This window comes from Mesocricetus auratus, unplaced genomic scaffold (assembly GCF_017639785.1).
Source record: "Mesocricetus auratus isolate SY011 unplaced genomic scaffold, BCM_Maur_2.0 Super-Scaffold_100015, whole genome shotgun sequence".
Lineage (NCBI taxonomy): Eukaryota > Metazoa > Chordata > Mammalia > Rodentia > Cricetidae > Mesocricetus > Mesocricetus auratus.
Window position 1 is genome coordinate 26,801,259 of NW_024429198.1, and position 576,716 is coordinate 27,377,974.

The window sequence follows — 576,716 nt, forward strand, 5'->3', positions numbered from 1 at the left end:
AAGAAAACAAGACCATCATTTAGAGAGGGTATGATGGGTGACGTGGAGTGGTTTGGAGGAGAAGTTATGTAATTGTACTTTAATAATTTTATTTTAAAAAGTCAGAGAGAGGACCCAAGTGGGAGGCATCCTCGTATATTGGAAGGTGAAAGAACAAATGGATGGGTGATAATCAGCTCAGACACCCACAACTGCTGACACCCATGTTCATGCAATAGAAGACAAGACACTTGACCTGGTCTCAGACAGCATGTCCCAGAAAGGCCCAGGAAGCAAGGGTGGGGTGTCTGTGGGGCACACTTTCCCTCTATACTCACGTCTCAGTCTGACTGTGCTAATGCATTGTCTTTCGTTTCTGCTTAATGCTCTTTTTCTTGGTTTAGGTCGCATTTTCCTGCTTGTTTTCATTTTTGACAAATGTGAATGCATTGCAAAAACCAAGTTTGAAGCCGGCTGATGCAGTATTTTTATAGAGTGGTGAACTTTGCTTCAGTATTTGGACAATTGATTTTAGATGAATCTGGTTCTTTATAGGCTGCCCTCTGGTCTTATTTTCATGGCTGTCTGATGACATTTGAGCTATAGGTGTTAGGAATTTGGGACCGCAGGTGGCAGGTCCCTGGTCATGCATGGTACCGTGGCAGGTGATGGACGGATGGGGAAACAGAGACCTGTAGACATGACTCATATTGAAAGTTTTATTGAGAGGGAGGTAAGAAAATAAGGTAAAGAGACACAGAGTCACAGAGACAGGACAGAAGAGAAGAGGGAGACAGGAAATGTCCTGTCTGCCTTCCAGAGGAACAGCAGGAAAGAGGAAGTGGTCAGCGGCAGGGGGGTCTTTCTTTAAAGAGTCAGGGTACATACACTTGCAATGCACAGGTAGGTGAGAGGCAGGTCCAGGTTTGTCTGGATTACAACAGGCAGTGTTTTTTAATGCTAGCTTTCAATTCGAGTTGTATCAGTTGCATGTACTTTGTGTTTTTGTAGCTTTACAGAATAAGCAAAGTTGGCACCTCCTGTTTTAAGAACCCAAAAGTTTCATGTTCTTCAGTGCTAATCACCACCCTCTGAAGGTCACACTCCTTAGTTTCATCTCACTCTTCATTTAATTATGTGAGTCAATAAAGTATACCAAATTAAACATCGGAAGCAAAATGATTCCTCAGTGTGACCTCTCTGCCTTTATTCCAATTAGCAAAACTTCCTGCTTTAATAAAAAAAATCCACTGAAAGAACTCAGACCTTTTTAGTAATAGAAAGATGTGACCATATCCCTTTCTGTGTCTTTATTCCCTGGCTATGCACTTTTGTGTTACCAGTGCCAACTGTGCAGGGACACAAAAGGATATGCAAAAGTAACAGCAACTTTCTCCCTTCGGAACCAATCTGAGCACAAAAGGGAAAATCCAATGTAATTTAGCAGATACAATAATCTTCCCCAATGCAACAAAGTCTGCCAACCCCCTTCCTGACACATCTGTCTGAGGTCAGACAGAGGGACATGGTACCCACTTCAGACTGTTAATGTTTGTAAGCCAGGATGACGGCAGGACTGAGTATGTGCTTGACCCATCCTTTTAGTCCTGTCTTCTCCACTGTTTCCAAAAAAATCTAATTTGTTCTTTCTATATGGGGAATTAAGCATGTAAGGTCCAATCGCCACTTGGACTGGGTAATATTGTTGATTCCAAATGACTTGGTATTTTCTCAAAAGGTAACTTTCCCAAGCTCTAAAACTTCTTATACAGAACAATAAGTGAGTCTTTACTTTTATCTTCCTGCTAAAACCCATTTTCTGAAAAGCTTTCAGAAAACAGCCTGACTGAATTGGGAAGTGAGTGGTGATAGGATTGAGATGAAAACTAAGTCAGTTCATTCGTACTCAAGAAAGATTCACCCCATGTCCCCATTTCTGGGTTAGCAGTTGATCCTGGCTGACCCCGATGACACAGGTCTGTCCTGAGGCAATGCTCCAGGCTTGTGAACAAGCCATCCTCTCACGCCTCCTTCCTCTCATATAATGATGTGTCTCCTCTGGGCCTGTAAGTGGACACAAGTGGTTCCATGTTGGATGCAGATTCCCCAAGTGTAGTTGGGAGGTTCTATGGATGTTGTCCATGCCAGCCAGGGTCATTGAAACAGCCCATCTCTGTACCCTGTATCCACCCCAGCTCCCCTAGGAACTGGCCCACGTAACTCTGCTCCACAGGATTTTCCATTGTAAAGGAAAGGGAGACCCACAACGTGACAAGGATGGGGGCAGCCAGCAGTGCGGGACGTTTACTGCGACAGAGATGCTCTCGCCCCTCCAGGGGTCTCCTTGACCCCTCCAGCTTCTGTCCTCTGATTCTCTCATGGATACGCTCGTCTTCTGTATGCCCGCTTGCTTTGTTACCTTCTTCTCTGCAAACTGCATCAGCATCCCACTTCCGGCCTCTGACCAACACTTTCCTTTGCTTGAATTGTGCAGCTCCCAAGTGTGGACAGCCTCCCTTCTGCACATGCTCAGTTCTTTCCTTTGCTGGTGAGTGACCCACTGTTCCCATCCGCTGGATGCTCAGAATCCACAGCAAGTACACTGCCTCAGGATGCCCTTCGGTGTTTCCTGCTGGGCTGCACAGAGAGGAGCTGGCTGTCCCCACCACATGCTCACTTACCACGCCCTGCACATCTGAGGACATTCAGTGAAGGACTGCTGTGCCTAACCAGTCAGTAAGCTTGTTCAGAACTTGAAAGTACTTTTAGGTGAATATGACTTTTAGACAAATTTGAATTATCAGAAGTGCATCTTCCTTAGACGTCACCCATCAAAAGATCCATACTTAGAGTCAGGTACTCTGAAAGGGTTTACTGTCACGTCTGCTGCGCGGCCTGTGTCCGAGAACGTGTGGAGGGTGTCGGGTATTGAAAACACAGAGACTCGTTCAATGATATAAAGAAAACTTTAAACAGGCTCCAAAAAGGTTCAAGAAAAACTTCCTAAGAAAGGCTCCCACCAGAGAAGCTTCTGCTCTCTCCTCTACCCTGGCTGGTTCTGCTCTGACACCAGAGGTGGATGTGTGTGGGTTTTTGAAGGTGCGGTTAGTCTCTGGACAAGGTCGAGGTCAGGGTGGTTTCCGTGGGAAGGCCTTTCCCAGGAACTTATTGTATCGTTTTTAGTAAACATGTTTTTACTAAACATTGTCTTACAGCTGCCTACTCCCAGGCAGAAGGGGAAGTGGCCAGGAACTTATTGTATCGTTTTTAGTAAACATGTTTTTACTAAACATTGTCTTACAGCTGCCTACTCCCAGGCAGAAGGGGAAGTGGGTCTCTGCTCAAGGTCTGGTGTTCCCACAGTTTACTTTGCTAGATTGTGTTTATCTAAGTAACTGCTACCAGTTCCTCCACAGGGATACCTTTGGATGCCATCAGCCAGCATTATAGGACAAATGGCCTCCACTTTGAGAAAACAGAAGATGCGGATGGGTACAAAGAGGAGAAAGATTGGAGGAAGCATTCTTCAGCGAGTGATGATCACATACTTCCAGATGTCTGCCATGATGGTGTCCATCAGGTCAGTCACTTCTCATGTGCTCTTGGGTTTTGCATAAAAACAAATCTTCCTGCATTTCATTTCACAAGCTGCAGTATGGGGTGCTGTTCTCCCCCATGCCCACAGATTCCTAATCCCACGTACATTTCATCTGCAGTGCATCCTTCGACTTAGTTCTGAAGGAGTCCTAGTGGGTGGGTTGAGAGGGTTTAATCATGAAGCTGGGTGCACCAACAGGGAGTCCTCTTTTGATGCACAGACATTTCTGCATGCACCATACAGCCACGGACACGTGCCGTGTCCTTGTAGGATGCTGACACGCCACATCAGCAGAGGATGCTGCTCTTCCAGCCCGGTTCTATTTCCCTCCATCCATATGGTCTGGGCTTCACAGAAGTAGGAACAAGATCACCCCCACCTTTTATCACTCCACACTACCACACCACACCCTTTCCAGGTCTGCTGAGATGTATCTATCTTTCGAGGAGTAAAGTTCCATCTCTATGCTGTCCCAAAGCTTCAGACTATCCCAGTTCTTGCTTCTCAGATCACATGGGAGAGACCAACCACAGTGCCAGATCTTATTGCTGGTGTCCCCATATTCATTATTTTACATTCCCTCCCCTCAATTCCCCTGACTCTCTGTCTTCGTCTGGAAAAACAGAGACAACATGAACGCAGTACAAAACTCCTGGTAAGAACATGCAGTAAAACTCTGTTCCAACTGACAAAAGAGCTGTGAAGTCATCTTGTGTAAGATCATTCAACATGGCATGTAGTGATGACATTTAGGAATTGGTTGCCAGCACATCAACACTCCAGAGAGGCTGGGATGATACACTTCACACGGCTTTCAAAAGAAATAAGACTATCAGCAGGCTATGTGATTGTTTGTATTATAATTTTAAAGCAAATAACATGAACAGTTTACCTCAGTATTTATTGAATTAAAACAGAACTTTGATCAATGTAAGTAATTACTAATGACACCAATAGGGAAAATAGCATACGTAAATTTCAAAGTGTCAACCGGTCTAAGAATATTTTGTCTTACGTGGAATCCACTGTAGATATTTGGTATTACTGCCTATGCACTTTCCATGTTGGTTTGCCCATCTTACACTGACTCTGCGTGGCAGGGATGCCCTTTAATTCCCCTTCAGCATCTTTAGCATCTTTGTTCACTACCCTGAGGATACAAGACTCTCCTCCCCCCCTTGTTTTCTTCTAATGTTAATGCACTGAGAATCTAATGGAACAGGTCAGTGGAACACCTGGGCAGGAACAGAGGCTTTCAAATGTGCATTTCAAGGGTCAGAGGTCTAGAAGATGGCCCAGAGAGGGTGGGAAATCTTGAAGGGAAGCTCAAGGTTGTGGTAATGACTGATCTTCTTTCTGACTGAGCCTGACTCTGCCCCAGGATTCTTTGGAATTCAGAACTCCTATGGTTTGGGTGTGAAAAAGCTCTCAGTGTCAATCACAGGAGTAATTTGGCAAAACCTCCTATGAAGCTTCTTCCCACAGAAGTACCTGTGCACTGCAGGAACTGTGTTGGGTAACAACAAGTCTAGTCTGAAAAAAAAAAACGACCCTGAACAACACAGAGGATTCAATTATGAAGATTTTAAACTTCAGTCTAGAGCCAGATTCCTAATGAAGACCTGGCAAGCTTCAACTGTAACCAGAAATAACACCAGAAATTAAACTGTAATTGGTGTCACTTTACACGGTGTTCCTCTCAGAGCAATTAAATTGCTTGGCGTAGCTTAGAAGTATTAGTCTTTAATTGTCCTCCTGCTAGCAAAAGGAAATGCTTTGACAAGTGTTCCCAGAGGTTTTTTAGAAGAATCTCAAACATCCCAAAAAAGCAGAACCTTCCTATGACAGAGGGACAAGTGAGGATGGCTAGCTGGATTTGTGGATGTGTACATCACCACAGAAGGGCTGGATGGGAGCACCCCAGCACACGTGGGCAGCAGTGGTACAGTAACAGGGCAATAAGTGATTGCACAGGTGGTGGAGACACTCAGAGCACAGCTCACATTACTTTAGTACAATTGCTCTCTGTAAATCAACAATTGAAATATCAATTACATTCCATCACATATCTATGAGGTTGAGGAAAATACCAATGCTACTGTGATTCCCAAGATGCGTGGCAATGAGGTTTCTGCTCACTGTTGGTTGTGAAATGAAAAGCAAATAGCCACTTTGGGAGATAATTCAGTGCTTTCTTCTAAAGCTAGAAAGAAGATGATCCTATGATCTGTAGGTAGCACTGTGTTTTACTGGACTGATTTTAGGATATCTGGTCATACAAAAACTGGTACAAGCATAAAAGCTCATACTAACATTTGCACAACTATCCAGAACTGGAAGCAAACAAGATATATTTCAATAGGTTAAGGGATAAAAGTAACAAATTCCACACAACTGGATATTGATCAACAACAGCAAAGACAATTTGTTAAGTAAACAAAACTGATACATACTCCCCACTCAAGCAAATAATCCCATCCATGCTCTCTTAGCTAGAGTTTCTATTGCTGTAACAAAACACCATGACCAAAAAAGCAAGTTGGGGAGCAAAGGGTTTATTTGGTTTATACTTCCACATCACTGTTCATTTGTGACGTGTATTCTGGGTCCCGTCGCCACTTAGCCCCTAATTTTTCTGAAGGTCTTAGAAAGGTTTGAAGATTATCTCAAATATCTTTCTGTATATCTAGAAAACCTAACTAACCTAACTATAAACAGAAACTTGATCAAGTCCTTGTTTTTGTAGTTTGTACAGCTTTATCGTCCCAGCTGTTTCAGATATTGGATTGCCTGGGACACTGCTTCAGAAGGTCTTGCTTCATCATACCACAGAAACCTGGAAGGAATCCACAGCTTTCCATTTAAATAAATTGCACGCTTGATGAGGGTATTGGTAACTATTTATTGTGGAAGGTACTTACAAAAGAAACTGGCAACCCAGGTGAGTCAGCAGCTTTCCGAGACCAAATCGAATCGGAAGCCCAAAAGAGATTGTGCGTCTCTCCTGAACAGCCTTTTATTCCCACACCCTATGTGCCTCTAGCCATGCCCAAAGCAAGCATGGTCAGTGACACAGGTATCTAAAATCTCTCCCTACAATTCCCCTTTTAGTCTAAAGAAGATATTTAAACTTAAAACAAAACTAAATTGTGTCAATATACAAAATATCTCAAACATATGTAAAGCATATATACATAGAAAATGATAAGGATATTTATGCATAGAAAGAAGAATTTACACAGTATGACAAATTGTGATAAACAAATTATAAATTACCAGAAGATATAATAATCTACCTGTATCCCATCCTAAGCTTATCTATTCCATTTAAACCTAAACTTATCTGAAAGAGATGCCCAGTTCTGAACACTTCCTTCCAAACCCAACCCTAAACAATTGAAAACTAACTCTAAACAGGTATAAATTATCATGTAATGTCAACAGTGGGGAAAGGGGGCATAGTATTCTCAGAACTACTTCCTGCTGAAATGGAATGACAACAACCCCTTATGGGATCCTGTAGGGAAGAAAATGTTAGTGTAGTGAAAGTCTCAAGTGGACTAGCTACATTTGTATGCAGTCTCTGTTTGGCAGGAGATGCTTGATTGAAGTTCTTGGCTGAAGTTCTAATCTTGACTGAAACTCTTATCTGAGGTTCTGGCCAGAGTGTAGAAGGTGCACCATATCAGTTAATTAGTCTGGAGTTGTGTAGAGCGATGTAGTCCCAAATTGATTTCAGGGTGGTACTTGTCAGTTCAGATGCTTCAAGTCGATCAGGTGGAGTTGATGAAGTGGGGCCCTATTTTTTTCTGAGGTATTTGAAGATTGCTGTTAGGAAATTCCTTGTTTTCTGTGGAAAACTCAAACATTAATGTAAACAAAGAAATTTCAACTTTTATATGTATGCATACCAGGAAAGATAACAATAAGGAAGATGGTAAATGTGAGGGAAATTAGATTTTCAGAGAAAGAACCGAGTATAAACAGATGACAGTCCCTAGATTTTGTTTTCCTCTGTCTTACATCAATTGGCTCCTTGATATAATACAGAAACTCTGAGTTTTATTTATTTTAACAACATAATTGGATTTAGAGGAGAGCCAAATCCAACTCCAAAGCCAGCTTCAGTTTAAGTGAATTGGGACCAAAAGAGCATTAGGAAGAGAGAAACATATTATAAGTGCAAGGTTAAAATAATCAGACATTGATACCAAACATTAGATTCTTGTTTGTTTTGTGGTTCTTCGGGTAGCCATCCTTCCTTTTTCAGGTACGTTTAGTATTTTCTCGCTGTTTGGAGATGGGTTTTCCTGTGAAGACAAAAACAAAACACTTCCCTTTCCTTTTGTGAGGTCTCCTTATGCATCGTAGAATATGACTTTGTGGATGATCTGTCATCTTTCCTTTTCTTAGCGGTTTCTGCTGTTCGGATCGAATCTTGATTGATTTTGATGGATTCCAAAGCTTCTCTCTTCTCCTGCGGAAACAAAGGCGAAACCCCTTCCCCAATGTAACACATATCTTGGGTTCCAAACTGAGGTCATAACATCCTTGAAATACATCTGCTGATTTAGTCCGGAAGTTTTTTCTGTAGTCCAGTGTCTTTCTGCAGCTGTGGGCCCTTTCTCATTAGCATTAAGCAAGTTTAGTGTTAGTAAAGCATTATGGAATCTGTGTTTGGGGGTCTTTGTTCCCCCTGGCTGTTTATGGAGTATTTCTTTTAAGGTTTGGTTAGATCTCACAACTACTGCTTGTCCTGTAGGATTGTAAGGTATACCAGTTATGTGTTTTAGGTTATAATATTTGAAAAACTATTCCAATTTGCTGGAGACATATGCTGGAGCATTTTCAGTTTTTATTTGTGTAGGTATACCCAAAACTGCCATCACTTCTAAGAGGTGTGTGATAACAGAATCAGCCTTTTCAGAGCAAAGAGCAGTAGCATTTGTAATGTGTAGTCTTCCTGCCAGTTACCTGGATCACGTCACTGCTTAGCCCCTAAATAACACATGAGAGACTATTTTAATTATGAAGGTGTTGCCCATTTGCTTTGATTTCTTACTGGTTAGCTTTGACTTAATTATTAAGCATAACTGCTAATCTAAGTATTTCCATGTGCTCTTATTACTGGAGAAAGAGGTCTGGACTTTTTACTCCTCTGGTGTCCTACATCGTGACTGATTGTGCCTCTGTTAACCAGAATCCTCCTTGACTCCTAGTCCCACCTATCTTGCTTCCATATTGGCCAACAGTGCTTTATTTAATCAACCAATAAGACAAGCATATATACACAGAAGGACTTCCTCCATCATTCATCACTAAGGGAAGTCAGGATCCTGGAGGAAGGAGCTGATCCAGAGGCCATGGAGGAATGCTGCTTACTGGTTTGCTTCCCCTGGTTTTCTCAATCTACTTTCCTATATAACCCAGGACTGCCAGCTCAGGGGAGGCACCATCCACCATGGTCTGGGCCCTCCCACATTTATCAGTAATTGAGAAAATGCCTTACAGCTGGATTTCATGGAGGCATTTCCTCAGCTGAGGCTCCTTCCTCTGATGACTCTAGCTTGTGTCAAGTTGACACAAAAACTAGCCAGTATGCATGCTCATATAGGAGATCCTAAATAAGTGCACTCTCTCTCTCTCTGTGTCTCTGTGTCTCTGTGTCTCTGTGTCTCTCTCTCTGTGTCTCTGTCTCTCTCTCTCTGTGTCTCTCTCTCTCTGTGTCTCTGTCTCTCTCTCTCTCTCTGTGTCTCTGTCTCTCTCTCTCTCTCTTTCTCTCTCTCTCTCTGTGTCTCTGTCTCTCTCTCTCTTTCTCTCTCTCTCTCTGTGTCTCTCTGTGTCTCTCTCTGTGTCTCTCTGTCTCTCTCTCTGTGTCTCTGTGTCTCTGTGTGTCTCTCTCTCTCTCTCTGTGTCTCTGTGTCTCTCTGTCTCTCTCTGTGTGTGTCTCTGTGTCTCTGTGTCTCTCTGTGTGTCTCTGTCTCTCTGTCTCTCTCTCTCTGTGTCTCTGTATCTCTCTGTCTCTCTCTGTGTCTCTCTGTCTCTCTCTCTCTGTGTCTCTGTCTCTGTCTCTCTCTCTCTCTCTCTCACACACACAGAAGAGAGAGAGAGATACAAATAGAGGGACAGAGAGACAGGAAGGGGAAGAAATTTTAAAGAAGGAGGAGACTTTGGAAGAAAAATGGGGAAAGGAAAGAAATAGAGGGAATGTTGTCAGGTGAGATTTTGATCAAAGATCAGCGTGTGTGTGTGTGTGTGTGTGTGTGTGTGTGTGTGTGTGTGTGTGTGTGTGTTTCCAAAAGAGTAAATGAATAAAATTAAAAAAAAAGGAAACAGATCTGAAAAGGTTACAGGTTGTATCATTTTTAACTATATGATATTCTGGAAAATCAAGCTACAGAAAAAAAAGATCAAGGGGTACCAGAAGCTCAGAGAGGAAGCAGCAATTAAGTTCTTGAAGCACAACCTATTAAACGGTGGAAAGAGAATTACGTAACTTTTTTCCTCCCTTCCTCCAGCTTCTCCCAGGTCCCCTTCCTCTAATTCCTACCTCTCCTCCCTCCCTCCCTCAATCTGATGACCTCTTTTTCTTTGGTTATTGTTGTTGCACACATATAAGAGTGTGTGAGTGTGTGTGTGTGTGTACATAAATATATAAATACAATGTGCTGTGCTGACTCTTTTTGTATGTATTTGGGTTCTGAGATGACCACTTTGTATTGGATAGCAAATAATGAGGCTGTGGTGATTTGAATGAAAATGGACCCCATAGATTCATGGGCAGTGCCACTATTGGAAGGTATGGCCTTGTTGGGATAGGTGTGACCTTGTTGGAGGATGTGTGACACTTGGTGTGGGCTTTGTGGTTTCAGAAACTCAAGCTAGGACGAGTGGAGTTCTTGCTCTTTCGGTTGCCTGACAATCCAGATGTACAGCTAGCTGTCAGCTCTTTCTCCAACACCACATCTGCCTGCATGCTGCCATGCTTCCAGCCCTGACAATAACAGACTAAACCTCTGAACTGTAGGCCAGCCCCAGTTCCCAGGGTTTTGAGAAATGCGCAGTGACATACATCTATAACTGTGGTATCTATTTCTCAATGGAAAATGTCACTTTGTAAGACCAATTCTAATTGGCATTAATAATAAAAACTCAGAGTCAGATATTAGGGTTAATGCTGAAGATCAGAGAAGCAAAGTGGCCAGCCACTAGAGAGTTGTTACCTCTACCAGTGCTCAGACCTAGGGGCGATTCTGTCCTCAGACTACACTGCTCCTCAGACTGCATTCCTCTCTTGTCTCTTCTGGCCTTATATTCCTCTCTCCACCCAGCCATATTGTTAGTATCCAGGCATCTGTACCGTCCCGTCCTTGGGGTTCTCCAGGATACACCCTCAGCTGCAGCCACCAAGAGCACCACCTTCCCTTTTAAAAGAGCCCTGCCCACCCCCTACTCCCCTACCCCTCTTTCTCCTGCTGCTCCTATCCTTGGAGGCTTGCCTCCCCCCTTCCCTTTCCCCTTTTCATGATCCCTTTCCCTAATAAAAAACTCCTCTGCTTAAATCCTGTCTCATGGTATCTTTCTCTTGAGCATTGCTTTTCTTAAATTACCATATATATCCCTTCCTGTCTCCACCTTCTTAGTGCTGGGATTAAAGGAGTGTTACTCCAAGTGCTGGGATCAACTCTGTGTGAGCTCTGTTTCTCTTTTAGACTGGATCAATTTCATGTAACCCAGGGTGGCCTTGAACACACAGAGATCCACCTGCCTCTGTCTCCTGAGTGCTGGCATTAAAGGTGTGTGCCACCACTGTCTGGCCTCTACAGCTAACTAGTGTGACTAGCTTTGCACCCTGATCCTCAGGCAAGCTTTATTTGTTAGGTCATAAACAAAATATCACAACAAGAAACTCCCTGGGATACCATGGATTCGGAAAGTCAGGGTAAGGTCAGTTCCGCCAAAAGTTGCGGAACACGGTTGTATCTCTCCTCATCTGTTCTCTGTTCTCTATGTTGTTCACCTCACAGTGATGACAGTCACTGCCCCAGAGCACAGCAAAGGGTCTCGATGGGTCAAGAATGGGCAGGTCCAGGGCAGGAATCACCCCAAGTGCAAACCAGCTCTATCCAAGAACCCAAGTCTCCCAGGTTGGGGGAGTTGGGAGACTGGCAGCATTTGTTTTCTTCATTCTGTCAGTTACTATGGACATTGTGTGAGCAGGGTCTCAATAGAGTATGACTTATACATGTAAAGGAGGCTATTTCCTCTGAGAGGAAGCCTTCCCGCCAGCCTGGTTCTAGAGCCGCATCAGTCCCAAATAAACACACAGGAGGCTATATTAATTATGAAGCTGTTGGCCTTTGCTTGTTTCTTACTAGCTAGCTCTGACTTAAGTAATTACCCCATAATTGTTAATCTAAGTATGTCTCTTACCGGAGAAATTTTCGGGCCTCCTACCCCATGGCGTTACATCTCGAACTCTCTTGTGTTTCTCCTTCCCAGAGTCCTCCTGGACCCCTAGTCCCACCTATCTAGATTCCTATTGGCTCAACAGTGCTTTATTGACATAAGACTTCCCCAACATATATATCTTAAAAATAAAGGTGTTCAACTATCTAAATACTTTTTACGTGGTGAGGAAATTGTGATTGCAAAGAAATAATGGGGAAGGAGGAGGGGAGAGGGAAATACAAACGCAGCCAGGCAGCCAGAATTGATTGGTGTGATCAGGGCCTACCAAGCAGACATTGGGATGGGCTTTCCTCTGAGACATAAATAAAGTATTTCTTTCATTCTTCTGATGTCAGGTTGCACGGTCAAATTCCTGGGAGGCTCACGAAAGATGTCAATCACTTAGAAGATTATACCAGAGCCTGACTACAAAAGTCTTCTCAGGGAAACTCTCTCTCCCTCCCTCCCTCCCTCCCTCCCTCCCTCCTCCCTCCCTCCCTCCCTCCCTCCCTCCCTCCCTCCCTCCCTCCCTCCCTCCCTCCCTCCCTCCCTCCCACTCCCACTCTCTCCCTCCCTCCTTTGGTTTTTAGAGACAGGGTTTCTCTGTATTGCTTTAGAGGTTGTCCTGAAAAGGCTGGCCTCAAACTCATAGAGATCCGCTTGTCTCTGCTTCCCAAGTGCTGGAATTCAAGGTGTGAACCACCGACGCCTGGCTCTCCTTTGCTTTTTTGAGACAGGGATTCTTTATGTAGACCTGGCTGTCTTAGAACTCACTCTGTAGACCAGGCTGGTCTTGAACTCAAAGATCTGCCTGCCTCTGCTTCCCCAGTGCTGGGATTAAACAGGTGCGCCACCACACCCAACTCTAGTTCTCATTTTATAGCACCCAAAATCATTCACTTCTCTTTGGGCTTATTTAGTTACTAAACTGGAGACCATTTGTTTATTTTCCAAGTCCCTTCCTACACATTAGGTTCCCAAGAGAAGTGTGGTGTGTATTATAACAGCAAACCCAAAATAACTCACAAAAGTGTTGATTTCAAACAACCAAATAGGAGTGTTAGCCATGTTGTCCAGCGGAGGTGAATAGATATACAAGTAGATTTCAATTCACACCAAGCAGCACACCACAATACCTCTTAAAGATTTTTCCAGGTAACTCATCAAGTTTCAAGTGGTCAAATTCCTTTCTGAGTGTTGGGTATGTGTCCATGGTTTGCGCACCAGCTGCCGGGCCGACTTCTGTGTAGAACATTCCTCTTGCACGACCATGACAGTAGTTGAGATTTCAGACTCCAGCTCACATCTGCAATGAGAAATACCACTTTGTATTACAAAAAGAACATTTTCTGTGCTTGGGGAAAAAAAGAAAAGAAAGGTGAAATTGAAAATTGAGCAAAAGTTGTCCCAGGCTGCCATCTAGAGACATTTTCTGAAGTGACAGCCTTGCTCCTTGCTCTAATCACTTTAGATATGAAGCCGGTCCATTGGAAGGTGAGACAAAGCTGGCCACTAGACATCTATCCAGTTCTCACTATAGCTTTCTTCCTATTTTATGATCTAGGTACCCAAAGGAATACACACCACTGTTTCTCAGGCACCGCTCATCTAGAAAACTAGAAGTGGCTTGTCACAGGAGAGCCTCCCTTTCTTATTTCTAGTTCCATCACCAGTGCCACCACACTGAACCTCGAGGCAGCTCCAGCAGGGCCAGCCTTTGTGGCCCACCCAGATGAAGCTGTCACTGCTGATTACTTCCTGTGATGGCTTTCAGCGAGCTTTACTTGTCCAGTCTCTTGTTGCTGTTGAGAGTGGTGGTAGAGACAGGGTGTGTGACAGCTGATCCATGGGATTGCTGCTGGTACCGTTGGCAGTAGGTGTAGACAAACAGGGTAAGGAGACAGCAAAGGATGGAACTGCTGAGCCCCTCGGCCATCACGTGTTGAATCACGTACAGGACTAAGAGTGCTAGCAAAGCCTTCCTGTAGCTCTGGGACACCAGAGCGTGCAGGTCTGTCCCCTGAATCCGGGGCCTGGGCTGTTTACACCCTGACTCTCTGAGCTGGTTTCCAGGGGTATGTAGAGCCCAGATATCCATGGTGAGTCACTCATTACTATTCACTGGTGCCCAGGATGCATTGTGATGCTATGGCTCTGTGAGTCCTGCCTGCTTCCCATGCACCCTGAGGTGACTGGGAAGCCCGAAAACAATCTGAGTCCCCAGAGACAGGAGATTCCCTTGGTGCCCAACTTGCAATGCTTACACGTTGAAGGTCTTCCACATGTCCCCCAACCCTGGGCTTTTCCTATACTGTGCTCCCTCCTGCTTCTGGAGACTGTCTTCTGAGAACCCATGGCCCTCAGAGACTGACCTCCCTCCAGGGATGGAACGGTGAACCGCCGATGCTTTCTCTTGGGTTTGGTCAGCAGCAGTCAACACACTTGCTGAAACACACTGGGACTACAAACAGGACAGTCTGTAACACAAGGGTCCAGGGCATTTGGCACTAATGGTTGGACAATCCAGGGGTCATCATAACTGTCCACAAGTATTTGCCTTCACTTCTTACTTCTAGCTTGTTCACTGCATGTGAGACCATAAAAGGAGTTCAGAAACCTTAGGTGTTTCTTGCTTTGTCAGGGAGGCTGTGGTGGAGCAGGGGTCTCAGCCCACGACCATAGCACAAAGCATCCTGCTGTCCTTTCACCAACAGCCACTAGAATTGTGTTGTTTTTACTGAAGATGGGAGCTGCAGTGAAGATAAGCAAGGCTGATTTCATGTGAGGTCTCCTTTTCTCCCTCTATTTTAGCTGCCAGGACTCCCCTGAGTCTGTGCCACACACTGCTAAAAATACTTTCTACTGTGCTGATAACTCATATTTCATTGCTGCATATGGAAGATGTACAATGGTCTCCATATGCAGATGTGCGTCATCAGTCACATGAATTATTCCTGCAGGTGCCTGGGGAAGCTGTGGCCAGCTGACATCTTCATTTCATCTTTGTGTTTCATGCAACTAAAAATAGCTAAGATGAAATATCTCAGTAGGAGCACATTTTCTATGGAGTGAACAGTGTCTGTTCAATTTCTATGAATTCACATACTGTGACTCTTCACTGAGAATAAGGTTTTCTGTGGAGATTGGTCATAAGATGCAATGAACTCCACCCACATGGCTTCCATGGTAGAAATCCTGTGCTAAATGTGATGAATTTCTCAACAAATGATGTATTTACCTGGCTCTTTCTAGATACCTTGAAACATTGTTCTTGAATACATTTCTGCTTCTATCTATGGGCTCTAGAATAAGATCCATTCCATCTCTCGTGTGCCCAGGTTGGTGTCCATACAGTGCCTAGAAGTCCTCATGTCTGAGATGGTGGAGTTGCTATATGTCTAACTCATACCTCCACAGCCTATGCAACCATTTGCACGTCTGGCTCAGACAGAGCAGCATTTTAGGATAGTGTCAGGTTTAATTTCATCTTCTCCTGTTCTTTCTGGGTCCTTGAAGGATTCCCACATTCTAGCTTAGAGACAGTCAACCAGGAGAAACCATGTTGCCTAAGGCATGTCTGTAACATTGACAAACTTTCACAGCACTCGGAGGGCATGGACTGAAAAGCCCCAATTCATCGTGTATTTGAATTGCAGAGTGTGGTCTCTGCCACCCACTGCTATAGAAACCATCTCAGATTGGAGTAACCTTCAAGTTTCATGTAACTGTGTCAGCATGGAGAACTGGAGACTTGGCACTAACTGCCCCGGGCATGCAGGGGGATGCTCACAGCTGCTTCGGTGCCATTGTGCTCCTAGGATACTTGAAGGAGGTACTAGCCAGACATCTGCTAATTAACATCACCTGTATAGCATGAGTACATGATGCTTGAGACCCAGGACTGTCCCCAGCTTATCCATCTCAGGCAGTAGAAGAGGAAGCCATTTATAAAATAAGGAGGAGAAATGATCAGAAACATCTTAGAAGTAGCTATTTGATGAGGGGATATGGGGGGGGTTGGTGGGAGGGCGCGAGAAGAGGGGAGGGAAAGGGAGAGGGACCCGGAATTGACACATGCAACCTTGTTTCTAATTTAAATTTAAATTTAAAATAAAATGAAAAAGAAGTAGCTATTTGAGGGGAAAATGTGCCTCCATCTCTCCTCTTCTGGGACTGGCTGAAGAGCAAAGCTATGGCGGGACAAAGGCTTTTCTTTTAAATGGCCTGGCTAGAGTTTGTGTCTGCTGACTCCAAGTGTTAGCAGCTTGCCCTATGATTGAGACGAATCACCTACAGGTGCTTTTTTTTCTTCCTGTTTTATGCTTTATTTATACAGTGATTTTGAGAACACAGATCTTGACGGGAGCATGAAGATGCTGCCTAGCCACGAGGCTCAGGCTAACCCTGGAGCATCATCCTGGGGCCATTGCACTAGCATAGTGCACAGTATTAGCTAAGGCTCACATCTACATCTGTGCTGCTGGAGGTTCCTTCCCACCAGGTTGGTCCCACAGCTGCTTCAGCCCCAAATAAGCACACAAACACTATATGAGTTATAAAACTGCTGACCAATAACTAGAGCTTCTTATTGGCTATCTCTATCTTAATTATTAACCCATTTCTATTAATCTATGTATTTCCATATGGTCTTATCTTACCAAAGAACTCCTGGTGCATCCTTTATTCCTGGTCCTTACATGGCGACTGTTTCATGGTCTTCCTCTGCTTTCCCAGATTTCTACTTGTCTCCTCATCCTGTCTATCTTCCTACCTCATTGGCCAAATAGTGTTTTATTCATCAACCAATAAAAGAAACATATATACAGAAGAACATCCCTCATCACATCTGGAGACCACCATGCCATATATGAAATGGCCAACACAGACGAACAATCTTGACACACCATGGTTCTGTCTGTATAATAATCCTAAGTTTTAACAGTGGTATAGCAGTGAAGCAGAAGAATCTGTATTTCTGATGCTGAGTATTAACTTTTCCCCGGGCTAATGGCACATGACACAATCTTGTGACAAAGAGGTTACTGGAGCTCCCAGACAACAGTTACCAAGGAACCTTCCAAAACCTAGTAGTGCAGCCCCCTGACTAGAACTTGTCATTTTGAAAGCCTCACATTCTCTTTCCTGGCTCAATGGCCATCTTCTGGTATATAGTGTTTTCTCTGTCTATAATATTAAAATTTGCATAATCCATATGCTAATGAACAAAAGACATAGAGTTTATTACAGGTGGGAAACCCTGGGAATCAATGGTGAAGCTTACCCACATAAAACACAGATGTAGAGAAGGTATGAACTTTGGTTCAAACCATGGGGTCTTGGCTTCCCTAGCTATTAGATCTCATGAAGTCTCTAAAGACCTGTGCTATGTGTGTGAGCCCAGTCATCTTATATTCACACACAGTACGAATGTCTCACCAGAAAGCTGATACAAGCAATGCTCCCTATGGATTTCCAGTAATGTTTATTTCAGCCCATTACCCAACACTCTCATCAATCTGTAAGTGATCCAACCTAATGGGTCCCATCCCCCAACCTGTCCTTTTAGACCCATAATAAATCCCCCACACCAGGCAACTTTTCAGGGCCATGGAGAGAATAAAGACTTCTCAGTCTTTATCGGGGGTTTACAGGCACAAACTGTTCTCAGATGTGAAGTTCAAAGTGAGTGTTGCCCTACACAGCTGTTGTTTCCCACATCACTGCCCACAGGGCTCAGTTCTAAAATCGAAGGAAGTGCTTGCATCCACTCTAAAGTGACCTTCAAATGCTGTGTCACGGTTGCCCTTGCTCTCTTGCAGAGATGCCTTGGGCTCCTCACTTGTCCCAGCCTCTTTCTGAAGGCTGTTTACTCTGCCAGGGTTCCAGACATTCCTACGGTAACTACAGCCAGAGGAAAAGGAATCTTCACCCACTTCCTTGATGGTGTTTGATACCTTCTATATCTTTGAAGGCTCCTTTGTTCTCCCCTTCAATATTTGGAGCCTTTCCTTCTGTGATGGATCTGTGTGTGGTCTTGTCACCCTCATGATTCCCACCTTTTCCGTGTCACAGACTCCTTAACCTGATGCCTCGTGGACACCCAGTCCAGGTATTTCACTGCAGAGTCTACCTTTGGTGAGCGTCTGAGTTCAAGCCCCAGGAGAGTGGGAGCTCCTGGGATGGACCCATGTACCTCGGCGTCTTCAGCCTTTGTAGTTTGACATACCTAGACATATGTATTGGTAATTGTTGGGTGGGAAGGACATAAAGTGTTAGTTAATGGCTCTTCCTTACTAACAAGGCATATACTGGGCCATGCATCCCATTTCCTGCAAATGTTTCTGGGGTCAGTGTATGTTACTCAGGTTCAGAGAGAAGGCAACCCATGATTAATGTCAACTTGGTATGACCACTAACTCCTGTGATGGTGACAACATATAGTGGGAGCTCACTGACTCTGGACTGACTGACAGCTAGGGAACCTGTATGGGACTGAAGTGGATCCTCTGCATGTGGGTGACAGTTGTGTGGCTTGGGCTGTCTGTGAGGCCACTGGCAGTGGAACCAGGATTTATCCCTGGTGCTTGAACTGGCCTTTTAAAGCCCATTCCCTTTGGAGGATTGCCTTGTTCAGCCTAGATATAGCAGGCGAGGGCTTTGGTTCTGCTTCAGAGTGATGTGCCAGCCTCCCCATGGGAAGCCTTACCTTCTCTGAGTGGATGGGGTGGGGTGGGCAGAAGGTGGGGAGAGGAGGATGAAGGGAGGTGGTAGGAACTGGGATTGATATGTAAAATGAGAAGATTGTTTTTTTAAATGTCAAAAAAAGAAAAAAAAAAAAAGAAAATGTCCTTGTTGAACATCAAACATTCTTCCAAAATTCCAAACACACCATTAACAAAATGGAGTTCCACCGGTGGTGCTGGCTGGAGGTGTTGTGACAGTGAGAGAAGTATAGTGTGTGCACTACACATGCTGAATAGCTTTGTCAGATGTGCATAATTCTATGTATCTTATGTCTTAATCGAATGAACCAACGTCGGAATTCCTATTTGTCGTAAAATGACAAATAATTTGCCAATATTGATAGATATTCAACAATCTCTGGAAAAGTAGACTCTATGATACTGGGAGCCAAAGTCCCTTTGTTTTCTGTTTATTGGTCTGTGATGTCAGTCATGAAACACCATTTTCTCACACTGGAACATTTCTTTCTTCTTCTTCTTTTTTTTTTTTTTGTATTTACGAGACAGGGTTTCTCTGTATTGTTTTCAAAGCTGTCAGTCCAGCCTGGCCTCGAACTCACAGAGATCCGCCTGCCTCTGCCTCCCGAGTACTGGGATTAAAGGCGTGTGCCACCATTGCCTGGCCACACTGGAACATTTCTAAGCAATGTGAGATCCTGAGAACTCAAGGAGAGGCATAAAAAAAAGCAAACAGTGAAATGAATGTTCAGTGTTCCAGTTTCAGTACTTAAGTATAAGAAACAGTTCATGACAGCAATAGTGAAATCTACAGTGCCAACAGTGAAATCTTTAATGTCCTTGTATCCTAACTCTTTTGTTAATTAAACCCTCCTCCTGTGTAGCATAAGGCTCTTCTTTCAGAATCTCCCATCAGTCCTCTCTTCAACTCACACTCTGACCCAAAACATCCGATACCTAACACTCTTGGTTAATCACCATCCTTTGGTTTTCAGTGTAATTATATAATGAGATATATACATATTAATAACATAGAAAATGGGAATTTCCTTTTATTGAACTTGATCAATGCCTACTGAAGACAAATGTAAAAAAGCAAAATCTTACATTTTAAAATGATAAAAAGTAGCGGTTTCTTTTAAAATCACTAGCAGATTTTAAAAGAGGGCAAATTTGTGCTGCACCTCAATGAACTATATTTTACTGTCTTTAACCAACCCTTCCACATATTTGCCAGAACTGATCTTTATCTGCTCAGGTTCAGTGACCACACAGCAAAACCTGTCACTTCTCATCAACTACATTTAATTGAAAATGTTTTATTAGCAAGTTTTTTTTCACATAACGTAAGGGATACATGAGTAGTTAGGAAAAAGTCACCAGAATTAATCCTACAATATTATTGAATACTTTGTAAATTATTTACTATCTGACAAATAACTAAGTTACTGTGCCCGACCTTATCTAATTGACACTCTTTCAAGGCAGATTTCAAGATTCCAAAAATTCATTCATTTAAAGCATTGAAACGGCATAGGATTCACAGACCACCTGGTTGTTTTATGACTAACAGAAGGTGTGCAGAGTCTATAGGTGTAGGATTACAAACAGCACTGGAAGATCTTACAAAATATGTAGCAAACTGGACAGCAATACTATTTTTATAGGTAGTGAGGCACAATACGGTGAAGATCTTAATCCTGATACTATCTATTGATTCTAGGACATTCAGGTTTTAAAATTCCACAGGCATGTATGGTGAACTTGTAAGGCTGGCTTTAAGACTGCAACCTTCTTGGTGAAGGCATCAACCTTCCCAGAAGGAAAATAAGGCAAGCTGAGTCAGCCAGGTGCACTTTCCCAACTGTGCATAAACTAGCACACTTACATACCATGTTTGTGAGTGAAATCTTGTAACAAACTTACTTTTTCCCCCATAAAAGATGGAGTCCAACAGCCCAACTGTGAAGTTGTCTGATCCAGTTGCCACCATGGTCTTGGGGAAGATGGTCAGACTTTGTAAGTCACAGTAAGAGTGACAACTGATAGAATTTCAGTGGACCCTTGAAGAGTTTCTGACACCATGCTAGACACACAGGAGTCCAAAAACACCCCCATGGTCTTTGGAGGAAGATAAGCCAGGCAGCCCGTGGGGACCTCCAGCTCTGAATCTTAGCGTCCTCTCTGCCTGTGATGTTGCTGAGAACAGTGGGGCACACATTCTGGTACCCCAATGTAATAAATAAACGCTGAAAGAGACAGGTAGATGCATCCACCTTCTTCAGCCAACTCTAGCGTAGCATTCTCACACTAAAAGAATACTTTAAAGATGGAAATGGCCCTGACTTAAGAAAACTTATATTAAACCCACTAGTCATGAAAATTTAATAGGTGTCAAAAGCAGAATTTGGATTTCCATGCAATGTCAACCAACCACATTTAAAAAGAAGAATGTGAGCATTAAATGAACATAAAGCAGAGGAATAGCTGATTTATGTCCATATAAGTAACAGTGCTTTTATTAGCTTTGTGTTGATGACTCTTTCCAAACAGGGGAGGCTCACCCAGTCATCCACATACTACAAATGTGTAGATGATCTCTGCTTTCATCACTGTTGAGAATAACTCACTATGATGTCCACGAGGCAAACTGTACCACCTGAGTGAGGCTTAAAAGGTGGGAGAGAAAGCAGAATAGACCAGACCTCAGTACTTGGGCCTATAAGGCTGTCAAGTTGTGTGCCAGGGAATTCATCATGCCACCATATTTAATTTACCTGCTCAGCTTTTGATTAATCTGATTTAAATCAGATTCATGGGTGATCATTTCTATACCTGAAACTTTAAAATATTTATCATTAGCACCGGAGAAGCAAAATAAAAGTAACATGGGGCTGCAAGTGACCCTTCTCCTGGGTGTCTTGTGCAGAGGCCTAGATAAGCTTTTTTTCAACAGCAAGTACAAGGAGCTGTTCCTTCGTTTGTGTTTGGATCTGTCGGTTTGCTGTCATGCACTATACAGCACAGGGGCAGGTGGGCATCTTATCATTAACTGAGAGACAGTGTTTTCTCCCTTTCCGTGTCTTGTCTCAGTCTACTGTGCCTGATGCATACAACGTCCAAATGTCACAGGGTACATAAGAGTAGTGTGGTTTATTTTCCTAACCCCTATGTTATTTATTGCACATAGCATATGCAATAGTCAAAATACAATATGTAAGATGAGAAAAGTAGAACAAAATGCCACAAATCCTCACCAAGGTTGAGATTAGCATATTACATTCTCAGATCTTTAATTCTCACAATGATCAAGGAGCACTTCACCAGGTATGGATTTAAATGGTGAACCATGAAATGAGACAATATACTGAATGGAGAAAGCTATTATACCCGAGAGTTATACTGAGTCAGTTGACAGGATCTAGAATCCCTTGGAGACACACCTCTGGGCATGCCTGTGGATTGGGCAGCGGTGGAAAGACCCACACTAAAAGTTGGCAGACCCATGCCATGGGTGGGGTTCCAGAGTGTAGAGAAGAAAACTAGCTAGGCACGAGCAGTCTTCTCCTGGACTATGGACGTGTTGTGACGTGAGCGGAGCTCTGGCTTCTGCCAACATGCCCTCCCAACCACTCTGCATCGCACACCAGAACCATAAGCTGAAATCCTCCTCCTCAAGTCTCTGTCCCAGCAACAGCATGCACACCTAGTACAGAACCCTTTTACATACTTTATTTCCATAGCTTCCAAGAGCATTTAGGATCAGAAACCTAGCTGCAGTATTTTAAAGCTGGGATACAATCTGAGTGATGCCACAGAAATACAGTCAGTTTTGGGAAGAAGCCAACTCTTATTTGTGAGGAGCACAGATGAAAGGAGCCCATGAGAAGGACAGGGTGTAACATGACTGACAGGAGCACACGATGTCTGTACGGGGGATGCAAATGCCCCCAAACTACAGAATTGTGACATTGCAAATAAACATGATGAAAAAGGCAGAGTAGAATTTCAAATATATCTCAAAATATATTTCTAGTAGCATAAAACTCTTATAAGGATTATTTCAAAATTAAATATTTTATCAGAAATATAATTTTGATAATAAACCACAATCAAATAATTATATAAACATCCAAGAAGTATGCTTTACAGCCATTAATTTAAATATTACTGGTATAAATATTCCTCACGTATAACTCATAGTCAGGTAACATGCCCACAAGTTTTCCAACATGTGCACAGGCTCAGGAGAGCCACTGACTACCTGTCCTCTGGGTGGGGCAGGGGGGAAGGGGCGGCGGCACCGAGAGCTGCCTCTTCACCTCCACAAAGTGCGGCGCAGGTAGGGCCACAGACGAGGAGTGGAGAAGCACCTATGGGACTGCACCAGACCTGTAAGTGATCTGTTCCCTACCCAACCTCCTCTGAGAAATGTTCAAACCACTTTAACCTCAGCTTTGGTAAAGCTATGCTTTGGCATTGTAAGTTTTATGACCAAATGTCCTGAAGGTATCGTCTCTCTTGTTTTAACGTTGCCAGTGTTTTCATTGCTTCTAGTTTGTTAACTCCGGCTTCTTTGCTTATGATGTCTACAAGGGTGTCGTTCACATCTTTAGCCATGTTCTTGGCATCTCTAGAAAACAAAATAGCATACTTTACAAAACAGTACATTTAAAAAACCAAATCCTCTTTATTAGTTACCACATACCCTGTTCCCTCTTACCCTGCCATCTTTGTTTTTCTCCTCATTTCTCAGAATGTTTCCACAGACATGTAGCTTCACTTACCCCAGGTGAAGCCTTCACCCATGGTGCCCAATCTAAACAAGGTTGGCTTCTCATCCCCCCAGAACAGCCCGGGAGGGAAGCTCAGCTCTGGCTCAGCTGCTGGGCCCCTCCCTCTCCGAGAGTGCACAGCAGACCTGCATGCTCTCACTGTCCCCAGCCTTGCCCTTGAAGTGACAGACTCTTCACTGAGGACAGGTCTAGCCCTTGAAGGCAGGGGAGACACCACCTTGTGTTAAGTCCCTTGCTAACGCCATGCTAAGCCCTGCTCCGGGGCTCTCCCACAATGGTCAGGGAGTAGAATTTATCTTGTATCTCCCAATGCTGGAACAGTACACACCACTCAGCAGGTGCTCCAATGTTTGGATAAGAAACCAAGACAGGACGTAGATGTCTGGGATACAGCCTGGCCTGTCAGTTTACCCCTGGCAGGTAAACTGTCATCTTTGTCATCCTCATCTCTGTCTCAACCACTCCAGAGCTCAATCCCCATGGCCTGACCCTCTGCCGGACCTACAGGTCCTCTCCTCCACCTCACTTGACCGGCCGGCCGGCTTTGAACAGACTCTCTTCCCTCCGTGTCTGCTCCCTCCCTCCCTCCCGCCTACTCCACTTGTGACGGGTAAGGTGACCCTGAGCCTTCACCTCTGAAGCCACTAGTGCTCTCTAGGAAAGTTAAGACTCAGTGCCCTGAAGGGGCTATGGCAGGAGAGAATTTAGGAGTCTGGAGATACCAAAGACCAGTTACTGGCACATCTGTAATCAGCTGCCTCTACTAGACAGAGGGTTAACACTTGAGCCTCAATGTGACCAATGTGCCCTCTACAAACACCAAGATCAAGAACTTCAACAAAAGCTAAAGGGAAACATAAACCCACAGTGCTCTTCAGCTGACAGCCAGGGACTACTAGTCACGGAAGTCATCCAGACAGCCAGAAACTTCTGGGAAATGCTAAATCACGGCCACCATTTCCTCTTCAGCACCACAGTTAAAAGGCCAGAAAAAAGCTTGGCTGACTGAAGATGGTAAATGCTCAGTGTCTTAGGATAAAAGTATAGTTTCTTATTTCAAAATTCCCTTTTATCTAGCTGGAAATTTTAGTCAGGTTTTAAAAATTTGTATTTTCTACATGGCGCCTTTGAGTTTCTGTGACAGACACTGTCACAGACTGTACATACAACTTAGTAATATAAGAGTGGCCCTGGTCTTCTGCCTACTTGACCACCACAAACTGCCCTGGAGGAAAAGGATTATAATCTGATGTACATTCTCAGAGTCAAACCATGCTTCGCTCTTGATGGCTTAGTGCTGCAAATCACAAATTCTTTCTACATAACAAAATCCATGTTGAGACTTCAATTTAAGTGATTAAGGTTTTTTTTTGTTGTTGTTTTGGTTTTGTTTCTTGAGACAGGGTTTCTCTGTGTTACCACCCTAGCTGTCCTGGAACTCACTCTGTGCACCAGCCTGGCCTCGAAATCAGAGATTCACCTGCTTCTGCCTCCTGAAAGCTGGGACTAAAGGTGTGAGCCACTACCACCCTGTGTGATTAAGGTTTTAACATGAGCTTTCAGATGCTAAAAACATCTACCCAAAGTAACGCATTATCCAATGCAAGAGCCAGTATTCACCACTGCTTCCTTGAAAAGAAATTCTGGCTACTAAGTGTATGCTGGATTATTCACTGTGTGCTTATGTATGATGTATCTGAAAACTTGTGGGGAGGTCTCACAGACCTGCAGCACTAACCACGCCCGTTTGGTCATGGTCAAAGGTACGTGGGAGAAACCAGGGATAAAAGAGGGGACAGGAGGGGACCCTGCTCTCTTGGATTCCGGTCAAGGTTCATAGACCATACAGCACTGACCTGGTCCTCAGCTTCTCATGTAAGTTACTTCTCTTTATCTGAATAAATACCCTACTACCTTTTCCCAGCATCCTTTGCGTGACTCGTTTCCATTATCAAAAACTCAATGACTCTTCCACTGCTTCCTGGCCCTCAGTTCACCACAAGAGCAGCAACCGCGGTTTCCTATGTGGCCACATACCCACACACGTAAATGTAGCCGTTCTCCTGGAGGAGGGTCCTGGCCACCTGCTGGCTGTGACGCTGCAGGTTGTCTTGCACATACTTTGCTGGGGCCTCCTCCCCCTCCGCTGGGGCATCTCTCGAGAAGGAGACTTTCAGGTGAGTCAAGATCCCAATCTTGAGGAAACGTCTGAGCTCCTCTCTGGAATGTAATTCGGCAAGGTCATGGGAAGGTCGTGGTTTAAGGATGACAAAGTCTGTTCAGGTACAACAGACACACTCTACCTGAACAAATAGTCTCTGTCCTTATGTCTGCAGCCAAAAAACAGCCACATGGCTCCAAAATTCCCACGTGGGTGTTGTTCTTGGAGTTTCTCTCTGAGGCAAAGGAAATGTGGATATAATGAGCACATGAACACATCTCTCATCAGGAAATATCACAGCAAACAGGTCTGTAAAAGCCATCTTTATTCTGTCTCAGCGTTTGCTGTTTGGGTATTATCTGGGTTTTTATGCCACAGTGATACGGGCTGACCCTGGACTCTTGTTCACACCAAGCAGATGCTCTACCCTAATTACACACTAGCCCTCCTTTAGATAGCGGCTCTCTCTCAAAAGTCCTGAAGGCACCAGGTAGATGGCGGAACGTTTGTGAGGTAAAGCATACTGAGTAGCCTCTAGTTAACCGGGGATGTGGCCCCAAAGGAGGTGATGGGGCCCTTGCCATGTCCTCTCTTTGGATCCTGGCCATGAATTGTGTGATTTGCTTCACCACACACCTCGGCATTGTGCTGCCTCAGCATAGCCCAAACAGAGGAGCCAACGGATGGGCAACGGGCTGGAGCTTCACAGCTGACATCACAGTCTCACTGTGAGCACAAGTGATGATGGTCAGGGTCCAGAGAGCAGTGCGGGAGGAACACGAGAGAAGCCAGATCCATCTACTCTAGCACGCTACTCTTCTCAAAGTTCCCTGTCTGGGCTAGGTGTAGACACCTGCTACATGTGTATCTGTGACTACAGCCCATCCCAGGAGAGGGAACAGCTGCACCCACCACAGAAGGGAGGTGTGCCGTAAAGCCATCCCTAAGTACATACGTTATAATCCACAGCACAACTGAAGAGACAGAGTGACAACTAGAAGTGCCACTGTACAAAGGGAAGCTCCTGACTTGGAGCACAGACTGAAAACCACCTTCTCCACAGTGACAAGTAACTACAGCACCTGATACTAGGTAAGAACTTTCTAAAGTAAAAAATTTACAGCCAACACCCAGTTATTCTAAAACGACGGAAGAACAAAATGTACGATGTTCTACCCCTGATGACAAGGAGCACATTCCCCAGCAGCCGCCGTGAACACACACCTGTGCTGGAGGAAGCCAATGAAGGGGGCCACGCCAGTTCCTGGACCCACCATCATGATGGGGGCCGAAGGGTCATCCGGTAAGTGGAAAGAGTGTGCTGCTCGAGGAGAGATGGATATCTGCAATATTGAACCAGCTCTGGTGAGTGTGAGAGAAAAGCTGGGCAAGCACGTAACTGAGATGTGAGGGTGTGTGTGCTAATTCCTCTCAGAGAAGCATCACTAAGTTACATGGAAGCAGCAGACCCTACTGAAGCTATCAGCGCATCTCCTACTACAGAGGAAGAAGAAAAAGTTTGCTCTGCAGACACTTTCCTTTCTACTCATATCTAGAGTGTTTTCACTTGGCACTTCTTCTTACATGTGAGTTAAAAGCATGAGGAATAAATGACCCGGAGGGCAGGCTAAGAAGTGTAAAACACGAGCACCCCCAGTGTAGGGACTGATGGAGCTGGTGGCTCCTGGGGGAGAGTCACTTTGCGTGTGTGGCCACCAGTGTGTCCCTGTGCGCAGGGGACGGCTCCACACTCGTGAGCGTATGGACAGCACTAACTGAGCTTAGCGTAAATGAAGAAACGAATGAATGATGAAGTCGTGAGTTGGGATGGAGTTGTGACTGGGGTGTCCTGCGGGAAGCTGGACTCGGGGGTGGGGAGTGGATATGATCAAGATACACTGCACACATGCAGGAAATAGTCAAAGGACAATGTTGCAAAGCATTTTTAAAAAGTGTTTTAAAATGACGGACATAGTAAGAAGTCACAACTACCCAGTTGGGATGCAGGAACAGGAGATACCACTGCCCCCACAGTCAAGAACCAGTCACAGACAATGCACTCTTTTCTACAGACAAGATGAGCAACAACAGACTGACAAACGCCTGCATGTTTAAGATGCGCACAGTGTTCTAGTAAGGAGAGAACTGAGCTCTAGCTGAGCTGAGGTCACACCGTCATAGTACCTTAGGAGCCAGGGTAGCAGGACAGTCTGCGTGCAAAGCTTCCGTGTTTGGCTGAAGAAACGGAGCAACCAATGTAGCCAACCAGCCTGTGCACACCCCCTTCCGCAGCGTGCCCGCTGTGGTGTTAGATGGATACTCTATGATGTTAAACACAAAGTGAAGCTTGTCCGGATGGAGTAAGCTCGAGCTGCAAAGACAGACAAGTTCTGATGATCCCATCAGGGATGGACAATGCTGTCTTACAGTGCTGGGGAAACGGGCTTCAAGCGACCTTGTCTCTGCTCTAGGTTCGAGCATCTTAACCCTTGCCTCCCCACTTTCAAGAAAGACCACAGCTCTATCTACTCATTTTCAACATTTCAGTAAGGGTTGTAGAACGTGAGATGTCCCAAAGCTCTTTCTTCAAGAGTCCCCACTTGGTATTTACCTGATTGGTTTTATTACCAGGTAAATGACAAGGGACAAATACATCGGGTATTATTTATAAAGCTGACAGATTTGAAAGTGAAGAAACCTCAAAGTTCTGAATCCCCAGGAGACACATCCACCAAACTCATCCGCATTGTAAGAAACGGAGGGTGAAATCCCTCCCACAAGCACACCTGCTGCAGTGGCAGGGGCAGGGCATTGGAAAGCCTGGGTCAGTACTCGATTATGTTCCATAGTTGACCCTCCCTGCTGGCCCCTTCAGCTGCCTAGGATGGTGAGACCCAAGCCTACTGTCTTCAACAGGGGGACACTGTGTCGTTAGGGACAAACTGAATTCCCAGGGCACAGAAGCCAGAAGTCCTGGGCTCCTCAGATGGCACTGTGCCTAGCACTGTGCTCTACAAAACGGGAGTGTGTGGCATCTGTCCTGTCACCAGAGAGTTGGCAGTTCACGTTTCCCAGGACTTAGGAACTGTTTATTATGTGAGTGAGTGTTCATACCTTGCACAAGAGTATGGTCGAGGTTGGAGTTTGGGAAGGTGCTCTAAAAAATAAAAACAGGCAATTAACTCAGGCCTACTGAAACAGAAACAAAAGAAAGTCCAGTCTATAGTTAACTTTCTTATTTTGAATACTCAAAATAACATGTTCTCATTTAAAGCATGTCAGTGATACTCTGCTCAACCCTAAAACCAGGACCCCTCCCCATGCTGGTCTCAGGGATGAGGACACTAAGAACAGTGGCCCACAGACAAGAGACTCACTACTTCCATGTGTCTATGGCTCACTGGGAGTGACACGTCCCAGTTTTCAAAGTCAGCTATTTTAGAAAACACCAGCACAATGAACTTTTACTTCTTGTGTTTAATAAAACCAACTTCCTCAGAGGCCAGTGGGTTCAAGATACACAGGGATTTGTGGAAAAGCAACATAAACTTAACGACCCATATCTGAATTATCTGCTTATAAGTTTTGTAATTTTTGTGACTATCATGCTCTACTTTTAGTTTATTTGGGAAAAACTTTGAAATATTCCTCTTAAATGGCTTAGTCTTAATACAGTCGGGAAATAAAGTTCAGTAAAGAGTCATCTTAAGTATTGGCTGTGCTAAGTTTTCTTTAGAAAAAAAAGGAAAATTTCTATTTTGTGGGTCTCCATGACTCCCTCTGTGTCCTAACCTGTTTTCTGGTAATGCACTAGCTTCTACCACCTCCATAATACTACTAGGCTGGACAGCACCAGTCAGGTGGCTTAGACGGGATGGGGGAGACTAGCCTCACATAATGGTTAGGCTTTTTTTTCCAAAGACCATTTTTGGGAGGAAGATAAAAGAATACCAAGAAATCATGGGAACAGAAAATACCTGACTGGTCATTCCCTGCACAGGACTCCAAACACCCCCTGCTGGCTTAACAAGAGGACCACACATGTGAGTGTTAGCACGCCCTGCACCACTACAGGAAAGCAAAAGCAGGCAAGTGAGAAAGGCTACAGGACCCACAGAGTGGTGCAGTGTTCACGAGCATCACTCAGGAGACAGTTCCAGTCCTTGTGAGCAGCTACCAGGCTCCGGCAGGGGCAGCTGTACTACAAGGGCCCCTTTGCTCTTGCACACCTAGCTTCTGAATGCACCTGGATGGAAGGCCTGTTTCTGCATTCTACACAGAGCTTCAATCAATCACCGCAAGCTCATCAGCTGCGATGGGAATCACTCTTTCGCTCTGAACAGCCACTGTTAGCTAAAACCCAGCTAAGGAACTTCACTGAAAACAAAACAGCTAGAAAGGATGTTCAAGTCTAAGTAAAATTCTACAATTGGAGAAATTAATAGAGAAAACGAGTGACACTAATAGAAGAAGAAAACAATCAAAATGCAAAAGAGGGACTCGGGCTTCTAGGAGGGAGCCCAGATGTCACTATAACCAGTCAACCCCCCCCCCATTTTAATGTGGCCACACTGTATCCGCATAAAACCCACAGTGAGACACAAATAGCCAGCCTCCTTTACAACAAAGAGGTTCACCTAACAGTGCGCGGAAGACTGTCACTGTGGAGAGGGTGACTCACCGAGCAGGAGGCCGAGTGGAGGGTGGCAGGACGGGAAGGTGAGGAGCAGGTCCAGCAGGCAGACGCTGGCGTCCCGGATGAATCGGTTGTAATCAGCTGCCCCCTGTTTACTGCACAGCTCCTGCAGCCTCCGCTTTTCAGCAGCGCTGCTGGTACAGTCCACCAGGGCACGCAAAAACGCCTGAGGAAAGAGGCCAGCTATGAGCTACTCTGTGGGTAGGGTTAGCTCTGTGAGTTCCAGGCCAGCCAGTTACATGGTGAGACACTGTTCCAAATACACAAGTAAGCAAATAAACAAATGAATAAATACATAAATTTCTAAGAAATGGAAGCGAGAACAAGCTGAAACAACAGAAACCACTGCAAGGTTTTAAAGTATAAATCATTTGAAATAGCAATTTTACTTGAGAAAAATTTTTATTTTACACAAATGTATCAAACACAGACACAAAGATTATGACAGTATAGAAATTTCTATTTAAACATTCTCCCCCCATAGAAAATCTATAAACAACCCAGATGCTTGTGATCAAACCAACAATTTGATGCAGCCGTTGAAAACACCCTCAGTTTTTCCACACTGGAAAACACAGACTTGATGTCTTGCTGTGGAACAGGAATTAGGTTCCAGAATTAAACTCTGAGGGCTTAAAACTTTGACTTCCTATATCACATCCACACAGATATTTTAATATGGCATATTTTCTATAGTAAAGAAAATACATTCACATAATTTAAAATTTAAAAAGCAAAGTTAAGACAAAACTGAAATACTTAAACTTAAGCTCTATTAAAGTGAGTTCTGTGTCTGAGACTCAGTCTTTCTCTAAAGTGGTTTGCTTCCCAAGACCAGCAGTGCAGTGGGTACCCACCCAACGGGAGATGGAAGCCCATCTTTAATCACCACAGTGGGTCTGCTCAGCACAGCAGTTCGGGGGACTGTAGCTATTTAAAGAAATGTTTAGAGACAAAAAACACAGCTGCAAGCATTTTAATACAGTTCCTAATGAAATACTGACCTCAAGGGGCTCAGTCTATTTCAAAATCCCTCTAAACACCAATAGAAGCTGCCAAACCCTTCAATTTCCCACTCAAAATAACCAGGCAGCACTACATAGAAGATCTGCAGCAATACAGCAGGAGATGGGGAGGGGGTGAGAGCCCCACATGCCCTCAGAAGCTTCTTGTCATGGAGGAGGAGAAGAGGGGTCCTGTGCAGCCTGACTTCAGGCTGCTGCCTTACTGTGTAAGATTAATGTCAGGTGAATGGCGACTGAAGGAGACCTGTTTTCATGGCATTAGGAAGACGACTGAACTCCTATTTTTATAGCTCCAAGGCGTGGGCATCAGGCTTATCTAAGAGTCTTACACAGAGTTGCTCCCAGAAGACAGAGAAATACCTTTTTGGGAACTGCCCGTATTTCCAGACACCAGGTGAGGAGGAACTGGAGAGAACAGCCCTCGGGCACGTGCTGGGGCACAGCAGCTCCTTGCAGGTGAGGTGGGAAGAGTCATGCCATAGAAAAGACAACCACAGACACACGTTTAGAACATGGTTTGCATTCAGCAAACATCGCTAGCTGAGACACTTTACAGTGCTACCAAGTGATGACTTGTGCAATGGTCAAGCAGCAACTGGAGAAATAAATATGCCAGGAAAACACCAGTCACGTCACAAAAGTAAAAGAATGATAAATTCAAAATGTACCATAGTAAAATTATCTAAACAAAATGGAAAAAGATGACCAAGTTCCAGTAAAATTAAAAGTAACTTCAGTGGCTGGAGAGACGGCTCAGTTATTAAGCGTGACACCTCTTCTAGAGGACCCCAGTTCGGTTCCCAGCACCCTCATTCCTGTAACTCTAGCTTCAGGGATCCAGTATTCTTTTCTGGCCTCAAGCAGGCACCAGCACAATGTGGTACACATACATACATACATACATACATACATACATACATACATACATACACACACACACACCATACACAACAGACACAAAAATAAAAATACCTCTTTTTGAAAAACAGGACCGAAAGTTCAATATTATACACAAGTCATATTAATATTTTAAATAATAAAACAGCTTCTATTTACAGAGAATTATTTTTGCATAATAAAAATTACTATGAGAAGTAAACATAAAGGCTCTAGGCTCCTTTCATGCCCACTAGTGTCCATTACCACTATTCATTATAAGTAAGAATAGCATCAAGAACCAGTCAGCACCAGATTTGCTTGGGTTGTGTGTTTGCGTGCGTGGGTGCGTGCCTGTGTCTGGTCACGTCCAGCATCTGTCCTACCTTTCTTCTTAGTGTCCGTCTTAACTTTCACGATGACACGGTGTGCTTGTTTATCAGCCAGCTGCAGCCTTTGAAGCAGGTTTTCCACCTCAGAGTCACTGTTTGGGCAGATCACATTGAAGGAATCTCCAGGCTGATGGGGAAACTCGATTTTCTAGAGAAGGACCAAGGTGAAATTGAGAAAGTCCATTCATCAACAAATACAATTTCATCAGGAGTTACTCTAGAAAAGACCAAGGGTCGGTGTGCTAGTGCACACCACTGATCCCATCACTGGGGAGCTGGAGGCTGGCAAATCTCTTGAATTCAGAGTAAGACATCGTCTTAGAAAACAAAACAAAACAAAACAATGTGTGTAAGGAGGGCAGAAAGCTCTAGCCAGTAAGTTTGCAAAGTTCAGATTACCAGAATCCACATCCGCGCTGGCTGGGTGTGTGCCTACCTGTAAATCCAGCCTTGAAAGGTGGAGACAGGGTATGTACACCTCACCCCACAGCCCACAACCAGCCATACTGGAGAGCTCTGGGTTTGACAGAGACGCTGCATGAGTGAATGAGATGGAAAGTATTCCCGGAAAATTCCTAATATTATCTTCCAGTATTCTTAGGTGCATGCGCACGCGAGCTCACACACACACACACACACACACACACACACACACACACACACACACACACACACACACACACACACACAGTGCACTTAACAGATCCATGAACTTTCTCACTAGTACAGACACAAAACAGAAAGTCTACTGTTTCTGTCAGGAAGCCCTACTGAATGTTCACAGACAACCTGAAGTGTTCTGATTTTCTTGGGACATTCTTCAAGATGAAGGCTGACTTAATGACTATAGCATCCCTCAGAGGAACAGATGCAGACGAACTCATGGATGTGGTTCAAATGATCATGTACAGCCCCTTGACATAACAGGCAAATGCTCTCTGGAGAGGTTCCCGAAACTTTTCAGTCTCCCAAGAATTGGAAGTACTGTCTGAGAAGGTGGTGCGCTCCTGACCATCTACTCTGAGCTTTAGTTCCCCTCACTGGCTGATCTTAAGCGAGCAGCTTCCTTCTGCTGGCTGTCTGACCCCCTTGTTCTCCCATGGCCTGTGATCAAGGTGCTGTGCTCTGCTTGGTCCTCGCCAGTTCCGTCTCATCTCACCCCTTCTCTGAAGCAGAAAGAGGCTCAGAGAAAATGACAGATCAGGAATAAACGGCCAGGCGCCCTGCCAGAGCCATCTCTACTGGGTGCAGTGACCAAGCAACCAAAGGTTCTGAGTATCTTCAGGACACAGCCGTGCTGAGGACAAACTCTGAAACAACTTACTGAAATGTCCAGTTCCAACAGCAGTGTGGTCTTTATGGCATCATTTGTAGTCAGCTGAACAGCTTTTGAAATTGGAACCTGAAAAACTGGATCCACCGAAGTCACAGGTGTCTGGCTTTCCTCCTTGAGAAACAAATGGGATGAAATACAATAAACCAGGAGCCCCAGAACCACATTAAAAACTCCAGGCTTGGTGGCATGCATTTGTCATTCCAGCAGTGAAACAGCCGAGATAGGCAGAGCCTGGGGCTAGCGGGTGGGCAGCTAAGCCTACTGATGTAGGCCTGGTGGAGGAAGGGTGTTCTCAGTTTTAGTTACTTCAGAAGTATCTGTAACTTTTGGCCCTATAAGGATAGCACAGGTCTTAGGAAACTGCACAGAAACCTAACTCTTTGTGATATCTTCTGGTTCCTCTTCTAACTTGATTTTATTTAAAACCAGAAAACATTTTACAAATGAAAGTCAACTAACTTTGGACAACTGGCCATCTGGGAAGGCTGGGGGCAAGTCACAGCTGGATGCTGGAGCCTTGGTGGGGGGAACCTGGAATGTGACCTTCACAAGACCTGCACCAGCCCCAGCCCAGCCAGCTCTGTAGGAAGCGCTCAGCAATAGCGGTCACGTTCCTCAGCCACCTCTCCTTTCAGTGCAGCCCAAATCCAGGGACTATGATGGCCATAACCCAGCCCACGGCTCGATTCTAGACAGCCAGAACTGGTCCGTTTTCGCGCCACAGCTCAGACTTTCCTTGCGTGTGATCCTGCTGTTGGCCCTCCAGTCCCACACAACTGCTGTGAAGAATATTTCACAGTCTGATGCTTGGGGACCAGTGACATTTAGTGCTAGAGCAGCCTGAGCAGGCTGCTAACACAGGAGTCTGGAGCTGGACACCATGTGGGGGATGAGACCTTCCACACTGTGACAGGGAGAAGGCAGAGGCGCAGCACAGACAGCAATGTAAATGCAGATAGGGGGAGTCCAACAGTGAAAGTCAGGGGAGTATGGACAAGATGGGATGCTGAGGCTCTGAACGGCGGGCGGGGCACCCGAGAGATGATGGGAGCAGGCTGAGGTGAAGACAGGGAGAGTGGTGCCACGAGAGGCTATGTCAGAGATGCTAAAAAAGGACTTCTGAACATCAAGCCACTTGTAACATGGACGTGGGCACAGTTTTTCTGGAAGGCTCATACAGTAAGTGCGTACTTCTTTGTGCATTCCCCAGAAAAGCAGCAGTAGGCAGTGACTGTGCAACAGGCAGGGCTGCTGCAGGAACCGTGGTTACAGTGGGAGAGGCTGCACCTGGTCCGCGATCTCAGCCACCTGTCAAATGTGACAAACAAGCACAAGGCAGGTGCTCACAGTTAGCGCATTGTGAGGTAAATCTCTCACCTGGCCAAGAGCCTCCTGAAGACGGACCTCCAAATACTCTGCTGGCAAAGCGGGAATACTCAGAGAGGCGTCTGAGAGTGGGGGAACTGAGCGCACAAGCGAGGACTCCAAGTCTTCAATCACATCTCCCCTCTGACTCCTGTTAGCTTCATTGCGCTCCCACACCTCGGAACCCCTCTTTCCCACATCCTCCAATCTGAGAAGTTCAACTTGTGACTGGATGTGTAACAACTCCGACTTCACAGCGGTGTTCAAGGGGGCATCTGATGCCGGTGGGAGCATGTCACTCATTCCGTCTTGCTCTCTGAGTGACTTAAAGTGTTTTGTGAGGGCGGCCCAGAGTCCAGCAATCCATGGCTCTACCACGAGCTCTAAGCTGGTATGTAATAAATAAAAGGGGGGAAAAACCAAATGTCTAAGTTGTCCATTTGAGCACAATGAAAGAACAGCAGTAGGCTCATTCAACAGTGTGCTACATATGACTGTAGATGCACTAAACTGATTATTTCAAAAAATATAATTTTCAAAAGCATAGCATCATGCTGATTAGCACTGTATAACTGAACATGCAAACAGAACAAATGAGCTGAGGTATAAGCTACTTTGCTCTGATAATGGAAATCTAATTACCCTCAGGGTTGGCTGTCTTCATTTTGGGGAGTTAACATTTTACAGATGTGTAACCCTGATGACACTAACAGAGTTTAGCAATTCTCATGTTATAAATGGATTATATCAGTCGAAGGCACCACCTTGTTTAGTTCATTAAATGTATTGATCTTTTTCCTACAGATATCGCCAAATCATTCTAAATTAGAACCAAATGTCTAACTAAATAAGTTCCCTCCCCATCTACCAATCTATGAATGTGTCTTTTCAAATGTTTTAATCATATGTACTTATTTATTTGAGATTCTCAGAGAGGCTAATCTCAGGGACTGTTCTCTCCCATCCTCCTCTCTCAGGAAAGCTGAATTAATCATACATTCATTCCTAACTTGCAGAAAGTTCAGTTAGGACTAACAAAGCACAACATGGTCACAATGTTCTTGACATGCCGTGAACTGTGGTGGCTAAGGAGAGGGCACAGACAGAGTGTCAGAGACCTCTGATGCTCTACCGACTGAGCTATCCGGGCTCTTATGTCATACACCTCTGAAGAAGATAAAAAGGATCGCTTTTCATCTCAACGGAAAGGCAGTGTCAAACCTAATCACTACGACAGATGACTATCGAGGTACATTGCAGACCTGTCTTTCTAGAACTCAAGAGTGTAATCCCACTGTGTTCATTAGGAGTTTGTGTGTGCAATAGACCACAAGCAAGTTCAGTGCTAAGTTACATGTAAGGCATCACTCCTGTAACTGAGAAATAGACAATCGTGAAAGAAGTCCACTGTGAGGAAGCATGGTCCTAGGCCTTGAGCACCGATCTGTCTGACCATACTCTGAACCTTCACAGTGCATCCTGCTATTATCTATCTTGGACACAGAATGATGAGTGAGCAAAGTGTAGGTCAAGTGGGGATGGAAGATTTCATCCAGGCATGTGCGTGTGTGCAAGAGCATTCTCAACTCCAGGCGTGTGCGTGCAAGAGCACTCTGAACTTCAGTGTGGAGGGAATTCAGACAGGAATGTCTTCAGCAAAGTACCTTTACTGTGGACACACACAGCAGGCAGGCTGAACATCTCAGACGTACAAACTACTGAAACATACTCAGGAACTTTAATAATCGATCAAATAAATGACCCAGATCCTTTGAAGAGATCTGTGTGCAGTGTCACAGGAAATGACCCTAAAGACTGATATGAGCATTTCCTACAATCAAACAAAGCTCACAAGGACAGTTGAAAATAGTGTGGACAATGCCAGAGCTTTGTCCTGTGAGGAAAACATGTATTAGAGACTGTAGCTGAAGGAAATCAAGGAACGCCTGGGGCCCATGCAGGAAGAGAGGAAACACGAGAAGTCCCTGCCATACCCAGAGCAGGGGAGCTGAGAAGAGCACGACATTGCTGATGTCAGTATTTCCATAAGTGGGTCATTTACTAACACACTGACCGGAAATTCATCTAGTATTTTTACCTAGTTAAAAAACACAAAAACAAAACAACAACAACGAAGAAAAACCAAGAATGTGTACTATTGTTTGACTACAGTAATGATAGTTAAAGGCTAAATAGCAGACTGTGTCAGGACAACACTGAGAACCGGAAAGAAACATGTTAGGAGGATTTGGAAGGTTGAGCCCAGGCTCAAATACTGAGCTGTAAAAAGAAAAATGACAAAAGGTAAAAGCACACTCCATTAAGTTGGTAAGAGACATCCTGAGGGCTCCTTCCACTAGAGGAGATGCTAACAGGGCCCCTGTGTGCAGGCAGAGAGAAGACACAGGCAATACCAATATTGCCAGAAAAAGCACTCACTCTTACAAGCACACCCATACTCTGAGATGCACGTAACAGTGCTGGATGCCACCCTCTTTCCATTAACAGACACTGGAGGCGGAGGTGCGGTGCAGGACATGACAACACAGGCCAGTCATCTGACCTTCCTGGGTTCTGGCTAAATGCTGAAACTGTAATGAGACTCAGATGACTGGCGGTGCTAAAACTAAGACAAGCATCTTTCATAGGCTCACCAACCTCTGCCATGTGTACGGGTTTACTGAAAACAGACACACACTGCCCTTACCCCACACAGTCATCGGCATGTCCAGTGTCATAGAAATGCTGGGCTCCAAGCTCCTGGAGACGTTTATCGATTACTTTCCCTCCATTGCAGAAGTATGTGTATTCTGAGTCACCCAAACCTGGAGAACCCAAATAGATACTCAGTGTGTACAAAGGCTCAAAGATGTAACAGATGCAGAAATAACATGTCTGAACACTATCCCATATTCCTACACAGACGATAATAATTATAAAGCATGTATCCACAATTCCTTACTTTTTTTCAGCAATGCTAAGTATGCCCATCATGAAAGCACCAGACAGTAACAAAACAGATACTGGCTCCTGGCCACAGAAATACACATGCCTGACATTGTCGTTTCCAGGAGTCACTGAAACAGGTTAAGCTGGCTTTGAAAGCGCTAACTGTACTTTACTCTTTCCCAACTTGAACACCATGGCCAAAGACCACTGCTGGACCCAATGCACTCAAGGTTCCTAGGGAAGGTTTCTCTGGAACACAGCTGCATCTGTTTGCTGACATGTCGTGGTGGTTTCGAAGCCACAGCAGCCATGTCCAGCCGCTATGACAGACCATGCAACCTACAGAGCCTCCAATGTCTAACTTCCCCCAACAGCATTTGCCACTTCTGACCTATACACCCAGGCACAGTGGCAAGACAGGCAGAGGCTGTACAAACTGCCCCAGCCTCACACGCCGAGAAAGCTAAGGCTTTGTTCGCATCTGCTAGAAACTTCAAAATTGAAAACTTACATTTCTCAGCTTAATTATTCCTGTGTCTTCTCCCCACAAGTGAGCAAGCACGTGATGGGTCTGTACACGGGCCCAGCCCAACACTGACCAGAGTGGCTGGATTAGGCGTCAGTCCGATCTTTATAGAAAATCTTCAAGAAAATCTGCACTGCTTACATCATTTCTCAAACATGTGCAGCATAAACCAGCTGGCGGCTGGGGTTAGAGGAACATCTAAGCAGCATAGGGTATCTGTACTAACACTCTCCCAAACACCTTCAGCCATCAATACCAGCCCAAGCCAGGAATCTGCATAGTCTCTTTAGCGTCAGTTTTCTATGCTGCCCCCCACCCATGTTTTAGTTTTTAAAATTTCTTCTGTAACATGGTATAACGTGAAGGTTAGAGGGTAGCTCGCAGGGTTCTGTCATGTGGGTCTTGGTGTCAAGCTGCTTTACCCACTGAGCCGTCTTGCTGGCCCTTCTGATCCTTACCATAAGCTCTCTAAGTTATGCTTTACAAAGCCCTAGGCCATTTTCTTAGCACGTGATGGATGTGACCATCAGTAAAGAACTGTTCCTAACCATGGAAAAGAGCCGCACCTCTGAGTATCAGAGTCACTGCTAGCAGGCCAAATGTAAAGGAATTATTAAGACTCCCTGGATGGTTCCAATGTCCCTGGTCAAACTAGGGACTGAAAACCATAATTCTGAAGGTACGTTCTCAGGGAACATAACTGGGTTTTAGAGACCTGCTGCTATCTTAAACAAATAACCTAAGTGCTCGTTCCTGCGAGGATTCTGTTTCAGTAGGTTTGGAGCGAGGCCTAGACACTAATATTATGACAATCTTCTATGGCTACTGAAGAGGTTATGCAGAGTGCTGGGGGTGCAGCTCAGGGGTAAAGGGCTCCCCTAGGGTTTAAGGACCTGGGTTTGACCCTAGATACACCCAGGACAAGGGAGAGGGGAGGACCAGGGTATTGCTTTTGAGTATTAACTAGACAATCATTGATATCTCTGTATTTTATATAGATACAATATTTATGTAAAAAAAGACACATGCAACTATATTTCATGATTTTAAAAGATATATTCCTAGTCAAAGCAATAACTGCATATATTAAAAACAAACAGAGTCCATTACCCAACAATCCATACCGCAGGCGAGCAAAGAAGTCTGAGGGTAGAGTCCTGTCGTGTATTTCTTTAACAAACTTGAGGGCTGTGTCGGGCGGATCTCCAGTACCCGTGGTGGACACGACCATTACCAGAGGAGCAGTTTCGGTTTTCAGATCATACTACAAACAGGGAGATCAAATCAGGACGCAGGATTGCACGAATCTGTGAACTAGCACAGCAGCAAGAGCAGGACAAAGCAAGTGGAAGCAATCAGCAGGTTCCTGTCTCGTGCGCTTCCTTTTACACTAGTGACCAGTCCTGTGACCAGGTGCAAAGGACACCGCCTGTTTAGTTCACCTTTGCTGATGTTCACCAGAGGCTAGAAGAGTTGAACACACCTTTCCTCCACGTGCTTCACTAAGAACAGGTCTGGGGTTCCCCCCACCCCTACCATTCAATTCTTTAGTTAGGAAAACATGAGAACAAACAGACTCCACCAAAAGCATCAGGAGGACAGGCGAGAAGCAAGGCGGGAGGAAAAAATACACATGACAATAAAGAGAGCCAAGGGGCTTTATAGGGTCAAGGAGAGACAGAAACAGACAGACACCGAGTACCAGGATTAAGTCAGAACAGGACAGGCGTGGTGGTACACGCCTTTAGTCCTATTTCTTAGGAGGCGAGGCGGGCGGCTCTCTATAAATTCAATGTCAGCCTAGTCTACATGGTGACCTCCAGGTCAGCCAACACTGCACAGTGAACCCCTGCCTCAACAAACAAACCTTAAAAAATTCAGACCACAGGAGCAACATCAGATACCCCAGTGAAGACAGACTGCGGTGCAGGTCGCAGCTCTGGAATCTTCATCAAATCTGAACAATCACGTGTATTACAAATGAAGCAGAGGCAATGACACACAGATGGACAGAGGGTATTCTAAGGGGGAAAATTAAGTGTTGCCCCTTGGTATCAGCTGCCTGTCATAACCAACTCCTCATTCCCTTCATATTTGGAATACTGTGAAAGGAAACAGATATGGTCCATGCTCTTAATTCTTGCTAGGTTTCTTTTTTGACTGCTCATGAACATAGCCCAGTTTAGGTTCAAAGAATTCACTGCACCGTTTTTTTGAGACAGGGGTCTTGGGCTGGCCTTGAAATCATTACGGATCCAAGGTTGGTTTTGAACTTCGGATCCTCCTGCCTCCATGTCCCAAACACCTGGACTATAGGTGCAAGACACTACACCCAGATTTATGTAGGCTTTATGCATGCTGGGCAAGCATTCTCCTAACACCCCAATCCTATTTTACTTTCTTTGTGGTTTCTAATACAACGCAGAGTCTACCACAGAGCTACAACCAGCCTTCACTTTCTTTTCCACTCCCATGGATAAGGACTCAGGTTAACTTTCCACCAGGCTGTGAAGGCTTACAAGGCACTCTTAACAGGACTACTGTGAGGTAGGCAATAGACGGCTATCCTTTCAACTTAGATCATGCTCAACTGGAGAAAATGCTCGGCCGGGAGGGGTGGGGGAGTAAACAGCCGGGTTCCCATGGCACTAAAAGAAAAACCACCACTCACCTTCCCACCAAACGGATGCCAGCCCAACTAGGGAGAGATCAACTGTAAGGCCCAATAGGGGCTGGTTTTATGCCAACATCTGCCTGTTATTACAGACTCAGGGTACTGTCCAGCATGGGCATGGTGGTATGTTTACTTTGAGCTACTGATGAACGACAGGGCTCTCTGACTGGTGGTGATCTTGGAAGGTCATCTACAGCCATGTTGGCAGAGGCACATTAAAGGGGTGTCTCCTTCAACCAGCATAATTCATAATTCACCATGCTGTGGCTGGTCTAGCCTTCTGAAGCTGTGGTTTGTGAAAGGCCGGGGGAGACTGAACTAGAGGGACAGAACACTGTTCACATAGCTTCTGAGGTACTGAAGGGAATCTGAGGGCCAGGAGCCAGCACAAGCACTTAGCTAAAGCCTTACCATGTGAGCTACTGGGAACAGTGCATTCTGGACCCTTCAGACTGAGAACAGGGCATAGACGGTCAAGCGCCTGTCAACTCTGGCTAATGCAGGGACCTCTCAGAGAAATCGTGACTACCCAGACTCTTACTGGATCCCGAAGCCACTTCTGTAAACTCCAGTTCATCAAGGAAGCCCATGGCCTTTCATTAAGAGGAACTCTACAATGAATGGCAAGGTCTTTTTACGGAATCCAAAGGGGCACTGAGTTTATAAGGTGGGAAAACACATATGTGTAAAAAGACATACAAACCCAAAAGCGTCCCATTGTCTTCACAGCCACTTGAGATAAATGAACCACATACCACTGTTACCATTTACAGGTAGGTAGTATCTGCCTGTTTCAGTTTCTAAGAATTTTTTTTAAAACCTAATTCAAATGTATAAACGTCCATGTTTAATCTCAACTAGTTGGCAGGATGTTGCCAAGTTCAACTTTTGCCTGGGCTACAGTGTGAGTGCAAGGTTGGCTTGGATGAGCCCCGGTAACAAAAAAGCTGCTTAATCTCACAAGCAACCCTGTCATAGCACACAAAACAGCTGCCCTTACCTTTTCCGACTCACTGATACAGTGAAGCTCTGCAGAAAACCCATGTGACACAGCCTGCTCACTAATTTCTTCTGCTATGGCCTTTGCCTGTCCTCGCTGTGTAGCATACAGTAACAAAAATCTTCTCATCACCTTGGGTCAGCGAGACTGAAAAACCACAATGAAGCAGGCCACACAAAGGTGTATCAATTTGCCGCAATCTGTACACTTATTTCTTAGCGCTCATTTAAAATTAACCGCAGAGGGAGAGAATTGAGACAGGAAGCATGCAGAAGTGAGACTCTTAATCGCATTGCTCCGAAATCCACGCCCGATTTCCAGCCACATTTGAATCTTGCATGCGCACACTTGTAGGAAGAGTGAGCTGACCCTCACCTCTTCCCATTCGCATGCGGGCTTAGGATCGTAAACCTGTATGATTAAGGACAAGATGAGGGGCCTGAGCGAGGAAGGCTCACAGTGTCACCTACAAAGGTCTTTTTGTTTCTTTCCTTTTAAAAACCGTAAGTGTACAACGCTCCCCTCCCCTAAAATTGGGGAATTCTATTTCCTGCGGGATCCTAATCAAAGTACTGGTCGTCGTCGGAGCTCCCACCGTTACACAAATCAGTAGTGAGTGTACACGGACGTAGATAACCGAGAGTAAAATTAAAAACACCTAGGGCGCTGGGATCCCACGCACCCGCATTCTATCTAGTGGCTAATCCCGGTAGGAAAGCCGACTTTGGGTGAGCGAACCGACTATAGTTGCATGCTCTTGTGGCTCATCTTCTGGCGTTATGAAACAGTACTAAGTTCCCGACAAGAGCTGGGACACAGAGTCCCAGCCGGGGCCAACGCGGGGCTCGCAAGGCCACACGTGCGGGGCTCGGGAAGAAGCCTCCTCCCCCGCCCACAGCACCCTGTCAGCTCCCCTGCGGCCCCGGACACCCAGAGACGCCAGCCCCATCCCCGAGGGTCCCCGTCGCTCCCCGACACACCCGGCCGCGTACCTCCAGCCGCGATCTCCGGCGCGGGACACTGTTTTCCTCGGCGAGGTTCCGCCTGAGAACGCTGCGCACGCGCGCTATAGCCTCCTCTCGCGCATGCTCCTCACGCCCCATCACTAGAAATGCCGGCAGAACCTGGGACAGCCAATCGTTGAGCGCCGGATGTGGGCGGTGCCTGGGTGCGGCGCGCGCCGGGATGTCCTCCCGGTGAGGGACGGTGTTGGTGTGCGGACGTCCCCGGGGCTCGGAAGCTCCGCGCGTGTCCGGCCGCGGCTCTGATCCGCTCGGTAAGTTGCGTGCGGGTGTCCCCGGCTCTTCCGTCGCGATCTGCGCCCGCCGTCCCCCACTCGCGTTTCCGCGTGCTCCGTGGGCTCCTGCCTCTGCCGTTCGCCCTGCCCGCGCTGCTTGCTTTTCTGTGGTTGTTTTCACCTGTGCGGAACGGCAGCCCCCAGCCGGCAAAATTCAGACTCCGGGTACGAGCCGGGCTGCTCCCATACATACCATAGAGCTTGGTCCTTGAAGAGGACACCTTTGTAAAAGCACACGGTGTGGCCCTGCAAACGGAGGAGGGCATGCTATTAGACACAGAACATTAGTCAGAGAGATCCTTAGTACACGTGTGACACAAGTTTAGATTTAAGGCATAGTTCATTTAAGAAAAAAAATCTTTGTGACACTGGCGAGAAAGGGCTGTGCAGGTTTTTGCCCGGTAGCCTGGCCAGTTACGGTGAAATTGTTGGGTGTCACCCAATTAGATATGGAGGTTGGGACCAGGAGAAGGAAGGGGTAAGGGACTCACCTGCTGGTTGTCTCTATTTCCTGGCTCCTAGGAAGAGAAATCTTGCTGCTTTTTTAAAAAATATATATTTTATCGAGGTTCTTGTGTTTTAGTCTTTGTCCTGGGATACTCATTCTTAGTTTGTCAACACTGATGTTAAGTTGCCTTTCTCAATATATTTGACCATGGTGTTTTTATTTTGTTCTCGTGCTAAGGCGAGTTGTGAATCTGATGGCATGGCGTTAATCACCCTGAGGAGAAACTTGTGTCATATATTTGATTTTTGGATACCTGGATCTGTGGCCGCTTTGACAATTCACCCTGCCGGTAATCACGTCCAGAAGATAGTCAAAGATCGTCTCCGTGTTTGGTTCTGTTCCTTACAACCTGAGCTGTTTGGGGTCAGGTTCCGTCATTCCTACTGTAAAAACTTCCGCTCAGAAAACGGCAATGACCTTCACCCAGTTGCTGAGCCATGGTTCTCCCGAGAACAGGAATGGAATGGGCCGGAACAAAGCCTTAAGAACGAGGGTGAAGAGACGCCGTACAGGAGACTAAGCAGCTGCACCTCCCCGGAAGAAGTGCTGAGTTTCATAAGTACCCTGGACACTCTGCCTGTCGCTGTGGCGTCAGCAGCCTTGCACAGGGTTTGCGAGGTGGGGAAAGGATGTGGCGAGCGCAGGCTGCCGAAAGGAATCCTAGAAAACAGCGTCTTCCAAGCTTTATGCTGTCAGTGCGAGCGGGATCCCTCACATCTGACCAGTGCTGGCCTGGTGACGGCTCTGCAGTCTCTGCCTGTGGATCCTCCAAGTACACTGATGCTGAGCCTCATGGCGGAATGCCGGCGTCGTCTCCGGAGAGGTGGCTTGGAACCCCACCATCTTTGTATGCTTGGGGAGAGCCTGGTTAGACTCCAAGGTTCAGGCTGTGAGACACTGGAACTGGTTCTTTGTCAACTACAATGTGAAAATTTGGAAATGTTTGCCCCAGAGGATATTGTGGCCGTTTATAGGATTCTGCAGGCGTGTCCTGAAAAAGTGAACAAACACCAGGCATTTCTAAACACAGTAAACAACTTTTCCCTCTCAATAGTTCCCCGCCTGAGTCCCGAATCTGTGAGCCACGTGCTCACCGCCTTAGTGGCTCTTGACCAGACTCACGCTCTTCCACTGGTTATAAAATTGAGCAAGTACGCTGTGAGATACATTCCTCGTTTTACTAATGAAGAGCTCAGGAAGGTCTTGGAGGCGTTTCTGTATTTTGGACACAGTGACAGGTTTCTCACGGAGGCGTTAGAGCAGCATGTAGCTGCCCTGTGCCCGTCCCTGGACCCTGAGGTCACCAGCACCGTCATGGAGTACTGCAGCCGAAAGCGGATTCTCTCCAAGCCCATCCTCAATGCCGTTGCTGAGACTCTTGTTTGCCAGTCAGAAAAATTCTCACCTAGTCAGATTTCTGAATTAATCGAGCCGTTTGGAAAACTGAATTATTTGCCACCAAATGCCCCTGCTTTATTTAGGACGCTGGAAAATGTGCTGGTTGCTCACTTCCGTCATTTCCCACCAAAAATGCTACTGAAGCTTCTTCATTCATGTTCTCTGATTGAACGCCATCCGGTCAATTTTATGTCGAAAATATTCAGCCCCTTTTTTCTTCAACAGCTGCAAGGTGAGGTGGTTAAAAAATTAACTGTTGTAACCTGGGGTGTACTTGGGTACTGTTTACATTGACTCATAACTAGTGCCATTTAAAAGCGTGTGTCTTAGGAGTGAATGAATTGTTTTATGATCATAATCCCTCATTTTGCACACCAAAATTCAGACTCGACCATTCATTTTTGCAGGTAAAGAGTCGTATTTGGACAGAGTGAGCCTGGCACAACTCACCCAGCTTTTCATGACTTCGGTCCTCGAGTGTGCTTTCTATAAGGTGAGAATACAGACATGGGTGGCTTTATGTCCCCCAGGGGTGCAGAGCTTTAACCTGAGCTGGAACATGGTATGGCCTTGTCTTTGGAAAATGTCCCCTTTCTGTGTTCTTGTCTTCCCTGCCCGGCTTCCAGCCACGTAGTTCTTTATATTTCCTCAAACATGTGAGCTTCACGACTCCAGACTCCCCGGCAGGCTCTCCCACTCCATGTAGCTGTTGTGTGGAGTGCCAGTCTCTGGACTGAACACACAGAGTTATTCCTGAGAGCCTTCTTGAGCCAAACCCAAGTGTTTGCTGCAGTTTAGCTGGAGTTGGCCTTTCCCACACAGCTCTGTCCTCGTAACGGACACCTTGTGTAGTTGGAAATGACAGTCCCTGGCTTGGCTGCCACACCTCTCCTCTCTGCCCCATGCAGCTAAGAGTGGCTGATTTGAAGAATGAAGTTTATGACTCCAGTCTTTAAAGTTGCTTGGGTTGCTCTAATGTCTGTAAGGATAAAAGTTCCTCCACCCCCTCTACCCTTGAAAGAGAAGTGTGAACAGCAGTTTCTCTGCCCAGATTTAGGTAAACAAATGTGTGTGCCCCGTCTCCTTTTTTTCCATTTGAAGCGATGGGCCTGACTAAAGGACATGCAGTGTGTTTTTCTGCACCTTTCAGCCGTTTTCAAGTCCCAGATGCAGAGCTTGAGCTGTGGTTTTGATTTTTGTGACATTTGTTCTACACTCTCAAAGCATTTCAGGTGTTTTTTCTTTTACTGGTTTTTCTCTGTCAACAATGCTATAATAAATGTCTTCGAATGTCTTATCATCCTAGAGCCTTTCTAAAAATCACTGAACTTAAAAGTGAGGTTCTTTAATAAAATTTGGATAAAGGCAGGTGTTTCCCCCTAGCAGGGATACTTGTCATCTTTACCAACAGTAAATGAAGGTGACAGCTATGGCTTGCATGTGCCAGCGGCAGTGAGATTAGTCCTTTGGATTCTTGTCATTTCTCTCCTGAAAAGGGCTGCCATGTGTCAGTAATGGTTGAGTATGTTTCCAGATGTTTATTGTTCATTTATATTTCCTGCAAGTTGTCTTTCTGCAGCTTCAAGAACTCAGGATGAGACAAGTTAACAATTACAAATGTTGTACCTGTTTTCTTTTTGTCTTTAATTTTTATTGTTTTTTATTGTAGCTATTTTTTTGTTTGTTTGTGTTCTTTTGAAACAGGGTTTCTCTGTGTTGCTTTGGAGCCTGTTCTGAAATTCACTTTGTAGATCAGGTTGACCTTGAACTTACAGAGATCTGCCTGCTTCTGCTTCCCGAGTGCCGGGACTAAAGGCCTGTGCCACCAATGCCTGGCTGAAACCCTGTCTCAAAAAACACACAAACAAAAACCTTAGTTGAGAATGATCATGACCTTGAAGCAATTCCCAGCATTCCAAAGCAGCTTTTAAACTGGCATTCTTGTGTTTTACTCATTTAAAAGGTATGAGCTATAGCAGTCTGCTCGTGTAGTCATTTTTAGAAAAAGGTGTGCCCGTGTCTTAGAAACATACCATGTATATAAAGTCATTTTGCGTCAGCCTTTATCCCATAGCCTTCAACTCACCCTGCTCTTACATTCGATTTTCCTTTCTTGTGCTTGCATGTATGAATTTCAGGGCCCCAAACTCCTTCCTCAGTATCAAGTGAAGTCGTTCCTCACGCCATGCTGCTCCCTGGAGACCCCTGTGGATCTCCACCTGTACAAGTCTGTGGTGATTGCACTGATTGATCTTCTAGGATCAAGATTGTATTTTGCATCAAAAGTGTTGACACCCTATTGTTACACCATAGGTAAGTAGCTCAGGGGTCTTGTCTTGGTCAGAGCATCCTGTCCTTGTTGAGCCATATATGGGACTTAATAGCCAGAGGTGTGAGATGCTGGAGGGAACCTTCCCTCACCTGAAGGCAAGGAGAAGGAGAAGTTAGCAGAGTTGTGTAGAGTTTCACACATTAGACATATAGTAGCAGAAGTCCTAGTCAGGGGATCTTAACCTTTTTCTGCTTGATCCCTAATCTGGAAAATGAGAGAAGAAAACAGTGACCTCTGATACTGATGGGCTAAGTAACATAGTTAGTGCTCAGTGATGCTCGTAGTTACTGTTGTGATTTGGGCCTGGGCTGTGTTTGGTACATACAGTGTATGTAGGTATTTAAATACAAGTTCCTCGTCACACTCACTCTAGCCACATATCATGTGCTCAGTAGACTCACATGGCTTCCTAGATGATTACATAGATGGCACTGGCACAGTTCTGTGGTACAGTGCTCACAGAGGAGTCCGTGTCCTCTGCCCTAACTGCTCTTTAGAAGTTGTTGAGTAAAAGAAAATCATCACATAAAAGACAGTAATTTATGAACACATGTCATGCCTTTCTTTTTCTGTAAAAATGGATGCTACTGTCTGAGAGGGAAGGGAGGGCTGTGCACATGCTCACAAGCCACATGTCAGGGTGTGGGGTGCTTTGCTCACAATGGAAGAGAGCAGACCTGTAAGTGGAGGTGCAGCTGCCTGGTGTGAGCTTCACTCAAAGGGGTTTGTTTCTTCACTTGGAATTGAAGGGTTCAGGCCCGTTGTTACATGAAGAAGAGGAGGATGTACATGACTCTTGGCATGCTGCAGATTGCCCGAAACACTGTTTCTTGAGTAATTGTGACTGCATAGTTCAAAGCTGGCTTGCTTGGTGTATGGGGCAGTTACGTCACGGTTCTCACCATTGGTTGTGGCCATTGCTTTGCAGCTTCGGCCCTCTGATAAAGACAATATGGAAGAAATGAAAGCAGCACCAGGAACGCAGGAAGATAATGTTGTTGAGGGTATCACTCGAGGAACTTTTCCTTTTCTTCTTTTTGCCAGATGTTGAGATTAAATTAGACGAAGATGGATTTGTACTGCCATTCACGGTGGATGAGGATGTCCATAAAAGGTAAAGAAAGTTCCGGGTTTAAAGAGTTGAGTTAGCAAACGGATGCTTTTATTAAGGCAGACATGAACGGCTCTGGAAATGAAAACAGTGAACTTCGCAAGACTGAAGCAGTGAGCACAGGAGCCACATGTGTCTGCACCAGCTCCTCTGTGCATAGTACAGCTTCTAGCTTAGGGTTTTTATGACACTCCCAACTGTGAGAACAAGTGGGCCTCTGACTCTTTTATCTGCTCTTGGGACTCTTTTCCTCCTGTTGGGTTGTCGTGTTCAACTTGGCTATGACAGTTTTTGCTTCATGTTAACATTTTATTTTGCCGTGTCTGGTTGTTATCTCTTAGAATCCTGTTCTTTTCTAAGGAGAAACAGAAAGGGAATGGACTTGGGGGAGACCAAGGGGAGGTGGGGAGGAACTGAGAGGAATGGAGGGAGGGGAAACTGTAATCAGGAAACTTTGTGAGAAAAGAATTTGTTTTCAAGAAGAAGAAAAAGTACTGAGCTTATCATTTTTAGAAAATCCTTTTCTTTGGAAAACAGTAGTAGGATTAAATGTTTCCCCAGGGGACTAAAAGACAATCTGTTCACGATTCATTTAAAAACAGTATTGATGCATAGGAATAGACAACTTCAAATAATCTCTGGCAACTGGACAAATGCTTTACCTGTTTCCTGAGCTCCAGTCGCCTTTGCTCTCTCTCAGGGTGGCGCTGTGCATCGACGGGCCTCAGCGGTTCTGCGCCGACAGTAAGCACCTGCTTGGGAAAGAGGCCATTAAACAAAGACACCTGCGCTTGCTGGGCTACCGGGTGGTTCAGGTATGGCACTTCTTGAAAAACCAGTCTCCGTGACAAGTTGGCTTGTTCAGTTACGTCACTGGCACACGGTACCACTGTAGAGTGAACGGCAAACCATGAATAGAGAGAAGAAATCGGGAGCCCCCAGATGGGCATGGACAGTATGGTTCGCCCATGATGGCTGCCCGGTTTTCGCAGTCTTGTCCGAAGGCCCCTAGTTATAGTTGTCCACTGCCAGCTTAAGTGCTGTTTTGTCAGTTCATGTATGAGTAAAGGCCCCAGCTGGGAATGGATTGCATCTGCAGTCTAATGTGCAAGGGTAGGATTTGTCCCAAGTCCTCTCCGTCATCATCTGCTCGTGGATTTTATAGGTCCAGCCTCCATCTTAACTTGCTTTAACAGTAAGTGGACTGACACTCCAGCAGACAACCATGTGCTGTCTAGTTTATCTTAGGCTTACATTACTTGGCCTGCATTTGGTAGTTAGAATTTTCCAAGCTTGGTGTTTTCCAAAGTGGCACATACCTATTTCCTTAACTCTGCCTAGAGTTGCTAAGTTTCCGGAATAGCTTTTGCTTCAGTTCCTGTCTGATTTAGTGGGTAAATCAAGCAAAGTGGTTTTCAATGGGGACTTTGTAAGTAAGGCCTGCTGGGAGATTGCAGTAAACATGGACATGCATGTTCCCATTACAGTACACATGAACACGCATGTCCCCATTACATAATACACAGACACGCATGTGCCCATTGCAGTAGACATGGGCAAGCATGTGCCCTTTGCAGTAGACATGGGCAAACATGTCCCCATTGCAGTAAACATGGACGAGTATGTCCCAGTTGTCTTTGATACTTATTAACGCCGCTCTGGCTTGCTGTCTGGCGCTTTTCTGTGTACCATGCTCAGTCCCAAATTCATTTTCTAAAAGCTAGCCATGCAGTGTGTGCTCACAAACCATTGTTTCTTCATTGCTTCCACCTAGAGACTTCTGTCTTAGCATTCAGGAGCATTCATTATCCAGCCTGCACAAAGGCGGACCCTTCTGATGAATGTTCCCAACTCTGGTCCCCGCCCCTCCCTCTTTATTCCCTCTTTCCCCATCCTTCTCTGTTCTCTTCCCCTGCCCCACCCCCTCCACTCTCCCCATCTCAAGCCCTCCGTTTTTCTCCACTGTCTCCCCCTGCCCTTGCTGTTTCTGTAGCCAGGCCAGTCTCTGGCCTTTTGTGAACTCCAGGGGTTCATGGCCCTTATTTCCCTTTTCATCCCTCTCCAGTTAACACAGATGCCCCCGCCCCCCCGCCATACCCCCACCCCCCGCCATACCCCCACCCCGTACTCAATCATGAGTGTCCTTAGCCCTCACATTCTCTCAGCTCCCCTCTGCCACTGTTGCTCTAGGTGCCGGGAACTCCAGCGTCAGGAGTCAGGGTGACCTTTGTGCTCCCTCTGCTGGAGGAGGGGTAAGACTCAAGGCAGAGAGAGGCACAGCTTTCCCTGCCCATGCTTTAATGGTTGCTTCCCCCCCGACAGGTTCCCTATCATGAGCTGGAGCTGCTTACATCAAGACTTGAATTGGTGGAATATTTACAAAGGAAACTATTTTCTCAAAGTTCTTCTGTCCATTGGTAACAAAGGAAACCAGCTACAGGACTCAGAGTGAAAAACGATACGGATGAATTTGCGAATCAGCTACTGTATGGAAATGGGTTTACAGACTTGGGATCTGAAAAGGGTCTGTGGCTGTTCTATACCGTGTATACGTATATTGGTGGTAGATTACTATTTATATGTGCATTAGTGGGAAATTTAAAATCAACCTAATGCCGATGTCATAGATGCCTTGACTGCATCAAGCAGGGTCATTCAAATGCAATAAAGCCATGTAATGAGTAACAGTTACATGTCTTGTTATTAGGAGTTATCTGCCAATAAAGCCATGCTCTTAGAGGTGTGTGTTTTCTAATACGGGTCAGGAAGACATTTTATCTTTCGCTTTCTTTATTGGTGGAAGTGAGAAATTGGAGCTGTTTAGGTTGGGTTTGGGGGATGCCCAGAGGGAGTGAGAACGAGCTACATTGTTCTGTACATTGGTGGCCTCGCTTTGTCCCGGTTTTTGCAGGTTCAGAGGACAGCTAGAAACCTGGGTTCTACAACAGTCGGTCTGTGGCCTTGTACATCGGCAGGCGCCACTTGTCAGTCTAACGAGCGCTTTGACAGCACATTCCCAGGTGCCTTTGGGTTTAGGTAGTTTTGCATTTTGCCGAGCAGCGGACTGGCTCTGAGAGGACTCATGCCCTAGTGATGAGTCCTACGTGTGTCAGCCTGGCCCTGATGAGCAACAGCATAGTAAGAATGAGGCTCAGGAACCCCGAAGCCTGGCTGATATCGGCTTTCTCACCTGCTCATCACAGACTTGTGTTCAATTCCTGATAAAGACCCTGTGCTTGTGGGACGTCCCTCTGGCCTGCAGGATCTGAGTCACATGGAGCACCGACAGAAGTAGCCCCAGTTGACAAAACCTAGAGTTAATGGGAAGAGGGACCGTCAGTGACCCACATCAGACGTGCCTGTGGGAGTGTCTGTGGGGCATTTTCTTAATTACTAGTTGATGTAGAAGGGCCCAGCCCGCTGTGGGTGTTGTCACCCCTACACCATATAAAAGGCTGGCTGAGCAGAGAACCAGGGAGCAAGCCCGTGAGCATCTTCCTCCATGGACTCTGCTACTGAAGACCGCTAGGTTCCTGCTGAGCTCCTGCCCTGGCTTCCCTGACTGTAACTATAAACTTGGGTACTCTTTCTTACACCAAGTTGCTTTTGGTCGTGGGCTTATTACAGCAATAGAAAGCAAATTTGGATAGGTTTTTGTTGTATATCTCAGGGATACTGTAACAAAACCACAAAGTATGTGGGTCATAGCAGTCCTCACAGTTTGGAGACTAGAAGTCCAGTCATGGTGTCAGCAAGATTGGCATCTTTGAAGACTTTTATTTTGGTTTTTCGAGACAGGGTTTCTCTGTGGCTTTGGAGGCTGTCCTGGAACTCACCCTGTAGACCAGGCTAGTTTCGAAATCACAGAGATCTGTCTGCCTCTGCCTCCCAAGTGCTGGAATTAAAGGCGTGCACCACCAATGCCGGCACCTTTGAAGACTTTTAGGTCCCTAGATTACCTTAGTTTGCACTAGCATCTACACGTGACCTGTGTGTGTGTGTGTGTACGTATTGTTGCCTTTTCAAATGGCTGAACATCTTCTCATTGAGGTCTGTGTGTTTCTGCTTCCATGCATGGCCCTGCATCCTGGTCTCCATGTGGTGTTCTTGTAGGGCTCTGTCCACATTTTCTTATACGGATTTCAGCCATATTCCAAGAAAGTTAAATCTGCAAAGACTACACTAGTGATGTAATAGTCACACATCCCGGGGGTGAGCAGCGACTCTCTGCAAGCACATGTAGAACCCATCTGCAAAGGTCACAGTGGTGGGTCGGCTGTTTTAGATCAGTGTGGGGATCTGGAACACAGGGACTCTGGCTGCTGTGCTTGGCGCATAGCAAAGGGGACAGTCACAGGGAAGGGGGCTAGAATTAATCCTGGCTCTGTTTAGAAAACCGTTAACCTGGGAGTGTGTATGTTATAATAGGCTAGTTAGTACAGTTTTTGGCTTCACCAAGCGGTGTGAATTAGGCAAATTGTCGTAGCTAGGTCTCTATAGATTGAATCTTCGTGCTTCTGATCCTTGTGTCTATTTGCTGTGGCAGGGAGCATACCCAGGTGATAACACAGAGTGCCATGTATTTCACAACTTTAAATAAGGTTTAATCTTGCTGTATTTACAAAGTACAGAGAAAATGGCAAACAGGTGAAAGCCACATAGACTCTGGAAGCTGCAATGATAATCTCTTGGGCTGTCACTAGGTGGCAGCAAAGTTTATGGTTTGACTGAGCTATAGAGGAAACCTGAAAGAAAGCAGAGACAGACAGACAGACGGAGACAGAGAGACACAGAGAGAACAGTCGTGAGTTTGTGCCTCCCTTTTGCCTGAACCAGGCCTAGGTGGGTAGGAACAGGAACTACACTGGGATGAAGTGGTGTCTGATGGGTGGGAGATCTTTGGATACAGGAATCCTTCCTTCCTTCCAAACTTTGCTGGCCAATTCATTTGTAGGCAAGTGTTTTCAGAAGGAAGAAAAAAAAATAAGGAGAGAAATTCAGTTTTGGGTGAATTTTAGGGAAACAAGCAATCAGGTTCCTATTAAAAAAAATAATCCCGCAACTCACTTGCTGGAGGAGTGTTGCAAATTGAGGGGAAGATCTTGGCTTCCTCCCGGGTAGTGAACTAAAGCAAATTAGTTCACTTAGTAAACAAAGGCTGAGATTTTCCCAAACTGGGATTCATCAGATTGATGTGGGGTCAACAGGTGGTGGCGTGCACGTGTGCTGTAGCCCAGCACCTAGAAAGTGGTAAGTGCTCAGTGAATATTGGGTGCTATTTCGTTGTGGTATACACGCCACCTTTCTCAGATCAGCTGTTTTATACAGCCAATAGTGAGGGTTCGCGAAGGAATGTGCTTTAATGGGGGAACCCAACCGCTTGCTGCTTATGACATGCAGGGTACCACTATAAACCTCTGATAACTGCCTCTGTGCTTAGCGCTGAGGACACAAAATCCTGTGCTATTTGAAACCAGATGGGTGGAATGGAACATTCTTCAGTGACCTGCAGGAGCTGAGCCACGTGGAGCATCCCTCTGACCTGCAGGGATATCCCTCTGTGACCTGCAGGGACATCCCTCTGTGACCTGCAGGGACATGCCTCTATGACCTGCAGGGACATCCCTCTGTGACCTGCAGGGACATCCCTCTGTGACCTGCAGGGACATCCCTTTGTGACCTGCAGGGACATCCCTCTGTGACCTGCAGGGACATCCCTCTGGGACCTGCAGGGACATCCCTCTGGGACCTGCAAGGACATCCCTCTGGGACCTGCAGGGACATCCCTCTGGGACCTGCAGACACATCCCTCTGGGACCTGCAGGGACATCCCTCTATGACCTGCAGGGACATCCCTCTGTGACCTGCAGGGACATCCCTCTGTGATCTGCAGGGACATCCCCCTATGACCTGCAGGGACATCCCTCTGTGACCTGCAGGGACATCCCTCTGTGACTTGCAGGGACATCCCTCTGTGACCTGCAGGGACATCCCTCTGGGACCTGCAAGGACATCCTTCTGACCTGCAGGGACATCCCTCTGTGACCTGCAGGGACATCTCTCTGTGACCTGCGGGGACATCCCTCTATGACCTGCAGGGGCATCCCTCTGGGACCTGCAGGGACATCCCTCTGTGACCTGCAGGATCTGAGCTACATGGGTCACTCTGACAGAGAAGTAGCCTCAGTTTTCTGACCAGAGACTGAACTAGGAAGATTAGGGTAGAACCTTTCACAGAGGTAGCATCGTCTCAGGAGGCTAAGTGTTCACTCACACATTGTTCTGCTTGAGTCTCCACAGCCCAGCCTCACTGGTTTTTACGGCCTGCCACCTTTTCCCGGATCCCACAAGAACTCTGTCTATTCCTCGCATGGCGAACGACTATACTTTCTCCAGTGTGTAGCTTCCCTAGCTCCCCCAGTCAGAAAAATCTAACTTTATGAGATGTTCTTTGGCTGTTGGGGGTTCATCAAAAGAAACTTTGCCTGTATACACGTGGAATCTTATCTCTCAGAAACAAACACCTCTTCCCAATGGTTCCCACAGTCTCTGGCACATAACAAACAACGGTCTGTGGGCTGAACTGATATTTTGGGTTCTGCGTTTGCAAGAAACAATATCTCTTGGTAACCCCACTGTTTTTAACTGCTACTATGAAAAAATTTTGAACACGTATAAGGGCTGAAACAATTGTGTAATGGATCCATGAGTCCCTTTATTCAGCATGACAAATTACCATAATTTTTCAGTCATGTTCCATCTTTTTTTATTGGAGTGCTTCTAGAAAAACCAAGCTATTGTATCATTTTGCCCTAAATACTTCAGCACACATTTATAGCCATTTTCCTAACCATTCAGCCACTATTTCAACTAACAGAATTAATAATTACTTTCTACAGTTTCATATCAGGACAATATCATGGTTCTTGTGCTGTCAGCATGCTTTGTTGTGCTTGAATCAGGATGCAAAGTCCTTACATTATTTGTAGCTATGAAGCACTTATGTCTTTGATGACTATGGCTTTCAGAGTGTTAATTTATTAGAGAAATTAATCAGTAACCCTATAGAATGGCCAACATTGTTGATTTACTGTCATTTAACCTGCCCCTACATCTGCTGTAATTCCCGCTGAGTGATACCCAGAGTTTAGTATAAGGTTAGTTTTAGTCAATTCTCACCTCTCTCTGTCTCTGTGTCTGTCTGTCTGTCTCTGTCTCTGTCTCTCTCCTCCCTTTCCACTAACCTTTTCCTGACTGTGGCTTAGATCCATAGTCTGGTGATCTGTTGCCCAAAAATATTTTTTTAAAACAGGTTTCTAATTCTATCATTCCTCTTGATTACCTTGTATTTGTCTATAAAGCAGAAACAAGTGTGATGCTTAAGTTACCAAAGAACTTGATCAGTTCAGTGACTCAGCTAACTGTAAAAGCCAGTGACCCTCATGCTTTTACACCACTGACTTTTTTTTTAAGTTGAGGACAGGGAATCCAGTTAGGTAAAAGCTTGTTCAGCCTGACCATGAACCCTGACCCATGTTCTGATTTAGTTAGGATGGTTTGGGTGGACAACGGCTCTCTTCTCGTTGGTCCTCATTTTTTCCATGGCCTGGGCACAGACTTAGAGATCAGTGTGAACATGCTATTATGTCTGTATACGTGACTTGATGACGCCTTTTAATTTGCAGGGAAACACAGCTGGGCAGCCCTTCTCTGAACCACAAACATGAGTGCATGTAAGCCCATTCCTTAAGACCCTAAGCATACCAAATGCAGAGGCATGCTTATTCCAATTAACTTTGATATGTTAGATGCTGTGAATTAAAGTCCAATTACATTGGGCCACTTAAATGAGTTTATGTTGCTATTTTAAAACAGAATAATTATCTGTGCCTAGTTATGTAGCTTCCCCACATCTCGGTTTGGTCATCAATCTAATGAGCTGGATGGGTTTTCCTAGCCTTAGTGAGGGTGTATGTGATTTCAGCATAATACAGAGTGTATGCCGCTCGAGATGTGCCGAAGTTACAGCTAACACGACCAGACAGCAGTCTCCTCTCGTTTCTCCCGCCCCTGTCTTGGGTTAGCAGGAAGGCGGCTAACCAAGTCTCTCAAGAGAAACAGCACAGGCTTTCTACAGCTCTGTGGGCCCCATCCCTTGGCCTCCCTTGACCTGCCTGTTTCTCTGAATTCACAGACCCTCTCTTTGGAGGCAAGCAGACAGCAGGATCCTGGTACATAGCACTTCGGTGCTGGGCACACAGCTATTAGTATGCACAGTTTCTACGTCACCGGAGCAGTGTAAAAGGAAGTACAGAATGACAGCCCTTAGCAAGACGGGTATATAAAACGAGATACCAGTGGCAGCTCTGAGAGGAAAGTCCGTGCTGTTGGGATGGGACCCAGAAATGGCACATCTGGTGACTCTGAGATTGGCATGTGAAATAAGGCTGATCCGATCCCTGTGTGTTTGTGTCTATTCTAGTAACTTCCTTTTAGAGGAGGGTCTTCATGACCCCCCACTTCCTGGCATGGGGCTTTGCAAGTTAAGATGTGAAGGACTTAAACACATAGACACATTGAACTTGTTTGCTTTCCCTAGAATTCCGTTCAGGTCCCTGAGACACATAGTGGGGTCACACACATTATTTTTTAAAGGAATTAAGACCGCAAGAGTTGAAAGTTCTGTTTGTCTTGCTGCTGTTCTATCTACCTCTCACAGCCCCACCTTGCTGCTGCTGGTTCATTCCACAGAAAGATGGGAGCAGGTACAGCCCATGTCTATGTTGATTACATGCATGGCCATGCTCTCTGGGCATGGCCACGCTCTCCATGCTTGCAGTGGTGATGTGGATCCTATCAGCTTGCATTTCAAATGCCAACCTCAGTGTTATGGGATTCGCAATTCCCAGGTCCCTGCCCAACACCTGGGGCTGATGTATGGCCTCTCCTGATTCTCAGTCCTCCTGGCCACACACTCCAAAATAACTCCTGAGCATCCAATGCCTGGTTAGATTGTTTTATAGAAGAAACTCAAGCTTAATCAAAAACATCAAATACTTGCTGAGTATCTACTGAACCATCCATGAATTAAAAAAAAAAGATGAGAGTAGCCTCACCCTCAAGAGCTTTCAGTTTAGTTAAAAACAAAAAGAAAAACAAAAACCACAAAACTGTTGCTTGGTCAACTTTGGCCAGAATTCGAAATCTTCTCCGATTGTTTAGCAATTTCCTGTGGTTCAAACATTCCATTCTTGAGGGGGTCTCTTTAAGATCTGGAAGTTCTAAGTTGAAATATTCCCTCCAGAAAAGAAGGGGAAATGCTCCTGAACTCAGGAAGCCAACAACTCACAAGTCTCACAAAGTTCCTGAAACTAACGAGATAAACAGGGCATCTCCCCGAGGTTATAGAAGCAGTGGAAAGCTGCAGGGGGAGAAAAAAGTAAGCTGAGATGCCTGGAGAAGGATCACTAACTGGTGGGGTTGTCTAAATCACATGGAATTCTCCAGAGTTTGAGTTTTGTGAGTTGTCACATGTGTTGGGATGGACTTTTTGGTGGTGTCTTTAGTCGTCTCTACCTCTGTAGGTCACCCATTTCTGTATAAACACCTTTAAATAACCCCAACAAACTCAAGTTATTCTCCAAGTTGTGCTTTGGTGTACTTGTTATTTTGGTCCACAATCTGAGGTGAATAGTTGCTTTCTGTCTTACACATCACCTCCTCAGGCCGCTGTGTTTTTTCTTAGCACAGTTTAGTTTTAACCAAAGAACCCAAAGTCAGTGTAGCAAGACCCCCCACCCCTGCCTCCATCCTACATTTGGTCACCCTTTCCCACAATCCTCCGGGGGATACCTGATCTCTGGTTTGTGTTCAGCAGGCATTCTGCTAGGTCAGTTTAGCCAGATTTCCCCTTTACTTTCCACTTAGTAGATTTGCATGCACAACATCAACGTCACCCCTTGGTTCCAAGGTCTCACTTGCCCATGTTGACTGGATTTGGAGTTGAGCCTCATCTCACTCTCAGGCTGAAAGACCCCGCTGCAGTAGTCCCTGCATCAACAGTCGCAGCCCTGAATAAAACCGTCCTTCCCATGCATGCTAGTTCCTCTCTGTTGCTGTGATAAAACACTCTGGACAAAGCCGCTTAGGGGAGGGGAGGCTTTATTTGGTCTACACTTCCAGGCCACAGTGCATCCCTGAGGGAGTTCAGGGCAGGAGCTCAAAGTAGAAATCAGAGAGGGACTGCTGCTTGCTAGCTTGCTTGCAGATTCATGCATAGCTGTAACAAGACACACAGTCCAGGGCCAGCTTCTCAGGTAACTGTTCACGTACAATAGGCTAGATCTGCCCATCAGTGAACAATCAAGATGATCTCGCACACACATGCTGGCAGGCCAGTCTTTCTCAGGTGACTCCAGGCTATGTGGCACTAACAGTTAAAGATAACTAGTCAGCATGTTTACCTAAGGCGTTATTAGTGAAGTGTTCTTTTACTAACAACAAAATGTCACCTACTGAACTTGCAGCTAGCGGAGTGAAATCTAAATGGCTGTGAATAGAATTTTTGACTAATAGGATTTGTTCAGCCAGGGCTATGCTGGAGCTGAGTTGTCACCAAAATTGGTATCAGTCACCTCCACCTTCCCGCTTGTGTCCCTTACAATCCATACAAGGTGTGTCAAAAAGTCTCCTGTGCCCCTCCTGGACCCTCTTGCTGTTTTTTGGAAAGGCTGAGAGTGGTGGGAAAGGTTGGGAGTAGCTTACAGAGGGTTTTTATTATTGTTTTATTTTGCTAATATTTTCATGGGGACAGAAATATTGTCAGGTGTGCTTTCACAACTTGTGCTCATGGGAGAAGGGACACGGTCCCTTCTTCTTCTTCATGTATCTCCAGGGAGAGGTCCACCTCGCTAAGTGGTTCCCAGCATGGCTAAATCCCTTGAGACTTTGGCTCATGGTGGGAAAGTTCCTGGCCTTTTCCCTGACTCATGCTTCAGTCAGGCAATCTGCCAGGGGAGACCAGGGGAAAAGAGGAAGCGGGATTCCTGTAGCTGAAGAGGGAGAGGGGTCAGAGCTGCTTTAAATCCCACGGACAATCATTCTCTCCTGCTCCTGTTACTGGCCCAGCCCGCTTGTGAAATGCAGCTACCGTGGCAGGCATGTTGAGGCACATGTGTGTCGCCCACTCCTCTGTGCCTTTAGCCTTCCGTTATGCGAGTCACACATGTGACCCTCACGTTTCTGCTGCATCGCGCTGTCCTGAACCTCTGCAGCCTTCTCACCCTTGTCAATCTCCCTGTGACCCAGGGTTGTTTGTTTCAGGGCTGTACTATCGGATCCTGATGCATAGAAGCTTTCTATCGTGATCTGCAAAGCTGAGAGGTGCCAGGGGTCTTGGAACAAACTGAGCTGTGAAAGCAGATATAGCAGAATGGGTGTGATTCCTTAGGTGTCTCCTACCTGGAAAGTCAGACACAACCGCTGGTAGGTCTCTCCGGGGGTGTGGCGAGAAGGACCTAGAAGGAGGTGGCAAGGAACGCAGTCTCGTCACTCAACGGATGCTGAGGTCAAGGCGCAGTTGCCAGGCAACGGCTGAGCACAGACGCCCTGAGCGACGCAGAAACCCCACAAACTGATGTTTGAGGCCTGGACTACCTAGGCAGAGGGACCGGCCAAGACTGAGTAGCGGGCCATGGAACCCCGCGACGTGAAAGAAAGGGAGGAAAGGGGGGAAGAGGAGGAGGAAGAAGAAATCTCTGCCTCCACACTGCGGGGCAAACCCCGACTTCTGCCCATCTCAGCTATGCCAGCTTTCAGCTACATCCCGCCGCGGCGCCAGGACCCCAAGGAACTCAGCTACTTCAGCCGGGAGAGCCAGGTGAGCGGGTCTAGCAGAGGGAGGAGAGGGGCGGGGCCAGGGAGGGGCTTGGAGGCTGCCAGGGACGCGATGGGGGCGGGGCTTCAGTGCAAGGGAGAGGCCAGGGGCGGGACCACATTACTGGGGCTGTCAGGTAGTGATGGGACAGGGTTTCTGGAGTAGTGTGACACTGTGGCCAGAGGGCTAGGACTGAGAGCTTGGGGGTAGAGCCGGGGCAACCTGCCAAGTGTTGGGGACAAGGTAGGAAGGTTACATAGCCAGTGGCGTCAGAGGTGGAGCGGCTGTACGCCTGGTAGTGACCAGGACAAACTGTATGGAGCTGTACCGTCCAGAGGAATTGTATGGGGGGAGGGGTACGCTACAGCGTGGAGGGCATGGAAGCCTCCTGGCTTTCGGCTGTTACAGGGGATGCAAGTTTGACTGTTGTTGGTTAGTACATGGGGAAGGACCCCATGTGACTGCTTATGGAAGGGTTGGAGGGTGATCTGCTGACACTAGTGGGCCAGGCATGGTTAGCAGGCAAGAGATGCCTTCAGCTGAGCCGAGGCACGACAACCCCAACAATATGGCCACCACAACCGGATGTAGGCCTCTCAGGAAGTGAGGATGGGAGGTGTGAGCATAAAAAGATGAGGCAATCAGAGCCCTTCCTTCTGGTGAGCTGGCCAGAGGTACCCCTCTGGGAATGGCGGAGACATCACTAGTTGTCTGTTCCCCTAAAAGCCAAGTGACTACTACTAGGACACTGGGTTACCCTTTCTTCCCAGGATCTGTTGGGGCAGTGGGGGTGGGGGATGGGGAGTCTAACTGAGCACCAGGGATGCTCTACTTATGGTATAGTTCAGCTCCCTGCAGCTGTCTGTATCAGGTTTGGAGTAGCAGAGGAAACAAACCTTAGGCCCAGTTCCAATGCCCGTATGGTGCAGTGTGTGGAAAACATCTGGTCTCTAAATGGCAGAGACGATAAGAATGTCTTAGGGTGACTGTTGCTATGATGAAATGCTGTGACCAAAAGTCAGGACAGGAACTCAAACAGGGCAGGAACCTGGAGGCAGGAGCTGATGCAGAGGCCATGGAGGATGCTGCTTACCGGCTTGTTCCCCATGGCTTGCTCAGCCTGCTTTCTTGTACAATCCAGGACCACCAGCCCAGGTATGGCCCTACCCACAATGAACTGGGCTCTCCCTGATCAATCGTTAATTAAGAAAATACCCTACAGACATGTCTAGAGCCCGATCTTATGGAGGCACTTTCTTAGTTGAGGTTCCCTCTTCTCAAATGACATTAAACTATCCAGCAAAAGGGTGTGACCGTGAGGGCAGAGAGCTGGGATGGGCTTATTTACACTGGGCACTTGCTGGCCTTGGGCGTGACTCTGTGGTCTGAGGCAGCCACCGCACACTCTCCACCAGGCACCGATACAGAAGAAGCAGATTTAGGCCATGTGGGGCCATTTGTCCCTTCTGTTTGCTATTGTGATGAAATATCATCAGTGCATCCTGTTTAGGATGCTTGACCCCAAGAAGTAATTCAGGACCTGATCACCCATGTATTTTTTTTCCCCCTGCGGCACTGCATGAGTTTCCCAGGAGAGGGGTGTACAATAATTAAGTGCCGGGGATGGAGGAGGCCATTTATTCCTTCATAGTGTCTAAGGTGTTCCTACGCAATGCATTTCTTCCTACCCTCCCACTGGCAATCCCAGAGTTCAGATGAATGCTCTTCCCTCCCAACATGCCAGCACACATGAGGTGTCAGGCACACATCATGTAGCTCTGGTACCCTAGCAACAGGAATCATTCTTGGTGTAGGCAACTTTAGTGTTTGAACTCTTTAAAAATTCCTGTTGCTGAGACCCAATTCCAAGTGCCACAGAATGCAAACTTACCCAGAGTCGTAATTCTAAAGGGGCAATCAAACTGAGGTGAACTGTGGGGGTAGCCCCTAAGCCAGTATACCCGAACAGGGAAGCTTGCACAGACAGGCATGCACAGAAGGAGAAAGATGTGAAAATGCAGGAGGAGGGGTTGGGAGGGAGGGGCGCGCCACAGGCACCCAAAGGCTGCAGACTGGAGAACCATCTTCCCTCTGTAGGAACAGCCCTAGGAACTACTGATTCCGTGCTGTTGGCTTCCAGCACCAAGAGACCATGTATGGTGGTTGTTTGACCCTCTTCGTCTGCGGGGCTGTTTCAGCAGTTCTAGCACACCAAGCCAGCAACCACAAGTCCCAGCTCACCCCCAGAAGGGTCCCTTACCTAACAACCGTGTGTCTGTTTACAACTGAGCAACCTGGAAAGACAGTAGGAACAAGAAAGGGAGGCTTTTGTCATCAGATCTGTCTCCTCAAGCCTTGGGAATGTGCTGGAATTTTTGAAAGAGATGGGTGTGTAGCTGTGATTTCTAACCCCATAGCTGCCACAGATCCCATTCTTCTTTCTGTGAACAGCATCCTTAAAGTGGTTGGCCGGCCATGACAGCGCATGTTTGTCCCCAGAACTTATGAGTCTGAGGTAGGAGCACTGAGAGTTCAAGGCCAATTTGGGCCACATAGTGAGACCCCGTCTCCAAAGCTAACCGAATATATAAATAAACTCTGATCCGCAAATGATCTCATTTATCCAATGAACTTTACATAAGAGTGCATGCCTATAAGATAGCCAAACTTATGATCACAACAGTCTTAGTGCACAGGCTGTGACAAACAGCCAACAAGTCTGTGCTGGCATAATGGAAACTTTCACAGCACATCATCTTCAGGGGTGTCCCCAGACCGGGGGACTGCGGTTTAAAAAGTTAGCAGATGGGAGGGGACAAGATAAATATGCATTATTAGAGACAGAGGCTAACTTGCAGGGTGGAGCTAACATGGGTATGAAACTATTTATTGACCACTCTTTCATTATTTACAGTTAAGTAAGCAATGTACAGCTAGACAACATTCTGATTAATACAGAATTATTTTCCTAGCTCCCGCTGAACTGCTAACCCATTGCCGGAAAGCTTAGGTTTAAATAGAGAGGACTGTCAGGAAGACAGTTAGAAGTTACCTGGTTAGAGGGTGTCAGCGCTGGACCCATATCTCATAACAGCTTCTACAACTGGAACTGCAGGACTCGGGAGTCTGATGGGAGAAAAGCGGGGGACACGCATTGAAGCTCTGGCTCCAAGAGGAGACATTACATCCTCAGCCTGCCTCGAAGGCTATGAATAGATAAACATCTAAGCCTGATTCCTGAAGTCCCAAAGTTTATAAAATCACTACAAAGTAGGCAGCTTTCTGATAAAGACTTAGGACATACCCCACCCCCGACCCCTAAAGCCAAACGGAACAGGCTGCTAGGTGTTTGGACTGTGAGGTCTTAGGGAAAGGTGTTTGCTCCAGAGACTTTAGAAATACTACCACAGAGGCTTCTGAAAGTGCAGACCAGGGCACTTTCTCTCTGGACACCATCCTTTCTCACTCCCCAGCACATGCTCTCCTCTCTCCTGCCTGTCACCCACACTGTGTGTCTTGTCTGAATTATTCCAATGGAAGTCACAAAGACCAGACATCTGCAGAGAGACCAGAGCAAGGTTCCCATGATAGAATGAGTCAGGGCAAAGGAAAAACACGCAGATCAGTAACAGCAATGAAAAATTTTGTTCCCCTGCTTATGCTGGTGGGCCCTCATTTGGCAGTTCATCTAAGCACGCAAGTCTTAGATGTCAGCTATTCAGCACACAGATTTCAACTCTGTGTATAGGAGTGCTTCCCTGGAGGAACCTTCAAAAATCCGCTTAAGCCTGGCTTAGTTTATTATCCTGGGATCTCTGTGGCTCCCTTGTGTGGGTGGGGAGTTGTTGGTAGTGGTAAAATCATGTCTTTAAGGAATTTTGTAATAAATATTGTGATGGCATAGATATGAAATCTGATACGGCTGTTACTGAGTCACTGCCTGGGTAACGGCCGAATCAACCATGGAATCTGAAAGTTTACACTTTAGGTACTTCTGGAACTGAACCTGAAGTGCTCTCCTGGCTTAGCTAGAGAGATGGAATCTAGGAGCATGGGCAAGGTTTTGTCTCAGTGGATATTTAAGAATAAAAGCTACTTATATAGATATTTTATGTAGACACACATGAACAAAAAACACAGCAGGTCCTTTCTCATACTAGTTAAAAATAAGTTCTTATTGAGTAATGGCTAGACAACTTCCCAACACGGAGAAAAATCTGTTCTCCAGTGAAGATAAGCGAAACCTGGATGTCAGGTATTGTCTGGTAAGGGACAGCTCCCGAAAGCTGTCCTCTATGGAAAAGTAGAGTGCCACTTGATACAAAACCAAAAGAAATCCCAGCAACTGTTAATACTTTCAAAACCCATTTATCAAACCTGATTTCCATTAGAATGTAGCTATTTTGCACTAGCAATTCAAAAACTAAGATATCAGATCTCTGTTTCTGTCTCTGTCTGTCTGTCTGTCTGTCTGTCTGTCTGTCTGTCTGTCTCTCTCTCTCTCTCACACACACACACACACACACAGTTACTGAGCGTCCTCTTCCGGACAAGGATGCCAAGTCGTCCCTCTTCCTGAGAGGCAGTTCTAATCTGAGCACACCTCATTTCCACCTGCTGGCGCCAATCCTGCCTCCGAGCCCTTCTGCATGTGAGATTATCACTTCTCACCGCTGTCCGTGCTCCCCTCACTCCCTGAGCACCTGGACCTCTGCAACAGCCTCTTGCTTTGTCAGCAACGCCTCTTTTCTCCCTGTATTTGTCAGCGCCTGATTCACTGTCAGGTAAACACTTCCTTTTGGTATCAACTTTCCCTTTAACATTGGCTAGAGAATTAAGAATTATTCTGGATGATATGCATTATTCTTTGGCTCCCACAAACTGTCAGCATCTGTCACTCCCTTCCACTCCATCAAGGTCTTGCCTCTTCATTTATTCCATGCAGGTCCAGGCCCCTTTCCATCACAGCTTCTTCAGGCTCTGCAACTTTGGCATTATTCTTCTCCCCATTGTGTTTCTTTCACACTTTTATATTTTTAGTTTGTTTGCATTATACTTCTAGTTCTAGTCATATTCCTTTCAAATAAAGTTGAACTAGAACACAGCCCCACTGCCATTAACTTGATATTGTTCACGGCTACTTCACTGAGTTGAGTAGTTTCGACAGACTAGGTGACCTGCAACACCTTAAAAAATGACTGTCCAGCACCTTACAGAAGAAGGATTTCTCCAGCCTGCCCCACTGCACTAATGCAGCGCAAGGTTAGCAACCAGAGCCACAGACAAGGTTAACTCCTGAAGCCTCACTAGTACATGAAAGAAAAAGATGCAAACAAAACCACCTTGTCAAGATCGTCTTGAGAGCAATGAGGCAACAAAATCCATCTCCAAATTCTGCTGACCAGCCAGCTCCCTGTGGTACTAATATATACTCCTCAAGAAAACACGGGCTGCTTTTGAAGCAGTAACAGGATGAAGCAGTGAATTCTCCAACCTGAGCATAATGAGGGTGAATTTTGAATAAGGTTTGCTAAGAAGTCAACCATGCATACATCTACAGGGTTTACTCATGCAGAACAGCAGTTCTGATGTCAGTGCTATGTTGTGAAGGTCTGCTCCAAACCCCCAAATTTGCATGTGGAAATCCTATTCTCCTTAGGTGATGGCTTTAGGAGTGGGTGCTCCTGGAGGCACTTAGGTCCCATGAGGTGGAGCTTCTATAGTTGGAATAACACCTTTGTAAGAGGCATCTAGGGGGACATCTCACTCCTTCTTCCACGAGAACACACAACAAGAAGGAACCAGCTACAAAGCTGGGAAGAGGCCCTTACCAGACACTAGACCATCCAGAACCTTAACTTTGGGCATCCCGGGCTCCAGTCAATAACAGATGAAATCCTGTTGTTTTAAAACCATGCACTCTGTAGTATGTTGTGGTCATAGCTGGATTGCACTGAGGTAGTGGGTGACTATCTGCTGATGCCCTTCTGGTGTGATGGTCAGACAATTTACTTGCCTTAAATTAAACCATAAGTGGGTCAGAAGTCAGGCCTCCATATTTACTAGCTTTGTGCTCTGGCCCAAGATACAAACCCTCTATGTCATTCTAGCCATCCATGAGACAAACAGATCCAACCACGTCAAGCTCAGGTAAGAACTGACATCCCTGGGCTGAGAAGACAGCTCAGTTGCCAAAGAGCTAGTTGCTTAAGCATAAGGACCTTTGTTCCAATCCCCATCACCCATATGTGCCGTGCTGCTGTGCTTGTAAGCCCTACCCCCTTGCTGGGAAGATGGAGACAGGAAGATCTCAGAGTTCGATGGTCAGACAGTCTAGCAGAATCAGGGAGCTCCAGGTTCAGTGAGAGACCCTGACTCATTAAAAACAATGAGGTGGAGAGCAATTGTGGAAGATACTCTCTATCAACTTCTGAACTACACACACACTCATGCACACATACATGCGGATTTGATTTAATCATGCACACACACACTCATGCACACACAGAATTGATTTAATCATGCACACACACTCATGCATACACAGAACTGATTTAATCATGCACACACACACTCATGCATACACAGAACTGATTTAATCATGCACACACACTCATGCATACACAGAACTGATTTAATCATGCACACACACTCATGCACACACAGAACTGATTTAATCATGCACACACACACTCATGCACACACAGAACTGATTTAATCATGCACACACACTCATGCATACACAGAATTGATTTAATCATGCACACACACACTCATGCATACACAGAACTGATTTAATCATGCACACACACTCATGCACACAGAATTGATTTAATCATGCACACACATGGATTTGATTTAATCATGCGCGCGCGCGTGCGCACACACACACACACACAGAACTGACTTAACTAACCAGTGTGACATGAGATGCAGTGGCCCCTATGTAAACGCAGCTATTATTCTTTCTCTGTAGTTACTGAAGATTAGTTTCTCTTCTCTAGTGCCCATTCCCAGCAGCCAGTCTCTCACATACCTGACCCTCCTTCTCTGTCAGAGCTGAATTAGAGGACTACAGTAAAGATGAGCATCCATCCGTTGCCCCTGATCCCACCACTTTCATGCTTTGAAGTCTGCAAAGTTATTTAAAGCCCGGGTAACGCCCCTGAATAGGATGACACATGTGTCCTCTCAAGCCACCATCTAAAATGTGACCAGTTCCAGTACTGCTCCCTAGGGGGCTCTAGCAGCCCGTGTTTCCCTAAGAACTGAATCTGCTTGGCAGCAAAGCAGATTCAGTTCAATGGCATTTTAAATTACCTTTTCCTTCTTGTGTTGTGCACAGCACTTCTGCCCCTGAAACGGAAAAGCCGAGTGGGAAGAGAATGCCCTTTTATGAAGGTTTTGATTAAATCCCTCAAAGTCTAACAGTTACATTAAAAAGAAATCGCCTAAGTGGCTTTAGACTATGTTTTCCAGCGTGCTAGGGCGGACGGTAGAAAGCCGTTTTGAGGAAAGCTGTACTCCACAGGCCCACTCTGGCTTTGCTGGGATTAGCCGGAATCCCTTCTGCATGTGCAGAGTCTCACATGTGGAGGCAAGGGTTCACGGTGCCCTCACATGAGTGTTCCCTCCCTGACTGTGGGATGTCCTCGGTCTAGGGTCGTAAGATCTTCCTGTGTGTGAAAGCTCATGAGGTCTGTCCAGAGCCGCAAAACAGACAGTTCCAAGGACCACAGCCAGCATCCAGTACACAGGGAGGGGGTGCACTCCAGGAGCCCTCACTGTATGGTGCCCTGTCACTTTGGACATCTGTCATATTTGACCACGTGTGTTTGAGGTCCCTTAAGCAGCTGCAGAGGGAGGTAAACCATTCTGCGGCCCATGTCTCTGGTAGGCTCCAGGGGTCTTGTCGTAGCTATCCAGTAGACTCTTACGCTCACAGCTAGGCCAGTAGAAGGCGCAGTGTCTCTCTGCATGCCCACTCCCTCTCCTGTTCGTTACCCCCCTTTTCCCTTTACACCTATTCTCATCTAGCCTACTACAAGGTTCACTTGCTTATCCTTCTCTGTGTTTCCCCCAGCTGCCCCGGAACAAGGATTGATTTCTCTCATGCTATCAAAACAGGGACTGCCTTACCCTGGGAACTCCATAAAGGAGGGATGGATAAGTGGAATGAGAAGTGTTAAAAACGAAGGCCTAAGCCACCTATTTTAGAAGATGAAATGGATTGTGTGATTTGGTCTTCTACCCATGCACCTGTGCTAGCGGCAAGCTTGTTGTCCAGTGACCGCCTCTCTCCTAGGAACAGCAAGCCCCAGAGTATGGAGCAGAATGTCTTCCTCCAAGGCAGGTGGGGTCTTCTAAAAGGAGGGGCCTCGTTCCTCTTGGGAGCTCAGCAACGAGAGGAACGCAGGAGGGAGGAGGCCAGTCCGTCTTCCTACCCCCGAGAGCACCGCCCACCAACTGGTGCTGCTTGTCGCTCTGTTGTGTGCCTCTGCCTGCAATGATATGGGTCTGATCATGTGTTCACGCACAGAGCTTCACACAAGTATGTGCATATTTTTCATGTACATATTCGTCTGTGTGCATGCAGGGAGCACACATCTCTGTATGCGCACGCATATGGAGGCCAGAGGACAGCTGTGGGTGTTGACGGGGTCTCACGTTGATCTAGAGGTTGCCCTAGTTCCCACTGCACCTGCCCTTTTTAAAAACCTTTTTAATGTGGGGTCTGAGGGTTCCGTTCAGGCCCTCAAGCCTGTAAGGAGAGCATCCCAGGGACTAAACCTCCTCTTCCTTTCCCCACACCCTCCTATTCTTTTTCTTTTTCTATTTCTTCTTTTGAGACAGGGTTTGATAACTTCGCCCAAGCTGGCCTGGATCTCCCCAAGCAGACAAGGACACACCCAGACTTGTGGTGACTATGCCTCTGCTTGAGGCCCTGTGCACTGCACATGCGCCGCAGGTCCCAGTCAGCTGGCTCTCTTCATGTAGCAAGCAGTGTGTGCTGACATTTTTCATTTCACAGTTTGATGAGGTCATGGCGAAGCTGCTTTCTCTTACTCTAATAAGATTCTAAGGTTCTCAGCACAGCACAAGTGATCAGTGAAGAAAGTGACTTTTTGTTTCATGTCTTTTGTTTACTTGTGGGTTTTTAACTTTTTGGTGGGGAAAGGGTGAACATTTTAAAAAGAGTTTACTTAGCTCAGATTTTTGAGGACTAAAATTCTCACTGGCAGACCTTGGCCCGTGTTGAGTCTCTGCCCATTGGCTGCACTACCACAAAGCGTGGGTGCCAGTGGGACACACGACAGGGCGACAGGGCGAGCAGTCACATCTAGAGCTAGCAGCCTCCTCCCAGTCACTCTGTGCTTGCAGTGACCTAAGGACCGCCCCCTCCCCGCCCCTCTCCCCGCCCCTCTCCCCGCCCCCCTGACTGGCCCTGGCTCTTGAAAGGGCGCCACCATCTTACATCACTGTCATCCTGGGGACCAAGTTCCAACACAGGAACTTTTAGGGATCACAAAGCATATCCTAGCCATCGCAGAAGTCTGAACAATTGTAAGCAGGCGACACAGGGAAACGACTGAGTTTTCAGCCTCTGGGGATCATCCTACCCACCATGTTGTGAGCTTCTGGAAGCCTGGCCAGTGAGGGGCTAGCATCAGTGGAGAGGGAGCATCGCTGGCCCTGCAGTGACCCGTCCTCCCCCTGGTAATGCGGTGACCGGAGAACTAAGGCAGACTCCACTCTTCCAATGTGAGACAGACGTGAGTCAGCCAGGAAGAATTCTGCTGACTTCAGTTCAAGAGGAAAACAGGCTCAGATCATTTGAGACGTAAAAATTGTTGAAGCTTACGATTCCAATGCGCCAGGAGAGGGAACAGGATCTCGTCCACAGGCAAGCCATGGAGAAGAGTTAAGCAGTCTTTGAAATGTTCTGATTCCTGTTCCTGACAAGCTGCAGCCCTCTAAACCACAGTCTGGAGTGCTGTTAAAATTCTCTTAGCTCAGCATACCGCCCGACTCCCACAGAGATGCCCTGAGTTCATTAGCAGTCAAAGGCAACCTTACAGAATCAGCGACCTCTGGATTTTCAGTTTTGAAAATAGGTCAGATGTCTGTTGGCAAGTGGAGGTCCGAGTGCCTTGGCTTTGAGTTGAGGGGTAGCAGTCATTCACAGGTGACTGACACCTCAGTCAGCCTTGGTTGTTGGTCAGGTCCTGCTTCAGGCACAGACACTTAGCCAGACCCGTTTCAAGCATCATTTCTGAACCCTGCACTTGGTTGGCTGCCCCCAAATGGCCTCAGCAGGAACGTTTTTAAAATTTACATTTTATTTATTTTCTTTTTATGTGTATGGGTCTTTGTCGCATGTGTGGCTGTGCATTCCTGGTGCCCACAGAGGCCAGAAGAGGGCATCATGCCCCCTGGAACTAGGTAACAGGAGGGTGAGAGCCATGCAGGTGCTGGGAATCACATTCAAATCCTTTGCAAGTGTCAGTGTTGTTAACTACTGAGCCCATCTCACCAGAACCCACAGTGGAACTATTTACACCAGAGGAAGTGGCAGTCACTAACAATGAGGTAGAGCTTTTCTGCAAAGAGGGGTTAGTGTCCCGTAAGTGCAACACTGGGCTGAAGATAATAAATGTAATATTGCAGACACTGATTCATTTCTCATGTTTTGCCCAATGTGATGAGAGTTTTATATATATATATATACACACATATATGTATATATATGTGTGTGTGTATATATTTTTAAATTTTATTTATTATTTATTTATATATCCTGACCACGGTTTTCCCTTCCTCTTCCCCTGCCAACCCCCGTTTCCCCTATGTTCCCCATCCACTTCTTCTCCATTTCTGTTCAGAAAAGGGCAGGCTTCCCACGGATCTCAACAAAACATGGCATAGCAAGTTGCAGTAAGACTAAGCACCTTCCTTTAATAAGGCTGGGCAAGGTGACCCCGTATGAGGAAAAGGATCCCAAAAGCCAGCAAAAGAGTCAGAGACAGCCCCTGCTCCCACTGTCAGGAGTCCCACAAGAGGACCAAGCTACACAACTGTGACACGTATGCAGAGGGCCTAGGTCAGTCCCATGCAGGCTCCCTGGTTGTCGGTTCAGACTCTGAGCTCTTGAGCCCAGGTCATTTGACTTTGTGGGTTTTCTTGTGGCGTCCTTGACCTGTTATTTATATTTTTAATTTAAAAATTCTATCCCTTGATAATTATCTACATGAATATGATATATTTATGTCATATTCACCTCCCCTCCCCACTTATAGCCCCTTTAGGACGCCTCTCCCTCCTATTCCCCATCCTCCTCCTCTTCATCCTCTCCCCTCGTCTGCCTCATCCTCATCACCCCATCCTGGTCCTCTTCCTCCCCTCCTCCCTCTTCCTCCCCCTCTTTCCCCTCCTCCTCATCTCCATCCTCATCCCCATTTTCATCCTCTCCCCCCCCCCCCCCCCCGGTCCTGGTGTTTCTCATCTTCATCTCCCTGCCCTCCCCCTTCTGCGTTTCTCCCCTCCTTCCCCTTCTCTCCCCCTCCTTCCCCTTCTCTCCCCCTCCTCCTCTTTGTCCTCCTCTTCCTCTTCCTAGCTCACTAAGTCAAAACAGTGCTGTCCATATGCACATGGTGTTGGGAGCATTGGGCCAACTCCCATAGTCCACAGTCCTGAGGAAAACTGACTCTCCCCACCCTCGGGAGCCATCACCTGCTGAAATCTCCTCACTTAGGGGTAGGACCTCATCAGCCCCTTTCCTATCAGTGTCATAGTGTTGACTGGTCTTAAGCAGGCCCCATCCCTCCTTTTAGTGGTTCCACTGTTTAGTGGGCCTGGTGTCTCTGAGACATTGAGTCATTTCCTGGGTCCTCTGAATTCTCCATACACAGACAGAGACTGAGACTGCATGCCTGGAGATGGCATGCCTCAGCATCACCCATGTTCCTAGCCCAGACCACCGCAGGGGAGCAGAGAATTGTGTCTTTAATTTGTCCTCGAGTAGAGATGTGTTTAGTGAGCATATATTATATTCTTATTTAATTACATAAGACTATGCACACACAAGCAGCCTTAACACACACACACACACATGCGCACGCGCACACGCGTGCTCGGATGTACAGAAGTACAAGGAGGTCACCAGGAGTGGGAGGGAGATAAGAGAGAGTAACAGGGGGATATGATCACAGTACTTTGTAATATACATGCATGTATAAGCATATGTCAAAATATCAAAATATTATAAAGCATGCACCTCTCTTGTTTCTTCCTCATAGAATTTGATTTAATCTGATAAAGAAGAGTGTTTGTATATTTAGTGTCATATGAAAGGAGGAAAAACAAAGGACCTGGGTCTCAGTTTATTCTCAACCTCACACCCACTGTTTGCATGTGAACACTTGTAACTTCTGGGAGGGAATGGAAGGCTTCCAAGGTAGGGGAAGAGTTGCAGAGTGTGATAAAACCCCAGGCAGGGTGGATGGAGGTCGGGCCTTGCAGCCCCCAGGTGGTCGCTGTCTTCCTCCGTCACCCACGCGCATCAGTCAGGACACAGTCGGTTATGCTGCAGCAACAAATGACCCCACAGGGCTCAGCCGAGTTACTTCTCATGCCAAATCTGCAATGGTGTCGGCAATGTATCCTTGCTCAGTTTAGTCACGCAGCAGCCTGCTCACAGGCTTCAGTAGACCTGCTTCTGGATAGGGTAGCAATCTGTATCCCCCAGTGTAAGACATCAACATGTGAGTTTCCGGATGACATGGCTCAGTCCACAGCACCTGAGAGGCTTGCTAGGCGGAGTTCTAGCTGCAGCATGGCTGTGTGACTGACCACCGGTGATGGCCAGGTAGATGTCCATGAGCTCAGAGCAAATGAGAACTTAAAACCCCTTCTTTTGGGACACTCGACTTTTCCGTGCTCCATCAATTCATCTGAATGATTTTAGCATTTTTATTATGTTTTATATATTTCAGTGTGGGGCTTTGTTCCCATGCTCAGACTGTAGTCTTATTAAAAGTACGGTCCCCACATTTCTGTCCTGGAGTCTACAGTGGCACCTTACAGTTATTTTCAGCTCATTGCCCATCACTATAATGAAATACCCGAGGTTGCGTGTCTTATAAAGAAAATGTTTATTTAGGTCGCGGTTCTGAGGCTTCCAGAAACTACTTGTGTTAATGGCCTCACTGATTCAGTGTTCTGGACTAGTAGTGCAGGGCACACTGGGAGGCCAGGAGTGTGCACACGTGTGCTTCCTGGAGTAGTTCAGGGCACACTGAGGTCCAGGAGTGTGCACACGTGTGCTTCCTGCAGTAGTGCAGGGCACACTGAGGGCCAGGAGTGTGCACAGTTGGGCTTCCTTGGCCTCTGCCTCACTCAGTATAGAGCCAGCAAACTGCCCTGATAACCCCACCTAATGTCAATCATCGTGGAAGGTACCACCTCTTACGCTATATTCAGGTAGAGTCCCAGCCCTTAATACCTAGCAACGGAAATCAAATCTCCACACTTGGACCCGAGTCCAAACTGCAGAAGGAGCAGACCTAAGGCATGATGGGAGTGGAAGACACAAGGCCCCAGTTGCACAGATGATGTTCACACATACACCTGGCTGGAGACTAGTCAGTATCAGGACTTGGGGGCACAGGAGGTAAACTGAGGACATCAGACACCACCACAAGTAGTACACGGTGGGACCATGTTCCAGTGATTCTTAATGCACACACAGACGAAGGCAGGGGTCACAGGCAGAGGTCACAGGCAGAAGTCACAAGCTAATATTTTCTGTTTCGCTCTGTTTTTTAAAAGCAGAATCTGAGGGAGAGACATAAGTGATTCTGAGACTGACTTTAATTGTGCAGCACTAAGACTGTATTGTGATAGAATCTCAGTCCCAATTTGTTTTTATTAAAATCATCTTGCCTCAAGTCACAAAGGAATGAAGGAACAAAGGAGGAAAGATCAGTAACGGAAGACTAACTCTGGTCATAGATCAGTAACTCTGGTCCTGCCCAGGCAATGGGGGTGAACAGCGCTTCTTTCAGTGAGGCTGCCTGTCTGCCAGTCATTGTTTTCTTTTTATTCTTATTCTTTGATGATAGAAAACTTCACTTATTACTTCTGAATATGCAGCACACGCATGACGGCCGGGGTGGTGGTGGATGGTGGGTGGGTGGGTGGGTGGTGGTGGTGGTGTTCCGTAGGGGGCAGGGAGCATCTACTGTTCAGTCCCTGCAGAGAAATCCCTAACCCAGATCAAGATGTCCCAGGTGCTTGCAACGTCCTGGAACTGGGAGGCCGCTTGGGTAGCTGCCACTCCTGACGGAGTTTTAGACCATCTCATTAAAATGAAAAGAAATAGACTGTTTTTCTCTTTTTTCCTGTGAAGCCGCATCTTGCAGTAGGTTTCTGTGGTGCGGAGTGTTCGGGTAACAGCGGTTACTGCTCATTTTCTTCTTAATCTGTTCTTCTGCCTTTAGGTCTTCTTCTGGGATCAGCTCAGGGCCCCAGAAGGACCCTCTGCACTCAGGAGGGTTGGCCTGGTTAGAGTTTGGGGACAAGAAGTACAGCCCAGGCAGATCCGTTGATGCTCCGCCTCACCCATGTGGGTCCCCTTACCAGAGCCGTCTTAGCTACTTACCCAATGGGAGCATTGCTGGGCGCCGGGTGGGGAAAACCATTCTCTCCCACTTTTATATGTGGTTCTCAGAGTGCAGAAGGGAATGACTTGACCGCATGTGTGATTGTATTGTGAACCGTGACTGGTCTCCTCCAAACATGCAGACAGCACGGTGTTAGCCTGCGTAGGAGGGCCTCCACAGAGGCAACGGGAAACCGAGAGTGTACCAGCAGCAGTTAAAAGCGCTTGCTGCTCTTCCAAGGGACCTGAGTTCAGGTGGCTCACAGCTACCTGTAACTCCAACTCCAGGGGATCCAACGCCCTCTGTTGGCCTCTGCAGCTACTTTCACGTACATGGATTCACTCACACAGATGCACACACAAACACACAAGTAAAATTAAAAATTAAAAAAATGTCCTTGTGTACGTGGATCTAGCACGGTGTGGCGGGCTTTCAAGTTATTTATGCTTGTCTTGCTGGGAGCCTCACCCAGTCTTGGTCAATAGCTCTATGCCTGTTATCTTGATAACCCTCCCTTGAAGAGGGCCAGGACCAGCAGGCAGAGAGTTTACACCCACCATCCCTGCTGACTGTGTGTCCTGCTTGGGCTTCCTCTGTGCTACTGAAGGGCCCCTGCTGCTTCTCCCAGAAAGCTTTGCTTTGCCTGTGAGGGCTGGCGGCCTACCAGCTTCTGCAGCAGCAGATCTGTACCGAGTGTTCAAGACACTGAGATTCCCCTGTCAAGCCTTAAAACGGGCTTTTAAAGAAACTTAGATTTATTTGATAAGCAAATGTCTAGTTTTATAGAGTCAAAGTGATTGAAGCTTTCTTTGTGATACTTTCCTTATTGCTTTCATGTGTAGGAGGCCCCTTATGGGTTTTCCTTTTTTCTTATTTTCCCATTTCATCTAGAATTTACTGCTGTCTACAGTGTGATGTGAAGACACAAGGAACTAGCCAATTTTGCAGCACCAAATGCTGATAATTTATCAATTCTCCATTGAGTTAGCTTAAAAAACAAAACAAAACAAACCTTTCTCTAGGTCATGTATCACCTTCAGGAGATGCATCGCCCAGGGCAGTTGGTGTAAACACACTAATGACCAGCAGGATGCAGACATGAGTTTAGTCAAGCTAGATTCTGCCAGTGGGTGAAAGCTCCCTGTATATCACACTGTTGGTAAAATTCTTACAACTCTCAGAACAGCGATTCTCAAGAACCCCATCGTTTCCCTCACTGGATGGTAGTCACATCAGGGCACGGCTGGTGTGAGCTGCCTCCCCAAATCTACTTGGTATATGCGCCATGAATGTCCTGATGACTGGGAACTGAGTTGTTGGCCATTCCCATCACCCCAGCACCTCCGGGTCCCTGCGCTTTGTAAACAGGGTGGCTGTGTTTTCCAGTCTGCTCAGCACGAGAGTGTGAGCCCTTTCTTTCCACTATTTAGTCTATCTCTGTCCCACGGAGGAAATCATTCCAGCATCATCTTCAGGAATAAACAAACACCTAAACTAATCCAGGGTAAGTGACACAGCTGGCGCTCAATTCTAATCCCAGAGATAAACTGAGTCCCCCCCCAAAGGAATCAGAGAATCTAGAGTTACGTGGGAGGTGAAGATGAAATACCACCTAACACATGGATTCTTTATTTTACTAGACACCACACAAGCAGATTGACTAACAAAAAGTGGAAGAAGAAAGTCAGAGATATATAGAAAATAGTTATATTAACAGGACATCTTCCAGAACATCTAAGCTGTGTGTGCATGCATCTTTATATGTGTAATTTGTGTTTATGTTATACTTGTAGACATATTACATATATTCATGGATATCAATACTAAGTGCTATAGCTATATGTGGGATTTAAGAAAATATATATATATTTTTCTGTCAAGAGGGGGTTTACATATAGACAGTCTGACCGTTTACCAGAAGCTTGGAGTGTAACTCCTGTTTGGTTATGTTGTCATGGCATCCAGTGACTGATGATTTTTCATAGCAAAATAAGGTTGTATTAGAAACTCTGAGAAATAAAAATACATAAAACACACATATACAAACACACACAGGCACATGCACATATGCATTTTCTCTCTCTCTCACTCCTCTCTCTGTTTCTCTGTCTCTGTCTGTCTCTCTCTCTGCTTGTCTGTCTCTGTCTCTGTCTGTCTGTCTCTCTCTCTTTCCTTAGTCAGCTAGAAGAGATTTACTCTGGTCTGAGTGTTTACATCCCCTACAATTAACCTCACCATGTGGTCAGTAGGCGTGTCTTTGGGAGAACAGGTCTTGAGGGTGGGGCTCTCATGAATGGGTTTGGTGCCTCCATCACAGATGTCAGAGTGAGTCTCTGTGCTCTTTCTCCCTTGCGATGATGCGGAGACAAGGTGCCACGTGTGCAGCAGAAAGTAGCCCTCCCCAGGTGCTGAACCCGCCCACATCTTGACCTTGAACTTCCGGCCTCTAAACTGAAAAACACATTTTGCTTATGAACTGCTCAGTCCACATCATTTCCACAAAGCAACCTGAAAGGACTAAGGCCTGAGCTCTTGCAATAGCATCCCCAGGGGACAGCCTCTGAGGAACAGCTCAAGGAGGATTGCCCAGGAGCAGAGGAGAGGTGCTGCCGAACCCCTGCATTCCGACTTGGTCCTCACCACAATGCTCTTCAACTCCTCTCTGCTCCAGGTCACAGCCAGGTCAGCCGTGTGTGGTGACCTCCTCAGAGCTCACTCACACAAATGGAAATTCTGCACATTCCAGTCTGATGGGGGATGTCCTTATGTGTACGTTTATCTCATTGGTTGATGAATAAAACACTGTTGGTCAATAGGGCAACAAGCTAGGTGGGTCTAGGAGATGAGAATTCTGGGAGGTGCAGGCAGAGAGCAGTCACCGAGTGATCCTAGGAAGAGAGGATGCGAGTCAGGCATTCTCCAGTAAGATAAGACCATGTGGAAATACATAGATTAATAGAAATGGGTTAATAATTAAGACAGAGCTAGCCAATAAGAAGCCCTAGTCACCGGTCAACAGATTTATAACCAATATAGCATCCATGTGCTCATTTGGGGTTGATGTGGTTGTGGGACCAGGTTGGACAGGAAGAACTGTCTGTAATCCTAATACCCACTGGGTGGGTGTTGGGTTCAATCCTGTGTCATATACTAGTGGCTCATCCTTCAAGCACACCTGTGACCATCTCTGTTTATTTCCAGACAGGGATCATCTCCCTCTATGACTGTGTTTTTAAGAGGAGACTAGATTATAATCAGGAATTACATCGAGATGACAGAGAACACGCCAAAAACCTGGGGCTTCATATTAATGAGGAGGTAAGATATACTAATGATATTACTAGACCATCAACTGTGCACATGAGTATGTGTCCACACATATACGGGTTCACACATTCAGTGTGAATATGTGTGTGTGGATGCATACATATTTATGTGTGTATATGAATATACATGTATAGTGGGTACACACTTGTATGTACATGACCATGTGCATACATGTGTATATATTGAACATACATTTTCATACAGATGTGCATACATTTTCATACACATGTATGTATTTGCATGCATGTAAGAGCATGCAGATATCCATGCATATACATGTATGTTGCATATGTACAAGTATTAACATGTGTGCTTATTTATGTTTATATTTGCATATATATACAGGCTTACATATGTATATGCGACCATATACACGTATTTGACAATGTGTTGCATTGTTTTATGCAGCTTTATTTATGTGGCTTGCAGCTATTTTGTTGTGCTAAGAAGTTAAGCTTTTTTTCTATGATGCCAGTTTTCCATTAATTTTTCTGACTGGTTCCAGGGAAGCGCTTTCCAACAGATAGGAAATCCTTGGTTGCTTACACACGGAGCCCCAGCTGTGGCAGCTTTCTTAGGGACACTGGTCTTTATTTTCTCCAAGTCTAGTTCTCAAGTCCCCGCCATGTGGGGGCGGCTTTGCTTTGGCCTCCCCAGTCTTCCCCAAAGGGAGGAATTATATGGGGTCAGCTGCAAAGGAAGGTGGCTCCTCTGTCAAAGTCACAGCTAGAGGACAGGTGTTGGGGTGCTTCCTCTCCTGGGCCAGGCTGTGCCCAGCCTGGTCTGTGTCAGCCACTTCTGCCTTTTGACATGTTCCTTGGTTCTGAGTGAGGGTGGCAGGCTTTTTAAAGGCCAGGGGCTGGGTACAGAGACTATTAGACAGCATGTCAAATGGACATTATGATACACAAGCTTCTGGTGGGATTTCTATTGAGCCGCTAGAGTTTTTCCCTTGTGGCTGTTACTCAGATTGCCAAGTCTGGAGATGTGGCCGAGTGCTTGCTTCGCATGTGTGAGGCTCCTTCTATCCCATCACTTTTTAGTCTCTTAATTTGAGCTAGAGGTAAGTGACAAAGGCGCCCGGCACCACTGATTTCCCCGAATGCTCATGTCGGGTGCATTCTGAGTTCCTATTTTCTGAAGAGAAGAAGGCGGCTCAGATGAGGTATTGTTTGGCGCTCTCCTCTCTACTGTGGAGCACAAAGGGACTAAGGAGCCAGCTCCCGCCCGGCCTCTTAAAGCCAAATTCTGGCGAAGAGAGGAGAGAGAGACAACCTGGTTCCGCGCTGGTGGACGACATGCTCTGAAAGCCCTTCAAAGCGTAGGGATGGTGAAAGGGATGAGGAGGTCCTGGGGAGGGGAAGGGCCAGGAAAGACTCCTGCTGACATCAAGTGGGAAGAAGAAAGCCTGGGAGCTCAAGGCTGCTACTCTGTGTGCTGGGGTGGAGAGGGGCTGGCCAGGGGGAGGGCAGGGGAGGGGATGGAAGGAGGAGGGAGAGCCCCTGAAGTCAGACCACAGCTGGTGTCCGGTTCAGGGTCTCAGGTCTCCTCCAGACTGCGGGATGACAGTAGCGGGTCTGGGGTCCCTGGCTGTGCAGCTGCAGGTGTGCAGAAATCGCCAAGATGCCACCTGGGTGAGAGGCAACTGGAGGACGGGCCGCTGTGCTCACGTACAGTGGGCATAAAGGTTCCTAAGCTCACGGCGGTGACTGCGCGTCTCATCTTCCCAGGAACAGGAAAGGACTGTGCCGGTGCTGATGTCCTCTGTCTATGGGAAACGCATCAATCAGCCCATCGAGCCCCTGAACAGAGGCTACGGCCGTGTGAACCATGTGCAGACGGACTTCTACCGGAAGAACGACATCCCCAGCATCAAGGTGCCTGGGTTTGGGCACATCACTCCAGCCTGAAGCAGCCTGGCGGCGTATGGGGCACTTTGAGGTGCGCTGCCAGCAAGCAAGGTGGCACAGGAAGGGGGGGCTCCAATCTCACTTTTACATTCCTGTCACCTATAGCTGCAAGGATGCACTGAGACCATGGGGGTGGGGAAGCACACGCATATCTAAGGTGACTTTGGCTCAGAATTTGGCCAAGTACTTTTCCTCGTGCCCAAAAGCCCCAGCGCAAGGATTTCCCCTGGATTTATTTAAAAATCACACCAGCTGATTCATTCTGAGCCCCCAAATAAAAGAAAAGTTTGCCTCCCTTGTGTAGCAGCCATGTTTTTTTGTGTGCTGGCTTCCCACTTTGCAAGAATGCTCTGAGGAGGAGTTGACAGGAGCGTCACCTGGGTCCCCCTCTGTCACGTAGGGAAACCTCCATGCCCACAACACAAACAACCCTTCCATGTTTCTCTGAGAGGAGATGTAAAAAACAAGACAACGACATGACAGAACTCTAGACAGGACGTGCTGTTTTCTCGAGGTCACGGATAAACTGAATTTTGCATAATTGAGAACTGAATGGGTGGCGCCGTCACTCCCCCAGCGAGAAGCTGTCAAAGGTGCAGGACACAGGCTGGACTCTGGTGTTGGACAGCCTTAGCGTTTCCTTTCTATTTGATCTGTTATCTGGTCATCTTTAAGTGAAATTTCCAAACGTAGACGGGTTTTCATGTGAATCAGAGTGCTACCAGAGGGGCCACTTGCCGTGCGCACAGTCCCGAGCCCCGAAGGGATGCACGCCTGCATTACTGCTATTGGTGCCTTGCACACTGCCACTGAGATCCATCTCCAGCCCAGGACTTTCCTTTCGGATAGTTTCCTCTTTCGGAAGCAGCTGATTTTTAACCTATGTTAAAAGCACTTATTTTGCAAGAGAATTTGATGCACACTCGTGCACTAAGATATATTTTTAATGAATGGATCCTTTGGAAGAAATCATCTCTCATATCTACCACGATTTAATTTCCCACAGTTGAGCATTAACTGGCAGGTGATCTAATTAATTTTGGTACTCAGTCACTGGTTTTGTTGTTTGGAATCTGCAAGGTGATTTCTCTAAGGACAAATGATCCTGAATTGCTGGCAATTTCAAGGCTGGGTAACTCCTAAATATTTATCTTCTGAAAAAAATTTTCTTTTTCTCCCAAATAAATAGCAATAGTTTATGTGCTCTTGGGCACATGATAACATATTAGTAATAATATAAAAACATACAAAAATCTAGGTTATAGAAATTTATTCTTATAAATAAGCAGATGAAATAAATTAATGTCAAACTGTTATTTTCATTACTTCAGTTCCTACATCCTTAAACTGTTTGCTCTCTTTTGTTCATTTCTGTCTGTCTCTCTGTCTCTGTCTCTTTCTCCTCTCCCTTCCTTCCCTCTCCCCCTCCCTCTGTCTCTCTGTCTTTCTTTTCCTTTTCCTTTTTTTTTTGGAGAATTGGAGACAGGGTCTTCTTGCAGGGCTCAGGCTGGCCTCAAAGTCATGGTGAGAATAAGTGTGGCCTTGCTCCTTTGATCCACCTGTCTCCCTCCCTCAAGCTCTGGGGTCGAAGGTGTGCACAATCCCACACAGCATGCTGCTTGCTTTTATAAAAGGATGAAGTCAAGGTTTCAAAAGGCCTCGCCTTTAGCAGGTAGCAAAGGAAAATCAAATGGGTTTCTGTTGGCTTCCCAACGACTACAGCCAGTAAATGGATGCGAGTCACAGACATCCTAAGGGGAGACATGATTTTGTTTGAAGGTTTCTTTTAAATTGGGAGCGTGTGGGTATGTCTGTGTGCGGTCATGTGCTCAGCAGCTGGCGCCTGCTGAGGACAGAAGAGAACATCACATCTCCTGAAGCTGGACCCACAGGCAGACATAAGTACCAGACATGGACGCTGGGAAATGAACCTGGGGGTTCTGCAGGAGCAGTGAGTGGTTTGAACTGCCGAGCCATGTCTCCAGCCTGGAGAATTCTCGCCTACACTAATAGAACGTATTTTCGCTTACCAAATCCCCACCGCTGTTTGTTTGATGTTGGTTCTTGCATATATGTGTGTTGACGAAGAAGCAAAGGAAGGCAGAGAGATGTGGTAGCTTCAAGAAGCTCATTAAAGAGGCAAAGAGAACCCTGGAGGACTGGCTGGCAGCAGATCTCAGCCATGTCCAGCCACGTTAAAGCACAGGCATTGGGGAACTAGACTGGAGTTTTTCAGGGTAGGCTTCCTATAAGGTTAAACAGCGAGGGGGTTGCTTGAGAAGGGGCTTCACATGACTGATGGTGGTCTCGGGAATTACTCTGATTTGCATGTTTCCAAGGATAATTTTGTCCCTCAGAGGTTCAGAAGCTCGAACCAGGAGCGGTTGCTTCCCATTTGATAAAACAGGCAGTGCCGTGGCCACAGAGCAGCCATCAGACTGGGAGTCATAGGCTGGGTGGCTCAGCACCTATCTCCGAATTTATAGTTGAAGCGGAGGGAGTCTCAAATTGGGACAGTGATCCGAAACACCTGGGAAGGTTTGAATGTAACACATGGAAGGCAGTCACTTGGGAATCTGTAAACATGGGCTGGGCCAGTTTTCTTCTTCAGTGGTTTGGGCTTGGGTTGAGAGTATGCCCACTGAGATGCCATCCTGAGAGGCTGGTGTGAGCCCAGAGCCGTGTAAGGCACATGCTGACAAGGACCTTAGATGCTGGCAAATTTTTATTGATGTTTCAGACAGCTCTGGCTTCTGCCCTCCCAGGTTCTTTTCTCCGCAATGCCTGTCCACTGTCTCTCGGCGGGGGGGGGGGGGGGGGGGGGGGGCTGTTTGAGGAAACATGATGGATTGCACAAACAGCTATTTACCAGGGCGTGGCAACCTAGAACAACGTGGGTGTAAGATGCAAAGAAGGACGGACACAACGGACACACTTGCTGATGACCGAACTCACTGGCACCTCCAACGTGCTAGCCTAGGCTTTGGTTAGAGGGAAGAGGGATGCCCTAACAACAAGGCTCTCCCTTCAATTACCATTCGGAGACTTAACTGTACTAAAGCCTATCACACAGTGCTGTGATTACAGGATCCAAAAGTGCCCCACTGAGACAAAGCATTGAAAGGTCACGCTGTATTCACACTGGGGTGTGGAAGGACAGTCTGAGTGGCAGTCCGGGCATGGCAGCTGTGCGCACGCTGGCGAGAGCATGCTGGGTACTGCCAAGTCCTCTCACAACCATTAGCTCGTTTAATCACAACTGGATCCCAGGGGCTTGCAAGGAGTTAAAGACTCCTAAGAGGAATTAGGAGATGTGCTCCAAGGCGTGCAGCTAGTGAAAAATGAGAGCCAGGAGTCGAACTGGAGGCTTGTGCTTCACGTCGGGGTGTCCACTAATCAGCTGTTTCCTGGCAGCCTGTCTAGGACCTCTGACTCCTCCAGAAGCCTCATCTGAACTAAAAGAGGAAACATCTTTTTAAAATGCACAATTTCTCTTTTTCATCATTTGGCAAAAAGTGTAATTTCTTTACCTTAAAAGAAGAAAGAAAAAAAAAATAGCCAAGCCCAAGCAACTCCAGAGTTGGATTTACATGCAGGCCTTCTTCAGCCTCCTCAGACATCACAGGCAGCTAGTTCAGGCCACCGTGCCACCCGACTGGCAGAGCCGACTCCGAATAGTTCTTCTTTGTTTGACTGTGCCAGCCCTGGCAAGGTATCGCCCTTCACAAGGGTCCGGTAGGCATTCAGGGCTGTGAGCTTGTAGTGACTTCAGATTGTTTAAATGGTTCTCGGAAGACAACAAAAATTAAGCCCAGACCAACGGATACACTGGGCACAGACTCTTTCCTCCCAGACGACCATTTCACAATTCACTGCATCACAAACTTTGTCGCTATCTCCACCATGCAAGGGTATGTCTCAGTCCTACCTTCTAGGCCATTTCTGACAAGGGCGAGAGATGGAAAACAAACTCTCATTCTGGACCATATCATAGGATTAAAAAAAAAGAAGGAAAAGAAAAAATGCAGCACCATAAACCAAAGTACATAAAACTTTAATGAATTAAACTTACAAAAGACAAATGGCATCAAAACATCAGACGAGTTTGGTACAAAACCGGTCCTAGGCTGTGAGGACTAATTCTGGTGATGGATGACAATGTGCTGACGCCACAGGACAACAGAGCAAGGTGACAAGGGCTGCGAGTCCCAACTGAGGCCCACAGGTGACCGCTGGCAACGAGACACGCGGGTAGGTGAGCACAGACTCCGTGCTGGGTGACAGGATCAACTTATTCACAAATACTGTGTATTTGAATATCAGACTAAGGATGCAGTTACGAGCTACCGTATTTTCCAGACAAGAACATGCACCAGAAGATAATGTATACCCCCCAGTTTTATTGCCTTAAGAATTTGTGTTCGTTCCGCCTCTCTCTTCACCACTTCTTTAAATGCTCTCCTTCTAGGACACGTTCCTTCTCCGTTTGCTTAGGAGTAAGCACAGTGCGAGTGGCAGGACAATCTGGGCGCACGCAGACACCAAACAGTATGCCACTGGGTCACAGGAACTAGTCTGCAAGGGCTCCAGAGGATGGGACAGAGCACGTACATCAAAACGAGGGACGAAGGCTGCAGTCAGAAAGTGCGTGGTACCCTCCTGCAAGCACACTCTTCTTGCCAGGAAGGGACAGCTTTTCAGGATGTTAAGTTGCTCTGAGAAAGGGACCTTGACATCTCTGTGTTTACAAAGTACGTCTTCAGGTCCCCTTTCCCCTTCACATTGATGATGCCTCGACACGTGCATGTGTAGCCAAGCGTCTGCAGGATGAGGCTTGTCTCCTCGGTCACCTGCAGGCCACAGCAACAGACATAAAGGGATTACTCCCTAAGTCAGTGCAACCCACTTCAAAGAGGCTCTCTGTTTCCCTGAGAAATTAATAGACAAAGAAATCTACCAGAAAACATTAAAGTCAATAATGTTTAATTTAGTGCAGGTATTGAAAAAGAAAATGGAAAGAGCCTAGACTTCCAAGTAGTGTCCAAAGTTAAGACACCTGTGGCTTATGGGGGAGGGATAAGCTTAACATTAAGTACCCTGGAAAAACCATATGGAGACACACTACTGCAGATACTTCCTAAAGTGCATATACACTTTTGAGTTTAGACAGAGTTACTCTATAATGAGGGGGTAGGTGACAAGACCTCTCCTAGACACCACAGGCTATCAAGTAAAAACCTAGTGCCAGGTATGCTCACGTCCTTTTGAGTTGGTGGCCAGGGGTGTCCTATAGAAAGACATTATAGGTTATTGCCATTTCTCCTGGTAAATGTCCAGAACTTGGTGCAGACCTGAAAGCTTCACCCATTCTAGTTAGCTAGGCACAATACCAGTGGAGACACACAACCAATCAACAACCAACCATCTTACTTAGCGAGGAACACTGCAATCGGCGACGACTGTGGTGACAAGACATGGTATGTGACCCACAAGGCAGAATTCCCATGTGGTACCATTAAACTGTGCCAAGTACCTGTGGTTGGTAGGTCATGGCCCTAGGGAGAAGCTAATACTGTCATTCTGCTAAATGGATGTAGTATACATTTCCCCCTGAATCCTTGTCATTCTACCCATGAATTACTGCATCTCTTAACCTTCATCAGAGAAACTACTTTTTCAGTAGACGACAATGAGCACAGAGAATTGCAGAGAATAAGAGCTTGTGAACTGCTCGGCTCTGTATGGCATCTCCGTGTCCCATCCCAAGGCAGAAGACTGGATAGAAGGACCACACTGGCCAGAGGCAGTGGATGAGTACAAGGACAATGCTCTCTGGACACAAGAGGGCAGCTTTACATAGTGTGGGAATGTCATGTCTGCATGTATGAGACCTGCACAGGACCAAACCACACAACATTCTGGAATGGAGGTGGGAAATAAGGTGTTTCATCCCTTAGCTGAGGAGATATGGGCAACTGATGGCTGCTAGGAGAGGAAAAATCAGATTCCTTCAGGCATATGGTCCCCAAGAGGCCACCAGTGGTCCAGCATACACTCACTCCAGGCATATGGTCCCCAAGAGGCCACCAGTGGTCCAGCATACACTCACTCATGCATGCACTAGTAGCACAAAGTGGGTTTGAAAGAAGGAACATGAAATTGGAAGAGAATCATGTATGGAATTTTCAATCACAATTTCTCTTTTGGTCACATCTGGAGTGTAAGCAGAGAGAGCCAGTTGCATTCCCAGAGAGAAGCCTTCCTGGTGTCAGCATTAGTCTCTGAGTTAGCACAAGTAGCAGGCTGCAAACTGTTTCTATAGAGATCTGTGCTAGTTCCTCCTCAGCCTGTCTATGGAGATGCACTGGACTACATGGAGTGTTAGTGAGAAAGTCCCACAGAGTTGTTCAAGACACTGCCATGTCCACAATGACTTACAGCCTTATTTTTTTTTGATGTCTACACCAAGGACTTTAAAATTGCCAGGAGATTAGTAAAGCATATTTTAAAGGATCATCAAGTTCTGAACATTCTGGGTGTGGAGAGAGAACACAGGTTTTCCAGAAGTGGGAAAGGGTGTCATTGGTAGAAGCATGGTGTTCCTTCTCTACCTATAAGAAGACTCCATGTGGTCCAGGATTGCTAGCATCCCTTGGCTCTGGTTAACAACACTCATGAGAAAGCACTGGAGGCCCTGATGCTATGAAAACATGGTTAGACTCAGCTGCTCAGATGTTGGGTCACTCCTCTCTTGGTTCACTGCTGGGTGCTCCTCATAGACAATGACCAGCCCCAGACCCCATCAGAGGAGACAAGTCTACCAGGTAGAGGCAAGAGCAAACGTTACTTGGCTTGGATCTTGTGAGCATGGCCAGCTACCTCTGTTCCCATAGCATTGGCCAGCTGGGTTGGCAAGGCCTGGAGGACCTGGTTTTGTCATCTCATTACTCCCCTTCTTTACCTTTGCCTTCTCTCTGCTGAACTGTTGCCTACTAGTGTCCGGCTGTTTGACTCAAGTGAAGGGAGGTAACACTTAAAAATAGTATGGAAGTCAAAGCTGTCCTTCAGAAGGGCCATTGATATAGACTCCGGTTGGTCTGAACATGATGGAATGGTCTGCCAGGCAGGTGAGTGAGAACAGGGTGAACTAAAACCCCGTTCTTGATGACAGCAGAATGTATTTTTTTCTTTTTTGGCAGCACTGAGTTCAGATCTAGGGCTTTGCACATGCAAGGCAACATTATAGAATTCTAGGAGACAAGAGCATTTGAGGGCCTTATCCAAGCTGAGGCACACAGCATGAGGAGTTATCAAATCTTCCAAAGGACAAACATGACAATGTCTACTATGTATGTCTAGCGATTTTCATGCAAATTTGTCACATAGCTGGAATTATCATTCATAACAATACATAGCTAGGATGAGATGTGAAACCACTTATTTTTGAGAATGAGGTAGGGGAACTTGAATACAAATATGCTTATGCTTGACAAACACTCATGGATGCACACACATGAAAGCACTCACATATACACGCACGATAAACACACACACACAAGCCTATATGTACATGTATGCGCACATATATGCACATTCAAAACACAAGTGCCTATGCACACACACAAGAACACACACAAACACACACGCACACATACATGTGCATGCACACTTCTTTCTCAACTGGAGAGCTTAGCATCTCATCTCAGATGCCGAACACTATACTTGAGCAGGCACATGCATTCTGGTGACTGGCAATCAGCTCACTAGTTTGATCATTTGAAGGCAGATTGGTTCTTACCAATCTCTAGTAGTGAAACAAATTCTGGAGAATGTAAGTAAGAACCATAAAGTGTAGGTGTCCCGACCCCTCTTTGAGGGACAAAAGGTAATTGTGGTGTAACATGTTGCTGTAATGGCAGGCTTCAGAAAGACCTTTTTTCCAGTACAAAAGTATGTAAAATAAAACTCTACTATAGTTTAATCAAAAGATACAAAGTGATTTGGACATAGGGTTGATGATGGGAATAAAGAAGGTATTTTCCATATACAATTTAAACAAAATTCCCATAGCATGGCACAAAACTAACTAATTTTGCTGTAAACACATTTAAAGCTCCATCTAAACCTTGGGAACATGCTTCTCATTCTACAGACATCATGTGAAAGTGTAAAAGGTTAAAAACATGATACCAGGGCTAAAGAGACTGCTCAGTGGTTAAGAGTACATGCTACTCTTACGGAAGCCAATCATGATTCTCAGCACCCACATCATGTGGCTCCCAATCTCCAGGTCCAGGGGACCAGGCATCTCTGGCCTCTGCAGGGACTTTCACTAAGAAGCACATATCCACATTGCCCGCCCCATATATTCACATGTATGTAATAAAAAACAAAAACATAGAGAGGCAGACTTGTCATCCTTTGTTGTTATTCTATTGTTTCTTAGGTCTTCCTTATTTCAAATATTAGAATGGACAGCAGCCTCCTGTGTTCCCTTCTACACAGGCTGGTGCTATTAATTTTCTTTCCAAAAGCTACAAGGGACTGTCTTCCTCCTCCACTGGCCACTCTCTAATCGTGCCCACGCCTACTTTTCTTCTATCCCTCAGTGACCTCATACCTTTTCTTCACTGACTCCGTCTTTTTAGCCCATTCTAACCAAAGGGGACAAAGAAAAGAAGAACTAAAAGGTATGTAGTAGAACAAGCAGGCCAGCGCCATCAAGCTCCCTGCAAGCGATTGCAAGCACCTGCTCTGAGACGCTTCTGGAGGGAAAAGGCCATGATCTCATCCGAGGACTAACGACCCCTCCCACTTCTTTTTGGGTAGCTTGGGACACCTGATCTCCACACAGTGCTAGAATTTAGGACAAAGTCCTTAACCTTTGCATATGGCAATCTGAATAATGTTTAAATGTCTAGTGTTGTTGCCTGGAAAGTGGGAGTGCAGGTCCAAAGCACTTTCAGAGCTATTTCAGCGTCCCAGCCCTCCATTGAAGAGGCAACCTTAACATCATTTAGGAACCAGCCTTGGGATCAGAACCCCAGACGCTTCAGCATTCCTGATACAACCAAGAACATTTCTGGTTTATGGCCAAGTACACGAATACACAGGTTAGGTTCCTATTCCTAACTGCCCATTTATCTCATTTATATCTACTGTTATCACCCCAGTCTCTGAGACGGTAACCCTAATTGCATTCAGGGAGGTCTTGTAATTTCTGATGAACGGGATCACTGGGTGTGGAGTACCCTTTCCAATGGGGCCTATCTAAGAGACCTTGAAAATACATCAGTTGTTACATTTGTCTAATAAGCCCGGGTAGGTGGAGAGGGCACCCTTGACTAGTGCCCAGATGGAGAGGTGAGGGAGAAGCTCCCCACCGTGAAAGTAACCTTGAACCAACTCCCCTTTCTGGTCTGCCTGCTCACTTTCCATCCTGCAAAGGTCATCATGGTTCAAACCATGTTCTCTTTTATGATACTGTCACACCTGGGACCACATAGCTGTGATGATCACCATGTGCCTATTGTCTCCAATGCAACACTGTTCCACAGTGTGAGGGCACTTGGTGACAAACATGTTCCCTCTATAGCTCAGCACATGAATGGAGGCAGGAATTAAACGAGCTACAACGTCAACTCTAGGGGACACAGCCACCTTCTGGATAGCCTCCAGCCCATCTTTTGTACTCTCTGTCTTGACTGGGTTGTCCTTCCACCTGACACTGACCACTGCTCGGCTAGGGAACTGGAGAAATTTCATCACATTTCCTATAGCAGGTTTTTTTCTCATCATCTTTCCAGAAATTTATACTCTTTTTTCCCTAGAATATGATTAGTGCCCTTCTAATTAGAGTTACTTTAACCATGGTTAAAATTGATCTAATGAGCAGTGGGAATATTAACATGGAATGATTTTATTTTTCCAGTTGTTGCTTTAATTTGTCAGATGTTGTCTTTCTCTCCCTTGGGTGGATTGTAGAGATTCGGGGTCATTTAGAGCTCTTGAAATACCATGCTAGGTTGACTTCATTCTGTCCATTTATGTCAATCTTACTTTAGATTCTTCCCACTTCCCAGTCTTCATCCTTCTTTTTTCTAATTCTATGCTCTCCCTTTCAGGAAGTCAGGCTTGCCTGTGCTTTGAGCTGCAGACCTTCCCGACGAAGTCTTCCTAGTTCAGGAAGACACTCAGTACAGGAGGGCCCCTCTCAGGCGCCCAGGGCTCTGGGCCACCATCCTGCCATGTGGGTCTCTTCTGCTCAGAGGGTTGTCTTTGTAAGACCACTGCCTTCGCATCGTTAGACTCTGGTGTCATTCCTAACAGTTAATGCAAAAACTAACATTTTCCCTATAAAGGGTTTAAGAAATCTCAAAGTTTACCCATTTAAATGTTTATTTTACTTTATTATTATTTTACTCTTTGGTGGTTCTAAGAGAACCAAGGGTGGCTGAGAAGAGACTGCATTACCTGTATTTTGTCTAGGACCCCGGTGCTGTCCATCCTGCTGGCGACATTGACAGTGTTGCCCCAGATGTCATATTGTGGCTTCTGAGCTCCTATGACACCGGCTATTACAGGTCCATGATTAATACCTGTAACATGTCAGAGCTAGGTTAGCATGATTCTACTTTCAGCAGGTGCCCTATGTCAGGAAGCTGTCTGAATCATGCTTGAGATATCATTATTAAACAAATCTTAACCAGATCCATGGACTCTACACATCAGAGTTCAGAGCAACTCCAATTCTATCATCTTAAGATGTTATAGTGATTGTGTCTGTCAGTGTCCCTTAAGATCTCCACCCATGTTTGTAATGCTGTTGTCTCTCCTCTGTTATCAGAGGGCATGCTTAAGAAAACCAAGATCATGACAAATTGCTTTTTTTGATGTTGCAAAAGAATCTTAGGTGACAAATCATCACAAGACTCTTCCAAAGTTCATAACTAATGCAAGCTTTGTCTTGTTTTTGTTCTCTTTTTAGAGACAGGGTCTTGTCTTGTAGCTCAGACTGATTTCAAATTTTAAACCCTCTCATCAAGTTCTTAGGTCAGAGGTGTGAGCTACCATGCCTGATATAGTTAATGTTAATTTCCAAATACATTTTAACTGTGTATCCCGAGTGGATGAACTCAACGTACCTCACCACCCTTTTGCCAACAGCATGGCAAGCACAGTGGCCACCAGAGCCATACTATGAGGATGAGAGCCAGTGTGGACCCATGAGATGGGTGAGGATGAGGGGCAATGTGGACTCATGAGATGGGTGAGGATGTGGACCAATACGGACCCATGAGGAGGATGAGGATGTGGTTTGAGACTAGTAGCTGCAGATTATACTTGGAAGAGGTAATTATTCATCTAGATACAAACTTTCTGAATTGTTTTCAGCAGTGAATGACTTTCCTCAATGGGTATTTGTTGAATTCCTTTCTTCTGATTATTGGATAACTTAATCTCTCTGTTCAGCCTACACATCAGCCCTGTAGTCTCTTAACCAGAGTTTCACTTGCCTTTGAGTCCCCTCTACACATGCCTTCAGGCTCTCCCATCTCATGGGTAGACACTGGTTCACTGGGTGATTTCTAGACTGTCTAGAAAATATATGAAAAAAGCTTTGATCTAGGGTTCAAGAGGCATGTTTGGCATGGACTGTTGGTTTTCAAGATCATATCGCCTGACTTTTGTGTTTGTAGAGTCTAAAGGTTTACCCATACAGAAGTGTTACAGTATAAAAGACAACATGTGCAGATACTGACAACTACCGGTATGTGTGAAGAAGAGCATCTCATTTGCCATCAGTAGTTTTAAAAATTCAGGTTGCACATTTAGAGGAGGAAGAAAATAGCTTCAAATATCCAGATTACCAGCCCCTCCCAAGTAGAAATCTATATTCAAAGTAAAGTTATAAACTACACAGATGGATCTTGACACAAGAACTGCTTGTCTGTGGGCTATCGGAAGAAACAAAATATGTTGCCAAGAAAGCAAAAAAAAGTTGTCAAAGAAATTCTTACAAATCATGAATTCCTGCAGGCACTGTGCATATATTACGGGCCAGCTGTGCACTAAGTTGATGGCTTCAAACACTGATTTTTTAAAAGTAAGACTTTGGAAAAGGCAAGTCATCACAGAACATGCTAAATATCAACTTAAAGTTTGTTTAAAAAAACTTTGCAGAAATCAAGATTTTTTCCTCAGTAAATCAGAAGTATTTTTTTGTAACTATTAAAATTTTCCCATGATCGACTGATCAAGACCCCCTGACTGGGGGTGTCAGCGAGGAGGCCCCTAGGTAATCTATTGAGCCTTGGGCAGTAGATCAGTATTTATCCCGGGTACAAACATAGACTTTGGACTCCCATCCAACAATGTGAGATGCACTCTCACCCTGAACTCTTGTGGGAGGGTCTAGGCCCTGCCCTGGAAGAAATGACAGACTATGGACACCCCCATGGAGGGCCTCACCCTTCCTGGGGAAATGAGGGGATATTGGGGGGGGGGTTAGGGGGAGAGCATGGGAGGAGGGGAGGGAAACAGAGAGAGACCTGGAAATGACTTGTGAAGCAACCTTGTTTCTAATCTAAATTTAAAGTAAAAAATAAATAATAAAAAATTTCCCATGATTGAAAAAAAAATTTGAAAAACTACCTGGGACACACATTTTGTGTTCTTGAAGACTATGACCTCATGAACACAGGACTGGAATCCAATAATTCTATACTTTGTTTTTGTGTTTTCTGTTTGTTTGGTTCTTTTTGAGACAGAGCCTCGTGTCCCCTAGGCTGTCCCTGAACTGTTATGTAGCCACTGAGGATGGTCTTGAACCTCATTCTTGAATCCTCCTGCTTGTAACCCTCAGTGTTGGAATCACATGTACACGCCTCCACCCCGCTGCTAGGATGCACCATTCAATGATGTGAAAGCTAGTTGATGGCAGGTCATTGACAACAGCAAAGTAAGGGCAGCTTCCAATCATTGGGGTGCAGCAAGTGAAGAGTTCTGTGCTGGGCAGACCCCCGCTGGCTGGCTGAAGGCTCTGGGGACTAAGACACAGCCCCAGCTCTACCTCCTGTTCCTTGAGTTCAGCCAAATGCAGTGTCTCTTTTCAAATCCCACAAAAAGCGATTCTGTATCCATCCCAGGCATACAAATAGACTTTGAGTGCCCATACCACAATATGGGAGGCTCTCTCAGCCGGGACTCTTCGGGGAGGGCCTAGGCCCTGTCCTGGATGAAATGACAGATTCTGGAGATCCACCGTGGAGGGCCTCACCCTCCCTGGGGATCAGAGTGGAGTTTGGGTGGGGAACTGGGGGACCTGGTGGGGAGGGCAGGGGAGGAGGGGAGGAAGAGGGAGCTGAGATTGACATGTGAAACAAGCTTGTTTCTAACTTAAAAAAAAAGTGATTCTGGAGCTCACAGCCTCCCTATACCCTTCCATATGTGGCCTGTGCTAATGTATTTGTGAGTTCAGCTTCACCATAACGAGGGACCGCACTGATTCCCGAGGCTTTAGTCCTCACCCTAGGCTTTGCACAACATACCCACTCGCAGTTTGAAGTCGTTGAAGGAGTGTTTATTGATGGCATCCAGTTTTGCCACTAGGGCATATGCAAACTCCACCATGGTGCCTATGTGCATGTATTGGCGCTCAGGTTCCTAAAAGAGAACAGAGACATCTAGACAGGATTAGAACTGCAGAATGACATCATCACCCAGTCACAAGTCGGACTCCATCCCGAAGGGAGGACTCACCCTTTATGAGACCCCGAGGAAGAATTAAATCTCATCTCAAAGAAATATTTTATCTGAGTTCACTGTTGGGGCCAAAGCATGACATGAACCTCTGGAACACATGGTCCCAGCATCCCAGGCACACTCAGGAGGAAGTACCATGGCTCAGAGATATGGTCCACCACAGCTCTGCATTGTTTACCCACTAGGCGCCAGTACCAGCCGTCTTTGAGGACAGGGGCTCCTCATTGTCCACATACCCAATCTTATCCAGTCTCACCCAGCCAAGGGCCCCTCCCTCCTTGCCTTTCTCTGCCCCCCCCCCATGGGACTGACTACTTGGAGCTCCATGGAAGCTGAGAGAGCCTACTTTGATAATAGAGGTCTGCTCTCACCATTGAGAATAATCCCACCCTTCCCTGATGGCTGCTGTCAATCATCCCCTGGCACAGCAGCTTCCCATGGCTTAACATACATCTTACTTTTGTCTCTTCAGGACTCAGGGTGGACATGCTGTGGGCTGAGTCTTGTGTGGGAGTCCTAACCCCGGTCCCTCAGAATGTGACTCCTTATCTTTGGAAATAAACCTTGAAATAGGTCATTTAGAGAAGTTACTAGATTGAGCCTTAACCTGCAGGATGGATACTCTTTGTATGATTAGCTCAAGATGTTCCCTGAGGGGCAGCCATGTAAGGGCTCAAGAAGAAGCCTCCATCTACAAAACCCAGGACAGAAGCCTCAGGAGAAAGTAGTCCCAGCAACACCTTGATTTTGAACTTGCAGCTCCAGAATAAGGTACCAGTCTGTGGTGTCTGGTAGGAGTCCATGCAGATTAACACAGGGACTCCTGCCTTTATTCATCAAGTGTTTCATGAAGAACTTCATAATATGTTATATTTTTTCTTTTTCTTGCTATATTTTTAATAAAGTTACTCATTTAAAACCAAAACCATCACTATGGCAGATCATTCTCTGCATCATATGTAATATGGCCTTGGGTCCTGTCTCCATAGATGAGGAAGATGAAAACAACTCTCAGAGGTTCCATAGGACTGAGGGGGAAGAACGCAGAGACAGCGAACATTTGAGGAAATGGGGGTGGAGATACGCAGGGGCACAGCCAAAAGATAGAGGACAATGACAAGGGGGTATTTGATGAATCAGCACAGCTGTTGAATTTGGAAAGTGGAGAGGCTCCACAATAAGGCAGGCTCACACCTGGGCTCTATTGATTGGGCTGAATGACCCCTCATTCTGGGGTTTTCCTGGATGCCACACAGTGTTTACTGCTATTGCTGTCTCTACCCACTGATGCTAATGGCATTCTCTATCTCTAGTTGAAATGACCAAAAGCTGACTCTGGATACTGGCAAATGTCTCGTGGGGGGAAGGGTGGTGAGGCAGAGAGAGGATTATTCCAAGTTCAGAACTGCCGCAGTGAAACAAATGTGAATGGACAAGAGAGTAGTTTTCCATTGAGAGAAAGATTTCAATTCCTCAGCTGAACATCGTTCTAGAAGAAACACACGTACGAAATGATACTCTTACCATTGTCGTAATTAGGGTTACTACTGCTGAAATGAAACACCATGACCATAGAACTTGGGGAAGAAAGGGTCTACTTGGCTTACACTTCCACATCAGTGTTCATCATTGAGGGGAGTCAGGACAGGAACTCAAGCAGGGAAGGAACAGGGAGGGATAAGCTGATGCAGAGGCCATGGAGGGGTGCTGCCTACTGGGCTTCCTCAGCCTGCTTTCTCACAGCACCTAGGACCACCAGCCCAGAAATGGCCTGGCACCCCCATCATGGCCTAGGCCCTCTCTCATCAATCACTAATTAAAAAATGTCCTACAGCCAAAACCTATGGAAGGATAACTCCAGGCTGTGTCAAGCTGATACAGAGCCAGCCAGCACAAGTATAAATCCTTACAAGCGATTCTGAAAGAATCGTCAAATGATGTCAGTTGGACCCAAGAAACAGCTTTGAGATAACCTTGGTGGAAATGCAGTGTTTCTTCTTCATACTCATCCCCCTCACCACGCTCCTCACCATGTATGTGTGATGTGCATGTAGGGGAACATGTGTGCACAACTTAGTGGAGTTGGTTCTTTCCTTCCACGTTTACACAAGTTCTGGGGAATTGAACTCACTTCCAGGTTTGCAGAAATGCTTTCACCTGATGAGCTACCTCACCAGACAATGCCATGATGCTACTTTTTTTTTAAGTACAGTGGCTCATGAGGAGCTAGGGTTCCAAGCTTGTGCCATGAAGTGAACACACTTTGTGTTTTAACAGGGAAACACATCATGGAGTCAACAAGCAAGATCTCAAGTGGCAAAAACAAAACTGTTCAGGTGTGTGTGTGTGTGTGTGTGTGTGTGTGTATGTGTGTGTGTGTAAGGAGTGATTGTACTCTGCTGAACCTAGGTACAGCACAGACCCTTCATCCTCACATCCATCCCTTGATAGGTGCTCATGCCACTGGTTAAAGCTGGAGGTTTTAAGTGACCTCAGTAGTAAGGCAAGGTTGAGTTCTGGAAGTAGGGTTCAACAGTTCAACAGCTCATGTGGGCTCAGAGAAACATAGAAAAAACTCAATTGTTTATGAAAGGTCTTGATAACTGAGCCCTTGATATATACTTGATGGCAGGATGAAGCAGCCATTTGTCCTCTGACCCAAATAATTTCTATCAGATATGTCCAGTTACCCAGATTGGACCCATGTGGTTTCCAGAGCATGTATCTTAAGTTCTGAAAACTTGACTAACAAGGGATGCTGAGAAGCCATACTTACTGAGATTTAAAAGATGTAAGTGAATTAAAAATGGCCCTCTTCCCCCCTCTCCATCAGTCACCTGTTGTGTGACTATGTTCTATGTTGGGAAACTTCTGGTGTTCAAATTCCAACTGTCTTGGTTTTTTTAGGGATTCAGGATGTCACTTCAGGAGAAATTGTTCTCTAATTGGTGTTCAGGAAGTCCGACTATACCTCTCAGTTTTCTGCAGTGACATCCACCCACCTCCCATGTGAGCAGAGAGCTGTGTGCTGTTATCCCCCAGCTTACCCAGGAGGAAGTGCTCTGTGACCTCTGCCCAAGTCTGACCAAAGCAGACTCAACTCTGGGTCCTCCAGTCACTGGCTATGTGATTTCTGGGTGAGTCACTTAAGTTCTCTGAGCTTTGATTTTCTCACTTATAAATTAAGACAAAAACTAAGTATCTCATAGGGTTTCAGTTAAGATGAAACATGTATATAATTGGACATACAACAGGTTGGAAATCATTCCTAGTACTGGGAACTCAGCCAAATATCCATGGCTAGTGAAGTCATGGAATTTAGAGAACTTATGACCATAATGTCACTAGGCCAGCATAATTCCAACATTATGAATAGTTATCCTTATTTTCACAGCTAACTGTAGTTGTTACCCCTCATCAAAGGAACTTCTCTTTGTAGTAGAGACCATTACAGAAAAACACCATTGATCAAAATACAGAAAATAGCTGATCAGCAGATGCATCTGCAACACAACTTCTGCATTTGAGACTCAGGGAACATCCAAGAAGATGGGGAGGAAATATTGTGACTGGGAAGTCACTTCGAGATTGTACTTCCTAGAAATGTCAGGGAAGCTTCACCCATGACACCCCAACAATATGGCTGTCTAAATGAGACCTGAACAACACCAAGGACATGCTAATGTGGAAGTGCAAACCTCATGGGGCTTCACCCCTAAACAAAGAAATAAATGACTACTGAGAGGAGGAATTAGTCCTCCCCAGGGATGAGGCCCCTAACTGGTTCTCCAATACTGAATGGTCAACTTTGAAATCATATGCATACAAGCAACACTAAACAGACTTAGCAGGTAGTATATAAACGTGTGTGTGTGTGTGTGTGTGTGTGCGTGTGTGTGTGTACGTAACAATAATAAAGAGAAAATGGCCATGAATTTGGGAGGGAGTAAGTGGAGAACATGGGGAGGTGTGGAGAGGGAAAGGGAAGGGAGAAATCATGTAATTATCTTTTTATTAAAATAATTTAAAAAGGAAGCAAAATGATAAAGCATGGATACAGGTGATATACTCAGCATGCATCCCTGGAGCTTAGCTAGGGTTTGTCTGGTTTCCTTAGAGATAGTGTAGAGGAGCTCATCACTTCACCTGATGAGAGCAACATCAAGGAGGGGTCTGTAGAAGTGTTATCTTTCCATCACTGTGACAAATACTTGGGATAAACAATGTGATAGTTATAACTGTCAACTTTACACAATCTACAGTCACCTAGGAAGGGAGTCTCAATGAGGGGTTGCCTAGATCAGGTTGGCTTTCAGGGCATTGTCTTGGTTATCAGGAAAACATGTCCACTGTGGGCGATGCCATCCCGTGGGAAGGCCATTCTGGATTGTATGAGTGGAGAAAGTGGGAGGAATGTTAGCATGTATGCATTAATTCACTGCTTCTTGCTGTTGACTGTCATGTGGCCATCTTGACTTTCCCACAGTGATGGTCTGTGACCTGGAAATGTGAGCTAAACAAACTCTTTCTTCCTTAAGTTGCCTCTCGCCCCCAGGTATTTTATCACAGCGTCAGGAACACTGAGACAAACAACTCACAGTTTATTTTGGTCATGGCTTTGGAGAGTCCATAGTCATTGGGCTCTGTTCCTACTGGGTCTGTTGCTAGGCAGCACATGATAGAGCCATGCACAATGGAGGAGCTGCTCACCTCAATGGTGACTAGAAGCAAAGATTGAGAGGAAGGTGCTGGGTCCTAATATTTCCTGCAAGAGCAGTTTTCCACAGATCTGTCTCCTAAAGGTAGTGCCATCCTTCAGTGCAGCAACAGGTGGAGACCAAGCCCTTATTAGTTGACACTTGGGGACACTCATCAACACCAAGGCAGGGAGCTGCCTTCATGTGGTCTAATCTAGGACTTTTCTTCATTCTATGTAGGGAGTTTGTCTTATGTTTGAATGACTTGACAGTGACCAAAGTGACTCTTGCAAAGTGTTTGAGGGTCTCAGTGTGTACAGTGTGTATCTACCTACCTACTTGTCTGTCTACTTATTTATTATTTATCATCTATCTATCTATCTATCTATCTATCTATCTATCTATCTATCTGTCCATCCATCCACCTTCCTGTCTGTCTACTTATTTATCTTCTATCATATGTCTGTCTATCCTATCTATCTATCTATCTATCTATCTATCTATCTATCTATCTATCTACCTCCTACCTATCTATCTCTGTTCTCAGGCCCCTTTTAACAACATAGCAGCATGAGGAAATTTCTGTCTTCCTATCACATGTCAAGAAAGCTGTGGTGTTTCTACAGGAAAGCCTCATATAAGAAGAGAGAAAAGCTGCCCTCTGCTCTTACCAGTAAAGGGAAGTGGGGATATTAGCTGCAGTTGGCTTCTGGGTAACCAACAGGTACATAAGATTCCTGGTGGCTACACCAGGTGGCTCCTAACTTGGGTTTTGAAGGAGCAGTGGAGATTGAATGGAAGTGTGTCCTGTCTGCTGCTCTGCCAGCAAGCTCCAGTTAATGATGCCCTGGATGAGTGGGTGCAGAGTTTCCAGGCCTCACATGGAGCCCGGGGCTGTCTTGTGGTGGTGATGGAGAGCACAGAAAGAGAAGTGTGTCTTGCAGGTGCTGGATGGAGCCAGAGGTCCATCTACAGTCTAACTGGTCCTAACCAAGTCTCAAACCTAAGCCCTGATGCCTGTTTTTTTTACATAGGTAAGCAAATGAGTTTATTTTAAATAATATTCAAGTCACACGTTTTAAAATTAAAATCATTAAGAAGAAAGCATGGATGCCGATGTGAAATGCAAAACAAGCAGCCGGCGCTTGCACCCTGATCAAACAGGAAGCCCCTATCTCTCTCTGCTCTCTCCTCCCAGATTTGTTCCAAAATGTTGCTAGCGGGGGCTATTCATAATTATGAATTAAAGCTGGAGGCATTGTTCAATACAGCAGGAGGTCACAAGCATGGGGTTAACTGCGTTTTCTTGCTTGTGCACTGCCTTTAAGTTCCTGGTAGATTTGGTGGGGGGAAGAGATTAAAACTAGTCAAGTAGCTGCCACCAGGGATGATTCTGAGGGTCACTGAGGAGGGATAAAGCAGGGGCTTCCTTTGCAGTCAGTGGGACAGGCAGAGCCAGTCAGAGGTGAATCAAGGGAAGCTGTGCAGAGCAGTAGAGGGCCACACGGGAGAACAAACCACGTCTGCTCCTGCTGTCACTGTCATCAGAAACGACAATGAGTGGGAATGACCACTCTTCAATGAAATGGTCTTCAAAAAGGCAACACTCTGCAAGTCAAGAAAACTAACCCTAAAGCACCAGTTGGCGACCCCAGGCTGAGGTTCTAAACCCAAGGAAAGGAATCAATATGGCTTGCAAGGACAGGGCTTGGAGAAGACTGAGGTCACCAGGGTAAAACCAAGGGCTGTGGAGATGGGCAAGCTCCCAGTTGGAACATCCTGATAGACTTCCTCAGGGGACATCTGGTCTTTAGGGTACGAGTCACAGAATGATGGAGCAGGCTGGAATTGAAGCCTGTTCTTTGGAGTGTTTACTCTCTTGGCAAATGGCCACTTCTCTTAAAAAGTTGTCAGCTCTTAAAGGTGATGCAATCTTTTAGTCACATTGTCTTAGTGCTTAAAATTAGAATTTGCTGTTCATTTAAAACACACAAATAAAGCCGAGTGGGGGCTGGTACTAAAGCCTGGTCCAGCTGAGTGCTGGTATGCCCCTTTGCATGTAATTGCTGGGTAGATAAGGATGTAGTTCTGCAAACAGACAATGCAGAGGCAATTTTAAATAAAAGCCAAATTCCAAATGGTCATAATTCAGGTAATTTTGCTTCTTCTTGGGTTTACGAAAATCCAATTAATCCTTGAAAAAGTCTACATATTTTGCAAATTGAATGTTTACTGTGTAAACTAAATATTTGGTCACGTAAATATATTTTGTTTGTAACTTTAGAAACAGCATTAAGCACATTTTAGAGACACAGAATTCATTTTTAAAGAAAAAATAACCACCATTAGTATTGACATTTATCAAGAATGCTGTATTTTACCTCACAAAATGCAATGAACTTTGCCTTTCACAAAAGCCATCATTGTAGTACCTGCTGAGACTCTAATTAAAATCTGTAATCACAAATGGCTTGTATTGGGTAGAAATTTCCTGCATGGATATGATGGCATATAATATTTCATTTATGCCCCCAAAGCTCTTATCTCAGTTCTACCAGGGAGGACAATGACATTATGGGAAACCGTCTGTATTACTATTATTAGCACTTTTATTGCCCACGAAGACCATGGAGTCTATTAAATATTATGAATATAAATGTCATCTTCCTAAGAGTCTTATGAAAAAGTGTTATCTGTTTATATATGAGGAGACGGATGCAGAAAGCCAGCTGTTTTCTGTCCATGCTGAAAACCATCACTGGTGAACTAACTACAGTGCCTGCTCAGAAGGCAGAATCCAGACTGGGCACAAGGGGTCATGTGCAGGGACATAGTTCATGAGGGTAGAGGGACCGGGGCTCTGAGCAGTGAGTGAGTGGCTAAGGCTAGCAAGGAGCGGAGATGCCTGATGGTGGGGTTCATACAGCAGGTGGGAAGCATCAAGCAAGGGCAGAAGAGAAGTGGAGGGCAAGGCAGTGTTAGGCAGCTCTATAGAATCCCAGACAGACAGACAGACAGACAGACAGACAGACAGACAGACAGACAGGAGGCCTACATACCCCCCTTTGACACTGGTCGCCTCTCATTCTCTTTACAAACTTTGTCAAGTCTGTGGCTGTTCTTTGCTAGTTTCTCTCTCTGTGGAATGTTCCAGAGAAAACATCCACTTTTGGATTCCTGGCCTCCATCTGTGGTGCTCAGTTATGTCAGGCCATGAGGACCAATACAGATGGGTTCTGACAGTGCTATGCTGGGCATTTTAGTGCCCAAGGCAAAGGATGATTGCCTGTCCACACTTTAGGATTTTCACTCTACATTTAGTAGCTAAGGTTTTCCAGGTCATTAAAGGCATTGACAATGTCTGTTTGTTTCCACTAAAACAGAAAGTAAAAACTTATAATGAATTCTGCTTCAGTTATAAATGAGCACTTACATTTAAACAGTGCTGCATCTTAAAAACTCATTTTACATTTTTTTTTACTTCAACACATCACTGTTACGTGGGAAAGCACAAACTATTAAAAATATGCAAGACCATGCACAGGGCTACAATGTGTTTGCTTAAGCTAGCTTGGGAGGTTACTACTGAGAGTCCAAGAGTAGTAATTCATTAGGTTTCTTTTACTGCTTCTCCTCCTTCTTTCCCCCCATTGATCAATCAGGACAGCCATGAGAATCATTCTCTGAAAGAAATCAGCTGAAGAGGAGAACGCATGACACATCCACTCAGATAATTTGGGGGTCACTTCTAGTGATGGTGTGCTGCTCTGAAAGAGAATAACCCTACAAGTCACATGCTTGAATCCCTGGGCCCCGCTCGTGGAAATGTTTGAGAAAGATTAGGAGTGAGGCCTTGTTGGAGTACAGACGAGGATAGGCTTTGAAGTTTCAAAAGCCCACGTCATTCCAGTTGGCTCTCCCTTTGTTTCTCTGCCTCATGGTTGTTGCTTCAGCATGTAAGTTCTCAACTCCTGGCCTGTTGCCACCATCTCCGCCATGATGGTCATGGACTTACCTTGTAAGCCCCTAGTTGAATGCTTTCCTTTATAAGAGAGGAAAGTGTCTACTCATAGAATAGAAAAGTAAGTAATACAGCTGGTTAGTTTTGTTTTTGTAAACATGACTTCATTTGGGAAGAGGAACTCTCAACTAAGAAAATGCCTCTATCAGATTGGCCTGTAGACAAATATGTGGGGGGCATTTTCTTCACTGACGATTCATGTGGGAAGATCCAAACCACTGTGGGTAGTGTCATCCCTGAACAGGTAGTCCTGATTGGTACAAGAAAGTGGGCTAAGCAAGCCAGTAAACACAACTCTACCATGGCTTGTGCATCAGTTACTTCCTTCTAGGTTCCTGCCTTGGTCTTGACCTGACTTCCCTGGATGATGAAGGATTACAAACTTTAAGATGAAATAAACCATTTCCTTCCCCAAGCTATTTTTAGTCATGGTGCTTCAGCAAAGAAATAGGAACCCTAGGATGCCTCTTTAGTCAGAATCCCTGTATCTGCTTATGAATGTTAGAATGGGAACAGACTTTTCCTGGTATTTTGGGAGGATTTGTTTTATTGGTGTTGTCTCTTAGTTTTTCCGATGGAGGTGTGGGTGAGCTGAGAATGTGGAACTCAGCCCTTCCTGTTTGTGAATTCCCCTTGCTTTCAGGAGACTGCTCTGATGAGTCCTGTTCCTCTGTGCAATACCCATCACAGAGCTAGCTCTGTGTAAAACTATGATGAATGACACTCAGGTTGACTACTCTCCTGATAAGGTGGGAATCTTGCTTATTGATCCCTTCTAGGAACCCATCAAGTTACACAAATATGTCTACATTAACACAGAAACAAAACATGGCAAGAGAAATATCTCAACTCCTGGTTGATTGAAAATACTCAAATGTCATGGGCCTAGGGAAATACCTATTACCATTTTTCCACTAAAGGAACATAGAAATAAAATGACTCCTAATGACATATTGCTATCCCCATAGACTGAGCATTTCTCAACCAGCATCTGAAAATCTTTGTTTTGTAGTAGATGGGAATTAACGAGGAGACCCATAACTGGACAACGTGCAGAGAGTGAGAAACTTTGGAGCACTCAGCCTTAAATATGTCTATCTGATATCAACCAACTATTGACTGTTTCATCTTCTCTTCAGAATCAGAATTCAGAGAACTCTAAGACGTCTCCAGAGCCCCCCTCCCCTTTTTAAATTCTCCTAGGACTATAAGCATTCAACTTTGGCCAATACACACAGTAGAGTTCTGGGTCCCTGCATAGCTCTTTTGGTTATAGGATGACTCCTGGACACAACCATTTATCATTAGGTAGTTGACATGTGTGTACCTACCTGGGCATGCTCCTGGCTCGGTACAGCACTCAGACCTGTAGCTGCCATATATGTGCTACCGATGGTCTTGATCTTTTCAACACCACTGAACTTTGGCTTGGAAAGTAGCTGCAGAGCAATGACAATCATTGTTACTCATCCAGGCGCTGACCTGAATCCTAAGCTCTACAGAAAAATTTTTGGATCCTAGGTCACAATAAGTCGCATGTCACCTTTCCACCTGAACATGCCAGGAATAGAACTTTCATGCATTTCATAAGTATATCTACCTTGGAGTGAAAGAGAACACAATTATATGTTTGTGATACAATACACAATGATTACCAGTCAAACTTAGGGAAAGAACTAGCATAAATTATGATGCAAGAAACAGGGTGCCTATAAATCCCCAGCCCCACATGCAAAAGGCACTGATGCAGTATGTAAGGTCTTCCCTGCGGGGTTTGCAAGGTTTTGACAGCTGAGCATCCGAGGTGAGGAGAATAAAGACCCCATCTGAAAACCTCACCCTCCCATCAGTCCCAGTCTAAGACTTCTATCTCAGTACCAGTTACAGGCTTCTGATTCATCCTCATTCTGGCATGGAGGGAAGGCTGAAGCCACACAGAAGCCGTGGGAAGCGCAGGGATGGGAGGGGACTCTGGAGGGCCTGTATCAGGAGGGCAGGCTCAAATGAACAGCACCCATCAAAGACCAGGAGCATTTTCTTGCTGTCTTCTTGGTACTCTGCTATTCAGAGAATATTCTTCCAGGCTTAATGCCAAAACACTTAAAGTATGTGAGAAAATCCTTGTGTCACATATCTACACAGTTACTGTCACTCATTTGTCAATACTGGGAAAACTGTATCTTGCTGCAGGCAAGCTGGAGCTAACATGCCACTGCCTTTCGCTCTACCCAAGGTATAAGAGCAGAAGTCTTTGATTGCCATGGCTCCTCTATGAACATCCAGAGGAAACTCACCGTGGAGACGGGGCAGGGAAAAGACACAGGATACAGAAGACACTAGGAACTGCACAGCTCTGAAACAGCCATGCTATACAATATCCTCATGTATTTCAAAGCTTCATGAGTCAGGATGAACACACACTCACAGATAGCAAATTCCTTCTATTTTCTATTATATTGATAAGAATAGTGCAGCTGCAATGGCCTTGAAATCACAGGTGTGAGTTTTTCTTTCTAACCAGAAAATTGGACAAATTATTTTCTAATAGAATATTACAAGTTGAAAAATGATACCTATTTCTAAGTATATAATATATTCTATGTCCCCTCTAGAAGATGATGTACTACCCACATATATATTGCTTTGTCAACAATAAAGCATGCCATTCATATACAGCTAGATTTGGTGACTGCCAGAGACCTTGAAATAGGCAGTGTTGCCAATAATCTGCTGCAATAAATAGATTGATTATATTTTAGTATGTAAAGGTCTGGGCAAGTATTTTTCCTGGAGGTTAAGCCTTTCTAGAAAGTCTTACTAATGAATTAGATGCAGATGTTAGTAGCTGCACCCTGCAGGAATATTAGCTTTAAGCTAAAATATACTCCCCCAATTATCCAGTGAGCAAGGTACAAAATATGACTTGATGTCAAACCACCAAGAGTTAGGTAGTCCCAAAACATGTAAAAGAGTTGGAGACAGGCTCTGTTTTTAAAGTTTGGATTCCCACAAGAGTACCAAGCTACACAACAGTAACATATATGCAGAATGCCTATGTCAGTCCTATGGAAGATCCTTGGTTGTCGGTTCAGTCTCTGTGAGCAAGCTCCTGTGAGCCTAGGTTAGTCACTCCTCATACTGAGTCACCTTTCCCAGCCTTAATACATGGGGAAGTGCTTAGTCTTACTGCATCTTGATATGCCATGCTTTGTGGATACTCATGGGAGACCCGTCCTTTCCTAAACAGAAATGGAGGCAGAGTGTATTGGGGTTGGGAACAGAATGGGGATGCGGGAAGAGACTGGGAGTAGAGACAGGAAGAGAAACTAAAAACAGGAAAATAAAGAGTTAGGAAGGACACGTCTGGAGACATGTCCCTGTCCTGAACTAATTTCAACTGTGGAGGAAGCATACACTATGGAGTTGGGACGTCCCTGCTCTTCAAGGAAGTCTCAGCACTTACATCATCAAAGTCAGCAATGATCTCATTCAGGAGCCGAAGGCATTCCAGGCCTTCCTTGTTCACATCCGATTCCGTGTAGAATTCTTTGAAGTCCGGAATGGAAGCAAACATGACACAGACACAGTCGTAGGACTGGTGGTATAGCTCCTGAAAGGAAGAGATGATTTGAGCATTCCTTGAATTTCACACGAAGGCCCTTCAGTATGAGGACTTATGGAGATGGCAGTGTTCATGGAGAGTGGGATCCCCTCCTTGCCAGACACACAGAACTCTAGTGCTGCTTCCACTGGAGGCTACTAACCTGTTTTAACAGAACCATCCTTCCTGGATACCTATGCCCTACTGACCTGCAGTAACCCTAGTCCTAGGCCCTTCCACAGCTGCCATTGAGACAGATAAACCTTTAAAGTGTGGATACAAGTTCCGTTGGGCACCAGCTATTAGTAGGAGTCCTTGAGTGAAACCTGTCCTCTCTACATCAGACATTTGTAATCTATCAGAGGCTGGGTTAGGATAAAATGCCCTTCATCCAACTTCATCCTCAAAGAACAATAAAACAGTGCATTATGGCCTCATCCTTTGGATGCAAGTCTGTTTTTCCCTTTTTATTGGGTATTGCAAAGAAGATAAAACTATTCAAGTGATTCCTTCAATTACACCAGAAAGAGCATGCCACCCTCAGGCCACTTCTTAACCTGCTATGAAATCCCGCTGCATCCAGTTGAAATATCCTTTCACCTCAAGCAGAGAGTGAGTATGGTAATTTACATAGAGACAGTGAAACTGCACCATTCTGCATACACAGTTTCAAGGCATTCCCACTGTTTCCCCATTGTACAGGGATACCTTCAAATTCAACCGTTTTAGAAAGGAAGGGCTATGGGTGGGTCCATCCCAAGTGGGGAGAACCTATCTGCAGCACAGGCAGAACACCCTGCTACAGTTGAGTTTATAGCGCAGCATGGGAAAGAAACACCGGGCCAGGAAGTGTGAGGAGAGTCCAGTTAAAGCAGACAGACAGCCTCTGTGTGGGAGCAGCACTACAGTGGCTGGTGCTGTCCATGTGCCACCGTCTATGAACATTGCCAGTGAGCTTCCCCGCAGCTAGGCCAGCCCTTCACAGGGTGAACACTTACGTGGCACTGTACTTCCAGGTTCAGGTACCTCTCAGAGGAACTAATTTTTTAACCCAGTTCAGCCTCATAATAAACACTACAGGGCATGACAACCCAAAGGAAGGTCACAACAGCTTCAAGGAAAAGCAGACTCATGCCAAGATCTCCTCCCAGAACCTCTCATTTTGTAGTGCTTTCAATTACTGCCTCCAAATCTGTGAACGCTGCAAGAACAATGGCATCCTTTCTTCCCTGTGCTCAGTGTGGCTGAGTTGGCCTGCAGTGCAGATCTCTCTGCAAAGCTGTTTTGTGAACTGAACTTCGTATCCTTTGTAGACAACTTGACACAGATGAGTCCGCCAAGGCCAGGTTCCAGTAATGCTGGCTACCGCTGTGGCGTCAGGGCACCAGGGTAGAGACAACAGCTAGGAGTCCATTTTGGTTAATACCTTTTAGTACAAGTCGGAAAAGATACACCGATTCTCCACTTAAGGCTAAGGGTACACACTTTTAGCAACACTAGGGACCATTTTCTGTACCTTGGCCATCGGTGTCCGTTTCATGATAGGATGAGCACCTCTATGAACACAATACCTTCTTCATTAATACACATGACTGCAATCCCACGAAGCCTATGCTATCACTTTCTACCTACAGATAAGGAAACTGAGGCACAGAGCAATTGTATTACTTGCCCACAGCTGCAATTACTCAGGTTGACCTTAGAGCCTGCCCTCTTGAAGGTCTAGCTGATACTTGACGTAGGGTCAGCCAGGCGACTACGGACTGTGCTCCTTGCAATCAGGCACCTAGCACTGTGGATGCTGTGACTTCATTTTTTCTTTTGCTCTGGAGCCTTGAAGATGTCTGGGGGTGGGACAAGATGGAATGTATGATTGCTCTGACTCGGTTTTGATCTGCGTGCCATCTCATGCTGTGGCTATCCGACAGGAATGCATAAGAAAACCAGCTATGAGGTTTCTACCTGGGCCTCCTCAGTGACCAAATGAGTTTCAGTCTCACATGGGCTTTGAGAATCTGCATCACTTTGGAAAGCTCCAGGAATGTTCTGCTGTGTGACCCTGATGGACATCTGAGGTCAGGAGCAAGTGGGACTCGGAAGAGTTGACCCAGTAAGGCTTCAGCTGGCTTGGGAGATGTGTTAGGGCCAACCTTTACATTCATGGCAGATCATACAATCCAGTAGGCCTTTTGGACTACATACTGCTCATCCTCTCTGCTGAAAAAGTAGTCATCTGGGATCTTTATAGAAATGCTCAGGGTAAACTGAGACCCCTACATTTCTGGTTCTGAGGTTCAGAGTTCTTAGAAGACTGTGTGTGAAAACAAGGAAACTCTAGAGCTTTCCAAATGCTGATGAAACCTTCAGGCTTGAAAGCATAATCTGAACTTATAAACAGCTCTCAGAGCATCAGGGGGCCAGACAGACACATGCACATAACCCTTGAGAAGATTCTGCAGTTCAGCTGGGAATGGGTGACTTACATAGCAACCTAAAAGTATCACCAAACTCAGATGCATATACTTTTTGATGACACTGTTTAAGAAATGCAAAGAATCGGGGGGGGGGGCGGGTCATCACCAAGAAATCACTCTGTGACCATGGTCCTTGTTAATTTGTAATGTACCAAGTTCTAGCTCTGTGGTGATCGAAAGTCTGGGATAAGCCCAAGGGTCTTTTATCAGCCAGGGTTACACAAAGTCCTTTCATTAATAATTGAATTATCTAGTCCAATGAGTAATCAAATTTGGACCTTCTGACCATGTGTTGGGGTACAGTAAGACTTCACTTACTCTACCAGATACTTCCTTGACCAACCTTAGTCTGCCAGCCATGTTCTTTCCCAAACTACCCTAGATGAAGAGCAGGAGGATGGGATTCAGGTGGATTTTGTTGTATTACCCATTGACTGTATCACCCTCCCTGGACAGTGATGCCTGCCTTTCCTCCTGTGAATGTTCTTGAGGGTTTGTTGATGACTCCTTTGCCCTTCACTGGGCATTTCCTGTCCCCTGTGGTGAGCACCATGTGGACACCTGGCTATCATTCTCTCAGTCTTGTGCTCTCAGCCAATCCTTCCAGGTCCCCTGGGGAATCTGTTTACCTATTCAGGGCATTTTGTGAAACAGGGTCTAGAACAAGCACTTGCCATGCTTATTCTTATCCTTGGTCCTTGAAAAGCACCAAGAGTCTCTACTTTCCAAAATCCCGGCTGCCTAGTTATAGTCCCCATCTCCCAGCCCTGTGAGCCTCGTCACTCAATCATATCTTCTTCTTGGCATTTTCAAATGTCAGGGCTCTCACTATCTCTATCCTGAGTTTCAGGAAGCTTCCCAGGACCATTCAGAACCCTAAGTCAGTCAGTACCAGGCTACAGGCTATGGGAGGGGCCCCGCGATAGCCATAGAATGAGTCTCATTTCACTCCATTCTCTCTTCCTCCAGTGTCTAGTCTTTCACTAGTCCCACACAGGTCAAAAACCTATAACTGGTTCCAAGTAGAGCGTGCCTGAGTATTGCCCACTTTTCAGTGCTTTCTTTGGAATATTAGAATCCATTAATGTCTGTAGTGTCACAACCCAAGAGTCACACTTAGTCTGAAGTATTAACCCTCTTCCACAAACATGCATACACATAGACACACTGTAGAGAAATGGTCGGGTTTTAGTAGTTAGGGACACAGATAAGCCCAACCAAGTACATCCTTCTGCCAAGGGACTGGAGGTTGGAGAGATAAACAAACACAGGGAACATAAAAACCAGTTGTGAGGGCTGCTGCTTATGCTCAGGAGTGGCAATGCTTGAGGCATCTCACCAGGCTGGAAGGAGTTTGGTGTGTTCTAGAAAGTGTCTGGAGTTGTGTTGTTTTTTTCTCTTCCTGATCTAAGCTACTTTTCCAGGGTGTCTGGTCTTGCCCATATCCTACTGACGTGTGTATAGATTTTTTAGCTCCATGATATTACACTGTCAGGTAATGACTAAATCGTTAGTGGCTCATGTAATTAGTATCTCCTGAAAGTGCGATGTAAGCCGATCTATCGCTCTCATAGAAGAGCTATGCTGTGGGCAATGGGCTGGAAGTCCTCAAAGGGCTCTCAGTTACAACTTATATCCCCAGAATGTCTGCTGATCAAGACTTGGTTCCCCGAGGGAGGCTGCCTGGCTAAACTTACACATAATCCCCTCCTCCTGGGGCCTCAGAAAAGGGTCAGAAAGGCGACAAATGCAGTTTTCTCATCTTTTTTTATTTTTTTGTTTTCCAGTTTAAATTTAGATAAGAAACAAGGTTGCTTCACAAGTCAGTTAGTTTTCTCATCTTATTATGAGAGTGAGCTCTGATGCGTGTTTAAGGGGCTTCCAAAAACATCCCAGGCCTGCACAGTGGAGAGGACCTGCCCCCTCGGTGCCCATCATGAGCTCTCTTTCAGTAGGGAGGGTGTGTGGGAAAACCAGTTTCAAGAGGTGGGGCAAAGGTGTGACTGTGAAGCCAGATTCAGAGTGATGCATTCCATGCACAGCAAGGGATACTCATTCAAAAAAAAAGTCTTCAGGGTATTGTTGCAGTGATTAAATAATTCTTGAGCCCTAGTTTCGGAAGGCAGGTTAATTTCTGCTTTATAGAGATGCAATGGGTAGAGGGAAAAAAGGACAAAACCGCGAAGCCCTTTGTTGATATAGGTGACGATGACAAGCCTTCACGAGGATCATCCCCCCCCCAGGAAATTATTGTGTAGTGGAGGACGTCTGAAGCACTGGTACTTGCCCTCAAATGCAACCACCACCCACACACCATGACACAGAGGTGTGGGCAAGCTACTTCCCTGGTTCTGGTCTTACCTGGATGAATGAAGGACCCCATGTGACACTCTGTGAGACGCCTGCCTTCCCCCGTACACAGTACTGTCTAAGTATCCCATGGCATATCTCCCCAGCACAACTGCAGAGCAAGTCAGCCTTTTCTCCCTCTGTAAATAACATGGGGAACACCTTGAAGAAGGCTGCAGAAACAGGCAACATTGGGACTAAGGGGAGGCCATGCTGCACAGCGCCAAGCGCCTTCCCTTCTCTTATTTTTTACGGTTGCTGCCGCGAAGCAGTGCTGCCTGTCAACTTGGCTGGGTGGAGAAATGGCTGGGAAAGCAGTACACACGCCTCTGGCTGTCTCTGTAAAGATGCTGTCAGATGACTAGACCACGAGGGCTGGGACCTAGCAGATAGATTAATCCCTCGATGGATCATCCTAGTATTGTCGGAAGGCAGTGAACATCAGGGATAGGGCCACTAGAGGAAGCATGTCATGCGAGTGTCTCCTTGGGGCTACAGTGTGTTCTGGCTCCTCAATTTTACCCTTTCCTCCTTCTAAATAATGGACTGGTTTTAAAACCATGAACCAGAATGAATCTTTCTTCCCCTTAGCTTGTTCTCTAGTATTTCACTTATAATGACACAAGCGCAATCAGTGTTACTGAAGAAGGAGAGGAACAATGCTTGGACGGAACAAGCAGACAGGAAGGATAAAGGGAGGGGCTGTACTGCTGCACTGGTCCAGGATATGTCGGGGGGACATCCCTGTGCTGTGGCGCTTCCATCTGGGCCCTCTTCCTGCCAGCACCATGGCTCATTCATGCAGCCAAGAATCGCCTTTCCCGACACTTGTGCCTTCTTCCATCTCCCAGCTAGTTTCTAGTACTTTCTTTTCAGATTCAGGGATCCCTTCCCTACAGTGGCCTCGCCGGATCCTGAAAGCCACACTCCTGATACAGGTTGACAGGCTGCTGTCTCCAAGAGGAGCTAAGAGTGGCCATTCTGTTCTGTTCATTTCTGTATTTAGGACAGCACCAGCCAGTGTAAGCAATAGTATACACAAGCTAAATGTAGGAACTGAATGATCAGGGCCAGCGAGACGGCCAGTGGTTACCAGTGCTTGGAGTGTAAGCCTGTGGACACGCATCTGGTTTCTAGAATACATGTAGATGGAGAGAACCAGCTCCTCAAAGCTGTCCTGACCCCACAAGCACACATGACACATGTACGCATTTACTCACACACATCAGTTATGTAACACACAACAATAAATAAAACCTGGGAATAGCTAGAGGTATAAGAGGCTTCCGTATCACTAATAAAAGCAACTTCTTAACATGTATAGTGACTTAACTACTTTTGACCAACAATGAACAGGTTTCTGAGAAAGCTGCTTAGGTCAGAGAACATGGCGGAATGTGTGCTTGACAGGATTGCTATACCCTGAACCCCCGGGCTTCTCAGCTGCTGTCCCTCAGGCTTTTTAAAAAAATTCTCTACATCAAATCTTATTTTACTTGTAAATTATAAGTTCATTTTACTAAGGATACATCTCTCTGGGTGTAAATGTAATACATTAAGCATCATTAAACCGCAGTAAAATCAACACTAATTACAGTACGGAGGGAGAAACCATAAGGAAAAAGCAGTGGATGGAGCCGTGAAATGACTATAACTAAGACCTACGCTCCACTCTCAGCATGGGTGTAAGCTGCTCCGAGCTTCCTCACAAGAGGATGCATGGCAACCTGTTCACCCAGGTTGAGTTCATCTGGTAATGAGTTCATCTGTCCAGCGTCCCTCTGCTGCCTTCATAACCCTCTCCCGAACCCCAGCACAAATCTCCAATGGAGAAGACCGCTCAGCAGGCTCTGAAAGCACAGGGCATCGTGCTGGCAGCGCTAACCTAACATTTTAAATTATGTCCAACTGTAGATCTGTCTGCTTTCTCTTGCTTTTCAGCAATATTAAAGAAAACACAATCACCAGAACATTTCATTGCCCAAACCACTTCCACGTTTCAACGACATACTCTTTCTAAGTCTGCTAAGTACCCTCAAATGCTCATTTCTCTCCATTCAAGATGGGCAGACTCAGGTCTGTGTGTGCTTCTATGGAAAGCTCTTAAACCTACCAAGCTCATAGATTAGCTCATTGTCTCTGAAATTCCAAGGTCTTGAAAGTCTCCCAAGGAACCTAACCACCTGGAAACACTGTCGTGTACACTTCTGGCTTATCTGGGCCTCATGACTTGGACTCTGGACTTGTGGGCTGGTGGGGCAAGTGTCCTTCATGGTTGGACACAGACAGAAGTGGCCAACTAGGGGGCTTATTTGGGAATGTTAAACCTCTTAATACACATTCAGGACTTTACATGATCAAGGAAGAAATTTTGAAGTGCATTTAGGTTTGCACACATGTGTGCCTCTGTGCATGCCACAGTGTGAGATATGGAGACCCGAGGACAGCTAGAGGAGCTGGTTTTCTCTTTCCACCATGTGGGCCCCAGAGATTTCACTCAAGCCATTCATTAGGTCTGATAGCGATCACTGTTATCTATGAGTCATCTCACCAGTCTGGAAGAAATTCTTTTAACATTATTGCTTAGATAATGGAAGGCACAGTCTTAGGTAATCCTTTTCTTATTCAAGGCTAGGCCTGAATTTGTTGTGTAGCTGAAGATGGCTTTCAGCCTCTGGTCTCCCTGCCTCCACTTCTGACAAGCTGGGGTCACAGGTGTAAGTCATCTATGAACTTGGGACCTCAAGAATGCCAGGCAAGAATTCTAGCAACAAAGATGCCTCCGACTAGTCATTATCCTCTTGAAACAGAACACATCAGGCTGGCTGTGCACACACTGCATGTCCAGTGTATGGTGTATGATGGCCCCTTGAGAGGCCATCTGCACCCACGCCCACCATGGACCCTACCAGTCCCGGCCTGCCCGTCTGACCTCGTTCTTCAGGCTCCTGGCCAGGAAGTGTTCGGCCACGTGTGCAGGAAGCACGTTCTCCAGCAGCACTCGGTTCAGGTTCTCCATGGTTTCTATCTCCTCCCGCTCTTTTTTGAACTTGTTCTTCCATAAGAAGTCTAACCTACAGTAATATTCACTCTGTTACAAGAGGACACAGAGGTGAAGAAACAATAGGCATCTTGTCCTGCCAGAGTGGAGGTCATAAAGAGAAAACAAAACAAGAACAAAGCAGCACAAAACAGAACTGTCGCCCTCCCCATAGAGCCCTCTGTCCCACCCAAGTATCTGTCAATCACCGTATAATACAGATTTGCAAGGAATAGACTGAGGAGTGGGTGAGCCTCAACAACAGGGAACTAGGGGCTCTGGAGGCTTACAAGTTAGTATGACTGCAAGCTCCCCTGTAGATTGCCAATAGTCAGCTCAAATTACTTTTTTGAAGCAGCATAGTAGCATTGCTACACAATGATTTGTATTACTCAAGAAACACTTAAAATTTGTGGCAATTCATCCTTGGAATTTGCAAAGCAGCCTCTCTGACCACAACTACATAGTTGTTCATTGTAAAATATGGATTTTTTCATTTAGCACTGCACTGTGTATTAAGAATGACAGCTTATTGTAGACAAGAGCGTATGCTGATATTATTGAATTAGTAAAGGGGCTGCTGGTAAAACATGCTTGTTCATGTCTTGTAGTGTATTAAAATATAAAATATACGAGCCAGTCATTATTACTACTGTAGAAATGGAGATTCCTATTAGCTGACAAAGGCTCTCTCTGTCCTTGCCATCATTTTGTGTCCCCTGTGATACCAGTTACTGAGTAGTGAATTAGCCTTGAGTGAAACCTTCTGTCAAAGATGGGCTTCATGGAGAGGGTGACTTTCAATGCAGAGAATGAGTTACTGACACATAAATGCAAAGGATAGTGAAACTAAGTATTTGCTGTGGTACTTATTTGATGAATTATAAAAATTATACCACACACACACACACACACACACACACACACACACACACACACTTCAGCCTGACAATGACCCTTCATTAAGCAGTGTGACTCAGACTGCAAACGATGGTATAGCATTTATTTTCACTTCACATAGTGAGGCATTTTCAAAAACTAAACTATTGAAAGTTTTACATTTAAAATCAAATTTCTCACACACTGTATTCATAGGAATCATGCCATTCACTGACTGGAAAAGCCTTTTATCTCATCTATTTGGAATTTAGGGACAAAGGGGCGGTGTAGTCGGTCTCGACTAGAATAGAAGAAGCAGGGCATGGTGGGGTATCATGAAGGCACAGGTGAATATCCAAAGTCAGGCACAAAGGAAAGCAGTCGGCCTGCTGCCTGTAAGTCTCAAGGTTCCTAAGAGCCATAGCAAGAGGTCACTCAGGTGCTCTTGGGGCATCACAGGCAAGCATTTTGTTAGTCTCTTACTGGAAGAAATCGGTAATTTGTGAACAGCTGCATTGCATGAAAGCTCATCTCTCTGTGTATCTGTGCATTTTAGGTATGTCTATCATCTACTACCTATGTGTCTACCTATTTATCTTCCCGCTACAGTTTGGGTATGATTTACATGAATCCCTGGAAGGTTCAAGGTTTGGAAATGTAGTCTTCAGTGTGGTGATGATGGCATGGAAACTCTAAGATGTGAGGGGTAGTTTGATGTGAGGTCCTTTAGTGACTGGAGGTGTCTCCTTAGCAGAGACTGTGAGGTTTGGAAGACTACCTAGCTTTCTGTTTTGTGATATAAGGTTTCTTAACACATACTTGCAGTACAATGTGATGTAAGAAAGATGGCCTTCACTAGAGTTAAGATGGTGCCACGGACTTGCCCTTGAATGTCTAAAACTTTGAGATATATAATAAACTTCTTTTGTTTACAAATGTAGACTATGTATCTACTACCTATCTGTCCATCCATCCATCAATCAGCTATCACATATCTAGATCTTTTTGCTTATGCTAATTATGTAATCTACCTATATTATCAATTATCAGTCAATCATCTATATCTATGTATCCATAATCTCTCTCATCCATTCACCGATCCATCTATCGATTGTGCCACTTTCTCAAGCAATGAAAACTGTTTCAGATTCTCTCTTGTATACATAAGCATTCTTCATAAGAGAAATTCATGTTGAAGGCCATAAAAGGAAAACAAATCTATGTCAAACCAGTTGTAATGAATTGAACAGTGCCCCAAGGGCCAGTTCCAAGTCTTAGATCCTGACAGCCATGACTGAGGGCTTACTTGGACATAGAGTGTATGTGGATATATTTGATGGGGAGCTATGGATGAACTTATCCTGAGGTTGGGCTCTAAATTCAATGGCTGTTATCTATGTTATCTAGGTTAATGTGTAACCTCATGTTGTCTTTTACATGAGAATGGAGATCTGATGTAGAGACATGGAGATGGCCACATCAGACATCTAGCAGAGATCCAGGACTAAGGCATGACCTAGGTGGCTATGAGGATTGCAGAGCTGATGAGAAGAGATAAAAGGCTTGTTTGTCACTTTGTGAAGAACAGTGGTAATTTCACCTAGCCTTTCTGAGTCACAGTTTTGCTGGAACCTTTCTGTTCCTCAGATAGCCACCATCTCTCAAATTGTGCCAGGCAAGAGATATGTCACAGTGTTTGTACAAGAGTTTGGATATGTTTTCTTTAATTTTCTTAGATGTATTTATTTTCTATGTATGTGTGTGTGCCTACATCAATGTATATGTACTATGTGCACGCCTGGTGTCTATGGAAGCCAGAAGAGGGCACTGTATCCCCTGGAACCAGAGGTATGGATGACTGTGAGCCACCTCATGCATGCTGGAGACCAAACCTGGATGCCCTGTAAGAGCAAAAGTATCCTTTACTCCCGAGCCACCCTTTGCTCTGGTGTATGCTTTTCTTAAGCTTAAATAACTAAAGTGATCTTTAGGCTGCTGATTTGCTCAGAAAGCAAAAACATCTCAGTTGCTTCAAGAGAAGAAGGTGGCCATGGGCAAAGGAGATCACACAACAGGGAATGCAGCTTGCACAATGCTATGTATAAACCAGCTAGGATGTAGTCACTCCAGGGGCATGGATGCCACAGCCCTTGGAGACCTCACATTAGTAGAGGCAGCGGTTTGTGATTTGGAGAGGGTGCGGAAGCACAGCTTTTCCTATCCCAGATGGCTCTTCTGTGATGACTCATCCCTGTGATGGTTCTGGATTGAGGCCCAGCCTCCTCGCCCACCATGGTGTTTCCCATGTGCCTCAAGCCGAGGCTACGTTAAGTGACCACGAAGAATCACGTCACTGCTTTAGGAGGCAATACATTTTCCAGGTGTCTACATGTAGAGAGTACGAATCATTATGTTAAGGAGAAAAAAGGAATGACTTCCTGTAAAGACTCCTTAACACAGTTATGCCAGTGGCTGACCATAATAGTGAACACTTGCTTTAATTCTATTACAGAGTAATGCATCAACTGTCAATCAACCATCAAATGGCTACAATCACAGAGTGGTACTGAAGGTTGCCCATCCCCATGGCTATTAAAAATCGGTGTTTGTGGGTGGGATTCAATTTGGTTCTAGCATCTGAAAATACTCTGTGATGGGAGGTGATCTGAGTGGTGATTATTAAAGAGAGACTTCAGACAGCACCAATGGCAATGGAGAAGCAGGTGACTTGAAGAGGGGTTGCTACTTCCTACAGAATGACCATCTGGGGTTGTTGCACAAGGAAGCTCAGTTGTTTTCCATGTAATTGATTGGGTAACCTGGAAGCATAGGGGTATGGCTGCTCCATGAATGAGAGCAGCAAGCTGGTCAGTAGTGAGAAACAAGCAACAAACAAATGATGGAGTCACAGGAGAAGCAGGAAAGGAATGAGTCCCCAAAGCAGACAGGGTGTTACGAGGCAAGCCAGAGAATGCGGAATGGAGTAATGCAAACACTGAGGGGCTGAAGTGGGAGGAACAGGTTCACACACGGTTTGGGGGAATCTGAATAGCTGAGCCCAGGGACTGCCGCACTGCTACATCCCAGGAAGCATAGGTGTTAGAGGACAGTTCCAGACATGGCATGCTAGCCAAGGAAACAGACTGCCTAACTGTGCAGTTGCTAATAGCTACCTAGCAGGGAGTCTGGAAGCCAGACCGAAAGTCAGTAAGTCTGTAGGCATTTACCACAAAGGTCACGTACTTTTAAATGATGCACCCACACTAAAGGTTCATTGCCTTTTAATCCAAACCATCCATTTGGCTTCGCACTGCCAATATCAGAGGCTTTAAAGCAGATACTGGGGACAGAGCTGCCTGGCTTCTGATTAAGTCTTACAGTCACTCATGCCTGACTTTGTGCACAGGCATAAGCAAGGTAATCCTTAGACTCCACTATTGATCGCGTCTCCTGGGAACCAGGAGCAGGCAGAGGCCCTAAGAATGAGTAATAGTTTCCCTTGCACCACGAGATACAATTTGCAGCAGAGAACCACGTTTGAGGAATGATTGTAAATGCAGCGAAGGTGCCATACCGACCCTTGAAAGAAGTGTGACGTTCACGGTGACAGACCCATGCAAGGGTAGTCCCCCAGAGTTCCAGCTGTTTGCAAAATTAATCGATTCGTATCTCTGGTGTTTACACCTCAGGTGCCTACTTTTCTCCTGAGTGATTAGAGGATCTTGATTCTCAAACTTTGTTTTACACAAACATGGCTGCAGTGCAGATCTGCACCCCAGGAGATGACAGAAAGAGTGTCTTACCTGTCTACCCAGAACCAGCAGTGTGATGAAGAATACAGAGAGGGACACGGAGCCCATGGTCTTCAGGTCTTTCCAAATGCCTGGTCTATTGAAAAGAACAAACCAACAGGCAGACGGCCAGATGGACAGACAGATCACGACACAACAACACAACACAACACGCATACAAGACTTAGAATCCCAGTACTGACAAACTCCAGAGTACCCAGTGCATTTCCGGATTCCATCCCAGCCAAATACACATTTCAACTATGTCTCAAAACCCAATTTGCATAAAACAACAAAAATTGAATTCCATGTATTGAGGACAGAGTAAAGGAAAATATGTGCAAATTAATACAGATTTTTACATTGCACTGAGCTCTGCCAGATATTGCAAGAGGAGGGACTTGAAGAATACTAATCCATTCTGTTAATGCTTGATATCGATAATTGGATGTATGGATTCTTTGAAGTTTTCATTATTGATCTCAGAATGAGAGAGTATGTTTGAAATTGTTGACTCTGTGAGGTATAAAAATGAAATAAGGTAGTTAGTTTCTACAAGACCCTCCCACTTTTGACTGACAGGTGCAGTTTCATAAAATGTTCTAGCTGATGAATGTTCTTAATAAGTTTGTGTAATTCTGCACCACAGAGATAGGAATCCTATTTATTTCCAATCTGCCCTCAGATCCAGGTGAACATTGGCAATTTGTGGTTTAGCTGGGCTGGGCCTTCCCTCCTCACTACAGCAGGCGAGGCAGTGACTCCCAGCACATCTGCAATAATGCAAGGTGACATCTATTGCAATTCCTTGCAGTTTCCCGCATTTTCTGGCAAGCAACTTCCCCACATTCAAGTATAAGGAAGATCTGAAAAACAATGGGTAATTTGCGCAGACACTGTCACACGAACAGCGTGGCGACAGGCAATTGCTTTCTTCATTTGCTTTGCGAGTTTCCAGTTTTCCCACTGAAGTTTCAGGGGCAAGTGAGATACTAAGAAGATTTGATGCCGTCTGAAATAAGGAGGACAGGACTGGAACTGTGATCTGTGCACTTTGGAGATGCCTTTGTGAATGTCATGCTCAGTAATCAACGGGGATACAAATGCCAATCATATGGCCGTTCTGGACGAGTCAGTCACTGCACATAGACTGACCCACAGCATCCTTTGTAGATGGCACTGGTGATTTCAGTATTAACTGTATAGTGGCAATAGAAGGAAATGGCTAGAAAACTCGAGGAAAGGGAAATCAGTAAATCTCACAGACAGAATATAATGTGGGGGAAGGGAGGGCTGATTTCTGCAAGAATCACCCATCCCTGGTGACTGACGCTCTGGTGCCTCAGAATGCTCCAGGACAGTATGCGCATTTGGGCTCTTCCCTCTGGATTACAACTGCTGTGGCTGTTAAGATGCTGAACTCATCCACCACGAGGAGGTCTCTATTTCTCCAAGAACTATGAGGAGGGTACAGGGCTGCTTTTCTATTTCACTGGAGCTGATTTTATGACACAGAGTTGTTCTTGGCCTCAGGCAAATGTGCCTAATGACGCAGGTATGTAATAACAACGGTGACGTCAGTGAATTTTAAACTCATTTTTCTTTTCCTCACATTAGCCACACAGACATCAAGATGACTGGTTAGTAAGAGCAGCATAGTACAGCCATCATCCCTGGAAGGTGCAGGTTGAGCTTTGCACGTTCGTGCTGCCTAGCTTTGTAAGTCGGGGATCAGAGACAAAAATGGCAATTCCCTCTTTCCAGCTACCGCTCCTTGAGCACCAAACTAAGAATAAAAAGCCAAGCACACAGATCAGAATTTTGTGGCAGTTTTGTCAGAAACATAAAAACAGCTTCAATTCCCTCTTGATATCCAGTTAAGGGACCAATGGCCTCAAATTCAGAGACAAGGAGGCGGGCAGAGTCTTCTTATGAATTCAGAACCTGGTAAGGTTTCCATTTAACACGTAGAAAGTGCACATAAGCAAGCCATCTGGTGTCATTCTGGGGATGCCTCACACTAATGCCTCATGAGTGACGTGGCAGGGGAAGGGGTTGACAGTGGTGAACTGGCGGAGGGATATTGGGAAATCAGTGAAGGGCAGGGGCTTCCTCGTTGGTCGTGGAGAAGACAAAATACAGATCCCCATGAACCTTACAAAAAGCAGTACACAGACAGCCTGCAGAACACTGGGCGCCAGTAAATGATACCCTTTTCTGTTGTGAAATTCCCTGTCTACCAGGAAGGACTGCATTTTCTCAAAATGTTCTCTCAATAGTATCTTTTACCGAATAGGCAAAATGAATGCTCAACTGGTAACTGTTGGCTGCCTCTCCTCGTGAGAGGACACCTGCAGACAATGACACTGGGACCCCTGAAATCACACATGAAGATCCATTCTTGGTTACTCTGTTGTTCAAGTGCACATAGATGGCATGGGCAGGAAGGGGAACAGATAAAATAAAGTCCTGGATATACTCCCAAGAGTCTAGTCTACTGCTCTGATCACTGTATCAGCTTCCCACTGCAGCAGTGGCAAAGGCAGTGTCACCGGGTGGCCCCAAACCATAGAAAAGTGTTGTTTTGTAGTCTTGGAGGTTGGGAGTCTGAAGCCAAGTTGAGTTTAGAGCCATTCTCCTCTGAAACCCAGAGCTTCCTTGTCTCTCTCCAGCTTCTAAGGCTTGCTGGCCACCTTCGGGGCTCTTTGGCTTGCTTGTGGTGTGTATCAGCCCAGGGCTCAACTTCACCATCGCTGGGCAGCCTCAAGCACTTGTGTTTGTCTCTTCACAAGGTCAGTCTTAGAGCACTGTGGTCATTCTGCTTAAGGGACCCCCTCTCCCGTTTGACCTCAATTTAATTTAATATTCAACTATCTTATTTTCTCATAAGTTCACATTGTAAAGTCCTGGGAATCAAACTGTCAATGTTTCTTTTACTTTTTTGGGGGGGGTATTATATTTTGAATCATTGAATGGGTTTAGCCATTTATTTAAAATGATAGTTCTTACTCTTTCAACTCTTTCTTTCTCTCGGTTCCACAAATCAACCTCCCCTAGTCCTCTATCACGCGCCATGATGATTTAACCTCTTTGGTCTCTTGTGGATGAATGGTGAGGTGTCAAGTGGCAACATCACTGAGTTCTGAAGCCAGGAGATGCAGCCAATGTAACCATAAATGTTTTTGACAGTGATTTCTAGCAGGACATTCATGTAAGCTTTCTTTCTGTGCATAGGCTGGACTCTGGGGACGTGGACCACACATGCCTATAGTCATATACTAATGTGTAGTTGTCTGGCCCTCTGCGTGAAGCTACTAACGAGTAATCATCCTGACCCCCAGGATTCAGAAATCCAAATGAATAAAATACCCTGATAAACGGGGTGAGAGAGATGGAGGAATCACTAAGTGAACCAGTTTAATTATTCTGGGGAGGAGAAAGTAACCCGGATGCAGAAGATGCCCCCTTGGTATTAAGGGAAAAGGGCCCTTGCTGAAGATTGAAGCAGCTCCCAGATGTTGTAGTGAAAACAGAGGCTGGGGTTAAAGAAAAGGAAGATTAAGGGATAACATGATAGGGTCTGGAAGCTGAATAAGAGAGCTTATTGCTGGGTGTGGGATAAGAGAATAAGAGGAGGGACACTGCTCTGGGGCTGGGACTACAAGTTGGCTCTCCGCCTCTACCAGAGTGATATATATATATACATATATATATATATATACATATATATGTATATATATGTATATCACATTACTGTCTTTATAGTCTTGCTTCTAACACAGCTGATACTAGCAGACTAAATTGCAAAGCTGGTTCTAGACAGAAGCTTCTGCCTATGTAGCCACACCATAGGCAAGGATCTAAATAAAGGGTAACCAAAAAAGCTGTGGCTACCTCCTGTGGCTGCATTAGGTCTCTGGCATGGTACAGCCATGAGTTAGTCAAGTACATATGAGAACAGAGAGAGATTAGTTGACAGCACTGAGACACCTCTAAGGTTGGAGGGCAGAGACACTGCCTAAGTGACTAGCAGCTAGCTGACACTCAAGGTCGACACTAACAAAACACACATCAGAGATGGATGGATGGGGTTGCAAACGCATCTAACTGTGTGGGTATCAGGTTCTGCCATGGCCCTGTAACCCTGGCAAAGGAACTCAGTGGCTTTTCCTTTCTCAGAACCCCTCCACTCTGGGAAATTCTTTTCACTTTTCCTCAATTTCTCACTTTTCTGTAATTTCACTTATTAAAGCTTGCTTCCACTTTGCATTTCCCAGAGGAGTCCTTGTCTTTAATTTTCATTTATGTGGAACACAAGCTCAGCGCCACTCTCTCAGGTTGATCTTCGTGACCTTTGAATGTTTGGCATTTGAGGAGCCTGGGCCAACAAAGCATAGCCGGGCTGGTTTCGAAAGGTCCTGTCACTAAAGACTACCCAATATCATTGCTTCTAAAATCTTCATATTTTGGGGACTGGAGAGATGGCTCTGCAGCTGGGAGTAAGTGCTGTTCTTTCAGAGGACCCAGGCACAGTTCCTGGCACCCACACTCATAATGGTCTGTAACTCCAATTCCAGAGTGTCTGTCTGACACATTCTTCTGACCTCCTCAGGCACACGCACACACACATGCACACACACACACACCACATACACACATCATATACACATCACACACACATACATACATCACATATACATCACACACACACCACACACATACCACATACACACATCACACACACACTCACACAAACACCACACACACATCACACACACCACATACACACATCCACACATCCCCCACACATCACACACACATACCACACATCACACATACATCACACACATCACACACATACACCACACATTACACATACATCACATATCACACACATATCACACACATCACACACACACCACACATCACACACACACATCACACATACACACATCACACATACACCACTCATCACACACACATCACACTCATCACACATCACACACATATCACACACATCACACACACACACATTACACATATACACATCACACACACATGCATGCAGGAAACTACTCATACACATAAAAGTAAAAAAATTCATTTAAAAACTTGATATTTCTTAGATGATATGATCTATTTTTTAAATAAAACTTCTCCAAGGATCCCAGTTTCTGTTGTGCTGCTAACTACAAACTAGCTGTGATAATATATTCTCAGGTCACTGATGTCTGAGATAACCCAAGGTCTTCTCCCTAGGGCTCTGATTTGGAGCCTACAACTCATCAAAAAGAGGCCAGTGGGCTAGGAGTGTAGCTTAGCAGTAGAGAGCTTAGTGACTGCAAGCTGCAAGGTCCCTGCATTTCTGTGCAGCAACACACACGCACACGCACACACACACACACACGAACATAAGTAGACACACATGCATGTATATACACACATGCATGTACATACACAGAGATACAAACATGTATGCATACACACAAACACAAACACAGACATACACACACATGCAGCACCAGCAAAGAGGTAACATCTCTGACCACATAGCACTCATGGCTCTCAGCTGACATATTGTTTGGTATTTGGTTTATCGCCTGTCTCTTTATTATACCACTGCATTAGAATATACCTACCTTTGGCAAGAAGCAAGAGGTTTTTGAGTCCCCAGGAAGCTTTAATATTGAATTAGGCAAAACATAACAGCTTTGCACAATGGATGTCATGAGGGTGAATCTGCTCACTGCCCCTTACTCAGCATAGGCCACAAAGCAAATGACAGGGCCCGAATATGAAAAAGCAGCGCAGACGACACGCTGGGCTCAGGTTTCTTCTCAAGTGAAGAAAAACAATAAAGGCAACCCTGAGCCCCATTAGAGCACCTTCATGTCAGTCTGGACGTGAGGGCCGGGGAACTGGAAGATGCATGTGGTCCTTCATAGCGCTCTGCCAGGTGTCTCTGTGAGGTGGTACACTGGCTACATATGACCATGACTGCCCTCTTTGGAGTGTCCTCCCCATCCTAAGTCACCCAATGACTCTACACAGGTGTGCCGATGGCTAGTATGAGGCATAATGACTACAGTTTGGCTAGGGCTAGTGTATGTCCTATAAGGGGTGCTCAGTGACAGTCCTGATGCTATCTAGGGGACAGGTGGTTTAAGACTTGGTGCCTTCTCAGAGTGGCACAATAGTAAACCACTGCTAACTGCACCAGGGTAATAATGGATATTTGGAGAGTGCCCCGGAGGCAGCTACAGGTCAGAAGGGAGAGGCAGTGGCAGTCCTCCGTCCTAGAGATAATGCTGCCCCCTGATTAGTGAAGTTCTGGGTTCTCTGTGTGGAGAAGAGAGACACTGAGGAGAAAGCAGAGAGATGCAATGGAGTCTGATACCATGGGGCTGCGCATAGCTTTGGCATCCAACTTGAAGAATGGGTCATCAGAGTTACATTCTGTGCCCTGTGGGAACAGAGTTGGTCCCCTATCCTTAACCCAAACAAAACAGAATGTTCTTCCAGATGAGACAAAGCCGAGATGTACTTTGCTTCAGGTAGAAAAAGATGGCTGCTTCCTATAGGAGGAAAGTGTGGTATAATCTGGACAGTTGGGATTTCCTCCCAACACTGCTCTGCTGGATGGCATCAGACAGCACAGCATGGGTTCTGTGTCTTTGGAAAATGGCAGAGAAACAGGCAAGGATGGGGAAACTGAGATATCAACTTTCAAAGTAATTTAAAACAACTGCAAAATTAGCTTGACCATATTATATGAGAACATAAAATTATAATATGTTCTAATGAAAAGAAAGGAGACCTTAAATAGTTTGCAGGCATTTTGAATACCCACCACTATCTACAGAGGGGCAGATGTACACGTCTCCCTGCTCTTCTTATGCATGAAGAATTCTGCAATTCTTTCTTGAGACTGTCAATTAGTTGAGCATCCCACCACCCCAAGGTGAACAAAATATATCACAGTTTGTTAACTTGTAAACATTGAAGTTTTCAAGAGAGGCAGGGAAGATGAGAAAGGCAAAGATATCTACCCTTCATGCCTCAACAGAAAAAAGGCACATGTCTGGCCTTCTGGTGGAGTCTCCTAATGGCTACTGACTCTCAGTGATGCTTGGGGTGTGAGCCTCTCCACTGGGATCCTAGAGAGGGAGCTGATGCTGAAGCTGGGAAGGTGAACCTACACAGCCATGTCTAGTGATCACAGTCCAAACTTCTGGAAGATGTTAAGCTTGATGATGTGTCTGCTGCTTATACATTCATGTGTTGTACTGTCCACAAAGCACTGATTTTTCCTCACTACAATTCTGCTTAGTCTACAGACTCCTTCTTGGCTCCTCTGTTGGAACTTCTCACCCTTCATGCCTTTCCAGAAATAAATGCTCACATCTGGCCTTCCAGTGGGGTCACCTAATAAAAAGATAATTCCTGTCTCTTGAGATTGGTCAATTCTTCAAGAAAGGATGCTCATAAAAAATCTGACAGCACTTTGTAGATTCTGCAGTCAGCCCATATCTTGAGAGGTCACAAGGCAAAAGCCATTCCATCAACTGTCAGTGCCCATGACATCATCTTGAAGAACACCCAGTGGCCCAACAGCATTGGCCAAGACCTATGAGAGAAAGTGCCCTGGGTTCTCTAGGAACTGGTGTGGTCATATCCTCACAGACAACATGGAGGGCTGTTGAAAAAACTCAGAACTAGATGAACAACTCATTCTGCACCTTCTGAAGGTGTCCTCATGAAGTGATGCAGAAGAAGCATATATTGCTGGTGCCTGGATGCTGCTGACCTGCCATGAATGGATTGTCAAAGACATGCTTACCCCACGGAGTCTTATTTTTCCTCCTGAAAAGTCTTGCCACATTCATGAATTGATAATGCTACCTTTGATGTCATCTCATGAATTATTCAATGATCAGAAGCTTGTCTAGTGCAGGCTTCTCCTTCCTTTGCTAGCTCTCTTGGAAAAAGAAAACTCAAAAGAGGTGACGATAACATCCATTTGCATAACCATATAGACCTTCTCTTTGTATTTATCACGATCAATGTCTAGTTTGGTTTAGAAAGGACCCTTACCAGGCCACGATGAACCGTGCTGGTCAGCCTCCTATGCAAATTGCCTTCATTTGCTGGCACTGTCTTTAAAAGAGATGGCCTTTCTTCAAGCTTTGAGTAACCTGGCCTCAAGGAGCTACAGAGGAAGGAAGCAGCTGAGGGGGGAGATTTCATTATTGCCAGTGTTTGGGGCCCTTATGTTATCTGGAACACTTCCTGATTATATTTATGTATTGTATTATTTATTCTGCACAAAAAACATGCCAGGCACAGCTGTAGGCATAGCAGTACTCCTGGGTCTGTTTTACTAGATTTGAGAGAGAGAGAGAGAGAGAGAGAGAGAGAGAGAGGAGAGAGAGAGAGAGAGAAGGAGAGAGAGAGAGAGAAAGAGAGAGAAAGAGAGAGAAAGAGTGAGAGAAAGAGAGAGACAAACAGAGAGACAGACAGAGAGACAGAGACAGACATAGACAGAGAGACAGAGAAAGACAGAACACCAACAAATCAAACAGGTCATGTTCAGTTTACTGAGAATGGAAATGGTCAACCTTCATTTCCAGAGTGGGAACAAGAAGATGATACTTGGTATTTGGCATACCTCAGAGGGAGGGCTAGAACCGGGAGGCAGGCCTCCTGAGAACATTCAAGAATAGTGAAAGGCAAGCCCAGAAGCCTCCTTGGAGAGAAAGGATGCTGACCTATGACAGTCAAGCTTTGGTATCAAGCCAATAGAGGCAAGGAACTCTGGAATGGGGGGGGGGAGTGAGGACACAATGCCTGAAACAGGCAGAGGCAGGAACATGACCAGATGGACTTGAGCAGAATGCTGACTTCAGTAGAATGCCTATGCTCCCTGGACATCTGTAAGCCAGTTACCTCCTGGAAGGGCATATCGGGTTCTGGGATTTGAAGAAGCTCACTCTCTAGGCACTGGGACTGGATAGTATGCTTGCAACCACATCCCACATTCACATCAGCATCAGTAAAACAGGCAAAGCATGGAGAGGTCTTTATCTCTCAGACCAAGCTTTGGAAGCCCAGGAAACAGAGAAACATGGATATCTGGGTGAATTAGAGATGCCCGGGGTGACACTAAGCTACTACTAGGGCTTTACATTTGGGCTTCCCTTGGTGTTAGGGAAGGCTGGAGGCCATGTGCTCTCTGTCCTTTGTTTCTAACATTCCTCCTTCAGCAGAGGAATGCATTCGGGGGTAAAAGAATTCCCAGATCCCACAGGTTAGAGAAGGGCAGAACCTTCTAGAGGAGATTCTGAATGGCGGCAGATTCAGCTTCTGCAGAGGGTGCTGGCTTCCACCAGTCATCAGCGGTAGGTGTGAGGTCACTGGAATTCCAAAGCAAAGACACCCCACAAGTACCCAGCAACCGCTTTGCCACTGCTGGGCCTCTTGGCGACTATGTCTCTTCATAGGCGTATTCCCATCCCCAGTAACAAGAATGTCCCCATTCAGAGCTTTATAATCTGATTTTCCCTTTTGCTTCAAATGTGCAACGTATCTCAGCACTTTAAATTTAATAAAGGAAAAGTTAATAGGCCCATCAGTGGTATGCAAAAATCATCAGTGCTACGTTTATCTCTGGAAGCGATGCAAGCTCGCTAGATATATAGATAGATAATAAAGCATGCTTGACTGGGGATTTTAAGAATTTATGGCAAGATTAACTTCTGGTTTCATCTCGTCTTGGCTAAGGAATAAGTAACAACAGCAATAATAAATAACAATACAGGAATTTATTCCCTTAATACAGTTATACATTTCTGCAACTTCATGCCCTCAGCTTGATTACAGATTATCAGATTTCACAGCATGGAGGATGGTGAAAATTAATTTAGATAATGAGAACTGTTACAGTCATGTTTATAAAAATGTTTGCATTGATAAGAAATGTACAGTGAGGTAGCTGCACTGCACACCTAGAGAAGTAGCCACACATTATTAGCACAAACCATCTTTCTGGGTCAACATTCCTATGCACATATTTGAGGACTCTTTGTGTTTAAAACTGGAGAGGGTAGAAAGGGCTGGAGATACAGCTAAGTGTTGTACCAGGCCCTGGTTTAGACCCTCCAGCACTGAACACAAAAACCAAACCAAAACAAAACAAGAGCAAAAAATAGAGGAATGATATTAAAGAAAAGGCAAAGAATTCATAGAAAATTCCTGGTACGTATATGAACCAGGTTGACAGGAAACATCTTGCTATTGAGATGTGAAATAGATAACATGGTAATTAAAATGCCCTCTTTAAAGTATGGATCAAATATTCCTTAAAAGCTTCTGGAATTAATTAGACAACAGAAAACTTAGCCCAAGAGCGACTTTGTCAACTGATAGATGCTTTTGTGTGATGGCTGTGATAATAACCTCCTGATGGGATGCTTTCCTGCATCTGGTCCTGAGGCTGAGAAAGTCAACAGGATTGTATTTATCTTGGGAGTCAGATTATTCGCAGTGCAAAAAAAAATTCTAGGTTTGCCCTTTTCCCTCTACACGGTGATATTTCGGAAAACTCCACGAAGACTCTTCATGCTTTGACTTGTGAAAGTAGCTACTTATTCCATTTAGTGCTTTTTTTTTCTGAACTGAATGGCATTTTGCCTCCGAATCTTTCTCCTGGGGAGATGTGGTGATTTCTGGGTACATGTTTAGTTGCTGTGAGCTGCTACGGAAGGATTGTGACTGACATGTGGAGGGATGGGGATGCTGACATGTCACTATAAGTACCCCACCACATACTGGACAATTCTGCAGCAGAGAACTGCTAAGGGAAAAATGTTAATAGGACTGACGCAGGCACCCCCAGAGTGATGCTACCACAAAGTTTGTATTAAGATGGCCAGGGTGCCACATATATGTCATGCTGTTAGCCACTAAAATGGCTGAAATGTGTGGATTATTTAAGCCCAGGAGGCCAAGTCTAGCCTGGTCAACACAGGGAGACCCGAGCGGGTGTAGTGTAGGGAGGTTTCATATGCAAATCTTCTCTCTCAACTATGCCATATTCTCTACAGGCATTTCTCAATACATATCCTATGTTATCAAGAATGGAAACGTACCTCATCTTCCTGAACCATCATTTCAAAGAAACTCACTCTGATTACTGACAGAAGCAGCTTTGATAATTTTCACTGAACGTAAGATCCTGAGATCAAAATTGCCATGAGTAAGGAGAAGCAGACAGAAGGGGTCTACTCACCTCGGAAACAGGACCTGGCTGTACGCGTCCAGGATGTGGGCATGGGTGTGAAGCAGAATGGTGTTGTAGCCCACTAATGCCACCATCATGATCAACATTTTTAACTCGTAGTTCACCCTCAGGAAAACAGAGCAGGAGATCAAGCCCAGAACGCAGCTGTATATGAAGTACTGAGACAGGAAAACAAGACAAGCATTTAGGATCATTAAGAAACCCTGATCAGTTAAATCTGGGGGTACCATCAAACAGGTAGTCAACATGAAAGGTGGCAGAGGAGGCAGGTGTAAGTCTCTGCCTTCTGACCCGATGGTTCATGCCTGAGTGTGTTTTTCATGAAATTCTGAAATAACCTGTTATAACAAGAAATTAAAAAAACCCTACATCAGCCAAACACTTCAGAAAAACATCAAAACTACAAAAACTGAAGACATGCTATGCACAAATGCCATTTATTTCTTGAAAATGAACACTATGTTCATTTCATTTGAAATTGAACATAGTAACACTGTGTGCATTTATGGAATTTTTAGAAATGGTATTAGGGAGACTCTTTCTTGGGCTTGTCAACTTGTTAATTCATGAAAGGATTCAAATCACTGCAGATATCTCCATTAAAAGTTTCAGACTGCCACACGTTTAATTAAGTGAGAACTTCTATGTCAGAGTAGACCCTCTCTAAAACAGGATTTAGGCTGAGAGCTTGGACCAAGGTGAGCCATGGAAACCCTTGGAGCTGAACAGGTGCCATAAGGATGCCGGTACACTGCATCTCAGGCCATCTTCCCTCTATCTATCACAGGTAGGCAGATGTTGGAGAGCCCTGGATTCAGTTCTGCTTCCTTTGCTCATTATCAGCAGAGTGATATCTGGCTAGTGACTCAACTGTCAATATCTCGACATCTTCATTGTACGGTGAGGGTCATGACATCATTCTTACAGATCACTGCAAAGAGCAGATAGAGAAAGTCCAGAATCTGAGCCCTGCAGCTAAGACAGATGTGTCAAAGAGGGGTAGTTGCCATTTCTGAAGGCTGTCTGTGGCTGCATCATGGAGACTTTAAGAACAAGGAGCTGGATTTCTACTCCAGAATTTCCAGGGCAGAAAGAGCATGGAAGAAAGGGCAGGAGTCTCAGTTCTGTGGCTTGGACTGGTTCATCACAGTGATGTGCTGCCCATGAATTCATGCCTCCCGCTAAGCCATTCCCATGAAGCTAAATGGAAGGTTACTGATGTTAGCTGGTGAGTTCTGTTCTCACAGAAGAGGAAAGGAGGCCATAGAGCAAGGTTCCACTTTCTAACAGGGGTACTCGGCTGAATGGCGGCATTGTGCAGGCATTAGTGCAAGCCCTTTACTTTGGAGAACTTGCATCTCATATCGCTGTTTTCAAAGGAGCCAGCTACTGCAATCGGATGATACACTGGATTGCTCTAGCAGAAGTTACAGTTTTTCTTGTGTGGATGCCTGGCAGCCACTCCCTACTAAGGGTGGCAGTATCTTATGAGACAATGAGTGTTATAAAAATCATAGACTGTTCACTAATGATCACTCAATGCCAGTTCTCCACTGCTCTGACCTGCCACAGGAAATAGAGACAAAAGGCCATGAAGAGATTATTCAGGCCAGTATGGCCAAATGAAATAAGAGAAACATGAGCACTTCAGTATTAAAGCCCTACTCTCCTCACAGTGGCTTCCAATGACTCATATATAACACGCTTTTACGCCGTCTTTCCTAGGCTGGCTCCCATGGGGACCAACATCTTTGTCATGAGCCTCAGGAGACCTGATCAGAATGTTAGTAGTAATTTGATAGAATTAATTAGTTTTATTAGACTCTAACAGAATGTGGCCTTGCATCAAATGTTGGTTTGTTTTCTAAACTAGCTCTTTTCAGGTTTGGTAACCCATCATTGTATGTTTTCAACAATATTAAAGCATAATAGGTTAGAAATTAAGAAAAGTGAACAAAATGAAAATATGGGCTTTACAAAAAGAGTACATGAGGTACTGACCTGCAGCCTTGTGGTTCCTTGCTCAGGGGACACAAGGGCTCCAAGTTGCTCTTCAGAACTGGGAGGCTGCCCTAAACCCTGAACATGGTGGCGTGCCCACCTGGGTCTCCTGGTCTATGGGATTTCCTCAGCAGCTCATTTGAGCAAGGAAGGAAATCCTACATCTTCCTTTAACCTCAAAGGAAGTGATGGAAATGATGCCAACCACTCAGCCACACGGAGACTACATACAACACAGAGAACTCATGTGTACATCATATACAATAACAAGAGTTCAGAACGGTACCCGGCCCAAGCAAAGCCATGAAAATTTACATTTTTGGTATAGGGATATTACAATTTTGTCACTGTGTGTAAAGACTTGGAGTCTTCATAAGCTGTAATTTTTAAAAGGGGTCTATTGCTGTTTTAGGAATGGATCCAGCTAGCAGCATCTGATGTGAAAATTAGAAGTAATCAAACAAGTGTGTCTAATGGTCCCCAGTATTCACAGTTAGTCAATACTGGCAATCATCTCTATGTGTATTTCCATGCTTCCTATATATTTTATTATAGGTATTTTTTTTTACAAAATTGTGATCATATTTCTTGGAATGGTTTTAAGTAACATTTTTTAGCAATTTACTATGAATGCTTGTTAATGAATATTTTCAAGCATCTTATTTAAAGGCTGAGCTTAATTTTATTATGTGGTTGCAACAAAATGAATTTTTAAAAATTGTGTTATTCTACTTTTAGTTTATTTTTCTTTCTTATTATGAAAACACTTGGACCAAAACTGTTGTGGGTAAACTTTTCAATCTTTAAAATTAATTCACAAACTTAGCTTTTCAGTGTAAAGAGTTCATGTGTTTTTATATTTAAAATAGTAAACATTTTAATGAAATTTGTTACTACTGTAATTTTTTATAATTATTATAGTTATTATTAAGAAGAGTTATGTCATGACTAGTAGTAAATGGGACCTTCTTCCCCAGACGGTCTCCATTTACATCGGTCTTAGATGTCTTGTAACATGGAGTTAGAGATTTGGGGTCTTGTGAACACTCATTTATAGTTTCCCTGATGCTCCCGAGGGTGGATCTGCTAAGTGATGGTACTTCCAAGATCTTCAGGGGCTCCTGAGCTCCTGAGTACATTGTGTGGTTTGTGCATAGGTGGGACATGCTAGTGTGGAGCTCCTTGACCAGAATCTGCTGTCTGAGGACTTATGATTGGAATGAAAAGCTAAGTCGAGGTCAAGTGTGCGACTGAGGGCCTTGCATTATTTAGGCTGACATCACAGGCAAACAGCAAAGCTCCAGCTGGTAGAACTTTCTTACCGGGAGGAAAAACAAGTTCCGTGCATGGAGAATTGCTGCCTGGTTTTCTGAGACAGAAAAGTTTGCATTTGACGTATTGGCAGTTGGAAGGGCTGTCTCCTCAGAGTCACTCAGGAAAAACTGCAAAGAGAAATGGTGTTTTTTGTTCAGTGAATTATTACAGATTGGATTGAATAAATAGAAGGTGGAAGCACATTTACTAATGACTGTGTTTCTTAAGCGCAGTCAGTGGATGGTCTAGGGTCTCCATAAAGCCAGTGATTACAGCTCTCATTTTCTCCTTGACATTTTGGGATGTTCTATTCAGTAGGTAAATAACCACTACAGCGCTACACCTTCAATACAGAAACTCCAAGGCTTCCAGATTGCTGTTGATGAAAGCAAAAGCAACTGAATCAACTGTTAAGTTGAAATGCATGCAGCACAGGAAGGCTTGCTAAGCTCACATCATCCCATACACAGATATTCATTCAACTCTTGCTCACAAAATGAGAGAAACAGAGCCATCTTCAGTCTTTACCATCTTGGTTCAACAGTCAATGAGTCAATAGACTAAAAAAAGGCAATTGCCTACAGCCACATTTGCATGTAACCACATTTGCCTACAAGCACATTTACATACAGCCATATTTGCATACAACCATATTTGCATACAGTCACATTTGCATAGTCACAGTTGCATACAGCCACATTTGCATGCATTATGTGTGAGCATTTGGCTTTACAGGTGATGGGTAAAGGGATGGATGTTGCCATGGCTCTTGGTAAGACAGGTAGGATTAACAATGCACATCCAGAGCAGCCTCCAGAAGCAAAGGGTCAACTTGCTTGAAAGGCAGGACAAAACCACCCCCTTCCTCTCCTAGACAAGCTGTAGTAGGGACTGCTGCATTGAAACTGATTAGTTTTCTGCCATGTGACTGGGGATCATAGACATAGTCTGGAAAGGTAAACTAGAAACTCATGACTCTCATGAGCTTCTCTTTCGAGGTCGTGTGTTCAGTATAGGGTTAAGTGTTAGCATGCAAGATTGACATATAAACCTTTCCTGTATTTTTTCCATGGTTGCTGTGTTTGTGTTTACCAGTTTATATTCCTTGATGATATAGTTCTTGTCAGCTATCTAGATAAGTTCACTCAAGTAGATAAGGTGCTTATTTACTATAATTTGAGTGACATGCCTTCCCCCCAGCAATGGTGCTAGATATAGCATTTTTATCTATTACAAATAACATATATATTGAAAAGTCAGTGAAACATAGATGTCTATATCTGCTGCTAAATAATTTGTATCAAGATCCAATCCCTAGTTGACCTATAGTTCTGCTAAGTCTTTGTAAAAAATTATTACAGGGAGAAAACAGAATGAAGAAATTATGTGGCATACACTGCTCTCAAACACTGCAGACTTTGACTTTATCAATATTAAGTGCAATTAATTTAGACACTGAAGAGTATAGAAAGAAAAAAATGGGCCCCTTTATCTTGGGGGAGATACCACCAGGTCTAGTTACAGGAACCCAGGACTTTAAAGTAATTAACAAAAACTTCTTGATTACATCACTACGGAGACCATGAATAAGAAAGATGAGGTGCTATGTTCATGCTGTGTGGGTAGCAACAGTCTCTATGAAGTCCATGTCTTTGCCATGATGCAATACATAAATACAATGCTATAAATTTGAAAATCCGTAGAAAACATGGGGGTTTTGGAGCTGACTCAGCAGTTAAGAGCACTAGGTGCTCTGGCAGAAGAAATGTCCATAACTCCAGTTCTAGGGGATCTGATACCCTCTCCTGGCCTTAGTGGGCACTGCACGCATGTGGTACACATATACACATGTGGACTCTCACACACATAAAATAAAAGTAAATCTTTATTTAAAAATCAGTAGAAAATGCCAATCACTGCGCACAAGAATGCTTCCTGACCATGCCTCTGTTAACTTCCCAGTATTTATGTGTCCCCAAAGCAATATGCTTTCCGAGTCCCTCTTGTTCTTCCATGTTAAGCCACCTCACTTTTCATGGAGTGTCAACAATGCCATGAATACTGGGATTTCCCCCACCTCATATTTTATACTTCTCAGCAATTTAATCTTAATCAGAAGCATGTTTTCCAAGTACTGTTAACTGTGGACACAGGATTTGACATGGTGATCTGTGCCTGGTGATGTCATTAGAAGTCCAGGTTATTTGCTGTTCGACTTCAGTTAACTCTTGCCTGCGTGAGTCACAAGTTTATGCTTGATTTACTCATAACAGATCTCCTGGAAGTTTCTCAGAAATGATGTGGGCTAGCACCTGATGACATCACCACAGGGTCAGCATCAACAATGGCAGGGTTATCTGGCTTTCTTTAAACAGTATTTCCTTTATTTTTTGAGATTATAATATTATTAGATTATTTCTCCCTTCCCTTTCCTCTCCCCAAGTGCTTCTCTTTTCTCCTTTTTTTTTCATTGATCATCCGGCTTTTACATATGACTCTAGACAGCAAGTTGGAAACTCAAGCAGGATAAAATAAGCCATTTGTAATTTGATAACAAAATGTTATATTTGAAAACAACGGGGAACTATTTTCCTCCACTCTTACTCGATATATTTAACATTACATAGATGACTATGGGACACTTAAAATCCTGGTGATATCTCTGGGGTTATTTTATATACAATTCATCTGGACATGCCCAGAGCTACTGGAATGCAGGCTTGGATAAACCATGTGTGAAGAGAAACCTGTACAAAGCTCCCACGTACCCACCCCCTCGCCATAGTCAGAGGTATAGGGAGGCTACCCACAGCCCCTAGCTCTCACAGATCGTCCTGAATACATTTGTCCCACCTTGGGTACACAGGACTATGGCAGTTGAGCCTCGAGAAGTCCCTGAAAGGGGCTGCTGGCTATTGGCTGTGCCATGGCATCAATGGGAACACCAGAGCTGTGAGGACAGCATGCTGTGTGAGAGAGACCAGATGCAGAAGGGCAGGACCATGGAATTTCACTCACTGCAGCATATACAACAAGCAAATCCGTAGGGGCAGCAAGGGAAAACGTGTTCAGGGACTGGAGAGGGAGGAGCAGACCGTAGGGACAACTCCATTATCGCCCAAGTATAATTAATGCCATGGGATTGTACAAAGCAAAGGGGTCAAATCGGACATCTCATGTAACATTTTTACTCAATAATAAATACATTTTAAAATATGAATCTGTTCTTTGCTTTATGTGTTTTGAGTATTTTGCCTGTATGTATGTACATGCATCACATGCTTGCCTGGTGCTTGCAAAAGGCAGAAGATGGTGTCAGATATCCTGGAGATGGAGTTATGGATGATGGTGAATTGCCATGTGAGTTGAAGGAGTAGAAACTGGGTCCCTTGCAAGAGTAGGAAGTGCTTTTAACCAATGGGCAATTGTGCCACCCCGACAATAAATATTTTTAAAAGGAAATAGAAGAAAAAAGACTCTGATACACAGGAACATGGAAAGAATCAGTGTGAGGAAAGGGAGGGGGAAGTGATATAATTGCAATTTAATTAAAAATAGAAAAAGAAAAGACACCTTTGCTTTGTCCCAAAGAGAAAATCCAAGAACCATAGGGTTTAACCGAGGAGCTAACTATGGCTTTTTAACAAATGAAAATTTCTGACAGGAATCCACTTCAATTTTCCCCAAGGACTTAAGTACGTACACACACACACACACACACACACACACACACACACACACACACACACACACACACACACACACACACACACCCCTTCTTGACAAACAGAAGAGCGAATATTCTTGTTGTTATGTGAGCCCATTCCTAGATCAGCCTCACTAGGCTAAATGCAAAGAAGTAGCCACACAGCTTGACTGGGTAGGGCTCTACTAGTTTGCAAAGTGTGTTCCAAAAGAACTGTGCTGTGTAGGAAGCTCAGCAGAATTGGAGATCTGGGAGGAGGGTCAGGCAGAAGACACAGCACAATGGTGTGGGCAGATAACAGTATGGAGGGAGAATGGTTTTTGCTTGCATCCCAGTGGAAGATGGCATCTTCTCCAAGTGGCACCATGGGAGAGGGAGCCCATCTCTGACTACCACACCCTTTGCTATCCATTCTATTCTGTCCACTCTGCTCCAAGGAGCCCAGTGCTGCCTGGGCACTACTTGCTGAGGAAAGCCACGAGGCTAAGTCTAGGAGTTAATGTGCATGGAAGGCTTGTCTCCGTAAATCCAGGTGCAATCACAGGCAAGGCCTATAATACAAGTCCTGTGATTAATAAAAACTCATGGGAAAGCTCTATATACACGTAGGAAAAACTTCTTCCCCTTTGTACACAATGTCAGCTTTTACAGCACTTCATGATCTTGTTATGACGTAATCATAAGAAGCCTGGCATATGAAAGACCTAGTGGAGGGTCAATAAACATGGCTGGTGTCCCTCCCAGCTGGGAGAAAGGAGTGTGATGTCTCCTCCTCTCTGTGATGGACAGGAGAGGCAAGGAAGCTATGCAGCTCCATCCTTATCCTCCCAAAGTTTGGTTGGCATGGGTATAGGATTGTATTTCTTTCTTTCTTCTCATTCAACTCCTTTCTTCTCCATCAGCTTTGCATATGTCTGCTGCTACTCTCCCCTCACCTGGTGGTATGCTCCTTTCATGTTAAGAAAGAAGAAAAACACTGCAGGATTCATTTCTGGTACTGAAGATAAAATTGTTCTCTACATGAATCATTGTCATGGTGGAGAAATGTTTCTCCCCTAAAATGCTCAGCTTGTCAAATATGTCTACTTGGTGATTAAACTTCCTATCAGTCATTATTAGTTACCCTACATGAGACACAAGTAGTTTCCAAATCAAATGTTTCCCAGTTATAATCTTTTACAAAAAAGTAGTTGATAAATCTTGGTTGAGTAAGGTCAAACTGGATTTTACAAAAAGAAATAGGCAAATTCCCCAAACTGCAAAACTCAGGCTGGAGAGATGGCTCATCAGTTCAGAGCACTGGCTGTTATTCCAGATGATTCAGGTTTGGTCCCCAGTACCCACACGGTAGCTAACAACCATCCCTCCACAACACCAGTTCAAGGGTATCTGATGCTCTCTTCGGGCCTCTGTAGGCACATGCAGACATGCATGTGGTGGGTAGACATATACACAAACAAAATACCCACTCACATAACAAACCAAACGCAACCAAACCAAACCAAGTCAAACCAGATGAAACCAACCAACCACCAGTTAACCAAACAGCCAGCCAGCCAGTCAACCAACCAGCCAACTGGCCAACCAAATAGCCAAGTAACCAGCCAGCCAGCCAGCCCAGCCAGCCAGCCAGCTAGCTAGCCAACCAACCTCACAAGGCAGACCACACAGGAAGGGTTCTCTGTCCATTGTGAATCCCGTCCCAGCCCAGGAACTCACCATGTTGAACACAGCCATGGTTAGTATGATGGCCGTGGTGACAATTGTGAGGGAGATCCGTGGCCATGGGCGGTTGGCGATGATGCCTGATGATTTCAGAAGCCACATGAGAGAGGCAGAGGCTTTCTTGCTGCATTGCTGTGGGGAAAGAGAAAGAAGAAACACACTGCTGTTTAGTGTATTCTCTGAAGCATCAAATGGTGTTTAAAACTGTAAGAAAAACCAACATTTTTCAGAGATTAAACAAACGGGTTCTGTCCCTCCCTGAGGACCCATACCAAGTCACAACCTTATTAAAATTATGTTGGCTGTCAAACTGAGAACAAATTAAGCATCTATAACAAAAGTATGATATTACTGTGTGTCTTTTCAGATGGACCTGAAATTATGATTTTAGGTAATTTTAGTGTGTGTGTGGGGAATTCTAGTTAATTAAGTTACTCTGGGGGATGTACTGAATGAATGTCTCATATGAGACAATAACTATAAATCCAGTTGAGTTGTGGAGAAAACAGATCAACATATCTCCCATTTACTACAGCAGCAGTTAGTCCTAAGAACAGACGAAGAGTGGAGACTCAGTTTGCTGACTGACTGAATCTACATGTAAGATACACAATGATGAGTGGCTTCTATCATGCTATTGGAGCTTCATTCTTCCAGAGTCCTCTGTCTCTTCTCTCTCTCTCTCTCTCTCTCTCTCTCTCTCTCTCTCTCTCTCTCTCTCTCTCTCTCTCAGTAAAACAGGCATTTATTCGGAAATGATATATAGTTCAAAGTTTTAGAAAAATAATTTGTCTATTAAATATAATCATAATTTCTCAAAAATAGTTTGACTAAACTTATCAAAGTAATATATTATTCATCAAGGATTATTTGTTAAGATGACTTTGCAAAAGTTTCTTAGTATCTTTGCCCTTTTTTCTATACTTTTTAATTTATTTTTCTTTGTTTTTTTCATCCAACCAAAGCTCCTCCCCACCCCTTCCCCGACACGCACGCCTTCTCATCTGTTTCTCTTCAGATCTGGGAGTACTTCCCATGGATACCAGCCAGCCATGATGAATCAAGTTGTCTATTAAACTTGGATGAGGGAATCTGGTAGGAGGAAAGGGTTCCAAAAGCAGATCAAGCTACACAACCATAGCACATATGCAGAGGCCTAGGCTGGTCAGTCCCATGCAGGCTCCCTGGCTGTCGGTTCAGTCTCTCTGTGCCCCTATGAGCCCAGGTCAGTTGGTTCTGTGGGTTTTCTTTGATGCCCTTGACCCCACTGACTCCTACAATCCTTCCTCCCTGTCTTCTGCAGGATTTCCTGCAGCGTAATGTTTGACTGTGTATCTCTGCACCTGTTTTCATCAGTTGCTGGGTAAAGTCTCTCTGACGACAGCTGTACTGGGATTGGTGCCTAGCCCAACTGTCGTCAGAGAAGTTCTCTTTCAAAAATTTATTTCAAGCATTCCTCTTTCTTTCTCTGAGATCCACTTATTTTCACCATACGATCAGTGTGATTACGGACTAGGAGCTATCCATTGGAGCCTGCTGGGTACCTCAGTGAGCATACAACTAAATCATGCCAATGACTTCCTCCCCTACAATCCATCAGTAGTCAATACTCCCTCTCAGGTCTGTGATTGACTGTTGGTAGGTCTAGTCATATGAGGGTCAGTGTATGCAGCCACAGCTGCTTGATGTCACGATTGTCCACAAGTCAGCATCCCACAGCACCTCTCCTTATCTTACATTCTTTCTTTCCTCTCTTCCACAATGATCTCTATGTGTTATCAGTGGTGGTATAAATGCCTTGTTTAGGGATGAACACCATGAGCAGCCATTTGGCTCTGCATGGATGTTTGAAAGGCAACTGTAGGGAGGAGGAGAGGATGAAGAAGGGTGGAGAGAAGTTAGAGTGCGTGTGACTACAGTGATCAGAATAACTCTTAATTTTAAAATTATATTTGTTTATTTGATGTGTGTACATATGTGGAGGTGAGAGGTCAAAGGACATCTTACAAGAGAGAGTTAGTTCCCACCTACCACTCTGTGGGTTCTGGGGGATTGAACTTATGCATCAGGCTTGGTGGCAAGCAACTTTACCCACTTAGCCAAGTGCCTTTACTTACTAAGCCATCTTCTTGTCCTCTAGTTTCCATGATTTTGACTATTCTAAACACCTTGAATATGTGTGGTCATACATTTGCCCTGGTGGCTGGTTTATTTTGCTCATAATTATTCCCCAAGGCTCATCAGGCTGTATATGTTCCCTCTTCATAAAGGCAGAGTAAAATCCCATTGTAAGTACATAGTATACTCTATTGAAGTAGATGTGGGATGCTTGCAGCCGATGGTCCAGTGAGCATGGCTATTGATGCTCTCTTGCTACAAGAAGGACTCACAATTCTCGTAGAATGGAAGCTGGGGTTCGCTCACTATTTTCCATGGGCTCTGCACTGTTCTACAGTGCCTCATGGCTGCTCTGACATCTAATTCTCAATGGAAGCACCACTGTGTCTCACCCCAGTCTAGGTCAGAGGGTAGAGCACAGAGAGTTCTATCCATGAGTGAGTCACATGGTCATGTGAGGATTATGCCCTTAACTAATATGAAAGGCAGTATCTGAAGAATTCCCCAAAGAATCTCTAGGGAGATAGGTTTCAACCTTCCTCATATAGACTAGCCCCGAGGCGATGGATTCCAGAGAGCATAAAACTACTCCCAAGTCACTCCTCCATTGCTGGTGGGAGTGCCAACTGGTTCAACCACTTTGGAAAGCAGTATGGAGATTCCTCAGAAAAATGGGAATAAACCTACCACAAGACCCAGCAACTCCACTCTTAGGCATATATCCAAAAGATGCCCATTCATATAACAAAGATGTCTGTTCCACTATGTTCATAGCAGCTTTATTTGTAATAGCCAGAACTTGGAAGCAACCTAGATGTCCCTCACCCGAAGAGTGGATAGAGAAAATGTGGTACATCTACACAATGGAGTACTATTCAGCAGAAAAAAATAATGGAATCATGAGATTCGCAGGCAAATGGATGACACAAGAAGAAACCATCCTGAGTGAGGTAACCCAGTCACAAAAAGAGAAACATGGCATGTACTCTCTCATATATGGATTTTAGACATAGATCTGGGGAGTGCCAGCCTACAATCCTATGGCCAGAGAGTCTGGGAAACAGAAACTTCATTTAGTGGCTGGTTAAGTAGTGAGCTGAACTCAAGAAAGCCAGTATCAGAGAGGGAGGACTGATGATCAAAGGGATTAAGACTGGGCTGGTTGAACCCCCAGAAACAGCTGACCAGACAAAGGTTAACTCTTGAATCCCAGGCATCAGCCTGGGAATCCAGCATGGGACTGATCAAGACCCCCTGAATCTGGGTGTCAGTGAGGAGGCCTAGGTAATCTATTGAGCCTTGGACAGCAGATCAGTACCCATCCCAAGTATACACACGGACTCTGGACTCCCATAGAACAATGTGAGGTGCACTCTCACCCTGAACTCTTGGGGAAGGGTCTAGGCCCTGCCCTATATGAAATGACAGACTATGGACACCCCCATGGAGGGCCTCACCCTGGGGGAATGAGGGGATAACGGGGGGGGGGGGAATGGGGGGAGGGCACGGGAGGAGGGGAGGGAAAGGGAGAGGGACCTCGAACTGACTTGTGAAGCAACCTTGTTTCTTATCTAAATTTAAAATGGAAAATAAAAAAAAAATAATAATAATAAAAAGAAAAAAAAACTACTCCCAAGTATGTATAGTGGTAGACTTGGTACAATCTAACTAAAAGCCAATGTGAGATAACCCTACTGGCATTGACAAACAGCACTTACATTTCTTTACCTATTCCATGTGCTCTTTTTGAATTGCTCCTGAAATACTGTTGACATAAGCAGTGTAATGTGTTGAATGTCAACACACCTATCAAATAAGGTTATGCTGAATGAGAGGCTGTTAGAGGGTAAAAGACCAGTCAGCAGATCTATGCAATTCCCCACAGCTGTGAGGCTTTCTCTAAGTGAATTACGATCTCTTGTCTCCATTTGTTCATCCACCTTCTCAGCCTTTCAGAGACTTAAACAAAAGGCACTGGAAAGGAACGCACAAGTGTTGACGTTTCTCTTTATGTCAATGAAGAAAACATTGACATTTCTCAACAGCATCTTTGTGACCAATAGTAGTCTATTTCTGTTTTCTTCAGATGACATCAGTAATTAATTCTTTCTTTCCCCCTTACTCTTTACTATGGCCCCTACCCTGCCTACAGTTCCTGATATAAAAACTGAAGATTGCTAGTCTGCAGCACACGAGTCCTTTACTGCTGATGAAGACTTGGGTGTTGGACTCACACCTTGGGTAGATTTTCCCAGGCAGTTTCCTGAGAAGCTGGTGCAGAGCTCACGGTAGTGTTGTTTGGCTCCAGTGAAATCTGGCTGGTGCAGGAGCCATGTTAACTGGGCTCTGCAGGGCCACCTGCCACTAGCACACAGGGAGCCAGATCTGTACTTCACATCTTGATTAAACAACAGGGCTTTAACAGGGGCTGGCATCGGAGTGGAGACTGAGTGGGGGACTGGGGAGCCTGGTGGGGAGGGCAGGGGAGGAGGGGAGGGAGAGGGAGCTGGGATTGACATGTGAAACAAGCTTGTTTCTAACTTAAATAAAAACAAAACAAACAAACAAATAACAGGGGCTGGCAATGTCTTTGAACTTGTTATCCAATATGGTGGTTCTTAGCTCTCAGAACATACAAGATCTTAAAGGGTCATGGGTCAAGGGAAATGTTTCGTTATTGTGTAATGAATACTATATCTAGTGGTGGTGATGATACAGCACACACTCAGATCTGTGTTCTGTAGAAGCAGAGAAGTATGGAGATACAGAGCCAAGAAAATAATGTTCTTATCAAGTTCAGGTTCTGTCAGATAATATTTGGCTGGGCTCTGGTCAATTAAAATATTACTTCCATGTTTGAAGCCTATGGAGTAGGATTAATATTTTTCTGAAGTTAAAAAATGATTCCAATCAATGCTTTTCTCTCTGTATTGGGAGGGATAAATACCCACAATACTGAAGATTTAGAATAGAAAACAAATATTTATCACTTCAAGGACAACGCATAGCCATCTTAGATGTCCATATCATTACCAATTACGTAAAGTAGTATCTAGTTATTACAAGACACTTTTGAAATTATAAAATAAAAAATTCCAAAGTTTTAGAATAAATTATCATAATTTATTTTAAATATATCATCTAATAAAAATGTGTTATATTCCACCCCTAGGCTTCTCCACTGACATAGATGTGGACAAACCCATGGGAACCTCGTCTCTATTCATGCAGCAAGTGACAGACAGAACTCGTGGAGACTCTTTAGACACAGGGGTTTGGAGTGCATGGCCTCAGGACCACAGATTCAAGATGCACCTGGCTTTGTTCATGCTCCCACAGGCTTCATCTGCCACTCAAAGCTGTTCATTGAGACCATTTACAAACACATCAAGCCAAATGTTCAATGTTGCAAATGTCAAGGAGGCAGGTATCTCTGTTTCTACCCACATTGCCAACGAAAGGCAGAGTTAAAAACAAATGGTGACAGCTGGTCATCAGTGCTTGTGTCTAGGAAGAGGAAGCAGAAGGGCTTGGTGGGCAAACAGCGAAACCAATGATGGGAATATGAAGAACCAAAAGACTGGGATTTTAAAATGAAAGGAAAATGATCAAGGGATAACGAAGAACCCAGGTAGAGTGACACATGCTGCAGTCCTAGCACTCTGGAGGAGGAGGTAGAAAGAGCAGAAGTTCAAGGTCATCCTTGGTTTCACAGTGAACTCAAGGTCAACCTGGGCTGACAAAGACTCTACCTCAAACATGAAATGGCCATACTAGAACTCAGGACTTTGTATTTTAACATATTACAAAATGAGTCAACACTGGTTCTATTTGCAATTTTTGTTTAAAATATTGGGTTTTCAGTACTTGGGTAACATCCCTGATAGAAAAAGGAGGCTTATTAAAACCCCACCTATTCTGATCCAAGAGTAAAAATGAGAGAATTTTAAACAGTATGCTGACCTGTCCTCAGAAGGTGCCATTCAGCTGAAGAGGAGATGCTTCCTGAGCCCGGGGTGGTGTAGTCCTTGGCTTAACTATTAGCATCATTTCACCAAATCTGCTTCCTCCTATTCTTGCTCATCACTGGGCTACTGTGTCTAAGGATTGGCTCTTTCTTACACTGAGCTAGAATCACATTTACCACCAACAAACAGGATTAACAAATCTCTAGAAAGAAAGAATGTACACTTCACTCGATGTTATGCTGGGATCCACAAGACCCATGGGGTGGTAGAAAGACGCATGATGAACACTCAAGTCCTGGAACCCAAACAGACAGACCCTGTACAGGAGAGTTAGTGCTGATACAGTGCACTCGCGTTTCAAAAAACTGAGAAGATAACTCCACCCAAAACATTGCCTTGGCTGAGGCAGGGGACTTGGAGCAGTTGATAAAGCACTATTTAAGTCAATGTAAGGACCTGAGTTCAGATCCGCAGATCCACACAGAGCCCAGTGTGGTAGAACACATCTGTAGTCCCATTGCTCTTATTGAGGTGGGAGACAGAGACAGGGGAAATCTCTGGAAACTTGTGGGCCAGGTTGCCTTGTGTATGCAACACTGAAAAACAAGAAACCTGATCTCAAACAAGGTGAAGGTGAGGAAACCTAAAGGTATCTTCTGACTTGCATATGCTGTGCTTGGACAAGGGGGCGATGGGGAGGGGAGGGAGACAGGGAGAGGGAGAGAGGGAAGGAGGGTGAGGGAGAGTTCTTAGTTTTATACAGGTCAGGAGAATGAGGAATTGTTAGAACAAAATTTTTAAAATGATGATAAATGATCACAATGAAGAAACATGCATTTGTAAAAAAAAAAAAAGCTGCCATGCAATACTCTCATGGAAAGGGTTAGGAAAGCAGGTGTTTGTTATTGAGAAAACCGTGTCCCAGAGGAGGACAACATACTCAGATAGATAGTCAGATACATCATCAACCAACAAGAATAATGATAACGTGACTAATCTGAAAATTTTAAATATACAAAGATGAAACAATACTAGCCTGGAAGATAGGATGGATGACGAGATTAGAGTACAGTCCCTGTACTATTCAAGATGCAGTTATAATAGAGTTTGGGAATCAGGTGCACAGCATAAGTTTGACAGTAGACTAAAACCAAATAAACAGCCAGGCTGCAGTGCTTCATGTCCAAGTTGCTGGCCAGAAAAAAGTATAATTGCTTTTAAAAAAAGCAGAAGAGAGGAAAATAAAGGCAAAGAGGAGGCACGGTGAATTAGACAATATCAAATCAGATTGTAGCAGCGATTATAACATACATGTATACTGCTTGTCAAGTGAAGGACAGGGACTTCTGGATCAGGGAAAATGGCATGCAGCCGCATGTTATTTACCAGACGTATTACCAAATCACCACTAATTTTCCAAACAAAGAGAAGCCTAGAGAAAGATGGAAAAAGGGTCACCAGCATGTTCAGCCCAAGAAGGCTGAGGGTACTGTATTGACATTAGGGAAGGCAGACTTCAATGGACAGTACTCAGGAGTGAAGGGGAGAGAGCTTTGTGTTAGCTGGGGTATGACCTACTTTTCCTCTCCTAGGATGAACTCTGCATCTGTTCTTTCATCATTGTCCTAAAGCAGGTGCTGACTGGGTAGCATCAGAGTACTCCTACTGCACAGGGTAGGAGGTAACGATACTGGGAGGAAATTTTCTTCTGACATTTTCTAGAATTTTTCAAAGGTAAGCTTTGTTTGGGGGATTTTTTTTTGTGTGTGCTATTTCTGGTCACAGTTACTGTTTTGTGTCATAGAGAGGTAAGTCCCTCCCACACAGTTTAGAAACTGTCTGACAATACCTGTGCTCATTATTAACATGGCCATCGCTATAAGGTTTCCTTTACTGGCTCTGAGCATCTGTGAGGGGATAGAGGGGCTTCAAGGAGCAGAGGAGGGGAAATGAAGATGTCTGTGTTGAGGCAGCACCTACTTACAAAACAGGATTATACTGGGTCTAGTGGGAGGGCGACTGGGTATTGAGAAACCATTCTTAGCTTGAGGGACCTATTATATGTCAGGGGAAGCAATAACGAGATAAAAAGGTCAAAATGCATATTATAAAATTGTGGCTCAACGATGTAGCTAAGGTCTGGCATCCCATGATGCTCATCACAAAACTGGCGAAGATCCCAAGGTCTCTCTGGGAATGGGACTGGCTGCTGAGCCCATTTCCACGTACAAGGACTTGGGAGTGAGTGCCATGGGGGTGGGGAGGGAGCACTCATGGGGGAGGTGGTGGTGGTAAGCCACAGGGCAGGTGTGAGGGAAGGGCAGGGAGGAGCTGTTCAGTGGGCTATTGTAAAAGAAATTCCCCGACAGACAAGGTCCGGAACAAGCTACTGAACAAACCTCTTCACATTTGGGGGTCAACAGAAAGGCGCTAGGAGCGGTGTGCCGTTATCACGCTAGTGTTTGCGCGCTCCAAGCTGTTCTGCCTTGCATCAAGCCAGCTATGAAATGCCAACCACCACGGCTTCCTTGTGCTGCACACTCTGCGCAGAAGACTGTGACAAAGACAAAGTTCGGGAAGGAAAAGTACCGGCCAGATCGATAGTACCAGCAACTTTCCTCAATGTGGTGACCTCAAATCCGACAAAAGCCACTCAAGACAGGGTCTATTCTGAATCACAGCTCAATAGAACACAGTCTGTCCATCATGGCAGGGGAGGCATGGTGGTGGGACCAGCAAGCCAGGAAGCAGAGAAAGTGGAAGACACTTAGCTGGCTTTTCCCTGCTCCCTTTGTCATTCAGTCCAGCTCAGTGATGGCATGACCCACATTTGAGATGGGGTTTCTCTCTTCCCTTAGACAGCCCTGGAAACACCAGGCACACCCATCTATGTCTCATCTGTGCCTCAATGCTTCTTATTCCCATCAAGTGGAAAGTCAACACTAAAACTAACCATCACACTTGCCTTGCATGACTTCCTTTTGAAAGAGCAGCTCACTTTTACTCTTCACAGCACACATTTCACACTGGCACCTCTCGCATCAACACTGCCCTTGGCATGTATGTTTGCAGGTTAACAGCTGGTGGCATTCTGCACATTTTCGAAAGTTCAGTATTTAATTAACAAGTGAATGCTAATCCCATCAAATCTTATGCAACCCGTACATTTTCCAGGGCCCAGAGAATGAGAAGTTAGTTGGTGGCACCATATTTCCATGATCACCACAGAGCATCTGTGATATACACAATTTTCCATTTTATTTGCAAGGTATCGTACAACACACACTCAACACTCTCTAAACCAGTCATTCATCAATACCCTTGCTGGTGACAGTTTAACAGCCGTTACAGAATCCTACAAACACCAAAAGAACCCTTACTAGGTTGAGAATTCCTTCCCAAAATTATAAATGGACACTAGGGAAGCCTTATCCAAGGATCCCTTTATTGAATGTTCAAGAAAAAATCCTAATTTGCGTTTTCCTGAAGGTGAGGCTGTTGAACACCTTTGAAAATATTTATTAGCCATTTGTGTTTCCTCTTCTGAGAACTATCTGTTCAGTCCATTGGCTCATTTATTGATTAGCAGGTTCATAGTTTTTGGTATTCAGTTTGTACATGTCTATACATTCTGGATATTAATTGTCTATCTGAACCATAGCCAACAAGGATTTGGTTGTTGTAGGCTGTTTCCAATGCCAATATTTTCCTTTCATGTAGTTTCATGTAATTTCATCTGTCAGTTCTTGGATTACTTCCTCTACTACTGGAAGCCTGGTTTCACAAATTTGTATGTCTATAGCTTGAAGTGATTAGTTTTTTCCCTAGCAGTTTCATTTCAGCGTTTCAGTTTTTGACTGAAGAGTGTGGATCCATTTTGACCTGATGTTTGTCAAGTGAGAGATCTTACTCTACTATAATCGGGGTGAGAGAGATCTTCTGTAGTTGGAGTGTCTATCAAGAAAGCAAGTGACAACACATGTCGGGAAAGAGGAACTCTCATTCATTACTAGTGGGATTGTGAACTGGTGCAGCCAACATAGATTGGATGGAAGGTTTTTCATAACACTAAAAGTAGAACTGCTATGTGACCCAGATATACCACTCCTGGGTTTATACCCCAGAATTATCTGAACAACCATGTTTGTTGCTGTGATATTCACAACAGCAAGGAAACAAAATCAGTTTAGGTAGCCATAAGGAGTGAACAGTAAAAATGGGATAAACTCACAATGACATTTTATTCAGTTATATAGAAATTAGGAAATTTGAAGGAAATATGTCTGAAAATGATATTAAATACAGTATCCCAGACTCAGAAACACAAATACCACATGATCTCTCTCATATTTGGATTAGAGGTCCTAATTTACCTTTTGAGATGGGTTCTTATTCTGTAGCCCTGACTGTCCTGGAACTCACTATGTTGACCAAGCTGGCCTTGAACTTGTAGTGATTTCCCTCTCAGATGCTAGGAATGCTGGTGTGTATTTATGTGGGAGTGAGTACGGGTGTAGGCCTTGAAACTATGAGGGGAGCGTGAATTGATGGGGGCTTTTAAGGAATGGGTTAGAGGCAGGCAGCAAAATATGTGCGACATGAAAACAGAGAGGATAACCCTGAGGACAGAAGAGATCCAGTGAGGTAGAGATGAGGGCAATGGGCCGGGGAGGAGGAATCTAGAGCAATGTGTGTATAAAAATGTACTAAAAAATTCGTTCATTTCTGTATGTTAATTTTACAAATAAATAAAAAGACAAATGTCTTCAAGTTTAGCCTTTGCAATTCCTGGCATGTTATAGTCTTCCAAGGCGGGAGGCAGACACTGGCTCATTTGCAGCTTTAAAATTTTCTCAGGGACACCAGAGAGTCACAGAGAACCTGCTATTGTGTGGCAAGTATGTACCACAGGAAGCCCACAGGAAGGGTGGTGGTAATGGAGAACTATTAATTTCATCTTGATAAAACTTGGGAGTCTACAGTCTAAGAACAGAGAGGGCTAAGAGCTATGTTGTCATTAATATTAAGGAGGCTGGAGTCTCTGAGTCCAAAAGGGAGGCATGAGAAAGATCACTGTATTTCCTGGAAAGTAACAGATCCAGTATCCTACATGCCCCATCTCTACATCAATGGCAAATAGTTTCTTGGGCACGGGGTGTAAACTATTATTTTTAAAACAGAGCTGGATTTGTGGTGGAGCCACAGCGATGGTTCTAGTCCTGAAAGTCCAAGAAGTAGGTTGCAGAGGGCTCTGGGGCACAAGAAGAGAGTGAGTCTATGAGCTTTTTCACACAGGGAAGACTGTGGATCATGGAAAACCATGTGCATTCTCACAGTAAGTATTATATGCATATGAATGCTTTGTCTGCACAAATGTCTGTGTACCACATGCATGTTTGGCGCTCAGTTTGGGTAGCATCTTCTGTTTTCACTTGTGTCCAGTGAAACAGAACACTGACTTATATATTATGTCCTTTTGTTGCCTTTCCAATATAGCTCTCACAGTGCTCTGGCCAGCTAGTGACACTTGTTTACTATGCAAACAATAAATGAAGAGATAATTTTTATGTTTCAAGCTCATGTTTAGCATGTAAATTATGAAACTGTACAATGGTTGGCTTCAAACACAAATACATGGTACGTTTCCATTAGTTAGCTTCCAACTTTTTAATGTCTTCAAACTAGATTTAAAAGTTGTATTTAGCAGGGTATTGGTGACACACCCCTTTAATCCCAACACTTGGAAGGCAGAGGCAGAGGCAGGCGGATCTCTGTGAGTTTGAGGCCAGCCTGGTCTACTGAGTGAGTTCCAGGACAGCCTCCAAAACAATACAGAGAAACCCTGTCTCGAAAAAAAAAGTTGTATTTAAAAATATTGTAATTGCCCTTTACATAATAGCCTTCTCATACTTGCATTCACTGCTACAAGTAGTCTGGAACTCAGAGATGATTTAAAAACAGTTGACAAACAGATGAGCAAATGCATTGAGTCTTATGAAATGACACCCAACATTTTTGCTGAGTACACAGATATACATCCATTTCCCCAGCTATTTGGGAAGCTGGAGAGGATTGTAAGCTGGAGGCCAGTCTGGGCTACAGAGTGAAGTTCCACCTCCAGGGGAAAAAAGCCATCTAACATGGTAATAGCTGCTAAATGACCGTCTTTGTTATCCCTAAGATTACTTCATTTTATACCTGAGGTGTCTCTCCCACTGGCCTGAAGGATGAAACCACAGCTCTTCAAATATCAGTGAACGATGCCCTTGCTTCTGAAAAACTGAAGCAGGTCATTTCAACACAATTAAAACACTTTCCAAAGAAGTTCTGTGTCTGAAGCACCTACCAAAAGCTGTCCAGCGAAGCAGACAAATAGGATGAAGATGAGGGAGAGAAACGCAGCTCCGAAGGAGAAGCCAAGGATGGACGTTCTACCAGGAAACAAAAGGCAACAGGTTAGCAAGGAGGTCGTGTCTGTCTCTATGGAAAGCATCAGTGACTCTTTTCACTTAATTAGGACATGAGTAAATTATGACTTCAACCCTATGTGTGTGTGTGTGTGTGTGTGTGTGTGTGTATGTATGTATGTATATATGTATGCATGTATATGTGTACGCATGCATAGATGATATATAAATTTTTTTAGTAATGAAAACTGAAGCAAAACCAAATGAAATGTATGTCCTTGAGAAAGTGTTGACAGCCATTGCAGAACAACACAGTCCTACCACACTGGTACTTTATAGAAGGATCATTTTCTGTGTGGCTTTTTTATGCTACATTTGTCCATCCCATCACCTGAGTTGCCTCTTTGCTGCTACCGATGTCCTAGAAGCTACTGTTTCTATGGATGCCACTATGGACACCTTGAGCATCTCATTCTACCCTCATTATTGGTATCCTGGGGACATTGAATTGCCTCTCTCCTCCAAGCCTTCCACTCAGATCAGTTTTATTGAATGTGGACACGGTTAAGTGCCTTCTAAGTTTTGTTCAGGACATCATAGGACAGGCCATGCACATGCGTGATCGAATCAACAAATATGAAAGTATCCTGTAATCACACGAGAAGCATGTCCACTAAGTTGAATCTGCCCAGACAGGTTTCAGGCTCACATATGAGATTTGTTTTTAATTAGCAGGCATTCCATGATTCTCTGCCATGTTTGCTGGTTCTGTTTCTTGAATCAATCTTGAAAACGTCACTATGATATTACCTATTTTATTTGGATTCTTAAGTGTAAAAAGTCTATGTAACACTTATAGCACAATCCCTACACCTAAGGCTCAGGGATCATTGCAACAAAGAGGGTGGCAAGATTGTAGATTTGCTAGAAAAACAGTTTGCTGTGTGACTGTTTACCTAGAAACTTCAGAAAGGCTATACCCAAGAAGTCTCAACATCATGGATATCTAAATAAGACCTGAAGAACAACACTACTAATAGACATACTAGCATGGAAACGAAAGCTCACGGGTCTCAACACTAGACAAATGGAGAATGCTGAGAGGCAGAGAAAGGGTCTTCCTCATGACATCCAGTACCACGTGGTCAACCCTCAGATCATATACTTGCAGATAACATTGTATGGGTTGTGCAAGTTGTATTTATGTATTTTGGAATATATCTATAGGCACAACAGCAATTACAGAAAAAGAAATCATGAATTTGAGTGAGGACAAGGGGGAATGATTGCAGTGGAGGAGATGGAAGAAGAAAATGGAAGGACGAAAATACTGTAATTATAATTTAAAAAATAAATCACAAAATCCTATGTAGCACGTTCCTATAATTAAAAAAATACCCGTATCTGAATAATTTCTTCTTATGCTTAATATTTTTATTTCTAAATCTGGATGAGTCTCAAAACCACATATTTTGCTGAACTCAAAACTTGAGTTTTTGTTTCATTATTAAGGACTATGATTTCTGTTATTTTTCTACATTATTTGCTTTCAATTTGACTTAAAATAACTTTACTGAAACCTATGCTATTCTATTAAAATTTTTTATTATCAATATTCAATATTTTCTAATAAATGCATTTAAGGACACAAAAATTCCAACAATTACTCTTTTAGTCAAATCCTATTGCTTTTGGTTTATACTCATTTTTTACTCTTGTCCATAAAGTCTATAATTTCAATTTCCATCTCCTTAAAATATGAGAATAATTAAAAATGTGATTACCAAATTCTGCAGAGTGGCTATTTTTGGTTGGCCCTTGTTATTTCTAATTTCATTATATCTGAGCAGAAACTGAAGATTCTGTTTTCCACATTATGATAATTTATTTTTGCTCTGTGTGTGACAAATATGTCATATCTCTACTATGTCTTATGAATTTTGAAAATGCCAAACATTTTACTTATTATTGGTAACAAAGTATGTTAACTAAAAAACTTTCATAGAGCCTGAGGAGTTAGACTGTCACTTGACCTGTGAATGTTAGAGTGTAAACATATTTCCCACTAGGACTCTGGGTTTGTCAATATATCTGAATATTCCAATAAATTTTCTTCTTTTCCTTCAAAGAGAAGCTTGAGGACACAGGATGTTTTAATTGCTAATTCTCTTGGAGATTACAGCGTAATAAGACCCAAGGTTCTAAAGAGGGGAAGTGAAAAACAGTCCGACCCAGTCATGACACCTGTGAACCACAAGGGCCAGTATGGTAGGATAACCCTCAGGGTGCAGTAGAGGCATAAATACTTTGGCAGTAACCATCAGTATTCTGATTGGATAAAGACTCAACAACAGGGAAATCATGTCTGATACCAGTAACACAGCCAACCAACCAGGGCTAGTGAAGTCCCAAATTTTGGAGGAGAAACTATAACCACCAATTTACAAAACAAACATAGTCCCTAACTACATTCTGAATACTTGTCCTCAGTCCCACAGGTAAGTGTCCTCACTTGGCATCAAGGAACTTTCTTTCTCTTTTTTTCAAGAGATAAAAAATTATTTTAGAAAACCACAACCAACCAAAATGCAGATTTGTGGAGCCCAGTCCCAATAGATACATCTATAACACAACTCCTGTACCTAAGGCTCAGAGATCATTGCAGAAGAGGAAGGCTGCTGTGAGACTGTGCCTCCTAGTAACATCAGAAGCTACAGCCATGAAGTCTCACCAACAGGACTACCCAAACATGAGCTGGACAAGGACAGCAAAATGCTAATGTGGACCTGGGAACTCACATCTCAACCCTCCACAAAGGCAGTTGAGTGAGAAACAGTCTTGCTCAGGGAAGAACACTCCAATACCAAAGAGTCATCCCTAAAACACCTACATACAAGAAACGTTAGACAGACTGCGCATGCCATTTTTATGTATTTAGGGATATACATGTATATACACACATGTATGTAACAACAATTAATGAAATAAGAGGCTATAGATTTGAAAGGGAGAAAGTATAGTTTAGTGTTCCATGAAATAGTAATCAGGAAGCTCATAAATTACTCTGATACCCATTCTTGTTTACAGAGCAAGGAGTGGACAAGATTTTACAGTATCCAAAGGTGCTATGCAAACTGCCAAGGTAGAAAAACAATCAATAATCCTACCTAGTGGAAGGTCCACAGCCACAATAATGGCCAGTCCTGCAAGATACCCTCAGTTTTACAACAGTGGCATATTTATCCCAGGGGTAACCAATCGCTGTCTAATTGGCCTAATGCCCACTCAGTAGGAGGGAATTCATGCCTAGTACTAAAACCTAGCTAACTTCCTGTTTGCTTGCGAGGTCACCGACCCTAGAGGAGAACCTATTAATGCCATTTTCTAATCCTTATAGCACGAAACTTTGGTTCAGATATCATTATTGTTTATATAGACATTTGTCTCTTCTAAGGCTATTATGTGCTGAATGCTTGTGTGTGATATATGCAGATAATCCAAATGAGTTAATATCCTCAATAGAACCTATCCATGCGACTACCCTGAAAACACACTTCTGTTTTCTAAAACATTTTGAGATAAATTCCTGTTGCTTGCAAATTATGAATTTGACGGTACTTTGTAATGGAAGACACCAGGGAACAAGAAATACCATGAGTCAAAGTAGTGGTTGGTCAAAAGCTCTTAATTACCACCAAGTCACCAGCTTGTTCTTTCAAAAAGCATGCTATGACCTGCTATGCACACCAAGATGTTTGCAAAACTTAATCAGTTTCAATTAACATTCTTGTTGCAAAGCTGTTTCTTTTAAACACATGTATAGAATTGATTTATAACCTTACAGAGAAGTTGGTGACTCTTCCCTGAAAATTACACCTTTTAGTGGCAATGTTTGACTTCGACACTTTAATCAGGTATATTGTTACATTTTTTGGAAAAGGCTGATTGGAGACAAAGTCCTTTCCCCTTCTATGATTTTGCCTTCATGAAATGAAAGTGGCTCTAATAAAGACAGAGTCACTCATTTTGGGGGAGAATAATGCAGCAGAAGCACATTCTCTCAAAGCCCACAATTCATCCTCATTATAAGTTATTGCATTGGATAAACACGGACGCCTTCCTCTGGAATTTAACTTAAGGTGATAAAACACATGCTTTCTTTTGCTCGCCACCCTGAAATATCCCTTGGAGGAAGACCACTCCACTCTATTCAGAACTTCTGAATGGCATTCATCAAGGGCAACAATGGAGGGGACAGAACTCTTAATGACCAGTCACCATGAAACAATTGGAACTCTCCTTTATAAATACATGGTACAACTTCAAAATGAAAGGGACTTCAGCAGCAACCAAGGGCAGAAGAGAAGTGTAAGTTCAGGAGAGGGAAAGAAATTCACGTAGTCATTGCCGCAGTGGCTGGCTTCCTGATGATTAGACCCAGCTTTGAGGTCTTCAGATCACTTGAAGGTCCTCGAATGTGGGAGAGAAAAGGGATTGTTATTGTCTAGCAAAGTTTCCCTTCATGGCTATCATACAGACCGGAGGTTAGAATTTCCCAACATTCTTTATCCTATGGAAAGCACACACTCTTTCTCACTGTCTAACTCCATGAATGCTAGCCCTTTCATAGACTTAAAGTCTACCTGAGCAATGAATTTTCCAGACTGTACCTCAATGCAACTTCTTCCAGATCCCAAAGCTCACAACTTTCCTTCCTCCTCTAAACACAAGCACCTAGTGTCTAATGCATGCATACATCCTTGGTGTATAAAACGATCCCTAGGATCCATTTTTCCTCAAATCTGCCCCAATGCAATATGCCTTCTTTCTATAGAATTGTAGGCTATTCTCCTGGCTTCTCAAATGAAAGCACACAGACAAAACTGATAATTTTCGTATCCACAGAACAGTCCTCTGACAATTTCTATATCTAACCAAGCATCAAGAACTGTCTGCACCACTATTTATACTGCAGCTCAGAACTGGACCATTTTTATTCCTTTCAGGGCCTTCCCCATGCAAACCACCACATCTTACTCGGCCCTGTTTCTTCCCTGCTCCAGAAAAGTGAACACATCACGTCAACGCAATCCTGATCATGACCTCTGCTTCAAACACTCTGTGGCTTCTCAGAGCAGTGGGTAAGACATCCGTAACTGTTATGGTGGGCTACGGTACAGGAGCTGCCACACGCTGCCCGTCAAAGCAACGGCCTCCACTGTAGTTACTTCCCATTACTGGAGCTGAGGAAATCGAGTCCATTTTTACTGGGTATTAATGTACCCAGTACTTTCACATTATTTTCTGCTATTTTCCTCTTTTGAGATAATACTAAAAAATGGTCTTTTGAAAAAAGTATCAAAGAATTACTGAAAATATATCTTTAAATGAGTAAGGAAATTGATGGGGTCTAAGTAGAAGTAATCATCTCGAGGTTGTAATTTTGCTATTAAATTTTCTTGAGTATCATCATTATTAGCTTAGCTTGGGATAATGAAACACAGGATATCTAACTAAACATTATTAGGAAAGCTTATCCTTGCTTCAATGCTTTTCATGATGCCTGGTTTAACATACTCATTGAGTTTGATGGATAATTTGAATAAAATAATTGAAACATGCAAAAATGCTCTGTGTTTGAATATTATTTGGTCTTCAAAGAAGTGTGTATCTGTAGTAAAATTATACATATACAGTGCAGGCAGAACAACACTGCAAAGAGGAGTCAAGTTATAATTTAATTAATTCTACTCAAATCCTGAAACTAGAGCCAGGTTCCAAAATTTTGGCTTGATAAAGAAGGTTCCAGAACCTCTTTACAGAAAATGCTTTCCTCCCTCCACAGACCACTTCCAAGTAAAAAATTCCCTCTGTTGGTCATTCATTTGTTCATTCACTCATTCCTAATCACTGCTTGCCTTTTTGGACTTAGAAAAGATTTAGCTTCCTTGATTTTAAATTTACTCCATACCTATAACTATCAAAATATCACATCATGTCCTATATGTATGTACAATTATCACTTACAAATTACAGTTACAAATATACAGATACACATGTACCATGAGAGGGATGAAGAAGATGTAACCTCACTATAACTTTACAGAGTCAGAAAACAAGTAATGGGCATGTCAGCAAATGTGAGATGTACGCATTTCAACGAAAATGCTTCATGCAATGCAAAAATTATTCTTCACACAGATTAGATAAGAAGTGAAATTACGCTACAAGAATGGCATCACATACTGAGGGACACTGATATTCAACAGACCCAAGAGAAGCTGGGACTGGTGCAGTCTGTATAGTCTGAGATTTAACATTTACCAGAGTAAGGGATGCATCCAGGAAGCTGATTAGTTGTGAGCTGGAATTGAGATATTTTAGTGAAGTCGGGGACCAGGAAGTGCTGTACTACCAGAGAGTTGAAAGCAGGCCTGGGAATCTTGAGAGAAGAATACTATCTCTGGGACCCTAAGTGGAAAAGGACATCTTAGACATTCAAGATATCCAGTCTCATTTTGTGTCATGGACATTGATGCCAGTCTACGTGACTTACTAAGTGTAGCAATTTCCATCTAGAGAGGTAACCAAAGGTGGCACCTTGAACAGGTGAATCCCAGAGGTGCCTGCCACCAAAAAAAAAATCACCTTATGAGGATGCCTTTAAACAAAGAATGAATGAGGTAACTGTGAAACTGGAAATAGTTAAAGGAAACATCTCCATGAGATAGTCAGCAGACCAAACGGCACAATCCATGTATTTATGAGCTGTAAGCAATGGGATGAAGCCAGCAATTTTGGTGCAGAAGATAGAGAAAAATGAATGTTCAAAATGCATAGAAAAACCATAGAACTGTATATATTAAAAAGTCCTATTTTCACAAGAACCCAGTAGACACACATTGAAATTATAAATTGTAAATGGGTATGAATTAATCCAAACGAAGTACAAACACTCAAAACAGTGGAACCTGAAGGAAAAGCTGTATAGTTTGCAGCCCAGACTGGGAGCTCTGGGATGGAAGGGAAGCAATGGCTATGGAGACAAAAGCAGGCAGCTCAGGAACTCAGCAAAGACAGGAAAGGCTACACCTGTCCCTTAGGTGTATAGGAACAGATGCTATCTACACTAAGAAAGAGAAGAGACAAAAGCCCTTAAGGGACACAGAGAAGGCAGATTTCCCACAAAGGCATAAACTGAGACTGCAGTAACAGGGAACGGGATGCATCCATATGAATTGTATCTGTGCACGTCCATGCTTCAGAACCAGAAAAAAGAACCGAGTAACCCTTTAAAAGTTAGGAACATGGCTCCAAATACAAGCAGTTAGCACAAGATAAGATGGTAGCGATGAGAGCACTCGTGAGCAAATGCGCTACAAATGTGCAGTGAATAAAGTAATGTTAACACGAGGCAAGACTGAACAAATTAAAAAGACAACTTAGGAAACACATCTAAATCCAAACAGCGCCCACAGGAAGGATCACACCTGTAGCATACATTTGAAAAAGTCTGTGCTGTGAACACTGGGGTATTTGTGACATTACTCTTCACCCTTTGCTGTGTCTTTGAAACATCTCAAAGCAGACACCATTTAAATGGAAAGAGACAGGGCTACTCTGAAAGAAAAGGGGAGGAAGAGAGGCCAGGCAACAAGAGTGTTGGACAGACATGCCCCAAAGCCTACGCTGCAGGAGTCTTCCTCTCGGCTTTCATCTGCCAACACCAGCGGGGAAGGTGGCCTGTGTGGACTCCAAAGGGCTCATGTCCAATAGTCAATATAAAAACAAGTATGTGACGAAGTTGGAGAGAATGGGTTTTCTTTGGGCCCTTCAAAATGTGGCAGAATCCAAGAGACAAGAAAAGTCACAGCCAACACTGCAAGGTGACGCGGTGTGATGTAATGCCATTTTTTTTTCTGTTTTAAAATTTAAGAATTCTTATTTGCAACACCTTTATTTAAAACTGAGAACTATGGAGTTTTTTGTTTAGTCTTTGTCCTCTTCCAGGATGTTTTTAAAACAGCCACCCATGTTTCCCGTTCCTTCCAGAGAGTGATGGCCCCTGCATCACTTAGGATGTGGGTGATACAGAGGTTCCCGCGATGGGCAGATGCAGGAAAATGAATGAACTCGTGTACTGGACAGTAGCAATGAGGCCCCAGCTCCCTGGGCAATGTGATTCCACCAACATGTCTCTGCTCCCTGACAGAGAGGAGAGGACGAACACGTCTCTCATGGACCAGCTGGTGCAGGCCTGGTACTGGAAAGGAATTTAATTTGTTGGCATATTTGAACGGAAAGCTGATCAGCTGACAGTGGGAAATTTCACTGAGGATTTTTTTAAACAGAGAAGGGTGCCTGTGGCTCATGTCTGCTGATGTTAATTTGTGGGAAAAAGGAAACCTGGTGGGAACCCTTCCAAAACTGGGGAGACAGCTGAGGAGCCGTATACATGAATAATGCCTTGCCTTGCTGTTTCTCCTATAAATGCCATTGCTTTGGCTCAGAGCCCAGGATAAAAGCCTTTGCAGTATAGAGAGGAAGGCAGCGTTTGTTTCTAATTGTTAAGCATCTTCATCTGAAAGAAAAACCACCACTCAACCTCAGCAGTTCAGTTGCCCACAAATCCTAGCTGTACCACACAGGATGAGATGAATTGCAGTACACCGTTGGATCTTGGTAGATTTTTTTTTTTTGGCTCCTACAAAATAGGCAGTGACAAGAGAAAAATCTGTTTCAGAAAATTTTCTCTATATCCGTTTATTATAAGAATAATGAGATCCTTAAAACTTCATTCAGAATATAAGAGGAGAGCCGTCTTCTTTGAAGACAGTCATGTTAGCAAAGTGTAGGAGGGAGGGTCCTTTAGGGATCAGGATGGCGACAGCAGTAGATAGAAACTTGGTAGGCAGCTTAGGACAGAGACCCCACAAGCAGGAGGGAGATCCAGGTTCTGAACAACCCTCCTGTCAGCATTCACTCATTTTACTGGCCTGCCCTTAGGGTTCTGACAGGACACACCCTCAGCTGCAGCCACTAAGAGCACCACCTGTGCACATTCACTGTGTTCCCTTTTAAAGGGCCCTGCCCACCTCCTATCTTTCTCTGTCTGTCCTTTTCTCTCTGTGTGTGTTTCTCTGCCTGTCTCCCCCCCTCCCATATCCCACCACCTCTCTTTTGTCTTCTGCTGTTGCTGTCCCCAGAGGCCAGTCTCCCCTCTCTCTTCCCATTTCCCTTTCCCCTAATTAAAAAAAACCCTCCACTTGAGCTCTGCTGCATGGCATCTTTCTCTAGTGCTTTGCTTTAAAATTACAACACCCCCCTGGCTACATGTGGGGATGTGAACAGAATGCCAGTCCAGACTGCTGCTGTCTGGTGAACAGCGTTGGAACTGGATCTCTGGTTTTCACAGTGGAAATGGACTGTGTCTAGCTCCTCCCCCCCCTCTCCCCACCCCTCTCCCTCTCCTGTCCCAATGTCCGTCCCCCTCCCTTTCAGTACAATGTTATCTTTATAGAGGGAAGATTGCTACATTAATCTTTAACTTCACTCTGTTGATGCTCACTAGGGATGGCTATTTTCCCTTCCAAGAGACTGGAATCTATTCCTGTTCTTGGATGGAGACCTAACATTTTAAACTACACCAAAAACACAAGGGTTAATCCAGCTAGGCCTGTCAATGACCTGACTAGCCATGCTAAAGAGATGGGAGGAATAATATGCTTTTCCTTTTCAGAAACTTCTCCCTCAGTATAGTGAGCACTAGGTTAAGTCTGCCTGACTTTCTGAATTACTCAGAAAAGTTTAACTTTCCCTTCTCTCCATCTCCTTCTTTCAGATACTGATCAAAGGCCAGGCACTTAGGGCACCCTTGTTTTTCCACTAAAGTCGCACCCCACCCCCACATTTCTAACCACCCACCTCTACCCCAAGTTGTTTACACAGAGCATAGGTTTCTCTCTTCTCCGTTTCTATCATTTTCCTCCAGGAATTCTCTAAGAGTCAATGCTTACTTGCCCTGTTCTTTTCTTTCAAACTCCAACAAAATCATCTTCAAGCCTTTTTCTGAGTCTGCTCTTAGTTTTTTTTTTTTTACTAACGAGACTAATAACTCAGAGATGAGAAACCAACTTCTCCAGTCTCAATAGAATGCTTTTTTTGTGAGTGGGTGGAGCCTGAAGAAATCCATCTTAAAGTATGGGATGGATTCCCCTCTTGGCTCAGATTCCGTGCTCTGTGCTTATGTCTCTTGAAGGACCAGCCGAACTCCGACCTATAACAGAGGGTAGATTTCACACAAAAGGATAACTCAGAGAATGTACAGAAAATGGAGGAGTGGACATGCGCAGAGCAGGTGTTGCCCTTTCATCCAATAACTGCACTGTGTGTGCACATACATGTATATGGACATGTGTGTTCTTTTGTATATGTGTGCTGTGGAGGCCAGAAGTCGACACCAGGTACCCTCCTCTATTGCTCCCTACATTACTATCTTACACAAAGTTCTCACTGAACCCCAAGTTTGTCATTTTGGCCAGCATAGCTGAAACAGAAGACCCTAAGATTCACTCATCTCTGACCCATGCAACCAGTGCTGGGATTGAAGATTCTAGGACCACTTGTCTCTGGTCACCCATCCCCAGTTAGTGCTGCAGCTGCAGGAAATGCTGCCAGAGTGAGCTTTTACCATGGGTGTTTGGGCTCCAAAGTCAGTTCCTCAGGCTTGTTCAGTGAGGGTGTTCACTGTGCCATCTCTCCAGCCCCAGCCATGGAGTTAAAAACATTAGCAATGCACCAATTGGTCTGGGGATGTGACATAATGCCAGAGAACTCAACTCAAGTTCTTACAACAATGCCTTCAGCCCCTGGTATTACAAGAAGTCCAAACACCTTGCAACTGAGCTCTTTGTAGATAAAATTTGATATTGATCTAAATTTTCTAGACTGGGCATCAGAGTAAAGCTATGACTGAGAAATAAAGGTCAAACTTATTTATAAAAATATTCTAGAATGAAAGTCAGAATAGCCATATGGAGAACCTACTATTATTATTACTAAGCCTTAACCACCCAGATCACCTGGCCACCACTATGATATGGTAAATGGCCTCTCTATTTGGAAATTAGCATTCTTGCACATCCTTTAGATAAACCCAGGCTCTAGTGGAGATGTGCACCAGCTGAGAACCCCCAGGGGGTGACTTATGGACTTACTTTGGCAATACAAGAATCTGTACAATGAAGATGCAGAGAAAGATGAGGCAGGCACAGGTCACATAGTACTTGAATGCTGGCAGTGCGGTGGCTCGGTACTGAGGAGGGAAAGAACACTGTGAGATGGTTGATTGATGCTGAGGAGAAAAGCAGCACACAGCTACCCAGCAGTTTCCTTGTATCTGGGATAGGATGATACTTATGAATTGCAGAGTTCAGCAGAAACAAGCTATGGCTGCCATCTCAGGCAGCCAGGGTGTCCTCCCTCCAGATGTGAGTGACGTACACAGGCTGCAATACATGAGTGCAAATGTTGGAAACCCACTTGTATGGAATAGAGTCAAGCCAGTAAGGAAGGAAACATACCAGAGGAAGCTGAGTGGAAGGGGTCAGTGGATTTTGCCTGTGCCCCAGTTTCCCTATTCTAGCATTATTGTGGGAAAGGGAATGACTTTCCAAATAATAACACTTTTAAACAGCACCAAGAAACCGACAGACACATGTGATGCTTGCATGTCAACATTTTGATGCATTATTTATCTCAATGCAACTTGATTAAAGTGTTGAAGATAGAAGACAGAAAACATGTGGGATTGGTTACAGTGCATCTCCTTTCACCTGTCCAGCCCCATCAGGACCATACAGGACCAAAGATTAACCCATGCTGACTGCCTCTCCAGGACTGCTCCTGGTTGACTTAGTTGGGAACACAGAGCCATTGCCACTGCATCCGTGATGACTGTGGTGGGTTGTGGTGACGGCCTCTGTTCCTAATTTACAACTCTGAATGCTTTTGGTACTAAATGCCCAACCCTGACAACAGACACACAGTGAGGCAGAAACTATTTCTGTCCCTGTTTCTCGTTGAAGGAACTGCAGACTAGAGTTCACATTAATATTGATGATTAATATGCAAAGGGATTCACTTAATTCGAAGTCCTGGGATCTGCATCAGGAAGACTGAAGGCAGCCTTCCACACAGGAAGCTGCACTGATTTCCCAGACTGAATTCATAACAAAACTAGGGGAGACAAAGTTGTTGTGAAATGGCATTGTAACTTCTTGAAAATGCTCCCAGTTTCTATCATCCATATTGGCCTAGCCTGTTTCTCAAGAAATGAAGAAACGGATGCAGTTTTTGGATTTAAGCCGCTCAGGTTTTGGTGTTGAAAGACGGCTCTTCCCTAGGTCTCTTGATTCTTTGTCTATATGTCTTGCTGTATTCTCTCTCCTTTCACAAGAAATGCAAGCGGTGGGTAGGTGGATGAAAGTGGGCTTAAATCCCAGTGTTCTCTAAACTCTGCCCTAGTGTTGGCATCTGCAGATAGATCCATGTGGGGAATGTGTGTGCAGCTGCTCAAAGCTGCATTCTTAGTGATGATTCCTTCCTCCTCATTAGGACATCTGTCCCACTGAATTTTGTGACTTAATAGCCAGGATGATCTGCATGTGGACGGGATGAGGGTGCAGTATTAGCATAACTGCTGGAATGTGATTAGACTCCACACATTCCATTCCTTTCTTATCTTTGAATTTCTCCACGACTTTGTATTAGGGCTTGGAGCAGGAAGGAATAATGTGATAGTTACATAATAAACAGCCTTCAGTATCTGTTAACATCACTCAGGGATAAGAAGGCATTGAGTATTAATTGGGCAACAGTCTGTAGACAAAGTATTTTACTGAGAAGGTGGCAACTGATCTTCTTGACTAGGTAGGTATACCAGGGAAATCTGTGTGTGCCTATAAAATCCAACTTCCATGGACTTGGGAAAGACCTTTAATGTTTGATCTTTCCATACAGTTTTTATGAAACAGCTAACTGTGCTCTCTGAGCAGAATTTTCTTAACAGTCAAGCATGCTGCCACTAACCTAAGCATTGCGTACAAGCCGAGCTTGTAAGAATGAGGCTGGATGATGGGCATGACCTCTGAACCCTGTTCTTTCTCTGGACCAACACAAAAGGGGAGGTGAGTGGAGTGCAGGTGGCCTAGCAGAACCATACATCCTTCCTGCAGTGAGTGTTTTAAACCCGTGCTTAGCAAAGCTGCGGAAACCAAACACCTGCTGCTTATCTGCCATGTTGCCAAAGTATTGTGACACAGCAAAATTACAAGTTCTCAAGTTTTCTAATTTTCTTAATGCAGTAGCTAGATGTAAGCGCCATACTTACGTCAACATTAGAACAATCTGTGTTTTTGTCACTGTCAATTTATTAGGAACAATTTTTTCCCATTTAAAGCAGTGGTTCTCAACTGCTGGGTCTCGACCCCTTTGGGGGTTGAATGTCCCTTTCACAAGGGTCACCTAAGACATTTACATTATGATTCACAGCAGTAGCAAAAATATAGTTATAAAGAAGCAATGGAAATACTTTTATGGTTGGGGTGGGTCACAACAACATGAAGAACTGTATTAAAGGATTGCAGCCTCAGGAAGGTTGAGAAGCCCTGTTTTAAAGGCCTTTCCGAGAAAATTTTACACTAAAACAGTCAGACATTAGCTACCTTTTCCTGTTCTTGCTGAATTTCAGCCATGCATCCTTTACTACCCGAAGTGCAGAGACTACCAGAGGGCCAAAGAAAGAGTTGGCAGAAAGAAATGTGCTAAAGAGTGCCTGGGAGCAGTAGAGCGGAGTCAGGAAGGCCTGGCCCAGTCAGGGGCTGTGCAGATTGCGGGGCGCAAAACTAAGAAGCCCTATGTACGTGTCTGAAATTGTCAAAGAACCAATTCAATGAAAGTTTCAAATACAGATATTAGTGAAGTATTTAATTGAGAACCATATTAAAAGTATCCAGCCAGTTTCATGAATGAAATCAAAACTAGTATTTCAGAAAGAAAATCATGCAGTTTTAAGAGGAAACACGACTTACTTCTTTTTCTATATTCTTGTTATAGAATAGCAGGGAGATTCTCTGAATGTCTTCAGACTTGAGCCATTGCCTGAAAATGAGAAAAACAGATGTTTACAAAAAAATAAAAAAATAAAAATCCCAGCATTGTTCTTTGTTGAATGTAAACCCTGCCAAACTGAGTTATCTTTTTTGGTGTATGATGCCAACTTATTTGGTTTGGATACTACAAATGTCTGCAAATGTGGCAGGATCTACAAATGTAACATGCATAATCGAGCAATGCCCTTCTGGGAAAAAAAATCACATAATTGTCATATTAAATTGAAATGAAAAGTTTACCACATTAAATTGCTAAAAGAGAAGCCATCCCAAAGACACAAACATGTCCACACTTCATCCACACTCACACAAATCCCTTTTATTATCATCTTTCTCATCTCAAGAGAGTGAAAAACCATGTTGGAATGAAGCTTTCAAAAAAAACACTACAAATAGAGATTTATGAGCAAGCATTGCTGTGATGTGCTGACTTAAGAGTCCCTTGGGCATATTCCTAGGAGTGACACAATCAGGTCATATAAATCAGGTCATATGTAGACAGATGAGGTTCTAAGGTCAAATGGTGACAGCGGCATCTGCTGGAGGACCCAGGGTCTGATGAAGCCCTATTCTCCTTGGCTGTGGGAAGCGCTGCATATAGTACTCAGTGTTCAGATTCTGGAGAACATTTGGGGAGGAGCTGGTGTTTCATCAGCACTTAACAAAGGTCCTTTAATGTTATCCCAAAAGAGTCAAACCATGTCACGATGAAGTTTGCAAGAAGTTACTAAAAATAAAAGATTAATGTGCAAGCACTGTTACTATCTGTTGACTTAGAGTCCTTTGGGCATATTCCTAGGAATGGCATAATCAGGGCATATATAGACATAGTTTTAGTTTTTTTTAAGGAACCTTCATATTGATTTCCATAGTGACTGGACTCATTAAAATAGAACTTAGTTCATGGGAATCAAGGAAGAGGAGAAAAAGGGAGAATAAGGGATCACAGGGGTGGAGGTGAGGGAAATACAGTCAAAATGCATTATATACTTGTATGCAATGTGTCAATGGATCCCAGTCTTATGTACAATGAATATACCCAACCAATAATTGCTAAAATACCAATATAAAGATCTATTGACATAAGCCTAAATCATCACAAATATAAGCATATAGACCTGATGCTGAAAAGTAAGTAAAAACTATATGGATGTGTGCATCTTTTCACACCGTCAACTTTCACAGAAGTATTTCAGATAGATAGAGCAAGGGTATAAGGAGAAAGTCCTTCACTGGAATGCCTCATAGCTCCAGGCAACAGCAGTACTGGGCACAGAGCACAGGACTGAGCACACAATGGTTGACATGGCCATGCTGTGATGATAAAATGAGATGGAGGTGAGACAGAGGCATACTACTTCACATTTATGGTTACAGAAACACAAGCCAAAGTCCAAATCTGATAAAGAAAAGTACCTGGAACTACCAAGAAGAAATCATTACTGATAGGTTGAATCACTAGTCACTGAAGGAGATACATGCCTATTTTCCTAAGTTTCCTTAAATAGAACTTTCTCTAATAGAAAATTTAATAGTCTCAAATATGTGGGCCTGTATATGTTTCTCTATTCCTGTGTTTATAAGTATCCATCATCATCATCATCTATCTATCCATCTATATGTACCTATCTCTTTATCTCTATGCATCTATTTATCATCTATATATCCATCTATCTTCTTCTTCATCATCTATCTCTTTTTATCTATCTATATAGCTACCCATATATCTGTCTCTCTTTATATTTAGGTATCAATATACCTAGTTATTTATCTGAACATATGTATTAGGAAATATCAGATAAATGTGTTCTACATAAATTTCCAAAAAAGTCATATAATTATCTCCACAATTATCACATCACAAAAATTTCTTTTTAGAAACTACATTCCTTTGTTTATCATTTGGGGATGGGGGGGCACGTTCCTCAGTACATATCTGGAGGACAGAGGACAGTTTGAGAGAGTAGGTTCTCTCTTTCTGTTATGTGGACCCCAGGGATCACACTCAGGTCATCAGGCTTGACAGGAAGCTCATTTACCCACTTAGCCATCTTATTGGCCCTGAATTTCTTACAGGCACATTTGCAATACACTGAATTAGGGAGATGCAGAATAAAGATTTATGAAACATGAAAAAGTGAAACAGTCTGTTGGCCAAGCACATGGCAAGAATACTGATTTGGCCTATGAGAGCAGACCTGCATGCATGATGATGGCCACTGAGACTGTAGCCAGGAGAGCAGCAATGCTGAGGTGGGATTCCCAGGGTCTCAGACACCTTTGCGGTTCTACACCAACTACTAGACTGTCACCTAGTCACCTCGACTGACTCAGAAGACAGGACCACCAATAGCCCGTTTTTAGCCGATATGACAGAGTCGAATGTGTACTCTTCTAGAAGAGCTACCAAGAAAAGTGTGATTGTCAACCATATTGCTTCACCAAAGGTCAAGCTACAGGTTCCAAAACCACGATATAGTTGATATTTATATTACTGTAGCAGATGGAGATTTTCATCTATTTTCTGAGACTATTGTAGGGCTCAATCCTTGATTCTATTTCCACTTTTATTTCCACACAATTAAAAAAAATAAATTAGGAACCAAGAGTTAATTCCTATTAAAATACTCAGAATATTAAAAATAAATTTTATTTTTAATCTTTATTATGTTTTAGTTGATTTTGTGTGCATGTTTGGGTGTGTGTGCTTAGGCACATATATGCCACTGTTGACCTGTGGAAGTTAGAGGATAACTAGGTAGAGTCAGTTCTTTCTGGTCCTGGTCCTGGGGATTGAACTTGGGTAGTCAGGCTTGGTGGCAAGCTCTTTTACCCATTGTTCCATCTCACTGACCCCAAAATAAATTTTAGTATACTCACTGTTACAACTGTTATTTATCAGAAAATGTATAGCACATGCAGGTCAATTAACCCAAATGTCTTTTCTCCCCCTTTATTGAAAAAGCAGAATCTAATTTAAAAATTCTTCCAGAAAATAGAAATTTGTAAACATAGTAAGAATGAATTTTAAAAACTGGAAATAAAAGCCGTTCTTCCTTTGTCATCAAGATGTGGCCTCCGTTTCTAGGTTTACAGCCTCTGTGTCCTGCAGGTGGACAGGAATTTCCCAGAACCAGGACTTAGTGCCTAGCATTGGCCGAGTGTGGTACCCCACACGCCTCCTGAGGAAACAACGAAATCCCAACAAATCTGCATGCTCACTTCCCTCTGCCCATAGCAAGACCTGCCTGACCTGTGGCTTGAGCAGTAAGTGAGCAAATCTGATGGTGCCTTTGGATTAAGAGGCTGTTTTGCTTCCACAGACTTAGTCTCTGTGAAGCCCTGAAGGGCTCTGAACTCCCTCTAATGAATGGCTTGTGAGAAATCCACTTTTAATATTATGATCTGTCTGTTTGACACGCTCAGCCTGCACTCTCCTCACTGAGGTCTGACCACAGGACTGATTGGGCTATGTGAACAGAAAAGATTCATGTGGTCTGAGTAGGTCAGATAATAATTTTAGAAACGGGAGCTACAGAGTGACAGGATGGGGCAGGTAGCAGAAGGAGAGCTGAGGGAGGAGAGGGGACAGGGAAGGAGAAGGAGAAGGAGAGAAGGGAGGAGAGAGGAGGAAGAGCTAGAGAGTAGGGGTGGAGAGGACTGGAAATGTATGTGTGGCATCCATGGCCTCCTGATGTTTTCCATCTGATGTAATGTATGGCAGGAAGGAACTGAGGCTATGCCCAGCCTACACTGTCAATGCTTCCCTGTCAATTTGTAGTGTTTTTTTCTTCTATGATTTACTTTTCTAGATGTAGAAAAAGTAAAAGAGATTACAGTAAGAGCCTGTGTGAGGAAGGCAGAAGCACCCTCCCTGCCTGCCCCATCCTCCCTGAGAACACTGCTCACTAGAAGGCACCTTCTGAAACAACAGAAGCCACGGAGACAGAAAGGTGGCCATTATGTTGTGTATTAAATGTTTGTGTCTTCCTCAATTCCGTATAATGAATCCCTGACTTCCAACACAGCTACACTGGAATGTGGGGGTCTCTTGGGTATTGTTAATGTTGATGATGTCATGGGAGTAGATCTGGACTTGATAGGACTGGTGATCTCAGATCAGACAGAAGCAGTTGACCTCTGTGCATGTCCAGGAAAGGAAGGTTGGCATGAGTCCGTTGCTCTGCCACTGAACTGAATTCATGCCAATCTGCAGAGAAATCACTGCCTTATACAAAGGAAAGTAGCACGAATTGGTAATTCAATCCCAGTGGCATCCTTAGGTGGAAACAAGAAGATTGTCATACCAAAAAAACCAGGTGTTAATGGTTAGGGCACAACAACACATAATTAATGCCAACCACACCCAAAGGCCAAAGAGCTTCCCTTTACACAGTTCCCTCTCTGTTTCAAGACCAGCATGGAGTTCTCTGTTTCATCTGAAAAATGGTGGGAAATTTATGAAAGAATCAGTTAAGACAACAGGAGGCATTCCTTAAACACAAACCTGCATGGGACCCTGGCATTTTTAAGTGCACACGCTTGAATGATAATGATGCAAAGAAAACTGCTCAAAGTTAACCTTAACAATGAATCAAGACTGCCATAGCGCCATCTAACTGTTCTTCGGAAGGAGCATGAGTGACTTGGAAGGTAGGGTCCTACCAGAACACACAGGCCGGGTTAGCGCTTGGAATTTTAGTGTTGCTGTTTTTATGATTACTGGTGCTACACTCAGTAGACAAGTGGTCCTCTTTCTTTTAATGTGTGTTATTCTGGGGGGAAACAGAACATCGTCTGCTGTTTCCTCTAGCTGGATGACTCTCCATCTTCCTTGAATTTGGCCGCTGGTAGCTCACAGGTGATGGTTTGCATCTTTGTGAAACGTTGAACTGTCCCCTGGAGAAGCAGAGGTCAAGCTAGGGTCTACCTTCTACCAGCACTGCTCATGAACCCTGAGCATTAAGGATGAGGGAAGGCTTTGTCAACTTGAACATGTAAAGGAGCTCTGACAGGTGATAACAACTACACCCTGCATATCTTTCTTGCAGCTCATCCAGTCAAGATGCTTCATTGCATGGACATGGGTATCCTGATACACATGCTGTACAACACATTCCTGTGGTTGTTTCACAAACACTGTGTATATTTTTTATTTATTGTTCAGTTTAAATTTAGATTAGAAACAAGGTTGCTTCACAAGTCAGTTCCAGGTCCCTCTCCCTTTCCCTCCCCTTCTCCCGTGCCCTCCCCCCTAACCCCCCCATTATTCCCTCATTTCCCCAGGGAGGGTGAGGCCCTCCATGGGGGTGTCCATAGTCTGTCATTTCATCCAGGGCAGGGCCTAGACCCTCCCCCCAAGAGTTCAGGGTGAGAGTGCATCTCACATTGTTGGATGAGAATCCAAAGTCCGTGTGTATACTCGGGATGAGTACTGATCTACTGCCCAAGGCTCAATAGATTACCTAGGCCTCCTCATTGCACTGTGTATATTTTGAATAGCTATATGGGACATGCATTTTGTAAAGGTCTTACAACTATATGTTATGCTATATTAATTGAACATGAAAGTCATCTTATTTTTCAAAAATCAACTTTGAAGTAGTAAATGAAGTAGGTTAAAGATGGAAAATTTTCTGTAAGCATTTTCTCACGTAGACCTGCTGGTAGTGATTATAACTGAATTTTTAAAAAGCACTCACTAAGTATGCTGGATATTTCATCTGCTTTTGGCTTTCTATGAGATCTTCTGAGACACAGGTGAGGTTCTCTATGTAGCAGTTGAGTCTCATTACCCAAAAGAATTGTCTCCCCGACCCTCATGACCCCGGTGAGTACCCTTATGGCACAGGTGATTTTCTCCATGATACAGATGAATCCCCTTATGACACAGGTAGTGTTCTCTGTAACACAGATGAGGTCCTATGCCATAGATGACTTTCTCTACATGACACAGCCAAGTCCTTCTATGGAACAGGTGAGTTCCTTTATGGCATAGATGAATTTCAGGACAATCCTAAGTTTCTCCATGTCTATTAATTTTAAAATATGTAACAACAAATAAGTATGAATTTGAGAGAGTGAGCAAGGGGGATACATAGAAAGGATTGGAGGGAGGAAAGGAAGGGGGAAATCTTGTAATTTAAGAAATAAAAGCAAGTGTATGAAGTGACACATAACTTTTTTCTGTGTGAATACTTGCATGGTGTTTGTCACTAAGTGACTAGGTGGATATTTTCTAGGCAGACTTAATTTTTTAATAGCATGATAGAAATCCTATTAACAGAAGCTACTATGAAGGGCACTGGGAGGAAATGAATGAACTGTCTGAGACACTTGTGTTTGCAGTGTTAAGGATGGCAATGTTGGCACGGAGACACTTGGGAAATATTACATTGTATTAAAACAGTAGGCTCTGAAACAAGCAGACTGAGGAAAAAATTGCTCACTTTTGTGCGTTGATCCCATCAATTGCTTGAATCATCCTTTCATTCAGTTCCTCTTCGAATCTCTTCTTCTGCGACTTGGTTCTATACGCAAAAGAAAACATGAGTGAGAACATTAGCACGGAGACACATATTAGGCCGGTTCTCATGACAACGAAGCATATACCACACTATTGACTGAGTAAACTGACCACGATGCTTACTAAGGTAAACACATTGACTTACGATTCTGTGAAACTCACTGGGCTTCCGAATCACCAGAGAGTGCATGGCGCTTGTTACGAAAGGACCGTCTTCCCTAAGTGATGTGCTAACTCTTGACATGCAGGCCCGGTAACCTGCATTTTATGATTAAATCACACTGGTTGCAGAAATAACCTTAGAGAAATTTGATTGTGTTAGTCATTCCTACATTTGATGTATTTCTCGGCCAGTCTCCAGGAATTTGCAAAGCTACAGCCTTTGTTTAGACATTCCAAGGTTTCATTTAATATGTAATATATTTAGTATAATTGTTTGCTTAAATTTAAGTGTTCTGTGGTTGGCAAAAGTCATACTCGCAAAGAGCCTGCTTCTGTTTATAGACTTACAGATTACCACACATGGTCTTAGGGAAGGCGATTTTTAAGTCATAACAAGACAGGTCCTAAGTGAACTATGCCAATTAAAAGTGCCCCCTCCTGGAATGGTGGCTAATTCACACGAGAATGGCATAAAGGAAAAGGTGAAGGTGGCATTTATTTGAACAGTTAAATATCTACTGGAAAGATTAAAGGCTCAGGTTGGCCCTTGCGAGCCAGGCTAAATGAGGCCATGCCTGTCTTCAGACACACAAATCCAGGTGACTCAATACTAAATGGGGTAGATCTAATCTGGAATAACACTGGCACTTTCCTGAGTCCTATTTGCCATTACATACAGATAAGAACACGAACAAACATGATGTGTCACACATCATTTATCTGTAATTAAATCTCAGAGACAAAGTGATGTGTGTACTCCCAGGCTCTGTATTTCGACTTGTGTCTCTCTCTGTCATTCTCTAAAAGGTCAAGTGCAGAATTCATCCTAAAACAAAGATGACATGAAATGATCCAACTGTACATATCAAGCCAAATCAATGATGAGGTTTAAGTTCACCAAATGCAAATTCACTTGAAGAAGGAGCATTGGTTTTGGTGTCAGGGCCCATACGGATGGCTCCACTCCATTTTGTCTAAAGGTCAGAGAGTTCAAAACCGTCCTTAGTAAGTCATAAGACCTAAAGGTCTAAGGCATGGCTACAGTAGGATTTTTGATCTTAGCTTTGGGTGTCTTATCTAAATAACAACAGACTTGGTCTGGTGGTTATACTCTTGACCCTTAAGGCCAGACAACGAGAAATTAAATATAAGGTGTGGTTACTGAATCCTTGGAGAATTGAGGAAGAAAAATGTTTGTTCTGTATACATGAGACCATGTTCCCCTTGTTCCCCTGTTCAGCTAAGGTATTTAAAAATGGTGAAAAATAAACTGGGGGCGTTCAGCGTTCAGTATTGACTGAATTGCCCTCCTGATTTTATTCTGTGTCTCTGTCTTTTCCTTTAACGTCTTTAGCTAGCCTTTTCTTTTCTTTTTTTCTTTTTTTCTTTTTTTTTGGTTTTTACGAGACAGGGTTTCTCTGTATTGTTTCGGAGGCTATCGGTCCAGCCCGGCCTCGAACTCACAGAGATCCACCTGCCTCTGCCTCCCGAGTGCTGGGATTAAAGGCGTGTGCCACCACCGCCCCGCAGCTAGCCTTTTCTTTATCCACACTCTCCTGCTCAGGTATGAGCTGTGGGTGAGTCAGATGGCTCTGACTGTAGCCCTGAAAAGACAGCTTCTCACATTTTGGTTCCATTTTGCTGGGTTTGGTACTGGGATCTCTCAGTGTCTTGTGCAGGATCATCCTGCGCTCCACCACCAAGTCTCACCTCCATCCCCTTGGTACACATTTTTTTTTTAAAGTAGAGACCTTTAGCAATCATCTGGTGTTGACATGCACCCTCTTTTATGGTCTCCCAGTAATGTACTTAGACCCTCATTTAAATTTTCCAGTTCTAGGGTGAGGTTGGATTTTCTGGACTTCACTTCAGTGGTTTTCTTTTTCACAGTCTTGTCAAGTCTAAGGAAATTCACAGTTAACTTGGGGCCCATAAGTAAATGTACACATTTTCTTGGAGGTTGAGCTAAGGTATTAGCTCTGTTATTCTGCTCAGTGTTAATGCAACAATGCCCATGCAGGGCTCACCATTTTAAATGCAACGTGAAGAGGTCACAAAGTCCATGTCATGATGAGTGATTTGATTTGACTGTCTGCAAAATGATTCTGATGTAGACACAGATTTCTCATTTGCATGACCTCCACGATGGAGAGGACAAGACATCTATATACCTGTTGTTCCACTTACCAGGACATCTTGATTGACTTTTTCCCTTTGATTCAGCACTGCTGATTTCCCTGTCCCTTTACTGGTCCCTAAATCTGAGCTCAGCTTTCCCACTGCTCTGTGTTCCAATCCCTCTTTCCAATGTGCCAGCACCCATCCAGATATTTTCCTTCTGAGATCTGTCCAACCCACATCCCGGGCAAGTCCACTTAAAGAGGCACAGAAGATGTCATGAGAAGTCAGTGCCCTGGTCAGGCAAAAACCTCAGAGAAGTTTGTTAGGGTCAAGGTTACAGAGTTCAGAAGTGGGAGGAAGCCTGTTGAGCCTGACCCAAAATCTATATTCTCTCCCCATGCTTAGGGGCCAGCAAAGATCAATAAGAGTAGACAGAAATGGAACAAGTATACATGGGGCTCTTTCTAACCTGCCAAAGATTTGGTGGCACAGTGGCTGGACACTGTATATAAAACTGAGTCCTGGCTTCCTATGTGGTAGACACAAGACTCCTGGTATCTTTCCACTTCTCCTGTGTCTCCGGCTCCTTCCCTTCATAATAGTTACACAAAAGTATCTACCCCATGGGAACACAGTTGGGATGAAATTAGATTTTCTCTGGTTTTGGAGATAAAATGGAAGCATGTTTTCACTAGATTCCTAGCTGAGCTCATCTTAGAAGTCACCTCCCTGCTCTGTCCTGGGTTCCTGTGAAGCATTTCCCACTGTATCTTGTCCATTGAAGCAGAGCTGCAAGGTGATGAATACGGATAGCAGAAGTTCCCGAGGGGAGCTGTTTACACATGTTTGAGCATCCTACCAGCCTCAGGTAGGCGATGCCTCTCATGGTATCCTAGAGATATAGAGATACTGTATAATCTCTTTAAGATTACTTTAAGTTCACTTTAATATGGGATAGAACATGGAAAAAACAACATTTTTTAAAAAAGAAAAATCCCAAGAGCCTTATCATCTTCAAAAATAATGAGGAAACTATTCCATTTCAATGCTAAAATTTCAAATTTGTAAAAATACAAATTAGAGTTAATTACAATAATCATATAGAAGGGTTCTGGGAAAGCAAACGGGCTCGTCAGGCGTGTTTACTTTTCACTTGGATATGATGCATATTTTACAAGGATATATGTTGGATATTTTATTTTTCTTCCATTTCTGTAAAACCCATAGGTAGTCTCTTTGTAGGGAAAGAAAAGTTGCCTTAACTTTTGTGCTAATACCTTAATTTTTCCAATATCACAATAAAATGGGAGACAGAGGGGTGTGGGTTAAAACCTTAGTGGGATACAAAGAGTTGGCTCCATGGTGAAGAACACTTAGTACCATTGCAGAGGATCCAGGTTCAGTTCCCAGCACCCATGTGATAGTTTCCAACCATCTGAACTACCAGTCCTAGGGATGCAGTCACCCTCTTTTGGCCTCTGTGGACACTACACACATGTGGTGCACATAAACACATGCACACAAACACTCATACACATAAAATCCAACCCAAAGACAGTGATATGATTTGATTGTGGGTAGTGGCAGGACATGTGGGGAAGTTCTGGAAAATATTTTCCCATTTCAGTAGGGTGGGCAGATTGGGTCACCATTGGGATTCAAAACAAGCATTGATTCTAAGCAGCAATTGAATAATGTAAAACAATTCAGGTTCTTAAAAAGCTCTATCTCTAATAGGAGAGTGATTAAAGACAACATTCAACAGTGCAAAGAGTTGAGCAGGTGGTGTTTTTCTTTTCTCTCTCTCAACCCTAATAACAAGACGCTAATATTCTTATTTTTAGAAGCTGGGAGTAATTTGATAGACTCTTCACAGTAGCTGCTCTTCTGGAAGGCACCTCTGAAATGGCTCTAATTGATGATAATTGCTCTCAGAAATAAATAAAAAGCAACATGCCTTTAAAAATTAAGTAGTCAATGACAAGCCATACCTTAAGGTGCGATTTTGAAAATTATGTTGACCCATTGGCACATCCTGCAATTAAAAAAAATAAAAAGAGAAACTCAATTAGTGTCAAAAACATCTTTCAGGAAGAATGTGGCAATGATTTAGAGAATGTACATATTTTTTCTTTTAACATGGTGAATATAGTTTAAATAACAAAGTGACAATCCATCTGAGAAAAAAGGACTTATCATAATCAGTTAAAATGCTGCTATAACCCACAAACCCTGGACATTGGGATGCTGGGGGCGACAACATGATCTTGTTTTTTTTTTTTTTTTTTTTTTTTAATAGTGGCCTCCAGAACCCTCAACAGAGTTGTCAGGAACTAGCAGCCATCTGGAAATAACATACAAATATTAGATGGCCTTTAAAACATAAGAGGAACTTCAAACACTTTTTGGCCATCCAAGGCTTGATCACTGAACCAGGTGGTAAGAAATGGCACTAGGTGTTAAATGTGTGGACTCGAGACAATGGATAGAAAGAAGGAAGTTCATATGACCAGTGGGAGTTCCAGAAAGAGTGACGGGGATATACAGGTTGGGGATGACAGTTAGCTATCTCACTTACTAACAGCACGAGTTAAAAAAAAAGACAACAAAAAACTGGTCTTCCAAGTGAGTTCCAGGACAGCCAAGACTATTACACAGAGAGACCCTATCTCAAAAAACAAAACAACAAACAAACAAACAAACAAAACCACAGGGACACTTGTGTACACTTGTAGTGGAATTAAAGTATAAGACAGAACAGGAAAAGCAAAGAAACATCCACTTCATGAGTTTTGTGACTGGAATATTGATTTTAATTGGCATCTGGCGCTAAAGTTCTGAGATGCCTTTATCTATGTGCCCCAAGTGCTGCAAGAGCCATGATGCTTCAGGTCTGCTCTCTCTCCTGATGGCTTCACCCTGCTCCTCAGTCCCAATGCCAACTACAACCCTGGGTCTCATGCTGGCACCTTCAGCTTCAACCTCCCCAATAAGTTTCAGGTTTGCACAATACCCATGTTCTTCCCTGTTGGATTTAGATATGTAGAAGACATGTCAATTTGATGGTGGTTATTAGAAAGGTCTTGGCTTTTCCATTTGAAGTAACCTGATTTCCCTTGCATTGTCACCTCAGTTAATCATCATTTTCCAGCTGTGGACCTGCTGGAGGTGAGGATCCATTTCACCGTCAAGTCTCATTTACTCCACTTTGCGAGTAGACTGTGAGTGTGCTTCTCACAGTGTCTGCTGTTGCAGTCTCAGCAGGAGAGGGCATGGCTCTCTCTGCAAAGCTCTGAAGTCCTGCTCATTCCTCCTAGTTTAAGATACCCCAAACTTCCCACTATATACAAAAGGTTAATTTGAACTCTTAACCCTATCACCCCATCCCAGCCAACTTCCACTTGCCAGTTGCTGATGACTTCCCACCTTTTGCCACACCTCCCCTTTGCCCCCAGGAGACATCACATTTACTCCCTCTGCAGGACTTGACTTTGTTCCTGCCATCATTTCCGTTTGTTTTGCTCTTCCCCTGAGATTTCCACACTTGTCCAGCTAGGGCCTACACCATTCCCTCCCTGATGCACTTGAATTTACCTTCCTCATGGGGTTTATTGTACTTGGAATAACCTTACTCTGATGGGGAAGTTCTCTTGTATATATGTTTCTCTTATTGGTTGATGAATAAAACACTGATTAGCCAGTAGCCAGGTAGGAAATAAAGGTGGGGCTATGAGAGGAAGGAAGAAGGAGAGAAAGCAAAGCCTTAAGGGAGATGCCATATAGAGACGGGGAAGATAGGATGCACCACACGCTCTCTAGTAAGATAAGGCCATGTAGAAATACATAGATTAGTAGTTATGGGTTAATAATTAAGACAGAGCTAGTCAGTAAGAAGCCCTAGCCATCAGCCAACAGTTTATAAGTTAATATATGTCACTGTGTGCTTATTTGGGGCAAATCAGCTGCGGGACCAGGCTGGAAAGAAACTCCAGCTAAGATTATTTATTTATCTTACTCTACTGAGCTTCCCCTCTTCCCATTAGAAGGTAAACTCTAGGGACCTGGCCCAAAACTGTGCTCTGTTGATTGATCAGTCACAATGTTCTACTGGTTTACATTGATTTTTAGTGAAGTATGTAACAACAATTATGAAAAAAGAGTCTATGAATTTGGAAGAGAGCAAGGAGGGATAAACAGGAGGGTTTAGAGGCCAGAAAAGGAGAACAAAATGTGATTACTCTAAAAAAAGGAAATAATTTAAAAACTGTAGAGAAGTTGTAAAAATGGATACAATTAATCCAGAGCCCCCACACGCTGGGCTTAAGGATTTGCTACCAGACTCTGAGGCATGGGGAAGAGGAAAGATGGAAACCTGACTTTTACCCAACAGCCTGCTATGCTCTTTCTTCAGCCAGTGAGAATCATAAAGCATTACAGTCTATCTTAACTGCATCCTGACTCAGTCACTGCCATTACACATGAAACTGGACTCAGTTTAGAGACTGAAATATACTGTTGGGATTATGTTAGTCATCTAACTGTGCTTACTCTTCCTGCTCCCTCTAGATACAGTTTCCATATTCTTTTCTGCATTTTGCTGCATGAGTCCCCATTGTTAGAACCTTTGGTGTTTCTGGCTGGAACCAGAACAGGACCCACATTGATGGGGCAGTGATGGAGAGCCTGAACATTTGGGATTTGAAAAGTCTTCATAATGCCCGTGAGCAGGACATCTGCCTTCATGCCTACTTCCATTAAAATGTTCGCGGTATTCTACTTTGTAAGACAAAAAAGAAGTTGGATAAATAGTTTTGTCACGGTTGGTTGGGTAAATAATGGTATGTTGCGCTATGGAGTTCCTCTGTATTAGATCCCATGGCCCCCTGGACTCAGGTCAACCATCATTGCAGAGGAGCATTCTGGCTGGAAATGCCCTGTCTTTTGGTGGGGGAGGAGCTCCCAGCCCTCCCACTATGCCCTGGCTCTGAGGCAGGCATACCGTGGTGCTAATCTTCCCATTCTCTGTGGTCATGCTATCCCTGTGGTGCAGATGCGCAAAGGGCTTGGCTGCTCCCCAGGACTCCAAGTACCGGGTCATGCGGACAGATGCCCTCATCTTGGCTCCATCTAGGGTATGGCGAGGTCTGAAGAGGTGCTGGGGACTCCGTCGCTCTCCCTTGGGAGGAGAAACAGCATCACAACTGGTACACTCCAACCTCCGTCCTCCCTCCTCTGGTCCTGATCCAGCCTCATTTGGCCAGGCCAATTGCTTTTTCTCTAGATAGTAAAACTTAACTGCAATAGAAACTTAGTAAAAAGTGCTAGGTATATTAACAAGTAATAATGCACACAGTAAACCAACACTTCGGCAGAATTTGGGATATGTTTTAGTTGGTTTTGATGGTTTTGTAAATAGGTATGGCTGTATAGGTCATACTGGTGACCTCCATACCCATGTTTTGGTGCTCTTGGCCTGAATACATGTTCTTGCTCACCTCTTCCTGTCACTTAACCAATGCTTGCCATCATGATACTCATCATACATTTACCTCTTGGTATTTAGTGACATTAATTAGAAGTGTGTCCCTAAAAATGAAACCTGGACTACAGGGAAGCTATCGTACACAAATGTCCATGGATTCAATCTTGATTTTATGAACTCGGTTGACCTGACTCAGGAACCCATACTCCTGCTTTCTGTACCATTTACCAGCTGGGCTACTTGGGGACAGTTACACAGCCATCCAGAGCTTCAGGGTCTTATGGCGGATAATAATTCCTATTTGGCAGGAATTTGAGGGAAATGAACAGTGTTGCAAACCCTGTTCCTGAGTCCCATGATCTCATCCAACAGGCAGTGTGAACACAAGAAGGGACAGTACCTTCCTGTGTGCTTATTTCCCAGGGGAGGGGCTCTTTTGGGACATAAGGGAAGGAGGTCCATATGTATTCACATTGTCACACAAATGGATTGTGGGATTTACTCGTGAGTCATGACAATTTTTCCTCTCTTTTTCATGCAGTTATTTTATTTCACACCACAAGATTTTTATGTTTTGATTGCTTCAATTAAAAAATCTGTTTCTTCTCAACTCCCAGGTTTTAAGGCCATGCACACTGAGAGCCTTTCACAGGTAGCATTAAGCAACAAAACAAGAGTCACACGACAGACCTCTACGATAATCCCAACCAGCATCCTTCATCCATCCCCTCAGCATGCAGGCAGTCAATACATTTCAACTGTTTTCTGAACAAATACCTGAATTTATCTACAAAATGTCTTCTATAACCAAGCCACTGGTTGCATTTAAAGTGATTTTAAGGGTGAAGATTTAGCTAAAAGCATTACCCATAACAATACTTTCACTACCTGTTTCCCAATAACAGAAATAATGAGCTAATTATCTGCACTGTACAGAGGTACTGACCTTGGGGTTGATTACGAAGTAGGTTTTCACCAAGTGCTGTTTTAAATATGGGTCTCTTATTTCACCGTCTCCTTCCTCCACTTTGTAAGCCCCGTTCAAGTGCTCCAAGGTGACTGAAGAAATGTGAACACGTCTGAAATGGAATTTTAAACACGTAAAGGGATAAATGTAAAGAAAAGTGTCCTATTTGTGATTTGAGGAATAATTTCTCTCTCACATGAAGGAAAACTTGTGTGTCCCCAGAGATAATGACTTCAATGGAAGTTTGTATTGTACTGGCCATGTCTTCGAAGAATGGCATCCAGAGGTCACGAGACACTAAGACTTGCAGATTCTTTGTGCTCACAGAAACCTGCATGGTAAGTGTGGTGAACCTCATCAGAAAATATTGGGTTATACCGAATCTTCATGTGAGAATATCTGTCAAAATCTTCACCCAGGGTGTGCTAGCGGAAGTGCTTGAGTGTGTGGAGAGCATGGCTTTCTTTCTCTGTGCTTGCTCTTGTGTTTCTGAGAGTCAGATGACTGACATCTAACCACAGGTGGATTTTCTCGACGCTATGACACTTGGTCTATTGCTTGTAGATGTACCACTTCTAGAGTGATGCCAGGCCTGTACTGAATCATTCAGTGACAATTCAGATCGGTATGTGTAAATTTGCAAACAAATAAGGGTTTAGAATTTACTATGTGATATCCATAATGCATGAATACAGACTAAAAGGCTTGTAGAATTGGTGCCTGAGCGTGTGTGTGTGTGTGTGTGTGTGTGTGTGTGTGTGTGTGTGTGTGTGTTTAGGGAATAAACCTATAGTTCTTTACATTCTAAGTGAGTACTCTAGCAAGGTCAAGTGATTTTTTGTAAGAGGCCACTGGACACAGGTATCATGTTACCAAAACAGGCAAAAACAGCCATCCAGTATTACTTTGTTGACCTGGCAAGTCTAATTGAGCTACCAGCTGGAAGAGAGAAATTCAAGGTTTGTTCTTACCCAGGGACTCCTCCAGCTTCCATGTGGTTGGCCAAAGTGACGTCGTGAGACCACACATCATACTGCCATTTCTGGAGACCAATCACACCACATAGGACATTCCCAGAATGCACTCCTACACGCATGTTGATATCAACCCCTGTAGCATCCCTCACTTTCCTAAAGAGAGGAGAAGTGATCATAGTTCAGTAGTGCCCTTTATTTCCTTTAGTGCATGGCCAATCTTCCTGCATTTTATTATTCAGAACTTCTCTGACTGTGAGCAATGGCACCATGGACCCTCCTATGGCACAGGACCATTTGTTGTTTTGGAACAAAAGGAAGGCCCTTATCTCCCAACCACTCAAGAAGTAGACCCAAAGTTTCAGGGTCTTCTTGGAATTGTTGATGTTGACAAAGCATTTGGGCTACTGTTTTCATACCTCCAATTAACATGTATCAAGAACTGATTCATTGTGTGTGACTTCTTGCTATGTGTTCAAACCCAAATGTCTGGATATCACTGTCTTGCAGTAGCTGACCCAATCTCAAATGTCATTTGTGATTCTAGTGCTTTCTAAGGTGTATGTCCCTCATAACAATATTCTGCTAGCAAAGGAGCAATACAACTTATTTGGGTGCTTAATAACTTCAGCACACATACAGATCTTTAAAAAATAACCATAAGTTTAAATATTATCAGTTGAACACATTATTCAATTAAAAAGGAAAACGATTTTAAAGGCTTTAATAATACAGTATGAAAAGGAAGGTGATTAAAAATTGTCTCTAATATTTCGTTATTGTTGATAACCATTAACAGAGGCTAATGAAGAACTTCACTGAAGTGGAGACAGAAATGTTGGGCAATGCTTACTTACTTCTATCATTCATCACTTAAGGTATTATTAGAAAAGAAGTGTCAGGAAGATGATCCTAGCACTTGGGGAGAATTCCTCAAGGGGAAATGAGGAAGGAAACACAGATTGACAGCAGCACATTGCAAAAAACAGACAACTGGCATCTTACACCACAGTAAAGCAAACCAATAGTGTCTTACGATGGCCTGGGGTGTAGCTTAATATGGTACCGGAACATGCCAAAAATGACACAAAATGGGCTACTGGTGTAAAAAATAAGTGGCTTCTTCCAAAGGGTATCCCTTCACTAGACTTCCTGTTTCATATCATGCTTCAAAATGGGAGTACAAATGCTGTCCCTTCATGCAAGAGAAAGAGAACAAAGAATTTTCAGAATGGATCAAAGACGCCCATTACTGGGGGTGTAAGAAAGCAAACTACTTTTATCACCTCATCCATCATACCCAAGACCAACAGGTAACATATAACAGAACGTGGAGCCAGTGAATGGAGTTTGTTTGAATCAATTCTTAAATAAATTATTAACTCAATTTCTCTGAAATCAGTGGTTAACAATGACCCTACATGCTGGTGCCAGTCTTTCTCTGGACTAAGGGACTTTCATGTTGATAAATTTATTTCCTCATATTTATCCTTAAATGTACAGTTAGTGCCAATACACAGAAAATAGAAATAGCTTCAGGTGAGAAATACAACTCAAAATTGTTCCACAGGAAAAGGGTATTTCTGAGTGATAAACTTACTTTATGGCTTCACACATATCCAATCCCATTTTCACACAGTTCTTCGCATGGTTGGGGAGAGATATAGGGAGTCCGGAAACACAGTAATAGCAGTCTCCTAAAATTTTAATTCTCATGCATTCATTCTCCTGGAAGAAGAAATCAGAAGACCTCATTTGCATGGAGCTCTTGCAGTGATTCATATTTTGTTCAACAGTGTCCATTGCCAGCTCTGCTGACTCAGCTCCCATGGACAGGGCAGTGAGGAGAGGGAATAAGGACATGGGCTTCCTTCCCTGCCCAGTGAGGACAAGCCAACCCTTCCCTCAAGCCTGTTTCCAAAGCAGTAAGAATTATGGAAAGGCGAAGACACAGAGCATACAGAGAATGCTCTGGAATAGTTTTCCCCTAAATTCAGAGGGGACTTGTTCTCTGTAAGACAAATGCACATGCTATGCAGATTGGAATCATTGAGACCAGCATGGGACCGTTAGACTTAATGTGACTTAGAATCGTATACCATTCTCTACTATGCTTGGGGTTTTCTCATTTTTTTAACCTGCAGCAGACTTCTATCTGCAGATACATGTTGTCTGATAAATGTCTTCAGATGCCAATAAGCTCCCATGTAACATGGCCAAACCATATAGAATCCAACTGTGATATTAGGATAAAATTTTCTAATACAAAGTTTGACCAACTTAGGGCTGGAGAGATAAGAGCAAGTACTGCTCTTGCAGAGGGCCCAGGTTCAGTTCCCAGCATTTGCATCTGGTCCCTGGCAATCCCTGTAACTCCAGCTTCAGGAGATCTGATGACCTCTTACCAACCCAGAGACACACAAGCATATATAATTTTTTAAAAATCCAAAAAAGACTAAAAACAAAGTTTGACCAACTCATTTTGCTTGCTTACATTGCATTTACGTTAAACAGTATAATTGGCATTACAATATTTAGATAATCTCATTCATATGTATCAAGCTTATATTCCTTTTTAACCTTTTAAGCAGCTCTTTAGCGAAACCGACACTATCCTAAAAACAATTTATTTCCTCTGAGAATAACATGGGTCTATGAATGAATGGCTATGACAACTTTGTAAGCATGTGTGCAGTTTATTGGACGTTTCCGCATGTGTCTTTTCCTGACTAACAGCTCACAAGCTAGGACATACTTTTATGCTTATTTATAGCACCATTGATGATGTATTTAGTAATACTAGTGTAGTATCATAAACAAGAAAAATGCAAATTACTCACTAGTCAGGCTCCTTGCATGCTTCTTAAATGGATATTTTACTTCTACAGAATGTGGAGGGTCACAAGAGTTGGCTATGACCTTGAGTTGCTTGGCTTAAGTGATGTGCTTTACCCAGAATTCACTCAGTGGGTTGGGCTGCCTGTTTCCTTATAATAACAGAAACGCTCCATTTCCGTTAATTAACTGTGTCATGAGCTTTTATCCAGAATGTTCTCTTGGAGCATATCAGCTAGACTGGACTCAGATGAAGCCCAGACAATCTGAGAGGAAGCCAAACATGTCCATCTACTGTGGGTGGGAAAATGTGTCATTCTAGATTCTTTTGTAGACATACCCCCTATTGCTCATTATATGCCAATATAATCATTACACATATAATTCGTTGCAATGAAATCACACCGGAAGAGATTAGGTCCTATTTCAAGATGACTGATTCCCATGAGAAGGAGAAATTTGGGTCCTAAGAGGGACACACAGATCATCATGTGGACATGAGTTATGGATGCTACTTCCACCCATGACAGGGGTTCTTTTACCTAATGCCACCAGGTAACAAACACAAATTGGACAATTCAAGTATTAAGTTCATCCTTTTACTACTTAGAAGAAAAAAAATGGAATCTTGAAATTTGCAGGCAAATGGATGGCACTAGAAGAAACCATCCTGAGTGAGGTAACCCAGTCACAAAAAGACAAACATGGTATGTACTCACTCATGGATTTTAGACATTAAGCAGGGGAGTGCTAGCCTACAATCCCACTGCCGGAGTCTGGGAATCAGGGAGGACCCCAAGAGAGATATGAATGGTACCCCAGAGAAGGGTAATGGGACAGGATCTCTTGAGTGGATTGGGAGCATGGGGGGGGGAAGGGTGAGAGCTGGGGAAAAGTGAGGGGAAGAAGTGAGGGGAGAGGAGGATATGGGGGAGCAGGAAAGTTGAGTCGGGGGAAGAATAGAGGAGAACAGGATGAGAGATATCATAAAAGAGGGAGCCACTATAGGTTTGAGGAGAGATCTGGCACTAGTGAGATTTCCAGAGATCTACAAGGATGACATCAACTGGCAATCTAAGCAATAGTGGAGAGGCTACCTTAAATGCCCTTCCTAGATAATGAGATTGATGACTACCTTGTGTGCCATCCTAGAACCTTCATTCAGTGACTGATGGAAGCAGAGGCAGACACCAACAGCTAAACACTGAATTGAACTCCTTGAAACCAGTTGCAGAGAAGGAAGAGTGATAAGCAAAGGGGTCAAGACCAGACTGGAGAAACCCACAGAAACAGCTGACCTGAACAAGGGGGGGAGCTCCTCATGGACCCCAGACTGATGGCTGAGAGGCCAGGATGGGACTGATCCAGACTCCCTGAATGTGGGTGTCAGTGAGGAGGCCTTGGATAGTATATCATTATTTAGTCCTGGCATCTGAATGGACTTTGGGAGCCCATTCCACAAGGAGGGATGCTCTCTCAGCCTGGACACATGGGGGACAGCCTAGGCCCTGCCCTGGATTATATGACAGACTTTGGAAATCCCCCATGAAGGGCCTCACCCTCGAGGCCTGGATAGCAGAATGGGAATTGGGTGGGGGGGGGTCGGGGGAGTTGGTGGGAGCAGGGGAGGAAGGGAGGGAGAGGGAGCTGCGATTGACATGTGAAGCAAGCTTGTTTCTAATTTAAATTTAAAAAATGCAAAAAATTTCATCTTTTCTTTTTTCTCTAAAGTTAACTTACAAAACTTATCACTTTCCTTTAAAAAGGAGGGAGGCAGAGCTATTATCTCCCTGAAATTTTAACCTCCTTTCCCAGTGGGAGATGATACACAAAATAAGATAGCACAGTTGGGAAGATAGGCCCACAAAGAACCCTTCTCTCATCTGTAGACTAAGTTTTTTTTCCTAAGACATTGGCAGTTGTTTAAAAATGGACTAACCCTCCATAGCGAATGGGCTCTCCTTTGATGATTCCCCATGGCTGGACTCAGCCTCTCTGAGGAGTGGATAGGGGTGGGATTGGGAGATGGTGGGGGGAACCGTAGGATAAGAAGGAGAGGGAACTGGGATTGGTATATAAAATAAGATTGTTTTAAAAACAATAAATAAATAAAATAAAAATGGACTAACCAATGCAGAGCAACTCTTCTAATATACAAACAACTAATATTAAGAGGTATAATGAAGGGCGCTGGGGAACCATTAAGAGACAAAATTAGGCTGAAAAGAAGCACATAATGAAAAGCAAAGAGATGGCAAAAAAGAAATGTTTTCCACCAGCAGTTCTAGAAGTTTCTATAAGTAAAGTCTAGTGTGGTCTTAGATATCTTGAGATCAAGTTTTTGTGAGTTTTCCCAAAGAGGAGCATACACGGGATGGTCCTGAACTGACATGCCTGTTTAAATGGCACAAAAGCTTCATGATAGAAATGAGACAAAAGTAATGAAAGGGCTTGTACAAAAGACACACAGCACACCTTAGGCGTTTTTCCTGAATCTTACTTAACTGTATGAAGACAGGGCAATTAAACCTTCACAGGGGCACTCCCAAACAGCACAAGGTGGACAGTGTTGCCAAGAGCTATATGTAAGCAGATTGCTAAAAACAGATGAAAACATGCAGAACTTACGTGCTAGGGCACTCCTAGAAAATAAAACCAACAAGTTTTGCAAACGTTCTTTTTTTTTTGGCCCTGATAATTTATTGGTATTGAAGGAAATCTGCACAATTATCAGGTGATGACTAAGCCATCCCAAGTAGAAATTTTATTCTAGCAAACCAACAAAAATGCATCAATAATAAAGAACAACAAAAATTCTGGTAGGAAAGATCTCACATCCAGAATTTAACATTATGTGATGTAAGATGATCACTAAACATGTGAGACAAAGAAAAAAATAATTTAAGGCTCATATATAGTAAAGAAAAAAGACAATGAAAGGTGTTCCAGAAGAGCCACATTTCTACTTGTTAAACAAAAAAGAATTAGACCACTATTTTCAAAATATTCACAACGAAATAAAGAAAAGCAATCTGTATAAATACAATGTTAACCCATAAAGAATGAAATCAAATTCTATAATTAAAGGTTAACAACAACAGAAGTAAAACGATACACCCATAGGTTTAACAGCAAGCATTCTCAAAGGAATGAAACCACACTGACAGGGATGTTTTCAGCGAAAGGGATGCTGTGACACCTACCTTTGCAATTTGGTCAAACTTCCCGAAGAGTTCATTCAGCATGTGGACCAGTTCCCCAGGGGAGCAGTCACTTGCAAGACGGGTGAACCCAACGATGTCAGCGTATAAGATGCTGTGGAAACAGGGTCGGGTAAGAGAACTGAAAAGTCTATATTACATGGTAAAGGTGACTCATGACAATTTCCTATTAGAATAGTGTAAATATTTTGTACTTAGCATTTTCGTGAGAAACAAGCTACTTCCTGGACAGGAAATGTATAAACCTCTAATGAAATCACCACTTAAATATTTTTCTAGGGCTGCATTTAAAACTTATTTGTTTTTTATTTTCTCTCATGCATCATATGGCAATCTCAGTTTCCCTGAGGAATTAGCGGGAAGAGACAAGCTGCTTCATCATGCTGGCCCAGCTCCAGGTCTTTCTTCTCCCCCTCTCCTTCTGGAGCACCTCTGCCTATCCGCTCAGGCAACCCAGATGGCCAGTAGGATGCAGGCCTTTGCGGCTCTCGCTGTACAAACTCCTACTACAGTGGAAACAGCAGATGATACAGCCCAACCACTTCTAAAGAAAAAACAAACAAACAAGCACAGCCATACATTTCTCTCCTAAAAGGGAATAACAATCAACTGCTCCTGCATCATTTACTACAGGCTTAGACTTCACTTGGGGCGACACGTTAAACAAATCAAGACACTAGTGAGTATTCAAACGCATCTCACGGTAAATGCCGTAAAGGGAAATCGACTAGGAGAGAAGGGCGCCCAGGGAGCTCTTTGGATAGGACAGCTCCCTTTGCGCATGTGCAGATGAGTGGAGGGGACTGTGAGTCCCCGCAAGGACAGCCAGTGAGATGTGCCAGTGTGTACAGCAACCCTTTCCCACACAGCAGCACAGTTCAGATTCCTATGAGGGCTTTGTAAGGAAGCTGGCATTCCTGCCTTAGTCTGAACAGTCACACGGTGAGGACGCCATGGCTTGAGATGTGCCATGAAATGGAAACAGTCACGAGGAAGGCTATTACACAAACAAACACACACCCAAAAGCAGAATGTAGAGATTGGCAGGCATGTGGCGCCTCGGATGCATTGTGCATTGTTGGTGAGAGTGTGTGTGTGTGGGGGGGGCAGGGCAGCACAGCCACTATGGAATACATTACCATAGCTCCTGAAAAATTTAACCCTGAACACAACGGGATTTAGAACTGAGATCTGAGACTCAAGCAGATATTTGTATGCAAACGTCCAAATTTGCTCTATTCCCAAGACAGGGGGTAGAAACAACCCAAAAATTCATCTCTATGAATGTATGGGGAGAGGACCTATGAGGTATACACACATTGGAATATTAGTCTGTCTCATAAAGAAATGAAATTCCACGATATGCTAGACTTGAAGGCACAAAACGTCAGATGCGGCATGATTCCGTTATGTGTTACTTTAGACTAAGCAGCCCTTGCAGGCAGAAGGCAGAATGGTGGGTGCTGGGTTGGGGTGGGGGGCTAAGTGGGATGTTGTTGTTTAATGGGGATAGGAACCCCATGTACAATGAACAAAAGGTTATAGAAATGATCATGACAGTTGGAAAGCATTGTGAATACAACTTCCTCCCACAGAACTGTTCCTTTAGAAGTGGCTACACTGTAAAACATTGGGCCAGTTTTATCACATTAAGAACAAAACTATGTGGTGCCAATCATCTTTGTGGTGGTCAGGTCAGGACAGGATTCTGTAGCATAGTACAGGCTGTGGCTTTATCCAGGGGAGAGATGTGTTCCTCTGTCGGGGACAGGTGACCTCTGCAGGTGTCTGGAGAGTCTGTTTTGTTCACACATCCCTCAAACCACTCCCACTTCCCTCCACTATCCCTTTAGAGGCAGAGAAGGCAGGGGCTGAGCCATTTTCCAAGAGGAAGGAAGGACGGACTTTGCTCACTCACAGAAGGAGCACTTGATACAATAAACTCTGGAAACGGAACATGGGAGGGAGAGTGATGCCAGTTCCTTCTCGGCCCTAATATCCTCAGCTTCCTGATGATTAGGATCTGAACTGGGAAAAGCAGCTCCATGGCAGGAGCTATCACGAGATGGCTCAGAGCTCGGTTTTCAATAGGGCAATGAGATGAGTAAGCAGAGGTTGTGATGAAATGTGTGAATTCATGCAACAGGAATCTCTAGGCTCTACAGCAGCAGTTTTCAACCTTATGGGACAAGACCCCTTTTGGGGAGGTGTCAGATGATCATTTCCCAGGGGTCACCTAAGACCATCCTAAAACACAGATATTTACATTATGATTCCTAACAGTAGTAAAATTACAATTATGAGGTAGCAAAGAAAATGATCTTATCACAACAACATGGGGGACTGTATTAAAGGGTTGCAACATGAGGAAGGTTGAAAACCACTGCTCTAAGGGTTCACATGGGAATGGGGTGGGGTGAGGAGGATGACCAGAGAATCATCATTACAAAGAATATCACCCTGGTGGTGCACCTTGGAAGCAGGCAGATCACTGGAGCCTGAGCAAGGTCTGTGATGCGGAGCGATGGAGAGACTTGGTCAGACACAGAAGGAAATGAAGCACACATAGCAGCTCATTAGATTTCGGCAGGTAGTGTCCAGGAAAAGAAACTGAAGCTGGAGAGCATTTCTGGGTGAACTGTGTTTAGCAACCTAGGCTCAGACTGATCATGAGCTTGTACAGGAAGAAGACCACTTTGTCTTTGTGAGTTTTGTTACCTTAAGTCACCCGTAGGTGAATGAGCACAGGCTGGGTCCCATGTCTTACAAAGATAGTAAAGCCCTGGGAGAGTGGGAAGAGCATAAAGGAGCCCCAGCAGTGACAGCATGACTCATTTACAGGAGAGGATAAACTCACAGGAGAGAAGAAAACGTCTGTATCAAGATGAAGACAGACATGTTCTCTGAGCGGGACAGCAGGGTCAGTGGGGCCCGCAAACCCTCATGGCCAATGCAACAAGGAAGCAGGATTACACAGATCTGGAGATGGAATGAGTCAGTGGGAGAAGCCTGGGTGAATCAAGTCTGTAGCTCGGTGGGGGTTCATACCAGAGGTACTAACCAATCACCGCGAAGAAAAACTCTCTAGGTACTGAGCTATGAAGGAAAGGTGTAGTTTCAAACTGGATTATACATAAGATTAAGCAAAAATACATTTGTTTTCATTTTGCTTTCATTTGGTTTTAAATGCTGTGTGTCTGTGACTGTTCTAGCACTACTGGGAAAGATCCAAAGAAAGGCGATCAAGGGTCACAATGCCACCAGCAGCTGCTGTCTTCAGATTGAGAAATTATTATTTTCATCAGCGCTGTAAAATGCTAGCAGTAGAGGATAAACGCCATGTCTAATAGACACCAAAGCACAACGAGGATGCAACAGTTGATCTTTATGGCCTTTCCTGCATACCCAGCAATGCATTCCTTGTGCTGGCAGAATTGAGTTGCCATGCTGAGAGGATGTTCAGGCATCTGATGGCGAGGACCAGAGGAGCTGGGGCCTCCAGTTAATACCCATGTGAACCTTCCAAGGAGGACAGGGGCCACAGAGAAAGCAGGTCCTTGGGCCGCTGTATCTAACACCTGGCCTGTAGTTTCCCAAGCCCCTAACATCTGGATGAGTATCTCTCAAACTTGTAGCTCACGGGATGTTGTGAGATGCTAATGTCTGTGCTAGGCCACAAAATCCGCAGTGATCTGCTACATAGAAACTGACAGTTAATACAGGAAGTATAAGGGCCATGTTGTTCATCAAGATGTCCAGTGACTGCTTACACACTCGATTTTCTTTGCAGGCTTTGATCACCCAAATAAATGACCTGAAATTAGCTCCTGCAATGGGAGGGGGGTTGCAGCAGTTTGTGTGGTGGAAGACTGGAAAGAGGTATCATTTGAGTAGCACAGCCCCTAGACACCAGAAATGCTATCTTCTTGCTTCCTTAGCTTTAGAGATGAGATGCTTACATAGCCAAAGGCAAACAGGGCTTTTAAATAATTTTATTGCTCAATGGGCTATAACTTTCTTTAAATGGGCTTGGTTTTTCCCATAACACATCCAATGTTTCTCATCACAATTCCCATCCTGTCACCAATGTTTCTCCTTTAGTTCTTGTTTGGTGCAATGAGTTTCTTATTGATCACCTATTTATAAGTATACTTGGATCCTTTATGTCACTGCCTCTATGCACCTTTTTGTAAGATCTGATGCCAAATGAGTTATATATCTAAGTTCCAGTGAAGTGAGTATTTCATCTCAGAGTTTCAAAAGTTTGATTTAAAACAGCTGGCCCAGGAGACAGTAGCCTATGATTAGGGTCCAGATTTGGGGAACAGACTGGGTTCCAGTTTTAGCAGACGTTCAATAGTCTGTAGTTGAGAGTAGAGATTTGGGGAGAGGCTATGGTCTACTTCTAGCAGATGTCCAATTAGATGTATCTGTGATTCCAGATATACTGAAGTATGAATTAAGAATCTTCCTTGAGAACTAAAGAATGCCACCAAAGCAAAACAGATGCATCCAGGTATGTGTGCAGAGGATTATGGGGATTGTCATTATGAACAGAAAGTATGGCATCAACACAGTCAATAGATGAGAGAGCAAATTCCCTAAAGAGGTACCTGGGATGGATAGGACATGAAAGGAACACCAGCTATGTGGTGGCTTGTGGATGGGGACAAAGGAATGAGTCTTCCTTCTGGCCTGAAGTGAGGGGCCTTATGGTTCCCCTTCTACATTCAGGGGCAATAGATGTTTCATATCTATTACCTTCTTCCTTCTTGGCTAGAATCCCACAGTGTTAGCTCGATTGCTTCTGAACATGGTCATTCTAGGAATGACTTTCTGGGGGATATGCTTATGACAGTGTCTGTCCTGACAAAGCAGTTACTGTCATGAGAAATACTGAGATCTACATCAAGCCTCTGAGACCATGGTCACTAGTTGGTCAGACACTGAAACCCAATATCCCAGTCTCCCTGGAATGCTGGCTTCACTGAGGCTCCATTGCTAGGAAGCACATCTGGAAGGATTGACCACCGTGTCTAAAACACTTATGGACAATCATACTGATTATACTGTGATCTGACTGTGGGAAGACCCCATCATCCATATTTTTTTCTCTGTTCCTACCAGCCACAGACAACAACTACATATCAACCCAATGAATGAAGTAGATCGAATTATATCATTTAAGTGTGAAGGTTCCGAACGGCATCAGAAGGGTAAGAGGAGTAGCCCCACCCTACTGTCAAAGGAGGTGTAATTACTGTCTGGTGTCACGCTCCAGGGAGGATGCTCCCAAGCAGACACTGACTCCCAGTGCCACGGAGGGCCTGCACAGTGCACCGTACCTCACATTGGTGTGCCGTTTGACGTACAGGTTGTGAAAGTTGTTAGTGTTTTCCATCTGTCCTGCTTTGGGGCCCTGCAGCCTCTGGATGATCTCAGCCTTCATCTCCATGGCTATGTGAGCCGGTAGCAAGGAAAGCAGAAGCCGCTCCTGCAAGGAAGGGAAGAGAGGGAAACACATTTCAAACAGTGATGGGAGAGGCCACCTGGAGAGGAGGGCAATGCTGCCCTGAAGACAAAAATTTCGTTCCTAAGGTTGGGCCATGTTATTACATTCTTATTTATTGAATTCTAAATAAGAGTTCTCCGCATGGATAATAAAAGAAGGTATGGTTATTTCCCCAAGGATATTACTCATCTATTTTGATTCTAAAACAGAAAAGCAGGAATATTATTAAAAATCTGAAAGACCAACAGACAATGTGAGATAAAACCATTCATTTACCCTCTTGTTCGTGCATGTGATAAGGCACAAGCATTATTGCACTTGGGAAAGGTAGCTAATATCCCTAAAAAAGGAAGTCAAACGTTTTCCAATATTTTATTTCCTCCACGATAAACACTGTCTCCTCCAGTGACTATAAACGATCATGAAAGCAGAGGTGGCAGTAAGAGTTTCTGCTGAGCACTGTCCAGAGTCTAGAGGAAGCTACCGAGCACAGACACCGTAGCGCATGAGCTTCCTGTGTGTTTCCGGTTTCTGCTCTCAGGGAATGCAGTACAGATGAACACTAGCATGCTAGCCACCCAGCACTGACTTCTGTATAAACCTGTTTCAGTCAGAGTGGCATTTTCCCGCCCTCTGCAAGGAAGATAATTGTTTCTGGGGAAAAGAACCACAGAAGGGTAATCGTAGAAAGTTTAAAGTCGACACGGAATAATTTAAACATTAATTTACCGCATTTAAAAACAATCAGTAGACTTCCCTGTGTTTGGGTCAGCCCCTAGCTGTGGCTCTTAACAACTGATGTTTCTTGGCACCTTGCAGGCTCCAGGGTGGGCCCTCAGCTCTTGGTGAACAGGACCCTCCTGGTGATCACAGTGTTGGATCTTAGTAAAAATGGATTTTCAATAAAAGCTTGAGTTTAAAAACACATGCATTTCCTTTGCATTTGCCTTTTTCCATTTTAAAGGCCAAACACTAATTGCTCAAGACTGCCTGCCCCTTCTACTTCCTGGGTAGTCACTGCAGCTTGTTCCTTTCCTCATCCTGTCCTTGGGTCTCAGATAAGAAGCTCCTGTGTCCACCTGTGTCAGTTTCCACATATCATTTAAAGGACCCAGGACGGCTCATTCTGTCACTTATTGTCAATGTCTCCCCAGTCCCGTATCCTGCTTCCTGGGACCACCTTCAGACTGAACTCAGGCCCAGTTGACACCTTCTCTCCATAGTCTGTAATGAAGTGTGCTCTACCCCAACCTAGTCCCTCCTGGGGACACAGATTCCATGAGCAAAAACACAGAACCAAATATAGTGATTTTTCTCACCCACTCCCAGCCTTATTTAACAACCAAGTATAAATTACAGTCTCTATTTTGAATCCAAAATGTAGACGAATGACCAACTTTTTTAAACAGTGGACTTAAAAACAAGGAAGATAAAATTCATATGTCATGTAAAACAAGTATGTCTCTTTTGTTATATTAAAGAATCGTTGTGAATTTAGGTGCAGGCTCGGAAAGCCAGACTCAGGCCCAAGTGTTCCCCATACCAGGCATCACTTAGCTATACTGTCTTACCACTTATGCTGGGTACGTTCACTCCTTATGGATGGCTTTGAAAAATCAAAATCGGATTGCACTAAGTTCAACGATTCCTTCTTTCTCTTAGGGATCTTCATATTATCTCATAGAGCTCAGAGAACTCTGGCACCTTCCCAAGACGATCCAGAGACAACGTAGCTTCATTTGGGAGTTCCAGTCAAGCTATCTCTTGTTGTGGTAGCTAATACAATGACAATACACTTTCCCTAAGACTTGTTCTTTTAAAGAGTGCTCTATACAGGAGCTCTAGAGTTCATTCAGTATATTCCAATTTCTGGCAATCAAACTATGGCATCCTGAGCACCAGTGTTTCTGGCAATCAAACTATGGCATCCTGAGTCCCAATGTTTTTAACGTAACAATAAAAATAAGTTTTGGTTATATTTTATATTACTTTTGTGATGGAGGGTCCATGAGAAAATCCTTTTATTTCCTCCCATGAGACAGGGATTATCTGTGTAGCCCTGAGTGTCCTGGAACTCACTCTTATAGAACAGGCTGGCCTCAAATTCACAGAGATCCACCTGCCTCTGCCTCCTAAGTGCTGGGATTAAAGGTGTGCACCAACACCACACAGCAAGAAAATCCAATTTAAACAGATGTATGTTTAAAATGTAAGCTTATTTATGGTTATGTGTGAGCCTCCTCTCTTTGGTGAATTGGGCAAACAATAAACATTTAAAGCTAATTCATTGTTCTGACAAAGAATAAAATATTTTCATAAGAATTTTAAAATTTTCATCTGCTACATGAGAATTTCATGTGTTTTTACCACTTATTTTTATCATATCTATTTCACTGTGCCCCCTCCAACTCCTCCAAGACCTTCCCATGTTCTCCTCCAAAATTTATATCCCCTTCATTTTCTTTTTCCTTTTATAGTCCCCCAAGTTCAATCAGTGCTGCCTGTATGTACACATATGTACAGCCATCTACTGGAGCATGGATAACCTGAGAGGCCACCTCTCTCTCTCTCTCTCTCTCTCTCTCTCTCTCTCTCTCTCTCTCTCTCTCTCTCTCTCTCTCTCTCTCTCTCTCTCCCTCCCTCCCTCGCTCCCCCCACTCCTGAAACAGCCATCAACTGCTAATAGTAGTTCTCAGATGGGGTGAGACCTCATGACCCTCTTCATCCATGCTGGACTGTTGGATTTTTAAACTTTTCTAGTTCAGAATTCTTCTATCTAATAATATAAATGCAACAGAATCCTATCAGGGCACCAAGCCAGTATAATGAGCAGGAGGGATGTGAAGTACTAATTTTCCTCTTGCCAACTGAAAGGGGCTATCAGAAACCTGGATTCCTGAGCAGCGCAGAGCCACAGGTGGCTCCATCCTGTACACGCAAAGGGAGGTCTTGCCTCATCTAACCCTGCTGTGTAAAACCGGAAAGGGCTCGGGTCCCACCCAGACTTTGGCCTTTAGAGGACACTCTCTTGGCGTTTGAAGACCAGTACCTCCCTCCAGCTCACACTAACTCGCATTGCATCTTGCGGCCAGAGTCATGTCTGCTCATCGGAGAGAATGGCTGTCTTCTGCCAACTCGCATCACCAGCATATCCCAGGCGTTGTGTTCTAGTCACAGTGTAATTGCTGGTATTTCCACTGTCTCACAAAGCTTGTTTCTCAGGGCCCCTTGCAAGCATTGCTTCAGACTAGATAATTAAAATACACCACACCTAATACACAGTTTGAAAAGTCTTGTTCTATGCTTATTTGCCTACCACTTTTAAAAGCCAGCTACAGTTTTTATATATGATGGAGAGCAGACCTTTGTGGCAGAAGCTGCTCTGAAATGGGGAAGATGTAGGTTTCAGCCTGTCTGCTGCCATTAACAGATGGCAAGGGCATCTGAGCCCTATTTCATTGTCTAGGAACTAATTCACTGTGTCAGGGAGCTGTCCATGTCCATGAAGGATTTGAGCACTTGCTAGAACTGGGTTGGAGTTTTTGTAGAAGTTTACCTTTTCCAATTCTGGAGACAACTACAACATCCTGATCTGTGTTCCATGATGCATGTCCCCAGAGATTTGTCTCCACCAGCCAGGCAATTATCCCATCTCCCCTAGTTTCTATCACCTCCCCCAAATAATGCTGCCAGTGGAGATTGCAACCACAATCTTGCTTTTGGGAGGGTTCTTGAGGAGCAATCACAGCAGTGTGAGAAGGACAAGAAGGGCTGGCATAGGAGCTCTGCCCAGCATGTACATATCTGTGTGTGGGGAAGGTGGAGTTCTTACTCAGGGTTACTATTGTTATGATAAAATGCCATGACAAAAGGCAACTTGGGGAAGAATGGATTTTATCTAGCATGGTGGGCTTGCTTACTTCACAGTCTAGAGGACTGGGGTGCCCTGTCCAAATTAAAATCAACGGTACACTTGAGCAGACCACAATTCTCTGTCACCAAACACTAAGTCTTTTCCTTACATGTATAATGTATTTTCTTATTAAAACCCCTGATTACATACAGTTTCGTTTCAATTTAACTATTTTATCAACAGAACAAAATCAGGATAGCCATGGCTCAGGGGGAGTCTGCTGTCAAGGCAGGATCTTAGACTTACAACATAGACAGTGGGCGGCCATTCCACTCACTCTGATTTGTAAAGAGGTGACCAGAAGGCTTTCTGGAGAGCACATTGTGAAAAGGGGTAGAAAGGATGAAATTACCACTCTCACGCAATCACTCTCCAGTCAAATGAAGTTAGAGAAGAAAATACTCATCAAGTCAAATTGTAAATTATGTCTATAGTCACTGATGAGAGTAAATCGGTATTTCTAAGCTTGAACTGTTTACCATCAACTGTCAATTCAATTCTGTAAATTAGAGCCTCTGGGGAATCTGGAATCACTCATCAGGTGGATAAATGTTCAGTCCTTACCCGGAGACTGTGGAGGTCTCTGGAGCAGGGACAAAGGATACTTTAGTTCCAGCACTCAGAGAGAGATGGCCGGCAGGTCTTAGGTGGGGCCTTGGAGTGTGAGCATAATGGAACATGATATCAGCATGGAGGACGATTCCCATAGAATCAAGATGTCACTCAGCATAAAGCCAAGCAGTGGATGTTCCAGAGGGAAGCTGGTTCTTCTTGACTCCTTTCTCAAGGTCACCTATCCACAGGCCAAGTGCAGCACCAGTCATGAAAATCTGTGACAGCTAAATAGCCCCGTGGAGAAAATGTGTGAAGACTGACCACACTCCTGGACACCAGATAATAAAATCCAAAGCATACTACCTGGGTTGCCAGCTAGATCAGGACACCAGGTTCTGACTTCCTCTGGGAGAATGGACAGGTGAGGATACCCACAGTATCATCAACTCAAGAAGTGAAAAGAAATGGGTTTTGATGAAGGGTTCCCCAAGAGCAAAACTGAATATATTAATAAATAAATGTAACCCCCTGCAGTACAAGTATTATGCTGTAGAAAAGTAGCATGCGTGTAGTTGTAGACCTACAACATCTGGCAGTAGACTTGAGTCACTGCTCTGAAACATTCTGACCCTCCCTCTCTGTCCCATTCACCAGGCCATGACCCATGGAATCAACTAGTGAGATAAGGGCTTGGATTCGTGTTTATTTTTTCCCCCATATTGCTGTAATGATACAAAAGAATAACGGACAGAACAATTAAAGGAAAGAAAGGTTTCTTTTGTCTCCCAGTTTGAGAGTACTGTCCACCACGGTGGTCAAGAAATGGGAGCAGGGGTATGAGGCAGCTGGTCACATTGTATCCTCAGTCAGGAAGCAGAGCGATGAGTCCTTGTGTCTCAAGTACTGTCTCCTTTGTGTTCAGTCTGACACCCCAGACTAACGGATGGTGAGGTTCACATTTAGTCTTCCTGCTCCAATTAACATGCTCTAGGAACTTCTTAACAGTCGTGCTGAGTGTCTATTAGGTGTTTCTATATTATGCAAGGTTAACAATCAAAATTAACCACATCCTCCTTCATGTGTGGCATCTGGGGCCAGCAGACTCACCGTGTTTTTGTTTGCCTCCTCTTGGGGACCATTAGTGTCATAGGCAGTGTCTTTGTAAGCCTGGGAGCTATGCATGGTACAAAATGCTGACCCACCTGTGCCCAACAAGTACAAGTGGGAGCCCATGACTCCCAGAGATCACTTTGTTTAGAGGATAATTCTACCACACTATACCCTAGCTATAGAAAAGCTCATAACACTGTAAACGCTGTGCACACTAAACCATGTCATTTGAGTATGATGTTCCCAGCTATTCTGATGTGGTGAGATTTCATGCACCTAGTTATGTAGGTAACCTCTCTCCTGTAAGCACAACTTCAAGGTGAAAGTTTGGGATATACCTCTCTGAGATTCTGATTTTTCTCTTTTCCTCATTTAGAGCAGAAGAAGTTGGGGCTTATCAAGGTTGCAAGCCTCTGAGATCACCGGCTCTCAGGGACTTTGAAGTTTTGCCCTCTTAACCCAATGGATCCCATCAAGCAGAGGTGATGGTGTATTAATCTGCATCTGTTGTCACACTATAAATCAAGAAGAATTTATAAGATTTGCTCCAACAAAAACCTGAGGTCATGAGAATTTATCCAATTCTACCTGATCTTGGGGTGGGGGTAGCCTACACTAGGATTTTTAGTGGCTATTTTCTCTCAGACAGTATTGATTCACACAGTAAACAAAGCAAAGGCATTTCATCTTTTCTCCCCTGTTGAAACATTATTACACGAAAGGAGGGAAACTCACAAGTCTCAGGAAATAAATGAATCTTACAAAACTCATAATGGAAACAAAACTCGGAGATTTGTGAGGCCCTGCCTCAAGGCTGCATAAGCAGCAGCAAATGCTGAGGGAAGGAGAATCTCATACAGGCCCAGCTGAATAAAAGCTGTGAAGGGATCACCTGGGCTGCAGCTTCTGTTAGTCATTATCCATGCCAAGGTAGGAGTCTCTGTGATGCATCTGTCTTTGAGTCCCATACTCATACAAGTAGGTCCTCACCAAAATTCCTGTAAGCAGCTCCGATAAATTCACAGGTTACATGGAGTGCAATCTTTCTTTATTCTGTCATCAGACCTCTATGTGAGGGAAACAGATTATTTGTTCTGATATCTCAGGAAAAACCATAGCACACGGGTGTAATCAGCCAGCCTTGAGTCCCATCCTTCAGAATGTGGACATCACAGTGCAGCCTTCCTGCCCTCAAGGAAGCCCAGTGAAAATCACAGAAAGGGACCACCAGCGTCTGTACAGTAGGCACATCATCCAGTCTCTTATGTGACCATGGTGCCTGCCTTCCCATCCTCAGGAGGCTCAGATCCTTGTCCACCGTGGGCCACTCTGCCACGTGAGGGAGAACAAAGCCAACGGAGAAGAGCACGAAGCTCAGGGGTCAGGAGTCTGTCAAGTACCAACACTAACTTCTGCTTCAGAAAATGTCTGTGATGTCTGAGGAGATAACTCATTAGCTAAACTGATTGCCACGCAAGTGTGAGAGTCAGAGTTCAGATCCCCTAGGACCCACGTGACAGCCAGGAGGGAAGGCAGCTGCCTGTACTTCTACAGTGCTCAAGGCAGAGATGAGGAGTCCCTGACTCAGTATGTAAGTGAAAGGAGATGAAGGAAGATACTGGATGCCAACCTTGGGCTCCCACACACATGTATACTGGCACACACAGGCACACAGGCATGCACACACACACACACACACACACACACACACAGAGGCACTCACACAACCACAATACACCACACATACTCAAAAGAGTGGGTAATCTGTGAATTCACATGGGGGGTATCTGCAATTGTTGTTTGCAGAAAAGACTATGGTTTTCATATAAACCAGCCCCTGTAGTCCCTGGTGGATTTCTGATCCACATTTATTTCTTGAGGCCAGTTGATACATGCTTGATTCAAGATTCTTTCCTCCATTCAACATTTACAGACACTTTCCATGGACCACTTCCAGGTCCAAGCAATTTGTAAGTATTGCCCCATTTGATTCTCCCTACGACCTAGTAAAGCAGGTACTGCTTTTCCTTCCATGTCTAGTAAGAGAAAAAAGAAGAGCAAATGTATGCAGCATAATTCACGTCTGAATTCACTGAGTTAGTTAGTGGTTACCTGCTTCTAACAGTACCCAGGACCAAAACATAAGTGGATACAGGAGCGGATGACACAGCTTTATCTAGTGCCAGACTGTTCCGTACAACAGCCTTGGGCATGATGGAGTCTCTATTTTTTAATGGGAGAATGGGACTTTCTGTGAAGTATGCTAAAATCAGGTACTGGAATACCACACTGAGCAAAGCCACTGCTAAGTGAGCACCAGACGCTTCATGGCCATTTTGGTCTCCAGATGTTCCCTATCAAGCCAGCCTGGCCCAGGCTAGCAGCCCTTCTGTGCCGAGGCTGGGACATCCTTAGTGTAAACTTGTTTTGGAACATCATCTTGAGTTCAGACCAGATCAAACCAAATTAGAAAAAGCCCACATTAATGGATAAAATGCTCCCGGATGATTTTCCAGGCCCCAGAGAGGAGACTGAAAAGAGAGACCAGAAAACCACATGTCTGTTTTCTGGGGTGCAGTTTAAATACTCTGTGGGAGTGGTCTTGGGGGAGGGGTCATTATTTGGTGGACTTTCTGAGATGAGGAGGGTTTGGACAGAGAGATGGAGGAGGGGGTTTTCCACCAAAACATTCTAGACTCTTTGAATATATGGATGCCAGGGGCTGGGGTAGAACTTCCACAGGAACATTCTAGACTCTTTGAGTATATGGATGCCAAGGGCTGGGGTGGAATTTCCACCAGAACATTCTAGACTCTTTGGGTATGTGGATGCCAGGGGCTGGGTGGAACTTCCACCAGAACATTCTAGACTCTTTGGGTATATGGATGCCAGGGGCTGGGGTGGAACTTTCACCAGACAGTATTCTGTATGTACCTCACGTCCTCTATGTCCTCTTCTTCCCAGACCTTCTGGGTCGCGTGCTATCTAAGGTGTCAGTTGTCCAGGTCCCAGAGGAAGGAATGCTCTGGACCTGAGGAAGGGTGCTCTCCAGAGCATTCCTTCCTCTGGGACCTGGATAACTGACACCTTCATGCTGATCTCACCCACCTTGCTTGGTTAAGGGTACTTTGAAACAGTTGTCAGACAAGCTTATAATACCTTTACTCCTTCACCTGACCTTCTTGTCATGCCCAAGGGTTTTGGCACCTCATGTTTACCCTAACTATGCCCCTCGAATCCTACTGGGTCATCTATTTATTTCTGGTGTGCATGTGTCCAGACTGTGTCTCTTCAATATTGTGTGCCCAGAATAAAACACAGGTTCCAGCACCTGCCATGCAACAGTATTTGCTGAATACAGCAACATATGCATGAGTGAAGGAGCACAGGCTTGTGACACTTTGATCAGAATTTCCAGTGTACCCATTACATTGGCTAATTTTTTAATGACAGATGGCAGGAGAATATCCTGGCCTCTGTTCTGTCACTTGTCACACACTGTTACTCATCCCATTCAGGCAGCATGTAAAGTACAGCACCCTCTTGACCCTCAGGGTCCTTGGGAGCCAAGAGCCACTGAAGTGAATTTCTCAAGTCAGTTCTGGGCATTGCGCTGTCAAGTGTCAGGAGGAAATGGGAAGGTATCCTTGAATATGGCAACAGAAATAGAAATGCATCCTGCATTTTGTTTCTGGCCATTCTTGAAATTATCTGTTTTTCCCCAAAGAAGAAATCATGGAGAAAATATTCTGCACATGTAGGTATGTAACCTTCACGCATGTGTGGTTATATTCACACTCACATACTTAAAAAGTTTGTTGCATATTAAGTTAGTTGTTGGGTATATGAAAATTCCTGGGGAGCTGTAGACTGGATAAGATTTAATATTCTTTTAAACGTCCTCTTAAAGGGTTTCTGATTTCTGACCACTAGAGAGTTGAAGAAGTAGCATCGGCTCTTTGTTTCCGCAGGTTCAAGCACACCATGCATGCAGGCTCCTCTGTGGCAGTCTCCAGCTGCTAGCAGGACGGAGCATGCAAAGCCAAGGATGCAGTGCAGAGGGGTGGAGAGGGGAATGAGTAACTTATGAACTGATGTCTGCCAAAGCAAAAGGAAGGAAAATTTTCTGTCAGGAAACAAAAATTCAGATCAGCATAGCAATGATGAAAGACATGGCAAGTGAGAAAACTAAATTAAAAACTGTATTTATTGATTAATTTGAATAACTCAATTATTAGCATAATATATAAACTTGGTAATTCTTATTCCAGCCAAATTATCTGTCAATCAGCACAAAGATTTTAAGAGCATTGACTTCATATTGACTTCAGCTGGGCTGAAATACGATAAAATGTTGAATCCTATGCAGTAGTTTCTGAGGGAGACTGTGTGACTTTCACACTATGCACCTACACGGTCAGCATCAGCCTGTTTCATTTGGGAATGCATTTTCATCAGCTACTGCTGCAAAAACAATCACATAAAAGACAGTAGGTAGGGAAACAATGCGGCCTTCATCCTCCATGATCTGTGATGTGGCAGGTGTGGGGCGGGTGCTGTTTTGGTTGTGGCTGAATCAGATGACTGGATTCAATCAACATCCTGGCCAGGCCCTGTGGGATGGCTCTAGTTAGAGGTTGCTTCTGGCACTCTCAGAGACTTTGATTCCATTTTCCAAGTTTGGCCACGTGTCCTTCCCCAGGCCACGTGGCCTCTGTGCTGCTCTTCTCAAAGTAGCAGACTCAAGTCAGGAGACTGTCACGTCCTCATGCAGTGTGAGCTGCAGAATTGCATGCTGCCACTTCGCATTTGTCAAAGCAAGTCACAAGCCCTCCCTGCTTCAGGAGCAGAGAAGAAGCTGGCCACAGCATTCCACTTTTTACATTGGCACAGCACTCTTCTGATACTCATGGCTCAAACACGTAGGCGGAGCCTATGGTGGTTGTCTCGGCAGTAAGTTAGGTATCTTTACTTGTGAGTGATCCCAGGGATGCAGAAACACAGCTTTAAGAGCTGCCTGAGTTACTTTGAACTCCAGCTTGATTCTGTGAGTTCCTCGTGGTTCTAGTTCTACACTCACAGGCTGTCTGTATTTTCATCTGAACCCTGGCTCTTGGCTAAGTTTAAATTGCACTGGATAAGACAAAGCAGGGCTGGGTCTCACAGGAACGGGGGTGACTGCAATGTTACTCTCTACCATTTGCACCTATCAAAACCTAATACCTGGCAAGTCAATCTTGAAACAAGTGGGGCTGAGAGTAAAATTCCGCAGTTGCCTACGGATGTGATGGGTCACTTCAAAATTATCATAAGATTACTTAGGTGCGGATCTAGAGGAATTAAAAAGATTTTTGTGAATTCCTATTGATCTTAGTTCTGTGCTTGACCCCCACACACAGGGGAATGAACAGGTCCCTACGAGAGGGTTGCCGTGCGGTTAAAAGGATTGTTGCTTGTAATGATTTCAGGATAGTGCCTATTGTAAAGCCATTCTGAATTTGTTAGTTGCAATGGGCACAAAGCAGTCCCTGCTGAGTAGTGTGAGTCCACACACATCATCCCTTTCTCTGAAGTACGGCGAGTTGTGTAGTTAGGAGCGCCCACTTGGCATTTAAGTTTATGCCAACATTTCCACTTACAGTGGTTCTCCCAGTCGTTGTCCACAATAGGCAAAAACGATGAATTTCCACTACATATTCTTTGTGTTTACTAAACGCTATTTAATGGTCAATAATTATGGTTCAATTTGGAGGTATCCATAAGGATATGAACAAGATACATACCCTAATTTAAATTCCATTAAAACTATAAGGTAGAAGTCCACTCTCCCAATATCTAACAAAATAGGTCTACATTTACAAAGAAATCCCAAGAAAACGCACAAGGATAATTGGCATTGACCCAACAAAGTCAGGGACTTCTCACTAGGTCAAGAAACTTGAGAGAAACAAATGAGAAAGTGTTTTCAGTTCTGGATGAAGGATGAGGGAACTCCCTGCATGGTGGGAAAACCGGGGAGCCAGTAATGGAGAAAATGGAACTCCTGGTTTTGGTTAGGAAGGAAGGACTCCCTCCCACCCCCAACGTCCAGGCAGAGGAGCCAATTTAACTTCACTTGTCCCCCGTGAAAATATTAAGTGCTCGCTTTCATGGACTGTGAATACTAGAAAAAGGACATGGGATCAACATAGACTATCCCAAGGGAGCACTCCTATGCCACCCACAGAGACAGATGAGATCCTAGGTACCCACTCCCCTCACAAACTACTAGATAAGTCAATCTCTTACCCAGGGATAAAAGGGGTAAGAAATGAAGGCCAACGACTTGTATTGAACTTAGCTACTTCAACAGTCATTTTTTTTCTAGATGAAAAATAAAGCAGGCAATTTCTCCCTCCACCACCGCCACTGATGAGGTGACAGAGGGAGCACAACCGGTCTCAAGCTAACACCAAAGTCATGGCCAGCTTGGGATAGATGCACTGAGACTTGACATCAGCATCAGCATCCAAACCCTGCCCCCTGCTACTGGTATCAGAAAAAAAAACTTTTCTATCAAAGGTAGCTAGCTGGCCAATATTCCATAAATCTCCCACACATTGTAAGACTTTCATGTTAGTCTTTTCATCTTCCCTACCTAGCACGACTGTTTCCTCACTTCTTTCTTCTGCAACTCCGTGGACTGGAACCACCCATCCCCTTCCCTTTCTCCTTCACTTTCTTTGTGCCAGTTCTTTTAAAACTAGCCAACTGCAAGACTGTGAGTTTGATCCCAGCTAACTGGAAAAAATACAGTCACCATGTGTGTTAGAATGAAATCCAAATGAATTTCCTATCCCAGTGTGTTTGCTAGCCTGGCTTAAGTCTTGGCATAACTTTTTCCCATAAAGAAATTGACTTGCTGGACTACTTTGACATTGTGTCATTGTATCCCACCACGATTATTCTTTGTTTCTAATAGTGGAGACTGAACCCATGGAACAGTCCTCCCTCTGACTTTATCCTAGTTTCCTCCCTCTAGATGAAGGTACAAAGCAGGAGTCCTGCCTGTGGGAGCAAGAGACTGAGGGCTGGTGTTAGCCAGTCTAGACAGGAAACCCAGCTCTGTCCGATGCTCGTGTCATCAGGGGTTCTACAGATGGAAGACTTAAGTGTCTGGCTGTCATCAAGAAAACTAAAAGCTGGCGGGGCAGCATGATCACTATACACAATTAAAGCTCTAAATTCCAGCTGAGATTAGCCACTAATTTGAGTGGTAGTTTAGGTCATCCCTACCTATTATGGTTTCACTTCCTCTAGCTTGACATGAAGCAGCAGGTCAGAACAAACTGCCTACCATATTTGTAGTAGAGGCTGGTGAACCAAGACCTCCCAGCCCTTACTTTCAGACACAGAATATGGGGGTCATCAACCTCGGTGTAACTGCAAACAAAAGTATCTCATTTCCCCACTCAGTAGCTAATTCTCCAGCAGTCAGAATTCAGAATACATGTTGCTTGATCTACAGTGGCAACCTATAATTTGTGTGAAAAAGACTTAATTTAGAAGAACGCACATGTCATTTTTTTTTCATAACCAAGAAAGAGTTACAATTAGTTTGATTCATAAGCTGTCAGGGATGTCTCCAGAAGACACACAGCAGCAAACAGTGAGCAAGAAGTTTGGAGGCAGTTCTGTGATAGGAGAGGGAACTGATCTTCAGTTGTGTAATTAATACTAAACATAAACCCTTCTCCATTCCCCGTCTTCGTATCCACTGCTCACTGGAGCATCGTCTTCCAAGAGTGCATCATTAAGGAAGAAAGGCAATGATTTTGCTCCCTTTTTGCTGAGTTCTGCTCTGCAGCATCCCACCTCTGGGAAAGAGTCAGAGTATTTAGCATTGAAAGGCCCCCAAATAACTGATGAAATAAGAAGCGCTTCAACATTTTCTCCATTATCATTGACATATTCATGTGGTGCAAAGTTTTAATACCATTATTTTACCAGGGCCAGGGAGATAGCTTGGAGAATAAAGATGTGTGGTGGTTTGAACTGGAAATGTCCCAATAGACATATGGATTGAAGACTTGGTCTCCAGCCAGTGATGATGTTTGGAAAGGTTATGGAACCTTTAGAGGATGGACCCTTGTTAGAAGAACACAGAAGTTAATGATACTTTAAACTATACCAAGAAAGAGCTGAGCCAATGTGGTTTCCACTGTATAGCATTGTGTACACTGGGTTAACAATAGGGATGGTGTGCTTTTGATACCTGAAGTATCAAGTGTTCATGACCACTTCAGATATAGTTGCCACATCTATCCATGGCTTTCTTTGTATTATTTCAATGCTTAACAATTAAAAATCCCCTAGGACTTGGATAAATAAGGAGAAATATTAGCTGGGAAGAAGCAAAGGAAAACAACAGGTGTTGGATGCAGTCTTTGACTGCCAGGAGACCCTCATTATTTTTTTGGTAGCACACACTGGGGCTGAGCCACCCAAGTTGCTTTGGCTGTCCATGCCTCATAGTGTCCAAAGCCTAACTTTGGGCTAGCTGTCGGCTGAACATTAGTTTTTTCATGTATTGAGTGAATGAAAATACATTAAAAATGAGGACAGTACAGAAACTTAAAAAGCAACACCAGTGACAAATCTTCTGTCTCGAGTAGATAGCAGAGGCCAGGCATGACGTGTGGAGCTAATGAGCATTTCTGTTTATATCTCAGTCACAGGCACATTTATAATTGTGTGTTATAATAAGAAACAGAGAGAAAAAGACGGAGGGAGTGAGGGAGTGAGAGAGAGTGAGAGAGAGAAGAGAGACAAAAGAGAGGGGGAGAGATAGAGAGAGAAGAGAGACAAAAGAGGGGAGAGAGGAGTAGAAGCTAACCTCACCCTGGAAGGAAATTTTAGTTTTTACACAAAGTACACTGACTCTTTCTGTTCTCTCTTACTCCTTCTAGATGCTGCCTGCAGTCCACAAACTGATTACACAATCTACGTCCAGTGCCACATGGTTGGCAACCATCCCTCCAGAAGATAAACCAGGATTCCTGATAGTGGGTCCTGTCTCGCCTTACCTGGGTGCGAGTCCCCCTCCCAGTACGCATGATGCAGCCAATAAACCAGGATTCCGATAGTGGGTCCTGTCTCCCCTTACCTGGGTGCGAGTCCCCCTCCCAGTACACATGATGCAGCCAGCACTCTCTAACCACTGTCAAGTTTTCATCACACTCGGGGAGTTATCTCCTGACTGTGCTGTGCCCACGGTTCCCTCTGCTCGCCCCTCTTCACCTGGCAACTCTGCCTAAGAGCATGACTACTTCTTGACCCGTTGGATGCTTCCTTGTTCAAATGGAAACGTACATTTAACCTTTCCTCACCCGACTATTCACCTGGACCCACTATACCGTCCTTCCTTTAGCTCCTTCTAGGTTCATCCCCAATAATTCCTTTCGTGGTTTCACTTTACAAAGCATCACTAATTCAGATGATCCCCACAAAGATCAAGAGACGCCATGTTTCCTACAATCATGCCCTTTGCTTTCTCTCCCTCCTCAAACTGGACGCAGGCACCTTTACTTAGAAATAGTGTAACGGCGAAGTAGCAAGGTAGGTGTGGATGTGGAGTTACTGTGGAGAGGGTGAAAAGTGAGCTGTGATGGTTCTGAGATATTCCAAACCCAGCAAGAACTGAGCAGTTGTCGGTCAACAGTGCATCTCTCACACACCATATCTTTGGGCCAGAACTTCAGAACAGTTACCATCTAATGACGTCAACTTTATCACAAATAACTGCATAAAACACAGGATGAGAAAATCTTTGATTGTGAATCTCCCAATCATGATGAGATGCAGTGATGCGCTCTTTCTATAGGGAAAATAAGCTTTGCATTTGTTCTCCCAAAGATCCCAGGTCTGTAGTAAATAGAAGTCTTTATTATTTTTATTTTTCAAGTGTACTGTTACTGTTATTAATTTCTGTATTCTTTTTCTAATTTCTAGTTATATTTCAGGGGACCATTTATATCAGTCTAAGTTCACCATAACAAAACAGAGATGATAGAATTCTTGGATATTTTTCTACATGTGTATATGTCTATATATCTATCTACCTTTTTAGCAACCATCTATCTATTTATCTATCTATCTATCATCTATTCTGTCTACACCACTCTACATATTATCTTGAAATGTATTTAAAGAATCAATTCACTAGATTGCATAAAACTACAAATTTAAAGTGTGCAGGTCAGGCTAGCTGGCTGGAGACTCACAAAAAGTTAGTGCTTCAGCTAGAGGCCAAGTTCTTCCCCCTTCAGAAATTAATTCTTTCTTAATTTTTGAAGACACTTAGCTTATTAGATAAGGCCCACTGACATTAAGGACAGCAATTTGCTTTATTGAAAATATACTGACTGAAATACTAACATGTATCAGAGAACAAAAACTCTACACCAGCACTTGGCCAAAGTATGGGTACCCAGATTAACACATTAACCACTGCAACCCAGGGAAACACATATGCCAGACTGTTTCAACTTCTGATAGACAGAGGATTCTCCAAAAAGACAGCCTTTCCTCCCACAGCCTTCATGTCTATGGAATTCTTCATTTAGCTAAAGACAATCAGAATTTCACTAATTTTATTTAATGGAAGATCATAACACATAAAATTACTGTGCACAGGAAACAAATCCATTGTATTTACAATATGGTATAGAATATATTTATTCCCACAGAACAATGGTGCCTTGACCCTAAAAAGGATGTGACATGTTATTTTATTATCTTAGGTGATAACACTATTGTGTTATAAAGAAATTCAGTGAACCCCACATTGCACACTGAGAAACAGGGAGTTAGATACAGGAGTCCCTTTGGAGTCTGGAAGAAAGAGACAGATGGCCAAGACCGTGACTCTCCTGTTTAAGGTCACTCCAACCCTTGTATTTCTTCTCAGAGCCCTAGTAACAGGAGGTCACTACTGAGCTCTGAATGGAATACACAAACCCCTTTTTTATCCACAGACACCATTCCTGCCATCACACCATACTTTTTGCCTTGGTGTTTTACCTCACGGGGAATACGGCAAGTCTGGGAGTCAGTGCAGATCTCTTCCAATTAAACCACTTGGGAGGCGATTAATTTGCCCACATGCTAAGAATTACACTTTTATGCTTGGCTTTAGTCTTTCTCTTTAATCCCGTATTTCTCCTGAAAAGCAAATGACAGGACTACATAAAACATTGAGAACACAACCTGCCTTAGGAGTTTTAGTCAGTGTAAGGCAATCGGGCCATGGTAATGGATTTTGGTAGGTGATTAGAGTTATATCCCTGGGCTCAACTGGGCACATGGAAAGAACAACTTTCAAAGTAATGAAACCCATAGACATGCTCAGAGATTGACTAAGATGTGGGAAGCACAACCCAGGCTCTACAGAAGTAAGAGAACAGATACAGCAACCTCATGCACATGCTATTACAGTTGTGTGAGCTTGGATTTCAATGGTGACTTTAGTTTTGTTTATGGGCAACATAAAGTTCCACCCACCATTCACTCTTTCACTGACATTCTAACAAAATATAAAATGTTCCTGGTATAATGTGGGCTCTCAGTTAAGATGAGTTCCTTTCCTCCTTGCCAGCCTAGATGGTGACCTCTAATGTGTAGGCCATGCATGGACTCATAAGGAGGCGGTTTTTCTTAGAGTTTTGGAAGAGTTAGAAGAGACTTTTTCCATAAGAATTAAACCCAAATTCTAACATAAATAGATCCAGAAAGAATCGTGAAGAGCAACATTCTACCAAGCGTCTTGTTAGGACCCAGTTTTTAAAAAGTCAATGAAAGATTCCTAGTGATATTCTGCTGTATTGACAGACCAGAGCCTGGCATAATCATCATCAGAGAGGCTTCATCCAGCAACTGATGGGAGCATATGCAGAGACTCACAGCCAAACCTTAAATGGAGTTCTGGGAATCACTTGGAAGAGGGGGAGGAAGGAATGTAGGAGCCAGAGGGGTCAAGGACACCACAAGGAAACAGCCTACAGAATCAATGAACCCGGGCTCACAGGGACTCACAGAGATTATAGTGACAATCAGGGAGCCTGCATATATGTTATGGTCATGTAACTTAGTGATCTTGTGGGAGTCCTAATAGTGGGAATGATGGCTGTCCCTGACTCTTTGGCCTACTTTGGGTCCCTTGTCTTCCTGCTGGGTTGACTTGTTCAGCCTTAATATGAGGGGATGTACTTAGTCTTGTTGAAACTTGTAAGCCATGTTTGGTTTATATCTCTGAGAAGACTGCCCCTTTCTGAAGGGAAATGGAGAAGTATATCTGAGGGAGTGGGAAGGTGGGAGGGAGGGACTGGTAAGAGATGAGGAAGATGAAACAGGATGAGATGTAATACATGAAAGGTTTTTTTAAGTTTAGGACTTTTTAAAATATATTTTTAAATTTAAATTAGAAACAAGGTTGCTTCACATGTCAATTCCAGGTCCCTCTCCCTTTCCCTCCCCTCCTCCTGTGCCCTCCCACCTCCCCCAATATCCCTTCATTTCCCCAGGGCGGGTGAGGCCCTCCATGGGGGTGTCCATAGTCTGTTATTTCATCCAGGGCAGGGCCTACACACCCTCCCCCAAGAGTTCAGGGTGAGAGTGCATCTCTCATTGTTGCATGGGAGTCCGAAGTCCGTTTGTATACCCGGAATAAATACTGATCTACTACCCAAGGTTCAATAGATTACCTAGGCCTCCTCACTGACACCTGCCTAGAGGGGGTCTTGATCAGTCCCATGCTGGATTCCCAGGCATCAGTCTGGGATTCAAGAGATAACCCTTGTCAGGTCAGCTATTTCTGGGGGTTAAACCAGCCCAGTCTTGATCCCTTCGGTCATCCGGCCTCCTTCTCTGTCACTGGATTACTTGAGTTCAGCTCAGTGCTTAGCCATGGGAGTTTGCCTTTGCTTCCATCAGCCACTGAATGAAGGTTCTGTTTCCCAGACTCTCTGGTCATGGGATTGTAGGCTGGCACTTCCCAGATATAGGTCTAAAATCCACATATGAGAGAGTACATGCGATATTTCTCTTTTTGTGACTGGGTTACCTCGCTCATGATGGTTTCTTCTAGTGCCATCCATTTGCCTGCAAATTTCAGGATTCCATTGTTTTTTTTTCTGCTGAATAGTACTCCATTGTGTAAATGTACCACATTTTCTCTATCCACTCTACAGCTGAGGGGCATCTAGGTTGCTTCCAAGTTCTGGCTATTACAAATTATGCTGCTATGAACATAGTGGAACAGACATGCTTGTTGTATGAATGGGCATCTTTTGGATATATGCCTAAGAGTGGAGTTGCTGGGTCTTGTGGTAAGTTTATTCCCATTTTTCTGAGGAATCTCCATACTGATTTCCAAAGTGGCTGTACAAGTCAACACTCCCACCAGCAGTGGAGGAGTGTTCCCCTTTCACTATATCCTCTCCAGCATAAATTGTCATTGGTATTTTTGATTTTAGCCATTCTGACAGGAGTGAGATGGTATCTCAGAGTTGTTTTGATTTGCATTTCCCGGATGGCTAAGGATGTTAGACTCCTCTATTGAAAACTCTCTATTTAGTTCTGCAGCCCACTTTTTAATTGGGTCCTTTGATGTTTTGGAGACTTGCTTCTTGAGTTCTTTGTAAATTTTGGAGATCAGCCCTCTGTCAGATGTGGGATTAGTGAATATTTTTTCCCATTCTGTGGGCTACCTTTTTGTCTTACTGATTGTGTCCTTTGCCTTACAGAAGCTTCTCAGTTTCAGGGGGTCCCATTTATTAATTGTTGATCTCACTGTCTTTGCAACTGGTGTTATGTTCAGTAAGCTGTCTTCTGTACCAATTTGTTCAAGGGTACCACCCACTTTCTCTTCTAAGAGGTTCAGTGTGGCTGGATTTATGTTGAGGTCTTTGATACATTTGAACTTAGGTTTTGTGCATGGCGATAGACATGGATTGATCCGCATTCTTCTACATGCCAGCATCCAGTTATGCCAGCACCATTTGTTGAAGATGCTTTCTTTTTTCCATTGTATATTTTTTGCTTCCTTGTCAAAGATCAGATGTCCATACATGTGTGGGTTAATATCAGGGTTTTCAATTCGATTCCATTGGTCTACCTGTCTATTTTTGTGCCAATACCAAGCTGTTTTCAGGACTATAGCTCTATAATAGAGCTTAAAGTCAGGGATGGTGATGCCTCTGGACGTTGCCTTGTTGAACAGGATTGTTTTGGCTATCCTGGGTCTTTTGTTTTTCCATATAAAATTGATTATTGTTCTTTCAAAGTCTGTGAAGAATTGTGCTGGTATTTTAATGGGGATTTCATTGAATCTGTAGATTGCTTTTGGCAGGATTGCCATTTTTACTACATTGATCCTACCTATCTGAGAGCATGGGAGATGTTTCCACTTTCTGAGGGCTTCTTTAATTTCTTTCTTTAAAGACTCAAAGTTCTTGTAATACAGGTCTTTCACTTGTTTGGTTAGCGTTACCCCAAGGTATTTTATGTTGTTTGTGGCAATTGTAAAGGGTGATGTTTCTCTAATTTCTTTCTCAGCCCTTTTATCATCTGTATATAGTAGGGCTACTGATTTTTTTTTAGTTGATCTTGTAGCCTGCCACTTTGCTGAGGTGTTAATTAGCTGTAAGAGTCCCCTGGTAGAGTTCTTTGGGTCATTTATGTAAACGATCATATCATCTGCAAATAGTGAAAGTTTGACCTCTTCCTTTCCAATTTGTATCCCCTTGATCTCCTTTTGTTGTCCTATGGCTCTGGCTAGAACTTCAAGCACAATATTGAAAAGGCATGGAGAGAGTTGACAGCCTTTTCTTGTTCCTGATTTTAGCGGAATTGCGTTGAGTTTCTGTCCATTTAGTTTGATGTTGGCTGTTGGTTTGCTGTATATAGCTTTTATTATGTTTAGGTATGTTCCTGTTATCCCAGATCTCTACAAGACCTTTATCATGAAGGGGTGTTGGATTTTGTCAAAGGCTTTTTCAGCATCTAGTGAGATGATCATGTGATTTTTGTTTCTCAGCTTGTTTACCTGGTGGATTACATTGATGGATTTTCGTATGTTGAACCATCCCTGCATCCCTGGGATGAAACCTACTTGATCGTGGTGAATGGTTGTTTTGATGTGTTCTTGGATCCAATTTGCCAGTATTTGAGTATTTTTGCATCAATGTTCATGAGGGATATTGGTTTGAAGTTCTCTTTCTTAGTTGTGTCTTTGTGTGGCTTGGGGATCAAGGTTATTGAAGCCTCATAAAAGAGTTTGGCAGAGACCCTTCTGCTTCTATTGTGTGGAACAATTTGAGAAGAATTGGTATAAGCTGTTCTTTGAATTTCTGGTAGAATTCTTCACTGAGGCCATCTGGACCTGGGCTTTTTTTGGTTGGGAGACTTTTGATGACTGCTTCTATTTCCATAGGGGTTATAGGTCTATTTAAAGTGCTTATCTATTCTTGATTTAATTTTGGCAAGTGATAGCTATCCAGGAAGTTGCCCATTTCGTTTAGATTTTCGAATTTTGTGGAGCACAGGTTTTCAAAGTATGACCTGATGATTCTCTGAATTTCCTCAGAGTCCATTGTTATGTCCCCCTTTTCATTTCTGATTTTTGTTAATTTGCATGTTCATGCTCTGCTGTTTGGTAAGTTTGGACAAAGGTTTGTCATCTTGTTGATTTTCTCAAAGAACCAACTCTTCGTTGCATTGATTCTTTGTATTGTTTTCCTAGTTTCTACTTTATTGATTTCAGCACTCAATTTGATTATTTCCTGGCGTCTACTCCTTCTGGGGGAGTTTGCTTCTTAGTGTTTTAGAGCTTTCAGCTGTGATGTTAATTCTCTAGTATAACTATTCTCCAGTTTCTTCATGTGGGCACTTAATGCTATGAACTTTCCCCGTAGCACTGCTTTCAAAATGCCCCATAGGTTTGGGCATGTAGTGTCTTCAATTTCATTAAATTCTAGGAAGTCTTTAATTTCTTTTTTTATTTCTTCTTTGACCCAGGAATGGTGCAGTTGTGCATTATTCAATTTCCATGAGTTTGTAGGGTTTCTGCAATTTATGTTGTTGTTGAATTCTAATTTTAACGCATGGTGGTCTGATAAGATGCATGGAGTTATTCCAATTTTTTGTAGCTGCTGAGGTTTTATATGTTGCCAAGTATGTGGTTGATTTTTGAGAAGGTTCCATGTGGTGGTGAGAAGCAGGTATATTCTTTTTTATTTGGATGAAATGTTCTATAGATGTCTTTTAATCTCAGTTAGGTCATTACTTGCATTAGACCCTTTGCTTCTTTGTTGAGTTTCTGTCTGGTATTCCTGTCTAGTGGTGAGAGTGGGGTGTTGAAATCTCCCACTACAAGTCTGTGGGGCTTTATATGTGATTTAAGTTTTAGTAATGATTCTTTTACGAATGTGAATGCCTTTGTATTTGGGGCATAGATGTTCAGGATAGAAACTTCATCTTGGTGTACTTCTCCTGTGATGAGTACATAATGACCTCCTTCATCTCTTTTGATTAATTTTATCTTAAAGTCTAATTTGTCAGTTATTAGAATTGCTATCCCTGCTTGTTTCTTGGGTCCATTTAATTGGAAAATCTTTTCCCAACCTTTAACTCTCAGGTAACGTCTGTCTTTGAGGGTGAGATATGTTTTTTGTATGCAGCAGAAGGATGGGTTCTGTCTTGGAATCTATTCTGTTAGCAGTGTCTTTTCATGGGTGAGTTAAGGCCATTAATATTGAGGGATATTAATGACCACTGATTGCTCATTCTTCTTTGATTTGGAATGGTTGTTGTTGGTGGAATTATGCGTGGAATTCCATCCCTTTGTTCTTTTAGCTGTTGGTAAAGTGGGATTATCTAGTGCCTATGCTTTTCTGGTTGTAGTTAACTTCCTTGGGTTGGAGTTTTCCTTCCAAAATTTTCTGTAGGGCTGGGTTAGTGGATACATATTGCTTGAATCTAGTTTTGTTATGGAATAGCTTGTTTTCCCCATCTATAGTGATTGAGAGCTTTGCCGGGTATAGTAGTCTGGGCTGACATCCATGGTCTCTTAGCGTTGGTAGAATATCTATCCAGGACCTTCTGGCTTTCAGAGTTTCCATGGAAAAGTCAGGTGTAATTCTGATAGGTTTGCATTTATATGTTACTTGGCCTATTTCCTTAGTTGCTCTTAATATTTTTTCTTTATTCTGTATATTTGGGGTATTTATTATTATGTGGCGAGGGGACTTTTTTTGTGGTCCACTCTGTTTGGTGTTCTGTAAGCTTCTTGCACCTTCATTGGCATGTCCTTCTTTAAGTTGGGAAAGTTTTCTTCTATGATTTTGTTGAATATGTTTTCTGTCCCTTTGAGGTTGTTTCCTTCACCTTCTTCTATAACTATTATTCTTAGGTTTGGTCTTTTCATGGTGTCCCATATTTCCTGGATGTTTTGTGTTAAGGATTTGATGGACTTAAGATTTTCTTTGGTTGATGAATCAATTTCTCCTAGTGTATCTTCAACACCTGCGATTCTTTCTTCCATCTCTTGTATTCTGTTGGCAATGCTTGTATCGGTAGTACCTGACCGTTTGTCCAGCTTTTCTATTTCAAGCCTTTCTTCAGATTGTGTTTTCTTTATTATCTCTATTTTTCAACCCTTGCACTATTTGCATTGTTTCTTGCAATTTTCGGTTTATCTTTTCATCCATTTGTTGCATTTTATGAATTTTTGGTTTGTTCTTTCTTCCATTTCTTGCTTTGCTTTTTCTTCCATTTCTTGCATTTGTGGTTTGCTTTTACTTCCATTTCTTGTATTTTTTTTGTTTTTTTTCTTCCATTTCTTGTATTTTTTTGGTTTGTTTTTTCTTCCATTTCCTGCATTATTTGGTTTGTTTTTTCACCCATTTCTTGCATTTTTTGGTTTGTTTTTTCACCCATTTCTTGCATTTTTTTGGTTTGTTTTTTGTCCATTTCTTTGAGGGATTTTCCTATATCCTCTTTTAGGGCCTCTATCATTTTCATGAAATTGTTTTTAATGTCATTCTCTTCTGTTTCATTTGCATTGGAATGTTGGAGTCTTGCTGGTATGGAGTCTCTAGAAATCTGGCAGTGTCATATTTGTTTTTCTGTTGCTGAGTGTGTTTTTGCATTGTGTCTTTCCCATCTCTTCTTCTACTGGGTGCAGAAAGAGCCCCTTACTGGTCTGGTAGTTAGGGGACCAGAGTTTCCTTTTAGTGGGTTCTAGCAAGTCCAATACTCTGGTAGTTCTTCTATTCCTGTTCCTAGTTTTGGTCCCATGGGTAGAGAAGAAGACCAGGAATCTGGGGTGTTTAGCCTCCCAACTGGTCCCCTGGTCCCTGGATCTACTGGTTTCCTAGTCTCGTTGGTGGAAGAGAAGACCTGGAATCTGGATTGCTCAGCTCCTGCCAGGATGGGAAGCTCTGTGCAGTTCCCAGGCAATCCCCAGGCACTGGAATTCAGGCCCAGCTGCAGGGCCTGTTTTACCTGGTCCAGGAGACCAGCTGGTCCCCTGGTCTCCTGGATCTGAGAGAATTTTTTTTAAAGCGAAAGAAATGGGTCTAGTCCCCAAATCGAGCACAAGTGAAAAGAACAGGAGAGAATGAAGACAGTGTCTCTCCAGTGATGCTTCTGGGACAGATAGGTGAGCCCAAGACTAGGATGTGACCCAATGGCCTCTACCAAGGATGCAATATACCAAGGGAACATGGCAATCACGACTTCAACCTTACTGGCTGTGCCTGCGGCACTCATGAACATTACCTGCCTCCAACATGTGCAGCAAAACTCATCAATCAATACATCTTTTTTATGTGACAATGGGCTTCTGATGCATGAATGGTTTGCTGCCTGCTTTTCTTGTACCTCACTCTGAACCCAGAGTATGTGATGCTGTTTTCATGAATGGAGGGTATGTTCAGAGTGGTAGAATAAACTAGCTGCTGAGTTTACAAAGTGGAAGATCAAACTTGGCTTGGTGGAAAGGGTTGACTGCCATGGGAAATGTGATGACATTCAGAAGAAAATCTAGGACATCCAAGGGTCACCAGTGACCTCTTGGTGCCTTTCAATGCAACACAAGAGCAGACATGAAAGAGGACAGATAGGCATTCCAGCCACAGTGTCTTGGTACAGAGTCGGACTGTAGTTAGAAAGAAAAAGTCTTTCTTTACCATCTTGCTTTGCAAATGAAAATCTTATTGGAGAACAGAAATAGCTTTGTGCAATTTAAGCAAAAATTTAAAGTGAGTTTCTAATTCAACAGTGAGGGTAAAATGCCTGACATGATTTTTTTATATATTGAATGAACTATGGTTGAGTCCTTTGGACAATTTTGTCCCATCTTTTGTAGTTTTTATTGTAAAGCTTTACAAATAGATTCTTTTAAAAAGCTCATACAATTCTTGGTTTGGATGGTGCCTATAAACAAAATGTTAGCATCACTTAGAAAACCAACTTCCAGTTTTACCTTGACTCACTTTGGAAAGTTCCAGCATGATATCAAAGGAGTTCAAGAAAGAACTTTTATATTGCCAATAAATGGAAGGTTATTCAGAAAAATGACAAGAGGACATGTGACCATTGGCACAGGGGTCTCCCGTAAGCCCTTTTATCCACTCCCAAAATGTGAATATGTCATGTCACATAGTAACAGTGGTTCTGTGGATATGACCAAGAGACATATATTTGATAAGTAAATGATCCAGGACTGCTCCAGTTGGGGCCAAGAAATAAAGACAGATGATTTTACAAGAGTGAAACAAAGAAGAAAAGACAAAAGGTGATGATGATGATGATAATGGTACAGAGAGACAGAGACACGAGAGGCACACAGAGAGATACAGAGACTGAAAGACACACAGGGTAAATGAATACATTATGTCTTTGGTTTTGGAGATAGAGTATGGAGCATAAGCCCAGAATGTGGGAAGCCTCTGGAATCTTGGAAAGGCAAGGAAACAAATTTTCCTCTAGAACTCTCAGAAGGAAGGGGCACCGTGGATCCATTTCAAGCTTGGCTTTCAGAGGAAAGTACATTTGTGGTGAGAAGAATTCATATTTGGGGGAATTATTACAGGATCCCTAGGAATGAATGGCCTCTTTATAGAGAAGAGCTCATGGTACAAGTGGACTCAACATTTCTTGTAAAGAAAACAAGTTGTGCATATATTAACGTGGTCCTGGGGGAATCTGGGTGAGGCCAGTGAATTCAGAAGGTATGGTTGTAACACCTGAGACAAGAGCACTTCCTCTGCGTGATGAATGGTTTTCTCAATCAACCAGTAAGGTGCATGGAGTTCTACCAGTGGTATGTGTGGCACTTGATCGGTGAGATGCATGACACTCTCAGTGAGGTGTGGTAGGCAATGTGGCTTCTCATCTATGTCTCACTACAAGCCATTTCTTATCATTGGGTTCAGGAGAAGTCTCCATGAGACTTCCTTTGCATGAGGTCTTCTAATGACTGCTTCTGCCAACACCTGATCAGTGAGTGAAATTCACCAAGAGACAAAAGAGGGACTCTTAAAAAACGGACTTGGGTGATTGCTGGGAAAGATTGGGAAAAAGACAGTTTCTAGAACAGGACATGTTATCTTTTAAAATTGACAGAGAGTCATCTAGCTATTTCATGTTGCAATCAATAGACACACATTCTGTGGGTAACTGTCTGGTACTTGTGTATCACTAACCAGAAAGGGGACTCAGGGGGGGAGGGCTAGTGTAGGCACCTCTTTGATGTGAACTGACAGCACACTGTAGCATGTGATGGGTGACACTTGTCTGAATGTGCTCATGAGACAACTACCTACTATGTGCACAGTAGATATTGGGGTCTTGTATGCATAGTACTAAAATAACCATCACAGCTAAGAAGGAATATTTTCTCCTAAAGTTAAAAGAGTACAATTTTTTTGACCTCTCCCATTTTCACAGACACTCTAAATAGCTAGGGGATATGTTTGAACACATAATAGTAAACATGTAAAATTAATCTATTCTTTCTGAGGATAAATGCAATTTTTAATAATGTGTAAAATAATCTTTCTCACTTTTTAAGAATGCATACTATGAAGAAACACTTTGAGAAACATTCATGTCAAAATGTCTCTTCATGCGATTTGTTCAAAACAATGTAAAAACTCGTATTTTGAAACTTTGAAACAGAATTCTTAATTTCAGTAAAAAAAAAATCTAAAAGGAAAAAAGCAGTACCCCATGGCTAAACTGTTAAGAGTTGATTAACATAAGAAAAAATGAAAGTAAAAAACTGAATTCCATCAAAAACTTAGACTGTAAAATTAGTACCCTCAACTGTTTTGTGTGCGTGTGTTTTTAAATCAAGTGGATCATTTGTTCATGAAAACCAAGTGTCCAAATAAATGGCACTAAAATAGACCATATTGAGACTCTCCTGCCAGCTTCACAAATAATTGCTTAGATGTTTGAGATGAGGAGTTTAATCCACTTATATTTAACGTAATTATTGGCATGACAGCAGCCACTCCTGCTGTCTTGTTAACTGTGTCCTGTTCTGAATCATGACCCTTTAGTGCCTGTGTTCCTTTCTCATTGATGATGCACATTCCATCATGATGCTCTTGCTGAAAACTCAGAAAGAAGGAATGTTTACACAATTAAGACATAAGCCATTTAGGAACTGGACAGATGGCTCCCTGAGTCTGATGATCTGAGTTTGATCCTTGGGACCCACACAGTGGGAGCAGACAACTAACTTCCACATGTTGTCTTCTGCCCATGGCACACATTGCTCTCCAATAAATGTAACAAAAAGTAAATAATTGAGAAGGATTTCTATCTTTGTCCAGCTTTAATACTAAGCTGTGGTTTATAATGTATAGTTGACACCTCTGTGGGTCTCACAATCTCAGACTGAATCAATCAATTTCAGATCAAATACATACTAAACACATATACAGCTTTGTCCCACTATTTCATAAATAATGACGTATACAACTCTTTACATGGGATTAATATCACATTATGTGTATTAAAGTATGCAGGGAAATTTGCATGGTTTTCTAGATGGATACTATACCATTTTATAAGAGAGAATTTGGTATCTATCATGATCCAGTTCTTCACAGACACTAAGGGACAACTGTCCCTAGAACATTGTGTGTATGCTCTAAAAATAGACAAATGTCTGAAAGATCAGCAATCTTACCCCCAAGTAAATTTGTCAAAAATACTTTGATGACCCAAATCTTGAAGGTTTGTCTCTTGAACCAAATCAATCACGATGATTCCCAGTAACCAAGAAAAGTGTAGAAGTGGTAGTCAAAAGTCAAGGCTAAGAAATTCTTACATAGGCCTCAAGAAAGCTAATCCATGCAGATTTTAAGTGCTGAGAGTGAGCTATGTCTCTAAGAACAGGCTGAAGGCATCTCCTGCCCCAGGGTTACCCTTTTCCATTCCTATGGTAGTTGATATGAGCCACCAGTGTGGTTAGGCTGTCCTACCCAGTTTGTTGGGCAAACACTAGTCATTACTGTGGATGTATTTTTCTACCTGTAATAAACATTGAAATCATTATGTGGGCAGGTCTAATGTACTCACTAGAAGGACTTTGGAGCAAAGATATCTCTGAAGAAGGAATCCTAACTCCAAATGACAAAGTTGAAATGTATCTGAGTTTTCTATCTTCTGACTCAGGGCCACGGTTCTTGCCTGAATCTCCAACCAGCTAGCTACCTTGCATCATAGATTTTAGACTTGCCGGCTTTCAGAACTGCATGTGTAAATTAGATCAAATACACTTCTTTACATATATGTATATATGTATGTATATATATATCATCAGTTCTGTTTCTCTGGAGAAACTCACAGCCTGGTTACCCTGTCTGTTGAAGGAATAAACAGTTCACAGTCCTGCCTCATCTGTGCTTCTGCCTCCTCACTTCCAGGAATCTTCTGGAAGTCACTGCTTGGTACAAAATATCCTTCACTTTCCTACCTGTCAGTGAATTCTTACTTGCTTCCCTGCCCTAGTCTTCTAGAGTCTCCAGGGAGAATGCCTGTGTCTATCCACTCCACCGTGGACCTAGACAAATTGGCTTCAACCATTTGGAGGCGTAACTACTCCAAGATTTCCATAGTGAGAGAAGTGAAATCCTAATCCACTATTGTCTGACTCGTGTTTATGTCCCTCTGTTTTCATCGAGGGCAACGAGGGAACTATTTAATAGATTACTCTTATTCCATTTATGTGGGCACCATGCATGGCAGATAGTTGACATAGCTGTTGAAAGTCAGCATGGGAGGGACTTGCTGGCACTGCTGTGGATGTGTGGTGAATGCTGCTGTGTCATCAACGCTGCTGTCTGCTATTCTCTTCAGAGTGGCTTCACTAGGCAACACTCCAGTTGAGCCTAACAGTGTCATCCAGGTGGGTGGCGAGTCATGGAGGGCTAGCAAGAAAGAGAGGTGCCAGGACAGAGGTGAGAGTTCTGCCCTTGGCTGCAGACAGATGGACTGCGTCTGTGGGAGTGGAGGCCTAATGACTGTGTTCTTCTTTTTTTAATGACGTTCATTTATTTGTTTGTTAATTTGTTTTTATACTCAATCATAGTTTCCCTTCCCTCCTCTCTATGCACACTCCAGTCCACTCCTCCTCTGTTTCTATTCAGAAAAGGTCAGGCTTCCCATGGAGATTGACAAAACATGGTATATCAAGTTGTAGTAAAACTAAGCACCTCACCTTGTATTAAATAAATATACATACATATATATCCTAATTCAGTCTCATGACTGTTCCTTGGTCTAACAGCTGAGTAATATTTCTTTTTTATTATTTTAATTTTAAATAGCTTGCTTCACATGTCAACCCCAGTTCCCTCTCCCTCCTCTCCTCCCGTGCCCCCCCCACCATCCCCCCCAGCCTCCCACCTCATCCCCACTTCCTTCCACATAGGGGATATCTAGAGTCTGTCATTTCACTCAGGGTAGGGTCCAGGCACTCCCCTAAGAGTCCAGGCTGAGAGAGCATCCCTCTTTGTGTTATGGACACACAAAGTCTGTTTGCATGCCAGGGATAAACACTGATCCACTTCCCAGGGCCCCATAGGTTGCTCAGGCCTCCTCACTGACTCTCACACTCAGGGGGTCTGGATCAGTCCCATGCTGGCCTCCCAGCTGTCGATCTGGGGTCCAAGAGCTCTCCCGTGTTCAGATCAGCTGTCTCTGCTGGTTTTGCCAGCCCATTCTTTGCCAATTTGCTCATCGCTCCTCTCTCTCTGTCACTGGGTTCCTTGGGTTCAGTTCAGTGTTTAACTGTGGGTGTCTGCCTCTGCTTCCATCAGTCACTGGATGAAGGCTCTGGGATGGTTATAGACATCAAGTTCATTATCAGGAATGGGCATTCAAGGTGGTCTTTCCACGATTGCTTAGCTTGCTAGTTGGTGTCATCCCTTTAGATCACTAGAGGTCTCACTGGTGCCTGATCTATCTTCTAACCTATGATTCCCTCTCCCCCTATTCTACTCCCTGTTCCCCTATGACCTACTCTCGTTTCCTCTTCTCCCCCTCTCTTCTTCCCAGCTCCCACTCCCCCCCCACCCCTCACCGTGTTCCCAATCTGTTCAGAAGATCTTGCCTCATTCCTCTTCTCTGGGGTACCATGCATATCTCTCTCAGGTTCTCTCCTGTTTCCCAGACTCTCTGTCAGTGGGAGTGCAGACTGGCACGAGTCCACACAACCTGAATTGAGATTCTCATGGCTATTTAACCTGGATTTGGGAATACAAGAGCTAAGAATTATATGACCACTGAGACAAGAAGGTTAAACACTTTCATTCAGGTAAGTTACTCAGTTTCTGATAACTGTATTTACCTGGTCCTCACATCCTAGCCAACAAGTCACTCTCAGTGTCTGGCAATCTGGGGGTGTATAGGTAACAGCTGTGTGCGTCTAGGACCTGCAGACTGTGGCCATCCACAGCAGCAATTTGGAAACTGACTTTTAACCTCTCCCGGAAAGTTTTATTTACATGGGTTGCCTGAAATTAATGAAACTCTTTCCTGTAATCTGGGCCATGGCTGTAGATCCTACTCACAGCAGAGCCATTGTCTGTCCTTAGGGACTCTATGTCCAGGCTCCACGAGTGTCCCGTTACAAGCTGTGGACATTTGAGGATTAGCTGATGAGTATAACTCAGAAACCACAGAGCTGTGGGTTTCCGCATGCCTACAGAGAGATGGACAGTGATGTTGGTATCAGCTTCACCGTGTCGTTTTCATTTTCAATCCAATGCCAGCAAGAAACAATGAAGCAGCCAGCAGAGAGCAGTGGCCTGGGTATCATGATGTTGTTAAGTACAACATGCATGTGTGTATACCCCCTGCTTCCTTCCCCCTCCAACAAAGACGACACTGGTTTATGCCAGCTCTCGTCTCAAACTACAGTGCATTGGAAAGCTGTGTGTAATTAGTCAAATTACACAGTATTAAACTGGAACAGGATTGAAGCGTGTGAACAGCTGCAGCACAAGGAAGCCATCTAAGCTGAAAGTGAAGTCCAGTGAAGTCACAGCCAATGACCATTCAGTTACCTCAGAGTCTGAGTATTAACACGATGGATTTTACAGCTTTCCAAAGACTCGGAATGGAATATATATTTAGTGTTTAGTGTTCTTAATCCAACACTAAGAACAAAGCTGAAGCCTTGTGCAGGCTAGGCAACTGGTCTATCATTGAGTTACAACCTTGGCCCCCATTTTAGTATTTAAAACCTAAGCATTCAAGTGCTAAGTTGACTTGGCTATAGCATCCAAAATACGATTAGATATTCCTCTGTATCTTTCTGTGAAGTTTGTGTCAGATTAATTAGCATTTAACTTGAGGGACTTTGGGTAAAGCAAGTTGCCCACCACGAGGTGCTCAAGGTCTCCCCAGGGAAGCGATGATATCCCCCAAGCGAGACGAGACATACAGGGCACAATCTCTGAACTTGAAATGGCTCACAACCTCACTGACTTTAGCCTGTACCCAGCCTGGAGATTTGGACCTGCCAGACTCCACACTTGGATGAAATAATCCCTTAAGCCTCTTCCCATTCTCAGCCCGCTAGGTCTGTTTCTCTCGCTCTATTCTCACTGGTTAGTGCTTGTTTGTACATTGAAGATTGACAGCTAAAGCCTTTTTCCATATCCTTGTGTTCTCAAAGAAGCAACTCACTGCATACCATTGTCTGCTCTGATAAGAGGTAAAAATAAGAACTTGTAGGAAAAACATTTCATTAGCTGGCCCTGATATCTGCCCCTTGAAACCTGACCCTCATTTGGAAGCATGGGAGGGACTCCTGGTTTCACCACTGAAAACTGGAGGAAGGGTGGTGTCACTGAATACGGAGGCCAGAGGCCCTGTGCACACTGAACATGAATTTTCAATGTGTGATTTCTTCCAGTAACTTCAGCACTGGTCAATTGCTATAATTCAGGCATGGCTGCCTGTGCATGGGTCTTACGGGTCAGCAGGAAGATTCATAGATGGGAATTTTGGCATCTGACCTTCAGCTGAGAGAGAGAGAGTAAAGTTCCAGACTGTGCAATATCCGAACATTCATGGCCACTGTCTAGTTACCTCATGCCAATAAGTCCATGGGAAGGGATGGGGTGGACATTTCCGTGTTGACAGAAGAACTTTGGCTCACCCGTTAATCACTTTGCTTATGGGCTAAAGCACGAAAGGTGCCCTTTTAAGTGTGCGTGTGTGTGGTGAGAAGACATGCAGGCGGAGCACAAGCACACACGAAAGCTGGAGGAGGCAGGAAGAGCACTGGTCAGAGAGGGGGAGCTGCTGTTCACAGTCCTGTATACAAGATCCTACTCATCCCCCTCCTAGTCCTTACAGCTCAGGGAGTACTGTACTGAACACACAGTGCCCATCATTTTTCTATCACAATTTATATTTAGATTTGTGTGCCTGTGTCTCTGTGAGCATGTGTGTGTGTGTGCAGTTGTGTATGTGTGTGAGCATGTGCTCATGCATGTGTGTGCGTGTGTGTGTATTCGTGCGAGTTTATAGGCAACTGTGAATACCTGGAGGCCACCTAAGGGTGTGGCATCCCTCAGAGATGGAATTCCAGACACTGTTAAATAAGTGCTAGTGTTCAGACTCTGGCCCTCATGATTGAGCAGTGAGTATCTCCCCAACTGCTCACTCTCAGTATTTTTCTAGAATCTACAGCATAGCAAAACGCTCATAACGCAAAGGCAGAACCACAGTTAGGCTCGCTGACAGTATCCTTGTCCATCCCCTATCTCCACTCACACTTCTGTGGACCAGGACTTCCTATGCTACTTCATTTAGCAAAATGCTTTATTTTATTTTCGGTACATGACAGCCTGGTCACTGTGGGTTGTGAAATATAAAGTCAGGTCATTTTCTCTCTCCTGACTGTAGTTGATCCAGGACTCTGCTATTCTTCTAAAGTACTCCAGTCACAACAACGCCATCTCATCCCTTGCCACTTGGCTATTGTCACAATGTGATCATGTTGTAATCTGGAAGTGCACACTTGATTTTGGTGATAATGATACCCAGCTGCTCAGACAGAAAGGCTCTGGGCTCATCAGACCGGAGAGACTGAATGATACTCAAGATCCTACAGAGATCTTCAGATCAGTTGTACCACCCAGTGGCCGAGTCAGCATTTTCCAATTACCCCTCCCATTGTGTTTATTGCTTTGGATCTACTGATCAGTCTTTTTAGCATATTCCAAGAAGTTCTTATAGTCAGCATACCATCAATACATCAGTACCACACACTTAAGAGTTATGAAGCAGGGGCTCCATTTGTGGGGATCTCTGTGTGCAAAGAGTCATTGTAGAAGCTGTGTTATTCCTGTAAGCATTCTTTTCACATGACACTGGTCCTGTGTGGGGACAGTCCAATATTGCAGTCTATGAAGATGGGTTGTTCTGAGACACTGGCCACAGATACCCATGTGCGAGAGGGGTGGCTTTGCTTTGTGACATTTCCTAACATAACCTAGGCTTATGATTCCTCACAGGTCTGATAGTCCTTTTGATACTTGACTCTTCCTGTCAGTGTCAGCGTGTGGCCACGCAGGGCTCTTGACAAACAATCAAAGAGGGGCACTTGAATTAGTAGGCCCAGTCAAGTTAAATGCCCTTCTCCGTGTGGGTAAACATCACCTATCTTAGGAGGAACAGAATGGAACAAAAGGTAAAGGAATATGCCCCTTTTGGCATTTGATCTGCTAGCTACAGTTGGGATGTTAGTCTTCTGTCCTTGGATTGAGATTCATCTGACAACCTCTTTTAAGACAATATTTTGTTTAAGCAAGTCTTTATAGATTTATTTATCAATTATTTTATGTGTATAGGTGTTTTTCCTGCGTGCATATCTGTGTACCACATGCATACAGTGGCCCTGAAGGCCAGAAGAGGGTATCATATCCACTGGCTTTGGCGTTAGGAATGGTTGTTAGTCATCTTGTGGGTGCTGGGAATCAAACCACAGTCCTCTGAAAGAGCAGTGTTCTTAATTACTGAATCATGCGTTTATACAAGGCATTTTGACCATGCATTTTGACATCACTATTTCCATCCAGTTCCTCCTAGGATCCCTCACTCTGTCTCCCAACTTTTTGCCTTCTTTTTGTGTCATTAATAATCCTGAGCCCAATTAGTACTGACCACGCACGTGGGTGGAGAGCTTGAGCTTTTCACTGGGGTGTAGGCTGCTAACCAGCAGTCACACCCCCGAAGGAGAGTGACTCTTCTTCCATTAGCAGCCATGAGCCACCAGTAGCTCCTCCACCAAGGGTGGGGCCTTGGGGGCTCCTATCCCAAGTAGGCTGGAATTTTAACTGGCTTGGCTTTGTGCAAGTAGCCACAGCTGCAGCAGCATATCTAAGAGTTAGCATTTAGCTGCTTTCTTCCCATCCACCAGCTCTTACATTTTTTTTTTCTGCCTGCTCTTCCTCAATGTTCCTTGAGTCATGGCTCCCTTTTTGAGAATGCTGGCTTTGTTGGGTCTCATTCTTTCAGATCAAGACGTCTCCACCTCCTGGTCATGTGAGCCAATTTTATGTATGCGGTGTGGAAGTCTGCACTGTATGTGTGTGGTCCCCCTGGGGTCTGTTTCTCTGTGAGGAACTCTGGTTAATACATTTCCCCAAGCAGTCATGAACAACACTAAAAGCAACAAAGAAACCCAGCCAAAGAAAACCCTATGTTAGAGTCCCTCTCCCACACAGGCAATTTAGAAGTACTTTTGGGTCACCTGGTTCTAGCTCTGAGACACCTACTCAGGAATCTGGCTGTGACAGCAGTCAAGGGGCACTGTGGGAAGTTAGGTACTAATCCCTACACTCAGATATATGTCCTTAGATATCCCGACTTCCAACAGCTAATGAAATCTAGAAACACTGGAAATATTAAGCTAGAAGCACTTTCTAAATACAGAAGCCATGTTCAGAGGAAAACTATTTTCATTTCCCACTTATATATCTCTATCATTTCAAGAGAGCTTGTACATGCTACTGCGGTGAGGCTGGGTATTCATTCCAGTGCCCCTGATGAATATCACCTTGCCATGTTTCACAGCTTTCTGTGCTTATGTGAGGAAGACAGAGAATGAAGCTATAAAAGAAGAAGTAAATCAAAGATCATGAGAAAACACAGTTTGTCTGTGAGAAGGCAGCAACTCACACAGTAAAAACAAGGTAGGAGAAGAACCGCATCCCCACCAGCCAGCGTATCATCCTACTCACCTATACCCTACCTGGAAAAACAGGCTATCTGTTCTCCCCTCCATGTTCCACTGCTTCCCATGTGCAAGAGAACCCATCACTTCTTTCCTGTTGAAGCCCATGGCTCCAGTACTTTCTTGACTCTAATAAGACACCTATTTCCTTCTCTTTTTGGTCATGCAACAGCACGCGCGCGCGCACACACACACACACACGTATGTATATATATATGTATATATATATATGTATATAATGCTTCTCCAAGATTTAATTAAAATGAATTTCAGACAGGGTCTGCATATGTTGCCTAGGCTTCCCTTTAACTCACAGGATTGAGTGATCATCCTACCTCAGCCCACTTCCTCTTCTTCCTTTGACCACAGGGGTGTCTGAGCACCAGCCTTGTCAATGGTCTTCTTAATACACAGGAATGTCCTCTGACTCCCCCTTCTCCTTGGTGTCTCAATGTGAGGGCTGTGACCACTGCTCCTCTTTTGATCTCTCTCATATGGGTCTTGTCTAGACCTCCATGAACCCTAGACTTGAACCCCCAACTCCATTCTCAACAGTTCTCCTTGGATTTCTACAAATTCTTACTCTCTAAAGTCCAGAAACAGAAATTATTCTATGCTCCCAAGATGGCTCCACTCTGTGTAGCCCATACTCATTCATCATGAGTGATGGCAAGAACCTGCAGTTCCAGGTTTCCCGTGATAGTGAGAAATAACACTCAATAGTATCATACGCTCATAAAATGTCAAAACATTGCCTCACTTTCAGAAGATTATTTAAGGAAGATTTGTTTTGGTTCCATCCCAGTGCTTTAATGCCAATACAGAGAGAAGGGTTATAATAACCAATCAATATCCACTGAATTCTGCTGTCGGGAAAATAGTAAACACCTTCCATTTTCCCACATTTAATTTTCTTGAAATGCTGCAGCTTGGGGTGATTATCTACTCAAATTGCCATGTTTTGTCCTAGCCAAGGAGAAACGTGTCCAAACCCAGCCCCATCAATCCCTTGCTAGCCTTCTGCTGACTCCACTGACCACCCCAGATCTGGGTCTAAGAGCTGTCATGAGAAATGGAAAGGAACACAAAAGGAAGTATTTTGAAACACAAATTTCTTAGTAATTACACCCAGTAAAAAAAAAAAAACCCTCCTTTTGATATGAACCCTACCCTGTCATCACCCCTGGCGCTACTAGGCTCATGGGAATTTGATATAAGTTTCAACAAACAGTTGCATGCGAAAAGTCAGAGTCATGAAGAACACAGATTGTAAATATTCTAAACCTACATTCCCCATTCATTTTTTCTTTTTACAACTTTCTGTTCTATGTGTGTTTCTACGGAGCTCATTTTTAAAAAGTATGTACAATTAAGCACTAACACAACTAGGTCAAGGCAGTTCAAAGAATAAAATGGGTGACTGAACAGAATAGGAAAGATCACTCCACAGTATTGTAAAGGATGACCCTATAGAGTGAGAGAGGAACACCCCGAGAGTGGGAAAGGGTGACTCCAGAGTGGGAAGGGGTCACTCGCAGAGTGGGAGGGGTCACTGATAGAGTAGGGAGGAGTCACTCATAGAGTGGGGAGGAGTCACTCATAGAGTGGGGAGGAGTCACTCACAGAGTGGGAGGAGTCACTCACAGAGTGGGAAGGGTCACTCACAGAGTGGGGAGGAGTCACTCACAGAGTGGGAGGGGTCACTGATAGAGTGGGGAGGGGACACTCACAGAAGGGGAGAGGTCACTCACAGAGTGGGAGGGGTCACTCACAGAGTGGGGAGGGGTCACTCACAGAGTGGGAAGGGTCACTCACAGAGTGGGGAGGAGTCACTCACAGAGTGGGAGGGGTCACTGATAGAGTGGGAGGGGTCACTGATAGAGTGGGGAGGAGTCACTCATAGAGTGGGGAGGAGTCACTCATAGAGTGGGGAGGAGTCACTCACAGAGTGGGAGGGGTCACTCACAGAGTGGGAGGGGTCACTCACAGAGTGGGAAGGGACACTCACAGAAGGGGAGGGGTCACTCACAGAGTGGGAAGGGTCACTCACAGAGTGGGGAGGAATCACTCACAGAGTGGGAGGGGTCACTGATAGAGTGGGGAGGAGTCACTCATAGAGTGGGGAGGAGTCACTCATAGAGTGGGGAGGAGTCACTCACAGAGTGGGAGGAGTCACTCACAGAGTGGGAAGGGACACTCACAGAAGGGGAGGGGTCACTCACAGAGTGGGAGGGGTCACTCACAGAGTGGGAAGGGTCACTCACAGAGTGGGAAGGGTCACTCACAGAGTGGGGAGGAATCACTCACAGAGTGGGAGGGGTCACTGATAGAGTGGGGAGGGGACACTCACAGAAGGGGAGGGGTCACTCACAGAGTGGGAGGGGTCACTCACAGAGTGGGGAGGAATCACTCACAGAGTGGGAGGGGTCACTGATAGAGTGGGGAGGGGACACTCACAGAAGGGGAGGGGTCACTCACAGAGTGGGAGGGGTCACTCACAGAGTGGGGAGGGGTCACTCACAGAGTGGGAAGGGTCACTCACAGAGTGGGGAGGAGTCACTCACAGAGTGGGAGGGGTCACTGATAGAGTGGGGAGGGGTCACTGATAGAGTGGGGAGGAGTCACTCACAGAGTGGGAGGGGTCACTCACAGAGTGGGATGGGGTCACTCACAGAGTGGGAAGGGACACTCACAGAAGGGGAGGGGTCACTCACAGAGTGGGAGGGGTCACTCACAGAGTGGGAGGGGTCACTCACAGAGTGGGGAGGAGTCATTCTCAGAAGGGGAAAGGTATTTTCAAGGTTCCAATAGAGAAAGAATGGCAGAGAGGGAGAATGGGAGAAAGGATAGTTTGTGCATATACAGAGATTCATAAAGCCAGTATATTGTGCGATTGACATATGCTATTAATAACTTTCACTCCCATCCCTGCTAGGTTGGCTTTGTAATCATATCTAAGAATGAAAGCTGTATTCCTCTCATTTCAAGCTGTTTATGCAACATCTTTGATATTTATGCTCATCACATATAAAGCAAGATCAATCTAATGGAAAGAGTTACACAGGGCAGGTAAAATTATTAAGTTTCACCGTCTGAACGTTTCTTTTCATCGACACAGAGAACAATTTCATAGGAAATAAAGTTCCAGTTTAAAAATGGCAAATCTTAAGCTTTAAGGCTAGTAAAAGGACTATCTGTATGTGTTGTTAGAAGTTTATCACATCACATCTTAAAAACAGTCAACGGCAATGGATTTTACAGTTAATACTTGAAGCTAGGGTTTCCTCTTGGAAGGAAAAAAATCAGCAATTTCAAACAACCTTCCTGCCAAGCTATTTATTTCTGTTTTTTTTCTTGCTCTTTTCCCATAGTATAAAAAGCTCAGTAATTTTATAATTGTCACTACTTAATGAGAAAGGCAAAGGAAACGCCCACAGCTATAATCGCAGAGTGATTTAAATCCCTACCTTTTATTGATCATCATTTATATGTATGATAAATTCTGATTTGTGTCCTGCCTCAGTTGGTTAAAATGACTTTTAAAGGAGATAGTAGAGGGAGGAAGTATTTACTAATGAACATCTTATCTATCTACCAGAAGAGGATATCATTAAACACATTGTACTCTTCCCTCTATATCCTGGCTGCAAAAACATTCTTTGAGAAGAACCTGTCAGGATGAGCTTTGAACCAGATCCCTAGGCCCTGTGCTGAAAGCCTGTTACAAACCATCCGTTCATGTAACTTACAATCCAGAATGGCTGGCAGGCAATCCATGCATCATTTCTCTCTGCACACTTTATTTTGCCAAATCACCATGAAGTGGTAACTTAACCACTGTGCAATATCTCATCAGTGACTTGTCCTTCAGCATCTTTTGATGCAAACAATACTCCCTAGGCAACTGTCCTACAAACAGGCAATTCTATTCCAGGAACCACAGCATCTTGCTCAACTCCCTTTTATTAGGATGTGGGAAAAAGTATCTCTATTCAGCTCTATTTTCTTTTTAAATTGGCCCTCATTCTGTAAGGTTGCACAGAAGTGAATTATTTTTAGAGCCATCACATTTCATAATCATGATTGTATCAACAACATCAGCAGTACTGGAGTATACACGAGGGGACGTTCTCTCTCCAGAGTGCAGGAGCCAAGAAAGTTTTGGTGGTACCTACAGAGGTGCACAGTGGAAGATTCCATGCACTTTGAGCCTTTTGTGCCACTTAAATCTAGCATTCAGTTCTGTAGTTGTGAATGTAGATTGTGTTTTATGTAATTATCATTTCATATTTTTTCTTAGTCAACTCAACTTCATTAGCATTCAGGGCAAATAATCAAAGATGACAAGCTGATGACAGCTGTCATTTACTGAGGATCTCACTGAGACAGCCATTGTTATAGACATTTGTTATTTGTAAGCCAGCAAACTCAGGAGAATGTAGAGAGGAAGATGGTATGCTTGTATTTGTGTGTCTGGGTAAATGTGTACATTCCTGTCCAACATTTTATCCTGTGTTTTGCTGTGAGTATAAGCAAAGTTGAATATTTGCAATTAAAATGATAGCCATGCTGGGCAGTGATGGAGCACACTTTTAATCACAGCACTCAGGAGGCAGAGGCAGGTGGGTCTCTGTGAGTTCAAGGCCAGCCTGGTCTACCGACCAAGTTCCAGGTCAGTCAAGGCCACAAAAGAAACCCTGTCTAGAAAATAAAAGCCTCAATGTGACATAAAAGATGAACATTATGACCTCCAGGCTAGAACAAATGTCTCAGACTGTAAGAATGACAATGTAAGAACAACAAAAAGGAACCATCAGAAGCATAATTTGATTTACAATTAAAAATGTAAAGAAAAAGCAACCAGTCATATATACTTTTCTTTGAAGGTTCATTTCTCATTGAAAATAATATTAGAAAAATGTAAACTCATGGATGGTTGGGCAGGAAGGAACCTGCTCACGATAAAGTCTGGAGGCCTCATTTTACACATGAGGAAACTGAACCCAGGCAGCATTTAAACTGGTCTCTGCATTCTGACATATCCCCATCTCCTTTAGCAGGAGGGAGGAAGGGAGGAAAGGGGATTGCACTTCTTTGTACTTCATGACTGAAATACTTCGATGGAGAAAGAAGTAGACAACATCAGGAAATACGAGGAACTATCAAGGCAGTCAGTCCATCATCCACAGCAACTGCAGATGTTTGAACTTGGCCAAATTCATAGTTCATGCACAATAAGCATCCTTTATCTGGCCTGAAACTGAGATGTTACCACACAGACAGAAGGAAAAGATCAGTGACTTGGCATGTTAGACTAATAATTCGAGAGGATGTCTTATTTGTACATAAACAAAGTCTCTGATCTCTTTTGTAACAAGATCTAATTACCACAGGTGACCTTTACAAGTTTAGGAACTCATGGTCCACTTGATGAATATAAAAATCTATTTTCTTCTGTAGAGCTGTATGGAATTAAGAGGCAGACACTTAGTATGACTTAAACCAACTGAATAAGCTATTAAGATGTGCTTCATGGATAGTAGTCACACTTAAAGCAATAAGATAAATTATTTATGTATATATTTTGAAGTTAAAAATTTATTGACATATAAATATGTATGTTCACACATACAGTCAAGTCTACTAGATGAGATGCCCATCAGTTAAATAATTTTCTGGGTGAAATTATCCATTAAGAAAATCATCTTTCTCATTGTTTAATGCTATTTTACATTAATTACTAATACCTTAGACTCAATTATTAAGTTTAAATATCTTATTTCCTTATAATGCTTATTTTATCCCCAACTTGGCCTGTCTTGTATTTGAATTGATATTTGCCTTACTGAAGTAAATCGTAAAATAATCCTGGTTTGCTTAACTTGTGCATGTTGGACTTCTTAAATCCATGTGCATCCCAACATCTTGGCATTAAGCTATTTACAAATGCTGATTTGATTTGGCATACAGAAGTTAAAGTGAAACATTGGGCTTCAGCAGTGTTAAGACTTTTTCTCTGCCAGTTTCTAACGTCTGCTAGTGTTGCTTAAAGATGCAAATCTGACTTGTATCACACCAGTTAACTAGTTTCTTCCTCCTTCCTCTGCCCTTTCAGTTTTATGATCTTTCTTACCTTAATATTAAGTGAATTGAGTCTGCTGTGGGGATTTAGGTGCCTGTTGAATAAATGAAGGTTCAGGCACTTCACCAAAGAATCTTATCATTTATCCATGATTTTTTCCAGTGCAAAGACATGTCTCTCAGTAACGACTTTTATTCATTTCTTACTAGAAAGAGACATTGAAATTTAGGAGCTGTTAACTCACAGAGAACATGGTCCACAACCATGTCATTTTTCCTTGATGAAGTCCTTACACAGTGTGTTGATTTTCTCATTGGTAATGAGAGTACAGTATCCTTTAATCTCCAGCATTTCCTTATTCAGAGGATGGTCATCAATGAATTCTACTCTGGTCTTTTGAGGTTATTTAGTTTGAAGATGCAGAAGCTGTTCACATTTGTTATAACTCTGGCAGATTTTCCCATGAAGCCAATGGCACATTACAGGGTCTCAACTATGCCTCTACCCAGGTTTGTTGTGATAAAACATCATGGCCAAATTTATCCTGGGAGGGAAATGGTTTATGTCAGGACAGGAACTTAAGCAGGAAACTGGAGGCAGGAACAGAAGCAGAGACCATGGAGGAGTGTATCTTATTGGACTGTTTCCAACGGCTTGCTCAGACTGCTTTATTTTAGCACCCAGAACCACCAGTCCATGGGTAGCACCACTTAGAGTGGGCTAGGCTCTCTCACATCAATGACCAATTGAGAAAATGCCCTACAGACTTGCCTACAGGAATCTGATAGAGGTATTTCCTTAACTGGGTTTCCTCTTCTAGGATTACTCTAGCTTTTATCAAGGTGACAAACACTAACCAGGACACCTTCTGTCCTGACATGACACACTTAATGATTCTGTCTGATTCTGTTATGGCTATTCTTAGTTGTCAATATAATGAGACCTATAATGGGACTCTGGGCATTCCTGTTGGGGATTATCTTAATTAGGTTGAATGGAGATGGGAACATCTGCCCACTATGGGTGGAATCATTCCCTATACTGGAATCTCTAACTGTATAAAAATGAGAAAGTGAGCTGAGCATAGATGCTCAGTGTTCCTTTTTTTCTTGACTGGGTACCAGGTGACCAACTGTTTCAAGTCCCTGATGCCTTCACCTCCCTGCCATGAATAGTGAGTCAAATAAACCCTTTCTTAATTTGCTATTGTCAGGGCATTTCCTCATAGCAACAGATAACTGACAGAGACTTAATATCACCTTCACTTTGGCCACACAGAATTCAAATATGTTTGATGAGCATATAATATCCTTTGGGTGATGATAAAATGTATAAATACTGCAGCCCCTAATGAGGTGTTTACAGATTATGAAATTAGGGGTTAAAAAGTTGAAGTAATTTTCCCACCGTTACTTGGGTGGCAAAAGATTCAAACCTAAGCAATGTGGACCCAGTGCCAGGCTCATAGCAATTACATAATATTCATTCTCAATCATAAGTCAGGGGCCATCTGTTAGGGACACTGCATTATTAACTAGGCCAAGCTGTTAACAGGCTCAGCCTTGCCTGGTATTAACTGTGCCTTGGGGGGATTAATAGGATGCTCCTATGACAATTCTGGGGGCATAAAACCAGAACTATGCAAGTAACTGTGGCCATGACAAAGAGGAAACCACAAACACAGCAGTGAATTGTCTTAAGGACAAACCAATGCCAGCAGAGATAAGGAAAGGGAGATTTAGCGCTGGGGTAGGTGAAAGGAGAGCATAAACGGAAACAGTGGCAGAAGCTTGTGGTTCAGTCAAAGGTGGGATCTGGACAATTTGTGTCTTTGCATTGATGGCAAAATGTCTACACAAACAAACAAAATACAGTGCAGAGTTACAGCTGATTTGAAAGCCAGTAATAAATTTAAACAGAATGATTAGAAATGTGTGACCTAGGAAAGCTTACTAACACAGATATTGAGACAACACCCCTGTCTTACAGAATGGATGTGATGTGTGAGAAGGGATTGGAAGAATGCCCTTAAAGGGTTTTCCAAGGGTCAAAAAATGAAATGGCATCTTTGACACTCAAAGGATCTTCCCCATACAGACAAAGAGTGGGGGAGGGGGTGTATTGTCAATAAAAAACAAACAATATTGCCCCAAACCCACCAAAACCCCAGAAACAAACATTAGACATGCAGGATGGAATGTTTTCATTTGAGCAGTGCATTTAGACACTAGTTGAGCACAGACATTAAGAAGTGTTGAGTAGGGTAACCTGCTTGGATTTGCCTGAGACCTGGGAACTGAGCACTGAGGATCCCATCCCAGTGACCCAGTTCACCCAGATTTCCAACACAGATTGAATGTCAATGTCTCTTCGGGAACCTTCTAGGCTTTTAGCACTGGGTCTGTAGATTGAGCAACTGCTAGGTTCTCAGGCTTTCCAGGGTGCAGACAACCATGGAGGACTATTTATATATTTAATTATGTATACACACACACATAGTTCAGTTTTGAGGTTAAAAACTAGATTTGACTCCTGGAATCTCTTAAATTAGCATAGCAAATAAAGATAACTCACTAAAAAGGGAAAACAGAACAGATTCACATCTAGCCCCATGAACATCTATGCTTGTCTTTATATAGGGAATTTTGGGTAATTTGTATTTTATTTCTTCATTTTTTACAACTTCAGTTTTAGCACAAGTTGAAGAAAGCTTTAGACAGAGGCTTATAGAGTCTGAGAGTCTTTGGGCAGATGAAATTGGTGTCTTGATTCCACATGACACAAAGGCCCCTTTCCTTCACCCCTACCCGATGCTGGACTCTTCACTGGGACACCTGTAATAAATAGTTGGTGGCTTCAAATAGATGAGTGGGGTTCCTTGGTAATTCGATGAGGAAGGGATGAATGAAGGATATGAGCCAACATTGGGGTTCATCTTCCTCATCTTTCTGTTCATGGTCACCCCAAATGAGGAAAAGAACATCCAACAAGTTCACAAATTTTTTGACCTATGAAAAAAGTGAATTTTTCAAGCCTGTCCTCAACTCTGGGTTTCATTAGCCATGGTTTCTTTAGACTCAGACAACATAGACCATCATACTCTATTTCATGGGTAAAGAAACATAACAAGAAATGGAACGATTAAACTCATTCTATTCAGAAAACAGCTAAACTACCAGAAAATTAGTATATTTCTCTTTTTCTGCACAATAATATTCTTGACCCAGCCTGTTTCATGGTGCATTCTGACAATGTTCCCTTCCCAGTCAAACCAAATAAAATTGTGAGGTCCCAGAATGCAAAAGACAGTAGCTATAAATGCTAATGTGCATCATGAAATGAACATTTTTCTTGAGGACATAAAACATAAAATTTGAGTTAAGGCCAAGTTTTAGTTTTTTACACTTTTCTCTTGGGTGGAATTCTCTACATTTAGTATTCACTCACATCAGCTGATGAAACATTAATCTTTAGCAAAAGCATTCCCTTGTTTGTCAACAAATTTTAGTAGTTATTTTTCAGGACACACATTCCCAAGAAACTGTCTTGTCACCAGAGCCTAGGTTCTCAGTCTTCCCTGATCTACCTGCCTTTTTAAAGAGCGGCTGATCACATTTCTCCTTGTGTTCTAGAGTACACACTGTGACACCCATTCTATAAATTTTGCCCTGTCTTGCTTTAGTGAAGTTCACCAGCACAGACATGAAATATAGTTAGCAGTTAGCTCAAGATACTACATTTAGTGATACGTGCAGATTTTTTTTATATGTGTGTGAATTGATTTCTTTCATTGATTTTGAGGTAGGGTCTCCCCATGCAGCCCTGGACAGTCTGGAACTCACTATGTAGACCAAGATGGTCTGGAAATCACAGAGATCTGCCTGTCTCTGCCTCCCTAGTGATGCAGCTCAAGGCTTTGCTTTAGAAGCCGGTGAATTTACATCACAAAGGCAGTGTTGAAAATATCCATTTCAGTCAGGCTGCGGGGGGGGGCACACCTTCTGGTTAATGCATTGTTTTTCCTCATGGTTTTTAAATGTTATTTGTTTATTTTAAAATAACGTTTTAATTGTTTCTATATGGCCTAAAACCCTCATTAGTAGCTCATGGCAGAATGAATCAAATATATATTATAAATTAGACATGGAAGTATTTAATAACATAGGAAAATGAATAAAACAGTATTACTCCCTATACCTTCCATAAAATGAATAAATAATTCTGAATAAAATGAAAAATAATTCTGAATAGGAAGAAACCTTGAAGACAACAATACATCAGAAAATGTAATGACATACACTAGAAAACAGCCAATACATAATACATAATTCTTTGGTCCTCTTTGGTGCCAGGTATAAAAAAGAGCTGCCCCCTTTAGGTCACAAGATGTCTGTGGTTCATGGATGTGTCTTCATGCCATGGTGTACATGCCGGTTCTGTATGAGAGGTGAGAGGGAGAGACAGGGAAGGAAGTACCACACTCATGTCCTTACAAACCTCCCTTTTCTTCCCACAAATCCTCGGCCATTTTATCATCTTTTGATGCCTTACGCTATCGGTCCAGGCTCCTGGGAAACACTCGTTGTGATGACTGGAGGCAGCTGTTCGCTATTCTTCCTACCATGGCTCCTTTGGCTTTTGACTTAGCTGACTGATATGCCCTACAAGCCTTATTATCTTGGCTCTCACTGAAACACACAATCTGGATTTTCTTTCACATACTGACTCTGTATAATTTTGTGCTGCCCTTACTTTAAAAGTAAGCTTGCCCTTCTCATTTTAGAAGCAGGGCTGGTTCTCCTTGGAGAGTTTCTACTTGCCCATCCCTTTCCTTGAGTTGATTAATGCAGAGCCCTGCCTAGTGTGGCCTTCTCGGTGCCCTTCTTTCCTGCTTCCCTGTGAGACATTTACATACTCTGTATTTTATTCTCCTCAATGACCCTGCATCCATTACAGACTATGCTTCTGTATCACACAGCAGTCAGCCACAGTCTAAGTACTGGGAGACAGTGCCCGCTCACTCCAAACCTTCCAAGTAGGTCTATCAGACTCACTGAAGGCCATGTTTCACAACACTCTCCAGAAACACATGCTGTGTGCTGCCCTCTGTCTTCTGAGACCCATGAGGAAACGCTGCTTTGGTCATTAGATTCTCCCTGCCTTCCAGGTCAGATGTTACCTACAGTCACCATCTTATAGGAATGGACGGGACCTACAATAGACAAGGACCAGGTTTTCTATGACAGGACACCAAGTCACATCCAACAAGAAATACATGATAAAAGGCATTGAAGCATCATTAGAATATTTACATTAGTCCTAACTTCCATTGTCTCAGTGAGCACACACTAGATGGAAGGGGGAGGTCTGTGCTTATGTTAACTGACCATCAAATGCGTGGGATTAGTGGCTTCACCGTGTAGAGTGAGCCCCCCATTAGTAGTTTTCAAATGTAGAGAGTGAGTCTGTAATGATAAGTCTAAAATTACCCCCTTTCCCAGTAAAAAGCTAAATATACCTATGATTAAGACTCAGCAATGAAACCAAAAATATGACGGTGGTCTTAGAAGACTTTAAAATGGGACCACAGTTTCTCCCGTAAGTTACAAACACCAGAAGAATGGATGATGATGAAACCATAATGGAAGAGTTTCAAACTGCTTTCTAACTTTTGATTATTTTATATTTCCTATTTATTTATGTATTTATCTATTTATTATTCACACCAATTGGTATGGAATGTTCTTGATTCAACCCATTTGCTTATGCTTTTCTGATTATGCATTCCTGAAAGTGTCAAGATGCCTCCTCATAAAGAATAAAAAGTCATCAGCCTGAAACACTGGAACTTTCCAGGGCATCAACAGCAGTGAAACCTGTGTTCTTCCCTAGACACCATCCTGGACTCTGAGCCTTTCTGCTATCAACAGTGGTAGCATGTCACAGTCTGGAGTAACAGAACTGTTTCCCACATGCTTCTCTCGATAGACTGATGTGTTTCAACTGGCAGAAAGTATTGCTGAAGTTTCTCACACAGAGGAAACTTCATGAGTTTTATTTTACCATTAGACTTTTGTCTGCTCCTGGTAGAAAGAGACATTTGTGTATCCTTGATCAGTAAGAGAATTTCTTCTCGTTTCATTTTTTTCTTTAGAGAAACAGCAATCTCTTTAAAGAATGAACACATTACTGCCCTCTGTGAACTTCTAGAATCATCTGTGCTTCTGCTTTTCCTTAAGGCAGCAAGTTGAGGCGATGATGTCTCAATTCTTTTAACTAAAGGATTGCTTTGAAGACTGCTGACTAATTTCTCCCAAGAATTGATTCTATTTCTCACTTGAAAGCACCCAGTTGGCTGAACCTTTCAGTACAGCTTTCCTGAAGTTTCTCCATGAGCCATACCATCCCAGCTCCTGGGCATACAACACCATGTACTGCAGTGAAAACTACTCCAGCCATCCTTGCATTTCTTTCTGGTGGGTTGGAATGGCAGACACAGTAAAGAGAGTCCTGCAGGGAAGTCTCTGATCTTTTTTCTTCCCAACTTTGAAACAAAGCTGTCATCTGTACTTCTTCACCTTTTACTAATGTGTGCTACAAAACCAGTATGACCTGCTGTTGATAAAAGTTTCTTGTCCCGCCGCTTCAGTCCCAAATGCATACACAAAGACTTGTATTAGCGATTAACTTGTTGGCCGATGACTAGGGCTTCTTATTGGTTAGCTCTGTCTTAATTATTAACCCATTTCTATTTTAATTTAAGTATTTTCAAGTGATCTTATCTTACTGGAGAAGGGCCTGGACCTCTTACTCCTTTATGGTCTACATGGCATCTGATTTGGTGGGCTCCCTCTTTCCCAGAATTCTCCTTATCTCCCAGTCCCACCTATCTTTGGCTCATTGGCCAAACAGGGTTTTATTCATCAACCAATAACAGAAACACATATACAGAAGGGCATCCCCCATCAACCTGCTCCTATAGAGCTGTGATGTCTCTGGAAGGAAACACACCAAAGAGAAAGGTATGCTGTGATCATTTGCTAAAGTAGATAACTATAGCACAAAGACAGCAAAACAGAAGCTACTCTGATTAGGGAGGGGAGTTGCACTGGCCCATGGGTAGAAAGGTCAGGACTGAGGGAACAGGTTAATTCCACACCCATTGAGTAGAGCAAGAGTACCAAGTTCTCCTCTGTGGTTGATGGACTAGGCAGTTGTGAGCATTGGGCTCACTTAAGAGTACCAGGCATGAGTTTTGTGTTGAAAGCGGGCCTTCAATCCAACCACAAAGCAGTTGGTCACTCTTAAAACAATGGCATCAATGAGAGAATCTTCTAGTTGCAGTAGGTAGAGATTAACACAGAGACACAACTGTCCAAAGTGCAGAGAATATGAGACTGTGGAGTACTCATCTGTAACTTGGATATCTATATGGTACTCCTTCCCCCATGGCTCAGAGGTCACTGAAGAAGAGCGGGAGCAGAGTGTAAGAGCAAGAGGGGGTAAGACTTCTTTAGACCACAGCACACATCAACTCACAGTGCTCTGTCTACACATACAAGATCAAGGAAGCTAAAACCCCAGTGTGGATGGGAGATGAGCTCACCAAGTCCCTAACTGAGGAGTTATTAGCAACTGATAACTTCTGGGGGAGAGACTGTCTAGTTATCTTCAAATGTGACCCCAACATGCTGCCCATACTCCAGTAGATGGTCCTACATCCAAGCACGTACCAGCAGCATTAAGTGGACTCAGTGGCCTTAAAAACAGAATAAATGAAGTTGGAAGGGAATCCTGGTGGAAGCCTATGGGAGGAATCTGAGGAGAGTGGGGTGTAGATTTGACCAAAACACATATTCACATATGAAATTCTCAAGCCATAAATAAACAGAGAGTTGTGCCACAAAGGACAGATGTGAGACCTCCTTGTCAGGAAGGAGATGCCAAAGATAGAAGTGGACACTTACTAAAGTAGAAGGAAAGAGATACATCATAAACAGTTCTCAGGACCTGTTTCTGAGGATGCAGGAGTTGGACAGAACAGGCATATCTGAGCCAAATTATAAAGATGAGACAAATTGACTTGGGCTGCCACATTCTGCTGTCTCTGCTGTGTGCACCATCTGATCAAGTTTATGGAAAGATTTTGCAAGGAAGTCTGCCACTTTGGTCCTCCAGGATCTACAGAGGTGTCCCCCCGCCCCACGCCTGGTTCTAACTCTTCCTGTTTTTCCATGTCCAACTTGGCTTCATTAGGAGGGAACCATTATCGACATTCCACCTTGGCTTCTAACTGCCAAGGCTGAGACAGAGCCATTGCAGGAATGTTGAGTCTTCTCATCAGTGTGTCCTCTCCTGCACTGCCCATTCTGCTGATAAAAGGCAAACTTGAACTCGGAGAGATGGGGCTAGCAAAGACTGTAACAACTTCCCAGCGAAAGTCCAAAGAGGGGAAGCAGAAGAATTGTTTCTTTCTTCATTTTATTTAATGGATATGGGTGCTTTGCTTGCATGTATACCTTTGTCCCATACTTGTGCTCTGCCATGGATGCCAGAAGAAGGTGTCATATATGGTTATGAGTTGCCATGAGGGTGTTGGAACTGGAGTTATATATGGTTGTGAGTTGCCATGAGGGTGGTGGGAATCAAACCCAGGTCCTCTGGAAGAGCAGCCACTGCTCTTAACCACTGAGCCATGTCACGAGATCCAGAAACGGAATTCTTAAAATCCTTTTGTCTTAACAAAACATGAAGCCTGTGCTGGGGAAACTTAACATAGAACATAAGGATGGCCGCCATCAAGCACCACCCTTCATCAGCAGTCACATAAACACAGACCACACGCTGATGCATGGAGTGCAAGGACAGTCAATTCTATGCTGCTCTATGGGTACTCTGGTCCCTGGAAGGGCAGTGGACAACTGAGTACTCCAGGAAACCCACACTGAGCCACCAGAGACAGAGCCACGGAAATCACACTTACAATTTGTGATTATATCAAATAACTTGGATGGCTTCCATGTTTGTGGGGAAAGGGTGTAAGTTGTGTATCAAATTGCTATAGGAGTAAACAGAAAAGTAGTCAGATTCCACAAAGACATCATCCTCCAATGCCATGTTATTTTACATATCAAATGAGGAGTTTTCTGTTTGCCTTTGAGGCGGGGTCTCATGCATGTCAGGCTGGCCTAGAACTAGCTGTGTAGCTGACTGTGGCGTTGAACACTGGAGTCCTCCCTGCTTCCACCTCCCAGGTTCTGGGATCACAAGTGTGTGCTGGTGCACTTGGTTTAGTGCAATGGTAGACACCAAAATGAAGGTTTCATATCAATGGAGTTACACGGTCAGCAACTGGGAGGGTTTTCTAGTATGGAAATCTAGGAGTGCTATGGGTTATCTAAGTGATCCCAATGTTGTCAGAGGGGTCGTCAGGAGGAACCAGCAGGGCCAGAGTCAGAACAGAAGGCAGGTGTCACAGGATACCAGAAGGTGGACAGAGGGAGACAGTCTGATTAGAAGAGTCGATCCTGCTGCCTTTGAGGAGGGAGGCAGGGCTAACAGCTAACGATGGTCAAAGCTTCTAGAAGGTTGAAGAGGTAAAGAAAAGTTTATCTTTGGTCTGAAGAAGGAGCCAGGCCTGTTGATGTGTTTGGATGTCTTATCTCTATACAACGAGATCATAAACCTACTTATATTCAGCTATCAAGTATGAGACTTTTTACACCAGCAGCAAGAATCAGACACAAAGGTGCATCTACAGCTAAGCATACCCACTATCACTTCACGAGAACTCAGTGAAATATTAGTTCGCTCTCCTTTCCCTTCTTGTAAAAGAACCAATTTTAGGATACACATCTAGAGCACTGTCAGAGTGGGCATTAACATCTCATATAATCCATTCTTAGTCTTTGTGCTGTCCGTTTACAAATGGTATACTTGCTATCTGCCAGTCAGGGCTGCATGCAAGCTCTTTGCTTATTCCTTTGAACTTTGCAAGGAGGGAAGCAAGTTAGAATACAAAAAAGAAAAGAAAGCCATTCCTCTGTCCTCCTAACAGGGCTCTGAAACCAGGTGTCTTGGCCTCACTCGGCTAGTGTTTCCTACTGAGTGTGTGTACTGTCTACAGAACACACACCAAAATAAACCATGTAAAAACACTCCTAATGTCTTTAAAGTGGTGACAACATATTACCTAATGAGGACTCATTTTCTCTCTCCTTTCTGTCTCTCCCCTTCTTCTTGCTCTTTCTCCTTGTCCCTGGTTTCATGAGACAGGCTCTTCTGGAACTCACAATGTAGCCCAAGCTGTCCTTGAACTTATGGCAATCCACTTGTTTCACCTTCAAGACTGCTTGTATTGCAGGTGTGAGTTCCTATGCCCAGGAGGCTTATTCTCTCTACACTGAAAAATCAGCTTTTACTCCCACGGAGGCAACATCAATCTCAATTGCTATAGCAGTTAGGAGAAAGGTCCTTGTTTTGCTCTGAATCCAGCTCTCCACAATTCCTGATAGTCTATTACACACTCCAGAGAGAAGCTGTTCCCAGGTCTGACAGAGAAGTAACTGTTATGCCATGTGATGCTCAAGTGTGACTGTGGCTCTTCCTGTAGAAGCCAAAGCAGCCAACAGCAGCCAAGACACAGAGGTGAACTTATCAGCCTCCAAAGGCAGCCTCAGCCTCAGTTCTAATGACTTGTATGTGTTCCTACCTAATAAAAAACAATGACTGCTGTTGCTCCTATGTGAGTACACTTTTAGGACAAAAATGCAACTCTGAGAATATGCGTGTCAAGAACTTTCATTTTCTTCTTCCTCAAAATTTTATAGTACAAATAGATGCTTTATTCAAGTACTAGTAGTAGTACCTAGAAAGCCTTCTCATCTGTGTCTAGGGATGGCATCACAGATCTTTGAACCAAATGCTTCCAGAACTGGGCAGTTCTTTACACATGTCCCAGAAGCAACAGCTGCTTGTTTATAGCTCTCTTCTGGGTTGAAGAGGGTTGTCTTATGGGGACCCACCCTCTGCTTTTCTCTCATAGGTATGAGAAGCTGAATCCATGAAGGTGACATTATGGTCTCTCAAACTTGTGGGATATCAGCTCATTTGGGGCATCTGTCATGAGACATTAGGTTGCAGTATTTATTATCTAGGCAATGACTGCAAAAAGGATTTCCTAGCTATACAGCATGCATCTTCCTGGACAATGGGGTTATGAAGATACTACTATTTACTACAGTGACTGTAAAAATCAATAGAAGCTGGTGGCACTGGGTGACTGCAAGTGATCTGGACCCAAGGAAGGAAACATGGTACCAGAGACCTCAGTTTGGTTTGTGGCACCATGTGGGCCTCATGGTTTCTGGGACTAACCCATTCTACTAATGCCACATAGATTGTCATTTTTTTCTACTCTTATTTATTCCCTTAGATGTATCAGATCAACATCTTAACATCTTGGGGTGTGTGTGTGTGTGTGTGTGTGTGTGTGTGTGTGTATGGATTTTTGTATGTGAACATGGGCATGTACATGTGAACCACAGCAAAGTATTGAGGGAAGAGGGTAATCCATGTGTCAGAACCCTTCTACCTTATCTGAGAGATGATTTTAAGATGTTTGAACCAGGCAGGCTGCCCATGAGCTTTTAGGGTATCTCCTGTCTCTACTTTCCACCTTCCCAGAGGAGCACCGAGATTAAAGATTCTTTCTCCATGTGTCTGTATTGTACACAGGTTGCAGGAATTCAAACTGAGGTCCTCATGGCTGAAGAGCAGGTGCTTTTACCCCCCTCACCGAGGTATCTGCATGGCACTGAGTTCTATTTTCAGCAAGATGGTTTCTTTGTTTTATTTAATAAACAGCTCTGAAAACAACAACAACAACCCACCACACATTCTCATTCTACAAACACACTTTGCGAATCCCCAACAGGAAAAGTATATTCTGGGAATCAGTCTCTGGAGATGAATTCCAAGCTTTTGAGATCATTAACAATTGATGGACCAAACTCTATTTTATTACACATGAACAGAAATTCTTGTTCCTCTTCATTTTAGGAAGGGTCTCTGACTTCTCTTATAACTAGTGAGTTCATCCCCTTCTGCTACCTCCCAAGAGGGTCCCAAAGTCTGTCACTAAGAGTGCCAGAGCACTTAGGCTTCTTGGCTCAGACAGACAAGAATGCTATGTTCTTCCAAAGCCCGGGGCCATGCCAAGGAAATATGATGTGTTGATGATGTCAGTAGCCTGAATCACTGCTTTTGTCAAAGCTGTGACTATAAACATTAGACTCTGTAATCTCTCTACTTGGAATTTCAGTTCCCTGTAGCCTTAGTGTTATTTTGAAATAGATCCTGGAGGTGATGAAAAATAAGTTAGCTGTATTCATCAAAACCAATTGATGCATCTCTATCCTTTTGGGTTTTTAAAATTATGTGTTTATGTATATGTGTGAGGTATGTGAACATGGCATGGTTACCCACAGAGGCCTGAAGGGGAGTCAGAGCTGGAGTTATAGGCAGTTGTGAGCTGTTCTATGTAGGTACTGGGCTGGAGTTTCAGGCAGTTGTGATCCATTCTACACAGGTGCTGGGACAGAACTCAGGTCCTTGAGAGCAGTAAGTGCTCTTAACAGCTGAGCCATCTTGCTGACTTGCTTTTCTTGGAGAAACTTTCAATTCTAAAGCATTTGAATTCTGGACTATGCAGTTGTAGACATGACCATTGGACATCCGGGGAGTCCTGTGATGACCTCTGAGATATGCTGACCCTCTAGTCATTGCAATGAAATAGGCATTCCTGTACAGTGACTCCCAGGTGCACAGTGATGGACCTGTTAAGTCCCCTAGAATGGTGTGGGGTGATTAGACACTTATGGCTCCATCCTCACCTCCTGACTGCTTGGATGATGCTAGAACATATAAGAGCTATAGGTGGAGTTTCCTTCCTGCATTTTAGCCCCAAATAAACACACAGAGACTTCTATTATAAACTGTTTGGCCAATGGCTCAGGCTTCTTACTGGATAGTTTTCTTTTAATTATTAACTCATAACTATTAATCTATGTACTTCTACATGGCCTTACCAGAGAATGTCCAGATCTGTTCTTCTTCAGTAGATACATAGAGTCTCCCTCGTAGCTCATTGGCCAAGTCCTCTCCCTAGAATTTTCCTCATCTGGTAGCCCCACCTATACTTCCTGTCTGATTACTGGCCAATCAGTGTTTTATTCATCAACCATTAACAGAAACATAGATACAGAAGAACATCCCCCATCAAGGAGGTATAAAATAGAACAGGGCTAGGACTTCAGTGAGGTGGCTTTCCCGTCCTGAGAGTCATGCTGGATGAGCTTCTCAGTAATGAGGGTGTTTTTGAGTCATCCACTTTCCTCAGAACAAATCAATAAATTCACCCACCCATGCATCTGAAATTGGATGGAATAATTTCCTTGGTCTGTTGGCGATCTCTCTGGGTAAACATATGTTCTTTAAGTATCCCCAGGACAACTCAACACAGTATGTTATAGTGGAACCACCTGTAACTGAGCAGGGAAGCTTACTGACACTGTGGAAACTTCCAGAACCCAGAAATTAAACATAACTATGGACAGGTGCGTCGAGAAAACTGAACAGCTGTTTAAGTCAACAATTGTCTATGGTTTTGATATATCTAGTAGATGTTAAGTAAATTATTAGCAGACTTCAAGGTTGTTGGGAATGGACCCTCTCCTTCATAGTCAGCAGCGTGTAGAACTGAGTATGGAGACAGCAGAACTCTAGAAAGAAGAGAGGGACCTGAATCCTTTTCTAGCCCTGGTGGAAACATGACTGTCTGGAATTCCCAGAAGATTGCAATATTTACTTGCTAGGTGGATGCTTGCCGGTAAAGGAAAAGAGCATTTCATTGTCCTCTCTTAAGAATCAATCCAAATGGCCTGTGGCTCACAAACAAATTTAACGGTAGTTGTGCAGGAGGTAAAAAATCCACAAGATTTGATGTTCTCACTTAGACACCCAGATGCCTAGAACCACGCTCAACACAAATGCTGTTCACTAAATATTTGCTCAACAAATGAGTTGATGGTCCCATTTTGGAAAAAAACCAATTATTCTCAAATCTATACACAAACAATAATCCAATGCCAACACTTAATCATGTACCCTCCCACCACCAAATTACATTTTGATAAAATTTACAGAACAGACTAATTTACGATTGTCACCCCCACTGTCACATGGCCCTTGCAATGGTGAAACTTCACTGTCCGCTTGACTGGACATAGAATTAACATGGAAACACACATCTGGGTGTGTCTGTGCACGGTTTTCCAATGAGGTTTAGCTGATGAGGGAAGACCTAGTCTGAATATTGGTGGCACCGCCTTTTGGACTTTGTCCCCAGAAAGAATAATTACAAACAAGCAAGCTAAGTGCCAGTATTTGTCTCTCTTTGCTTCCTGTCTGTGTACACAACCAAAGCATGGCTTACACTCTCTCCCTTACAAGACTTCAAACTTTGAGTGTTAAATAAACCCATCCTTCCTTATGTTGCCTATCTCAAAAATTTTCTCACAGCAATGAGAAAAGTCATGAACATAGTATCATGCCACCACCTAAAACAAAGGGTGACCACCACAAGACCTTCTTCCTCTGGCATATCTGTTTTATGTGTTTTTACCACTCTGGAGGACACTGGCCTGCTTTGCCTCCCAATGCCTCCCAATGTTTTATACTGTTTCAATACAATCAATGTAATTTCCTATGTACATGTCTATACATTACTCTAACAATTGTCACAGGACATCTGCAGGCAATGGCAGCCACCAACTCCTAATTAAACTGCTTCCTGATGTTAAAACAATTCTAGATGATGCCCATGATCAAGTGGGTGGAAAACAGCTGCCGCACACTGCTGTGATGTCTCAGCCCTGTTTATTCCAAGAAGGATGCTTGCCACTAATGTTAACTAATAGCTGGTATCCTAGAAATGCCCAATTTGGTACATATACAGGATTAAAAACACATTTTACCTGCTGCCGTTTTTCAAATTCCAGCTTAATCCGGGACTTGATGCAATTACACGTGTCCCGGTAGGTTTGCTGCAGGGCAAGTTCCATGAGGTGCTTATGGTAGGCTCCTGCCAAGTTCCCACAAATGAAAATGATCACGTTGGCCAGGATCTAAGGAGACAAAAGAGGACATTCAATATGGTGAGGGTCTTTTCCTTGTGGACCTAATAGAAATAGATTGCATGTCAGGAATAATAAAAATGCATCAGGAAATAGTTTCTACTGCTGTTTTTCAACTGACAATTTTATTATGGTTTGCCTAAAAAATCTCTACTTGAGATTCTATCCCTACTGGCATACCATCCTTTAAGAGTCTCTCTCTTGACTTTGGACTTGACCCTTTTTTTTTCTGATGCAATGTGAACAGAATTGCACATAGTCCAGGGCTTGCATATGTGTTTAACCCCACTCTCCTGTCTGCTATCCGGAGAAGCTTACATGTTTCATATCTATCACATTTGTTTCAAGATGAGGGATGTGTGAAGAAGAGCTTCCCCAGCCACCTGCAATCTACTGTCCTATGACACAGAGAGTTCAAGTTTGCTACATGGTTCCCCTGTGATATGCAGACTGATACATGCTATATACACATAACATCCACTAAACCTTGATTAGTGGTTTTCTGTTTACTGATGAAATGACCCTTTAAACAAAAAACTGTGGTTCTTTTGATGAATAAAAGTGTGTTCATAACTTAAATGGAAAACACAAAAATATAAAAGCCATCTGAAAACAACTCTGACTTCCCTGCCCAGGAAAAAGCCTGCTGACCATAGGGCCATGTTCATCTACTTCACATTCCTGTTTTAAAATTTTGTCCTAAATTTATTTTGTTAGGATATCTGTCTTGTTCATAAAGGCTGGATTTCATGTTTATTGCAGTTGCATGCTCTGTTTATGTAACAAAAAAGGTATCTGAGATCACAGGAATTGTGTGGGCAGGTTTCCAAATTCTTAGCTGGTATTCAGTTCTATGACTCATTTAGTTATGCCTATATATGTCTATATTGTTTGATACTACTGTGTTAACATTCTGTGTGCTTGCATTATGTGACAAATATCGACCTCATATACAAAACTGTGACTTCCTCTCTGATCACAGCTTTAGGAACAGTTACTAATTATACAAGAAGTCAAAAGTCATGCATATTTTAAGTGCTTGATTTATGTTACAAATTTGCTCTCAAGACACATTCCCTTTATATTCCCATCAGCAGGGGTGACAATGGTCTTTACAATGTGCTCTTGTCATCTGACACATACCACACATACATACATACATACGCGTGCGCGCGTGCACACACACACACACACACACACACACACACACACACACACACACAGAGCCTTGAGCAACCTTAGTGCTTAGGGTTGAATTTGAAGGTCTACCCAGGATATAGACAGACACACCACATGACTTTTTAACTCTAACATGACATGTCTCTTATGGCTTCAGTGACATCCAAAAGCCTTGTGTTCCTCAGAAAAGTTAACATCATGCCACTTGACAAAGTAGGTGGGATCTCTTTTCCCACATCTTCAGAGTTCTCTCGGGTTCAAGCTCCACAGAACAATGGAGGTTGTCACTTCATGTTCTCTGACCAACGGGTTTTCAGATGACTGTCTCACTGCAGTTGTCAGAAGTAAAACAGACGCATGCGCCATGCAGCTTGCCCTCCCCTCCCTGCAACTCTAAAGACAGTGGCTATAAGTATGTTCTATGTTTCCAGCCACGGCATATCCCTCTCAACAAAGCTGTGGAAAACCTTCATCCAGGGATAGGCAGGGGGGACATACTTAACTGTGTTTCTAAAGTTAAAATGACAATAAAGGTGGCCATGTTTCTTTTCTTTTTCAGACCCCTAATGCCTTATCTCTTGATAGGCTGTAGGGACAGAAGGAAAACATATTGATTCTAAGCACCCTAAAGTCCTGGGGCACTCAGGAGAATTGAGGGGCCAAGCAGGGTAGAGTTACGATGAGAAGAATTGGGTGATAAACTTGTTTTTGAGTTGCTGTTGCTACTTCATAGAATCCACAGAGAGCCCTATAGACTGGCGGGGGGGGGCGCTTTGCTGCTGCCCTGAACTCATGCAACCACAGTTATTGGACTGGGTAGCTTGTCAACCTTGGTTTCACAGCTCACTTCTGAGACATTCCTTCAAGCACCCGTGTTTTATCTCTACTCCATTAGCCCAGATAGTTAAACTATTAACTTTAGGTGGGCCTCTATGCGCTTTTCTTGTGTGCTGTATGCATGGTGAATGCATGTGATTAATGTGACATACATGTGCCAGTGTCGCCATATGATCCATACATGTGATCTATACACACAAGCGTTTCAGATGATTTTCCCATGTAAAATGCAGATGCTGTGTGGATGGCATGTGTATTCATAATCCATGAGCATGTATACCAGGTCAGAGGCCACTCACTGAGAGCAATGAGACAGATTTCTATGTTACTTCCACACATTTTTCTGGCCTGGAGGACTCTCATTCTTGCCATTGTTGTACAGTAACACACAGCCTTCAAGAGTGCCCAATCTTAGAGCAGGCAGGCAGTCTTGAGGACATTCTTTTGTAGTTGCTGTTGTTTGTTTCTTAAAGACAGGGTCTCATTATGAAGTAGGGCTGTCCTGGAACTCACTTTGTAGAGATCAGGCTGGTCTCAAACTCACAAAGATGTGCCTGCCTCTGCCCTCCATGTGCTGAGAATAAAGGTGTGGTCCTCTATGCCTCTGTGCCCCCCGTGTGATTTATTATGCCCAGTTAGAAGACACTTAATGTTCTACTTGAGAGGTCCACTTGCAGCTGAACAGGACTAGTTTGGGATTCATGTACAGTTGCACACCGTTCATAAACCCCATTATATTTAGCCTCTGTGAAATGACTGTCTGGTTTCTGAATATACTCAGACCTCATCATCTCTGGAACATCTTTGAAGAGTGGAGCTCCAAGAAACTCAGGAAACAAGAAGAGCCACAGCAAGCCCTGCTGCTCACTTAGAACATCCAACTCTGTCTTTACTAAGCACAGCTGAAACAATAACAAAGCAACTTAGTTATTATCTGTGAGAGCCGACTCCCTTCTTCACTAGAAAGTGCCTTCAAAACAAACGGCGAGATCTGGGGAGTTGAACCCCTCCAGAATATGAACCCAAGCAAGCAACAGAACTGAACAAAGCTCTGGCCTGAGCCCCAGTCTTCCCTGCAGGAGGCGTGAATGGAGTCCTTCAGCTCCGCTCCGCATCCCAGGGCAGAGCCTCACCCACCGCCATGGCAAAGGCTCCTTCCTGTTTTCTCCTCAGGATACACTGTCCATTTGCTTCCTCTGTGTCAGAAGCAGGATTGTCCTTTCCTCCTGTGGGTGGTCCCCAGGACAATGGCTGACAAGCGGCATTGCTGTCAGGCTTCACTCTGGGCTCAAACCCAAGGTTTCAAGAGAGTGCCTCTCCTCTGCAGAACCAGGTCTGCTGGGGGACCCAGTCACCACAGAACTGTGTGTCAGAGGCCTGTTCTTTTCTTCATCACCCTTAGCCATCTTCTACCCTGTGTCTGGGGGCAGACTGATTTGGGAATGCTCACTCCATATCAGACCCCTAACTGCAGACTGATGTTGGGGTGTGCCCTGGGAACTTCTGGGCCCATTCACATTGCTTGTGTGACTGACCAGCCAAGTGATTCTTGTGGAAGCAAGAAGACCTGAGTTTGACCCCCAGGACCCAGTGAAAACTGGGTACAGTGGCATGCTTCTGTAATGACAGCAATGGGCAGAGGAGACAAGAGAGTACCCAGAGTTCACCTGCCAGCCAGTTCACACATGCATTTATACACACACATAAACTCACATACACAGGTGCACACATATGCATACACACACATGCATGTACACAAACATAAACACATTCACACACAAAGTTAGGACTTTCCCTAGTGTTCACTGATGGAAGCCTGTCTGTCCATGGTAAGTAGGGCCTGTGAGGCTACATTGAGTGTGTCTGTCCAGCCATAGGTTTGAAGCACTTCCTTTAAGGCATTAATTCTTTTTTTTTCCTTAAAGATTGTGTGTGTGTGTGTGTGTGTGTGTGTGTGTGTGTGTGTGTGTTTAGCAGTGTCCCAAGGAGGTCACAGGTGCTGGATCCCCTAAACAACCTGCTGTAAGTTGTTCAATGTGGGCTCTGCTATCGGAACTTGGGTCCTCTGCTACAGCTCTTAACGTCTGATCCCTCTCTCTGGGCCCCACCATTCATTCTCAATGCCCCTCAACACTTCCTGAGTACCAATAATTAGAAGGATTGCATCTACTGAGTTTAATGTGCATACACAAAGAAAAATGTTCAAGAAGTAAATGACTAAGAGTTAATGCCAAATAAAATACCACAGGAGAATTTTTTTCTGATGGAAAACTTATGAAATGTCTGTTCTGATGCCTGGTTTCATCTTGGTAGACTTCATTCTATGCTTAATGGAACTGGCTGTGGAATTTCAATAACAACATGTATTTACAAATCTGACTAACAATCCTGAGACATTTTTTTCTTTCAAATTGATGCAGTCACATGACTTCATATCAAACCCAAGGTGTGGAAAAAATGATTAGGTTAAGATTTTGCTTTTCAAAAATAACATCAAAGCCTTTTATTTTCTAGAAGGCTGTCAAACAGAACATATAACAAAAGTCTTATTTTCACAATGTTTGGGGTTCTTTTGATAGCATCATGCTGTTTCTTTCATCTTGTTTTACTCAGCTACCATCACCTCCGTCAGAAAAGAGGACAGGGACTCAGCCTCCTCTGAAATGGTTTGGGAGAGAGAAAACATATAATAACACCAGGCTAGGTTTGCCCTGTAGATTAAAAAAAGTCTTCAAATCGTGTAAGGTTTGGCTCTTGAATCTGTGCAAATTGCACGGTGCCAGCAGGGCCCCATAGAAGTCCGCTGTGTCCACAGATCATTCAATCCCTGTGATTTGTTAAACCTTCTCACTGATTCTTAAAGATGCACAAAAATATGCCGTGGGCTTGTAGAAGACCAAAATTACCAGTATTTACCAGGAAGCAATGATTTTTGCTTCTTTCCAGGTGGCCACCACCTTCATTCCAAACACTCTCTAGTCTACTCTACAAGCCTTCAAGACTCTAGAAGGAAACCCATGCTCTATTGCTCCTCTACAGTCAAGGAAATAAAATTAAGTGATATGTGAATGTAGTTCTGAGGCCCTAGTAGCTCCCCAAGATTGGTACTGCCAGGCCAACTCATGTCCCACTCTTCACCTTCAGGAGGAATACCTCTGCCATGGCATGGAGAACTTCTGGGGAATTCAGAGGAGGTGCACATCTCTGGATAAGAAGTCAACACTTTCTTTCCTTTACAAGGCATTCGTGTCCTGTGCTATAAAAAGTTTCCATCCTTTAAAGTTGTTTTAAGTGGGTACATTTTGGAGATCACATGTCCTTAGAGCTACATGCCTGTGCATGCTCAGAGAGGAACATAAGGAGAAAGTCAAGCTGCTCTCAGTTAGGCCATTGGCCCAAAGAGGGGACCCATCTGAGAAAATGCCACCTGACAAGAAACATGTGAGGGTACTGGTTAGTTAGTTTACTGACTTCAAATACCACAGAAATTTACTAAATGGTTTAGGTGACAGCTCAGATACCTCTTACTCCGGGATGCTATGCATTGAAAGGAGGCTAATATTTCATTTCTTTACCATGTATTTGTGGTGTGAAATTAAAGGGGACACAGTAGATAGACAGAGGAACTCATACATGCTGAGGGTAAGGCAGTGCCTGCCATGGCAAGAGACCATCACAAAATGATATTTTTTCATCACCGGGTAAACAACACAGTGCAAGAAAGGAGAGGATATTATATTTGAAATAAGGTCATCAATGTGCAAAAATGCTGAGCATCAGTCCCAGAAAAACAAAGGGGAGACGATGAATTAAGAGCTACCGGCAACACCCAGCCGGCTCTGTGCATCTCCAAAGCGTGGTATTTGGCTTATGACAACGTCCTTGGGCCAGACAATGAGCAGCCGGAATCCTCCTTCACAAAGATCTCAGTCATGGCTATGGATGATCTCAAGCCCACCTCCTCAGCATTTCTACGAATTTAATTAGCTGCATTGTGGGGGGGCTCAGTTCTCTGTTCCACCTGTCCTTTAGGCAAGGTGAGAAGCACTGTGCTTTGGTTAACATTGTCCATAGGTGCTTAGCTGGGTGATGGAATCTTATTCTAATTTAAAATCCTTCCAAATGAAGGAAGAAGAAAACAGAAACATCAACAGCCTCTACTGTGACTGCGGTCAGGACCTTGGGTTAAAAGATTGAACCTGATCATGAGGAGTCAAACACAATCTGATTTCCTAAGGAAATTACCACTGCACAGTAGACAGTACTATGATGATTATTTCCATTCCACTCTTTTATACTTTCTGTTATGCCTTCTGAGTCCATTTGGGTATTTTCTAGCTATACTTAGGGTATGGAATGGTACCGCAGGGCTAGTGTTCAATTGCAGTGCAGTGAGTAGGAGGCAGGAGAGGGGTGGCCGTCAGAGTCACCTGCTCCTCTCTGAAGTGACCTGATCTTGATACTCAGTTCTTCTACAGAAAATGTCATTGAGAACACAGCTTCTCTCCAAAATGGGAACAGACTTAACCACACAGAAAACCCAATACACTTCACAGCTCAGCGGCTGCAGACCTGAACCAGCTGACAGACAGGAAGCCACTGTGACTGCCAGATAAAAATATGCAAAAAGATATAAAATCAGTGTTCCCAGTATGCGGAGCGCCATGAAGGAAAAGTATAGAAATCTCCTTTATGCCTTCTAGCTCAGAGGAGGGATTACTTCTCTGGTGATTTCCAGTGCATTCTAGATCTGACTTCAAACTGGACAAGACCATCTTAGCAACAGGCTGAACTATGGGGGGGGGGGTAACAAATGGACAGCATCATCTTAGCAAGAGGCCGGACTATGGGTTGGGGAAGAGGTAACAGGTGAACATTACAAAAGAATGAAAGAAAACTACAGAAACAATGCTTTAAATATGTGTTAATTTTTGTTGTGTCTATTCTTTGACAATTTCACACATGTATAGTGTGCATTCTGTTCAATTCTGTGTGAGAATGCCTTTTCAAAGCCATATCACACTTTATGGGCATTTTTGCAGGAATTTGTGGTAAACTAAAAGAGAAGGAACAGCCCATATTTTCCACAACTTGTATCCAAAAATGGAGTTAGCTGTTTTCTTTTAACAGATTACCTATTTTGCAAAGCAGCACTATCAGACATCTTCCTCCTCATTCCCCTACTCTCCAGGTCCCAGTCTCAGAGTACCTGGGAACACAGCAACTCTGTGAGAGTTGAGTCTTTGTTGAGGTGGGATCTGTTTCCTCACAATGCCTCTGGCACACACACACACACATTCACAATATGTGGATGATCACAGCAATGGTTGCCTGAACTTTGCATCCCTACTGACTGTCAATAGAGGTCACCATGCCCTTAGACTTTGAAAGTCTAGTGTACCCAATGATGTTCCATCTCCTGTTTGAGAGACCCAAGGGGCCAGTTGGTCTTCAGAATACAAATAAGCCTTTTGATGCTGGTTTCTACATCTTTCTAAATTTTCTCTCCTATGGGATAGGCATATTGATGCCTGATACATCTCAATGGTTTTCAAACACATGTGAGGATACAAGTATCTTGTTCTTACCATCCATTAAGACTTTAAGAAGCTTTAGTCTTTAAGAAGCTTTCCTAAGGAACAATATACAATTTGTTTTGTTATGATAAGTTTAGTGGAATTAATTTTTTTCAGAAAAAATCTAAACACATTTTCCCCATGAATTTAGACTCTAATTAATCAGAATCAACAAAGGTTAGTTTCATTTAAATATCACCCACTTTATTCGTTACCACTTAACAGATAATGCAGTGTGTCCCACTGGGACTAAGGAAATCCTTAAGGCTTTACCTTTTACACTTAGTAGATGGACGGAACCATATGGGTACTGAAGGCCACAGAACAATGGAGGGCTGTGCCTACGCACAAGCACATGAACAACAATGACTGTAGCATGGTCAGTCTTCAAGGTGAAAACTATGGTATTTGCAAGCACACTCCATGAAAGTGATATGATTATGCTACTGCAAAGCTGTCACTGACTCCCAAGAATGGGGAAAGACGAGGGGTACTCAGGTTCCTTGGGTTGACTTTGAACTGGAACACCCTTTTCACTTTGATCAGAACAGGCAGCACATAGCCACACAGCAACTAAGAGCAAGCAAGCAAGCAGCAGATGTTTTGATCCGTAACTGAAGCCATCTGTGGGTACTTTTGAAAGGGGGTGCCTTAGGAGTGGTTCCCTCCATAGGATGAGAGGCTGTAGTGTCCTAAAGTATTCTGTCTCCCCAGAGGGCTCTTTCTGAGTCAACGCAAGCACCTGCCATCCCCCTCGGTCTACCCATTCCTATGAGTGTGTGCAGGCAAAGTCTAAAACCCACTGATGCCTCCCTCTGCCCTCTGGGTAATTTCTATCAGAGAATATGCATCTGTTTTACCTAGAGTACCATTCAACTTCTCCTGTGCTACTACTAAGGTGTGGCTGCAGCTGTACCCTCATGTAAACAGTGACCACAACCCAAAGCAGGGTGAGTCCCTAAACACACCTTTCAACACAGTATCTATCTATGTATCTGTGTATCTATCTATGTATCTATCTATGTATCTGTGTATCTATCTATGTATCTATGTATCTATGTATCTATGTATCTATGTATCTATCTATCTATCTATCTATCTATCTATCAAGACTCTAAGGCCAACATCATGGCATGAGCATGCTGAGCTGAGGCTTCTCTCTAGCCTGCAAGTAGCTGTCTTCTTTTTGCACTGCTGTGTGTGTTTTATTACCTATCTACACTGATAATGACAGAATACATGACTTGGCATAATTTATAGTTCAAACGCTGCTACCAGATCCCAGAAATGCAAACTGGAAAGTCCAAGTCAAGGTGCCAAGGAGTCTGGTGATTTTGCAATCCAGTGTGGAACCCTGACAGCCATATCCTCCCTAGGGTCATGCCGTGCCTGCACAAGGTGGAAGATAGGCGGCAAAGGAGCAAAAGGAGGATGGATTTGCTGTTTTAAAATGACACAGAGGTGCCCACTAAGATGGATCCACCATGGCCTCATTACTTCATAGACATCCCACTGACCACTATTTAAAAGGTAATTAAATTCCACTCTATTTTTTGAAGGGGACATTCATACAGTGACACCTTGCATGGCCTTGCATCCACAAGTTCCCTGCAAGTATCAGTGTTCTTACCTCCTCCTTATCAAACATCCAGCATTAGAGCTAACTCTAACATCTCATTTCACCCTAAATATCAGTCAAAGACCTTGTGGCCAAAAGGAGTCACATTCAGAGTGACTACTTCAATACATGAAGTCTGGGTTGACATGATCAGTTCATATCAACATGATAACGTATTTTATTTTTCTTTACTTTTCTTTCTCCCCCCCCTCTTTCTTTCTTCCTTCCTTCCTTCCTTTCTTTCTTTCTTTCTTTCTTTCTTTCTTTCTTTCTTTCTTTCTTTCTTTCTTTCTTTCTTTCTGTCCTCCCTCCCTCCCTCCCTTCCTTCCTTTCTTTCTGTTGTGTATAGACACACATGTGCATGTAGAGATTACAGAACAACCTTTGGGATTTGGTTCTCTTTTTCTGCCTGAAGATCTGAGAATTAATCTCAGAGCTTCAGGCTTGCAGAACAAGCATATTTGTTCCCTGAGCTATCTCACTGGGCCATAAAATAAGTTTAAGAAGAAAACAAGCAATCATACTCAAAGAATAAAACTTGGATGTTTTAGAATGTGGGACTGGCACAGCTGTCTGAGAAATGTCACTGACTGATGAAGATTATTTAATATGGCCCGAGATGAGACATTCACTAAACCCCCCCTGGATCCACAATGGAATATTTTGCTTGGCTTGATCTTGCACAGATCCTATGCATGCATCCCAGTCACTGTGAATTCCGGTATGCCAGGGCCCTGAAGTACTCAGCCCTAAATGGAATATCCACATCACACCTCCCCACAAGGCTCCCAGATCAATGCAGAAGAGGAAGCAGAAAGCTTGTAAGATCCTGAGGTGGTGGAAGACTGCCACAGAGCAGTATTTTCATGACAGACAAGATTCTAATCTTAGTCACTGTGTCTCCCAGATGATTATCTCACAATCTGCCGCTGGAGAGTCTCATCAAAGATCTGTCTTTGTGAGTATGTGTAGGATGAGTGTAGCTGAAGGAAGGTTCATGACAAGTAGAGCATACTTCCTCAAACACTACAAAGTTAAAAGCACTAATACAGATTGTCTTGATCCATGATGCCGGCAGTGAGCCATTAATTTATTATAGTGCTCCAAGGCCCAAAGAACCTTCTAGTGGTTTTTATTATGTTACCAGGAAGGTCAAAACAACTTACACATATGTTCTAAAAACTTAGTAGCTGAAACTATCACTCACTATGATATCTTGAAATCAAATACAATATTTTATGTCATCCTTAGGTAACCACAGTGACTTACTACTGGATGTCAGGAGGCACCATGTATGTTGAGTGCTACAGAACTTTACAATCTTGGGTTCCAATTCAAAATTGAAACCTAAATTATCTGTCCCATTTTGATTTCTGTGTGGAAATGTTGTTGGGGTTATTTTAAGAGGGGTGGCTCTCAGCAACTAAAACCCAGATTTACAAATGAGGTCAAGAGGAGAACGTGCTGCAATTTAATGCAGGAACCAGGAGTTCCTTCAAGACAGCCATCAAGGGAGCTGGAGATTTGGCAGCTGCCAAGCATTGCTGTATTTAACTTGAAATTTTATAGTATCTTCTTGAGTACTGGGCTCATAGCCTAGAAACCACATCACTTAGTAAATGAAGTTCCAACGAAGTGAATGCATCAATTAATTTAATTAAGCAAAATGTGCAATGAAATGATGTGGACCTGCTATTTGGATTGTCTTGAGAAAATGCTGAGGAGGAACACGGCAGTGGTGGCAGGAATGACCTCTCTGTGTGCACTAAGCCTCAGCTTCAGAAAATGGCACATTAAAGGAGATGACCAATTTACAAAGGTGTTACCAAAGATAAGGAAAGTCAACATGGAATTTAAAAGTGCCCAGGCCTCAACAGCAAATGTCATGTAATCAATCCGGAGAGCAAAAGGAAGAAAATGTATCTGTGATCTGGAGACCTGTTCTGTAGACTGTGCCTGGGACAGAACAGTATCAAAGCCAACCTGAGTCCTGGCAGGGAGGTCATCAGCATCTCTGAATGAACCTAGATGGCAAGGTATCAAGAGAAAGATTATGCAGATTTGGAACTAAGGCCCTCAGAGGTTTGTGATGGAAGCCCGTGGACACTGAAAGAGGAACCAAGAAACCACTGTCTGGAAGGGGAAAAACAGAGCAGATGGGGTGAGAGAGGGATGTGAGAGATTTGGGTCGTAACATTTACAAACATGGACACGTGGTATTTCTACATAAACATCTTCTACAAATGTAGAAAAATCTATTTTCTCTGCTAGGTGCTTCTCTTGGTGACCTGTCACCTCTGTTGACTTTACTAGACTCACAGCTCATCTTACCTCTGTTTAATTGTTGCTTTGCTAACTATGGAACATGCCAAAATAAGATAAAGATGTATTAACACTGCTCAAGCTGGTGAAAGAAAGTTCAGTCCTCCCCAGGCTCACCTCTATGCTCACTGGGCCAGCTGCTCGAGTCTCCTCTTTGGTTGTTATTTAAGGCGTCACTGTCATCTAGGCCATCTAGGCTGGACTGGCTTTAGTTCCTGGCTTTGTGAGAAGAGACCAAGTTACTGGATTTCCCAGTAGGAGTGCGTTTGTGTGTGAGCCCTTTGATTACTCTTGCTGTGACTCAGGACCCCGGCTGGCCATCTGAAGCCTCGGCCCTGTGGTTAGCGAGCAGGAGGCACAGAGGTGAGGGTGCTGGAGGTTGGATTCAGTCATGTGAATGATGGTTGCCAGCCATGAGTAGAAACAAACACTTGGCTCACTCCAGACCATCGGAGCTTCTTGGTAGATGAGCACACTGACATTCCAGGAGAAACCCTGAGTACCTGAAACTGGTGGGCAGTTTTCCTAAGGGCTGGTGGCTGTAGTCATGAAGACACAAACATGGCTGGCAGCTGAAGAAGAGGAGGCACATAGAAGCCTGTACCCCCAGCTAACAGAGTCTGCCCTAATGCTGGGTGGGGAGCACTGAAATGGGAGCACATCACAGCAGATAAGGTCAGCAAACCCTTCTCCTCAGGGCACACTGTCTCAGACTGGACTCTGATGGCAGAACTCCATCAGATTTCTTCCATTGAGCAGTAGTATCTCCTCCACCCTGCTTTCCTGACCTGTCTCACAGTTCCCATTGCAACTTCTCCAGTGCTTGTCCATGACTGGAAATACCTTCATTTTGGGGTTCTTTTCCCCATCACTCATCCTCTGTTTTAATTTAAGAAAAGCAGCGCATGAGAGAAAAACACCATGTGACAGGGTTCAAGCAGAGATTTGTTTTTTACTTAGGGAAAGGGATCATAAAAGGGGGGAGGGGGAGACCAGCCTCTGGGGACAGGGACAAGAGGAGAAAAGAAAGAGGGGCAGAGGGGCATAGAGAGGGGGGGGAGGGAGGGAGGAGGTGGGCAGGGTCCTTTTAAAAGGAAACATAGTGAATGTGCACAGATGCTGCTCTTAGTGGCTGCAGCTGAGGGCGTATCCTGTCAGAACCTCAAGGGCAGGCCCACAGAGATACCTGAATACTAACATTCTCATCTTTCCTTCTATCTCCTAGAGCTGTTAGGAGTACAGTGACCAATAAATACAGGGGCCGGAAGCCCAGTGTTTTTTCTCTCCGTTGAGTCAACTGTGATGGCTATCCTACTTGAATCATTCTGTGACTTGGCTTGGCCCCATACTTCCACAGCTGCCCACACTTCCTCTCTCAACTCTCTTGCTCTTCTCACTCCCATGCAGGTTTTACTCCAGTACCCACTTAATTACAACATCTGTGTCTTAGGGTTTCCGTTGCTAAGATGAGACACCATGATCACAGCAGCTCTTACAAGGAAACATTTAATTGAGGGGGATTGCTTACAGTTTCAGAGGTTCAGTCCATTATCATCATGGAAGGGAGCATGGTGAAATGCAGGCAGACCTGGTGTCGAAGGAATAACCAAGAGTCCTACATCTTGCAGGCAGCAGGAAGTTGACTGAGACATTGGGTGGTATACTGAGCCTAGGAACCTCAATGTCCACCTCCACAGTGACACACTTCCTCCAACAAGATCATACTTACTCCAACAAAGCCAGACCTCCTAATAGTGTCACTCCCCATGAATTATGGGGGCCAACTACATTCAAATTACCACAATTTGCTTCTTGGAAAACCCATCAGAGACACCTACTACATCAGTGTATAAAGACTCACAAGCTAAGCCATGTTTTGACTCACACAAATACTGGTCTTTCCTGAAGAAGTAACATGTGATTTATACTTATATCACCCAGTGCTCTCAATATGCAATCAGGTGAATTTTAAGAGGAAGTGGATTCATTTGATGAGTCCCAGTTCTTTTTCTCACTAATATCCAACCTAAAGCTTTTGATATGGTGGGCTTTACCCACACTTTTGCAGACTTCACAGAAAATAAGACCAGAGGTCTCAGCTTCGGGAATGTCAATGATAAAAATAAGTAACTTAGAGATCCCAATCTGACTTTATTCTGGGACAAACTGATACAATTCCTAATGGTCTGAGAGTTTGTAGGCCATCGGGAAAATAGCAATCCATCCAAGGCCACTAAAACTCTGAAACATGAACATATGAAGAAAAAAATATTGCCAAAATGGACATAGACCACAAAAATATGATCTCTAAAAACAAGAGGAGAACTAGAAGATATTTGAAAATCAAGACTAACATTGCTAGATGAATTAGTCTAGAAGTAATGATTTTTAAAGAAACATAATAAAGAGTAGATACTCCATTCAGCAACTAATGAAGATTTTCTTTTCTTTTTAAAAATTTTTTTCTTTGTGGCACTACCAGGGAGAGGGAACTCAAAATCATCTTTGCTCTGGGAAGGAGCAGAGCCAGGCTATGCTAGGCTTCCCACAGTCAGGTGGCCTCGAGAAGCCACTTTCCTGACAGGAACATTGAAATTCTGTAATTGTTACAAGCAATGGTTTCCATACTTCAAGGATCCCTACAGCAATTGCCACAGTGAAGGATGCTGATGAGGAAAAGTTGTGCCTGGCATCAAAATCATTCTGGGAGTAGAACAGACCAGAACCACTTTAAATTATGCATCTGAAATGTACTCTGATAAAATTTGATAGGCAAATTCCACAGCCTACAAGGAAAACACGTTTTTAAGTCCATGTGCAAGCATCAGGAAACCACATAGACTCGGACCGTCACCTTGCTTCTCAAATTCTCACTGACAAGAGGGTTCCAGGCTACCACACCAGAGCTCAATCTGCAACGCCCCCCCCACCATGTCACTGCTCTCTCCCCATAGTGTCCTTCTTACCAGCAACTGACCAGCCTAACAGACACCTCCATATCCTTATTTTTCACTTTCTCTTTAAAGATAAACCTCTGAGACGTGTTGACAAGCACTTTGTGTTGCTTTTGTTCCTCACCTGCTTGATGAGGCAGCTGCAAACCGTCATCAAACATACTTTGAGGGGCATTAATTACTTTGCAGTTGCCTGCCCAATGGTCTCTCTACGCTTCCCTCCCCTGGCTGCTGAGCAGTCTCAGCACTTGGTTTTGTCTTTCTTACAGATGACCCCGACTCCTTTCACGCCTTTAGTCATCTGTGCTCGTAGCTTCACCACTGATATCTGCAAGACACCGACGACGACGAAAGGACATAAGGGAGCCTCAACTGGATCCCTTCATCACCCGTGCCCGATGTTGAACACTTTCCAGGAGCCATCTTGGGGTATCTACCACATTCTTCCTTGCTCCCACAGCTCTACCGTAACTGCCACTCCGCTGGTAAAATCCTCCAGCTTTGCCATGAATCCATGCTCAGGCCATTTGCACATGTGCTGTGTGCTGCCTAACCAAACCTTGCCACAGCCACTCCCTGCCCACAGCTGTTCTTCAGGCTCCTGCCGTAGGCGTCAGGTGACTTCTCAAGTGTTCCTGAGACTGTGTTGTAGCTGGAGTTTTCTCTCGTGCCTGCTCCCACCTAGCCCACAGCCGTTTTGACCCAAATAAACACACAGACACTATATTAATTACGAAACTGTTAGGTGATGAATGGCTAGGGCTTCTTATTGGCTAGCTCTGTCTTAATTAACCCATAACTACTAATCTATGCATTTCCATGTGGTCTTAGTTTACTGGAGAAGGGTCCAGTTACTCCTTCCTCGGCTACATGGCGTCTCCTCGGCCCCTCTCTGCCCCTTCTCTACAGTCTTTCCAGGTCTGGTAGCCCCCACCAATCTTCCTGCCTGGCTATTGGACAAACAGTGCTTTATTCATCAACCAATAAGAGAAACATATATACAGAAGAGCATTCCCCGTCACTGTGCACCCTCTGCTCCTCACCAACAACACTCACTGAACTTCTGCATAGTCACTGGCTACATTTATGCACATCTTCCTGCCTTCTGGTTCTCCTTACATTCCACAGTGATCACACCCGCTACATTCCCATTTTCGGATACTGGGTAGCTCATATAGCATCCATCATGACTGGAAAGGATTTCAATTCCTTAGTTGAATAATAAAATCTCCCATGTCCACATGATCTACTCCATCAGAGCTGGTATCACTCTACATCATTTACTGAATAATAGATATTAGTTCATTCAGCAAGTGCTGCTGAAAACCTGTGGTATGTCAGGAACGTTCAAAGCATAGATTATACTCTTATATGAACAAAAACATATAATAACCTGCCCTCTTGGACTTACATGAAGATATGCCTTTTGTTCCTAAGTCAATCCCTCCATTGTTCTGCCTCTCACATTTACTGAGGACACACCATAGATACTTTACATTATTTTGGGGGTGTTGGGATGAAGCCTTTGTGTATACGTACTGTCCCTTCATACAATCCATGCAAGTGACACCGTGAAATCCCATAATTAGTTGGGACATGATGTTATCTGGTAAGAGTGAGCCCAATGAGGATACAGATACATATTTTGTCATCTAAAAGGAAATGAAACCCTTCTGGGCCTGACAGCTTGGACTATGATCTTCTGGGCACACCAAAACATCCAAAGAAAGAATGTGTGTCTAGAAAGGTGGTACTGAGTGGCTAAAATACAGAAAAATTGGGAAAATGCCATCTCGGGGCGGGGGGTAGCCTTGTATGGAGGAGGGCATTTCATTGGCAGTTTTAGTACCTGGCCACAGACACTCTCTAGGGCAGTGGTTCTCAACCTCCCTAATGCTGTGACCCTTAAATACAGTTCCTCATTTGTGATGGCACCCACCATAAAATTATTTCTGTAACTTTGCTATTGTTCTGAATCATAATGTAAACATCTGTGTTTTCTGATGCTCTTAGGTGAGTCTAAGCCTTTGTGTTCCATATCTTAAGCTATGCATTTTTCACCATCACCATGCAGACCCTGGTTCTCGGAGAAAGCTAGACATGAAGGGCATTAGAGAGGCTACATGGAAAGCTAGTGGAGTAGAAAATAATAAAATGGTATTCTTCTGTACTCTTATATTGTTGTGATAGTCAGCCATAATCAGAGAGGTAAGGTGTTAAGTTTATACACATATACACATCACGATTGCAGAATGTAGCATAATATAATCTTTGGTATTAAAATTTCACAAGAGTGGCTTGTGAAAAAAAATTAAAGCACCCAGGAGAGTGATAGTGCAAAAAACAATCCAGAAACATGACCGTTTTCTCAGCAGCAGAGTTGAGGGTTAAGTCTGTGGCCTTAAATCACCAGGCCAGCACTTTACCATGGAGCAACTTCCCAGACTGAAATGCGACTTTAACACAGGGATCAGTGCCCCAGCTGTGTTAATGCCACACTCTCGAGTGATTCCCACATAAGTGGCTTCAGAAAGAGAATGTAAGAGATGGTACCACACAACTCTCTGGTCTATTTCAAAGCCTCATCCCTTGTGATAAATACCACATTAATGCTCATTCTTTCCTGACTCTTTAAAGCGAAAGTCAACAATGCATGTCTAGTACCTTGGATTGCTCCAGAATCCTACTTCAAACCTGCTTTCTGCCTGATGACATCATTCCTTAAATGAAGGCCAAACTGCTCACGAGTCCACTGTTACGATTTTAAGTATGCCCATCTGAGCAAGTGTCTCTTTCTCATCTGATAGAACAAATAATACCTGACTTTGTATGTGACTCTCACTATGGTTATAGCCATAAGGAACCCAATGAGAACACCCCGTTAAACACGCAGGAAGGAATGGTGTGCAAAGCTACACGTGTGCAATGCTTATGGGCATGCTGTCAAGAGGAGGTGCAACGCAGACGCATCCTCTGTCTCAGGGGTAGTTTGGACAGACAAAATGAAGCAAGCATCTCTGGGTCTTTTCCTCACGAGAGTCAGGGCACTAGGCTCTGAATCAGGGGCACAACAGAGGATCCTGGCACACTGCAAAGACGGGCACATACCTGGAACCCACTCCAGGAGGCAATTAACTTTTAACATAAGTATCTCCATGTGAATATGGTGTGCAGGACCAGTGCAGTAACTTAATGTCAGGTAAGAAGCAGATGACTCAAATTTAATGCTTCCAGAACAAAGGAACAGCTCATGTGGAGAGAAGGGTTGAGAATTTAATCAGCAATTGAATAATGGTTGATGCTAATGAGGATATGTGACAGCTTCGCTCTTCAAACGAGAAATGGGAGGCCTGGATTAATTCTTTAAACCAAAGAAAAGACACCCCTCCACTCGCTTAGGGGCTCCTACACTGACCAGGAAACGAGGGAACACCAGTGAAAAGGACTGGATGGAGTGGGGAAGAAGGCAGCGCCGCTTAAGTAAGAGTTGAGCCAAGACCTGATCTCAGGAGTCACACTGTGCTGGGAAGATAGCACTTGAATGGACCCATGTCAACGAGTAGATTAGGAGGGAAGAGAGTGAGCACAGTATAACACTGAGGCTTAGATTCCTGGGTGGATTGGTTCCCTTATGACTTACGAAGGGATGTTTTGAAATGCACCCTCTCAGAATGACACAGCACAGATAAATCGTGTCTCTAAAGCACAGAGCAGATATCCCATGGTTTGCTAAGGAAACAGGAACCATCACATTAAACCTGGATAATAAACCAGCATTCTGAAATTATCACTCCCGTGCTCTTCTGTTGGAGCATGTCAGTATTCTGAATATGCTAGTCAGGGGTTGAGCAACTATGATAAATTTAAAATTAATAAGAAGGACCATACTCCAGAGCCTGCCAGAGCGCACCCAGAGAGAACTCAGCTAACAACCAATGCTGCATTTACATTATCATAAGCCAAGTTCAGATTCAAAAGTTAAATTGCCTTTCATAAATGATATTAATATTCCCATAAACTGATTTTACATTAATAACATAAATGAAATACTATTTGCATATTTTTTCAGTTTCCTCTCCCTTCATTTCTACCACCGCATTCCATAGGCTGGAGACCCAAAGGAACATACTGAGAGTGTGGAGTGAGTTTCCCCTTCAAGGGAGGTACAAGCCAGGCTGTACCCTACCCAAGCCCTTAGCTGCATGAAGTCTGGCATCCAAGCGTCTGCTAGCATCCCCTCCAAAACAAGGCACTTCCCCGTCTAATTAACAGCCTTCTCTAAGGTCGACCACACTCAGGATGACAGCAGTAGGGCTCTGTGCCCACAGATGTGCATTCCAAGAAGTTCATCCCTGTATTTAAGTGGTGGGAAACTACAGTTCATGGCTTATCTGCTTTAGAGTTAATGACTGCCTACTAGGCTAATAGCTATTTTCATTGAGTCAGATGAGATGCCCGTGTGTGGTGATAGAGTGAAGGCCCGGAACACTTGGAAATAGCTGGTTGAATATGCAGGGCTGATTTGTTAGTCAAGACTTTCCTATCCCTGTCTCCATGGGTGCCTGCACTACCCCACAACACATAAACACAAAGAAAAGGCAGGGTAAAACCCCACATGTTTGTTTTCCCAGGCTCTCCTGTGATTGGATGTGGCAAGGAGCCAGATGAGTGGTTTGTGGGAGGTAGGGCCCTCTTGAAACTTTTAATTTCCTAGGAGAGAACAGCAGGTGCAGTTCTTGGGACACTTCTAACCTCCTGCTCCCTATATGCTCCCTATGCTCAATTTTATTCCAGATAAAGTGGTGGGATCTACCGTACTCTTTCAACAACTATGCAGAAAGCCAGCAGACTCCTGGAGATGCCAACCCTAACCCTCTAACACATGGGACAATGGAGAGGATCCCACTTTTCTTGATTTTTTTATGTAAAGCAAACAAATTCCCATTTGTTCTAGCCTCTGTTTTCTGGCTTTCTCACAGCCAAATTTAAGGCTGACTCATATATTTGGGGAGCCCAGTTGAGTCAGCAAGCAGACTTGCTTGTGTTGCAGAAGGAGATCCCATGGAGTTTTCTGAGTATGTTTTGAAAATTAAATGAGCAAGTTGAGACCACATATAAAAGTAATGTATATTGCTTACCTTAAATAGACTGGCAAACCATAAGAAAAGGAATTCAACTTTTCTTCCAGGGGCAGAAATCGTAAGATAGTTTTAAGGGGAAGATGTATATGATTGTGGCATAAGACCAACTGAAAGAGAACTCTTGAGGGTAGCTCCGGAGAAGCACACAGGGGCTCACTGTGATGTGGCCCAGTGCCTGAAACTCTGAAGGCTGAGAAGCAGCAGGTTCAGATGAAATGAAGAAGACATTTGTGAACTGACCACTTGGAACAGATGGCTGTGGACATACCTCAATGGCAGAAGTTCTAGCTTCAATTCCCAGCACTGGTGAAACCAGACCAAATCAAACCAAAGATCTAGACAATCAAAGATGCACTCTTCCTCAAGGAGCATTTATATAATTATGGGTTACAAGTCACGACGGCAGATCTGGATGGAGCCCCGGGTGGAAATACCTGCCTAGAACTGACATGCATCTCACTCGCTTACCATTATTTTATTTTAATGGTCTTCTATTTTTGAGATTATACGATAATTATAACATGTACCCTTTCCCTTTCCTCTCTCCAAAGCCTCCAATACACTGCTCCTTGCTCTCTTTCAAATTCATGGCCTCTTTTTCTCATTGTTGCTACATACACAAATGTATATGCATGTTCCTAAATATAGAAACACAAGCTGCTTAGTTTGTATAACGTTGTTTGTATGTGTATTTTCAGGGATGACCGTTTGGTACCAGCTAACCAATCAGTGTGTTCTTCCCTGGGAGGAGATTATTCTTCCTGCTTCCAGAATCCCTTAAGACACTAAGGACCAAAGGGTCATAGAGATTGCTGTGAGACTGTGTTCCCTAGAAATGTCAGAAGCTGCACCTAATCATTTATTGTAGTTACTCAATGGTGATCCTTTCACTCACTGGAAACCCACGACTGGGAGTTCACTATGTCATAGCTGTTGGGATCAATATGATATTATCGTGGGTTAGGGTAACTACTGAATGCAGTGGCAAGTGCCATGAGGGGAGAAGACAGACTGAGGACATACTTGCTGAGATGGGTCCTAGACTATTGTGAGGAATCCACAAGCTAAGGGGCAGAAAAGAAGGACCTCCTCCAGGGTCTCTGGAGGGATGGTTCACTGACCTTGACTTTGACCTTCTTAACTATGAGGGGAAACTGCCTTTGCCACCAAATTTGTAGCATGTGCCCCTGATGCCTGTTCCCTGCTATTCCTGGGGTCAAGGCAGAGAACCTAAAGATGGAAGGTAAGGAGAAAACAGGATCTCAAACAGAGGAAAGATAAACAAGCAGTCTGAAAGAGACAAGGATGGCTAATAGGTGTGTGCTTGCATGTTTATGCATACATGTATACACACATGGATGTTTATGTATCATAACGCTGGCTGCCATGTTCATTACATCAATGCTTTTGTCTCTGGGCAGAAGGTCTTGTTTCTCAAGCAGGAATGTGACTAAAGTTGGGAGTCTGCAACTGGTGACTATTAGCAAGTGCAGACATTCTCTTTTGATTCAAGGCTTGCAGCTAGACTTTTCCAACAATTCTATAGCTGATTTTTGTTCACTACAAAGATGTCTGGGGTACCCACATCTTTGCTGGACTTGGCCTTATCTGAATGTCTTCCATGGTCACTCCCCTGTTCATTTAAAAGGAAACCATTGATTCTGCCCTAAAATTAAACTGGTCTAAAAATTCCTGTCTAAATGAAAACAAAATCAGTCAGCTGTGGAGGACTGTCCTAGGCAAAGCTCAGACCACCAGGCTCCATTCTTCACCTTGGCCGAAGCAGGGCTGGGGATCTCCCTCAGCATAACTGTGGGCATCAGGACCTATCCTGGAGCCCTCCCTGGTATCTCACTTTATCTATGATTCCAAATGGACTGCCAGCTCTTGAACATCTGCTAAATTGGTGAGGTCCACCACAACCACAGCTGCACTACTCAGGAGCCCGCAGGAGCTTCTGTCTTGGCAATCTCAAATTGCTAGATGGCCCTTCCCTTCCAGCTCCCCCTAATTCACCCTGACCCTTCCCTTCCAGCTTCCTCAAATTCACAGTAGCACAGCTACATGATCAGATGAGGCTACCCTCCCCTGCCAGATTCTGCAATCTACCAGCCTGCCTCTAAGCATCTTCCTGTGTCTTATTTCATTGTCTTGTTTCACTGAGCATTCCTGTGACTATTCTGTCCCCCTCATTGGCATCCCTGGATTTGCTTTTGTCTTCTATAATTCCAGCTAAGTAACTATGTTGGCAACTCTGGCTGACATAACACCATTAGCAAAGTGTTCCCAAGTCAGTGTGTCAATCCTAGACACCCATTTAAGAATTCACTCATAACCAGTCTCCTGGCACAAACATCTACCCAGTGGCTCAAGGTACTCTATAGCATGGCCAAAAGAAATGTCCCATATTCTCTGCATAAAATTATCATTTTTCTTCCACTATAATTTGGTTCTCAAACATACAAAAGCCATGAGTTAAAGGCTTGGTTCCTGGCCATGCCTCTATGGGAGGTAGGATCTTTTGGGACAAGCCTGGTGATGTTAAGGTAGGTTACGAAGATGCAATCTTGAAAGTGATATTGGTGCTTCGTTTTTCCTTCTCATCTCCTATGACAAAGCAACTCACTTTGTCACATGCTTCCATGATGCTGTTTCATCTCAAACAGACTCCAGAGAAATGGAGTCAGCCATCTATGGACCAAAACATGCAAAACAGTGAGCCACTGAAACCTTCACTCTTTTTTAAGTTGGTTTTTGGAGGTAACTTGGTATAGTGAAAGGAAGCTACACTACACTTCTCTAAACATTCAGTGTCACCCTTGCTATCCCTTACTCAGACTCCCAGAAGGACATACCCTTGCATACAGCTTTCTCTTACACCACTCGTCTGCCATCAGCAAGTTCTGCCAACTTCATGTGACACGAGTCTCTTGACCATGTGACCTCTCCCATCCCCGGCTTCTCTTCTGGTTCGTAGTCCTCTCTGGATCCTCATGACACAAACCCATTGCTCCTGCCCCATGGTGCCACTACAGAAATCCATCTAGGGTAGTTTGAAAAGCAATGCAGGTGTGCAAACAACTCCCTGCTCAGTGTAACAGGGAGGCTGACACTGTGACAGAGGCAGCTCCCAGGTCTCCATAGCTCTCCGTTCCCGCCAGGATCCCTTTCGTGCCTGAAGCCAAGGTTAAGGAGAGGATGGGGTGAGTACCACTCAATGGGACACTGTGGGACTCAAGCTGACATGGGTTTCACTTCCTCATGGGTACCCACAATTCTTGTGCCGAGGGGAGTCAGTGTCACAGTTACTCCTCAGGAGATATCATACATTGTGAGGAGCCGCCCTCGCTATTGCTATCGCCATTAGAAGATGGCGCTGACATCCGCTGTCAGTTGGAGTTCACCGTTTAAGCTGTGCCTCTCCCGTGGCGTCATCTGGGGTGATGAGCAAACCACCAATCCCGGCTCTACACGTCTCACTCGGAGCTCCTAGGCTTATATAAGGGGCTGGGTTTCTTAGCTTGGGGTCTCCCTCTCAGAAGCTGATCATCTATCTCTCAAGATGTATTAAAGCTTTACTGCAGAAGGATCCGAGTGTCCTGCGTCGTTCTTGCTGGCGAGACGGTAGCGCAGGACAATACATCACCTTGTGTTGCTCATCATCAGAAAGCAAGTCTCCTAAGCTCTAAGAGAAGATAGTACAAGCCTGGCAGGCAGTGATCGACCAGCAGCTCAAGCCACAGTACTGTGCCTTGCAGCCCTCTGCTTGGAATGCCCAGCCTTCCTCCACGGCTTCCAGATCTGATTTCCTAGTTTGACAATCCATAATGAAGTAAGTCAAGAGTCCAAAACACCAGGACCCACCTCCAGAAATCTCTCATTGGATTAGGATACAGCTCAATAACCTACAGGTTAAGTAACAACCAATGAGATGAGGCTACAGCTGAACCATGAGCCAATTTTTAAGAACTTCTGGCCTTGACACTAGGTACAGCTTGCTAAAGTACTGTAGTGTTCACAACACCGGCTCCACCTCTCTGGAAGTCTGCTGGTGTTCACTGCTTGAAGAGAACTTGTCCCATGAGCTCTCTGCATGGTGTCTTCCCTTCCTCTGTAAGCACAGCTCATTCTCTGCCTCCTGTGCATGCCCTGTCCTTTTCCTAGTTCAGCCTCACTATATCTGAAGGAATGAAAGTACTGGGATCCACTCAGCCCCACCCAGCACTAGTGGGGCTGTGGGGTTACAAATTATCTTTTCTATTTTTCTAATGTACTACTTTTGATTAGTGTGTGTGTGTGTGTGTGTGTGTGTGTGTGTGTGTGTGTGTGTACATGCCATGCATTTACATGTCTTGGAACATGAGGCCATCAGAGGAAAACGTGTCAGGATTTGTTCTCTCCTTCTATCACGTGGGTCCTGGCATTGAAACTCGGGTCATCTGGCTTGGTCCCAAGTGTGTATTTATGGACTAGAATGTGATGTTCTGATGTATGTAAACATCGTACTTGGCCCGAAGCCTGATTGCCAAGTCAAGGGATACCTCTTTCACTGGACTTGGCAATTAAGTTCAGGGGAAAAGCTCCTCTGCTAGACTTCACAGTTAAGAGCAGTGGGGACATTTCCATCTCCACGCACAGTGAAAGGTATACAGATGTTCATCATGTGTTAGCGACATGGGTAAACGAAGAGACAGTGGTGCACCGTGACCATTACTGCATCTCTCAGCCCTCTCCACCCTTCCAATCTTGAAGGAAGTCATTTTGAACATCAGGGCTGAGCCCAGGAAGCAGCAGGGACAGACTTGGCATCCCTGAAGCATTCTCTGCGGTTTTGCAGCCTGGTGCTGCTGGAGGCCTGTGCAGGCTGCAAGCTCAGATGTTCAAAGGGGCCCTGTGAGGCTCTCGCTGGTAGCCTCCTGAATATTTGCTTTGAATCTAGCCCAAACCACAGCCCCAGCTTCCCCCTGGCCCCTCACTCCCTTTCCAGTGCCTTCAGGCAGAAACCTGAAATAGCAACTGGCAGAGGAAGGGAGGAACCAACAAAAGCTTAATGCTTCCTTGACCTTCCAATAGTTTTTCTTAAATGAAAGAAAAACAGACCAGCAGGTTTCTGGACTTGGCTTCTTGCACAGACTCTACCTGAGTCATATTATGGACTGGGGTTTCAGGAGGATGCAGGGCGTTGCTGATGTGTTTGTTTTGTTGTACAACACTTCCCTTGCTTGTGTGGAATCTGTTCAAGATCACTGTATCACTAGCATGCCGCCCATGTTAACTTTTTGTGATGGGGGCCGGGGTGGGGCAGTGTCTAGTGGAGCATTCCATGTTGGCCCTCAACTCAAGATCCTCCTGCCCAGTCTCACAGGTGGTGTGGATTACAGGCGTGCATCTGGGTTAATTCCTACTTAAAGGCAGAGGATACATTTTAAAAAGACTCCAGTTCACTGACTCAATATAGGCCCTACACTGGGGCATGAAGCACTGCCTGTGACATTTAATTCTGAGCACTAACTAATTGTAATGGCAGTGGCATCAGGAGCAGCAGTTCCGTGTGCCGGGCACTCCTGGACTCCTGGAGGCTTCACAGTGTATGCACCAGAGATGTGGGGCTGTGAGAAGGGAGGTGACTGAAACATCCTCTGGGAAGCCAGGAAGTCTGACTCCAGAGCTCCCAGCCCAGCTGCCCACTCGCCAGCCCCGGATAAGGAAATTACACAATAATTTTTTTTTAGAAAAATATTTGGATTTGTTGTTGTTGACATTCTCTCAAGGAATGAGGTTGCTCTTGTGAACGAATCTAGCAAGTCATCAGATGGCTCTGCCCCACAGAGCAGCTACACAGCCAGGGAGGAACAGGGACGCTCCTCATGAGCAACGTCTGGAGCAGCACGCACATTGCTGTTCAGTTCCTGTCCCTCTACGATGTTCAGTGGAGTGACACTGGTCAACAGAGCTCTGGAGGGCGCTGCATCTACATAAAGCCGTGCCTACCACCCAGGCTGTTCCCACCTGTTGACACCAGCTCTCCAGGGAGGAAACTGACATTTGGAAACAAGATTATACTTGCTCCTTGTCAGACACACTACAATATGTAATGCTGCCAGCCACCGAAGGATACAGAGGAGGGAAACCATCCATTGCTCAGTAGGCAGAGGGATACTTGACTGCAAAGCAGCGCCGAATCTGAATTTCAGTCACACACTGAGGAGGGATGGACAGGCAGCTCAGTGGTTAGAAGTACTTGCTACTCTTTCAGAGGATCTCAGTTTGGTTCCCAGCATCCGCATCAAGCGGCTTACAACCACCTATAACTCCAGGACCAGGGGAGCTGACACCCTCTTCCGGCCCTTGGGAGCATATGTACATAGATGGTGAACATTCATACACACTCAGAACACCTGCATGTGTACACGAGTGTACGTGTGTGTGCGCGTGCACGCACCCAGATTCTTTTTTTTTTCACACCCCGATTCTTTGAGTAAATAAATTACATCTAACCAGGATTTTCTGAACCCATTATGGGTTAAAGATATGTTTCGGGAGGTCATTAGACTGAGAAGGACCCAGGTTTCTGTGAAAACAAACCAAAAAGTCAGGAAAGAAGAAAGAGAAAATATGGACTTCCCCAGGGAAACCATGACCTAAACTTTCTCTAGGGTTCACCATGCACATTGAGCCAGACTCCCACATTCTGCCTACAAATTCTTTAAATGAAATGTCCAAGATGTATTTTATTTTATGTGTATGGCTGTTTTGCTTGTATTGATGTATGTGCACTGCATGAATGCCTGATGCACCTGGAGGTCAGAAAAGGTCACCAGATCCCCTGGAACTAGAGTTGGGGGTGGTTGTGAAGCACCGTGAAAGAGCTGGGAATCAAAACCGGGTCCTCTGCACAAGCAGCAAGTGCTCTTAACCACTGAGCAATCTTGCTAGCCCCTGCTTACGAACGCTCGCGGCCTACCTAGAGTCCAACTCAAAGTCATTCCGCATGCAGTGTTGCCTGGTTCACGCTTCCTTTAGTGCTCAAATGAATACTCACTGCAGGTAAAGCTTCTCTTTTAACAGCATAAAGAGCATGTCCCGCTATCAGGAGATACACAGGTATCCAAGGCAGCTGTTAAGTGACACACTATAGGGACATACAGCAAGGTGGGGTGGGGGTACCCCTGGGAAGTGAAGGGGTGCTGAGAGGAGTAGGTGTGAGATGTCCTGGAGGAAGTCCCTTGCAGGGAATGTGTTTACAGAACTGAAAAAAAGTTGAAAAGGACTGTTTATTAAATATCACATATGAAATTTTTGTTATGCTTACATAATTTTCTAACATCCAAACATTATGTAACTTGTAGCTTAGAGATACTTGCTCAGGAAGTGGTAGACGTTGATTCTTTTAATATTAGAGAGGGACTTTTCTTCAACCAACAGACATGTGGGAGAAACTAACAGGATGACAAAACCCTGTTCCTCCAGTTTCATATACTATTCTTTCCTTAAAAAGCAAACAAAGAACTACAAAACAAGGTGTATGTCTGAAAACAGCATATGTAAAAGTGACTGCTTTGAAGGTTTGGAAGGTCAGTGAACACGACATAAAACTGTAGGAACGGACATTAAACCATTAATGTAAACAAGTGCTCACGAATAGCAATAGCCACGGCAAGGACCGTTGTGTTGCTGGGTTTTCTTTTAGTTTAACAACTCCTGATCCAATCTCATGACTCCACCCGTCCACTGCTGTTTGTTTCCTATGCTCCTGCCTCACGTCACAGAGCCGGTGCGGAGGTGTGACCAGGTGTTTGGATGTCTGCTGCCATGCGCTCGTTAGGTGGAACAATTATAATTAGATAATGAATAACAGCACTATTCCCCTGAAAACCACTCTGCCCTGAAAGACAACGAAAACAGATTAAAAGGAAGGGTAGAGGAAGGCAAACTAATTTAAAATGATACACCAGCATCCTAAATAATTGGCTTAGAGCCACACAGAAAGATAGCATTTAGAAGAAGGCTCTGGATTCCGTCTGTTAGAACCAGCCTTGAGGCTGGACTCCTGGGACACAATCTCTCTTCCTGTTCTGAAATAAGGTTCATAATATTGGTTTAAGGAGGTAAAGGAAATAGCTCTTTATGTAAGAGCTTTGGGTCATTTTCTTTAACAAATTTTAAATCGCATCTCTGAGGCGAAAGTCTCCCCAATATAGAACACCCATTGTGTTGGGGAAATTTTGTTCATTTGATCATTTATTCACCAAACATTTTATTGACGACAAGATGGACAAACCCCCTGCCTTCATGCAAATTTATATTTCTGGTTATGTATAATTGATGAGAAGCATGAAGGTCATTATTAAGTCAATTAATTAAAGACTGTTATGTGCAAAACAAGCCACCAAGCAGAAAATTACACAAGCATCCCCGGCTACTTGCAGACACGGGGGTGTCCAGGGAAAACAGCGAGTCTAGTTATTAAAAACGTGGAGCTTTTACAACTCTGTTCATCACAATGTACTTTCAGAGAGTGACCTCGAGCCCATCTGTACACTATCCTTCCACACTTGGGAGTCCTAGGTACAGTCGGTGCTTCTCAACCTCCATGTCTGACTGGCTGAAAAAATCTAGACAGTTCAGCTGACTTCTGGTGCACACCCCACAGAGAACACCTCTTACCATGTCTGTCACTAACACCCAATGATGCTACTGTCACATCTCCCCTGCAACAGCAATGACCTCAGAACCCATCTGGGGAACCTGCCTTTTCTTCCTCACTGCACTATACCCAGTGCCAGTGGCCAAGCAAAAGTCATTGACAACGATGGCCAACGGCTCCAGTCAATGGAGACAAAGGCCAGCACCCTCCCACTGAACCACAACAATCTCTTGGCTTACTCTTCTCTCCTGCACACTCTATACCTTGCAAATATTCTTTTTGACAAGCATGATGTCACCCTTTAGGCCTCAGGTCCTCACACAATGCTTTCAGGGAAGTCTTCCATAGTTCACTCCCTCTAGATAACAGCTTCCTTTCCCACCAACTCCGTTTAGACTCACTTTCCAGCCAGTAACCATTCTCTACCTCCTCCTAGTGCAACATCCTAGACACAGAGATTTATCATCTCAGGTGCAGCATGCTCCCCCTGGCTTTGAGAAAAGCCTTGGGGGTATTAAAACTTGTGCATCTTTAATGGGTATTTTGGACACATATATATGTGGGAACTATTGCATAGGAAGGACATTTTGGTTTTTCTTTCCAATGGGTTTTCATTACTCCCTCCCTTCATCCTGTTCTTCTCTTCCTCTTGTTAGCCCAAAATGCTGTGATACCAAATCAGGCAGGAGGGTGACGATACAGTGTTTGCTCATCAAGTCAGCAGCAAAAAGCTCTATCCTCCATGCATGAGTGAGGCTGGCCAAGGGCAAGCCAGTAGCACATTCAACTGAAAACCTCACGGGACAAATTCATCTAACTTGACAGTTTCTGTGCCTGAGCTAGATTCCCACATCATGATGAAATCATGAAATCATTTCTGCTGAACTCACACAAGAAGAAATTTCTTTTGGCTGATAATGAAAGCAGCACTCAGTGTGAAAATCTTCTACTAATGAAAAGTAACATTCCGTCACATTCCGAAGTATCTGAGAGATTGCTGATGGGAACACTGTTGCCTTCGGGATATTTGTAAAACATAACCCTAACATCAGCACTCTGTTTTAAAGACCAAACAAACAAACAAAAGGGATGGATCCAACAATTCCCAATGAACGTATACATAGCTGATTCAATTTTCAGTTCTTGTACATGTAAATTTAGCATTTTATCACACTAATAAACCCTTGGAGGTTCTTGCCATTGGTGTTATATCCAGAAGCTATAGCTCTCCCACTCTGAAGCCTCCTGGAACTCTTGGAAGCATAAGGCTGACAGTACCTCTCGGTACTGTTGCTTCTTCTAGGTTTGTTGGGTGGTATTCCTTTACCTTGGAGACCACACTCTGTGTGCATCGACATGATCTAATTCCAGTGCACCCTTCCCTGGTATCTCTGGAGCTGGCAACTCTTGCTACAATGTAGAGTTGCTTACCACATGTTATGAAGAGTTAATGCTTTGTGTGTGTGTGTGTGTGTGTGTGTGTGTGTGTGTGTATGAATAAAATGTCTTTGAGTTTATTATTGCAAGCAAGAAAAGCATTTATGTCACCACATACTAAAGAAGTGAGGATGCTTCTCTCTGGGGAGGGCTAGGCAGATGTCCCCACTGCTTTCCCATATGTTCTGGGGGCTGCCTCAGGTCCTCGAGTCTGCCTCAGATCCCAACCGATCTGTACGCTATCTCTCTATGCAGAGGGCTGGGAGTCAACGACAGCAACAAAATGTAAAACCAGACTTCAAAATAAGTGTTCCACCTTATGTAACATGGGCACCCCCACCACACTGAGATCCTCATCTCTGCGAAGCTTTGGGCTGGAGGAAATAAGTCCTACCTCACTCCGTGATGAATCTCTCACCCGCTCTTTCACACTCGGGTCCCACTCCATTGACATTTTCTCTCCACACTCTAGGCCCAAATGCAGTCTAGAAGTTTTGCCCAACTTAACTTCATTCCGAAGCTTTCCCTCCCTCGGGATTTTCCTCTGTGTATTTGCTTTAGGGACCTTTATTGTGCTTGCTGATCTGTGTATTTTTGCGTCAAAACCAACTTCAGCCTGACGTGGTATGATATCGTGTAAGCAAGGTCTTCTTACAATTTTCTTATTTTTCTGTTTCCTTGTAAGTTTCTAAGATTTTTCTTTTTTTATAAATTTTATTCCCCTTTTCCAAATTCCAGGTAAAATGTCCCATCAGGCTAACAGGTCCTGGTAACTGAATGTTAAGTTGGAGAGAACCAGCAAGCAGGGCTCTGTCTCTTCACTAGGAGCTCTGTTTCCTTCGTCATTTCTTCAGACACTGTTTCCTTTTTTTATTAAAAACTTTTTTCATACACTATATTTTGTCATGTGTTTCTCTCTTCCAATTCCCCCAGGTCCTCCCCACATCCATTGCACCCATTTTTGTGTTCCTTTTCTTTTTTCTCTCTTTAAAACAACCAAAACCAAAACAACAGAGATCACATTTTATCTCATGTAAGTGCTAAGACAGTCTATTATCATTGTACATGCACTCCAATTAGCTCTCTGATCATCACCAACAGTAAACATTTTCTTACTAAAGTATGTTACTTTTTATTTATCTGAAGACACCACCTTACACTTGGAAGGAATCATCCATCAAGCTTGGTTCCATACACTGAAAAATGATTTCCAGCTGAAAAATCCTCAGTAAAACCCAGGGTGCTACAGTGGCATCTTGCCCTGCCAGTGAACTTGTAGTAGTGGCCACCTAAGACTGCACGAGCCTCTCTACCTTAAAAGGGTCACGTCTGCACCTGAAATCATGCCCAAAGGGTGTGGGCCACTACTACAAGTTCACTGGCAAGGCAAGATGCCACTACAGAGGACCATCTTGTAATACCAGAGTGGAAGGGCTTTCGAAAGGCTACAACACAGAGGAATAGAGGAAAGAGCCATGACTGAGCATCTAGACTTCATATTGTGAACTGAAGAGCCGCTGTGAGCAGAGGCAAAGTCCCCCATAGGCTCTTGTACTTGAACAATGGTTCTCCAGTTGGTGGTGTTAGGGAAGGTTTAGGAGGTCTGCCCTTGCTGGTGTCAGTTGGGAATGGGATTTGGGAGTCTAATGTTTCACCCTACTTCAGATTTACTCTCTATTTTGTGTTTCCAATTCAAGATGTGAGCTCTCCACTTGCTACTCCAGTCAAGGCCTGCCTGCTGCCATGGCTCTCCACCACGGTGGACTCCTTTCCCTCTGGAACCATGGCTGCAAATAAATCCTTCCTTCTATAAGATGTCTTGGTCATGGTGTTTTATCACAGCAATAGAAAAGTAACTGACGCATAGGTCTGGATAAATATTCTTGAGACACATACTAAAAATGAAGCAGGGGCTGTGACAGAGGATTGATGGCATCAGGATTACCCAGTTTAAGGAAGACCTTGTGTGTAATCCCCAGAATTACAAAAGCAAAGAAAAAGTGATGTACAAACAACTCCATACACACACACACACACACACACACACACACAATTGTGTCTAACTGAAAATCCCATTTAAAAATATGATTATATATTTAAATAAATATAAAATACGTTATATATTTTTAAGTGTATAATAAATACATTTTATACATATTTTTAAAAATAGAATTTTCAGTTAAGCACAATTTAAGCATGATCCAATATTTCAGCACTGCGAGTGTAATTTATACGTTCATTGGTGCATGGCAGGAATGATTAAAAGAAATTAAATGACAAGACTGAAGGACTCCAAATATTAATTAATAATCCCTGGCATCTCGGCAAGTGCTCCAAATTTAGTTTCCATCACTTCTTTTTAAGGAATCGTCCCCTCTCATCCTTTGTGCCTCTGGATGACAAGACTGCAATGTTCCCATCCATAGCCATGCTTTCTCAGAAGCGCCATCAGTGACAAACAGGGCACTAGGCATAATTTAAAGTCACAAGGGCAAATTCTTAAACATTTGATGCCATTTCCAAAATACAAAACTAGCTACTCAATTATATTTTCCTTTTTTAAGTAACACACACTGATTTTATTTCTTTCTGGTCATTTTTCTTCATCTATGTGCATATGGTAAGAGCAAAACTGGGATCATGACAGCTTGGTTATAGTGTACATTTTCCATTTATTTGCTGTAATCCTTTACTAAAATATTTTTATGAAATAGTGAGACAAGAGCAGTAAAATACTTTAAAAATAAATTGGGGTTAGCTGGAAGATATAAGTCATGAGGCAGTACTTTGCCATTTGCTTTCTGTAATGTTGAGGCAACTGTACAATAATTGAATGGCTTTCATTGATGACTTTGACAGCGTTCTGCAAGTTAGTTTGACTTGCTGCATTCATCCTTAATATTAATGACTTAAATACTTTCGCGCTTCAATTTCATTTACAGTTTTTTATTGTGTGTTCATGGCATATGTATATGTGCGGGTGCTATATATAGCATATTTGTGGCGGTCAGAGGGCAACCCCATGGTGTGGAGTCAGTTCTCTCTGTCCACCTTCACAAGGGTTCCAGGGATCAGACTCCAGTGAGGTTTGAACTGAAGCCTCTCTACTCTCTCAGCAGCCTCGCTGGCCTTTCATTAGGAACTGATGGTGAATGATGAACAGGTGGGAGAACCTTTGTGTTGTGGAATATCTGTATACTGGGTGAAAATGCACTTGCTGTGATTGGCAGAATAAAAAGCTGGACGGTCAATAGCTAGGCAGTAGGTATATGTGGGATTTCCAAAGAGAGAACAGAAGAGGAAGAGATGAATCTAGGCATGTGAGGACACCAGGAGACATGGAGGGGAAAAGGTAATGCAAGATGAAAGAAAGGTAAAAAGTCACATGGCAAAACGTACGCTAGTAAGAGTAAGTTAATTTAAGTTATAACAGCTAATGGGACAAGTCTAAGTTAAGGTCGAGCTTCTACAATTACTAAGAAGTCTCCATCCCATTATTTGGTAGCTGGCTGGTGGGACAGAAAAATAATCACTGTAACTTTATCCTCTGGAAGGTAGCCAAATGCTTACAATGTTTTCCCCAGATTTCATCTTATCACTTATCCGTCTTAAGTCTGTTTCTTTTCTCTTCAGTTTGGTTCAGGGTTGACCAGCTAGACCTACTCAAATCATGCCTGCAGCTGGTGTATATTGCTGATAAATCAGGAAACTGTTTCATGTATATATTTCTAAATAATGGTGAAAAAACATACATAAAACTGAAGAAGACATCGATTTCATATCATCACATACAAAAGCTATATGCATTTCACAACTCAAGGCAAAGAAGTTTTATTGAAACAGAGCATGCCTGTTTGCTTGAATGTTTTCTGTGGTTTCCTTTGTATGCAAGAATTAAATAAAGAGTGCAGGTAAGCATTGCCTGGGGACCCATTAGCAAAGCTGGGTTAGTCATGGGGACACCCAGGTGTTTTACCACCCCATCCTGGCTGGTTTCATCCTCTCCAAAAGCACAGACTGGATGCACACCATGCTGCCCAGTTGTCTACTGATTCTCAGTGGCTCTCCATTTTCTTAGGTATTGCTTTTTTATTCTCTTATAAATTGCCAATTAATTTTATGAATTTACCAAGAATAGGTCCAATGGGATTATTAGTTGAGCATGTCAACTTTACAGATGAATTTGACAAAGACTGGCCAAGTTGTAATACAATTTTCACCCAATAATATGGCATTATTATATACATCCAGAGGGAAAATTAATTTTCTTCTAAATTTCTTTTACCTTTCTTTGGACAATTGAGACATATAAGTGATAAAGACACTGGAATTTTATTAGTGAAAACATGAAGGCTATTCAGTAAATAATGTTAACAGTTGGCTGAAACTCAGTGGAAAAAGTCCTTCCATCACCCAACATCAAAAGCAAATTCCTACGCAGAGGTTAAAGTCTAAAAAAGTCTCTATGGGTGGGCAAGGAGTGGGTGCTATCTAGAGACAGATATCTGCAGCAACAGAAAGATCAACAGATGGATATGTGGACACAGAGACACAGAAGCTGAATTTCTGTCCATGTGTGGGTAAAGTTTGGCCATAATTTCAAGATGACTTTTCCCTCACATACACAGTATGATAACATATTGCCCATCAGTCTATAGACTTACAGGGCTACTGGCAAGGAGGCCTTTCTTTGGCAGTTCTACACAGAGAGCACCATAAACATGTCTGGGTAACTTAAAGGCAGTCATCTCATTACCTGGACACACACCCAGGCAAGGTAAACACTCCAGGTCCCTGTCTGCCTCTGCACTTGATTAGCTTGTCTTCTATTTTGCAATGAAGCCTTACACAAGCATGACAGAATTTAATTAACTCTACACTCTCTTTCCATCGCATTTGTCAGAATTCAGCTGTATTCCTGGGATGTTGAGAGCCCAGGAAGCCAGGAACTGAGACAGGAAAGTACAGGGGGTTATGGGTGACATGGACAGAAAGGGCAGGCTGGCACTTAGCTTTGAGATTAAAGCTGGATGTTCTTAAAAAGTTATTATTCTGGCTGGACTTTTGCATCAATGTTTCACAAAAACAATTTTGTATCACTATCTCACAAAAACCTAAATGGGATTTTCTTCCCCTTCTACTTCTAAACTGCTTCTTTGAACTTTTCATGGATTAATTCAAACTTACAATACTGATTGGCCTCAAAAGAAATGAAACAGATAAATAAAATCAGGATGTTATTTTTCCTTCCAACTATACTCACTATTGCATGTATCAGTTATAATTCAGAGAGAAGCGTACGACTAAATGATTGAAGTTGGCAAGCTTATTATTTATTTCTTTTTTTTAGATCAACCTAGACTCAAGCACACTAGTTTTCTTTCATAATGACAGCTGTGTTTTCTTGTACTGTATATAAAGCCTGCATTTGCATTCAATGTTCTGCTCAGCAGTTACCAGAAATGCAAGGCGGATGTTAAGGAAACAATGAAATGAATAATATTTTTGCTCTACAAGTAGTAGAGTTGAAGACTCTGTGATAATAAGCACAAAACATCTGTGGGCTTGAAAAATAAAGCTCCCCTATTTAGTGTTATCAAAAGAAAATGTTGTTTTGGTTGCTTTGAAAAGAATTCAAACCAAGAAAACTTAATCGTTGACAAGTACAGTTGGGGGTTCTCAGCTCCCAGCATGGTAAAGTCCACAAATGTACCAGAGGGCAGAAAGAACCTCATATTTCAAGTGACTCGCCCTCCTCTCACCTGCGGGTTTGGTATGTTTGCTAATGCCCATGACTACCAACTAGTATGCCACTTTCCCTTAACCATGGACCCCCTCCCAAATAATAAATCTGTATCTTTGAGGTCTACCAAGAATATACCCTTTGTTTTATTTTGATAGAATGAGTTACCTGATTATCAGTAAGGAAAGAGTCAACATCTTCATCAACTTATCCGTGGAAGGAGTTGAAAAGAAAGCACTGCAAGTTCTCCTTTCCACAGGGCAGAGAACTCAATGCCATGTCATACAGTTTCTTAGAGTCTCCATGTAAAAGTTGAGTGCCATCTACATCACAGAGCTGGCTGGTGGATCTTAGGAGATGAAGTACAGAGGCCAGGGGTGCATGAGTCACCCCCGCTGCTTCTCTAGCACAGACCCACAGCTTCTCTGCCAGACCCACTCAAGAACAATTGTTACACACATGTAAATGCTAACAACAATGAGAGTCAGAGGACCAAAGGCACGCCTGAGTCATTCATTCCCGCTTTAACTGATTCAGTTCCCACAAAATATACATGAGAGATCCGCAAATTTCTTTACTAATGCTCCTCCCCATTGCTATACTGGTGGTAATGGTGCTGGTAGAGAGGTCTCTCCAACGAGCTGCCTGCAAGTTGTGTAGTGAGTGCCAAGGATGCAGCTTCCATGACGTCACCCATGCTAGGGGCATGGGGAGCTTTCGGTAACACAATCGACACAATTTGATCCTGCAAATAACCTGCCACTTATCATTGAGCAAGACTTGAGTGCAGTAATTTTTTGTTCGGTTGCTGGTGCTGTACATGGGGTAAAAACATACATTTGCTTGGGTTTCTCTAGGAAAAGTCACAAGAGCAGAGAACTACTACTTACTTCGTTAAATGTCCTTTTCTCTGTTCAAATCCACTTTAGAATCTTAAAATACTTAATACAGATCTGTCCATTCATCTATCCATCCATCCATCCACCCATCCATCCATCCAATCCATCCATCCTCCATCCATCATCCATCTCTATCTATCTATCCATATATATCTGTCTATCCATCCTATATAATTTTATATATAAGCACCCTGTCCTGCTTATGAAAGCTAATCAAAGTAATTACTTTAATTGTGATCTTTCACATGATTACTCAGACTATCCAAGGTCCCTCACCTTTCCGTAAAAAACTATAATCAGATCACGTAATTCTACAAAAAGGTCTATTAGATTTGCCTGTGAGTTTAGCTACATATGTGCAATGACCCTGAAAAAATTTTAACTTAATAATTGTGAGTTTCATTTCCATCAATTACACTGAATATACCTTTTTGGGTTTTTAATCAAATGCCTTTCGGCTACTATGTAAAGTCAAATATAGAAATCTAACTTGTGATTTAATTTACTATTAAATATTTTGGTGTTTGACAAAATCGTGAAATAAATCATATCTCTACTTTTCATTTATTCTGGCCACCATGTATCAAAGCGCAACTGGTTTTTGTATACTGAGTTTATGGCACAAATTCTGCCACTTTGAATGCACACATACATATCATATTCATGGAGTCTCTACTTCTTCCTTTTTCTGCCATCTTTTTTTTCTTGCAAGCCTACAGTAAAATGGAGTTTGTCTTCACATCTAGATTTCAGAGGGACAGAGTTCAAGATAAGACCACAGAGTAGATATTAGCTGTGTGTTTCTCATACATGCTCGCCTTTTACTAATTTAAAACTGCCTTGTTCTAAGTAGTTGGGTTTTTTTTAAAAAGTCAAAGGTGGGAGCTAAATTTTGACAAATTTGCAGTTATTGCAACATTCATACACATTTTCTCTTTTATTCTGTGTACACAGAGAATGAAGTTGTTTAAGTTGCAAATATTAAATTCTACATGTAAATGAGAAACTTAACATGGCGAAGAAAGATTTTTCTGGTGTGTATACTGGTAGAATTTATTTTCTAAATATTTTGCACATAAATTTATTAGGATCACAGTTTGATTATCTCCATCATCCTAAGTTGATGGAGTCATGCTGGCCCCATGGACTCAACTGAGTTGTCTTGTTTTTGTTTTTATCCTGAACTGATTTGAGAGAGGTCAACCTTGTTGTGTCTCTTGATTATCATGGAGTCACTTCAAGGACTTGTTAACCAGGCATAATGAAGTATTTCTGCAATCCTGGGAGTACTCAGGACACAGCGGCAGGAGGATCTTAGCCTCCAGGCCAACCTGAGCTGCACAGTGAGTTCCAGGCCAGCTTAGGCAGCACAACAATCCCTATGTGAAAAACCAACCCTGTATCAGGGTGATGACTTACTGGTCCATGCACCACTACACAACCATGAAGTTATTTGGTGTGCTTAGTCATCCAACCTATGGTCAGGGCTATTAACAGAACTACTGAAAGTTCTTAGCTATATCTTTCGCCGACATTCTAACCAGAATGACTTTCTATTCCAAGTGACTTTTAAAAATTGCATATGACTGTGCTACAGATATTCCCAACTCTGACACAAACAGCCTCTTACTTAGGGTAGTCCCTTAGCATTCCACATGATTCTTAGTACAGTTGGATTGAGTCTAATATTTACTCATTAATTCATGCCTGCCCTACATTGTTTGGGTTGTTTTTTCCAGATTTCCTTCTTCGGCTAGTTATATGTGAATTCCATTTCAATCCATATTGTGTTCTCAGCTGTGCACACTCTTCACTGGTGCCTGACTGCAGCTGTTTCAAGGAGTCTTACTAACTTTCCAAAGTTGACTTAGCATGAATATGTAACACCTGATGCAGCATGAGACTCAGACAAGGTACTGTGTGAACCAGATGCTTCTCCATCATGTGTGCTACAGGGTAGGCATGACAAATTCACCAACGGGATGCCCATATCCATGTCTTAATTAAAACGGGACTGAAGAATTATGTAATTTCCAAGGCTCCTCCCCATTCCTGGCCATCCACAGCTCCATCATTCTACGTCAGCTGAAAGGGATCCTGCTCTGTTCCTTGAAGTGCCTCCTGGTGACCAACACCTCTGCTGTCCTTTGGAGATGATCTTTGTTTGCCTTCAGTCACAAGGAATGTCGACTGGATTCAGATTTGTGGTCTAATGTGTGTTTATCTGTAGAGGCATCTTGCCTGTGAACCTGTAACAGCTGCCACACCCCTTTGGGCATGGGTTCAGGTGAGGACTGAAGTGGAAAGAGGAAAGAGTGAGGCGTGGTCTCTGATCTCTCTCTCTCAGCTCTTTCTCTTGGGTCGCAGATCCGATCAGAAGGGCAGAGAAACACTGTAGCGGTTCTTTATTGTTCTGTGTAATTGTTCCCCAATAAAACACCCATTTATCTTGGGTCTACATCCACACCTTTATTTATCACTGAGAGCCTTCCCAAGATCAGGATCCATGAGCCCTCTGTCTTCAGATGGTTTTCTGAGGTGCCTGCAGTCACAGTTACTGCTGACCCGCAATGAGCCATGGTTTCCACTGGTTATCTTGCAGAGATTCTCCTTATCGTGGCTTGTTTCAATATGACCATGATGTGCCCATTTCTGGAACTCTTTGTGTTTGGTTTGTTAAGGGTTCATTGAACTTGAATCTATATATACAGATTGGCCCCCAAATCTGCCTGATTTTGTTCCCACCACTCAGGGGAGCCCAGGACAGTGTTTAGTTGGAGAATTTTATTTGGTTTACAGTTCCAAAGGGCTACTGCCCATATGGCAGGGAAGACATGGCAACAGGCAGAACAAGTACAAAAGGAGGAAGGAGAGGTTGAGGGTGAAACCACACCCACACCTAGGAGACTGAGAGTGATTAGGAATTGAGGCAGGGCTGTCAAGGCCCACCCCTCAGTGACCCAGTTTTTCCATTTAGGCTCTACCCATGCAGAGGTCTCACAGCCTTTGCAAACAATACCACTAGCTGGAAGCCAACTACTACTACTTAGGCTGGAGCCTAAGGCAGCCTAATGACATTTCCCAATCATAGCGGGCTCACTGCAGGTAGCCTTGGACCACACCACAGAAGACCTTCTATTATACACTTACAGACTTCTACCAAGCCAGTTACATGACGAACTTGCAGGTTTGTAGGCCATGGGGGAGCTGTTGGCACACTGACTGTTTACAAATGGAAACCGGTAATGGGAGGGGTCCACTAGCCATAACATGGATCCCACTTTAGAGTCAGATAAAAGTAAACTCTTAAAATAAAATGCCCCCAATTACAAAACATTTGCTTACTACAGAGAAACCAGATGCACACACAGCCAATGTGTTGCAAAAGTACCTAAAATGAAAAGCATATATGCAAACAAAGACTTGCCAAAAAAACCAATTTCTTCTTTAAAAATATCCAGACAGCAAATGGAAGCCTAAGGGAGACATTTTTTTTCAGAGTAGGAGAAAAGGTGATGGTAATAAAAAATGTTTACAGCAGGGATAGCGCAGTAATTTATTTCTGTAATTTCCTGAGTAAAACACCAAGCGTGGGGAACACATTCCAGGTTCCAGCTTCGGTGTGGCCCTTGGCTCCCCATCACTGTGGCCCTAGTACTATATAGGGGTTCACACCTGCATCTCAAGACCACTTACTGAAAATTCTCAGTGTTCTCTGACTAATTATATTTCAAGTACTAAAACACATTAAATGCGTTCTCCATTAATGAATGCTCCATCTGACCCCTGGAGGGAGCTCTCCTGGGAACTAAGAGTGGCTTCTCCCAGAGATAAACACAGCCCTGGTGTCTTCCCACCAGCCTGAAGCTCCAGCTCAGACAGCTGTGAGCAGACTGCTCTCTTCTCCTTTCTCTCCTGCCCTTCTCTACACAGGGGCTGGGACGTGCCATTTCTCTGGGTCAGCAAACACTTTGCTTTGCTCTGCCCGACTGCTGGAGACAGGAAGCCAGCTCTCACAGATTTCTTTGGTTTTTGAAACAAACCATCTCTTTTCTAGTTAATTTTCCTTATTTATGTCATTGTACTCACATTGGTAGTTATAAGAAAGCAGCCACAGGAATACCAACTCTCTATCAGCTGTGTGTGACACCATGAGGCTGCTCTCTCCAAAGCTTCCCCTGTTGCCCAGAGCTGTGGGCAAGCAACAGGCTCAACAGTCTCCCAGTCGTTGTCTCCCAGTGGCAATCCACCAGCCGCTATCTGAGTGCAAACCACTGATATTTTTAGAAAAATCTGACCTCAGCTACATGAGATCCATAGGCATGGGAACTGCAGATCTGGTAGAAGGTATGATTGATTTTAGAATATTTTAGACACAAGAATCACACAGCTTGGATGGTATGCACAGAATGCGAAGTAGCTTCTCATGTATGTTCTGTGCACCACTGCTTTGGGATCACGTATCTGATGTCAAGCATAGACACTCCTTTATTTTGTTAGTTCTAAGCCTGCAGGTTGGAAGGAGCTGTACGATGTTTACCTCTTCATAGGAGCCTCCTCTACCTTGCTGGAATCATGCAATAATCCTACTAACTAACTAGTTACACCTGATTGATACTCAATTCCCTATCACAACCCATGGACACAAAGTATCATTCAATGCAAATTAGTGAGGAAGGAATTGGGCATCAGAGACATCCAGATTGCTTCATTAACACACACATACTGAGTTCCCACGTTAAAACTTATCTTTCTAGTAAAGATAAATCCTCTTGGTGAACTTGCACATAAATTTTCTTAAAAATACCCTGCCAACTTTAAATAAGTTGCTTGCTTTACTTGTTAATCAGATATGTTTAATGTCTGAGAATCTGTCTAGGATAAATACCTAGTTAGGAAAGCTCTTAATGATGTTGAAGAAGGGTGTTGATAAAAGGGCTATTTGTTTCCATTTACAAGCAGTGTGATCTTTAGTAACTTCCTTACAGTACACTCATGTTCTGTGCAGTTAGAGTAAGGCAGTTTACTGCATTTAAAACAAAAGAAAGCATTGAAGCATGCTACTTTGTAATATGTTACACTGCAACATGTAGCATGTTACTTCTGAACATCAACTGTTACACAAGCTATGATAATTTTGAAACCCTGTATGCTTTCACCACCTAGTACTTTGCTATCCTGTTGATTTCAATGGCCAGACTGAAAAAGCCAAGAGCCTGGAGGTATGTGCAGCCTATAACTAATGGGCTGGTCTCTGCATGCTAACCCAGGGGACATCTCTGCAGTGCATGAGTGCTCTCCAGCTAGCCCCATCCCTTCCCCAGGGAGCCATAAACTGAGGCTGCAGATTTAGTACAGAACCATCTGTGGCAGCCTGGTGACAGCTCTGTTAGTGCCACCCCCCTCCTGGGAAAGCCTGGATGCAGCACAGTGAGCCAGAAACAAAACATTTTTTGCCTCCACTCTGGGGGTGGGGAGAAGCTGGGAGGCAGAGGGTGCACAGATACAATGATTTTTGGTAAAGAGGTCAAAGACGGAGAATATTAAATCCAAGGACTTGTTTCAAAATATTTTGTTCTGAATAATACTTCCTTGTTGCTTTAGAAAATAAAGAAAATGATTACAGTCATTTGCCAAATCAACCCCCTACACATAGGTACACACACACTAACACAGTCATTTGTTAACTATTGAAAAGCCTATAATGTTGTTCAGAGGCAGTATGCAGATTTCAATTCTGCTTCCCCATAGGCTGGGTTATTTATAGAAAATTACTGTTTTAGCACTGGAGTTGGACTAGAGTATAAAGAAGATGCAGGGTGCATGCTTTCTTGTAAAACCACAGTTTGTTTTCAGTTGATCCAGAATTGGAATACTAAGTGATTATCACTTCCATTATTCAATGATTAAACCACTATGAAAGCCACATAAAGAATCACATTAATGTGTATGCGAACTAAAAATCTTAGAAATATTTAAGAATAAAGCAGAACAAATGGCTAAAGGTAAACAGATCCACAGAAAATCTATTAGCTCAACTCCAAGAATCTAATTTGAGAAATAGTTTTGGAATATGAAGCCAATGAATTAGCTTAACAACGAGTGCTTAGTAAGTAAATTAACTGACGAATGAAGGAATACCTATGGACTTCATGTTCCAAAATCCTACATGACCATCTTCAATAAACTGCAGCATGTATATCTTAAACATAAACAAGTTAAATGATTTTTGTACAATTTTACATTTGAATTACGAAAAACACAAGGTAATGTACAGGAAAATATTAAAAATCACCTGTAATCTCCATAGCCCTAATAACCATTTAGGAATTTTTATGTATTGCCATCCCGTAGCTTATGTTCCTAAAATGGTTTCCAGTGCAAAGATGGAGCTATTATGCTGCCATAAATTTTAAACCTGTTTCCATACAGCACCGTAAGCGCCTACTTCTTATATGTATTCTCTTTGACAGGTTTATTTAATTGTGTTTGGTTATGAAAAAAATGTAGTGACTTCATCCCTTACTATCAGATAGAAGGTTCTTCCACCTCCAAAAAAAACCCAAAAAACAAACAAAGCAGCTAACATTCTTAGAAGTTGACATTTTGCAAATATCTCTTAGAACTTCTTTAGGATTCATGGTTTCAAGCCTCACTTGAAGGTCCAAGGTAGACTTGACTAGCTTGTCACCCTAATGAGATATATATTAAAAGTCATGGGTTCAGGATGAGAGGGTCTATTTGTGTGGGTATCACAAGCATGGGTGTGACATAACCGTGTGTGCAGCTGAGAGAACATCAGTCAGCCATGGACTACAGGTACCATACTGGTCTCATACAATTACGGTGAATGTGCCTGTCACCTACTGATGTGTGGCCTTCATAACATACCATGATACATTTCATGGTGATGCTAATAGAAAAAGAGATCTACTGTGTGGGTGGTGGTATATAACATAGCACACTCCACTACAGCAGATGAATTATGTGCAGTGAGTAATATCTCTTGATAAATGACTGTGACTGAATCAGATATTCATTATACCTTTTGTTAATTTATGGTGTATTCTACTTATTAAAAAAAACCAAACCTGTTAACAGTAAAACGGTACTGTGTTCCATGACAGCATCTTCCTGCATACATTTCCCATGCCTATTGATCACATACAGAGAAACACCTGGAGGTTAGAGGAAGCCACTGGAAATTTCTACAAATCAACTTTGTGATGGCCATGCGGCAGATCAAAGAGCCCCACAATGACAAGCAAGTCCATGTGAGGTACGAAGATTAGGCTGCACGCTGTTTAACCCAGAGAACCCTCACAAACACAGCTGTCATATTGTCCAGAAGGTCCTTGACTTACAATGGTTCAACTTCCCAATAGTTTGAAAATATTCTGTAGAAGCTGTATTTTGGGTGGTATTCCACATAGCAGCAGTGAGTCGCAGCTCTGGCCAGCCACGTGGTGATGAGAGGAACAGATGCTGCTGCACAGCCCAGGAGGTCAGCTGTGCCTAGTGCTCCACTGGCATAAAATACTTTCAGTTTACGATGGGTTTGTTATGATGTAGCCCTGCTGGAGGTTAAGAGGCATCTAAATATATTTAAGTTAACTTGTGATTCTTCATAGCAAACCTCCTGTGGAATCTTAGCAATGCCCACGTCTGTAGAGTCAACCATCAGTGCATGAACAAGAGGAGTTTCCGCAACTCCAAAAATCTGAAGACTGGGATTAATAATGAAGGAAAATTGAAAAAGCTCCAGGACAGGTACATGGTCCCCATCAATGTTTCCCCTTTCAAACAAAGTAAATAAGATTGTATGTTTTTAAGAAATTCTGTTAAAATAATACTGCATTTGAATTGTAGCAAATTTCCTCAGGCTTAAAAGGAAGTTTCCAGGTGCCACATTCTAGGGTGAGACTCTCTAGTGTGCTGTCCTCGTCTAATTAGCCCCAGGCCGCGTTGTGACTTTGGTGTTGTCTATCTTGGTCAGTCCTTAACTTACACAGCTCTGTGTTGTCCTCTTTCCTTCTATGCCTCTTCTTTCCTCATCTTGTTTCTGACTCACTTTCAAATGCCTCTACCTATATTTAGGCTTAGTCCCACAATTCATCTTCTCGTACCCCGAGTCAGGACGGAATACCCCACCTCTTTCCTGGTCTCACAGAAGTCTAATATGTGTTTCCTACTTCACATTTTCATTGTAAGGTCACATTCCGAACAAGACCACATCTGTGATGCGTTAAGGAGCTGTGCCCACAATGTCTAGCAGCTGCATCTTTTTAAAGGACAACATGAATAGTGAAACTTAGATTAAATCTGGTTGCTTCTTTTGCATTTTGACCAGAGTAGTATAGGAACTACGTAAGCCAGTATCGGTCACTTAATGTCCACAATGAGTACGTAGACATGTAATTCACATGCTGTAGTTACATTTGTTGTAGATGTTCATAACTATAAGCCCATTCGGGTGTGTCTACTTCAGAATCCTCATGAGTAAGAGATTCATGCACTGGGCTTGTGCTCTGGACTGCATGTAAACAAAGAAAGGTAGCTGAGCAGCAATATTTCTTCCTCTGTGTGTCTCTGTCCTCTTCTGCTTCCTGACTATGGACAACATGTCACCAATTGCTTCATGCTCGATGCCTTCCTCACACTGATGGACTGTATTCGTAACCCCTGAGCCCAAAGAAACTCTTCCTTTTTCAAGTTGTTTTTAACAAGAATTTTGTCCAAGCAATAAGAAATGTAACACACACATTCATACACAGACACAGATAGACAGACACAGACCAAAAGACAGACAGACAGACAGACAGACAGACAGACAGACAGACAGACAGACAGACAGACAGACACACACACACACACACACACACACACACTCCACAGTCAGGCCAAACCACTTTAGATTTTGTGCTATAACGCCATGCTCTTTGGTGCTCCCTACCCAGGCCGGATGGCTTGTTCCAGGCATTGGGAAGCTCTCTCTGGTGCCACCTATCACTATGTGAATTATCACCACATGACGTGCAAGTGTCCATTTCTAGATTGATGAGAACAGACTCTTGTGATTCACACTCACTCCCAGCTACAAAGTACAGCCAGCCCCTTAATGAGAAGTAACTTTAACTTCAGCAATCCATTAGGGCCAAAGTTTTGCAATAGTCACTAGTCTACTGAACAAAATGTCAACAAAGAGACTCTGTAGGTCATATTACTGTAGCTTGACTTAAAGAGGAGAGTAGCCTAGAGATATTAATTTAGATTCATGCCTGATTCATCAACGTTTGGTTGAGAAAAAATACATACTTCACAAATACACAAAGCAAATTGTGCAATCAAAAAGAGGAAGGCATGTTAAGAATAGTATTAACCTTAACTAAGGCCATGCTGTGTGAATTGGAGGTAAGTACTCTCTGATTGAATTAGAAAATATGGAGATATATTAATAAAGAAAATTCTAGTATTGGCACCCTCAGCACAAATTAAGTCCTTCTTAGTGATGAGCTCTCTCAATACTTTCTAAGATGTGAAAGCCATATGTTGAGATCTTTTATGCTTATGAGAAATGCTACTGGAAAACCACTGATTTCAGGAAGGAGACTGGGCACTCAGATGAAAAATTTGCTATCACCTGAGAAATGACGTCCCCTCAATAACAAGCTATCAACATCTAATTATTGTACAAAGCTTGACAGTAACAGTATGCACTGCCTTACAACTTTCTCTTAAATTGATGTTACTAGTGGTTAATGAAGAGGCAGACCTGCCATTAAGTGAATTGATTACAGAGATGCTGTGACCATGCAAGAGTGTGTGGGCATGACGTGAATTATGCAGGACACCATCAATAAAGAAAATGCACATTGATTCTGAGCCCTCATCTCTTAGCCCAGTAAAGAACAAATGGACAAAACATGAACTATCCCTTAAAGCAGATCACAAATGCTGAAAACAACAACCCAGACTATTCTCTGTAGAGGAATATAGTGGAATAGGTGGACACAAGAAAGGAAAGCTATTCCTTTAAGAGAAAGACAGAAAGAGAGGGGCATGTGTACTAACACCTTGCTCCAAACTCTGCACCTCCAATGTCTTTTAGGTCAGGTGGAGGCTGTACTTTTCCTAGTGGTTCTGTGTGTGGTGTGAGGTAGTGAACTGAGACATTCTTAGTAAGATGGGATACACTGAATAACTATAGATATCAAGCAGCTATATAATTCTGGATACCAATAGAACAAAGATTGATGTAACAATTGGGAAATTCTGGAAGTAGACAGATGGATTTTGGGTTTCTAAGCCGTCATAAGAGCTAGCCTTGACATCACGTTCCTGAAAGTCAAGAAACTCAAAATTCATACAACATGGGCAGTAAAGACAGGGGCCCACCATGAAATAATACCCCAGCTTCATCAATAACTAACATAAAATGGAAACAGATTCCAAAGATATTAGTTGTCACCTTAGCTGTAGGGAAAACAGGAAAGGCTACGATCCAATTGGAATGACAGAAACCAGAAGGGAGTCTTACAGACATGGTCTTCCTTATTCTAAAGCAGTGTTTCTCAAACTTCCTAATGCTGTGACCCTTCAGTACAGCTCCCCATGGTGTGGTGACCCCCAACCATACAATTATTTTCATCACTACTTTCATGACTGTAATTTTGCTACTGTTATGAATTGTAATGTAGATATTAACATAAATAATGTAAATATTGGAGACAGAGGTTTGCCAAGGGGTCATGAACCACAGGATGAAAACCACTGTCTAAAGAGTAAGCCAGAGGAAGGCCAGCAAGACTCAGAAGGATGAGTCTGTGTTGCTTTTGGAGATAATGTTGCACCCAGAGACTATCGTATTAAATAAAACAATTCTGACTCAGAAAAACAAATATCATTTGCTTTTTCATTTGTGAACCCTAAACTCCAATAGAGACATAATATTGTGTTTATGAGAGAGAGGAAGGAGGTTGGGGAGGAAGAGAGAGAGGGAGGGAGGGACACACACACACACACACACACACACACACAGAGACAGAGACAGAGACAGAGAGAGGGAGAGATTAAGGTGGCAGTGAGAGGGAAGAGAAGTTGCCACAGTGGGAGAGAAAGGAGAGGGTCTCAGTACTCATTCACTCTGCATTTGATAAAAATACTTTAGAAAACCATCACTATACACAATAATGCTGGGAAGGAAATAATATACTAGTGGGGAAAAAGGCTTAACAATCTAATCCTGAGGCGAGGGTGACTGCCTAGAATGTACATTAGCAGAGAAGCAAGTGGGAAGTGAGGAGGAGGAGGAGGGAGAGGAGGAAGAAGAGGAGGAAGAGGAGGGGGAAGGAGGAGAGAAATGGGAAGCAGAGAAAAGAAATCAAAGCCCCAAAGCAGCGCATAAAAAACCACTTGGGCAAAGATGAATCTTTTTTTTTATTTCTGCAAAGTGGAAAGCACATTTTTTATACTGTGATCAGCCCTGAGAAACATTTCAATGATGGATGGATATAGATCGAAATTGATGCAATCCATTTAGAATTATTTAAAATGCCTTTTGCATAAAGATCATTTGAAACTGTTTCACATATTCTTGAAATAATAGTAGACAAAAATGTAACAGCCAGAGTGCTGTGCAATGCTGTCTCCTGGACATGGCACAGCTACCAAAATCATGAACTCACAGCAGTACTGATCCCTGCACAAGACCCAGCCAGCCAGAATTCCAGCATGGATGGGGTAGAGGACTTCCAGGCCTACCCTTTGCCGAGGAGCTAGAAACGGTGGATAGTTGCTGGGATGGGGAGTCATTCTTTATTGAGGGTGTGGCTACTGGTAGGTTTTACATGATCCACATGGTGACCCACACCAGTGAACATATGAGCAGCACTAACTAGACACAGTGGGTTCTCAGAAAGAAAAATCATGGCATTGGGAGGGGGATATGAGGAGATATGGAGGAGATGAAGGGGAAACAGTGGGTAGATACGCTCCTTTTTCAGTGTATGAAGCTCTCACAAATAAATAAATATAAAAAAACACAGCAACTAAAACTTGCAGGCTGACTAAATAGCCTTCATTTTCCTTCCACCCATGCTGAAATACTACCATACCCGCAAACTGTAAACACAGGAACGTTCATCAGAAACTCTGAGAGCATAAGATGAGGTCACACAGCGGCCAATTCAGTCACATTGCCATGAAGAATCTGAGATTCTGGTGTGAATCAGCTCCTGACCAAGTGAGAACTGTGCCTCTATCTTGCATGTCCCCATCCCCATCATATTTGCTGGGTACATGGATTTGACGCTGACAAAGTGATGGGGGGGGATGTGGTCCTCGATCCTGAAGCATGGCCAACTCGAAGCTGCCTTTGGAATGTGCTGACCCAGATAGGGGTTCTACTTTATCAAGCCTAATGCTCCTTCCTTGAAGCACACTTGTGCTGTTACTGCCCTCACTCCAGGAGAGAAGTCTCTTTTAATAAAGAACATCTATCTCATTATTGGAAGCATAAGGCAAGATTGATTTTTCTTTTCAATTGGAGAAAGCCAAATGAAGTTCTTCACAGCGTGTCTCTAAGAACCAGGGATGGTATTAGGTATTAAATGGAAAAAGTTTAAAGACTAAACCAATTCAATCTTGGGCTTTCACCAATCTACCACCACTGGTGGCTTCAGGCAATGCTTATTGACTGCCTCTGGGTAACAGCCTGGAGACCCTGGGGCTGCCTAGGCCTTCCAGGAGCTGTCAGCAATCCTTGATGATGGAGTTTCTGAGGGAGCACACTGTGTAGTCAGCTCCCTATCTCTCTCTTCAGGGATGCTCTGGAGGGTGGTCCAGTGGACAGAAGTGCCACCTCCCCATCTTTGGGCTAGGAAAGTCACCAGCTTGAGCTGGGTTTTCTCTGAAGCTCAGACAAGTGCCCCCTAAATCACTGTTGCATCTCTGGGCTTGGGGTCTTCAGGCTCTCTTCCTGAATCTTCTGAAGTCACCTGAGATGGAGCAAATGAAGTGTCCTCAGTGGTGATCACAGAGGCATGTCTCTTCCCCTTAGCCTTGTCATAGTGGTTGTCATAACGATCAGATCACAACCAAGGGCTGCTCTGTAGTTATTTGAACATGCAGGAAAGATGCTTGATGAATACATCTCATATCAGTACTCAGTACTCCAGCCTTGAAAGGAAGCTGAAAAGCACTTCTGGTAAACCTCCTAAATAACAGCTCAACGCTCCATTTGTGTGTTTGAGAGGCTCTTGAATAATGCCAAGTGGACCCACAATCAACATCCCAGTGTCAGACATCACTCTAAAAGGAACCAACGAGTCAGCTTTGCTGGCCCAGTCTGTGTGGAGTGAGCTGGGTGCTGACTGATACAACCTGGGTGCTGGGTGCAGTGAGTTAGGTGTCGGGCAGTTGGGGCTGGGTACTGACATGTGGGTTAATGCAAACATGGTCACGTGTGTTAACTGTATTCTTTGAGTGTCGGGGATGGAATGTAAACACATTTCTACCTGCTTCAGTAAATGGCTTGAGACAGTATTCATGGAGACACCAATCTTTCTTTGTCTTTACTGTGGTGTCTGGCTTAAAGAACAGATCACAAACAGGGAGTCTGTGTGCTGTCCTGTGTTTGTTTTAGTACACAGAAAAGATGCTCGGCAGACACATCCATTCTTCTGCGATGTGAGAACTTCTGGTAAATGTCTCAGCGAACATTTGCCTAGTGAAAGGAGGAACTTGAAGCCACAGATCGCACTTGAATGGCCACTGGGAAATTTTTACATGCCTAGAGACTAGCTGGAATGATGAGATTCAGGCCGTGAGAGACCAAGCCCTCTCCCCTCCCCCCAAAAATGAAAGTAGTGACAGAAGGAAACACCCAAGATGGACCTCTGGTCTCCACAGTACATTCTTGAATTTCCCACCTTTTCTGATGCCAATTAGATCTTCTTGACTGTTGATTTGGCATAGTCTTGATCATCAAAATATTGTAAATGCTGACAAGTAGAATGAAGCAAAATTGGGGTGATGCACATGACTTCTGTCAAGGGTTACCTGAACTCTTCTGGGTAGCTAGAGTGTCTGGGTCTCATCAATGTGACATGTAATACAGTTACAGTTTCTTCAAAATCCAGGACTTCAGCAGGTAACCTGGCTCAAGGGACACTTAAGGGGCAGGAAAAACAGACAGTCATCCAAAGAAGCGATGACCATAGACTACAGCTAGAAAATGAGTTACAATTGCACAGACCGGGGAGTTCACAAGACGAGAAAATCAAGCAGAGTGACATCTGGGTGTTCTTGCGTAAAAGGATTGCCTTCTTTGCACCTCCCAGGGATTTTGTGAGGGAGAAATGAATTGATATACTCCAGGGGCTTCTACCGTCAGCTGGACACAAGGAAGCATGATTGCCATGCTATTGTTTCCAACAAAATCAGTGAGCCACTTGAGTTCATCATGCACCATGCCTACCCCAGCACTGTACGAAGTGACTCTGTGGCCCATCATCTCCTTCATGCACCCAGAAAAGCAGCCTCATGAATATGCCTGTGATAGCTCATGGAACAGGAAGAGATGGCACCCAATCAAGAAGTAAACAAAATGTAATTGCATTCATCAAATAATAGGGGAGGTGCTGCCCCAAGTAAACACCCCATCAAGTAAAACATTCAGTGCCAGGAAATGGTTAAATCATATTGAGCCATTGACCAAAGAGGTCCCATAAGTCCCCCAAACATCACAGACTATTACTAAGGCTATTGGTTGCTCTCCATGATCGCAGTGTAAGGCCCTTATTTTGGACACACATTATTTCATTATGTCATTGAGCATGGAGAAATTGACCTGGTGCCCAGATGCAAGTTTCGCCTCTATGGACTAACATCCACGGTGCTATAAGGCACTTTGCCCACTCCTGGAAGAAGAAAGTCATTATGGGTTTCACTCAACTACAAATGCTGTGATTTACAACAGAGGCCTGCCTGCAAGACACACTGGTGCAGTTTTAGCACAAATGTTATGGGAGCAACCAATCACTTTTTAATTTTGTTTTTAAGGCCTACCTTCTAAAATGGAACCCATATCTGACACTACTAAAGTAGTCAAGAGCTCAAAACTTCCTGAGACTACTCAGGTCATGGGTCCAAGGGAAAACAGTACACTTGTTCTGCTAAAGGAACACAGCCATACAATGACCACTATGACATATTGCTGTACCCAAGAGCAGCGCATTGTTCAGCTCTCATCTAAGAAGCTTCTTCTTGGAATTGGTGGTCACAAACAATGGGAACCACAGCTGGATAACGTGCAGAGTGAGTGACTTTGGAGTATTCAGCACTAAATGGGATGTCTTTATCACTGTTTCTCCCTCAAGTTCAGGAATTATGCCGAAGGGGGTGGGGGAGATTGTAAGAGCCAGAGGTGATGGATGACTCCAAGGAGACAGTGTCTTCCAGACACAACAGGAGTGATGCACACATGAACTCACAGAGACTGACAATATACACAAGACACACACAGGTTCAAGTGACACAAAATCCCAGCTCTGAGAAAGGAAAGTGGACGAAGAGTCCGACCCCTAATCAAGGAGTTATTGTAGCCGACACCTGCTGGTGAAGGGAAAGTAAGTTTTCTCCACTGAGGTATCACTGCGAACATAACCCACACTCCAGTGCAGGCCCCAGGCCCAGGACATTCAATGAACACAAAACAAGCTCCATTTTTGTGTGAGTGTGAGTGTGTGCAGGGCTTTTTGTTTTGTTTTATTATTTCTCGTCCTATTGATTTTCTTTCTTTTTCAAAGTCTGTTTTGATTTTCTTTTTTGAGAGGGAGAAAGAGAAAGAATATGCAGTTGGTTGGGTTGGGATGTGAGAAGGCTGTGTGAGAAGTTGGGAGAGTGAAAGGAAATTAAAAAAGAAAACTGAAGTGAATTCAAGGAGACTTTTATTGTCACACGATTCCTGTCTAAAAAGAAAAAAATTGAATACCTTCATTCAGGCTCATTCAGAAGTCTCAAGGCCACAGATTGCAAAACAGTCCTCGTGATGACATCTGAGTGTTGAGTGTGTGCCCAGGGGAGCAGAGTCACTCAAAGAAACTCAGTAACTTCTACACACTTCTACACACACACACACACACACACACACACACACACACACACACACTCGAGAGAAAGACTTTTAGGCAGCATTTTCCTCTTCATGACATGGTTATCTTAATTTCCTCTTTATGAACAGGTTACTGTTTTTTAACCACTTTAAAAGTTAAAACACTAAAAAAATCCCAAAAGTACAGAAAAATAATACATCTGTATGTAAGTCTGGCATGAACCTCAGTGAAGAAGACAAAACCAATCCTGAGATGAAAAATACTCCCTTTCCTTCTAGAGAATTCCTGATGCTCAGGTTTTTCGTATCTGTTAACACAGACACTGCAGCAAAGGCGGCTTAGCTGCTTCTGCTGTACGATGGAGTCCCACCATTTACCCAAGATTCAGCAGCTTGATTTTCTTTACTCAGGTGAAGTTTAGTGGTGGTGATCTCTGAACAATAGATACCCAGGAATCCATCTTCCTCATCTGACTATTGCTTTGTATTGAATACAACTTAGTTACATATTTTTCTCTGGTGACACTAAGTTGTTCCAAATGGTTTTCTAACACAAGCAAAACAAGAATAGAGTATTTTAGAAACTACCTTTTTGGAAATACCCAGAGAGAGATTTTCTAGGAGTCAAGCAAGTGTCAATTATGCTTTATAAATGAGCAAAATTCAGGTTTCAAAAATAAATTTTCTAGCGTTATCCTATGCTAATTTTTTTAATATGCAATTGCATTTTAGGTATTTGATGCAAACACACTACCAATTGTGCTACATCACCAGCTGGGACAATGTGTCTTTCAAGAAATATTTTAAAACACTGCACACATGTAAAGCAGACATGTGAATAAAATGTACAACTGTACTTATAGGGAGAGGCATGACCTTTGACCTGAGAACGTAGTGATTACAAAAGCCCCATTTCCTCCAATCGCTAGCGGGTGGGGGATACATCTCAGAAGACCTCTGGCAAGCTGAGAAAGAAACAGTTTTACATGTGGGGCCATCACTGACATCTTTGAGTGTCTAGTGAGAACTGCTGGCCAGTTTGCTGATGTGCAGAATTGCTTCCCAGAGAGACACAGGTCCCTAGACCCCACGGAGTTCAAGTTCTCTCTACTCTGTGCTCCAGCCACAGTCTGAAACCCAAAGGATGCATTTGCCCACATTAGCTCTGTCAGTGCTTTCAAAAACTCAGAGGCCAAGGCAGTTGGGCTGCTGGCCCCACTGGTCTACTTTTGCTTAAAGATCATATCTGGAGTCTATATAAGCTTACAGAGTTTAGCATAACCTATTTTTCCAAAAACTTCACCCTTTGGCAACACAGGTGTTACTCAAGTCCCATCTAGACAGTTACTTACATCAAGCAAACAGTTGGAGGACATAATTATAATCAAATGTGTATTTCCCCTTCTCACACGGCTACTTCATTATTCAGAGTAGCATGTTTTCTTTATTCTAGTTAAAGGCATAATTTACTTTTCAAAATGCCACTGGAACACTCAGCTTTTACCATTAAAGACAAAAGGGCTCAGATCAACACTTAAAAAAACCAAACCAAACAAAACAAAACAAAAAAAAATAGGACAAATCCTGTGTTTTCAATTTGCAAGAAGAAAAGTATGGATTTAAACACACTGGAATTTGGCTAATCATTTGGGAGACCCATGAAGGCATGTTTATTTTTATTTTTTTATATATTTTTCATTTTTAAATTTAAATTTAAATTAGAAACAAGGTTGCTTCACATGTCAATTCCAGGTCCCTCTTCCTTTCCCTCCCCACCTCCCATGCCCTCCCACCAACCCTGCCCAATATCCCCTCATTTCCCCAGGGAGGGTGAGGCCCTCCATGGGGGTGTCCATAGTCTGTCATTTCATCCAGGGCAGGGCCTAGACCCTTCCCCAAGAGTTCAGGGTGAGAGTGCATCTCACATTGTTGGATGAGTGTTTATATGTAGGTGGGAGTACACGTGTGTGTTGGTGACTGTGGAGGCCAGAGGTCCATCTTGGGTGTTGTTCTTCAGTCATTTCTCTCTCTCTCTCTCTCTCTCTCTCTCTCTCTCTCTCTCTCTCTCTCTCTCTCTCTCTCTCTGTGAGCTTGGTCTCTCACTGGCCTAGATTTCATCCTTTCAGCTAGTCTGGATGGCCAGAAAGCCCCAGGGACCCATCCTGCCTCTATCCCAACACTGGAATTACAATCACACTACTAACACAGCTGGCTTTTTACATGGATGTCGGGAATCAAACACGGTCCTCCTACTTGAGAAACAAGCACAGTGGCAATGCAGCCGAATCCCTAACCACAGCATGTTGTTTCTCATGCACTGGCCTCAGGCACTCAATAATTAAAAATGAGTTGGTATCTAATTGTTTACTCAACTCACCATTCACATGCATCTTCAGCTCTGTGACATTTTAAACAAACCCACTGACTAGTTCACCATTTCCCCACAGTTCCCTTGACACAGTGACAAGCAAATCAGTGACTCTCTGATGCTTCTATTTCTTAGCACCCCATGAGACACTTTGGCAAGAAGGTTCTGGAAATCCAGGGTCCTTGGCAATTCACAAGCTCTACCTTGGAGAAGCCTCAGCATGTGTCTTTCTGACAGCAAATGGCTTTGTGCAGCAGGTGAGGCCCCTTTCATGTCCCAGGTCACCCCATACAGTTAATGCCTGTGGTGTCCTCTCTGGTCTATCCACTCAATCAATGTGAAGGCACAGGCCACTTGTCTATGAGTCTTTAAGTCTCTTGAAGTCCTTATCACACAGGGCACACCCCATGAGGCCACTAGTGTGTCCTACCTGGGGACGGAAGGTACCATAACGTACATGTGTCAGGGTACCCTGGGGGAACAGACTGATAGAATGAATCTGGCCCTCCTAGGTTCGGCTGTCACGTAGAACAGCAGGTGGAGGTAGAGATGAGTTGAGCTTGCTCTGTGGTTTGTGACCACTTCCTCCTTCGCTCTCTCTAGCTTTTGAGGACTCCAGCAATAAGACACAGATTTCTTGAAAGTTGAGGCCATGCCACAAATGATCGCGTCTAAGGATATGATACGAAGGCAAGACTCTAGGAAAGTCTACTTCACGTTTTCAGTGGTCCATGATACAGAAATCACAAGGGGTACTGCTCTCTATCTTGACTATTGTGGTGCCAATTTAGGACCACAGATTTGTAAAAAGTTATCAAAACATATGAGTCAGACAGTGCATCTTACTGCGTGTAAGCTCTATGCCAGGAAGTTCTTCCAAGGTCTTTAGAAGATCACAGGTTCTGATGACCTAATGGGCTCCCTTGGGAATTTGTTGTTCAGCTTCTGCCTGGCACCAAAACGCATGCGTGCTGTGCACACATACACACACACTCTCACTCATACACACACACACACCCCACACCACACACACATCTAGGACTCGCCTTTGTCTCCTTAAGTGTGACAAAGACTGGGTTGCAAAGTCATCCCAAGCTTTAAAAGCAAGTGACAAATATTGCATTGTCGGTAGAATATTTTTAAATATTCTATGAATGCTTTTTATATTTTATAAATCTTTGGTACAAAAGAACAATTTAATGAGACAAACAGCCTCAACAGAAAACCCTAACATCTGCTATGATAGGACACTTTTACTCTGGTATATTTAGGGGGAAAAAAAGAAAAACAATAAAAATTTATACCAAGACATGGTTTTAGAGCATACAGTTGGGGTTGTTGTGTCCTGCAGTGCTGGAGTGCTTGAGTAACGTGTGTAGACCTGTGTCTGACCAGAAATACTGGAAGAAAGAGAAGAATGGAGAAGAGGAGGGAAAGGCAGGGAGGAGGGAAGATTTGCAAGGCAGAAAGGCTGGGGGAAGTTGGAGGAGGCAGGAGGAAGGGAGGGAAAATTGCTTTTCAGAGTTCCTTCTATGATCTTAGTTGCAGGTCCAGACCAAAGGACATGAAAAGAAATCACAGAAAATTTATATGATGTGATACACTTAGTAAAAAATTTCAACAAAGACTATTGCATTTTATTCAAAGGCTTCCAAGACTACAAGGAAGCCCCAGGTCCTAATACTCTGTGTATGTACACATATATATTCGTGTGTGCGCATGTGCGCGCACGCACACACATATGTGGATATGCATTCAGAGGTCAGGGATCTGTGTTGGTGTCTTTCTTCATCGATCTCTGTCTGAGTTTTTCTGGACTCTTACTGAGCCCGGAGCTCACCAACTTGAGTAGACTAGCATGGAGACCCTCCCGTCTCTGCCTCTCCATCCCTGCGATTGCAAGCACTGCTCACATCTGGCTCTTTTACTTGGGTACCAGATTTCCAGTCTCAGGTCTTCAGGCTTGCGTGACTCACACTTCCTGACTGAGACATCTCCCTTGTCCTCTACTAATAGTTTTAATATGATACTGAGATTTCCTCTTCTTCAGAGAGAAAAGAAGTACTTAAGGTTTGTAACACATAAAGACACCCTTTCCTTAGTGCTATCATGGGTGACATCACAGAAGCAGGTCTGCCAGCCATCAAACCGCTGCTTCCGGCTGACTGAAGGTCCTAGTCTTCAGATGATTTTTAGTTTTTTTTTTTTAACAACAATGTAATTAAAATGTGGAGCAAGAAAAAATTTTGTTTTCTCTGCCTTAACAAGTCAGTTATCTGACAGTTTATACCACTATTTCAGCTCTTCAGAAGTCTTAGTCTAATAAAAAGCTCTCTTCATTGAAAGCAATTACAATAGATTTGCTGTTCTTCCCAATCAATAGTGCCATTAAAATCCACCCCCAAATATTACAGGATTCTCATTAAGCCATTAATGGCAATTTTAACTGAATGATGCAACCCTTTACTGATTTCATTATTTTCTGCTAACATATTATTCAGGTAATAAAATTAAGTTCATAAAGCAAAATAAATAGTACCTCTCCCACAGGCTTTTTCAAATAGGGAATAATAAAAAGCAGAAGGCATAACCTTAGAAATAGTTTTGCCATTGGGTGGCTTTCCCAGGCATCTCCACTTGGGCTCACAAAGGCACAGGCATATCAGGAGTTTCTACGGGCTCATACATCTTTTGAAACATGTGTCCTCCAAAAATGCCAGTTCCCAGAGTTAGTGCGAAGATGGGCACCGTTTGTATCAAAGTATCAGTGACAGCCTCCTAGGTCACTGCCTCCTAGTGAACCAGATGTATATGTACCACCATGGACCTCCTTACGTATTCTGAATAAGTAAAGGCTCCCGTTAGGAAGTTTACGTCTCGCTATGTCTTAAGAGGAGGCCACACACACTGGCATCTCTGAGGCCATGTTTTGTGAGTCTTTGCAGGAGTCTCGATGCACTGAGACCACACAATACAGAGTGGGGAAAGAATTTCCTGCAAGGAGAAACTGCTTTGGATCATTTCAACTCCTGGAACCTCAGTTCACAGTGTTTAAGAGGAGATACAGCAGTGGACCTTGGGGATCCGTCAGGAAGTTCGGTGCTGACTTTGAGTCCTAAGTGTCATCAGCCCTGAGACTCTCCCGCTTCACTCCCAGAACCCAAAATGATGTTCTCTGAGCCACCCACACAGGGAAGCCTGAGAAGGCGACACCTAATCCTCCAAGGTCAGAAAGCTGGAGTCACCGCTAAAGTCTGGGAATGTGGTTACTCTCCTAGGGAGGAGTCAACACGACGAAGCTGATTTTTCAGAGATGAAAGAGAATTCTGTAAACAGAGAAGTGAGTGGGTGTCCTACACTGTCCACCATGATGTTGCAGAGGCCTGGATAGATCCGGAAATCTTAAGCACAGGAGGTGAAAGGCTGGTGTGCATTCAGAGACAACACTCTGAATACTGTATGGTGATCAGTGTGGCCACAGGGAAGTGACACATGAGGTGGGCTGGATCTGGGGGACAGGGAGACAGACAAACGATACTATTGGGATTCTTACACCTTGAGTACAGCAGAGGCACAAGGATTAAACTAAGTCTGAGAAGGACATGGATCTCTCCTGGGCTCCTGCTAAACATCAGGTATAGCCATCATGGATGTTTCTAAGGGACATCTAAGAAGAAACATGCATTCCAGGCAGCATATACATGGGGTCTGCTCTTGGAAATCACAAATGTGGGAGGAGGCCACAGTCCTGTGGCTCTGGAGCAAAGTGCAATTGTCTTTCACTGCCCATTAGAACCCTGGTCTCATGTTTCCTAGTTGATGACAAGTCCAGAGATGGGTGTTTGGGCCCAACAGACTGCTACCCATAATCATAGAAGTACAAGGTTTTTTAATGGATATATTATTTCTATGATTTAAAGAGCAATATTTTTGTAAATTTCACAGAAATTGGGTTATACTTTAAATAACCAGCAAGATAAAAGTGACTTATTTTTTCCCTGACCGGGCCTCACTGTGTAGTTTTGGCAGGCCTTTAATTTGCTATATAGCAAGCTGGCCTTGAATTCACAGAGATCTGCCTTCCTCTGTCTCCACAGTGCTAGAATGACAGGTGTGTCCCACCATACCTGGTCTTCACAGTGGTTATCTGCAGGGAAAGTGACCCACCCAGCTTCACCCAGGCAGAGTCCTCAGGTCCTTGGGATGGTGTTAAAGGTCATACATGATTGTTGTCACTTTCATTCACCATGATATAGCCAAACCTTGTATTATTTGAGCAGAAAAGTTGAATTTCTCTAACAGAAGGGGGGGCCACACATGATAAACCACATTTGAGATGAGGGACAGAAAGATCCCCTGCACAACGGTACGGTGAGTTATCAGTGCAGCCTCACACACCCTGCCTCTGGCGCCCAAAGTTGCTCTGTTTTCCAAATGCAAAGCCTCTTGTATTTGTGTTCTCACTGCTGACATTCTGGGCTGCCGAGACATGAGCCCAGTCCCTAGGAAAATAAAGTGGTCCAGGTTAGACATCTCTGAATTAGGGGCACTGGCTGGAAAAACACATCTATGTGTGTGTGTCCTAGTCCACCTGATATTCTATGACCACATGATGCCTTAGGCTGCATCGTTTATGTAGAGATGGATTTGTCTTATGATGCTGGGTGGGGGTGGTGGAAAGTTTAAGAACAGGGGCTGGCATCTGCTTGGCATCTGGCAAAGGCAGTATAACAGAGGGCAAGACAGGTGTATGTCACGGAGACTCCTTCCAGAGCAGAGCCACTCCCTAAATAACCCACTAACAAGTTAAACCATTGGTCCATGAATGGATTAGAACAGACAGACTCCACCCCATGACTCATACTTTTCCCACGGTACTAACTCCAAATACCATCAACCCATGAACTCAAAGATTAAGCTTCAGCACGATCTTCAGAGGGACATTCAAACCACAGCAGTGGCCTGTGACTCCGTCAGATCACTCACAAGTGGCCTGGTCTCCTGAACTTTGAGGGAAAAACGCTTTGGCTATCTGGCAGAGCTCTAAGATGAGAAAGAGTGACGGTGACTTAACAGACAGGCTGCCCAAACTTCACCAGGAGTCACAGCAGCACAGGGACAGCTCTCTGCACCTCAAGGCTGGTGCCGGAAAGATCTGGCAACAAGTGAACGCCTGCCTGCAGAAGGCTTCCGATTAGTTTACTGGTCTACAGAATGAGTTCCAGGACAGCCAGGGCTGTTACACAGAGAAACCCTGTCTCGAAAAACTAAAAGCAAGAAGAGAATAAAAGAGCAAAACAACTCAGGAAGCGTTTGTGTTAAGCCACACTGACACCCACTGTAACATCCTACAGAGGGTGAGGCCTTTCTGTCCCTCACACTCTCAAACTTGGTTTGAGAGTGCATGGCCCCTTTCTGTAAGGGAAATTCTGTTTTTCTGCCCAAAGAATAAAAGGTTTGGCCAGATCACGACCAACAAAAGCGACACCGGTTGTTTGTGAGCAGAAACTTTAGCACCGCCCCCTTTGTACTCGGCCTTCCATTTGCTTAAGCCAAGCAATACTTCTGGTGCGGATGCCGCCTCTCCCAGAAGCCTGCAGCAAGGAAGAAGCAGAAAGAACGCAGCCTATTATCCACGACAGAAGCTAAATGTGAGCAAGAAATGCAACTGTGCCATAACCCGTGGGGATTTCAGGATTCCTTGGTACAGTAACATAACCCTGTCTGTCCTGGGTAAACTGCCGGCTTGTACCATTTCTGCTCATCTGTGACACTTAAGAGAATTCCAGCCCCAATGGAGCCCATGGCTGCTGGTAAAACCGCAGAGGCCTTTCTAGCTTCCTGTGGCATTCTCCTCACCTACAAAACCACCACTTGGGACTGTGTTCTGCTAAGTGCAGAGGCAGCAAGCGCTGCTCAGCCCCAGGGCTCCAGGGTGGATGAACGTGCACAGCCTTCTCCTACCACTGGGGCGAGGAACGGAGGCAGGCAAGTAAATATTATGGTTGCATGTTTATTTTTAATTCTACAAAGTTCATGCATATGTAAATCACAGATGGCGTTGGGTTTCTGGGCAAATTGCCAGGGATGTTCTTTGGGGCCTAAATGTGGGCACATTGTCCTGACTTCACTGCACTAGCAACACTCAGCAATTACAATGCCAGAGCCTCAAGAAAAAGTTCTGATTTGCTTCTATTAAGAAATTATTAAAAATACGGGCAAAGCTGAGATTGTGGTAGATTATCCTGGGAGGGACAGAGTAATTAGGGGCCATTGATGCAAAGCTAAAATAAAAATTGCTTATGCAAACACAGGCACTAGTCACGGCCCTGGACTCTAAGCCAGCAACTCTGCAGGCTGTCCTTAAAGAAAGTTATGGCAACTCCTCAATCCTGACCATAATTGCTTCTACGGGGCATTTCACTTCTTTTTCAAATAACTGGATTTTACATTATGGCATATGAGCAGCTATACAATTTATAATGTATAAATTCTATGTTCACTTTAATATAAAAGTAAGTGTGTAAGTATACTTACCCAAGAGAATCACTACAGCCATTGTGAGTAAATAATTGTTTTATTTAACTGGGAGAGAAAACAACTAAAGAATAAATCACTGGGAGATACAAAGATGGCACAGTGGTTAAGAGTGTGTACTTCTCTTGCAGAGAACTAATTTAGTTCCCAAAACTCATGCTGGGTAGCTCACAGCTACCTGAAACTTCAGTTTCATGGAATCTAGTGCCCTCTCTGGCCTCTGTGGGTATTGAACTCATGTATGTACATAACCACACACAGATACATACATATATAAACACATAATTAAACATAAATCTTTAAAATATTAAAAATAAAATAAATGATTGGCTTAATAGAGCTTTCATCTTAATGTGACAATACAATATTGCTGCCTGTCAGACTTGATAAGTTGTTAAATTTGTCTCTGTAAAACACAAACCAGCCGGGTGGTGGTGGTGCACATCTTTAATCCCAGCACTCGGGAGGCAGAGGCAGGCGGATCTCTGTGAGTTCGAGGCCAGGCTGGACCGATAGCCTCCGAAACAATACAGAGAAACCCTGTCTTGTAAAAACCAAACACACACACACACACACACACACACACACACACACACACACACACACCAAAAAAACCTTCACAATACTACTTCCTTCAACTCGGCTCAGCCATGAGATGTGACTGTGTCTATAAAAGCAGCAATGGCTTCATGTAAACTGTGTGTGTACCCCACAGAAAGAACACCCAAATCCAGAGGCTTCCTCCTATGTATTATAGTTAGAGCAATTTGTCAGAAACCACTCCTATAGTAATGACTTTTCAAATTCATTACGCAATGAAATGGCAAAAAGGCCACAAGCTTCCTTAGGGAAAAGCCACATGCCGGAGAAAAAGGACTTGGGCACCAAAAGCCTTGTAGCTCTACATGTAGAAAGTCAGCCATGGTCAGCACAAATGGAGAAGTGGTCACTAACGTGCAGGACCAGTTTGTAAAAGCAGAAAGCCAGTTGGCATCAGCTGACATGACTGCTTGGAGCCAAATTCAACATTACCTACAGGGAAGGGGTGACTTAAGTTTTCCTTCTTCAGGACAAGGGACATCTGTCGTGTCACTGACAGCAAAAGGACCAAGATGATCAAGCTCAGAAATTAACAAATGTTGGTGCCTTGTTGGATACAGCTGGGATTCTGACCCGTTTGCTTCAAGGCAAGAGCACTTTGCTTACTGGTCTCCACAGGCAAGCCCCACTTGCAGCATGTGCCCACACTCAAGAGAAGAAATGTGCAAGACTCAGATTGCAGTCTACAATAGTAAACTTTGCAAGATTTGCTATACTGTAGTAGGGTCACTTTACTTCTTCCAGCCCATGCCCTACCCCAGGCTTAGCAGTAGAGGCACAGAAGGTGCCTGCTGAAAAGACATATATCTTCTCCACTCAGTGACCAAATCTTGAGGACAGGGAACACTCCCCAACTTAAGTCACAGTCAAAGGCACTATAGTATGTGTGAAAAAAATTAATAAAATGAGGAAGCCAGAGGTCTCTGTTCTGGGTCTTTCATTTATACAGTTCTGGGTGTGACACCCTAGGTCCTTCTCTTGGGTAATGAATTTCCATATTAGCTCTTCATTAGCAGTGTTGACTTGGGGTGCTTACCATCTGCGAGTATGCGGACATGGCACCCTCAAAAACCTATGGAGTTTTGAGTCCATATGCCTAAACCTGACTATCTGGTCTGTCACTCACATGATAACCTATGTGGACAAGACTTTTTTTTTCAGTTTAAATTTAGATTAGAAACAAGGATGCTTCACAAGTCAGTTCCAGGTCCCTCTCCCTTTCCCTCCCCTCCTCCCGTGCCCTCCCCCCAACCTCCCCATTATCCCCTCATTTCCCCAGGGAGGGTGAGGCCCTCCATGGGGGTTGGACAAGACTTTTTATTCTCTCAAGACTGTTTGCACCTCAGGAAAAGGAAGCAGAGATGTTAGTACAAGGGTTAGAAAACGGAACTTGTTGGACACACTGGGTATTGCTCGCTCTTCATTGCAAGTGCCAAAGAAAGTCCATGTCAGTCACAACTTCCTATCTTTTAGACATATCTATTCAGGCACTTCCCTTCAACTAAAACCTGCCCTGTGCATGGCACTGGAGACATAGAAACCTATGAGGACATGTTAGATGAAACAGGTTTCTGATTTGCCTCATACACAAAGGACCACAGGATCAATACTGGAAAAACACAGCCCCATTGGTGTTTCTGTGTAGGCTTTTCACGCTTGCTAATGGAAGGGCTAAGGGGTCTTTGTTTTTCTAGGCATGAGGGAGCAGGGACAGGAGAGGGGAACTTTTTCTTACTAGGAAATTTTGCAAGACAGTACAAGTGCATTTCTTCCCATGGTTCTGGGAAATGATAACTCAGAAAGAGAAATTTCCCAAAATATCTGTGATGACCTCTCTAAGAGACCAAGCATAGTGCCTCTCCTGGAACAGCTGCCAGGGCTCTGATAATACCCCAGGTCCTTAAGCCTTCCATCACCCAGGCTGAGCCACTCAGAAGGTGAGGATTACCGACAAATGTAATTGCAGAGAAGAGAAAATTCACAAAGAGATTGCTTATCAGCTGAAGAGGGCCCCTCCCTCCAGTTGTGTGCTGAAGGACTGTCACTCCACCCTCAAAATGACCTTCAGGGAGAAGCAACCAATATTCAGAGGCAATATCAGCAAACACAGCAGATATGCACCCCTTCTCTACACTCTCCCTCTGCAGCTGCAGGAGCTGAGATTGTATGTATTCTGACTCAGGTCTGTCTACTGAAGTTTCTGCAATCCACTAGAAACTTCTGCAGATGTTTCCCTCAGCACAGAGCAGACACAATTCTTTGTCTCCAAGGTATACAGGTACCGAATGACACCTTTGCAAACACTTGAACAGGCTCTAATGTATCATTTCTCTTTCCTATGCAGAGAGAACAAATGAGAACAGCCCAGTAACAGGAAGTGAACTTACAGAGTTAATAAAGTCTGATTCCAGGAAGCACCCTGAATCCGGATATGTGAGGGCATCTGGCTTTGAGGTGTGGGTCTTTAGTTACCTCATTTCTGGATGGCACCCCGCATTCCATGCCTGCTGATACTCATGCCTTGGTGCTATCCTTTCCAATAGCCGCCCAGTGTCCTACTTCCTATGACTAGAACAAGAGAACGGGGATGGTTAGGTGCCAGCCTCAAACTAGACTGTAGACTATGGCTTTCACTGTGATGTCATTCTACTTCCTCACCATTGTCTGTAAAACAAAGGGAGAGACATGGTGTGAGAAGGCCACATAGAGGCTAAGTGGCAACTAGCCAAGAGAAGCTCTGGCCAAGGGCTCATGAGAATCTGAGACCCGTGGTTGGACTGCCCATGAGGAACTAAATCCTGCCAGCAACCCTGAGAAGGAGCTCAGTTGTGATGCCTCAGGGGTTTGCCAATGATACAAGTCTATAATCCTCACCACGCCCTTCAGAGAGACCCAGAAAGGGCCCCACTAAATCCCATCTGGATACCTGGATAAAAACAAAGAAAATGAAGGCATCTATACACACACACACACACACACACAAACACACACACACTGTGTGTGTTTGTTTTCTTTTCTCTAACTGTAATATAACAAAATTTATTAATAATAGTTAACTTAATATCATTGAATTCAAGCAACAGGACACGAAGAAGAGTGATGGTTACCCAAGGACTTCACATACCTCTTTTAGATATCTTCATTGCACAGAGGATAGCTGTGTCATGGTATGAGAAAATAATGATTGTCACTTATTTTTGGATTAAATACAGTGTTTAAAGATGTGTGTTGGTGCCAGGTAGATAAAGACTGGAATCTGTCAGCTAGTTTAATGTGCCAACTTGGTTAGGCTTCAGCATCCACCTATTAAATCAAACACTAACTTACTTGTTGTAGTAAAGGTACTTTTACAATGTGGTAAACATCTACAGTCTTTAAAAACATTGAAGTTGTCAACTACCGTAAATAGAACAGGCCCCATCAAATCAGTTGAAGGTTTTATGAGTGACACAGAGGTTTATACAGGAAAGAAGCAATCGATTTTTCTTAAGACTGATGTTTCCTCAAAGTTTCCAGCCTACCAGGCTACCTTAGCAATCTCAACTATGACCCCACAATCAGGTAAACAACTCACTGAAAGGTATCTCTCAGGTGCATGTGTGGGTGTGGGTGGCCGTGTATCTGGTTTTGATTTCCTGGAGAATTCTAACACAAGTCAAACAAGGTCTGTATGGTCACATTAAAATTTATATAAAGTAAACACCAGAATGAGAAAGATTTTCAAGGACAAAGAACAGTATTGCACAGAGATCAAAGGCGAATTCTGCAATAATGCATAAGATTCTTAAGTTTCTATGCATCTAGCAACTCAAAGAAGAAACACATGAGAAAACATAAAAAGAGACAAATCTGTGATAGGTGCTGATTTAATGCCCCACTAGCAATAACTGATAGAGGGAGGAGAGCAGAAACAAGGAGTATTAAGGACCTACACATCACTTATCAATCAATTTGACCCTGCTGGCATTTGCAGAACATCCCCCCTTGTAACTGAGAACAGGCATTCTCCTCAAAGATACATCGACTGTAACAGATAACGCTATGGATCATAAAACAAGCCTTAATAAAGAAAAAAGGATCAAAATCATATGAAACATGCTATCAGAACTGATGTTCACACTCATAATAGAGTTAAATGCAAGCCCAACCCTGAAATATAGTTAGACTCACTTAAAATAACACACACACACACACACACACACACACACACACAATCTACCAGCCAAGTGTCAGGAGAAATTAATTGATTGAATTTATCAAAATTTGTGGGGTACAGAAGATAACATACTGCTTAAGTTCATAACATTAAATTCACACATCAGAAAAGAAAGGTGTAAAATATGCAATAAAAATATTCATCTTCCAGAGGGGAGGGAGCAAATTAAACCCAAAATAATGTTATAGTAATTAGATCAGAAATTAATAAAACTAAAATCAGGAAAATGGCACAAAAATTTTAAAAAGTAAATATAGTCCTCTTGAAGGATCAATAAAATGACAATAAAACTAAACAATCTAAGAATCGGTGAAGCTTTGTTTTATGCAGTAGTTTGAGTAAACTTTATTTTTCTTACTGAACCAGATGGGTCTGAAGGAATGGAAACAATCACACTGCCCGCCATGAGGTCATGAATGCTAGGATTTTGGCAAAGTGCCATTGAATAATTTCAGTGGTTATTTCATGATGGCTTGACGAGATGGACATCGATCCTGGAAAACTGGTGTGCAGATGCCTGCTTCTTATAGAGCAGACATCTGTATAAATGGCTTGTCTTGTCAACTGCTTTATGTTATAGACTCTGCTTTTCAAGGAGTCCTTCAAGGTAATTGTGGCTCTTATCTGGTTTTGTTTTACTTTTGTTTTAATCAAACAATGCAAAAAGTAAGAAAACTAAGAAGCTGGCACAGGGTGGGGGTGCCTCTGTCTGAATCTAAAACAATTGTGTTGGTCTTTTCCAAGTTGGGGTCCCCAGTAAGTCCTTCATATTGAGTGCTGTCATGCCATCATTCTTAAACCTACACTACTGAAGACCTCCTTTGGCTTTGCACTGGGTCAAGGATCTTGTCCAGGCTCCATTCTACTACAAAGGTTTTCAGCAGCCATGAGGCCCTTCAACTACCTAATTATGAAAGGGCAGAGCTGGGCAGAATCCAGGCTTACTGTCTTCACACTTTCCCTTTGCAGATGGGGCACCCACACAACTCTCAGAACTCCTAGGATTGTTTGACCATGATCCTTAGTGAGATGTAGTGTTCTGTCACACATAGACTTCATCCCCATAAATTGGAATCCAGCATAGTAGTTACAGGCAATGTGTCACAATTTAATTCTTTTTCAGTCACTCAGTAAAGCCAAGGCAGTCCTCTAAAGTTCTTTCTATTGTACTGGGTTCTGTGATTATAAAAGGTTCTGTTTAGCTACTGAAAGCAGGTATCCAGGGAAGACCACTGTGGTTTGGGTTGTGGGCTCCTAAGTCAGACTGCTTACACCCACTTTATGAACAGAACCACCTCCTGGAAGCTTTCACTCTGGAGGAAGGGTAAGGAGCCCTGCTGTTTAGATGAGGATGAGATAAGCTTTTGTAAATATCAATCAATTCCATCGTAATTAACCACTAATATTAAACCAGTAATAATTATCAACCAACTTCCTAAAGATAATTGTATTTTGTTCCAAGGTCAATAAGACAGGCGCATCTCTGTTCTCATTGTTGTTTAATGCATACAAACTTCCTGTGGTCCTACTTGTGACCTACAGAAGAATCCCCAAAGTTCTTTGTCACAGGATGTTCTGTGGTGTCAAATTGCCCCCTTGTTGAGTTTATTCAGGCTGTGTTCTGATGTTATCTGTCACAAATGGAATCTAAAGTAATTCCCTGCACATTCTAACTGGGTGACACTTCCTTCAGGAGCTGGGCTAGTGATGTGCTTGCTGTGCAAGTGCAAAGACCTGAATTCAGTCCCCAGAACCAATGGGAAAAGAGCAGAGCACAGAGGTGCATGCTTGTAATCCATGGGCTAGGGAGGCAGAGACAGGCAGGTCTCTGAAGCTGGCTGGCTGGCCTGCTCACCCTCTGGTTAAATTCTTTGTCAGTGAGAGATGCTGTGGCAAAAACCAAGGTCATGGCTTCTGAAGAAGTCTGAGGTTGAACTTTGTCCTCCATACACATGTGCACAAACACCTGTATGCACTATGTGTGCATGTGTGAGCATGCAAACACACACACACACACACACACACACACACACACACACACCTCCTCTGGGGTCTGTATTATGTTTCTATTATTGACAACCTCTCTTCCATGTTCATGGCATCACAAGTTCCTAAAGGAATGTCTCATCAGCACCTCTGTCACCAAACACACCTTGATAAAGATGTGGGACAGGCAGAATGAGGGTGACCCCTGCATGGTGCATCTGATGTTTCAGATGTCCATCAGTCACCATGGAGTCACCTCCCCAGAAGTGTTTACCTTTAGATGGCATGGCACCCCCCCAGGTGGTACTGCCTTCCTCGTCAAGCCTCTTGTCACCAAAGAACTCAGGCAGGAGCTCAACAAGCTCAAATACAGATGCCTTCCATTTCCGACAACCTGACAGCCCTCCAGTCTACCGAGAACATGTGTTCCTAGCAGACCTTTAATACATGGAAAGGGATGTGTATTTTCATGAATACATTTTCCTTTTACAAGTTTTACATTTCATACCATCTGCTGATCTGGGCACTTCTTTTGCTGCCAGTCAGCTTAAATTTTATTTTTAGATGCCAGCTTTGGGCAGAGCATGAAAACCCTCCAGGCTACATTTTCAGACATTCTAAACAAAAATTCTCAAGTGCCTTTGAAGACCTAATAAGAGTGGATCATGTCAGAAGTCAAAGCCACTTAGAATCACTTGGTTGTTTCAAAAAAGCAGAAACAAAATTGAATGCAAATGGAGAGAAGGCTCCAATAACAGAGAACCTTGTGACAGGACCACTGGTCAGGGAGGTTGGCTATGGCTAGGCAACTGTAAGGAATAGAGTACCAGGGCAACATTCTCACAAGAAATAGAAAGCTAAGAGTTGGGCCAACAGGCAGCATGGCAAAGTATAGGATGGGCACCCCCCAAAAAGCTCTGATCTTTATTTAGTCTTTTCAGAAGATAGAATTAAATGAAACCAACCCAGATACAGAGATAGGACTGCAGGAAAAGCATGAGTTAGTTGGCTTGGGTAAAATAAGTCTCTTTTCATGAACTATGGTCTGTCTTTGCAGAATAGAGATCCTAGCCAGGCAGCTAGGACACAAGCTGTGGAGAATGCTGACTAGCATGTTCTGGAACATTTCTATAGGCTTTCCTGGACTCTCCTTGGGAAAATGCTTAGCAGACTGCACAAGTCAAGCCAGAGAACTGACGGCATGTGCGTGTGCCTGCATTTCCCAGACACTCACAGCATCAAAAGATGTGGGTGTGCTGCTTGAAAGGGAAGCATCTGCTTGAATTCCAGAAGATGTTCAGACACATTTGGGCATCACCAGAATCAGAGATGGGAAATTGATAACAGCCAAGTCTCACTGTTAGAGAAGAGGTGTGGAGACCAATTAGACTAAAAACAAGCCTGATTTCCATACAGGATTTCACATGTGTAGGATTTCACACGTGTGCTTATTCTAAGACTCAAGAACATGGAGATTGGGTGCAGTTCCAAGAGGAAGCTTGCTGTGGAAGCTGCACACTTGGAGAAAAACAAACATCTATGCTGAGTAAGAAGATGGCAACAGTAGCTACTCAAGGACTGTGTAGGATGATGTCCTGCTCTACTTGGGGTGAGAGTAAGATTGATAGTTGTTTTTCTGGCACAGACCACAGGCCACCTCTGTCCAGTGCCTGTTCCTATAAACAATTTTCTTGAAGCTGAGCCACACCTGTTGGCATGCATAATCCCTGCCTGTGGCTATTCCCAGAGCAGAGCTGACCAGACCTGTCACCAGATGGCCCATGATCTGAAAATATTTATTCCCCAGGCATTCCCAGAAAAAAACAGACGCATGAATCTGACTCTGTGGCTGAGGGTTTTCTTCATGAGCCCTGATGACAATCACTACCCAGCAACTGGAAACACCCAACATCACTGTAAAGATCCCTGCAATTATCAAAGTACAGTGTGGAACATGATAATGTAGTCAGCAGATGGTTATATTATGAAGGAAATGGTTACCGTTGTGAACTGTTAAGTCTGCATCCCTAAGTTTAAGCATTGCTTACAGGCCTCTGAGTAGATATTCAAGTATTTTAGGGTTCTTTTTCTTTTTTTTAAATCCTATCCACAGAGCTGTGGATGAGTCCAGCAGAGTAAACCCAATGGCCTGAGTTCAGGTCCCCAGATCCTACCTAGAGTCAGACACAGCAGCACATGCACCTATAATCCAATTGTCCCTGTAGCAATGGGAAATAGAGACAGGAGAATCCCCAGAGCTCCTTATCCTGGCAAGTGCAGTGAGGAGTGACAGAACAGACCCAGTCTGAAACAAGGCAGAAGGCAGAGACCAACACTTGAGGTTGTCTGCTGATTTCCGTATGTGTGTCCTGGCAAACCTGCTTGAGCTCACATACATGAAAACACACCACACATACCACACTCACTCACACACATGCACTCATACACATTCACATAACATAACACACAGACTCCCACACAACACACATATGTACCACACACACTCATACATACCACACACACACTACACATACCATACCATACACACACACGCACCACACACATCTCACATACCATACACACACACACCACATATACACATACCACCACCTCCACACCCATACAACACACCACACATACCACACATCCATTCACACAATACAGATACACACTCACACAATACACCACAATCTTGCACACATGTACCACACACAGTCACACACATACCATACATACACCACACATACCACACACACATCACACATATACACACCACCACACTTACACACACACTCACACAACATAATACACACACTACACATACACTCACATACCACATCACACATACACACAACACACACTCACACTCACACACACACATACACCATACAAATTTTGACAGAAAGTGTTGTAACATAGAAATTCATTGAACTAGGTTTTCTGGATGATGACTTAGCCATTGACACCAAATATTAACAAGTTGTTTAAATTCGCAGTAAGGACACAATTTACTTAAACATTTTATTTAAGAAATTAGTTTTGAAGACAAACAGTGGTGGCAGAGCATGCCTGAAGCCTTAGCACATGGGGAGTGAAGGTAGGGGATCATGAGGTTTAGGTCATGCTTGGCTACATGGGAATTTGAGGCCAGCCTAGGGTACGTGAGACACTGTCTCAGAACAACAACAACAACAACAACAACAACAAAAAACAACTTAGTTCTATGGAGCAATTAAACTACACTTTATGCTTACATTTCAGACAACATTATCATTTTCCATAGCTGTGGGTGGACATGTAACTATAATTATTCTGTCTGATGCAGAACAATACACTGCTAAACATCATATGACTCACACCGCCCCTAACTGTTGCAGAAAGACAGAAGTGAAGTATTTCCTCCCATTTAAAAAGCTTGGGAAGTGGCTCTCTCCTAACTTTAAAACCTCAACGTTTGTATTCACTAAAACGTAAGCCAGAGGAAAAAAGGGGGTGGGAAAGCTGTACTCTGATAAGGGGCTGCCACTCACAGGCCACGTAACCACACCTTCAGCTAAAGTCCACATAAAACCACATCTTCAGTCCAGTTCTGCTACTCTTCTTCCTCCACACAGGCCACAGGCCACACATAGATCATCGGTGGCTGGAGAAGCTCAAACTTGAGCCGCGTTGCTCAAATTCATGGGACCTATTCATGCAGATCCGGGACCTGGGCTCAAGCCTTCCTGACTCTAGGATGAAGTATGTCTCCATGATGTACCATGCTGCTACAGTGAAGGGCACCAATGTCTGCTGGGAGCCCCAGCTCGAAGGAAATATTCCTCCTCTGAACAGACTTCCAGGGTAACAAGGGAGCCAGAGAGCTGGAAATGGACCTATGTTAGAGCTCATTCACAGACACCCAGATACCTGGGACATACTTGAGGTTACTGAGGACTTCCTACAGCTGATACTCAAGCACTCTCTCAAGTACTGGCTAGGTGTCAATGCCAGGATGCTCCACAGAGGGCAGGATATATGCAAGAGACCTGATAGGAGCCATAAGTAGCTCAGGACCTATGCCAAGGAAGGGAGGGACAGACTGCAGGAGGGCTGAAATTGTGCTGCAGGGCGTGTTGCTGTCTCCATAGTGACAGGCTAGCCTATTCTCCCAGTGGTTAAAATATAAACAGGCATCAGGATGGTTATAGGATGCTCTTTGGGTAGCTGTGCATGAGGCTGAGCTATTGCAAAGACTTGGGCAGAAAGGAAAGTACCTGCATCCAGAGAAAGAATGAGGACTTATAGGACTGAAGAGAGTGGAGAAACCGAGTCTAAGATCCAGCAGTTGGGAGGGCAATGTGTTGGGAAGGGAGCAAAGTGAATCCCAACTTCCAGGATGAATAGAGAAGGTAGCAGTTCCTTACACAGACATGAAAATTTCATAAGCTGGAAAGTAATGAGTTGAGTTTGGGGACCCCTGCTGAAGTTCTCATGGTGTGCGAGCTGACTAGTACTGAATATGCATACTGAAATCAGGAAGACCATCCGAATGATTTCTGAATCACATGGAAGTCAAAAGGTCAGCAATGAAATGGGAATCCTTACTTGGAGACATTATAAATATTAGATTTTAAAACTCTGAATAATAAATGAGAATCTCAATTTGGCCCCAAAATTCACTTGAGGTGCTTTGTAAGATCCCCATAAAAATGTACTCTAACACCAGGATAAAATACCTACCCACTTGCTGGTCCCTTCACCGAAGCTCACACAAGCTTGAAATTAACCACGGGAGAGAGAGTTAAAGGAAGGAACAGAGTCACAGTCATTCGCACGCTTACTTTCATTACTACTTCTTTACAGGTAAGCTTTACTCTAAAAGTCTAAGAGAAATTGCAAAGTGTATTCTTAAGACAATATATGGCTGACTAACATGCCACAAAAGTCCTTGCAGCTGTTAAATAAACAGCAAAGCAGACACTTGATGGGAACAGTATCCAGGAGGGATTTTAGTGCCAGAGGATCATTCAATAAGAACAAAAACACAACGTTTATGGTAGGGAGGCCACTGGAGGCCACCTTAGGCCAGTGTGGGGTGGAGACTCTGACCACTCTGGGAGTAGCTGGCCACAGGTAAAGTCCATGGCCTCTGGTCCACGAGGAGGGGTGAGGGGGGAGAAAGGGGGAGGGAATGAGAGGTCAAACTTCCAAGGTGGACAAGCAGGAGAGGGAAGAGGAGGAGATGGAAGACGTGCTGAGCCATGTAGCAAATGCAGTTTAATTGGTGTTTTGTCTGTGTGTCTGCCTTTAGCAAGAAGGCCCCCAATGATAACTCCTAAGCGCTGTGTGGTCAAGGTTCTCACCAATGAAGCCACTTTTTGCTAGGGCCAACACCAAAAACAAACCAGACCAGCCATGAAATTTCAAGGCATTGCAGGCATGAGTTGTGGTTCTTGAAGATGTCTGAAAAAATTTCTGAGAGGAAGGCAGTGAAAATGGGGATAATCGCCTGCACTGTCTGCTACTGAACACGCTTCACAGGATTCACTGGGATGGTAGGTTTTTCAAGCATCTCACTTGCACAGGTATGGAGGATTGCTGAGTCACCTCAGCGTCTCCATTGGGATCCATTATTTTAACTCAACAATGGTCAGATGCTCTGGTCCCCTGAAGTGATGTTTTGATATGGGGATACTTTTCACTGGGAATGCCATCATGAGCTAATCCACCCAACTGGAGTCTGAATCATCTTCAGGAGGGCTCCCCATGAAGGCTCTGGTCTGCCTCAGAGACTCTGCCTCACTCTGTCAGAAACACCCCATCCTTTTTGGTTAATAGGTCTTAAATTTGAGTTGCCCTCACTGATGATATGTTGAGCAAAACATAATGCAGTTTTCACGCAATATTGGTGGGCTCATTTCTGCTGCCATATTCTGAAAATGCCATTGTGTATGTAGGGAATTAAGCCAGTACGCTTTACTGCCCAGTTAAGTAGGTAAAATAAGTCAATTTTCACTGATACAGAAACAGAAGCTATAGGGGATATATAAAAGCAAACATTTAGCCATCATTCTTCCCATGAGTCATGTGACCATCAACGAGGGGAGTTCAGTTTTGGTTCACTTTTTCTACCAATGAGCAGCAATCCCAGATCCTCGAAATTCTATTTATATATCCCATTTCTTCAATCATTTTCATGTCTTTCCTCTGGTTATTTTATAATACTGTAATTTTGGAGACTTCAGATGATTTAAATTCCATGTAATGATCCGGGTTACCCTGAAGACAATAGAAGAATGGCACATATTTGAGGAGAATTTAGGATCGGTCATCATCTTTTTTGGTGGTGGACAAGAATGTTGAATACCTGGTCCCCAGTCGGTATAACTATTTGGGAAGTAATAAGAGTTGCAGTCCTCTGGCAGAGGAATGTCTTAGTCTGCTTTTCTGTTGCTGTGATAAAAACACATGATCAAGGCAACTTATAAAAGAAGGAGTTTATGGGGCTGGAGAGATGGCTCAGCAGTTAAGAGTACTGACTGCTCTTCCAGAGGTCCTGAGTTCAATTCCCAGCAACCACATGATGGCTCATAACCATCTGTAATGAGGTCTGGTGCCCTTTTATGGTATGCAAGCAAACAACACACAGGTGTATACATAATAAATAATAAAATCTAAAAATAAAAACAAAAAAAATAAAACAGGAGTTTAAGGGCTTGTAGTTTCAGAAGGTTACAGCCCATGGCCACCATGACTGGCAGCATGGCAATAGGTAGGCATGGCCTTGGAGCAGTAGCCAAGAGCTCACATCACACGACACAACCACAAGGCAGAGAGATACCTAATTGCAAATGGCTTGGGCTTTTGAAACCTCAAAGTTCACCCTGAAGTGACACACTTCTTCCAACAAGGCCACACCTCCTAATCCTTCCCAAACAGTTCCACAAATTGGGGATCTTATTCAAGCATACGTACTTATAAGGGTCATTTGCATTCACAGCACTAAAGCTGTGTCAAGGGGGTCAAGCTTTGAGACTTAAAAGCCTCTCACATTCCCAGTGTGGATTGAGATTTGTGAGCTCAGGTGAGTCTGCCATCATGCCTTCACTCTGCCATCATTGACCCCTGCCCCCTGGAACCACAATCCCAATTAAACTCTTTCTTTCATAAATCACCTTGGTCATGGTGTTTTATCACAGCAATAGAGAGGTAACTAATAAGCCTTTCAAAATTACCTTTATTGGATATCAGACCTAATTGATCAGCACGTAAGACCCAATAGGGGTGCTTAAGGAGGTGAGGGCCACAAAAAGAACTATCCATTGATTCTCTTGGCTTGGTGGTAGCAAGGACACTTGGTATCTGCTGTGTCACATGTTTTTGTGTTCCCTTATCCCATATCTCAGGAGTTTAGTCATATGAGTATCTATTTAATGTTGCTCACTTCGAGTGAGGGAGCAAAATAATCTTTAAAAGCCCCAAGTTCTGCCACAGAAAGTTCATCTCAAGGCCTGTGGGATGTGTGACAAAAAAGGGGAAAGAAGGACACAAAGGCTCATGAACATTCTGAACTCTGATGCAATGCACCCCATGCAAGGTGAGAATCCAAACAAAGGACAAGGTTTACAGAAGCAAGGGGCCACTTAAAGCAGGGAGACTGACACTGCCCCCCACATAACTCTACTTCTTTTCTACCCAGAAGCAGGCTTGTCTTCTGGAAGGTGTAGCTAAAAGGAGAGATGGGAAAAGAATGTTCAAAGATTAGAATGGAAGACTACTCTGCGTGGATGCTGTGTAACTGAAGTTCTCAGGCAAACCACCCCACGGCTGGGAATCCAGGAATAGTATACACAATAAATGATGCCCTCGGTCTCTTGGCATATGCATCTTCTGTTCCATCTTAAGCAACTGTCTTGATCTACAGTTCGAGTCTCAGATGTAAGTTTTTGAACTTACAACATGAAGATGATATTCCATCTTCTCAGCCTTGGAATTAACTAGAACACCGAGGAGATGGCAAACACACAAGCCATTTATGTTTTCAATATGAGGTTACTGAGATGCCAATGTCGAACCTCCAGTGTAAGTGTGATTAGTATCAAAGGCAACAAGCAGACACCAGAGTGGAGATCAAAGAAAGACACTGCATGGAGGAGCCCAGAGACTCAACCTGATGAGAATGGGATATCCAAGAAGCTGAGCTAGGGAAAGAAGGATATGAGCAATGCACCTTGAGAGTGGGATTTTTATCCTAGCGCTATGGGCATCTCCACAGGCTATCAAGAACTACAGTGATGACTGTGTTGTGGTCAGGAGCCAGCTCTCAGGGGTTGGTTCTCTCCTTCCACTGGAGATTCGGGAGATGTAATTCAGGTCATCATGGCAGTAGTTCACACACCAAAAGTGCCTCAGCAAGTTCTAGTGACTATGAGGGGCCCAGCAGCAGCAGCAGCAGCAGCAGCAGCAGCAGCAGCAGCAGCAGCAGCAGCAGCAGAAGCAGAAGCAGAAGCATGGCCAGTGTGGACCTCATGTGGAAAGACTATATTGGAAACAGGAAGAGAGCTGAGGAGATGCTCACAGGGCAGAGGTACTTGCCATGTGTGGTAGTTGGAAAGAAAATTGTCCCCATTGGCTTATAGGGTGTGGTACTATCAGGAGGTGTGGCCTTGTTTGAGCAGGTATAGCTTTGTTGGGTTAAGTGTGTTGCTTTTAAGATACGAAAAATCAAATAGGACACTATCTCTAAACTTAATGCAATAAAACAATAATAAATGATAAATGTGAAAATAAAAAAGTAGCCTATCATCACCACCACCAATTAAAGTTTTCTACACAAAAAAGGAAATGCAAACCAAGTTTAAAATATGTAGAAAATAATTATATATAATTATATATATATGTCCATATATATGTCTAAGAGTTTGGTATTTATACAGCTGAGAAAGAAAAATAACTATATGAATGATCTAACACAAAAAGAAGAATAAAGTAAAATTAAGATATTAATGGAAAAAAACAACAAAAACTGGAAATTCATAAAAATAATGCATAGATCCAAAAGTCACCATTTGGAGCAATGTAACAAAACAAGCAAAATATTAGCTGAATGAATAAATTAGAATAAGGACAAGACTCATGAACAACTCTCTAACCATAGAAAAAGTACATAGAAATACAGGAAAAAATTAAAACTATGAATAGATTACTCAATTTTGAATGAGAACGTCAGTATTATAAGAGAATTCATTTGACCAAAACAAACGCCTGGGGAGAAAGTAAATCTAAACATTTTTATAGGACAAACAGACGATAGTATCTACTCTAATCCAACCTCGTCAAATCTAATACACTATAGTTTAAAGTCTCTGAATGAACAGATCACTCAGCACCATCACTCAGTGAGAGGATGTTTGCTCTTACTATCCTCGAGACAGATGCAAAATCCTTAACAATCTAACCAGCCAAAAAATAAGCAGAAAATTAGAGAAAAGTACAATATACCTCCACAGGGGTAATTATAGATTCTCAAGATTTACTCAATATTATGTAAGCAGGAATTGTAGGGTCTTGTCCACACTGTATATACAAGTCTGTTTGTAACAGTTCAAGATTCCTTCTTTAAAATGAAGGAAGCAAGATGAAAATTTCTGTAAATAAAAGTAGATGGTTCCTTCTTTTCAATTATAAGCTTCATTTAGCTTAACCCCCAAGCTAGCCTCAGTTTGAAAGAAGACTGTCCTACTAAACTGAAAGTTAGACCAGTGAATCTACCTCTCTGTCTTCATGCCAGAAGTTTTTCTTCTAGAGTAGCCTGAAGAACAACTGGAAAGGAAATGAGGTTCTTTTGAATAATAAAGTGATCTGCTTGACAATGCCATTACTGTTTGCCTGGAAAACAAAGACCAAACAAGGAAGTACTACAAATACCAAGAGAACTCAGGAGTGGTGGTAAGAAATGTGTTCATGGAAACTTCTCTTCTTCCTACTTCCCCCTCTCTACTACCAATCTTTCTCTAATCTTTAAGGGCAGTTGTTTAGTTGTTTTAACTCTCTGAAATCATCTGGCAAAATAACCATTTTTGTTTCCTCTATGAATGAGAGTTTTATTTAAACAAGAGTTAAGTTTCCAAACACTCTTATTTCTGTTAGTTTTTCTTTGTCTTCCTATGTTGCTATAAATACTTTCCAAGATGTCTTCATATGCTGTGCATCACAGAGCTTAACATACTCAATGGTGTTGGAGAAACAGGGAGCCAGTGAGCAGTCTACAACAGCCATGAGAGACAGAAGTGGAGCTGCAGTTAACTGTGGGTGTGGGAAAGCAAGATGAGGTCAAGAGCAGATCCCCAAAAGTGAGGGACAGAAGTGAACCTGTGAATAACTGTGGGTATAGGCACCCAAGGTATGGTCAACAGTAGATCCCCGATTTTATGCTCACTAGGATTTTCAGTATCCATTTTCTTGGGAGTAAGAATTTTGCAGATTAAATCATAGAAGTTACTAGAACCACTGCCCCCATGAGAGGTAGAAGAAATGAAGATGCAGAGATAAATATTAGAAGATAAAGCATGTGAAGAAGCATAGAGTCATGGAGTCTGAATCTGAAGAACGAGATTCACTGGCCCAACAGAAGCAAGGACACTAGTACAAATAGATTTCTATTCTTTGTCTTTAGAGGCAACCAACTCTACCAACACTTTGTTGATAATTTGTGAAGCTGTGTCTCAGGGGCTTCCAAAGCCATGCCATCTGAACTTAGAGGACCTCAGAGCCTCAGGATTAGAAGACTGACTTCTCGTCATTGGGTGTGGACTTGCAGAATCTCACCAGCAAGAAGCTTGTCATCATGGATCTGAGAAGCGCATGTCATAAACCGGATAATCAAAACTAGACTTCAGCTCTAGAGTCTCACTCAAAAAACTGCCCTGTTCAACTCTGTAGGTGGCTTGGACTTTATGACTTTATTCCCAAATATTTTTTATGTTCTATTTCTCTTAAAGCCTCTGAAATGATATAAACCAAGCAAAATGCATTAGTATGACTGTCTACTGCTTACTGAGGGCTAAATACCAATCCACCTTGATAACAGTCTGTTTATATACAGTATTTGATTTGAATCTGAATTGTCTTCACAGTCTTGGGTGTTCAATGCCTGTCCCCAGGTGGTGTACTATTTTGGAAGGCTATGGGATATTTAGGAGGTAGAACCCAACTGTCCAAAATAGGTGCCTATGGCCAGGCCTTTGAAAGTTATAGCCAACCCTCTGATGGTGGTGTGCTCTTTGCTTCCTGGTGCCACATACTCCCCTCACCAGGAATGCCCCCAGCATGCCTCCCTGCTCTCAGGACAGACAGACTTCCTGAAACCATAAACCAATATAGAACTTCCCCCCTTTAAGTTGTTCCTGTCAAGTACTGTGATCACAACAGTACAAAGACTAGCCAATAGAGTAGCCATTATACTCAGCACCAAGGCCAGCGGCCTTCCCCATTTGTTGGTCATCTCTGTTGATACTGTTCAGGTGCGAATAGGGGCTCATGAAGCTTACCAGGTTTAGGTAGTTCACAAAACTTAAAAGGTTCACGAGGTTGTGTGAGCAGTACAAACTGCTAGTGAGAAGAGACTCTTCTATGGTGCAGCTCCCTGCAAGTTCCATAAGGAAGTCCATTGGTGCTATTTTTGTGAGTCTTCATTTATGTTCCTCAGGGATGCAGCTGCTCCTGTAAATGACACCGCATCTGTGTCCCTGAGAGCAACCCCAATGAAGTCACTTGTTCACAAAGCTGGAGTTGGGTGGTATTACTTCTTTGATATGCAGTCAGCTCCCTATGTGTGGGAAACAGGTATTTGTTCTTGTTGCCACTGGAAAATATATACTATATTCTGAAATGGAGGTTTGGGTTTACTAGGAGTGGCCTAGCACCAAGACCCAAAGGGATGGAAGGAAGTGGGACTGGATGGAAGAAGAAACTGTAGCTCAGGGGTGCATGTCAGAAAAACCCATGAATGCTCTGGGGCTGAGGGGACACATCACTGTGTCAACATTGAATGAATGTATACCCTTGAAATGGTCAGTCAAGGAGATGGGCCATCCTCATAAGAGACATACAGTCCTGGGCAGGCAGGTATGTGTAGGCATTAGACAGTCCCTATTGGGGATGACAGCTGAAAGCCATTATCTTCAAGTACTGGCAGCCCATATTGTCTGTGGGGGAAATTGGGAGAATCACCTCCATGTCTGCCACACACACAGCTGTAAGACAGAAGTGAGATCCAACCCCAGATCCTTCCTGACACCAAGAAGCTTCTTCTGCCCACCTACCCATAATCCTTGCTACATCACAATGCTAATGAGCTTTGGAGCGTCTGTAATGGTGAGCATGAGCCTTGAGTCTGTCCACCAAGGTCTCTCATCTCTTGGGAGATGTGACACGGAGGATCGGTGTTCTCATACTCTGGTGACCTATGAGCAAACAGAAAGCATGTTTCTCCCTCTGCCACAAGCCTAGTGAGGCTGTTGCACTCTGAAAGTGTGTTGGGAATGCTGCGCATTTACCACTAAGCAGTTGTTACCAACACTTGATGCTTTGAGTGCTAACTGCCAGGACCAGTTAAGTCCTTTTCATTTATTTTCTCATTTCATCATTTCTGTTGCCCTTGGAACTGAATGCTCTGGGCTGCCCACCCTGTTTTGTACTGAACAAAATGGGGTGGATGCATCCCTACAACATGATCAGTCAGGGACAAAGACCACCATCATGCCAGGATAATTGTTCCCATTTTGTAGATCATTAGGTCCAGTCACAGCTCTGGCTGTCCTTGAACTATGACCCAGAGTCAGGATGTACCCCTTCTCTCCAATTGTTCATCTCAACATGTTTCGTCTCTTAAAAAGGACCACTCAGGATAATGGCAGCTGTCTTACCGAGGACAATTTATAGCTACACATATCATATCCGGGGCTTCATTCTGTGGGCAGGTATGCAGGGGAGGGGTGTGGGCGTTCGTGGCCCCTCACTGGAAGTGCTCATTTCTCATTACCATCTGTGCATTTCAAATTATCAATGTTTTAATGCATGTCATGCATCAGCATCCATCACAGATTACATTCCTCCCTTAAAAGCAAACATTTGTAATGACCAGAGCAGCAGATATTTATAAGTATCAATCCAAAAACACCTGAATTAGTGAAGACAGGATGAAGATCACTCCCCACTTCTGAAATCAAATACCAGCAAAAGGTGTGGAGCAAACGCTGATGAATCTGTCATGGTGTGACTTGTGTACAGAGAATGATTCCCTTTGAAAGATGGAGGTCACCCAGTTCGGATGATAAAATCAATAAGAGGACGGGCTTGGTTCACGGATGACAATCCCTCTTAATTTTCAGGAAATCCCTCTTTTCATGCCTCCTTTACTAAATCTTTCAGAACATATCTGTGCTCTGGTAGATTCATGGCCTTCACCTCTGTTCATTACCCCTCAACACACACACACATACACACACACACACAAACACACACACACACTTGATTCATAAAGGCCACAGAACAAACCTAGAGCTCTCTCTAAGACAGATAGACTGCTAAATACAGACCTGAAATCCAGCCTCAAATTCTTGTGTTTTCACTCTAGAAACGTCGGGAATATTTTTAGTGTGATTTTATGTCCTGAAGTCAGAGTTAACATTGCTCACTTGTTCTGTCTCCCTGCTAGGCCAAGGTGAAAATTCTCTGCAGCTAGATCAGGTGATGTGAGGGTTGAGTGAGGAGGGAAAATTGAGCATGGGATGTTTCACGTTTGCTCTCAAGTTTGTTCATGTGGCACCTACATTTTCCTTTATTTCCCACGCCAGTTCCCTTTCCTTCCAAACTCAAATGATTGCAATAATTTACTAAAACAAAATATAAAATATACTCAATCCATAGCTTTGTGATATAAAGAATGAACTGTTTTCCTCGTGGAAAAATAATAATATTTGTTACGTCTCTGAAAACAAACAGAAGGCCAGAGATCCAAGTTCCTAGCAATTAGTCCTCTCCACACCAGAAACTGGGCAGCTGGTAACCTGCTGTTTTTCCTTTGAGCTTCTCAGATTCGACCCCAAATTCAATATCATCCCAGACCCCAATATACACTTCCTGAATTACACTTCATCTCAGTTACATAACAAATTTACACTGCCATTGATTACAAACCCATCATGGAAAATTGTCTACATTAGGTGCAATGAAAACGCTCCACATGTCTCACAACTTAAATATATTGAAGCTGTCACAGTGTCAGAGAACCCTGTATGATTTCCCCGACATCTGAGTAATCCTGTTAGAAAACCAATAAGCAGCCCTTAGCCCATCTTCTTTCATAAATATGGATTCTCATATAACTGACTTACTTAAATAAATCTATGTTCAAATCCACCCCTCTCCCAAGGGAAAAGAAAAGATATTCGAAATGAAAATTCAGAATGTGCTGTGAATACCAAGGAAATAAAGATGCAAGAAGAGTGATTAAAGTTCAAATGCAAAATGCGTTCATGGTGCAGAGATAGGAATGCTTAAACACTTCTTGAGGTTGCTTAGGCATCATGAAAACAGTGATGAGGACATTTAAAAGTGAGGGAAGTGGAAACCAGGCAAAATACATATTCAAGATGTAAGCCTACTGAGGCTGGACCACTGCCCTTGGCTGTGAGGCAGGACTTCAGTCTTCCTTTCTCCTCCAACGGCTGCAGCCAGTACAGTGGGGGAGGTGTGTATGTGTCTCATCTTGCCTTCCCTGATTGCATTTCCTGTACTGTTCCTCTCCACAAACAACGATGCAATTCAAATGTGTTATTTTTTTGTCCTAACTCTTCTACCCACGGGCTTTTTTCCTCTCTCTTGGATAACACAGTCATAGTGGCAGCTGTTGGGGATGTTCTTCTGTATATATGTTTCTCTTATTGGCTGATTAATAAAGATAGGAAGGTCTAGGAGATAAGGAGTATTCTGGGAAGTGTAGGCAGAGAGAGGTCGACATGTAGGATACCAGAGGAGTAGCAGGTCCCTGGACATTTCTCCAGTAAGATCACGTGGAAATACTTCGATTAATAGAAACGGGTTAATAATTAAGACATAGCTAGCCAATAAGAAGCCCAAGTCAACGGCCAACAGTATTATAACTAATATAAGTCCCGTGTGCTTCTTTGGGGCTGAGAAGGACCTCAGGACCTCCTGGGACAAAGGAAACTTACCACAACAGGCAGCCTGTCATGGATGGGTCCTCATAACCTGGAGAGCAGATAGGATGGAAAAGAGGAAAGAGGAAGTTGGGCATGGTAGGAAGACATCCATGATGTCTGATATGGAGCCTGGTTTCACAAGAAGGCTAAGAATCATAGAAATTGGTCAAAGAATACACATGTGTGCACATGGAATAGCATCAGCAGCTTCTTGACTGCTGAGCTGACCTCATGCTCCTACTGCTGTGTCTTTTCCACCACAATGGACCATATCTTCTTGGGAATGTAAGCAAAAGAAACGCTATTCTCCTCTGAGTTGATTTTGTCGGGGTATTTTATTACAGCAATGGAAAATCATCGAATACAAGTATGCATAACAACTGATGCAGTTGTCAATATATAGACCTCATGTTGGTATGATGGCATCCCAATAACAAAAACAAAAAATACTCAATGCCAGATGTTACCTCTAAACCTCCACTACAAAGAAACAGAGGACAGAGGCTGTAGCTCAACTGCTGGGGTGCTGCCTGAGCACACAATCAAACCCTGTTTCATGTGGTGCACACCTGTAATCACAACACTTAGGAAGTGGAGGAAGGGGGATCAGAAATTCAAGGCCATCCTCAGCTTTGGAGTGTTCAAGATCAACCTGGACTACATTAAACCCCCTCTTGGTACATAATTTAGTGAATAAATAAACACATAAAGAAGTAGAACACCTTAGTTTTAGGAGTGTCCAGGGAAAACAAGATGAGCCTGAAACATTTTATTCTACAAGACAGAAAAGTTCCAAGAAGACGAGGATGTGCCAAGAAGGCTAAAGCCAGCCCAGGGGAGGCCCCTGGAGATGCTCCTGTGATAGACACAGTTTAACGCATATTAAATAAAATGGGAAATACAGCACCACATGCATGTAAATAGTAAAAGAAGTCAAAAGCTCAAAGACAGGATTACGTGCGCCTAACCTTAAAGTTCCTTCCCACAAAGCAAGCATAACCAACAAAGACACATGCAGTAATTTCACAGCTCAGCAGACAAAGACTGAGTAGAGCTCAGGACTCCTTGTAGACTTCCCAGGGCCTGTGGTCTCGATCTTAACAAAGATGGGAACCTGAATCAGTTCCCCAGAAGACATAAAATTCAAGTGAAAGGACATTTCACCTGCAATGGGCCCTGCGATCTTTAAGGGTGTGACCACCATGAGCACCAAAGGGAGAGCAAGGACTGACACGCAGAGACTTGATAGCATATTGCTGTAGAGTGGAGTGAGTGCGGCAATCATGTAAGAGTAATAAAGTAACATGGACTTTCAGACACCGAGGGTGCATTTTTACAGTTATACATGAGTCTGGAACTGTGGCATCACATTGGTTAATGGGTCAGTAACTTGCCTTTAAGTAGTTTAAGGAGAAAAATAATTCTCTGTATTGGGCTGGTGACTTACTGATAAGTCTGTAATTATTTCAAAATAAAGGTTATAACATGCACTGAGGGGTTATACTTTAAGTTTTTCATAGGTTAGACAGGAGTTTCTATAAATATCAATCATTGACTAAATTTCCTCCATCATGAGAAATTATTTGAGGCAAATGGTGGCTAAATGAATTTCCTAAGAACACTTGACTCTGATATGCAGCATTGAAAAGGAGTGGTTTGCTCTTCTGTCAGTATTTCACTTAACAGACAAGTAAGACATGCTATCAGTAGATTCCCCAGGCCATAGATGCACCATAATAAGAAATAATTCTTAGTATGAATACAGGCTAAGCAGATTTTCTCCTTGGCTGAAAGCTTAGAGGCAAAGCAGTACTATCCTTGACATACAGCCTTTCTTTATACTTGATCAGCACCCTACACTGTACAGGGTATTGTTCTGAATACTACAACATAGTTATCTCACCAGGGGACATACAGCATTCTAACTTATTGTAAGTGTTGTGAGTCAAAATAATTCAAAGAAGTGTTTTCCTTGCCCCATTCCAGTGGTATATTTTTAGGTTTTATTTCCATCAGTGGTCAAGAGTAATAAAACTCATGGCTGCACACTTACTTACATATGAACCATTCTTTTTAAATAACATTTAACAAACACACAGCATCCTCTTAAAATCCATCACTGTATTCTACCTTTTTGGCTCTTGAAATCATAGAATTAATGAAGGCAATAAAAACGGATCATGAGGTCTTCTCTTTCCAATCATATCTTTATATGGAACACTAGAGCACTAAGCAATGTTAAAATCATTTACACAATTTCATAATTATCTTACCTCTGGCTGCCAGCCATCATATTTTCCTACTAGTTTTGGGGAAAAGAGTTTAAAGAAAAGTACACTAATCTTTTTCTAATTTCATTCACTAACACAGATAGCAACACATCAAAAAGAATTCAATCCCATATACAATGGCCTAAAACACACCCATTTCTTTGTAAGGCATTAACTTTTCATATATTTATAATTTTGTTTGATTTTCATGAAAGCTATTAAAGCCTTCTGTCCCAAGATATAATACTTCATTTCTTCATGAAGGAAGCTGGGAACTAGGCACAATGTGCCAGTATGTATTCAGTGGAGAGCCCTACTGCACAGCTGCCACACACCATGAAACATCTAAGGAATGCGTTGCTTATGTAAGGGCAGCTTTTCCACAGTTGTGTCCAGAATGTAACTGGGCTAGCAGATTCTGTACTTGCTACTGCACAGCTACCCACCCAGGAAGTTGAGCTCCAGGTGCCAGCAATCAACATGGTAGGTACCACCATGGGTGCAGGGGGCAGCATGCAATGCAGAACTGAGGAGCAAACTGTGGGTGGAACCTGCACACGGAAGTTTCTGGGACCTTCTTAGGGCACAGTGGAATTATCTTTCCCTTGAATAGCAAGCAGGGAATTGCATGGAGTTGGGGTTTCCAGAAAGTGGGAGGACGGGAGTCAAAGGGCATGAATAACACGAGCAACAAGTTTTACATGTAACATACAACATGTGTAGTGATGGGCATGTAAACTGGTCTGCTTAATAATCATGACACACTGTGTTCGCATATCAGCTCATTGCGCTTGAATACATGCGGCCTTTATTCATCAATTAAACACCACAGTGATACTTTTCACCTTCAGTCATTCATTTGAGTAAGCACTGGCTGCTCTCTGTCCGTGTCTCAGGAGGTGCAAGCCCAGGACACGGTGTAGCTATAGACTATTGCCTCTGCTCTCAGTGTAGACAGAGGGAGCTATTATGCCTTAATTTCATAATGACCTCAGATGCTCTTGTGTTGAAGGCTGATCCCTAAACAGCAGAGCAGAGGTGGATAGATAAAACGGAGCACAGATGAACGAAGGATGAAGTGAATAAAGAGAGCTCTAAATTCATGAAGGGATTAAACCATCGATGGGTCAGTGGGTGAAAGGGTTGTCAGGGGCTGTGCCCTTCCCACTGAGGGCATGAGGCCATGCCTTTGAAGATGTTTTGTTCTCAGACCCTTTTTCGCTATCTCTGCTTCCTGGCTGTGAGGAAGCGAGCCATCTGCTTCCATCACATGGACACCTGGTCTCTCTCACTCTGCAGAGGTCAGGTTAGTCGTATCTAAAAACGCCCTTTGTGTAGCCAGGATGCCGCTCAGAGCTAGAGGATTTACCTAGCATTCCATGGCTCTGGTTCAACTCCCTCACAATCAAAAATTAAAACCCCCTTCTCCTGGCACTGTGCTCACCATCACTGAAACTTGAATTCATTAGTGTATTTTATGCTGTGTACATATTTGTTGTGGCTACCTACACACAGAAAAATAAAACATACATTTTTCAAGGGGGGGGAAGAGACATTGTTAGGAATAACTCCAAATCACTGACCGTCATGTTTATGAATACACATAATAAGAAATCAAATAGCTTTTAAAATGCTTTTAACTAATTAAATAGAATGGCTTCTTGAAATGCCACTTATTAGCAATGCACAAATTTGCTGCTATTGCAATTTTAAAGAACTGCTTCTAATGCTCATGGATCTTCCAGAAGACTAGGAAATTGAAGCGCTTTTTTATACTCTGCATTGAGACAGGCTGGGGAGACTAATCATATGTTATTTCACCCTAAAGTTAAGAGTCCTAAAATTGTAACATAAGGAAGATTTTAATGTGCAGTATACCTTTGCCTCTAAAATCATATCACCACTCTGCAATCAGCAAAATGGTGTTTCCATCCCCAATTATTCTCTGAACATTAGATATTGCTAACGGCTAAGTGACGATTGACCCAACTAGGAAGGTCAGGGCTGAGCAGCCCTCACAGACCATGTCAAGCAGCAGGGAAGGAACAGGTGCTGGAAAGCAGTCAGCCAGAGCACCCCAAGGGCACCTGGCACTCCCACGGGGAGGGGCACTCACCTGCCAGGACAGGTGCTCCTTGGCCCCTGGCGTCGCAGACAGGTAGACGCTCAGCACTATGGTGTGGGATGAGGAGGTGAGGACACTGGCAATGATGGCATCTCGCATGTTGAAGGGAAGCATGGTGTACACCACAAAGATGATAAAGAGGAAGAACGACACCTATAGAGACAAGAAAAACATGGGGAGTGTCAGAAAATCCCAGTTCCCATAGCAAGAAAGGAGGCAGAAAGTAACACGCTCATTGCAGAAACATCATCACAAAACAGGGTGCAACAGACTCCCTGAGTTACAACAAAGAACTAAGTCTAGCCTGGCGGGTAAGGCACTTGCCATGGAAGTGTGAGTACCCGAGATCGAATCCCTGGAACCATGTAGATCTGGATGTGGTAGTCACACAGTCCTACAGTGAGACAGGAAGTGAACCCTGGAAGACACTTCAGAGCTTGCAGTCCAACTAGCCTAGCGTGGGTAGTGGGAACAAATAAGAGACTGTGTGAAGATGGAAGGTGAGAACGAGGCTCGAGGTTGTTCTTTGTCCTTCATATTTGTAGAGCGTGCCCACAGCAACACTTATACACAGACGAAAAACAGAAAAAGAAAAAAATATCTAGGCACTGTGATGTGAAAAAAAGATTTCTTGTAATATGTGTCTTTTGCTCAATGTTGCTCTTGCTGGTGGTAGGTTTTAATTTGTGTATGTTTACCTTTCCTTTCCCTGGAATATACTTGGCATATGTTATCATTGTGTATAGTTTTTGCATCAGGCTTAAAACCTTCTTCTTTAGACTAAAATGGGAATTGTAGAGGCCTCTACTCTTGTCAATTGTGTTTGTGTTAGTGGCCACACCCCTTTGGGCGTGGCTTCAGGCAGAGGGAACCAGAAAGAGGAAAGAAAGAGGAAAGTGTGACACATGGTGCCCCACCCCACCTTGGGCCTGGGGTTGGATAGGAAGGGCAAAGAAAAAGCTATAGTGGTTCTTTAGTGTTCTGTGTAAGTTGTTCCCCAATAAAACACCCATTTATCATTTATCTTGGGTCTGGTGAACTCTTTACACCCACAACAACAATTTCTTGTGTGGGACCTCAAATTTTAGTAAACAAGCTACTGCATACATGAGACTGAGTTTAGGTGCACTTGTGTGAAAGAACAAAATGGTCTCACATCCCTGGGGACTGGCATCGTCGCTTTATAGTTAGCAAAGGTAGACACACAGGCCACAGATACAGATGGTTCTGCTGCCATGGGACAGTTTAGCACTTCCTGGCAAAGAGGTTAAATATAGATTGAACATCCAATCCCATAGTTTCACTCCTAGGTATGCTGAAAACAATCACCCAGAGAAACATATCTCGCACACATTTATCACAGAATTTGCATATCAATCAAAATATGTATGGGGACACAGATATCCAGCAACCGATGGATACCACTTGTCATACCCATGCACAGGAATGTGATTCGGGAATAACACAGATTTCAGTCTTGACATGTAATGGAGTGTGGATGAACCACAAAGGCTCTGTATCGCATGATTCCATTTATATAAACTATGCAAAATAAGTAAATCCATAGCAGTAGGAAGCAGATGTTGATAATCCGGTTGGCAAGCTCTGTGATCTGGCCTGTGGGATGGAAGAAGGGTAGTGATGGCCTAACAAGTATGGACTTCCTTGGGGGTGAAGGAAAAGGCAGAGTCTTGGACAGAGATGTTCATTGCCCAATACTGGGAATGTGCTGAATGCCACCACATTCTTCTTTTAAAATGACTAAGTTATATTTTATGAATTTGACCTTTATAAAAACAATCGATATGAAACCACTTAGAGGAACTTTTAGAATGGAAATCAAAATGCTTACTAGGGAATAAAACAAGAACATTTCATTGCAAAAGAGCCAGAGATGTAAGGATATCAGAGAGAATAGGCAGGTGATAACTACAGCAAGAGAGCCTGAGGTCTCGGACCTCAGGGGAGGGTGAGCATGTGACCTCAATTTCCCGTGCCATCTGAAGAGGACACAGAGGACCAGCCAGCTAGACGGATATGGACAGATCACCACAGCTGTTCTGGTGCAAGGTGTCTGTGAGTTCTCAAGTGTCACGTGATCACCAGGTTCTGCTCCCTGCAAACTCCAAGATAATGCAGCCTAGGGAGAGTCAAGACAGTGCAGCCCAGAGAGTGTCAAGCTCCACCTTCTTCTGCCCATTCTGCACCACATTTATAACTGAAAGGCATGGTGTAGCTCCATGCCATGGCTCCAGGATGGCATCTTACCTACCATCTTTGTTTTTACTGTCACAGTTGAAAGAACACACACAAGACGTAAGGTTTCCAGCCTAAAAATAAACACGGATTCCTAAAACACAGCCTTTCATTTTCTTCAGGGCATTCTAAGCAGGACAAGCATGCAGACACTCCTCTGAGGAGGCAGAAGCTCCCGGAGAGGGAGGAGAGGTGGCCCCATCATAGCTCTGAGCCGTTACAACCGAGTGGATGAGTCTGTCATGCATGCCAGCTGTCTTCACGGCTGAGAGAAGGGCCACCCTCCTCACCCAGCCCCACTCTGAGGAGACAATGAAATGGCCTCTAAATCATCTTCTCTATTTGCTGCAAGCTTTGTCATCGTGAAATGACAGCCAAGGAGAAAGCCACTGTGGGTGGGCAAAGTGACCAGAAGTCCTCAGGAAGCCTGAGTTTAGTGTGGGCCATCTGCTCCAAGCCCCTGCTTCCTCCCCTTCAAGCTATATTTATATGGGCTGTCAGGATAAAAAATGTGGGTGAGCAGATTAACATAGCAATACTTTTTCTAGCAAATATTTTTTTTTGCCTCTTCAAAATAAAAGACTATGGAGATGGTTTTCAGCAAGGCATTAGCAGTCAGCATAACACACATTCTGGTTTTCCTACTCTATACAGCAAACATGAAACTAAGGCAGAAATTCGATCTTTGGTCATTTAAATATGAAGATACTGAGTGTGGCAGAGACCCAGTACTGCTTCAGGAGCATTTTATGCAGTGAGCAATGATCTGCCTAGACAGAAAGGGACTGGTTCCCTAGTGATATCTTCATGGTGACAGAACATGCAAAAAGTGTCATGGAACCAATCACAACCTTTTTAGTTCACTCTTAGCCTTAGCCAGCTTTCCTGAGGGCTAACCTAGCAAAACTGATTACTCCAAAACTGAGGTAAGCAACTGCACCAAATCAAGGTCAGGGTTCTAGCGTTGGTACTTCAAGAGCTCAGCCAGAGAGGCCTGTGCACTATCTACCGGTGCGACTTGGCCAATGAAGGTCAAGTTCAAGTCTTCTGGAGGAGTCGATTTGACACCTTATCAATCTCAAAAGGTTCTCATATTGTTAGGTCTATTTTGTAACCCAGCTTCAAAGAGCACCATCTGTAAAATTTAAATGGATCTGGCACATCTAAAACACATGTGGGTAAAGTGCTCCAGAAACTTCTTTCACAATCTCTGGGGTTTCCATGTTACCATGGGGACATAAGATTCCTCTGAACTGTACTCTTCTCTATGTGTGACAAGAGACTAGAAAAGAAGCAAGACCATTGTTCTAAGGACTGTTACCAGAAATGCAGTATCTGCAGTAGTCGTGCTCACGTCAATAAAGGGGCCACAAGTATACATCTGAATTCCTGCAAGACACACACATCTTCCTACACATCTACTTGACCCTTGAGCTCCACAACTTTGTAGACATCAGAGCTTTTCTCTGTACTCACTGACCTGTTCTGCTTGAAGCCAGCTCACTTCACCTGGTGATGGCCCAGTCTCCAATCACTCAGGCACCAACACCAAAGCTTATCCTTAGTCATGCCATAAGTAATACATTTGCAGTGTTTAGCTCCCAAGTCAGCATGGGACTTCATACTACACTCTTGGTGCCTGTCTACTGAGATGACACCATCTCAGGGCCTTTTTGCTTGGCAAGAATGTAGTTTATATAACCCACTCTCCCTCTCCTGCCATCTGAACAAGGACAGCAGACAGAGTGAATCCTTTCTTGCTTGTATCCACTCAATTCCATTTCGTGGACATCTGGTTCAACTTCCTACCATCATTTCTTCTTAGTAGGGGGGATGTCCACAACTGTCTTTGAAACATAAACATAACTAGTGTGGCTGCTCTGGGCAGAAAAAATGCAAAATTTGTCATGTCCCCTTTTCTCCTTGACAGTCATGGAATGAGACGTGTCGGGAAGTGAGGGAAGATCTCAGGTGACCCATAGTTATGTAAGTAATGCATTTGTATGTTTGGCTCTCAAGTCAGCATGGCTCAGCTGGTCTCAACCTATACCAACGCCATGTAGCTCCCATTCTGTCTTGCTAATGCTATGTCTATAAAAGTGTATTGTTTCTGTATACATTACTGAACAGTTTGCTTTTGGAAACTTAAATATTCCTTGTGGGATGTGTCTATAGATGTGAAGCTATGACTTTGACTAGTTCAAAGTGTTCTTTATTAATAAGTGCATTGCCATTTATAGTACACTTTCCCTTAGTGCATGCAGATCTTTCCTAGCAAGACAAGTGCCCATGAGCTGACTTTAATATGTGTCCCCTGATCTACCTTGCTTCAACATTCTATTTTCTCCTGTCCAGATAACCCTGCAAGATTTGTGCTTCTGAGTATTAATAGCTGAGGCATTTCCTCCTTGGATGTTGTCCTTCTTTGGTCTACCCTAAGAACTCTGCATGACATGACAAGTCCTTGCCTTCCATACCCATAGTCCTCTTCACCAACTTTATCTAGCATGTTTAATGTTATTATTTATCTATTAATGCTGTCCCACATAGAAGAATAATGACCCTTTAAAAGCAAGGGTTTTATTTATTCAGAGCCAAGACAGCAGTGCCAAGGGCTGCCCCTGACATGGTAGTTGCTACACAAATCATTGTCCTCACAAAAAGTCTATCACACATGCTAGTGCAACACAAACTCATTTGTCCCAGCAGCGTCAACTGACAAACGTAACTCTGAAACATTTTTCTTTCTGCTTTGACCTAATTGGCCTCACCTTTAACTGTAAACATGTTGATTTCAGAATTCACATATTTCTATTTAATGGATCAATTATATATGTAATATATATATTTATACTATATATATGTACATATATATATATATATCCTCAACACTCTATTGGACAGACAATGTACAGATGTCCATAGCATGTAGCATCAGATACTAACTTAGGAGCAGTCCCTGCACACAGGGAATGAAGGCTGAAGTAACTAGCACAGCATCTTTTCTCCAACCCAATGCCTACAGCTCCTCAATCCTACACAGAAAGACTTCCCAAGTCTAGGTCAAGAAGAGACTCCTCATTTAAAAGGGTAGTGGGGGGAGAAATGGCCCAGGCTTTGAGTGGTAACCCTGGCAGCTGAGATTCTTTGAGCTGCCCATGTCCTTTTGGATTGCCAGAGTCAGGCCCAAAGATGTTGGTCTCTTTCAAGTCCAGTAGTCTGGTTTTCCTGGCATGGCAGGCCAGCTGAGGACAGACATGCCCATTCTGCCCAGTGCTTTGTGCTCCTAACAATATAAACTTGCAGAAAAGAAGTCACTTTGGAAGAGTTCAGTATGATCAAAACTGGACATCAGTAGCCCCTCTCATTGAGAAAGCCATTCTTCATGTCTCCTTGAGTTAGCATGAAGCACAGATCCACCTCATGATGTAAAGTCTTCTAGTGCTTAGGAGACCCTGAGCTTATGAAGGTTTGGAATGTCAAGATCAGAACTGTGTAATGAAATGATGGTTTGTGTCTATCTGAACACAAGGGGTTAACTCTCCCTTTTGTGGATTCAGATTGACTCTTGCCAGTCTGGAGAGATCTAGACTTGGGAGACTAGAAGCCTATTCTGCTTACCCACTTCCGTAGAGTCACCTGCTAAGTGTATCAGCTTCTGGTATCTGTCATAACAAATTACCACATGTTCGGTGACTCAGCAAGTCAACAAGAGTCACTGTCACTGTTGAAAAATGAGAATTTTCAAATGCAGGTGCCAGCAGGGCTGGGATTTTCCAGGGCGGACTAAGGGAGAAGAAGCTACTGAGCTCTTCTAAATTGTCACAGCACCAGACAACGAGGGCATCCACTTGCTAGAAGACACATCACTCCCATCCTGGTGGCATCATTCCAGGATATCTCTCCTGTTATGTGTGGGTACATGGTTCATGGCTTGTTACCTCATTTTCTACATATCCCGTTCCTTCTGACTCTGGCTGGTGACTCCACCCTTCTAACAAGGGTTCTCTCACTTTGGCTCTGTCACCTAACTTCTTCCTGCCTAGCTATTGGCCAGTCAGTTCTTTATTAAACAATGAGATCAGCACATCTTCACACTGAACAGAAGGGTTATTCCACAGCAGCTCTGAAGCACCTGCAACCTTCTCACATGGCACGCCTTTTGCACTGTTAACTCTTTTCTTGGGGTGTTGGGGAAGTCCTGTTATTTGCCTGTTACTTGTCAATAAAGTACTGTTGAGCCTATAGGAATCTAGATAGGTGGGGCTAGGAGTCCAGGAGGATTCTGGGAAGGAGAAACACAAGAGAGTCAACATGTAACGCCATGGGGGTAGGAAGCCTGGAACTATTCTCCGGTAAGAGACATACTTAGATTAACAATTATGGGGTAATTACTTAAGTCAGAGGTAGCCAGTAAGAAACAAGCAAGGCCAACAGCTTCATAATTAATACAGCGTCTTGTGTGTTATTTGGGGACTACATTGCGGCAGAGCCCAGGCGGCTGGCGGGGGTTAAACCAAAGCAGCTAGCAAAGAAAAAGCTTCCCTTAGCATTGGGGGGAGTTTAGCTTTCTAGGCCATGAATGTGAGAGCAGGCTGTGTTTCCCTTCCTGTGCCTGACTGATTTCCCTCCACATAACACTCCCAACACTCGTCTGCCTTGTCCTAAATGAAAGGGTTTTCTTCTGTTCTAAGCTGTTACTCCAATGTATCACATTCTCCTTTTAAGACAGAATTTCCCTCTGTAGCTCAGGCTGGATTATAACTCACTACATAAGCCAGGATGGCCTTGAACACCAGACATCCTTCTTCCTCAGCTTCCTGCATGCTAGAAATGCAGGCATGAGTCACGACAGCCAGACAGCCAGGTCTTTTCTTTTTAAACTGGCATATTCTTTACCTACTCCATCACTGATGGAAGTTCAAGTTAATCCACCTTACTCATCAGCCTGGAAAGGGAAGATAGACATCTTTTCAGACCCTGGCTTCCAGTTCTTTGTATGTACACATGCATGGGAATATTGAATTACAGATCATTCTATTTTGATTGTTCAGTAATTCCAAAGCTAGCTACAGTCACATTAATGTATCCAAAGCCTCCATTATAACAATAACACAAAACAAAACCCCAACACATACTGATGACCAGATAATATATGAGGTTCTATTTCTTCCATACCTCCAAACAAAACTCTTCTGAACACCAACCATTAAGGATGTGAAAAACGTTACTTTAAATGCTGTATTATGAATCAAATGAACACATTATCCTACCTTGACAGATATCCCAGGCTTTGAAATGTTAATGATGAAATCATGAATCATAGGGTGCCCTTCATTATTCTCTTTAAAATGATATGCAGTATTAGAGAGACTGATGATGGGATGGAATATAAAACAATGTAACTTCACTGCGCCTTTTTAATTTGAAGCTGGTAGGAGGTAGATCATACATTTTTAAAAATCTTAATAAAATAGAAGCATAGGAGAGGCAGCCTTGCTTGGGTCTAGATATCTACCTAAGTGTGTTGTCTCCATTTTCCCTTCCACCATTCACAGTTTCTACTAAGTTTTTTTCAGTGCTGGAATCAAATCGTGGACTAGACAAGTGTTCACCCATTGAGCTACACTCCAAGCCCTACATTCACACTTTCCTCTGCAGTATTTATATTAACATAAACCCCAGAAGACATTCCACTGTCTATGAAGGGATGTGTGAACATCCCTTAAAAGATCCATGTATTTCAAGACTTGATCCATAGCCTGTGTCACCATTGGAAGGTGTTGGAACTTTCAGTGGTTGGGCTGAGGGAGATTATGCTACTGGACTGTGCCATTGCAAGGAATTTTGGGACCTGAGATCCTTTCCTGTCTCTTTGCTTCTCTGCAACTGAAGGGTATGTACCTGCACCATCTGCCAGCTGCTCCCAAATGTGCTGTTTCACCACCACAGGCCAAGGAATACCAGTGACCACAGATAGAAACCCCTGAAACCAGATGAAAGGAGTCCCACGGACACATCACATGATGCAATATTCCAGATCTTCTTTCAATCCTAAAGAGGGTTTTAGTTGATACAGTTTCAAACAAACCCATACACGGAAAATAGCTTAGTCCCTAGCTTCCACCGCAGCCCCTTTTCTTTGGGGAGCTGGAAGGGAAGGCTAGACCTCAGAATTTACATAATGAAGATGCTAATTTGTCCTGTAGTGATTTCCCCAATTTGATCTTATCACATATATGTATGTGTGTATGTATATTATGTATACATATATGCATATTACCATATGTATGTATGCTACCATACATATGTGTGCTTATATATTAGACTTTTAAAAATTGTTTTTAAATATTTTTAATTAAAACAGAATTACATCACTTTCTCCCTTCTCTTTCTTCCTTCAAGCTCCTCCCATCTCCCATTCTCCAGTTGATAACCATCATCTATCTGTATCACACACACACACACACACACACACACACACACACTACTGAGTCCCTTTTTGGTGGTGGTGTGCATGTGGCTTCAAGGCTGACCACACTTCACCGCCCATTCCCAGGAGAGATGAAGTCTCCTCCCAGTATCCTTAAGAACCATGATCCTATCTCAGTGAATGTCAAGTTCTAAATCAATCCATTTACTTCACATAACACTTCTGTCACTTGATTCCTTTTATTTTTGTTTGCTTGTTTGTGTGTGAACGTGTGTGTGTATGTTCATGGATGCACGTGCCTTGGTACACATGTAAAAGTATGTAAATGCATGTGGAGGTCAGATGCTTATGCCAAGCATCTTTCTCCATCACTCTCCACTTTATGTTTTGTTTGGTCTCTCCCGCTGAGCCTGGAGCATATTAGTTTGGCTAGGTGAGCTGGCCAGCAAGCCTCAGGGATCTTCCTGCCTCTGTCTCCCTGGTGGATGCTGAGATTATAGGTGTGCACTGTCACACCAGGGTCATTATTTTATGCTGATGATGGGGTTCTCATGCTCTCACATCAAATTCATTAGTGACTGAGCTGTCTTTCAAGCCCTCTGTGTCTCCTCACAAACATGATGAATGTCAGGTCCATGGAAGCTGCTTTGTGAAGCAGAAATCTGAAGACTTTTGTCTGAAATTAGGCCACCATGTCCATCCTCACAGTTAAAGTGTTTAAATTCTGCCCTTCATCTGGACAGTGCACATCCTTTCCAAATCACAAGGTCACTTCCTACAGTATCTATGCAGATCTTTAGAGACATGCTTTGGATGTTGGTATTGCGAACAGAAAAATGTATGAACACAAGGCTACTTTCCTTACTTTCCTAATGGAATACGAAGCAGAATGTACTCTCTGGCCACACTGTCTTCTTCTCCAGCTTCACCATTGGAAGATAAACCCTATCCATTGCCTTTGGACATGGCCACATGGTTTTCTCTGATTGGTGGAATTTGGGTAGATGTCATGGAGCAGCAGTGACCTGGGGATCAGGGAGGATTCCACTTATGTCTCCTCCAGACCTCTTGGCATCTGAGCCTTCACTAATGGGTGGGATTTGGTGGGACACAGAACAAAGCCAGAGTTCAGAAAATACTGTTTATTAGAAAATGCCCATGCCTTACTTTGTCTAGTTGAATGATTAAGAGAAAACAATATTTGTTCTATGAATATTTATCTATTTATCCATTCTATGTGTATGGGTGTTTTGCCTGCATGAAGGTTTGTGCATCACATATGTGCAATGCCCACAGAGGCCACAAGAAGACATAAGATCTAGGACTGGGGTTACAGAAGATTGTTAGCCATCATGAGGCCATCAAAAACTGAACCCAGGTCTTCTAGAAGAGCAGACAGTGGTCTTAATTACTGAACCATCTCTCTAGCCTCCATTTTAAAATGTATTTCTATTTTTATCGACTATTTTAATGATTTAAATTTTTCAGTTAGCAGATAACTTTGTATTTTCTGATCTTAAGCTTCTGTAGAAGTGGCTGCATTTCCCTCTTCATCCCTCCCTGGTCCTCACCAAGGCAGCATGGTCCAGAATTCCCCATGCAGAACCCCACACTCTGGGATGGCATGTGATAACCACACAGCAGGTATGCTGTGCCATAAGTTTAACTATTTTGTTGTCACTGTATTAGCTTTCCTTTTTTAATTCTCAGACATGAGCTATCAATTATTATTATGGGCCTAATGTTCAAAGAAAACAGAGACAGCCCTCGGTAGCCAACACAAGAGCAGCAATGCAGGTCAACCCTGAAGACTCAGAAACCACTGACATCCAATGCGTTGAGGATCCTCCACCCTCATCAATAAGTTGAATAGCACAGTAGCACCCTCGCTATTCTTAAATAGTCATCTGGGCAATGGCAACCGAAGCTCTCATTCTGCATCTTTCCCTTTTCATTCCAATGTCAGTTGATTCACCTTACCCATGAGGGAACTGTAATAAAAGAATGTTGCTATTTCTATGCCTAGCACATAACAATGTACCATCTGCATATATGACGGTTTTAAAATTTTAAATCATGGCACATACATGAAAATGCCAAGAATTGTTTGCATAATTTGTGTAGGTTTATCCTTTCAGGATACATAATCTTGTTTTATTTTTATTTGTTGTTGGACATTCCTCTATTTGTTTAGACAAACACTGTATTGAGTCCTTGGCACCAGGCTGGGATAAATCTGTACCTTACTGGTAGTGTCACATCGCAGGGTTACCTGCTCTCAGGATGTTTAGGAAAATGTCACTGCATGAAATGATTTGACAAAGAGATGGTCTCAGTCTCATAATACCTGAGCCTTGTGGAAGAAACTGTGTCCTAGGAAATTACTCTGAAAAACATCATCTAAGAAGTAAAGAGGAAAAAGTAACTTACTGGTAAAAAAAAAAAAAGTAAATAATATGCAAAAAAGGCCTTTATTTATATTCACGGACTGTTTTGGTTCTAATGCATATTCATGTCTATATTCTTTTGAAACACTATATTTACTTAATCTGAAAGGCCAATGCTTCAGATGAAAAAAATCATGCCGGGAAAAGGAGTGAATTATTCATCTAAAAACAAACATTGTTTTGGGGTTCCAGTTTAAACTATGTATCTAGCATCTCATAAATCAGCATAGGCCAGAACAGTGCATTCCACAGTGGGATCTCTCCACAGAGACCCACCAAGCTCTACAGGCTTTGGCTTGCTTTTTCCTTTATGCCAAACAAGGGAAATCTCTGCAGACAGCATGCATAGCCTTGAGCTGTAAAACAGATTATTTTAGCATTGACTGGGTGAAGCTTTCTTGAATGGCACAGTGGCTTCCTACACAGCATGGGGCTTGACCCATCAGCATCATGTAGAGGTACCTAGACTTCTGTGCTCTCTCCTTAGGAAAATCTGGCAGCCTTAGGGGCAGGCACATCATACCAAAGGATCTGGCTATCACTCCACAAACTACCAACAACCCCCATGTTTAGACCAAAGCCCACAATTCACATGGGATGGCGGTGTGCTACTCATTATTTTATAGATTCCACTTGAGGTTTAAGTCACTGTCACATCAAGTACTGTGCCATTTAAAGAAATGATTAAAGAATGCTGATTATCAGCAGCATGAAAACACATAACTAGCGACATACTTCCATAGAGTTCACACTGATTTATACTCACTTTCATGAGCAGAAAAACACCACATATGTTTCTGGATAAATAAATGCACATTACTAGCTAAATATTAATAAGTGTATATTAGTTCCAGTTTGCATAGGCAAATTGTTCCAGAGAGCAGTATAAGCTAAACAAAACAGAAAGATTTCATATTCAAAAATTTGGCAATTCTTTGAAAATACAAATATTAAAAATGGTTCAATAAAGAAATACTTCAACTTTAGATCCTATAAAGTTTGGTATTGGGTCTTCTGTTCACTTATTTTTATGGCTCATAAAGTTGTTATTTAACAAACACATTTGTTTACTTCAGAAGTGGCCATGATATACCACACACACACATGCATCCATGAGTGCACGCATACACGTGAACACGCACACACCTGGTACTCCACTGGGTCCCAGGAGTTAGGGAAATCATCCGCCGAGAACAGGATGAGTTGAGGCTAACACACTAATGGAAACTAAATATACCTCCTCCTATCATGAGTACAATGCAAACTACAGCTGTACCTACTGGGGAGGTGGTGGGGGCCCTATCAGTGCTAAAGAAGACACTCAAAACAATGTAATCCTATGGCTCCTTCAAAAATCCATGTTTCCCCCATGCACTGTCATCTCCAACCTTAAACAAAGAATCAGTTAAATAGCATTCTGTCTCTAAGATTAGTCTTTCTTTCATGGTTCACCGAGCAGGTATCCAGCCAGCCTCCTCTTGGGGTGTGTGGTGACCTCGGTTGAGTGGAAGATTCCCTCTACTGTGCAAACATTCCCGTCACCAAGGGCTCTCAGCAAGTTTCCTTCCTCTGTTAGCAGACATCAGTGTAAATACCTAACTCTGTGAAAGTCCAGAGGCTCTGCTATTCACTGCACAAAGAGCCTGAAACCGGAGATGGAGATGAAGCACTTGGGGGGATCAGCGCCCTGAGTCCCACCTCTTGCCTGTGACCTCAGCCTGACCATTAGCATAACAGGTCGCTGACATAACTTTAGACTTGACCTGTCTTATCTAAAAGCCTGTATATATTAATAATTACCAGAATGAATGAGCAGGAGCAAAGGGAGTCCAGGGATTACTTTCTTGTTACCACTTATAAACTTTTGAGTGTGCATCTGTTGGGGGAGACACTCTAATTGCTAAGTGTTTTACAGCATAACTCACAACATTTCTTGGAATTTCTAAACTCATGAATACAGAGGTGTGGAAATATGTGGTCCAGTAGCATCAAGTGTCTTTATTAGATAAGTCACCTACTGTATGCCTGACTTCACACTCATGCTAGATGATGGAGAAGCAATGGGAATTGAACCTCAATCCTAAGGGACTATTGACCCAGAAGGACCAGAAAGCCAGGAAACTGCAACAATTACCAAGCTTTACCTGCTGGTTTTTTCCTAGGTATCACTCAGGAACTCAAAAATGCAAATGCTATACCCACACAGAGAGAATATCCCAAGGAGACGAGATGATGTAGACAGAGTCAATTTTTCATGCAAACTTTGCTTCTCTGGATTCAGAGTACTGGATTCTTTTAACTGTGTTGGTAAAGGTCATCGAGGGCCAGGGTCATTTACACTGACCAAAACCTTCTAATAGTCTGCTGGATTCATCTATGGGTGGATCATGCCATCGGGTAGTGTTATGATAATCCGCATGGGGGTCCTTGGTGAATTCCATGGTAGGCGAGGGTGACTGAGGCAAAGGACAAACATGCCAGGCATACAGAGCTTAAGTGAGAAGTTTTATTAGAAAGAGTAAGGAGGTGGGAAAGAGAAAAGAGGTAAAAAGACAGAGAGAGGACAGAAGAAAGGAGGGAGACAGGAAAAGTCCTGTCTGCCCCAGGGGAACTGCTAGGAAAGAGAGCTGGAAAGAGCATAAGTGGGTGGGGGTCTTTCTTTTAAAGGGTCCTTTGGACCTGTGTGGAGACTTTGCAATCATGGAACCCTGGGCTGACCGGGGTACTGCCTGAGTGCATTCTGCCAGGTGACAGGGGCAGGCCAGCGTAATGCCAGAGTCCTTATAGGTAGTCGCAGTTACAAAGCCTCACAGCACAACATTTCAGAGCATCCAATCTCCATCCTAGTTTGCTTTCCCTTGCTGTATTAAGAACCATCACCAAAGCAACTTAGAGAGGAAAGGGTTTATTTCACCTCAAAGAAGTTGGGGCAGGAACTTGAGGTAGGAACCTGGAGACAGGATCTGAGCAGAGGCTAAGGAGAAACACTGCCTACCAGCATGCTCAACCAGCTTCCTTACACACCTAGCAGGGACTCACAGAAGAGGCACCACCCCTAGTGGGCTGGGTCTTCCCAGATCAGTCATAATCAGGAAAGTGTCACACAGACTTGCCTAATGGCCAATCTGATGGAGTCAGTTTCTCAACTGAGGTTCATCTTTCCAGAATGCTCTGCCCTGTGTTAAGCTCACAAAAAATACTAATCAGGACAATGTCCAGCCTTGGTTTCTTCCTGTCCTCAAGTCTCTTTTTATGTTAGCCCCTAGTCCATCAGGGCCATACTGTGTGAGTCTGAGGGCAGAGGCAGCAAGAGGGCTGATCATCTACCCTGGGTCTCTGTGGGAATGGGAGTGACTTCCAGGTGAGAAAGGTAGTGAGGACAACAGGTCCTTCTTCTATTCCTTCAAAGATCTGATTCTTATTGGATGACAAGAACATCCACAGCAGGAGCTGGTACCCAGTCTCACGACTGGGCTTCTGCGAAGGTGGACTCTCAGAGTAGAGACTTTTACTAAGCAAACAACGCAGTGAGGTCCAACAGAGAGAGGCCTCTGCTGAATTTCTTCTCACGTCTGTGGTCCTTGGCAGAGATTCCTTTCTTCCTCTCCCCTACTACTGACGGCTAATCAAAAGATTGCCTGCACTCGCATCTACACATCAGGACTGGAGTATAGCTTTTGATTTTTTTTCCTTCAGCCTTGTCATTTCTACAAGGTAGAGTGCTGTGGGGACTCAGTGCCTTCCCAGATCCATCAGCCACATGGAGGACCTCTCCCAGAGATGACCTAGCTGAGGGATCCATAATGCAGACTGTGGGCACCATTTAGTGTGAACCTTGAATGTTCAGGTGCCATGAACGTGATGGGGCCCTCTATTGTGAACCTTCCTACTGTGGGGGGCGGGGCTCAATCCTGAAAGCTAGAGGTATAACCCAACTTACCTCAGCACTGCTGCTGCCAGCCTGCTAGGGTCTTTTCTTCCAGCCAAACAAGGCTAGGGTCAGCGTGGGATTAAAATTTCTTCTCTCTCCAAGCCCATGCCTGCCTTTCCCTATACCATTTTCTTTCTTCAGAGGAGTTGAAGTTATTTAATTATTATTAATTTTTTTGGTAAGGGTGATTGAATCTCATATTTTGGTAAAGAGTACATGTGTCTTTTATATAACTTCATTCTTCTAGTTCTCTCACTAGCTAAGATTTTGAAAAAACTTTATTTTTATCTTTTATTCTACATCAAAACAATTTGATATCTTCCCAAACCCTGTAATACTATTTTTAAATGTAACATTAACTTGTTGGTTAAAAATATCAGCAATTTTAATTGCTAACTATCAGCAGCCTAATGAAGTGATTTCTTCTGTTGAGGAGCAGTATCCATTTTCCATGTTGAGGTTGGAAATTCCCCTACGAGTCTAAGGCTATGTCACTTTGATGGAGATTGACAGATACACGTCGGACCACCAGTCTGCTGCTGGCTTGTGCTTCTCTCTTCCTTCATGTGGAAGCAGATGATAACAGAAATGTTAGATATCATGTCAGAAAACTCAGCAGGATGTCCGGGAAGGGAAGGAGATGTAGATCGAAAACTTGGGGGAGGGATTTAAATGTAATCATCATTTGTTAACAAAAAAGATGTAGGGAGCCATCTGAAAGAATGTGCATTGGGTAAAACGTCCTAAACCCTGTAGCATCATTCATACCTGTACATGTTTTGATAAACTAGCTCAGAGTCTATGCACACTTCAGAAACATTCTCCATTAAGTTCCTGCTGATAATTTTCAAATGAGGCTTTTTCCCACATGTACATTAGAATTAAGAATTCTCCAGGGACACCTCCATTTCCTCAAGGGGAAGAATATTTAGAGACCAGGAGCTGAGTGCTGAGTGTGACCGTTATTTGAAAATACCATTTTGCTTCAAATGAATACATTTTCATTTTAATTCCAATGAGCACATCATCTCCATTAGTGGGTATCATTTAATATGTAACTCTAAGGCTGACATCATTACTGACTTGGCTTAGATTTTTATTATCTTTAATTTTCCTTATAGACTTACTCATTGGATTATTTATTTTTGGACCCTTATCCTGTCCTTATTAGTCCATACCTCCTTATATTGCCTTCTCCTTTCTACTCATAAAAGTGGGTGTTGTAGTTAGGATTATGATTTCTGTAGTAGAGCATCATGACTAAAAGCAACTCAAGGAGAAACAGGTTTACTTCAATCATAGTTCCATGGAGTTTTCTAAGTTTTCTAGTAAGATAACACCCTCTCATTGTTAACATTTGTGTTAAACTAAAGAGACTCTGCCTCACGTCCTTTAAAAGTTTTTAGCACGTAGTTTTTAATCATGTATTTTTAAAGTCATCTTTCTATTTACAGAATAAGAAGCAAAGATAACACAGATGCATACACCCATCACCCCCATTCTGTTAGCACCTTACACTAGCAGGTGCACCTGCCAGGCTTGGTGAGCCAGAGTTGATATGTCACCACTAATTAACACTCATGCTTCTCACCTGGCATCCCTTTCTGTCAGAGAAGGCTGCTTAGTCTTTAAACTTCCTTAGGGCTTCCGGCTTACTTGTCTTTGATCTTGACAACACGAGGAACATCAATAGCGTATTTTTGTTAGAATGTCCTTTCACTGAAATTTGTTTCATGCACTCCTCATGACTTTGTTCCTTGGGGAAGAGAAGTCCAGAGGAAGAGCGATCCTGTCAGCTCCTATCACAGCAAGAGTTGTCAGTGTGACCTACGCTGCTGTTAGCGACCTTGGTTGATGGATGGGTAACATCAGCCAGGATTCTCCGCTTTCAACTCCTCTACTCTGCAGGAGGATACCTGTGTAGGACATGGAGGGAATGGAAGCCAGCTCTCCATATAAGCCATCCAGATTTCTACCATAGGCAAGATCCAACCATTTCCCCCCTAACTTACCTATGAAGACATGTATATAATTGTGCAGATTTATGAATTGGCCCACTATGCTGCATATTATAATCCAAACACCTTGCTTATTTTGGTGTTCAAACTCTCCCAGAATTGATTTTCCTCATGGTGGAAGTGAGTGATCAGAAATAAAGGAACCAAATAGCATCTCACAGTGATAGTCAAGACAAAGGGGCACAGCCCTAAAATACAGTTGACAGTGTCTTCTGCTCCTTCAGTCCTTTAAATGCCTTGTCTTCATCTCTTGTAAAAAGCCAGGCTGGGTTTTCTTTTGCGATCCAGTAGGAAGAGTTATTATGTTTTGTAAACAGGTGAAGTCCATTCATAACTATTTCATAAATTTACATGTGTGAATATGTGTTTGTGTGTGTGCAGGTTGAGCTGAAACTGGAGACTGATACCCAAGTCTTCCTCCATCATTCCCCACCTTAGTTTCTTAGACAGGCTCTCTCACTGTTCCTGGAACTCACTGACATGACTAGACTAAGGGTGGCAAGCCTCATGGAACCCTATGTGTCTCTCTCCACCATGCACGGTCATAACTTCTGGGGATGAAACTCCAGTCTGTGTACTTATACAGTAAGCATTCTATCCACAGCATGATCTGCTGATGCAACTAAAAGATTACAGTTTATCAAACACTGGTTTTACCAAGCATGTCAGATTGTATTTATGTTTATTTCTGTTTTCCTTGTGGAACGTTGCCTTTGCTTTTGCACTGTTTCTTTGCATTTAAAAAGATTTATGCTTCTGTATTTTTGGCTTAGTGGCTATATTGATATCACATATACATTCACATTTAGTAGTCTTGTTCCTTCTGTAGTAAGCATGCACTAACGGCTTCCCATCTTTGATTTAGATCTTCTGGTTCCTGATAATTACCTACAAAGGCATTAACACTCCCGTACCTCTCTATTTTCTTTGGAGCTATGGTCTCCATACACAAAGAGGAACAGCATTAGAAAAAACAAAACAAAACAAAAAACAAACAACGCAAAACCTCTACCTTCGTATCAAAAATAAATGCAGTCACAATGAAACCAATCAGCAAAATATCCCCTGCATCCCAGAACCCGCCCTGATTGCCCTTGTGAACTATCCCACAAAAGGGACTCCTGACTTCAGTGCCACAGATGAACTTGCATGCCTTTAATTTTTCTGTGAATGAAGTCATGCCACACGTTCATTTGTTAGCTGCTGTTGTCCTATCTGTGCGTGTTTCTTCCTTTGCATTACTGCCTGGTTTCTGTGAATGAGCCACACTGTATGCCACTGTTCCTCCTCTGGTGGCCCTGTGAGTAGTTTACAGACACAGACTTGAGTGCCCATTTCAAATGCTACTGAGGACGTTCTCACATGGGTAGCTTGATGAGTGACTAACAATTCTGAGCAGGAGGCTCTGCATGTGTGACAGACACCAGCACATTTTCTATGTAGCTGAACCAATTCATCTTATAAAATGTATTATATACACTCTTGATTTGCTTCATATCCTTGTCAATATGGCTTCCATTTCTTAAGTTTGATTATTGTGTCAGGGCATATAAGACTTAGAGGTACTGTTTTATCACATTGGTTGGTGTTAATTTTACTTGGAGATATACAAGGCAGCCATAAAGCTCAGAAGCTTATCATGTTCTTCGGTATTGTTTAAAAATTAACAGTGGCCTGGAAAGTACTGTGATTTCAGACTCCCTGGGTACTCCACAAGATGCAACAGATTCAGGACAGATCACACTGCTAGTTCTAAGTGTTCTGTCATCTCCACGGGGATGGGCGTGGGGCCTCTTGTTCTTCAGTAGGACTTTTGAAGTAGGCTGTTGTGAAAATGTAGGACAAACTCAAAATTAAAGGGATTGTTGCAAGAAAGACATTGGTTGGTTTAGCTTTTCTGTTGTTCTTCGTTTTTGTTTGCTCATTGTGTGTGTGTGGGTGTGGGTGTGGGTGTGTGCGCGCGCATGTGCACATGCATGTGGGCAAGGTGTTATTTACCAAAGCAAGTGGGATCCTGGGTGCTTGCAAGAACAAGTTGTTTCTCTCTTCACACTCCTTTAAGAGCCACCAAGAAGACTGCTAGGGTGCTTACATAGGTAGGACATCCTTGAAGTCTTCATTCTTGGAAACAGCCTGGCTGAATGTGAAGTTATGAGATAATGCAACATCTCCATTGCTTAGTAGGCTACTGTGAAGCATACTGCTTGCTGCCAATCATATTTCATTTCCTCCACAATTAATGAGTCATTTTTATTAAATTTCTGAAGACTTTTCTTATCTTTAAAGTCCTAGTAATTAGAAATGTCTTGGCATGGATACATCAGCCAATTTCCTCATGTACTTGGAGGCACCTTAGATATATGGATTCAAGGTTTAATTCCTTTTCTCCAAAATTGTCATTGCATTTCTAAATTCTTGGACTGTTTCATTATTTTCAGGGATATGTCTTAACAGATGTATAAATCCATAAAAATAAGAGCAGTATGATAAAATATGTACATAGAACATATATGTGTGTGTCCAATCCATTTAACGTCATTATCTTATTACCTTGGTTCTTGTGGCTAACGTCAAGTCCTCAGCGTCTTTCAAATCTCCGTGAGATGCATTTGGTCGTAGGTACCTTTGTAGCTCTCCTAAATTTTCCCTGAGATTAGCCAATATTCCACTCATGTCTTCTCACTTTTTAATCCATTTTTATCCTGAGGTTTTGACTAACTAACATGACAGTTTCATGTTGCCCAGGATGGCCTTAACATCACAATGCAGCCACAGACAATACTGAGCACCTCATCTTATGCCATGCTTTGTTGACTCCAATGGGAAGCCTTACCCCACCTGAACGGAGATGGGGATGGAGGAGGAATGGATGGCAGGGAGGGGGGACAGAAGGGAGGAGGAAAGAGAATGGGAGGATGGGGGAACTGTGGTTGGTATGTAAAATAAATTTAAAAAGTGATGAAAAAAGAGAAAGCCTTACAAAACACAAGCAGTGTATGCTTGAGCAAGTTAAAACACAATCCTAAGAAGCTCTTTCAGATGAATTGTAAAACTTAACATTAGCCAGCCGGGTATACAGCTCCGCTGTCTTCTATTCGTTCTTTCTGATTTGTTCTCACAGGAGTTTTGCCACACTCTGTCCATTTCAGGAAGAAACGATGCAAGCCCATGTAGCCAGGGCCAAGGTGCTCTCTAAGTTCAATAAGGTGTAGCACACACGTTTTGCAATCAGTGGCTTCTTAGAAAGAAGCAGAGTGAGCCCTGATTTGTTGTTGTTCTTTTGTTTCAGTTTCTATTTTCATTCTTTTCAGCATGATGCATTTAGTGAGTTTGCTCTCCTCTCTTTTGTCCCCCCTTGAAAAATATCCGTGCCTTTTCTGCTCAACAACCCCCATGCTGGAACTTCTCAGCCACTTCCTGTAAACGTGCCATGAGTCATTGTTCTGACATACCTAAAGTTTAGGGATTTTCCCGATCGGATGGTTTCCTTCTCTCTCTCTCTCTCTCTCTCTCTCTCTCTCTCTCTCTCTCTCTCTCTCTCTCTCTCTCTCTCTCTCTGTGTGTGTGTGTGTCTGTGTTTGTGTGTGCATTCATGTATATATGTATAATTCTAATTTCTTTTTGAAGACTCTTTGATGGATTCATACACTACATAATGAATTTTATCCATTTCACCCCATCCTCTTTATACTCCCTTCATTTTCTGCCTAGGCCTTCTCAAACCTTCCTCCTACTTTTGTGTCTTCTTTCTGTGTGACTCCCTGGATTTAATTAGAGTTGCCTGGACCAGCATTGTGTGTGTGGGAGGGTGAGGGGTACTTACTTGAGCAAGGCAACTTACCCAGGGGCTACATCACTCAATAAAACTGAACTCTCTGTCATAGTAACCATTAACTTCCCACAGTCTTTAGAGAAGACGTGGATCCTCATAGGTGCCCCCACATCCATCATGGAATGTTGATGTGTTCAGTCATGAGCAGCTCACTATGGTTGCAGTGAATCCATTAGGGCAATGGTCATGCCAGAAGATGTATTTCCTCATCAGGTGGCTCCTGCATTTGTTCAACCCCATCTTCCTCAGTGATACAGCTATCTCACTTGGGATGGTGCTCCCCCACCGTTTCTTATCCTCTGTTCTACACAGTACTTCTCTGATTCTATTCAAGTTGGCTCCAAGTTCGACTCTGTTGGTAGTTCGTATGTAAACGTTTATTTCTCAGCCAAACTACATCAACGTTTATTAGTTTCTCTCTGTCATGCTTTTGGGATGTTTACACATTTTCATTTGTTCTCATTAATGACATGAATGTTCTTTCGAGAGGGGGACATTTACTGAGATTATGAGGCCACCTAAATATGAATGCTAACACCAGAAACTGTAATGTCCTGTCCTGATTCCCAAATGGTTAATCAAAGATATAGATATACATTGAACTATATCTAGTCTAGTCACATGCCTACGCTAATTCTGGGAGTTTAACCCTTCTCATTATTAGAACTTTCCTACATTTTAATCCATATATATATACATAGACATAGACATGGACATGGACATGGGCATAGACATAGACATGGACATGGGCATGGAAATGGACGTGGACATGGACATAGACATAGACATAGACATAGATAGATCTACTTCACATAATCTTTCTCGACCTTCTGGAATGTTTAAATTTTGTGTCAGTAACAATAAATAATCTCTTCATACTTACACATTAACTCTGACTGATAAAGGACTCAATTTAGACATTTTAAATAGATGATATCCTGTCAAAGGATGTTGAGCGTTCATGTGTTAGAGTATGTCCTTTGTCTTTATCAATCATATTTGCTCTTGGGGAATTCCTTGTTAAACATCCTATTTCACAAGCAACTTTTAGTTCTTTTTGCCCCATTTTTCTTATTCCTGCATATATTATTATATCAGCATAATAATATTTTCTTAGGTGTACCCATATGAATGAATAAATGTCTATCATCTCATTACATTTGTTCCCTTTCAGGTTGTATACTGAAGTGAGGTCATAACAGCTCTCAGCAACTGACTCATGGAGTCTCTCCATTAATTCTAATGTTTTCATGGGAGCTTCTTTGTTTTCAGGAAGGTATTACTTACTAAGTGTGTACTCACTGTTCAATGCTCTAACAGAGACACCCCGTGTGCATTATTTAGTCTACTTTAACAAATGTATAATGTACATTATATTAATATTCTCAATTGAGAGATTAAATATTAAATTTTACACAGGTTAAAGAACCTGGCCACTATCACATTTCATATATCATATTTCTAGGTCAAGTGTAACAGCCGCAGTTAAAGATGACTCTTCCTTATGTCTTTATCTATGAATACTCACTTATCCCTACTGCTCTATCAGTTAGCTGAGTGCAACAAAATCTAACAAGCTGAAGACTCCATCATCATTCTTTGATAGTCATTCTAATGAGGATTTCAACTTGGAAAAGTTATTTTTATAACACAGTTAACTCATACACTGCATTTTTATAAAATGGTAAGGACTTAGAACAATTATTCGTTAAGAGTTTACCCCTAAAATACTGGACTTCAATTATAGGAATTAATTTGAGGGTATTTACAAAAGTAACCTTTAAATTTTAACCTTTGAGATATAGGATTTTTAAAAAAACGTGATGATATTCTATTTTCAGCTGTTGAACTTTCTTTCCAGCCCAGAACACATTCTACATAGTTCCTGGAAAAATGTTTTAATCTCTATAGGCCTGTTATACATTCTTGTTTTTTGAGATTGTAATTACATCATTTCCCCTGTCCCTTTCCCATTTGGGAACATTGGCAGTATCCATCCATACTTTTGGTGCAGAGCTTATTCATCTACCCCATCAACCCACCAAGTAACTATTTTCTACCAGGCGCTGATATCTTACCAATAAGCAACACACACAAAAAACCTTATATTACAGTAACAAGGTAACAAAAACTAGGTATTAGCCATCATTGTTCTGCTTTTCATATATGAGAGAGGTAATGGAGAAAGGATACTTTTTCTGTGTTGTTTTTATCTAGTTGAAATATTAGGATGGTGTCAGAATAAAAAAATGTGTTTAAGGGATTTTTCTCTCCTTATTTCTTAATATATTACACACTATGGAAAGAACACAGACAACCCAGGGCAAACTCTTTGATGATAAGGTCCTTTAGAATGAGTTCTTGGCTTATTATTGTTATTATTGCTTCGTGCGTGCGCGCGTGTATGTGTGTGTGTGTGTGTGTGTGTGCACACGTGCGCACACACAAATGTGTAAACGTAGTCTTCTGACTCCATTTTGTTGTTTGTGTGTCCATAGTTTCAGGAATGACCACTCTGTATTGAATAACCACTGGGGGTTTCATCCCTGGCAAAGGTTGTATAGCCATAATAAAGAAAAATAGTCTTTCAGTTTGAGAGAAGGGCAGGGAAGGGGTTATATAAACAGTATATGGGAGAGGATGGAGGGGGAAAGGAAAGAAGAAAAGTAATGTAGATCTATTTTAATTTAAAATGTAGTTTTAAAAAGAAAAAATGTCCTCTTTCTAGGTTTCTAAAATAGTTATTTGCTACTTCTGCTTCCTTAATTCTTTTAAGTAATATATATTGTATTAAAATACCATATGTTTTGTTTAAATTTCTACATCATCTGTATAGAGTTATACATAGTAAGGCTTTCCATGGCATTTGTAAACTGCTATGACTGTGAAGAAAGGTTATGCATGAAGGGTACATCAAAAGAACAGGTAAAAAAACTTTTTACCCTTTTTTTAGGCACTTCCAAATAAGTTTTAAAAATCATATACATTTAATTTTTGATATTATAATATAATTTCCTATACCATTTTCTCCCACCAAACCATCCTACTTACTGCCCCCCTCTTTTTCAAATTCATGGTCTCTTATTCTTTAATAGTTGTTACATAAGTATATTTATGTGCATGGGTATATACATATATATTAATAAATATATAAATACATCCTGTTTGGTCCATATAATAATACTTGTATATATATTTTTAGCACTGAACATTTGGTATATTGTTGTAGAGTATTATTTTAAGATGTGTTATATTTGCTTGTTTATGCTCTGTAACATTTGTTTAATGATGTAAAGATGTGTTGTTTTTGTTTATGCTGCATTTATTTAACTCTGTGAAGCTGTGTTACTGTGTCTGTCTAAAACACCTGATGGTCTAGTAAAGACTCAACGGTCAAAAGCAAGGCAAGAGAAAGGATATGTGGGACTGGAAGGCAGAGAGAATAAATAGGAGGAGCAAGAAAGAACAAGGAGAGGAGAGCGAAGGGCCAGACACCCAGCCACTCAGTCAGTCATGGAGTAAGAGTGAAAGTAAGATCTACAGAAGTAAGAAAAGGAGAAGACCTAGAGGCAAATGGTAAATGGGATAATTTAAGTTCAGGAAAGCTGACTAGAACCAAGCCAAACTAAGGCCAGGCATTTATAAGAAACAATCTGTCTCTCTCTGTCTCTCTCTCTCTCTGTCTCTCTCTCTCTCTCTCTGTCTCTCTCTCTCTCTCTCCCCTCTGTGTGTGTGTGTGTGTGTGTGTATTTGGGAGTAGGGTAGTGGGCCCCCAAAAAGAGGAAAAAAGATCATAAGAGCCAAAGAGTAAGAGCAGAGAATAATAATAAAAAACCAATAAGGTTTTATTATTATTATTATTATTATTATTATTATTATTTGGTGAGACACCAAGAAGTCTCACCAAAGAAGTTTTGAAGCTAAGATCCAATTTGTCCAGAACAGATACTCACTATGCCCCATCTTAAGTGTCTATAGCCACTTACAGGAAAAATAAGTGTGTCATTGTAGTCCTTGGTCTTCTGATCCACACCTAGACAACTCGAGGCGGAAGCTATATGTGCACAATCCACTAAGTTTGCAATCATCTGTTTGCCCACCAACACTATTGGTCATCCACCTTCTTTCTGATGATAATTCTGACCATGATCATAAGTTTTAACACCACAATGCATGAACACGCTGAAAACAAGGGCTTTCAAATTAAGTCATTGCTATGTCTTTGTTTTGCAGTCATTTCCTCTGAATTGAGACATCCCATCATGGATGTCATGGATGAAGGCTCATTAGTTAAGGTTCTGGAAGTGAACAATTCACAAGTCACAGGAAGTCCCTGAAACTTTCAAAACTTAAAAAGTATCTTCCTCCAACAAGGATTTAATGGGCAGTGGCAAGAGTTTCTGACCTATCAAGCTACCAGCTGGAAGCTCCAGGGATGCAGGTTTCATGAGCTGTCACTCAGGCTGGCATGGGATTTTCAAGGATGCAGCTGCTTTTGTGCTGTCCCTACTCTTGTGAGCAACCCCTTGCCTATATGCTTGTAAGTAATCTCAATGAACTCTTGGTCGCCAAGTAGAATCAGGCTTAATCATCACTTTAGTCTACCATTCGGTCTGTATGTGGGAAGAATATACATTTGTGTAATGTAATCAATTTGGATATGCTTTAAATGTGTCCCCCAGTGGCTCCTATGTTAGGACTTGGTCCTCAGTGTGGTGACACTGAACAATGGTTAAACCTTTAAAAAATGGGCTTTGTCTTGAATTGTTCATTCATTGGGATATTTTTCTCAAAAGATATTAAAGTAATGGTGGGTTCACACGTGTTTTCTGGGTTGCCATGAAAGAATATGACTGGCCTCTCATGAGTCAGTCTATCTGCTTTGGTTATTTCCATGTGACTTTTTAATGTCACCCTCCATTTTAAGGTCCTTACCAGAGCTGAAGTGAAGTCAGCATCTTACTCCAAACTTCTAATACTTGCCTCTAAATACATCTCTGCTCTGAATAAAATAGTCCTTGTGACTACAATATAAAAACTGACTAATCTGGGCACTGTTTATATTATTTAGTTTCTTCTCTCAAAAGTAAGCTCTACTTAATGGCTTTTAATGTTGTTGTTTTTTTAAAAAACTATCTCACCCACATTTTAGCCCTGCACCATGTCTCTGATAACAAAATACTACACTCTTTCATACTTTATTTTATTTTCCTTTTTTGTTTCAGTTCTTAAGACTAAGCCTAGAGCTGTCTGTGTGCTCAGCAAAGCCTGCACCACAGAGCTGTATCCCCAGCTCCTTCGCATTCTTGCAAAGTAATGGGCACTTACCATGCACCAGCACACACAGAATGAGCACTTACATTTTGGTGGGAATGACAGAGCATTTTATAAATTCAGTCATATTCATGATTATGCCTTCTTCTGAAATGAGGGAAACCTCCACTGACGGGCTAAATAATTCACTGAAACTGCCTCCAGTCTAGTCCCAAATAGAAGAAACAATTTCACGAACTGTATTTAGAAAAATATATCAGACCCTGAAGATTCTGCATGCTTGTGTAAATTTCAGGGGATCTTAAGGTATGTAACATGACTTTTTCCAGTTATTTATTAAATAAGACCAACTGTTTTTGAAATAAGTATTATTTAAGAAGCTTTAAGTAGCAAAAGATGAAATAAAATATACTCCTCAATCTTAAAATCTCCAAATATATTCAATTTAGGAATTTCATCTAAAAAGTACCATTGTTCGATTATAAATGTAATTAGTTTTATATGCTATGAACAAACTAAAATTTTGGGTCTTAAGAGCCATTAATCTTGTGCAATGACTTTTTTTGTTAAAATTATAGGATTAATTTCCTAAAGCGGCTAAATTTACCCTATTTTCAGCATTCATGGGCATATACTAGGGCCTTCCAAACAAGTGAATTAGAAGATGATACAAGGTCTGGTATTCATGACTAAGCCATGCTAGTTTCCTGAGCAACAGTGGCAGGATCAACAGAAGTTCTATTAAGTAGATTTAACTCAGTGAAGTCAAGACCACAGCTTGACAGAGACATGACACGGGAAGGGTTAAAGCTAAAGGGCAAGTGTGGGTGTGATAAACAGAGCCATGGGCTGAGCTAAAGGTCATGACGGGAAACTGAATATGGGCTTGATTTCTGTTGTTTTCTTTTCCTCTCAAAGACACAGAGGGTTTGAGCAAGGACTGTAAGAAGGGGTTGACAATGGAGAGGAGGGCGTCTGAATAGTTCTTCACGGGGCATGTGTGGCCCTGTAGAGGGACAGCCAATAGCAGGAGTAGGTGAGTCTTGTGTTCTCCCAGAAAGCAAGGATCAGAGGGATGGGCTCCTTGTTTCCATCCAAAAGTTGGGTCAAGGCCAAAAGTTCCTGTAGTGGAGTTCTATTACTTCAATTCTCACTGGCTGGAAATACAGAAAAGCAATTGACGCCCTTATTGTAACAGTCAAATGGGACTTCGGGGCATCTCATCATCAGCTGATGTCTTTCGCCTTCCGAGGCTCAGTAACCTGCAGTCTTACCCTAGAGTCTGCCAATGCGACCTAGCCCTGGCTCAAGAGGACAGGTTAGTGATGGCAAAATCTGAGTACAAGGGACACGTATGTCTTTGATATAATTCACGGCCAGGCGAAGCTCAGAATCACATGCAAGGACTTAAGAGGGATGCATAGGTGTGGAAGGAGGCAGGTAGAGACTTGAGGGTAGAGAGTCAGGAGGGTGAAGCACTCACAGCTTCTTACTTTAACACACTTTAGATTTGGGCAAAGACTTGGAGGCCACAGAACTGTGCTAAGCAGGTCCATGGCCTGGCCATCATAGGTTTTAGTAAGGTCACCCTGCGCTGAAACCTGGACTGATGGAACCCAAGATGGAGGCAAGATGGGGCAGGAAGGAAATGTCTCACTGGAGTAGTTGCCTATGCAAAGGGTACATTTCCATGAGGAGTGTCAACAAAGTAATGTCCCAGGCCTTAGAAATTAGAGCCCCCCCCAATGCCAGGCGTTAGTGGAGCATGCCTTTAATCCCAGCACTTGGGAGGCGGAGGCAGGCAGATCTCTGTGAGTTCTAGACCAGCCTGGTCTACAAGAGCTAGTATTAGAACAGCCTCCAAAGCCACAGAGAAACCCTATCTCGAAAAACAAAAACAAAAAAGAAAAAAAAAGAAAGGAAGACAGAAAGAAGTTAGAGCTGGCTGCAGCACATTGGTTTCTCATTCTCCTCCTGTCCTGTGGCCCCATGTGTACACAGTACACTACAGAGGCACAGTCAACTCCACACTTTGGTTGAGGGATCCAGGACAGCCTTCCTCTAAGCACGTTGTCTTTTTCCAGATCAGTTTCTTTCAACCTCTGGCATAGCTGTGGAATGATCACTTAAAAGTTGGCTGTACAGTTTATGAGCCTGGCCAAAGGTGTAGGTTTGCACCAAATCTATCAAATTTCTTTTCCACCTTAAACTGCCTTTCCCTAGAGAAAATGTTCTTGTGCTTCAAATATTTTTTTGGCTTTGCTAAAGTCAGAAGCATTCTTTGTACCTCAGACTTGTCCTTTTAGTGTCCACTGACCTAATCCTTTATGTCCCCAACCCTATTGTCATGTCATCCTTTCCCACTCATGACTCAATATCTCTCTACGAAGCAACAGAAGGCAGCACCAAATCCTTCCATGTGCTGTCCTCCCTCCCAGCATCTCACATGGGATCTTACACTGTAGACTGAATGGCATCCACTCCATACATGACTATCTTCTGATTCTTCCAGGCAGCTTACAGAGTCATGAAACCACTTGACTATTTCATCTCGCTCATCTCTTTCCTTCAGTCTATGGCATCTTTGATGACTGATACTCACAATTCCTCTTGCTAATATCCTTCCATTCCATGCCCAGCTGTTGCCATCTAATCTTTGCAGAAGCTTCCTGAGGACCACTTGCCTCACTACAGTCTGCTTGTGAGTGAGTTGGAGCCTCCTGGTCTCCCTAGTCTCTTTCCTCCCGACTACCCCCTCAGGGCCAGCTCCTAGTTTTCTTCATCTGAAGCTTCACCGCCCTCTGTGCTTCTCCACTGCCATCACAGACACAACTGGCTTGTCATCTCTTTTGCCTTAAAATCATCACTTTCCTTCCACGGCTATGGCTTGTCACAGAGCCCAACACATGCGTGGCTACCATGAGCCAGTATTCTCTCAGCCCATCACTGTGTCCTATTTATCAGTGGATTTTATCACCATCCCTTGGCATCATTTCCAAGAATACATTGGTCCCTGATCTACACCTTTTATTTTATTTAAACCTTACCAGTCTTCTCAGCATCATGATACCTCCCTAACTGGGCTGTGAAACCTGATTCTCCAGTGACAATCATAAACTGTCACCCATCTTGGCAGAACAGCATCCAGTAGGTGGCAGGGTATTTCTTGGGTGCAGCCTGGAGCCTAGCAATGGGACCAGGGCCTGCCACTGATGCATGAGCTGGTTCTTTTGGAACCTATTCCCTATGGTTGGTTTCCTTGTTCAGCGTTGATGCATCTGGGAGGAGCTTGTTCTCACCTCAACTTGATATGCTATGCTTTGTTGAATCCAATAGGAGGTCTCACCCCTTCAGAATGGAGACTGAGAAGGAATGGATAGGGGTGGGAGTAGAAGGGAGGCAGAGGAAGGGATCAAGAGGAGAGAAGGGAGGGGGAAACTGTGGTTGATATGTAAAATAAATAGAAAATTGATGGGGTGAAGTTGGTAGGCCTTCACAGAAATCATTCTGGAATTCTGATCTTTTCCTGGGCTACTGACCTGTGATCCTAGCCTCTCTTGAGATGCAGTTGAAATCAGCAAGCAGCAATACTCAGTAAAGTAGGAGCTCAGAAGGCAAACCAGGGACACCAGCATGCTCTGCTTCTGAGTAAGGATGCCCCCGGTATTTTCACTTACCAACCATGGCATTTCACAGTTGCAATGGTTTTATAAGTGATCCCTCAAAACACTGAAGACAGTCTCTAAGCGCACATGTATGAGTCCATGCGTGGTTATCTGCACTGTCAACCTGACAGGTCTTGGGCCTCCTAGGAGAGCAGTTTGGGGAATGTCTGTGAAAGATTAACCGAGGAGGGAAATCCCAGCCTGTCTAGGGATGGCACCGTCCCAAGAGCTGGGGTGCCAAATTGAATAAAAAGGCAAAAGTAAGTGGAGCATAAGAGTTCATCTTTCTCTGCTTCGTTCTCTCTCTCTCTCTCTCTCTCTCTCTCTCTCTCTCTCTCTCTCTCGTCTCTCTCTCTCTCTCTCTCTCTCTCTTTCTCGTCTCTGTGTGTGTGTGTGTGTGTTTGTGGACATGTGTATATATGTATGATGTATATGTCTGTGTGTGTGTGTATTCACATGTATGTGTATGGATGAGCACATGCCACAGGATGTCACCTTCTATGCTGTTGGAGGCAGCGTCTCTTGGTCACCGAATCCAGCTGCCTGTAAGCTTGTGGAGAATCTCTATTCTCATCTTCCCATCTCATCATGAGTGTGGGGAACCACACTACCATGCCCATCTTCTTTAAGATGGGTTTTGAAGAGCTGAACTCAGGTCCCACACTTGCATGACAACTGCTTCACCCCCTGTCTGTTTACTTCCGCCCTACATACACAATGTGACCAGCTCCTACAAGCTCCTGCAATATGACTATTCCACCACGATGGACTCCATGCCCTCAAACTGTGAGCCAAAATGAACCCTTCCTTTGTGAAGTTGCTCCTGGTGAGTATTTTGTCATGGTTAAGAACAAGGAAATGAATACAGACTATACAGACGTATTGCTGAGGGGAGCTTTCAGAGGCATGTATTGCCTTGCTGTCAAGTACATTTCTGTTCCTTCCTGGTTTATTTTGTTTTCAGACTGAATCAGTAGTCAGAAGTGAGCTGCCTCCCCAGTCTGTATTAAAGCCTCTGTTGCTTCATTGTTCCCTACCATCATTGCTAAACCCCCCTAATCAAGGTCTCATAGCCTCCGAGAAACAGCCATTGCTTCCTATTCACTCTACAGCTGCAGCGTGGGTGGGGCAAGCAGGAGTCAGCTCACAGGAAACTGTGAGCTATTAAATAGTCTCACTTAAAAGCAGTGCCATTTAATATCAGAATTTTCTGAAAGATGTGAATAATGGTATTAGCAGTATAAGAGGACAGCTCTTATAGATGCTATTAATATTCTACAACTCCTACCAGTTGTAAGGGGGAGAAAGCTGACATCAATTGTGTATATATATTTCAGTCTATGAAAACTCCCACCTACTCTCATACTAAGAGTGAGCTTCCAATCACATATGCAATTTCCTCTTCTCAGAAGTAATATCCCTACTCACTCAAAATGATAAATTTTGCTACTATATCCTTCGAACCTTTACTTGAGTATTAAGTGACATGTTAAACTTTTCTTCAGAAGGTGACAGTAACTGAAGGCCCACCGCACACACCCAGAATCTCCTTGTCAATTCCTCTTAAACCCCATGAAGTTACACAAGTTTCAAAAAGGAGAGCATCCTCACTACCAATGCAAAAGAACAGCTCACTCCTCAAAGTAAATGGTGGTGGTTTATTCTGAGACAAACACAAGTGGCCACAGCCCAAGAACATGAATCAGGCTGCCCTGAATGGCATGCCCTGCCATGGGCATGGTTACAGGGACCTTTCATAGTCACATTACAAAAGAGAGTCATAAATCATTGCAGTTCCCAACACATCAGTAGGAACATTAGGTTTGTCATATTGGAGTAAAGTGGATACACCTGCTCCATTAGACGCTATCTGGTGAGAGTCTTAGCTTTTTAGAGGGTAGGAGCTAATTAGGTATGCTACAAATACAATCCAAAGACTGTTTTCTGAGGGTCAAAAAGATGTCAGTTTACATACAGAGGTGAACAATGAATGGCTGTTGAGAGGACTAAGATAGATTAAGATAATTTTGGCTCTAGACCTATGACATTGCGAATCTCTTTAATCACACAGCCTTGTAAAAATCTTCAACACAATGTGGCATTTTTTCTAGGAATTTCCATTCACACACTCTGACAGGGATGAGAAAAGGCACAGGTAATTCCAGGGGGCGCAGTTTTAGAAGAATCTGCCTTACATAATGGGAGGCCTAGGTATTGACTACTATGTGTTGGCACTTACTTTGGTTTGTTCATACATGATATGGGCTGGGGATACAGGTCCAGGCATGGGAGTGGCATAAAAGCATGCCATGGTGAGAGTGATGTGACCCCAGGAGTGGCCTAGGGCAACTGAAGAAAAACTATGATTAAAGTAGGCTGGCAGACCTATTCAAGAAATACCCAAGGGCAAATAATGTGTGGTCCATCCCAGAAATTTTGACATCAATAGGGAAAGTATATTATGGACAGTAGCCCCTGGATAGCTGCTGTCCTGGAGTGAAGGAGTTTGTGCATGGGCTGCCCAGGGAAAACAGCAGTGAGGGAAGGCTTCTGAAAGCTTTTGTCATCCTCAGGCATGTCCTTTGAGGATTCTGAGGAGATCCGGGGCCCAAGTACAATTGTGGGAAGTTTGCTTTAGAGAAGAATATATGAAGAGACCTAAATGTGAGCATGGTCATAGATACTAGTGGTGACATATGTCCATGGTCATAGACAGGAAGTCGTGACATGTATGCATGGTCATAGACAGGAAGTGGTGAAATGTGTGTATGATCATAGACAGGAAGTGGTGAAATGGGCTTGGGACTTCTCTCTGAATTGAAGAGAAAAATCAATTTTCTTCTCCATTTTTATGGAAATTCTAGGATTCGGGAAGAAGTGTGGACTGGCTATTCAATCCAGCTCATGAAGAACAATTTATTTAACTAAGCCAATGAATGATTTTTAAGCATTTTATTCTTTCATATTTTCAAGATGTATTCAACAAAAAACAGTAATAACCACCCACCCTCTCTTAGATTGGCTGATTAGGGGAAGAAACTCAAATTTTGTCTGTATATTTTTTAAATTATTTCTTTCATATTTTTGAGATTATAATTATATTATTTCCCCCTTTCCCCTTTCCAACTTCCAAATCCTCCTATATCTCCCTCCTTGATCTGTTCAACCTCATGGCCTCTTTTCTTTATTAACTTTTATTATATGCATATGTGATATGCATATATAATCCTAAATATGTAACTACAACCTGTCCAGTCTGTATAGCGTTACTTGTATGCAGGTTTTCAGAGCTGAGTTGGTATTGAATAACCAGTGGTGTTCTCTTTCCTGGGGAACACGATTTCTTCTGTTCCCAGCATTCCTTAGTTGTGGCAGTTCTTTGTGCCAGCATTCTCTGGGAAGTGCTTCCTTTGCAGAAGGTCATAATGTGTCCCTCTGGGGTTTCAGGAGCAAGTCTGGCCTCCAGATAAATTTAGGGAAGAGACTAAGAGTTTGTGCCCTTCAGTAATCTTTGTGTTAAAGACAGTTCCTAAAAAGGACAGTTATATGTTCTCTGCAGGCTCTCACCCTTGAACACTTGCTCTCTAGATTCAGCATCTGTTTGGGAAAGTTATGGAACCTTTGGGACACAGGACATGGCTGGTGATGGCAGAGCATCAATGTGAAGTGACAACCTGACCCTGCCTCCTGTGATAATTGTATGATTCTTCTCAGTCATCCTAGGTGAAAAGTGGCCTCGTGCTACCTTAAGCAATGGCTTGTGCTGCCACTATGTCTTATGGGCCATGATGGAGTTGCATACACTGGAACGTGGTGCTGAAATAAACCTTCCTCCCTCAAGCCACTCTAAGGGGTTTTGTCACAGCAGTGAGAACCGTACCTAGCACAAAGCCTTTGGGGCTCTGGGTAACTGGATGGACTACTGGCTTCTGAGGAAGAGGCTTGAGAAGGAAATTCCCTCAGAAGGCAGGCCACTGCAGAAACTTCACCTTCAGCATTATGCTCCCCTGGTGCTCTGTGAAAAGTCCCTATATCACTCTCCACAACAGTGAGCTATTTCTTTTTAAGTTAAACTCAAAGCTCAAGAGAGCAAAGTAAGATACACAGCGGGGGCAGACATTCCAGAGGCAAGCTGAGATGGAAAATGCATGGCCACATTCAGGGGGTGGGGGCACAATGCATTTCCCACAGGACAGTGGGAGGCATAGAATGGTCCTACATCACTCATGTACCTTACAGAAATCCTGGCACAGCCACCCACAGGCTAGCTTATTAATATCCCAATATTGCTTTCAGGAGAAACTGAAATTCTAAAGCATGTTCTTAATGATGTGTTTTGTATATACAAGTCTTCACCCACACCACTTGCAGTTTTCCAATAAAAGCCTATCTAAATAAACAGTCTAAATTTGTCGCACGGGGATGCATATTTCAGTTCTGAAATCAAAGATGGAAATCAATTCAAATTATGGCTAGAAATCACCAGTTGAACAAAATGGTCTCATGTCGGATGGGTTGGTTCTCAGAGACAGAATAAGCTCTACCTCACCCCAGGATGGTGACATCAGGCCAGTCATGTCGCATGTCTACTGGGAAAATGGGAAATGAAGATACTGACTTTCTAGGGGACCAAAGGCTCTGATTTGGACCCTAAGGAATATGCTGTCTCGGGGCTGTGTTCAGAAAAAGGCCCCCATATGTGAAGGGGAGGACTGCCTGAAGACACACCCAAAGGAGACCAGATGCCTACACATATGTCTCATCATGGTCCACCAAACGTGACCCCTAAAGGTCAGACCCCATCAGAGTGTGAGCAACCAATGGTGGGCTTCCTCTAAGCCAGTGATCGGCAAAGACATGGACTGTGGATCGACGACGAGCCATGGAAGGAACATGCACATTAAGGATATCAAGCATGGGGCCAGAATGACCTTCTTCATGCTCAGGTGTGTTGGTGTGGTGTGACCGAGAAGGCGTCATTCTACTGAAAACTTCTCTGAGAACACGGCAGGAAGGACCCACAGGACAAGAAGTAAGGTCAGCCCCACTGGCACAGAACCTGGTATGTAAGGGAAGGGGCAGCCTGGAAATAATGAGAAAGTCCTGTGGGTGGACGCTGCTTGTGTTCACAACTGCAACCTCAATGCCATGATGCTTCCTGCCCCAGGACCCACAACCAGGCTGTCACCAGCATCTTAACAGGGCATCCTGAGGGCCAGAACTAAACGCTAAACACTCCAAACCCATCTGGAAGAAACCTGTGCCCATGGCCACTGCCAACTTCTATGTCTGATTCCCAGTGGCAGGCCATCTTCCATACCATGAGGCCAAAACCATTCTCTCATAGGAACTACCCTTCCCAAGCAGCCGTTCCCTCTACACCCACGCTGCTTTAAGAGAGACTGGCCCCTCCTGGACCACACAGACGTCACTTGGTATCATCTCCTTCTCTTAGGCCAGATGTAACATCTACATTGTCAGGTCGGCTTGTTACAGGGTTAATACATGCTCTAAGGCCAATCGTTTTTTATTTTAGCATAAAATTTCTTTTAAATGCCAGGATTCGAGAGAGAAAAGGATCAGTGTTGCATAGGGAGGCAAAAGAGCCTGGTTATGTAGGCCTACTTCCCCCAACTTCACCAAGTGAGGTCTGTTCCCACAGTAACAATCTGCCTGGAGGTGTTAAGAGACATTTGCAATTGCTCACATGGCTGCCAGCTGCTGCAAGAAGAGGGTGCTGCCCTTCCCCAAATATTGTCTCAAACTCTTGGCTTTTTCCATAGAGCTCTCCCCACCTACCCCCCCCGCAACTTCTCTTACAGTTCTTTTTAAAAATATCATTGGAAAACTACACAAGAGAGTTTGTGAAAATAAATCTCGGAGATACATCAGAGAACTCAGACAAACATGTGTGCTCAGTCATGCAATGCTTAATGATGGGCTAATTTCTCAGAAATGCATGCAACCATCACAGCACATGTGTTTGCCAACCTAGATGTGCATGGCAGTCACGGGGCATGGCCTAAGGATTTGTCCCGGCAGATGGCAGTAAACAGGAGACAGACTGGGCTGCTGCTTGAGCAAGAACACATGGATTTCTACAAACGTCATCAGTAGGAATTCATCCTAAATAATGAACACATACAGTACGTACAGTATCGTAAGTACATAACCTAGTAATAGTCATTTGTTTTCACGATCAGTTATGGCATACTATGATAATTATTGTGCTTTTATAGGACAATCAGCACGGTAGCTCTGTTAACCCTAACAGCACCAGAAACATGTGACTGCCACACATGACAGGAACTACAACAGCAATGACATGATTGTACAGGATAGATTCTTTGCTGAATTTCAATCTTATGGGACTACTGCCACACACAACCAAAATGTTGTTACACAGCACAGGGCAATACATAGGTATATATGTGTATGCTAAGTTTTATGCACATAGACATTCAAATACATTGACATCAATGTGCATATTCAGATATGTATACATATGTTCACATGTGTGTATACAAACTTATACAAATTTATAATAAAAAATTAATATGGTCCTGTCTTAAAGAGATAAAATTCGTGCATGCTCACTTTCATAGAGAAAATGGTATCCAATAACTCATTAAATTCCACTTTTTTAGTGTATTCTTAATGAAAAATCATGTATTTTCACTATGATTTTACATTTAGAAGATTAATTATATGGATACACTGATAGGTCACCCAATCCCTAGTTGTCAGCCCTGAACATAAATACACATATGAACAGCCCTAAATTAGCTCAGTAGATTATGTGTGTGTGTGTATGTATGTGTGTATGTGTGTACATGTGTGTGTACATGTGTTGTGTATGTATGTGTGTGTATGTAGGTGAGAGAGAGTGTGTGTGTGTGTGTGCGTGTGTGTGTGTGTGTGTGTGTGTAGGTGCAGCAACAATAATTGAAGGAGTCTGGATTTGAGGAGTTCTGGGGCATATGGGAGTTGGAAGGGTGAGAGAGTGGAATATAAATATTATTAATGTGGTACTCGTGTATAAAATTCTAAAATAAAACATAAAACAACATTAATTACACACATTCCTTAATAAATAAGACTGTTTCATTTCACCTCCATTCTAATGTGTGTGTATTAGTGACACCGCAGATGATTATAATAAAGAAGATTATTAGCAGTCTCTCTGACTACCATACCCAGATGTTCTCCTGTTATCCTTTGAACATTTACCCTTCTGGCTATTTTGTTGTTCTTATTATTTTACATCCCAACCACAGTTTCTCCTTCCTTCTACCCTCCCAACCCCCTCCCCCTCTGTTCCCCCATCCATTTCTCCTCCATTTCTATTCAGAAGAGGGCATGCCTCCCATTGATATCAACCAAACATGGCATATCAAGTTGCAGTAAGACTAGGCACCTCCCCTCATGTTAAGGCTGATCAAGGCAACACAGTATGAGGAACAGGGTCCAAAAACTGGCCAAAGAGTCAGAGTCAGCCTCTGCTCCCACTGTTAGGAGTCCCATAGGAAAACCAAGCCACACAACAGTAACATATATGCAGAGTGCCTAGGTCAGTCCCATGCAGGCTCCTTTGTTGTTGGTTCAGACTCTGTGGAACCAAACATGACTGGCAAAAGAAAGTCAATGAAATGATTCCTAGTGATATTCTGCTAGATTGGTACCTAGCCCAGTTGTTATCAGAGAGGGAAGCTTCATCCAGTAACTGATGGGAGCAACATGCAGAGACCCACAGCCAAACATTGGGCAGGGCCTGGGGGAATCCTGCAGAAGTGTTGGGGGGATTGTAGGAGCCAGAGGGCTCAAGGACACCAGAAGAAAACCCACACAATCAACTAATAACCTGGGCACATATCATTTTTAAGGGTGTATTACGAGTAGGATAGTAATGTCTTCATATTCCAGCAATTGCTAATGTGCCACTGATTATTTAAATCTGGCATTTCTGAACTGAGGAATGGCTCTGCAAACTCTCAGTGACACATCGTGCACATTTATATAATTATGCTCTTCTTGCAGTTCACCAGATGTGGAACTGATTCATCAAAATAAATGCACATTTTTAAGACTTGAAGAAAAGTGGTAAAATCCCTTCAGTAGCTACATGCTAGCCCATAGCCCAGGGACAGTACACATGTGCGCCTCTTGGAATTCATTTCTTACTATGGTGACTGTGCCTAAGCTTTTCTCATATTATTTGTCCTGTGAATTATACATTCATGACTGCCTCATCTTCTTTGGGGGTTTTAATCTTTTTGTCAAACTGAATAAAAGCTCTCTATATGTCAAGAACATTCAATTTTTTTGACATCCCTCTAACTTTTAAGTACTTCCACCAACTGGTAGCTTACTTTAAAATTTTTATTGAATGTGTCCGCCTTTCTTTTAGACTTATGAAAGTTTTAAGTAGGTGTGTAGCCACTTCTACCCACCATGCAGAATAGTAAAAGGGATGACAATGACCCTCGATTCTAGAAGTATTGGACCTGACGGTGACCTTGGGAAGTATTCACCCCCAGGGACCAAGGTATACCTCTGCCCTCCTCTGGGCATTCTCACTGACTTAGAATCTCATTCACTCTAGATCCACAGTGGACCAAGGACAAACTGAAAACAGAGTGATGACAGCTTTTTCAAGGTCTTTTATGAATGAAGAGACAAAGGGGATGGTGATCTATGGAAAGTGGTATCAGAAACATTATGTCTTAAAATGTAAAAATCATGTGTAGAGTGCCAACAGATAGACAAATATACACTGTTATTGAAAACGTTTTTATGTAATATGTTTTGATCACCACTTTCACTCCCTCAATTCCTCCCAGGTCCTCCTTACCTTACCCCCCACCCAACACTACACTAACGTGGTTGCTGACATTGGATGACTCTTTAAAGTCATAGATGGGTTTTTTTGGACACCTGAATAAAAACCTTGAATTATCCTGGCGCCTGGATGATAAGGAGTGCACCAATCAACTGTACCTACAATTCCATATTGTGGTTTACTGACAACCTCATTGCTTTTCTTAAAATGTGTCCCTTTTTGTTCTGTGCATCACTGTATTGAATTTGAGCACCTCAAATCACCAATGCCTGAAACACACTAGCAAGAAAATATAGAACAACCTACTTTAGATCCCAAAGGAAATTCAAACAGTGCTTTCTAAGTCTTATAACCATTTCTGCTATTCTTTAATCAGCTAATCCCTGGGAGTTTCATAGTAGAAACAACAAAACACAAATATTAAATTCCATAAAGTCTAATTAGTTACAAATTGAGGCAGCACTTTACTAGTTAAGAACGACTCTCTCAAAGTACATGGACGACTACTAACAGGATCCCTGGCTACTTGAGAAGCAGCACGTCACACAGAGGGTTCCCTCTGTTCCTCAGACATGACATAAAGTACACAATCCTTCGTGCCACTCTTATGTGTCATCAGGGCAAAACGAACAGTTCTGATACCAAATTAATTTAGGCCAGAAATTCCATTTGGGGAATCCCTCACCAATGTGTTCTGCTTAATAAGCCTGTGCAAACAGAGGTGGCTCTCTATGCTTTGGAGAATCAGGTTTTCATAAGTCATTAGATGACAAAACAGTATGACTATATCAAATGCATTTCCTTTTCAACTAAAGCCCTTCAGCAAATACTAATTGAGAAGCAAAGGCCTACCATTCATACAACAGTTATTGTTATTTGAGTTTCTGCTTCTGCTAGTTATGTGTATATATATATGTATGTATGTATGTTCTGTAACTAGTGAAATTGCATGTTACACAATCATTTATGCATGAGCATACATGTACATAAATATACATAAAGAAAGTTGAAAAGGACCTACATAAGACTGGGCTCATCAACACTCAGTTATTGATGAGGAAGGGGCTCATGGAGCTCAAATCGTCCCCAGCTGACAGGTGCTGAATGTTGAGAACTGGGTAGCCATCAGTAGTTGCTCATGATCAGTGGACATAGTCATACCTCCTCCCAAAGGAGTGGTCCTGGTTAAACTTATTGGGACACAAAGCAGAAAAAAAACCTTCTGTGACATGTGCTACATCTAGGAGATTGTCAAAATAAATAATAAAAACATCATAAAAGAAAGTTAAAGTAGCAAACAAACAAAGGGCAAGATGGCTCTCTTCCCTATGAATCTCCATTACTTTCTGCCCTCCTCCAATAGTGCATGGCTGTTTATGGGCTGAGTCCACACCAGTTTTTTGCTTGTTCTGTAACTGTCAGACCCAGATCTATGTTAATTATTTTAAAAACAGCTCACTGACATGGAATGCACCCATTGTTGACAGAGCAAGTAGACATTCCTACCCACCCTGTCACACCAGGATTACTGCTCATGGACCCTGAGAGACAGAAAGAGATCCTTGGTCTGCAATGGTGACCGAGCTAGCATACGAAGGTAGAGAAACAATATTCCACTGCCATTTGTATCTCAGTCAAGGAACTCCTAGACATCATGTGGAATAAGAGTAAGTTGAGTACCCTTCATTTCACACTGTGACCACTCACAACATATCACTGCCTGCTGTAGTTTGTGCATATAATTGATGCCAGCAAACATTTGTGTGTATTTATTGGAATCATTGGGTGTGAGAGCAAATACACTGATAGAACAAAGGTGATGAGTCTATTCTCTGCAGATCACTGAATTCCAGAGATTGGATTCAGTTCAAGGCTTTATGCAGCAACATTTCTTCTAGAAAACAAAGATAGACCCAAACTAAAGAGCAGTGAGAACCATCTCTAAAATGGTTTAAAGAGGAAACTGCCCTGCTTTTGCTGATAGTCCCGGTTGTCCCTGGCACACAGCCTCTCAAGCTGGGATTATAAGCATATAACAACATGTCCTACACATAGGTATTTCTCTGAACTTTTAAATATTTATTTTATCATATGTATATGAGTGTCTTGCCTGCCTTTCTATCTGTGTACCATGTGTGTGCATGGTGTCTGCAGAGGTCAGAGGAAGCATGAGATTCCCTGAACATGAACTTATAGATGACTAGGAACTTCCATATGGCACTGGGAATAAAATCCAAGGCATCTAAAAGAGTGGCCTCTGGTCTTAACCACTCAGTAATCTCTATAGCTTTAGATAAATATTTTGACATGTTGAAATAACATTAACAACAGACAAAAATATACAGAAAGATAATAGGCATTCACCTAAACTTAGTAAGTAAAAAAAGTAAGTGATTAAACAGACCAATCAAAGGGCAGGGCCGTGTTATATAAAAGGGAGGCTCAATGCATTGCTATCTATCCATAAGAGATCTAATTTAAACATAAAGACATGCAGTTAAAGTCAAAAAAAAAAAAAAGAAAAATGTGCCATATTACCCACTAACTGGGAAAAAAGAGAGATTGCCCACAATTTTTTGTTATCTTCTTTAATTTCTTTCTTCAATGTTTTTTATCTTCCTTTTTTATTTAAGTTATAAACAAGCTTGTTTCACATGTCAATCACAGCTCCCTCTCCATCCCCTCCTTCTCCACCCTCCTCCCAGGCCCCCCATCCTCCCATCCCCCACCCAATCTCCACTCCCATCCCCAGGGAGGGTGAGGACTTCCATAGTGGATCTCCAGAGTCTGTCATTTCATCCAGGGCAGGCCCTAGGCCCTCCCCCCAAGAGTCCAGGCTGAGAGAGCATCCCTCATTGTGGGATGGGCAGTCAAAGTCTATTTGTACTATAGCTCTGTAATATAGCTTGAAGTCAGGGATGGTGATGCCTCTGGGCGTTGCTATGTTGAACAGTGTTGTTTTGGCTATCCTGGGTCTTTTGTTTTTCTATATAAAGTTGAGAATTGTTCTTTCAAGGTCTGTGAAGAATTGTGCTAGGATTTTAATAGGGATTGTGTTAAATCTGTATATTGCATTTGGTAAGATTATCATTTTAACTATGTTGATTCTACCTATCCAAGAGCATGGGAGATATTTCCATTTTCTGGTGTCTTCTTTAATTTATTTCTTTAAAGACTCAAAGTTCTTGTGATACAGGTCTTTCACTTGTTTGGTTAGCATTACCCCAAGGTATTTTATGTTGTTTGTGGCTATTATAAACAGCAATGTTTCTCTGATTTATTTCTCAGCCCTTTTGTCATCATTATATAGTAGGGCTACTGATTTTCTTGATTTGATCTTGTATCCTGCCACTTTGCTGAAGGTATTTATCAGCTGTAGGAATTTCCAGGTGGAGTTTTTTGGTCACTTATGTAAACTATCATATCATCTGCAAATAGTGAAAGTTTGACCTCTTCCTTTCCAATTTGTATCCCCTTGATCTCCTTTTGTTGTCTTATTGTTCTAGCTAGAACTTCAAGGACAATATTGAAAAGGTATGGAGAGAGTGGACAGCCTTGTCTTGTTCCTTTCTTAGAGGAATCATGTTGAATTTATGTCCATTTAGTTTGATATTGGTTGGTGGTTTGCTGTATATAGCTTTTATGATGTTTAGGCAAGTTCCTGTTATTCTGGATCTCTCCAAGACCCTTATCATGAAAGGGTGTTGGATTTCGATTTTGTCAAAGGCTTTTTCAGCATCCAGTGAGATGATCACTTGATTTTTGTTTCTCGGCTTTTTTATATGGTGGATTACATTGATGGATTTTCCTATGTTGAACCATCCCTGCATCCCTTGAATGAAGCCTACTTGATCATGGTGGATGATTGTTTTGATGTATTCTTGGATGCGATTTGCCAGTATTTTATTGAGTAGTTTTGCATCAATGTTCATGAGGGATATTGGTCTGAAGTTCTCTTTCTTAGTTGTGACTTTGTGTGCCTTGGGTATCAAGGTTATTGAAGACTCGTAAAAAGAGTTTGGCAAAGACCCTTCTGCTTCTATTACTTGGAAAACTTTGAGGAGATTTGTTATAAGCTGTTATTTGAATTTGTGGTAGAATGCTGTATTGAGACCATCTGTACATGGGCTTCTTTTGGTTGGGAGACTTTTGATGACTGCTTCTATTTCCTTAGGGGTTATGAGTCTATTTAAATTGCTTATCTGTTCTTGATTTAATTTTGGTACATGATATCTATCCAGAAAATTGTTCATTTCCTTTAAATTTTCAAATATGGTTGAGTACAAGTTTTCAAAGTACGACCTGATGATTCTCTGGAGTGCCTAAGTGTCCCTTGTTATGACCCCCTTTTTCATTTCTGATTTTGTTAATTTGCATGTTCACATTCTGTTGTTTGTTAAGTTTGGATAGGTTAGTCTATCTTGTTGTTTTTCTCAAAGAACCAACTATTTGTTACATTGATTCTTTGTATTGTTTTCCTAGTTTCTATTTAATGATTTAAGCCCTCAATTTGATTATTTCCTGGTGTCTATTCTTCTGGGGTGAGTTTGCTTCTTTGTATTCTAGGGCTTTCAGTTGTGCTTTTAATTTTCTAGTGTGACTATTCTCCGGTTTCTTCATGTGGGCACTTAGTGATATGAACTTTCCTCTTAGCACTGTTTTCAAAGTGTTCCATAAGTTTGGGTATGTTGTGTCTTCATTCTCATTGAATTCTAACAAGTCTTTAATTTATTTTTATTTCTTCCTTGATCCATGAATGGTGAAATTGTGTATTATTCAACTTCTATGAGTTTGTAGGGTTTTTGCTATTTGTGTTGTTGTTGAATTCTAACTTTAAAGCATGGTGGTCTGATAAGGTACATGGAGATATGCCAATGTTTTTGTGCCTGTTGAGGTTTGATATGTGGTCGACTTTTGAGAAGGTTCCATGTGGCGCTGACAAGAAGGTATATTCTTTTGTGTTTGGATGGAATGTTCTGTAGATATTTGTTATACCCAATTGAGTCATAATTTTTATTAGTTCCTTTGCTTCTTTATTAAGTTTCTGTCTGGTGGTCCTGTTTAGTGGTAAGAGTGGAGTGTTGAAATCTCCCACTATAAGTGTGTGAGAGTTTATATATGATTTGAGTTTTAGTAATATCTCTTTTACGAATGTGGGTGCCTTTGTATTTGGGGCATAGATGTTCAGAATTGAGATTTCATCTTGATGGATTTCTTCTGTGGTGAGTATGAAATGACCTCCTTCATCTATTGTGATTGATTTTAGTTTAAAGTCTAAATTTGTTAGATATTACGATTGCTACCCCTACTTGTTTCTTGGGTCCATTTGATTGGAAAATCTTTTCCCAACCCTTAACTCTGAGGTAATGTCTGTCTTTGAAGTTGAGGTGTGCTTCTTGTATGCAGCAGAAGGATGGATTCTGTTTTTGAATACATTCTGTTACCCTGTGTCTTTTATGGGCGAATTAAGACCATTAATATTGAGGGATATTAATGACCATTGATTACTTATTTTTGTTTGTTTTGGAGTCGTTGGTGGTGGTGGAATTGTGTGTGGATTTTCATCCCTTTTTTCTTTTGGTTGTTGGTAAAGTGGGATTATTGATTGCCTAAATTTTCCTGGTTGTAGTTAACTTCCTTGGGTTGAAGTTTTCCTTCCAGAACTTTCTGTAGGGATGGGTTAATGGATATATATTGTTTAAATCTGGTTTTGTCATGGAATATCTTGTTTTCTTCATCTACAGTGATTGAAGCTTTGCTGGGTATAGCAGTTTGGGCTGGCATCCATGGTCTCTTAGTGGTGGTAGAATATGTATCCAGGACCTTCTGGCTTTCAGGTTTCCATGGAGAAGTCAAGTGTAATTCTGATATGTTTGCCTTTGTATGTTATTTGACCTTTTTCCTTAGCTGTTCTCAATATTCTTTCTTTATTCTGTATGTTTGAGGTCTATTATTATGTGCCGAGGGGACATTTTTGTGTGTGTGTGTTCTACTCTATTTGGTGTTCTGTAATCTTCTTGTACCTTCATTGGCATGTTTTTCTTTAGGTTGGGAAAATTTTCTTCTATGATTTTGTTGAATATGTTTTCTGTCCCTTTGAGATTGATTTTCTTCACCTTCTTCTATACCTATTATTCTTAATTTTGGTCTTTTCATGGTGTCCCATATTTCCTGGATATTTTGTGCTAGGAATTTGTTGGACTTAAGATTTCTTTGGTTGATAAATCTATTTACCCTATTGTTTCTTGAACACCTGAGATTCTCTCTTCCATCTCTTGTATTCTGTTGGTTATGCTTGCATCTGTAGTACCTGACCGTTTGCTCAGCTTTTCTATTTCCAGCATTTCTTCAGACTGTGTTTTTTTATTGTCTCTATTTCAGCTTTCATCCCTTGCACTGTTTGAATTGTTTCTTGTGATTTTTTTTCTTTGTCTTTTCCTCTCTTGCATTTGTTGGATTTTTTGGTTTGTTTTTCTTCCATTTCTTTATTTTTTTTCATTTTGGTTTGTTTTTTCTTCCATTTATTTAAGGGATTTTCTCATATCCTCTTTTAGGGCCTCCATCATTTTCATAAAGTTGTTTTTAAGGTCTTTCTCATCTACTTCATCTGCATTGGTTTATTCAGTTCTTGTGGGTGTAGAGTCTCTAGACTCTCGAGGTGTCATATTAGTTTTTCTGTTGCTGGGTGTATTTTTATATTGTCTCCTTCCCAGCATTTCTTCCAGTGGGTTCAAAAGGAGTTTCTTCCTCTCCTGGTGGGTATGTGACCATGGTTCCTTTGCAGTGGGTGCGAGCAGGTCCAATACTCTGGTTGTTTTCCTCTTGCATGGATGGAGGCTGTCCTCGTACCAGGGCCTTGGCAATCTTTGTGTAGGCTGGACCCTGCTGGGATGGAATCCACAGTGTGCATTCCCCAGGTCTCTGGTGGTTTTGCTCAGGAACAGGAAGGCAGGCTGGAGACAGTCCCAAGCTCACCTCCCCTGTCCCGTGGGTGGAGAATAGGATGTGGATGCTGGCGGTCTCTGGGTGGGCTGGCTCCTGCTGGGATTACAGCTGGAGTGCACAGTACCCTGGCCTTGGCTAGTTGTGAGCATATCACCGGAAGGCAGGCTGTAAACAGGCCCAGGCCTATCGAGCCCCATGGGTGGAGAAAGAGACTATGGTGCTGGCAGTCTCTGGATGGGCTGAGTCCCGTCAGGATAGGATCTGTGGTGTGCATTCCTCAGGACTCTGGTGGTTCTCAGACTATCCATATTTTATCAGACAAAATGGAAGCAGAAGCAGAGATCCACAGCTAAGCATTGTGCCAAACTCCTGGAATCCATTTGTAGAGAGGGAAGAGTGATGAACAAAGGGGTCAAGATGAGGCTGAGGAAACCCAGAGAAACAGCTAACCTGAACAAGGGGGAGCTCATGGACCCCAGACTGATAGTTGGGAAACCAACATAGGACCAAACTAGGCCTCCTGAATGTGGCTGTAAGATAGGAGCACTGGGCATTTTATGGCGCCTCTGGCAGTGGAACCAGGATATATTCTTAGTGCACAAATGGACTTTAGGAGCCCATTTCCCATGGAGAGATACTCTTTTAGCCTAGATACACAGGGTAGGGCCTAGGTCTGCCCCAAATGACTTGACAGACTTTGATGATCCCTCATGGAAGGCCTCACCCTCCCTGGGCAGTGGATGAGGGATGGGCTCGGGGAGGTCAGTGGGGTGCATGGAAGGATGGGAAGGAGAGGGAGTGCTCCTATCTGATGTACATCAGAGTAAGTGATTTTATTAGTAACAAAGGCCAGGAACTGGGTATATAGCTATGAGCACTTGCTGCTCTTCCAGAGGACCCACAGTGAGTGGCTCACAAAAATCTGTAACTATAGCTCCCAGGGATCCAACACCCTTTTCTTGGTTCCATGTGCATTAAATTCATGTAGTGGTGCGTGCGCGCGCACACACACACACACACACACACACACACAAATAAAATATTCTTAAAAGAATAAAGGACAGTATGTGAGGATATAGTCAATTTATGAAGCTCAAAAGCAGAAAACGCATACACTGAGCACAGAATACCTGAATCAAAACTACCAAACTTCACTAAATAAACCCAAATGTATTGTTCAAAACTTCTGTGTCATCCTCATAATTAACATACGAACACAGAAAATCAAAAATCAAAAAAATAACCTCTAAAACAAGATCAACCTATTCTCCCCAATTCATCTTTGTAGGACATTGCATCCAACAACTGTGGATTGCATGCTTGACACTAGTCAGCCATGGAACGATGTCAAAACAGAGCATGTTCCGGACCAACGAACAAACCTCAGACAAGACATGTAAAGTGTGTTTTCTGATCAAAACCAAACTAAACTTGAAATTGAAAATGAAGTATAGGAAATGATCGCATAGCTTTGGAAAGCTGTTCAGGTGATACATGCAACACTGAATATCTGTGGTAAAACCAGGTTTCAAAACTATGTTATGCAACAAGAAATACAAATGAGGAAAACACCCAAAAATTAAATAATGCTAAGAAGTGTGCAAAATTAAAGCAGGACATGAGGAGAGAAAAATACTTTGTGGACTTAATACGTAACTCCTCGCCAACAGCCATCCACCCTGGTCACACTCCTTGGAATTCCAGGTGTGCATCCACTGAAGTCAGCACATGCCATCAAGAGCACATGAGTGGTGTCGTTTATTATTCTCCAAGGTCTAGTCACAGCCATAAGCTGAGCAAAAAGTTGCCAAATATAACTATGTGAAGGGGACTGGGTAATTATGCTTGTTTGCAGAAAACCAATCAAAATAAGAAAACATGTTTCTAAAACCAATAGTTTAAGTTGGCTTGAAATGTACACACTTGAAATGTGCACATTAGCAACATGCACACACATAAATAAAAAAGTTGACAAAATTCTTCATGCAAATTTTATGAATAAGATGAATTTAGACAGTACAGCAGATGTAAATGTACAGAATGCATTGCAGAGAGGACTGCAGCACCTTCCCAAGGCAGAGGGAATGAATATGATGCAGGAGAGGCTGCACTGAGATGGCCAGGAAGCATTAGTTCTGTGAATCTGTTGCTATCTGAAATCAATTTACAGTGTGATACAATGCAATGAAATTTATTAAGGAATTTAGGGGGAAGCAGATGACTCAAAGGTTAACTGCAAGGGACAGGCAAATAATCAAAACAAAGAGGCAGAATGTGACTAACTGAACACCAAAACAGGGTGAATGAAATGAAACTAAAATCAAAAGCCTCAAAAACTACCCATGCTTCTCCTAGAAGTAGCACTTCAAGAATTTCAGTCTATGAGATGACCTGAGACAGGTGCCCGTGGATAAGCTTACAATAACAAGAATGAAAGATGGCAGGACCTGTGCATGCTGTCACAGCTGCTCTGGGGCCATACATGAAGCAGCGCTGCTGTCTCAGAGAATGTCTTCACACAAAATCCCAGCACGGGTCGGGGAGGGGGAGCTGAGGAGCTGGTAGGCTGACCCATCTTCAAGGGAAGGACACCCACCCAAGAGTACGTGTGCAACACACCTGGACTCAATGGGCTTAAAAACAAAAGAGGAGACAATGTTGTACTGGCAGGGAATGGGTGGATGTGGGAGGATTTGGTAGAGGTGAGTAAATATGATCATTTTTACAATGTATGAAATTATCCAAGAACTAATGAAAATATTAAAGATTAAAAAATGCAGACTGCAAATTACTCATCCATAATAACACATAATAATCTTCACATACATGATAAGCAGTATAGACTCATCAATGTTAAAAGAATAACATTAAAATTATATATATGTATAGCAAGAATTAGTCATGTATTATGAATAATATTTTTATGTTCGGTAAATACATGAAAATAACTGTTTATACCTCCAAATATAAGGCAGAAAAATCCACAGTATTTACAAACAGTTGTTTGCTGTTTATACAACTTTTAAAATATATACCTTCTTTGTGTTCTCATTTTTTTCTTCAAAATATAGATTACTTTTATAACCATGAAACTTATAAGATCATTTGCCAAAATTCTGTAAAACTACAAAATCATCCATGGAAGTAAACACTCTTGTTGACCCAAATTGCTCTGTCTGTAGAATGAGGAACATGTGCATGGTTTGATCTGCTGCCTTTCCCTTTGTGAAAACAACATGGGCTAGTTACGCCCTGAAGGTTGAGAGGTTTTGCCATGCACATGCATGGCTGTTTTGGACATGAAATACCCAGACATTTCTTGAAGGCGTTATTTAGATAAGCATCCATTAAACGTCTGGCTTCCAGTGATTTTCATGCCTCTGACATGAGGGAGTTCAAATGTGTGGTCTGAAGTCATGTCCTGTCAGAAGTCTGCAGTGGCTTCTGGATCCCCCACTTCTTGGCTAATTTTTAGAGCTGACAGACAAATAAAAGGGTTTTTATTAATCAAGAAAAAAGGTACAATGCTTAAAGCTGTAATTCTTCAACCAGTAATCCATGAACTTCTTCCTCTTGTCAACTAAAACACTTCTTACTGGTGACATAATAACATTTTTCAAAAACAAAGTTTTAACAACCAAACAAGAAAAATAATAATCCTTTATAAAATGTTAAAAGCAACTACAAACTTGCTTTCATACTTGAAAAAGTATATGTCTGATTTATCATCTAGCTGTCAAATTGAAATGAAATCTGACAGCGTTACTTAAGAATATTTTTGTTTCTCTGCTGCTACTATGGTTTGGATGCCTCTTGTCTCAGCATCTTACATTAATGGTATTGGGTAATAATTAAATCCTATCAAAACATTTAGGGACATTGGAGGCACAACTGGATTAGATAAGGCTATCAATTCCTGGTGGCTTTACATGGAAATAGAGAGAAACTACATATAGATAAATTTGTGTTTCCAACAGGGTGTGATACACCAAACTGGCCCTTGCCTAAGGTTGCACCATGCTGTTTGCGCTTCTAGCCTCAAACAGTTGTGAACTAGATTCAGCACTTTTCTCTGTAATTTAGCTTGCCTTTGGTGTACTTTTATAGTAATGCAAAGCCCATGTAATGTATCCATGAAGCATTATTCCTTTGGGAACGCTCTCATTACCTCACTTCTCTAAAATGAGCCTCACAATTGGTCTTTCATTCAGACTTCCACACCTCATTTCCTATACCTATCATGCCTTTTCTCCATGGTGAATTTTTTTTTAATTTAGGAGTGGGCATATTCCTGATTAAGTGGAGTTCAGGCAAAATTAGGTAGAACATACTTTCCATTTTCATTCTTTCCCTAAATGACAGTGATAACCAGCACAATAAAATAATCCCCACACTAAGATTATCCAAGTCAATAGAAATATTTTATATTGTAAAATTGAAATAAAGAAATAAACATGTCTGATTCTCCTTCATTGAGAAATGTTATTTACATATTGGTTCCCTTTGGTTTTTCATCTCACAATGGGGCAATACACTGATTCATCTTTTATTGCTTAAACTACTTTTACAAGGCAATTCTCTAGAACTTGCAGTTATTGAAACAACTAAAATATCAAGACACTTCCCAAAACCTATAAGAAAGCACCACTCAAGAAACAACCATGAGGAATGGCTTACTTTATCACAAGCTGAGTGACTAGAAAGCCAGGAATGAGATACAGTCCTTTCAAGGTGTTAGTCAAATAGCATGTAAGGGTAGAACCACTTCTGTGAACTCAGGTGACTTGTGTTGGGAAGACCCTATAAGTTATTCCTTATTTCTCCTACAAAAAACCCACTTATCAAGAAACTGCCAAGTAACAGGATCTGAGGATCACTTGAGACTGGGTGAGTTCAAAGTGAGGCATTTGAGAACCAATTTGCTTTTGAGTTTTGCTTTGACAAAATGGCACACAGACCATAGCAATCAGACACTTTTCCATGACAAGCACAATGGATGAAACCCAAGTTCCTGAGAACACAGCACCTGATAGGAGGAATGCATTCGGAGCCATGGTGATCATCAAGAAGTATTGATGCAAAGGAGGCTTCAACAGAGCTGAGAACATTTCTAGGGTCCTGCTTCCGTGAAAGTTCAATCATGTTGTGTTTTCAAGAGACACTGCTGCTTCATGATGCCAGCCTCATCTCTCAGAGCCCCAGCCTGTCTGGCTCCTTATTCTGGTCCCACCACTTACTGGCTGGTCTTTGGGAAACTGACTCAAGCTACCCCTCAGCTCCAAAACAAGAGCCTCCCTGGTTGGTTGGGCATGAGGACCAATGGTATGAAGAGTCTGATGGACCAGCATCTGATACAGCAAACGCCACAGAAGTTCATTGCTCCCATTTCTTGAACGTTGCTGTTTCTAGAATCAACCCTAAATGAGGGGATTCCATTGTTTACATGTTGCCTGGGAAATATAGTTCAGAGAAACTGTCATCATTAGAATCAATTTCTGTATCCTCAAGTAATGGGTGTCAGATCTCTGTAGACAAAACTGGGATTCTGTAAGTAAACCACAGCATGCTATGCCATAAGTCACAATAGAAGTAGAAAAGACTGGGAATAATTTCTGAGTACTTGTTCAGAAAAACATAAAATTGGGCTGAAATGAATACTCAAAGGCACTGGAGATAAACATTTGTTGGATGTCACAGGCTCAACAGAGAAGAACTTCATCTGCACACATTCCATGCCTATTGTATGTGTATAATGGGAGTACTTACTCTTCATAAAAGAAACTGTTTTGAAGGGGTATTCCTCCTGTTTTAGATACTTTCAGACGTTAGACAATAAGTGTGCATGTGCTAATATTTTCTTCATGGGATAGATTGCCTGGGTGCATTTTCCCTCATTCCAGGTCCCTCCAACTGCATGGATTAAAACTGTGATTTGGCTGGATGGTGGTAGCACACACCTTTAATTCCAGCACTCAAGAGGTAGAGGCAGATGGATCTCTGAGGTCAGCCTGGTCTACAGAGTAAGTTCCAGGACAGGTTCCAAAGCTAAAAAGAAGCACTGTGTCAAGAAACAAACAAACAAACAAACAAACAGTGATCTGGAACCCACTTTCTAAAGCAACTCTCTGAGCAACTTAGCTGTTCTCATCATACATACACATGCAAACACATTCACATACACATATATACATACATACCACACATACACACACATACTTTCTCACATACATAAACATATAAACACTCACATACATGCATACACATACACATACACATAAAATCATACACTCACACACACATTCACATACATACAAATATAAACAAACTCACATACATACACACATACACACACACTCTCACATACATATATAAACACACTCATATATATACATGCACACACACATATACTCTCTCTCACACTCTGTCTCTCTCTTTCACACACACACACAGAACAGGCTTTTTCTTTTGGGACACCAACCACCTCCCAAATCATAACAGGGAGACATTATTAGTTATGAATGCTAGGACTTGCCTTATGGTAGTTTCTGGCTAGCTTTTTTTTCTTTAACTTAATCTGTTTCTCTTCATCTACATTTTGCCTCGGGGCTTTTTACCATTCTTTCATTCTGTATGTCCTACTCTGTGTCTGACTGGCTGGTGGCTGCCTGGCTCCTGGCCTGGACATGTCCCTGTCTTTCTCCCTCACTCTCTTCTTCTCTTACTTAGACTCTCTGTCCACCAGTCCTACCTATCCATCGACTGTCTAGCTATTAGCCACTCAGCTTTTCATTAGACCAATAATTGCCTTAGGCAGGCAAGGTGAAACAGCAACACAACTTTACATAACTGGACAAATGCAGGATAAACAAATGTAACACATATTTACATATTAAAAATGCATCATAAACAAATGAAACACACACCTTAGTTAAAATAATATTCCACAACACAAACAAATATAACACATCTTTACATAGTTAAAGTAATATTCCACAACACTCACAAACACATACAGACATGCACTCACATCTATATACACGCAAACACACACATACACATACACTCACATATACACACACATACTCCATACTAAGAGAAAGAGGACATTTTCTAAAATAATTTGGAACAGACACATATCTACTCCCTCTATATCTATAAATATACATAAACAGAATATAGTTGAGTTGCTAAATTGTCATTCTAACAGTTGTCCATTTTCATTGTGTCATTTACACCTGACATAAAAGAAAATGCATCAAGAAACTATCCACAGCTTCCCTCTGAGAATCACAGGCGTCCACATTCCCAGGGACTTTATTCCTAGCATTGCCTGCGCTATACAGTGCCCCCAACCCCTGGCAATACCCACATGCTCACTGGTCACAGGGAACATGAGAGCAGGGGTGGAGCTCTGCAGTGGGTGGGCATGGAGCCTGTGGTCTTCAAAAGGTGACTTTCTAGAAGAACAACGAAGTCAGATGTAGCAGAGTGAATACAGAACTTGGAAGAAGCATATTACAAGGGATAAGATAAAAAGATCCATCATGGAGGACTTGAGGAAGTCTGACATGGGCATTGACTGAAAATGTATGAGATGAAGAAGAAGAAACTGTGAAAGAAGTTTAACCTTGTGAAGAGATCCTAAGTTCAATCTTGATATAGTATCTGGACATCCGGAGAGATCTAAAATTCTAGATGCAATTAGTTTTGCTAACTCAACATTCCTCAATTTCCACACCTCCCCCTAATGCCACCTACGCCTGTTATTTGGAGGTGGTTATTTTGACTCAGATCTGTCGATGTTGAAACAGCTACTTTTATTTTTACTGTGTATTAAGTGACAGAGCTTACATTTTATCCCAACTCATGCATGCTCCAAATTAACATAACTGATAGATACTCCAGATCTAACATACTCTCCTGGGACTCAGTGACTTCAAATACCAATGATTTATTATATCATGCATCAGGAAAGGATCAGGGCCACATAGGAAGATTTATCATTCCATGTGACACTGCTGGAGGTCAGTCAATGGCACTGGGATAGAAGCTGGGCTGCTCTCATAACCCAAGAGACTCCAATGTCAGGTAACTAGAGGGACACAGCAAGGATCCTCGAATGAGAGCTGTTGCATGGGACTCTCAGGTAGACAGACAACTTAACAAAAGAGCTCATGATCTTCAAGGAGAGCCCTGGAGGGCAAGAGAAGCTGCAAGGTAGCTCTAACCTGATGGGGAATGTTCTTCTGCATATATGTTTCTCTTATTGTTTGATGAATAAAACACTGATTGTCCAGTAACCAGAAAGGAAGTATAGGAGGGGCTATCAGGCAAGAAGGATGGGAAAAGGAAAACAGAGGGGGACGACATCAAGAAACACCATTCTGCCAAAGGAATAACATGCTGGGTACCAGTAAGTCACAGCCTCGTGGCAATACATAGATGAATAGAAACGGGTTAATAATTAAGAGAGAGCTAGCCAAGAAGAAGCCCTAGCCATTGGCCAACAGTTTATAAATCAACTTAAGTATTTATGTGTTTATTTGGGGCAAAGTGGCTGTGGGACCAGGCAGAACAGAAACTTCCATCTTCACTAGCCCGTCTCAGCTCTCAAATGACAATTCATTTTATCGAGGAAGATAGGCATCAGACAATGCATATATAGTAGATACCTGGGAAGAAACGATGAGACGAGCCACAGAATCCAACTGATGTATTGGAATGTCTATGTTCTAACCCAAGCCATGCATTTGATGAACAGAAAGGTATGCTCAACAGTGAGTTGCCACAGACATAACAGATGAGTATGTGATACAAAAAGAATGAAAATAATCCAATGAGGTCTAAAGCTGAAGGGACTGCAGGATCACCTACTTCATTTAAACTCATCTCTGCATGATGAAGTATTATTAATAATGTCTGCTGTCAGTTACTATTGTCTCAAAGCTCCCCATAAATAAGATGCCAAATACTTGAATCCTCAGCATTTATCCAACAATGTGTGCTTCTTGGTAATATTTCCTATATGACTGAAATGTTGAATTATTTCCTACCGGCTTCAGTGAGTGCGGGCAAAGCAGCAATACTACAAATGCTATTTAATCGGGAAAGGAAAACTTGGCATCTGACCTATTATTATCAATTGGGAGCTGAAAAACACAATTTGGGGACTGACATATTTGTTACTCTCATCTGCCAGTATTTTAATAACATTTCCATTAATTAGTCAGAGAGATCGATGACTCTCTTCCAAGTGTTAATCAGCTGCTACTTTGGAATCACAAGGTCAGACGAGCTGAGACACAGCATCAGGCTCTTACGCTGTGGGTGACTGAAGTACATTTATCCTAATCGAATTCTCAATCTGCCTTCTGTAGACAGTTCCCTGCTGCTCCATCCGCTGCTCAGCTCACTATATTGAAAGGGGATTGCATGAGCTGCAATGGTATGTGCTCAAATCATGCAGATGCCACAAACCCACAATTATAAAGGAAACAACAGAGTATAAAAGAGGGTCCAAGGAAAAGGAAAAGGCCACATGTCACATGAATGCAGAAAGGAAACTGGGATGGATGTGTACATAAAAGAGAGGAGGGAAACTGGAAGGTGAGGTGCGAAGAGAATATATTAAGATACACCTTCTCTGAAAAAAATATATAATGACATATAATACTTTGTAGGAAGTTACAGTTAAATCAATTTTTTAAAACTATAAGTTTTTTTAAACTTTCAAGCTTCATTTGTCTACAAACATCATGACACATACTAAGGGACAGCACAGCTAGACTTGCAGTTCTTTGCAGTTCCTTGGGGTCTGGTGAGCTTGGAAGCTACATCTAAATCTAAGATGTGCCAAAAGCACACATCGCAGAAATACCAAGTTTCAAGGCAGCTAATAAAATAGAAGCTTCGAGAATGCAGATCACTATACTCACTAACTCATTCTGAACATCACTGACATGTTGGGGTGTGCACTCTGGGTTCCCTGAATGCTTATTTGAAATGTCTCTGACATGCAAACTGAGCCAACCCCAGACTTCTGTCAATCACTAGGTGTGTTCCACATCACAGCAGAGGCTATCACTGATTCTGCCTATAATGCCAACACTTCATTGTTTACTTCAGCTTCCCAAATGAGCACAGAGTAACAACAGTCTATCCAACTTGGGTTAATGTAAGAACAAACACTAATCTCAACTACTCTCCAAGCTCTCACTCCTATGCTTAGGGGCAAACAAAGTCAATATTGAACTGTTGCTACTAAAAAGGGCCCCCTGCTTGAAGACAAATTGTGCTGGGAAAAGCAATTCTCATGAAACCTTTAAAATTCAGGGTGTGGATCTGAGGCGATGGTCAGAAGGAGGAATGATAGATATCGGCAGAGCGTGTGCTCATCTGTGAAACCGTCTTCAGCTTCAAGGCTCCCCTGCTTACTTAGGATCTGGGACTCTGGTCGTCCACGTTCATGCTGTTCCACCCTCATCTGTAGCAAAGGGCACTCATGTCCTACTGTGATGGAGTTGGCTGCATGGCTGGCTTTGGCCACTGATGGTGAGTGGGCAAGTGGAGCTGTGCCTGTCGAGTGCTCGAGCATCTGGCTTGGTATTTGTGTTGTGGTGACACTCAGTGACAAAACATGTGTCACTTCTAATCATGCTATTTCGGGTCGATCTAAACCCACCTGCAGCCTAGAGCAAGGCTCAGCTGAGACACACCACCTCCTACTGCACAGTCAGTGTGAAAGAGTCTCATGAAGCAAGCCACCTAGCTTGGCATGACTTACTTTCCAGCATTACTACATCATGTGCTGATGGACTACTGGAAGCCATTTTGGTCTATCACTAGAATAGCCATACTATGGTGATTTGAAAGAGCACTGTCCTTCATGGATTTGAACATTTGGTCGCTGGCTGACAGTGCTGCTTAGGAAAGTTACAGGGCCACTAGAAGTGGAACCTTGCTGGAGAAATTACATTGCTAGGGGTCGGGTTTGAGAATGGATAGCCTCACCAACTTCCCGCTCCTTTCCCCGATTCCTGCTCCTATTGTCACGCTACACCATGCCTTTCTGCCATGATGGACAGCATCCTTCTGGAATCATAACCAAAAGAAACTTTCCCCCTCGAGTTGCTTTTGGTTATGGTATCTATCTTATCACAGCAACAGAAGATCAATCAAGGAGTGGCTCCATCACCCCAAGGAAGTGGCTTTCCATCAACCCTCCAGACACTTAGCATGACCTGTTAAATCTGAGATCTTCTCTACAGGATGCTTTTAGGAAAACTACAGCTGACTCTTTCCCACGTGGCTTACATGTTACTTTATTCATACACCATCCAGTCTTAGCCAAATGTTTGTGTCTCTTCTGTGTTATTTCATCCTCTGAGATTACTTGGCAACTGATAATGGCATTAGCTACATTTTATCTTATCAAGCTCTTTGACAAAATAAACTTTGCTTTATCCCTTTCTCTAGAAAAGCCATATTAGACAGAAAAGCATCACGATATGGTTGTTGTAATTGGTGGCAGCTTGTGACATGGTGAACTGAAATTCAGGACTGATCCAGAGAATCCAAGGGTTCATCTCATTTTCCCAGATATGCATTGGGGGGACAAAAAAAAGAGGAAACCTCTGAAAAGATTATGAATTACCTGTAGGTTGAGATTACATGAGCATGGCTTTGCAGAACCTTGCTGTAGTTTTATACTAGCTCCTTGTCTGAGGTACAACTAAACATGGCTTCCCGGATGCATATTATTGAACAAAACTGCTCCTTGACATCATTACTAATTTAAAGTACAACATGAATAATTCAAAACTGCTACACTTATAAATAAGATAAAAGACTATATTAGTTTTTTGGTCCAAAGCGCATTAATCAAAAACAATATTATTTCCCATACCTCCTTATTCTTTTGTGAACTACCAGTATACGCAGAGTGTTGATAATTGCAAAATCACATCAGAGTTACCTAATCAGAGTCTACTCATGACTGCTGCCATCATCGCGTCAGCATCTCTGAGAAATAAAACAGTAGGTCACAAGTTACAAGAAGACGCTGGAGACTGCACAGGAAATCCAGGCCTCAGGTGAGGAAACTGCTTGAAATACAATGTGCATTTCACTTCTTTCTATTCAGGTTGTTTTGTATAATACTATTAACTGAAAGTTGGGGTTCATTTGACTTTAGCAAACATGGTCATTCTCCTAGCATAGTGACTGGGGACAGTCTGAATTTCTTTTGTCCATAATGACTTACTTCTCACCCTCAAGGGAACTCAGTCCCCTTTTCACTGCCTTTGATTTGAATGGACCAGTGGACACTGGGCCAGAACTCCTCAACCCAGATGTCAGAACTCTTGGCTGCAGAGCCCTGAGGTGGCAGACAGTCTAGTATCTTCCCACGTCTTCCCTTTGGGACTTGGCTTTACAAGTTCCATGGAATAGGCAAGATCTTTCTCTCCTCTTGAAGCGGGCTTGGCTTTGCACCTTCTTGGCAGGATCAAGGGAACATGGAGGGGGCACAGTGCTGCTTCTGAGCATCCCTGCTGCTGTGCAAGAGCCCTCCAAGGGAACCTGGGGTCTCCCGCCAGAGAGACCAAACCCACAGGAGTGACATACAAGGCTCCACAACTGAGACTACTACATCCTCTAGCCCCCAGATGGCAAGTAGCCATGAATGAATAAGGGAGTCCAACCCAGACAGGGACAAACCCTAGAAGGAGGCTTAAGTTTGTTTCCAACCAGGAAACTGTAAAGTGCTTGGCCACACTATCAGAGGCACCCATCAGTCTTCATATGGGATTTATTTTAGCAGCATGGAACATGGAGTCAGGGTAACAGGGGTTTTCAAGAAGGGAAATTTGTAATTCTTAAAACCGTTGTGGCCACTAGACCACAGGCAACCTTGCTAACCCAGATGGCAAGGCCACCTAGAATGCAGTTGACTCTGGGATGGAGTCTGAAGGCCTACATTCCAAAAGTGTATTGACTTCGATATTGCTTACCAGTGTGAAACCCAACATTGAGAATTACCACTGACTGGGACCAAGTGGTCAGCAAAGGAAAGCAAATTGATCTTATTAATTAAAGGAACAAATACATTTCCTTTAAAAATTCAGTTGGACGAGGGAGTTCTGTCAAACTTCAGCCACAGAAGAAATGAAACCACGTATTTTATGCAGACATGCTGTGCCGCATGAATATTAAAATGAAAACAATGGATTATTCCACCTTGATTACAAAGGCTTCATGAATTACCTCCATGCAAGGATTTATGGGTACATTTTAAACACTGTAAAAAAAAATAGAGGGCACATTAAGTACTACAGCAGGAATAAGCAATATTTCCATAAAGTATTAATATTTAAACTTTGAAAATCACAGCAAGCAGAATATTTATCTATGTGAAATTGATTGCAGTAACATTTCAGAGAATATTCGTGTTGTTTCTGGGGTGTACAACTCATGGAATATACACATATCAATATGAGTGTCTCTGGTATCTTAAACATCTTTGCATTAGTTGAAGCTCCAAGTCTACTAGCAGTAAGTCCTAATACCTTCCATCTCCTTCAAACTACCCATTGAACAAACCATTAATGAGCAAACACTCTGTCCCATAATACGGCTTCTCAGGGTGGATTCAGTTTGCTCAAACCAGCAGCATAATCTTTAATTCTGAAAATTGACTATTATTCTTACAGTAGTACTATTCTGTTCAATTTTCATTTCGAATTAATAATTAATACTCCAATTTAAAGCAACTTTAAATTTCATTATTGTTCTAAACTATAACTGGCGAATAATGTCAAAGTGAAAATTGTGCTCATGCAGTAAGATTTCCCTGCCTGCTCAAACTATAAATATTCTGTGTCACACCCTCTATTAAACATGAGCATATCAGGTAAGATTTTAATTTTAAATTTTATTCCTGGGCTGGAGAGATGGCTCATCAGTTAAGAGTGAGTGCTACTTTTCCAGAAGTCCTGGGTTCTAGTCCTCCACCCACATGACATCATACTCTCTCTTCTGACATCTGCAGACATGAGGCATGCATGGAGCATATGTACATATCATGCATTTAAACATACATGCATCATACATACATAAATACATACATGCAGGTATTCACACATACACACAAAAATATATCCAAAAATACATTTCCCTAAGTCTATCACTTATGTAATTGATTTTATGAAAATATAATATTAGTGTACAACTTCATTACACAATTACATAATAGCATATAATTATAATACATGTATGAATAAAATAATACTTGAAGTTAGGTTATATGATTTTTAACATATAGTTCATATCACATTTTATATGAGCTTATGGCTTCGTTTGTTAATTGAATGGGTAACTGCATTGTGCCAACGCTATGTACGGTATGACACCACATTTACTGGGCTGGTTCTTCAAAAGTCCCCAGTTTCAGGGTATTTTCATCAGTTGCATCACAAGTTTTAGTGGGACTGTGTGTGGTCATGGTTTCATCTCAGGCAGATGTCTAAATCTAAATATAGCTTGTGTTTACACATGCAGGGATAACTCTGGCCTCCCATCGCTGACGCCCTACCACCAGGGCACACTGGAAGCAGAACTGTAAAGTCGTAGCTAATTTTACTTTCCCATTACTACTCTTAAACAAATATGGTCGAATTACATAGCACACTCAAGCCAAATGCCAGACAGGTGACGTCAGAACCAGGACAGACTCCTAAGTCACAGGTGGGGCATGGAAATTAAAGCCTCCAGAACTATGCCAAACCCTCAAGCAGGAATTTCACTTTCTGTGTCTAATATTGAGATACAAGTATTTTAAAAAGCAACAAAATAGTCTCCGAATAAAGGGGATTTATCAGGACGTGACTACAGTAATCTAGAAAGTTGGAACTGATTCCCACACTGCCCATCAATCAGGGAGATCAGGTGTTCCGGAGCCATGGCCAGTGCATGCAGGTGATCAGATGATGAAGACAGAGTGGGAGCCTTGGTACAGGTGAGTGAAGAACAGCCCAGAAATATCCAGACCATGACCATGCCAGCAATGTGTCAGAAATACTTGCGATAGTTTTTCAGTTTAGGTTAGTGCCCTTATATTTGTGTGTGTGTGTGTGTGTGTGTGTGTGTGTGTGTGTGTATGTGTGTGTATGTGTGTGTTATCAGATTCTGCTATTATTTTTAATCATTTCTTTCATTTTTGAGATTGTAATGTGATTACATTTCCCCCTTTCCTATCCTCCCTCTATACCCTTTCATAAAGCACTCCTTTCTCTTTTCCAAACTCATGCCCTGCTTTTCCATTAATGGCTGTTACCTGCATGGATGTATATGAGTATGCACATACACTCCTAAATATAACCTGATTGGTTAGTATAACATCATTTGTATGTCTGACCACTGTTTTGAAATGTCAGAGTGAACACCTCTCCACTCTGTCTTTGTTGGAAGTAGGGTGTGGGGACTTATAGGGAGAGACAGCAAGGCAGGAATCGAGTCTTGAAGTTTTTGAAGATTGTTTAATTGAAGACTGAAATATCTGAAGACTGTTTTCTCCACTGGAAACTGAAAGGCAAATACTCTTCAGCGAGCTGATGACTTCTGCCATCTCCCGAGTCAGTTACGACGCATCTCAACTGAACACCGTGGTCCCCTTTGTTTTCACTGTTTTACTGTCTGTTCAGGAACACTGTGCAGAAAAGCACTGAGTCCCCCTCTTGCCTTGGGGTATCTCACACCATAGGAACCCACTTAGGAGAGGCACACAAATGCCCACTTTCAGTTGCCTCAGCATTAACGTGGGCACAAAACACACAGAAAGTGCCATTTTTAAGGAAGATCATGGTTCTCTCATATGCAGTACCTAGATTTAAAATTCACACATGCATATGTGAATGTGCATACGTGTATTTCTGTATCTGTTTATCATGTGAACCAAGAAAGGAGGTCCTGATCCTGAGAGGGGAAAACGGGAAGACACAGGAACGTGTGTAACAGGCGAGTAAGAGGTAGACTAGGGCGATGCATTGACACTAAAGAGAGAGGCCAGAAGCAAGGGATGAGGACAGCAGGAGAGAAAGAGGGAAGAGGACAGGGAGAGGGAGAGAGAGAGGAAGAGAAATGAAAGTGAAAATGAAATGAAATATATATAAAATGTCAATAATTAACAAATTAATAATATTTTAGTTACAATAAATAAATAATAAAATACCACTGTTCCATGTACTATCCCACAAGGTTCATTTTTGAACGCAAGATGAGTCTACTTTTCAGCTGGCTTTTTTGTTTGTTTGATAATGTTGGTGGTGGTGGTTGGAAGGGTCAAAATTTTAAAACAAACAGAAGGATTCTTAAAGATGCAAAGGGCAAATTAATAGATCTGGTACCTGAGTTCTGGAGCCTGAGAACACAGCAACTGATAATAAATGACCCTACCCTGTGCCTAGATCCAAGCCTGGAATGGCAGCAGGAAATCATGCCAACAGAGAGAAGCGGAGGGACACCAGGGGTCATAAGCACAGACCTTCACCGTCTGACCCCTGCCTCTCAGTGGTCAGTCTGAACCGACCCTTCTGGATCAGTTCCCTGCTCTGATAAGGCCTTGAGGCAGGAGGAGGCTGAAGTCTGTGAGATGCAGCAGACACAGTCATTGGGAGTTTCATTCACTCATGTGCTCACATGTCTGCTTCTCAATCAGATCTGTTGTTGTTGCAGAGCCCACAGGCACTGAGACAGGAATGCACTTCCTCCTAAGTGCCCAAGGAAATGATCTCCTCTTTAAAACTAACAAATAAACAATTACACTGAGTGCAGGGAACACTGTGTATCCAGACCGCACACACATAAATGCGTGGATACAGCAACAGGCCAGCATAGAGGAGAGCCATAGCAAGGATCCCACATCCATCAACAGACGTGGACCGCTCTATCTTACCTATATAAAGGTTTGCAGGCCACAAATCAAAAGCCCTTCTGCACATGCAAGAGCCTCTTACAATAGCCAAGGATTAAAAATAAAAGGGTTGAAACAATCTACTGTATAAAAGAAGTAGCATTTAAATTGAAGCCTCCGCAGTCTGACACCAGAGAAGCTGTAACTCAGGATAAAAGCTACCCAGAAGCAAGGAAGCAAATACATGTTCTTATAATACCAGAGACTGCAATAAGCAACTCAAATCTCACCACAGTCCTACATCCATGAGATGCTTTCCCCCAAATGTCAAAAAGCACTTAACAAAACTACAAAATGCTTTTTGAAAAAAAAAAACAGTAAATGAAGTCTGGTGAGTGCTTAATGTCAATAAATGAATTAGGTAAATATAAATCTTGCTTCACATGCTTAATTGCTGAGACACAAGAGAAAGTTCTACAGAGATATGGCCCAGATGCCACTCATCACCACTATTCTTAAACACAACAACACAGCGATAACAGAAAGAAAGAGGCATGAGAACTGAGGGAAATAAAAACAAAAGCCATCCTTACACACAGTAAAACTTCCTGAAAATTCAGAAGTGTATGAAAAACTTTATAAACAGTAAGACATTGAGAAGAACGGAAGGACATAAAAGGAATACACAATCAATTAACATGAATAAAAAGCATGAACACAGGGCCTGGAGGAATGGCTCAGCCATTAAGAGTACTTGTTGTTTTTGCAGAGGACACCGGTTAGGTTTTAGCACCCAAATGGTGTCTTACCATCACCTGGAATTCCATTTCCAGGAGTTCCAGTGCCTCTTTCTTATCTCCCAGGGCACCATACAGACACATGGTGCATAGACACCCATGTAAATGAAGCCCTCAAACCAATAACATAAATCTAAAAACCAGAAAATTAACATTAACTCTTTAAAGTGTGAAAACATAAAAGACACAGTGGTGGTGAGAACATGCTACTCATAACGAAATAATAAATGAACAGAAAAATGCAATAAGGACTCACATAACTACATATAGCTGGTGGGAGATATCATTATGTAAATCTGTCTCTCTTATTGGTTGTTGAATAAAGTGCTGTTGGCCAATAGGAAAGCAAGATATGTGGGACTAGGAGTCGACAAGGATTCTGGGAAAGAGAGGCACAGTCACGATGTAGGATGCTGGAGAAGTTACATGCCTGGACCCTTCCTCGGGTAAGAGTAGACTACATGGAAATGCTTAGATTGGCAATTATGGGTTAAATACTTAAGTTAGAGATAGCCAGTAAGAAACCAAGCAACGGCCAACAGCTTCATAATTGATATAGCGTCCTGTGAGTTACTTGGGGGCTTAAGTGGCAGTGGAACCTAAGCAGTTGGCGGGAAGACTACATGTTACATATAGCAAGCCAACTTGAGGAAAAAAGTAACAGGCATGAATGAATAGAAATAAAAAATGTTCTGAGATGAGACCACAACACCTTTAGTGACCTCCACATTAAATTATAATTTCCATATAACTAAAAAAAATCTACCTATTTTTCCTAAGTTATAATGTGTTAAATGTGAAATTACTTCTCAATACTAAAATAAACTATGAAACCTCCCCACAGAGCAGACTCAAGCAGCAAACAGAGGTCTGCCATGGAACAGGTTGACGACCTCTCTGAAACTCACAGTGGACCAGCCCAGGAGCTCAGGGTAAAGAGAGAACTGGATCTGCATGCTGTGCATTTCATTGGGTCAGCTCCATATGACTCAAGAATCTAAGCTTTAGAATAAGCTCACCACAGTTGTGTAGCTTGGTCTTTTGTAGGGCCCATAGAAGTGGGACCAGGACCTGTCCCTGATGCAACAGCTGGCTCTTTGGAACCTTTTCCTTATGGAGGGATGCCTTGTTCAGCCTTGATGCAGGGGGAGGGGCTTGGTCCTGCCTCAGCTTGATGTGCCATGCTTTGTTGATTCCTGTATGAGGCCTTACCCCTTCAGAATGGAGGTGGAGGAGGAATGGGAGGGGTGGAGGGGATAGAATGATGGAGGGAGGGAACAGGAGCAGAGGAGAGAGGGGAAACTGTGGTTGGTATGTAAAATAAATTTAAAAATGAATAAAAAAATGAACAAGCTCACGGATGTGTGCTTCTTCACATCCCAGGGACTGTGTGTGTGTGTGTGTGTGTGTGTGTGTGTGTGTGTGTGTGTGTTGCCTAAATATGTTCTCTCAAAATCAAAAGACAAATTAATTTGACAGCATAAAGTTTTCAAATGAAATTTCTACATGCAATGCATCCCATGAAAAATTCGAGAGACAAAAAGGACAGATGAGAAACCTTTTGCAATTTAATCAAAGGCAAATGACAGATGTCTCAAGTGAGCAATAGATTCCAGAAACAGAAGACAACAAAACTACGAATCACAAGGAAAGATGAAAATGTGCTTTGAACACATGAACAACTGACCAAGCTCACTCACAACATAATTGATGCATTGCTGTAAAAAGGAAACCAAGTTTGAAGCAGGGAGGACACAATCTAAATACACGATAATAAAACAAGGTTGTGAGACAGCAGGATACATGCATTATGTGTGACAATGGTGTATCAGTCAGAATTATTTGACAAAATCTGAGCTGGGGAAATTGAACACAAGAAACAGATATTTAAGGATTGTGACCTGGGCTCTGCAGAACTAGAATTCACAGGGATAGCTGGAAACAGTCCGGAGCCAATAACACAGGTTTGAGAGAGAGTTTCCCCTGCCTCTGGGAACCTCCAGAGTTTGCACTAATGGCCTCCAACTGAGTGGACTCTGCCCCAGATGCCAAGGGTCACCTTCTGGAAAGCAATTAACTACACAAGCTTAACCACATCTATAAAAATACCTCTAGGACAGTAGTCTAACTGGTGCCGGATAGAATCTCTGGTGCCGTGGCTTAGCAAGGTGACACATAAAATGAGTCACCCCAGGTTTCAGGGTGGTGCTGGGAGAACTGAATGATGGATAAGTGAGAACTCCGTACACTATTCAGTCTACTTCTGGGTCCCTGAGTACTTGGCACATTTAACACAGAAACAACTATTGGGAGCTAGAGGGGTGACTCGGAAGTTACGAGCTCTTCCAGAGGACACAGGTTCAATTCCCAGAACCGATAGGGTGGCTCACAACCACCTGTCAGTCAGTGCCAAGGGATCCAATACCCTCTTCTAGCCTCCGTCAGCTCCAGGCATGCACATGGCACAGACACACATATGGGCAAAACACCCACATACATAAAATAAGTAAATACTTTAAAATAGTTTTAAACAAAAAGAAAAATGTCATTGTTATAGAAACATCTGGTCAGAACAGCATTAGTGGAATTGTGTCCTCTTTGTTGTTAACATCAATGATGGGAAATGATGCCACTATTATTATATGTGACTTCTCTTCTAATGCCACCATTGATATCTAGTGGTGTCATACACCTCATCCCAGAGGCTTGAAAAGTTGATTATTCAAGTTCTGGAAGGCAGTACTACAAAGGGAAAACTTTTATTTGAGAAATTGGAGACTACTCCAATTTCTAAATGAAGGGGTTCCCCCGAAGGCCACTTTACCAGAACACGATTAGTTTAGACACTCATCACCAACTTAAGAGAATGGGTGATGAGACATGTCCATTAACCTATGAGTCAACTAATTATCTTTTTTAAAGCATTTAGGGTCATCAATGATTCATGCAGCAACATTCAATTAAGCCCCTCCTCACGAAGCCGGGGACAGATCCTCAGGACTCCCCAGCCTAGGAAGTTTGTGTACCAGCAGGCAGGTGGTAACCATCTGGAGTCGTGTTTGTGTGATGGCATCCCTGTATTCTCCATTACCAGCTGGCCAGTCAAGGCTAGATACCCTGCCTGCCTCCAAACCTTGCAATTCCTGACTAGACAAGATTGAGCCTCTTGGCTCCTTGATTCTTCTAAGACATTCACATTTCATCTGCCAGTAAAATTGTATCCAAAAATGCTTTCCTATTTTCTTATCAATTTAGACTCTGGATAAGGTCACATGCACACAACCCAAAGTGGAAAACCATGTTCAATCCCCAGTGGCTCCATCTTCAGCCAGGTGACCAGGGCTGACTTCTGAGACTTGGGCCCCTCATCTATGATGAAAAGACAGCAGCATCTTCCACTTTGGCTTGGAATCAAACACCAACTGGTTGTATGATCCAGGCTCCCTCAACTCTTATGCATGCCTCATGTGATCATAGTTTGAGAACAAACTGGCTTTTTTATGTCTTACCTGATATTTTCAAATTAGTATTTTTTCCTGTAAGTTCTTTTTTAAAATTTAGATAAACATCTGTGGCTGATTTGATTTTTCTCCCTAACAGATTCCGTACAATGCAAGGTCACTGAAGTCTTTGACCATTGTTGACAGAGCCATCACTCTTATCTCGCCAGGGTGTTACTGTGGGTACCATGGAAGGGCCACTGAGTCACAACATTACCTACAGCTAGTGTGGAAGGGCAGGGCCAAAGCTGTCACACGGGGGGTGGGATGGGGGGGGAATCAGACAATTCTTTCTTAGACATGTATGCTTCAGCTCTGAAAACCTAAATGAAAAGATTTTTCTTTTATAAGTAACTTGGGAAAAAATACTTGAAAAGCTTCTCTAATTAAACATTTCAGGGCATAATCATTAAAGCAGAGCCCATAAACTGCCTTTTCTCGGTGAATCATCTATCTCCCTGTGAAAGGAAACCAAGGACAACCTTTCCTAAATGATTTTAGTGCCATCTCCGAGTGGGGCTCGTTTCTAAGTAAATGAAAAAGCAATGCATGATGGAGCTTCCTCTTGCCCGAGGAGACTTAATTCCCTATCATTTCAAGTTTAGCAGCAAGCCTCAGTGGCCGACCTCAGCCTCTGCAGTGCCTGGCACCTGTCCTTGTCTCACCATTTTAAAATTCTTTCCTCAACACTTCAATCACTGTATTTAGCCGAGGTTCCTCTTACTTCTCTGACCCTTCCTTGGATGTTGTCACCGTCTACCTCCTTCCTATCTCATTACAGAGCTCTGATCATGGAAAGCTCTATTTTTACACTGATTTATGGATGGAATGATGGATTGATTGATTGTTTGCAGTAATATGGATGGAACACAGAGTCTTGCACATGATAGGCAAGCACTTCACCACTGGGCTCAATAACTGTGCTTTTCCAAGAACCTTTTTTTTCTTGAGCTCTGAAATCCTAACTGACACCTAGATTCTCTCATCTGGACACAGTACCTCCCTCTCTTCCCACTCACCTTTCTCTTGCTATCCCCAAACCCTATACTCAAGGTCCAAGTGCAGTCCTAGCTTCTTCTTCAACTCAACCCTGATATGGGGCACCATGGTTCTTGCATAGCGGCAATGTCTCCTAAAATCAAACTGAATTTTCTATACAGCATGGGCTCTGGATGTCTCTAGTGATGACTTCCTGCGAGTCATTGAGATACATTTTGTTTGTGGGAACACAGTAAGTAATTAGTCTTTTAATAAAGACTATTGCATATTTATTGTGACTTTAACATAGGCACATGGATTCTTGTTTGTAAATGCATGCATTTGTGCTTATGTGAACTTCTTAACTGCTACCTATCATGGTTTACAGGATACTCAAACAAAAGGCCCTTACATGTGAAGCTCTCTTCCATAGCCACAATGCCTTCATCATTCTACTTTCTCTTTTTGGGGTCAGGCCAGCAACAGAGAAAGATGTTCACAAGAGTCCTGGCATCAGCATCTTGTTTTGACATTTTTTTGGGTAACTTTATACATAAGTACTGTTTTTGTATTATTCCCACTTCACCTGGTCCCTTTTTAACTTCTCCTCTGCCCTGACCCTGGATCTTAACTTCATGACCTCCTCTTCTGACTCTATTTAATGTTGCTCATATGTATATGTGTTTACAGATGACTACATATGATTGGATTGCCTATTGGGGTCATGCCCAGAGAAATGGTATGGACAGTCTATTGGGGTGTCATTCCTGGAGAAGACTGATTCCTCCTCTTAGTAGCCATTAATTGCCTGTACCTCTTACATTGTTAACATTGGAGGCACAAAAGATGGGGTCACAGCCTTTCCTTGGCTGGCTCCCAGGTGAACTGCCCCAAGGATCCTGCTGCCTCTGCTATGTTATATGTCTTTCTGTAATAAGGAAGCCACATAGTCTCTGCTGTTGCCTGGCTTCACCCTCTATGGCACATCAAGGATATTAGCTTCCTCCCTTGTTGCCAGGAGACCCTCATGTTGCCCACAGAGCATCACCCAAGGGCTCTATACATGACACATACAGGAAATTATTAAGGGGTTTCTAAAGGCTTATATTGTCAAGCCGACAGGATGTAGAACCACCATAGAGACAAATCTCTGGACTTGTTTGTGAGGTGTTTTCTAGATTAGCTTAATAGATGTGGGAAGAACCACCCTAGCTGCTGAACTGAATAAAAAGCAAAAGCTAAGCTGAACACAGCATTCGTCTCTCCGTGCTTCCTGACTGCAGGTGCAAACGTGATAAGTTGCCTCACATTCCTGTCTCCAGGACCTCCCTGCTGTGATGGGCTGTCCATCAAACTGTAAGCCAAAATAAAAACTCCACTTCTTTTAGTTGCTTTCGTTGGCGTTTACCGTAAGTATCAATTAAGTGAAACAGCCTGGAAGAGAGTCCACACTGCCATTCCCCAAAACAGTGGTTCTCAACTTGTGGGTCATGACCCCTTTGGGGGTCACATCAGATATCCTGCATATCAGATATTTACATTATGATTAATGAGTAGCAAAATTACAGTTATGAAGTAGCAATGGAATAATTTTATAGTTGGGGGTTGCCACAACATGTATTAAAGGGCCACGGTGTTGGGGAGGTTGAGAACCACTGCCCTAAGATGTCCTGTCTCCTTATGCCACCTCACTGTACCTTCCCTTTGGTGTTGGAGGTCACCATTCAACCTATCCCCTGTATGCCCATCTCTGTTGTCTCCCTGTTAAGATTCCCCCATTTTCTCACTGCCGCCTGCCACCATCCAGCAGTGCAGAACTGCTACTTGCTGTACTTCATAGAACGAGACTTCACTCTGCCACTGCAGGGTGTGACCTGCACACAAGGGAGGTAGACTGTCAGCTCTAGTCCCAGGTGCAGTCTCTGCATCATCATTGAGCTGAATGGAAGCAGCAGTGAGCATACTTCCCGAAGATGGGTAAGAGGAGAGGTGATATTTTAAACTGGGCTGAAACTCTAGCTATGTTTTACTAAGATCATGCTTAAAAGTCTCCAATACACCACGAAGTCTTCATATTTATGTGGAGTGGCCTTTCATTCTGAATCTGCTAGCAGGTCCTCTTGGATAATTGAATTTGACATAACAATGTAAGAAAAGTTGCTAACTAAACAGGATGCAACACAAATAGATTCTAAACAGTGGGCTAGACTCCATGAGCTTCAACACGACTACTTTGTTGTCATCAAGGTAATCTTGGCAAGAACATTAGACTGGAAGAGTTTTGTGCATGGACTCTGACTCAGCCCATCACAAACTAACTCTTCCTAGGCTTTGCACACTGGTGTGCCATGCTTAAAGCCTCTGTTTACAATGCTGCATGCAGAAGCCTATGAGATCAGGGGGTGGAATGTCACCTGACCTGCCACCTGCCATCAGTCCCTTGGCCAAACATACCAGCTGATGGAAAGAGAAGATGTCACCCAAGATACCAGGGATTGCTCAACAGGAACATGGCAATCTAAAGGTCCCTGGTAATCTTGGAATCCCTTACTCCATCATACAGGCTATTCTCCTAAGGTTATCCTTGGTTTATTTTTCAACGATAGTCTTGACTCCTTTGGGTCAAAAACACAACTCAGAGGCAGCAACGCTAAAGCATGTGTTGTTTCACTTCACTAGCTACACAAACAGAAAGGGTGCTTGAAGGCGTGGGTGTAAAGAGTTCACCAGACCCAAGATAAATGGTAAATGGGTGTTTATTGGGGAACACTTACACAGAAAGACATAAAGAATTGCAGGAGCACTTCTCTATCCTTCCTATCACAGATTGGCTGACCCAAGAGAAAGACCACACAAAAGGAAGCCACACCTCAAGCTTCCCTCTGTTGGCTTAAGTTTGCCTGAAGTCACACCCAAAGTCACATCACTAAGACAAGCACACTGACAAGAATAGATGCCACTACAATTCCCCTTTTAGTCTAAAGAAGGAGGCTTTAAGCCTGATGCCAAAGCTATATAAAATGTTAACAAAAGTCAAGTATATTCCAGGAAAAGGAAAGGTAAACATACACAAATTAAACCCTACCAGCGAAAGCAACATTGAGCAATAGATATATACTCTATGTCCAGTTTGCATGTCCAGTAACAGGTGATGGCAGATAGAGTGAGATCAATCATTGCAATCCACCTGCCATGGATTACTCTGTTCATGAGTTTCCTGCCCACTACTCCTAAGGATACACAATCAGTTCTTGCCATTTGTGGTACAGATGTCCATAAAGTTGGTGCAAATATTGAATTAAAGACCATCAAACCATTAAATGTAGGGTTAGGGTTCTCTATAGCCCCAGTGGCAGCATTTTTAACAACCTATCCACCAATAATCTTATTTTAGATCAATGTTATTTTTAAATCCTTATTTAATATGTGTTGTTGACTCATTAACCTTGAAGCCACAGCAGTTAAGTCTAGATAAAGCTTATCTAACACATGTATTTCCTCCTCAGAGCACTTAACAGCCTTGAGCTTAGAACACAGGACATCCAAAGAATAATTGCATTGATATAAAAGCATAACAGTACAGATATCAACACTGGACAGAACACAGAAAAGACACTTCAGGGTTTCATGAGAGCTGAACATTGCCTTTTTCAGGGCTGATGGGAATAGGACTCTCAAGTGACTGACAGCTCGTATCCCACTCACCCTGCCTGTGAAAACAACAAAAACTGATTTTTAGAGTTATCAAAAAGACACAAGATAAAAACATTTACAAATATGGAACCTACAGTTATAGTGTAGTTGCATTCCACCCAAAAGCAAGGTAAGACTTGTTGACATTTCAAAGGGTGTCTAAAGTTTGCCAGTGGCTTCTTTCTCCAGAAGCACACTGACCCAAAGCCACCTGGCTATGCTGTAGGGGAAACAAAGGGCTACACGCTCTGGGGACTTTGTTCATGTCTAGTGGGTACAAGTGCCCATGTCCACTGTCAAGCTATGCTGAAAGATGAGTAAAGCCTGAGCCATGTGACCCTGTGACCAACACTCAAAATAGAGTTTGGCTTGGATGAGAATGAAACCTTAGCTGCTCTGTTGGTCATCACCTTGTGCATTCATTCCTGGGCCGAGATTTTTAATCATTTTTTTCTCATTAAGAAATTTTACTGGACTCTTGAGAAAAAATATATATGTATATATCTATCCATGTGACTAACAGATTTATTAAATGGAAGTTTTCTAGTGCTTTGAAGTGAATGGCTTCTGATCTGAGCAGTGCCTGCCAACCACTGACTCTAGATGCTGGCTAGCTCTGCTGGTTATTCGCAGCATGTCATATGACCTGAGGGGACAACAGTTCCTACACTGGCAGGTGTATTAAATCATGAGTGGATGGTGTCTGGGAGAGAAGATGTCAGATAAAACCTAGGCCTGGTTTTGCACAGACAGTAGAAACTGCTAGCTTTCTGGAAACATCCACCCTCTTTGCTTGGCACCACTTTGCATAAGAAGTAGAAGTCAGTTCACAGGAGTACCAGACATGTTGAAAGCATCCCTCAGAAGCTACCAGAAAAATAACACAAGCCTATCACCCAGTATGATCAGTCAATAACAACAGGTTCACAAATAACAGAGAGGGAACAAATTTACAAACTATAGTCTGTAATTAAACTTCTGTTCCACAATAACCCTACAGAAAGCAACAATGGCAGATACTCAGATTTCAGAGACCTCCTAAATTTTGAGTGGCTTTTTTCAGTGAAGTTCACCATTCCAAAACCCTTTAGTTACCTAATGGGGATAGGGGCTCAGGAACTTCATTCATTATTAGCAAATAAATGGGCTGTTAAATCATGCTGAATACCAAGGCCCCTGGATCAGGTCAAGCCAGATCCATGTCTGGCTCAAGAGTTAACACAGAATACCAAAAGTAAGGTATTTTTGGTTAGCAGACAGGACCCTTCTCTTAGCAGCATCTAATCATAAATTAGCATTCTGGAGGAAAGTGCACCATTTCCCCACAGTCAGATCCTCCATGCACAGCTACAAAAGCCTTCTGGACCCACGCAGGCCTCCCACAGGACAGGCGCCCAGAAAATCTTGGCTGATTTGACTGGCTCTTTATAACTGCAATGTGGGAGACACAACTTTTTAAGATCAAACTTCTGCTTTTCTGGTCTAGGGTCTTGCTCCACTCTGCAGGGCTCACAGAGCCCTTGTATACTCTACTTATCATTAAATTGTTAAAGACATATATTCTAAGTACAGACAAAAGCTCACAGGTGCCATCACATAAGGCAGCAGACGATTACAAAGGCTTGCTTCTTGATCCAGTTTTGAAGACAGGACTCAGAATGTGTCCACACCCCCAAAGCCTTTGGCATCCATGTGAGCCCCAGTAGGCAGGCGGTTCTGAATTCTTGATAAAGAAGGGGGTGTTCATTGCTATTTGAAGGATCTGCTTGAAATTCTCCAAAGATGTGGATTAAGTGGAGGGATCAAGAATGTGACAGAGTTTGACCAAGTCTTTCATGTGCCTACTCTATGAAGGTCCATGATGGAGTCTGAATGTGGCTTTACCTTAGTACCTGAGCTTTACTTACTTCACTGACCCTACTCCACCAACCCATGGGTCTCTGCTGTAACTGATAACACAGGCACAAGCAAGCTTGTCCATGCTGCCCTGTGTGCCCATGAAGATTTGAGTAAAGAAGCAAAATAGATTAAGTTTATATGCTTTAATATTTTATCATACTTCCTTTACTTATAAACTATTTTTTGCTTTTTCATTCTTATTTACAGAACCCCTCCCTTCACTGTTGTCATGAAGAGATTCCCCTCCCGCTTTTCATGTAGATTTTAATCCACCTAGATCTCATATATGTATCTGTAGTGAGCATGTACATGCTATATTTCAAATGATGCTCAGCTTTTTAAGTACGCTATCCCTGACTTTCTGTTTGTGTATACAGAAGAGCACATGCAGTCCCCACTGTACTTGTACTGAAATGGTTCCTGTTCCGAGCCCCCCATTCGGTTCCCATGGCCTAATCGTCTCTATCAGAGCCAATGTTGTACTATCTACTATTATCATTTATCTGTCTTACTAAAATAATTTCCCCCTTTGTTTTTCTTAGTATGAAAACTGGCCTTTCTGTCTCCAAAAGCTTAGGTTATCTAATCGTTACAGTTTTGAAAGACCAGGTTCTGTGCTTCCTGGGATACAGAATTGTTTAGTTATATCCCTGATGAGGAAGTCAAACATTTCAATAAAGGAAATTTTGTGTTCTGGGGACTTGAAAATGCCTACATATTGTGTGTGTGTACCATGAACAATTGTTAAAAGTCATCGTAAAAGATACCAGACAGCAACTGACTTGAGAAAATTGAGCAGCTAATTTCCCAATGTTTTAAAATTTTATTAGCTACTAAATCTCCACTCACAGAACCATCTTCTTGGTAGACCATAAACCAGAAAGAAACAGCACTGTTTTCTGTGAGCTTCCCAGTGACTCTATCCTCCATTCAGAGGCTGGGTTCTTCTCATCTTTGCCAGAAAAAGGAGGGATGTCCTTGGAAGTCCCTAATGCAGTGACAGGAATGAGGAGGCATGAGCAGAGCCGTCCATCCCTAGGCTGGCCTCGTGTCTACAGCATTTCAGGACACCTCCCTTGTATCTTTTATTTTGTATTGCTCTGTGATTAATGTAAATACTACCTTCTTGTTGAGGTTATGTGTCAATAACTCAAAATTTCAGAGATGAAAATTATCTATGTGTTACAGAACTGTAACCACCATTTTATACTCTTTCATACACACACACACACACACACACACGAGATGAACTACATGTACTTCACAATTGACACTTTGATGAGAATTGACACCAGCAAATATCTGTGAAATGGTTACCATATCAAGACTACAAGCATTTCCCCCTAGTGGCTTATTGTCTTTTGGGTCTTGTTCTGTGGCCTCCACCATATTCACCATCAGCACATGGCTTCAGACTGGGTTCTGAATTTGCATTCCCCAAATGACTGATAATTCTGAACACATTTTCATCAGAAGGTCTGTCACCCATCTGTCCTCCAAGTGAAGTATGTTTTGAAGATAATAATAGATTTTTATTCTTGTATACTCTACTTATCATTAAATTGTTAAAGACATATATTCTAAGTACAGGCCCTTTGTTGGTATATTTATCGCTATTTTCCCTGCTTACAGCTTGCATTTTCTATTTCAAACCAAAATGGTGTCAATAAAGTCCATTTTATGAGGAATTTTAGTAGTTGACTTCTTTTCCTGTGTTCTTTTTAAAAGGTTCTCAAAACTAACAGCAGCAGAGAACCACCCTCACACTTTCTTTGAGATGTTGACTACCTTCAGAGCTAATGTTTAAGTCTACCGTACTTAACTTTTACATATTGTGTGTTAGTGGCAAAGGGTTACCTCAATGAAAGGCTCACAATTTTGTTTCAGTAGCTATTTCTGTAAAGCTTATGTTTTCTCCATTGAATATTCTTGGAACACTGTCAAAGCATATTGTTCATGTATGCAGGGGGACTATTTCTAGACAGTCTATTGTGTCCCACTGCCCTAAATGTCTGCTTATATGAACACTACATTATCTTGATTATTGCTGACTAACAGTACCTTTTCCAAATCGAATAGTGTAAGACCTCTGTATTCTATCTCTTCTGCCCCTTCCCTTCTCAATGACCTCAGTATTATTCATTTACACACACACACACACACACACACACACACACACACACATACTCAGAGGCCTGCTTTCTTTTTCCCCTCTGCAAACAGGGCTGTTGAGATCTTGACTGGAATTGGGCTGAATTTAGAGGAGTATAGGAAGCATTGGGTCTATGAGCAGAATTCATCTTTCCAATCCTTTGCCAAGAGAGGGAGAAGTGGGAATCAGTCTTCTCTCTAAACACATGTACACAGAAACAATACAAAATGGACTCAGTAGGGAGTGTGGTGGTAGTGGTGGTGTGTGTGTGTGTGTGTGTGTGTGTGTGTTTTCTAGACAGATGGTAGAAAGACAGATGATAGATAAATAGATAGATAGATCAGTCATTAATCAAGTATTTGAGAGGGAGTGGGGGCACAGAAGGCACTGGAGAAGGGGGATGGATACCATGTTTTTTGTATGCAATTCTTAAAAAAAACAAAGGAAATTAAATTTCAAATTCTTTTCAACAGTGTTTCACAGTTTTCTGCACAGAGATGGTACCTGTTTATTCAAATTCACTGCCAGACACTATAATTTTGGTGCTATTTAAAATATTTTGACTTCTTGTTGGATACTTACAAAGTATAAAAATACAATTTACTTCTCTCTTTCACCCTTGTTCACTAAAAGGCACTAACCTACTCCCCATCTCTGAGCCTTTCAACTAGACCCTGCAGGATTTCCCAAATAGACCAATATGGTTGCACACAATCATAACAGCAGATATTGGTATGATTCTAATTTTTCTAGCAGCTATATTGGATGTAATCAAAATTAAATTTAGTTCTTTCATTATGTAGTATTTGAAAATTATTTATGCTGTGGTTTACATTATTTCATCAGACACTATTTTCATGGTCATCATTGACACTGGAATATATCTCAAGCTTAAGTAGATACATCTGAAGCATTCTGTTGCCAGGGATGGTGACCGTGCTGATATGCGGGTACCTTAACTTCTTTATAATCTGCATGTTCTTAAGTGTTTGTGTCCTTTTCCTTACTCAGGGTGCTTGGTAAAACACTGAAGGGCAGAGGTGGGAAAGACCATACCAGAATAACAATTATTTCATTACATGAGTTGGGAGATGCTATCTTTTCTATTTTGTTCAATTTTTAATACTGTGATTATTTTTTTCTCAAATCTTTGTATAACTGACCAAAAAGCCATTTGGTTTTGGAGCCATTTTTAAAAATGAAAATATCTTAAACTTCTACTCAAATAATTTTTGGTTCCCGACACCAGAGGACTTCATTCAAAAGTTCACTGCTAAGAATAACCCTGTAGATCACTTAGGGGACTTGTAATTTACCACAAACAAGGGTTGAATTTTGTCAAATGGCTCTATAGCAGCTGATGAAAGTAAGGTAGTAACTCTACTGAAATGATGATTAATATGGCAAATCTCCAAAACAAATCTTTCAGTATTAAACTAACTTTGAATATTTAGGACACAGAGTTTATATATACATATACATATCATTTATATGTCTTTTACATATATACCAATATTTTTCTTTTTCTCTTTGTGTGTGGAGATATTTTGTTTATGATCTAACAAATAAAATATGCCTGAAGATCAGAATGCAAAGCTAGCCACACTAGTTAGCCACAGAGGCCAAGCGGTGGTGGCACACACCTTTAATTCCAGCAGCCACACTAGTTAGCCATAGAGGCCAGACAGTGGTGGTACATGCCTTTAATACCAGCACTAGGCAGGTAGAGACAGGAAGGAATATGGCTAGGTTGGGAGAGGAATATAAGGCAGGAGGAGACAGGAGCTCATGGCAGTCTAGACAGTCAATCTGAGCAGTCAGTCTGAGGATTCCTGGAGACAGGATTGCTCATTTTGTCTGCAGCAGAGGTAAGAGCTAGTGGCTGGCTGGCTTTGCTTTTCTGATCTTTCAGCTTTACCCCTATCACATGACTCCAGGGTTTTATTATTCAGACCAAATGTGCTACATTTATACACATGCATGTGTGTATATGAATACTAAAACTGGCTAGACTCATAGCTTAGTTTTTGTCTATATTCATGAAACATACAGTATATAGTTTTCTTTCTATGATATGCCCTTGGTGAGGATAACCAGAATAACAATGACTTCATTACATGAGTTGGGAGATGTTATCTTTTCTATTTTGTGTAATTTTTAACACTGATTATTTTTTTCTCAAATCATTATATAACTTAACAGAAAAGCCAATTGTTTTTGGAGCCATTTTTAAAAGTGAAAAAATATTTAACTGCTATCCAAATTATTTTTATTCTTTTTAAATTTTTTTATTTTTAAATTTAGATTTAAATTAGAAACAAGGTTGCTTCACATGTCAATCCCAGGTCCCTCTCCCTTTCCCTCCCCTCCTCCCACTCTCCTCCCACTAACCCCACCAATACCCCCTCATTTTCCAGGGAAGATGAGGCCCTCCATGGGGTGTCCATAGTCTGTCATTTCATCCAGGGCAAGGCCTAGACCCTCCCCCCAAAAGTCCAGGGTGAGAGTGCATCTCTCATTGTGGGATGGGCACCCAAATCCATTTGTATGTGAGGAGTTATTTTCAAATGTATAGATCTATTCCACTTTGATTGCCAAGTAATTTATCCCTTCTGGTTGGGGTCATAGAATTCATTGGGTAAAGTTGTACAAATCAGTTTTCTGTTACTATAAAAATATTTGAAATAATCAAGTTTAAACAAAACAAGGGTTTGTTTGGGATCATAATTTTTGAATTTTAGGGCATGGGATATTGGTCTTGTTACTTTTAATGACATCATGTCTACAGAGGATGGTTGATGAAGCTGTTCACCACATAGCAGCCAGAAAGAAAAATAAAGAGAAAAGGACTGGGATATCAAGATCCCCCCTTTGAATATATGCCCCCTAAACAGCTAATGTTAGCCCACTGGGCTTCATCTACCACCCAATAGAACCAATGGCTGGGAACCAAGCCTTGAACAAACAGACCTTTGAAACATTCACATTCTAAACTGCAATAGTTGCTCACAACAGTGTCTTCTTATCCTTTTAAAGACTATAGAACCCATAAATAACCACTCTCAGATTTACAATGCTAATAAACTACCCCCCATCCTTCTTCCCGATCAATTGGCTAGAGTTGGATTGATTGTTATGGTGTTCTCAAAGAATCAGCTTTGATTTCATTGATTATCACTATGATTTTTTCTGTATAAAATTTCAGTGTCTTTGTTTCTTTTATTCTAATAATTTGCACTCCACTCTCCAGTTTCTTAAGGTGGAAGCTGAAGCTACTAACTTGAGTCCTTTCTCCCTTCCAGATAAACAACAGATGTGACGGCCCCTCTGAGCAATTCAATTCTGAATGTATTACACGGGTTTCCATTTTATCGAGCTCAATATTCATCCTAATGTCCCTTGTAATTATTTATTGGACTCATGTGTTATTTAGAAGTAGGTTATTTTCCAATTACTTATTGATTTTCTGGATTTCTCATGTTTTGGATGATGGCAATCATTTCTATTTCAGTAGACTATTGCAGCCCAGAACATGCTCTTTCTTGGAAATTCCATGCACATTTGAAAAAGTCAATGTGTTGCATTGTTGGGAGGAATATTTTAGAAATCAGTCTGATCAACTTGTTCAGTAGTGCTGTTCAAACAGCTTATATTTTTATGATTTTTCTTTCTTGCTTGTCCATAGGTTATTAAAATAATGGTGTCAAAAATCTCTGAATGGAATTATAGATGTAGAAAGTGTGGATTTTGAAGCTCTCTTCATGGGGGTGTGAGCTTAAAACCCTTTGGTCCTGTGATAAGATTATTCCCCTACTGCCAGGCAATGTCTCCCTTTGAAACTCTAGTTGACTGAGTATCTGTGCTGCACTCCTGCTTCTTCCCATGTTTCCTTCTCTGGCCTTGCTAAGTTCATCATCACATGCCACTCAGCAGTACTCTAAAGACTTTAGAGCGATTTGCATTCTCTCTCCCTTCCCTCTCCCCTTTCCTAGCCCCTTGGTGGCCTACCTTGAGAAGCCCAGCCCTTTGCTCTTTCAGACTCAGATCTGCTCCTCAGCACATTTGCTGGGCTCTGCTTACACCCCCTTCTCTGGTCTGCACCTGAATGGCATGGGACAGGAAGCTGGGCAATCCTAGAATCCATCTTTTTCTCTCCTGATGCAAGTGTGTTTCCTGCAGTATATTTCACACTATCTTAAAATTATTGTTTCATGCATTTTGTCCCTTTCAGTTGTTTGAGGTGGGATAGTAAATTGGGGTTCTTGCTACCTCATCCTGCTTCAGTGCACTCATCTATAGAGCAGCCTACACCAGAATGAAATGATCATATCGCTGGATTTAAAATACTCGTTCGCCTTAACTTTAAATTTATTATACAATAAAAGTGCTAAAAGCAACTTACTGCAGAATAAATTTAACATAATCTGCAACGGTGCATAGAATGCCATATATTAATGGACCTTTGGGCACCAAACCACCTCTGTAAAACTAAAACAGCCCAATTTAAGCAGGCAAACAAAAACAATCACAAATCGTGCGTGGCAAAAAACCAAGACTTTATTAGGAAAATCACTCTGCTCTGCCTAAGTCAGCACCCACCTCCATTTTCTTATAGAGGAAGCAACCACCCTCAAAGGCTATGTTCTCCCATCTTTCTTTCTCATTCCCTTTCCCTGGGATTCAGGCAGCTGGAAGATCCTTCCTCATAATAGGAACTTCTCTTCCTGAAGAAAAGCCATGGTTCAAGAATAAGCAGTCTTCAGGCTCTTTCAAATGCAGCATCTCGCACAGAGTTCCTTACACTCCCCTCAGCACTTCAGGAAACAGGTAGACAGATCCCCATAGCAAGTGAGGCCTGTGCTACCCTGAGACCACACTCTGAAGGGCCCACTTTGATGCGATGCTTTACTGCAGCTGTTTGAAATGTTTAGTGGCTGTTGGACTCGGAGACCCACAACAGAACTTCTGCCCGTTCACAGCAGATTCTGGGCACAGACTCTGTCGTCTAGAGTTTGGCTTTGTGTCCGAAGGACCTTTGAACACTTCCACATGTAAAAACAAAGACATATGACTCTCGCAAACCATATCTTATCAGATGACTCCTGGGCACACGTAGTGGGTTAAAGGGTGATCCACTGCCTTCAAAGAGCCATGCTGGAACCCTAACCTAGAACCTCAGGCTATGGTCTTATTTTGAATAGGGTCATCATAGCCATTCCCAGTTAAAATAAGGGCATGTGTGACTGGACTTGCGTGACTGATGTTCTAGAAGGACTCCTCTTCCACTGGATCCTCCCAACCATAACCAAGCAGCCTCATGTTTCTCCTCCATAGCTGAGACCTGCTTCCAGTGCCATGCCATGCCCACCATGACAGATGGTACCCTCAAGCTGGGACCTCCCCCCTCACATTGCATCCCGAGAGCATTCAGTCATAGCAACAATAACAGTAAGTGATACAAATGTCCCCTCCACCTCATCCAGCACCTTCTGCAGGGGTAATGTCATGGGTGTGCCTGCATTTCTATGTCCTAGAAGAATTCTTGGAGATGGATGGCAGTTAGGAACAGGGGCCATAATCAAGATAACAAGAAGCTCCAGCCAAAGGATAAGGAAAGCACGGTTAGCAGAGGGAACTCAGTGAGGAGGCAGTAACGTCTGCCTGTCTGTTAATGTCTGTTCATCTAAAATGAGAACTCAGAGTGAACCTGCAGTGCGCATGGGCTGTGGAGTGGGATGAACCTATCATCAGGCACCTCCTGGTTAGTTTCCTTGGATCTAAAGGTTACAGATGTGGCTCTGAGGTGTGCTCTCTGCTCCTTCCTGTCTGAGTCAGGGGAAGATGGTAGTAGTGGCCATAGAGAAAAGGAAGCCTGAAATACAGAGTACTGGAGGAGCTAAGTGAGGTGTTGCTTAGCAACTCTTAATAGGAAATAATTTGAACCGGGAAATTATTTTTTCCTGAGAACTTGCTGCTCCAGCCTGAAGAGAAGGTTTCACTCCCCTTTCTTCCGGCAGCTCCCCATCGTGTACACCTGGGTGCCCGAGTGCTCCCACATAGCCTGGGGGGAAAGACGCCTGCTTATAAGACATCTGACACAGTGAAGGAGAACTTCAGATTTCATATAAAAACAACAACAGATCCCCAAATAGTAGCTTTCCCTACAGGGTTTAGGAGAGGGGCACAGCGGGCACACTCCATAGTCTGTCTATCAGGTCCCATTTCTCTTATAGAAAGCAGAGGAAACCTCAGCAGTCACGGAGCTATGTCAGTATAAGGTTTTGGCACCCCCAAAGAACCCCCCACAATCTTTCTACATCTCAAACTTGGAAGTGGTCCAAAGGATGCAATCCAGAACTCCCAAAGATGTCCATATCAAAGAGTAAGCTTGGGCACAGGTGACAATGGGTAGGCAGAGATCAATTGGGCTGCTACTGGGACACCAGGTGCCAACATCTTTTCTCTTCCTGCTGTTTAAGACTACACAATTTGCTTAGCCTCTCTGGAATTGAATTTTCCCATCAGCCAAATACAAGCAATAATAGTACTGACTTTACAAGTTTATACCGATAAAGTTAGACGGGTAAACTCAGGGCCTGGTGTTGGAAGAAGCCTGGGGGTGTTTCCCACCAGTCTTGTGGTAGAGTTAAACAGACTGCCATGTTCTTTGTATATTCATTCAGTCATTTCCATAGCTGCTTACAGTCTGGTGTGTGTGTGTGTGTGTGTGTGTACATGTCTATAAATGTGTGTGAGTGTGTATATATGCATGTGAGATGTGAGTGTGTAAATGTATGTGAGTGTGTATGTATATAAGTATGTAGGTGAGTGTGTGTACATGCCTGTAAATGTGTGTATGTATGTGAGTGTGTATGTGAATGTGAAGTGAGTGTGTGTATGCATATAACTGTGTGTGTGTGTGGTACCAAGTTACGTAGTCTTTAAAATATACTTTGGAGCTGGTCATTTAGCTTCGTTGGTGAGAGCATAGTGTTAGTAAAATGCACTTTGGGTGCCGGGTGATGGTGTAGTACCTGAGGTTCTGAGTGCTGCTGGCTGGCGCTCACATGAAGTAGCACACATCTGTAAATCCCAGCACTCCTGTGGTGAGATGAAAGGATAAGACAAGAGACTTTCTCGAAGCTCAAGGGACAACCAGTCCTGTAAGAGGCCCTGTCTCAAACAAGCTGAAAGAGAAGGACCGATGCCTAAGGGTGCATTCTGACATCCACATGTACACTGTGGGACACACATGCTATCACTCATTCACAAGTACATAAAATACACACATTAAACACACACCACATAAAGATAGAATGCACATCAGACATGCGGTGGGGTGGGTCTCATAAAAGAACACAGACCAGATCCGCACAGTCTGCCTAATGACCTGACCCTAGGTATCTAAGACACCAATCTCCAAGGCCAGCCCCGTATTCCTCTGAAGAAAATCTCTGAAGGCAGAAGGAGGAGGCTGAGAACACCAACTGAAGTAGCTACCCAGTGAGACAAGGTCTGTGAAAGCCCGGTGAGGGACATGGTCACGGCAGGTGTCAGTGAAAGGCCAGGACAATGTCCACACATGGTGCTGGGGACCCAACAGGGGGGAGAATTAGAAATGCTGCCTCCACTCTAAGCAGCCAGTGTTGTGTAGGATCCCAAAATAACTGTACAGCAGGCTTAGTCTACCCAGTATGTGTCCTTAAAGCCCACATCCCAGCAGAGTGGGCTTTCCACTTAAAAACAAACTCCTTCATCGTTGTTTTTAGACAGAATTACTTTTTAATTTTTTTCCAGATCTGTGCTTCATGCACAGTCCAAAATGCCTCCATGAGACATTGTCATGGCTCATGGAAAGGTGTTCCTGGACATTGGAGAAAGAGCTCTGAAGGGAAGGCTTTCTCAAGTCACCTGCATGTAAGGTGACCCTAAAGTGGGGATGTGTTGACAGCAGTCCTAATGCTAATAAGGCAGGGAACACAAGCTGGCTCTGTGCTTCTTCAAAGGCCACAGAAAGCTTGTACTTTCTCCCACTTACCAACTTTCAATGATCTGTCTGCTACTTATCTACTGTCGTTTTTGTTGTTGCTTTGTTTTTGTTCTTTTTTGGGGGGGGGTTGGGGGTCTTTTGGGACAGAGTTTCTCTGTGTACCTATGGCTGTCCTGTAGACCAGGCTGGCATCAAACTCATAAAGATTCTCCTGCCTCTGCCTCCCTGAGTGCTGGGATTAAAGGCATGCGCCAGTACTGCCTGGCTCTGTGGGCTTTTGTGAGAAAGTGTGTGTATTCATCATGTAGCTGGCATCTTTTAAGGCAACAGAGCTGAGAAAGCCCCTTCCTTCTGAAAGCACCAAGCCAACCCTCCAGTCAGCCGCTGTGCTGCAGGTCAACACCACTGCATGGAACACTTTACACCACAGCTGAAACAAAGCTGTCAGGACAGAAGGTTTGATTTCACTCCTCGTATGGAGAAAATGCAGGGCAACAGGACCCAGCTCCTTAACATGAAGGGAGGGGTTTCTAATTGACTCTCAGTAGCCATGTAAGCATCTGCCTGCCATTCTAGTCAGAGGTCATCAAACCTGATCTGAACTCACTTACTTACCTCCAGCCTTCTGCAAGCCACTCTGGCTTCAACAAACCAGAATAACCATCAGCTAAGAAGGAATGACTCATTCTTGGAAATTCACCAAACAAGACATCACTAAAAAAAGACAGCATCTTCAACAAATGGTGCTGGTATAACTAGATGCCAACATGTAAAAGAATGCAAATAGATCCATGTCTATCACCATGCACAAAACTCAAGTCCATACGGATCGAGGACCTCAACATAAAACCAACCATATTGAACCTCATAGAAGAGAAAGTGGGAAGTAGCCTTGAATGTACTGGCACAGAAGACCATTTCCTAAATATAACACCAGTAGCATAGACACTGAGAGCACAATGAATAAATGGGACCTCCTGAGATTGAGAAGCTTCTGTAAGGCAAAGGACACGGTCAAAAGACAAAACAGCAGCCTACAGAATGTGAAAAGATCTTCACCAAATGTTAAGGGAATCTTTTTCTTTGCTAACTGCTTTGGTATATCCCCTGCCAGCTGCCTGGGTTCTGCCGCTTTCTAGTCCCCAAATAAACACACAGGAGGCTATATTCATTATGAAGCTGTTGGCCTTGTTTGTCTCTTACTGGCTAGCTCTGACTTAAGTAATTACCCCATAATTGTTAATCTAAGTATGTTTCTTACCGGAGAATAGTTTCAGGCTTCCTACCCCCATGGCGTTACATGTTGACTCTCTTGTGTTTCTCCTTCCCAGAGTCCTCCTGGACTCCTAGCCCCACCTATGTTTCCACAGGAGAATAAAAGGTTTGGGTTCCATCAAAATTAATTAAAATTCGATCAGAACAGAAAACATCTCAGGAGGAGGAAGATAACAGCCCATCTACAAATTCATAGTCCACCATGGGTAAAGTGACCTCCTAAAAGGAAAGAGAAGTGTTTTGTTTTTTGTCTTCACAGGTAAACTCAGCAAAGAATACTGGACATATGGATTCCTGTAGAAGAATGAATAGCCACCCTGGGGACCATCAAACAAACAGTAACTCACTGTGTGGTATCAAAGTCTAAATCTCTCTATATTGTTTTTTCATAGTACCCTTTTATCTTTATTTCTTCACATACCTCAGTCCCCATTCATTTAACTGAAGCTGGCTTTGGAGTTGGATTGGCTCTCCTACTCTAAACTCAAGCATATTATTTAAATACAATTCAGAATTTCTGTATTATATCAAAGAGCCATTGATATAAGACAGAAGAAATAAAATGAGGGACTGTTATCTGTGGATTTCTTTTTCTGAACAGTCTAATTTCCTCCAGGTTTTCCATCTTCCCTATTGTCACCTCTTCTGTATGCATACATATGAAAGTTAAAATATTTCTTTGTTAACATTAATGTTTGAGTTTTCCAGAGAACAAGGGATTTCCTGACAGCAATCTTCAACTGCTTCCGAAAGAGAATGAGGATCCACTTCCTTGACTTCACCTGATTCGACTGGAGGCATCTGAACTGCCCCACATCATTGACTCCACCTGACAAGCACGATCCTGAAACTGGCTTGAAACTACATCACTCTACACAACTCCGGACCAAGAAACTGAAATAGCACATCTTCTACAATCTGGCAGGAGCTTCAAGATGAGAGCTTCAATCAACACTAGAACCCCAGTCAGGAACTTCAATCAAGCATCTCCTGCCATACAGAGACTGTCTGATCTACTGAGATTTTGTTATACTAACATTTTTCTTCTCACAGGTCCCCATGAGATTATCATCATCCCATCTCAGCAGGAAGTAGTTTTGAGAATTCCACGCCCCCTCTCCCTACTATTGATATTATAAGATAGTTTACACCTGTTAGTGTTAGTTTTCAATTATTTTAGAGTTGGGATTGGAAGGAGATGTTCATATTTGGGTGTTTCGTTTAGGTAGATAGATGTTTGATACATTTTGTTCATGGACACAAGTTAGTTGTCCTTTTTAGACTAAAAGGGGAATTGTAGGAGGAAGTCTGATGCCGCCATTAAACATGTGACTTATTAGAGGCGCATACAGATGAGGTAATAAAAGGGCGGTTTACCACACCACTAACCACACCCACTTTAGGCAGGACTGAAGACGTATACGGCTGGATGTAAAGACGTATATGTACGTAGGCGGAACTACGTCACTAGCCAGGCCCACTTTTGGGCATGGCTAGGGGGCGTTACGGGGGAAGGTATAAAAGACAGCACACAGGAAGTCTCGGTCTCTTTTCCTGGAGTTCGGCTTCCGTTTCGGCAGCTGAAAACTGCTCGGCTCCTCTGGGTTTGGTATCTTGTGAGTAATTCCTACAATAAATACTTAGCTTTACTTTCAGTAATTGTGTGCCGCGTATCGTTACAGCGTCCGCTGAAGCCCACAACCAAAACCATATCTGACAAAGAAATGATCTCCAAAATATACAATAACTCAAGAAGCTCTACATCAAAAGACCATATAATTCTATAAAAAGTGGGGTACAGAAGTAAACAGAGAACTCTTAACAGAACAATCTCAAATGGCAGAAGACACTTAAGGAAATGTTCAAAATCCTTAGTTATCAGAGAAATGCAAATCAAAACAACTCTGAAATACCATATTACACCTGTCAGAATGACCAAGATCAAAATCTTTGATAACAGTTTATGCTGGAGAGAATGTGGAGTAGGGGACACTACTCCATTGCTGTTAGGAGTGCAAACTTGTACAGCCACTTTGGAAATCAGTATAGTTGATTATTAGAAAATTGGAAATCAATCTACCTTAAGACCCAGTATTACCACTTTTGGGCATATATCCAAAGGGTGCACACTCACACCATGAGGACATTTCCTCAACCATGTTCATAGCAGCATTATTCATAATAGTCAGAACCTGGAAACAACCTAGATGTCCCTCAACCAAAGAATGGATAATGAAAATGTGGTACATTTACCCAATGGAGTACTACTCAGTGGAAAAACCGATGACTTCTTGAAATCTGCAGGCAAATGGCTGGAACTAGAGAATGCCATCCTGAGTTAGGCAACCCAGATCCAGAAAGACAAATATAATATACACTCATTCATAAATGGATATTAGACAAAAAAGCAAAGCACAATCAGCCTACAGGCCACAACCCCAGAGAACCTAGGTAAAAAAGAGAACCCTAAGAGAGACATACATGGATTCGCCTAGGAAGGTAAAAAGACAAGATCTCCTGAGTAAATTTGGAGCATGCGGGACAGCGGGAAGGGTAGAAAAGGAGAGTGAAGTAGGGCGGATGAGTGGGGAAAAACATATAGCTCAATAAAAAAGGATGTCTTAGAGACCATGAAAAACATTTATAATTCCATCCTTCATTTAAAAAAAAAATAAATCTAGGCTTCACAGGGAAAACTGAAGATAACTCTTTTGTTTTGGGTTTTTTTTTTTTTTGCTGTTTTTGAGAGTATCAGGCAAGAAGGATGAACCCAGTGTTCCTGGAACATAAGCCAATTCCATGTGAGATATAAATGCTAAAGAGAATGTCCCCCACATCTCTATAGCCATTTAAGTAAGCAGGTCATTGTCTCCTTGTCTGACGATGTGGATTACTTCACTATATAGCTACACATGAGAACATCTCTAATACTCAACAGACAGAGATTCCCTTCTCCAGTGAGTCTGCAGTCTGAAGGGAAGGATGATAACAGAAGAGTTCTCAAGTCTACGACAGGAGAGGAAGCAACAGAGCGATGAGACACAGGAGGGAAGGGCTGCCCTGTGGGCAACATGTACTCTACAGAAACAAAACCTGCCAAGGACTGAATACTGCAGCCCAAAAGATTGTTCAGTGCCTAAATCCTGGTACGAGTGAATAAAACTATTTAGAACCAGACTGCAAAGGCAAATACAGCTGTTTAGAACCAGTCATACCCTGTTTTTAATGACATAGGTATCTTTGAATGAAGATGAGGTCACTTAAGGGGTCCAACTCCAGTGTGACTGCTGTTCTTTTTTTTTTTCCAGTTTAAATTTAGATTAGAAACGAGGTTGCTTCACAAGTCAGTTCCAGGTCCCTCTCCCATTCCCTCCCCTCCTCCCGTGCCCTCCCCCCAACCCCCCCATTATCCCCTCATTCCCCCAGGGAGGGTGAGGCCCTCCATGGGGGTGTCCATAGTCTGTCATTTCATATAGGGCAGGGCCTAGACCCTTCCCCAAGAGTTCAGGGTGAGAGTGCACCTCACATTGTTCTATGGGAGTCCAAAGTCCATGTGTATACTTGGGATGGGTACTGATCTGCTGCCCAAGTCTCAATAGATTCCCTAGGCCTCCTCACTGACACCCAGATTCAGGGGTTCTTGATCAGTCCTTATAGTACAGCTAGAGGCATCTGGCGACACACTGCGAGAACACCGAGTGAAGACACAGACAGAGATGAGGGATGCCCAGAGGTGATGGTCACAGCAAAAGCTGGAAGAGCTGGATAAGGGGTTCCAAGAACTCACAGAGGAAGAGTGACCCAGCCCATACCACAGTTTTAGGCTTCTGTCTTATATGAGTTCTTGCCTGTCAAGGTCTACCTCATGGTATGGAGGGTTCATCTTGACATCATCTGTCAGCCTTCATGAAACTTCATCAGGGGGACTGACTCTTGGAATACCTGTAGCCCCAAGGCTTTCAATACTTGCTCTACAGTCTCCTTGGCAGAGACTGATGCTCATTACCTTTAGCTTCTAGAAAGTGAGCTAGGTTCTTAGGGTAGACTAATTCCTTAAAGTGCTTTGTTTACCGTGGCTTTGTCCACAGAAGAGTATAGTGTGAGTATGGCAGAGCTGAGGGTTGCACAGTATCAGTGACACCTCTTAGAAACTAGAAATGACAAACTCGACCTGTTCTCCAGAAGGCTATCTGTCAACTGACACCCATAGCTCTTTTTCAAATTCATGGCCTCTTTTTTCGTGAACTGCTGTTACATATGTGTGTGCGATTTATTCCTAAATGTAATGTAATCAGTCTGTATAATGTTAACTGCATGTACATTATGAGCTGAGCAAGGACAACAAAAATAGGCGTGCCAAAATGGGCAGGGAAAAAAGTAATTTTAAAATTCCAGTTGTAAAACAACAAAAAAAAATGCTCATTTTATAAAGAAGAAAATGTCTTGAAAAGCTATAAAAGCACTTCAGACTTTTTAAGAGACACTTCATATCCAACAGGGAAGGATCTACGGAAAATCTCTTGTTTTTCTTTTTTTTAAATTTAATGTTTCCCCTCCCCCTTAGAGTCTTCAGCTTTAAATCTCACGCAAAGCAGAATGTCAACAGTTTAATGAACTATAACGCCAGACACCAACTGGATTTTCCATTGACTATGACAAACTGATTCAGAAATGTAAGACTGTGAGCGAGGAAGGGGCCTCAGCCTTCCAGAGAGGACATGTCCTATGCAGTGGCCCCACTAACCTAAAAAGTACCGCAGCCAGGCTCACACCATCCTGGCTCACACCATCTAGCAGCGAAGTGCCTTTGACTGCCCAAGCCGATGCTAGCTGTGGGCTAGCATTAAGGCAGGGGTGGTCTGGTGCACCTGGTCTCAGGTAAGCAGAATGCGGGCAGAAAGGGAGGTTGCCGGCGAGGGCATAGGGGTGCAGACCAAGCTCTCTACGTAGCTGGAGGGGAAGCAATGAAGAGGAGGTGATGTCACCCATTGTTTCCTGTGTCCACCATGACAGTGTCATTTTAGAGTGAGATAAACCTGAATTCACTCTGCTGCGCCTTACACCTATGGCAGAAGGTGTCACCCAGGACAGTGACAGTTTGGTGGTGCTCACATAAGCCTAGACTGGCAGGTCCCTAGAATGCTTGTCTTGGGGCTCAGCCAGGGACCTGTAATAGGCACAATAAGAATACTCTCTCCAATGTACGTATTTCATCCATTCCCACCTTGATGTCTGGTCTCCATCAGCCTCTGCTGCACATCTTCCTCTCTATTCTCATTAGCCCCAAAACTTCCCTTTGTTCTGTTTCTAGATCCTTCTCTTCCAATCCCTGTGAGAGGCCTCTGGGCTGTTGAATCTCTCACCTCTGGGGTTTGATTTATGAAAACTAAGCCAGCATCTTGCCCAACTATCCTCAACCTACACCTTTCCCCTCCATGACATCATCAGACCAAGCCAGCAGACAGCTACATCCACTCCCAAGGCAGAAGCACTGAGCAGCATCACTGGCTGGACCATACCGTTAAGACATGCCATCACCCAGATAGGGGCAGATTCTAAGTCTAGAGCCCTAGCCAGAGCAAAACAGGTGTTAGTTTGCAGCGGGAACAGGAAGCCGGCTTACTCACCGGGTGTGATCATGTTGGCCACAGGAAAGCGGTGTCAGTGGTGTCTGCTTTACATAGAAAGTCGGTGTAACAGAGAAGGACTTCGTGTGGTGACCAGCCTCGGACAGTCAGAGCACACTAAAGTGATGGCACTAAACTCCAGACTACACCAAGCAGCGGCTCCACTATCCAAACAAAGGGCCAGGGACCAGCCCAGCCCCACTGCCAGCAGGATTGATGAATTCCAACAGGCACTGTATGACCTCAGCTACCGAGTGCCTCTACAACAGATATTTCAAAGGACTTTTTTTCTCTGTGTCTGGCTTTTTTCACTTTCAACTGGACAGAAAAGAATGAGATTTGGTGATTTATTGCTCAGTATGCTGACTTCCGTCGATAACAATAGATATTTCAAAACTGCTAAAAAGAGCCAGGTATGGTGGTGCGTGCCTTTCATCCCAAAACTCGGGAGTCAAAGGCAGAGGGATCGATGGATGTGAGGCTACCCTGGTCCATGTGGTAGCGAGTTCTAGGCCAGCCATGCCACATAAGTGAGACCCTAGGTCTTTTTTGTTTTGGTTTGGTTTTTTTTTGGGGGGGGTGGGTTCCAGGCAGGGTTTCTCTGTGTAGCTTTGAAGCCTGTCCTGAAACGAACTTTTGTAGACCAGGCTGGTCTCGAACTCACAGAGATCCTACTACCTCTGCCTCCTGAGTGTTGGGATTAAAGTTGTGCACCACCACTGCCCTGGTGTGAGACCCTATGTCAAAAAAGGCTGTTAAGAGTTAATTTTAAACATTCTCATTTCATAAAGGATAATTTAGACAGCTGTTTGATATGTTAATTTCCTTGGCTTCATCACCTTACAAATCACATATACATCAAAGTGTCACATTATAATTTGTCAATTAAAAGATAAACATATTTTTAAACCTTCTTTCTCAGTCATGCCTTCCTTTCAGAGTCTAAGACGAAGTCTACATAACCAAGTAAGGCTTGAATGTAAGCACACAGATGGAATCCACAAAAGCGCACTGATCCCTTACCTGGTCCCAGGCAGACACGGTACCTCCAAAGCACATGAACAGGTATCCCATGGCAACCAGACATATCCAAATCACCATCGAGAACACACGGAGCAGCTTCTTGAACACAGATTCGATGCAGACAAGGATGAATATGGCGAAGAAAATTGCCAGGGCAGTGGGAACTGTTATTAAAAATGCCACATGGTCTTCCGCTTCCTAGGGAGGGACACAGAAAGCAGGGAGAATCTGCAGTTAAGAAACAGAGTGACAATGACTTAGGAGGAAACATCACCAACAGCAATCAATGCCAAACTGTGTGGGTCTGAAAATCATTTCAAAAGTAGAACAGCTTAAAGTTTCAAAACATTCCAAGTTTTATATTGAATAACCATGGTTTTCAAAATAGATCATATAATACCGGCTACTCAAACCAGACAGAATAGCCGTCTACATTTTCCCAGAAAAAAATGGAGAAATAGATTTTTATACAGAAATGACTTCAAGAAAAGCGAATGAATGCAAGAACCCATTAACGCCAGGAGAAATTAAGGCCATCAACTTCACTGCCTGAATTAGAGGATCATAAATACCATGGTCTCAGGAAATTAAACCACCAAATGGATTTGGAATGTTTTGTTTTGTTTTTTAAAAAAAGAAACACGTTTGAGCTACTTCCATGTCTACAATGATTAGCTTTTATTTTAATTCATGCCAATTATTGTTCTAAAGGGATCACAGGTTAATGGTGAAGGAACAGAGAGTGCTAAACATAGAAGTCCAAGGACGGGAAGAATGAGAGAGAGTGCCCATGGCTGCTGTTACTCCCTCCAACTCTCTGGTGCCACTAAGGGAAAAGGAAATGGGCATTCATTTATTATTAGCGTCTTATGGTGCCACTCTCTAAATTCATTTTTGTATATTAGTACTTACTTTGTTTCTATTCCTTTACACACACACATATACATTCTCTCTCTCTCTCTCTCTCACACACACACACACAGAGAGAGAGAGAGAGAGAGAGAGAGACTTATTTCAATTGTATACAAGATCAGCATTCTACCAAAGACACCATATTCCCTTCCATTACATCAGAAAGGATTGAGATTACATACCACAAACTGGATGCCATGCTATAGATGACACTCACTAGGGGGTAGAACATAGCACAAATGTTTTTAATCCTCTCCCAAATGTCTACAATTGCTAACACAGGAAATGGAAGTTCTCCACATAGCCAGGACTTTAAGGACTCTGGGGAAGTTTTAAGAACGTAAGAGGAGCAGTAAAGAAAGGTTTTCTGCCTACAGTGATCTGGGGCACACAGTCTTGCTCTCCGGTTAGCATTGTCATACTGGAGATGGTTGCATCTAAATCCCAGGCAACTAACCACAGAGCAGAACAGAGAAGCCAGAACCTGCATGGAGCCCAAGCAGAACGGAGACCTACGTGCCCTTCAGCTGACTTCATTCCTGGGCTCCCAATTATATGTGTTAAATGGTCTGTGTAGGAAAAGAGCAACAGTAACAAGAGAAGTACACAGTATTCAGTGGCGTCTCCATGTTTAGCACTCTGATAAATTTTAATGTCTTCGATTCTTACAGGAGTCCTAATCGGCACCTCATGCCAGTGCCACCCCAAAACTGAGAAAGTGGGGCTCAGAGAAGGACCCTAGAGAACACAGAGCAGGACACCAGCCCAAGAACCCACTGCCCTGGGGGCTCAGCCCCCTCCCTGCAGCAAACAGAAGTTTAAAAGCCATGTCTTCACACAAGCCAGAAGAACCAGTGTCTCAAGAACAGACAGAAACTAGCAAAGTCGTGAGACGCTCTCTCGCTCCACTGATCCCTTCACCCACAACCAAGCCTCTAAGTTATTGCTCGTACCCTCAGACACCATGGCAGTCCTTGCAAAGGGGAACGAGCAAGTTCTAGCCTACAAGAGCCCAGCCTTTAGAGATTCTAAGCCAACAGGCCCAGGACCTGGCAGCATGACATCTGAAGGAACCTCCTGGGGATTATGATTGCTTCACACATGGGACCATGAAAGCTAGCTAACTTCATATTAACCCTCTCGCAATGAACTTAACTGAGCTGGTGACAAACAATTAACCACACAATGGCCTGAAGGCTTTTTTTTCCAGAGCAAGTTTTCATTTGTTAATTCAGTGAAGAGGCAGTATTCAACTTTACATGCAGAACTGCAAAGCCAAAACCAGGGGCTGTAGGAACTAGAAGACAGAGAGGCCAGAAGAGGGGTCCGCAGGAGCTTTCCCAATGGCTTCTGGGTGTCCTCTGCAAAGATGACTAAGTTCTGCTATCTTACTTGACTATAATACTATGCTACTTTTTTTTTAGTTTAAGTACCAGTTCTCTGTTCGCTGGTTTTTTATTGCTTGTCTGTAGTGTCTGATCACAGCAGAACTTTCTCTCAGTGGCATTCCCATTAGTCACAGTGGCCAAGTGGCTGGCTGTTTGCACAATCCTTGAGCTCTCCACAAAATATTTTAATTTCTTTTAAAATTACAAAAAAGGCATGTCCCTCTCATTTTCACTAGTTCTTTGAGAATTTTGTGCAATGCATGTTGTTCATACTCAGACCCACCCCAATTCCTGTCAGTGCCTTTCCCCCCTTCCATCCCTACCCAACTCTGTATCCAGTCTTGTTGTTTTTTTTCTCCATCAAGTACAGTTTATTCTGGACACATACTACTGGATATGTGGCCTTCACTGGAGGGAGGTCAACCCTCCAAGGGCCACACCCATAAAGAAAGCTGAGTCTTCCTCTCCCAGAAGCTATCAGCTGCCAAAGAGCTCTTTAGCTAAGAGTAGGACTTTGTGCCCACCTCTCCTCTTCATGCTAGAATTTTATCTGACCTGAGCCCATGCCGGCCATGTGCATGCCTTCAAGACTGTTGCTAATTTATGTGTGTGACTACGCCAATGTGTCAGAAAAACATCATTTCTTTGGAATCGTCTACTGTCTATTATTCTTACGATTTCTCTGCCTCCTCTTCTGCCATGATCTCCTAGTCTTGGGTGGAGGAGTATCATACAGAGGTCGTGCATATGTATATGTGTATGTGTGTATGTATGTATATATCATATCACACACATACACTCTCTCTCAAGGTTTAAGAGTTAGTGATTACAACTAAGTGCACACTGTCATTTTGAATATATTTTTATGGAGGCAGGCCCCTGAGACACAGTGGGATCTTGGTGGTTGGGTACACTCTTACTCACTAGATGGGTGACATTTTCAGGAACATTATGTACACTAAAAGAGCAGCAACAACATCACACCGTGAGACCTGCCTGGTAGACAGCCGAGGCCCCACATGGCCAGCAGGACAGGACAGTCAGCTGCTGCTCATGAGGTTGGGGACCTGACATTTGGCCAAGCCTGGACCCACTGAAAAACAGGAAGAGGACAGCCGTCCACTTATGCTACATCTGCTGATTAAGTCTAGCTCCGAGTGAGGTTTAACGGAGACTTCTCCACAAAATAGAACCTTTTATACTGTGTCAAGGAAAACAGAGGCAAGCATTCATTAGAGTCTGTAAAAGCTTGTAGACTGCATTCTTCCCCAGGTCTCTCTGGGCGCATCATGCATTTTTCTTAAGGCTAAGTAAATGAAGTCAAGGAATTCCCTCAGACAGAAATTACACGGCTCTCTTTTCCCACACCATCCCCAAAGGATGACAAGCACGCCACAGAGTTACCCCCATGGCTATGTGTTAAGCAAGATGGAATTATAAAACTCCACAACAGGAATGGCCAGTCACTTCTAAGAAGAAAACAAAAATATCGAAGCATTGTCTACCTAAATTATCTTTATTTTTGCTATCTCCTCCTCCTTTGGTGAAAAAAAAAGTTACTATACACTCTAAATAAAATGTACTAAATTAAATGCCTTTAGCAGTACTAAAATGTCTTTTAAGGGAGAAGAAAAGGGAGGGGAGAGAGAGAGAGAGAGAGAGAGAGAGGGAGGGAGAGAGAGAGAGAGAGAGAGAGAGAGAGGGAGAGAGAGAGAGCACAGGAAATGGGATGTACTAAAATGCCTTCCACAAAGGAAACTTTCCACAAGGTGTTATCTACTATAATGATAAGGGGTTCCTATCACGCTCTTTGAAAAATTTGTACTTCATTTTTGGTGTATTTTCTGGTAATTTTGCATAGATTCTAATTGCTAGGACTGTTAAACACCTAACACTTTTATTTATTACATGACAACCCCCTTGTCTCTTCAAGGCCACTCAGCAAAGCAGCGGTTTATCTATTGTCTTTATTTTTCCATGTGCACCTGTCCTTTCTTTTTCTGTTAAAAGTACTAGTTTCCACTGAGATGGTAACAGATTCCATAATGCAAAGTAATGCTTTTCTATTACAAATACTCCCCTGAAGCACTCTGAAGTCAGCCTGAAAGCAAAAATGCATTTCCACTGTGTCCTGCAGAGTAAGAGGTTGAGCGGCTCAGGCACCTTCTTCACTGCACCCTGCTGCTGACTCGTGGCTCTGGGTGTCAGTATAACACTGCAGCACCCTGAGTTACAGTGCTCATGGGGGGGGAGTGAAAACTCCCACTTAGCTAGGCTCTCCATTTGATACCGGTGTGTCTGGAGACACCAGTTGTCATATGCATATGTAATAGGGAAAAAACCAATTCCACTACTATCTATAGAGTTATATTTTAATGAAGAATATAAAACAAATATGCCATTGTGACCGTCTTAAACATGCCTAGAGCTAATAACCCTCAAAGTGTAGAAGGCAACAATGTATGTAGAGAGAAAAGCAATTGAGTCTCCTCAGAACAGAAGGCTCAAGCACCTCCCTCGAGCTACCATCAGGGCAAGCAAACAAGACAAAGGCAAAAGCAAGCCACATAAGCAGCAGACAGAAGCAGAAGGCGTGACTTGATAAGAAGATCAAGGGAGGACAATATTCTTTTCCCGTGAACATGGGCATTTAAAACAATCCTGCACTGGACAGGGAATATAGTTTAATAGTAGACAATTGCCTAACTTGCACAGTGCCCTGGGTTCGATCACTGGTACATACAAAGTCATTATGTATCAGGCAACTTACAGAAAAGTATAAAAACTTTCTGGTTAGCCTACAAACTCAGGTTCTTTGATCATGTAATGCAAATTAGAAAGTTATAGAAGAGCACATATAAATCACATTAAAACTCACCTCATAAGTGCAAGTTAACAGTAAAACGCCCTTAGATTGAAGAGAAAACATGAACTGAATTTTGAAAGAATAATGAAATTGTATCAGTTGCATGGCAAGCAGTAACAACACTGGTGGAGGGTGACTGAAAAGTCCTAAACCTGGGATTGTTTGAGGTGTGGACAGTGTGGATTTGCTGTTGCTGGGAATCCCATTTCCCAGATCTCTGCAATCCTATGGTTCCTTGAGCTAAACTGAAGGGGAATCTGGGAGGCACAATTCTATCAAGTGAACCCTCACCAACCATCTTCAGGCAAAGTGCCTGTGGGTGGACAGTGTCCATGAATGGTGGGTGCTGGTCTTCCCATTTATTTCATTGAGGGTTCTTTATTTGTCTCCAGCTGTGGCTGCTGGTGGCCAGCAGCTGGGCAGATGTTGGCTGCAAAGGGCAGGAACCAAGAAATTCCCACCAACCTGTCTTCACCTCTTGGTCTCCCAGTCCTGGCTGCCCTTAGGCAAACAGCCACCTAATCTTCACAGATTTCCTGGACAATCCAAGCTGGTGCTGTAAGGGCAATTCTTAAGACCTGACAAAAATTACTCTCCTTTTGAGAAACAGTTGTTAGTCTGCTACAAGACCTGAGAAGAAAATAAATACCCACTAGGAGTGACAGAGCCACCATGCAATCTAAGATGCCCAGTACTGCAAAGTGTTAGCTGTCATACATGCTTTTGTTGAAAATGAGTGAATAACGGTAAGTCATAGATAAGGGACAACTAAAAGTATGGGGCCGGGGAGATGGAGGGATGGTTCAGGCTAAGGGCACTGGTTTCTCTTCCACGGTAACTGGGTTCAATTCCCATCACACACATGGGGGCTCACAATAATCTGTAACTCCAGTTCCAAGGAATCCAGCACCCTCTTCTGATCTCTGGAGGCACCAGACAAACACACATGGTTTAAGACATACATGCAGGCCACACACACACCACATATTTTTTAAAGAGTACGACACTAGTAAATTCTTTCAATTGAATTTTTCTCTTGGTTCAGTGGTGGGTGGGTGGTATCAGTGCGTCTGTTTTCTGTATATGAGGTGGTTGCTAAAGAGTCAACAATATGTCTTTACAACCTACAGATATCCAGACCAAGAGAAGTAAATGACTTCCCATCTTTCCTTTGGCGCATTAATATCTTTTACTAAAATACATTAGAATCTGAGTTTGATGCTATCGATTAAAGGAATTTTTCTTGGGGGGAGTCATCTATATCAGCAATTAGAACTTTCAATCATTCCAGAGTGCCTCTGTTAGGGCTCTGTTGTGAAACTTGGTGCACAAATTCCCTTCCTTGATGGTACACACTTGCAATACCAACACCTGTGAGGGACAGGCAAGAGGATTGGCTTAAGTTCAATACATACCAATTTTGAAGCCAGTGTGGGATACACAAGATCCTGCCTCAAAATTAACTATCAATTAATTAGGATAAGTAATTTAAACCAATGATGCCTAAAACAAGCTACTTTAACCAACTGTTATCATTTCTTTTCCATTGCTATGATAAGATACCCTGGGCAAAATGTAACTTAAAGGAGAAAGGGTCTATTTGGCTCAAAATGCCAAGCTATCCATCACAGCTGTGAGATATCCGGTCATTCCACAAGCGCTCAAGAGTAGAGAGACAGTGGATACATGTGTACTTTCTGACCCTCAGCCTTTCTCTGAAAGTTCATGGTCCAGGGCCCGAACTCAGGGAACAGCGCTGCCCAGCGTGGACTGGGTATGTTCTCCTCTGTTAAAGCAATCAGGACGACCCCACATAGACATGCCCACCGGCCAGCCTGATATAGACACATTCCTTCATGGAGACAGGCTTCCCAGGCGATTCAAAATTGGGCCAAGTTGGCAACTAAAACCAATGGTGAGATGAGAGCCAGTAACTTTAACCAGAGGTGCAGGAGGACGGGTGTAGAACAAAACACCCACATGCAGGATTTTAATACATGGAGGTGTGTGAAGATTAACTAAGTTCATCAGGAAAAGTTGATTTGCTACCAACAGGGCAGTGTGCTAGTGGATCTCCATCTTAAGGTGTACATACACAGATTCTGCTTCTTGGCTTCAGATGCGGTTCCACCCCCAAGAAGCTCGCCATAAATGAAAATACCTAGGCCAGTGAGCAGCTTAGCTTAGGCCCAGCACTGTGGCTTCTGAAGCCTGAGAGGCTTCCCTTCATGGTAACAAGGAGGGAGGTGTGCTATGCTACCGCTGCCCGGCATTGCAAGAGAGCAGTGCACTTCATCAGTCTAAGTCTTATACAAAGCTGCAAGTGCAGATCCTACCAAGCAGATATCGTTTTCACACTACCGCTAAGTTGAAAAATCTTTCATTGATGTATCTTTAAACTGGTGACTGTCTGTGTATGTGTGATGTGTGTGTGTGTCTGTGTGTGTGTGTGTGTGGTGTGTGTGTGTGTGTGTCAAAGTGAACAAACATGGAAGTTTTAAAAAGACAAACACAGTTCAAAGTGAAGCTTCCACTTGGAGGGAGACAGGGAAGGAGATGGAGCACACACAGCAATAAGTCACTGGGCAGATGTAGCCCATCCTGGATTAGTGGCTGTTTATTTTCATATGAGTAAGCAAGTAATCCAGATGTAAATCAAGGAGGATTGTGTTCGGGAAGGGAAGATTAATCAAGCTAATCGAATGATTAATCCCGCTCCGCACCTCTCTCCCAGTTCCAAAGTGCATGGTTGTTATGTCTGTATTAACTGCAGTCTGTCACCGGCACAGATTAATTGTGGGGTTCATCCTCTGTTTGAGCTATGTTGGCATCTCAGCATCTGCTTCATGCACTCAACCGATTGTATCAGTGAATTTGTGGTGCTTGTAGCTTTCATTGGTTCTACTAACAAACTAGCCTAAAATTTTCTTTCATTTCAAAGGAAAGAAACATTTCAAAACCAACCAAACAAAGGAACTTTGCGTCTGATTTCCTGCATGTTTCTACTGTACGACAGTATTGACTCCATATATTTCAATGCCCGTGGTGATTTAAATCAGTAGCTGTTTTTGATTGGGTTGAAATGCAGTTTGTCTAAGGACTTCTCTAATGATCATGACTCTGATCTCCCCCTCCCTTCCTCCCTCTCTCACTCCCTCCCTCCCTCGCTTCCCTCCTCCCTCCCCTCACCCCCCCCCCCGTGTGTGTGTGTGTGTGTGTGTGTGTGTGTGTGTGTGCATCCTTGCCCCTTCTTCCTCTCCCTTTCGCCTTGCTTCTCCTTACCCCTTCAGCACGGTTCACCCTAGAGTTCTGGGTGACTCTAAGACACAGATGCCCAGTCTGCTCATGGTAGTTTTCCACGTTGACATCTGTTTCTGTGTCTACTACTCTCACTAGATCCTGGGTTCTAGAGACAAAGTGTAGACCAAAGTAAAACTTAAAAAAATAAAAAACAGAGTAGGGAGGTAGAGAGGCACAAAAGAAATAATCTGTAACACTGCCAATAAGGCTGCACCCAAGTAGTCCTTCTCCTGGCCTCCTGGTCGCCTTCTGTGCTTTTGTTGTGTCCACACACAAAGAAGGCATTGATTTAGCACAAGACTAATTTTGTCAAAGGAAACAAATATACAAAATGACTCAGTAACTCTTTTCCCTCTCCCAAGAGCACCTGGGATTTGCAAACCAGGTATGTGTGCATATTTCTTAGTCTAATACCATGTGATCACAGGGTAAACATTCCTTTATTACTCTTGGTAATTTTATTTAAAATCACTCAAAGGCAAGCACTGAGAAGTATAGAAGATAATATGAATGGTAAGAATTTCTGTGTTGGGGAATGTTAAACTTGTGTCACAATGTGACTTGTAATTAAGCTAGCCACACTTGTTTCTTTAAAGAAAATAAATCAGTTATATGCACATTCATCAAATAAATGGAAATACATCCCTGGTCTTCCACAACCAGAAATTAAAAATTCCAGTATTCATTTTGTTTTTCACCCTAAAATACATCTGTGGACACAAGCCCTTGACAAGGAGATCCTTCTGTGGCACAAAAACAATAACAACGAGGACGTACATGTTTTAGGTATATTATATGTCTCATCTTGTCCTAACTACTCACGGGATTTATCGTACTTAATTCACCATCAATTTCCATTCATATGTGTCTGCTATTCATTTTCGTTTGTGGAAGTAATTGAGGAAAGAAGAAATGTTTTAACTCAAAAGGGCTATCTGCTAACACTGAGGACTGGATGCAGGCAGATCAGCCACACCATACTTTCCACCAGTGGCCACAGGTGGGAAACACAGCTACAGCTACGAGGAGGCTGCTGCCTGGTCAGCTCTGTGTCAGACACAGAGGACAGTGGCTCCCTCTTTGACAGAGCTCACAATGAATTGAGAGAAAACATGCTATAGATAGAGCTGTCTGAACTTCCCCAGCAATGCAAGGGTCAAACCGTTTTATAAAATTCACCACGAGCATTCCAAGTACCAGAAGCAGAAATCAGTAACAATGGGGTGTTCCGCAAGGGCTGGACTCTCTAGGAACTTGAATACAAACATATATTCTGGAGGACCGGGAACCACTGTTAAACTAGCGGCCTTAGTTGAGGAGCCCAGAATAACCAGCTACCCCCAGAAGTAAAGAGTAACTGAAGGGATGGCTTCAATGTGTGGACATGAGACACTTGGGGTGCACCACTGGTGATGATGTCAACACAGTGGCAGCCTCAGCAGGTAGTCAGGAAGTATCCAGAGAGGTAAGAAACAAGGCAAGTTAAGTGACTACCTCAATGACAACAACCTGGTAATAGAGTAGTAGATTACAGCAGATTCTGCCTGAACACCTGCCAAAAACAATTACAGATCAAACATATTACTGTCATGAGACCCACCACCCAACACTATGAACTGTACAATATCTCAGCTCTAACTATTGCTGTTTTTCAATAGACTCTATGAAGAAACTGCAGTTCAAAGGAATGGCTAACATGGTCCATTTTGCTTTCAGGACCTCCTCAGACAACAGGAATACCATGGGTGGATTCTCTGCTCAGTGGGGCAAATCCTAGGAGGAGTTCATATACTGAAAATGATAGATGCCACCAACTCAATGAACAAGTTATGAAGAAGCAGGTCTGTCACCCTTCACCACAGAAAGAGGGGGATAAGATGCAACCATTACAGAGGTAAGTCCTGAGGATGTTCACAGCAGGAGGGATTTCCATCAGGGAACTGTGAAAGTTGGGGATAGTCTCCCACAACAGCATTTGGGGAAAGCCAAGCACCTTGGGATACGGCCCAATCTCTGTAACTACATGACCTAGAAGAAATTAACCTAGTTTACCGTAGCACTCAAATCAGTTTGGTCATATGATGAATGAGTTTCTCTCAATTCTACTACTAGGTAGCTAACAGGACAATGACAATGCTTCTTGGCCATTTGGATCATATCCTTCTGAGGCAGGACCAATTTCACTTGACAAACAAGGGAACCAAGACATGTGGTAAACAATCTACTTAATATCACAGATTTCAGATCACAGAAAGGAAGAAAATCAAAATTCCAAGACAGATAAATGCTCATTTTACACAATTGCTGATTTTCCCCCATATTTCCTAGACGTCTACTTATGTAACTCTGGCTGGCTCCAAACTTTCGACCTTGGGCTCCAATCCTCCTGCAAACACCTCTTAAGCACTGAGATTGTAGGCATGTTACGACAAAGCCTAGTTCTCTACTGTCTCTTTTTTTTTTAAACAGAGAAGGTGATATCCATGGAATGCCTCCAATTTCAATTTGTACCTGGATTGTTCTTTATATTACAACCACCATCCCTACACAAAATTAGAGTTTTTCCTTGGCCTCTGTATAGACTACAGGTAAAATGTATCTGAAATGACTTAGTAGCTGGCTGGCCACAAATTACAAACACCTGCGAAGAAAACATTGCTCTGTGCACAGAAATGCCTGCAAAGACGGCTCTTAGGAAAACGCTCTGCTCCCTTCAACCCCTATAATTCTAGAACTACAAAAAGCACCCCTGTTCTTTAGAGAGGTGGCATACGTCTGTCTGTCATCCCAGACTCCACTGTTCTTTAGAGAGGCTGGACATGTCTGTCTGTCATCCCAGATTCCAGCCCTTCTCAAAAGTGAGTGATCATCAATTACCAATGGCAGGTGCTGAAAACCTGGACCCATGAAGACACGTTCCCTCTACAAATGCTTGGATCCATCAAGACACATTCCCTCTACAAATACCTGGACCCATGAAGACACATTCCCTCTACAAATGCTTGCACCTGTTTGTTCTGAAAGATGAAAGTTCTTTGCAGTAGATAGATAAAAAGAAATTGTCTGATATATTTGCCCTAGGGTAGGGGGGACCTGGTGATGGACAATTAATGTGTGGTGAAAAGAACTTACACCGCTGCTTCTAAAGGATAGCTCACCGTGTCACTGTAAAAGTGGGTGGGCCACATGCTCAGTGCACATACTGGATATTTATAGTTAATAAAAGCACATATTCTTACAAAACCTACTTTATTGAAATGTCTACTTTAAATTTATGGGAATTAACTTTTCCATTCAAATGCTGACTTGTCCTAATCATAAATTTTAGTCAAAACAAACATGGTCAGAGGCACCTGGGATTTTTACAAATAAAATTTATGTCAACCTTTCCTAACAATGAAGGCAATTTTTGAGAAAAGCTGGCAGATGTCAGACATAATAAATGAGAAGATTTTGTTCTGAAAGGAGGGTTTTCATGCATTCAGTAATGAGTGCCAGTTCTAGGAATCAAAGCGACATGATAATATTTACAACTTAGTTTGCTGTCATTAGTTCTAAGTTTTCTCTTTCAGGGTCGCCCTGACAACCATCCATGAGGCACTTGGTAGACACTCGGAGAACCGATGCCAAAAAGTCATAAATCATTTTTTATTGGAAATTTCCACAGCAAGCAAAGAAAAAAAGTGTTCACCTTATCAATAGAAAGCAGAAATGCAAACCTTCCCAACAATTGCTCTTATTTAAGTCATCTTAAGATACTTCTTAGCAAGCATCACGTTTGTCTTATTTTTAGACTTTTAGATTGAGAACAATCAATTATTTTTATACAAGACTGGTAAGTTTCAAGTTAGCCTTTATTATTGGCAGAATCCTGACAACATAGCAAAGATCCATTTAGCATTGTGGTCACTGTGGCAGAACCATAGGCTGGCCATAGACTGAAACTAGGTGATATAAAATGTTCACAGCATCAACCAGGATAATACTGAATCAAAGCACAAGTTACCACCTTCCCTTTTTATTTATTTTCATTCATACCACGAAGCACGGTTACATGTAGCTCAGACTAGACTACCTTGCGTTTCCTAATACCCTCCTCCCTTCTTCTGTGCCGGATTCTAGGAATGTAACACTACCCACCATGGTTGTATGTGTAAGGATTCAGGCATTATGCTGGCCTGCTCCTGTCACCTGGAAGAATGCACTCAGGCAGTGCCCTGGTCAGCCCAGGTGCAGAGGACCCCTTTAAAAGAAAGGACTAGGTACACTTAAGCTCTTTTTTCGACTCTTCTCTTTCCTGCTGTTCCCCTGGGGCAGACAGGATTTTCCTGTCTCCCTCTTCTCTTCTGTCCTCTTTCTGTCTCTGTATCTCTTTACCTCTTTTCTCTTTCCTTTCCCCTCGACTTTCTTATAAAACTTCTCTCTAAACCCTGTCTGCCTGGCGTGTTTGTCCTTCCACCTTGGTCAGGGTCACTGTCGCCTGCATTGGAATCCGCCAAGGTTCCCCCTCAAGCTTTATGATAACAGTATATGATGCTGAGGATGGAACCCAGGGCTTCCATGCTAGGCCAGCCCTCTGCCCACTGAGTTATATCCCTATACCCCTTTATCCTTTTGAATGTAAATTCAAAGCCAATTTATTTAAAGACAACAACAAATAGCAAAGAGATTTCTACGTAGTTGGGTTGTCCTGGCATTATTTTGTGACCCAAACACACTAGGAGATAGGAACTGTGTTTAAAAAGCCTGCCACCCATTTGTTACTGTAAGACCTCATGAGAGAATCAAAACCAGGCAGATGCAAGGCAGTGAAGGAAACCATCCAAGATTTTAGGCAGGAAAAACCAGCTCTCTTGCACTGTTGAATTGCATGAGAGCTCAGCAATTCCAGAGAGTGCTCCAAGGCAGAGAAGTGGCAGTCCCAAAGCTGCAGTGGCAGGCTCTTCCATCCCCCAGAGTGAATCTCCCCCAAGTCTGAGACTGGAATGCATCTCCACCTATGTAAGCATGGCTCCCTCAACCCTACTGCATCCCCACTGTTCCCATCCCAACTGCTTTTGATTGCCTGGATGGGGAATTTCCTTTTTGAAAGTGGAGATGCTGGCTACCATTTCTCTAAAGGAAAAATAGAAATATGTCTTTGTGAAGTTGGAATTCTCACAGTCTCTCCTCCCATGACGTGGCTTTTGAAGGTCAGCGCCCACTTCTCTCGGTCCTTTCTCCCTTCAGAGAAGCCTGCAGCCAGAGTCACCACCTTAAGGTAAACTTAGGACCAGATCCAGGCATCCACCCTGGAGCATGTCTGCAGTTCACATTAAAAATTACATAGCGGGAACGAAGCCAGCCAGGGGACACGAAGGAACAGAATTCACATTTCATGTCATATGTGGACCTAGGCCTGGGTGACAACCAAGTTATGGAAAGCATCTTCTCTGACTTAAATGTTTTAACTGCATGAAGACAAGTTTGGAAACAAGTGGCATATTAAGGAAAAGTAACAATGCCCTTTTAAATGGTATGAGGCCCTAGCCGCTAGCTGAGGGACTATTGGCAGCTGATGGCTGCTACAAGAAGAAGTCACTTTTCCTGGGGGGGGGTGGCCACTGGCAGGTTTCCCTGCACCAGTGGATAACCCCATATGGGTGGTATTAAGGACTTGTAGTTATTTTTCCAAAAGACTTGAAGAAGGAAGGGAGATAAACTCGGAAGGGGTAGGAGTGGGGAGGGGCTCAGATATGTTTAAACACATTGTATTTGTCTAGGAAATTTTCAAAGACTTTTTAGAGGATACCATTCCAGCACCTAAAGGAAGCAAAACAAAACATAAAAAGAGCTCTCCAAAAGCAACTCAGAAAAATGATCTTCAAGTCTTCTGTCCATGATGTCCTCACTGGCCCATTCAAGAGCTAATCCAACATGGTTTAAGTTAGAGCATTCTAACTCGGAAGACAAAGTAGTGTGCCCGGGGAACAAGAACTTCCTACTTGTTTTCCTAGGCTAACGGCACTATAAATAGGCCATCACCTGCTTCTCTCCATTTAGGAAGGAACCAGCCAGAAGGATTTGAATTACATGTTCGGGGGACTCACAAACCGAAACCCTTAGGAAGAACCCTTAGGAAGAACACATTTCCGAAGGACAACTGTGATGCGTTTTCCTGCTAGCAGTATGCAAATGGGGAGAGGTCTTTAGGAGCTGTTGGCCGGCGATCCTGGCCGCCCCCACCCCAAAATCTCTCCTAAGTTCCTTTTGGTCTTGTGAGTAGTGACAAGAAATAAATGTTGGTTACCAGGCAGGGGTGGGAGCTGCCCTCCTCTCTCACCTAGGCTACAGGATCAAAGGGGCTCCCTGCTTTGCCTGCTGCAGGAGAGGACCACTGACGTCATGCCCTGCCACGTTGGATTTTCTCTCCTTTCCTCACGGAACTCAATCCGAAAACAGATCCCACACCGGTGGGGGCATTAGAAAAAAAAAAAAACAACTAAGCCATGATGGAAACTTTCCTATCGCCTCATAATGTGAATACCATATAGCTCAGGATATCTACAACAAATTGCCGAACATCTAACAGAGTTTCTGTGCCCCTGAGGCAGCATGAGCTGAATTTGCTAGTCTTGCTCAGGGAGACTAATGAAGACAGGCATGTACTTACACCCTAAGCTCAGGAAATACCATTCAGTGGAGACAGCCCCAGATCAACCACTGACCACACAGCTCACGGGGTTATCCAGACCTTGCGCACACAAATCATGGGCAGGGGGGAAAGTTTGAACCCCATTGAAGAAAGCACTAAGAGGAAGTTACCTCCATCTACAGATTTCCTCTCAGGGCTCAGGAGAGCCAGACCAAGATTCCTGACTGAAAATTATGTACCAGAAAAAATTGACATCAGCCTTTGGGCTGCGCTAATGCCCCCAGTAATGAAAATACGCTTTAACCATCTTAAGGCAACCATGAGCGAGTCATGCACTTCTCTAGAAAGGGAAAAGCAACGAGGGTCCCTCCACATTTTACGTCTTGTAGTGTCTGGGGATGAAGCCATGGGCATCCGCTCAACACTCCATCCACTTTCTCTCTACAGGGCTAAGCATGGACAGATTCAAAGGCAAAGGTGGACATTAACTGGTTTTCATTTTCGCTGTCGTGTACCGCTTTCTCAGGGCAGCTTATTTTAAGAGTTAAATAATGCCCAGACTGAACTCAAAGAAAGCAGCGGCCGTTCCAGGGACCGGGATGGGAAGCAGCAGACGCGCCAAGGAAGCCTGAGGACCTCCTTTGCTGCGGGCAGCGGCGCCGGGAGAAAGCGCAGAGTTGGCCACAGGGCGCAGAGATGCTGAACCCAGACGCCCTGCCCGTCCACCTGGAGCACGCCCTGGCAACTTTATTTTGGGCCAAGCCTTCCGAGGAAACTTTTCCTCTGCCCACGGCTCTCGCCCGAGCCACGCCAGCCTCGGGCAGGACGCAGCGGGTGAGGAGCAGTCCATGGCTGGACACGGTCCCTGGCGAGGTCCCCGCGGAGCCACAGGGAGGCCACTCACCAGCCCGAGCGCGAAGAAGACTGCGAGCAGGGCGAGGCAGGCGCCCATGACGATGAGCAGCAGAAAGACGATGAGCGGGTGCTGCTGGCTCATGCAGTAGTAGGACTCGTAGAGCCAGTCCCGGGACCGCTGCAGCCCCTCGCCGCCTCCCGCCGCCGCCGCCGCCGCCGCCTCGGCGCGGTCCCGCAGGTAGCGGCGCCGCCGCATCGCCTCCTGCCACATCGGGGCGGCTAGCTGAGCGCCCGCCGTGCGCGCCCGGCCCGGGCAGCGGCGCTCTGTGGTCGCCTACCGCCTGCCGCCCCCGCGCCGCCGCGACCCGCCGGCTGCCCGCCCGGAGCTGTGCGCGAGGGCCTCGGGCGCGGGCGGAGCTCGGAGCCCCGGGCTGGGCGCGCTGACGCGCGGGCGGGGGCCGGGGGCGGCCTCAGGGCACCTCCCGGGCGCCGCCGCCGCCGCCACCGCGCGCGAGGGCGGGAGCCACCCGGCCCCTCGGCCCGCCTCGCCCCACCCCGCGCGCGGCGCACGGGCCTCCGCGCAGGGGCGGCGCCGGCCCGCGCCCACCCCCACCCCCAACCCCCCCGACGGCCAGGCCCCGCTCCCAGGAAAGCTGCGGACGCGTCCTTGTCCTCCACCCTGCTACAGGCCACACAGTGGGGAGCCCCTTCCTCGCCCAGTTGGACCTCAGTCAGGCAGAGTGCTGCTCCAGCCCTGCTCTCCACTACAGCACAGCCCAGCCTGGGGGCTACCCTTGGCCTTCTCGGTTCTCCCACCTGACTGCGAGGGTCCCCAGTGCCTCTCCAAGACCTTACAGACCAGCCAGGAGGGAGGCTGTCATGCTCCAATACCCCCAGCCTCTGGATAGGGGCCCCACACACCTGACCACCAACCCTCCTTAGTGCCCCTATGTAGCAGGTTGTGGCTTCCTACCTTGTCTCCCGATGCAAGGCAAGGGGTTAGGTCCCTAGCCCGACTTGTGGGGGATCCTCTTGAAAGAACAGCCGTAAGAGCTCAGCCTCACAGGAGGCAGTGGGACACTCGTGGTCCTCAGGTAAACAACCTCACCTGTCCTCTGTACTTTGCTCTTTACACTTCGGAAGTTTCTCGTGGACCCGTGGACCTGGGTGTTAGGTATCACAGGTTCCCCCAGAACCCCTTCGGTCTAGTAGGGATGGCACGGAAATTGTACCTAGGAGCAGGACTGGACCTCAGTGTAGGCAAGTTTGGTTCGGATTCACTGCCTCCGTGCCACTTGCTACTTTGAGGGACCGTATGCACGAGGCATGGGAGACTTTGCTAGATCCTCCGTGGGCAGTCTCGACAGGCATCTGGGGAAGCAGCATTGTGCCTGCAACTTCAGGCCATTGTTGGTCTTCCTGGTCTCTTGATGCCGCGTTTAATCACTGATCTTCGGAAGATTGCTTCTAGAGGGTTCCTACTATACTGTCCTTCGATCCAAATGCATCTTAACCCATTTTCTCCCCAAGTACTTTTCTAAGGAGTCCAAAACACAGCAATGCATCAAAAGCCATTCCTGTCTCAGTGGGGTGATCAACCCAGGGATTGCTTTGTCTGAGACCCCAGCATCTTCTCTGGCTGTGGCCTGAGCACCTGAGCTGCAGACCAGCATGGGCAGGTGAGCTGAATAGCCGTGTGACTCATCAATGCTGGACCTCGGCCAATGGCTGACACTCAGACCCAGGGATTTTATTTTTGACAACAGTCCATGACAGTGGCAGGGATGGACTTAATGGGACAGTAGAGTTGAAATCCAGGACATGAGTCTGGGAAGGACTTTCTTTAGTCTCCTCACACAGTCCTAGGCTCTTTCTATCTCTAGGGACCTGAGGAGGAGGAAGCCATGGACAGTAAGAACTCTCCTATATCACCTGGTAGTCCAACTGCCACTAAGGGAGCCTTAACAGTGTGGAACCGAATTTGTTTGTGGGGCTTCCAGCTCTGCTAAACAAAAGCTCAGTCTTGATCATACCTTCATGACCCAGCCTCAACCTCTCCTGCAGGCCCAAACCCCCTGATTGACTGGGCCCTTTCTTTTGAACCAGGAAACATGAATGCTGTAGTCTCAGGTTTTACAGGTGTTTAAACATTCTGAAAGCAAGATCCAGCAGAAAATTGCACTAATGCAAGGAACTTAAAACAACAGGGCTGATCTCCTTGCAGGAAACACTGCAGAGTGGGCCGTGCAGATTCTGTGTGGAGAAGCTGCAAACCCACCCAGCGCAGGACTGTCTGGGTTGGGCAGAACTGTGCATTTCCAGCCCTCCCTGCTAGCAGCATGCTGTTACTCATCTCCTCTCCAGATCGCATTTCCTCACTGTGAGCACTAGGAAGCATCCTCCTTCACCCACACAAGAAGAAAAGATAATCTAGGATCTAAGTATAGTGGGGTGGGTGCTGTAAGACTTATGAGGGAACAGTAAATGCTTAGATACTTTCTTTTCTCTAGCCCACTGTCCATGACATATGTGGTAAGGAACTGTAACTCAGGAGATTTTGTTATAGCAGTATGAAACTATTTTGCAAAAATAAAGGTAAAGTTTAATTGGAAAGACTGCATAGGGCTTTTAGGAGATGTTTAGTTACCTGCTTTCATTTAATTAAACATATATTTATTTTGTGCCTACCATACATGAACAAAATGCTGGGGGTGGGGGGGGACCCAAGTATGGATGATCCGAGACCTTGGAGGAGTTTCCAGTGTCTTTAGAAAGAGAAACCAGGAACAAAAGCCAACATTCCTGTCTTAATCTCTCCTTTCAGATTCAATGGAGTCAACACAGACCAGGATCTTAGGAAGGATACCCCATAAAAATCAAGGCTGTGCCAGCCTCCTCCGCAGCTCCATCAGGGTTTATTGTTTTGTTTTGTTTGGGATGCTTATTTTTATGGGAGCCTCTGTCAATGTTTTATATGCCATACTAAAAGAGTGAACTGTCAAAATGATTATTATTCTATCAGTGTTTTGGGATCCATGGAACCAAGAATCTTTTTACAAAGTTCACAACCGGTTTTATTTTGAAAGGGAGACAAAAAGAAGAGGGAAAATAGCCCCTAAGCAGCATGAAACAAAATGAAAAATAACCTTTAGTAGAAAGCCAAGACATGAAATATAAGCTTGTGACACTAAAGGGACCCCAAGGAGTCCTCCAGCTCATTTCTACGCCTTCAGGTATCAAGACTGCTGCACAGCAGCAAGGCACGAGGAGCAAGGGGCTTGCCCATAATGTACCCTGCATCAATTTGTGCCAAAATGCACAAAGAAATCAAGACCGGAGGCTGTAATGGGGCTTTGGGGAGAAGAAAGCATGCTTGAAAACGTCACCTTCTCTGCAACACTAGAGGGCAGCCTTCTATCTCGCTAGGAAGAAGCAGCAGGCAGGCTCTCTGGGGCATGACTCCTGTACTTGGTGCAAGGTTCTGTTAGCATCATCTTGAATTCTTAATTATTTTCAAAGAGGCGCCTTGCATTAACATTTTGCTGTTGGTCCCGCAAATCAGGGAGCATTTCTGTAGCAAGCGGTATCCAACAGCATTCTTAACTGTTCCTGCGTGTGGAACATCCAGGTAACCAGGCTGAAAGCAAAGTCTCTACCTAAAACTCCACCCATACCTCCTGATCAGACTTCACACACCCCATCTCATTGATTTAAAAGCAAGTCATCACACTACAGGACAGGTTTATTTATGCACAGTGAATTTTACTTTTAAAGTAACTCATCTCCTAGTTCCTATTTCAGATCCAGTTGGATTAGCCCAATCAGTAAGAGTGCTACCACACTCCTCCCAATGTCCACAGTGTGCTCACTGATTAAATAAAAACAGGGAAGTAAGCCTCACCACGGGCAGAGGTGGACGTGTGCCAACCAACCCAGGAATACAGGTGAGCTGAGTGTAGCACTTCCCTTCCTGTTCATGTTTCTCTCTGGCAAATAAACTGCCAAAATTTATATAAAGAATGAGTGGTCTGCCGACAGAGTCATTATCACCATGAAATTTTGTGTGCTCAGCTAACATTTACATTTTTGTTGAAACACACGTTTCTTTGCTATGGGAAAAATAGCTGAGACATCTTCAGGGAAGGATTGATTTGGGGGCGTGGCTTTAGAGATCTCAGTTCATGGGACCATGCACTTAGTCTATGCATGGTCCCATAGCAAGAAGAACAGAGCAGGGTGAAGCAGGTCCCTTGATAACAAACAACTGGAAATTTGGGGGTGGGGGGAGTGGAGAGATAGAGATGGAGTTGGGGATGGAGATGGAGATAAAGAGATTAACGAGTGAACTCACCAATGAAGTTAGAGCTCTGTGATGGTTAATATTGGCTGTCAATTTGACAGGATCCAGAGTTACCAGGGAGACAAACCTCTAGGCATGACTGTAAGAGGGTTTCTGGATGGAGTTAATTAAAATGCATGGCATCGTTTCATGGGCGGGGGGCCTGGGAAGAACGAAAAAGGAGTAGAGTTGACCTGAACACCACCATTTGTCTCTCTGCTTCCTGACTGGATGCAATGTGACAAGCCGCCTCTTGCTCCTGCCACTATGGCCTCCCTGCCATGACAGACTCTATCTTTGAACTGTGAGCCGAAATAAGGCCTCCCTCCTAAACTACTTTTGTTGTTTATTTTGCTGTAGTGATGAGAAAAGTAATGAATCTAAAAACAGAGACTCTTATGATTCCCAGGCTGCCTCCAGCAGAGAACCAAGACCAGAGCCTAGGCAAGAGCGTGTGAAGAACATGACCCTTCCTGTTCCAAGTCACTGCAGGGAACGCCTGTAAAGTTGTTAGGGAATAACCTAGATGTACTCTAAGATTAAAATATAGTAGTTTTGCCATGACAGTGCTCAAGGGTATTTCTGTCTAATCCCATCTCTTTCCGTTCAGGTAACATAGGTTATAGTTTTAAATCACTGCACACTGTTTGATTCATGGCTCTATTTTTGAATTTGAAAATAAATCAAACTTATCGCTACTGTTATTTCATACTATCTGGTAATAACTCAGGGTTCAAATAATAATGCCCTTAAAGTACCAGGTTTTGTTCTGTCTGTAATGTCAGTGGTGCATCTTGGGAAAGATCATGTAGAATTTCTGATCTTCAGCTAACTTATGTTTGAAGTAATAAACTGGTTAATTTATTTATAAGGTGCTTTCAAATAAATTTATTATACACTAAGTAACCCACACTTTTTTAAAAGTGTGCTGAATTCTTCTGTTTGTTAATAAATACTGTTTACTTCAGTCTATTTCTCTTAATAAAGAAAGCATGTTATTGGTAGCATGCCAAGTCAATTTTGTGCACACAAAAGTCTTATTTTGGTTTAATACCCTTCCTCCATTGGATTGTTTAAGTTCAGTAAGGGTAGAAGGGTTTTTGTTTCTTGGGTCCAATGCTATGTCCCTGCGACCATAATTTTCAAAATACACAGTGACAGAGTGGATGGATGGATGGATGGATGGATGGGTGATTGAAGGAAAAAGTCAGTCTACTTCTTTTTAAAAGATAGCACAACAAATGAATGATGGCAGGACTCTCTAATCAAGAGCTCCTCTGACAGATTTGTAAATCCTAAGGGGGGGTGGGTTGATATGTGTGTGTTCCCTACTAGATAAAATGGTGTACTTTCTTCACACTGTGTTTAAAACCCCATCATGCTTTGAAATGTGAAATGGAGAACTTTCCATGGAAGACTGAATGCCTATTGCTATGAATTCTACCCAGCCAATTCAGCAAAGAGTAAGATCACATCTGAAGTCAGATCCTGAAGAAATTCCAGTACGATAAATGTGTTTGTGAGAAGGGGTCATCTAAACTGCTTGAGCTAGTTTTATCGAGAGAAAATGACATTTGGTACTGTGAGTTCCCAGTAACTCATCATGGGAAAAACAAAACAAAAACAAACAAACAAACAAAAAACACAATTGCAAGAGATATTGCACCAGCTTCACAGGGTTTGTGGAGTGTCCAGTGAGAGGCTTAACGACATGAACTTGACAGAAAAGAGGCAGGGATTGAAACAAGCCAAACTCATATAAATACCCTTCTTTTGTTGCCACTGACTGTTAAATTCCAACACCAGAGTCTGGGAGATCAGATGAAGAATACCACTGAAAATTACCTAGTTAAGTTTGCTGGGTTTTGCATTTGTTATTGTTGGCACTTTTAATATATATATGTATATATATATATATTTCTAAACTTAATTTCCAGCATTATGACCTGTTCTGTGTTGCAGACTTCCGATTATAAATTAAGAGCATTTGCTATTAAGTGGAAGATTTTTAAAAACCAGGTATATTTTGGGAGAAGCTTTTATCAGCGTAATGAATATCAAAATGTAGGCTACCTTTGCATCTCCTTAAACCTAAAAAATTAGGCACTTTCCTTCCAGATGGATCCTGGCCACGATCTGGATTCTCTCACAGATGGATGGATGTGAAACTGCGTGTCGACATCTGCCAAACCTTCCGCTAAGCCCGAGCCAGTTGCATCACCGCTGCGCTAGACTCCAGTTTGTACCTCTCACTGAGGCTGCTGCCCACATCCCGGAAACCACGAAGCTTTGCCAGCTTCACGAGACTCTCCTCAAATCTCAGGCATTTCCCTTCTCCCATGGCCGTTCCTGCCTGCAAGTGCCTGCTTCCAGCTCTAGTGCGTTATAACTCTGGATTCAGGCCCCAGGAACGCAGAGCAGGAGGGAAGGCCACCGCCCCTCCCATCACTCCCACACCCCGGCCTCTGCCTGTGTGCTTACTTCACACACTTTCTCACCTTCTGCTTACCTTGATTGAAGTCATTTTCTGGGGGGGCACAGGGGAGAACACTATCTGACCCCTATTTTCTGTCCGTTCTCAACACAAGTAGCTGACTGTTAAGTGCCTTGATCCTAGCTTCACTCTGAAACAGGAAGACACAATTCTCAATAATAGAGTTTAGGAGCTCAGAGGCTTAAGGTACATATATCATGAGGATGTATTTTCAGAAATACATTCCCACGGATAACTAACATCTAGGCTTATTACACCACTACTTATAATACTACAGTGATCACTTATATCATTGGGGTAAAGATGTTTGATGAACACTGGGTTTCTACCAGCAGAATGTTTGAACACACGGATTGATGGTGTTTCAGTTTCTGTATAGTAGTACAAAAGAATCTTGACCCAGTATCCTAAAAAGACAGAAACCTCTCTCCAGCACATGAACCCACTGGTCACCTGAGGTACGCTCACTCGAATCTCTTTCACTTGGTACAGGTGGCGCCAGGGACAACAGTCACAAGGTTGCTGGGTTCCTGTAGCCAACTGCCTTAGGCTAAGTGAGCTCCAAATGGCCAGATGCAGTTAATGTGCCAACTCTGTCCAGACAGGCAGAGTTTACACTGTTACTGGGGAACGCCGAAGACGTTTCCATGCTCAGCAGGCTAAAGGAATAAAATGATCATTTAAACCTAGACATTTGTTATTGCATTACAGTCTACTAACTAATATATTGTAAAAGGCCTGTCTCCCCCATAAGGCCCTTACTTCTAAATGAATTCTTCCCAGGAGTCAACAAGTGGAGGGCTTATCTGGAAAAAAAATTGATAGATTAAAATAAATTGAACAAAAGAAAGAAAATGAGTGAAGAAGATAATGATTAAAATGTCTGAAACAAAAAACAGACGACTGACATTGGGGTGTGAGTTGTACAACATTGCTTGAACTTGCCAAGTTTTATTAGTGCTCTAATGCTGTACCTAGGGTACTGTTTGCAGAGTGAATCCCCTATAGGGCTCCACCACTTTTCTTACATTGTGAATGAATTCTGCAGTACTATTTATTTTTTAAGTTTGTAAATATATAGTACAATTATGCTTATTTCAGATAAAAGTTTTAGAAAATTTCACCATGCTGGCATGTTGCAATAAAATAACTACCAACCTTTGTGCTTCCTAAGAATAGCATTCTAGGACAACTTAAGGGTAAATGATCATGGAGTGGGACATTAGATATCACCAGTAATTGTGGGTAACAAGAGCGAATTAGTCTAAGGGATTCACATATCACCCATCGGAGTCCTTCTTTGGGTTAAACAATCCAGAATGTTTTTCCTTTGTGGGTGTAACGTATTCCTTCTTCAAACAATTGGGGTCTACCAGGCAGTGTTTGTGTGAAATGCAACAAGATGAACTCTAAAAAGGAAGTTGTAATTTCTGTACTTTGCCAGGGACCAAGACTTCTCTAGATACCCACAGGAAGGTAACCCCTTGGGCATGTAGAAAGGCTGAGCTGTCCCCAGAGACTCTCATCACAGGAGACAGCAACCCAAGCCCAAGGCAGGGGTTCTTGCCCCAGCTTCCCTTTCATCCTGGGGATGTCTGATCTTTCCGTTAACTGTTTACAGAATGGCTATTGTAGCTATATATGCTCTCCTGGTCATTAGTTCAGGATCATAGGTTCTCAATGAAGAACTATGGGAAGGGGTCTCCCACCAGACTATGTGATATTCTCAGTATTATTTTATTTATGTTATTACTTCTTTATTTGTATCATAATACAAAGTGCCCCCTTTTCTCTTAGCCATCTGAAAATTCCTGTTTTTCACTAACTGGTTGATTGACATCCCAACCAGTTCCCAGGAAGGGTCAGCAGATTAATGATGGTCAAATCATTAAAACTGAGTCAAATTATGATACTTACAACCATTTTGGAAATGGGTGGGATATAGATTTCAATTAAATAAGAGTTACCAGGGGATAGGAATCAACAATAGTTAAAATAAGATATTTTAAAGTGATTAATGGGCACATTTGGAACCTAGACTTGACGATTTTAGAATGCTTATTTACTTGGGAAAAATTAATGTGATACATTATTCCAAGGAGTGACATCATAGGGTAAGGACTTCAGACCGGGAGTCAGGGCCCCCATGCACACTTTGCACTATGGAGCCTTCTAGAAGAACTTTTCTTGGTAACTGGGCTTCTCGATTTTACAGTGGTTCATGGGACAGCCACTCAAATATGCTGAGAAACTGACTTCTTCGTGTTCTCATAAATAGAGCTTTTCATGAAGCCCATCCTTTCTGGGTTGAGAGGTTAAAAGGTCTATCCAGTGTAACACGCCAACCTGATTCTGAGCCAAACAACAGTTGCCTACGGACAGGAACCCCAGTTTAAGGATTTGCCTGACTTTCAAAACCATTACCCAAGTGTCATTTAGAAGGGACAAGAAAGGGTTTCAATAATCCTCCACTGTCAGAACTGCTCACTCTACCAACAGCCTCTGAGGTGTACCTACCCTGATCATTCACCTTCTGATGGAGTGGGTAATTTGTGGTCAAGATTGTCAGGGTTCAGTGACATTCCAGACAAACACAACTTCTGGGATTCCCCACCAGGCCTCAGCCTGGGCTGCTGGGATTCTGCTAGACCCAATCGAAGTGGTGAACTCTCATCTCAGCTGTCTTAGAGGCCTTCTGGAATTCGGGGGCCTGAAAGGAATTTGGGATGCTGTTAATGATAAACAATGGATGCCAAGGCCAACGCATACTAGCTAAGCCTGCTCTCGCCTTGCTCTCTTGTACGACACCGTAAGTGTTGTGAGCCACACGTGCTTTGTGAGATCCAGCATCAAACAGTGTAGTGATGCTCATATCCCACCATCCTATGGTTGAACATCTGACTAACACACTGAATGTCCCCAGTATCTATTTCCTGCCAAGGGCTCATGGGATCAGAGCATAGTCCCCTCCTTCAGCCTCTCTCTGACTTTGCTTCTTGCTATCCAGTTTGGAGCCTTCCATTTTCTGCTTTTCATGCGCTCCTTTTCACCCTGCTTTGAAATTAAATGCAGTCTTAGGTCTGGGTCCCCAGTCTCACTTTATGGTATGCTAAAAACGTACGGGCACTTAAGCTTCAGATAGGAAGACTCCTGTGTGCAGGCTTTTTCTTGGGGGGTCACCAAACAGCTCCCAAATCATGACATGGAGACTTATTGGTTACGAATGCTCAACCTGACCTAGGTTGAGCCCTTTTAGCTTAAATTAACCTGTTTTTCTTTATACACCCTTTGCCTCAGAGCTTCTTACCTTTCTTTCCATGGCATACTTTCTTTCCTGCTTCCTCCAGGGTCTGTGTGGCTAGTGGCTGCCTGGTTTCTGGCCTCTGGTGTGTCCCTCTCTTTCTCCCTTGTTCTCCTCCCTTTGTCCTTCTCTCTAGCCTAGATTTTGCCTCCTATTTATTCTCTCAGACAGACAGTCCCGCCTATCCTTTCTCTGCCTAACTTGGCCATTCAACTCTTTATTATTAGACCAATCATATGGCTTGCGGAGGCAAGGTGAAACTAATGCAATGTATTACATAATTAAACAAACATCCTTACATAGTTAAACAAATGCAGCATAAACTAATGTAACTCATCTTTACATAGTTAAACAAATGCAGCATAAACTAATGTAACACATCTTTACATAGTTAAAGTAATATTGGACAACACTCCTGACTGTCCCTGACTCAATTATCTGCATGTGGTCCTCAGTTCCCTGGATCATCTCTCTCCATCCAGATGAGTGTTCTCTGAACTTTCTACTTCTAACCCAAGTTTAACAACTGCTGCTGAATACTCCTACACTTACGGGAGAGGAGTCTGAATGGGAAGAGATTGGGGATAAAGGGACATTGCTTCTAGAACATCCTTTCCTCTGTCAACTTGTGAGAACTATCACCCTCAAGCAGTAGAATTCCCCTCCTGTGAACAGGGCATCAACCTGCCTTCAAACCAGTCACAGCAGAACAGAGGTCACCACAGTGGTGACATCCGCTGGGATTCACTACCGTCCAGAACAAGTACCAAGTAGATGCCTAACCTAAACTGCTAACAGTGGCTGAGTCAGCAAGGAAGAAAACACAGATCACCTGCTTCTTCAGGCTTCCAGGTACCCTTCCCAGGAAAGTAGAGAAACGCAAGCAGACCAGCCATGTTCTACTGACAATTTCTTTCTTTTACAAGGACTGCCTTAAGAAAACTCAAGTCCACTGCTAAGGGTAAAACGTAATCAGCTTTCTCTTTGTTCTCAGCAAAGTTAGTCCTCATCTCTCCTGGGGCTCCAGAGGTACACGCCTTAGGAAGAGGGGAAAAAATTCAGAATGTGTCTGAACTATTTCCAAGCTTGGACTGCCACCTTTACTCAGGTAATGACCACAATGTAGGAAGGGCTTCTAAGCCCAGAGCTAGCATGTGAACAAAGCCAAGTGGACATGCTTCTCTGTCACAAGGTTAAAAACAACAGCTTGAAATCGAACAGATACGTTTTGACTCAGTGTAAGGTGAGTTACTGAAAATGCAGTAGATTATCTAGTGAATTCGTAATGATTAAGATCTCCAGTGAATAGTTACAGACTGGGCAAGGGGAGTTCTGATTCTAGTATTTCAACACACTTGAATGGAACCTGCTAAGTGTAACTACACCAAATGGAGGAGTGATAACGGAGTCATGCTCTTCAATTCCAATTGTGTTTGTGTTAAAATTCTGAATGTGAGGCGAGAGACTAAATATCACTCATCCTTCAGAATTCAAAGCTGCAAACTGACAACGCACCTAGGTTCTTAGTAAATGCCACAGGCTTCTCTCATAGCCTGACAACCAACCCTGGCATTTTCCATGGAATCTGTCCATTTCTCAGATGTAACATATGTAACACTGCAAAACTGAGTCTAGGGTGAATGTCCTCTAATTCCATGAAGAATTTTTAGAGACAATGAAGCACCTGACTTAAGTTTAAAATTTGGATCACATAATCAAATGAGACTGGAGAAAATCATTACATATTAGTGCTTACACACTTTAAACTGTCACGGTTTGTTTTGGCATGGGCAAAATAAAAGTTGAAGTGAAATAATTTTATTCAATTAGAAAATAATTCAGTGATGAGGATGCTGAACAATAAAGCATGGGCTGGTGAGATGGTGTAGTGGGTATATATGCCTGCTGCCAAGCCGGACAAATGAATTCAATACCCAGAACTCCCATGGTGGAAGGAGAGAACTGACTCCTACAAGCTGTCCTATAACCTCAAGATATGTGCCGTGTGTGTGTGTGTGTGTGTGTGTGTGTGTGTGTGTGTCTCTCTCTCTCTCTCTCTCTCTCTCTCTCTCTCACACACACACACACACACAAATGCAATTTTAAAAGAAAATAATAATGCTTACTTGTTGTAGGGAATTAGTTTTTCTGTGCTGGCTAACTTCCCCAACCACATAAGCACTGCTTTCAGAAATCATGATTTCATTTTTGAAGCACAAAATTAATTTAGGTCAATACCATTATTGACAATAATTATTGTTACCTAGATACCAAATGATGAAGATTAATTAAATAAATTCTTTTAAATATAATCACCACTATTTTTGAATGTAATGTCTTAGAAACACATTCTTATTTAAATTTAAGTCTGTGGTTTACCATCTGCTTAGTGTATATTATTGCATGTCCTGATAAAATTATACTCATTTACATAGCTATGTGTTTGTACATACTTTAATTTATAACATAATTCATAAATATATTTGCAATCTTTTTGGATAGAGTCTTGCTATAATGGCTAAGCTGGTCTGCAGACCCTGGCTTCAAGAAATCCTCAAGCTTTAACAACCCAGTTGACAGGACTACAGGAACATGCCTGCATGCCAGGTTTGAATTAAATTTAAAATAGTAGTATGTGAGTGATGCTTTCTTCTTCTTCTTCTTCTTCTTCTTCTTCTTCTTCTTCTTCTTCTTCTTCTTCTTCTTCTTCTTATCCTCCTCCTCCTCCTCCACCTCCTTCTTAGTGTGTATAGACAAATTTGTACGTGTGTACACATTAATGTATGTATACATGTGTGCATATATGTATTTAAATGTGTATGTGTGGACAAGTGTATGAACTGGCACAGGTTTCTGTGAGTGTGTGTGGAGGTCTGCGGACATCCTGGGCTGTCATTCTTCAGGAACAGGTTCTCTCACAGGTCAATTTGACTAGACTGTCTGACCACGGAACATCATGGTATGCTCTTCTGTTTCCTTAGCAATGGAGGTACAAGAATGTGTCACCATGTCCAGATTTTTGGTTGCTGTTGTTGTTGTTGTGTGTGTATGGGGTGTGTGGGGGGGTTGGGGGATGGAGCTAAACTCAGTGTCTTGTGCTGAAAACAACTTTGTCACCAAGTGAGTCATCTCCCTATCTCTGGAAAGTCCTGTTGTCTATGAAAGAAGTGTGGTAGTGGAAAACCTGCTCAGCTAAAGTTGAAAAACTTTTGAGAGAGGTGTGAATGTGTGAACACATACACATACACTCATTCATTCATACACACACTCAGATACGTACACACTCATCGGAACATACTGAAGCAATACCAACACAGCAAGCATGAACTTGGGTGGGCAATTTCATCCTGTAAAGCCAGGACATGCACTGAGTCAAGCCTAGATCTCAATCTGAGACGATCCACAGCATGGCCTCATCAGGTGGGACTCCACTGGGAAACTGTGTGTCATAAGTATGAAGCTGCCACAATAGAGAGGAGACAAAGTCCGTCTGAGTGTTGGAGTTACTGCCCACACACAGAGAGAGACAGGAGAAGGGGAGAGCTGGGAAGGTAATAAGCTCTTAAGTCGTCTAACTTCAGCCCAAGGGATTATCTCTCTCATTTTTGATCTGTTATTTTTACTTTCCATCTTATTCTTATCTTCTGTCCAATAAGAGCACCTACCACATCACATAAACCTGTGTGTGGTGTGAAGCTCATCCCTTCCCAGACCGTTCGCCAGGAATACAAGCTACAGACTGGGTAGAAAAATCTGCTCCCCATGGACCTTTGGTAGCTGCTGACTCTGAAGGTCTCAGCAATCCACCACTGTCCTCAGAGACATCAAGCATCTTTTTATATGACAAAATGTATAAACACTGGGTTTATTTACATACTATATTTTAAAAATTTATCCATCCAATATTCTGTGCCATGCATGATACCTTGGATGTATACACATGTGTTTGATAACATGTGTACCTGGATCACACATGGAATACATCTCCTCTGTCATATAGAGTGTTGTTAGCATGATAGAAGTGTGGTGGTTGAAAGAGCAAGCGATTGGTCTTATAGTATAACAGCTGTATTCAACACCTTCCAGGTCACCCCAGTGGGCACATTCTTATCATCATAATTCGCTTGCCTGACCTTGAGTGACTTAAAGAGCCTAAGTTCAGCATGCTCTCCTTGGGCCTCACAGTGTCCATAATGATTCTTTTGGTGAGAAGCATCTAGCTTTACAACTTGATTTAGGAAAGGTTTAGAGAACCAGGAATATCTAAATAAAGTCATAAACATAGCATACATATTAAAACCTGTGTTTCTCTGGATGAAAGCTGCCATTAATTGTGTAGGCTTGTATTTGTCTTTTCTGCGTCAAACTCACAACTTTTCACTGTTCCCTCAATGGCCTGTATAATCCATATCCAAAGAAGTTTTCTGGAGTTATTACAATATGAAGCTACAATGGGGTGAAAAATAAAATGGGTCAAAGCTGAGCTTCTCTGACTCATATTTGGCTCTAAATAATGGAGCCCCTGCTTATAATTTCAATTGGGCGTCATCATGCCTTTGACAGGTTAGATTTTGCCATCATTTAATTATTTATTGATGAATACCAGCTTTGGTATGAGATCAAGAACAGCATGATTCATCTTGTGTTTCTCAATCATTGTCAGTGGGGAGAGGGTGACACTACATAAGGGAGTGAGGCAGGATGACTTTCTGGACAGTTGCCATACCCGGTTCACCACTCACCATTCCTTCCAGGCCATGAAATGTCACCATCAAGGAGCCTGTAGCTAAATTTACTGCATTCCTTTTGGATGGTGCCCTGTCTAAGTGAGGCTAAATCGCCATGTTCTTGTCTAAATATGGCTAGGTCAGTATTTCTGTGTCTGAAGTGTGTACAACTTTTGGTTTCCATGAAGATTCTCAGAGAACCAGTGAAGATGATGTCATGAGATGGTACGGGAACACTAGATGCATGTGAGGCCGTGGACAGTGTGAAACTATACATCCACCTAATGTAAAACTATGCATCCGTTTCTTCTCCTTCCTCTCTCTCTGGTTTCTCTGCCCCATGATTCTCTTGTTACCTGCCCATCTCACAGCCAAAAGACTGCAAAAGTCATACACATATTTGAAGCATTTCCTGAATCCCTGGTTAAGAAACCGGAAGGAAAGCCTGCTTGTGTATTATGAGTCAGCCAGCTTTGGGATTATTTTAACTTTAATTGAGTTTGCTCTTTGGCAAATTCATATATGTATATAGCACATTTGGAGTAGTTTAACTCCTGCCTTGTCTAGCTCTCTCACCTCTATTACCCAACCCCTATGAGCCCCACCCTCTCATATATATCTTCTTATTTTGTGACTTGCTGAGTTTAAAGCATGGCCAATCTGAGTGACTGTCGGTTTGAAGTTGTGCATGGGAGCCTGGGTGGTTCTTCAGTGGCTGCACAACTGAAGATAACTGCCCCTCCTTTAGAATCTATCAACCATCAATAACACTGAGGCACTAGGCACGGCGAACCTTTCTGCACCCATGATTGGGTGTCCACAGGCCTATTCTTGTGCAGGCCCATGGCAGGTAGCTGCAGCTGCTGTGGGATCATGATTGAAATGGTCACAGATGGCGTTTCTTATCTCCTTTCACTGGTTTCTCAGTCTTACATTTCTTTGCAGGCCCTACCACACTGAGATAACTCGCAGATTAAGACTGAGCATACCATATCTCTACAAGTAGAAACATAAATACTTAGAAAATAATTTGACACTGTCTATTTTGCTAAATCACAGCAGTAGTTCCTTCTCGGACACAATAACCCCATCATCTGTGAGTTTTTTGACTAGGCATGGATTCCATCTTATGCAGAGACCTCAAATGCAATCACAGAGCAGTTAGATGCCTCTATAACTGAAAGAAATTATATCACTAGCAACACAGCTCTCACACTTTGTCATTGTGAGGATGTCATTTCAGAAATGCTGTGCTCCGAATGAAGGGTTGGGGTAAGAAGCAGAACGGAAATAGCCTCGAGGGTTCAACAAAACAGAAAGTGCTCGAGAGAAGCTAAAGGAAATGTATCAACAGATAAAGAAGCTATGGCCCAGCAAAGAGCTGTGGGTGAAGCAGAACCGAGTGCAGAGAGAGCCCTGTGGGTCAGAGATGATACGGGGCGGGAGACAACAGAAGCTTCCTGGAGATGAACTCTCCTGCTGTGGAGAAAAAAGTAGCACAGGGGAGCCATGAGCAACCTTGGAATGCAGTCCTAACTGTGGCAAAAGGGTCCCCACACTTGACATTGATTGGCTATGAGGTTCCTGGCATTGCAAAGATGAAAGGCATCCCTGTGAACACAGCTTATAGCAGCGGCCTGAGAACTGACTCAGTGGGTTCCGTGCTGGTCACACCTCCTTCCCTGCCCTGTTTCTCCCTGGTAGAGGATGTGGGGTATGAGCTACGCATACGTGTGTACTACTGAGCCTGCCCGTCTGACATTCCAGTCACATGTGCAGGGCGATGACGATGCAAGCCAGTCCATATTAGTCTGGCAGGTAATTACCATGAGTTATTGGAGCCTAGTGTATGTGGCACCCTGATTGGAGCTGATGGCATCTACTTTAAAGTCAGCAAGGTGGAAAGCCATCATCGCACAGTTGATAGAAGAAAGGGAGAAAAAGAATGCATGCAGTGGAAGTCAAGCTATTTCATGCTGGGATTTACTCAAAAATAGCTTTTAGTGCATTATGTTTCTAAAACTGTTTGCTTTCTTCCAGCACTGTATCATCTTATCCACTCAAGGCAGCACAATCCTCTTAACATATGGACATTATTTTAGAGGCTACTGTGACTTCCTGCTGGCAGGTAACGAGATGATGCAACAAAATTAAAACAAAAAACAAAACCTAAGCCAAGCCTCGGGACGGGGATGTGTCATTCATATAGGCACAGAATTGGATGTGCACACCTGTGTGCATCAGCACACCAATCAATGCAGTGCCAGGAACGGAAGGGCTCTCTCTGGGGGAAACGGAGAAATGGATTTAGGAAATCAGCTGCAGTAAGAAAAATCTTTACTTAATTTAGCCTTCCATTTCAAGGGCCACCTGGTAGACTTTCACAGGCCTGGTACTCTGGGAGGGTGGAAGTCCAGGGTAGTGGGAAAGAATTTCAGTTTGAGAAAAATATCCCTGACCTTTAGCTAGCTATAAAACATATGTATTTAGCATTAGTACAAAAGTTAAATTACTCAAATAGTTAAATTAAATAATAACATTTTTATCTTCTTCATCATTATATCCTTTAACTTCACCTAGCATTATAAAATGAACTTTGTAACATAACTTGCAAAATAAGGATTTACACAGCAACTGAAAATTTAGACAACTTACGCTAACAATATTTTAATATCCTTCGTGCATATATTTGACTATTAATACCTTCTACTTCCAACTCTATTTTTCTTCCAAGATGTGTGTTCTGGCCCTTGTCCAGCATGTGTGCACGCTTGCACAGTAGACTGCTCTTAAACAATGTCACAAAGAAGTCATTGTCCTTCCAGGTGTCTGCTCATACACTTAGGCACCACAGACAGTTAACCATTCTGCTGCCTGATGGTTGGAGGATCACCTGTGACTGCAGACAGAGGCCACCGGAGAAGTTATCACACCCTCCTGCGGGACCCCGTCTCACCACCTGCCAGTGCACTCTGTGATGTGGCTTGGTCACAGGAACTAATGTGTGAAACAATTTCCAGGAGCAAAGACCTTAGCTGGGTCTTTCTACAAAGAGCCCATAGCTAACGGCGGCTTTGGGGGAAGACATGAGCCCAAGCAGGGAGAATGAAAAGAAATGGGTGGGTGTGGGAGGTAAGGCAGGGATACTCGGGAAGCTCTGAAGATGGTGCAGAGGAGGTCCAGCAGGTAAGGTCAGTCCCAGGGGTGGTTGGAGCCTCCACACACTCAGCGTCTACCTCCAACCCCTCAAGGACAGGCCAGGAAGAGTGACACCTTATAGGCCTAAACATGAAAGGCATTTATAAGCAAGGCTCTGAGAGCCTCAGGAACCCTGTGCATGGCTGGGGAAAGCTGGAGCCCCTTCAGAGCAGGTAGCTGGGGCAGGGGCAGCGGGGTTTCACTCCTACCCAGACAAAACGGAGGATCTAGGATCGTAGAAAAGGTTGGTGTGTTTGAATGCACCGAGGAGTCATTTATATGAGCAAAGCATGCTATATCACAGAAAAACAGCAAGTATGCAATGTTGTAACCAAGTTACAAGTGTCTTATGAAAATACACCTTTAAACCAATAACAAAAAGACAAAGGATCAACAAAGTGATGGTTCTCAACCTGTGGGTCATGACCCATCTGGGAGATGAAATGGCCATTTCACAGGGGTCACCTATAACCATCTGCATATCAGATATTTATATTACGATTCATAACAATGACATAATATTATATTTGGGGATCACCACAGCATGAGGAACTATATTAAGGGGGTAGAGTCACAGCATTAGGAAGGTTGAGAACCACTGCAATTGTTGTACCCAAATTCGGAACCCCAAAATCACCAAGAGGCCCATTTCGATGCAAAAGCAAAGAATCTTTTATTGAAGTTGTTTAAAGAGCTAAATCCATTAGCTTGGGTCCTTCATCCCACCACAATGGCGGAGAAAGACCCCCGAGAAACTTCGAGGCAGGGATCTTAAAGGGCAGCATAAGGGGAGTGTCTAGGGATATGAAACAGTCTCAGGATTGGTGCACTTCCAGGTTTGGACAACCTGCCCTGTGTTGATTGGTCAACTGGTTGTTATGGCCCATAGGCCCTCCCAGGGCGGTTGCTATGCTATGCTTGTCACTGTTGTGCACTTGTCCAAAAAGCACACCCGGAACTGTAAAGCACAGCCCTGCCAGCTAACTTCTGATTAGCTCCTTGCCACTAGGAGGGCATCTGACCTTCTAGTGACCAGGACAGGAGCTGCAAGGTCATGCAAACACATGGTAGCCTGTCATGGCTGCTAAAATGGGGGACTGGTCATTACACAACAAAGATAGACAATGAATATGGAAATGAGATTACAAAGTAATAAAACATTTACTAACCACACGTGATATTCCCATTATCACACAATGAGAAGCACAAATCAATATGGTAGTATTTTCAATAGTATTAAAATATTTAATGCTGATTAACCGTAACATTAACAGGATAAGAGAAGCTGTCTTGGGTGTGTAGCAGAAGACTGTGGAATGGAATAAACTTTCGAGGAACAATTTCATAATATTTGTTGAAATTTTTAATTTGAACACCATTAACTGAAATACTCTTTCTGACGACTGTACATCTATCTGCACATAAACGTGTGTGTGGAGAAGTTTGCCACAGTCTCTTATAATAATAGGAAGCTACAGATGTGTAAAGTCTGTCATAGGAAATAATGAATCGAACCATAGTTATAGTTAATAAATTTTAGAGTCTTATCAAAGACCTGTCTGTATAGGGAAACTCTAAAGATCCCATAAAAGCCAGCTGGAGAGATGTCTGCACTGTATGGTTCCATCTATGTAGGAGTAGCAAGGGTTAAAACACTTTGATTTTACTAAGATCTGAAAGGTGAGCAAATCAGGAGTTGGTGACTTTATATTTGTTGACTTAAATATGAGAAAAATCACAAAGCAATGGTAAATGAAACTAGATCTCAGGAGAGGGACAAGCTTGTAGCCATCAGAGGATTTTAATGTCTAATATCTAAAAGTTCATGAGATTTTTAAGGGAAGAGAAATGGACTAAGGCTGCCTTGTGATGTTACCAAGACTTTTAAATCAAGACTGATAATTTAAGATGCAAATAAAAGGAATTCCCCCAGGGAAAGTAAGCAGAGGCTGATATGCCTCAGGCCCATCTCCAAAGGGCAGATACAGAACCGCGTATTAAGTCTGATTAGCTCTGTAGATGGCGTGTAGGAGTGGCAGGACACTGGAGCCACAGGGAGATGGACTCGCACATTGGAGGACCCTCCCAGTGCACCCGAGGGCCTGGCCATGAGCTGGTATTACTTTTCTTTGATAGCAAAATCAAAGAATACATGAACAAACAATAACACGGAGCAAAATAAAAGAAGGAAAGAAGCCATAAAATAAAATATTACATTACTTTAAATTTAAATGCAGGTACTGTTAAAACCATAAAATTCTCAAGGGACTAAATTAGGGAATAAGTTCAATGCGTGTGACAGACAAATATTAGTAGGTGGTGCGTGGGAGGTAGAGGACACATGATGAGCATGGAAGAGCGAGGCTACCCCTAAGTATCACGTTTTCAATACAAATGTAACTCTACAGGAGTTGCTTTATGTTTTCAATGAATATGTGCAATGTCTACTACATACTATAATAAAGTGTTAAGGCAAAGGTAAGCTTATCACCAGTTATACACAGTAGGTGTAACTGTTGGTGACACTTTCTTCCTGTTTATGTTTGTCTACCTTCTCTCATTTCTAAAGAAGTCAGTAACGTGTTCCATCCATAACATGCTTTTAAAATCATAAAATAAAAAAATACTGATGTGAAGATCTGGAAAGCACAATAAGAATATCTTCAATATTTATGAAAGCCAGGCATACTATTCTAATGTATTAATGTGTTTCTTCAAAGGCTTATTGTAAATTAATGAGATTTAGGCCATATTTTCAAAATACCAGCAACTGCTTTCAGATAATCAAGATTATGTTCAGCAATTAACAAGATACATGTTGTCTTTAAGCTCATCTTGGAGATTCTGTTAGGGGAATCTCTTGGTTGAGAAGACAGGGCTTAACTGCTTAGAAGTCTTCCATCCAAATGAATTAATCTGTAACCCATCTGTCAAGCAGAAAGGAAATGCACTAATCCCAGCATTGAATTCGGAGGTTATGAATGCCAGACTCAGTTCCCAGAAACTATTGAGCAAGAGCTCAGAGAAGTGCTTTGTGTACCAAGAGATGGACAGCCTTTTGTGAACATGCTTGTGTTTGGTGTGGAGCTAAAGAAATATCATCAAGAAATAAGATACAAGGGGCTTCTTCATCTGACTTTCTGGAAAGCCATGGTCAAGCCTTTGTAATTTCATTAAGTGGGAAATGATGATCCTGCAAATGCTAGGGTTCCTCCTGCCCCTTCTAGACTTTCCTGGAAAACAGGGAGACAAAAAAATTCTGTCATCATTGAGAAAGCCTTCTTACCTTGGGAATATATTTGCATGGCATGAGCACCATCAGTTCTGGCAAACACAGTGTTGGTTTTAGCTTTAGTTAGTACAAAAATGGTATTGCTTAATGTCATTCACTCCTTAGTGACCCAAAGGTTCAATCTGCCGACCATTCAACATACTCTAAATTAGTTAAAGAGGGAGTTACAGGGTTATCCTTTCCTAACTCATTACACAACAGTGTTATTTGGAAATCTCAGTTTCGGGCTTTTAGTGTTCCATTCTTGTTGCCAGAAGCAGTGGTGGAACTCATGTAAATATGTCTCTGTAAATGCACATTCAGTACAGTTAACAATTAGCTAATGAAGTTTTCCTTGGCTGATGAAGTATAGTCACCGTCATATTTAAAAACTGGTTGCTGACAACCAAGAACGGGTCTCACTCTGCATGCAGTTAGGGCTCAAACACACTTGCTGTAGGTGTAAGCTAAAGCCAGCAGGTGTAAGAAGCAGCCTCGGGAGACTGGTCCACAGCCAGAGACTGCCACTCTGTGCACCGTTCTAGGGTCCATACAGGTCAATGTCAAGTATTAAGTGGGCTGTTTGTGAGCCACTTGGTGAATGGCATGCTTCTGGTAGCACTGTGTGAGTGCTGTGCTAACCTATTTCTCCATGTCTGTGTGAGTGTAATATGAGTGCATACATGTTTGAATGTGTGTGGTTATACATGAGTACATGCATGTGTGGGTACACATATGTGTGAGTGTACATGGGGGCCAGAGGTTGGCATCAGGTATCTTCTCCGCCTGCCCTGGGACATTGGATAGTTCTCATCCCACCCGCAGGTGGCCAGGTAGGCAGAAGTGAACAGATAACACTAGCTGATAACCAGATACTCTAACCCAGGAGCACAAACGACAGTTCTACCACTCTAGAGGAGGAATGCTATGCTAAATTCCCTATCATGGGAGACAGGTTAATGGATTATTTCCTATTTAAGACCATGGCTGAGAGATCAGACATAAACCTACTTTGAGAGATCAGATAAAACCCTACTTTGATACCAGGCTACCCCCAGGGGACAAAAAGACCCCATAACATGTCATTGGCTTTGTTTCCTTTCCATGCACTAGAATAAGTTGTGGAAACTGTGATAGACTTTGTTAAAGGAAGTTGGGATGGCCAGTGAAACCAGAACCTCGGGAAAGGATGTAAGCTTAGTGGCATGCATACATCTCTGAAGGTGTCTCTCTAAGGACCAGGTGACAATTTCCATTTCAGAGAGTCACTGTAGGGCCTTCCACAGCGGGTCTCCAATGTCCTCCTTTCTTCATAGCTCCCCATGAGCCAGTAGTCACATTTACCTCATCCTAGTTCTCTGCAGCTGCATTGTGAACACACCTTCATAAGGCACAACTGACTCCCATCCTCTTCATGTATTCGCCTTTAATCTGATCCGTGCAACCATGCAGACCTAGCTGTCATGCAGCATGTGGCACTGGAGTCCACTTTGCCTGCCCATTGTTGATCCGATGTGCTCGGTGTGCCATTGCATGTTATGGAGTTTTAGAGTACAAAGTACTAAGCTTGCTCAGTGTGAATGCTCCTGTACTCCCTAGGGAAGAACGCGACTATGCTATTTAAAATGTCCCTCTTTCAAGGTCCTTTGAAATCCAGCATTGTGGGCTACTTCTTCCCCAGCTCTTCTACACTTCATTTTTTGTGTGGAAATAGCTGTTACATTTTGGGTTTTTCTTTGTACAGTAAAGTTGAAGTTGGATTTTCACAAAGTGCTAGGAAAATTCTAAAAGCTTTCCAAGATCTGGAGACTGTGACTTTTAATCTGCGATTCCAGATGAAGCGTACAGTTCTGTGTAGGCTGGGGGCTTTGCTCAAATGAATGAAATGGTAGGGCTGTCATTTGAAATGAGTGTGGGATTTCTTCATGGAAGCCTGTGCACATACTAGCAAGTTGCTTCTTCCAAATGGCCTCTGTATCAAAAAAGAAATGTCTCTTTAGAAAGGATGATGCACTGATTTATTTTTTGGACACGGATAGACAATTTCTGCCAATCACTCAGTAAATGTTTGTTGGGTAAATGAGTTTGCAGTAAGCACACTCATGTCTAAAGCTTTGGGGGAGGGTGGAAGGGTGAATGGTGTGAGCACACAGATGTTCCCTGAAACTTCAGAGCAATTCTAATATGCATGCTTTGAATTAAACATTATTTAGTCTTTTCAAAAAGAATTACCAGAGGAGAGAAGGGAAGAAAGGGAAAGTAAGAAATACTGACACCTGTCTGCTTTTACTCTTGCAGTTATATCAAATGCTATTCTGAATTTAATTTAAAATGGTTCAAGAACCAGGTACAGAGCGTTGAAGATGATTATATAGACAAGTAATGTGCGCCAAACAAAGAATGAAGAAATGTCCATGTATCTGTCAGGGAGGGGACTGTGCCTCCATACTGTGATATAGCACCTGTAGTCAAAATAAGATACAAGAGAGCCTCTGGGGAAATCACATGTTAGATTGTGTGAACAAATAATCAGGATGCCTTGAAAAGGACCTGAACACTGGCTGATAAACATGTCATACCTGCCTTTTATGACTACATAAATTAAAATGAAGCACCTTTAAAACATGTCTTAAACATAACAATATGCCATCCATTTTAAAGGGAGTCTTCTTTCTACCTGCTCCCTCAAAAAGAAAAATCAGAAAACAGTCATTATTTTAAAATTTTGTGGATCCATCTAATGTCCAGGCTAAAGGAAAGGAGTGTCCTCCTGTGTGCATCTGTATTCTGTCTGCTACTGTGACAACGTGTGACTTCAATTGACATGCCCAGAGTTGGCCTTAGATAGACCTATGCTGGAGTGTGTGTGTGTGTGTGTGTGTGTGTGTGTGTGTGTGTGTGTGTGTGTGAGTCTCTCTGTGTGTGTCTCTGTCTATGTGTCTGGGTGTGTTTGTGTGTGTGAGAGAGAGACATAAAAGAGAGAGAGAGAGAGAGAGAGAGAGAGAGAGAGAGAGAGAGAGAGAGAGAGAGAGACTCTCTGTGTGGGGGGGATGTTTTGGTAATCTGCTCAGGTAGTTGTGAATAGCCCTCTTTGTCACTAAGCCAGAACTCCAAGGGCAGTAACTCCTTAAAGGTTAATTGCAATGCGAAACCTGAAACCATGGTGATGAACTTGCTGTGCCCTGGACAAGGGGGTGCAGGGATTGAAAGGGCAGACAGTGTTCTGGCTGGTGAAGAAGGTTTGGGGTTCTGGCTTTCTGCACCATGTGCTGAGAGCTGTGGTTTTAACCTGGCATTTCAGTGTCACTGCTTGGAGGGCAAGAAGAGAGGAGATAGAATCTTCATTTCCCTCTATAATCAGACATGTTAAAATTGATGCCAGAACTGACATAGAAAGGTCAATAACTTAGCAAAATAAATTAGTAAAAAAGGGCTACTACAAACCTCTTCATGCTGTAAAGGAATGTGTCCCATGAATACAATGGGACGTTAGTCCACTCTAGAGGAAAATGAAGTCATGGTATTTTCAGGAAAATGGAACTAGAGATCATCATGTTAAGCAGAATAAGCCAGTTTTAAACAAGTATTGCATGCTTTCTCTCACATGTGTAATTTATACTGAAACATATATATATATATATATATATATATGTTTTCACACACATTCACACACACACACACACACAGAGACACACAAACAGGACACAAAAGTAGGAAAGGGACTGTGAGAGGGTAGGAAGAGGACTAAAGGGAAAAGCGATGGAGGAATCGTGGCGGGTGGGGCACAAAAGCAGAAGGGACCATATTCAGAGAGAAGGGAACCAGCCAGAGGCAAGGAGAGGTGACAGAAGGAAGCAGTGTGGGAGTAAATAATAAAAAAGTATAAATGTATGTGTGCTTGCATGTGTGTTTGTGCACATGTGAAATAGTCATAGTGAAATCCATCTCTTCATATAACCACAAAACTAACAAAAGAAGATCTACCGAACTAGAAAGCTCCCCAGTAACCATGTTTCTGCCTTCAGGATGGGCAGATAGCAACACTGAGAAGTCTGCAAACAGTTCTTCAGGTGCCTGGGAAAAGGAATTCAAGCCAACGTTCCCATGTAACTCAACAGGGGACAGAGTACTCTTAGCAAATGATCAGACATGACTGGTTATCTGTTCAAGAAAACCAGAACTATACTCTGTCCCTCACATGAAAACAGACAGAAGTTGGTGGAGAACAGATGAAATTTAAAAGCTATAATTATAAAACTTTCTCCAAGGCCTCTGAGGCAACATTGGTTTTTTTTATATATATAACTGAAGTTTTTCAAAATCTTTTAGAGAGATTGCAAAGGCACTAACTGTAATGTATGCTAAACTCAGAAAAGATACACTAGGTTTCATCGTACTTAAAAACATCTATTCTTCAAAGACTGTCGATAAGTAAAAATGTAAATCACAGACAAGGTGGAATATTGTTAATGTATAAATAACAAAGGATTTGAGAGCAACTTGCATGCAGAATCTTACAAATGAAAAAGACAATAACTGACCAATTTTCAAATGTCAAGAATTAGATGTATACATCAAAAAATAATAATATGATTACAAATGACTTGAGTAAAACAATCGACACGGTTAGCTATACAGAAAGTACAAATTAAAAACAGGATGAGATACTACTATATAAAAAGCATCTAGATGGCTCAAGTGTAAAGAACTTCCTACTCCAAACGATGGAGAGCTGCAGTGTGGGAAGGCAGCTGTAGCCCAGCTAAATGGCACAACTACTGAGAAAAACTGGATGCAAGTTTCTGATAACATTTGTTCAGGTTGTTTCTGTTGCTGTCATAAAACACCATGACAAAAGCAGGAGAGAAAGGATTTATTTTAGCTGGAAGGTCCAGGTTAGAGTCTACCATGGCACAGAAGTCAAGGCAGCAAGACCTTAGAGGCTCTAATCACAACCACAGTCAAAAGCCTGGATTGAAAGCACAGCATGTGTTTCTCCTGCTCAGCTAGCTCATGTTCTCCACTCTGGAGCTATCCACGCTGATCTGGCCTCTCCCACCTTAATTAACAAATCAAGTGAATGCCTTGCAAACATCCCATAGGCCAACTTGATTGCTAGACAGTCCCTCACTGAGACTCCCTTCCCAAGCAATCCTAGATTATGTCCAGTTGGCAAGTAAAATTAATCATCATAGCATTAGACAAGCAGCTACCTCATGATGCTGCAATTCTATGGTATTTTTTGCATCAGAAGTGAAAACATGTATGCTCTTAATGGTTAAAGCTTCTTTATCCATATTGACTATTGATACTAATGATCTAAATGCCATTGAAGGTAGAGTAAAAGTGATAGACATTATGTTCATCCAATGACATGATCCTAAGCAGCCGGGAGAAACAAGGTAGTGATGCTTGTAACATGGATGAACATAAAAAGTGTGCAGCATATTCATGAAGTTCAAAAGCTACTCTAGAGGATGAGAACTCTGGATTGAGGGAGGGAATCTACTAAGAAATATGAGGATTTGAAAGTTGACAGCAATTCTCTATCCTTGACTGGATACTGGTTTCATGGTATATACATTCTAAGAAACTCACAGTGGAGTGAACTTAAAATCTGAACATTTTACTATATGTAATTATAATTCAAAAGAAATTACAAAAATGCAAGCTCTTCTTACCACCACAACGCTTATGAATATTTTGTTGGTTTATTAAATGAGGCGTTCAATCAAATATGCATTTTGATTGCATCATGAATATGAAACTTGCTGATTACCAATTCATATTCATTTGGAAGCCTACAGGCAAACACCAAACCACCTCATGAGACAGGAAGATGGACTTACTCAACCCTCAGAGTCTTCAATCTCTTGTCTATTGACATGGTGATTACTTTTAATGACTTTGTTCTCCTTGGTGTAATCAGACAAGAAACTTGAGGTGGGAAATGCACAAAGAATTCTAACTCTTGCCAGGAAAAGAATCCAAGATGTTAATCAGCTCCCATGTGTCTTCTTCATGATAGGAAGCTTTTCTTGCAGCCCTATTTGACCATCAAGTCAACTTTTCCAGAATGGACAGTGTTTGTTTTCAGCCCCTCTGTGTAGGAACCAAACCTTTGATGCAGAGGACACAGGACCATCCATACTACTGCAGTGTGTACATACTCATGATCTCTCTCTTCCTCTTAAAATGTCACCTCAGATGACATTAATGCTATAAATAGGATGGGGTTTCATAGTTCGGTCTCACTTGTGTAAAACTAACATGAAAAGCAGAGCTTTGGAAGGAGGGGGGGTAAAGCCATAAAGCCACCATTGACTTACCCTACAGAGAAGATAATAGAAGCTCATGGCATCTAGGTTCATTAATCATTAAATAGTGAATTTAGATGGATGACACATCTGTGGTACACTTAATACAAATCTGCCCTGGTTTCTGAGGCCTCTCTAAATGAAGCTTTCTACACAGCCCCTACTCCAATACTTGAGGCTATTTTTCTAGCACTAGAGATGTCACATGTGGTCTTTAGCATGCTAGATCAACACTCAACCAATGAACTACATCTGCAGCCCTTCAATGTCATATGTGACACAGCAAGGAACAGATGTCTGAAATCTTCAATCTGAAACAACAATCTTGGTCAGAAAAGGGGTGTGGTATTTCAGATAGAATGAAGGAGAGCTAGAGAGGAAAAAAAGCAGTATAGGACTATGGTGGATCTGGTTCATAGTCAAGCCCACCACAGGCACACTGGCAATAATGTTCATACTCAAATGAACTTTAAAAGAAGTTCCTGGTTGGAGCCACCAGTGCCAAAGCCTTATCACATGAGTACTCTGCAGCTATGTTTGACCCCAGAGCCATGGCATGGTGTGTATCCAGCAGGCCACATTCTTTGAATGGAAAAATTATCTTGAGAATCAGATCCTTGCTGTTACCGGGCTTACGTGAGTTTGCTATTTTGTTCTTTGAGTAAGTGTTGTATTTCTGGTGACTTACAGATTTATGTTTTGGTGTATTAGAAACTTTCCATTTTTTTGACAGATCTGTTCTGTGTTACAAGCTTTGATTAAAGATTTTTTTTGTTTTGTTGTTTTTTATATAGAAAAACAAGTTCCTTTCTTTAGTTACCCAATGGTCACCCCTCTTCCATTTTCAAAGCAGACTGCCTTGTCTATTTATTTTCCAGCCAATGATTATTGAGTTACAGTATGTAACACAAGTTACAGAACACATTGTGCTTGATTCTGAAGCATGGAATCATGGGTATTGGTTGTCAGAGGGGCCTTTCTGCAGGGTAACTGCAGTGTCCCAAAATCTCCGGGGGAAACTAGTACATATGTACACTTCAGGGAACATTGTATAGTTCAAGATGAGTAGCAAAGGACTATCATCAAATTAGAGTCCAAGTTTGGTACTGGAAACAATTTGTGGTCCAGAATGAAGGTCTAGGATGTGTATGGAAGAGGGAGTACAGTGGCATCAAAGCAATAATCTGGACATGCAATGTGCTAAAACATCAGCTTCCTCATCTGTCACAAGGAGACTGGCTTGCATAGTATAAACCAGGGTGATGGGGAAGTCCTTCTGTGTATATATAAATAAAGCACTGTTGGCCAATAGGGAAGCAAGATAGGTGGGACTAGGAGTCCAGGAGGATTCTGGGAAATGCAGTGAAGAGAGTCGTCACCATGTGATCACTGGAAGAGGACACATGAGGCTGCATCCTTGGAAAGATAAGTCCTTATAAAAATATATATTAGTATTATGGGTTAATATTTAAGTCAGAGCTAGCTGATAAGAAACGAAGCAAATGGCCAACAGCTTTGTAATTAATATAGTGTCCTGTGTGTTATTTGGGGCCTGAGACTGTGGCAGGGCTCAAGATGCTGGCAGGAAGACAACAAATTACACAAAGGTTGCTTGGTTTGAAGATTAGACTTGTATACAAGCAGAAGTATCATTGCTGTGACTGTCATCAGTTTGGTGACAGGTCAGATTCATCTGCACTATTGGTTATTACCATCACCTTAGAGTCCAAAATCTCCTTATGATGAAAATTTGCAGAGTGGATGATTGCTGACCTTCCATTCTTTGTAAGTGCTTTTTATCCTTATGAAACCTGTGTGTGTGCATGTTTGTGTGTGTGTGTGTGTGTGTGTGTGCATGTGTGTGTGTGCGTGTGTGCACATGCACTGTTTTGGATTGAATAGAAAGGGGATTATGTGGCCATATTTTTCAGCTGTTATTCCTCCTTGGATATTGCAAATTCGTCACAATTTTGAATGCTAGACTAGCAACATTTTAGGATAATGCTCAAACCAAGCCTGAACCTTCACACTTATGCTTGAGTCTAAGAACATCTGTTTTTAACATGTTTATTTTGTATGACATTGCAATATGATGTTGCCATCTACAAAGATCACTGTTGAGAACTGTACAAATTACACAAATCTCATCTCTAAAATTCATTATATACATGTATGAATTAACAAAGAAAAATAAATTTAGAACAAGGAAAAGTTGCTATGAAAAGGTTACATGGTTTTCTGTAGATCAGGGAGTTTGTTATGAGACTATGTCTCCCTAATAATGTCAGAAGCTACACCTATGCACCAACATGACTGAATAAACATGAGTTCAACAAGGACAACAACAACATAAAAGCCAGAGTGGATGTGGAAAGACCGTGAGGACTCAGATATACACAAAGAAATATAGGCAACTAAGGAATGCAGAGAAATAGTCTACCCTGAGAGAGAGCACACCAATTGATTGTTCATTACCAAATGGTCAGCCCTGCAAACATACATGCAAGTCACATTATACAGACTGAACAGGCTATTTTTAGGAATATACGTATATGAAATAACAATGAAGAGACCATGTATCTGAAAGAGAGCAAGGAGGAGTATATGGGAGGGCTTGAAGGGAGGAGAGGGAGGGGGCAAATGATGGAATTATAACATAATCTAAAAAATTTAAGAAGTCACTTTTTAAAAATTCTGTGTTTGTCGCATTAACCCATTTAATATGACCACAACTAGTTCCTCTCTTCTATGAATGTTGAAAGCTACATTCAAAAGAACATGCCAGCACAAGGAACAGTTCACATGTCACTAACATATACAGCGTGTCATAAACAGAACTAGATCCATGTTCCCTGAAAAGACACACGATGCTACAAAACATGGGAGGCAAATTCCTTTTCTCCCCTCCCTCCTTGCTTGCTCCCTCTCCCTCACTGTATTCCACAACTCATGTTTTTGTGCTATAGACATCTACATACACCACCAACTCCACTCTAGGTAATACACTGCAGTGGTAATTATACAGCTGTCTTTTGATAGAGAACAAAGGCACCTCCCAAGAGTCCTGGTGATCATTCTCAGATTTTGCTCCACAACTATTTTTAGCAGTCGGCCTTTGACAGTGATTCCTGACTCATGCACAGAGCTTTTGAATCCAAAGTCCGTAGAAACCACACCTGTGCCTTTGATTTTCTTAAGCAGCAAGCACAGGGTATGTGCGACCTATCTCCCACGTCAGGTTGATCTCCTGCTGAGCTGAAAGGCTGTCCTGTTTGTTCTACTGGCTCAGAGCCAAATCGCCCAGCCTGCAGGTGGTATTGAACACAGCTGAAAACTATCCAGACTCCTCTTTCATCACTTCCTCTCTAGTCTACCTTCAATTCTAACCAAGCTGGTGTTTTATTCCGCGGGGCATGCCTCAATCTCCAGGGCCCAGCCTTGTCTTCTCTTCAACTTACAAACTCCACTTTGGACAGCTGTCAAGTCTTCTTTTTTTTCTTCTTTCAAATCAAATTCTGAACATGATAGACACTCTGAGTGTATAATAAGATTTCCTAAATCAACTGTCTGAAAATCATCATGATCTCTCGGTGCTGGCAACCCGGACAAACACCCAGTGTGTCAGGCCTTCTCTGTGTCAACTTCTTAGATACCTGGTGATGCTCTCTGCATTTTGTTTCTTAGGGAAAGACCTCATTAGCCCCTTCTTCTCAATCCCTAACAACACCTTGAATGACTCTCTGGTGGAGCAGTGAAGAGCTCATGACATTGCCTATGAATTGGTTTTCATAAGAAAATATCACTTAGCAAATGATGTTATCCTTTTAGACTCTCCCAGACATATTTTTGACTAAATTATTTTCTACAAATTGTAAAATAAGCAAAGTCATAAGGATTTCTTGAAAAATAATATTATAGTTTCTAACAAGTCATCCAGCATTAATTCAGTTCTTTCTCACTTGAATGAGAGTTGGTCCAGAAAGTCCAGAGTCTTTATTTAAACATTGATACTCAGGAGACTGAAGAAAAGAAACTGATGTTTCAGAGATATTTAACTATGTTCAAACAAGGAGGGCATTTCAACCTAAATCTCTGGCATGCTAATATCCAAGATTTTTTCCACAATATATGCTTTTATTTAAATAGAAATATGCATGCTTCACATGTTAGTCCCAGCTCCCTCTCCCACACCTCCTGCCTTGTCCCTCCACCAGCCCCCCACCCAATCCCCGCATCATTCCCAGGGAGGGTGAGACCCTCCTTGGGAGGATCTCCAGAGTCTGTCATTTCATCCAGGGAAGGACCTAGACCCTTCCCCATGTGTCCAGGCTGAGAAGCATCCCTCCATGTGGAATGGGCTCCTAAAGTTCATTCTTACACCATGGTAAACACTGATCTACTACCTAAGGCCCCAGAGATTTCTGAGGCCTCCTCACACTACATTCATGGAGTCTGAATCCGTCCCCTATTGGCCTCTCAGCCATCAGTCTGGGGTCCAAGAGCTCCCCCTTTTCTGGTCAGCGATCTTTGTGAGTTTCACCAGTATGGTCTTGACCCCTTTGCTCATCACTCCTCCATCTCTGTAACTGGGTTCCAGGAGTTCAGTTCAGTGTTTAGCTGTGGGTATCTGCATCCGCTTCCATCAGTCACTGGATGAAGGTTCTAGGATGGCACACAAGGTAGTCATCAATCTCATTATCAGGAAGGGGCTGTTAAGGCAGTCTCTCCACTATTGCTTAGTTTGCCAGTTGGTGTCATCCTTGTAGATCTCTGGAAATCTCACTAGTGTCAGCTCTCTCTTCAAACCTATAATGACTCCCTCTATTATGGTATCTCTCATCATGCTCTCCCATATTCTTCCCCCGACTCAACCTTCCTGCTCCCCCATGTCTTCTTTTACCCTCCTCTTCTCCCCCTCTCTTTTTCCTGGTTCCCTCTCCCCTTCCCCGATGTTCCCAATCTGCTCAGACATCTTGCCTCATTCCACTTCTCTGGAGTATCATATATATCTCTTGGGAATCTCCCTGTTTCCCAGACTCACTGGCATTGGGATTGTAGGCTGACACTCCCCTGATCCATGTCTAAAATCCATATATGAGTGAGTACATACCATGTTTGTCTTTTTGTGACTGGGTTACCTCACTCAGGATGGTTTCTTCTAGTAACTAAAATATACCTGATGGACTTTAGGTCAACATATTACACGAAGTTTCACATCCGTGTTTATCCTAACAGCATAGTTATGGAATCTGCCTAGGAATCTGTCAACAGATGAATGACTAAAGAAAATGGGACACACACAGATACTCACACATATACAGACATAGTCACTGACACACACACACACACACACACACACACACACTCACACAAACCACTCAGTTTCCTTCAGATATAAAAAGCAGTGGGATTTTGCTGTCTGAAGGAAAGTGAATTCACCTGGAGGTTGTCATATTAGGCAAAATAACTCTGACTTAAAAGACAAACAGACATTTTTTTTAGTTCTAGATGATATATAAGTAACATATACATATATGTATGTATACACATACAAGCATACATGTATGGCATGGAAGTAGAAATGAGACTGTTTAAGAGAACAAGAGGAAAGAGAGAGAATGGGGACATAGACATGGGAAAGATTCGTGTTACACTTGGATGAACTGACTTTATAGAACCTACCACTGTGTGTAATGAACATGTGTCAATAAAATGCTTCATGGAATGTAACTACTATTTGATGCTTGCTTTCACATATTAGCACAAATAAAATAGGAAGTTGGTTGAGAAAGTCTTGCGTTTCGCATGGCCGTTCAAGGCAGGCTTTTCCTACGCAGCCTACACCGACCCTGAGCTTGGTGTGCTCCTGTCTCTACCTCACAGATGCTGGGATTACAGGTGTGTGCTACCATGCCCGGCTAAAGCATTTAATTACAAGTCAATATTGTTAAATGACTCTAAAGCATTTCGGATGCTTTACTCACTTTCTGGAATTATCTGGTGGTTTAGAATTAAGTGCTTGGAGTTGGCTACACTCCCTGAGCCTCACTCTGAGCAGATTTTCAGATTTCATCCTAGAAGAGATCTGGAGGCCACATTTAAAACACATGACCCTGTGAGATGCATTCTTATTCAAATCACCACAGTTTTGTAAGGCTGTTTTACATAAAACATCAAAGGCACAATAAAAGAAATTATTGATAAATTGGGCTCATCAAAATTTACAGATTGAAAAATTAAATTTCAATACCATGAGTAATATTACTAAGAGAACAAATTACATATAAGAGAGAAATATTTTATATATATGTGTGTGTGTGAGTGCATGTATAAACATTTGTGTGTATGTATGTGTTTGTGTGTGTGAGAGAAAGCACATGTATAAACATTTGTGTTTATGTGTGTGTGAGCACATGTATAAATATTTGTGTGTGTGTATGTATGTGTGCATATGTGTGTTTGTGTGTTGAGGATTACCAAACCAGAACTAATAGACAATCAAAAAAAAAAAAAAGAATACTTAAGACTTGAAAAAAAAAATCAGTTCACGGTAGTGGACCAGATCATTAGCCCATTTGTTGATTGGAAGACTTTTTTGGTGTTTAAAATTTACAGATTTTTTGATATAGTCTTGGATTAACTTCTGTTTGAAATGTATCTTTGACAGACTATCATTCCATAGACCATCTCTTCACTCAACAGATGGGTTTCTGTCCTTTGAGAAGGTCTTTATTTCAATGTAATCTCCCTTATAAATCCCTGGTGTGTGTGTGTGTGTGTGTGTGTGTGTGTGTGTGTGTGTGTGTGCACGTGCACATATGTATGTCTTGAAACTAGACAGGGGGAAACTAGGGGGGAAGATCTTAATGCCAGGCATGAAAAAACATCAGAATCATGTGACATGAAAGCAGAGTAGAATCTACTGAGTGAGAAATGGAGCAGAAGAACTGGGAAGGAAAGTGGGGGTGAAGACACAAGAGTAAATTACATAAACAAATGGGATAAAGAAATCCTTGCTGTGTGTGCGTCTTTCAAACATGAATAATGAATAACAACAACAACAAAAACTAACTGTAATAGACACCCTATGGAAAGCTACCTAGACAGTCCGTAAGTACATCAATTTGCTCCATATCATCTATGGAGTCAGGAAGATGAGAATGAAAACCAGGATATACTACTACAAAGCTACAATGTGTGTGATGTAATCTGAAGCCTAGAACACTGACAATGGTAAATGCTAGAAAACTTACTGAGTGACAAGGCCTCACATGTATCATTAGACAGATTGCAAAGTTGTGCCTGTGCTTTGGAAACTACTTTGCCAATCACTTAGGAAGCCAAATGCATTCTTATCACATGATCCTGGTCTTCACACAAGAGCTGAAGCCTTATATTCCAACCAAAGACTGTCCAGATGTCCTGAGCTGTCACTGCTGATGTTGCAGCTCTGACTTTATAACACTGTAGAAATAGTATGCATTAAGTAGAAAGCTTAGTTGGAATTTTGACCTTTCTCCAGGATAAGGCTATGTGGCATTACACTCTCTGGTGAATGAGTTGCAGTTTTTGGTCAGCTGTGCAATCAAAACTGCATACAACCAAGACGTCACAGTGTGCCAAGAGGTTGAGCTACAGTGTTTCTAAACATTAAACACATCGTTGATTTAACAACATTTTCAAATTCCAGTGGCTTAATCAAGACATCAACCACTGTAAAACCAAGGAAGACTAGAACACGGATGCACATGACAGCTCCTCTTACAGTTCTTAGACTAGCCAATCACCAGCCAAGTTGCCCTTCAGTGGGTGAAAGGGTAGACTGGTACATATGGAAAACAGAATATTACTGGCCAGGAAAAATGAATGCTCTGTCAAGCAGTGAAAAGACACAAAAGAAATTCTCATGGATGTCACAAAGGGTAACATGAAAATGTGAAGAGGCTAAATATTGTTTGCCTGTAAGTATGCCATTATAGAAAGTAAAAAACTAAGGGTGTCTGAGACTGAGTGGAAACAGTGCAAACGTGGAAACAGAGCATGGATGGGGTGGAATGGGGTTTGGTGGGAGGAATGGGAGGATGGGAGGGTGAGAGAACTGGGATTGGTATGTAAAATAAGATTTTAATTTAAATTAAAAAGAAAAAATAGAGCATTTTAAAGGCGAGGAATAGCAGTTTTATAAAGCAAAAACCCAACCTCACAGGTATAATGACAATTTTAAGCTACTCTGCTTGGATGTGAATCTCTGTATCTTAGGGTCCTCCCTGTTACCTAGCCTCACTGGAGCTGCGGATTGTGGTCTGGTTATCCTCTGCTTTATGTCTAGTATCCACCTGTGAGTGAGTACATCTCTTGTTTGTCTTTCTAGGTCTGGGTTACCTCACTCAGAATGATTTCTTTCTAGTTCCATCAATTTGCCTGAAAATTTCATGATGTTAGCATCTATCCCTAGTGTATGAGCTGGCTTTTTGAAGCACATTCCATATGGTGGGATGAGTTGCTTACCCTTAATGGGGTGAGGAGAGGGGGGCTTGGTCCTGCCTCAACTGAATGTGCCAGGCTTTATTGACCTTTGCGGCTTTACTCTTTCTGAGGAATGGATGGGAGTATGTTGGGGAAGGGGGAGGGAAGGAGAGGAGGAAGTGGGTATTCATTTTGCTTACCAACCACAGTGTACACACACACACACACACACACACACACACACACACACACACACATATTCTCCACAATGCTCTGATTGGCAGAAGTACTTTCCTTCCAGTTATTTTCATTCTCAACACTTGACACCAAGTGTGATAGCTCACATAAACTGTGGGCTCACAATGCTAATGTTTACGCACCAATCTTGCTTAATGTGCCAATAATGAAGGCAGTGTGTACATGAAGGGGTTGGGTGTACAAGGAGAATATTTTTTCACTCTGCTCAGTATCTCTGTGGACCCTGAGATACTTTCAGTAATGAAGTCCATAAAAATACATATTTAGTAAAAGTAAAGCTTAAGTCAGTGAGTGTTTGCCAATGACACTGAGATAGTTGAGAGATCTATAAAAGGCAGTTATTTACCATTAATCAAGGCAAAATGTTCTGAGCAGCAGATTCTGTTCATTGGGAGCAATGTTAACAATACAAAATGAAATGAGCCAAGAAGAAGCAAAAAGTCTGCCAGATTTTCTTGCAACAATTGCTTATAACATAACAAACAAACATGACAAAGCTGGCCTGTCAGCAAGAGGCAGAATGGAGTGTTCCAGTGAGTGTACTTACTTTGTCTTATATTTCCAAACTAAAGCGTGTATGTGTGTGTGTCTGTGTGTGTGTGTGTTTGTGTATGTGTGTGTGTGTGTGTGTGTGTGTGTCGGGGTATGTACATATGAGTGCAGGTTCCTTCAGAACCATATCCAGAGCCTCGGATCCAGAGGCATTGGACCCCCTTGGAACCAGGGTTACAGGAGGTTGTGAAGTGCTCAGTGTGGTTGCTAGGAACCCAATGTGGTCTTCTGCCAGAGCAGTGTAAGCTTTTTAACAGCTGGAGAATCTCCTTAGAGTGGATGCCTCTAAATCTTTGCTGGATATCAAATGGTTGGGGTTGACTCACCACAGACTTGAAGTCGATGGGATCTTGCTATGTTGTCCTCAAACAATCATCCTGCACAGCCCCTGACAGTGGACACTAAAGGATTGCACTGTGCTTGGCTCTTCACCAGTTGTGAACATGCTGTATGTGGCAGTGACTGGGAGACACAGGAGGAAATGACAAATGGGGATAAAGCAAGGCCCAGCAGGTGTCCAGCCTTACAGGACAGTCACCATCTGTGTCCATCCCTCAGCTTTGCAGGAGCACACATAATTTCTATGTGTGTTCTCGGGATTGAGGGGATCCATTCATATCAGGCAACATGTCACTCACAGGCTTTTTCAGTGAATGGAGCTGGACAAACCAGGCATTCCCTAAACAAGAATACCAGCTAAGCGTGAGAAAAGCAGCTCAAACTGGACCATCAGCAAAGGAAAGAATACACATTATGATAATAATAAAGTACAGAAATTGTAAAAAGAAACTTAGGGGGAAAACGGTATGGGGGGGAAAGCTTTGGGACCTAAGAAAACAGTCCTCAGATGTGTCACTTGAAACTGTTCCACAAAAGGAAGGGAAATAGATAAACTAGATCTTAACCAAAGTAAAACTTATCCATAGACTATGTGTATAGGACACAGTGACAAGCAGCCGATTGGGAGAACAGTTTGACAACTATCTGACAAAGCATTGATGCCTTAAAAAATAGAGAAATCTCAAACTGAGCAATCCAAACAGTGAGCAGTCATATTCTAACAAACCCTCCAGAAGAACTGCGCAGAAGGCAGCCCACCACATGCGAAGATGTTCAGCGTTATTAGCCATCAGGGAAATGCAAATTAAAGCCATGGGGTGCCGTCACCATGCAGCTGTCTCGTGGTTAAAATAAAAAGAGTGACAATATTAGATGCTGGTGAGGATGCAGGGAGCTGGGTCCCTGCCACACTGCCTGCGGGGAAGTGCGATGGTATAGCCACTCTAGAAATCAGTTAGGTAATTAAAAATGATGATTTAAGGATAAAATACAACATCTCAGTTCGTGTAATTATAGGTATTAGTGCCAGAGCAATGAAAAGAATTATACTAAAAACTATACACGAATACTCAACACAATAGCCTCATATTGGAAGCATCCCCCATGCCCAGTGTCACTGGATACTTAACACTGGGACAGTCAAGACCACACCATTACCACTCATCACTGGAAACAAACATGGGGTTTATTCATACAAGTATATAATTTGGATGAATCTATAGGCCACATACTACATGATTCTATTGACATACTTTTGATTGTCTGGTTTTGTTTTGTTTTTAAGACAGGGGCTTGCTAGGTAATCCCAGGTAACTTCCAAGTTACAATCCTCTTGGCTCAGCTTCTCATCTGCAATGATCAGAGGTGTGTGTCACCACAATCAACTGAAGTTTTTAAATACAATAATAGAAATCCAAACAAATAAGGCTAGAGATATGTCTTAGAAGTTAATAGCACTGGCTGCTCTTTCCAGGATCTGGTTTTGATTCCCAGTACCTATAAGGTGGCTTACAATTGTCTGTAACTGCAGTAACAGGGGACTCCAACTCCCCTTTCTGACCTCCATAGGCATCAGACATGTATGTATGTAGGCAATAAATCTATACATGTAAAATACTTTTTTTTTCAAAAAATGAAAGGAAGGAAGGAAGGAAGAAGGAAAAATAGATTAATGTTTGCCAGGGTCCAAGACCCAGAAAGTTATTACAGATAAGAAATTGGCTGAAGTTTTAAAAGAGGAAGAATGCATCTTTTACTTTCCTGAGTCTGATTGTGGCAAGAGATGCTGGAACCACCTGTGATAAAATGGCATAGAACTAAACACACACACACACACACACACACACACACACACACAATGAGAACAAGCAAATCTGAAAAAGACAGTGAGTTTTATCAATGTTAAGGCCACCATTATGACCTCTTCCCTAAACTTCAAAATCAGACAATACTCCAAATTCAACCTTCTTGAGTTTGCTGACATGACACCACAGGGAATATTCCACATTGTGCACTAGTGATGGGTTGTGATCAAAATGTAGATAGACTGAGAATATGCATAAAATTAATTTGAGACAATACAGTGATAGATTTCATTTTTATACTTGCATCCCATTCTCAAAGTACCTTATTTTATGTATGCAAATATTTAAAGGATCAAAAAAATCCTATATTTGAGACATAAATTTTAAATAAGGGATACTCAATCTGTAGCACTACTGTCCATGATGTCCCTAATGGGGGAAACCAGATAAAGTGTGCATAGCTTCTCAGTCTACTAAGATGCACAAAGACAAGTGTAAACACTGATTTCAGTGAATGCTCCCGCTATAAAAGCAATAGCTATTCTGTCCCTAATGATATGGGGTGTTCTAGTGTGAGCTGCCCTTCAGTGGAATACAGAGAGGATGACTGTCCCATGTCAAGGCTCTCCTTCACTCTGAGGTCAAGTTTCAGTAGTTTGTGGACCATATAAAGACTGTAACCTGCCTGCTAAGCAAATTCAGTCTCAGGGATCATGTCCTCATCTTCTCCTCTCAGAGATACCATCCTGCCAACTTCTTCTTCTTCTTCTTCTTCTTCTTCTTCTTCTTCTTCTTCTTCTTCTTCTTCTTCTTCTTCTTCTTCTTCTTCTTCTTCTTCTTCTTCTTCTTCTTCTTCTTCTTCTTCACAATAGATCTGCCTCTGTGACCCAGTCAGTCTCTGAACACTGCCCCTCCAAGCCCACATTCTTGGTCTGCATTCTAGCATGGCAGTGACAATATCAACACCTTGTGTCTTCTACAAGGTAAAAGGAAATTTAAGTGTGTTTTCCAGTCCATAGTGAGAGCCCAAGCCTGCTGAGTTCACCTAGAATTAGAATGTGTTTTGTACTTTTATATGCATGTCAAGTTCAACGTTATACTCAACACTTTCATAACAATAACAAAATTTCTTGTTTTTGAGTCTACTAATGTGGGCTCTGAAACATGCAGAGAATACCTGTTATAAATGCATTGCTATGATAAATCTCCAACATTCCACAGCCCTCATATCTCATGATGTAAAACACAAGATAATCTTCCCTGTAATGATTTCTATTCTTTTCTATTTGAAGCAGTGGTGTGCCTAGTGCACAATTTCCTTTGGGACCTCAAGGACATCAATTAATGCAGCCACAGAGCAAATTTCCTTGAGAGCCACTGTTGCATAACATGAATAACCTAAGTCTTCAAAGGGGCAGGATGAAGGGTAACTGGAAGAACTGGCTACTTCCCACAAACTCAAGTTCAGAGAATCAAGACAAACCCACTATTCACTTCCCAGGCATCTCATCTCTGGAAGACTTCTAAAAACCTTTATAGCTCTTTCAGCCCACTGTGTCCCTTTTCCCAACTTCAAACTTCAAACTGAACAAAAGCCTGTAATTATCTGTGGTACCTTACAGATGTTTTGTGAACTCCATGCTGGCTCCTATTGGTCCTCTAATGAGCCCTGGCCCTGAATTCACAAAACTGACCTCAGCAGGAACCAGCACCGTCCTCAAAGACTTTTTATTCTAGCACAACTGAGTGTTAAGAAACCAGAGCAAAAGAGCACTTGGCTGCTGCCAGGCCACTCACCCTCCTATCTAATTTGTATAGTTCCAGCAATGATGGAGGTGAATCTGGTCACCCTCTACTTCATTAAGCGTCTATGAATCTACCTGAAAGGTATTTTATAAATGGATGTCTGTATTTCCCTTTTCAATGTAGTTAGATATTCTGTTTCAATCTCAGACCCTTATTGCAGCCAAAAAGGAATAATGAAGCTTTCAGACATGATACAGCTGGATGGATTTCAGCATTCACACAGGAAAAAAAAAGCAGGTCGCCCTCCCTCTAGGCTGTGGAAGAGGCAGGCTGAGGAAGCCTGGCTTATTTGCAGAGAAGAGAGCACTGAGCAGTTACAGGTCAACAATAAAGCAAAGGAAGAAAAGAGTGAAGGGAGGAAGGAGGGAAGGAAAAAGGAAGAAGGGAGGAAGGAAGGTGGGAGGGAGAAAAGGAGAGAGGGAGGAATAAAGGAGGGAGAAAGGAAGGAGGGAGGGAAGAAGGGGTGGAAGGAGGGAGGAATAAAGGAAGAAGGGAGGGAGGGACGGAGGAGGGAGGGGGAGGAGAAAGTTAAAGCTGTAGTTTCATCTTGTCTGAAATTTCAATTGTTGTGGCAAAGATTAATAAGGGAATAAAGAGAGTTGATAGTTGAATAAATCCTCCTGCTGCTTAGAAAAATAAACAACCAAATCCCTAGGTTTTGTTCATTCTCACCCCCCCATTCATACAGGTAACACTGAAAGATCTCAACATGATGTCAGTCTATAAAGAGGAACTTTATTGAAATGTCTTGGTTTGATTCTCAATGCTATGACAAACCACCATAGCCTGAATTGTATTCGAAAGAAAGTTTATTTAGCTCTTGTTCTAGACGTTGGGAAGTGGAGGTAGTGTCTTGCAGGGTCTTTTGCTATAACAAATATGATGGAAGGTGTTCCAGGGGATGCAAATGTAAGTGAAAGAGCAGGCATAAGCTCAATCCACAACAAACTAACCAGTATCCAACCAATACCAATTCATTCTCGATAGTGTCACACTCATTCCGTAGTCACCACTCAGTAGGTTCCTCTCCCCTACTCTGCCACATTGATGATCAAGTTCCCAGTATGTTGATTTGGGGGGACATGCTGTAACCATAGCACTTGGCAACAGAATGAGGTTCAGGGTAGCTCAGAAGATATCCCAAAGAGCATTTACCTGAAGTCCTTGGAGTTCCCAGGGAAAGAATAAAGAGCTCCCAAGATGCTGCAACTTAGAGAGAGGTATGAGCATGCACAGAGTTGCTGTGGGAAGTTCTGCTTCTCATGATGATCTCCAGCTTCTCCAGTGACTGAGTCAGGACACTGAGCTTTAGAGAGGGCAGTTCTCCCCGGAGTGGAACAATAGCCATGTAGCCACTTGGGTAGTTAAAATAGGCATGTCATCTCAGGACCCTGGGAAACCATGATCTTCCTTAAAATTCAAATGAAGGCTAGCTTACTGGAGTGTGCAAACTGTATTGAAGACACTGTATAAAATATTGAGCAAACAGCATTGGTTAGTAAAGCTTTACCCCTTCCCGAAGCCAAGCCCATCTTTGCAGCCTTTAGGTAGCTCTTTTTCACTGTCACAGTCCATATTTCACTGGCTCAATGTACCAAAGACATGGAAATTCTCATATCTTATAAAGAGCTCCCAGCATATTTTATATTCTGTGGTAAGTTGGAGAAACTCTCTGAGGACATATCAACGTAGATTTTGGAATAGATTTTGCATTAAGTAGTTGATTTAAGGGAAAGCGCTTCAGAATCTCCTTTTTATCTGTGGCCTCCCAGTTCCAGGAGTTCAGGCTTCAACCTCTCAATTGAATTGCTCAGCACAGAGTGCAGAGGAGCCCCAGTGCCGCTTCCAGGGAAAGGAGACATGAAGAGAACTATGTCTCTCTGCCCTGTCCAGTATCACTGTATGACAAGGGGAAGAATAAAAAAAGAGTATAGACCAAGTAGGGGTGTGACTGGACATCCTATAGGAAATGACACACTTAACACTCTTGTTTCCCAGAAACAGACAGAACAGTGTGCTTTGGAAAATGCTCATTAGGATTAAAAAAAAAAGATTGAAAATCAGTGAGATATCTGAGTCACAGGAATAATGTCCACAGAGGGCCAGACACTGCTGTTAAGTACTTGGTGTGTGTGAACTTAACAGTCTTTCCAATAGCCCAGGGAAGTAGTGACACTGTTACCTCTGCTGTAGGGCTTAGCAAACTACAGCATAAGAGGGATTCAGTGGCATGTTCAAGAGCCAGAGCCAATGACACAGTAGGACTTTGGGGCCAGGCCAGGCTGGGCCCCGTGTCTGGGCTCATGAAGGTTAATTTGTTTCATTGACTAATATTAAATGGGCCATTTGTACAATTTTCTGCTTAGAGTAAAGTCCTTCACTAATCCCTGAGTTTAGGCCAAGAGGTGTATTTATTTAGTGTTGATGCAGTGTGGTAAGTAGCCAGAGCAGTCTTAGCAAAAAGCAATTATGACTTCATTTGAAATTCAAGTATATTAAGCATTGTTGATTTTCTTTTAAGTTGAAATAACCTTCCCATGAGGTCTATCAGTCACTGTTTTTCAAAAACTCATGCCCCCCCCAGGCAAATAAATCCAAATAAAGTAATCCTTCATGTCCTGCCATCAAGAAAAATCTATTTTTCATGAATTATCTCTTAGATGGAAAAGGTCAGATAGCATAGCATTCCACTGAGTCCACCCAAAGGCTTTAGGACAGAGAAAAGCCACTGGATGCCACTTAGTTGAACGTCTAAGAACACAGAGGAACAAAGAAAAGATAATTGTAATAAAAATGAAAAACCAAATGATACCCTGTATGGAGCATGTGGGACATCCTGTCATGGAGTTGATCATTCACTCAGTATGATCCTAGGAAGCAATTTAATTTATACACATTATCTGGATTTATGGAAATCAAAGTGATTTTATTGTCAAGTCATTCAGGTCTGGGTCCAGAAACCACCCTTTACTAGTCAATATGCTGCCCATGGGATGCTCACTGGTACTTCTGAGACAAATCTCTCACCATATGTACCTGAAGATGACAACATCAATGAGAACCTTCTGCACTTGTTTATAGTTTCATGATGCCATGTTAGGAAGTGTCCACAGTGCTATTCTCTGGGGGCAGTTAACAAAGGGAGGTAGGCCTGCCCTCTGTAATGTCCTAGAAGATGACTCATCTAAAACTGTTCCTTCAATTTTATCTGAAAGTTAGTTATTTTATTTTTCCCCCCTTTGAGCAGGTTTTCATGAGGAAATGACGAAGGGCTACACACTTATTTTCCCAGAGCTGAGTAACGGGACACAGTATTTTCCCTAATTCTTACGTGACTCTGTGAAAGTCTCAAGCCTCGGTAGTTCTCAGCCCTGTGTTGTCATGCCCAAGCATACTTATGTTATATTTTACTTAGACATCAGAAGAAATTATCAATAATAATTCCATAGGAAATTATAAAACCAAAATGAAAATTTGGAGCCATTATTAAGCAACGTTAAGGGCCACTTGCACATAAGAACCAACCATGGGTCTGTAAAGTCAGTCAGATGACTGACACCACTCGTGTGTGACTGGTGAGAGGAGGTCACTGTGGATACAGCAGATATGAAACATAAAGAAGTACTTGTTCTAGGAGATAGAGCTAGCTGGAACATTATTTCATCGTGTTGTGTAGACACGTTGAGTAATTGAGGACTTGAGTTTTTTAAAAAAATTATTTATTACTTGTTGTGTGTGTGTGCATCATGTGTATGTGTGGGTGTGTATGCCACAGAACACACATGGAGGTCAGAGAGGAACTTTTTTTCAAATCAGTTGTCTCTGTCCACTGGGCTCTGGGAATTGAACTGTGATCTCCAGGTGCGCATAGCAAGTGTCTTTACCCCTGGAGCCGTCTTATGGGTCCCAATGTTTACTTTATTATGGAATTCTAAGAGCTTGGGTTACTGGAGGTCACTAAAAATGCAGAAGATGACTACCATATTCCCATCATGGTGACATCTGCAGATCAAGATGTAGCTCCCAGCTCCTGTTCCAACACCACACCATTTCTGTCTGCCTGCTGCAAGGCTCCTTACCATAATGAGCATGGACTAACCCTCCAAAACTATAAGCAAGCCCCAACTAAATAGTTCCTTTTATAACTTTCCTTGGTTATGGTGTTTTATCACAGCAACAGACCCTGCACCTGAAGTTTGTCACATTCGTAGGAACTACAGTTTTGTACTTGAGATGCGTCTGTGGAGATACATGTTAGCCTCTCATGGCTGCCCCATACACTCTGCTCTCATGACGCCAAATGGTAAGTAGGAATTAGACATCCACCATTAGGGCTAACCCTTTCCTACTTACTGTCATCAAAGTGACAATTTCTGGTAGCTCTGCTAGTTCCTGCTCAGTTTCTTTTCCTTTTTGTGATTCAAATGAACTCTTTATCAAATATGAAAAATAAGCCAAGGTTTGGAAATCTCAAGATGATAATGAGAGAAGAAAATATTTTCTGTTATTAATAATTTAGAAACACTGGAGTCTGTAAAATGTATTTTGTAAGTTGAGAACAATAGGAAATGTTGAATAACTCTTCCTATTTGAGGTTTCCAGTTGCTTCTGGTGGTGCTTGAAACACCTGGATGTGATTATCTCCAGCACAAACTACACATGCAGAGAAGAGATGTGGAGGAAAGATCCTAATCCATACTGGAATTTGGATAATTACTCCCTTTTTAAATCAGTGTTGAAAGCCTTTCTTTGGTGTTTTGTCAATGACTTAATGCTTTATAGCCTTTGGACTACTCTGCCTGTCATGGATGCCTCTCTGTCTCTGTCTGTTGTTTCATGCAAAACCAAGGAAGAGGCATTGCTGCCAGCAGGGTGGGAGTCTGTCTGCCTAGAAGCATGGTGCCTTAGAGTTTGTTCCAAACATTTAGCTTACAGAGAAAGCAGAGACATATCACTCATCTAGAATAAAGAGAGGGCTTAAAATAAAGAGAGGGTTTCATTCTAGATGGAAGTTCCAGTCCCTGATCTCTTCCTCCCCCAGTCCCAGAAAACCAATAATCTACTTCCTGTTTCTAAAAAACTGCCTGATACAGATGTTTTTATAAATGAAGTGAATGATCAATGGTGATTTTTTTTGAGAGCACGTTTGTACTAGGGCGGTTCACACATGTTCTGTTATACTCTGCTCTGCCTGGTAGTGCATTTCCAAGAATTATGATCAGCATAAAACATGGAATTTGTCTACTAGGCACAAGTCACTCCCAGTGACTTGGGTTTGAGCCCTCTCCTAAGCCAAGCTCTCCACTGTGCTAGAGATCAGGGAATGCCTATTACTCTTTTGTTTTAAAAGTTTTATGTTGAGAAGTTTGACTGACAAATGCTGACCAGGTGTCGCCAGTACACAAAGTGATGGCTTTCATGCTTTGACAATTGATAATCACACTGAAGCTAATGAGTGAGCTTATTATTCATAAAGTTACTATTGTGCATATGGGTGATGACAACATCAGATCTCTCTAAACATTTTACAAGTAAACAATACAATAATCTTCAAAATAGATAGTATAGTTGTTTTCAATGTTTGATTATTTTTATTGGGTACTTATTTATATGTTACCTTTAGAAGGAATGGGGGCAAAAATCGAGGAAGGTTTTGAGTCTTTTCAGGAATTAAGATTTTTAAATATAGAAATTTTTTAAAAATTATACTTCAAATTTCAGTGCATCTTTTTATTTTAGGAAAATAAGGTACAGGTGTTCAACTGATTTCAAAAACATATTTAGTCCTTTTTTCTGGCCCATGGATAATCCATGGGAGATGCCCTAGTCACATGACTGTCCCTAGAAGATGGAGCTACCTTCTGTTGGTGAAAGTGCTTTGTATTGAGGTTCTTCTGGCCTTTTGAAAACTTACAATTTTCAGTGGGACAAAGGCAAGACCTGGCATGATTTTGAATAACCTTGTAATTGATAGCTGATGACTGTGCCTGGTAGGCATGGGGTTAGGATTTCACACTTGGAAGCTAATCCTATGCAGGGAATTCAGGCCAATGAACAAGCCCGGAATTGTAAGTAATAGTTCTTTAAATGCAAATGGATTCCAGCCAAATATGTTGTCAGCCCCACGAAATCACTCTGTCCTGAAGGATGGCTCTGGGGGTCATTTGCTCACTGGTAACTGAGCTATCACAGAGATTCATCCTTCATGGACAAGCAAGGGAGATGGTTATTGGGATAGATGAGCGCTGTTCCTCTGGCACAATTTATTCAGCACAATTTCAACTTAAACTGCAAATCCAGGCTTTAAGTAATAAGGACTCATCAGCAGAGTCGGGCTCCGGGCTATGGGTGTTATGCTATTCATTTTCTACAAAGCTGTGATTTGCAGATGTTTTTATTTGCACAGACATCCCATTCCCCACAGTGCTCCCACAGAATGAAGAAGGTTCTCTTCCATAACTGAATGTATTTTACCCTATCAGGAAGTGCTAGTGTAAGATGGTACTCTACATCACTATTCACATAACAAGCATGCAATCGTTGAGTGCTACAGATCCAGTTCTCTTGAAAGTGGAGTATGAGAGGGTTTTTGTGCAGGACATTTAATAGGATGACTTGGTATTGGCAGCAGTAATAAAAGAACAATGACACAGGACTGGGTAGAGAAGCAGAGATGGGCTTTAGATCCAGTGAGGTTCCCAGAAGTGGTTTCAATTGACACGTTACCCTTTTATAGTTACCAGAGTGAGAATTCTGAAACCGCCTCTCAGGGATACATCAAGGTGACATCATGGCTGGTTCGCATGACAGCTATAGAGCATGCAGAGAACACTGGCATCTGTGCATTCTGTGACCTTTGGAGGCTGTCCTCAGTTGGAAGCTCCCAGTCCTCATCACACCAAGTTTTGTCCACAATCTTCAATCATATCTGCAAAATTCATCCTGCTAGTCAAGGTAACAATCACAGGAGCCATGGACTACACCTGGAGCTCTCTGGGGACCACAAGTCAGCCTACTAGCCTACCACACACCCAAATGAGTGTGTGTGTGTGTGTGTGTGTGTGTGTGTGTGTGTGTGTGTGTGTGTGTTTTACCTTTTAGGACACATGGTTGGCTACCCATTGTGTGAGCTTCCAGAAGTCAGAGAATTCTTGGGTCTTATTTTCAAGACAAGCAAATGTCACACACATGACACATAAGATGTCCCCAGATGCTTGCTGCATTGAAATAAAAGCATGTTATAACCACTGGAGAAATTACCTGTCACTGGAGAAATTATCAAGCTGAAAAAGGCTCCTACAGTGAGACGCTAAGAGGACTTTGGAAATGCACGTGTCAAGCCAAAGAATATTCCACAGCTTTGGTCATTTAAGGTTGAAGTGGCTTTACTCAAACCATCTTTAAGTAGGTAAGTTTAGCTTGGGCCTTGGATTCCAGGTGTGGTTTTGCTACCAGGACTTTAACCCATCCATTTTACAAGGGTAAGTTGTCTAAAGTGGGCACAGGACATCAGCAAGGAAATGTGAATTGTGCCATGTGTAGTGATGGAAAACTACATTCTAGATTGATGTAGCCAGAGATGGACAAACATTCAGTTAAACATTGTTCTGGGTATGTCTTTGAGGGTGCTTCTGGTTAAGGCTGGTATTTGTGTTGGCAGATTGAATCAAGACACTGTAGTCCCCAATATAGATAGGCTTCCTCCGATACACTAGAGTCCCAAACAGAGTGAAAAATCTGAAAGGAACAATCTACTAGTTCTACCTGTATTAGAGCTAGAGATTCAGGCATGTCCCATCTTTGGACTTACATTCAGATGGGAATTTTATACCATGAATTTCCCTATATATCAGGAATTCATACTGGAAAAATACCATTTAGTTCTCCTTAGACCTTAGGTCACTGACTATATGGTATTCTCAATATCTTTAATTATCCAAACAATCACTTAGAATCCATCTATCTGTCATCTATTTTCTATCATCTATTTTTAGAATATATTTGCCTATCATCTATCATCTATTTATGCATCATCTATCACCTATCCAGCAATCATCTAACCATTTGTCTGTCACCTCCCTGCCTAACCTCCCATTGTTTCTGCCTCTAGAAAACTCATGTTATATAAGCAGTTTGTGAATATTGAGAACAAGAAGTCTTATTTTGTTGTTGTTGGAGCTTTAATTCAGGAGCTAGCGCTAGAACATGTACATAATCTAACATGGTGGCCCTTTTTTTAAAAAAAATAAAGTCCCTAAAGTCTTGAGGCAAACTCACAGAGAAGGTGTCAATGACTTTCTTCCACATGACAATACATGCCAGTAGCTGCCTGTTTTCACCATCCTTCTGCTTCTGGTTTTACACTTGAGGGACCCTCCTCCTATCCCCTCATTTTCTACTTGTATCAAGTGTTTAGTGTCTCTGACAACAGCCTTATATAAAGCATGGTCACTTCCTTAAGGATGTTTACAGACAATTTAGAAAAGGCAGGGTAAATAACTTGTTAAAAGCAGTCTCCTGGGCAGAGTCTATAACAAGGTCACTGTGAATCATGTCATTGGTGCTCAATATCTGTATTGTATGATGACTTTGCTTCCTTTGAATATAAGTAAAAGACAAGAATGTGGAAAGAAGAAGAAATAGATCATCAAGAGGATGGAATGGGCATAAGGGAGAATTATGGGATGGGAATACAATTAACAATTACATTTTATAGAAAAAATGTCATCATGAAACCCATTATTACCTCATATGATTAATATATGCTAATAATATTTAAAAACCAAAGGTAGCATTCAAAACTAAAGAAAAGGTAAAGGAAAAATAAAACAAATGGGATTTTCAAATACGTGGTGATGCTGAGAGACATGTTAGAAGAAAGAGGACCAGAGATTGCTTATCAAGCTGCAGTGGGAGATGGTCAGCTGGACGTGTGCATGCTGCTGTCCTCCCAGTGATGCTAGACATGACTCGTTGTCTGTGGCAGAGTGTTACACAACCATACAGTCTGGGCACAAAACATGAGGCAGTAGAGAAAGGAAGAAATAGAGACAGCTTGCATTTAATAAAGTGGGTTGGTTGACATAGAATTATCTGGATGCTATGTTCGTAGATTTTGCCTCACTTTAGACACACTTCAGATTTCCCCCTCAGCTGAGAGCAGTTTCTGTTGAATCCTCCAAAACCTGCAATACAAGAATCAGGCATATCCAAGTTCTGGCTTCTCAGGGTTATTCTCCAACTGGGCTGTCTTGATTGAGTCAATCTCTACCTTACACAGTGGCATCTGGTACACTAATCTCAAGCTGAGAAATCTGAAAGTCGGGACAACAAAGCATGTTTTCTGGTTTTGCTCTCCTGACTTCAGAGGAAATTATGGAGATAAAACCTCGTGGGAAAGAGCAAGCCATGTATGATTAACTCACAGGATGTGGAGGCCAGAGGGGCTCATTAGCAGTGATTTGTCTCAGGGCAGTGGAAGACCAAGCCAAGACTCATGGAGCACCTACAATAGTGTTCTTGTAACACCACAGATTCAGCAATATGATACTGTAAAGACTTATCCCAATCTTTAAAGCAGGCTTGTTGGGGGTGGGCCCTAAAGCTAAGGTTTTTTTCATGCTGTGGTCAGTCACCGTCTGTGCTGCTTGTATTCAATTGACTTTGAATGCATCACAAATATTTTTGGAAAACCTTAACAGAAATTAGTTCCATAGACTCAAAGACGTCTACGCTTATGGTTATTGGTAACACTTTTCCCTAACAACAGACCACTAATGATCCAAAAGGTGTGTCAATATTATATCTAACACACTGATTCATTCATAGTATACATAACTGTCAAACATAAGATTACTGGTTTCTATGAAACTTTGCAAATGAAATAGACATCTCTCTGTAGACAGGGAAAGAAAGCAACACCCTGATTGAAATGTATAGAGAGAGATAGAATATAAAACTAAGACCTCTTCTCTTATTGTCAAATCTTTTCTGTTTCTAGAGAAAATGCAATTATAAATGTAAAGATATTTTAGCTTTTTTATACTTTTCAAAAGAGTTTTATTGAAGGAAATACACTGACATTACTTGATAATATAATCCAAGCTCAAGGATATCGCCATCCAGTCCAAAAACAATAGACATAAAACTACTGAAGTAACAGACTGTGTGGTGGGTACAGAAAGGTTCCCTCTGTGTGTGAAACTTATTGTGAATAATGTTACAATGGGAAGATGATACCCTGGGTGTAGGTATGACATCATGAGAAAATTTATGAACTCAGTAATTCCTAATAAAAGTCAGACTATGGAGAAAGTGGTCATGAATGTGTAAGGGCTTGCGGGGCAATCAAAGCTCATTTCATGTACAGGTTCAGCAGATAGTTCCATTGTCATTCAGCTATTTCCATCACCGGGCTGGAGCTTTACATGGCTTGCAGTCACCTCACAGCTAGTGTCAGACTATAAACAGACAGAGAGCCAAGGGACTTTCAACTGTGGGGGCTGCTGCACCGTGGCGAGCATCTGCTGTAGGTCAGGTAGCATTCATTCCAATGAAAGACGCTGCTATATAGAAACAATGATATGACATAGCAGATACATTTACACATAATAATAATAGCTAGCAAGAAACCACTTTAATATGTTTGTTTTGTGGCACTTAATTCTTATTTTCACCCAATGCAGCTTTCAGGGGACAAGCAATTTGTCTAATTTTTTATGGCTAGATATATCAGGTTCATAACTTGAACCCAGATTTTGGATTTGCCCAATGAAGGCTTTAGCTGTCACATGGTATTGCTACATTGTTCACAGTAAATCATATAAGTTTTTCTAAAATAGTGTCCAGTTATCCATAGTGTTTTGGACAGTGTGTGTTGTTGCAATCATATCAGGCAAAGAAAAAATCAATCACGCTGGTTGGTATTCATCATGAATCATTATTTTACTGCCTTGCTTTTAGCTTCTGCGACTCTGTTAAACACTTTTTATTTGACTGGTTCTACTATGTCCAATTTTTCTCCCACAAAAGAATTTTCTTTCTGTACATTTCTTGTACACACCTCTGACTTTTTAGTGAGGTAAATCTATACCACATATTTTGCCTGGCTTTTGCGGCTAGTAGCCTTGTTACCTGGTTCCTGTGCCTGGTCTATGTCCCATTCATAAGCCTGTGTGGAAATATGCTGTATCTCCATTTTCATTACATACCTACTGCATCCTTGCTGCTGGAGGGCAATCAATCATTTAGAAAAGGATGCTGGGAGATGCTACCTATAATAAATACGTCTCATCAGTAGGCTCTCTATAAATATCTGTTCTCAAGGTACTTATTTAGAGTCACCCACACACTATGGCAGGAGAGTTATTTTCATCAGTTGGTGTTGAGTTTTGTGAGCCATGATGTTCCAAACTCAATGTCAAACAATTCTCTTTTTTCCAAAATACTAATCTTATGCTCCTGATACCAATAAGAATAATAGGGAACTTGAAGATTCTACAACAGTATTATGTGGTGCACACTAAAATGAATAGGATTTGCATAAGCAGAAAGAAAAATATTTTAATTAGGGGGCTTTCATTTCAACTTGACAAGAAAACGTTAATAGGAAGGAGAAATGAAAAAGAATTACAGAAAATGCATGTGTGTCTGACAGCTTTGACATGGTTCTGAAGCTCCAAATGAATCCCACTGACTTGGGATGGCACATTAGGGTGTCTCCCTTTGGGGCTGATTAATGACTCCTCAGTGTAGGATGATATGAGCATGTAACTTAGTTATCATCAACTATGAGCAGTTCTCACCAACCAAATTCTAAGGCAAAGTCCCAGTGAGACAACAACGCTGTCTCCTTAGAGCCCAAGAACCACCCCTACCACACACACAAACACTTCTGTTTTCACTTCAGTAATATGAGAGTTTAAGTAGAGATGACACTGTCATCTTAAGGTAAAAGATAATAGCATTTCTAAAGGAAGTGACTTCATGCATGTTTAAAACACATTCACAGGAAAAGGCAATTCTTGTGTTAGTAGACTTCCCCATAAACCTGGCACCTCGAACAAAAACAAACAAACAAACAAACAAAAACACACCATCTTTTCAATGGCTCTGATCCATGGGATCACGCATGTTGTCTCCATGTGGGTGGTGCTATTCCATGCTTCAGTAAGCACAGCAATTGTATCAAGACTCCAGGTGCATTGAAAGAATACTTTTAAAGTGTCCTTGGACTTCAAATATTTACTCTTTAATTGCTGTCAAGCAGTGGGCCACGTTGGCTTCTCCATTGTGGCATTCCCCATAACACAATGGGTGGCATTTTCTAGAGTGAACCAACTCAGGGCTACAGAGAGATAACCCAAGATGAAAGATGTATGTTTTCTATCCTTCATGCTCATGATATTGTGCTCACTAAAATGAATCACTATGCTTTCTGAAGGGACTACTCATGAATGAAAATATCAGCAGACCATTCCCTCTGGGGCCATCACAGGAATGTCCACCAAGGTTCCTTCATAAAACAATCTCTTCCCTTGATCATGAATGACACTGGCTTGTTTTGCCGAATACAGCACTACAGCCTTTTCTTACTGTCAGTGCTCTGTGGAAGCGTCATCCTTTCTGGGGCCATGATCTCATCTTCAACCAATCAATCCCACATCCAGCCAAACTCCCTCATTGGTGGCTGCCAATCCTTACCACAGCTCTTCTATATCTGAAACATCCAGTGTGTCCCAAGAACTGCTGTCCCTGGTCTGTGGTAGGAACCCTCCTTCCTCTTCCTGGGACAATGGACAAGAAAGAAGACTGTGGTACTGATAGCCACAGTTCTAAAGGGAGCCTTAGGAGGCCAGGGGATACACTTGCACTGCTGGTGGTCTGGGAGCCAGGATTTGTTTTTCTGTCCTTACAATTTTTTTGGTTAGATGAGCACTGATGCCACTGACCTCTCAGGGGAACTGATGGAATAAAATATAGAGATTCACACAAAGTTCAGTGTAGAATATAATAAATGAGGGTTTTTTCCCCCATTTTCTATCATGGATTGCCATCAAGGAACAGTTTTTTGTTTTTGTTTTTGTTTTTGTTTTTTGGTTTTTATGAGACAGGGTTTCTCTGTATTGTTTTGGAGGCTATCGGTCCAGCCCGGCCTCGAACTCACAGAGATCCGCCTGCCTCTGCCTCCCGAGTGCTGGGATTAAAGGCGTGCGCCACCACCGCCCGGCCAAGGAACAGTTTTTTAATGGAAATGCATAGGTTGGTTGCTGTCAAAAAACACAACAACAAAAAAATCCCACCATGACCAAAGCAATGGGGGGAGGATTTATTTGGCTTTCACTTCCAAATCACTGTTTATCACTGAGGGAAGCCAGAGGAAGAACTCAAACGTGGCAGGAAACTGGAGGCAGGAGCTGATGCAGACGCTATGGAGGGGTGCTGTTTACTGGGTTGCTCCTTATGGTTGCTTTCTTATAGAAAACAGGACCACCAGTCCAGGGATGGCCCCACCCAAAGTGGACTGTACCGTAACCACCATGTAGAAAACACGCTACAGCCCTATCTTATGAAGGCATTTTTTTTAAATTGAGATCTCTTCTTTTAGGAAACTCTAGCTTGTGTTACGTTGACATAAAACTAGCCACCACAGTAGAACTCACTATGTTTTGTTTGTTTCTCTGGCTTTTAACCAACACAGAAATCTGGGTCATTTAGGGAAAACCCTGAGTTTCAAAAGTGACTTCCAATGAGATTTTGAATAATGGTGTACTTTAATTTGGGGACAGCCTGTGAGAATTAGATTAGTTTCCCTGTACTTGTTAATGGTTTCAGCTAGACTTCCTGACAGAACCATCATTTTAGTCAGACTCCTGGAACAGGGAACAGTATTCAGGACCTCGCCTTCATCAGTCCTTGGGATCATTAGGGGTAGTGGCCTGAGTTCAACCAGCCTCATTTATTCCTAGGTTTGCAATGAACGAGGCATATGAATGAGGTAATTTCAAGGCCACATCTGATAAAATTCACTGCTATTCATCTTTCTGTAAATAGCAATGTTATGGGGGAAGTCACACAGTAGAGTAGAAACAAAATTTTAAAACATGCCCATAAATCTTCTTTGTCATTTAGGAAGAGTTGCTCATCTCTATGCTGCAGTGGAAATATGAGATGCATCTTGCCAGGTGATTTTCCATGGCTTAGGAGTCATGGTGGAAAGTCAAGCAACATTTGCCTTTAAAAGGAGCTAGACATGGTTGGAAGATGATAGGGACCAACACAGTCTGAAAAGAGGTAAACAAAAGGGAAGAATCAAGCATCAATTTTGCTTTATTTGGTGGCGAGTAGCATGGATAACCCAAGAGTTTAAAGAAGTGGGTTTATTTATAGAATTTCATATAATAAGTAAAGACTAGAAATGGACCACAATTTCAGAGAGTTAGCAGATCTCCTCAGTGAATCAGATAAGGATTGCCTCCTTTAAAGCAGACATGTGACTGTGGGCAGTTCTTTATCAAGACTACAGGGATGTCACCAAAGCCAGCCTCCCCAAAATCTGAACTGACATTGATAGAGATAATCTAGACCCTGCTGTCTGTAAATAGGGAATGAAGAGCACAGAATAGATATAGATTACAGCATAAACATGAAAACAGCAACAGGCAAACTGATCTTATTTCTTTTGCAAATGTTTCATAGGGCCTTCTGTTTTCAAAGTTGACTCCATATTTACAAGAACAAATGAAAAACAAACTTTCTTGGGCATTTGAAGATGATATAATGTAGATGGCCTCTGATGAAAATTTGATTCTGCTTCCCATAATGAAATATAACTTGCCACTTAGCTTCAAGAGTTAGAAGTAGGACAGATATAAATAATAGTATTTATTAAAATCAGATCACTGGTGATGATTTACAGTTATTAAATACTCTATCAAAGTTACATTATATAGCTCCAGATTAATAAATAATACACATCAAGGAACGATGCAACAAATACCTAAAACTCAACACATCCTACCTATCAATTTCACTCCCCATTTCCTGTATGGTCAGAATTGTTTACAAATGCTGTGTGAATGCTTGGTTACAGTTCTGTGCAGGCTGCACAGTGACAAGCTTGCCATGTACCGTGTCTCTTTATATGCCCGTATTCGATAATGTCATGTCACAAGGAATCAGTCCTTTAGTTCTAAGATGAGCAAATATTAAACAGAGAGATTGCTGTCAACAAGCCAGGTGGAACAAGATGGTAAACAGCTTTCCTCTGTGGCCTGGGCTTCAGTTCCTGCCTCCAGGTTTCTGCCTTGAGTGCCTTCTCCAACTTCCCTCAGTGATGAAATGAAATATGAAAGTTGTAAGAAGAAACAAACCTTTCTCCTACAAGCTACTCATAGCATTTTCTGTCACAACAAAGACAGAACTGAGACAAAAACTGGTCCCAGGAATCGGGTAGCTGGCACAGAACTGTCCAAGTTTGGGGGAGGGTTGTGGAAGGAGATTAGAACTTTAGGCTAGGGAAGCCATTGTGTGTTAAGAGCTTAACAACATGATGATGCGGAATTCAGAAGTTATTGCTGAGAGCAGTGTTGGTGAGCTAAGTCCAGTCTGGGAAGTTTCTACCAGCGCTGCTCGTGTGATATTTTGAATAAGAAGCTGTGTCTCTGGTCAGCTGGTTCTGAAGAATCAGCTGTGATTATGAAGAGACCAGCACTATCAAAATGAAACCTTGACTCTACTGGAACAGTCAATGCTGGTTCCCTAGGCTGAAAAATTAGCTGTAATTAAGAAGAAACCAGTGGTATTGAGGTAAACCTTCTGGAAATATTTCTTTAGCATCAGTGTGTAGATATTATGGGACTCCCCTCAGTGATGGAATGTGAACTGAGAAGTGTAAAATTAAATAACCCCTTTTCTCCCCAAGTTGGTTTTAATCATCGAGTTTTATCACAGTAATAGAAACCCTAATGAAGACAGAACTACTATGGATCTGGTCATTAAATGGCCCATTCTTTGACATTTGCATGTCTATATCTCTGTCTCCTCACCCATTGGTGACCTCCTAAGGTATAAGGAGTGAACTTGTCTGCCTACTCTAAGCTTAGGAGCTTGGCTGAAGCATTTGTTGACAGAGTGACAAATGGCCATAAGTGAAGCATTTGGTTTACTGGATGACAAATGGCCTTATTTCCATTAACTTAGTTTCTCCAGTGGAGTCACCATTTTGTCAGGCTGTGTAGCAATAAGGAAACCTTAAATATTTTCCCCTCCACCAAAGGGTACTAAGTCCAACTGGGACACCCATGATAGATTATGTAATGGTGTCAGTTATACATCTAGCACACTTTGCTTCTAAAGAAACAAGTGAGGGAAACAAGGGAAGTGAGGGCATTTAGAGGAATAATGGTTTTCTTTTTTTCTGGACAGATGTCCACCAGCCTCACATCCATGCTTGGGAGTTCAGTATGCACCAGGCACTGTGCTAGTAACGTACTTATATCTGGTCATTTAATATTTTAAGGACATACTGTATAGATAATATCACACTTACTTTACAGAAGATGAAGGCACTTGAGAGAGCCATGAATTTGGCTTTGTCTACAGCATTTTTTTCTGTCAGTGCTTGTGACCATAGGCTCCATATGAGAAGCAAAGAATAGGGAGAATATAATTAGCTTTTGAAAGATTTGGCACAATCTGAAAAGTAGAGGAAAACAAAGATACTTCACATGGCAGGGGTGAGACATCAGGATGATGGGGTGTCCTAATTGGTGAAGGGTCTGGAGTGACTCATGGTGGATGCATCTGCATTGAGTCTGAGCACAGGATCAGCTAAGAGTATTGTTCTTGAATGATTTGAAATCCAGGCAGAGAAAATTGGCTTTGAAATAGGAAACCATCAAAGTGCTTGAGCTAGAGAGTGCTATAAATTACAGAATTCAAAGAACATTAGAAAGTAGACCAGATGAATTGAAAAGGCAAGAACATAAACAGATATTGCAGAGGTAAAAAGCATACCCAATTCAAACTCTAGCAGAATAACACGTGTTTTCTTTGGATATGGATGATTCTTTCCATAGCATATTGCTCTCAGCCAGTGATAATGATGAAGTCAAAGTTCCTGTAATTGGACAGAGAGAGGGTACAGCTACAGCGTTGCCTTCCTTCTCACAACCACAGCACAGTATAGAGGCAGTCTTCTACCTTCAGGGAGACTGTGCATGGCAGAAGTACTTTTAGAGCTGTTGACATAGAAGGTCCTTGCCCATGTGTGTAGGAAAGGCAATCACTTTAGGTGACATTTGAATTCATTCTTGGTGTTTTCAAGTAGTATCTCATCCACAGAGAAGGCTTCATTTCAAACAGCATACTTTTCATTTCCAGGGGAGGCTTAGAGAAATTTAATTAAGAATCGTATTGACCTTCTGTGTCTCTGGCCAGAAGGATTGTTTGAACTCATTTGCAATCTTTCTTAATAGCAAAAGAGGGAATTGCTCATAAGCTCCATGAGTGTAATTCCAGAAAGGTAGGTAGAAATTATGAATAACCATTTATAATAGTGAAATCACAGCTTATTTAGCTTGCAAGAACACTGAGGCTAAGATCTCTTTAGAAGATAGTCAATAAAGACTAAAACCAAGAGTTTAAATTTCTTTGTAGGTAAAGAAAGCTGCACTTGCATTGAACATGACCAGTAGATTTTCAAATAACTTGTTACAGCTAGCAATGAACACAATTTTGTGTTTAGTTTGTGAAAACCAATTTTGCTTCCCAAGTCACATCCAACATCTGCATTTTGCAAAACTGATCAAATAGCAATGAATATTTCCTACTGGTCTTCTCTATCCCCAAATCAGTTGCTGTTTTAGTTGGCAGGAAATCTCACCATAGCCCATAATATAAGCCCTTCCCTATAAGCCTCTGAGATTGACAATTAGAACAAAAACCCAAAGGTGTGTCTTCCCTTGAAGTTTTTCACTTAAATGCCTCTAAGTTCAGAGAATATAATCAAACTAGAATATTTATAATCAGAAGGGGTGCAAATGCCCATTACTATGCTCCTAAGGAGACAGTGAAGCAATGAGATGAAAGCCCCTGACTCCCGCTAAAATGAGCCATTGCATCCCACTGCTGGATATGGGTCCTTGGCTGAGCTTCTCTAGGAAAAGGGAATATGAAGAATCTAAGGTCAGTATGAACTGAGACCTGGGGCAGTGTGATGAATCTGCAGCACTCGGGTCACATGATACGGAAAGACCAATGTTGCCTTGGAGATAATAGCCTACTCAACTCTGGAGTGGAAAGAGAGGGTCTGGGTGTGGTTGATGGTTTCTGCTCCTCTACCGCAGATGTTCAGTTCGTTTACTCTTTGAACTGGAAGATCTCAAATGCCTGATTCTTGAGAACCGTCAACTGTGGTAACCTCTTTACCAATATTTTGAGCTACCAATTGAAGCCATCTCCTAATTGGTCTTCCTGCACTCCTTCATGCCCATTCTGTTTCCAGCTGATCTATGAAAAGGGCGTGTCAAGTATTGCTCCTCCCCCAAATACCTTTGAGACTTCCTGTGTCAATGGGAACAAGGAGAAAAGTCTTTAGAGTGGCCAAGTGCTTTGAGTTATGGCTCCTAGTATTTGTCTGGTGTTGTTCTATCCTGTCCTCTTTTGTCGTCTTACTCTGAATACCTTGCTGATATCTTACACAAGATAAATTCTCTCTGATGCTCTGGTACAGATGGTGTCCTGGTCCAGGGGTTCTTTTTTCCCTCTCTCACCTCCTTCAGGTCTTTATGTGTCACCTTCTCAGATACTAACTTGCCCTCAAACATCCTAGTCAAAATAGTAGCCCAGTTTCTCTTATCCCTTCCTTTTTCTGCTTCAGGTTTCGTCTGCCTCTATTTCTCCACAGTTGATCATGTCAACACGATATAGTTTATTATATGGATATGTAAATAGATATGTAAATAGGAGTGTTTCTAAAAATAAAAAAATAGTTTAAAATATTTAACAAGAGTGTTACATTCAGATATCAGCTGCTTAACATGGTTTTGTTTTTCACTATAGAAGATGTTAAATGTATGTACTAAAGAGGATGCTGTCAAATGCCCCTATGTGCCCAGCACCCAGCTCCACCAGTTAGCCAATTATGAGAGTTTTATTTTACATAAGTTCTCACCTATTTAGCTCCATCCACATACATGATCATTTGCTACTTTTATTTGATTTTCAGCTTTTATTGTTGTTTTCAGAGAGGGAAGGAGGGAGGGAGGGAACGAGGGAGGGAAGGAGGGAGACAGCGAGAGGGAGGAGGAGAGAACATACAAATTGAGTGGATAGGGAGATGTGGAGGATTTGGGAGAATTGCAAGAGGGGAAAATATGATCAAAATACATTGTATGACATTCTTCTTTATTAGCTAGATAATTAGGTGGTCTACCATGTCTTATCTGATAGACGCATCGAGGGTGATGCAGAAGATACGGACATTTGGAGTCTGGTTGTGCTGTGCTGTTTTCTCAGATATAAGCTGTATATTTGGTGCTAATGTTGATCATGTCAAGTTTCTGCTTTGGGATGTGATTACCTTCCCACTTTATCAGCTGCTCTCTCCCTAACACTATATCACCCACAATCTCTCATGTTATCACATCTTGTGTAGTATGGCAAAGTCATTCCAACCTGCATGACATCTATACTGTTTACAGTGTGCTGAACCTGTGTTGAATCCCATTCTCATCTGATTACCTGAGTAGGAGTGGATTCAGTCTTCTTGCAGGCAAACCCTTTGTTAGCCCAGAGATTTAAGGTATTGAGTCAAGAGGTACCACTGTCTCAAACAAGCCTCGGAAATGTAGTAAGTATGTACACACACTGTGATCATGAATGTGTATTCAGTGTCCATGATTGGGTAGGGATGACTGTTTCACTGACCTATCCTGTCTCTACACTGTAATCTTCACAGTAGTTAATTGTAACCATTTATTAGGTATCCTCCTGAAACAACTGCTCAAGAGGCTTTCAAGCCTTCCACAATAATACCATGAGGAGGTACCTTCTAACAAGTGGAATGTACTACTAACACTGAATGATGGAATCTACAAACATTAATGTAAATATTTGGCCATCAGAATAGCTTGATTCCTATTTTCCCAATTATTCTAACAGTCTGAAATCTTCATCAGGAAGGGCACTGGCTTTCTCTTGTTCATTACAACACACCCTTAACCCCAAGTTGGGAGGTACAGGGGGCTGAGTAGTTATGGTTGTGTAGATAGATGGGGCTGCCTTTGCAGGGCACAGCACTCCTGCTGGCTCTTAGTATGATCTGAGACCTTATAGGCTGGTGTCAATTGCTAATGTGTAAGTTCAAGAAGGTTCTTCGTATCCCCTGTGCCTTAGTTTCCCTAGTTTCCCTACCTGAGGAACTAACTAGTGGCGGTACTACTTCCTGTTCCACATAGGGATAAAACGTGAATATGACCATTAGGAGGATGAGTGGGCATGGTGAGGGCTTGGCAGTTACAGGAATCTCTCTTTCCTGTCCACTATGTCTTCAGAAAGCAACCTCCATGAACATTCTGTAATGTGGATTTAGTGGAAGGCACTGATCATAACCCTGCAAAGCGGTCAGCAAGAAATGCCTTGCTCCTGTTGTAACTTCTGCCCTTAACCAGTCATGGTCCCACTCCTGGTCAATGGCCTCTTTCTATCTGGTCATCAAGTGTCACTGCCTAAAATAGCGCTGACACCACCACCCAGCCCTTGGACTGTGAAAAAGCCTAGCTGACTACTTTCTATGACCCTTAGCTGTGTGTTTGCTATCCTCGTGTGCACTTGTCCTGACCTGCTGGCACTGCTCTTTCTGTGTGGACTTCCTCAAGGATCTCCTACCATCTGTCCATTTGACCTACCATCAGCCATAAGACAGACATCCACACTCTAATCATTCTGTAATATAGTAGTAATCAATGTGCTTTTAGGTTTTTCAGCCTAAAATCTTTTCAAACTTGAAATAGGATGTAGCACTGTGTAGCAAAAGGTAATTCTGTGTCTAGGTTTCACTTGCAGTTTAGCACAGCTAACATGAGGCCAGCAGACAAAGCCACTTTGAGTTGAGCATCCTTAACAAGATGTATACAAAAAGCCAGAGCCTCACAGTGAGCTCTCTCCAGAGTATATGCATAGTGGCACCAAGATGATCCTGGGCCGATCCTGACCCCTGCATTCACAATGGAGGCAGGGTAGGGTTTCCACATTTTTTAACTATTGCTAGTCAACTATCTGCCACCTCACCTTGCATGGTGATATAGTCATTATGTGAAATAAATTCCAGTGAAGCTTGGTAAATGGTTTTAACATCTCTAGATATTTCTCTACCCATAGAGTATTGTGGGATATTTTGATCACATTCTGACACCTCTGAGACTGACAATAAAGTTTATACTTCCAATCAGAGGACAGAATAGGCTACTAACTGACTAAAATTAGCCATAGAGGTTTTAGAGGACCAAGGATGTTTAGAGAGATGCAGGAAATAGTAGGGAGGGGCTCAGAAAGACACTCAGCCCTTTGGGATTGAGGAAGGAGGGAGAAAGGAGGTCGATGAATGCTGCTACAGCCTTTTCTGATCAATCAGATTCTTATCTGGATATCTGACTACTGAGTTTTTATTTACTGATAAAGACTAATTAGGTAAACACTTCAATAGAGGAAACTAGTACAATAAGACACACGTAAACCCGAGGACAGACTCTCCACACCAGAAAATCATGATAATGACTTTAAATGATTGGTAATATTAATAATTTAAATATCTTAATAAACAGCATGGCTAATTTTAAATAAGTATGCAAAGAAGATCTTGGTAATTTTAAGCAGAGAAAAATCTTTCAAGTAATATACCCAATGACTAACTGGTGAGTAAGACATTGCAAGGTGCTCATCACATAAATGATTTCAGACCTGTAAATTATAAAGTCAGAGAGGCTGACTAAGCAAGAACAAAAACAACTGAGTCTACTATGATTAATAGCTCAAACATCTCTTCTACAATTTAAAAATAATCAAATAAAATGTGACAAATATACACTATTTATTTGAAAATCAACTTAATTATTCACTATTAATTTTCCCTGCCTTAGGATGTCTATAATCTGAAGAAAAACACTATTTTGTGGATAGCAAATTAATTTAGTATTCATATTGTATCATTTGGAATTAATGCCTATATTACCACAAAACAAAATATTCCAGTGTGGGTGGTGGTGGTGGTGGTGGTGGTGGTGGTGGTGGTGTGTGTGTGTGTGTGTGTGTGTGTGTGTGTGTGTGTGTGTGTGTGTGTATAAGGCTCAAATGAGAATAATCCTTCATAAAAGCAAAACCAAACAAACAAAAAGCAAACCAAGGCAATGCCCTGTAAAGTCACAGTTGGTTGAAAAACCTGCCGCCGGTTGTATAAGGCTTTTAATTGCAATTGTATACAGTTTTCACTTGGATCTGTCTTGAAGGCAGGATACAAATAACAGAATTAAGTCACCTCTTTTGTAAACTTCATTGTCTGTGAGAGGGATAAAGTGGATTGATGACAGGAAGTGAGCCAGCAACTGGTAGAATAAGAATGAAAACTACATATCACATTGGGGGTGATCCCTATCTGTGAGCAGAATGACAATGAAGGGATAATTGACGGTCTCATCTGATACTGTCTCAAAACCATTTTACATGCCCAGACTCATTTGAGCACGGAAATAAATGGCTTGCACTAAGAAAGCATAAAAGCACCTTAGAACGCAGGCATTTAAGGGAGGGTTCTCATCAGTACAATAAATGGAACCTGAGGCTGAGCTCTGGTATGCAATGGTGGGTGGCAATCCCTTCTCAAACAACATGGAATACTGGAATATGTTCCAAGTGATGCTGCTCCTTGTCATTATTATTGTGTGATAAACATCCTCCATGCACAGACATGAATCAGGACTCCACAGCTAGAGAATGATAAATGGAGCGTGAGAAGTCTCAATGGAGAAATCTAGAAGTTGTCCGCAGATTTAGCAATGAAAACAGAAATAATGATTTCTAGGAAAGAAGATCATTATTTAGTCTTGGGATGGGGGGCAGAGGAGATAATAATGTCCACCTAATACATTAACTATCTCTACCTGCATCCATATGTTTTAGATGTGACTATCTTGTACCGCGGGTGTAAGTACACACGCCCTGTGTGGGTATGTATGTACTCAAACCATGTCTGTACTCTCTCTCTCTCTCTCTCTCTCTCTCTCTCTCTCTCTCTCTCTCTCTCTCTCTCTCTCTCTCAAGTAACTGATTGCCTGTAGCTCTTCATCTAAGGGTGGGGTCTTATGAGATTCCCCCATCTGTGTTGGCATGGTTGTCATCACACAGGTTTTGTTTAGGCAGTCATGTAGATATTTCACGAGCGTGGCTTCTATGCCAGGTCTAGGAAATATTATGCAGTATCAGGCATTGTGGTCCTCTGGCTCTGACAATGTTAACTCCTGTCTTCCATGAAGTTACCTAAGATTTAGTTGTAGACATTGCATTGTAAGTATGCTATTTGGGGCTGAAACCCCACAGTCACATATTATCTACATTTTGACCAATTATCGTCATCTATAGCAGTTATCAATAGCCAATAGTCATCCATCTATAGTCATCTATAGCAGCCCCTGTCTCCTGCAGAAAGGAACTTGACTGATGAGCTACACTCAACTGTGGATATAAGGATAAGTATTTAGGATGCAATTAGAAACTATATTGGTTTAAAAAGATGGTAGTATTAGGCTGTCCTCTAGGATCCATGATTTCAGGAGCCACTGGTAGTTGGCTAGGTTCACAGCACCAGACATAGATTCACTCCTATAAAGTGAGCCTTAGGTCCAATTAGACATGTTAGCTACTCCAAAGATAAAAGTAAAACCATGACCACTTCCTGTTTATCTGTATCCTCCTGGATACATACTGAGGTAAGAGATGGCAGGGGTACCCCTTAACATATTTTACATCTATCTGAACCTACTGTTCTCTGGTAATACCTTCCTTCTATTAGATTAAATCAGTAAAATCATTGGTAAAGAAAAGCAAGCTTTCATGACTGAATACTTGAGAGCAACTTAGAAACATAACTACAACCTCAACAATCATCTTGGTACTTTCTTTCTCTTAAGTAAATAAAAAATACACATACATCAAGGGCAATGCTCTTCTGACCACTACATAGCTCAGTAATTGTATGTGAGAGGCACTTTCCTGATACAAGGCATCCCAAAGGCTTGGCCATTTGGCATTGAAAAGATTAGGGCACAATACTGGAAGTTCTCCTCCAGTCATCAGCACAGGGGCACACAGGCATCACCCTGAAGGTCACAGGGAAAATGAAAAAGAAACTCATTACTGGAGCCAATTCAGTGAGTCTGCCACAAGCCCTAGCGATCTATTTCCTGGGCCAGTGCAAGGACGTGTTCTCATCTAACCCTTCCACATAAGGGAATAAAGCCACGGGCATGGGTAGGCTGTGTACAGGGATGTGTCTGTTCCTATTCATCTACTGCGTAACTCTGTCATTCTAATTGCACAGGATTTAGTGAAACATATGGCATGTTAATGACTAATCTGCCATTAACGTTTTTATGATTTATGGAAAGTACTGGTGGTATTATCGTATCTGGCCCCTTTACCATATCAGCCTGGACATTCGCAGTCTTTGTAGCATGTTACTGGAGCCTTGTTGCCAGGTTATAGCCAGGACACGGTTTATCCTCTGTAGATAAACCCACCTTCCTGTCTCCACCAGAAAACCCACCTGATTTAACATGGTTCCTTTGGAGCCTTCAAATGATCTATAGACAATGTACTGTTTGTCTATGTGCCAGTGTGGAAAAAAAATCACAATGTGATGTAAAAAGACGTGGATCTTAGACTTCCATTTTTACATTTTGACAATCAGGTCTAAGTATCCTAGAGAGCCTCACAAGAACAGTCAGTTAAGAGAAAGTTGGTCAAGGAGAAAGAGTTAGTATCAAGAGGCAGAGTGAAAACGTCACACAGAGAACGTTCTGTAAAGCAAGACAGGAGGACTTAGTGGGGGCAGAATGGACAGACACTACAGGGATTGAATCTAAAGCAAGACAGGAGGACTTAGCCATGCAGCACGGGCCCCACAGCATGGGCATAACAGGCATCAAATTAGTTTTCATGGGATTTTTGAACCACTGATTCTGTCTTACAGGTCCCTCTCTCACAGTTTTTAGCTCTGAGAGTGACCTTAATTTTTTAAGTTTTCACAGGATCTGTAGCGAGTAAACCCTACAGCTGAGTTCAGTTGACAGTCTGCAGAATAAGACATACTGCAAATGCAAAGTCAAGGACACCAGACAAAGAAATAGATGTGATATTTGTTTTCTAGCTATTAAAAGATGTAATTTGTTAAAACCATTCATGAAAATTGTAGGTTTTATTAGTTCTTTGGGAATTTAATATGATTAACTTTGATTGTATTCATCCCCAACTCCTCCTAGATCCTCTCTCATCTTCTTACTGCCCCCATTTCATTGCCCTCTTTTTTTCTGTATGTTTAATAACCCATTGACTCCAATTTTTTCTGTCCACATCTGGTTGTGTGGACATTCAGTGGAGTGTGGTTGACCATACACTTACAAACAAAACAACTGACTCTCACTCCCCCAAAAGCCATCAACTTCCCATAGCTCTTCTCTTTGGGGCGAAGGCTCACAAACCCCTTTTTCCTCCAAGTTAGAATGTTGAGTGACTTCATCATGTGCAGGCATCCCCAGCTACTATTTCATGATCACAATGGTCCTGTTGTATCTAGAGGACATTGATCTGATCTTCCCTGACCTCTGGTTATGACAATCCAATTTTCCCTACTTCCAAGACGGTCCCTGAGCCTTGGGGAGGGAGGATAGTACAGACCTTTCATTGTGTTTGTGCGTTCTGCAGACACTTGTTCTCACACTCTGACCAGCTTGTGAATTTCTGTGTTAAAAACAATGTACTGTACAAAAACACAAAACAAAACAAACTTCTCTAATGAGTTCCCATAGCTGCAAAAGGTCAGAGTTTTATCTTTTGGTTTTCTCGGGGACTATATCTGTTGCTTTGAAAACTCATAGTTCCCCCTGAAATTGGTGGGGGTCCTTGTTAAATGCCGAGATATAGGACTTGGTATTGTCACTCATTCGGGTCTTTAAGCAGAGGACATGTGTTTTATGCTTTGGTACACTGAGTCTGGTACTCCACCAAGGTATCAATGCACTGCTATTTGATGAAAGGCCGGCTTTAGTAGGAATAAACCAGTGTATTTTTAGGAAAGTAAACACACCCAGGCAGCAATACACTGCTGATTGGCAAATGACCAGCTTCAGTAGGAATAAATCAGTAGGTTTCTTAGGACAGTAAGATTGACAGACCAAAAGTCACATTGAACAGGTCTGGGCAATTAAAGGAAGAATTTGAAGGCTATGCTTCAACTGGTTTAGTGAAACAAAAGACATAAAGATGGGGTGAGACTCTAAATACTCAACTGCTCCAAGTGCAAATATCCTGTTTTTATTCATCACAAGGAAGAGACACTTAGATGATACAATAGCAAAGGGTGTGGTCGATGAGCAGGAGAAAATTGTTGTCAAGAGAAAGGGCAATAATTTACACTTTACCTGTTTTCAATAACTATTCTCTTTTATGAGAAATGATTTATTCACATTTGTTCTTAGGGGTTAATCCTCTCAAGGTTATTGAAAGCAGAAGATGGGTAGGTGCATGCACGCACATGTATGTGTGTGTGTGTGTGTGTGTGTGTGAGAGAGAGAGAGAGAGAGAGAGAGAGAGAGAGAGAGAGAGAGAGAGAAATAGATTGCACAAGATCAGAGTCAACCAGCTGGGATGAGCAGTCTGAACTCAGACGCAGACATCTCAGCTGCCCATCTCTGGGGACTTTCCATACATATACCACAGTGTTTTACTGAAAGAGACTATTTCTTGGTGATGTATAATATGAAAGCTCGCAAGCTATAATTTCTTTACATAGAAAATAAACACACAAAACTCATCTTATTTCACATTGAGTGGCATGAGGCTATGTCATATCATTGCAATAACACAGAACTTATATAGCTACACAATATTCATATATGTACATACACATACACACATAAATGATGTGTATTTATGTAGGCACAATAAATAAATTGGAAATCATGAAAAGTGTTCTATGACTATAGAAATAATATTTTGGAGAAGCATTACATAGTATTAAGTAGGAATCATTACATTATCTTCTCTATGTGATAACTAAATGAAGACGAGTCCTTGTTTCTGTGTGGCAATGGGGGTTGAACTCTGGGCCTTGTCCATGCTATGTGTCCTACTACTAAACTACACCATCAGACAATCCCACAGGTCTTTTTTCATTAGTTAGTTACTTTTCCATTAACTATTCTAGTTAAAATTCTCTTTTAAAAACAAATGTTTTTTCATCTTTGAGAATGTCATATGATACATCTTATTTGCATTTATTCCCCCAACTCCTACCAGGTTCTTTCCCACCTCCCTACCCACCCAAGTTCATTTTCTCTTACTACCTATAAAAACCAAGAATCCATGAAGTCAATGTTGGCCAACCATCCCTGGGTGTGAGCCTTCCCTAGAGTGTGGTCAATATATGAAGTGCCATTCTATTGACTGACTTTCCCTCTCCTGGCTGCAGTAAAACATCCATATCCCCATGATGTGTGTTGAGATTCATGGCTACCTCCTTCTTCCATATTGGGATTTGTCTGACTCAGCTTGTACAGGTCCTGTGCATGCTTCCACAGTCTCCCTGAGTTCATACATGCATATGTCCTGTTGTGTCTGGAAAACATGTTTCATTGAGTCTATTACCTTTGACTCTTGCATTCTTCCAAGCCCACCCTCTGCATAAACTCTGAGCCTCTATGGAAGGGATGTGTTATAAGCATCCCATTTAGGGTTGGCATCCTAAGACTCTTGTTCAGTGCATGTTGACCAGCTGTATATATCCATGGTAAATATGCAATACATGCCTATACTCAAAAAAACCTTTTTTCCCACTAATGTACTTCAGGTCAATTATAAATACCATGGGCAATACAAGAGAACACAAAAAGGTATCCAAATGCCTCTCTTGGCTGCAAATTCCTTCAAATTCCACCCCATCAAAGTGGATTCAGAGTCCTAGCTCCCTTTTGCCATGTGAAGGTGTGAGACACAGAGCAGCAGGTCCCCTCTGTAAGTCCCCTTGCTGTTGAAAAGGGAATGGAATGGAGGGTTATAACAGTCAGGCATACGTTTCCTTCACTGAATATGAGTCATATAGTCTGGGCATATTTTTATTAATGTAGCCTAAAAGCTGTATCACTGACTGTTCTGATCCATGTATTGTTATTTAAAAGCCATTTTATGTTTCCACAATGTTCTCTACTTTTCTCAAATGCACCTTTAAAATTTTCCATTTAGACCAGTTGGTCTTTTGCAGTTGACAGGGCTTTGCAGCCTCGGTCACAGATTTCCAGCATTAGCAAGAAATCCTTGTCCAATGTGTTTAAGAAACGAGCTTTGTAGTACCAAGCAAGACAGCTAACACTTATCAAGGACTCTTGCTCCCTCTACTTCTCTGTAATTACAAAGCAAAATTTATTGCATTTTATTAGTTCCAAAATGATCCCTGTGTTAATTAAATATACCATCTGATTGTTCCTCTCCTTTTATTATTGTCTGGCTTTGTCTTCCTTGATTCCTCATTTCAGATTTTCAAGTTGCTAGCTTGAAGATCTTCCATAGGCTCTTTATAGTTCTGAATTATTTTTATCAATGCATTCACAAGAGTGGCTTCTCTTCTGCCTGCCACAATCATTTATTTCAGATTTTTAAGGTTATTTCTGCTCATTTCTTAACAGACTTTAGTTTTTAATTATTTACGTTTATTTCAAAAAATAAAGACACTTAGGTGTCTTTTTCTTCCTGATATTCTATACTTTGTGTGTGTTTATGCTTGTATGCGTGTATATGCATGTATATACAGACACTCAGAAACATTTTTTTCTCCTTTTGATTTCTAAACTTACTGCACATTAGTCAATAAAGCATATATAATATTTCTGTGGAATTTAGTGTGGACAATAAGCATGGTATGATACCAATGACTGAACTTTGACCTCTTAGACATATAATAACTTCAAAATTAAACATTTCTATTGAAATCCCATTTAGGTGGACCATTCTAATTTTGGGAATTGTTTCAGACATTTTAGAAAATTTTCCCATTGCCTTTTTATATTTGTTGCTGCTTGTTATAAATCTAGCATTAAAAAATAAGTACAAATTAAAAAACAATTGTGTGTACACACCACTCATACATACACACACTCATCTACTCATGAATATTTGCACATACACAAATACACAAAATTTTAAAATAAATGGAATAAAATTATTCTAGCAAATGAAATGATGCCCTTTGTTCTACTATATCTTGTCTTCTTTTCTCTACAATAGAAATAACATATTCTATATTGGCTTTCTGACGTTCCATTACATGTGTCCAGTTGGTAGTGTTTTAATCTGTAACGCTGCCATTTAAAATCAAGCTGGGAATGCTGCTTTTTCCTCAGCTCTGGAACATCCCTTCCGAGTCATTTTCTTATCTCTGCTTCCCCTACACCCCAGCTCCTCCCTCTCACAGTCTTGTGTGATTGACACTGGGATATCTGCATCTCTCTATTGTGATTCTTAACTTTCCCGTCTTACTTCCATAGTTTTCCACCCTGTGGTTTTCTGGAAGGTTTCTTTGAGCTCCTTTTCTGGCTGAGTTTGTCACCAGCTGTGGTCATGTACTGTTTTGCTGGTGTGCTGAGCTTTTCTTCTGTGTGATCGGTTTTTGATCCCTGCTCCCCTTACTCCTACATAACCTGTTCCCATCCCAGAGTTGTAGTACACTTGGCCTATTACAAGCTGCCATCTGGCTGTTCAGTTTATTGCAGTCCTCTGGGTGAGCATCCTCTCTTTAGCTGGGGTTGCTCATTCACAATCTGCCAGCAATTCAGACCAGTGCTTTAGGTGCTGAATCTGAAAAACCACACTTTCTCCACTTGAGGCTCCTTAGGGGAGAGACAGAGCTGCAGCAGAGATGGGCTCCGAAATTCCAGCTCATCTCCTTGTGGATGGAGAGACCTGGTACTACCTTGGCAGTGTGCCTTCACACTCACTGTTCAGATGGTTCTCCTACAGCTACTTGGTCCAATGTGTGCAGCAGGATTTAGGGCAGGGCCAAGCCCAGCTAGAGGCTCATCTGAGCTGCAAGGTTGCTCAAATGAACATTGTTTCTCAGGTATTGGTTACACAACATGTATTAGCTAATGCAATAATTTAATTATCAATTCATTTAATATCAATAAAATGTCTCCCAACCCCCGCTCCTGAATGGCGACAAATAGCAAAGGATGTCCTATAGGAGGAAACACAGACAGACAAGTATTCAGCAATCACAGTCAGAGGCTACCCTCGTGGACAACTAAATGTCAGTAGGGAGACACCACTATAGCAAAACTGAACAGTTATTGATCTGTGTGATTGGAGCCAAGAGGAAGGCCATGATCTGGTACGAATGATAGGACTTTTCTCTCATGTTCTGGCTTGTTCCAATGTCTCCAAAGAAATCCCTCTCATTTAGTAAGAAAGAATCCAGGCAAGTATGCTCAACAGATTCCTATCACTGGGCTGCTGTGGCCAAGTATCACAGCATGGGTTACCTAAGCCAACAACAAAACAGACTCATTCTTTCAGGATAACCATTAAAAAAGGTTACTGGGGCTGCATTTTCTCCACAGACTCTGACAGAGGACCCTTTCTGGAACTCCTTAACCTCACCTTAACTGTTAAAAAAGGCTACTAGTTGGCCGGGTGGTGGTGGTGCACACCTGTAATCCCAGCACTCCGGAGGCAGAGGCAGGCGAATCTCTGTGAGTTCGAGGCCGGGCTGGCCCGACAGCCTACAAAACAATACAGAGAAAAATCCTGTCTCGTAAAAAAAAAATGGCTACTGGTGCTATTTTTTCTACAGACCCTGATGGAGGACTCTTCCTTGCTTTCCCAACCTCACAAGATGTTCCCCCAATCCCTGGCTTTGTCAGGCCAGTCTCCATTTCTGTCTTCCTGTAGCTCTCTTCCTTGTCTACCGAGTCTTCAAAGGACAGCCTCCCATGACCAAAATCCCCTTCTCTTTAGGATGACATCAGCCATATTGGACTAGGACCCACCATAAAGGGTCATCACAGCTTGGTGAGTTATACAAGGACTTTATTTCCAGATGTTGTTACAGGCATATGTGCCGGTGGTCAGGATAATGCATTTTGATGTGCGTGTGCCGTTGGGTCCATAACACAATACAGGCAAAGAGAAAGATAGGTCTCCCAAGACAAACTCTTTGAAATCACCTTGAAGCCTCTCAGTGAATTAGAAGCCATAAGTTAAAGGCACTCTCACAAGGAAATTTAAGTGCCACCCAGGAAACTGGCCTCCTCTGAGATCCACAGGCTTTGTCTGTCTCTTTGTCTACCATCAGGTGACTGGACACTCCAAAATATCTCCTCACTAATTCTACTTTATGTGATCAGTACACGTAACTCAGTCTCTTTCTCTAGAAATGGAAAACCAAAGTCAAAGCAAACAAACCCCACTAAGTCAAGAAAGCCCCCTAATCCAAAATAAGCCCAGGGAGATAATTTTGTGTTGGCCAACTTCTCCTGGCTGCTGATAGGGAGGGCACGGAGCTCCAATCTCTTTTCCTGGGGCACTTCTCTTCCTTCTTCCGCCATTCTTATCTAATTGTGTCACTAGGATACAGGCGAGATCAATAGCTTTTGACTCCACCATGGGCGAATTCTGTTCTCTGCTCTCTGGGCAACCTTGGCCTCTGGCTCTAAATCTGCCAACTCAAACAACAGCCAGCACCACCTGCATGTGGACTCAGTGTTTTATGGCAGTGAAAGTGCCATAAGGAAGCTGAGCTGCCGCCAGAAAGGAAGTTACAGAATGGGGCAGGGTAATCTCTCTGCTATGGAGCACTTGATGAGTCTTCGCTGGGTAACCTCCCCATGTCTAGCTTTTCGAGAAAGGGATAGGTCTTTTTTTTAACTTTTATTTATCCTTCTCTCATATAATACATTCCGATCACTTCCCCTTCCTCCACTCTTCCAGGTCCACCCTACTTTCCCTCTTCCTAAGCTCTCCCCCAGAAAAGAGCAGGCCTCTCAGGAACATCATCCAAGCACAGCACAGCAACATACACTATGTCCAGGCACAAACTCTCAGGCCAGGTCTGGGTGAGACATCCCAGTAGGAGAAAAGGACCCCAGAGGAAGGGGCACTTCTTATGCCACACAGTGGAAAGGGAGCATCTGTGACATTGGCACAGCCTGACACCCAGTTCCCCACATTTCTGAAGCCGCCCAGTCAGAACAAGGTATTAGATCTCCTGAAACTGGAGTTACAGATAGCTGTGAGCCATCACGTAGATGCTGGGAACCAAGTCTGGGTCCTCTGTAGGAACAGCAAATGCTCTTCACTGCTTAGCCATCTCTCCGGTCTCACAAGTTACATCTTATTACGAAATGCACCACGAAATGCAAATGCGAATTCCTCGTACTCCCTGAGTGTGCACAGCCTTAGTGAGCCTCATTGTGCCTCAGAGTAGGGGAAAGGATGTGAGTCGGATGCCTCAGGTTAGAAAAATTCTAACTAAATATTTTAAAATAACACATTAAATCTCCACTACAAATGACTTGAACAATAAATGAAGAAAAGTGCAAAACTTAAGAAGTGAATCATGATTTTAAATCCCACATAGAGAAATGCCACTGTGACTGTTAGGTGGACATCACATGTTGTTTCTACGCATATACAAATGTTAGGTAGCAGGTAAGTGAGCAGACAAACAGATTAAAGTAAACATGACTTTGTGCATACTGTCTCTAAGGCAAAGTGCATTTTCATTGAATTAATATGACATTCTAATGTGACAGGGTTTGCTCAGCTAAACTTAATTATTACTTTTTTCCTCAGAATCTTCTTTATTACTTGTAGATTTTCATTGCTTTGAGAGGATTTTGTCATTTTGGAGTAAACGGTGATAATTGTGAGCTTTCACATTCAATAGTATTACATTTCTGGTCTTGTGCTTAATTCCTTCATTCAGTAACAACTTCTATATAATTCTCTTGTGTGGGTTGAATATGAAGTACCCTGTAGAGGCACATGTGCCAAAGGCTGTTCGCCAAAACCTTTGGAGGGGTGGTTCTCACGGAAGAAGTGGTTCACTGGGGTGAGTAGGTGCCTTGGAAGGGTCTATCTTGCTTCCCTACTGCTTTTTCCTCTTTTTCTTTGCTGGTTACCATGACATGAGTACTACTATGATACCCCCTATATTACCACAGGCCCAGCCCTAATGGAGCCTCTTACCATGGACTGCAAGCTCAGAAACAGTGTGCTAAAATTAACTTCACTCTTTCAAATTACCTCTGTGTGGTGCTTGTCAGAGTCTGCATCTCCATACAATTCATCTACATGCATTGGTAGGTGTGCCTTTAAATATACTATTGTCACTATTTCAAATAATTTCCCTGTTGTATCCCTTTAATTGTTATCACTGTATTTTTATCTAGCTAGCAAAATAGTGGGATCTATTATAACACTCTTATACATTGTATTATTTTGCGTCCTCATAGTCACTGTCAATTACTCTCTCTTATCTCCTTCCTTCCCCCTCTCCTACTGGTTCATTTCTTTCCCAGATCATAGCCATTCTAGTTTCAACACACGAGTGGGCTACTAGGGAAGATAGGAAACACCTTGTCACACTCTCTGATGACAAAAATTCTCTAAATTAAGTTTTTAAATGGATTTGAGTAAGAAATTCACTTTTTCAACATTGCTAAATATAAGTTTTTCAAAATGAAAAGTGAGTTTTGATAATGGATTTTCAGTTGCTGTGTTTGCTGGCTCATTTGCATGATGAATTATAATTGACAGGCTTCCCACTGCTATCCCATCTTTGTTTACTCAAGACAAATGCCACTTCCGTTTGATGGCACTATTCATCAGCACAGAGCTAGACCATTTTCTCTGCATGTATTTAGAATCTGAGTATTTACATTGTAGCATGTGTGGTATATAATTTTCCTTTCTTGCCCAATTCTTATTTATAACTCTGGTGAAGGTTGTGTTTGCATCATAAAATGAGCTCTGCTCTACTGTGGATCATGTATTGAGAAGATGTACACAGTAAAGACTTGCTAAAGTACAACCATAAACCTTCCTGTGTAATGAATTGCTGGAGACAGAAGGGTAAGATAAACACAGGATTCCAGCCCTAAACAATGAACTACAGGAAAATAATGACTACTGGGAGGAGGAGGAGGAGGAGGAGGAGGAGGAGGAGGAGGAGGAGGAGGAGGAGGAGGAGGAGGAGCCTCTCCCAGGGACAAGCCCTTATTGGTTGTCTAACACAGAAAATCAATCTTGAGAGTGGGACACGGCATATTGTATTTACATATTTGTGTGTATGTGCCTGAGTGTGTGTGTGTGTGTGTGTGTGTGTGTGTGTGTAAGAATGATAAGAATTGGGTTAACTGGGTAATCCTGTTCCCTTAAATTTTTTTTGCTATTTTTTTAGATTTCTAGAAAATTATCCCTTTTTAATCTTTTATTTCACAGGTACTAAAACTTATTACTGACAGTTATGACCCCCATACCATGTGCACTGCAGCTTTCTAAACCGTTTTTGCTATTTTCCATTTGTCCCTGTGCCTATCTTGAGTTCCAATGTTAACTATGTGTGCATTTTTAATTATTTTCAAGAGCAGATTTCTTTTTAAAGCATTTGTATTCTTACCCAGTAGCTCTCCCAGCCACAAGCTCTACTTTATCTTAAATTCTTTCCTTGGATTATCTTTAAATTTAACTCGGCATTCCCATTTCTAATTTCTTCAGAGAGAATGTTTGCGAATGTGAATTATATTCTTTCTTGTTCCATAAATTTTTCATGTTTGGTGCTTTAAACTTTTCTCTAAGCATGTCTTCAATTTCAGTCCACACTTTTAAAATGCAGTGGTGTACTGTCATTCCATTAGAAATATTTCCTTAAATCTCTATAGTGATTTTGCTCAGCATGTTAGACATGTTGAAGTTTGTTGCTTACTTCCAAATAAAGAAATACCCTATGTTTACTTCCATATTTGAGCCAACAAAGAACATTATTATAGTGCATCTACTTGATTCTCTAAGCATGGTTCAATCCTGGAGGAGGTAAGGGGATGAGGGAAGGCTTAGAGAATTCACAGCTTCACAGCCACACCTGATTTGTTCTCAGTTTTGTGTCTGCGGATGAAGGTTTGAGCTCTCAGCTTCCGGCTCCTGCTACCATGCCTGCTGCTTGCTGTCATGCCTCCCAGTCATGCAGAACTTTTATTCCTCTGGAACCATAAGCTAAAATGAACTCTTTTTTTCTGTACATTTGTTTTGGTTATGGATTCCTATCACAGCAACAGAAAAGTCATTGACACAATTTTTGAAATTTTGTCATATAAAAATTCCCTTTGTATTTCTAGTACAATGTGTAGGTGGCATGGCCCTGAAGTTCATCTCACTCTATTTCAGTGCAAACCATATCAGTATTCTTTTGCCTTTTTCTTCACATGAAACTTGCCACCTATGTATATTTCTGAGCTTCTCCCATTATTTTTCTTGTGAATGATATTTAACTGACATAGTTTTTCTTGTCTATGTAACACACACACATACACACACACACACACACACACACACACACACACACCTTTTTTTTTTAGCAGGGTCTCTCATTGACCTGGAACTGGATAAGCAGGCTGGGTTTTCCTCCGGCAAGCTCTGAGTACCCACCTACTCGACCTCCTCAACAGTAGGATTAGAAGGAACACTATCTCCCCAGCATTTTTCACATGGGCTCTGTGGATCAAACTCAGGTCCTCCTGCTTGGCAAGCCATGCACATTTCTGACTAAAGACTGCTGTGTTTACATTTAATTGCTTTGATGACATTGTTAAAAGGACCATGAATGTCATAGGCATGCTCTTCTGTTGACTTGGATGTCTACGTCTTTTCGGGGATTTTCAACACTTATCACAACCATCATAGACTTTTGCACATTGGTCTTGTATACTTAAAGATTGCATACATCTTTTGTTAGTGGTAAAGATTTTAGTGGATTCCTTAGAATTATCTGTGTACAAAATTATGTCATAAATGGAGATGGTTCTATTTCTTTTTTGAAAATCTGAACGATGGCTTTTCTCTGAATTGTTCATTCTTTTCATCTTGAGACATTGTGAAAATTTGCAATTCTCTGGGATAGCCCTGCAATCTGTCCTATAAAATTTGAGAAATGTGACAACCATCCTGTGTCCTGCCTGTCACTTTAAATTGGTAATTACTGGGATGGCTGATCAAACACATGACTCATACTCATACGCTGATACATAAACATTAAACTAACTTTGCATTGCTCAGGCAAAGCTACTCAACCATGATGTATAATCTTCTTACATGTTTCTTGATTAGGCTTGCTGGCATTTTTAACTGGAGATTTTGCTCATCTGTTTATATGAGATAGTGGTTTGTATTTTGTTAGCTTCTGATATCATCGTCTGGGTTCTATTTTGTGGTAACACTGGACTCATAGAATGAGTTGGGACATGGGGAAGGACCTAGGTCCTGCACTGGATAAAATGACAGACTCTGGAGATCTCCTCAAGGAGGGCCTCACCCTCCCTGGGGAATGATGTGGGGATTGGGTGGGGAGCTGGGGGGCTGGTGGAGGGACAAGGGAGGAGGGGTGGGAGAGGGAGCTGGGATTGACATGTGAAGCATTCATGTTTCTAATTTAAATAAAAACATACATTGAAGAAAACAAAGAATGATTTGGGAAGTATGTCCTTATCTAATAAAAAGCTAATGAAGGATAAATTATTCTTTGAACACATGATACAGTCCACCTTTAGTGCCTGATCCCCTTACAGGAGGTTTTGTTACTAACGTAGTTCTTAGTTGTGAGGTTGCTATTTTAAAATCTCTTGAGACAGTGTCAGTAGTCTGTATTTTTCATGGATTTTTGTTCATTTTATTTAACTTGTTAGTATAGAGTTTATCATATTATTTTCCCAAACCATTTTGTTTCTGTAAGGATGGTAATGTTATTTCCTCTTTCACCTTCATCACTGATATTAAATTATATGAACCCACCTCTCTCTGTCTGTCTGTCTCTCTCTCTCTCTCTGTCTCTGTGTGTGTGTGTGTGTGTGTGTGTGTGTGTGTATGTGTCTTTCTGTCTCTCTCTCTCTCCCTCTCCTCACACCCAGCTCAGTCTGTCTGGCTGCTTGTTGGCTTTGGCTGGATTTTTCACAGTTGTTGTTACAGTCTATACTTCACTGTTGGTTTGGTGGCTCTCTTAGTTTAGAAGCCAGCATTTCTCAGCTCTAACTCCCCCCGAGTACCATGTTGTCACCACCACATGCTCTCTGGTATGCTGCAATTTCTTCATCCTTGTTTTTCTGTTCCACTGATTAATTTTGAATTGAATAAAAATTTAAGGCAGTATTTTTCAGTATTTTTATCCAATGATGTGTCACTATGTTTCTTGAGTTATTTTCTTAGTGGCTAATCTAGGTATTATATTATATTATATTATATTATAATATATGTTAGTTTTTGAGATTTATACTAACATAATTCCAGGAAGACACGTGTTTGTGCCACTCTGGATTTTCTATTGGATTACTAGTATTATGCTTATAATAGATACAAGTATCACAAACCTGACAGTTCATTATTGGTTTCAACATAATTTGTGTCTTTGAAAGTAGCTAAGGGAAGAGAAGACTAAAAGCCTCAAGTGCTCTTAAATAAATGAGCCAATAATGACTCCTTTGTTGTTTTTTCTCCGTGGTGCATAGCATACTTCAAAAGCTCTGTAATGTATATGTTAATTAAAGAGCAAGTAAACATACCTTCTCCACAAACCTTATAGGCACAGTGTGTCACAGGACCACAAAGACCCCAAGCTATCACTATCCTTTCAATTTCTCTGACTCGAAGATAGCCCTTCATTTGGTTTCAGAACAAAGGCTTCTGGACAAGCTCTCTCTCCATGACCTGTCTTCCTCAGAAATCCCCTTGATAACCTCCTTCCTGCTCAGTGGCCCATTCACCATCTATTAAAGGTGTCAGTTCTGAAAGCCAACCCCATGGAGGGTCCCCTAAACAATGCCTGAAATGCTCTACTGCCACCTGGTGGTCATATTTTCCTTGGGAAGACCTTGTAGAACATAGACTTAGCATGTTCACTAGTGTTTTAAAATGTATTTTTGAAATTAAAATATAATTACAGCATATTAGACCTTTCCTTTCCTCCACCCAACCCTTCCTATGGATCTCCTTGCTCCCTCCCTGCCCCCTCTCAAGTTCATGGCTTCTATTTCTTGAATACTTGTTAAATATATATGTATATGTACATATATATGTGTGTGTGTGTGTGTATGAGTCTGTGTGTAAACAGAAGACAAAGAACAAGAGACCAAGTGGTGCCCAGCCCCAACTGACATGTCTACAAGACAACTCCTGAACCTAAGACCCAGAGGCTAGAACACAGGGGCCAGAGGAGCAGGGAATCTGCTATGATATTGCATTTCCTAGAAATGTCAGAAACTATACCCATGGAGTCTTACCGACATCGCTGCCTGAACTAGACATGAAGAAGACAACACTGATAGACACACTAATGTGGGAAGGGAAATATCATGGGGCCTCAACCACGGGGGTGGGTGGAATGTCAGCAATTAAGGAATGCCGAGAGCAGGAGAAATCGTCTTCCCAAGGGAAAAGACCTGCAATTGATTATCCAAATACCAAGTGGTCACCCCTGAAATTATACACATACAAGTAACCTTACATGGGCTGATAAGGTTGCATATACACATTATAGTGTGTATCCCTTGAAATATTCTTTATAAAATTCATTCTTTAAGAATTTCACACAAGGGTGTGGTGTGTTCTGATGACTGTAACTATTCACCCTCTCCTCTTCCTCTCCTTTCAACAACTCCTCTAAGTCCTTTCCCAACATTTGCACCTATGTTTTGAGTCTCACTGACCTGAGACGTGGTGGGTCCAAAGAATCCTATGCCTTACAGCTGAGCTATTGACGGATTCTGAAGGAGAAACTGGCATTGTCTTATGCTTTGCTCACACTGGCTCACCTACTAGACTCCGGTGGATAGTCCCGAACCCACAAGCCCGAGAGCCATCTCATTACATCTGCTGCTCCCTTTGCTTTACTCTTCAGTTTAAGTTCTCATTTGATGCTATTTGCTTATCCTGATATAGCTTAAATCACATCCACTGCCTATGCCTAGAGTTTCTATACATTAAAAGTCAAACAACAACCATGTATTTATTATTTTATAAAATATATTCTGTATTAGCTAAGAAAAGACAAATATGCAATTATATTGAGATTTGTCAATCCACTGTTATCTTTACTGATTGAATTGTGGATTTTTCTATGGTAATATATTTCGATTGCTTTATGAGGTTCCTGTTTTCGACTGGAATTTTTAAAGCACTTCTTTGGACATACATCATTACTTCTTCATCTGGCCCAGTTGCATTTTTGGCTTCCTTGCACAGTTTGTACATGAAGCTAGTCTTTGATGTTCTCACTGACTGAAGAGGTATTTTCCAAGCTTTCTTTTACCTGGTTTACTTAAGATCTAGGTGACCAATGGATGGTTTAGTTTCTAGTTTCTAGCACACCACCCAATATACCGATTCTTCTCATTCTATACTCACTGCTTTTGAGGCTGTTCACAAACTAGCATTTTCTCAGATTTTGCTACAACAAAATCCATTCAAGTAGATACTCTTTTTAGTATGCAAGTATTGGTTTTGTTTTACTTTTTATTTAAAAGTTTTTAAAGGGAATATGTTCCCTCCCAACTGCTCCCAGATGCTATTTCCCTACCCAGCCAACTTCAAGATCTCTCTCTCGGAAATCATAAAACAAGCCGCAAAAGTCAAAACAAACAGTCAGACCAAAATAAATAAACAAAACATAACATAATAGGCACAAAATACATGGAGTCCCTTTATTGTTGGCTAACTTTTCCTGAACACGGGAACTGCCTTAGAGTACAGTCTCTATGAGTTCATATGTACATCAGCCCTGTTGTGTCTGGATCCTTCCCCTCTGATTCTAACAATATTTTCCACATAGATCCCTGAGACTTGAAGGGAAGAGTCTACTAAAGACATCCCGTTTAGAGCTGAGGGTTCCGAACATTTGGTAGCATAGGATATCTAGTTGGAACATTCTGTCTCTCGTTATAAGGTGACTCTATTTAAATTCCTTTCACGTATGTGTACATTTTAGTAAGTTTCTGTATGTTTTTTCAAAAGACCTTTAGTTTTAGTTGTCCCTCTCCATATTCCTGCCTTAATCTTGCTCTCCCATTCTCCTCCCTATTTACTTCTTTACACAAATTAAAAAACAACCTTATGCTTCATATGCTATACAACAGTTAAAGACAGCTAAGACAATCCTGAATAATAAAAGAACCACTGACCCAAATTTCAAGTTGCATTACAGAGCTACAGTAATAAAATAGCATGGCATTGGCAACAGATAAATTTACTATTGGAATATATTTAGAGACCCAGAAATAACTCTACATGTTTACAGACACCTAATTTTTTGTTTTACAAAAAATCCAAAAATATACACTGAAGAAAAGACAGCATCTTAAACAGATGGTATTGGTCAGACTGGATGGCTTCATGTAGAAGAATGGAAATAGATTCATATTTATCGCCTTGCGCAAAATCAACTACAGATGGATTAAGGACCTCAATAAAATGAATCTGATAAAAAAGAAAGTTGGAAATAGGCTCAAACTCATTACCACAAGAAAGGATTTTCTGAACAGGACAGTGATAGCATAGTCATTAAAACTAAAATGTAATAAATGGAACCTTATGAAGCAAAAAACTTCTGTTCTTGAAGGACATCTTCGAATGGTAGCCTACAAATTGGGGAAAATCCTAACCAATTTTTCATAGGACAGATGGGTTAATATCTAGAATATATGAAGAATTAAAAATGTGAAAGTCAAGAAAACAATGAACTCAGTTAAAACTAAATAACTACCCATGGATCTTGGATCATCACTTAATAACCGGGCATAATTTCAGCCTACATTCTAAATATTTGCTCTTTAACCCACAGGTAAATGTAGTCCTCTTCCCTCATCAGGGAAACTTCTCTTTGCATCAGATGGAGACCACTACAGAAAACCACAGCCAATCAAAATGCAGAGTTGTGAAACGCAGTTCCAGTGGCTACAACTCCCATGCCTTATGGAGTTTCTCAGCAAACACTGAGAAATGTCTGAGGAGTTCACTGTGAGATTGTGTCTCCTAGGAATGTCAGAAGCTACACACATAAAGTGTCACCATCATGATGCCTAAACATGAACTGAGCAAGGACAACAATAATGGACATATCAAAGTTGGCAGAGGAAAGTTCACAAGTCCTCAACCCTACACAAAGAACTATAGGAAACTAAGGAATACTAAGAGGTAGAAAAATAATCTTCCCCAAGGAAGAATATACAAATTATCAAATACCAAATGGTCAGCCCTGAAAACACAAATGCATGTAACATTATACAGTTTGAGAATGTTATACTTAGGAATATGTACATACATATGTAACAATAATTAATGAAAAAAGAAGCCATGAATTTGAAAGAGATCAAGGAGACGGGTTTGTAGGAAGGAAAGGGGAAGGGGGAATGATGTGATTTTATAATCTTAAAAGTAAAACTATGTTTTAAAAAGCAATAAATAATTGAGAAGAAAACAAAACAAAATATAAATAAGGAAAAGCTGGAGTACAGACGTAAACAAAAAGTTCTCAAAAGATGAAACGCAAATATGAGAAACACTTAAAGAAATGTTCAGCATTCTTAGCCACCAGAGAAATGCAAATTAAAACTACCTTGAAATTTCATCTTATACCAATCAGAATGGCCAAAGCCAATAAAATAAATGGCAGCATGTGCTGACATGGATGCTGGGAAAGAGGGATACTTATTCATCGCTGGTGGGAGTAGAAACTGGTACAGCCACTGTGGAAATCAGTGGCAGTTCCTCAAAAAGTAAAAAAAAAAACTTAAGATCCAGCTATGCCACTTAGCCTATACTACCTGAAGATGCATATACTAAGTTATACCACCTTAAGATCCAGTGATTCCACTCTTGGGCATATATATATATATATACACAAAGGATGCTATTTCCTACTGCAGAGACACTTGCTCATCTGTGTTATTGATACTTTATTGATACTAGCCAGGAACTGGAAACAGTTGATTAGTCGTAGAAATAACAACATTTTAGATGATCTGTGTTTCTCGAGAGCATTTACCTTAAGTATGGCAGGAAACTTGGATGCTTTGGAGTCTCTTTAACAAGTAGCAACATTAGGTTCCAGTGCCCCTTAGCCTATGGAGGTAGAGATATCAACCACTGGCCTTATCCAGGTGTGCTCTCCTCACACACACTTTATACCAGCAGTCTAACATTGACAACCCTGTCCCCAGATAGAGACTGTCCTCTGAGATAAATGATTTGAAGAGATAAATGAAAGAAATGGAGAACAACACAGATGGAGAGGGAGAGAGAAGGGTAAACTAGCAGTAGGGACGTCTGAAAATGCCATAAGAAATCACATTATTATCCTTTTAGTTAAAATTACATGTCTATATACATGTCTATAGACATACATACATAGTTTTTTTGTTTTTTTTTATTTTATTTACCAGTTTAAATTTAGATAAGAAACAAGGTTGCTTCACAAGTCATACATAGTTTAAGTGACATTTTCCCACCTAGAATGGCAGTGCTGTTTCCAAAAGCCAAGTACTATTTAAAAAAACTCCAGTGCAGGAACAATAACCCCCCTTTCAAGTTGTCAGTCAGTAGAATCCAAGATATTTCCAAAGTGTAGGCTGTTGCTGTAGCCCTTGTTTGCCTACAAGAGGTTGAAGTTAAGTCCCTGTGGCTGAAAAATCCATGACCTTTGGGCACAGAACCCATAGAATTCAAACTGGATCAGAACTGAAATACTCCTCCATGAGGACTATATTCCATGATATCCAAAGTTGCCATGAAAGCTTATATAGAAGGAATGCAACCAATAGTCTTGCCTATCTATGATTTGAACCACATAAATTTGAACCACAATCATTTGGGCATAATAACCCTAAGGGTGAAATAATGGCATATATACTTTGGTGGTAACTTAAGTTTTGTTCAATAAGAAGGCAATCATGGCTAGAAGGTGCTGGCACACACCTTTAATCCCAGAACTAGGGAGACAGAGGCAGGCAGATCTCTGTGAGTTCAAGGCCAGCTTGGTCTACAGAGCAAATTCCAGGACAGTCTCCAAAGCTACACAGAGAATCCGTGCCTCAACAAACAAACAAACAAACAAACAGAAGGAAAGATGACTTGTGCAGGAGACCTAGTCAACAGTAACCCTCTAGAGAATGACAAGCTAAATTAAAGTAGGCTTTCTATTGTTTAGGGTTGGATAGTTGGTGACAATTTTAAGAGCAAATAATTGATACTATGTTTAGTTATTTAAATATAATTTCTCTAATAAACAACTTCAGTTTGGGTACTTAAAGAAATATTAGGTTCCATCACAGCAGAAATTTAAAGTTCCAAATGGAGAAATTTGGTCTTTGGGTATGGCTTCTCTGGCTAAGAGCTCTTGTTGCACAAATATGAGGAACTGAGTTAAAATCCCCAGCACCCACAAGAAAAGTTAAGTGTGGTCAGGTGCCCAATGGTAATTCCAGAGCAGCAACAAGAAATTGCTTGATCTTGCTGTCAACCAGCCAAGCTTTGGGTTCAGTGAGACCTTGTCTCAAGTGAAGAAGATGGGAGGTGATAGATAGAACAGGACACCTGAGAGTCTTCTCCTGACTCTGTGCACACAGGCAAGAGCACTTGAGTATTCATGTGAGCATGAAATCCACACACACACACACACACACATATATACACACACAATGCATTCAGAGTGAAGATAAAATAAGCATACTTTATGTGACTTTCCTAACACATTATTTCAAGTGTTGGAGGGAGACCTCTGTTGACAGACACCTGGGTCTGCTCTTTACTTAGCCATCGCGAACAGTGCTGCGATAAACATTTATGTGCAACTGTCTGTCATTTTATATAGATGCATAAAACCACAGAGCTGTTTAGTAGGAGAACACAGGGGACGAAGAAAGCTGGAGGGAGTAGGAGTGAGTGGGGGTTATGTGCTCAAAGCACACGCACTGTATTTGTGCATGACGCCTTATGTAACCCATCAGATTCACAAAACTGAAAAGTAAAACCACCAACAGAAAAGTGCTCCTCGTCAGCTGAAAAACAGGGATGAAACTCATACAAATATACCCAGATCGTGACAGAAAATAGCTGTGTGTGGAGTGTGTACATGTGTGCAAATGTGTATGCAATAGCACTTGTGTAGATGTAAGAGGAGATGAAAATTGTCAGGTTTGACAGTGAGTGCCTTTACTGCTGAGCCTTTTCAACCATTCCAGTTTTCTATTCTATTTTTCCCAATATATGTTTTATTTAAATTAGAAGTATGTCTGCTTCACATGTCAATCCCAGCTCCCTCTTCCACCCCTCCTCCCTTACCCCTCCACCAGCCCACCCCAATCCCCACACCATTCCATCGGGGGCAGAGCCTAGGCCCTCCCCCATGTGGCCAGGCTGAGAGAGCATCCCTCCATGTGGAATGGGCTCCCAAAGTTCATGCGTACAAGTTTGAACACACACCAGCTTTGGAGGAATGTTTCCCTTTCTCCACATCTTCTCCAGCATAAGCTGTCATTGGTGTTTTGATTTTAGTCATTCTGACAGGAATAAGATTGTATCCCAGAGTTTTTTTGATGTACATTTCCCTAATGGCTAAGGATGTTGAGCACTTTCTTAGGTGTCTCTCAGCCATTTTAGACTCCTCTATTAAGAATTCTCTATTTAGCTCTGTACCCCACTTTTTAATTGGATCCTTTGTGTTTTAGAGACTTATTTCTTCAGTTCTTGGTAAATTTTGGAGATCAGCCCTCTGTCAGATATGGGGTTCTTTTCCCATTCTGTGGACTGCCTTTTTGTCTTGTTGACTGTGTCCTTTGCCTTACAGAAGCTTCTTAGTTTCAGGAGGTCCCATTTATTAATTGTCGATCTCAGCATCTGTGCTACTGGTGTTATGTTCAGGAAGCTGTCTACTGTACTGTTCAATGGTACCTCCCACTTTCTCTTCTAAGAGGTTCAGTGTGGCTGGATTTATGTTGAGGTCTTTGATCCATTTGTACTTAAGTTTTGTGCAAGCAATAGACATGGATCTATCTCCAGTCTTCTACAGGTCCAATTGTTGAAGATGCTATCTTTTTTCCTTTGTATAATTTTAGCTTCTTTGTTGAAAAATCAGGTGTTCGTAGGTGTGTGGGTTAATATCAGGGTTTTCAATTCGATTTCATTGGTCTAACTGTCTATTTTTGTGTCAATACCAAGCTGTTTTCAGGACTATAGCTCCATAATAGAGCTTGAAGTCAGGGATGGTGATGCCTCCAGATGTTGTTTTGTTGAATAGGGTTGTCTTGGCTATCCTGGATCTTTTGTTTTTCCAATACAAAATTAAGAATTGTTCTTTCAATGTCTGTGAAGAATTGTGCTGGAATTTTGATGGGTATTGCGTTGAGTCTTTAGATTGGTTTTGGAAGGGTTGTCATTTTTATTACATTAATCCTACCTATACAAGAGCATGGAAGATCTTTCCATTTTCTGGTGTCTTTAATTTCTTTCTTTAAAGACTCAATGTTCTTGCGATACAGGTCTTTGACTTGTTTGGTTAATGTTACCCCAAGGAATATTATGTTTGTGGCAATTGTAAAGGATGATGTTTCTCTGATTTCTTTCTCAGCCCTTTTATCATCTGTATATAGTAGGGCTTCTGATTTTCTTGAGTTGATCTTGTATCCTGTCACTTTGCTGAAGGTGTTTATCAGCTATAAGAATAACCTGGTAGAGTTTTTTGAGTCACCTATGCAAACTATCATATCACCTGCAAATAGTGAAAGGTTGACCTCTTCCTTTCCAATTTGTATCCCCTTGATCTCCTTTTGTTGTCTTATTGCTCTAGCTACAACTTCAAGTACAATATTGAAGAGGTATGGGGGGAGGGGACAGCCTTGTCTTGTTCTTGATTTTAGAGGAATTGCATTATGTTTCTGTCCATATAGTTTGATATTGGCTGTTGGTTTGCTATATATAGTTTTTATTATGTTTAATTATGTTCCTGTTATTCCAGATCTTTTCAAGACCTTTATCATGAATGTGTGTTGGATGTTGTCAAAGGCTTTTTCAGCATCTAGTGAGAAGATCACGTGATTTTTGTTTCTCAGCTTGTTTATATGATGGATTACATTAATGGATTTTTGTATGTTGAACCATCCCTGCATCCAGGGGATGAAACCTGATTGATCATGGTGGAAGACTTTTGAGTATTTTTGCATCAATGTTCATGAGGGATATTGTCTTTTTAGTTGTTTCTTTGTGTGGCTTGGGTATCAATGTTATTGAAGCCTCATAAAAAGAGTTTGGCAAAGACCCTTCTGCTTCTATTGCATGGAAGACTTTGAGGAGAATTAGTATAAGCTGTTCTTTGAATTTCTGGTAGAATTCTGCACTGAGGCCATCTGGCCCTGGACTTTTTTGGTTGGGAGACTTTTAATGACTGCTTCTATCTCTTTCGGTGTTATAGGTCTATTTAAATTGCTTGTCTGTTCTTGATTTAATTTTGGTAAGTGATATCAATCCAGAAAATTGTTCATTTCATTTAACTTTTCAAATTTTGTGGCGTATGGTTTTTCAAAATATGACCTGATGATTCTCTGGATTTCCTCACTATCCTTTGTTATGTCCCCCCCTTTTCATTTCTGATTTTGTTAATTTGTATGTTCACACTTTGCCATTTGGTAAGTTTGGATATAGGTTTGTCTACCTTGTTGATTTTCTCAAAGAACCAACTTTTTGTTATATTGATTCTTTGTATCGTTTTCCTACTTTCTACTATATTGATTTCAGCCCCCAATTTATTTCCTGGTATCTGCTCCTCTGGGGTGAGTTTGCTTCCTTATGTTCCAGAGATTTCAGTTATGTTGTTAATTATCTAGTGTGGATATTCTCCAGCTTCTTCTGTGGGCACTTAGTGCTATGAGCTTTCCTCTTAGCACTGCTTTCAAAGTGTCTCATAAGTTTGGGTATGTAGCATCTTCATTCTCATTGAATTCTAGAAAGACTTTAATTTCTTTTTTATTTCTTCTTTGACCCAGGAATGGTGCAACTGCACATTATCCAATTGCCATGAGTCTGCAGGGTTTCTACAATTTGTGGTGTTGTTGAATTCTAACTTTAGAGCATAGTGGTCTGATAAGATGCATGGAGTTATTCTATGTTTTTGTACCTGTTAAGGTTTGCTTTGTTGCCAAGTATGTGATCGATTTTGAGAAGGTTCTGTATGGCGTTAAGAAGAAGGTATATTCTTTGTGTTTGGATGGAATGTTCTATAGATGTCTGTTAAACCCAATTGGGTCATAACTTCTATTAGTGCCTTTGTTTACTTGTTAAGTTTCTGTCTGGTAGTCCTGTCTAGTGGTTAAAGTGTGGTGTTGAAGTCTCCCACTATAAGTGTGTGAGGTTTTATATGTGATTTGGGTTTTAGTAATGTTTCTTTTATGAATGTGGATGCCTTTGTATTTGGGGCATGGATGTTCAGAATTGAGACTTCATCTTGGTGGATTTCTGCTGTGATGAATATGAAATGACCTCCTTCATCTCTTTTGATTGATTTTAGTTTAAAGTATAATTTGTTAGAGATTAGGATTGTTACCCAACCCCCAATGTCTCTTGGGTCCACTTGATTGGAAAAACTTTTCCCAACCCTTAACTCTGAAGTAATGTCTGTCTTTTGAAGCTGAGGTGTGTTTCTTGTATGCAACAGAAGGATGGATTCTATCTGCAAATCCATTCTGTTAGCCTGTGTCTTTTTATGGGCGCGTTAAGACTATTAATATTGAGGGGTATTAGTGACCATTGATTGCTCATTCTTGTTTGTTTTGGAATGGCTCTTAGTGGTGGAATTGTATGTGGATTTCCACCCATTTTCTCTTTTGGCTGTTGGTAAAGTGGGATTATTTATTGCCTATGTTTTTCTGGTTGTAGTTAACTTTCTTGGGTTGGAGTTTTCCTTCCAGAATTTTCTGTAGGGCTGGGTTAGTGGATATGTATTGTTTAAATCTGGTTTTGTCAAGAAATATGTTGTTTTCTCCACCTATAGTGATTGAAATCTTTGCTGGGTATAGTAGTCTGGGCTGGCATCCGTGGTCTCTTAGTATTGGTAGAATATCTATCCAGGACCTCCGGCTTTCAGAGTTTCCATGGAGAAGTCAATTTTCTCAGCCTGCCTTGAACTTGAGGTCATCTCCAAAGTAGTTGAGATTGCAGACAAGTACCACCATACAAGCCTCTGTGTACTTCTTTGTCTCTCTGTCAATAAATCTGTCTGTCTTTTGGCCTCTCTCTAAGAGAGAGAATCCTGAAAAACCATATACCAAAATAATGTGAGAGCTTGCATTGTATTCCATTTTTTCCCTGTATTTCCCTCTCTTTACTTTCTTTTCTGAACTGTGTATTCATGACTGGCAATGAGAGAGAAAAACCATATAAATGTTTTCCTCTAAAATTATTATTTTCAGACATTCTTGAAATAAGACCTTCTTTTGTGCTTAATATCTTCATACTTCTGAAATCATATGCTGAAATTACTGTTATTTCCCAGAAAATCACACTCATCACTATTCTGTCTTTACATTGTTGAGAATGCACGCATCAATCTAATCTCCCAATAACTTAGAAATTGTAGTTTAAAGGAATCTTCAACTTAGCTTTTATATCATGGAGGTACCAGCTTTGCATGTGATTAAGAAGAAAATAATGCAGTTTCTAAATTGGTCAGGAGAAAAAAAAGTACTTTTTGTTCACCACCTATAAATGCAACAGATAATTACAGGGAAAAACACATAAAAATACAGAGAGAAATGGACAAGTTTTAACAGCACTCCTTCCTGAAAATGAGATTTTGCAATACATATTATTTTTCTGCTTTCGTGTTGTTTGAATAGTCTTTTTTACAAAAGAGATTTTTGTCAAAGGAAGGTCAACAATGACATAATGGACTATTTGCTGTAAGAAAATGAGACACCATGATCTCTGCGAGGTGATTAACCAGAGCTTATTTGAAATGTTTGCTTGCCGTTCTTGTGTCATAGAACCCAAGGTGCATGCCAGAGATGTTGCTACTTAATAACAACAAAACAGTACCACGCTGGTCTGTTATCCTCAGGACCCTGGAACTCTGCTGACAGTGTTTCAGTGATTCCAGAGAATGCAGCAGTAAACTTGGAAATGGTTTCAATCATGCTAAACTTAAAGCATCAAAAGAGGTGAGCTAAGAGATGCTCTCAGGATGCTAGTTCCACCCTTGTAATCTGCTAAAAATCAAACGGTCTTCTATAAAACATTCCCTTTTTGCCCGGCATTGGTGGCGCACGCCTTTAATCCCAGCACTTGGCAGGCAGAGGCAGGCGGATCTCAAAGCCAGCCTGGTCTACAGAGCAAGTTCCAGGACAGCATCCAAAACAATACAGAGAAACCCTGTCTCGAAAAAACGAACAAACAAACAAACAAACAAAAAGGAATAGATGCTGACACTGAACTGAACCCAAGGGACCCAGTGACAGAGAGAGAGGAGCAATGAGAAAATTGGCAAAGAATGGGCTGGCAAAACCAACAGAGACAGCTGATCTGAACAAGGGGGAGCTCTTGGACCCCAGACCGACAGCTGGGAGGCCAGCATGGGACTGATCCTGACCCCCTGAGTGTGAGAGTCAGTGAGGAGGCCTGGGCAACCTATGGGGCCCTGAACAGTGGATCAGTGTTTATCCCTGGAATACAAACGGACTTCATGTGTTCATGGCACAAGGAAGGATACTCTCTCAGCCTGGACTCTTAGGGGAGTGCCTGGACCCTGCCCTGAGTGAAACGACAGACTCTGGATATCCCCTGTGTGGAGGGAAGTGGGGATAGGGTGGGAGGCTGGGGGGGATGGTAGAGGGATGTGGGAAAACGGGAAGGAGAGGGAACTGGGATTGACATGTGGAGCGAGCTATTTAAAATTAAATTAATAAAAATAAATAAAAATAAAAATAAAAACTGAACCATCACAATGAGCACACAGGGTGTTCATATTTTAGTGTAGAAAATGTATTTTAGAAAACACAATCAATTTCTCTTCATAAACTTCTGAAAAACAAAACACAGATTGAAGGCTTTCAATAAGGCTTTAAATGATGTCAGTGTAACCTAATAACAAAACATCACATGTGTGACAGAACATTAGAGACAAAAAAAATTTTAAGGGACTATCGTGAGGCCCTTACATTGGAGAGAAAATAGAAGGCATTGGTTTAAAGGGCTATAGGGAATAGTGGAACGGAAGGGTTAAACTGAGCTCGAAAAGTAGAAGCCAGGGTAGAGGAGGACCCATTGCTTCTGCAGTTTCCTCTGCCTTAGCTGGGAGATCCTGTTCCCCTGGCATCTCAGCTAGATCATAGTGTTCCTGTCTCTCTGACATGTCTGTGGCCTTCTCCTTCCCTTGCCCTCTGGTCTTTGTCTCCTGCTCCATTGGGAAATGGCTAACATGTCCCTGAATATTTTATTCACTCTGCCTTACTTTCTAGTTTGCCTCACAGATCATATCTTATGTCTGTGACTGGAGACACCAGGCACCAGAGGTTCAAAGAAAGTGCCTTTGAAGACGTTCACTCCTTGATGGAAAAGATTCTTGCTCTGCCATTGAAATCTTGTCTGTGTCACTAGACACATCCCATGTATGACAGGTGCACAGCAGGGGGCAATCCTAAAATGGCTCTAGTGCATCCTGTCTGAGGCTCTGAGATTTGCTTTGTAGGTCACCCCCAATTTTTATTGCTTATTGATTATCTTAACCTTGACCCCCCCAAATCACAAATACCACAGAAGAGTAAGAATTCCCACATTGCTAATTTTACAACCAGGTGGCCGACTTAGCCTTCAGTCATTTGAATCATTCCATCGAACATTTTCAAAAGGTATAGGGATAGACCATTCCTGTGGAAGATGTCATTTATCACATCGCTTGGGATGCCACATACTGAGCGATATACTTATTTATACTACAAGCTTATTTTTGCACACAACTAGAAATTTAGAGAATGCCCCCACAGTTTCTATTGAGGGAATCACAAAATAATGTTTTTAATTTGGGAATTTTAAATGCAATTGACTGCCAATTCTCCTCACTCTTGTCTCCTTTGAATTTTCTGTGGGAAAGTACCCAACAGTGCTGGTGAGAGGCAGTTTTGTCTCATTTTAATTAACAGAGCTGGTCTTTGGGGAACCGTTCCATTACAGTGAGCCGTCCTGGGAGGCAACACCTCCCGCCCACCACTACTGATGCTTTACAGCAATAATTCCACACTGAGGAGAAAGCTCCAGGGCAATTCTGGAAGTTTTAATCACAGCTTCTAATTATGAACAATAAGTCACTTCAACCATGTCTTGCGTCTCAAATATAATAAAAGAAAAACTAGCACTCAGCAATAATTCTCAGGCTGATAAAGTTACACAGACAAAGAGCATGAATTTTGTGCCCCCATAGAGAACATTCTAGAATACTATTCTGCCTGACGTATAATTAGAGATCATTGGCCAAAGAACAGGTGTTCTTTTAAGCAGTAGGATATTACTTTCCAACTACTGGGAGGTTGTTAGGATTCCCTCGTGAGTGTTAAGAAATCTTAGCAACAGATAGTAACTCTTGGTTTACACAGACGCCAAACAGGCTGCTGAAAACCCACCAGCTGTGAGCACTCTGGGTGCCTAAGAATCTTTGAAGGAGACGTCTCTGAATCTAACCATGGTTGCTGGTAATGAGTCTGCCAGGGCTTCAGATTTTCACTTTATCCTTCTATTATTTTCTAGATCATATGCTTGGAAGTTGGTGTGTACTTATACAATGCAGACGGTCAATGCTCCAGACCAAAGAACCCCAACGACGCTTTGTGTTTCCCACAACCCTGGCACTGCCGTTGCTCTGCCTTGCTTATCCAGCCACACTTGCTGCCTGGGCTGACATCCTTAGCCCTGCATTTGGACATCAGAGACAGTCTCTCTGGCATTTTTTTTTGGCTTTACAAGACAGGGTTTCTCTGTATTGTTTTGGAGGCTGTCGGTCCAGCCCGGCCTCGAACTCACAGAGATCAGCCTGCCTCTGCCTCCCGAGTGCTGGGATTAAAGGCATGCGCCACCTCCGCCCGGCTTCTCTGGCATTTCTTGATGCTTACCTGAAGGGCGTTGTGAACTGCAGTCACCCACCTTGAGGGACAACAGAACCTAAGACTTCTATCACTGTTTTGGTACATGATGCCCACTCTCTATTTATCACCTTCTCCCAGCCCCTCAGGCTCTAGGAAACACCACTCCATATTCCAAAGTCTTCCTTATGCATATGAGAAGAGACCTACTCACATTTCTGGATTTGGTTTACAATGCTTCATGTGTTGACATCTGGTCTCATCTAGTTCTATCTAGTTTGCTGCAAATGAAAGGACACTGTCCTGTTTATGGCCAAATAGACTGTTAATTGTCTACAAGTCACTTTTTTCTTTCATGAATGTCTGTGTGGAATCCATAGCTCAGATCTGTATATACCAATAGACTGGGTGTTGAGTGGTTCGGTTGACACACTATCATTTCCACTGAAGACCTACCCATAGGTGAGACAGCTAGATCAAATAGCAGCTGTGATTTTGTTCTTTTCGAAACGTGTGTGTTCACATAGGAGCTGTGCAAATCTGCATTTGCACCAGAAGTGTTCAGCCTACCATTCCCTCTCCTTAACAGTCTCACCAGCACTGTCTAGTCTGACCTTTCCAGGGCAGATGTTCTGACTGCTATGAGGCACCATCTCATGCTGGTTCTGATTTGCCATTTTCCTGATGTCGAATGAGGTTAAGCATTTTTCATAAGTGTCTTGATCATTCAGATTTCTTCTTTAAGGAGAATTTGTTGAACCTTTGTTCACTCTTTAATTGTTTTTGCTACTTTGTTTGGTAAGTTCCCCGTATTCTGGCTATTCCCATCTATCAGATGAATGGATGACATGCTTCTCTCTTACTCGCTAGACCCTCTCTCACTGTGCACTGTTTCTGTTAGTTTGATATGCATATTTGTTTCCTTTTGGTCCTGTTGTCTGTGTTTTTGGGTTTGATGCCCCAAACCATTTCCTACATGTTTTCAACTGTTCTTCCTCTTCTAGAGTTTCAGATTTTGAGATCTTACTTTGGGGGCTCTGATACAATGAATACTGCTGAATACTCAAACTCACACAGTACCAGTTTATGATCAACTTAGTCCATTCAGCCATTTGGATCATCCTATCTTCCATTTTCAAAATTTATAGAGCAGTGTGTGTGTGTGTGTGTGTGTGTGTGTGTGTGTGTGTGTGTGTACATATATGGTCAAGTTTCAGTCTTCTGCATGTGTGTACCAGTTATTGAAGATGCTGTCCTTCCTCCATCTTATGTTTGTTCATATGTTGGCAGTTTGCCACTTTGATAACATGTAGAAGGAGAGAATGAATTCAACTTATCCTATGACCTCTACATTTTTGATAAGCCATGTATCCCCCACCCCGGCACATATAAGCAATTAAACAAATAAATATAATTTTTAAAACTACATTATAAAAATAGAAGGGACATGTTTCTGAGAACTATGGCTAATGTTGCTTGGCATCTGTGAGTAGATTTTTAAAAACATAAAAGACTGTGTGAAATGAACAAAAGTACCTAGTTTGGAGGGTTTGAAAATCCTTCCATTTTGGAAGAACAAACCTCAACTCACTTTGCTTCTTTGATTCTGTGGTAGATTCTATGCAAACCAACATAAAAGGGAAGCATGGGATCTCCCCCATACTTCCCTTTTATGTTGGTTTGCATAACCCCACTTAATCACACATGTTATTCATTAACACATGGTATGCTACTTGTGTTCTGACTAAAAATGAATCTGTATGACAAGAGTAACTAATTCACCATTCTTTCTGTTTATTTTTTGAAACAAGGTGTCTGGTAACCCAGACTAGCCTCAAACTCTCTATGTAGTCACAGATGATATTGAATTTTTTATCTCTGTTTCCTAAGTGCTGGAGTCACAGCCATGTGTCACCAAGTATAGTTTATATTCACATTTCTAAGGAATCTACTAAAAATTTATGTTTATGACATGTTATCTAATTATTGTTCTTGAAAAAGCAAGCATATAATTTGCACAAAGTACATCTTTCAAAAAAGTTTGTAGATTTTTTTTGCAGGATATAAACAAATTAAGCTGGACTCTTCTTCCCTCTTGGCTAATTTTCACAGTGTTAGAAGGTGCAATATAGAAGCTGCAGCTACGGTGCAGTTAGTTCCCTGCAGAAGACTAACACAAGAGTATGCCCATCTATATTTTGCCACAGATGAAGGAGGGGCTCCTGAGGCCCCACCCTAGTTTTAGTGACTACTGGCAAGGCAGTGACTCATTTTCTTCATTGGTAAAGCCACCAGAAAGTCATGCACGCCCACTAAAGATCTCCTCACCTCTGCCATCTCACTCTCAGTGAATCACACACATAAGACATAAAAGTAGGCAAGGAACTCGTTGGAAAGAAGAATGTCAACAGGAGAGAGAATCTGAAACGCTATTGATGGGAAGAAGATGAGATTTCATCATGCTCTTGTATGAAAATGTCAAAGAATTTTTGGTGATTATTTAATATTCAGGACTATAATTACATCATTTCCCCTCCCCTTTCCTCCCTCCTAAATCTCCCATAAACACCAGCTTGCTCTTTTTCAAATTCAAAATCTCTTTTACAAATTCAAAATCTTTTGAAGAGAGAAAATGCATCAGGCAAGGTGGTGAAGCACACCTTTAATCCCAGCACTCAAAAGAGGCAGGTGGATCTCTGAGTCCAAGACTGGCCTGGTCTACAGAGTGAGCTCCAGGACAGCCAGTGCTAGTCAGTGCTGCATCGGGAAATCCTGTTTAAAAAATGAGAGGGAGGGAGGGAGGGAGGGAGGGAGGGAGGGAGGGAGGGAGGGAGGGAGGGAGGGAGGGAGGGAGGGAGGAAGGGAGGGAGGAAGGGAGGGAGGGAGAGAGAGAGAGAATGTATAGACATACAGGACAGAGTATACCTAATTATGCTTACTGATGTTATTTCTGTGCAATCTAGTGTGTTCCAAGAAATGGATGATTCTTTAGATTTTTTTAACTGACAAGTAAAACAAAGCATAAGAGATCTACAAAAGTTTTGTAGATGATGCCCTCTCTAGAAGCTCTCATCTCTTGCACAGGCAAGCTGATAGTTCTACAATTCCACAGCATATTCCTTGCATGTCAGTCGTATCCCCCCTTCAAACCCTCACTGGCATTTATCCAAGTGCACTGTTCTCAGGGACTGCTTGGCTGTGTTGTCAGGGCTCAATGTCCCTTAGAATCTATTTTCACCTCCAACAGGCTTTCGGGTTGCCAGCTCCCTTCATGCAAGTCTCATACAAAATATTGTTTGCTCTTTGTGGCCATCCACTCACAAGGGGCAGCATTTCCCCCCAAATTATTTTCTCTATTAATAGTTTTTATTTACACATGATTTGTTTTCAGTCTCTGTGTCCTCCATGGAAGTAAAGCTGTTTTCTCCCTCCCCATTAAATATATTTCAGTTTCCATGAAAGTTCCCAGCCCCCGGATAGTATTATATAACTGGGGACCATTAGATTAGCGAGTACCAAACAACAGTGGGTTTCTGCACCCATCTTGTGGTAGATAAGAAAGGATGGACTGACTGTCTGGTTGGAGACGGACTGCCGTCTCCACTTCTCACCTGGAGCTGTCGGGAAGACAGTGCTCAAGGTGCCAAAGGTGAACCTGGGATGTACCTCACACTCTTGGCTTCCTGGCCCAACTCCTCGTTCCTGATTCCTCATACCCACTACCCTGAAGGTATGGAAAGTGGCCAGAAATTCTCTCTCTGCCACAGACAAAGCTGCCTACTGTTCCCATTGGTCCCTCCAGAAGACTCTACTAACTAACTCATGGCTTCTCTAGTTTTGAGCTTCCCAGACTTTGACTGTCCATCTGGGGCTCACTTAGTGCTACAAACCCTCTTCCTCTTGTGGATGTGTTGCCTCTTGGTTTACTCTCACTTTGATGAAGTCCAGACTTCTGAGTATGGATTCCTTGCAGTTTGTGTGACTGTGGCCTCTCTCATGGACACCGCCTTCCTTCCCTACTGAAGAGACATTAGAAGCCTCAGCCACCATGTCAAACCTGTGGCTTCCTCTGTAGAGCTTGACTCATGTGAATTCTGGGGCTTTGGGATTAAGCCTGTGTTTCACAAACAGGCATTCTGCAGTGATACATATACACATACATACACACACACATGTATGTATATATATATGTGTGTGTATATATATGTGTGTGTATATATCATATATATGATAATATTAATATGAATTTCCCCCATTCAGTTGCTTTGACACCTTTATGAGAGATCAATTGATCATATAAACAACTTTTTATTTCCTTCATCTTCCCTTGTGCCAACACAGCATTCCCCTGATTAACGTAGGCTTTTAGTAACTTGAAGTCAGCAATTGTGAATCCTCTAAGTTTTTTCTTTCTTGGGGACTTTATTAGCCCATCCATGAATCTCCTTATTCCATTTCTCTTCAAAGTGTGTTTAGCACGTGCGCTCAGCTAATTCCAAATCCCGTGAGTCCTCCATCTTTGTGTGGGTTCTGCATTCATGGATTCAACTTGAGACACCCAGTACTGGGTGTGGACATGCTTTTGTCATAACTTTCTCTTAACCAGCACAGTATAACAATTTACACAGCGCCCACATTGCGTTGAGTATCCTAAATTAGATATGTATGAAAGGATTGTAGAGGATTTCACGGAAACACTATACTGTGGAATTGAGGGCAGTGTCCCTCCCTGGTGGCAGAGAGAGACAACTGCCTCTGGTGGCCAGTCTTCTCCTTATTTAAACATGCATCAACACAGGAAAGCAAATTCACTTCCAGACGCTGATGTTATTTTTTTTGGTCAATTTATAACAATAACAGCAGAAAGAGGAGAGGTCATCTAAACACACGTAAGTGTACATTAATACGTTTCATGCTGTTGATAAGAAACAAGCAAAAAGGGGCTTCCCTGAGAGAGCATCAGACCTGGCCTCCCGCTAGAAGAGAACACTAGGAATGATGAGCCTGGGCTGCTCTCAGCCCAGTGGCACTGTGGCCAAACCGCCTGTTGCCCAGCAGGTGGGAGAATTCTCATTTGCTGTGCATCTACATGGTAACACTTACAGAGGCCGGCTCTCCTGCCTGCTCCTGCTCTGATTCTCCACACTTATCAGTGGGTCTAGATGGAAAATTCCATTTCCATGTCTTCCTCTGGGGAGACTGTCTCAGTACTGAACATCATGTCCTGTAAGGAGGTGACAAGATGACAGTCTGTTCAATCATCCCTCCTCCTGAAGCAGTAGACCAAGGCCTCAGTGTCCAACACCAATCAGAAGAAATTGCAGGCAGTGCAGATGTTATTGTGTGTGTTTGACAGTTATCAAATAAGGTATATGCTACGGCGAGTTTGGAGAACAGAGGGAAGCTGTAAAATTTAATTAAATTAAAAGCCCCCCTGTGGGGAACACTCAGGGACCTAATTTTCAAATCTTCCTTTGTAATTATAAAACTGAAGCATGCTTGCCTTGAAAAGCTTAAATTAGAAAATCTAATGATAAAATTAAAGTTCATATGATCTCATGGTCTAAAAACAATTAATGCTAAAAGTTTAATATGCTCTACTATATATATACATATATATGTCTATATCTCTCTCTCTACCTACCTGTCATCTACCTACCCATCTATCTATCTGTCTGTCTGTCTGTCTGTCTATCTATCTATCTATCTATCTATCTCTATTATCTATCTATCATCTATCCAACTATGTATCTAATCTGTCTCTTTGTGTGTGTGTGTGTGTGTGTGTGTGTGTGTGTGTGTGTGTGTGTGTGTTTTACAGGATATGCCTTACAGTCTAGGCTAACCTCAAACTCTGTATTTTCTTGTCCCATCTCCTGAGTGCTAGGATCATAGGCATGTACCACCATGGCCATTTGTGAATATTTTCAAAGTTAGCGTATCTAAAGCTTAGTGTGCTCTGATTTTATCACTTTGCATTCTTACGGTATCACTTCTGAAACTCCAAGTGTTTATAATTGTCATGTAATTTTTCACATGTTGTTTATACTGTTTTCTACTTGTAGCAATTAATTTCGTGCCAACTCTGGCATCCTCCTCCAGCAAAAAATACCTGTGCCCTCAACCACTGTATGTAGTACACTTTTGGGGACGGAAGTTACCAGTTCAAAGTTTCCCAGGAATTTTCTGGAAGGTGCCAATAACAACCAACAAATCCTATTTTCACTTCATTGTATTTTAAGCTGCATTTCTCTGTAAAAAAAAAGGCATGGACAACACTTTTTCATCTTTATTGCAATTGCATTTGTGTTTTTCTGTTGTCTTTTGTACTCTTTACATTATCTCACCCCTAAGTGGGGCCTGGATAGGTACCTAACTTTACCCTTTAAATATTAGTGCTATCCCCTGTCATATTTTTAAGGCTTTCATTAAATTTATTCTTTGAGAATTTCATTTGTTTTATTATTTCTTCTCCTCCAGTTCCTCCTAGATCTTCTCATACCTCTCTACCCAGTTGGTCCATATTCTTTCTTTGAAGTAAAAAAACAAAAACAAAACAACAGAAACATAGAGTTCATTTTGTGTTGGCCAACTACTCCTAGGCACAGAACCTGCCCTGGAGTGTGACACTATGCTGGAGAAAAGTGATTTTCTTTTCCCAGTAAGTATCCATTGTGAAGAGCTTTTGGTCCACTTTCCTTTCTCCATGCTGGGTGCTGTTGGTCTGAACCTGTGCATGTTCTGTGTGTGTTTCATGGTCTTTTGAGTTCAAATGTTCATCTGTCCACTTGTGTCTGGAAGATCCCGTTCCACCAGCGACCACTGGCCCTTACAACTTCCCTCTGGCCTTCACAACCTCCTCCTACCCTTCCACAGAGATCCTCATGTCTTGAAAGGAGGGGTGAGATACATGGATTCCATGTAGGCTGAGCACTCACCGTCTCTCACTCTATATACGTTGTTCATTGCAGGTCTCTGTGTTACCATATTTTGTTAGATATTTTATAGTGTTCTGATATTGCTTAGGCAATGTTTTGAAAAAAATTTATGTTTTTAGTTTTACAAAGATAAAGCGACCATCTCCTTTCACAGATATTCACAAAACAAAGCTGATATGATTTCTTGACATATGCTTTAGTCTCAAAAATGTCTCACCAGTGTTATCATTTCCTATAATTTTATTATTTGGGATTTTGAGAATTTTCACAAAACACCTCCTTTTTTTGTGGTCATGATGTATGACATAAAATGAAATGAAAGTCAATGACCCAGGCTAAACATGGAGTCACAGCTGTCATTCTCCCAGCCTCTGTCAAACAGAGCCTTGCTAATTCTTCCTCCACTGAAACCATGACTACGCATCTCAGACCTCCCTACTGAGTGTGTGCTGTATCTGATATTCACGGGATTGTGCAAACTGTGTCTCTTTCATGAGAAACCTCCCTACCCCTGAACATGGAAGGAATGACCTCACTCACTATGACACCTGCCTCTGCTAAGTACCGCACTCACTGGACCTGGTCCTTCAGAGGGCCAGGAACTGGCTGACAGTGGCCACATTGATCTAGGACTGAGATCTAGTGAGATCTAGTGAGACTGAGTTGAGTTCAGAGTTCACACCTCCAGGAGCAGAGACCAACACTGCTTACAAGATGAAAAAATGCCTTGTAAACTGAGGACACTGGAGCAGATCTGGAGATAAGGCATTTCTGGGGTATATGGTAGAAACTGGAACCCAGCCCGAGCTTCCACATTTGCATATTTGTACTATGTCAAATAGCATGGCTAGGAAGTGTCCCTGCTGCTTGGGGCAGGCAGCCCCAGACCTACACAGCCAGACCATTCCCCACCGCTGTGCCTCATATGACTGAGAGATGGGACAGTCAGTGTCTTTGTGATTTGGGAAAGTGTTGCTTCTCACTTTGCCTGTCTAGCAGCTGAGATCATCACTGTGTAATAATGAGGATAATCTGCAAAGGAGAAGAACAGACAGAGTCAGGCAGCTCTGTCTGGATGGAGAGGTGAAAGGAACTCTTTCTTGTGTAAGATATGATTTAAGGATGAACTTGGCATCTGGAGAGGTGACACAGCGGTTAAGAGCACAGGATGCTCTTTCAGAGGACCCCGGTTCAATTCCCAGCATGCACGTGGCACCTCATAGCCATCTGTAACTCCGTTTCCAGGGGAGATCTGACGCCTGCTTCTGATCTATGGGCACTGTATGCACTTTGTACACATGCACACACATACAGCCAAATGCTTTACACATAAAAGATCTTTTATAAAAAGTACGAGTTGAAAGCAACAATGCCATGGAAATAAGCTGTCATTTTTGAGAAAAGGTGACAGTTGAGTTTTCAGGATGATTAATAAGAAAGCTGTCTGGTCAATTCTTCCTAATGACATTTCTATCATTTTTTTCAGTGTTCTAAGAAGACACAGTGACCATCTCATGCTGTCCTTTGCTCATTAAAAACAAAAGCCACAAGTGTTTGATTGACTATGTACGGTCTCCCTGTACTCTGCTAAGAATGCAGAATGGGGGTCTACACCTCCTGACTCTCTCATGCCAAACATTGCAATGGTTTTTTTTCAGTATGGTTTATACACTGTCCAAAGGCAGCCTTATTCAAACCAGGGGGACTTAGCAAGGCCAGGATATGGAGAGGGTACAGAGTGATAGGAAAACACAGTGGCCTCCAGGAGCCTTGTCCTATCAGATGTGGCTTTGGGAGTTTGGCTGTGGGTATCTACACTACTTCTTGAACCTTGCATTTGTGGGATGAAGGGACTAGGAACCCCAGATGTCATGGAATGAGATGCAACACTTCAGAGGAAGTGTTGTACCCACACCCAACAAGTAGGAGCTGTAGGGGGCAAGCATGGCTCTGCAGATGTGACACATGGCATGTGAAGCTGGCAAAGGCTCTGGTGAGAGCAGCGTTTGGTCCAGCAGTTGGGATATGGAACAAGAGGAGGGAGAGGGGCAGATCCAGGTAGGACAAGGCTCACTGACATCACCCAGACGCCACCTCGCTGTACCCAGCATTTTGAGATATGCTTTTGTCAAAGAGTTAACTAAAATTCACATTTAAAGTCACAAAAGAAAGATTTAACTTGACTATGTATTTTTAATTGGCTGAAACAATGCATGACTTTGAAAACAGTGTGTCTGAGTTTTTAAGAGAAGTCTGGACAGCCAGGGCCAGAAGCACAGAGAGCTGAGAATCATGTTGGCAGTGCTGAGCTGAGCCGTGGGGATGCTGCCTGAGCAATGGCTGAGCCAGCAGGTTTAGGGGAAAAGATGGACTCCAAAAGACTACCAGCCAGAGGACTCCTTGAGACATCTGTCACCAGATGGAGTGGAGCTTTCTCTGCCTCTGTCTTGTTTTGGAGATCATGCCTTCCAAAGGAAATTAAACACCCCAGGCCAGAATCTCATCTGAGGGAAGATTCTGAATTTATATTCCACATGAGGTGTGGGGAAGTATAATTGGAGGAATTAATATTAAATTTGGTTCTTGGCCAGTGATACTGCTGAGCCATCTGGAAGAATTAAATGAAAAGCTGAATTAAACGGAGGCCATTCCACCCATGGAGGCTCTAGGAACTTGACACGTACAAAACAATTACCACTTCAAAAATGAAAGAAGTCACCCATGGAATAACCCTCTATCAAAATTCTGTGGGAAGTACACGCTGGGGTTCAGGTGCCAGAGGAACTTCAAATTACAATGTAAGAACTTCAAAAACTCCTACAGCAAACAGACTGCAAATTATGACAGAGATGAAGGTGCCACGTGTCCTTGATCCCACAGCTTGAGAAATAAGAGGCAGAAGGTGGCTGAGTTTATGGCCTGCCTAGGATGCACAGTAGGAGACCAGCCTTGGCTACAGACTCAGGCTATAAAAATGAATGCAGGTTATATAAACTTTAAGAATATGTTATATAACCTATACTTAAGAAGAAAAGAATTGTGCTGGGTTAAAAATAACCTTACAAACAAGAAGAAAAAACTAAAGTTAGAGCTCAAACTCGCACAAGAACAACAGTAAAAAAAATTAAGTGGAGAGAAGACCCAATTAGAAATATACAACTCTCAAAGCTTAGAGTTCTGGTTTCCACTCAGAGCTGGAGAAAGCCAGAGAAATGGTTGTTCATATTGGTACAAAATCAGCATTGGACTTATCGCAAGGCCCTACTGTTCTGAGTTCTTGGGTCACCAGGTAAACAAATAACCCCTGACTGGGGAGAGCGCAGGGGTCTCAGGAGTGACCAGTCCCCAGCACCTGCTACCTGGCCCCATGCATCTGTATCCTAGGAAACAGAAAGTGCTTTGCAGCTTGTCACAGGCCTGTATCACAATTTCCACCAGATGCTAGAGGGAGACCAACTCCCTGCCAGGCTGCTCCAGGAGAGTGAGAAAGCTTTATGAACCCCTTTAGCCCAGCTCCTAGAACAAGGAAACTCTAATTCTCTGGGAGAGTAGGTAGGCAGCAAAACTTTCTCATGTATGGGAGAGGGAAAGTGGACAGGACAGGCTTCCAGCTGGGAGGGACTGTGGGAACACAGAAGACTCAGACCCAGAGCTACTACTCATCTAAGGACCCAGGGCTAATGGTGGCACAGAACTCCACCCACCCAAGGCCAGGAGCACCACAGGAGTTGTGTAATGCTGAAACATTACACAACAGTATTTCAAGGATAAGGGAAGACATGTTGAGATAGGAAAGAAGCCTCAAGAAAACCGGCCTACATACCAAGCACAATTTGGAGTCTGTGGTTCACTAAAGGTAACCAGAGCAGCAAGAAGCCTCAGTTTAACTCTGGGAGCAAGCAAGGGTCAATAACCCATGGCTCAGTGTCTAACCTAGTACCTAACTATGTGGAAAATGGCTTAAATGGGGCATGCCTATTTACTCCTCATCACATATCACCCCAGGCTGCTTTATTGAGATTGGGGGATCTGTGAAGATGGTGGACCATGGGCGATGGCTACTATTTGGGCTTTCCCAGGATTGTCTCCTGAACCCGGGTACAGTGCATTGGCAGAGTGCCTATCCAGGATGCAAGAAGCAAGGCTCAGTGCAAGAAACAAAAGCCAGTGTTTCCTGATCCCATGACCAGATAAGTGCAGGAAAGAGTTAGCATAAAACCGTGAAGTAAATGCTGTGATGGCTACCAACAAGAAGAATGGCCTTGGAGAAATTTAAAAACAATAGCTGCCCAAGAGTTTGAGCATTATACAAAACCATACTCCACTATTGTACTAGGTAACTCTCTAACTGAGAATTTAAAGTAACTATGACTAATACTACAAGAAAGTTATATAAGAAAAGTGTGTCACCATGAATGAATAGATGTGGCTAAGCATAGCGGCCCAGGCCTGTAATACTAGACCTCAGAAGACTGAGGCAGGAAGATTACTGTAAGTTCATTCAAGGGCAGCTTTGGCAGTCCTGAGATTCTGTCTCACACAAAACAAAACAAACAAAGAAGGAAGAAAAATGAAAACAACAGAAAATATTATCTTATCAATGGGACATGGAAGATACAAGGCAAATGAAAACAAAGTTCTTCAGATGAAAAATGGAGTAGGAGATGCAGAATATTCCAAACAGACAAGAAAAGAAAAAACTTCTCTGCTGAAGCATAAGTTCAAAAAGACAGAAAATACAAAGAACAAAGCACCCAAAACTTATAAAATCCCTAAATGGTCACATACACAAATGGAGAGTCAGTAAAGAGAAAGTAGGGTGTGGGAAATATCTTAGGAAATAATTGACATTTTCTGAAATCTCTTACAACTCCAAGCCAGAAACCTATAAAACTCAGAAACATTAGTAAGTTACATGCTGGGAACAAATATAACCATACCAGCTAGCTCAGAAGTGGGCCCCAGCGTCAGGAGGCTGGAGTGGGAAGACTTCCATGGGCTGCATACTAAGATGCCATCACAGAAAAGTAGAATGAAGGGCCCAGATACAAGTTCATGCAACTATAGTTCCATGGTTTTTGACAAAATGGCAAAATATGCAGTGAAAGAAAGATAGTATCTCCAACAAATGTGCTGGGACATTAACTGGGTTTCAACATGCAGAAAACAATCTTATCTCTTGCTGTGCACAAAACTCAAATCCTTCAAAACTCTCATTTTAGACTTAATTTTTTGGAGATGATCAAAGTTAGAGTCTCCTCCTTTTGTTCAGTGTCCCCACGGTGTGGGTGAGAGAACAACGTCTTGGAGGTAAATCTGCCTTCTGAGAGTCCGTACACACTTTATGAAACTGCTTCACTGTAGTGAGAGATCCACCCAGACTCACCTGTGGCACTGACCATGCCTATTTGGGCATGGTCACAGATGCATAGGCAAGCGTGTGGTATTTGGACTGGGGTCTGGGACAGGCTTGCTCTCTCTTGGTTTCCGTCGGATTATAGGGAGCAGCCTGGGTATGGATCCTTTGAGCAGGAACTTGTGGGTCATTGGTTTTTTATGTAGGTGACTTCACGCTGAATAAATTTAACCTATATTTAACCAAGTCCCATGTATCTTAATCTGTGCATCTACACTTGACTTCTAATGTAAACGTGGCCACTTCCATGTGTAAGCCAGCTAAAAGGATTGGTTTTGCTCTTCCTTGGTCCTGATCTTGGAACTCAGACCTTCACGTAGTTGAGTGTCCAACTACACTTCAGCAACAGTGGAAGCGGTGAGTCAGTTGTTATCACTCATAATGACAGAGGCACAGAAGGAGTGTTCTGAACCCAGAACACCTGCAACTAAGACAACAGGAGGATGGCCTGGAGACTCATTCATCCCTTTTCTACAAATATTACATATGGACAGGAAAACTACCTGTCAATGTTTCAGTGTGAACTCATTTACTTGAATGTTTACATTTCCACCCAATACTGAAAACTCATGTTTTCTTTTGTTTTGTTTGTACCAGCCTCCTCCAGTCAGTTTAAAAAAAATACAGCATAATAATTCAAATTGAACTGTAAGCTGGCTGTTATTTACATAAAACCCCATAATTCAAAGGAACAATGACACTTGTTCTTAGCTGCCTGCATACGTGTGGAGTAGACAGACCCAGGGCATGTTCACAGAAGCAAATTTCTTTATAGGCAGTTTTTAATTAATTACATGAATTTTGTTCTTGGGCAATGTAATACGTGTATGTTAACACATTCTGATTGTTCCCACTCCGTCTTCCTCTCTTGTCTCCCTCCTGCCCTTGTCAATCCTCTCTCATACCTACAAGTTCCTTTCTCATATTTGTGTCTTCCAAGGGCATTGTGTTCTCATAATTTCTGAACTTCATGGTGGTTCCCTTGGTGATCTAGCCAGGAGTTTTGCTTGCATGCAATTTTGGGGGAGGGGGCTGGTCTCACCTTGCACCCCAGCAGTACCTGCCCCCTGTGATTTCTTCTGCTGCTGGACTAATGAACAGTTTTTCTCTGGGAAGGGCTCAGTGTGCCATGAAACAGACTCAGCAGCATCCTCTGGATGTCCGTCTGAGACAAACCATGTTTACTTCCCATTCCTTCAAGGAGTCAGTGTGACTAAAGACCCATCAGTCTCTGCAGCTCAAGGGTGTTCTCTGAGTCATCTGTCCATCTATCCTTGGGCTCACATATCTGGTATTCCACTGGGAGCTGGGGATGCGGAGATCTGATGCTGCCTTGTCCATGGGGCGTTCTTTGCTCCAGGAGGTCACATGCTGAGGAGAGCATTTCTAGAGGCTGGAGAGAACACCAAGTAGAGTTCCCACATCAGTTAGCAGCGGTGTGGCAGGCTACTTGCAGAGCTACAGCCTTGTCCAGGAGGCTGAGGCTGTGGAAGAGTCAACTAACAAGGAAAAGGGGGGAGAAGGTTTAGGGACTAAGTCCCAAGGCTCAGGGGTGACGAAGAGGAGTCTTCACTCAGTCTTCATCTCAGAACACTGGAGTAGTGGCCAAAACGAGACTGAGGCACTCTGCAGAGTAACAGGAGTCAGAGGCCAGAAGAGCTAGTGATTTCATAATTGGAGGGGGAGGGAAGTAGCCACAATTTAATTTTTATAAAAATATGTCTCCATCCTTTGTGGCTTGTCAGTGTCATGTCACAATCTCACATCCCTGTCTCTGAGGCCCATGGCATAGGACATGTGAGACACTGGCCTGAGCATGTGCGTGACTGCTGGGGCTTTGGGTTATCTGCTATGCACGAGGCTTCCGTGCATGTGTGTACGTGCGTGCGTGCGTGTGTGTGGGTGTGCGTGTGTGCATGTGTGTGTGTGTTGCTTTGTTACTTTTTGTGGCATTAGACTGAAAGATCTACCACTGAACCCTCATCATATTTTCTTACTTGAGGTGTACTTGAAAGAAAAGTTAATGGTGTCAGCAGGGATTCCTTTATTCTCTGGGTGTTTTAGATAAACTTTTGCTTTTAAAAAATTGCTAATTTTAGTATGGAGAGGTAGTTTTGTGTTGGTAAACTGCTTGCTGTACTTATATGAGGACCTAATTGTGAATTCCCAGGACGTAGGTAAAGCTGCAACACATCTACAGGCTCAGTCCCACAGGGAAATGGGAGATGACTCCCACAAAACTGGGCTGGAAGTTTAGTTTTCACAACAGCAATCATGTCTCAAGCAAGGAGAAGACTAACACCTAATTGTCTTCCACATCTGTGGGTTCTCTCTCTCGTACACACACACACACACACACACACACACACACACACACACACACACACACACACTCACACACACTATACACATGGACAGCATGCCCAAACACATGCACACAGGCACACTTGCATACATACTATACATCCATGCACATGCAATGGAGAAAAATCGCACACTGTAAGTTACTGGAGCTGTATAGGTGAATTCAAGAGCGGTTTAACTAAAAAGAGAATAGCACCATGCTCAAGATCATTAAGAAAATAGGATGTTTCCAGAAAGAAGACCACACTATCCTCAAGGCACAGGAGACTAAATGTGTACCACATCACCATGGCCACTGTCCATGTTCTCCCAGCATCGGTGTCACCCACACTCCCACTCATTGCTCTTGGCTGATTTCTGCTCCAGTACTCATCCTGATTGAGCTGAACTAGAAGGCACCTTTAGTCTCTGTTCTGCAAGGCAAACAGAAGGGAGTCTGAAGTATTTTGGGTAAGTTTCAGGAAAGGGAAGCATGAAGTTTGACATTTGAGCTACAAAATGGATCTAAGAAGTAGAAAGTCCACACCTCTGTCACTTTGTAGTTATCTGATATCAATGAAGTATCCTCCATACAACTTACAACTTCACTTTGAGCATTATGTCTGTATTCTACACAGCAAAAACTTGGAGTCGAAAAGTGAAACTTAAGATACTTTTTAAAAATTTTTTTCTCCATTCCAAGGCTGGAGACTCAAAAGGGATGAGAAGTGCAGATGTGGAAATCTGTGTCCCATACATCTTGGACTGATGTAGATAGGCATTTGAGGCTGTCTTTGTAGACAGCTTCTGCATACTCATCCCAGAGCTACACAGCTGTGCTTTCTTCTGTGATGCTGCAGGAAACACCATTGCATGTTTCACTGCCTGGTAGAGTTTCCTGGACTCATTTCTTCCCAAGGTTCTCAGGTCAGATTCCCATGGTTTCCTGAAACTGTTCTGTGGGACAATGACAATCTAACCCAGTGTAATTATCACTAGGGTGACTGGTCTCAAGGCTACCCAGTTGTCCCTGTGCCATGAAATAGTGTGAATGCAGTCTACCTCATAGCCACTGGCCTTTTCTTCCTTGTCTTGAATAATAAAGCAGAGCGGAAATTGGAAGGCAAATGAAAAATGATATATATATATATATATATATTTAACCTCATATTTAAATATTCTGTTACCTTCTTCACCTGGCTTGCTGAAGCCTCTTGGGAAGAATCATAGGAGCTTTAAGCTCTCCTTGAGCTCCATGCTCTCCTTTCAACTCACCACCAATGGACTGAGATAGCAGCTGCAGGTTCAGGGAAGGCTCTGTATATTCCTGAGAGGGCGTCAGTAATTGTTTGGCTCCCTACCATTCTGGCCAGTCATATCATGCCTCATCTTTCATAATGAGAACCCAGGTTCAAAGTTTTAACTTTGAGAGATAATGAGGAACTCAATTGGAATGTTTTTCTTCATGTAGGACATGTAAGGTAAATGCATTTCTGACAAGATATAAAGGTAGAGATTTAAAACATATATTCTCAATAAAATTCTGTAGCTATCTTAGTACTGAATGTACATATAAAGAATGACAAGAGGGACAACAGAATGATGATGGTGATGGTGGTGGTGGTGGTGGTGATGATGATGGTGGTAGTGGTGATGATGATGGTGGTGGTGGTGGTGATGATGGTTGTGTCATTATTTTGATAGTGACAGTGACGGTGGTAATGGTAGTAATAGTTATGATAATGATGGTGATGATGATAATTTTGATAGTGGTTGTAATGATGATAGTGATAATGATGATTATGATTATTGGGTAATGATGAAGATAGTGATGATGAAGATTTTGATGATGGTAACAAGAGTAATAATGATGATGAGGATAGTAATGGTGATGGCAAAGATATGATAACAGCAATGGTGATGACACTGATTATCAGAACAGCTAATACCTAGAGAGCAGAGAATCTTAGTGGGTATATGAATGTTATGAACATAAGCCACATGGGTCCTAGATTTTTCCCACATCACACAAGTGAGAAAATTGAAACAACATCCATCTCTGAATTTTTTAAAATGTTTATTTATTTATTATTAAGTATACAGTGCTATGCCTGCACACCAGAAGAGGGTTGTGAGCCACCATGTGGTTGCTGGGAATTGAACTCAGGACCTCTGGAAGAGCAGCCAGTGCTCTTAACCTCTGAGCCATCTCTCCAGCCCCCATCTCTGAATTTTTGTTGGTTTCTTTTGGAGGTAGTTTTGTCTCTTCTGATATCAGTGCTCTTCATAGCCATTTTAGGAGCACTCTCTTAACATGGCTATGAACAGACTTTCCAGACAGATGAACACTTTGGAAACATGATCAAATGCATAGGGAAGTAAATTTATTATACTGCAAAGTACCTAAGATCACAATCTGATGAGCCCAGATGCCCAGGAGTGAGTTTTTTGAAGTTAAGGGTACCTTGAATACAAAAGTGGAGAGCAGTTTTTGTTTCTGGTGTAGAACCTACATTTATCTTGCCAACTCAACACTTGTCTTACTTGCCAATGTCAAAGAAATAGTGGCGAGGGCTGGTGTTCTATGCAGACTAGCTCAGTAACATAGGTGACTTCTGGTCTCTCAGGCTGAGCCAAGAAGGATTTGAAATCAGCACTTTAGTGCCCAAGTTTATGAAGTTATTTTTATATTTGGGCTGCATCTCACAAAAGCATATGTTTATGTTCCAGCAGGAGTCATCTAAGTGGATGAAATGGCTGAGAAAATAAAACAGTATTTCTCCATTAGTGTTCTCTTTCAAGTTTCTATAGGTGGTAAACATAGCAGAACTGTTTGCTTGCACCACCAAACACCCAGCAATGAGAAAGGATTCTGATTTTTAAACAACATAGTGGACTTCCAGAATGATAATACAAACTCGGCTTGTCTTATATACTTTCTGCAGCAATAGACATGTATGGAGGACGGCATAGGCTTGGAGGTAAACAGAAACTTAATAAGACATCAGGCAATTTCTCAGCTATCTCTACCAAACTCCAAGAGAAACACAATAAATCTGTGCTAGTATATAACGCTACTATACTAGTAACTTATTCTGTGGCAATAGAAAATTGGTGCCTAGGTGAACTGGCACAGAGTTCCTTTGCCACCTGCATCTCAAATGTTTATCCCACTCTTATGTCCTTCTTAGGATTTAGGACTGATATGTTCAAATCAGCCCCATCAGCCTGCAAAGGTGTGCAGGCTCTGCTCTTCCCTGGTTATGCCTAGCCTCAGACAAATCTCCATTCTTACATCTGTCTCCCTGCACAGCTTGCTTCTGTAAATTTGTGGATGGGTTTAGGTGGTGATCTTTCTACTTTGGCTCAATAATGGAGAGAGTTGGACTTTAATTCTTTGAAGTCAATCATGTATTTGATTTGGTGCCCTAGAACTAAAAGATCCATTTTGGCTTGTAGTGGAATTGGTTAGTGCATTGTGACTGTTAGTCTCTAAGCTAGAAAAAGATCCAAGGAAAACACTTTTAATGAGCAAATTAAATGAGCTATGAGCCAGATAAGCTTTTGAGAACTCAGCGTGCCTGCTGTTTTTATAAACCAGCATGCATTTGCATACTTCTGAGAAGTATACATTCCTTTCCAGTGTTTTCTTCAAGGAAACACCTGGGTCTGCTTGCTATGAAGGAATCTTTCTTGATATCTTGTCTACAGTGACAATGTCAATGCCCCTGCTACCTTGCTAAACTAGTATACTATATTTAATGGATAGTTTACAAGTTGGATGAGTGACTTAAAAGTCATCTGTTTACGTTTGTACTTCACAGTTCTGGGTTGCAGAAATTCAAAATTAAGGTTCTGATCTGTCCAATTCCCAGGGAGAGGCCTCTTTCTAGCTTGCAGATGGCCACTCTGTTACTATGTGTCACATGACAATTCTTCCATGCAAACATGCAAGTGGGAGGCAGGAGTGAGTTGAAAGGGCGGAACAGAGGGAGCGGGGGAAGAGTATTTTCCTAAAAGATTAGTGTCTGACCATGGGGTCCTAATGTTCCCATCACTGTAACTCTAAATAACATTACAAGGTGCATTATGGCATCAACATAGGGACTTGAGGAACACACACATTTAGGTTTTAACATAGTGATGCATCTTGGAGGAATTCTGCATAATTTTCCTCAGCAACTGAGAAAAACTTGATAGGAATGGAGATGGTTTGGTCAAAATTCATTACATGTAGGGAAAGTGAAGATGTGAAGTCTCACAGAAACAGGGCCTAAGAAGATGCAGACTCCCTTACACTTGCCTAAGTTACCTGTGTTTACCATCCTTCCCATGAGCTGACGCTACAGGCAAATAAAATTTCTCTCCCATTCTGTAGTGAATGCAGGTTATGATCCACACATGGGTACAGACAATGCATGCATTACCATTTTTCCAATTGTGCAATAACATGTCCATGTGCCAATGTGATCTCTGAACACAGAAAGGACAGTTCTGTGTGTCCATCATTTGTTTTCTCTGCTTTCTAGGAGTCAATACTTTTGTGTCAAAAAACAGGTATGAATTGTCCCTAGGTTATCCTTCCTATGCACAGATTATTTTATAAAATAGAAATATACTCAAGAATTTTAAAAGTGAAGCTCTTATTTGTTGATTGGAGTTTTTTTTTTACTGGATTGCCTAATCAAATCAGAATGCTGGGATGCAAATAAAAGACTTCTTTTGAAGTTGAAAAGTTTATATTGTTATGGAAGAGGAAAGAGGTGTTGTATGGGCCTTGACTGAGATATCCTTCCCCAGACCCAGACTGCCTACAGGCCTATGCTTGCCTTTGGTCTATGGCTCTCTCTGTGTTTCAATTTGTGTGATCTTTGAACACCAAGAATCAGGAGTCTTGCCCTCAGTGATTGTTGGCACACAGAGAACACTGAACAGAATGAATCAACTGTGCTTGTCCCAGTCTCATTAAACATTACCCTGGACTGATGGGAAGGCAAAGCATTCAGAAATGGACATACCCCAGTGATCAAAGTCCAAATTGTAGCACCCAGACATCGCCATCACTCCCATTAACACTGGCAGATGGCACCCCATTCCATATAGTTCCTCTGTAAAACTATATAGAGTAAAGGGGTCATTTTAGAAACTACCTATATTTACAACCCTAAAAATCAATGAAAACTACATAGAAGTCACCAAAGAAAAATACTTTTCTGTGTTCAAGAGAAAATGATTAGTAAATCATGTCTGGTCAAGATGATTATTTCTCAAGCTTTGTCCTCTGGTGGAGCAATTCTGAAACTTCAGCTGGTTTCCTCACTCTGCTGTTAAATGTATCCCCTCACCCCCAACTCAAGTGGCTAATAATGGCCTTAATTATAGTACATTTAGGCTCCAAGTGAGGGAAAGGAAGAAGAAAACACTGCTTGGTTCCAGCCTACTGGTCAAAGACAATTTTAAGTGATTTATTTTGTCTAAGAAATAGCAGCTCCACGCAATGAGTGAAGATCAAATGACTGTTTTTCAGAGAAAGGACACCGAGTTCCAGAGGCTTTGTCTGGAACAGGAGCCCAGGGAGGTCAGTAAGTCACTGTCAGATGATGGAAGGGGGTTGGAGGGGTGCTCAATACACTAGTAATGGTGTTCACCAAAGGAACAGACAGAGTCATGCCTCCTGGGCATAAACTCTCCAATAAGTAAACATTGTCCAATGTAGGGCTGGAGAAGAACCCAGCTCTTTGTCTGTTGGTTTTTCCCTCTCTTGTCCCTCCTGTAATCAGGCAGTTACTTCTATAAAAGGCTTTGTTTCCCTTGTGCTCTGATCAGTCAAGTTAGATTAGAAAGGGATAATGTGTGTATCTCAGGGAACCGTTTCCTCTCCAACTTGTGGCTCTCTGGGTTTGCAGGAGAAGTGCACATGGATTCTGGCTGGGTGAGTGTTTGGGGATCATACAAGGAGTGCTGGGCCAGTGGTTCTACAGAATGTCAGGGTCTGACCATCTTCTTTGTGTTGAGTCTGAGCAAACCAGAGACTCAGGCACTCCAAGGTGACATAGGTTCACTCCCCTCATTAATGGGAGAGATATGTTGGGTCCACTGGTCTTCTGAACCTACTCATCTCCAGAGCATGGAGAGGTGAGATGGATCCTTCAGTGCCTGGACATGTGGAGGTGACCTGTGTCTACATATTTCCAGATAGGTTAAAGTGTAGCCGAATCTAATCACTTAACAAAGTGGAGTTGATCTGAATAGACAACACTACTACACAGAGGGGAGTGAATACCCCATGACCACTGCCATAAACCATCAAAGTGATCAGTCCATAGAATGGCTGACTGGTTCATGGGAACAGCCACAGGACCCTAACTTGGTTTACCTCACTTGGAAAACTGGTTCTCCATCAGCACTCCCTGGTTACTAACCCTGCTGTGACTTTCCACATCTCTAGGTTCTCTCCAGTCCCAGTTCATTCTGCCTTCCAACTCTACTATGACCTTCATGGCCTATTAATGGCATGTGCTTCTATACCTCTGAGGGCTGTTCTCAAGATCATTGCCAAGACTATCTGAAACTGTCCTTTACCTTAAGGACACTTCCTTCCACAAACAGCTCTCACCACCTCTCTTCTAGTATCAACAGTATTTGGTATCATCCGTATTCATGGTTGAGTCTAACCAACTGTGTTCTAGTCTTCGTCATCCCCAGGATCCACTAAAGTGTACGTCATCAGTCTGTATTGGAGACAGCTTCCCCAGCCAGGTGCCCCTCCTTGCCTAGGCTAAAGTGTTTGCCATCAGTCTGTACTGGAGGCAGGTTCCCTGCCAGGTTGCCAATCCTTGCTACAGCAATGACCAGTGTGCCCTGCCACTTTCCCCATTTGTTGGAGATTTCATCATGTGGCTCATTAGTCTGATTTTCCTATTGTTATTCTTGTCTTTATTCTTCACAAAATTGAGCATCAAAATGATTCATAAACATCCTTGAACTTTCTATTCCAATCATTTTACTCAGTCCTATCACAGCCAGGGCCAAGCCCTAGTACTGTCCCTGTCTCAATATAGACCCATGCATTCCCAGACATGAACCATCAAACCTCACAACTCACTTACAGTAAGCAAGTGCCAGATGAAATTTAGGATCTTGATTTAATTAAGTGTCAGAAAAGCAATTCCAGCATCATTTAGGACAAAGCCATCCACATGTGACTTGCAGCACACACACTGATATTTCAGTCACTGTGGCTCTGAAATTCAGAGGTACCTAAGTATCCAGTTTGTTCAGTTAAATCTGACAAACTCATCCTGGCCCCAACCCCCAAGCTTTTCTTGGAGCTTCATTCTTTCCTTTCCCAGAAACAACATTTCAATGTCTTCTTCCAACAGTCAAGACATGAGGACCCCTCTTTGCTCACTGCTTCTCTATTTGTCTTGAAGACCACTGATGTCAGTCACATCCAATTCCCTACCTAACTTGTCCCAAAATAACTTAATACACATTTATGAAAAATTACTTTGGCTGGTCATAGAGAAAAAACTATGATTACAAAATTCAAGGCAAGTCTTAGCACTGTCCAGTAATCATGTCACTTCTTTTGTGAATGATTTTCAGATTCGTATCCTCCACTTGTTCTTAAACCTCTGTTGGACAGCTTTCTGTTGCATTCATAGCAGTTCTCTGTTTCCACTCCATTCACGTGAACCAACCACATAGTTACTTTCAAACTGAACGACAGTTTCCTAAAGGGATTTTCTGAGTGATGTCAGCAAGTAGTCATCATGTCTGCCTTCAAATCAAGCATGTGTGCACATTATATGCATTCTCTTCAGCTGTTCGAGAATCCATGATATTCCCAAATGACCTATGATGACACTGCTGATGTGTTTCTTCCTTCTGCACTGACTAAAACACTGTGCCTCTTTAACTGGTATCATCTTTTACAGCAAAGAGGTTGTTTTTATTTCCTAGTATCTTTCCAAGAAGAGTCTCAAAGGCTGTTAAGGGGAAGGCTGTATGAAGGAAGACTAGAACCTGAAACTCTGGTGCTCATAGGACTTCTTTTTCTGTAATTTTTAAATTTAAATTAGAAACAAGCTTGCTTCACACGTAAATCCCAGCTCCCTTTCCCTTCCCTCCTCCCCCACCACTCCCCACCAGGCCCTCCAGCCCCCACCCACTCTCCCCAGGGAGAGTGGGGCCCTCCATGGAGGATCTCCAGAGTCTGTCAGTTCATCCAGGCAGGGACTAGGCTCTCTCCCAAGGTCCAGGCTCAGAGAGCATCTCTCATTGTGGGATGGGCAGCCAAAGTCCATTTATATTCCAGGGATAAATACTGATCTACTACCCAAGGCCCCATAGATTGCCTAGGCCTCCTCACTGATACCCACATTCAGGGGATCTGGATCAGTCCCATGCTGGCCTCTCAGCTATCAGTCTGGGGTCCATAAGCTCCCCCTTGTTCAGATCAACTGTTTCTGTGGGTTTCACCTGCCCAGTCTTGATCCCTTTGCTCATCAGTGCTCATTCTCTGTCACTGAATTCCAGGAGTTCAGTTCAGTGCTTAGCTGTGGGTGTCTGCCTCTGCTTCCATCAGTAGCTGGATGAAGGTTTTGTTTCCCAGATTCTCTGGCAGTTCGATTATAGGTTGGCACTCCCCTGATCCATGTCTAAAATCCATGTATGAGTGAGTACATACCATGTTTGTGACTGGATTACCTTACTCAGGATGGTTTCTTCTAGTGCCCTCCATTTGCCTGCAAATTTCAAGATTCCATTTTTATTTCTGCTTAGTACTCCATTGTGTAGATGTACCACATGTTCTCTATCCACTATTCAGTTGAGGGGCATCTAGGTTGCTTCTAGGTTCTGGATGTTACAAATAATGCTATTATGAATATAGCGGAACAGACATCCTTGTTGTATGAATGTACATCTTTCAGGTATATGCCTAAGAGTGGAATTGCTGGGTCTTGTAGTAGACTGATGCCCATTTTCCTGAGGAATCTGCATACTGGTTTCCAAAGTGGCTGTACAAGTTTGAATTTCCACTTTCTCCTTTCTCCCTTTCTCCACATCCTCTCCAGCATAAACTGTCATTGGTGTTTTTGATTTTAGTCATTCTGACAGGAGTAAGATGGTATCTCAGGGTTGTTTTGATTTGCATTTCCCTGATTGCTACGGATGTTGAGCACTTTCTTAAGTTCTCTAAGCCATTTTAGACTTCTCTATTGAGAATTTTCTCTATTTAGTTCTGTACCCCACTTTTATTTGGATCCTTTGGTGTTTCGGAGACTTATTTCTTGAGTTCTTTGTAAATTTTAGAGATCAGCCCTCTGTCAGATGTGGGGTTAGTGAATATTTTTACCATTCCGTGTGCTGCCTTTTTTTCTTGTTGTTGATTGTGTCCTTTGCCTTACAGAAGCTTCTCAGTTTCAGGAGGTCCCATTTATTAAATGTCAATCTCAGTGTCTGTGCTACTGGAGTTATGTTTAGGAACCAGTCTCCTGTATCAATTCATTCAAGGGTACCTTCCACTTTCTCTTCTAGGAGATTCAGTGTGGCTGGATTTATGTTGAGGTCTTTGATCCATTTGGACTTAAGTTTTGTGCATGGTGATAGACATGGATTTATCTGCAGCCTTTTACACACCAGCATCCAGTTATGCCAGCACCATTTGTTGAAGATGCTTTCTTTTTTCCATTGTATAGTTTTAGCTTCTTTGTCAAAGATCAGGTGTTCACAGGTGTGTGGGTTAATATCAGGGTGTTCAATTCGATTCTGTTGGTCTACCTGTCTATATGTGTGCCAATATCAAGCTGTTTTCAGGGCTATAGCTCTGTAATAGAGCTTGAAGTCAGGGATACTGATTCTTCCAGCCGTTGCTTTGTTAAACATGGTTGTTTTGGCTATCCTGGGTCATTTCTTTTTCCATATAAAGTTGAGAATTGCTCTTTCAAAGTCTGTGAATAATTGTGCTGGGACTTTAATTGGGATTGCGTTGCATCTGTAGATTGCTTTTGGCAGGACTGCTATTTTTATTACAGTGATCCTACCTATACAAGAGCATGGGAGATCTTTCCATTTCCTGGTGCCTTCTTTAAATTCTTTTTTTAAAGACTCAAAGTTCTTGCGATACAGGTCTTTCACTTGTTTGATTAGCATTACCCCAAGGTATTTTATGTTTTTTTGGAAATTGTAAAGGGTGATGTTTCTCTGATTTCCTTCTCAGCCTTTTTATCTTCTGTATATAGTAGGCTACTGGTTTTCTTGAGTTGATCTTGTATCCTGCCACTTTGCTGAAGGTATGTATCAGCTGTAGGAGTTCCCTGATAGAGGTTTTTGGGTCACTTATGTAAACTATCATATCATCTGCAAATAGTGAAAGTTTGACATCTTCCTTTCCAATTTGTTTTTTCCTTGCTCTCCTTTTGCTGTCTTATTTCTGTAGCTAGAACTTCCAGTACAATTTTGAAGAGGTATGGAGAGAGTGGACAGCCTTGTCTTGTTTCTGATTTTAGAGGAATCATGTTGAATTTCTGTCCATTTAATTTGATGTTGGCTGTTGGTTTGTTGTGTATAGCTTTTATTATGTTTAGGTATGTTCCTGTTATTCCATATCTCTTCAAGACCTTTATCATAAATGGGTGGTTGATTTTGTCAAAGTCTTTTTCAGCATCTGGTGAGATGATCATGTGATTTTTGTTTCTCATCTTGTTTATATGGTGGATTACAGATGGATTTTCTTATGTTCCCTGCATCCCTGCAATGAAACATACCTAATCATGGTGGATAAGCTTTCTGATGTGTTCTTGGATCCATTCTGCCAGTATTTCTCTGAGTATTTTTGCATCAATGTTCATGAGGGATATTGGTCTAAAGTTCTTTTCCTTAGTTGTGTCTTTGTGTGGCTTGGTTTTCAAGGTTATGGAAGCTTCGTAAAAATAGTTTGGTAAAGACCATGTGTTTCTATTACAGCTCACTATATTTCTTAATCTACTTTTAAAATGACAAGTAGGCAACCCTAAATTCTGAGAAAAAACAAATTTTTTACCTCATTTTCTAGTGTTGCCTTCACAGCTTCTTAAGTTATGAAGGCTGAGTCAGCACACAGTACTTTGTTATTTTGAAGGTTATAGAATTGTCATCCTAAATTCACCCACAGCTAAGCTTCTTTTAATTTTGCATAAGAGAGGAGATATTTCTAACAATACATGAAGTGTAAGTATGAGTGGTCTGTGACTACCTCAAGTTTTTTTTTTACAATCTTTGGCAATTTAGAATGGTTTAAATGGTTATCTGAATCCCAACATGATACCTTCAACTGTACCTTTTGGATCACAAAGTCTAAAATATTTATGAACTGTGCCTTTAATAAAAAGTTTGATGAATCTTTTACTTACATCTTTTTAGAGTTTATTTCAAAGGTCAAATTTCCATAGTCTAAAAAGTGCCGCTACCCAAAGGAGCTTAGTGTATATCTCAGCCCGCCCTCCATCCCTGTTCCCCGACAAGATATCTCGTTATTATTTTAGTCTGTTTGTATGCACATATTACTGAAGCATGCATGTCGAGATCAGAAGACAATGTGTGGATGTCAGTCCTCTCCTTCCATCATGTAGGTCTCAGGGATGACATGCAAGCCACATGACTTGGCTACAAATGGCTTTACCTGTTAAACCACCCCACATCACAAAGTCACGATAACTTTTATTGTTGTTATTGTTGCTGTTAATATTCCTTTTAGTCTGAATCAAAGATTTAACCCTGAGGAAAAATAAAAAGCAGTTGCTGATCTCCTCACTGCCTAGCCCACAGGGAGAGCAGACATCTTCCACAGCTGTGCAACTCCTCCTGAGTGTTTAAAAACCCCTCACCCTATGGAGTCAGTGGGACAAATTCTGACACTTACAAGTGCTGTGAAGGGACATTGATGTATGGTACAACTGGCATTAGGCAGCCTGGTGTGAGGGGAGGAAGTCTAGGGCCAACTCTGAAAGGCCCTTAAGCTTCAAGTCACTTGTGGCAGAGTATTAGAAATATGTGTTTGTGCCCTGCATGGAGTCTCTTCCCTGGAAACTTCAGGGGATATAGACTGTGTTGAGAGTCAGAAAGACAGATTTAGGGATATAGTCCTGGTTTTTCCAGGTAATGCTAACATCAGACATGTAAGCTGATGAGGGTTGTTTTTTTTTTTTTCTTTTTTTTTTTTTTTTTTTTTTTTGGTTTTTACAAGACACGGTTTCTCTGTATTGTTTCAGAGGCTATCGGTCCAGCCCGGCCTCGAACTCACAGAGATCTGCCTGCCTCTGCCTTCCGAGTGCTGGGATTAAAGGCATGCACCACCACCGCCCGGCTGAGGGTTGTTTTAATTGATTCCAAAGAAGTGTCTAAGTCTAAACTATGTTGGCACGTATATCTTTCCTCTAGAGTTAGTGGTTGGTATTTCTCTATAGGGTAGCTGATGCTGGGCTCCTTTTCTATGGATCTTTGTCACTAGCAAACAGGCCACATGATAACAAACGTATCATTTTTGAAAATGCTGTTGACACCCAACATCTACTCTTTGTGAACTAGAGCTGCATGCTTTGTGCCTAGGGGCTGTGCAGTTCATGTTTAGTTGCCAAATAGTCTATGACACCAAGAACCCTAAAAATAAACACCTTTAGCGAGTTAACAAAGAGTTAAGGGGCAGTTGACGTGCCCCAATAGTAAGTTATCCTGTTGATAGACCATGGCTAAAATTCAGAGAATAATAAGACATTATAACGAGAAGGAGGACAATTTCTCTCATTGTAACTTACATGTCTTTCTCCCAAAGTATACCACTTTGAAATGCATGTTCTTTTTTGTGTGTCGTGTTATTCAGATATTACAGTAGAAACAAAAAGTTACAAGAAGTTCTAATGTAGGTAATTGTCTAAACGGGAGATTGTTCTTCGTGAGAAAGAAGCATCCACATCCCTCAAGCCTATTGGGCCGGTAACTCCTAAGCATTCATGGATGCAGACTCATCGCTGTGCAGACAAACATTTGGACAGAAAGAATGTTCATTAGAGAATGGAAGAAGGATGTTTAATTCTGAGGATGCCCAAACATCCAAGGCAGAGAACTACGTTTTACCATTTACTTCCACTAAATGAATTGCCAGTTGCCCCTGCAGCATCCATCTTCTGAAATTGGATGTCAAGCAGATGCCCCTGCCCAATCTTGGCAACGGCAGACACACGGCCAGGAACAGATGAGGCCAGTGACATCTGCAACCTGGCTTCGCATTCCAGAAGTAAGGGAACCGTGATGAGTCAATTTTGCCTATGTTTTCAATCTATGCGTGTGTTTCTGCTTTGCCTGTCCTTGCCCACTGCTTCCACAAATGCAGTTAATAAACACCATGCACTTAATAACCCACCTCCTCCGTGTGTGCAAGTTTGGGAAATCCTAACAAAGGCATGGTGCCGTGTGCTTACTCCATGTTAAGGACTTAGGGAATCCTAACAAAGGCATGGTGCCGTGTGCTTACTCCATGTTAAGGACTTAGGGAATCCTAACAAAGGCATGGTGTCATGTGCTTACTCCATGTTAAGGACTTAGGGAATCCTAACAAAGGCATGGTGCCGTGTGCTTACTCCATGTTAAGGACATCCTCTGACCTTGAATTTTTTCAGCAATGCCTAAGTCATGTGAGAATCAGAGTACAACTTATGGATGCCAACTCACTCCCCCCACCCTATGGATCTCAGGATTGAACACAAACCCCCAGACTTGGTGAGAAGTGCCTTTTCCTACTGAGCCATCTGGCCTGCCCTTTGGGGGTGGTGGTGGAATACGTTTCATAATGAGGTTTTGTCTAGGCAAGTATGAGACAAAACCACAAAGTAGAGGGAATTTTAAAGTTTTAGAATTACCACCTATGACAGATATTGGGGATATAATTACAAAACATTCTGATAATGGAAGTGAGAATCTAAACCAAGTTTAACTGGTTTTTAAAAATTGATTCTCCTGTCTCCCTTCCAGTTATGCTAAGGAGCACAAGAGAAGACAATGTTTAATTAAATTCAACATGAATTTTAGGGTTTTTTTGTCCTTATTGTATTAGTGGAGCACATGGGCCAGTGAGCTCATGGGCATGCAGGTAAGCATATTTGTTGCTACAAAAGGATTAAGGATCTCACTTTACATGTAATATCTAGGATGGGGTGTCATTTGAAGTGCTGAAGGCCGGCAAAGGTCAGTAAGTAAACTGTGTTAATAAGTTTTGAGAAAAGAGGTGCACATTCAGTCTCAAAGTAAGCAAGATTGTTTCCTCTCAACAACTGGAACAAACGGAGAAACCGTGAACTAGGAAGGTGTGTTACAGAGACCAAGGCAGTGTCACAAAGGAAGGACCACTCACTGGGTTTCTGTCTGACACTAATGAGGTATGCGTGTCAGATAACATAAAACAATCCGTGAGATTGTTTGGACGAGGCTCCATGAGAAGGTTGGGAAGCTGGGAACTCTTGGTAGTCAAAGGGGCAGTCTGGAAATTTCCACAACAATTATGTGGATCTCTACTGAAGGCCGAGGGAGTTCTCTTCCCTTGTGTTGATGCCAGGTTTCACATGTGCTTCACTGTTAATAAATAACTCCTCTTTCTGCAGCGGTCACACAAGCTCGAGCACAGCCTATTCCGATCTGTGTGATATTTCCAGCTGTGCTTTGGGGACACCACAGAAACTTGCACACATGGAGGAGGTGGGTTATTAAGTGATAGCTTCTCAGAAGAGGGTGGGTAAGGCTGCCTTCACTGCTTACCCAGATCTCTGGCCCATTAGTTTACTCTGATGGCTGGTTGTAAGAATTATCACCACATGCGTTTCATGCTTGGCTGTCTGGCCAGCTTAATAATAATTATCAACACTAATGGAATGTAAAACCAGAAGACTTTTCTTTCCTTAGAGAGCAGGAAATGACAAGTATAGTTTTCAGTTTAGTAGGGAAATTTTGGTTCAATTTATACTCTCCAACATGGAGAATGAGGATTCCCCAGATCCTTGGGCCAGCATGGCATCCCCTAAGTATGTTCACTCAGACTCTAAAGTGGGCCATGAAAGGATTTCCCTCAGTGATGTGGGCCAGGGAATTCCTCTTCCAGTGATGCGGGCCAGGGAAGGATGTGGGCCAGGGTATGATCTCCCCAGTGATGTAGGACAGGGAAGGACCTCCCCAGTGAGGAAGCACTGAGGGAGCTGATGATTTTCCTTCCTTAATGTCAAGAATCTGCATTCAGTGGGTCACCCATGGATTGAGAGGGGATGGCACACTGTGGAAGGTGGGTCCAAGTCTTCATATACTAATGTGGGAAGCTGCATTTATTCTTCAGTCACTTTTGTTCAATACTTGACTCCTTAGACTCTAAACTGGGAGAAAATATTTATATTTTATTTCTCACTTGAGATCTTCCAGGCCGCTGTCACTCTGCCCTTGGCTTATGCTTTCAGTCAGGAGTCTTTCCTCACCAGACAACACAGCTCTGGGAAAGTGGGTGATGCTGAGGTAGTTTCCATGGTCACTGTGGATGTGACCTGAGGCATGTCTCACTCTGGATCCATTTCCTTCCTTCCTCCTTCCTTCCTTCCTTCCTCCCTTCCTTCCTTCCTTCCTCCCTTCCTTCCTCCCTCCCTTCCTTCCTCCCTTCCTTCCTCCCTCCCTTCCTTCCTCCCTTCCTTCCTTCCTTCCTCCCTTTCTCCCTTCCTCCCTTCCTTCCTCCCTTCCTTCCTTCCTCCCTTCCTTCCTTCCTTCCTTCCTTCCTTCTTTCTTTCTTTCTTTCTTTCTTTCTTTCCTTCTTTTTGGTAGTGCTAGAGACTGAACTTTCTGCATACCAGGCAAACCCTCTCCCATTGGGCTGTGTTCCCAGCTCTCTTGATCCCATGTCCCTCTTAAAGCAGAATAAAACGGTGGTGTCCAGATGCATTTTTCATGAGAAATAAGTCAAACTTCATTGGAAAACATGTGGCTGATATGATCCATGATACATTGACATTAGCTGCTTGGCTAGCTTCATCATTTATTATTTTTATATTATCAATATTATATTATGCAGCTCCCTTTTCTCATTTTAGTCCAATTCAATTGGACTAAACATTGAAAGCCATCTTCTTTTTTAATCACACATAAAGTGAGCTTTTATTTTCAGAATATATGTGGCATCCATTCACTTAAACTCCTCTCATCTATGAACTCCTACCAAACCTTCAGTTCCAGCAGGGCATAAAGCATATTAGCACCTTCTATAGACATTAATCTCAGCTCTATCCTTATCCATAATCTTCTCTGATGATTTAAAATCTAAACTGTATCATCAGCACTTAAAAAATTACAAAGGGCTTGTGACCAAGAGCAGTTGGGCATTAATAGAGTCTTCTCACTTAGTAATCACTCATGAAAAAAACACTAGTATTAAAAGTATATCATGATAAAGGAGGCAGGATACAGGGGGTGTTAAAAGCCCAGGAGTGTATTAGAATTGGCAAATGTGACGGATTTATTGATGTTTGCTCCTCTGCATATATTATTGTGCTAATGTATCCTGAGAGAGAACGGCTGTGGCTGCCTTGTTGAAATGTATCCCCACTGAGCTAAGGAAAACCACAGTTGGTCTCCTGTGTTTCCAGTGAATCCCTAAAAGCATCATGGCATCTTTTGAGGGAGCTACAGTGTAAGTGTTGGGGATATCAGAGATGTGCATTCCATGACTCAGTTTAATTCTATCCCACACCAATGGAAAAGCCACATGTTATTAGACAAACTTCAGATCAATGCAAACAGAGCCATTCTGCAATCTACCTGGCCTTTATTATCAAGGTCACTGAAACAAAGAAAATCTGAAAACTTGGTTAGTTTTAAATGTTAACTTGTCACACCTAGAACCACCTGGGATGAGAATCACGACTGAGAGAATATGTAGAGCAGGTTGTCCTGTGGGCATGCTTCAAGGGAATTGTTTTGGTTGTTAATGGAAGTGAGAATACCCAGACCACTGTGGGTGGAACCATTCCCTAGAAGGGATTCCTGAACCTTCCCAAACAAGGTCACCAAATGGGGTCAGGTGTTAAGATGCATGAGTTTATGGAGGTTATTTCTTGCTCAAACTATTGCAAGGCCATATATTAAGATCTCATATCCTATTTGAGTTGACCTTTATAAGGAGAGGCAGGGATCAATTTCCAGTCCTCAGGAGGGAAGTAGCATCCAATGATAAATGATAATAAAAATTGCCTGGTGGTGGTGGCACATGCCTGCAATCCCAGCACTCAGGAGGCAGATGTTTGTGCATCTCTGTGAGTTCAAGGCCAGCCTGATCTACAAAGCAAGTTCCAGGACAACCGGGAATGTTACACAGAGAAACCCTGTTTCAAAAAACCAAAACCAACGGACCAAACAAACAAACAAAACTGGTAGAATTTGAGGTTGCTATATGTTTAAAAGAAGAAATGATTCCAAGAAATGGGTTCATCTATTGCCTTTATTGCTGCTTTGCAGTTGGGATAGAAAATAGAGACGAACCTATTCTAATAACCTGTGCCTCATCCCTGAGAGGTATAGACAGTTCAAGTGGATTTTTCCATACACCATTTAAACAACTGACATTTAACAACCATCTAGATGTGAAGTTCTGTGCTTGGTGTTGAATATAAATACAAAAGATGCTGTCAGACATGAAGGTGTTCATTATTTGACCCGAATGATTCTGCAACCTAAGATTTTACCCTTGCCCAGCATTGGGGGTCTAGAAAGTGTGCTTGAGTATCTCCAGGAAGATAAGTAGACATGGGAAGAGACAGACCTAAGCCTAAACCTAAGCCCCAAACTTTCACAAACAGCAGATTAGAGCTAAGAAGGAAATAGAGATGTGGAAGCCAGGCTGGTGAAAGGACAAAGTGCTTGGGAGCTTGGAGATGAGTTGATCATCTGGATCCCTTTCATTTTGCACAACGGAGGCGTGCCATGATCAATTTGTCAATTTAATAGAATTGGAAAGCACCTGTGGCATTTTAGGTATGTCTATGAGGACTAACTGAAGAAAGAAATCCCACTCTGACTGTGGGCAGCACATCACATGCAATGGCATCCTAAAGTAAATATAAAGAAAAAGGAGACAGCCAGCTAACCACTGGCACTTCCCTTTCTCTGTCCCTGGCTAGTACCATGAGGAAGTTACTGCTGTTCCTATACCTACCCCGCCAGGATGGATTAAATTTCTATGACCTGTGTGAGAAAACATCTTGCCCCCTTAAGTTATTTGTGGTTAGGGGTTTGGTGACATCAGTGTCAAACTTAGATGTGTTGACTAGATGTCAGACTTGAGGACTCTAGATTAAAAACTCCAGGAAATGAGTCCTATGAAATCAGTAAATAAAATGGGTTCTGAAACTGGACAAAAATTCTCAAAAACAATAAACAAAAGTGGTTAGTGAACATGAAAACATGTTCAGCAGTCTTGGCTATCAGAAAAAGCTTATTAACAGTACTTTAAGATTCCATTTCACCCCAGTAAGAATGGCCTGGATGTAGCAAAAGTGGAACTCTGATAAACTGCTAGTGGAAATATAATGAGGTCACTTAGGAAATAAGTATGGAGGTTTCTCAAAATACCACAAACAGAGCCACATGACACAGCTATACCTCTGCTGGCCATACACCCAAAGGACTTCATATCCTACTACAGAGACAATTGCTCATCAATGTTCACTGCTGCTCTGTTCACAATAACTAGAAAATGGAATCAGCTTATATGAATATTAACTTATGGATGGATTTTTAAAATGTGGTAAATATACATAATGGATAATCACACACAAACACACTTACATGTGCACGCACACAGATACACACACACACACACAGTTCTCCTTCCAAGTATTGTGTATTCAGATCTTTGATATACCAAACACTATTGGAAGTAACACAAACCTATAAAGCCAAATTTTGTCTTTATCGGTCCTGAACTGTAGTGATAGATTACTTTAATCTTTAGATTAGGCAAAATTTCAGTCAGCTGGGACAACAAGCTTGCTTTTCATTTAAAATCTAAATTTTCTGTGTTAAGCTAAGGAAAGAATGTGGTGTAACCCTGACTTGAAAATTCCAGAAGAAATCAAAATGTCCTATCTTATGACATGTCATGTATAATTTTATTGCTAGGAAAATAACACGACATACACATACACATAGTCACAGATTGACATTAATTGAAAAGAGAGCAAGGTGAAGAGATTCTCTTGTGCCTTTGCTGTGGTTTTCCTTGGTCATTTGTCTGTGAAGCATCTGGGCTCTCCATGAAACATGGGGCCAGCATTTTGATTTTGCACTTGCATCTCACGATAGACAGCACATGGTGTAAGTTTGTTCTAAGGACAGGAAAGGAGAGCTTAGAACACAGATGCAGCACTGGAACCCACCTACCTCTCCATGTCTCTCTCTAAGGTCAAGTCCATGAGGTAACACTCCTCAGTCTCAGACCCTGGGAGAGTAATCTTGTACTGTGCAAATCCTGGCTTTCTATGTTAGCTGTTTATAAGCCAGTTAAATATATGGCCTAAATAATATCTAGCATCTATAATATAAAAATAATCTTAATTGTTATATTGTGTAATTTTAAAAATAAATAAGGTCACATACAATATATATTTATATATTTCAATCTGTAAAAACATTACAGGAGACATCAGAAATATATGCAGATTACTGATGAAATGTGGATTCCTGAAATGGACCAAGATGTTATATAATTAGTGAGCACAGTGATACATACCATCCTCTTGGGGAAGATGATCAATCAAAGTGTTTTCTGTTTGTAGAAGACAAACATGTCAACTTTCCCCAAATCTTGACAATTAGTAATGAAAGGAGATATACAACTTCCCACAAGGAGGACACATGGCTTATTTTTCTGCCCTAATAAGACACACAGGAAGCCCAGTACCAAACAGGATGCTATAAAGGCGATTAACCTTGCAAAGGGTGACATTTCAAGCCTCCATCAAGCAAACAGCCATCTCTGTAATAACTGAAATTTGATTTTCATGAAGCCTTTTATTTTCACCAGTGAAAAGAGCTGTAGTTGTCTTCAGTGGAAAAATATGTATTTCTTCAGCACAAGCACTTTTTAATGAGATTTTCACTGTTAGGAGGCTCCAAGGTTGAACTCATCTTAGTAAATGTGACCTGGATATAAGAATTACACATTCTGACGGAGACATTTGGTTCTCTTCTAGGAATGCCGTTGGGTCTTAGCACCATTTAAATGGCGGGGTGGGGGGATGGGGAGAGAAAGGAAAGGGAGGACAGTAGGAAATGTGTCTATTAGAGAAGGAAACACTGTTAAGTCAATTTAAAGGGGCTTATCCATCTTTGGATATGCTAGAAGACATAGGAGGGGTTAAGATGTGGGATTTAGGAAGCCATAGGAAGTATGAAGGCATGGGAGGTGGAGAGGCATAGGAAATAGGAAGCCACAAGAAGTAGAAAGCCATGGGAGGTGGGAAGCCACAGGAAGTAGGAAGCTATGGGAAGTAGAAAGACCTGGGAGGTAGGAAGCTATGGGAAGTAGGAAGGACTGGGAGGTAGGAAGCCATGGGAGGTGGAAAAACATGGGAAGTAGAAAGCCATGGGACGTAGGAAGCCATAGGATGTAAGAAGATATGGGAAGTGGGAAGCCATGGGAAGTAGGAAGGCATGGGGGGTAATCAGACCAGAGATAACAGTACAAGTGCAGATGGGCAAATATCCTTGATTTCCATCTGTGATTTTCCCCTATAGACCAGTTCCTTATGCTGCTCTGAGGATGACTGGAGAAAGCCTCTATTACTTTCTCAGTTGTTGACTGACTACGCAGTGACAAGGGAACAATGAGCATGCCCTATTTGACAACAGCTGCTGATGCTCTTCTCTCTAGCTGAGAGTTATCACACACTACAATCCACACCATTTGTATCCTCTGAATGGTGGGAAGTTGAAATTAGTTAATCAAGTAAAGAGGGCATATTTCCAAGAAGTTTTAAAATGTACTTAGTGTGGTCGTTATTAAGTGAATTAAGACCTTAGAATCCCAAACTATGGATAGATTTAAATTAATGCATCCTCCTCACCAAATGCTCACATCTTGAAGGACAGTGTGGAGCAGTGAGGAGAATACACAGTGGGATGCATCCCTCCATGGAACCTGGAGTCTTCTCTTTATTAACTTGAATGTGTCCAGAAGCACCCAAAATGATGATAATTCTCCTGTTTGTGGTGTCAAAGGCCACAGGGACTCAGGGTCCCAGGAGAGTAAGCTTGCTCCCAGTACTTGTGGGCAAGGTCTGACCTTTCTTCACCTGCCCTAAACGTACCTTCTTAATAAAGTGTGACTCTTACTAACACAGAGTATTGATTTTTCTATGTCCTGTTTTTATCAAGCGCCCATCAAAACACCATTGCTGTAAGCACCTGCCACAGAAGCAGCCCAGTGACTCAGCCAGAAGGACTTTGTGTTCCCACTCAAAGACTATGAGTTCTGCCTTCACCACGCCTAGAACTGTATTCACTTCCTCCCAAACTGCAGGTGACTACTGTCTGCAAACAAAATGAATTGATTCTATTCTCATTAATCTCAGGATTCAAAGGCTGATGCTCTTTGTCCTTACCATACAGCAATAATTAATGGTAAGGGAAAGCCAGGCAACCAATGTGGATAGCCAAATATTTTGCCTGTTGAAATGAAAGACAACCTAAGCAAGCAAACGTTCTCCCTGCCTAGCACAGATGCTATCTATCCACCATGCAGTGGCAGGTGATTACACTTGACCTTGAATCCTATGGCTCTCACTTCCTGTATCTGTGCGACAAAAGAAGAAATGCAAGACAGTGACAGCCAGCTCATTTCCTGGTTGCTTGCCATGCCCATAACCATGGTAAGACAACAAGAAAATGAGAAAGAAGATGAGTATTATTTCAGATCTTCTAAGAAGATAATTTGCTTAACTAAATGTTATAATACTACACAAAAGACAAAATTATAGATTCAATGTCAGGAAATGTTTCCTCCTAATGGAAACTATTTGATTAATAGAATGGCCCCTGAGAGGATGTCTAGAAGTTCCCCCAGTCACAGCATTTCAGATTAATTATAAGTCATAAAATAGAAGTCTGTATCTGACTTTCCCAATTGGTCGTCTTCAGCCAGAACACATGATGCTGAGCAGACCATCCACCCATTCTCTTTTGACTCTGAGTGACAGGTGAAGATCTTGAACAGTGATGCTGCTCTGGTCTTATCTGTACTTATTTGATTTGTAAACAGAAGTCCTTCTTGCAACATGTTCCAAAAATGTTTCTCCAGAATCCAGGAAATGGGAGGTTTTAACAAAACTACTGAGTCACCCTTTGATTTATGTACCCTTGATTTATATCCTTAGAAAGCCCCAGAAGCATATTGAGTTAGTCTCAATAAACTTCAAGATAGCATCACCTGCTGAACATATTTTGTGTGTGGTCCTGTGTTCTTATTGTGTGTTATGTGACTCTTTACATGTGAAGACTCGTGGCTCATATCACAAACAATT

General features: G+C 42.8%; 4 protein-coding genes and 1 long non-coding RNA gene across 10 annotated transcripts; 2 read left to right on the forward strand and 3 right to left on the reverse strand.

Moving 5' to 3' along the window:
* Nucleotides 1–21,991: 21,991 nt before the first annotated feature.
* On the reverse strand, nt 21,992–43,661 carry Mtrr (5-methyltetrahydrofolate-homocysteine methyltransferase reductase). The gene is made up of 15 exons (XM_005065461.4): nt 43,518–43,661; nt 42,526–42,672; nt 39,962–40,115; nt 38,084–38,201; nt 35,389–35,764; nt 34,000–34,122; nt 32,670–32,823; nt 31,768–31,856; nt 30,368–30,548; nt 28,801–28,843; nt 27,871–28,057; nt 26,911–27,029; nt 25,829–25,921; nt 25,563–25,745; nt 21,992–23,362 (listed from the first exon to the last, which is right to left on the reverse strand). The coding sequence occupies exons 2-15, from the start codon at nt 42,652–42,654 to the stop codon at nt 23,218–23,220; spliced, it is 2,094 nt and encodes a 697-aa protein (XP_005065518.2). The 5' UTR covers nt 42,655–42,672; nt 43,518–43,661; the 3' UTR covers nt 21,992–23,217.
* A 26-nt stretch (nt 43,662–43,687) lies between these two features.
* On the forward strand, nt 43,688–51,908 carry Fastkd3 (FAST kinase domains 3). Of its 3 annotated transcripts, none has more exons than XM_005065460.4 (7): nt 43,691–43,801; nt 44,508–45,960; nt 46,136–46,221; nt 47,867–48,041; nt 49,105–49,174; nt 49,872–49,986; nt 51,494–51,908. In XM_005065460.4, exons 2-7 carry the CDS (start codon nt 44,529–44,531, stop codon nt 51,590–51,592), a joined length of 1,977 nt encoding a protein of 658 aa, XP_005065517.2. In that variant the 5' UTR covers nt 43,691–43,801; nt 44,508–44,528; the 3' UTR covers nt 51,593–51,908. The 3 variants fall into 3 exon arrangements, with proteins under 3 accessions (XP_021091256.2, XP_005065517.2, XP_040613660.1); XM_040757726.1 differs by lacking the exon at nt 43,691–43,801 and adding an exon at nt 43,890–43,987; XM_021235597.2 differs by lacking the exons at nt 49,872–49,986; nt 51,494–51,908 and having other exon boundaries at nt 43,688–43,801; nt 48,989–49,124.
* A 7,407-nt stretch (nt 51,909–59,315) lies between these two features.
* Nucleotides 59,316–60,766, reverse strand: LOC121144293. Its single transcript, XR_005881617.1, has 2 exons — nt 60,632–60,766; nt 59,316–59,450 (listed from the first exon to the last, which is right to left on the reverse strand). It is a non-coding gene; the product is annotated as an uncharacterized LOC121144293 (long non-coding RNA).
* Nucleotides 60,744–81,238, forward strand: CUNH5orf49 (chromosome unknown C5orf49 homolog). Its single transcript, XM_013123035.3, has 3 exons — nt 60,744–61,049; nt 78,908–79,024; nt 80,764–81,238. Exons 1-3 carry the CDS (start codon nt 60,864–60,866, stop codon nt 80,941–80,943), a joined length of 483 nt encoding a protein of 160 aa, XP_012978489.1. The 5' UTR covers nt 60,744–60,863; the 3' UTR covers nt 80,944–81,238.
* Nucleotides 81,239–84,981: 3,743 nt separating this feature from the next.
* Nucleotides 84,982–446,221, reverse strand: Adcy2 (adenylate cyclase 2). Of its 4 annotated transcripts, XM_040757723.1 has the most exons (25): nt 445,985–446,221; nt 429,981–430,178; nt 338,492–338,653; nt 250,570–250,719; nt 193,902–194,050; nt 188,539–188,650; nt 184,101–184,228; nt 182,498–182,656; nt 181,506–181,638; nt 180,077–180,253; nt 177,069–177,112; nt 172,718–172,798; nt 166,188–166,257; nt 163,314–163,411; nt 152,037–152,121; nt 139,599–139,736; nt 134,182–134,301; nt 130,847–131,016; nt 119,572–119,656; nt 114,782–114,940; nt 106,889–107,035; nt 104,757–104,864; nt 94,494–94,608; nt 91,417–91,541; nt 84,982–85,793 (listed from the first exon to the last, which is right to left on the reverse strand). In XM_040757723.1, the coding sequence occupies exons 1-25, from the start codon at nt 446,204–446,206 to the stop codon at nt 85,641–85,643; spliced, it is 3,288 nt and encodes a 1,095-aa protein (XP_040613657.1). In that variant the 5' UTR covers nt 446,207–446,221; the 3' UTR covers nt 84,982–85,640. The 4 variants fall into 4 exon arrangements, with proteins under 4 accessions (XP_040613657.1, XP_021091240.2, XP_040613658.1 ...); XM_021235581.2 differs by lacking the exon at nt 119,572–119,656 and having other exon boundaries at nt 114,782–114,923; XM_040757724.1 differs by lacking the exon at nt 338,492–338,653 and having other exon boundaries at nt 445,985–446,206.
* Nucleotides 446,222–576,716: the final 130,495 nt, after the last annotated feature.

What these genes read in the sequence shown, in the direction of transcription:
- Mtrr (XM_005065461.4), bottom strand. Translation starts at nt 42,654, where the DNA reads ATGAGAAGATTTTTGTTACTGTATGCTACACAGCGAGGACAGGCAAAG. An exon ending in TCCACTCGGCCTCCTGCTCG is followed by an intron (nt 28,844 to 30,367) that starts GTGAGTCACCCT and finishes TTTATTTTTTAG; the next exon opens with AGCACCTTCCCAAACTCCAA. An exon ending in CTGCTACCCTGGCTCCTAAG is followed by an intron (nt 27,030 to 27,870) that starts GTACTATGACGG and finishes TCAATATTGCAG; the next exon opens with ATATCCATCTCTCCTCGAGC.
- Fastkd3 (XM_005065460.4), top strand. Translation starts at nt 44,529, where the DNA reads ATGGCGTTAATCACCCTGAGGAGAAACTTGTGTCATATATTTGATTTT. An exon ending in TTTTCTTCAACAGCTGCAAG is followed by an intron (nt 45,961 to 46,135) that starts GTGAGGTGGTTA and finishes TCATTTTTGCAG; the next exon opens with GTAAAGAGTCGTATTTGGAC. An exon ending in ACCCTATTGTTACACCATAG is followed by an intron (nt 48,042 to 49,104) that starts GTAAGTAGCTCA and finishes TCTTTTTGCCAG; the next exon opens with ATGTTGAGATTAAATTAGAC.
- CUNH5orf49 (XM_013123035.3), top strand. Translation starts at nt 60,864, where the DNA reads ATGGAACCCCGCGACGTGAAAGAAAGGGAGGAAAGGGGGGAAGAGGAG. An exon ending in ACTTCAGCCGGGAGAGCCAG is followed by an intron (nt 61,050 to 78,907) that starts GTGAGCGGGTCT and finishes GTTTATTTCCAG; the next exon opens with ACAGGGATCATCTCCCTCTA. An exon ending in GGCTTCATATTAATGAGGAG is followed by an intron (nt 79,025 to 80,763) that starts GTAAGATATACT and finishes TCATCTTCCCAG; the next exon opens with GAACAGGAAAGGACTGTGCC.
- Adcy2 (XM_040757723.1), bottom strand. Translation starts at nt 446,206, where the DNA reads ATGTGGCAGGAGGCGATGCGGCGGCGCCGCTACCTGCGGGACCGCGCC. An exon ending in ACTTCGTAATCAACCCCAAG is followed by an intron (nt 180,254 to 181,505) that starts GTCAGTACCTCT and finishes TCTCCTCCCAAG; the next exon opens with GGAGAGCGACGGAGTCCCCA. An exon ending in GCTTCGCTGGACAGCTTTTG is followed by an intron (nt 139,737 to 152,036) that starts GTAGGTGCTTCA and finishes CTTTCCCCACAG; the next exon opens with CAATGCAGCAAGAAAGCCTC.